This window comes from Xenopus laevis, chromosome 3S, assembly GCF_017654675.1.
Source record: "Xenopus laevis strain J_2021 chromosome 3S, Xenopus_laevis_v10.1, whole genome shotgun sequence".
NCBI lineage: Eukaryota > Metazoa > Chordata > Amphibia > Anura > Pipidae > Xenopus > Xenopus laevis.
Window position 1 is genome coordinate 33404230 of NC_054376.1, and position 576716 is coordinate 33980945.

The following is a 576716-nucleotide window of genomic DNA, read 5'->3' on the forward strand; positions in this document are numbered from 1 at the left end:
AGCCACGCAAAGTAAGAGGAAGCCTGAAGAGGATCACTCTATGGTATAACCCGGTTGGTACTGTCACAGTCTGTTCCACAACTTCACTCTATGTTCCCCGTTCCTCCTGTATACTTTACAGTTGCCTTGCCTGCCCAGAACTTTCTCCCTGGTCCTCTCACTTTAGGGATGGGCGAATTTGACCTGTCTCATTTCGCCCAAAATTTGCCGCCGGCGAAATGTCACTGACACCCATTAAAGTCTATGGGCGTTAAAAAAATATTGTTGCGCGGCAAAACATTTTTGACGCGCATATTTTCTTTTTGACGCACAAAGCCAGACAAGTCTATGGGCGTCATTTTTTGAGGCAAAACAAGGCGAAAAAATTTGCTCATCCCTACCTGGCGGCATTTGAGTAGTGGAGGGCTCCTCCTGAAGCCAAAGGCCGGGACCTTAAGGTTTGTTCTGGGTTTGGGATTCCACTATCCTTTACACTCCCCTATTTGTAATAAAGGTCAAAATCTTTGTGCAGGTGTAATCAGCTATAGCCTATCATTGCTATCAGTGATAAAAAATGTAGCAAACATTGTACCTTTTATTTCATAACCCCACTAGAGAGAAATAAAACAGCTAGCCCTCACTCTATCTATTACTCATGACTGACAAAGGTCTGGAGAGGAGAACATTCAAAAAGGGGGGGAACCTTAAACTTACTGATAAAACTAACTCAGGGCTGCGACCTTGCCACAGAACCTCCCTCTCAAAGAAGACAAGACCCATTTTTTGTTGGATAATAATGGCCACAGCTTCTTTATGAATTTTTTTATGTTCAAACATTCAACATAAATATCCATAATAATTATTAATCATTTTTAACAGATATGCAATTTTAACATCCATAAGATTACATATTATTTTGTTACCCTAACTAGTTTTTAAACTGGCCTTATTGCCTTGGGCAGATGGTCCTCGGATTACTGTCCATGTGTTCATTGTACCTCCGTACCACTGCACCCCTCATGAATTTTGATTTACCCATCAGCTGCAGTATGCCGACTCAATGGTATTTTTTCCATTTTTTGCCAACAGGGAACCCCATGCCCGAGCTTGCCAGTTATCTAGTATTCCTCTTTTTTTACGAAAATCATAATATTTCCTTCTTTAACTCTCTGTTTTCCCAGAACCACATGCCAAATGCTGCTACAAATAAACTACCCTTTCTTTTTTCCCCTTTCTTTTTTCCCCTTTCTACCCTAAGCTCTTCCCCCAGAAACCAGCTCCCTGTATACTTACAAATGACCTCTGTGTACCTCCAAAAAACATGGGACTGTAGGTTGGGCTTGCTTCTGCCTGTGTGCTGCCTCCGGTAGGAAAAGGGGGACCCGTTCCCGCACTTTTCTATTTATAACCCACCAGTCCCCCCTGCCGGTACTTCCTTAACACCACTTCCTAAACTATACTTCCTGCATTTTTCTCTCCCCCGTTTACCTTGCAGTCATGCTCTCTTCCGTCCATACGGGCTCCATCGTATCTTTTACCAAGTCCCTCAGACTTAAGGGAGGTGAACTCCTTAGTTAGTAACCTTAGTCTGTTTACATTATTGAGGTATGCTTTGCCTCAGGTTCCTGATATCATCAACCCTTTACCAGCAAGTGAAGTCCAAGAAGGCCTAACATGGGTATCCCTTTTATTATATAGACTATGGTAAATAATAAAATGACTTTCTCAGGCCAATCTACAATGTCCACCTTCTACAGGTCATGACTACATGGGTGAAGACCCCTCTTCCTGTATATAATAAAACCTCAAGCCATGCCTAAATCCCATCTCTCATAATATTTTTTCCACAATTATTTTTTTTAAAGAGGTATCTGTAGCCTTCTACAGGTCATTGAACTACTGATGACAGCAGCCAATGATAGCCAAAGAAGAGCCACAGGATATCTATCCTTGACAATCAGGCCCAAAAAATATTCCTGACAACAAGGCAAATCTATATTTCATAAAAAAAAAAAAAAAATCTAAAAATGGTTTTAATTTAGTAATCACCATTTTTTTTTTGGAAAAAAATAAGGTGGTACACCATTTTTTTTGTACTGATATTTTAAGTAATTTTAATTTCCCCCCATGCGTCCATCAGTTTTTGTATAAATGTATTGCTGTTTGCATGCAACAGTTAAACATATGAGCACCAGCACATACTATAGCTAATGATGCACCTTTAAATGCCTCAAAATGCTCTGATTAACATGTAGAAATATCTATCGCATTAGTAAATCTCATTTAGATATGCCCATACTGGGGGATGGAGCTGTTAAGGCTAAAATGAGTTACTTGACATATAGCAAATGTCATTAACATCTGTGAAAATTAGGCTTGCCGAGGCATTAACCTTTGAAGAGCGGCTTTGTGATACTGAACAGATGTAAAACAGGCTCTGAGGTGCCGTCCACCAAAGAAGTACAATAAATTCATCAGGTTGCTGCTAAGTGACTTCTGTCATAGATCTGGCATCACAGGTGTAAACAGGAAACTTTTATACCCATGGCCCCATAAATAACCAGATATGATGTGTGCTCAAACACCACCTGACACTTTGATAAAAAAAAAGCTTCATAAACAAGAATACAATATAAAGCTACATACAGAGTTCATTCAGTGCTCAGTGTATTGGAACATTACCAGCGGGGAATCATAATTTCCGTTATTGTTGTTGAAGGATCCCGCAGTGTTCACTTTATTTAAGTGGGTTTTGAAATTACTGGAAAAGGGTTAAGGAGCCATTGACTCAGTTGCTTATTATTCATCCCTACCTGTAATAAAAACTCCCTGCGGTGGTCTAGTGGGGGGGATGGCAGGGACGCCCGCCGCACCAGTCTTTTTCTCTGCAGGCGCCAATTCCTTAGGGCGCGCGTGGCACATTGGTGCGAAATTCAAAAGATATTTAAGGCGCAATTGGGCTTGTGATGATTGCCCGTTATAGGAGTTTGTTCCTGGAGCTGTTAACATTGTGCTTTTCTGTATATCTGATCTTGTTCCTGTTTTGACCCTTGCCTGGCTATTCGATGATCCTGACCACTGTAATCCGACCCTTGCCTGTTATCTGACTCCGATCCTGCTAAATCCCTTCTGATTGATCACCCGGTTTGAACCTTGCCTGTCTGACTGCCTTTGCTCTCTGCCTGCCCCGACCCGGCCTGATTTAACTACGATCCTGTCTTACACCTTTTCTTACAGTTGTTCCCCTTCGCTTGTTTAGAACCTTTCGCCTTGCACCTCTCATTTTAAGACGTGGCGGCATCTGAGTAGCTGAGGGCTCCTCCCAAGGCCAAAGACGGCTGCTACAGGCAGAAGCACAAGCCGAGACCAGGGTGCTTGGCATTGGTTCTAGATTCAGGGTGCCAACCGTTACACTACCTCATCCATTATCCTTTCACACACCACATAGAATGTTTGGCAGCCCCAATGCAGTTGAAGTGGCTAAAAAATAGCATGAAAATAGCCATACCAAATGTTTAGCTACACCTATCAATTTTTACCTCACCCACTTATAGGAGCACACACTTGCAGGTGATTATTTAATAAAGTCCAAATGTCAAAAACTAGAATAATACAAGTTTTTTTTACTATAAAATCTGAATTTTTAGTGGAAAAAAGAGTCAAATTTTTCGATGTATATTATACCCCGAGGATGCAAAAAGTGTGAATCCAAAATCCGGCATATCAGACCAAGGTGGTATATAAGTCAGTTGGAGAGGTCCCTATCCTATTTGGAAGTTTCTGGAAGTTGCTGGAATTAGCCTGAAAATTTGACTTTTTCAGGCAAAAATCTTAAAAACCCTACTTTTTAGGATATGTCAGGGCCCGAAGGCTCCGCTAGGATTTTGCGGACCAAGGAGGAAGCAACTAGTCCAACACAGTTCACAGTATCCAAAGGGTTAAGCAGAAGAGTAAGCAAAGTCCAGGCAAAAGGGTCAATACAGGCAGCAAGGTTCTTCGTCGATATAACAGGCCAAGGTCAATAACAAGAATCAGAATCAGTATCAATAAAGCACACCCAGGTAGAGTCCTGCAGCGGGTCGGGTAACTGCTGGTTACCCGCAAAAACCTGCGGTACCTTGCGGCTTGAGGGGAGAAGTTCTGGGTGCGGGTAAAGACGTGGGTCGGCGGTTCTGCGGGTTTGCGGGCCGCGGGTTGGTCCGCAGGTCGGACCACGGGTCTTCTCAGTAGCGCTATGTATTCCTTTTTTCTGGTCATGGCTACTTCCGATGACATCACTTCCGGTTTAGAATGACAGCACTTCCTGTTTACTCCTTTTTTTCTGATCATGTCTACTTCCGATGATGTCACTTCCGCTTTATAATGACAGAACTTCCTGATTCTTGATGGTCAGTGGGTCGCAGGTCCGTGTTGCGGATTGCAGGTTGCGGGTAGGGTTGGGTAGTAGAGATGTCGCGAACTGTTCGCCGGCGAACTTGTTCGCGCGAACATCGGGTGTTCGCGCTCGCCGGAAGTTCGCGAACGTCGCGCGACGTTCGCCATTTTGGGTTCGCCATTGTTGGCGCTTTTTTTTGCCCTCTCACCCCAGACCAGCAGGTACATGGCAGCCAATCAGGAAGCTCTCCCCTGGACCACTCCCCTTCCCTATAAAAACCGAAGCCCTGCAGCGTTTTTTCACTCTGCCTGTGTGTGCTGAAGAGATAGTGTAGGGAGAGAGCTGCTGCCTGTTAGTGATTTCAGGGACAGTTGAAAGTTTGCTGGCTAGTAATCGTTTTGATACTGCTCTGTTATTGGAGGGACAGAAGTCTGCAGGGGTTTGAGGGACATTTAAGCTTAGGTAGCTTTGCTGGCTAGTAATCTACCTTCTACTGCAGTGCTCTGTATGTAGCTGCAGTGGGCAGCTGTCCTGCTTCTGATCTCATCTGCTGACTGCTGCAATAGCAATAGTCCTTGTAAGGACTGCTTTTATTTATTTTTTTGTTGTTTTACTACTACTACTACTACTACTACTACTACTACTACTATAAGAGCCCAGTGCTATTAGTCTAGCAGTGTTGGGGAGTGGGACTGGTGTGCTAATCTGCTGCTCCTAGTAGTTCAGCAGCACCAACTTTAATTTTTTTTTTTTAATATTCATTCTTTTTTATTTAACTTTTTTTATTTTACTATCGCTGTAGTAGTGTATAAGTTGACCTTTTAGGCATTATTTGCCCTGTAGGCATTTTTTGCCCAGTGTGTTATTCAACCAACTGCTATCTAGCTGTGTGCCCGTGTTCACATTCTGTCTAAATATCCATAATATTACCGTCTCCAGAAAAAACACCGGAGTGACTTTTTTCAAGCAGCCATAATAAATTTTACGTAATCCGTATCCATCGCTGTAGTAGTGTATAAGTTGACCTTTTAGGCATTATTTGCCCTGTAGGCATTTTTTGCCCAGTGTGTTATTCAACCAACTGCTATCTAGCTGTGTGCCCGTGTTCACATTCTGTCTAAATATCCATAATATTACCGTCTCCAGAAAAAACACCGGAGTGACTTTTTTCAAGCAGCCATAATAAATTTTACGTAATCCGTATCCATCGCTGTAGTAGTGTATAAGTTGACCTTTTAGGCATTATTTGCCCTGTAGGCATTTTTTGCCCAGTGTGTTATTCAACCAACTGTTATCTAGCTGTGTGACCGTGTTCACATTCTGTCTAAATATCCATAATATTACCGTCTCCAGAAAAAACACCGGAGTGACTTTTTTCAAGCAGCCATAATAAATTTTACGTAATCCGTATCCATCGCTGTAGTAGTGTATAAGTTGACCTTTTAGGCATTATTTGCCCTGTAGGCATTTTTTGCCCAGTGTGTTATTCAACCAACTGTTATCTAGCTGTGTGACCGTGTTCACATTCTGTCTAAATATCCATAATATTACCGTCTCCAGAAAAAACACCGGAGTGACTTTTTTTCAAGCAGCATTCTTATATTTTACGTAATCCGTATCCACCGCTGTGTATACGTTGACCTTGTAGGCATTATTTGCCCTGTAGGCATTTTTTGCCCAGTGTGTTATTCAACCAACTGCTATCTAGCTGTGTGCCCGTGTTCACATTCTGTCTAAATATCCATAATATTACCGTCTCCAGAAAAAACACCGGAGTGACTTTTTTTCAAGCAGCATTCTTATATTTTACGTAATCCGTATCCACCGCTGTGTATACGTTGACCTTGTAGGCATTATTTGCCCTGTAGGCATTTTTTGCCCAGTGTGTTATTCAACCAACTGCTATCTAGCTGTGTGCCCGTGTTCACATTCTGTCTAAATATCCATAATATTACCGTCTCCAGAAAAAACACCGGAGTGACTTTTTTTCAAGCAGCATTCTTATATTTTACGTAATCCGTATCCACCGCTGTGTATACGTTGACCTTTTAGGCATTATTTGCCCTGTAGGCATTTTTTGCCCAGTGTGTTATTCAACCAACTGCTATCTAGCTGTGTGACCGTGTTCACATTCTGTCTAAATATCCATAATATTACCGTCTCCAGAAAAAACACCGGAGTGACTTTTTTTCAAGCAGCATTCTTATATTTTACGTAATCCGTATCCACCGCTGTGTATACGTTGACCTTTTAGGCATTATTTGCCCTGTAGGCATTTTTTGCCCAGTGTGTTATTCAACCAACTGCTATCTAGCTGTGTGCCCGTGTTCACATTCTGTCTAAATATCCATAATATTACCGTCTCCAGAAAAAACACCGGAGTGACTTTTTTCAAGCAGCATTCTTATATTTTACGTAATCCGTATCCACCGCTGTGTATACGTTGACCTTTTAGGCATTATTTGCCCTGTAGGCATTTTTTGCCCAGTGTGTTATTCAACCAACTGCTATCTAGCTGTGTGCCCGTGTTCACATTCTGTCTAAATATCCATAATATTACCGTCTCCAGAAAAAACACCGGAGTGACTTTTTTTCAAGCAGCATTCTTATATTTTACGTAATCCGTATCCACCGCTGTGTATACGTTGACCTTGTAGGCATTATTTGCACAGTGTTTTCTTCAAACCGCCATCTAGCTGTGTGAGCTTGTTCACATTTTGTCTAAATATTGATAATATTATCGTCTCTAGAAAAACCACTTGAGTTACTTTTTTTCAAGCAGCATTCATATATTTTACGTAATCCGTATCCACCGCTGTGTATACGTTGACCTTGTAGGCATTATTTGCACACTGTTTTCTTCAAACTGCCATCTAGCTGTGTGTATTATCGTTTCCAGAAAAACCAACTGAGTTTTTGTTGTTGTTGTTTTTTTAAAAATAATGCCAGGCAAAGGCAGGCCGCCACGCAGAGGCCGTGCTAGGGGCCGTGCTGCTATGCAATCCTGTGGCCCTAGCAAATTGCCCAGTTTTAAAAAGCCAATGACCCTGAACTCCCAAAATGCTGAAGAGGTAGTTGACTGGCTTACACAGCACACCCCATCCTCTACCGTTTCTAACTTTACCACAACATCCTCCTCATCCTCCACTGCTATGGCCACCCCACGTAACACTTCCTCCACCACCGGTGCCCCTTCTTCACTGGGGTCAGAGGAGTTATTTTCCCATGAGTTTCTTGAACTGAGTAATGCGCAACCATTATTGCCAGAAGAAGATGAAGGAGATGAGGACCTTACACCAGATTTAATTCTGGCAGAGAACACGATAGAGATGGACATAATGAGTGATGAGGAGGAGGTCCCCGCTGCTGCTTCCTTCTGTGATGTGTCAGAAGAAATTGATGCATCTGAGGAGAATGATGATGAGGAGATTGATGTTTTGTGGGTGCCTAGTAGAAGAGAGCAAGAGGAGGGTAGTTCAGATGGAGAGACGGAGAGTCAGAGAGGCAGTAGGAGAATAAGACCTAGAAGAAGCAGGGAGGACAGCCCGCAGGGATCAGTAGGGCAACAACATGTATCGGCACCTGTGTTCAGCCGGCCAACGCACCCGCCATTGCCGCCAATACCGCCAACTCCGCCAACTTCTACTGTTACCGCCAGATCGCACACTTCCAAAAAGTCAGCAGTGTGGGATTTTTTTAATGTGTGTGCCTCTGACAAAAGCATTGTAATTTGCAATGAGTGCAGTCAGAAACTGAGCCTTGGTAAGCCCAACAGCCACATAGGTACAACTTCTATGCGAAGGCACATGAGCGGCAAGCACAAAGCACTTTGGGAGCAACACCTCAAAGGCAACAGGCAAACTAAAAGCCACACTCCTTCTGGTCCAGCATCTTACTGCTCTACCTCTGCTCTCCTTGACCCGTCTGAACCACCCTCCACTCCGCCTTCCACCTTGACCACCTGTTCCCATTCCCAGTCATCTGCCACCAGCCAAGTTTCTGTGAAGGCCATGTTTGAGCGTAAGAAGCCAATGTCTGACTGTCACCCCCTTGCGCGGCGTCTGACAGCTGGCTTGTCTGCACTCTTAGCCCGCCAGCTTTTACCATACCAGCTGGTGGACTCTGAGGCCTTCCGCAAATTTGTAGCAATTGGGACACCGCAGTGGAAGGTACCCAGCCGCAATTTTTTTTCTAAAAAGGGAATACCACACCTGTACCAACATGTGCAGAGCCAAGTTACCGCATCTCTGTCACTTAGTGTTGGGCCAAAGGTCCATATGACTACTGACGCATGGTCCTCCAAGCATGGTCAGGGCAGGTATGTCACCTACACTGCCCACTGGGTGAACTTGGTAATGGCTGGGAAGCAGGGAATGGGTAGCTCAACAACAACAGTGGAGTTGGTGTCACCGCCACGGATTGCACGCGGTTCTGCCACCACCTCTACTCCTCCATCGCTCTCTACCTCGTCTTCTTCTTCTTCTTCTTACTCTGCTGCTGGGTCCTCCTTCTCCTCCTCCACACCTGTGCACCCCCAGCTCCCCCTAGGCTATTCGACGTGCCAGGTACGCCGTTGTCACGCTGTCTTGGGGATGACGTGCCTGGAAAGCAAAAACCATACCGGATCTGTACTCCTGTCATCTCTGCAGTCACAGGCCGATCGGTGGCTGACCCCACACCAACTGCAGATCGGAAAAGTGGTGTGTGACAATGGAAGCAATCTGTTGGCAGCGTTGAGACTAGGCAATTTAACACATGTGCCCTGCATGGCACATGTGTTAAATTTAATAGTCCAACGTTTTGTCTCCAAGTACCCAGGATTCCAGGACGTTCTCACCCAGTCCAGAAAGGTGTCGGCCCATTTCAGGCGTTCCTACACAGCCATGGCACGCCTTGCTGACATTCAGCAGCGCTACAACATGCCAGTCAGGCGTTTGATTTCTGACAGCCAGACTCGCTGGAATTCAACGCTCCTTATGTTGGAACGTCTGCTGCAACAACAAAGGGCCGTCAACGAGTACCTTTTTGAACTGGGTGGTAGGACTGGATCTGCACAGCTGGGGATTTTTTTCCCCCGTTACTGGGTGCTTATGCGCGATGCCTGCAGGCTCATGCGACCTTTTGAAGAGGTGACAAATATGGTCAGTCGCACCGAAGGCACCATCAGCGACCTAATACCCTTCGCTTTATTCCTGGAGCGTGCCGTGCGACGAGTGACAGATGAGGCTGTAGACCAGCGTGACGAGGAGCTGGAAGCGCACGATTTCTGGTCGGAATCACCAGAACGAACCCAGGCACCTGCTGCAACGCAGGGAGAGGTGCCAGAAGTGGAGTCAGAGGAGGAAGGTGGCTTTGTGGAGGAGGAGGAGGAGGACCAACAGGAGCAGGCTTCCCAGGGGGCTAGTGGTGACCTTTTGGGGACCCCTGGTCTTGTACGTGGCTGGGGGGAGGAGACCGTGGATGATGCAGTCCTTGATAATGAGGAAGCGGAGATGGATAGCTCTGCATCCAACCTTGTGAGAATGGGGTCTTTCATGCTGTCATGCCTGTTGAAGGACCCCCGTATCAAGAGGCTTAAGGAGAAGGACCTGTACTGGGTCGCAACGCTACTAGACCCTCGGTACAAGCATAAAGTGTCAGAAATGTTACCAACATACCACAAGTCCGAAAAGATGCGGCATTTACAAACCAGCCTGCAAAACATGTTGTACAATGCTTTTAAGGGTGATGTCACTTCAGGAACTCATCAACATTCCAGGGGCAGAGGTGCCAGTAATCCTGCCACGAGCACACCTGCAAGGACAAAGCCCTTTGGCCAGTCTGTAACGTCAGACATGCAAATGTTTTTCTGTCCAAGGCAGCGCCACAACCCTTCTGGATCCACCCTCAAAGAACGCCTCGACCGGCAGGTAGCGGACTACCTGGCATTAACTGCAGATATCGACACTCTGAGGAGCGATGAACCCCTGGACTACTGGGTGCGCAGGCTTGATCTGTGGCCAGAGCTGTCACAATTTGCCATGAACCTCTTGTCTTGCCCAGCCTCAAGTGTGCTCTCAGAAAGGACCTTCAGTGCAGCAGGAGGGATTGTAACTGAGAAGAGAACTCGCCTAGGTCACAAAAGTGTCGATTACCTGACCTTTATTAAAATGAATGAGGGGTGGATCTCGGAGGGTTACTGCACGCCGGAAGACTTGTTCTGACTTCTATGCAGCTGTCCTTCTCTTCAAGCCTCATGACTCCACACACAGCTGTCCTTTAGCGTCCTCCTCCCTCCGCCACCGTTACAAACTAGGGTGCAAACCCTACTGGTTTAATTTTTTCTGGCCTCTGTGCTTCAGTGGCTGCAACCAAAAAAACTGGGCAAACAATGTCTACAAGGTCAACGTATGGCGAAAAATGACTATTTTCAGCATTTATATGGCATATTTTTTCTGGCAACTGTGCTTCAGTGGCTGCGTCCAAAAAAATGCATATTTTCTGCATTTATATGGCATAATTTTTCTGGCCTCTGTGCTTCAGTGGCTGCAACCAAAAAAATGCATATTTTCTGCATTTATATGGCATAATTTTTCTGGCCTCTGTGCTTCAGTGGCTGCAACCAAAAAAATTTATATTTTCTGCATTTATATGGCATAATTTTTCTGTCAACTGTGCTTCAGTGGCTGCGACCAAAAAAATGCATATTTTCTGCATTTATATGACATAATTTTTCTGTCAACTGTGCTTCAGTGGCTGCAACCAAAAAAATTTATATTTTCTGCATTTATATGGCATATTTTTTCTGGCAACTGTGCTTCAGTGGCTGCAACCAAAAAAATTTATATTTTCTGCATTTATATGGCATAATTTTTCTGTCAACTGTGCTTCAGTGGCTGCGACCAAAAAAATGCATATTTTCTGCATTTATATGACATAATTTTTCTGGCCTCTGTGCTTCAGTGGCTGCAACCAAAAAAATTTATATTTTCTGCATTTATATGGCATAATTTTTCTGTCAACTGTGCTTCAGTGGCTGCGACCAAAAAAATGCATATTTTCTGCATTTATATGGCATATTTTTTATGGCCTCTGTGCTTCAGTGTCTGCGACAAAAAAAATGTATATTGTTAGCATTTATATGGCATATTTTTCCTGGCCTCTGTGCTGCAGTGGCTGCGACAAAAAAAAAATAATATTGTTTGCATTTATATGGCATATTTTTTCTGGCCTCTGTGCTGCAGTGGCTGCGACAAAAAAAAATTAATATTGTTTGCATTTATATGGCATATTTTTTCTGGCCTCTGTGCTGCAGTGGCTGCCACAAAAAAAAATTAATATTTTCAGCATTTATATGGCATATTGTTTCTGGACTTCTGGTTCAGTGGCTGCGACAAAAAAAACATAATTTTTCAGGAAAGTACACATGCCTAATTTTTCAGGGTTCTGCAACAGTGGCAAAATCGCATCTTTTATGGTCACCGCAGGTGATCAATAAAGTAGACCAAAACTGGGCCCACACTGCAGAATCTGTGTTTTTTGGTTCACTTCACTGTACATTGAATTACCTCTGCCTGACCGTGCACGTGCGCACAAGCACGGTGACTGCTAAACACACCACTACAGAAATATTGCCACCAACAGGACGAACATCCTGGAGGTGACAAGCAACTAGTAATTAAAAACTATTATTTGCTCACTTGACGGTATCATTCATTAAAGCTCTTTGCGTCTTTTTGCGTTGCAGTAAGCACCGCGTTTCGTCTTTGCGTGTGAACAGGCTGTAACTTTTACACGACTTGATTGGCATGTAGACGCCGGACGTTTTAAAGCATTTTATTACACAGGTTTAGAAATGTAGTGTGATTTCTGCCCTTTACAGCACAAAACGCAGCGCTGTGTCAACAATGGATTTTTTAGAAACATTTTTGCCCATGATCCCCCTCTGGCATGCCACTGTCCAGGTCGTTGCACCCTTTAAACAACTTTAAAATCATTTTTCTGGCCAGAAATGTCTTTTCTAGATGTTAAAGTTCGCCTTCCCATTGAAGTCTATGGGGTTCGCGAACCGTTCGCGAACCGCTCGCATTTTTGCGCAAGTTCGCGAATATGTTCGCGAACTTTTTTTCCGACGTTCGCTACATCCCTATTGGGTAGCGGTTCCAAGCAGGAAAGAATGCGAGTTGCGGATTGCAGGTTTCGGCACGGGTCGGGTACAGGTCCCAAAAAATTGACCCGCGCAGGACACTACACCCAGGAACAAAATAAATTGAGCCTATAATTGGGCAAGGTCTATAGTGTTCTGGTGTCTTATATAGGCTGAATTTTGTGCCAAATGACGGTGATGATATCATGCGTCACGTGCTGACGTTGCACGGCGACATTGCGTGTTTTGAAGCGTTGGCGTCATCGCTGTGCACGGTTTGACACAAAGACGGCATGACATTGCGCATGTTTTGATGCATTGGTGTCCGAACATGTCACATGGGAAGACTGGGCGCCGCCATCTTGTCCATGGCGTCGGCTGGAACCGGCAGACGGGTAAGTATTCCTTACAGGATAAACCTCGAAAAAATCATACGATTCTGGTTTTCACTCAATTTTATTTTGGTTTACCCCGACCCTGAAAAAAAATAATAAATAAGGTCAAATCGTGGATTCTAGTCTGAAAAATACAGATTTTGATAAACAACCCCCTTAGTGTAATATGCAATATATTTCTCAATTGCAAGATATGGCACATTGACCCCAGCATTAGTAGCAAGCTGGCTTCGCAAAAAAGTGATTATTTCATGGCCAAGAAGCTCCAGCAATATTTGACAGTGACCACAGTATTTCTTCACATAATGTCCACAGCAATATACGACACAGCACTCCAGAATATCGTGACATAGTGACCTCAACAATGTATGACAAAGTGGCCACAACAACTCAAACATTTGATAACACATTGGCGCCAGTGTGTCTGTGTTCTGCTGTAGAAAATATGATTCTGTACCCCAGGGAATCACTCTAGCCTGTTGGTAAAACAATAAAAAAGCACTAGAGCTTCCTCTGAAGCACTTTAAATCTTCTTGCTTTGGGTCTAGAGAGAGCTAGAAACATGGAAGTAGAGATAGCGAACTTTACCCTCTGGGTCAGAATTTCTATTTCTCAATTGCTTCAGTACAGAAAGATGTAAAGTACTCCGGACAAGGTCATAGTAGTTATCGTTGGCAGCAGACATGAATGTGTCCCTGGTGGGCAGTATGATATATTGCTTCTGCAACGGTGTGTCAACACAAATCGTAATATTGCTCCAGAATAGGTTGAGAGTCCTCTGGTTCTCCTTTGCCCCTTAATACTACTCTAAGGGGGAAATCTAATAACATTTGCAAAGAGTATAACTTGTGAGGAAGTCACTGAGGTGTTTAATCAGTCAAAAATTGCATAAACATGGTTTATGTTTTTTGAACTAGTAAAACATATTACATTCTCCCTTAAGTATAAGACACGGCAGAGCAATATTTTAAATCACATAAAATGTTCTAAATATGAGATGCAGAGGAATAAAATACAGACCAGACCAATTATGAAATTGAGAAACATTATGGTATCTTCTAAAATTACTTAAGTGATCATCTTCCATCCAATAGATTAGGAATCATCAGTTTGTGACTCTCTGTATGTATCTCCGATATGACACTATTTAAGAAGTCCAAGACAACCTAGCAGTCTGTCAAACAAACAAACATGGACTCAATCTGGTTGTGCTTGTACCAGAACTACATTGTCTATCAGACTCTTCCAGAACCTTCCGACTACTGTTTTGGCCTTGGGCTTACAGTGGAAAACCATTCTTTCTCTCAACATAAATGATAAATATTTTAGCATTTCTAAGTACATTTTTGTAGGTCCCGTGAGCTCATGGCCCCTCATTTTAGCATGCCTCCACATAAACAACCAAGGGGAAAATAACACATTCCTCTATACAAGACTCTATTATTAACATTAGCAAATATTATTAATTATTATTAAAATTAATTAATACAGGTATGGGACCTGTTCCCCCAGAAACCCGTTATCCAGAAAGCTCCGAATTATGGAAAGATTGTCTCCATTTTACACAAATAATCCGAATTTTAAAAAAATTATTTCCTTTTTCTCTGTAATAATAAAACGGTCCCTTGTACTTGATCCAAACTAAGATATAATTCGTCTTTATTGGAGTCAAAACCAGCCTGTTTGATTTATTTAATGTTTAAAAGATTTTCTAGTAGGCTTAAGGTGTGAAGATCTAAATTATGGAAAGATCCATTATCCAGAAAGCCCCAGTTCCTGAGCATTCTAATAAACAGCTCCCATACCTGTATTTATAAAGTGCCAACATATAACACAGCTCTGTACAACATAAGGTTACCATCAAGTTACTGTATGGAGAACTACTATTAGCACCTGCCAGCAGCCAATTCAGGGCTTTGTAGCCATAAACTTGGTAGATGTTATTTTAACATCTTTAACATCTCGATGGCAATCTTATGTTGTGAAAAACTGCAGAATATGTTGGCACTTTACAGCCTTAAAGGGCAAATAAAGCCTAGTATTGAATGCATATTTTGTGTGATACGATGGCTCATGTTTACAGTGATATTGCAGCTTCAGCTGCATAAATTGACGTCATTGCTGCTTACTTGCTCCCTGCCTGTAGAAGTTTTACTCATAACCCCTATACATACTGCTGTCTGCAAAGCCTGTTTGTACTGAGACGTTTAACCATAGCAGGGTTTTTCTTGCACACGCTTATGTCTTAACTTATTCTGGTGGATGGTTCGGAGCTTCATACTATGTGAGAGGAAGTAGTGGAAAGTAGTGATGGGCGAATTTATTCGGCAGGAACAAATTTGCTAGTTTCACCGCCGGCGAATAAATGCGTGGATAAATGCGTGGACACCGGCGTCATTTTGGACACCGGCGTCAATTTAGACGCAGACGTCAATAAACTGACGCTCATTGGCTTTAATGGGCAATGGTGTCAACTTTAACGTAGGCACCCATTTTGACGCTGGCAAATTGTCGTCGGCATCAAAATCTACGCTTCGGAAATTTTTTGCAAGTTTTGTGACTTTTGCGGGAAATTTTGTGAAATTCGTGGTGAAGCGAAATGGGAGAAATTCACCCATCACTAGTGGAAAGTCTTCAGAAGGGTATTATTTCAAGTATACTGTGGGGGAATTCTTAGCAATGGGGGTTATTTGTTCTTTAAATAAGTAGTAATCATCTAATCAGTGCACAATGTATATACAGAAAAATATAGCGCAGCAGTTACAATAGAAAGGCTTGACCTAGAAACGATTGACAATGAGGAAAAAAACCTCCAGCATATTGACAAAAAAATTTCTGCAAAGTATAAGCCTGCAGTGTGCTAAAAGTCTTCATGGCACTTAAGGGATTCAATCCTCGTTTCCATAACACCGATGGAGAGAATCCAACCACTGACACTCTCCAGCTAAGTGACTGCCTTTGAGTCGCTCAAATTTCTGAGAAATGAATCATATTGATCAATAACATTTCAGCCACTGCACGTGGCGGGAGGTTCAACAGCCCAGTTGCTTTTGTACCGGTGAACAATGCCGGTGACGGATATGGAATTGATTGGTTTTTAATCCAATGCTCCCTGCAAATATCTGCCCTAAAAAGGTATTGAACCAGTCAAAACAATGCCTCAAATGGCAGGTGTCAGCCCCAAAGGAACAGATTGAGCACCCCTGCTGCACAGAGAGAGGATCTGGGAAACAAAATCCAATTGCGACGCTGTGACTGTTTTATATATGGTTGTTTGGGCTAGAGAGGATATTAGCTTTGTCTGAAAACTTCTGCGTTCATTTTTCATAGTTATTAAAGTTATTGATGCAGGAAATGCACAGATCCAATCTATACTCTGGCGTTACGGCGTCCGTACTGATATGTACACAGATTCTTTGCTGTTCACAAAGACAATGGCATATGTTCTATTTACGTGGTACTTATAGACAGACTGACAGACACACGAGCACTGGTATGGGACATGTTATCCAGAATGCTTGGGACCTGGGATAAGGGATCTTTCTGTAATTTGGATCTCTATACTAAAAAATCCTTTACATATTAACCCCAATAGGATTGGTTTGCCTCCAATAAGGCTTCATTATATATTGGTTACAAAATACTGTTTTACTATAATAGAGATTAATTTTTAAAAATGATTTGATTATAATGGAGTCTATGGGAGATGGCCTTCCTGAAAATCGGTACTTTCTGCATAACGTGTTTCCAGATTCCTAATCCCATACCTGTATTTATGGATAGTGATGGGCAAATAAATTTGCCAGTTGTGAATTCGCTGCAAATTTGTGTCTATTTGCTGACAAAAATTGAGTGGCGTCAAAAAAATTTAGACGCGCGTCTGAAAAAACGCTTGCATCAAAACCATCATGGGGGATTTTTTTTTTTGCACTAAAGTTTTTGAATGTGAAGGCTTGAATTCTTGAATGTTTTCAAAAACTCGAATGTATGATATTTATTGATCACGAAAGTCAACGGGAGCTATCTACAACAAATGTAAAGCATTTTTTTTTCAATGCAAGTTCTTAGAATGTTTTGTCCCATTGAACAGGATAGAGTCCAAATATGTGGTATTCAAGGTATTTTTTTAATATTTTATTCAATTTCATTTTTTGTATGTGGATTTTTTAAATAAATATGTAAGCACTTTTTTTAAAAAGTTTTATTCAAAGTAGAAAAAAAAATCTAACATTACACAAATTCAAATTTGATAAATAGTCCTTTTTGTGTTTAAACCCACGACTGATCTATTTCAAACTCCAAAAGGTCCCTGGGTTCTAGTGCTTCTCTACAGACTATTTCAATTTTATTTATTCCCTGGCATTGAGTTACATGTACTCCTGACAGTAGATCAAAATAAACTTTATTTTATATTGATTAGCTGGTCTAGTCCACCTATAGCAACAAATTAAAGCAAATATCTGATTGGTTCCTATATATTACTAGACGTGGTAAATTTGCCTTTTTTTTATTGCTTCTATATGTTTCTGTGAGTAAGCCGTTTTGATGAGCATCTGTGCAAGAACTGATTAGCAGCCAATCAGAGAAATCGAAACTTCACAAATGATAAAAGAACTAGTTGCTTAGCTCAGCAACCTTCCATATAAAACAAGATTTACACATTCACCTCCTTTTTGTAACATGAATTTGATTTCGGGACTAAAAAGCATAAACAATGGAAACTGTAACAAGGTAATTTAACCACCAAAATAATAGTTCTGGCAGTTGTTGAGAAGGCAAAAGATCGCTGGAAGGTGTGTGCTTATACTAGCGTGAACGGTTCCAAAAGTGTAAAGAGTCATCTAAACGGTTCACAAGAAATTTAAAGTCAAAATGAAATGAAATATTCAGTGTGCCTCTGGGTGAATTTTAGCCTGTTTTTATTAACATTGTTAATAATTGAGCAGAAATTTTCTTTTTTTTTTTCAAATGGATTTATAGAAATTTTTCCACAATGTGGCTGTACCAATCAGGGCAATTTTTCCCCCTCCAAAAGCCTATGAGATATAAGGACAGAGTGGTTTATGCCTAATAGAACTGCGCACCAAAAATAAATGAAGCAGAACAGCAAAATAAGATTTTTATTGCCACATATTGCTTAAAACTTGCAGCTACTTTCAATATTGTAGGGAAATTGCTTTAGCTCTTCTCGGCCATTTTTGTTGTGCTGTTTGCTGCTAACTATAGTGATTAGAGATTTCAACAGCAGAACCAAGAGTGACTTGTAAAGGGACACCAAACATTATGTTTTTATTTCCTAAATAAAATTAAGAATTCATACCGCTCAACATTATACATTTTTTGTAAAAAAAAAAAGGTTAATTTATGCCATGGCTTACAAATAAGCCTGATCACTATAATTTCACCTCAATACCCCCCAAATTTTTTTTTAAAGATTTTAGTGACTTAGTCACACCTAAGGGAGCAATTTAAAAATGGCCATGTACATGCTGAAATATTCCAAGATCTCTCCAATTCTTATATGCATTTTCATTAATGGAGAATTTTAGCAAATCTATCATTGCCACTGTGGACAGACCACAAGCACCAGTAAAGAATGCCAGTGGGGAGTGAGCCAGGAACTGGGAATGACAGGGCCATGAGAAGCTAGGAAGGAGGGAACCGGAAGAAGGGGTTAGGGATTATGGGTATTGTAGTCCTTGGTTACTACTGGGAAGAGTGGAGAGATAAGGGAATAAAAGAGGAGGTAAAGGGAGTGTCCTCTACTCCTCTTTTACCTTGAACAGCTCCCGCTAGCCCTCCCCAGAGCAAGGCAATAGTTTTGTAGGGGGAGTAGTGTCACAGTGAGAAGGGGAGCATGTGATACTGACATGAAGTGTAGAGAGTAACAGAGGTTAGGCCTGGGGCCAAAGTGATGTAAGGGGCTTGGTAAAAAGGGGTGAGTTACGAAGGAAAGCTGCACCTAGGAAGGACAGCAGACTGACCTCTTGCCTGGGGTTGTGATTTATTAAATAAGCTTCGGCCTTTTCACCTAAGATATCACATGTGGTTGGTTTGTTATTTTAAGGAAAGGAGGAGAAGCTTGGTGTTATTGGAAGGGGCCTGTCAGATTGACACTGCCCCCATAATGTAAAAGCGGCCACGCTGCCTACCACCCCCTGACAGCACTCGCATGCATGAGCAAGCATGCATATGCACGAGCAGACACGAGCAGTCTTTCCCAATACAAGCAGCAGTATTGAGGAGAGTGGAGACAGTGGACTAGGGGTAGGCAGTGGGGAAGGTGCACACCTGGTGTCCACCACAGATCTGCACTCTAGGCATGTGCCTCTTCTGCCTATCTCTAGTTCTGGCCTTGTATAGAGGAAAATATCATGTTTTATAGGAAAGATTGGTCTGACAGACTGTCCATGTAGCTGAAGCCAGTTAGGAACAAGTTAGGAACAGAATCCCTTGCCCTTAAAGTTATAACATTATCATCTGATTTACAGCCAAGTCAAGAAACACCCACCTGTTTAGCCCCTTCTCAGTCTGGAAGCAGCCTGCCAAATCTTCCCTAAGGGCTCAGTCTTTAAGCTACCTGCCAACCAGGATATCAGTACCCCATGGTCTTCCCATCCCAGTGCTCAATATTCTTGAACCTTTTCAGGATCAGTCCCTGCAGAGTGGTCGCCCAACAGAAAGTCAACAGAATGACCAATATCCATGGTGTGAGGATCTTTTCTGATCATTCCTTGGACATTCACATCCCAAAAATGAAACCTTGTATCCAATGTGTCGCCAACTTTACATCCAGCTTCACAGAGAAAACCTGCCAAAGTTCTGGTAATGCCTACCCCTTATCAAAGGGGCTCTTATTAAAATATAATATGTAGGTTTTACATATATGTCTCAATGCTGGGGAATACAATGAAGGGTTGGGCTTAATTCATCATCCCATTTGTTAGAGGGCTAGTGAGTTCTGCACCAAAGAAGATTTCATATGGGAGTCATCATTTTCTTTCACATTCATCTTAGGTGTGATCTGTTCCTGGGAGCACCAATAAAACACAGTACATTTCAAAAGCCTAAATGCATTGCAACTTGTAAAGGAGAGTCTCGGCAGGCTGAAATATATCTCGTCGGCACTTCCTTGATTACCATATACTGATATTGCTGTGGGGTGTAATATAAAAACCAATGAAATTGAACTTAATATGAACCATGACAGTCGTCTTTAATGCGCTCACACTTTAGCCTTGAAGAGCAGCCTGGCACTTTATTACACTCACTGTGGATAAAATGAAATACAAGATTTCTAATGGCTGTGTAAGTGATGCATATAGAGTTCTGTACCAGTGAGTCCCTAGGGGAGTGGACAGAGGAGGAGGTAGGGAACTATAAGTAAACTATAGCTACTGTATATAGTATAACTTGAGGTAAAGATGCCCATCTAACCCACTTGGAGTAACTTTTATTCATAACTAAAATTGACAATATCCTGATTACACAATACAGGTATGGGACCTGTTATCCAGAATGCTTAGGACTAGGTGTTTTCCGGATAATGGATCTTTCTATAATTTGGATCATCAAAATTTAAGGGATTCTGTCATGATTTTTATGATGTAGTTTTTATTTCTAAATTTCACTGTTTACACTGCAACTAATTCACTCTACAATATAAAATTTAATTCCTGAACCAGCAAGTGGATTTTTGTAATAAAGTTGTGATATTGGAACTGCTTTCTGGCAGGCTGTTGTTTCTCCTACTCAATGTAACTGAATGTGTCACAGAGGGACCTGGATTTACTATTGAGTGTTGTTCTTATATCTACCAGGCAGCTGTTATCTTGTGTCAGGGAGCTGTTATCTGGTTACCTTCCCATTGTTCTTTTGTTTGGCTGCTGGGGGGGGAGGAAGTGGGTGATATCACTCCAACTTGCAGTACAGCAGTAAAGAGTGATTGAAGTTTATCAGAGCACAATTCACGTGACTGGGGGCAGCTGGTAAACTGACAATATGTCTAGCCCCATGTCAGATTTCAAAATAAAATATAAAAAAATCTGTTTATTTTTTTGAGAAATGGATTTCAGTTCAGAATTCTGCTGGAGCAGCATTCTTAACTGATTTTTGAAAAAAAACATTTTTCCCATGACAGTACCCCTTTAAGTCTACTAGAAGATCATGTAAGCATTAAATAAACCCAGTAGGCTGATTCTGCTTCCAATAAGGATTAATTATATCTTAGTTCAGATCAAGTACAAGTTACTGTTTTATTATTACAGAGAAAAACAATAATTTTTAAACATTTTAATTATGTGAATAAAATGTAGTCTATGGTAGAAGTCCTTACCGTAATATGAATCTTTCTGGATAATGGGTTTCCGGATAACAGATATATATATATGATGTATAACATGGAAATCTTGGGACCTGGGGAAAGGGAACCTTCCATGCATTAACATACCTTATGTCAACTGAATATTATTGAAACATTAAGGGGCCGATTCACTAAGCTCGAGTGAAGGATTCGAATGAAAAAAATTCGAATTTCGAAGTATTTTTTTGGTACTTCGACCATCGAATTGGTTAAATTCGTTCGAATACGAACGAAATCGAACGAATCGAACGAAAAATCGTTCGACTATTCGACCATTCGATAGTCAAAGTACTTTCCCTTTAAAAAAAACTTCGACCCCCTACTTCGGCAGGTAAAACCTACCGAAGTCAATGTTAGCCTATGGGGAAGGTCCCCATAGGTTTGCTAACCTTTTTTTGATCGAAGGATTTTCCTTCGATCGTTGGATTAAAATCCTTCGAATCGTTCGATTCGAAGGATTTAATCGTTCGATCGATCGAACGAACGTTTAGCGCTAAATCCTTTGACTTCGATATTCGAAGTCGAAGGATTTCAATTCGAGGGTCGAATTTCGAAGTATTTTTTACTTCGAAATTCGACCCTTAGTGAATCTGCCCCTTAACATTGGTTTTGCTGCTATTATGGATTCATGCAACCTAGTTACCATTAAGAACAAGATGCAGTTTTATTATTACAAATGTAAAAAACGAATCTGAGATTGAAGTTCCCCCAAAATCCAGCAACCTCTTTTAGGGCCCTCCTCTGCCCAAACAAAAGCTTCACAGAAATAAACAATGTTGCTGTATCCCTCAGAGAGGAGGGGGGAGATAACAGAAAATGTATATAGTGTAGTAATTTCAATGTTAAGTAAATTACACCCACAGTATCCTCCAAACCTTACTAAAACACTTTTTTACTGTGATGCAAAAAAGAACATACACTTATGTGTTAAATTAACTTATTCACCATGTGTGTTCAATTATAGCTTTTTCACCCTTATTTTCAACAGGAAGAAAAAGAGAACAGACAGGGGTGGGTGGGTCCGTAACTAAGGGATAGTGAGGTTAGCAACACAAATCCGGATTGTTGCTTTCCGGTGGTATTATATACTCACAAGAAGTGAGTTTCAACTAGGGAATTAGTGTAGCAATTTCAATATTAAGTAAATACACCCACAGTGTCCTCCAAACCTTACTAAAACACTTTTTTACTATGATGCAAAAAGGAACATACACTTGTGTGTTAACTTATTCACCATGTGTGTTCAATTATAGCTTTTTCACCTTTATTTTAAACAGGAAGAAAAAAGAACAGACAGGGGTGGGTGGGTGGGTCCGTAACTAAGGGATAGTGAGGTTAGCAACACAAATCCGGATTGTTGCTTTCCGGTGGTATTATATACTCACTAGAAGTGAGTTTCAACTAATGTGAAACACAAACAGGATGGTCTCATCCAGGCTCCTTCTTCCTGAATCTCTTGATAGGGAGATAAAACAGATATCCTGTGTAGAAGCGCTTTTAAAACATATTTCATAAAAAATAAAATCACACTCACAAACACACTCTGGTATGTCGCATTGAAATGTCCTTGTAAAGTCCTTCTAGCACTTAGGTTTCCTCGGCGTCCCTTGGAACTTTGTGCTCCTTTTTTTTAAAAAAAACACGAGCGGGGCTGCTCCAAATCGCAGGCGTAAACACGCTCGGCGCTTCTGCAAGGTAAGAGTGTAGGAGTGTAATCATGCGTTTCGCCTATCGGCTTCCTCCTGCGCGATCCCACCCACCCCTGTCTGTTCTTTTTTCTTCCTGTTTAAAATAAGGGTGAAAAAGCTATAATTGAACACACACAGTGAATAAGTTAATTTAATACACAAGTGTATGTTCTTTTTTGCATCACAGTAAAAAAGTGTTTTAGTAAGGTTTAGAGGACACTGTGGGTGTATTTTACTTAACATTGAAATTACTACACTATATAAATTTTCTGTTATCTCCCCCCTCCTCTCTGAGGGATACAGCAACATCGTTTATTTCTGAAGTTTTATTATTACATAGGAAAAATAAATCATTTTTAAAAATGAATATTACAATTATTAAATTATTATTATTATTATTATTATTATTATTATTATTATTATTATTATTATTATTATTAGAAGTGTTTGCTTATAATGGCAGATGGCCTTCCTGTAATTCAGAGCTTTCTGGATAACAAGTTTCCGGATAAGGGATCCCACTGATTAAACGTTCATTTCTGTTAGTGTAATTGCCCCTACAGAACATTAGTGTATTCCTGCCGGTGACTGATATATGTTTTGGTGCGTGTGTGTTTCTCTGTTTCTTTGGTGACGTGTTTATTCAAAGCACTTACAGAACAGATTGTATTTTCCTTTTCCAAATTAAATGTCCTCATGTCTATTTAATGTTCTATGATGATGATTTCTATTCTTAATGTAACAAGAAGAAGAAAAAAAATACAGCAAAGGCACAAAGAACAGCACATTATAACACATATAGGAAAACACACACACATATATATATATATATATATATATATATATATATATATATATATATATATATATATATATATATATATATATATATATATATATATATATATACAGTATGACACACGTACATGAGTCCTGTAATTGAGGTCTGTGTATTCATAAAAGGACAGTGATATAACCCTGTGAAATAATACAATTCTATTTGCTCACGTTCTTTTATTTAAAATACACTCATCTATTTTTCTTTCCATATGTTCCCCTTTTCTCTCATACATAGGGGCATATTTACTAAAGGGTGAAATGACTAACACTGGCGTAAATTCGCCAGCGTGACGTCATTTCGGGACTTTGCCGATTTACTAATGGGTGCTGGCATAAATTTGCGAGCAAAGGAGATAGACTGCGAAGTAGCGCTACAGTCTAACGCCAGGCAAATTTTCGCTCTGGCGAATGGACGTAACTACATAAATTCACTAAGATTCCGATTTTAATGAATGTTACCAGACTTGCCTTTGCCACCTCAGACCAGGCGAAGTGCAATAGAGTAGATAGGAGTTCCTCAAAAAAAATGTCAAAATTTTTCTAAGTCCCAAAAAACGCTGGCGACTTTTCAGTTTTTCAGGGTGATAGGCTGCAAAAGATTGTAATTTTTTTTAGGGTACCCAGCTTCCCCCCTACATTTCCTAACATATGGCACATAAACTATACACTGGGCACATGTGTAGGGCAATAACAAATAGCAAAATGGCGAAAGATTTCACAAAGTCATCGTAGTCAATGGGCGTCAATTTTTTTTACGCACGACAGTTTTTGTTTTTTACGAGTGTGACAATTTTTCTCGCTCCAAAGTCAATAGGCGTTTTTTCTTTTGGTGAGTTTTTGTCCATATACATTAAAGTCAATGGGTGTGCTTTCTTATGGGCGTTTTTTCTCAGCATTTTTTTTTTATACACACTGCATATAAGCCAGGCTTTTGTCTCCTCTAAACACGAGTGGGTATTTGATGGATCACAGTGGTGAAGTTCCAAGATGAATTCTAAAGCAGACCCTATACAGCTTTCAGCTAACTGGAAAACCTCTGCATTATTCCCTGTCACAGCTGGAACAGAAAGAAACTTTTCCTTTTTCAATGGCACAGGCTATATTATTGCAGAGCAATTCTAAAGACCCAGGCCAACATCTGTGCTGTAGAGAATATTCTGAGCACAGAAGTATACAGGTTCTTAGCCATCACATGTAGTATAACATCATGTTTTTCCAAGGGCTAAATGCTCCCAGTATTGCCAGCACAGGCAACCATGCTCAGGTTGAAAGGTTCTTGTTCTAATGAGTGAAAACAGTTTATCGTGTACAATAATGTGCAAGAAACAACCAAGTAAAATCCTAATCTCCAGGGAGAAGAAGAGGGTGTTTTCAACCTTTTGTTACTGCAACTAACAGTTTTAAATTGCCTTTTTTATGCCCACTGACATTTTTCATGTCTTATACATATTGCTAAGCAACAATGCAGTAGCTGCAGTAACTGATTTGTAACTTGGGTGACTATACTGCACACCTTAGAAAAAGCCTTTTTTTTGTGCTGTTAAAAGGAGTCACGATCTACACATGTCTATGTTTTGGGATTATAAGAGTGCTTGGGCTTCATTCCTGTCACACCTGGTGGTGTAATGCTTGACTTGGAGGCCTATGGCCATGGACCTTTACGGTTAAGTAGGCGACAGGTAATGTTGCAGGCTCTTGATGGGCATGGGTCCCAAAGGAGGGGTGACAGTTGGTTGCCTGGTTTCACTTGCTCATCTGACCCCTAACTGGTGGGTGTCTGCCATGACAGGTAGCCCAGGAAGGTGTATAGTGGTGGATTTTGGAAAGCCTTCCTGGGAAAGTTTTTCTTCCTTTGTTCTAAGTTATAAACCTTGTGATTGTTAAGTTAATACATTTATGTTGATGTATTTATATATTGATGTGTAATTAGAGCTGTGAACGTTTCTATCCCAAAACCTGGATGTCATTATTGTATCTTTGGGGGGGGGGAAAGTGTTCCAAAGAGGATACAGATATAAGCTGGATGAGAGGAGTAGGTTTTGTTGGGTATCCTTCCCTACGGGCTTGAAGCTGCACTTGTCCCTAGCACATCTATACCACACTACTGTGTTAAATGAAAGTATGCACAGAAGTTCCAGGCAATATAACAGAGGTGCAGACACATAACTTGAGTTCTTTATTTGCTTTTAAAAAAAAAATACTTTGATCATGGTTCCAGAGGCACACAAATAAACCCTTAGTCAGAGAGTAGCAATATTCTTGGTCTCACTCTCTTCTATAGGCTTATATGAAAAAAGGTTAAGGCAGTAGAAATTAGACAGGCCCCATAACATTTTTATGATCAATCTCAAGCCAGCACTTGGAAGAAAAGAGTAGAGCAGAATCCATGTCAGTGGGAGTGTGTTGTGTTCAGTGACTCCTTATATATAATAAGGTGGAATACTTAATGTCTAATTAGATAGACATTGAATTCATAGTCTGTTTAGACAGATTTGCACGCTGTACAACTAGTGTTGGCAGAGGTGGTCTTTATGATGATCACACAGGGAACACTCAGCACAGCAACTTGGAAAAGGATTTACTTGTGAATCACTCAGGGATAATACAGAGCACATTTAACAGTGTGCAAGATCAAAACCAATATGGTGGATAGAAAAGAAAAACAACAGAGTGCAGAAAAACAACAGCAAAGATCATTGCAATTATACATTAACAATATTCACAGCGCCACCTTGTGACCATTTTAATACTCCAGTGTTTAAGCATGAATGCTGTTGCATGTATTCCAACACCCCTTCTCAACAGTGAAAGGCTTAAACTGATAATCCACTCTTCTTTAACAGTTCCAAGTGTCTCTTTGCATGTAGAGGCTTGGTAAGCATATCTGCAACCATGTCCTCAGTTGGACAATATTTTAAGTCAAGCTGTCTTTGCTCTTGCAAGTCCCTTAGGAAATGATACCTTACATCAATATGTTTGGTTCTTGGGTTGACTCGTTCTGTCTGTGCAAGTGCAATGCACCCTTGGTTGTCTTCAAACATCTGAGTGGGTTCCATCTGCTTTTGATCCAAATCTGCTAACAGTTGTCTTAGCCAAATTAACTCTTGACTTGCTTGTGCTGCTGCAACATACTCTGCTTCGGTTGAAGAAAGTGTCACAGTTGACTGTTTTCTGCTGGTCCAGCTAATGGGTCCACCAGAGAGTAGAAACAAGTGTCCACTAGTAGATTTTCTATCACTTGAGTCTCCAGCCCAGTCAGCATCAACAAATCCAATCAGGTTACATTTGCCCCTTGCAGGCAACTTTAACTTGAAATGTATTGTTCCCTTTAAGTAACGTATGACCCATTTTAGAGCATTCCAGTCCATCTGACTTGGCTTAGACACCTTTCTGCATAAAAATCCCACTGCTGTAGCGATGTCGGGTCTTGCAACTGTAGCAATGTAAAGCAGTTTTCCTATAGCTTTTCTGTATTGACAGTTATTTGGTAGCAAATCAACTTCATTGTTCATTTCCTTTAAGTAATTTGTTTCCATAGGAGAGTTAACTGGTTTTGCATCATTCATCCCAAAATTTTCAATTACTTCTTGTATTTTGTGACTTTGGTTCAGAAGATAACTGCCATCTTCTTCTCTTTCAATCTGTATGCCAAGGTAATGTTTTATGTCACCTAAGTCTTTGGTCTCAAAGTCCTTATTTAGAGCTTGTAGTAGTTTGATGTGATCCCCTTCTTCCTCAAAGCATACTAACAGATCATCCACGTATATGAGTACAAAGATCCACCTACCAGTCAGTTTCTTAGTATACAAGCAGGGATCTGCTTTGCTCCTTTGAAATTTTTCTTTTGTGAGCACATCATTAATTTTCATATTCCATGCTCTAGCTGCCTGTTTGAGGCCATAGAGCCCTTTCTGGAGTTTGCATACTAGGTCTGGCTTTTGTGGATTCTCAAATCCCTGTGGCTGTTCCATGTAGATTTCTTCTGTTAGCTCGCTGTGTAAGAAGGCTGTTTTGACATCAGAGTGCTTTATCTGCATTTTCTTTGCAGCTGCTACAGTGAGCAGAGTCCTAATTGTAGTGTGCTTAACTACTGGAGCAAATGTTTCATCATAGTCTTCTCCATATTTTTGAGAATATCCTTTGGCTACTAGTCTTGCTTTGTATCTCTCAACTGTACCATCAGTGTTATACTTGATTTTAAAAGTCCACTTACAGCCAATAGCTTTTCTTCCTGTTGGTAGTTCTATAAGCTTCCAGGTGTGGTTGTTATGCAGAGATTTTATCTCCTCTTCAGCAGCCTTTATCCACTTATTGGCTTCCCCTTCTGGAAGTTGTGATATGTCTTTCCAACATGTAGGTTCACATATGCAGGCTGTATTTGCTTTGTATGAAAGTCGAACAGGTGGTTTGCCCTTGTTCTCTCTTATTGAACGCCTTGGTTCATTGTCAGTGCTTGGTTGTGTCTGCTCATCTGTGGTGTCAAATTCAGTGCCAACTTCAACTATTTGTTCTGGAGATGTACATGTTACTTGTTCAGTATCTTTCACCTTTTCTCGTCTTTGTTCTAGTGAAGTCATTACACCATTTCTTAGGTCTTCAATAAATGTTACACTGTTACTGATCACCACCTTGTCAATCTTTGGATCCAGAATTCTGTATCCTTTGGAATTTTCTGCATATCCAACAAGGATACCTTCCACTGCCCGATTTTGCAGTTTGCTGCGTTTCTCTTCTGGAATGTAAGCAAATGCTTTGCACCCAAAAACTCTGATATGTTTAACACTGGGTTTTTCACCATGCCACAGTTCATATGGTGTTTTCATGACAGATTTGGAGTACAATCTGTTTTGCAGGTAAGTAGCTGTCATTGCTGCTTCACCCCAGTATTTTTCAGATAGTCCTGAATCAGTCAGCATACATCTGATCATTTCTGTTAGGGTTCTATTTTTCCTTTCAGCTACCCCATTCTGTTCTGGTGTATATGGGACAGTCTTTTGATGCTCTATCCCAAGCTATTTTAAGAAATTCTCTACTTTGTGTCCAGTGAATTCTCCGCCATTGTCACTTCTGAACACAAGTGGTTTTCTCTGAAATTTGTTACTTGCCTTTGTCACATAATCTTGCAGTTTTTCAAACACTTCTGATTTGTTTTTCATTAGATATGTGACTGTGTATCTTGAATGGTCATCTGTTAAAGTCACTATGTATCTATTACCTCCTGGTGTGGGCACTCGCATAGGACCACATACATCACTATGTATAAGGTCAAGTGTTTTTGAAGCTCTGTTCTGGCTTACCTTTGGAGGAGTTGCTCTTGTAGCTTTAGCTTTGATGCAACAATCACATCTCACGAAAGTTGGACAGGCTGACAATACTAGATCTTTTGTCAGGTTCTGCCTAATCAGTTCTTGTATGCCATCTGGATGTCTGTGACCTAGACGTCTATGCCACATGTGAATGCAGTTGTTGTGCCCCTGTGTGCAGAGTCTTGCTTGCTCCTTTACTGTGTCCAGTCAATATAGATGCTTATCCACTATGGCTGTTGTGATGACCTTTTCTCCATTCTGGATTGTACACTTGTCACCTTGGAATTTTGTGATAAGTCCTTTGGATCCCAGTTTCCTTACAGATAAGAGCCCACCTTCTAGTTTTGGAACATATAGCACATCCTTTATTGGTATAGGCAATCTGTGTCCGTCAGCATTGTGACAAATAAGAATTCCATGCCCAATTCCTTCAGCTGTAGTGCTACTTCCATCTGCAAGGTAAATAGTTTCTTTGTTATTTGGATCAAACTCTGTAAAGAAGTTTCTGTCGCTTGTCATGTGACTTGTTGCTCCTGAATCTATATACCAGTTCTGGTTTGAAAGGGTGTTTGTTACTTTAAAAGTTCCGTGCCACTGATCTCTATCATTGTCATTCACTGTAGTTCTGACTGTTTGTTTAAAACTTCTTGGAAATGTTGCCCTTTGCTCTGCCTTCCATATTGAACAGTCTTTCTTAAAGTGTCCTGGTTTCTTGCATCTGAAGCAAACTTTGCTCTCTTTCTTATGTAGCTTTGTGTCTGTGGCTTTAAGAGCTGCCTCAGTATTACTTTCTGTATTGTCAAATGTTTGCTCCTTTCTGCGCATGTATTCATCTATGAGCCGGGTTTTGACAAATTCTAGTGTTAGTACAGCTTCAGGCCTTGTTTCCAGGGCATTAATCAGTGCACTGTATGATTCAGGTAAACTGCACAGAAGTATGGCTGATACGTGGCTGTCTTTTATATCCTCTCCAATTGCCTGGAGTTGTGCCACAACCTGCAACATTGCATTTATATGCTCCTGCATGTCTTTTCCTGAACCTAATCTCATCTGGTATAGTTTCCTTAGCAGGAATAGTTTGTTATTCAGGCTGGATCTTTCGTGCAGTTTTTGCAATGCATCCCACATGCCTTTAGCAGTATTCTGATGCCTTATATGAATAAGCTGTTCATCTTCCACTAACAGACTTATTGTTGCCCGTGCCTGTCTGTTTTTCTTATCCCATTCCTGGTGATTAACATCTGGTCTATCTGTAGTTATAGCTTCCCACAAGTCATCTCTGGATAGCAGCATTTCTACTTTAAACTTCCACAGTTGATAATTCTCATTATTCAGTTTAGCCACTGCTAGTTTAAGTTCTGAGCTGCTAGCCATGTCTGCCTCACTTCCTTGTATAAGCTGTGATTCTTACTTGTGCTTTGTAGTTCACAGAACCTCTGGAAGATTCCTTGTGTCAGTCTTTTCACTGAGTTGGATTGTGCCTGGGCCCATAACCTGTTGGCAGAGGTGGTCTTTATGATGATCACACAGGGAACACTCAGCACAGCAACTTGGAAAAGGATTTACTTGTGAATCACTCAGGGATAATACAGAGCACATTTAACAGTGTGCAAGATCAAAACCAATATGGTGGATAGAAAAGAAAAACAACAGAGTGCAGAAAAACAACAGCAAAGATCATTGCAATTATACATTAACAATATTCACAGCGCCACCTTGTGACCATTTTAATACTCCAGTGTTTAAGCATGAATGCTGTTGCATGTATTCCAACAACTAGATCCATTTTGCACATAACCCCAGTGCTCACAAATGGATAATTTAGGTTACCCCCCCCATACCCGAGCATTGGCACACGTATATATGTAGCACGCACATATGTTGTATAGGATAACAGTCATCTGAGCTGGCATATGGCAGCATATTCAGTTTATAGCAACAGATGGATTTGATCTGTGCATGGATCAGTGGAATAACTTTTTAATATTTAATTTCGATTGAATCTTTAATATCACATCTAACTAATTGTACTGCCGTATTTCTGCCAAGCTGCTTCTGTGCCGAGACGGAAAGTGAAAAGTGACAGGAGAGTGGTTAAATTGAAACAGTCATTGCAGGGAATATAATGTAATTACTTGAGAGGGGATTCTTTAATAAACTGACTTAACCCTTGCAGCCCAGTGCAGACATTCCATGCCAAGCAAAATAGATGTGTTCAGAATTACAAGCTTGGAGATGTAAAATGTAATTGACATTTGCACAAAAAGCCATATTCAATGGAAGGAAATGTTAATTGATTACTGTTAGAGTCTGATGGGTACAATCATTTGAGGTGTAGAATAGATAGAGGTTCAAAAGCTCCAGTGCAATAATTTGGACCTGGGCTGCAGTCTGTGCTATATCAACACCTATACTTCCAATCACTACCAATTTCTTCATCTAACAATACTACTCAAAGAAGCATTATTTCTTGGTCTTTTGACCTTGCGGGTTTGTTTTACCTTCTTTGCTCCTAAATGCCCCTCTTAAGTTGACGCCCCAGTAATCTTCAAGGCCTCTACACCCATGGGCGGATTTTCAATAAGGCTAGGGGAGGCTAAGCCTCCCCAAATCTGGCTGGCACCTAGAAAAAAGTTTAAAAAAACGCTTACTGAGTAGCTTGTACTAACAGCATAGCGGTGAAAATCTCTTTTCCTTTCTGCCGGGTCCGTAATTAGCTGCATTCTGATTGGATCTTTCTCCTTCCAGCCTCTCCAATCTTAGTGCAGTTCCCATTACAGTCAGCAAAATCAACCAATCACGCACTCAGAAGTAGGCGGGGCTAGGGAGATTACAGGAACCGAAGGCACCTTGGCAGAGCCAGAAGGGCTGCTGTAAGATGCCATAGTCAGTGACTATTTAGTGGGCTTGTATGGGTGACTGGGCCTATTTTAAATCCTAGTTCATGCCTGCTTACATTTGCTGTATGTACATTTTCTGGTGTGTCAGTATTCACTGCTTTTCATTGTATATAACATGCTAGTTTTGTTGTATGCACTGCACTCAGATCCTCTCTTTTTCACAATGCAGTCTCTTATTCAAATAAATGCATGGTTGCTAGGGTAAGTTGGACCCTACCAAACAGATTGCTGAAATTGCAAACAGGACGGCTGATGAAAAAAAAGCTAAATAAAATAACTAAAAAAACACAAATAATAAAAAATTAAACCAATTGCAAATTTTCTGAGATTATCACTCTCTGAGTCTACAAAAATCCTTCGTAAAATAGGACACCTAACAAAAAAAGATTACCCCTTTATTATGGATAGGGATGTCGCGGACTGTTCTGCGGCGAACTTGTTCGCGTGAACATCGGCTGTTCGCGTCCGCCGCAAGTTCGTGAACGTCGCGCGACGTTCGCCAATAGGCGTTCGCGTCAAAATCGTTCGACCAATCGGTCGCTAAAATCGAACGATTTTCGTTCGATTCGAACGAAAATCGTTCGATCGAACGATTAAAATCCTTCGATCGTTCGAATCGAACGATTTTCGGATGTTCGAAGTTCGCAAACTGTTCGCGAACTGTTCGCATTTTTTGCCGGTGTTCGCGAACGGCGTTCGCGAACACATTATCGGCGGTTCGCTACATCCCTAATTATGGATGAGAAAAATTAAGGGGAACAACTGTAAACTTAACTTGAGCATTTTGGGTTGGAAAAGCACTTCCACCTGCTCTTCTGCACGGTTCCCATTGAAATCAGTGGGAGGTGCACAAGGTAGTTGCGGGAGTATTTTTTTTTCTAGCAGCATGTATTACTGACATTAGCATTAAGTCAGCTAGAGTATGGTCAACTTTAGCCTTCCCAAACAAAAAATTCACCCTCCGCCTATCTCTACACCTCCTGTAGTTTCCAGAACTGGAATTTAGCCCTTGTAAAAGAGTTGCCCAAGGCAGGCCTGCAAGACTGGAAACTGCCCAGCTCATGGGAGCTTTGGTTTCTAGATTGCAAAGTACTGAAGGAAATGAAACTTGATTTATGGGTGCTGACTTTTAGTATTACACAAAATCAGGAGTCATGAAACCTAGAGCTTGACCTGATGCCAATAAAATTGTTATTGTTTGGGATGGTCCTAGAAGGACTAGGGCACTAGTAGCTTGTGAGCAACATGTTGCTCTCAAACCCCTTGGATGTTGCTCCCAGTGGCCTCAAAGCATGTACTTAATTTTGAATTCCTGGCTTTTGGTTGCATAAAAACCAGTTGTATTGCCAAATAGAGCTTTCAGTATGCTGACAGTCCAAATAGCCAATTAAAGCCCTTCGTTGCCATTCCCAGGAACTATTTTCATGCTTATGTTGCTCCCCAACCCTTCTTACATTTGAATGTGGCTCACGGGGGAAAAAGGTTGGGGATCCCTACCCTAATGCAAATCTAAATGCATATGTATTCCAGACCCTCCATGTATGAGTCATCAGAAAGAAGTCAGACTGTGTGATTTGTCATAAAGTAGAAGAGGACCCTGAACTGTGCTGGGTGCCAATTGAGGTTAGGGTTAGGTTGGGGTTAAAATATATCTGACCTATTCATCACTATATCAACCAATTATAAAGCTGTTTCACTCTTCCCAAAACATATATTCCATTAATTGGTGCTAAGACTCTGATACATTTGAGGACAGTTGAAATAGGAAGATAAACAAAGACTACTGAAGCATGAGAAGCAGTACAAGCTGAACATTATCTGAATAGCTTCACAATCCAAGTATACAAACCAGAAAAAAGTATGCAGATTAAACTATTTTAGGTTAGAAAAGGACATTTTCACTAATGGGCTTACCTGACACACATCAAGGGCGCCAATAAAACACTAAGGGGGTTATTTATCAAAGTCCAATTTTTTCTAAACATTTTCTGCTGCAAACTCCGATCAAATCCGCTCTGATTTTTTACGCTTATTTATTATTAAATTTTTCCGAAAATTTGCTTTGCGTGAAAAATCAGATTTTCGAGATTTTTTCGGATTTTTCAACTGAAAACGTAGATTTCCTATTGTTTTTGCCCGAAATTTTTGGGGTATTGCACAAAACCCAGCACATATCAAAAATCATTGGGACTTCTCCCATTGACTTATATGTAACCTTGACAGGTCTGAGATGGCGGATTTTCTGATTCTGACTTTTCCATCCTCGGGGTTTAATAAATTCTGAAAAATTTGTGATTTTTTTAAAAGTCAGATTTTTATATAAAAAAATCACAAATATTTCATGATTTTTGCATTCGGAGTTTAGTAAATAACCCCCTTACTGTAAAGTAGGTTAAATGTTCTTCAATCTCTCTATAGGAAATTAACACAGGGGAATAAAACAGGGGTGTAGCCTAAAGTCACCATGCCCACAGGCAAAAAATTTTTGGCTCCCCCCAGGCCCCAAATCACCCCACCTGCTCCTTGAATATATATGAAGGAAAAGAAACCTGGTGCTGCGGTGCTTGTTCTATTTGAGATCTTACCCTGCCTCCTCCTCTCCTCTGGCTCCACTACAAAACTAGTGTCTGCTGCTGGGCACAAGACTAGCTATGAATTGCTATCCAGTATATATGCTATGAACCAATGCTTTAAAGCTTTTTCAAAAATCTAGAAGCTTCAAACTAACAAATTAAAAATGTGAACATTGCTATTACTCTGCCAGGCACAAAACACAATATCGTTACCTTTTCACCACCTTCATAAAACAGTATGAACTCTGGCCACGAGGAAAACAGAGTAGGAATGCAGTGATCTGCTTATTCCACCTCCCCCTTTGCTGTAAATAAGAAAATACACAATCTTTCCTGTTGCCTTTTTTAATGGGAAAGCTTTGGGGCCTTGCAATTTTCCTCTAATGGAATTGAAGAAGAAGAATTCCCCAGCTTCACACACACACACATCTTAGAAGTTAATTAGTTTTCCCTTTTTTCTTCCATTTCAAGTGTGCTTTCCCTGGCCTTGCGCTATTGTAAGCTATATGTGTTACATTGAGGAATCTCAAACAGGCCTTGTGGTATGGCTAATGGCTATCATGCTATTGGTCTCCTGGGTTTTACTGCTACCAGTGTTACAAGATAGGATCAGGAAAGACTTGTTTTATATCCCCCAGGAGGCAAAGTCACAATGAGCTTTAATAATACCATCCAACACTCTGCAGAGTAATCCTCTCTGTGATTTCATTTATGCAATCTGTGTAGAAAGAATAGGAAGTGCAGTGCCATAGCGAGTTAAAAATGTGTCCATAAGGTCATGTTAATACAAGTTATGGGCAAACAAACACAAATACAGATTACAGAACAAATGCATCTCAGCTTCACTCTCCCTCCTGTGAAATATAACAGAACAGTATTCCAGTTCTTTCATTGTTTGGGTATATGAGGTAACATTGCCTTATTGTAAACTTTAACACTTTTCTAACTTTATAAGTTCGGACCACCATATGGGATTTACCTTGACGTGGCATGGGGCCTTGCCAATTTTATGATCATAACTTTGTAACATAAAGCCCCTGTTTTGGAAAATGCATGCACTTGCACTAATACTAAATTACTTATGAAACAGGAGACCAAAGCATGTGATCAATTTGATCAATCCCTGCTCTTTTGTACCGTATGCTTGTAAGTAATTTGCCCAGATCAGTTGGAATTCCATTTTACTTGTATATTTTACTTAGTCTTGGAGCAATTCCATAACCCACCTTTTTTTGAATTCTAGGCTTAAAGGAGAAGGAAAGGTTAAAACTAAGTAAGCCTTATCAGAAATGTCCATCTAAATATACCAGTAAACCCCCAAAGTAATGCTGCTTTGAGTCCCCTGACAAAAGAAACACAGCATTTCTTTCCTTCTATTGTGTACACATGGGCTTCTATATCAGACTTCCTGCCTTCAGCTTAAACCTCATTGCCCTGGGCGTGAGCATGCTCAGTTTGCTCCTCTTCCTCCCCCCTCCTTTCTCTACTGTAATCTGAGCCCAGAGCAGTGAATGACTCAGGCAGGAAGTGATGTCACACCACGTTAATACTGCAGCTCCTATCCTAAACAAACAGAGAGTTTCTTGAGATTTTAACTCAGGTAAGGTAAAACATTCTACAGAATAAATATAGAATTCTAGCTTGCACTATTGCAGCTAATCTATTGGCAATAAAATGTCTTCGTAGCTTTCCTTCTCCTTTAAGATACACCTTATGTGCAATACCAGCTAGTGGTGCTGATCACATCCAGCGGAAACCTCAGGGAATAAGTCAAGACTGAGTCCATTTCCAAACTGTGGTCCTTTCACTTGGAGACTAATGATTGCTTAGGAGAGCTAGCTTAAATACCTCAGTCTTAAAGGGATCGTGTCATCGGAAAACATGTTTTTTTCAAAACGCATCAGTTATTAGTGCTACTCCACCAGAATTCTGCAATGAAATCCATTTCTCAAAAGAGCAAACAGATTTTTTTATACTCAATTTTAAAATCTGAAATGGGGCAAGACAGTTTGTCAATTTCCCAGCTGCCCCTGGTCATGTGACTTGTGCCTGCACTTTAGGAGAGAAATGCTTTCTGGCAGGCTGCTGTTTTTCCTTCTCAATGTAACTGAATGTGTCTCAGTGGGACATGGGTTTTTACTATTGAGTGTTGTTCTCAGATCTACCAGGCAGCTGTTATCTTGTGTTAGGGAGCTGTTATCTGGTTACCTTCCCATTGTTCTTTTGTTTGGCTGGGGGAGGGGGGTGACATCACTCCAACTTGCAGTACAGCAGTAAAGAGTGATTGAAGTTTATCAGAGCAAGTCACATGACTTGGGGCAGCTGGGAAATTGTAACAATATGTGACAATATGTCTAGCCCCATGTCAGATTTCAAAATTGAATATAAAAAAATCTGTTTGCTCTTTTGAGAAATGCATTTCAGTGCAGAATTCTGATGGAACAGCACTATTAACTGATTCATTTTGAAAACAATGTTTTTTCCCATGACAGCCTTTAAGATGGCACTTGGTGCTGCTCTTTCTAATTCATCCTGTCTGACTCCTAGGGGCATATTTATTATGTTGTGCAAAAAACAGTGTTAACATACACCACACATTGCCACGCTTTTCTGTGTTAGAAACGGTGTAAAAAATGGTGTAAAATTTGCATGTGTTTTTTTCTTTTGTAACTTTCTCCGGAAGCAATGTAAATAACAGCGTCAAATCTGGCGTTCGCATTTCATAAAATCACACACACCTTCGCCATTTATTTTACACAGCTCTTTACACCATTTTTTTGGCGAATTTCATTTAAACGGCATAATCAATATGGTACTTAGAGTGACTTCTGCCACAAGCAATGTAAAATAGCGGCATCAAAACTGGCATTTGCATGGCATAAAATTCAACAAACCTTGATAAACTCGCCGTTTATTTCACACAGATTTTGACACTGTTTTTCTGGTGAATTTCATATAATACAGCATAACAAATATGCCCCTTAGAGTGTACTGTGTCAGTGCTAGTCCTATTACCAACTAACCTTATCATTCACAGGGTCCCTTTTTTAAACACGAAGTCCCTTTAGGACAATCTTCTTATTGGGGCCTTGATGTCCTAGGCTCCCCAGCAGACATTTACCCTATTCAGCAGGTGTATAAGAAAAAGACCCATGGGTTTCCAGTTGCTATATTAAATGAGTCAGAAATGGTCATACCTCCCTAGACCAGTATGAAAAAATTATCCCAGGTATCGAGTGGTACCAGGACTTAACAAATTGAAGGAAATAAAAGAGAAGGTGGTGTTCATAGGAGAATGTAACCAAATGCGTTGCTACAATAATTTTTAAAGTTGTTTAACTTTAAAAACATTTAAAGGGATACAGTCATGGGAGAATTTTTTTTTTTTTTTCAAAATGAATCAGTTAATAGTGCTGCTCCACCAGAATTCTGCACTGAAATCTATTTCTCAAAAGAGCAAACAGATTTTTTTTATATTCAATTTTGAAATCTGACATGGGGCTAGACATATTGACAATTTCCCAGCTGCCCCAAGTCATGTGACTTGTGCTCTGATAAACTTCAATCACTCTTTACTGCTGTACTGCAAGTTGGAGTGATATCACCCCCCCCCCCCAGCAGCCAAAAAAATGAACAATGGGAAGGTAACCAGATAGTAGCTCCCTACCACAAAATAAACAGCTGCCTGGTAGATCTAAGAACAACACTCAAAAGTAAAAACCCATGTCTCACTGAGACACATTCAGTTACATTGAGAAGGAAAAACAGCAGCCTGCCAGAAAGCATTTCTCTCCTAAAGAGCCGGCACAAGTCACATGACATGGGGCAGCTGGGAAATTGACAAACTGTCTAGCCCCATGTCAGATTTCAAAATTGAATATAAAAAAATCTGTTTGCTCTTTTGAGAAATGGATTTCAGTGCAGAATTCTGCTGGAGTAGCAATATTAACTGATGTGTTTTGAAAAAAACACGTTTTCCGATGACAGGATCCCTTTAAGAGTCTAAGGTGGAGATATATAATACTCTTGGGTGATTAGAATAGTATACCAGTGCTTTCTAATGAAAGCTGAATAATTGATCAAAACAGTTTCTACCTAAAGCTCACAGCTGATAGACATGGGGCAAACCACAGGTTCTGCATTATATGTTATGGTTTACTATGTTATGGGTCCTTATATTAGTCACCAGCCAAGCTGTGGGAAGGAAAGGGGTGGAGGAAGATTCAGACACAATGGTTTTGAAGCCTCACTGGTAACATAAAGACGTCTATTAATGAATAAAATATTAACTACATATAATGGTTTGGGAGACTGCTATTTGCTTCACACATATATATTCCCTTTGCAACATCATACACATGACAGGACTTTGTAGTACTGTAGATTTCCACATTCACATGATGGGTCTGTAATCTGAGCTCTGGCAATAGCTTACTGTTAACTGAGGAACGGGTCCTGCTGCTGCAGTGGGTTTAAGGCTTGCATGCATTATTTATAACAGGCTAGACCACAGCAATGCATTTAACCAAGTTATGTTAAACTAACAGCCTCAGCCACAATGCTTGTCATTGGGAATTACTCGGTTATAGTACAGTGACTCATAAGCAATGCACAACATGTCCCAAATCTCTGTTTTTATGAGCAAACAGTAATAGTAAACTAGACATTGTAGTAGGATAATTAAACAACATTTACATTTTCTTCCCACCCAAAGGTTAATGATAGTTGTTTTCTAGTAAATGGTAAAATATGAGTTTTATGGCCATTCAACAGCAAGGTAAAAGCATCAGTATTAGGCCTGAAGAACAGTAAATATAGGTTTGTGTGATATGTACAGTGGTAATTATACCTGAAACTGGTACTACATTTAAGTTGTTTGCTCTGGGGTATTGAAATTGACACTGTATTTATCCTATCGTTTGTTCTGGGGACATTAGACATGGAAAGCACTGTTTTCTCCTTGCTGTATGTTGTAGGATAATTTATACAATTGAAATCACTACTGTATTTATCTTTTTATGAGTTCAGGGTATCATAAATGAAACTGGCCTCAAGATACTATGAAGTAATCCTTGCAGAAAATGTGCCTTCTCGTGTCTTTTTATGCGCATATGTGATAGCCTGGCGCCTGTTATAATACATCTTGGATTGTACTAGTAAGTAGTGATGGGTGAATAAATTCGCCAGACACAAATTCACAGCTGCGTAAAAATGATTTGAATGCCCAAATAGTTACGTGAATAAAAATTGTCCATTTCGTCAAAATTGAAGCGTGTAAAAATTATTCGGCCACTATTGACTTCAGTGCATTTCGTTTAGCTAATTTTTCTGTAAATTCACTAATTTTTCGCACACATTCGTCCATCACTACTAGTAAGTAAACACTGTGTGCTCCAACATTGAGAATAATATAAAAAAACCCTAAGAAAAGATAGTCCTTTGGATTTGTTAACCCTTGCCGATCCTTTTCCAGTCTCTGGGCGGTACATAACAAATTTCACAGGTAAAAAAAAGCAATCAGCGTCTATGGCAACAGAGAAAACAGACAACAGAACAAAAATATGGTATAGTATGTTCAGATTTCTTTAGATAACACCAATTGTGTTGGAAAACAAGAAAAACTTTCTCGTGTTAGTTCCCCTTTAAAGAGAATTTTTACTTCTCCAAAGCATACATGTAAGCTTATTCCAGAAACCTCCACCAACTCTGGCCAAAGTGTCTGCTTACAAGATGGCAATTTCCTTATTGAAGGTAATACTCAGTCATGTTCTCTCCTTTTCCAAGCAGTAACTTCGTGCCCCAATATGGAAATACAAAGATCTCATAGCGTTATGCTGTTTTATTATTACGGATAAAAACTTTAAAATTTGAAATGCCTCAGAGGAAGCTGATGTCACTAGGGATGGGCAAATTTGACCTGATTCATTTCGCCAAAAATTTGATGCTGGCGAAATGACGCGGACGCCCATTAAAGTCTATGGGCGTCAAAACAATTTTGTTGTGCGGCAACATTTTTTTGATGCACAAACGCCTACTAAGTCTATGGGTATAATTTTTGCTGCGAAACACGGCAAAAGAATTCGCCCATCCCTAGACATCACTGCAAGCTGCCGGGGAGAACCACGAGGAACGCCGGCAAAACCCTTCTCTCTGGACTAAAATCGGGGAAAAACCAAAAAGACTTGCATATGGGTGACTATCCTCATGAAAACTAACGTGAGTGCAATATTTTAAAGTTTTTATCCATAATAATAAAACAGCATTACGCTATGAGATCTTCAGCCAAAAAATAAATAAAAAAAGACCATTGAGAAATGTGTAGGCAGTTTGTGTGAAAAATTTTGCTTTGCAGACACACTAACTTGCTTTGCTTTACATTAAACTAATTCATTGGATTTCACTCAACCGCCTGTATAAAATGTCACTTGTAAAATACACATGAACCAATTCTATTTGCTGGAATATTGGACATTTTAAATTACAGATAAACACTTTCCTATAATGTGAATGTGAGGCTTCTACTTATTTTTTTTCACAAGGGATTGGAAATATCTTTCCTTCACACCGGTGCGACCGAAAGCCAGAACTATTAAAGAGCTAAGAAAAGCTAAATAGAGATTTGCAGCTTTAGAAATAGAATTCTCTAATTTGCCCTGTCAGCATTTTCTGAAGACGATGAGGAATACTTGGTCTCAGCAGCTGTGAAACAACAAGGTCTAATCAGATAATGTTTGAAAGGCAGATGCTGGACAGATACACCAACCCCAGCTAGAAATTCTTCAAAGGGTTTTGTTTTCTTGAAAATCACTCTCGAAAATGCGCTGTATTTCTGTGCACTGTGGAATAATGGTTATTCTTTTACCAGCTCCAATGGGACTTGTGAATATCTGTTGACAGTTCCCTTTTTTAGAAATAGAGCCACTATGAAGAAGCAGTAATGTTATAAATGTGTGTGAGATGAAATGAGTGAGATAGACAGGCCTGGAAACTAATACCCTTCATCAGTATAAATATTATGTAACACAATTTAATTTTCTGTGCTTAATAATTGAGTAATATGCATTTTGTGTTTATAGGGTAGGATACTCATAATAAAGCAAAAATACCTGTCAACCTGATTGGTCATATAGAATATTAAAGAGCTTGTATAGTGTTTCAGTTGCAGGTACCAGTGTCTAACATTGCTACATTTAGGGGATTATTTATCAAAATCTGAATTTGTATGGTATTTTAAAATAAAAAAGTCTGACCAAACGAGAATCCATTATTTGACTCTAGTAATTATTAAAAAATCATGATTTAATCGGATTGGGGAAAAACTCAATAAAATCGAGCAAAAACTAGAATCCTCCAATTTTTTCAGAGATTTTTCCGAATTGCCTGAAAAGTCAAAAATAGTCGGATTTTCAGGCTAATTCCAGTACAGACCACAGAAACTTCCCATTGACTTTTATATAACCTCGGTAGGTCTGAGAAGCCAGATTTTCGGATTCTGACTTTTTCCATCCTCAGGGTATAATACTGTAAATCTAGAAAAATGTGAGTTTTTTTTTTCCCACTAAAAATATTTTTGTTTTTGGCATTCAGACTTTAATAAATAGCTCACTTCATCTAGATTCACGCCTGTAAAAATTTAGCATTTAGCATCCCATTGACTTTTATATAACCTCAGCAGGTCTGAGATGCCAGATTTTTGAATTATGACTTTTTCCATCCTCAGGGTATAATACTGTAAATCTAGAAAAATGTGAGGTTTTTTTTCCCACTAAAATTTTTTTTTGTTTTTGGCATTCAGACTTTAATAAATAGCTCCCTTCATCTAGATTCACGCCTCTAAAAATTTAGCATATAGCATAACATGATTAAAACTAAGCTGTTTTCTAAAATATGAAAAAAAAAACAATTGTAAGAAAAAAATGTAAATGTGTTTAGCCATAATTAATCTAGCCCCCCCCACTAGGGATGTAGCGAACCGCCGATAATGTGTTCGCGAACGCCGTTCGCGAACACCGGCAAAAATTGCGAACAGTTCGCGAACAGTTCGCGAACTTCGAACATCCGAAAATCGTTCGATTCGAACGATCGAACGATTTTAATCGTTCGATCGAACGATTTTCGTTCGAATCGAACGAAAATCGTTCGATTTTAGCGATCGAATGGTCGAACGATTTTGACGCGAACGCCTATTGGCGAACGTCGCGCGACGTTCGCGAACTTGCGGCGGACGCGAACAGCCGATGTTCGCGCGAACAAGTTCGCCGGCGAACAGTCCGCGACATCCCTACCCCCCACCAAATTTATACATTTGCCCCCAAATATCATGAAGGTATGCACAAAGCATGACATAACTGAATGGTCATGAAAGGTTCATTTGTCTGTTTGTACCAAGACTATAGTCCATTTTTCCCTGTATTTAAGTATAAACACAAGATATTAAATTCTACAAAAAAAATCTTCCCATTATTTATTTATGCAAAATCATCGTGCTGGAGGCATCCTTTTTTATATATGGAGAATGCAAAGCTCTAATGGATCTTTGTGTCTGTTTGTCTATTTTGACATGTCCAGCACTTCTAATTTATCTGTGTTAGCAAGAAAATAATAGGAAGGAAGAGGGAAAGGAAAAACCTGTTAGCTATGGGCAAAATTACAGAGAAGTTCAGAAGATGATATCTTTTGTAACAGACAGACCATTTCTGTTATAGAAAGGGAGTGGCAGGAGATCTTGAATGGGCATGTTGCTTGATAACTATTATTAGACGCTCTCAAGATTTTTGGCTTTTTAAATACCCATCTGGGAAACTACTGTGTAGTTAACTCTCTTGTTGTTGGATAGGTCTAGTATCTACAGCCTTCTACAATACTTCTTTCCACCTAAGATTTATGGATATAATTCTTACAGAGAGCAAGGATCTCGGCTTCCGTGGCTTGGCTCCAAACAGCCACTTAACACATCGTAATTGATTTCTCAAGAACAAATTGTATCTCAAGATAAAGGTAAGAAGGGCTCGTCCATCTTTCTGCCAGCCAGCTAGTTTAGGCTGAAGTTTCAGTTTCTGTATGCCTTCCCCAGGTGACCAGACCATTGTTTACTGGCCCATACAATGTGCTGTCTTCACACTTAGGCCCTGTAACATCTGTATTGCTAGAGAGACCAGCTAACACAGTTATAAAGAATTGTACTTATGGCTGTGGATACAGAACTGGGTAATAAAAGTGTTCTGTTGTTTGTTTGACTACTTTCACCTAACCATTGCAACTTATATATAAGTAAAACAGTTTGTTAAATATGTATATATATATATATATATATATATATATATATATATATATATATATATATATATATATATATATATATATATATATATATATTATTATATGCATGAATTTAGTTATCTTCCATTCATTGCTAAGCAAAACTCCAAGCTTCTCCAAAGAGTCAAAGGGGAAATGTAATAAAATTTGCAAAGAGAACACATTTGCACACAAATAAGAATAAAAAATTGTATGTGGCAAAATGTAATATTCTTCATTAGGCTTTTATTGCATTGCAAATCTTAATTGTGCATTGCGAACCTGCTTGAGGGTGGCAAAACTTTTGGAGCAAACGTAACAACTTTTTCAGTAAGAAGTTTTATTGCATACACTGCGCACTATCGCAAACTAGAAAATTGTCAATCGCTAGCCTACTGCCGCGTGTGGGACAAATTGTTCTCAAAAGCAAAATTTTTCACTTTGCAAACATTTTTTCACATTGTGAATGACTTGGGAACAATTTTTGCATTAGCGACCAATATTACATCCCCAAATTACAATTGTAAATTTGCACTTTGTACAGACCGCATACATTTGTAAACTGTTAGTTCACATAATTGATCAATAGTGATGGGCTATCCTGACCCGTTTACCCAAAAATAAGTGAAACAATGAATTCGCCAAAATACATTGAAGTCTACAGGCGCCAATTTTTTTTTTTTTTTTTTGCGTGACAAATTTTTCACCCATTGGGGTCTATGCTCATAATTTTTGTGGCAACAAACACTGCAAAAAATTTCGCTTATCACTAATGTTCAATGAAAACATGATATGACTTAAAGGGCATGTAAAGGCAAAAAAATAATATCCCATTTTTACTTTCTTTAATGAAAAAGAAACCTATCTCCAATATACTTTAATTAAAAAATGTGTACTTTTTTATAAGAAACCTGACTGTATTCAGTGAAATTCTCCCTTCATTTACTGCTGTGGATAGGAATTGTCAGATGGTCCCTAACTGCTGAGCAGGGAAACAATCATACTTATGAACAGCAGGGGGAGCCCCCACCTTACTTCCCAGCCATGCAGAACTCAGGCAGCTTTGTTTATGACGATCCCTAAGCAGCCCAGACCACACTGAGCATGTGCACAGTCTTAGTCTTGCAAAGATGTTTAACAGAGTTACAAGATGGTGACCCCCTGTAGCCAACTTTGAAAGCATAAATTATTTGTTTGATCAGGCTTGTGGTGCAGTAAGTTCATGTTTATATTTAGTATACAAAATACAGCATTTCTAGCCTTATTCTATTTTAGACTTTACATGCCCTTTAACAGGGATGCTAATTTGGCAACATCTCTTTCCTTACGGTGCTATAGCTCATGGAGAGCCATGGCCTGCTCCTCTACTTCCACTCAGTATAGTCTAAGGAGCGACTTCTCCATCCCAACTCTCCCATCTGTTGTAGATCCTATTCCAGCCAATGTTTTCAAACTGTAAGGGGCAGATTTATCAAGGTCGAAGTGAATTCGAGGGAATTTTCTAAGTAAAAAAATTTGAAGTAATTTTTGGATACTTTGACCATTGAATAGGATACTACGACTTCGAATTTACTTCGACTTCGATTCAAAGTAAAAATCATTCGACTATTCGACCATTCGATAATCGAAGTACTCTCTATTTAAAAAAACTTTTACTTCAATACTTCGCCAACTTAAACCTGCCAAAGTGCTATGTTAGCCAATGGGGACCTGCCAGAGCATATTTCTAAGTTTTTCGATTTCGGAGGAAAATCTTACGATCGTACTACAATCGGAATAAGATCATACGATGAATAAAATCCTCCAACTTCGAATTTGAATGTTGGAGGATTCTATTCGATGGTCGAATTTCAAAGTGTTTTCCACTTCAAAATTTGACCCTTGATAAATCTGGTCCTAAGTGTTCCAAGGATCATCTTCTTTGCCTTTAGGTGGACTTTGCACCTATTTTATCCTCCATGCCCTTAAGGAAACAAATTACAGCTTCAAACAGTTTCAAGTTTAAATATATAATTATATTTGAGGAACCTGTCATTGGCAAGGTCAGCTTTATTTATAGTGCAGGAAAATAAAATGTTTTAGACATTCATGAAAATATCATTGCATCTGTATCAGCTGAAAAAACTCACTCATTCCTAATAATGCCTATATATGATGGTTTTAACTGGAATTTATAGTCCAAGAACTTTTTCACATGTGTCTGTTGTAAAGGAAAGGTCTTCTTATTTTGCGCATGGACATGACTAGCGATGGGCGATTAAATTTGCCAGACACAAGTTTGCGGTGAATTTCCGTGTTTTGTCACAAGCAAATTAATTCACGAAATTGCCGTGACAATTCTATGGTGAAAAATCTGCTGCATCAAAAAAAAAAACAATCTGATGCGTGTCAAAATTATTCGGACGCCCATTGACTTTTATGCATTCAGACCAAATAGTTGCACATATTAAATTTCGCTTGCATCAAAATTGACATGCGCCAAAATTATTTTTTGTTTCGTGAATTTTTTGTCGTTTCACGTGACATTCGCAATTTTTTGCACAGATTCGCCAATCACTAGACGTATGATGTATCTGTATTCTTAGGCACTTTGATTTGCCAAGTTAAAGCACTGTACAGTATCTTGAGACTGGCAGGATAAAATGAAGGAAAATGCATTTGATTTGTTTGTATTTTATCCTGTTTAAATATTTATTTTTTTCTAGCTTTTACCACTTGAAAGCAAAAGAAAAATGTATTAAAAACAATATAAATAAAAGGATTTCAATAAAGGGGTATGGGAAGAACGTAATGTTTCAAAACTACAAGGACAAATAATATTTGTTTTTATTGTTACTTTTCAATTGCAGCATCCATAGTTATTAATTGTAAATATCCAAAAACTGGCTTCTACCCCCTTTATCTCTTGCCAGAACCATTTTTCTCATTTTCTCCATGATGTGTTGTAATTTGAGAAACATATACCCTACTGGGCTGGAGTAGAAGATGATAAAAGGGCCCCTGGCAATGTGGGGAGGCTGAGACTTCTGAGAAGGGAAAACTTGCATATATGCTGATCCAACCTAATCATGAGTAAGCTGCAACCTTTCTGTGTAGGCAGAGATGTTCTTATGCACTAGCATGGCTGAGTTTTGTCATGAAATACACTTCGGAATTGTGTAGCAACTAAGCTTTATAATACAAGTATATAGGTTTCTAACATATGCCACAAGAGAGGTTTATTGCTTATTGTAAAGCAGAACAATGCACTGCAAAGCCACTTAAATGCAAAAACATAAATGGAATTTTCATTTCACCAAGATTCAACAGTTCATTTATAGGCCATGTAGGAATAGCAAGTACCTTACATTTCACAGAGTATGCTTTTTATTTATGTTATGGACATCATCCAGGGGACTTAAGAGTGTGTCCTTTAGCAGAGCATTCCAAGAGTCTCCCTGAATAGAAAGCCTCATAAGTTTAACCTTGCTGTTGAATTGCTGATAGGTGCCTATTGTAATGCTATGTGTTCCCAGTGTCTGAATTATATCACAGTGAATGGGAACCAAGACACAGATACATATTCCTTAAACATCTCTCTGAGAAGGTAGAGAATCACATAGTTACCTGTGATATTAATGACACTTTTTAAATGGAGTGTAACCCGTGTATTGGGGATGAATGAATCCATACGTTGGCTCCTAAATGTAGAACTGAAGTCGTCTGTGCACTTTACATCAGTACAAATGTGTTTATGTTCTTAAAGCAAATAATCTATGCGGCTGGCAAGAAATTTACAGGGTGCCAGCAATGTAGATTGTTTGTTTCCCCATTCCATTCAATATATGAATGGCAAAACATGGTGGCAAAACATGGTGGCAAAACATGGTGGCAAAACATGGTTCCAAAACAGCCATGGCCAACTGTATAGAATAGGTTAAGGGCATAGAAGCAGAACCATTGTAAATATGAGATGTGACCTTTTTTCTAGATAATCGAAGCAAGAATCTGAAATGAATGTTTCTTTTCATCCTTTATTTGAGAAAAGCCATGCTGCCTATAGTAAGCAGAGCAACCAATATATTAATTATTATACATCCACCAGTGCCCCAGATACAAGGAAAAAATAGAAAGCCTTGTTTGCCCCTGGATACTGGTTAACTTAAAGCTAAAGTGCTCGGTCTACTTATCAAACCCCCATAAAATCAATTAGCTCCAGATTTTTGGCATATTTTTTTCATAATAGTTTTTAATTGTTTTTGTCAGTGAGTAAAATGCTAAATATTTTAAAAATAACATAAAGTGGGGAACGGGTGGGGAACAGGTGGGGAAGGAGGGCATGGGTGGTAATAAAGTATAGTGAAAGAAAAAATGATTTAAAAATAAAAGGGATGAGCCAGACCATGTTTATACCTTTGGGGTCTTAAACTGGGGTGGGTCCATAAAGGAGTGATATGTCTCCAATTCTTTGACAAGGATCCATCTGATCCATCTTTAAGAGAATAAAGTAAATTGATCGAAGAGGCAATAGATGGTTCCTCAAAATGGTAAAGCTCTTGGTTTTTTGTAAGCCATTCCCTGGCAGTGGGGGAGGTTGTGTTTTCCAGTGTAGTAAAATAAATAATTCTCCAGCATTTAAAAGGAAGGGCTCAACTGTGGTGAGAAACTGAGAAAAGGTTTATTTAGGTGGAACAACTATAAGCTGATTCATTTGGAATTAGGATTTATTTTGAGAGTTTGATAATCTAGTCCCAGTAAGGTTGGATTTTGAGACAATCCTAAAATATTTAAAGCAAGGAGCCATGTGCTTCTAGACAGCACTAGGACAGGTGAGTTTTTAGTTTATAGTTGAACTTTTGTATTGTAAAGTATCTAGAGCTTCAGAACATGTTATTTTTTTAGTGATGTTTAACTGTTCCACCTTCAGTTTCAGATGAAAAAGCCATGATAAAACTAAGTAGGTATCCATTTTGGTTTCAAGTTACTGTAGATTTTAGATAAAGCACATTGTGGAGGTTCATCTACAAAGATGTTCAAATGGTTATAAGGATCGTTCAAAAACTATTTTTGACATTATTTTACCCGGACTCCTGTTTTTCTTCTTAGTACTATTGAACCATTAAAGGTCTCTTGACATGATTTTTATTAGAAATATTTCTCACTTCTCATTATGCTCTGCCATTCTCTTGTAACATCTCAGGCTACAGAGTTTTGAATTGTGATTGACCCACTGGACAGGGTAAGATTCAGTTGCCCCTAAGTAACTACATATGCTTTCAGTGGTGGGAGCCAGGGATACCATCAGGGGGGACAGAGGGAAGTGTTGTCCTGGGCTCGGAGGGTTTTAGGGCTTAAGGGGTGCATGGCCATGCTGCACTTACTTGATTAACCAGGCCCCCCGGCTGTCACAGAGCTGCTGACTTTGTAAGGGAGGGCGGTAGCACAGAGATTGCATCTTCTGTTCATTCTCTTCCATTATTGGTCACAAAAGTTAAGTCCCGGTTGGATAGCTGAGGTTGGAACTTCCCCTCCAGCTCATCCAATCCCCATGCGGCTTGACCGGGACTTAAAATTCTATGAATAAGGGAAGAGATTGCTGTTGGCAGCTCACTAACAGCAGGGGGCCCTGCTATTAAAGTAAGTGCAACAAGACAAGGCCCCCCTAAAGTTAACCCAGTGGTCCCTGTTATTGTATGGGGGAACCCTGACCATCAATGTTATATAACATGTGGGGGGCCCTGATCACCAATTTTCTTTTTACCGTGTGGGGGTCCTAGCCACCAATGTTTTTTTTATGGGGGGGCCCTGTCCACCAATATTACTTTTATGGGGGTGCCCTGACCACCAATGTTCTTTTTTTTATTAACATGTGGGGGACCCTTGCCTCCAATGTTTTTTTTATTACTGTGGGGTAGGTGGATCTGTGGGTGGGTCTTGTGGTGGGGTCAGCGTGGCCCAGGGGGCCCAGGAAATTTTGTTATGTGGGGCCCTGTGATTTCTGATGGCAGCCCTGCTGGGATCTATAGAACAGCCACTGGCTATTTCTGGGTTGCATTACAGCTGCCTAAGGCAGACAAAAGATGGGTGACTAATCCCATTGCTTTCATCCATATTATCTTGAAACCTGCTACACTATGATCACTTTGAGCAATGATCATGTGATATGATTGGTCAGCTTGTTGCTCTAAACTGAAAATCCTGTCGCCCAAATTGCCTTTTCTTGGCTGGACATCCTTCACATCTCCTTTTGCAACCTGAGTTTTTCACTGTGTGGCTAGCTCGGTGCAGCTTTCTAACTTCTGTAAATTTCAAAAATTACAGTTTGCAAGATTCTAAACTGGAGTTGTAGTTTGCAGCTGTTGGCATGTCTCATCACATTTCTGAGGCCTATAGTAGTACTGAAACTTGAAGATAGGCCATTATGTTCTATCTGCACCGTGCAGCAGAAGGCTTGTCTTATGTCTTTACATCAGATACACCGCTATCCATTAAAAAGCTGCCTGCTGTTATTTTAACTAGATAACAGCAAAATAAGGGTCATAACCAAGAAGGTTCCTGTTTATTCTGTGCTCTCCACATTTGTGTTAAACTTCCTTGTAGATATGGTAGGTGATTCACCATTTTGATTTTCATTAGAATCGTACCCATCTTTGCCAGCTATTTTCACGCGGCATCTCAAATTCTGTCTAGTTAAGAACATGTGTGATTCTGCAAAATGCTTGTTTGAAGTCTCTTTGTACCCAGGGCCCCTGCAATGCAGTATTCTGTGAATGGCTCAGTAGAATCAGAAAAGATATAAATCAGTCTCAGATACTGATTCCCAAAATCAGTGTGTTGTTATTTACCCAGAGGTAGCACAGTCATGGCCAATGTCAGGAGTAAGCAGCCTTTGATGCTCTGCCTATTGGGTTTGTTTTGGAGTCTAAAAAAGAGGCCAGTGTAGATACTAATAATGAAATAACTGAATCTCCAAACAAACGTATATTGACACTGCTACAGTGTTTTTGTGTCAAGCTAATCCACTGATCTAAGACATAATTATTCATGTACTGAACCTGCACAGTTTTTCAATTCCTATAATCCATGTATTAACATATACGCATGGCTATAAATTACACCTAGCAAATATTTAATGTGTATGAATTGCATACATTCATTAATCACATCTGCTGCTTATAGTGTTGCAAATTTAGATTTAAATTGGTGCAGTGCATGCAAGGTACATACCCAATTACACTTGCCACTGGCCATATCAATAAAGAGAGATGAATAATGGCAAGGATAATTAAAGGGGTATTGGGCCCTAGGTGCTTATATAACCCAGAGGGACCCATATATAAAATGTAGGTGTATGGACTCTAACACAAAGGTGTTTTTTTTTTTTTTACATGCTGAGAGTGAAAAACGCATTTATTTATATGTGTTTCTAAACTTGACTAAAGCTGGCCATAGACGCAAAGATCCGATCGTACAAATCAACGTACGATCGGACTTTCCCATCTCCCGACCCTCCACTAACCATTCAGATCAAAGTCTTTACCATTCCGATCAAATAACAGATCACCCAATGTTCTGCCCCTGACAGCAATCGTACGATACTTATGTCTGACAACACTAGTGACAGTCTCCCACTGAAAATCGTACGATCGGCAATACAAGCAGAGATATTATCGGCAGGCGACAGAAATTTTCTAACCTGTCCGATCGGCCAAACGACCGATCTCCGGCGGACGAAAAATGTCCGGACTCTCCACACACGGTCCGAAAATCGTACGAATCCACGATTCGTACGATCGGATCTTTGCGTCTATGGCCAGCTTTAGTGTGTTTTTGTAGTCCAAATATGTCCAATGTATTGTCTTTTGAACGTGTCTCATGAACAAGAAAATGCATCAAGTTGCATCTTTAAAAAAAACCTGCAAAAAAACCCCATTAATGCCATGAAAAGCAATGTTCATAAGTACAACCAGGCAGGTAATAATGGAATATATTAGTTGATGTGTTTAGGTGCGCTCAAACCTGCCCCTCAAATGCGCGTCAAACATATAAATAAAGTCCACGTGTAAGAGCCCTAAATCAATACATGTATGGAAATGTGTTCCATTGCGTTTCGCTATTCAGGTCTCTCCAGCAGAGCACAGGTTAAGGTTACTTATTGTTTTTTCGCTCCAACAAATACAGTGCTAATGGTGCATCATGCTGATTTTAATTAGTCTTGCTCAGCACCAGAATAGGTGTTGGAAGGGAAGGAAGAAAGGGCTAATGATCTGCACGAGTTTCCCTGTGGATCCTTAACAGCTCCAGCAGTGAAAGGGTTACCATGCACTTTATACCATCAACTATAACAAAGTAACACTACCCACTGGGAAAGTTTGTAGGCAGCTCTATTGTAGTGCTGTGAACAACATCAATCCCATGGCACTGCTGACAGACTGTGAGCCCTGATGCTCTTCCAGCACTGAATAAGCTTGGAATGATGCAGCTCCCAATAAGCAAAATAATTTCAACATAATTTGCACCACCTGCCCTTAGCATGATATACCAATTAAACACATGTTCCTCCAGTTAAACTGAAAAAAACTTATATGTCTTGACAGTATACATAATTATTGTTTATACTGGAAGCACAAGGACGTAAAGTAAATATAACCTGAATAAAGTGACATAAAAAAATCAAACTCAGGCTTCTTTAATGGCGAAAGCAATTAGCTGGTTTCTTCTCCAGCTAATGTTCCCTGCAAGCTGATCAACTTCCAGAAATTGCAGAGCTCTCAACTAGTGATGGGCAAATAAATTCGGCAGGTGCAAATTTGTGGTAAATGTCACTGGCAGCGAATAAATCTGTGAAACTGCAGCAAACATTTGGCAGACGAAAATCCGCTGCGTCAAAAAAATTTCGTCGCGCGGCAGGACAGGCGCGCACATAAAAATTGTTGCCTGTCAAAATTATTCGGACGCCCATTGACTTTAGTGCATTTGGACAAAATTGGTGCGCATCTAAAAATCGTCACGGGCATCAAAATTGAAGTGCATCAAAATAATTTTGATCAATTTGTTTCGCAAATATTTAGCGATGGGACAAATTCACTACTCATGACAACATTAGGTCCCCACAATTGTTCTGGGGTTCATGGGTAAAGAACCCTGATATGTAAACTCTTTGTTCACCATGTACATATTTAAAAGTTAGTGTACAGTACCCGGTCAACCACCCATCCTTCTCTTTCATTATATAAGCAGCTCCAAGAGACCATTTAATGTTCAACCAGCCCACAAGGAGGTCTAAAGAAAGCTTTATAGATAGTTGTCGCTTTCTTTTCCAAATTAAAAGATGCACAAGACAAAACCTAAGCAGCATTCAGCAGAGTTATTGACTAACATTATGTGTCTGGTTAACCAGCTACCAGGCTGATGTAATATGATAAATAAGCCTCCCCATCAAGTTACTTAGCTTTCCTAGAGGTGAAATGTGTCTAAAGTGATTTATTTTCTCACTCTGTGAATCCCCCTCCTTACAATTTCCTATTCACTCTATCATTTTCTTGTATTTTTACATCTAATTACACCTGCAGGCTTCTGCTGACTGTGTGGGATATGAAGAAACCTACAAATTACAGATATTGTTATTATTCCATCATCTCTGTTCTTCCATTACTTGTCTACAGATGGCAGAACAACAGGTTGGCTTGTCTAATGTTGCTGTCCTAGAATACTGCACACATCTCTTCAAATCTATCTTGTAAAAGTGTAAATCTGTTTTTATGACTGAATCTGCTTGAGTCAGACTGACCAAACCTAAATTAGTAAACTTCATTCTGCCTGGATTCAAAACCAAACACATTTGATACCTGCATATTTAATTGTCCAGATGCACCTAATGAATATTACATTTCAAGGTCAACCATCTACCAAGATCTTGACTTTCATTAAAAAGACATGAAAGGGCGTTAACAAGTTTATTTGGTCTAGTTTTGATTGGTTGCTTCATTAAAGAATGGCTTGCTGATTAAACTGTTATTATTATGATCTTCTCATTTACTGTAAGTGCAACCACTTGAACAACTTCAAAACTGTGCTCCAGTAAATCAAAAGCATGAACTCCTCTGTGAAATGTCCTTTGCAAGACTATTATTTTCTTAATTGTCACCATTATTAATAAACCGATAGAATAACTTTCTCCTTCACAGCTTTTATGTGTGAAATCAATAGGAAATGCATCTCCAGTGGAGGAAGCACTTAACACGGCAATAAAACAGAGGACTAAAGGGCTTTAGACAACAGAGGGTGGCAAGTGACTTCCAAAGCAGGAGGATTTAACCCCATTAAACTGATGCACAAAATTCAATAATATGGCGATAGACTAAAGAATCACAAATAGTGATGGGAGAATTTCTCCAGTTTCGCTTCACTGAAAAAATGACGAATTTCCAGCAAAAATCTGCGAAACGCCGTTGACAATTCCGACGCCCATTAAAATTAATGGGCACTTTTAATTGTCGCTGATGTCGGAATTGTCGCTGGTGTCAGAATAGTCGTGATCGTCAAATATATTTTGCAAATGTATTCACTGGCAGCGAACCGTGGAAATTTGCCGCAAATTTGCGCCTGGCGAATAGATTCGCCCATCACTAGTCTTGTGACTTGTGACATTTGTATGCATGTTTTTGTTTTCAATACCATATGCATGTTAAGTCATGTCCTAATCTACAAGACCTACAGTAGATTTCCAATTTCTGAACCATCATCTCCTAAAAATAAGATCTCACCTACATATCATTTATTGTTGAACAATATCATTGCCATCTAGCCATAGCTTCCAAAACAGAACCATTCTGGTCATGTCCTTAAACTACCCACAACATCCCATACCCATAACAGTCCCTACCTCTTGTTTCCAATACATTTGGACTGTTTGAGGGAGGATAGATGCAGCAACAGGTTAGGAGTCCCAGATTTGATTCCCTCTTAAAGGGAATGTAAAGTCTAAAATAGAATAAGGCTAGAAATGCTGTATTTTTGCTGTATTCTGTACTAAATATAAACATGAACTAACTGCACCACAAGCCTAATCAAACAAATAATTTATGCTTTCAAAGTTGGCTACAGGGGGTCACCATCTTATAACTTTGTTAAGCATCTTTGCAAGACTAAGACTGTGCACATGCTCAGTGTGGTCTGGGCTGCTTAGGGATCGTCATAAACAAAGCTGCTTGAGTTCTGCATGGCTGGGAAATAAGGCGGGGGCTCCCCCTGCTGCTCATAAGTATGATTGTTTCCCTGCTCAGCAGTTAGGGACCATCTGACAATTCCTATCCACAGCAGTAAATGAAGGGAGAATTTCACTGCATACAGTCAGGTTTCTTATAAAAACGGTACACATTTTTTAATTAATTTATATTGGAGATAGGTTTCTTTTTCGTTAAAGAAAGTAAAAATGGGATATTGTTTTTTTGCCTTTACATGCCCTTTAATGGCTGGAACTAGATAAACTATTCAATTTCAGTTACATTTTACCAACTCGTTTTGTCAAACTATAATTATTTATGAGATGGTAGGGACATAATTACCATAATTGCCATTCCTAATGTTAGTGAATAGTTAAGACTTTCTAGTTAATACAAGCTGTTTTTAAGTGGTCAGTCTTAAGCAAGTCATACCATGGATTATCATAAGCATGTTCTGAAATTTTCAGAATCATATTTTGTAAGAATAAATAAAACTACTCAACCTAAATGTATATTAGAGATAAGGGGGATAATGAATATGGGGCCACAGTGAACAAATACTTAGAGGCCTATTTATGTGGTATTAGAGCTTTCTGAAACCAAGATTAATCTCTATTTCTCTAAAAACCATGAATGCAATGAAAGTTATTTAAAGATCTAACTACACAAGATATATCCAGCTACAAGCAATATATGCTGGAGTTGCAAAAGGAAGGTAGGAATGCTAATGCACACTTTTTGGAGCTGCCCTGACCTCTCAAGCTTTTGGTCAGCAATCATACATGCTTGCTCCCAGATCCTAGGCAGAGATGTACCAACCTCTCCGGCACGCACGTTGCTTTTCTGGTATGAGGAAACGAAGGAAGCGGTCCCGGACTTCATACTGGAAAGACATTTACTTAATGCGGCCAAAATTCTTATCCCTAGGATGTGGAAATCCTCCACTCCTCCAACTACTAAGAATTGGATAGATAAAGTTAACAAAATCGCCAAGTTTGAGGAACTTTCTACAGTCTCCGGCAATCACTACTCAAAGTTTAGGGACACTTGGCTCCGATGGTTCCTGTATAAAGATTCGTCTGAATACAAACAATTAGTAAGCCCATAACACACTCACTTAATTCCTGAAATAACAACATACATTTACAAGAGACTCCTCTCCTAGACTAGGCATTCCTAGTCCCTTCCCTTTTGACATGATTATCCATTCTTATATCTCTTGTATTGAATTGCTGTGCCTACATAGATTAGTACTTCAAACTATTTGCGGTGGATTTTTATGCTGATGTTAGTGGTCCCAGACTAATACAATGTATTAATGGCATGTACTGCTTTAACTGCACCCCCCCCACACTTTTTCTTTTCTGTACCCCTGGATTTATTTTGCAAATTTAATAAAACAATAATTTACGAAAGTTATTTAAAGATCTGGACGAATGGAAAGTCTAAAATTTCCAGTTTTTTGGACAATTACTAGCAAAAAAAAATCCAAAAATCTCTAAAAGACTGAATGGTTAAAAAGAAGGTCCAATAGGATCAGTGCAGATACCATTGACTTCCATAGGACCTAACTGGTATTACTTTTGGAATTTTGTTTCTTTTTACACTTAATCAATCTCAATCTCGATAGAACATCCCTGGGTACCACACAAAAAGGTGCAGTTTTTTTCACTGAGTGTGTGGGACCCCAAGGGCTGTTGGGCAAACCCAGCAATATTCCTAAAACTGGCATGTGCCACTCTGCCTCCCCTTCTTAAATGGGTCTCTATGACCTAAAGCTATGTATTTAGTAACAGAAAACATGCCTAGCAATGTCATTTTGATCATAGTATGCAAAATCTTGAAATACTATAACCATTTCCAAATGTTAAAAGTAGTGAAAAATTCAACAATTTCCAGTGAAATTTGCGAAATGGCGAAAAATTAGCGAAACGTGAATTTTTACGATTGATTCAATTAAGACATTAGCGTCAATGGGTGACGTCAAAGGGTGGCCAACGGTTTTGACCCGACAGACTTGTCCGATGCGTGTCCAATTTTCGCTGCAGTTTCGCCACTAAAACGCACCTGGTGAATTTATTCGCCCATCACTAATTACAAGCAAAGTGAGTGTTAGAGAATATAGATCTGCCAGTTATTAAGAGATTTGTTATGTGGGTACAATATTAATGAGAGTTACAATCGGAAATCATAGGGATTGCCCCTTTACCACTGCTACAATTCATGGTACAGTGCCATCACACATTCATGCAAGCCTCTCTGTAGTAAGATAATAGATGGAATTTTGATTTATTACTGCTGATCAGGGAATGAGAGGCACTTTGCATTGCTATTACTAGAAGAATATCTGACCCACAGCTTTGAACTCTACACTATTGATCCATGTGCTTGTTTATGAAATTCCTCCTCTATTTTGTTTCATTTTTCCTATGAACATTTGAAATGATATTGACACTTTTATTTTTCAGTTTGCCTTGAAGTATTTCTGATTATTGATTTAAAGTCCCTTAGACTCAGCCTGTTCATTCTCTTATTTTCTTCCTCGCAAAACCACCCAGCCGATTAAGAGTTTGGCCTTTTGGTTATTTTCAATAAATTGTGGCAATGCAGTGGTGGGGTCACTTGGACCACAAAGTCACATGAAAACTGTAAAGAAAATAAATTGTTCTTGATTTAATATACAGTACAGAAACTCGTTTACAGAATGATGATTGAAAGCAAGCATTCTCAGCAGTGTGAAAATGGCTTTTGTTGTGGTCAACTAGTTTAATTCTCTTCATTTCAAGAGGATTGAAGGAACATTTCTAAGACTCAGCTACTTGAACACAAGGATCAGATATTGATGTTTATTCAAAGAAATTGTTGTTTTAGTCAACAACATCCTATTTTACAGGGCTGCAAGTTTAAAAGTAATCCAGAATCTGTTGTACCCTTATCAATTTCACATTCTGGGATGTGTATTAGGGCCTGATGATCGCAAGCAGCATCTGCATACTAAGGATATTAGTCAATTAGATGATGTGCACAGTGCATTGATGCATGAGGAAGGGAAGAGTCATCCTCTTCACTTCCTGCTGTTCAGATTGTATCAAGAGAAAGGTGGCCATACCATGTACAGTATGTCCCATCGCATGGTATCTGTTGTACCCTTATGAATTTCACATTCTGGGATGTGTATTATGGCCTGATGATCCCAAGCAGTATCTGTATACTAAGGATATTAGTCAGTTAGATGATGGGACGGTTTTAAAAATACCATCTGTTGATGTCAGTGCACAGTGCATTGGTGCATGAGGAAGGGAAGAGGTGTCCTCTTCACTTCCTGCTGTTCAGATTGTATCAAGAGAAAGGTGGCCATACCATGTATGTCCCATCGCATGGTATCTGTCCATTTGGCCTAGGTATGGCCACCTTTTGAAGCTATTTTCACCATCTGAAAAGCTGATATTCTACAGATTTCAAACACATCACATTAGGTAAATAATCAGTTGCTAAAGTAACCCAAGAACCTTACCTTTGTGGAGACTCCTACATTTAATATACATTATATTGTTTGTTTACTTAAGTACTGTTTCTACATTGGTCATTAGAAACCAGCTGGCATATAGTTAGTGACAATTCTTGTATACCAATGAATCAGTTTGTGCTTAGTTGTGATTAGTTCTGATTTTCTTTGCTTTGGGGGGATAATTGCTTGTAGTGCAGCACAGGGTAAAATGCGTCTTGTGTTTGGTTTGCTTATTGCTTTGTCAGCTTCACACATGCATAAAACTGTCACAATGCAGTGCCATAACTAATAGGAATGCTGTGAAACCTTTAGCTCGCTTTAATGGCCGTATTCTGCTGAAACTTACTGACATCAGACTGATCTTTTTTTTTTAAAACAAATATGGAGCAATGTATGTTAAAGACAAAGAAACATTTCTTAGATCAACAAATCAGGATTTTTCCTAAGATCAACAAATCAGAATTTTTCCCAAGGTCCCAAGATTATTTTTTCTTCTTCTCATACCTATAATGTGTATATTCCAGAGGACAGAGCTAAGGTTATACAACGTGCAATTACTACAAATTAGTTTGAATGCTGAACTGATCTGCATATGGCCTAAGTTGTCTTTTTATGGCTTGAAAAAAGACCTATGCAGGTCTGAAACATTGTGTTTTATCTGGGTCAAGAGCCTATGTCTCAATAAAGGCGTTTTGTCTGTGATACAAAGGGTCCCATTTTATCTTGAAAATCTTGAAATTAGTACATTTATCCCCAGATCTCCACTACTTTGTTACACTATTAAACCATCAGATTGCTCCCATGCAGCCTGTATCTAAATTCTTTTTTTCTTAACAAAATTGAATGATATCCTAGGTTATATAACAGGTACAGAAAACTATTCTACAAATTAATTGGCTTTCATCAACAGAGACCCAACTTAAAAAGATGTGGTATTCTAACATCAAATGTATGGATGATATAAATAAATAAAAAAAACCTTAAGTAAAGGCAATATAATGCTCATCAATTTTAGGCTGGCATGATAGCATCTCATTTAAATGGAGGGTCTGCTGTAATTAACACAATGACGTGCCCCTGTGTTTTGCAATTAATAGCATGTCAACCAAATGAGTCGTTGAGGATTAGTTACTGAAAGAGTTGAAAGTACAAAAAAATGCCATACATTGCATTTTTTTTTTTAACAACAATGCAACCTTCTCCCTAGAACTCCAGCAAGGGGTGCTACTTGCTAATGCAAAGTAAATGAGTATCACATCTCTCTCTGCTGTATAAGATTTACCTGAAACAACATTAGCTGTAGAAACAACAGGCAACATGACAAGGCAAGTGATCTATCTTGTTAGCGTTTGCTGCACCTTTAGCTTATGCATCAAAGTACGGACAAACTGTAAATGGATGCTCAACACACTACATTAGTTCTTCATTCCTCTCCACCTCACTGCATCTCTTCTCATGTGTCTCCATGCATTCCTGGCTGAATTCTTCATTCCTCTAAAAGTCATTGCCTGGTCACACTGCCTACTTATTGCTGTATCCTGTCTTGAAACAGTCTCTCTTGCTTTTCCATACCTGTGGAATTCTTTGCCTGAATTCCTCAAAAGAAAGAGAATCTTCCTTCGATATTTAGAGCTAAAGGACAAGAAAAGCCATATTCACTGCCAATTGCCAAAATTGTAGGCACCCCCCTAGTGCATAAAATTCCCCATGGTGGTACTACTGGAAGTGCCCTGGCCTGGGAAGTTTAAATTTACAGCACCATCTTACATTGGTTTTCCAAGGTCTCTATTAGGCTTAAATTTACGCATGCACAGCAGTGCAAAATCTCAAAATCTTCAACTGCTGTGTGAATCTAAATCTGACTGATGGATGACTGGGGGAGTATAGTATGGTAACACTTTTGCACAGCCAACTTTTATGGGTCATTGAAGTTTTTTCCTAACTGGCCTTGGGTATAGTGATGAGTGGAAGTTTCGCTGTGAAAATGACGTTATTGTGTTAATTACAGCAGGCCCTCCATTTAAATGAGATGCTATCATGCCAGCCTAAAATTGATGAGTAATTATTTAGCGTTTTTTTTCTATATATCATCCATACATTTGATGTTAGACTTCCACATCTTGTTAAGTTGCGTCTCTGTTGATGAAAGCCACTTAGCATAAATCAATTCCGTAGAATAGTTTTCAGTACCTGTTATATAACCTATTATATCATTTTCATTAAGAAAAAAAGAATTTAGATACAGGCTGCATGGGAGCAATCTGATGGTTTAATAGTGTAACAAAGTGGTGGAGATCTGGGGATAAATGTACTAATTTCAAGATTGTGATTCTTCATAAAATGGGACAACTTTGGCTATATGCAGATCAGTTCACCCCAATGGGTGAAAAAAATTGTTGTGCATTAAAATTTTTTTGTCATTTTGTCACCTATAAACTTCAGTGCATTTCGGAGAATTTTTACTGTTTCTCAAATTTCCTGGGTACAAACCAAGCCATAATATGCACTGAAGGGTGTCTCCTAAGACTAATGTCCTTCAAAAGCCTACCTATTGGAGCATTAGTATAACATTTGATTTTGTCTTATGACTATATACTTATGAGGAAGCAGCATCCACAGTAAATCTGTAAATCATGGCGTTTATTTAACCTCCCATTTGTGTCTGCAAGTCACCCACCCACTTCGATTCTAAGGACATGAACATCTTTCCTCTTATCTCTTAACATGGAACACTTTTTCTTGAATGTAATTGTGGTTCTGCACTTATATATTCTATTACTGAAATGTTCCCCATCTGTTTCATTGATGTATTTTCTATTTATAGCGCTGAGTATACAAGTAGAACTATATACCAAAAAAAAATTCATTCAAAACAGATAAATACAATCACTTTATGGATGGCATTCTAATGGGTGCAATTCTGTAAATGCATAACTCGTTTCTTGCTCCAGTCTCGGTACTTCTCTGATTGCTTTCTTCACTTATATGATGGTCCATTAAAGCCGTGCCGTACCTCACAGAGTTTGATCTATGTAACATCCAATTTTTGCAGGTGGCACCAAATAATAAATGACAGGCACAGAATGGAAAATTTACTCTGAACAGTAAGATTTAAATACAATTGAAAATGAAAGGTAGTAATAGCTAATGGAATTCAGAGCAGATAAATGATTTTGTTTTACATCTGGGGAGTAAACAGTATATCTGAGAAATAAATAGCATATAAAAAAAAAGCAATGGAATGGAACATTTTAGTAACAATGAAAGGCACCTTTGAGGTAATATCATTATTGCAGTATATTGAAGCGTCTTCAAAATTAAAATAGATAAATGGAACTGTTTATTCCTAAGACTGTATGCAAGATGCACGCGCATCCCATCAACATGCAGGCAGTGAGGTTCCACCTTTGCTAGTGAAGCAGTTCTTTATACTGAGGTGCAGCAAAAGTGGAAAAAATTATCACCCAAGAAGTGTTATGTTGTCACGTTAAATAAATATCATTAGGAAATGGGCATGAAGTATGGTGTCAACAAATGAAATTAGCTGAGAAATTAATCATGGAGATAAAGAAACACTGTGATGTATCTGCTCAAAAGTTAAATTAGAGAAGGGAACTGATGCGTCTCTTATTTGTTCTAAGCAGAGCAACATCACAGCATATTTCTGTTGGGTCCATCCCACCTCCCCTTGCAAACTGTGAGTAGTAAGCTTGTTGAGGGGAACCCTGAAGCTGTGCCATCGACCAAGGTTTCCCATAGGCCTGTGTTAGTTGTTGCACCAAACCTGTGCCTAAGTAGAGCATAGTTGTCATTTTGACACTGATCTCTGGAAACACAATATTCCAAGTCAGGTCAAAGTGTGCATGCAAATGCACTTGTTTTAATGCCTCCGCTGCAAATGCATTAGACAAATTACCATCTTATGGCCACAATTACACTCCAAATTTGGAAAAATATGCTACATTGCAGGTAGAAAAAAAACATGGATGCCCGTGGTTAAAATTGCACTGAAGAACTGAAATTGTAGTTCTTTGTGACTTTATTTCCTACTGTAGACAGTTCTACATTGCAGGTAGAAAAAAAACATGGATACCCGTGGCTAAAATTGCACTGAAGAACTGAAATTGTAGTTCTTTGTGACTTTATTTCCTACTGTAGACAGTTGGACTGAAAGGCTGAAATAATGATCCAAAGTCATTATACCAGTAATACACAAACTGATAAAAACTAGCAAAAATTAATGTAGATTGCAGACGGGTTTAGAAGAGTCTTCTGAGCAATTTTCCATGAAATTGTTGTTAGGGTTTACATGTCCTTTAAGTAGAATTCATGCCTATATTCATGTCTTCCAGTGCACTTGTATGAATAAGGATATTAAGAAATGTGAATACAATTTCCCAGAAATGTGCCCAGCATTCTGAATGCAAGAGAGTAAAGAGCAACTTCTGGTTGGTTACTGTGGATGAAACGGTCAAGAGCAAAAATATAGGGCTATCCGGCATTCAGAAGGATCCACAGGGCCAACAGTATTAATTTAAAAGAGCCTTTATTAATCATAACTAAAAGTATTAATGCATCTTCATAGGCCCTACGTGTTTCGTACCTACATGGTACTTAGTCATGGGCTTTGAAACAGTCAACCATGTTTGCTGTAATTCATAGAGGCCAATCACATATTTGCTTTCATCTTCCAGCTTCTTATATATTAATCAGATTGGCTGCCATGGGTTAAAGAACCAGTGAATATTACCTCTAAGAGCAGATTTCTCTTAGAGGGTTGGGCACAAGAATGGAAAGCCTTACAGAGCCTAGAAGTCATTCCTTATCCTATTGTATATACAATATTTATCACTTGTCCTAAAATCTTGAAAGTCAACTGACATATTGTTCTGTCCTTATTCTGAGGATTAACATAATATTAAAACAATGATACTAGGCTCACCTAATGCCTCTTCTCCTCTTCCATTGAAACACTTTACATATAAATAAGGTGTTTTGAAGGTTGAACTTGATGATCTTATGCCATTTTTTAATCTTAATGTGGCTTTAAAATAGTTTAGTGATGACTATATTATTTCAACTCTACAATATGTAGCTTTTACTGGTGCTAAATAGCTTGAGGGAGGGATTTGAAAAACGAGTGGAGTAAAAAAAAAAAAAAAAGACTTTTATCAAGCAAATTTAAATTACAACACAGAAAAGCACCATGTGAGATTCAAAAAGCTTTAAAAGCAATCTGTCTATTTAATTGCATGCTTTTGCTTAATTAGCATAACTGCTAAGCCTGGAAATATAATGACTCATCAAAACAAGAAACAGCAGCATCAAGTGCCACAGCCATTCCCTTCCTTCCCGTTGAATCCCTTCCTACTTACTTTCTATGCACAGAATATAAGTGGCACCTACTCCATAGCCAGGGTACAAGAGTAGGCACTTGCAGAGCAGCCCATAGCAATTAAGGAAAATAGGGAGTTCTGTTTGATAAAAATAAAATACATACCTGAAGCCAGCCATCTGGAATATCCAACCTATAGTCTTCCAACCTGCTTCCCTCAATCTGCCATATCCAGCCTTCAAACCTTCATTAATAAAATGCATTAATAACTGAAAAATAATGTGCACAATGATGTAGAAGTAGTTCTCCCTAGTAAATGTGCTCATGAAACTATATTACAGTTGTCAAAAAGAGGCTAAATTACTTTTTCTTTACTTACAGCTCTCTATGGTGGATAAGCTATTTCATTAAGTACAATAAGCTATTATTGTACATTTGTTGCTATGGGTTTGGGTTCTTGAACTGGAACGGAGGTGATGTACTGTAACTTACTGCTGCATATGCCAACTGTCTAGGAGCACCCATATTAAACTTTAAACAAGGAGCAATTTGCCTATTAAACAAGTAATCCACAGGCAAATGCGTTCCTGCTTGTCCACCCTGATTGTAATCAAAATCAGGCTGATTTTCTGTAAGAGAGCATCATGAATGGTTCAATATGGTTCAATATGGTCCTCAACTGATGGAATTTTCAAACTTGGCCCATAGATATATGGTTGATCGCTAACTAGATTTATGCAAGGCATGCTGTAATTTTTGTCCCATCCAAGTGGCTGACTTCATCTTTAGTGGTGCAAATTGCATTGGTAACAAATGCCCACTTAAAAAACATCATAATCATTATTAATTTATATACAGATATGGGATTTATTATAAAGATCTCAGCAAAGGAAGCAAGCATTTTATATAATATATTATAGAATATTCTGATAACAGGTTTGTCTTGAGTGTGTATCTGGGTGCTTGACTGTAAATGCTGATTTGCTCTAAATGTCCCTTTATGTAAATTATCGGGCCATTTGATCCTGTAGTTCCTGCCTGGACACACGCACACAGCCATAATGTGCCCTTGAGAGTGACTGGGTGATCGTTTCCCAACCAGCTATAGATAAGGTTATATATAAATATTCATTTGCGTCATTTATAATATATAAGCTCCCTTGATTACATTCATGTATTCATCTTTAGACATGTATAAAAAAAAACCCATCCTTGTCACGTTAAATTATTTCCAGTCATATCACATAGGTTATTGTATATTAACATTTAAGATACAGGGCATTAAAAGTACTTTTTTCTATAAAGTCAGATCATGTTGGAAAACGCTGAGATCTCCTGGTTAGGCTACATCATTTAGATTAAGGTGACAGGCGTTACTGGAATCTATTTAAGAAAAATGCCCAGTGGGCAAGTCAAAGGTAAATCGATTGGTAGCATTTTCTCTTCAGTCTTATTCTGATACATTTCTGGTGGGTTTATGTGTTTGTATTGTGGTACAAAAGAACACAAGAACCTTCGCAATCACAACTCATTCAGAGAGAGGCAAATGTAGTCGTACGTACAACCTATAAATACAACACTAACTGAACCCAAAAACCAGTGCTTTTCACCCACTAGGTTTTCTAAACAGATTTACAGTAAGTTGATTTACAGTTAAGCTTGAGATAAAGATATATCTCTAGATCCAACCCTCCTTGATATCATGACACCCTAAAAATATTGCAGGAATACACCATGTTTCATACAGGAAACAACAAAAATACTAGTCCATTGATTAATTATCTCCCACCTAGACTATTTGCCTACCACACACTTGAATATCTTCTCTAAAAATTGTCTAGAATACAGCTTCAAGACTCTTCCACCATGCCTGTAATACCAGCCCTTCTGCACCTCTGTACCAATCCCTGCACTAGCTACCTGTACATTCAGGCATTAAATTAATATCCTCCCCCTTACCTACAAAGCATTAAATAGCAAGGCTCCTTAAATTGCAACTCTTATCTTCAGGTACACTTGAAATTGACAATTTCACTCTGCTTAGAACAGTAGACTTTGAAAGTAACCTCCTTACATGCACACCTACAGATCTTCAGCAGAGCAGCTCACCTACCTTGGAATTACCCTACAGCACCAAGCACTCCCCTTTCCTGCACAGTTATAAATATTCCCTGAAAACTCACCTCTTTTGTAAATCTTACCTAACAACCTCTAACATCTCCTTTACACAAAAAACATCAACTTCAACCTCACATCACATTCTGCCAACCCATTATCTAATCATTAACAATGAAAATATTTCTCCACCATATACAGTACATATTTCTATACCTTGTGTCTCACTAATCCCCACCCTTAGAAATTATAAGTCCTTGTAGGCAGGGCCCTCATTACCTAATGAATGGATTTGCTTGCTTATTATATACAGCAATATGTAGGCATGTTATAAATACATAAAATCTTTCAGCCCTATGATCTCCAGTCTTTTAGCCAAATAACATCTATACTAGCCTGTCAGCAGATGACAGAATTTTAAATCACTTTATCTATGATTCCACCAGAGATTTTCAAGACTGTCTTCTTTAAGACTGTACTTTATACAGCACTTCACAGAGCTCTGCACATGCAAGGATTAGTACACATGGGATATTTTAATAAAAGAACTGCTAGCAAGAAAATAACTTCCTCCCTGTTATGGATTATAAAGAGGCAGAATCTGGGTCTGGGGACTCTCTATTACCCCCACAAACTCAAGCTCACAATGCTATGTACATATAAATGTCTTTGTCTGCCAAATATCTCACACTGAACACTTACAAAAGAAGTCAGGTTTCTGGCAGTAGCATATTAAGATCCATGACCAGATACACAAGTCCCACTCCCTGGTGTACCTGTTTTTTTGATCTTCACCTGCAAGTGACCGAGACATGAACATACCCAGAACATGCTGTGCACCATACTTCAATCTGCTAACAGCTCAAACTATTGACCCAATCACTTTTATAATCTGCAATGCTTCATGGCAACACTCATAAAAAATGAACAGCAAATACATTCCAAATGAGTCACTGTGTATTGTTCAGAGCATTATTTATTAAACAAATGTGACATTTTTCCCCCTGTCAGAATTGTGCCCTGAAGAATCATTTTAAAAGCATCAGAAATGGAGCATATTAAGAGTAGTGCTCACTTTGGTCACATCGAACAAAGAAAGATGACCATAACTGCATGTCACAACCAGCTGATAGACATCTGTACTTTTTTCTGTTATTAAAACAAATGCAACAGGATCTACATTTGCAGCATGAAAACATAAACTAGCGAGAAAATTCTTTCTAATATTTAAGGCTTTTTTGTTGTTTGTAACTTGATAATATAGACATAAACCTGGTGAATTTATAATGATAATGTTTAATAACTGCATTTTTGAATGATAAAAACTGTAAAATTATTTAAAGGCAAAGTGGAGTCTTTCCCTTTAAATTTCCATTACTATTTAATTTGGGAAATGTATAGTAAGAGTTTGCTGCTCTTTAATCTGAAATACATCTCCACCATCTGGTTGTGACCTGCAAATACAGTAGATAATATATGTTATGTTACAGAGCTGGAAGTTTACACCATGCATGCATATTATGTTGGGTATGAATGTGGTGGTGATGGCACATATTGGAATAAAATGTGAGCTGCGTAGTTGTCCCTAGACATCCAGGAAATGATCTTATTTCCCACAATGCTATGTACAGCAACTAATATTTGTCCAAGACCAATTGCAAATTTGCATTCATCATGTAGAAATAGTGCACACTTATTCATAGTGAATGAGTCACCAGAATCGAATTTGTGAGTTGTGTGAGGATTTTTCTACCTCGGATAAACTCGAATTTCAAATGTTTGTGTGTTTATGGAAAAATCCGAATGTAAAAACTCGCATGAAAAACGACGCACGAAAAAACGATAACGATCGCCTTCATGACCTGAAAAAACTAGAATTAATTGAATTTATGTCCCAAAAACTCGAATTGATTGATCGATCAATCAGATTACAAACCCCATTTTTACATTCGAATTTTCAAAAACAATTTCTTATTAACTCACAGACATTCAAGTTTTTGAAAATATAACTCGAATGTGTGAGTTTGGGTGCAAAAAAAATTTAAACCGTGGAAAAAAAAAATCAAATTTTTGATAAATCTGCCCCCAAATGTCGTTTTGGTTTGTGTAAAAACCTGTAACAGTTGGCACCCTAAATCTAGAACCGATGCCAAGCACCTTGGTCTGGGCTCTTGCTTCTGCCTGTAGCAGCCGCCTTTGGCCTCGGGAGGAGCCCTCAGTTACTCAGATGCCGCCAGGTCTTAAAACTAGAGGTGCAAGGCGAGGGGTTCTAGACAGGCAGAGGGGCACAACTGTAAAGCAAAGTCTTTGGGCAGAAGGCATTAGGCAAAAGATTAGTCAGATCAGGCCGGGTCAGGGCAGGCAGAGAATAAACGTAGTCAGGCAGGCAAGGGGCAAACCAGGAAGTCAATCAGAGGATTAAGCAGAATCAAAGTCGGTAATCAGGCAAGGGTCAGGATTCAGAAGTCAGGATCGTCAAATAGCCAGGCAGGGGTCAACACAGGAATCAAAATAGGTTAGCGCAAAGCTCAGAAAGCACCAGGAACAAACTCCTGTAACAGGCAATGTGAAAATCCAAACTGTGCCTTTAAATACTTTTTAATTTTGCGCATGCGCAAATAAATCAGGAAGTGGTGTGCCCTAACCATTCCCCTTTTGTGGCCCAGAGGAGCAGCATGGCGGGCATTCCTGCAGACCCCTGCAGACCCCCTCTCCTGCTAGACCACCAGGTACTAAACCAAAGAATCTCTAATACAAAACTGCACCAAGTAGAAGCTGTCAAAGTCCCATTGATATCAGTGGGAGCTGCTTTGATTCTACTGGACCTTTTTTAATCAATTTAGACTTTTAGAGATTTTTGTATGATTTTTTTTTCACTAGTAATTATAGTAATTATCCAAAAACCTTGTTTTTTTTTTTTTAACTTTCAAAGAGAGGTGCTATAACCTCTCTTTGAACTATTACACTTGCCATGGTACATACAGGTATGGGATCTTTTATCCAGAAACCATTATCCAGAAAGCTCCAAATGTAAACATTATTTACTTTCTTCTCTGTAATAATACAACAGTACCTTGTACTTGATCCAAACTAAGATATAATTAAGCCTTATTGGAAGCAAAACCAGCCTATTGGGTTTATTTAACCTTCACATGATTTTCTAGTAGACTTGGGGGCCGATTCACTAACTTCGAGTGAAGGATTCGAAGTAAAAAAACTTTGAATTTCGAAGTGTTTTTTGGGCTTTTTCGACCATCGAATGGGCTACTACGACCTTCGACTACAACTACGACTTCGAACTATTCAAACTAAAAATCGTTCGACCATTCGACCATTCGATAGTCGAAGTACTGTCTCTTTAAGAAAAAACTTTGACCCCCTAGTTTTCCATCTAAAAGCTACCGAACTCAATGTTAGCCTATGGGGAAGGTCCCCATAGGCTTTCCTAAGTTTTTTTGATCGAAGGATTTTACTTCGATCGTTGGATTAAAATCCTTCAAATCGCTCGATTCAAAGGATTTTATCGTTCGATCGCACTATTTGCGCTAAAATCCTTCGACTTCGATATACGAAGTCGAAGGATTTTGATTCCCAGTCGAATATCGAGGGTTAATTAACCCTCAATATTCGACCCTTTGTGAATCGGCCCCCTAAGGTATGAAGATCCAAATTATAGAAATATCCATTAACTGGAATACCCCAGATCCAGAGCATTCTGGATAACAAGTCCCATACCTATATACCGTGCAGTGCACAAACATGGCTGACAATGTCCTTCTGAGTTTTCCAGAGACTGATTTCTGTAATTTTATTCTGGCGGCTTGTGTACAGTATTTGTAGATGAATCTGCTCTTGAAACATATAGATGCATCTTGTAATAACATTGGGTGCAGGTTCTGATTGTAGAAAGTGATTACAATCCTCCCACCATATATTCCCAGTGGTAAGTACAGTGCTTTAGACCCTCGAATGCACCTCACCTAGTGGGTTTTACTGCCCACATGTAGGCACCTTAAGAGTTAATGGATGTTGCATTTGAAATTAGCAATATGAGGCAAATGTAAAATGCTTAATGCCTTAATGATTCAGAAATAATTATTTAATGAGTCACTATGAAATGAAATGTATCAGAACTATATTGAGGCAAGATTAGACTTTCAATTGGCTCAGTCATTATGTTTCATTAAGTTTCTTGCAGTAAATGACCAGTGTAAATGTAGAACTAAAATTTCCGTTTCATCCAAGTGATTTGCTTAAATTGTTATGTCTTGAAGTCATCCCCGCCCTGCGTACTTTTGTTAACTCTTTGCCCTATATGCAGTAAAAGGCACTACGTTTGCCCAGGAGCAGTAACCCACGTCAACCAATAAGATGTTTGCTTTCAAACAGAATCAGATGAGAAATGTTATTTGTAGGGTTACTAGACCTGCTACAAACTTTGCACATTTTATTACATTATCCCTGTTTATAAGACAATACAGGATGTAAAAATAACAGCTTTTCTAGAAAAAACATTCTTTTATATATGAGCAGGAGTTGCTAATGTGGCAAACCTACAGCTTTGCTTCCCTTGGCTTTGTTGCCAGCTCCATTCCACCAGTCAATTTGTAGGTAATTAAAATCCCTCAGGATTAAGGCTTGACCCAAATGTGCTGCCTTTTTAGTGAGTTAAAATAGACGAGGCTCCTCCTCTTTATTGTATTTGGAACATTTCTACAGTACAGAGTGATTGAGATACATTTGGGGATTGATCCATAATTTACCTTAAACAAGCAAATTCTAAACTGCATATAAAAAGAAACGTTGAGGCTTACTCCTAATCTTCAGGTATTATTTATGTTTTCATCTGGAACATGGATTCCACAGGGATGCTGTGAAGGAAAGATCTTTATGAACGAAAGCATTTTTTCAACCTTGTAACCATGTAACGTTAACCTGAAAGTCATTAGATAACAATATAGTTTCAGCCTGGATGGTCAGTATCCTTCAGGGCTTTTGGCTCATGGCTTGAGGTCTATATCCAGAAATAGCTACATTTATAGATGCAAGAATTGCTGAACAACGTCCTAAGCTGTATAGAGAAAAGGGAAAGTTGTGCAAACCCACATGATTTCATACCACCAAGATTTTGCAACAAAATAAAGAAGATATTGCCTATCTCTGTCAAGGGCTTTGTCTCCCAGCTCAGCTGTGATCTTCTGGAGGCAATGGGCATATGTAGACTATGATGATAGCTAACACTGTATTGTTTCCTTTAGTGGTTATTCTACTTTCCATGTCTATGCTGTACCAATGTTCCTGCATGCTAGCTTTGGGCTACCTATTTTTAGGTGTCACATATAAGAAAGGGTCTTCATGAACGAATTGCTGTGATCTCATTCAGAGGTGGAAAGGGGAAGAGAAGGGGGAGAGACAAAGTCAGTGAGATTGAGAGACAAGCTGGACAGTGTAATAGAGGGACAACCCCATAAGATGATGATCAGAAAGTCCCTACTTATGATTCAGATACATCTAGGGGTTAAAGAGGTGACACTTGCTCTAGAGCTGGGGACAGGCCCCAGACTAGACAAGTCCATAAGCAGATACATTGCAGTGGTCAAAAAGCATTGAACTGCTTCACATTATTGTTTATATAACTACCAATGGAACACCTGCTTAAGTATCACTAGAACAGGTAAACTTGCATCATCTACGGGCCTGGTGGGGATGCTTTTGTGCCTGCTCTAGTATTTAATAAAAAGAGCTTGTCATGTTTAGACACACCCCTGGGCACAATCGCTCCCTAGATGAGCATTAATGTACATGCCTCGTGCACTTGGCCCAGACATTTGATCCTGGAGTGCAGGATCAAAAATCAGCATCAGATGATGCACCCTATCCCTATTCTTACCCTGTGTGTCATTCAGACAGAATGGGTTGATAGAGGTAGGATGATTAGGTGCCTCCCTTAGTTTTTAAAAAAGTGTGAAAAGATACAGGACACAAAGAGTGGCCCTAGAATCAGGCAAAGACATTGGTGGAGAGGTTTAAATAATAGATTTCTATGTGTATTTACTGCTATGCTTGTGGGGGCCTTTGTATACTGAGGAGACATCTCAAAAGGTCCAAGATTGAGTATTTCAACTTAAAACATGCATAAACGGGTTACATGGTCAGAGCCCAAAAGTTCTTTATGATAGACATATATCAGTGATAATGCAGTCAGTTCTATTTTATAAACATCATGAAGAGGCAAGTGACACATTTATTCCATTTCCGAATGTACATTTCCTCCGAGCTAGCACGCAGAATGATCACCAGTGACAACAATGGCTGTTTAATATAAAAGAAAAATGCTTAAACCTCTTGACCCAGTGAGAAAGTAATTAACCTCCTTCAACTTCTCAAAACTGAAGCCTTCAGTGTGAAAGAAAATAATGTTTCTTCTCTATCCAGACATTCATTGTAACCAGATGGAAGGCAGGGACCCCTCCTCGTCTGATAGAGAATACTTAGTAATGGCATGTCTCACACATTTCCTCAATGCTGGCGTGGAATGAGTCAGTAGAAAGATAGAAACACAAAGAAGAGGGAGTGGGTAGTGCGTATTGGGTGACTGGCAGCATCATCTTACGAATACAATCTGGAATATGGTTCTTTGACCCTATAACATAGAAAGGACAAAGCATTTCAGTAGGTAGAATATCAGCAAACATGCAGAGCATTGGTTTCTGAACAGTATTAACCCTGACAGCTACCCTTTTCCTGGATTTACATTACTGCACTATTCAGATGATTGACAATAAAAGCCTTATTCAAATAAATTGAGTCTGTATTGGTGGAATTTCAATTGCTGATGCTCAGAGGGGAATGGAATTTGCACACAGTATACATAGATACGGTGCCTGCAGTAAAACCATTGCTCTTAGAGCAGAGAATAATACCATCTGGGGCTTCTTTATCAAGGCAAAACCAGAGCAATTTCAAAGGATACTCATAGCCCATACCCATCATAGGATATTCTTCCATATAAAGTGATACAAATTTCACTATTTTCTGCAGATACATCCAGTTCTGGTTCTATAATGGGATCACTGATCAGTCTCTTTATAGCACAAGGACAAGAGCATACTCATAGCAGCTATACTCTACATCAGTGATCCCCAACCAGTTGCTCTCCGACCCCTTTGATGTTGCTCCCAGTGGCCTCCAAGCAGGTGCTACTTTTTGAACTCCTGACTTGGAGGCAAGCTTTAGTTGCAAAAAAAAAAAAAAAAACGTGTACTGCCACAGAGCCTCCAGATGACTGCAAGTTGACATAGGAGCTACCAATACCCAACCACAGCCCTTATTTGGAACCCCCAGGAACTTTTTGCATGCTTATGTTGCTCTCCAAGATTATTTTACGCTTGAGTGTGGCTCACGGGTAAAAAAGGTTGGGGACCCCTGCTCTACATCCTATAACAAAGAAAGTCTTCATGATCGCTCTTTTCCATCCACATTGTATTCCTTGAGAACTACTCTTGTTGTATATACACTGCTTACTGTCTTCGGAACAGACTTTTTTTTGCTTGTATGCCTTTGTATGGATATAGACTTATCAGACCTTTAATGTGTATTGCTTTAATAACCTCAGCTGTGGGTACTGGAATTAAGAATATGAGTTGACATTTACAGTATTTAGTGCCGGTAGGTGACCTTCCAGCTAGACATTCCCATTAACTTCTGTTGGTTGCAAATATGCTACTGCATAATAGTTGGAATGCCAAAAGTTGATAGCTGATACTGAACAAGAACTCCTAGTCAATTCTAAATTTTGCCTAGTATGCCCTAAAGGGGCATACTAGAGAGCAGCTGCGATTGACCCAGTCTAGAAGCATTTTATATGCAAGGAACATGCACTCTATATAAAATTATCATAAGTTTAATGTAATAAAAGTTGCAAAGTGTGCAATAAATAGTTATCAGCAAACATGTCATTGGTTGCTATGGATTGTTAGACATGGTGCAACTTTTATTACATTACTCATGACTCAAATGGCAATACATTGTTTAAGATTAGGTCAGGACCTGACCAAATATGGAGCAATTAATGGAGGCAAGGACTATGGTGCTAGAGTCTGAATTTTTTTTTTAATTACTGATTGTAATTAAAATTGCCAGAATGCGTTTACTGTTTGCAAAACAATAGTACAGCAGATGCAGTATATATAATCATTTTCATGCACAATTCAGTACTGGACGCCTTTATATGTCATCTTAGCATAATAAAGCTTTTGTAGTAAGAAACATAAGGCTACAGTTTCAGCTGTACAAATAATGCTTGCTGCCTGTGATTGTCTTCTGGTGCTGCTGCCCTTCGATTTACATGGTCATGCATTCAGAAAAGAAAGAATTCAGAACAATTAGCTCTGTTTCTATGCTGGGCCAATATCTTTCATTTGAAAAAAGGAGTTTAGCTATGGTTTCTCTGCCATACAATGCTGCCTCAACCTCCTTCTCTCTCTTTATACTATGCATATTTATAGAGCTAAGCTCTAAAGGTATGATTCACTCAGCTCAGTGGTGGGCCGCTCTCCTCCGTGGAGTTAACAGCGGTTTGTCCATCACAGCTTTTAACCATGTAATCACAATGAGTCAAGCTATCCAACTGGTCCTTGAAGATATATGCAAAACTTGGGAGGAAAACAGTAGCTACATGTACAGTAACAAAGGGAAATAAAGCAATAAATACAATACGCGTTCATTCATTTTCATATCATTCACAGCTGAACAGCCCCTGATAAACACCACTATCTTGTATTTGCTAGAAATAGGAAAATGCCATAGCTCCGCTTCTTCACTGTTGTCCATTTAGATTGTTAGACTGCTGCCACTGCAGGTTTACAAGAATGCTGCTGTTATATACAATGGAGGGGGGGTGTATACCCAGTTCAACCACATTCCCATGGTATTTCTGTCATCCATTGGGGCTCGTTTATCAACCCTGGGCAAATTTGCACATGGGCAGTTACCTATAGCAATCAGTGATTTGCTTTTTAAAACCAGCTGCAAGTAGAACAATGAATGCAGCAATCTGATTGGTTGCCATGGGTTAATGCCCATGTGCAAATTTGCGCAGTGTTGATAAATGACCCCCAATGGGTGTTATTTATAAACACTGGGAAAATCTGCACCTGGGCAGTAAGCCATGGCAACCAATCAGATGATTGCTTTCAGTGTTCAACCTGCAGCTGGCTTAAAAAAAAGCTAATCACTGATTGGTTGCTATGTGTTACTGCCCAGGTACAAATTTGCCCAGCGTTTATAAATGAGCATGGGACCCGTTATCCAGAATGATCGGGACCTGGGGTTTCCCAGATAACGGATGTGTTAAGTTTTGGTTAGCCAAGGATGAGTAGAATATAACAGTGCTTTATTAGCAGAGTCATGCAGGCATTACACAACAGTCAGCTTTCACTTTCACTTTTAAGCTACCAGGAAGTATGCTTAGTAATACTTGTATGCTTGAGTCAGCTGGATTCCTTAATATAAAAGCGATATCAGGTGCATGTACCATCAGTGGTCCATCCTCCACCATTGATCCAAAGAAGAAGTTTTCGTACAGCACCGATCAATTTAAAATGCCTTTATTGGTACATTTTATGGCAAACAGCCTGGCTGTTTGCCATAAAATGTACCAATAAAGGCATTTTAAATTGATTGGTGTTGTACGAAAACTTCTTCTTTAGTATGCTTAGTAACTCATAACTCATAACTCTCATAACTCTTTTTATGAGAATGTAAGTAGAGACCTCGATTCTGGGATGGCAGTGGATGTGATTTACTTAGACTTTGCTAAAGCATTTGATACAGTGCCACACAAAAGGTTACTGGTTAAATTAAGGAATGTTGGCCTGGAACATAGTATTTGTACCTGGATAGAGAACTGGCTAAAAGATAGACTACAAAGAGTGGTGTTAAATGGAACATTTTCTAATTGGACCAGTGTTGTTAGTGGAGTACCGCAGGGCTCTGTACTAGGTCCCTTGCTTTTCAACTTGTTTATTAATGACCTGGAGGTGGGCATTGAAAGTACTGTTTCTATTTTTGCAGATGATACTAAATTGTGCAGAACTATAGGTTCCATGCAGGATGCTGCCACTTTGCAGAGTGATTTGTCTAAACTGGAAAACTGGGCAGCAAACTGGAAAATGAGGTTCAATGCTGATAAATGCAAGGTTATGCACTTTGGCAAAAATAATATAAATGCAAGTTATACACTAAATGGCAGTGTGTTGGGAGTTTCCTTAAATGAGAAGGATCTAGGGGTCTTTGTAGATAACACGTTGTTTAATTCTGGGCAGAGTCATTCTGTGGCTACTAAAGCAAATAAAGTTCTGTCTTGCATAAAAAAGGACATTAACTCAAGGGATGAAAACATAATTATGCCTCTTTATAGGTCCCTGGTAGGGCCTCATCTGGAGTATGCAGTGCAGTTTTGGACTCCAGTCCTTAAGAGGGATATAAATGAGCTGGAGAGAGTGCAGAGACATGCAACTAAATTGGTTAGAGGGACAGAAGACTTAAATTATGAGGGTAGACTGTCAAGGTTGGGGTTGTTTTCTCTGGAAAAAAGGCGCTTGCGAGGGGACATGATTACACTTTACAAGTACATTAGAGGACATTATAGACAAATGGCAGGGGACCTTTTTACCCATAAAGTGGATCACCGTACCAGAGGCCACCCCTTTAGACTAGAAGAAAAGAACTTTCATTTGAAGTAACGTAGGGGGTTCTTCACAGTGAGAACAGTGAGGTTGTGGAATGCACTGCCGGGTGATGTTGTGATGGCTGATTCTGTTAATGCCTTTAAGAATGGCTTGGATGATTTTTTGGACAGACATAATATCAAAGGCTATTGTGATACTAAGCTCTATAGTTAGTATAGATATGGGTATATAGAATTTAATTAAAAGTAGGGATGGGTGTGTGTATGGATGCTGGGTTTTCATTTGGAGGGGTTGAACTTGATGGACTTTGTCTTTTTTCAACCCAATTTAACTATGTAACTATGTAACTATATGTAGACCGTGACACCTGCCCATGGACAGGTCCCTTGATCCTGGGGCAGTGGTCTGTGTAGGCTGTGCTTTGCATCTTTTAGTGGGTTAAATATTAGAGGGAAAATTCTGGGCATAGTGCTGTCAGGTGAAAGATAGCCCTGTACATAACTCCTACTATATGTAGTTGTTCTAAAAAAAAAGTTTTAGCAGTGGCTGGATAAATGAAAATGATAAGCCTTCACTTTGGTAATACAAACTGCTACAACTGCAGCAGAATTAAATCAGAAGAACCTGTTGGGAATTGAATTCTGCCTTCCTTTAAAAAAAATAAAATCAATAAGGTAAGGCGGGCTGTGGGTGGGCACAGGTTCTAAAGGAGCTGAACAAATATTGCACTTTGGAAGACTGAATATGATTCTTTCATTCTTATTCCAACATGTTCATTGCTCAAACAGGTCTCCTGGACAATACAGAATGCCTGAGGCCAACTTCATGAGTTTGCCCTGGATCCAATGTGCCTGATGTGGGATTATTTGATGCTGATCAAAGCTTTACAATTCACAAGGCCAGACCAGTGTCGATATTAACCAGAATTACAGAAAAATAATTCATCAGTCATAAGGCAGAGTCTGCACTCACAGCATAACCGGCATCCAGCTCCACGTCGCTATTTCAAAACCTTTTCAAGCTGACAGACTCTTGTACTAATGGCTAAGAATTTATTAATGTACACTTAAGCTTTCTGTAATTACCTGCATCTTAATTCCCCATTGTTATTCAATAGGTGTTGTGAAGCAAGAGTATAATAATGTTTAGGAGAAACACACACTGCTCAATTTATCATCTGTGATGTGGATTGCTGGGCACTTGGTAGTTCTCATTTCTATTGGGTATTCAATTTCGAATTCTGTTTAGAAAACGTTTAATATTATATAACTGTGCTGTGAAAAAAGTCTGCTAGCATGAATAACAAGGCACGTTAATGACCTGGAGAATTCTAATTAGTCACTACACAGAAATAGCTTATCTATCATCCTCTTCAACTCAAAAGGATTAACTCCATGGAGGCTAGTTTTATAGATTTTTGGACCTACGGTAACCTGTTCCCTTCAGTTTGTTTTAACAGTGGAAGGGATAGGATGAATATAAGGGAGATGGATAGAATTTTGAATTTTAGCTTCTTAAACTGTGGTTTTATTACAGTACATAGAATAAATATCTCAAATAGGTGAGCATTCAATACTCTTATTACATTAACTGCAATTTAGGGCTACTTTCACCAATGAAACCTTTCTAAATTGTTTGACATACTTTACCAAGTAATTTATTTATGAGAGCTTTTCCATATTATCCCACACATTGTTGATGTTCTCCCTTTACAAGTTGAGTTTTCTTGTAAAGCAGCTTTGGCATTATCTTTACCTACCTGATATTCTACCTTGTAAAATTTTAGAAGCATGGCCTTATTAATTGAATCTGTTTCCTTTGATCAATGATTATCAGACTGTTTGGGTTCAACCACTGAACCCTTGTGGTCACGTATTTAGCCAGGTACCCATTATATCAAACTAGCATTTTGTCAAGAATTAATGACTCTTACCAGGGTTGTTGGGCCTTGACAAGTCTGATCCAAGGTAGTAGCAAAGTTCAAATTAGGTATCTAAAGAGCTAATCAAGTCTCTTTCAGGCAAAGGGTTGGCATCAATCAGAATAGTTAGAATGTAAAAGCAAGGTATTGAATTGGGGCCGCGGAGCATAATTATTTTTAATTCTTGCGCAAAAACATGACATTATTGATGTCACATAGTGGCGCTTGACTATACAGCATGCCAAATTGATGTTGTGGCTATAGGCACATCCATCTTTGAAACAAAGTGGCACGCTCCTAAGCAGATTGCTCCTGACATTTATTTTATCTGAAAAAACATCCGTTCAGGAATATTTAGGAGAGCAAATAGCATTTTGACTTGGATTCTCGAAAAATTGTATTAGAGCAAATAAAGATGGACTCTGGTTCATCCCATATACTTTTCTGAGCCTTCTTGGAAGGGGTTGATCCCACAGTTTAGTAACCTCTGGCTTAAGTCAATAGATCATTTTCAGGTGTTATTGCTCAATAGCATTGATAATCATTGATGATGTTGACCCCAGTCCAAAAAGGATGACTAAAGGCATCTGGAGTATGTTTAATATCCATATGAAATAGAAATGAATATTCCATTCAGAATCATGTTAAAATTCAGGAAAAGAAAAATCCATTGCATTTTTGCCACCGGAGCAATCTTGAATTCCACCAGAGTAATGTCAGAGGACTTTTCCTTTCATTCAAACTAAGACAGAATAGTTTTGAGCTCGGTTATTTCATTAGCCGACAACCTACATGATTTTATGTGCTGCAAACTGAGCTGTGAATCATTAAAAAATATATGTAATTAGAAGTGCCATCAAGCATTTCAATGGTTCTCGATCTTGTGAAACCTCTGCAGAAAGTACTCCTGTCCATCTTTTACAAATAAATTTAAAATAGAAATCACCATGGGCGAAAATCAATTACTTTTACTTCCTTTTTCATCTTGAGCAGGGGGCAAAGTCTCCCGCAGAGAGTGCAAAGGCCTCCTGAGTGGTACCGGATTACCTGAATCAGAACTAATCACATGTCGATCACTTTCTCTCTTGTTTTATTCGACTTACTCGTTTTTCCTTAGAGCTGCTGAACTCAATATCCCGCATAGACAACAAAAGTGTTTGTGCCAAATTGTTAAAATCTTCAAACAACGTCTCAAACTTTAGCAGTCTACATTCTATAATTTACCATTACAAATAAAAAAATTTAGGATGAGGAATGCATCAAACTGAGGATCATGACTGGAATAAAAAAAAATCTTGGCACTGTTTTTATTCAGATTTAGTAAAAATCCTTTGTGTGTAAATTGCAAGACGTGGGCCAAAGGCACGTGACTTTAAAGGAGAATTAAAGCCTAACTAAAGAAGTAGCTAAAAATGTTGTACATTATGTTTTGGGCTTCTGTACCAGTCCAAGGCAACCACAGCCCTTTAGCATTAAAGATTTGTGTCTCCAAAGATGCCCCAGTAGCTCCCCTTCTTCTTTTCTGCTGATTCACTGCACAGTCTCTGTGCTGCTGTCACTTACTGAGCTTAGGGACCCACTCACAATATACAGTACACATAGAATAGAAATGTCACAATATAAGGCTGTTTAGTGATTAATACAGATCATTACTACATGGCAAAACAGAAACCAGTGCAACTAGTATCAGAATTTAATAATCAGCCCTGTAGCTTCAGCTTATATTACAGACAGACCTCATTTTCTATTTGATAATTTGTGACGACCCCTAAGCTTAGCTTCTCAACAGCTGCTCAGAGCCCACTGAGCATGTGAGTGTCACAGACACTTTCCAAGATGGTGACCCCCTGCGACAAATTTGAAGTCCTGGATCATTGATCCTATTGAGAAGCTGAAACTTTAGGCTTGGTGCAAGAAGTTCAGTATATAAAATATGGCAGTTTCAGCCACATTCAGTTTGAGGGTTTAGTTCTCCTTTAAAGCCAGGGACAACTAAACGAGAATTTTGAGTTGTTTTCCGCATACGATGGCTCATTATTAATTTGGCAAACAGCCAAATCTTTTGTGAAAGATTGGGTATTTGGCAAAACGAAAACCTTTATGACTTGGTGTATCCCTCATTAAGATATAGAACATCAGTAGGTTTGATCACAATATACTAGTCACATCATCCCTATCTTGACACAAGGTCTGTCAAATGTAATATGATGTGTACATTTTTTTATCTATATCCCACCTACTTTTTGACCACCCCCATTCAAGTTCAAGTTCCATTCAAGTTCACATTCACAAGTAGAGAAATGGCAAATCTGACCTGTTTCACTTTGCAGGAAATAAACAAAACAGCAAAACATTTGCCAAATACATTGAAGTCTATGGGTGACAATTTATTTTGTTGTTGACGCGTGACAAGTTTTTCACCCATTGGAGTCTATGGGCGTCTTTTTCAAAACCTGGAGAAAAATGTTGCTCATCACTATTCACAAGGTTAACAAAAACGTTTTTTTTATTCCATTTAATAAAAAGCAAGTTATACTTTGCAGTTGCTGTCACCACAAGAATAGCTCCACTCCAGCAGAATCATGGAGGAGGTGAGCCATAAAACATTCTTGAGCTAATAGCTGCAAACAGAAAAAGGAACTCTGTACGGGGATACACTTTTCCATGGGGACTAAAACAGGGCCTGTCCCATTTAAACGAGGGTGTAATAACGTCCGCTTACCCTGGTGGTCCAGTGGTGTGTCCTCTGGCATGCGGGGGCGCCCGCCATGCCTGCGGCGGGGACACCCATCGCATGCGTCCTATCCTTTCCGGTGCTGGCTCCCCTATGGCGCGAACGCCAGCGCACTTCTGGGCTTATGAGCCGGTGTGATGACGTCATTGCACATTGGCGCAAAATTCAAAAGTTTAAGAGGTAAATTTATCAAAGAGTGAAGTTCTGCCACTAGAGTGAAATTCCGCAGCTCTCCATTCATTTATATGGGATTTTGAAAGGCGTTTTTATCAATGGGTGAAAGTGAAATTTCACCCTTTGATAAATACGCCTTTAAAAACCCAATAGAAATGAATGGGAAGTGGCGAAATTTCACTCTAGTGGCGGAACTTCACTATTAACTTCACTCTTTGATAAATATACCCCCAAAAGGGGAATTCAGGCGGCGGTTCAGGCGGCGGTTATAGGCGGAAGTGAGAGTCGAGACCAGGGAGCTTAGCTTGGGTTCTGGATTTATGGGTGCCGATTCGTGACAGAGGACGAAAGTGAATACTAATATAGGAATGCTAAGAAACTATGTCATCATGGTAGATAAACAAGAATGTGGGTTAAATACTGATAACCCACACTCAAATATTTAATATACCCATCATGCATTTATTAGGATAAAAATGTTCAGTCCTTAAACAACTAAATATTTACATATAGAGCCTAATTTTTTTACATTTCTAGTTCATGTTTTTGTTACTTGCAGCTGCATAAAATTCAACAGGTGCCAGCAAATACAAATATAAAAATATAAATGTTTAAATTTTTATCCTAGCAAATCCGTTAGGAGTTCATTCCTTAACTTTCAATAACACTTTACAAGTGGCTCTATGCATATTTCTCATTATGGAGTTATCAATATTTTAACAATTTATAATATAAATTATATATAAAAAAAGGCATTGTTTGAATATTCTCATTCACAGAGCAGGATGGTGTTGGACTGCTCTAAAAGACTCAAATCTGTCAAATTTGTTAAATGTGTCAAAACATGTAAAACTTTTCTAACTGCCAGCAAAATGTTCCTGACAGTCAGGCAAGTTTTGTTAAATCAAACAACGGATCTAACTTCTGGATTCCCCAGTTTGATCCTTGAGAAATCAGCTCTACAGTCTGTTCCCAAAGAGTCATAAATACCTACTTGTAGCTGTGGTACTGGGGTAAGGGGTTCAGCTTAGAAGATCCCTAACTTTGGGGCAGATGATTGTGCCTCGGTTATAATTCACTTTCCCAGTGGTTCTTAGGACAAACAATAATTCATATTAGCAACTTGCAAATCAAACTGACTCCAACAAAGCAATGTTCCTCTCCTGCGCATAGTTTTGTCTTCCAAACTATCTTGTATATTATCATTATACTCGCAGAACCTTGTGCATTGACTTCACCAGCCAAGAGTTCCATCTCTTTCTACGATTTATCACTCCCTGTCAAATTATAAGCTTGTCTGGAAGTTCATTATAGTCCAATCCAATTGTAATATAACTTCAGTGTCTTCTGTTTTCTTATATTCAGTCTTATGGCCATTGAAAAAGGCTGGATTTGGGATAGATTTAGGAGTGTAGGAGGAAGACAGGATTCTTTTCTGGACATTGGCAATAAATACAATGGAAATATGCAGCTGTGAAATTCTTTAACTCAACTATAATTTTTATTTGACAATATAACTAAGATATCCAACATTAAATATGCTATCACCTATGACATATCTTATCATAGGTGGAGGATCATATTTTTTGTTTTGAGATGCTAAGGATGTTCTTATACAAATGACCAACCCCCTACTGCTTCCTTTACCTCTTACTGATTTCAATAGGAATCACCACCAGTAGTGTAACTAGCTTTGACTGGGCCCGAACATGTGCACAATCTCTTTTGAATGCATGATGTGTGCAAACATCTCTGCAGTCGCACCTCTGTTAGTTACACCACTGGGAACCACGCAGACTGTACTTGGGACAGTTTTTTCTAACTTAAAGGGATACTGTCATGGGAAAAATTTTTTTTTTCAAAATGAATCAGTTAATAGTGCTGCTCCAGCAGAATTCTGCACTGAAATCCATTTCTCAAAAGAGCAAACAGATTTTTTTATATTCCATTTTGAAATCTGACATGGGGCTAGACATTTTGTCAATTTCCCAGCTGCCCCAAGTCATGTGCTCTGATAAACTTCAATCACTCTTTACTGCTGTACTGCAAGTTGGAGTGATATCAAACCCCTCCCTTTTTCCCCCTAGCAGCCAAACAAAAGAACAATGGGAAGGTAACCAGATAGCAGCTCCCTAACACAAGATAACAGCTGCCTGGTAGATCTAAGAACAACACCCAATAGTAAAAACCCATGTCTCACTGAGACACATTCAGTTACATTGAGAAGGAAAAACAGCAGCCTGCCAGAAAGCATTTCTCTCCTAAAGTGCAGGCACAAGTCACATGACTTGGGGCAGCTGGGAAATTGACAATATGTCTAGCCCCATGTCAGATTTTAAAACTGAATATAAAAAAATCTGTTTGCTCTTTTGAGAAATGGATTCCAGTGCAGGATTCTGCTGGAGCAGCACTATTAACTGATTGATTTTGAAAAAAATGTTTTTTTCCCATGACAGTATCCCTTTAAAATGCTCAGGGTGGAAAAATTCTCATACTGGGCACATTAAATGAAGTAATTGACACTGCCACAATTTATAAAGTGGGAGACTGGACACCAGGCGCATTATATGAAATAATAGGCAGAGGAAAATTAGGGTTCAGATGTATCCAATTAATTTGCCAATTTCAATTATAATAACCCCTTTAAAAAGACAGGATACATGCAGTACCAATTGCATTAATACCATCATAACATTAAGAGCTAATCTGACACATAATAGCCTCAGGGAAAATGGTAAGTCAAACACAAAACCAATGTCATGTACAAAACTCGCAGCACACATACAGGTATGGGATCCATTATCTGGAAATTCAAAAGTTCTGAATTATGGAAAGGCTGTCTCCCATAGACTCCATTTTATCCATATAATCCACATTTTTTTAATAATAATATTCTTTTTCTCTGTTTTCTCTGTAATAATAAAAAAAGTACCTTGTACTTTGTCCAAACTAAGAAATACTTTGTTCTTATTGGAGGCAAAATCAGCCTATTGGGTTTATTTAATGTTTACATGATTTCCTAGTAAATTTAAGATATAATTCCCCAGGTGATAATCATTCTGGATAACAGGTTCTATCCCTGTATCAGGATAAAGCATTTGAATGAGGCACCATCTGAATTTCCACAAAATAATAACAAGTTAAAAATGAACTACAATTCTTTAAAAAAAAAATCCTGAAAGGAATGGGTTCAGTAATGTGCAGTAGTGACAAGACTAATGCTGGCTGGCAAAAAAATATATATTCAGTAAGTTTCCCTCAGCCCCCAGAAAGTATATAGTACCTCTCTAAAGTGCAATGGATTTTGCTGCAAATACTCTCTGATAGGAGTGAATATTTCAGTTCCTTCACTTCTGCTGATGCCATCAGTCTGTAGTTTACCCGGCCCCACCTATTTCTGCCCCTGGTTGGTAAATTTTTCTGTCTGTAAAGACAGCTGTGCTGATTAGATAAGATGCCAACCAATGAGAGTGCAGCTGATCTCTACAGCATGAAGTCTGGAGGAAGAACCAGAGCTGTCCTTCCCACCCACGCAGTCATCAAGAGAGCAAGATTTATAATTTCTTTTAGGTGCCATATAGGTTTGAGGAGGCTTAGCCTCCTGTAGCCTTAATGAAAATCTGCCCATGAAACATTTATAAAATAATTAACACACCGTTATCCAGAAATCTGTTATCAAGAAAGCTCCAAATTACGGAAAGGCCTTCTCCCATAGACCTCATTTTATTCCAAATTAATCCTTTTTCTTAGTAATAATAAAACAGTACCTTGTTCTTGATCCAAAAAGTATGTCAATACAGTAAAATGAATCCTTATTAAAAGAAACACCAGCCTATGGGGTTTATTTAATGTTTACATGAATTTGTAGTAGACTTAAGGCATGAAGATCCAAATTATGGAATGATCCATTATCTGTAAAACCACAGGTCCCGAGCATTCTGGATACCAGGTAACATACCTGTAATGATCACAGGAAGGTAGTGTCATTGATTAAGGTTATAAAATAGAAATGAAGCAGAACATTTGGGTATTCAATCTTTTTTGAGATGTGATAGTTTACATACGTTCATGTTGTCTTATCCTGGCTACTAGGTCTTCATTTCCATCTCCCTGTCCTGCAGGAAGGAAAATAAATATTCAGTACAGATTAGAGGCCATAGTCATGTAGCTGCCATCTCATTTATTTGCTGGCCCATATCCTTATCTTCGCATGGCTGCCTCCAACTATCCTGGCATATGTCCGTTTTTCATGTCTAAGGCCAGCTGGCCCTGTGAGTGGTTACATCCTTAATTATTCATTCGGCAACTGGAAAATATCCCTTTTTTGTCTCTCTGTAAAATACCTGTATTCTAATGTCACAAGAAATCAGTGGAGTTTTATAAATACACCATTTACTTTACATCCCTTTTAACACCTGTTTTTAGCATTTACTATTTTACACACTGCCACTACCCATTGCTGAGCTACTGCACAACCCTTTGTGTTTAATATGAATAAGAATTCTTTTAAACGTTTTTACCTCATTTACCCCATTACTTTTTAGAGCTTGGAAATGTTTCTACAAATACTTTTTGTGAATGGTGTTAATTATGGACCAATGCCAGAAAATGTTGCTGACTTTCTGTGAAATGTTCTGCATTGTAGAAAAAAAAGAATGGCAATTTGCAATGGATTTTGTATCATGCCTTTTTGGTAAATAAGGTTGAAGATTTCTAGGTGAAGTAGAAGCCAAATAGTAAACACCACTTTTCAGCATGAGCCTGTGCTACTTTTTCCCTATTTTAATTAAGAAATACCTATGTAGGGACATTCACTAAGAATCGTAGTTGCGCTGGCGTCCGATTCGCCGCGCTTCGACGCGCGTATTTTCGCCAGCGCTCCGCAAATTCAGTAAAATTCGAAGTTGCGCTCAGGGGAAGCGTAAGGTTGCGAAGTTGCACTAATTTTACTTCGCCAAGCGAAGCGAAGTTCTGCTAGTGATGGTTAATTTGCATACGGCGCCAAATTCAATTTCCAATGGAAGTATTCGTAGCAGAACTACACGAGCCTGGGAAACCTTCAAAATAGCAAATAATTTTTTTATTTTGCCCTACACATGTGCCCACTGTGTAGTTAAGTTGCCATGAGTTAGGAAATGTAGGGGGGAAGGAGGGGAGCCCCAAAAAATTTTTCGATCGTTTTCAGCCTGTAACCAATAATAAAGAAAAAATGCCAGCGTTTTTTGGGACTTAGAAAATTTTTTAACTTTTTTTGAAGCAATCCCTATCTACTCTATTGCGCTTCGCCTGGTCTGAGGTGGCAAAGTAAGTCTGGCATAAAAGGTAGCGTTCAGAACAATGCGCGCGTTAGTAAATTTGCGTAGTTACGTCCGTTGCGCAAATTCGCCAGGCGTAAGGGTGCGAAGTAACACTAGCGAAGTTACTCCAGCATCCGTTAGTGAATTTGCGAAGTAACGAAAATGCCCAACGCTAGTGAATTCACCCCAGCGTTAGGCGCTTTGGCGCTTAGTGAATTTGCCCCATGGTGTCTGTCATTTCTGGCACTAAACAGCAATATGAAGCCAGTTATACTTTAGCTTTCACTACTAGCCCCAAAGAACTAACTACCAATCCAATCAGAAGACCACAATGATGAGCTGCAGTGAACACAGGGGTGGACAGCAGTAGAAAGCCATACTATACAGGTTATTCATCTTACAAGCAGAAGAACACAATATGTATGATCTAGTGCTTTGCAACGTTTTCAAGTAGTTGGAACATTCTCTCCAACATGACAAACAGTACTATAGTAAAACCATGATATCAGACAAAAAAAGTAGATCTTGAAAAGGATGGCCCTGTTTTAAGTTATATAAAACTTGCCATAAATCAACTTCATTGATTAGAAACCTGCAACCCTGCTCTTGGTGATCTACTGTATATCTCACCACACTGAATACAACCCTCCCACCCTCCTTGTCGCCTGCCTTAATCATTATTCTTCCTCCAGCCCTTGTTTGCTCTATAATGTTGATTGCAGGAAGAGATATATGCAAATCATGTCATTTTTGACTGTAATCAAATATCATTATGTGCAGTGGCTGCAAGGATCTTGTGAATGCAATAAGTTTCCATTGCTCCAAGCCTTGCACCAGAGATAATGTATGAACGTGCAAATGCTGATGAATGATTCCATTAGGATATTATGTCACTTATGACATTTAATGAGATGGAAGTTCTTTCTCGAAGCCCAAGTACGAATCTTCGGCACGCAAGATTATAACGCTGTTCTTGTGCTTTACAACAAGGTCCCATGCAAATGTGTCATGTTTAATGCAAATTGAATGTATTTCATTGAAAGTGAATACAAATTAATTATAATCAAAGAATGAACAGACCAGTGTCTAAAGGGGGTATGGCTCTCAAAAATGTGGGCTTTAACATATAAACCCGCAGAGCAAAGGTTTGCAGATTCTACCTAGTAACTACCTAGTAACATAGTAAGTTAGATTGAAAAAGACACACGTCCATCAAGTTCACACTGGCACCTGGCGAAGAGGCACAGAGTGTAGCGAATCAATTAGTGGTGCAAAATTCGCTCTTTAGTGAATTTGCCCCAAAGATGGAACTGTCTTATTAGCAACATCTGCCACAACCTTTTGTCCATGGAAGGGAATGGACGCACATAGGGGCAAATTTACTAAAGGGCGAAGTGACTAACACTGGTGAAAATTCGCCAGCGTGACATCATTTCAGGACTTTGCCTATTTACTAATGGGCCCTGGTGTAAATTCGCTAGTGAAGGAGATAGACAGTAGCACTACTTCACACTCTAACACCAGGCAAATTTTCACTCTGGTGAATGGACGTAACTACGCGAATTCACTAAGATGTGGATTTTAATGAACGTTACCTCTTGCGCCAGACTTGCCTTCACCACCTCAGACCAGGCGAAGTGCAATAGAGTAGATAGGAGTTCATCAAAAAAAAATTGAACATTTTTCTAAGTCCCAAAAAACGCTGATGACTTCAGTTTTTCAGGGTGATGGGCTACAAAAGATCGTACATTTTTTGGGGGGTATCCGGCTTCCCCCCTACATTTCCTTACATATGGCACATAAACTATACACTGTAGGGCAATATAACAACTCTATCTTATTTTATTAAAGGGCATGTAAAGGTATAAAAATAATACTTTTTTTTTACTTTAATAAAAAAGAAACCTATCTCCAATATACTTTAATTAAAAAATGTGTACCGTTTTTATAAGAAACCTGACTGTATGAAGTGAAATTCTCCCTTCATTTACTGCTGTGGATAGGAATTGTCAGATGGTCCCTAACTGCTGAGCAGGGAAACAATCATACTTATGAACAGCAGGGGGAGCCCCCACCTTACTTCCCAGCCATGCAGAACTCAAGCAGCTTTGTTTATGATGATCCCTAAGCAGCCCAGACCACACTGAGCATGTGCACAGTCTTAGTCTTGCAAAGATGTTTAACAAAGTTACAAGATGGTGACCCCCTGTAGCCAACTTTGAAAGCATAAATTATTTGTTTGGTTAGGCTTGTGGTGCAGTAAGTTCATGTTTATATTTAGTACACAAAATACAGCATTTCTAGCTTTATTATATTTTAGACTTTACATGCCCTTTAAGGTTCCCTGGGCTTGTGTAGTGTATTGTATTTGCTGCAACATATTACGTCCATTGAAATTTAACTTCCAGCCGTATGCAAATTAGCCAACGCTAGTGCAACTTCGCTTTGCGTGCCGAATTAACGCTAGCGAAACTTCACCATCGTTCGGTGCCCTGGATGCAACTTCGCATTTTAGTGCATTAGTGTTATTCTGGCGAAGTGTTGCAATGTGAGCAAAGCCGTCGTTGGCGAATTTCCAGAGGTTAGTGAATTTACCCCATAGTGTACACCAGATGCTTTAATTAAGTCTTCTCCAGTAGCCCTGGGGGTAGCCTGATCGAAACAATCAAAACATTCTAAAGAGGGACATGATTGGTTAGGAACATATAATGTATTAAATAGTAAAAGCATGTTCCTCACTGTCAGGTACTAGAACTGCAATACTACTCAGTACTTCTGGCTAAATTCATTTCATCAGCAGCACATTTTAGTTATTTTCCCTGCTCTTTATCATGCGTAAAAGTTTCACTCTATTATGTGAAGCTATGTCATCCATAAAGCATCAGGCCTGTCAAACTTGAACTTTTCCATTAGAGTGGACACAGATCTAGCCTTGGTGTAATCTGACTTTCTCAAATCCCAGCCACAGCTAGACTCTTCTGCTGACACTGCAGGCAAACCAGCCACTCTTAAACTCAAGCTGAAGGCTCATAAATCGTAGCCGTTTGACTGTGTGAATACTTATAGCCTAGCAGGAGACTCACACTCGGATGAAGATCTGTAAATGGGTCTTATTCTAACTTCAGTAAAAGGCAGAATCATGTTTAGGGGTGAGACAGGCAAGAATGAGATATTTAGGAATACATTCCTACAAAAGGATATATGTATATATCTATTTTTTTTTTAATTTCACTATCACTACTACTATATTACTCACAGGATGTCAATTGTGTCTTGATGAGTTTTTTTCTCAGCTGCCACAATTTGCAAAGGGATTGATTTTTTTCCCTTTATTTTGAAGTGTGCAGTTTGCAGTGCAATTTTCTTCCTGTCACCCCGGTATTTGATGGGCGGTGTATTACCAGAGCTCAGAACATTAATGCATTCCTAGGTTCTGATAGGAAAACAGGCCATCGAAGTATATCCAGTTTCAGCCACGAAGCCGGTTTGAGTTATAAGTGACAGCAATGATAAAGGATGGGTATTGTAAGTAAATGATTTGGTCTCAATATGCTGAACCCTGCATTTCTGGACAGAATGTGACCACAAGGCTAAACTCCTTCCTTACTAAGCAGAAAGCAGCCTTTAGACTAATGTTTCTCATTGTGCTTTGCTTCAAGTTCCCTTTACACAAGTTCCATTTACACAGTACATTCAAATCCAGGGAACCAGTTTCTTTATTGAGTTGAACAGGCCATAAATTACCTCCTACCTTGGGTACCTCAGGGATTTACTTACCAGTAGTAGATCAAGTAGGTTAGAAGCATTATCCTTCCTTACAGTTACTGTCAACTGGTCATGTTCAGTTACTTTTGACAAGAGAGAGTCACAGTAGAAGTGACTCACAAGTGTTTCAAGACATACCCCACTGCAGTGTCGGACTGGCCCACCGGGATACCAGGAAAACTCCCGATGGGCCCAGGTGTCAGTGGGCCCTTGCGATTCTAAACTTTTAGCTTATTTCATGGCCATTCCCTATTTCTATGAGAACAATGAGGCTAAATAGATGGAATAATTGATTATAGTATAAGGAAAACAGACTAGGAGAATAGAGATTGAATGAGGAGATGAAGAATATTAGTACTGAGAGTGGCCCCTGGTCTAAGGTTTTATGGTGGGCCCCTGGTGTCCCAGTCTGACACTGCCCCACTGTGGTGCCATATGAAATGAAGAGAAAAAGGATTGAAACTCTTCATAGACGTTGGGGCCCATTTACTTACCTCGAGTGAAGGAATAGAGGAAAAATACTTCGAATTTCGAAAGTGTTTTTTTGGCTACTTCGACCTTCGACTTCGAATCAAACGATTCGAACTAAAAATTGTTCGACTATTCAACCATTCGATAGTCGAAATACTGTCTCTTTAAGAAAAAACTTCGACCCCCCAGTTCGCCACCTAAAAGCTACCGAAGTCAATGTTAGCCTATGGGGAAGGTCCCCACAGGCTTGGCTATCTTCTTTTGGTCGAACAAAAATCGCTCGATCGATGGATTAAAATCCTTTGAATCGAACGATTCGAAGGATTTAATCGTTCATTCTAAGGATTTAATCGTTCGATTGAAGGATTTAATCGTTCGATCGTTCGATCAAACGAATAGCGCTAAACCCTTCGACTTCGATATTCGAAGTCGAAGGATTTAACTTTGACGGTCGAATATCGATAGTTAATTAACCCTCGATATTCGACCTTAAGTAAATTTGCCCCCTAGTGTTAGAGGCAGCATATCCACTTCGTGTGATGCATCTAAATTTTTGTAAACTTTAGTTTTAACAGATTTTCATATTCTTCAGTTATTATAATTATGGCTGCTAGGTGAAAACGTCCAAAGCAATATCATGTTGTGTTAAAACTATTGGTACTATATTTATTGTGAACTACTAATCTGATTTTCTTTAAATGACACCTGTTGCCAAAAAATAGAGCCCACACTTATGTATGGGGTATTTTTTTTTTTTAAATTACCCTTGTCAGCACAAGGACACCCGCACCAATAGGGAGCTCCCACTTCGAGTGGCCATGTTGGGGCACACACATGCACATAATGATTGAATGCCGCAACTTGCTCATTAGGAGCATGAAGCATATATTTGCGCTCTGACTGACATGGTTGCTCTAACTGGGAGCTCCCAGTGTCCTAGAGATGGCGGGGGGCAATTAAAGAAAAATAAACTACTGTTACCGCCAAACAAAGTGCTCCTTTGGTTGGGGATGATATTTTTTGCCAACAGGTGTCCTTTAAACAGCTCTTGGGTTAGTTAGAAGATATAGCAGATGAAGTTCAGAATTGGGTAAAGTTTATTGACTTTTTTACAAGAGCACATAGAAATTGTTTTGTGGCAGTAGGCATAACATTATATACAAACTTACAACACAATCATTGTGAATGTACAGACGACAAAAGACAATTGACTGCTCAGATCTTGTAGGACCCATCTAACATAAACAGTTAAGGAAGTGTTGATATTTCCCAGCCACTCCATTTGCCATAGTTTGACTATACTAGGACAAAAACAGTTCCTGTATCTGGTACTCTTTGTTTTAATAATACCCACTATAATGCATTTTGTGGAGGCCTATTTATTAAATTATTTAGAATTTCTCTATGCATTTTGTTTACCCAGAAAAAAAATGCATTGTTTTTGTGCTGGAAAAAAAACAAACAAACACAGGTGTCTTCCCGTTGACTCAAATACCACTGATGACATTTTGACAATATTTTGCCACAAATGTTTCTGTTCTTTTGCACCAGCTAAACTGGTCAGTTTTTCTCATCACTTAGGGGCCCATTTACTTTGCTTGAGTGTAGGAATAGAATAAAAAAAACTTTGAATTTCGAATGTTTTTTTCGGCTACTTCGACCATCGAATGGGCTACTTTGACCTCAACTATGACTTCGAATCGAACGATTCAAACTAAAAATCGTTCAACTATTCGATCATTCGATAGTCAAAGTACTGTCTCTTTAAAAAAAAAAACTTTGAACCCTTGTTCGCCACCTAAAACCTACTGAAGTCAATGTTAGCCTATGGGGAAGGTCCCCATAGGCTTTGCTATCTTATTTTGGGTGAAGAAAAATTGTTTGCTCAATGGATTAAAATATCAAAGTCGAAGGATTTACCGCAATTCATTCGATCGAATGATTAAATCCTTTGAATCGTTCGATCGAATGAATTGCGGTAAATCCTTCAACTTCGATATTCAAAGGATTTAACTACGACAGTCGAATATCGAGGGTTAATCAACCCTCGATATTCGACCATAAGTAAATTTGTCCCTAATTGTGTATTTCATGTGTATTTCATGTAATGGAAGACTAGAAAAAAAGCATAAGCCAGGAAAAAGGTCTTTATCTTTATCTCTAGCTACATGGGAATCTGCCCAGAAACTAGGAAGATCAGGAAGTTAGGGAATTAAAGCCATAGAGGCATTGTTAACTCTATGGGTCCCAACAGGTTTAAGAGGAATTTGTATTTTTTTAGATCGCTCATGCCTTTTTTTTTTCATTCATACTTTTTATAGTTGTAAATTTTATTAAATTCAGTGACAATCATGGTTTTAGAGTTTGTGAGTTAAGAGTAAAAACCACTAAAGAGTAAAACCACTAAAATCCATTGCTATGTCTACTATAAAATCATGCAAACATTAAATAAATCAGGCTGCAATAAGGATTCATTATTTTTTAATTTGGATCAAGTACAAAGTAATGTTTTGTTATTACAGAGAAAAAGGACATTTTTTTGTTTTTAAAATTTTGATTATGTGGAGAAAATGGAGTCAAACGGTCATTCTGGATAATGGGTTTCAGATCATGTTTCTGGACTTATATATCAGCCAAGGGTAGATAAGATGTAAATGGTACTATTATATGCTCTAGCACAGATCTATATATATATATATATATATATATATATATATATATATATATATATATATATATATATATATATATATATATATATATATATATATATATATATATATTGAAGCTCATACATAGAGTTAGGTTTTTGTAGAATGATTACTCATCAAATTCATGTCTGATATACGAGCTATAATTCTTATTTTTTCTGAGTTCCAGGGGGATAACAAACTTGTATGCATTAATCTCCCTGAATGGCTTTGATAGCTGTGCTAGAGCATGTAATAGTACCATTTACATTTTTATCTGCCCCTGGCTGATACATAAGTCCAGAGACATGATCTGACCTTTCACAGCTATAAGTTTAGCGTGCTATGAATTGAGTATTTCTAAGTGCTTTCCAAAACTCCTCCTGTTCACACTATTAAAATGAAAGGCAGATATGCTGTACTGTAAATTGTTTAAGGTGTAGTAAAGTGAGGATTTGGCGGGGGAGGCTAAGGAATTTAAGTATAGCTACTATAATAAGTTAATTTTGAAATATGCTTAATATAGAGGACAATGTTATAGCATAAAAATCCACAACTATAAGTGGGAATTAGTAGGAGCTTTTCATGCACCGGCATGTCTACTGGGTTAGAAGTGGAGGAGGAAGGCACCAATTGATAGATCAAAAACCTGTATTTAATTTATGGTTTGGGCTTTAAACATCGATTAAGCAGTTGCAACATCCCTTTTCAGAAAGTAGCTTTTACATGACCAAAGACACTTTTCGAGTCAAAGGGTATGGCTAATAATAAAGAAATACTTGTGAGCAGATGGATTAGTGATGCTCATTGATGCTTCACTGAACTGCATGCTTCAACCTGCAGATGCACAACTGCAGAAGAAAAAGACCTGTTCCAATCTATAAACAGTATACCTTGGAATAACACGGGTCATATATTTATATATAACAATTTATTCCTGAATATGTTCACTTTTTCTGTAATCATTAAAACCTCTTTTTGCAGGGACACAGCAACCCCCAAAATTGTGTTGTACAATAAATCAGTGCACATTTAACACTCAGGAACACATTGCATCATTTATGAAAAGGTCTTAGAAAAAAAATGGGATCTGATGTTGCATATTTACAGTATAGCTTTATGTCCCTGTAGTTCTGTGTTCCAGATTCAGTGTTCATTTTCAGTCCCCTATGGATCCTTTGTTGTTATGCACTGAGAAGGCTGAATGACACAATACCAAATCGATTGAGCAATACAGGAGAGCTGATGACCTGCCGTTCCATTACCTTGCTATCCAGACCCAGATATATATGCTAGGTGTGAAAGGATAATTATTTTTCCTTAATGTTTGTGTTAGCAAGTGAAAAGAATGTGCATCAGGGGTGAGAGACATTTCTTCCTCATTTATTCTACTAGGAAGAGGCTAAAGTGTCTCTTTTGGCACAGGGGATTTGAGCTGAATCTTGTCAGTCTCTTCATATTTGTACAGGGTCAAGACATGTGGGTGTGCTTATGTTCTATGGTTTGGCATTGATATTATGAAGAGCCTTTAGTGAATGTGGATATGGTCATGCTGGTGTCCTGGCAGGGGTCAAAAGCTAAATACATAAAAATAAGTAGACTGAATGGAAAGCTAAATGTTTTAGGGGAGGCTTAGAAGAAGGAGACAATGATATCTGAATGTGGTGGTGTGGAAATATATTTTTCTTGCTGCCTCTTTAAAATATTAGCAAAGTCTATGATGGTCATCACTACGCATAAAGGAAATGCTAAGGATTCATACTAAACTACTGAACTATTAAACTTGGTAACCTGAAACAATTAAGCTTCTTTTGGGGTCCCAAGCGGATTTCTTTATTGCAGAGATATGCAGTGATAGCTTGGAATACCAACATTTCATGATTATCAGAAGTTATGACTTATATATCTACAGGCAACACATAGGCTGATCATGAATACTGTGATTTGGCATAAAGTATACAGTATGGTCGGCCAATTGATGGTTGACTGAGCGATATAGAAATAGATAGGAGTCTGCATTTCCAGGTCCATCAGCAACGATGCAATGCGCATCATTGAGGGTTATGAACTGGTTAGATTTCCCGGATCAGGTCTAATGTAATTCTATTGGGTTCTAATGAGACAAAAGAGGGACACTGGCACTAGGGTCAAACTCCTACTGATCTTTTCAGTAACAGCTAGGATATATATTTATGTTACAAAGAACTGAGTCATGTTCTCTGTGTCTATGGCGCAAGTTGTAATTCTCATCTTTCTCTGATTAATATTCTTGGAAGGGAGAAAAGCTAAAGCTAAAAAGTTATAGTCTAGTCATATTTAGTAAGGAACCGGATAGACATCACTGGTGTCTCTATAAAGATAAGAAAGCAATTTATGTTTGATAATTTCTAAGCTACAGACATGTTACAACTAATATAATATTTAGCTATATTCAACATACAAAGGTGTCCCTTAACACTGAGGCAGTTGGATTTGGTAAACAAGAGTCATAAGAAGTAAAAACCAGCTTCTAAGCTTCTGTGATATGTTTATGACATGTATAAAGCATGCATCACAGCAAGTCAGAGCAGAATGCCAAAGCAAGTCAGAAGTAAATGTATGGCTGGATGTAGAATATAAATTGTATGTACATATGTTGACTTGTTTATAAGTTGAAAGGAGTTAAAGGTCACTCCTTCCAAGGAAGATTAAATATTCCACATTTCTTTGTAAGGTTATTATAAAATGTGTAAGGGATTCATAGATGCCTGCAGCTGCATAGAGGGTGCTGGAGACAATGAAAAAAAGTATAAATATGCAAAGAAACATAGTAACATAGTAAGTATGGTTGAAAAAAGACACATGTCCATCAAATTCAACCTTTTAGTTTTTTTGTTTTTTTTCTTAATCTGCCTAAATGCTCGTTGATCCAGAGGAAGGCAAAAACAACCCATCTGAAGCTTCTCCAATTTGCCTCAGACGGGTAAAAAATTCCTTCCTGACTCCAAAATGGCAATCTGACTAATCCCTGGATCAACTTGTACTATGAGCTATTTCCCATAACCCTGTATTCCCTTACTTGCTAAAAAGCTATCCAACCCCTTCTTAAAGCTATCTAATGTATCAGCCTGTACAACTGATTCAGGGAGAGAATTCCACATCTTCACAGCTCTCACTGTAAAAAACCGCTTCCGAATATTTAGGCGGAACCTCTTTTCTTCTAATCGGAATGGGTGACCTTGTGTCAGCTGGAAAGACCTACTGGTAAATAAAGCATTAGAGAGATTATTATATGATCCTCTTATATATTTATACATAGTTATCATATCACCCCTTAAGCGCCTCTTCTCCAGCGTGAACATCCCCAATTTGGCCAGTCTTTCCTCATATCTAACATGAAAGCTATTTGTTCCTATCAAATAATCCAATGTAACCCTCCCATGGCAGAAGTAGAAATAAATGTCATGTTTTTTTGGTCACATGTGACCTTCTCTTATAAGCGAGTTTCACCCATGTATATAACAAAGAGCCTAAAAGGCCACTGTCCATTTTTTACATGAAATATTGTATATGCTTGGGGGTGATGGGCAAATTTGTCCCGTTCGCGAAAGGCGAATTTTGATGCCGGTGACAATTCAGATGCCGGCGACAATTTGACGTGCATTAAAGTCAATGGGTGTACATAAATTGTCACTTGCATCGGAATTTCACCACAAATTCGCCCATCACTAATATGCTTTCATTGAAACATAAGAAGAGAGATTCAAATCTAAGTAGGCTATTTTAGACAGACACTTTACAGATTAGAGGTTTTCTCCACAGACAAAAGAAGTTGGTTACTCAGCTAAGGCTGAGTACAAAATAAAATAGACTTTGAAACAGGAAGCAGAAAAGAAAGAAAATAAAACGATTAGTAAAGAAAAGGGAAGGAAGAAAGGAAGGGATTATGTATGTGTCCATGATTGTCCATGATTGCTAAAACAAATCTAAAGTAAGACTGTAATGAGCAACTTGTTTGAAGATATCATAGCCCATTGTTTAAGAAGAGAAGGATTTTTATGAGGGAAGAACAGCTTTTACTATTAAATAATGAAGGACATTTAAAAATAGCAAAAAAAATAAGGTGGTAAATCCTATTAGCCATTATTCCAGGGAGGTAACCAATTCTTTATGTCTCTTTACACACACAGGAAGCAATAATGGCGAGGTGCTACCAGAGTCTCTACCATCGGCCCCAGGAACCCTGCCTCACTTCCTAATGGAGCCAGAGGATTCCTATATTATCAAAAGCAATCCTATCCATCTGCGATGTAGAGCCATGCCAGCTATGCAGATCTTCTTTAAATGTAATGGAGAATGGGTACATCAAAATGAGCATGTGTCCGAAGAGAGTGTCGAGGAAGCAACAGGTAAGAAATTGCTTTTAAACATCTTGAAGCATTTGTTGAGCTCACCCATGAATGTTCATTCTGTAGCCCAGTTTTCTTCAACCTAAAGTTCTCCAGCTGTTGCAGATCTGCAGCTCATCCCATTTTAAGCTTGCTTTGATGTAGCAGAATTTTTATGTCAGCAACAGCTGGAGAGCTGCTTCAAAATAATATGGCACATTTGTTACATGTATTAGCAAAGATGATGGGGGCCCGACACTGAGGTGCCAATTTACTAAAAAGCTCTTCCTTTGATTTGTGGTTTTTTTTAGGTTTTCAGGTGTTTATGAAGCTGGCTTTTGTGTGACTGTACAAAAAAAGTCATAGTTATTATGCGACAAGTCGAAAACTTGAGGTTTTTTTCACTTTTCTGCAACTTTTTCAATTCGATGTAATGTAAGCAGGGCCTTCCGATCCCAGTTGTTTACTTTATATTTTTAAATTATTGCAATTAGTGATGGGCGAATAAATTCGACAGGCACGAATGCACAGCAAATTTCCAAGTTTCTCCGCTAGCGAATAATTATTAATATATATAATACATTTGCTGGTGAGAAATCCACCAAAAATTGGCTCGCACATAAAAATTGTTGCGCGTCAAAATTTTACAGATGCCTATTGACTTTAATGTATTTGGACAAAATTGCTGCGCATTTAAAAATTGTTGCACGCCCATAAAATACATTTCGCATTTCGCATTTTTTTTTTCATTTTGGCACAGATTCGACCATCACTAATTGCAATAACTCTGTTTTTTTATAAATAAATCCAAAGCCCTGTGTAACTTACTGTCACTATATAAAAAAGAATGATGATTATTATAAAATTTCAAATATATTAGAAACCACAGTGGAGATTAGTGATCTTTTTAATATTAGTCTGGAACGTTGAGCCTTCCTAGGTAAAGAAACTCCACCCAACTGCCAAAATTAATTGAATTACAGGAGGGATTTCACTAGTCAATATATTAGGCAGCAGACATATCCAACTCTCCTCTTTGGGGTGGTTGATCCTTTTACTTACAATATCTCTCTTAAAATGCTTCCATGAAATAGAGCTAGAAATTCTCCATTTTTTTTGCTGAGAATAAATGGATGTAAAATAATGAGTCATTGAAAAAGAAATTATGAGAAATTCCTGGAGCCATGGGGAGCATTATATTATTACTGTTAATTAGGAATAGCTTTAAATATATAGTTTAATTACAAACATGAATTTATCATCTTCATTAAGCCCTTCTTCCGTTTCCTACTTTTTTTCTTACCCTTTAGCCTGCTTCCTGCTGCTTTAGCTACCTATAACACTCCTTTCCCTCAATAGAGCAAGACCTCAATAAAGCAAGCCAAAATTACTCCACTGCTTTCCAGGATCACACCATTGCCATAACACATTATATGCAACCTCACTTCACCCTTACTAAACACCAATTAAGTGCCTGTTAGAATGATACCCCAAATACAATAAAGTCAACGGGTGTCCAAATAATTTTGACATGTGACAATTTTTATTCACTCAACAATTTTCCGTGGAAATTTACCGCAAATCCATGCCTAGCAAATACATTTGTCCATCACTACTGAGAAGGTAAACATTAAGGACTGAGATGAGGGACTGCTGATCAGATGCAGGTGCAGTCGATAAAGGAGAGTCTTAAGCCATAGTTTAAACACCCCTAAACAACAGCTGCAATCCAAACCCAAATTCCGTGGATTCACTTGTGTGGTGCTCTACCTGGGAACTTCGCTGCTCCACTATTCCATATACATCATACTAATCGAAAGGCAATCAGATGGCACTCGCAAGAAATTGTGCTTGCAATTTGTGATTTATTTAGATCTCACACAATGTTTCGGAGGATCTACCCCCTTTCTCAAGTGTGCTCTTAATATTTCTACTCTTTTAATACAATGGGAAACAAAGGATTTGTCTGTCCCTAGTTTTCTTTAAATATGTATCCTTAAAGTGCCTGTAACTTACTGTCCTACTGAAAAGCTCTGCACTGCAGCTCAGTAAGTCCATACCTGGTGTTGGATGTGACTACTGAGGATGCTTGCATGGTGAATACAGTTGCACCTTACATGACCTCAAAACACAAGAAAATACATTGGTTGTGTTGGTCTTTTGAGCAATTTATGAGTAATGGGAATGTGTCACCAGGCTTCCTTAAAATAAATTCAATTACACCAAATCTGACGACCGAGCATTGTTCAGCAGTCTGCAGGATTGACAAGAGAATATCCTTTTGACTGTGGTGATTAAAGAGGCAGGAAAGTTTCCTTTCACGTCAGAAAGTTAACACCTGTCATATTGTGCTCTGCTTAAAGATCCCTAAGATGCAATATTAGCGTGCTGCGAGGTGTGACATTCATAGGACTGTCTAGAAGGCTATGGATCACATGAAATATTCCTAAGAAAGTAAATAGGTTGCACAGAACAATAAAGGACCAACACTGTGTTGAAAAAACATGAAACAACCGCAGCGGTCTTCTCAAAAGCTGAGCTGATAAAGTTGGTGAATGCTCTACAACTATAGTCTATGACCTTCTTCTATTTATTCAGTGAGATAATGAAAATATCTCCATGCAGGATATGCCCACCTAGAGCTGTGGAGTTTTTCTCTTTAACAGAGGAGCGTGGGGTGAGTTTAAAAGGTTATTTTTTTTAAGACAATATTGAAGACAATCAGGGGCCGATTCACTAACTTCGAGTGAAGAATTTGAAGTAAAAAAACTTCGAATTTCGAAGTGTTTTTTTGGGCTACTTCGACCATCGAATGGGCTACTTCAACCTTCGACTACGACTTCGAATCGAAGGATTCGAACTAAAAATCGTTCGACTATTCGACCATTCGATAATCGAAGTACTGTCTCTTTAAAAAAAACTTCGACCCCCTAGTTCGCCATCTAAAACCTACCGAACTTAATGTTAGCCTATGGGGAAAGTCCCCATAGGCTTTCCTAAGTTTTTTTGATCGAAGGATATTCCTTCGATCGTTGGATTAATATCCTTCGAATCAAACGAATCGAAGGATTTAATCGTTCGATTGAAGGAATAATCCTTCGATCGTTCGATCGTACTATCTGCGCTAAATCCTTCGACTTCGATATTCGAAGTCGAAGGATTTTAATTCCCAGTCGAATACCGAGGGTTAATTAACCCTCGATATTCGACCCTTGGTGAATCGGCCCCTTAAAGTAGCTTTGTCTCAAAATAGGTTTAGGTTATAAGGATGCCCAGATTTGTAAAGTCCAAAATCAGGGCTAATGGTCTGCTATGGGACAGGCCATATAAGAAGTCAGTCACACTAACTTTTAACTAATATCAATGTACCAGGTTTATTGGCTTTATTCTTTGCCCTAGAAAACCATGAGCCAAAATTAATTTCATGAGAAAAGCGTATCTCCTGATTCAATTCCAGGTTACCCCACAGAGCCAGATGCAATTCAATGACAAAAATGTATCTCACTGTTTATCCCATGAAAACACTTTTAAAGTCTATGGGAAAAAAACTGAATAAGGACCCATATGTTTTAACATTATAAAACATTGATTTCAATCTGACCTATTGTTCCCTGGTAACAAATACTTTTTTTATTAGGCTATTTGTGTTTTTTTGTAGGATTGAAAAAAAAAAATTGAATTGCCAATTTTCATTTTATCTTTAGCCTAATAAAAACTCCTAAACCAGTTTGCAATTTTCTCTCCTGTACCTTTGGCATTGGCTTTGCATTTTCAAATGGACTGTAATGTTTTATGGTTGGAGAGCAATGAGGGTAAGAGAAATAAGTGAGTGAAATCTTATCACAATTTTTATATACTTTTTTATGCAAAGGTACTATGCCAAAAACAATTTAAAAAGTTGTTAAAAAGAACAATTAATTCCTTTTTCCTTACATAACCTCAAAAAATGTAACTGGACACACTGTGATTCTTAAACATCTCATAACTGAATGAACACGTTAATATTTAACAGCCTTTTGCTCACCGTGGAGGGGAACTCCATCCAAAATTATTATACTCATATGCTGTTATTATACTATTACATGGTCAGTTATGCAATGAATTTGCAACTAAGTTTGTTACATTATGCACTGTTGGCTATTTGTGATTGGCGAATCTGTCCTGTTTTGTTTCACCAAATAATTTGCAAAATGGCAAAAAAATTGCGACACGCGAAAATTTGTGAAGTGCATTGAAGTCAATGGGCGTCTATATAATTTTTACCTGCGACAATTTTTGACGCAATTGATTTTTTATATGCGCTACTATTTTTTCCAAATGCATTAAAGTCAACGAGCTTCCGAATAAATTTGACGCATGTCAGTTTTTATGCAAACAGATTTTAGCAGTTTTTATGAAATCATTCGCTAGCGGCGAAATGTGGTAATTCGTGAATCCATGCCTGGCAAATTTATTCACTCCTCACTACTGGTTATGAATTTTGAAACACTTTAACAGAAGCGAGGTATCCAGGTACAATGTCTTGCATGCTTCGTCTCAACTCTGTTAACTCAACTATCTCAATTATTTAGGGGCAGATTTACTAAGGGTCAAAGTGAATTCGAGGGAATTGTCGAAGTAAAAACATTTGAAATTTGAAGTAATTTTTTGGATACTTCAATCATTGAATAGGATAGTACGACTTCGACTTTACTTTGACTTTACTTCGACTTCGATTCAAAGTAAAAATCGTTCGAATATTCGACCATTCGATAATCAAAGTACTGTCTCTTTAAAAAAACTTCGACTTCAATACTTCGCCAAATTAAACCTGCTGAAGTGCTATGTTAGCCTATGGGGACCTTCTACAACATTTTTTTAAGTCTTTACACATCGAATAAAAATTGTTGGATCAAACTATTAAATCAATCAAATCATTCGATCAAACCATTTTTATTCGACCGCAGGATTGCCAAATTTGTTGAAAAAACTTCGAATTCAATATTCGAATTCGAAGTTTTTTAATTTGATGGTCGAATTTCGAAGTTTTTTGTAGTTCAAAATTCGACCCTTGATAAATCTGCCCCTTGATGTGTATATATATATATATATATATATATATATATATATATATATATATATATATATATATATATATATATATATATATGTGGAAAGAATGTCTAGAATAATATTTTCTTTCAGAACGCAGAAAGCATGAAGTAATTCTATTTCAACAAGTGCATGTTCCACAGTGGTCATTCTCCAATGGAACCCAATCGATTCCAATTATTGAATAGCATAAATAATGTCCAGAATCTGTATTACAACTTTGACATACGTATGCAGAGCATCACACCCCTAATATAGGGTGTGATATGGCCTGAAATGTTGCTGTGTGATCATATGCCTATGCTAAGGGAAATTCTATTTTAGATAATGTATGTTCTTATGATATCACTCTGAATATATTTAACCAAAATCTCCATGAATCTGAGCTATTTCACTTTTTTGTGATGATAATACCCTTATATGCCATCAGTTATATTTTGGTTTTAAGTTCTGTAATTTGTGTCACATGACTGAACAAAATTTTAATGTCTATTATAAAAAAATACATACCTCCTTTAATATAGGGAATATAATAAATTGTTAAATATATGGATATGGAGTCATTCAAGAATTCCTTAGCCATACACATGTACATTTGTTCCTGTATAGCCACAATATGTATATGCCACTAATTCGTTAGAGGTACATTTTTATATTCTGGGTCTTGACACAGACCAACATTTATTCCATAAAGCTGCTTCATTTTCCCAGCATCTCTAACACCTTCAGTCCCCTGTGCGCTACTGAAACAGGGAAGCAAAGTACTAAGCATCTTATGTGATGTACAACCCTTTGCTTCTCAATGACATTCCCAAAGCCGAATGACAGAACTATAATTTCTCTTCCTATGTAAAACGAACTTCAACACTGCCAAATGCCATCAAAGGACATTTGACATTTGCTAACGTTTTATCTAGTTTTTTTTTTGTAAATTATAGAAAAAAAGAAAGATATACAGTATATATATATATATATATATATATATATATATATATATATATATATATATATATATACACAAATGTTTTTGTCTACAAAATTCTAATTCATTATTCATTTCTGCAAGAATAAAAAATTAGAAAATGCTATATAACCCCAGGGCAAACTAACAAGTAAAATAGAATAGTGCACGATGTGTTGGAGGGTGGTGTCTGTGGTTACATAATGATACTTTTGGTGACATAAACCTATTGAAAAACATCTTAATACTGTATTTGATTTGACTTGTTTTTCTAGTAGACATCATGTGGATGCCTATTTATTGAAGGTAGGATTTAAGTGATTTTAGAGGTTTTTGAAACCATGATTAAACTCTTTCTCTAAAACCACAAATGCCATGAAAGTTATAAAATATGTGAACATTAAAAAGTCTGAATGGAAATTGAAAGATGCACTAAAAATATGAAAACCTCTAAGAATTTTAGTTTTTCGGGTAATTACTAGTGAAAAAAAATCTAAAAGTCTGAATGTATAAAAAATGGTCCAATAGGATCATTACAGCTCCCACTAACTTCTATGGCACACTGACTTTTACTTGATATATTTTTATATTATTATATTTTTTCATGGTTTTTACACTTAATACATTTTTTTAAGACTTTTAGAGAAAGAAAAAACATGAATTTGTTGTGAAAAAATAGAAATCTGAATTTCAGTAAATCGGCCCCTTAGTCTGTATTCAGTTTTAAACCTTTGGACTGATGTGTTGCTTCTTATGCCAAACAGACTTATGCCAAATCTTTAACAATCCCTAAATAAAGGAACCTACCTCCAGGATTTCAGCAGCCACAACTCTCATCTCAAGCTCTTCTGATGCTTTGCATGGTGTATTTACTATATTGACCTGGGCAGTAGAAATATTGCAAAAACAAAACAAAATATTACAATACTTTAAATCCAGTCTGATGAAGAGAAGGATGACCCTGCTATGGCCATGTTTTCACAGCATAGGGGCCCATAGTTATCTTGAGATAAGCTGAAAACATTCCTCGCTTGCACCGCTGGCCATACAGTGAAGAGAACGCCGATAATAATATCAATCCGGCTTTAGTCATAATCACAGTGGGTGTGCTATTTCAAAACCTACGCGTTTTCCGCCACATCAGCTTCACTATTGCTGGGTACTTACTGGGTACATGCATAGGGCTTTTGTCCTTTGGTATAGCAAAGAATGTAGCATTGTATACTTATGGAGATCTCTTATACCAAATGCTCTTTGACGCAGAAGCAAAGGCATACTGTAAATTGCCACCAGTGGACCACAATGGGGTCCTAGGGGCCACTAGTATTTAGTTTTGGGTGTTGGGAAACAATGAATTAATGTAAGTAATGAAAGCAGCTTTTATTCAGCAAAACAATGAAAAATGCAGGAACAGTCACATGTGTTCAACTGATGGCTTTTTTACATAAAGGCAATGCAGGAAAAAAAGTCTGCTTTAGAGTGCAGAGACCTGTGTCTCCCTTCCATAATACATAACTGATTAGGGTAGTCACTACTCATTCCCCTTACCCCCAGCTAGCAGTGGTATTTTCGTTTGCCTAAAGGACAGGGCTAGTTGCTCCTAACCCTAACACTACTCTCTTCACTGAACACTTGATTTTTGATACATCATTTAGTGCAGAGAGCAGAAAAACGGGGGGGGGGAGAAAATGCTTCTAAATGAGCACCAAAGGGTGTGCTCTTGCACTTGTGCCTCTTAGGGTCACAAACAGCATTGGATTGGGTTAGCCGAGGCTCACCAGAAAATCCAAGGAAAGAGTCCACATCCAGTGCACCTCTTTGCCTCTCTCTTTCATCTCTGTCCACAGATGAGTAATGCTGCTGCCACCACCATTGATTTCCATCACCATTTTCCAGCTCCTAAGGCCTTCTACTGTTGCACCCTTCCTCTTAGCCATGTGCCCAGGCCCATGGAAACCCAACAGCAATGGGGTCCAATGGGTTTTCTTGTGGTGTCCCAGCAGGCCATAAATCACCCCTTAAGTCCAGGAACAAATCCAGAGCAACAAATTGACCAGCAGTATTGGGACATTACAAACTGGCCAAGAGCAGGTCTTTTGAGTTTGAATTTAATTCAAATAAACTGATGTCTAGTGTGCGTGTACCAGTTTAGCATGTCCACAATGATGTTCCAGAGCTTCATTGGCTCAGTAACATGACTGGCGAGCTCCAGATTAACGTACTCATAAAAATATCAAATTCAAATGGAAATATTTTTGTAAACGGGGCAATGCGGTAGAGGGGCCGTGTATGAAAATCCGTTAGATGAAGTGAATGTAGGTGGGCAGCAAGAATTGGGCAGATAAACATCTACAGTATTATATTTAGCCTTAAACAGGCACAAAATTTGATGGGCACCTATTTCTTGATTCTGGATTTGTTTTCATAGTCATCACTGTGGCTCACAGTGCTAATATTTATGCATAAATATCGAAATATTGTATATCGATGCTCCCTTGTTTGTTTTTTTAAAAACCTTCTGTGCAGAGAGTAAAAAAGCACATTTCAGGGGAAAATATTGGTGTAAGTTGCCTAGAGGTTAGGGATCCAATAGTGCTACACATATTTTAGGGATTTAAAGACTAAAAGATATGTAAATGCAAAACATTATCAAATACTCCCTGGGAGAGGGGGTGTCCACAAGGGAGGTCACTCTATTGATTAACTTACTAGAGGAGATGGCACTTCATCTGCCAAGCGTTAAATACAATTAGTAATAGATAAATTGTTGACAATGTTATGCATTTTACAATTTAATGATATGAGAGGTGTAGACAATATGAGCAATAAAGCTCTGTTTGTCTGTGCATAGATTTCCAGTGAATAGGATGCCAGCATTAGCATGCAGAATCTTCGATTTACTGAGCCTTGTAAACTGCTCTGTGGATAGGAGATGCTGCACCATTTATCATCTCTGTGCCTTTAGAGGCCCAGCCAGGTGCACAGGAAGAAAACACATTTGGCAAGAGAAACCCCACCACGAGGCTGCTGATGGACATTTCAGAGAAGTGATAATGAGCAGAAGATAAGGGGATTATGGGAACATATGTTTGGAAACAGCTCCGTGACTGTTAAACACCAGGTTTAGGCCAAGCAAGGCCGGTGTCCACATACAAGATAAAGACTGGTGTTTCTAGTCACAGGTCTGACATTTTATCATCCATCTTTTCTCCTTCTGCTGCTGCAGCGGCCAGTTCAACAGCTAGGGAATTATACAGAAGGACATTCTTATAAGACCAGTCAGTGTTTGTACATTCTGTACATACTGCAGCTGAAGGGTCTTAGACCCAGGGGGATTTGCAATTCACAGTAGAAAAGGAGTACACAAGTAAACGGCTTTTTTTCTTTCTCTGGGGGTAACAGGAAAATAGCACAAGGATAGCAGAAGAAAATATAAAACATAAAACCTTTTAATGTTAAATTCTTGATCATTAAAGAATGCTTACATCAGTCTGTCTGATGTATCGTAGAAGAGGAGAGGGCGACATCTAGACGGTAAATTATACCAATCAATTATGGTATGCGGGTATGAAATCCTTTATCTGGAAACCCATTATGCAGAAAGCTCCAAATTACAGGACGGTAATCTCCCATAGACTCCATTATAATCAAATAATTCAAAATTTTAATATGTTTACTTTTTCTCTGTAGTAATAAAACAGTACTTTGTAATTGATGAAAACTAAAATATAATTAAACCATTTTGGAAGCAAAACCAGCTTATTGGGTTTATTTAATGTTTACATGATTTTCCAATAGACTTAAGGTATGAAGATCCAAATTACGGAAAGATCTGTTATCCGGAAAAACCCCAGTCCCGAGCATTTTGGATAACAGGTAAACTTATGGCGGAACTAAGAAAGGGATAATTTACTCAGACTGGTGCTCACAGTAACTTGTGCTCGATCCAAACTAAAATATATTAATCCTTTCTGGTGCAGACAAAGTATAGAGATCTAGATTACAGAAAGACCATTTATCCAAAAAAAAAAAAGGTCTCAAGCATTCTTGTGGCTTGGAATAAGACTAAGCTCTCTAAATCATCCCAGAAACTGGCAAGTAATGCTTGTAAGCTGCTGTCTATTAGACTGAACATTTAAGTTTGTTTGATTAGAGGTGGTGTTGAGCAAAACGTTTTGCCAGGTATGTTTTTCACAGCAAAATTCCTTGTTTCCTTTTTTTGCCATGAAAAAAACCCCCCACATATAGGCTCCAAATGCATTTTGTACTGAAAAAAAGTCCAAAGGTTGTTATACTGTTAGTTTAAGCACCCCTTTTTATTCTAAATATAGTTTTATAATGTATTTTTAATATATGCATTTATATATTGTTTTAAATAATATTGCTGTGAATGTGAATTATGATGCAATTACAGTATGTCATCCTAGGAAATGGTGTAGCTCCAATTAACAATATAGGGTTTTGAAACAATAATATCACACCTATAGTCCTCCATTCACTGTAGATCAAGAGCAAAAACAGTAGATGTTGACAGATTCTTTTAACAAATAGACTGATTTTATCTCGTTCAAAATGACCACACAAGATTTATAAAGAATATCAAGACAACATGGAATTATGGGATCTCTTTAAAAGCCCTTAGCAGCACTGTACTTTTATATTGCTACAGAAAGTGTATGTGCCTTTTAACAATCGGACAGGTTTTTAAAGATATTAGAAAGCAAAAAGAACTGCTGGGCAAGGATAAGAGACTAAAGCTGCCCATAAATGTAAAGATCTGCTTGTTTAGCGAAATTGCCAGACAAATAGATCTTTTGCCAGTATACCCAACATAAGGCAGAGGTTATTGGGTAGTGATGGGCGAATAAATTCGCCAGGCATGGATTTGCTGCGAAACAATAAAATTGCTGCGTGTCAAAATTATTTATTATATTGACTTCAGTGTGTTTTGCCCATCACTAGTATTGGGTTGATCACAGTACAGTACAAGAAGGCTGTTGGGGAGAGGATGGCATCAATGAGATGCTATACTCATCATCTTGATGGGATTGGTTGTTATCTGGCTGATTTTAGACCAGGTCGAGGTGGACCCTCAGAGGGCTTCATACACTAGCCAATATGCTGATGACATGGTCTGTCAGCAGCTTTTACTTGCCCATGCATGGCCACCTTATTATTGGTCTTTCCTCATGCTTAATTTTTGACATGTAGTGGCCACATGACTTATGCGCATACTTACAATAGCAGTTTTCCACTCTAAATTTGCTTGTAGAGTGAACATTGTCTCCACCATATTTAAAGATTTGAGCTTGTTCAGGCTGCAAGCTCCATGTCTAGTGAGGAAGAAGGAGTCACTACTCCATTAAATGCATACAAGTACAATACAAATAAAAGTACAATGAGTAAAAAAAAAAAAGTAAAATTATGCAATAAATACAATAAATATCAACAATACAAGTAGCTCAAAAAAGAGCTTAAGTGCTATGTGGTAAGAAACAGTGGGAAGGAGGTCCCTGCCCCGTAGAGCTTACAGTCTAAGTGGGTGAGTAGCTAACATACATGCACAAATTGGAGGTGAAAAGTGCACAAGGTAAAGGCATTGTCCAATAGGTACTAGGACTAAACCAATGTTCTAGTCTTTCAACAAGAAGGTTCTTAGTTTTTTCTTGAAGAGATTGAGAGAGCACTCCTTATGGAGGAATTCAGGGATGGAATTCCAGAGGTAAGGGGCAACAAGATAGAAAGGTTTGAGACAAGAGGTTAGCCTTGATCAACAATTTCCATGAAGCGGAGAAGACATCATCCTGACTTGCTCAGGAGGCCATCGGCACAGAAATTCTGCAGCCAGCCTTTATCATTCGTTATCTATAGTTTGTTAATGAACATAAATAGGAATAAGCACATTTTTTCACCTGATACAGTTTTTGCAAATCTGTGCTAGAATTTCATCATACATTTAGTTTTTTGGGGGAAACAATGTGTGGTGGTTGCACTGGGAAAACACAAGAAAAACACCACTGACTCGATAGATTTGAAGTGAGAAAAAAATTGATTTGGCGCAAAAAAATGGTTATGGACTACAATGCATTTGGCACAAGAGAAAAACACTAGAAATAAAGTTAATGCATTTTAATGCATTCGGAACGAAAAATAAAAATGAAAAACTCCTACCCATTGACTCCAATGCATTTGGCACATGAAAAAAGGTGCATCCAAAAATGGCCATTGGCCATGCATTTCTGGAAAAGTGAAATGGAGCAGTTTAGACCATCACTAAACAATAAATAGATTAAGGGAAGCTTGATAATTTATTTGGAAAAAATGTTTTTTAAATCAGAAACAAATACTTCAGTAAATGCATCTAGAATTGAGGTCTCTATGTTATAAACTATCCCACCCAATCCTATAAAATATAAAATTCAGTTCTACTTGGGGATATGAGCTGTCTCAGTCTTACTTTCGACTTTCTGTTTATGTTGCCTCTGTAAGTGCTGTGAACAAACCTACGGAGACATTATTGTTATCAATCCTTAGCTTCAAACCCCCCCCCCCCCCAACACAGCCATAGGATACAAATAGAATTCTGGATTCATCATGAAGGATCAGGAAAAAAATTCAAATTTCTCCTCTGAGGTAGAATATTATATTAAGGTTGCTGGATAATAAAGTCAGCTATGGGCAAGGACTAAGCTCTAGCAGTTGTTGCTATCAACACCAATAATAAGTCCTCAGATAATTTTGCTCTACTGACCCAAACTCCCTAATTAGAGTGGATCAGGGGAGCCCATTTCACAGTTTTCTATAAAAATTTGTTTGGAATATACAGTATTAATAATTCAGTTACAGCCTCAGTAAACAAACAGTTTTTCACTCTAAATGTCAGTATGTTCATTGCATTTTAATAGAATGATCTTCAGACCTTAGTTAAATGCCGAGATACGTTTCAAGAAGGATTTTAAAAAAGTGATGGTAATCAAAAATTAATTATGTTAATTAGGCTTAAAATCGTAGTGTTTGCTGTCAACAGATACTTCGCTGCCCTTTAACCCGGAAAACCACTGTGGATCTTAGATGAAATTACATTTTATTAATTTTGCAAGAGTTGCTATAGGGTTTTGGGAACTTTCTTATATCGGAAGTCTTAGACAGAGTTAACCTTATAGTACTGTAGAGCTAGAGCCATAGTCTATGTCCATGCATTCCTTCTTCAAACTGTCAATAATTGGAGGTTATTTCATTTCATTTAGTGTCTTCTTCTGGGTTAGACCTAGGCAGTAGAGATACATCACATCTGAAGGGCCTGATAACCAAAAGAAACAATAAATCAGCAACTCTTGAACTCTTTTTTTATTTTTTTTGGTTTGAAAAGTGTAAACTGGTAGTTTACTAGTGTCATTCAGTTGGGAATTAGGAAATATAATACATGGACACTGTTGGGAATTGTTGGTTTGACTCGTATTTAAGGAGCTAGATGCTGAATAACAATTTTCTAATATGGTTATTTAAACTGAATTTAAAGAAAATGCACAAATCTCAGTATATGGAGCAGCCAATAAACAAGTACCAATTCAAGCAGAGATCAGAGAAGGCCGCATTTAAAAATACAGTCCTTGAGAATAGGCTGAAGGTCAGGGCAAGCAGAAAACAAGCCAAGTATAAGGCCAAGGGTGAAAACAAGGGCAAGAATATGGGGAGCAAGGACAGGAGCATGACTTATGGGATTCAGGAAACAGGACCAGTAACTGGAACAGGAGCAAGAACACAAAACAGGAAGCTCAATATGCTGTATGATGCAACACAGGTTACTGGCAGGGACAGATATTGCCTGCAGTTGGATTAAGGGTATGTGCCATAAAATACAGACAGGAGAAACAGCGGTTAACATAACCTGCCAGGCTCAAGCTAAACTGCCTTCTGTGGCTCAGCCTGTGGCCAGACAGTTTCTCCATCAAGAAACCTCTAATGGCACACAGTATTTTCTATTGCCTTCTTGCCAGTTGATAGCGCAAACAATTTAGCCATTTGTCACCATAAATAGAATAGGCACCTATGCATGCTCTTGCACACTGAGGATCTAGACTCTAGAGGCGGTTCTGAAAAAAAGATCACCTTTTTATTTTCTGACTTTCTTTATCACTGCTTGAAAAATTCTTTAGAAAACAAAAGTAAAAACACTGATTTGGAAGAGAAAATAATGATTAACGAAACTCACCAAACCACAATGTCCCACAACACAGTCTGTTGTAACTGTAAATGAGTTGCAGTTATAGTTTTGATTCCCAGATATACATTATGTTTCATTAAAAATGATGAGCAATTTTATTTGCCAGGCATGGATTTGCGTTGAATTTCTGCGTTTCGCCATCTGCAAATTTGTGTCCCCCACACAAAGCCAGCAACCTAATTATGTATCCCTAACCTCAAATAGTTTTTCCCTTTAGAGTCATCACCCCCTGCCCAAAGATAATCAAAGTGTAAATCTGCATCTTAATCTATGCAGTCAAGCAAATCTTACTTATACAGCACCCATACTGTAATAAATTTAGTGTCATATCATCCTAGCTATAAATCTAGACAGAAAATGAAGGCCATTATTGAAGCTTCTGTCTTCTGAATTCCATTGATCTACAATACTCTAATAATATACATTAGATAATTATAATGCACTTCAAAATGCTGAGAAAAGCATTGCAAAATAGCTTGATGGATGCAGAATTGACATACCTTTTTTTAATGCATTCCTGCATTCCCGCATCCCCTATATCTAGATCACCATTGATATAAACTGGCAATGTCTCACATGTGCAATAGCTTTCTAGTAAGAGCTTGGTTTCCCTTTTTTCTAAAACTTAACAAATGAAATACAGTCATTGTATTTATTGTTACTTCATTGCCCCTTAAGTTGTGAAGGACTTTTAGTAATCTGTCACTAAGTGAGTAACGCCTAATTGACCTTTCTGGGTCAAAGAAATAATAACCCTTTAGCTGGGTACTGAAGAACTTGCTTTTATAATGATTACTAATCATCTGAATTATGTATATTTATGCAGCCTGTACTGTAATCTGTTCCCAAGAATGTCACATCGTGGAACAAACAAGTCAAAATGAATATGTGTGTGTAGTAAATAGAATGTGTTTGCAAATTTATATACATAATTTTTTTTTGAGTGACAGGATTCCTACGTTAAGCATATTTTGCTGTTATCACATTTTAATTTTTATAATTAGAGTTAGAGAGGGAAGACTGCCAAGTGCATTTAAAGAAGCAGGGAGGTTATAAAAAAGTCACAAACATATTACTGAGGGGGCATTAAACTTTTTTAAGGGTAGCTAAGCCACTGTTTATCTTACCTAGAATATTAGTTTTTGTTGCTAATTTTCTGCACGAAGTGTGTCACTTTAAAAATTGTCCATTGGTGTCCAACCACATAATATAGCTGGAGAGAAGTGGTGTTCCAGGGTGCAATATACAAGAACCCTCAGATTTGTCCAAGAGTTTATTTGTGACATCAGCCCAAGGGAACAGCTTTAGTTTTTGAGGCTTGGATAAAGCTGTACTCAATACTGTAGATGTAGAGTTACAGTAGATAAGAAGGGTAGTCACAAAAGTCTACTTCAAAGTCTGTGTCCATATACTTTTAAACACTTATAATGTATATGTGGTTAGAGAGGCCATATTAATTGCCTCAATAAAGGCAAGCTGATTGATGTGATTATAACGGTGGCTGAATTTGTCTCGGAAGCATCGTCAACTCAGAATAGGTATCTTCAGTGCTCCGTTAACTCATAATTTTAAATAGAACATATTCTTTCAAAAATATACACTACCAGAAATCCTTTATTCAGAAAGCTCAGAATTATGGAAAGGCCATTTCCCATAGACTCCATTTTACCCAGATAATTACCCAATTTGTAAAAATGATTTATTTTTCTCTGTAATAATAAAACAGTTCCTTGAACCTGATCCAAACTAAGATATAATTAATGCTTATTGGAAGCAAATCCAGCCTTTTGTTTTTTTTTTTAATGTTTACATGATGTTCTAGTAGACTTAAGTTATGAAGATCCAAATTAAGGAAAAATCAGTTATAAAGAAAACCCCAGGTCCCAAACATTCTGGACCACAGGTCTCATGCCTGTATATTTTTTGGAAATATTTTAAAAGTAAATTAGTAAAGTCCACAACTGAATAATGTTAAGAGTTAAACTGGGAATTTCCTGTACAAAATAAAGAGAGGCTAATCACAGAAAATCTAAAGAAAGACAAATAAAACTGCTTTATTAGTTTAAATACTCCCAAAGCAATATAGCTAATAAACAGCTTTTAATTTTATCACTATATTAAAATGTGCAAGATTACTTTTTGGAATGTTAATTGTGTTACGAATATTACAGTTTTTTTTTGTAAAATTAGCCTACTTGTAAAATGAGTTTCAGATTTTATAATAACATCTACAAATATTGCATCTTAAAAATTAAACCACAGGGGTACTTTTGTTCTTAGATATATTGAAATCTCTTGTTTAAATCTATCCCTCACCTATATCTGAAGTTCCTTCTTTAGTTGTCAAGGTCTTACATTTTGTTAGTGTTTTATAATTCTTGCTAAACTATAATAATTCATAAATTATTTTCTACATGGTAAATGGTGGATTAGTTGGGAAGTTTGAACTAAGGGGCAGATTTATCAAAGTTCGAGGTGAATTTCCGATTAAAAAAAAAAATCAAATTTTGAGCTATTTTTTTGTGTACTTCGACTAGGGAATAGTCCAAATTTGATTTGAATTTGAAAAAAAATTGAAAATAGAATATCAAAATTTAACATGTACTGTCTTTTTAAAAATTCGATTTCGACCATTCGCCATCTAAAACCTGCCGAATTGCTGTTTAGCCTATGGGGGAACTCCTAGAAATTATTTGGAGTCAATTGGTGGACTTTTTTTGGGGAAATACTTAGATTTGAATTTGATCGAATGTGCTATTACTTTGATTCGAACGATTCGAATGTGGCCGAATACTGACCTATTGGATAGAAAACGGACCTATTCAGCCAAAAAAACCTTTGACTTAATTTTGATTAGTCTTTTTGAATTAGAATTTTGAAGTTTTTCAAATTCGAGCAAAAAAATCGGACAATTTTTTGGGCTTTTCACGAAAAGTCTGAAATAGTCTGATTTTGGGGGCTAATTTCAGCACAGACCACAGAAACTTTCAAATAGGATTCAGGCTTTTTCCATCCATGGGGTATAACAAATCGAGAAAAAGTTGAGATTTTCCACTAAAAATTAGGATTTTATTGTAAAAAAACCTAAAATTTTTCACGTTTTTGGCATTCGGACTACAATAAATAACCCCCTAGGAATTGTTTTAACTAGCATGCCCATACCAAAATGAAGATACTGAGGTTATGCCATACAAAAAATTTCCTTTAGCTTTTTAACATGCAGCAATGAAGAACTTACATTTAAAAAACTTCCACCAATTTAGGGGTATATTCATCAAAGAGTGAAGTTAGAGATCGCAACAGTCTGCTAGCATGAAATACCACCTCTCTCCATTTATTTCTATGGGATTTTTAAAGGCTTATTTATCAAATGGTGAACTTTCACTTTCACCCTTTGATAAAGACGCCTAAATCCCATAAAAATCAATGGAGAGAGGCAGTATTTCACTCTAGTGGACTGTGGTGATCTCTAACTTAACTCTTTGATAAATATCCCCCATAGACTGCTAGGCAGCAGACATCATTGCTTGCTTTAAGTGGGGGTTAAATGGTCAATGACGTTGTTTAGCAAAAATACAGTAAATAGGGCTTGTGTATTCTGCCTTTTTATTCATTAAAAAAATGTAAACAATAAGGGGTATATTTATCAAGGGTTGAAATTCGAATTGAAAAAACTTCGAAATTCGAATTCAAAAAGACCAACCGAAATTAAGTTGATGTTTTTTTTGTCGAATAGGTCATATTTGGCCAAATTTGAATCGTATGAATCAAAGGAATAGTGCATTTGAGTCGAAGTTGAATTTTTAAAGAGACAGTACATGATAATTTTCGATATTCTAATTTTCTAATTTTTTTCGAATTGATTTTGGACTGTTCCCTAGTCAAACTACACAAAAAAATAGTTTGAAATTTGACTTTTTTTTTTATTCGAAATTTTACCTCGACCTTTGATAAATCTGCCCCTAAAACTACCCTTACTACCTCGCCCTCCTATCCCCTCTAAAATCCTCAAACATCAACAAAATATATTGAGTTCTGCATGAACAAACTCTTACCGCTTATTTAGCTGTGGCCTATATATCTTGTTTACAGATAAAGAAATTATCATTATACAGAGGGATTAACTGGTGATTTTGTAACTTTTTTTTCCTTCTATAGAAATAGAAAATTGCAATAAACATATTTCTTTATTACACGGTACATTGCATGGAGCAAACCATATTGGTAATCATGTTGAAAAAAAATGGTGCCCTATAAATAAATGTGAAGCAGATTTGATAAGCTGTTTTTAAACTAATGAGTAGCCAACTGTTGTGTTCTTCTGTAAATTGCCTTTACTTCAGAGTAACATAGCCTAAGAATACTGATAATACTTCTCTTTTTTTGGTTCAGGTTTAAAAATCCGTGAGGTCTACATCAATGTAACCAGGCAGCAGGTGGAGGATTTCCATGGGTCAGAAGATTATTGGTGTCAGTGTGTCGCCTGGAGCAACCTGGGAACATCAAAGAGCAGAAGGGCATTTGTGCGTATAGCATGTAAGTGCCTGGATTAAAGTCAGAACTATAACAATGCATAGTTACATGTTACATAACAAAAACGAGAGAGATGAATTCAATTGCTGCAGAACAGTTTATATGTTATTATCAATAGATTTGCTCCTAACAATACTTTTTGTGTGATGGGATATGACACAAGTGTTTTGTAAAATACATGAGGTTATATTACACCGTTACTTCGCTCAGTCAGAAGCTTATAAAATATCAACAGAATACTCTGCAATATGAAATCATAACCAACTTCTACTTTATTTAAATACTGTACCCATTTTTTTCCTTCGACCCTCTTGATTTTATAGACCTGAGAAAAAATTTTGAGCAAGATCCAAAAGGAAAAGAGGTTCTCATTGATACTATGATTGTCTTGCACTGCAGACCGCCAGAGGGTATACCCACAGCAGAGGTAGGTAACACTCGTTGTGAACGTTTACATATATTTACATTTATAAGGTTACACTACATGTTTAATAAAAAACAAGGACCACACTAAAATGCATTGATTGAATTCACCTTGTAGTCCATACATTATTGGGTTGTTGACAGAGTAATGAGCCTCTATAAAGACTCTATGAACAGGACAGGTGAAAGTTATCTGTTGGCAGTGTAATGACAGTACCAGAAGTTGGCAGATAAATGTTTGTGCTGAACACAAATGGAACGGTACAGAGGACAAATGAACACAGTTACTTTGCATTATTGGTCCATGTTAAGGGAGAACTAAATCCTTAAAATTAATATGGCTAAAAAATGCCATATTTTATGTACTGAACTTATTGCACCAGCCTAAAGTTTCAGCTTGTCAATAGCAGCAATGATCCAGGACTTCAAACTTGTCACAGGGGGTCACCATCTTGGAAAGTGTCTGTGACACTCACATGCTCAGTGGGCTCTGAGCAGCTGTTTAGAAGCTAAGCTTAGGGGTTGTCACTAATTATCAAGCAGAAAATGAGGTTGGTCTGTAATATAAACTGATGCTACAGGGCTGATTATTAAATTCTGATGCTATTTGCACAGGTTTCTGTGCTGCAGTGTAGTAATTATCTGTACTTATACTGACATTTATATTCTATGTGTACTGTATATTGTGAGTGGGTCCCTAAGCTCAGTAAGTGACAGCAGCACAGAGCATGTGCAGCGAATCAGCAGAAAAGAAGATGGGGAGCTACTGGGGCATCTTTAGAGACACAGATCTTTACTGCTAAAGGGTTGTGGTTGCCTTTGGCTAGTAAAGAAGCCCAAAACATAATAACATTTCTGCCCTACTTCTTTAGTTAAGCTTTTGTTCTCCTCCAAATGGATCACCAGTGTTGAAAAGGGGAATTGTGCCCATGGTTGGCAATTGTCAAGAAGTTTAACATTCTCTGTGATCCACCATGACTTTTAAAATGACTTTTGAATATTAAATATAAATACTATTGTTTAAATATTATTTTTTATTTTATATCAGTTGCTTTGGATTCTAGCATATTGTCATGTTAAACAACACATGCCAAAAGAAATTACTAGTGATGGGGGAATTTGTCCCGTTTTTCTTTGCCGAAAAATTACCAAATTTCGCCCACGTAAATTTTTCCACCTGCGTCAATTTGCTGCAATTTTGACTCTGGCATAAATTTTTGATGCTGGCGTTTAAGTAAATGGGCGTCTGAATAATGTTGATGCACGGCGGTTTTGATGCAGGCGACTTTTTCGATGCATGTCCAAAAATTTTTTACCGCCAGTGAATTTTCACCGCAGTTTCGCTAATTTATTTGTCGGTGCCAAAACACGGAAATTCGCTGTGAATTCACATCCTGGCGATTATTCGCCCATCATTAGAAATTAGTTAACTAATTAACTAACCTAATTAGCTAACCTAAGGGGGTTAATTACTAAACTCCAAATGCAAATCAATGGGAGAAGTGGCAATGATTTTTTGATGTGCGCTGGGTTTAGTGAAATACCCAGAAGTTTTCACGCAAAAATCTTTGTTTTCAGATGAAAAATCCGAAAAAATTGTGAAAATCTGATTTTCCCGCAAAGCTAATTTTTGTGAAAATGTAATAAATAAGCGTAAAAAACCTGAGCGAATTTGATCAGAGTTTGTAACAGAAACTGTTGAGATAAATTCGGACCTTGATAAAATAACCCACTAAGGGGCCCATTTACTTAGTTTGAGTGAAGGAATAGAGGAAAAATAGTTCTAATTTCGAATGGTCGAATATGGCTACTTTGACCATCGAATGGGCTACTTCGACTTCGAATTGAACAATTCGAACTAAAACTCATTCGAATATTCGACCATTCGATAGTCGAAGTACTGTCTCTTTAAAAATTTCTTCTACCCCCTAGTTCGCCACCTACCGAGGCCAATGTTAGCCTATGGGGAAGGTCCACATAGGCTTCCTAACAATTTCTTCAAAGGTTTTCAAGAACAAAACAATGTAGGTATAACTTGCAAGGTTGTGCTCAAAAGTCTTTGGTGGAGAATTGAACACATCCTGTATAAAATCGACCAACGGATGATATTTTAGCCTTTTGCCTCTTTTTATATTAATAAGGGGAAAGGCAAACATATATTGTATTTGCTTTTTTTTTTTCCACCACTTCCACCACCTTAATCTAAATGGCGTCCTGGCATGGTTGCATTCCCCACTTGCTCCTGCTAATTTGAGCTGCATATACTTTCCATCTTTTAATCTCTGCCTTCCCTATATTTATTGATCATTTATATGTTATTATATTTTATTTATCATTTCTAAATAATAATAAATAAATAATAATAAATATTTCATTTGATGTGATATAAGCAAACACACACCTGTATAAAAACTTTATTCAAGGCATTTTTCCAATGTTTTCCTATATCTATGTGACTATGAGTTCTTACAGAATTAGTAGTGAATGGAGGGCACACCAGAAAAGTTCAAAGGTTAGTTAGAGGTGCAGAAACAATTGTTACCCCTACTTAAGGTAACCAAAATCACTGACTCATCCACATGTTCGCACACTCAGAGTAAAAACAACTTGGCAAAAAAGGTGGTTTGAAAATCAATTTTTACTATTTGTTCAAAAAAGCATTTAATACAGACAATGCCTTACAATATGGCATAATTTTCACAATGTTTAAAAATAAGTATCAACCACCCATTAGTTATATACAGCAAGAAAGAGAACAGCAAGGGAGCGGATACACCTACCAGAAAAATGAGAATGGCCCCAACGTTTCGGCACCAAGGCCTTTGTCAAGGGGATTCCCTCTGAGTGTGCGAACATGTGGATGAGACTATGAGTTCTTACACCTGAGGCTGCAGGTGCATACTTATCCTCATTACCCTAGTTTCTGTAGTCAGCCACCGCCAACGAGTGCTGTGAGCAGGTCACTTGACTAATGTTATGGGAATATTCATAGAGGAATATGGTTATTTAAGGAAAGAGACTGCGGATAGAATGGCACATGCCCACTCTAGCATCTTGCTTTGTGTGCACATAAGAGTAACACTTTTGTATCAGTAATTAGAACATTGATAGCCACCACACCCCCCATGACACATAGAGGAAATGAATACTATATTGCTCTATAGTATTGATAAAAAACTAATTATTCTATAAAAATACAATACATATTCTTTATAAGAAAAGCTCCATTTCAGAGTAAAGACAAATATATATTCCATTGCAGTATGACAATTTGGAACTAAAACCAGGAGAATTGTATATAATTTATCATCAGAAATTCCCTTAAATGCTGTTTTCTTATAAATAAATGCTCATCATTCTGTGCCGATCTTCTGCTTCACTCTATTATTCCTATGGTATCTGAGCTTGAAGTCCAGCTCCAAGCTTAGGAAAATAAAGATAAGTGCAGGAATATGGATCAGCCTATTCCCGCATAAGTAGATGACACAGCAGCAGAGATATAGATGGAAAGACTTAATGGGTTCTTTGGAAAAATGCAGGGTTTGTAACGTTACCATGACAGCCATTTATTCAGTCGAACTAAAAGCCACAGTCATAGCACTAGAAGAGCAATTTGGTTTCCCTTTGAAAATTTAACTTGTTGATGTGAACTTTTAAGAACATTCATAATGCAAGAGAACACAATCTCAACACAAGACACTTGTTATTTCACGGATACCAATTTATCAGCTCCAAAACAATTCATTATTTGCAAGGTGCAGCGCTTTTCCACTTCACGGCTCAGCTGGGAAAACTTATTGCTCCTTCGCAAAGTTTTTCAGTTAAGGAGAAATGGAAATGTGATGTTTTAATCTGTGTCTAAGGTGTTTTGTTGTATCGTTTTCTTATGTGTCTCCTATTCTTTCCACACCATTGCATTCCAATATTTTCAGCTATAGATGGCTGTGTTTGTTGGTTTTTGCTATATTTTTGCTGCTGGAGATGTAAAGGCGGAATGACAGTTGGAAGGAAGATGGATGCATGTTTTAAAGATTGCCTAGCAAATTGAAGGTCACACTTTTACAAATGAAAGGCACAAAGAAAAAAGACTTGATTTCTTAAGCCCATCTGTAAACTCATGTGTAGACTGGATCATTATGCGTTTATAGGATATAATAATATAGGTATGGGACCTGTTATCCAGAATGCTCGGGACCTGGGGTTTTCCGGATAACGGATCTTTCCGTAATTTGGGTCTTCATGCCTTAAGACTACTAGAAATTCATTTAAACATTAAATAAACCCAATAGGCTGGTTTTGCTTCCAATAAGGATTAATTATATTTTAGTTGGGATCAAGTACAAGCTACTGTTTTATTATTACAGAGAAAAAGGAAATCATTTTTAAAAATTTGGATTATTTGGATAAAATGGAGTCTATGGGAGACAGCCATTCCGTAATTCGGAGCTTTCTGGATATCGGGTTTCCGGATAAGGGATCCTATACCTGTATTGGCAAATCTGTGACTGCTAAGATGTTGTTACATAGTTACATAGTTACATAATTAATCGGGTTGAAAAAATAAAGTCTATTAAGTTAAATCCCTCCAAATGAAAACCCAGCATCCATACACACACCCCTCCCTACTTTCACATAAATTCTATATACCCATATCTATACTAACTATAGAGTTTAGTATCACAATAGCCTTTGATATTATATTTGTCCAAAAAATCATCCAAGCCATTCTTAAAGGCATTAACTGAATCAGCATCACAACATCACCCGGCAGTGCATTCCACAACCTCACTGTCCTGACTGTGAAGAACCCCCTACGTTGCTTCAAATGAAAGTTCTTTTCTTCTAGTCTAAAGTGGTGGCCTCTGGTACGGTGATCCTCTTTATGGGTAAAAAGGTCCCCTGCTATTTGTCTAGAATGTCCTCTAATGTTGTTGAAATAAGACTCCCAGTATTATAACACACAGGTGTTGGAGTTCAACAGCATCTGAAAGGTTGAATCCAAAAGTGATACCTCCAATTCAGAAGCAACATTGGGTTTCCTCCATTAATTATAAATTACATTGAACAGTTCATAAATAAAAGTGCCTGCGGCACTGACTTTTCTGTGTTTTCCAGGATGCCTGAGGGCAGGGATAAGTCTTATGCAACAATGCCTCCTTTCTGTCATTTTGCATCCTTAAAGGGATACTGTCATGGGAAAAAATTTTTTTTCAAAATGAATCAATTAATAGTGCTGCTCCAGCAGAATTCTGCACTGAAATCCATTTCTCAAAAGAGCAAACAGATTTTTTTTATATTCAATTTTGAAATCTGACATGGGGCTAGACATATTGTCAATTTCCCAGCTGCCCCAAGTCATGTGACTTGTGCTCTGATAAACTTCAACCACTATTTACTGCTTTACTGCAAGTTGGAATTATATCACCTCCCTCCCTTTTCCCCCCCAGCAGCCAAACAAAAGAATATTGGGAAGGTAACCAGATAACAGCTCCCTAACACAAGATAACAGCTGCCTGGTAGATCTAAGAACAACACTCAATAGTAAAAACCCATGTCTCACAGAGAGACATTCAGTTAAATTGAGAAGGAAAAACAGCAGCCTGCTAGAAAGCATTTCTCTCCTAAAGTGCAGGCAGAAGTCACATGACCAGGGACAGCTGGGAAATTAACAAAATGTCTAGCCCCATGTCAGATTTCAAAATTGAATAAAAAAAAATCTGTTTGCTCTTTTGAGAAATGGATTTCAGTGCAGAATTCTGCTGGAGTAACACTATTAACTGATGTGTTTTGAAAAAAACATGTTTTCCCATGACAGGATCCCTTTAAGCTGAAAGCTGGAAGACCAAATAGAGGTCAGAGGAGCAGACAACTGTGTCAAGCCAGCCATGAGCAAACAATGTTTTCACAACTGTACAATTCAGGATTAAAGTCATAGCAATCACTATAAAATGCTGAATAACATATCAGATGAATAATACTGATGGTTGTTATTATTATTATTGTTATAATTAGTGACGAGCAAAATCTTTCACCAAAATGACGCCAATAGACTTTAATAAGAGGGAAAAAAATGTCGCTCGTTATATTTGGCACATGTCAAAACAATTTGGACGCCCATAGACTTTTGGCAAATTTTTTGGTGAAGTGAAACGGGTCAGATTCACCCATCACTGATTGTAATATGAGAAATCCAATATCGCTATTCATTTAAATGTGTCAGCAGGATTTTCTATGTCTTTGTGAATTCAGGATAACCTTATCGAGATACGTATGCCAACTTGAGTAATGGCCCCAGAAAAGACTGTCTGGGATAGCCTGCAATATCACTTTGTTATATCTCTAGCTAACAAACAAACAGCCAAATTCACACTCTTACCAATATGGGTTGAGACTATAATTACTTTGTTAGCTTCCATAGACATGTCTCTTATCTACATTGGGACTTCACTAGTTGAGGTTCTTGTATGTTATTCATTTTCCAGTTTTTCCAGTCCTTAATTTTAATGGTTTTGGTTTCAATAACACTGCCTTCCATCCAGTGAAGAAATTCTGATCCCGTATAGCTTGCTGTGCATATGCAGCGAAGCACAGACTTATTTGCAGACAGACACCCTTATCTGCTGAGATTACTCATCCAGTGTCTGGCGGAAAGCCTGCGATATCTGCCAACAGAACAAATTGCCAAAATAACAGCACATCAGTAAATAAGAGTACTATTAAGAGACAGACGTGACATCAAAGATAAACCTTAAAACAATCCCACAGTGAGATCCTTCAAAGAGACACATTTGACTAAATTGTTTAATGTCTTAATAGAAAGCTAATGGTCTCTGAAATGGAAACATTTCATTGGTTAAATACTGGTAATTAAGGGGCATTTAATGCCTGCTTGGAGCAGTGAGTATTTAATAGAATTGCTTGGGTAATGAGGAAATAGTGGAAGAGGCTGATATTGATAATGCACATTATTTCAAGCAGCGACTCTGCTTTTACATTGTTTATTTTTGCCTACGAGCAGAAATTCTGTAGAGGAGCCACAGACCAAAATCCTACTTAGGAGTATAATTTGAAATCCACTTATTTGTGGAAACATTTTGTAAACTGTAGTTTTATATGCTACAATAGCATTCTGTTGATGCTTACAAGCATCCTAAATATTCCACTGGGTGTGGTTTGGTAAATTGTATTATTATTATTTTCTGCATTGTACTGTGTTTTTATTATTATTCCAAGTGTACCTTTTGCCACCAAGAATGATACTGATCCTGCATGATGGGCACAGTAATGTGAACTGTGCTGCACCACTAATTGCAGAGGAAAGTCTAAACTATACTGTATTTCTTAGTAGACAGAGATTATTTTGTTGTCCTAATGAACTATAAAAATACCCTTCCTCATGGCAAGTAAAATCATGCATATATTGGTTCTGGACACTATAAACTGCTCTATAGTTCTAGTGGAATCTAGCCACAATATATGCACAATAAATGTTCTGCCCTACAGATATGTCAATGAGTTTGCAGCAGTTTAACCCTTTAAGTGCCACAGAACGTAGAATCTACGTTCTGTGGATCAAAGGACCAAAGTGCCACAGATCGTAGATTCTACGTTCTGCAGCACTTCCGGGTTTGCGAGCGGAGGAGCGGCTGTTAGAGCCGCTCGCTCCTCTCCTTCACGATCCCCTGCCCCTAGACAACGAGCAGAGCAGGGGATCGTGTGGCCCCTGGGGCGCGATCGCCCAGAGGCCCCAAAGCAGCAGCAGGGACGCGTTTCCTATGCGTCCTGCTGCTGCCTGCGCTTCACTTCCGCCCAGCTCCGCCCCCCCATGCCTGATGATCGTTGGAGCTGGAGATCTGCTGCGTGGGACCCATAATCAACGATCTGCAGCATCTACCCCAGGTAAGTGTAACATTTACACACACAAAAACACACAAACACACCAACACACACTTATTACAGTAATATACACTTACATTCACACTTACACACACTCACACATAGATTTTTGGGGATTGGGGGGGTCACACACACTCACAGCACCCATGTACACTTGCACACGCGCACACGCGCAAATAACATGCAATTTACCCGTTGTGCACACGCATATGTACATATATGGCTTTGTGGCTTTTTTTTTTTTTTTTCTTATCGCATCGTCTCTTTTTGGGCTAAAAAAAATGTTTTATTGCCGTTCCGAATAGCGTATTCGCTAACCGTACTGTGCAATAGCTTTTGTATGTTATTTTGGTGGTTATATTGCAATTTTGGGTATTTTGGTGCATTTTTAGCCATTTTATTGAATTTTTAGCCATTTTATTGCATTTTCAGCTCTGCATTTGTGTTGTTCACTTGTTTCTGTCCGTATAATCGATTTGGCCCAGCTAAAATATTCAAACGGTAATTCTGGTGGCCGATTACACTAGTGTGAAAAAAAAAGCATTGATTTTTGTGGTTTTATTAGTTTTTGGTGATTTATTTGCATTTCACACTGTTATTTTGTTTTGCCTATGTAAATTTTATCTACTATATATCCATTTGTGGGTCTCTGTGCGCCACATACTTTGGTATATCTATGCATATTGGGCATCAAAGTGTTCAGTAGACCCCTGGCGCTCATATTTAGGATGTTTTATGCTGATAAAATACGAAATGTGGGGCATATAATGGGGTAAAATTCAAGCTTTGTGACGATTTTCAGAAATTTGATAAAAACCGTTATGTTCAGCATTGCTTTGCAGTTTGGCAGTTTGCAGTAGAAACACTTATTTACCCATATTGGATTCGTCAAAATGTGTACTTTCTGAAAATATATGGTTTTCTGGGGTCTCTGTGCTGTTAGGTGGTCTAATGTCGCATAATACACACACCGGGTGGTTATATTGCAGCAGCCAGCGCGTCAGCCGTGAAAATGTCTATACATATTGTCATTTGAGGGTCTCTGTGCGCCACATAGTTTGGTATATCTATGCATATTGGGCATCAAAGTGTTCAGTAGACCCCATGCGCTCATATTTAGGATGTTTTATGCTGATAAGTTACGAAATGTGGGGCATATAATGGGGTAAAATTCAAGCTTTGTGACGATGTTCAGAAATTTGATAAAAACCGTTACGTTCAGCATTGCTTTGCAGTTTGACAGTTTGCAGTAGGAACACATATTTACCCATATTGGATTCGTCAAAATGTGTACTTTCTGAAAATATATGGTTTTCTGGGGTCTCTGTACTGTTAGGGGGGTCTAATGTCGCATATTACACACACCAGGTGCTTGTATTGCAGCAGCCAGCGCGCGTCAGCCGTGAAAATGTATACACTATTGTCATTTGGGGGTCTCTGTGCGCCACATAGTTTGGTATATCTATGCATATTGGGCATCAAAGTGTTTAGTAGACCCCTGGCGTTCATATTCAGGATGTTTTATGCTGATAAGTTACGAAATGTGGGGCATATAATGGGGTAAAATTCAAGCTTTGTGACAATTTTCAGAAATTTGATAAAAACCGTTATGTTCAGCATTGCTTTGCAGTTTGGCAGTTTGCAGTAGAAACACTTATTTACCCATATTGGATTCGTCAGAATGTGTACTTTCTGAAAATATATGGTTTTCTGGGGTCTCTGTACTGTTAGGTGGTCTAATGTCGCATAATACACACACCGGGTGGTTATATTGCTGCAGCCAGCGTGTCAGCCGTGAAAATGTCTATACATATTGTCATTTGGGGGTCTCTGTGCGCCACATAGTTTGGTATATCTATGCATTTTGGGCATTAAAGTGTTCAGTAGACCCCTGGCGTTCATATTTAGGATGTTTTATGCTGATAAGTTACGAAATGTGGGGCATATAATGGGATAAAATTCAAGCTTTGTGACGATTTTCAGAAATTTGATAAAAACTGTTACGTTCAGCATTGCTTTGCAGTTTGACAGTTTGCAGTAGGAACACATATTTACCCATATTCGATTCGTCAGAATGTATACTTTCTGAAAATATATGGTTTTCTGGGGTCTCTGTACTGTTAGGGGGGTCTAATGTCGCATATTACACACATCGGGTGCTTATATTGCAGCAGCCAGCGTGCGTCAGCCGTGAAAATGTATATACACTATTGTCATTTGGGGGTCTCTGTGCGCCACATAGTTTGGTATATCTATGCATATTGGGCATCAAAGTGTTTAGTAGACCCCTGGCGTTCATATTTAGGATGTTTTATGCTGATAAGTTACGAAATGTGGGGCATATAATGGGGTAAAATTCAAGCTTTGTGACGATTTTCAGAAATTTGATAAAAACCGTTACGTTCAGCATTGCTTTGCAGTTTGGCAGTTTGCAGTAGAAACACTTATTTACCCATATTGGATTCGTCAGAATGTGTACTTTCTGAAAATATATGGTTTTCTGGGGTCTCTGTACTGTTAGGTGGTCTAATGTCGCATAATACACACACCGGGTGGTTATATTGCAGCAGCCAGCGCGTCAGCCGTGAAAATGTCTATACATATTGTCATTTGGGGGTCTCTGTGCCCCACATAGTTTGGTATATCTATGCACATTGGGCATCAAACTGTTTAGTAGACCCCTATGTTTATATTTAGGATGCTTTATGCTGGTAATGATACATGGACAATACGATGCTGGAAAGTTGAAGCTTTGAGGCAATTTTCAGAATATTTTACCAAAACCGCCAAATTTGGCAAAGCCTTGCGACTCAGTAGTTTGGGGCAGAAAGGCATGGGTACCCATTTTAGATTCTGTATAATGTGTACTTTCCAAAAATATATGGGTTTGGGGGGTAAACATATATTTCTGTGTTTTTACCCCACAAAAATGCAGTCAATGTGTTGATTTTTCATTAGCTGAAGTTACCCACAGGACTATTTGTATGCGCTAACTTCATTTGGGGCCTCTAACTGCCATATACTTTGGTAAACCTATGCACAGTGGGCACCAAACTGTTTGGAGGACCCCTGGCAATCATATTTAGGGTGTTTATTTTTGGTGCGTAACGATACATGGGTGATATGGTGCTGAGAAGTTGAAGCTTTGAGGCAATTTTCAGATATTTCACCAAAACCGACAATTGTGGGAAAGCCTTGCGACTCAGTAGTTTGGAGCAGAAAGGCATGGGTATCCATTTTAGATTCTGTAGAATGTGTACTTTCTAAAAATATATGGGTTTGGGGGTAAACATATATTTCTGTGTTTTTACCCCACAAAAATGCAGTCAATGTGTTGATTTTTCATTAGATGAAGTTACCCACAGGACTATTTGTATGCGCTAACTTCATTTTGAGGCCTCTAACTGCCAGATACTTTGGTAAACCTATGAACAATGGCCACCAAACTGTTTGGAGGAACCCTGGCAATCATATTTAGGGTGTTTTTTCTTGGTGCGTAACGATACATGGGTGATATGGTGCTGAGAAGTTGAAGCTTTGAGGCAATTTTCAGATATTTCACCAAAACCGACAATTGTGGGAAAGCCTTGCGACTCAGTAGTTTGGAGCAGAAAGGCATGGGTACCCATTTTAGATTCTGTAGAATGTGTACTTTCCAAAAATATATGGGTTTTGGGGGGTAAACATATATTTCTGTGTTTTTACCCCACAAAAATGCAGTCAATGTGTTGATTTTTCATTAGATGAAGTTACCCACAGGACTATTTGTATGCGCTAACTTGATTTTGAGGCCTCTAAATGCCAGATACTTTGGTAAACCTATGAACAATGGCCACCAAACTGTTTGGAGGAACCCTGGCAATCATATTTAGGGTGCTTTTTCTTGGTGCGTAACGATACATGGGTGATATGGGGCTGAGAAGTTGAAGCTTTGAGGCAATTTTCAGATATTTCTCCAAAACCGACAATTGTGGGAAAGCCTTGCGACTCAGTAGTTTGGAGCAGAAAGGCATGGGTACCCATTTTAGATCCGGTATAATGTGTACTTTCCAAAAATATATGGGTTTTGGGGGGTAAACATATATTTCTGTGTTTTTACCCCACAAAAATGCAGTCAATGTGTTGATTTTTCATTAGCTGAAGTTACCCACTGGACTGTTTGTATGCACTAACTTCATTTTGGGGCCTCTAAATGCCAGATACTTTGGTAAACCTATGCACAGTGGGCACCAAACTGTTTGGAGGACCCCTGGCAATCACAATTTGGGTGCTTTTTTGTGATACATAATGATACATGGGTGATATGGTGCTGGGAAGTTGAAGCTTTGAGGAAATTTTCAGATATTTCACCAAAACCGACAATTGTGGGAAAGCCTTGCGACTCAGTAGTTTGGAGCAGAAAGGCATGGGTACCCATTTTAGATTCGGTAGAATGTGTACTTTCCAAAAATATATGGGTTTGGGGGGTAAACATATATTTCTGTGTTTTTACCCCACAAAAATGCAGTCAATGTGTTGATTTCTCATTAGATGAAGTTACCCACAGGACTATTTGTATGCGGTAACTTCATTTTGAGGCCTCTAACTGCCATATACTTTGGTAAACCTATGAACAATGGCCACCAAACTGTTTGGAGGAACCCTGGCAATCATATTTAGGGTGTTTTTTCTTGGTGCTTAACGATACATGGGTGATATGGTGCTGAGAAGTTGAAGCTTTGAGGCAATTTTCAGATATTTCACCAAAACCGACAATTGTGGGAAAGCCTTGCGACTCAGTAGTTTGGACCAGAAAGGCATGGGTACCCATTTTAGATTCGGTAGAATGTGTACTTTCCAAAAATATATGGGTTTTGGGGGGTAAACATATATTTCTGTGTTTTTACCCCACAAAAATGCAGTCAATGTGTTGATTTTTCATTAGCTGAAGTTACCTACGGGACTGTTTGTATGCGCTAACTTCATTTTGGGGCCTCTAAATGCCAGATACTTTGGTAAACTTATGAACAATGGCCACCAAAATGTTCAGAGGAACCCTGGCAATCATATTTAGGGTGCTTTTTCTTAGTACGTAATGATACATGGGTGATATGGTGCTGGGAAGTTGAAGCTTTGAGGCAATTTTCAGATATTTCACCAAAACCGACAATTTTGGGAAAGCCTTGCGACTCAGTAGTTTGGACCAGAAAGGCATGGGTACCCATTTAAGATTCGGTAGAATGTGTACTTTCCAAAAATATATGGGTTTTGGGGGGTAAACATATATTTCTGTGTTTTTACCCCACAAAAATGCAGTCAATGTGTTGATTTTTCATTAGCTGAAGTTACCTACGGGACTGTTTGTATGCGCTAACTTCATTTTGGGGCCTCTAAATGCCAGATACTTTGGTAAACTTATGAACAATGGCCACCAAAATGTTCAGAGGAACCCTGGCAATCATATTTAGGGTGCTTTTTCTTAGTACGTAATGATACATGGGTGATATGGTGCTGGGAAGTTGAAGCTTTGAGGCAATTTTCAGATATTTCACCAAAACCGACAATTTTGGGAAAGCCTTGCGACTCAGTAGTTTGGAGCAGAAAGGCATGGGTACCCATTTTAGATTCTGTAGAATGTGTTCTTTCCAAAAATTTATGGGTTTGGGGGGTAAACATATATTTCTGTGTTTTTACCCCACAAAAATGCAGTCAATGTGTTGATTTCTCATTAGATGAAGTTACCCACAGGACTATTTGTATGCGCTAACTTCATTTTGAGGCCTCTAACTGCCAGATACTTTGGTAAACCTATGAACAATGGCTACCAAACTGTTTGGAGGAACCCTGGCAATCATATTTAGGGTGTTTTTTCTTGGTGCTTAACGATACATGGGTGATATGGTGCTGAGAAGTTGAAGCTTTGAGGCAATTTTCAGATATTTCACCAAAACCGACAATTGTGGGAAAGCCTTGCGACTCAGTAGTTTGGACCAGAAAGGCATGGGTACCCATTTTAGATTCGGTAGAATGTGTACTTTCAAAAAATATATGGGTTTTGGGGGGTAAACATATATTTCTGTGTTTTTACCCCACTAAAAATGCAGTCAATGTGTTGATTTCTCAGTAGCTGAAGTAAAGTCCTGAACAATTTGGATGCGCTAACTTCATATTGGTGTCTCTAAATGCCAGATACTTTGGTAAACCTATGCATAATGGGTATCAAACTGTTCAGTGGACCCCTGGCAATCATATTTCAGGTGCTTTTTCTTGGTACGTAATATAGTTTGGGATATGCAGAGCAGCAAAATAAAACCTTTGAAATGATTTTTCAAAATTTTGAATTTTATTTTGAAAAACCGCTATGTTCAGACAAGCTTTTCTGTTTGGTAGTTGGGAGTAGAGAGACATAGTTACCCATTTTGTAATCGGCAGAATGTGTACTTTTCAAAAATGTATGGTTTTCTGGGGTAAACCTATGGTTTCAGGATTTTTTGCCTTGGAATCTAAAGCATGCCGTTTTCTGCCTTAGTGCTTTCAAAATTCAGTAATATACTGCCGGGAGTTTTTGCTGTACAGAAGTCCTAAATCTCCCTAAAACTATACATATCTGGTATTGGCACGTTCGAGAGACATAAGGCTTTCCAAATCAGTTGGATTTTCATCTGTAAAATGAAATATTTTTCTGGTATAAATTGATATACGATGAAAAATGGTAATTTTTCATTTTTTTTTGGTATTTAGCACTATAAATTTTTTTGCACAGGTGGAAATACATGAAAACTCAGGCAGATTTAGAAAGCTCAGTTTCTACCGAAAAAAACAATGTATAGTTTTCCTAGGTAAACTATAGGTTTCCCCTCAGAAAATGCCCCTAAAGTGAGAGAGCACAAAATGCTTAAAAACGGCTGGCATTTCGCGTAACCAAAATGTGAAATTCTGCTGGCACTTAAAGGGTTAAGAGGCCTTAAAATGTGGAGTCAAGCTGTTTCACCGTATGTGTCAAATACAAAGTTCTTCTTCTTATTTGCCACAAATAATGAAAATGTTTGGCTTCAGGTTTACTAAATGTTTGCTTTGATACATGTGTCCTAATTGGTCCCTGTAGGAAAATGGCTGAACAGCCCTTTCATAAAAAATTATTGCGAGGTTGCTCCTGTCACTTTGTGTTATAATTTTAACAGAAGAAAAGAGATGCGTATCACAGGGCTTTTTGCAGTAAGATCTCCATGCAAGCAACAAGCTAAAGTGATGAAACCAAACTAGTAAACATAAAAGACTTCATACTGTGAAGGGATACAATCAAGAAAAACATGGTTTTTGAGTTACTTGTAGAAAGAACAACCTTTTTTGATGCTATTCCTGTAGCACTCATAAACCTCTATTTCTTCACTTATACATCTCATGTTTTTTGTCTCAATACATTGTTGGATGCCCTCTCCATTTCCACATTTGCAGTTTTTCCTCTCTTACATTTGAGTGGCTTCAAAATAGGTGCTTATTTTTAAATTCCTGGCTTGAAGGCAAACTTCAGATGCAAAAAAAAATGCACTGCCTAACCAAGCCACTTGTAGGCTGCATGTAAACATAGGGGCTACCAACAGCCAATAGCAGACCCCAGGAACTTTTTGCATGCTAGTGTTGCTCTCCAAATTGTTTTACATTCAAATTTGGCTCATGGGTAAAAAAGGTTGGGGATCAATGTGAGTATAATGCCCATTAACTTCTCCATAATGAACCTTTCTGGAAACCTCTTCAAAATTATACACAAAGCCTATTCTGGCAATTATTAGAATAATATGATAGGCAATACTAATAACCCTAGGGTAGACTTATCAAAGGTCAAATTTAAGTAATTTTTGAAACCATGATCAAACTCTTTAAAACCACGAATGCCATGAAAGGTTTTAAAAGATCTGAATATTAAAAATACAAAGGAAAAAAAAAAAAAAACACTGGACAATGCTAAAGGATATGAAAAGTTCTAAAACCCTATAAAGCCTAATAAACCCTAATAAAGCTCAACTTCTAGTGTAATTTATAAAAACACAAATTTCTAGAACAAAATACGATTCATGAAAATAAAATAGAAACCCTATTGTTAGTAAAGAGGCCCCTTAGTGTTTCTTAAAGTTATCCACCCAAGTAGGTTGTGTAAGGGATGCTGGTCCAGCATAACTCTGCACTGAAATCAGTTTTTTAAAAGAGCAAACTGGTTTATTTATATTTGATTTTGGAATCTGACATGGGATTAGACATATTGTCCATTTTACAGGTGCCCCCAATCATGTGACTTGTGGTCTGATAAACTTAATCCACTCTTTAATGCTGCAGTGAAAGTTCGAGTGATATCACTCCTCCCCCCCCCCCACCGAAGCCCATCAGCAGAACAATGGAAAGGTAACCAGATAACAGCTCCCTGACATATGAGAATAGCACTCAATAGTAAAAATCCATTGAGTAAGAGAAACAACAGTCTGCCTGAAAACAGTTCCATTCTGGAGGCTCTTTCTGAAAGCACAGGATCAGGCAAAATGACCTGAGATTGCTGTCTCCACACCAGTTATACAACTAAAAAAATACTTGTTGGTTCAGGAATAAAAGTTTATATGGTACAGTGAATTATTTGCAGTGTAAACAGTGTAATTTAGAAATAAAAACGACACCATAAAAATCATGACAGTATCCCTATAAAAAAAAATCTGTCCTTGCAACTTCTCCTGGTAGACCATCCCTCAAACTCACCCTCTTCAATTTTTAAGAATTATTTGCTCTGCTGTTCCTCAAGTCCTGCACTCAACTTTGGCTTGTTTTCCCAAAAGTTTGTTTTGTTCTTTTATCATTTTAGTGGCCCATCTGCATTCTCTCCAGCTCATTAATCTCCTTCCTAGGAACTGGGGCCAAAACTATACTCCATACTCAAGCCTTACCAGGAAACAAGGCAGCATTCCTGTGATCCCTAAAATCAATACTGTCTTTAGACAAGAGAGTTTTGCAAAACTGTAGAAAAATACAAACAGAATAAAGACATAAAAGGAAAGGGTCAGATTAATGATGTCTGCTGGGAGATTTTTCTTCCAGGGAAACAGAGTACATGGAGAAATTCTAGAGGGATTCATGAAAAGGAAGCCACTAAAGAAACTGCTAATTTTAACTGTAAAACTGGGCAAATAAAGCTCACTCATCCCTAACAATTACATTGAGACTATAACTAGCATTCATGTTTGGAATAAATGTGTACCTTTAAAGAAGTGTGGAACAGAGAAAGCTGCACATTTCTAAAGCAAATAACAAGGTGGAAAGGTGATGCCCTAATGGTGGCACACTAATGTGCTTGCTTTTATAGACGCAAATGGGCAAAGACTGATATGGTAACTGAGCTCAAGAGCCTTTTTATAGACACAAGCCACAACTGCTTCTATAAAAGGCAGCCAATGATCAAACAGGAATTATATAAATAAGTATTTGTTTCTTCCTGACAGAGAAAAAATATCAGAACTTTGATGTGAGCTTTATGGGGATGAGCTGAAATGGCCTAAGCACGGTTCTGTGTACAACAACAGAATAGAACAAAGGGCTTAGAGGCTTATTTGAAGGTCAAATGATATTAAAAATAAAAAGAATAAATAAAAAACACAGTATTTTAACCAGTCTCACAGTTATAAAAACAACATAGATTTAATCCCCTGCCCTCTCAAGGGCCAGTTTCAGGCTGGGGACTCTTTGGGGAAAATTGTAGGTGCAAATTACACATTACATGGTGGGGGTTATTTATTGAAGTTTATTAATAGAAAAAAAACCTTGAATTTTATTGTAATTTATTAAACCCTGATGCTGTTAAAACTCAGAATAAAAAATTACTCCAACTCAAATCTGATGAGTTCATGTAGAAGTCAATGGCAGATGCCCCGTTGATATCATGATCTGCCCAGGGTTTCGGTCAATTATTATTTTATTATTAACATTATATAGTGCCAACATATTGCGTAGCGCTGTGAATTAAATGTGATTATACAACTAAATCACATGAATTATATACATAGAATATATGGAGTTACATACATCACAATCAATACCGGTACAAAAGGTGAGGAAGGCCCTATGCAGAAAGAGCTTAAAGGTAAGGGAGTAATACACAAGGTGTGGGAGTGGGCAAGATCGAATAAAGTGGGTGAGAAATGTGGTACTGTATGTGGTGTTGCATTTGGTAGTTAAGCTGAGTGAGGCTAGGCTTCTCGAAAGAAGTGCTTTCTAAGAGATCTCTTGAAAGCAGAAAGGTTGGGAGAAAGTCGGACAGACCGTGGGAGAGAGTTCCAGAGTTAGGGTGCAGCCCTTGCAAAGTCTTGAATGCGAGCATGTGAGGAGGTAATGAGAGAAGAGTTGAGTAGCAGGTAAGTAGAGGAGCGTAGTAAGCGGTTGGGTGAGTATATAGAGATGAGTTCAGAGATGTAGGGTGGGGCAGAGTTATAAAGTGCTTTGAATGTCAGCGTCATTAATTTGAATTTAATTCGGAGAGGTAGTGGACGCCAATGCAGGGATTGACAGAATGGCGTGGCAGAGGAGCAGCGGTTGCTGAGGTGTATGAGCCTCGCAGCAGTGTTGATTATGGACTGGAGAGGTGACAGTCTCTTGAGGGGAAGGCCAATTAAAAAAGAGTTACAGTAGTCTAGACGTAATATGACGAGAGAGTGAATAAGAATTTTGGCAGCATCTTAGGCTAAATGATCGTATTTTGGATATGTTCCTTAGGTGGAAGTGACATGATTTAATAAGTGACTGGATATGAGGAGTGAATGACAGGGCAGAATCTAGGATAACCCCAAGGCAACTGTCAATAATGCAAAGATTTAGTGGTTTTCGGGCGTCAAATCCAAAAAAGTAGCAGGTTTCGGATGTCAAATCCAAAAAAAATCACTGTTTTCTGCAACAAATCCGATTCAGATTTTTTCATTATTTTTTTCCTGCACAAGACATTTTTGGAAAAATGTTTTAATAAGTAGGTGGAAAAAGTCTGTGAGAATTTGGTTGGAGTCCTTTTCAGAAAATAGTGCAATTTTTTTGTTTTTTGATTAATAACCCCCTATATCTCTCATTTGCAATTTGTAGTGCAAATCAGTAAACTTTAAGGCACATTGAAACCATTAACAAATACACTTGCACCCATACTTGCAATAGCAAAAATGCACCTACCCTACATTTTTAATGCCAGGAAAAAAGCTTGCATTGACACAAAGCGTTTGCCGAAATTTTGGCACATCATGAATTTTTTTGACAAATGAAATTGGGCAGTTTTGCTCATCTGTAGTTATAGATGTTATATATTCCCACTATACTGTCTACATAAGGGATGTTCAACTTAGTTTCCTCATGATATTGAATTAAACATTCCAGCAAGCCACCAATTTATTTGGGGGGTGGGGCTCCAAAAAGTTGTTGTCAACAAATCCAGCCTTGCTGCATTGCTAGGAACCCAATCTAATTTATTCTACTATGGCAGCTCTTCGTGCCAGGGTCAGGTATGCACAGTAGGCAACTTATACCCACTGGGGCAAATTCACTAAGCGCCGAAGCGCCGAACGCTAGCGTTAATTCGCTAGCGTTTGGCATTTTCGTTACTGCGCAAATTCACTAACGAACGCTGGCGTAGTTTCGCTAGTGTTACTTCGCACTCTTACGCCAGGCGAATTTTCGCTAGCGACGTAACTACGCAAATTCACTAACTTGCGCAGTGTACTGAACGCTACCTTTTACGCTAGACTTCCTTCGCCACCTCAGACCTGGCGAAGCGCAATAAAGTAGATAGGGATTGTTTCATAAAAAGTCAAATTTTTTTCTAAGTCCCAAAAAACGCTGGCGTGTTTTCTACATGATGGGTGATAGGCTGAAAAAGATCGAAACATTTTTTGGGGCTCCCCTCCTTCCCCCCTACATTTCCTGACTCATGGCAACTTACCTAGACAGTGGGCACATGTGTAGGGCAAAATAAAAATTTTATTTGATGATTTGAAGGTTTTCTTGGCATTTGTAGTGCTGATACGTATTCCTCCATTGAAATTTGAATTTACATAGCGAATCAACGCTAGCGCAACTTCGCAACCTTATGCTACCCCTGAGCGCAACTTCGGATTTTAGTGAATTTGCGGAGCGCTGGCGAAACTACGCCTGGCGAAGTGTGGCGAAGTGCGGCGAAGCGCGGTGAAGTTGCGCCTGGCGAAACTACGATTGTTAGTGAATTTACCCCACTATCTTTCGCTGCTGTCTGTATTTGTTGTTTCCAGGTAAACAAGGAGTTAGTTGCTGCCTGACAAAAGCTTGCAGTTCTCCCCACCCTTTCAGCATCACTTTCCCAGTTCAGCAAATTAATATTTAAAAGTATTTGATTTCTGGTTTATAGAATGTCACACAATGTTTACACAACTTTGTAATGATCACTCTGAATAATACATTTCTCTATGGCAAGAAATCTGTACTGTCCTGCAGCGAGAAGTGCAGTATCAGCTGGAACGGATTTAAATTGCTATGATCCCCATTGTGCACATCCTGAGTGGAACTGCTGCATCTTATCAGAAGGAAAGACACTTTTTGGGGATATTTACAAAATATTACATAACATTTGTATGTCCATGTTCAGGAATAGTAACAATCTTGCTAAAATGTAAAAAACATGCTCTCGAGTTAGCTTCATACTGGTTAGACTCCATGTATGGATGGCATATTAATTCTCACATATGGTTTAACCTTTTGCCTGTGAAATATTGAACTTCACAGAACAAATGCTCCATGAAAACCTCTTTATTAGTTTTAAAAGAGTCTACAGTTTTGTCTTACAGGATGTAATGGTTTTGCTATTGATCGACAATAAATCTGATGATATTTTAAACAGGAGAAAATATTGAATTTGTTTAATATTTTGACCTTACAATGATTTCCTTTAAAGGAATCCTGTCATCGGAAAACATGTTTTTTTCAAAATGCATCAGTTAATAATAGTGCTACTCCAGCAGAATTCTGCACTGAAATCCATTTCTCAAAAGAGCAAACAGATTTTTTTTTATTCAATTTTGAAATCTGACATGGGGCTAGACATATTGTCAATTTCCCAGCTGCCCCTGGTCATGTGACTTGTGCCAACTCTTTAGGAGAGAAATGCTTTCTGGCAGGCTGCTGTTTTTCCTTTTCAATGTAACTGAATGGGTCTCAGCGAGACATGGGTTTTTACTATTGAGTGTTGTTCTTAGATCTACCAAGCAGCTGTTGTCTTGTGTTAGGGAGCTGCTATCTGGTTACCTTCCCATTGTTCTTTTGTTTGGCTGCTGGGGGGGGGAGGGAGGGGGTGATATCACTCCAACTTGCAGTACAGCAGTAAAAAGTGATTGAAGTTTATCAGAGCACAAGTCACATGACTTGGGGCAGCTGGGGAATTGACAATATGTCTAGCCCCATGTCAGATTTCAAAATTGAATATAAAAAAACTGTTTGCTCTTTTGAGAAATGGATTTCAGTGCAGAATTCTGCTGGAGCAGCACTTTTAACTGATTCATTTTTTAAACATTTTTTTTCCCCATAACAGTATCCCTTTAAGTGTTTTATTTTATTTTCTTAAAGGGGAACTTCTTCCAAGGACAACTGTATAATGAAAGAAAATGTGATTCTAATCATGTTTCCTGTTCCTAATTGCCCTAATTTCAAAGGTATTATTTTTAGAAATGTAATTACTAATGAAATTGGTGTCAGTCCATCCTGACTACATGCACCAATGAAACAATTCAGCAATAGTTAGCTCTTCTTCAGCCAATAATGCCTTGCATGTTCTGTGATTAACAGCCCTATGAAGGACAAGCAAAGAAGCATACAAGTATTCCAAGTATGATGGTACTCTGGCTAAACTGGCTAAACAATATCTAAATACTGCTACACTATTTCATGTAGTTAGGACAACAAGTAGATGAAATAGCAAGGAACAGACAAATGCTGCTGTCATTATCAACCTGGACTACATTGGCTGCATAAGATGTAAGAGGGGGGAATTGGAGAATATGTGCTGTCTGTAATTAAGAATATATACTGACTATTTCTAGGGTTTAAGTATCTACAGGGACTGCCTATAAAGAATGATAAAAGTTGCTGATTGTGAGCTCTGCATAGATACTGATTGTTACTAAAATGTCCAGTATATACATAATGTCTTGCATTGTTCAGTATATCTCTGAGGTTGGCATGCACAGACTCTGAACTTCAGAGAATGACCATTATCTGCCTGGGTTTCAAGATTTTTAGAATATAGATTTGAGGGGGTTATTTATCAAAGACCAAAACTTTTTTTGACTATTTTTCTAAAACCACTCTAAGACCAAATTCCTGTGCATTATTTTGCTTTTTTTAAAATCGTGAAAAAATCAGAATCATACTTTTTTTTCAGGATAAGTTGCCAAAAACTGGACTTTTTCCGATTTCACGCTGGAAAACTGCATATTTTTTCAGATTATCACCTGAAAAACCATGAAATCTTTGCATTATTGAACGAAACCCAGCGCAGATCAGGATATCTTCCGTTTGTAAATGGGACACCTGCCATTGACTTCTACATTGACTTCCCACAGTTAATCCAAAACATTTTCAATAAAGATGTATATGAGTAATCACACTAAAATGGGAAGGGATCACCACCTGTCAACAATATATTTGTTGGAAGGAGTTGATATAAAGAGTCAAATGGAATAAGGCAGGTGTTTAGTTTCATTTGGATCTGAATGTCCACTCTTTGTCTATACATACAGTATGTGAGTGGATGACATTTCTCATTTTACCCAGATTGTTCTCCAGGGCATGGACCTGATTTTTTTCAACCCTTACATCAATAATATTATGGTAGATTGGATTCACCAATCTCAAAGTATCACTTAAATCCCATGCATTGATGCTGAACTAAATAAGATATTCTTGATTTCTGTAAGGAACTGCAGCTGATATGTTCAGAAGAAAACAATGTTTTTAGACAAAGCCTTTTGGGCTCATAACTTTCTGTCCTAAGGGAAAGGAAGCAGCTAGTGGGCAGCTGTTTTAATTAGTGATGGGCCCCAAAACATTGTGAATTTCCCGCGAAATTTGCGAAACGGCAAAAAATTCGTGAAACGGTGCAGATGTCTTATTTTTTATGCCGGCGTCCGTTTTTCTACGCCAACGCCCTTTTTTGCCGCCGACGGGTGTTTATGATGCCGACGCCCATTTTTTTTTTACGCTGGCGGCAATTTTTTTTGATGCCGACGAACTTTCACCAGCTAATTTTCGCGCCCGTTTCGCAAATTCATTCGCCTGGCGAATAAATTCGCCCATCACTAGTTTTACTGCAACTGAAAAACAAAGCTGGATGTTGCCCTTAAACATCATACAGATACCAGCACAAATTCAAATAGTTGAAGATGGATTGTAGACCTCAAAGGCATAAAAACTTCAAACTTCAAACAAGTAAATATTTATGAGTGATACAAAATACCTTTTCACATTGTGTCAATGTGTCCTCTTATTATACTTTCTCATGACAGTTTCCACTTTACTTTTATGTCTTTGCTAAAGAAAAACTACCGGCACATATTTATTTTGTTTTAAAAATACTCCTAACTCTTCTTTTATTTTGTATCATCAGTTTTATAAGGCCATGACTTTGGTGATGTGAATGTAAGGAATACAATCAGAGCCAAAGCAGAGGAAGTCATATATTTTATTTTAATCAACATCGAGACTGTCCGTCATGACATTGTATTTGTAATGTGCAAGTACATTAGTCATACGGATCTAGAGATGTGACAAGAAGAGTAAATTGAGAACATTATCATTCTACATTCACTTTGTTCAGTGAAGAAGGAAAAGATGAGGTGCTATTTGTTCCACACAGACTGGTTCCTGCCCTTGTTAAACCTGTTTGTTTTCTGTCTTCAGTGATCAGCACTTTAGAAACTTCTGCTCTGTCAGCACGTCAGGAAGTGTTACTCTGTAGGGGGCCTGAAGTAACGATGCTAACCTCGTACATATCCATCTATTTGCAGTCATTCAATGAACAGCCTCTCTTTTCAAACACCCCCACCTCAGTGCAAATGAATACTGAATCAAAATAAAATCTCTGAAAAGGACAATCCATTAAGTTCTTCAGGAACAGTCATTTCTAAAACACACACACTTCATCCTGAAAGAAATACATTGCACAGAATGTCAGTGACCAATACAATGGAGCACAAAGTGGGTTTGTCTGGTTTCACACCTTGCTCCAAATTCAATACTGAATGTTTGTTCACTGCCTCCAGAAGCAAATAATTAATGTTTTTTTTGGGAAATCAACTTTTTGGTCTCCAGTGATTATTTTTTTTTTCCAGCCCCTTCCCTATTTAAAGTCCAATGGGTTTTTGTCACGGCCGGCACCCAATACCCCAAGTACCCTGGTCTCGGCTTCACCAGTAGTGTGACCACCGTTGGGCTTCGGGAGGAGCCCTCAGCTTACTTGGGTGCCACCTGGACTTAACAAGAGGTGCAAGGCGATGTTCTGGCTGGCAAAGGGGCACGGCTGTTAGCAAAGTCTTTTGGCCGAAGGTCACGGTACAAATGGAGCAAGCGAGAGAATCGTCAGACAGTCTGGGTCGAGGCAGGCACATATCAAGAATTGTCAGGCAGGCAAGGGTCAAAACCGGGTAATCAAACAGATGGGATCAGGCAGAAAGAGTAGTCGAAATGAAGGCAAAGGTCAGAGTTCGGATATCAGAATAGTCAGGAACAGGCAGGGATCAAAAACCAGGAATCACAGATAAAGTTTACAAGAACAAACAGCACAAGGCTTCAGGAACCACTAGAATAAAGATTCTATCACGGGCACCCTCTGGAAGCCCTTTCAGCCTATTTATACAGTTTAAATTTGGCGTTATCACGCGTCATCACGCCAGCGCACCTGCGCCTTTAAGAGAGACGGAGGCGCGCGCACGCCCATAGTGGGACAAGATGGCGCCGATGGCGCCGGCGCTGGAGCATGCGGCGGGCGACCCCGCCGCACAGGTATTACTATTACAGTTTCATTGATGAATATGTTTTAAAAAAACATGTCGGAATAAGATGTTTCTGTGCAGCGTGTTGTTCCACGATTCTCTATCAAAAATACATATCATGCTCTGTTACCACTGCTATCATTGAAGGGTTAGCAAGAAATAAAAATCCATTATGTTAGGGTGTTGAAAGGCAGAGCTGGGTGAAATGGGGAACATTGTTGGAGGAAATTAGTCAGTATGAAATTATGAAAGTGGAACAAATGCTTTGGTCTAAACTATAGTAGAAGAAGTGTGGGCTAATATGGAAGCCTACAGAATGGTTCATCGGCTTAGTTTTTAAAAACAGTTATCGACTAGCTGTGCAGTGAGTGCAAAGAAAATGTGAAGCTAGCCGCCCAAGTCACCCTTGCTTTTGGATTTTTAGATTGAAAGTATACTCTTAGGGGCACATTTACTAAGGGTCGAATATCGAGGGTTAATAAACCCTCGAATTCGACCCACAAAGTTAAAATCCTGTGACATTGAATTCGAAGGATTTACCGCAAATACAACGATCGATCAAAGTAATGAAATCCTTCGAATCGAACAATTCGAAGGATTTTAATTGATCGATCGAAGGATTTTTCTTCGATCAAAAAAACCTTAGAAAACTGATGGGGAAGGTCCCTATAGGCTAATATTGTATGTAGACAAAGTTTTTTTTTAAAGAGACAGTACTTAGACTGGTCGAATATTCAAATGATTTTTAGTGCGAATCGTTCTAAAAGATGTCTTTGTCGAAGGTCGTAGGATCAAATCCTTCGAATCGAACGATTCAAAGGATTTTAATTGATCGATGAAATGATTTTTCATCGATAAAAAAAACCTTAGAAAACTGATGGGAAGGTCCCCATAGGCTAACATTGTACCTCGGTAGGTATAAACTGTCGAAGTATGCAGTCAAAGTTTTTTTTAAAGAGACAGTACTTCGACTATTGAATGGTCGAATGGTCGAATGATTTTTAGTTCGAAACGTTCGAGACGTAGTCCTAGTAGCATATTTGATGGTCAAAGTACCCAAAAAAATACTTCAACATTTTTTTTACTTTGAATCCTTCACTTGAGCTTAGTAAATGTGCCCCTTAGTTAACACATGAATTAATCTTTATCTGACATTAGAAAATAAAATATCTGTTCAATGCTGCATAAAGAGCATCAGGGGTGCTTTGCCAATGAGGCAAGTTGAGGCTGTTGCCTCAGGCGGCAGCGCCCCACTAGGTACCTGGGGCAGCAAAAATGCTGCTCCTGGTACTTTAAGAGCAAATTTCAGGGGGAGGGGGGGGCAGCAGCAACTGCTGCTGCCTCAGGCGGCGGAGGGGCCAGGATCGCCCCTGAAGAGCATGGGTGTGGAGTGGCCATATCCATGCTTCTAGCTCTCCCCCCAACATCTCCAGTGCCTGAGCAACACAATTTCACTCGGGTACATGCTTGCTTGAATAACACAGTATGCTCTCTAGTGCCTAATCAGTCTTGTTTTGTGTAATCATCTGACAATGAATCTGTATATTGATCCAAAGTTATACAGCTGGTTCTTAATGTTCACTCTCCGGTTCTTTGATCTTGGGTTCTCCCAATCCCACTATTTCATACATGATTTTGTTTTCATGCCTATTCTATTTCAATCGTTGAAATATTCATTTGTTTTTTTTGCTACTGCATGTTGTAATAAGTTCAGAAAATATGGGTCTTGTCCCTTTCTCCAATACTGTCCTGTCTGGAAGTCCCAGAGATATAAAATATAGGAAGGGAAGAGTGTTATGTACTATACGTAATCCTACCTGACTGTTTCTCTGCTGTCACTTTCTCTGATAGAGTGGAGTCTCAATCATACACAATTGATGTTCAATTACCCGTGCACAAGTACTTTTCTTCAAGATGATGGTGATGATGTAGAGAAAATGGGAACAAATAATCCAGTTCTGTCACATAATCTTTAAAATCAAAAGATGCACAAAATGAATCAAACTACGGCCCTATTTCATCTCAGCTTGCAAAATGGCCTCCTCAATCAAAGAGATCATGAAAAAGACAAATTATAGTACATCCCTAGAGTGAAACTCTCAAGATCTGAGTCTGGGCAGTCTGCATATACTGTAGTTATAGCATAAAGTCAAATTGTTTCACCTCATAGAAGAGAAAGCACATAAAGTACTCTTTGTTCATTGAATACAGGGTCAATGTGATCTTTGGGATTACATTGAAATCATACCCTTATAGAAGTGCTGCAGCTTGTTGTCTTTGATGCACATGTACAAATGCAAACAGCCAGGAATACACAATGGAGGTACCTTTCAATATACTATGAGCGAGTTACTGAATTGTATCTAGCACCTTTTAGTAACTTGCTTGTATACCACATAGAGCTCAATATCTACCACCTGTTCTACTGCCCACGAAAACCTTCAGATGCTAAAAGTACTGCTTTCTGCCTACAGGCTCCCTAAAACTACTGAACAGACAATCATTTCCCTAAGTCAATGGTCCCCAACCAGTGGTTTGTGAGCAACATGTTGCTAACCATCCTCTTGAATGTTGCTCCCAGTGTCCTCAAAGCATGTGCTTATTTTTAGATTCCTGGCTTTATGGCAAAGTTTCGGTTGTGGGAAAAAAAACGTACTACTAAACAGATCCATTTATAGGCTGACAATCCATAACAGAGACAATAAATAGCCAATCCCAGCACCTTTTGAGCAGGAAATTTTAGTACGGTAGTGTTGCTCTCCAAATATTTTAACATTTGACTGTTGCTCACGTTTAATAAAAGCTGGACTGGCAACATGCTATGTTTAACATAACCAATAATATCTATTTTTTGAAAAATATAAGAAAAGAAAATAGCTGGTGGTCTAGGGGGCCGACAGGTCAAGCTCCCATGGGGGACGCCTGCCTATTCCTCCCTCATCCTAGTTTTATGCACACAAGTTTAGAGGCCTGTGTCTTTGACTACGCTTTTGTTTATCGATTTGTACCACATTGCCAGTTTGGTTTTGACTTGGCCTGTTCTACGATTACTCTGCCTGCTCCCCCATCCCTTCTTTGCACATTCAGTTCCCTTGCCTTCCTAGAACTGTCTCCTTAGTCCTCTCACATTAAGACCTAGCAGTATCTGAGTAGTGGAGAGATCCTCCCGAAGTGAAAGGCAGCTGTTGTAGTCAGAAGAGTGAGCTGTGACCAGGACCTTGTTTTAATTCTCTGTTTGGGATACTGTATGTAACAGAAAAAACATTAACTGTGTATTCTTATATAAAAGACATGCCATGAATAATTATTATTATTATTGAGCTAGCTTTTGATGTACTTCTTTTACTTTTAAACCTGACAGTGCACAATCCAAGTAACTTTGACATGCTCGTGTAAATCTTTAGACTTGGAATTATGTCTGCTAGCATTGCTCACATCACAACACTTGCTCTTTATCATCTTCCCTGGGCCATGGCTGGAGACTTGATAATAAACCATTTCTATTCTTTGCAGCCTCTCATCTCTCCAGCACTGAAGTACTGCACTCTCCTTCTATCTGCTAAATTGCCTAGAATTAGCATTTTCAAGATGGGTTCTTGGATGTCATTTTTGAGTGCAAAGCTATTGAGTTTCCTGTGCCTTCTACTGACTTTCTTTGATCTCACTTGCCAGATAACATGATCCATTTCAGACTTTTTTTCCTGTGCAGGCAAATTTACCATTACCATTTGTCTTGTCCTTCGCCTATGCACTATTTTTAAATCAAACAAAGTGCCTTCAATTTTCCCCCTTTAATCTCAGGCTAAATGGAAGCATGTCCAGTCTGCATATGTCCAAATGAAAAATAAAAATGTATATGTCCAGTATTGTTAGGCAAAAAGCTACTTCTTTCATACAGAATGTGGACACTATGACAAAAAATGGTCTTTGTTGCTGTAGAATCAAAGAATGTTGTTACCAGAAATGAGCAGTAGTCACATGGGATTTCCTGTACAAGGCATGGGATGCGTTATCCACAAACTCATTATCCAAAGAGCTCTGAAATACGGGAAGGCCATCTCCCACAGACACAATTTTATCCAAATAATCCAAATATTTTGCAGTACTTACTTTTTTCTCTGAAATACTAAAGTAGTATATTGTACTTGATCCAAACTGAGCTATAATAAATAGGGTTGGGCGAATTTGAGCCATTTTGTTTCGACAAAAATTAGATCCCGCGAAATGTCACTTTCGCCCATTAAAGTCTTTTTTTTTTCATCATCATTGGGCATCTATGGGAATCATTTCCGCAGCGAAACAAGGCAAAGGCCCATCCCTAATAATAAATTCCTGTTGGGTTTATATAATGTTTAAATTATTTTGCAGTGGATAATGTATGGTAGTTAATGTACGAGGATCCAAATTATGGGAGATCCAAATCATGAAAAATGAAGATCCAAATTATAGAAAGATCAGTTCTGTTCAATCAATTCTGGATATTAGGATCCATACCTGCACATGTTAAGGAAGGAGGGCAATTTTGGTTCATGCCGCTGAATAGAGGCCTAAGTTAGAGAAGAAACCATGGCACTAGGGACATTGTGGAGGTCAGTAGGAATAACCAACATTATACATGTCAGCAAGCTGTGGAAAAAGAACCAGAGAAATAATGATTCTAAAAAAGGCATACAGACCTATCTCTGTACTAAGTGTGAGATCTACACACTGAAAAAGGCAAATAACTGCTGTCAAATGTGCATCATCCTAAACTGTTTCACTAGAATCTCAAATTTAAAAAGAAAAAAAAGCTGGATTCAGATCTTAATGCAGCATGTGCAATAGGGTATTAGGGTGACCTTCATGCCCTCATATTCTCATTCAGTAACTGCTGTGGTGACAGTCCAGGACATATTATAATCAGTATTATCCCCAACTTCAGTAATTACCTCAATGTAATCTAGATATTTTATTTATTTTATTATTATCATCCTTTATTTATACAGTCAACATATTCTTCTGCTGTACTTTCCTTTACATGTGCACAAATTGTTATTCCGACAGCCATGCAGGAAATACTACCCTTAGATCACAATAAAGTGGTGGTCAGCAGGAATACACTGTAAGTGAAGAAGGGAAGATCTGAGTGCTCTTATGTCAATACTAAGAATGCAGCACTCATTGAAGTTAGAGAAAAGGTGAAAGAGTATTTCCCTGGCTCCATATCAAATGTTCTAAACCAGAATCATGGCCAGACTAAAACCAGAGAAAACATAGTAAACATTTGTTATGTTACACTTTAAAGCATACCAAATTTTAATGAACTGGCACCATTTATTAAAGGTACCTTCATCTAAAGCCTGTCTGGTGTAGCAGAAAGTAGCAATCCCAGCTGCAGCAGAAGGCTTTTAAGCATCTTATCCTTGTGTTGTAGGGAGTGTGCCAATTTATTTACAAATCAATTCATTAAAATAGACAGGTATTATGGGGCAATCAGGATTTGCAATACAATATTCATAACTGGAGGTAAAATTAAATCTATTATAATCTCTATAAAAACATATGAAAGCCATGTGGGTTGAATGAAGATCTAGCTGTGCCAATATGGGTGGAAGTCTCTGTTGATATCTTTATGCCATCCAGTATGTGACCGTATAAGAGAGTGCATATCACAGTTCATTGCATTGTGATTTACAGCATATAAAAGGAGGAATAATAATTAGTGATGGGCAAATTTACCATGAAATTTGTGAAAAATCCGGCAAACACATTGAATTCAATGGGCGTCAACATTGTTTTGGTGTGCGTCAATTTTGGCGCCTGAGATAATTTTTATACATTTTTATTCTCAATAACGTCAATGGGTGTCTGAATAATTTGAACGTGCGACAATTTTTATGCGCGTGACTATTCCGGCAAAGTTTTTTTGATGCAGCAGATTTTTCGCCGGTGAATTTTCATTGCAGTTTTTCAAATGTATTTGCTGGCGTGCGAAAGGCGGAAATTCGCCGCAAATTTGCACCTGCCAAATTTATTCAACCATCACTAATAATGATCAATTCATTCTTAATATATTAGGTTACCATTCATATATAGAAATTCCATTCCATCAATATTTGAATGTATCTACCCAAATGCCAATGTTTGTTTGAGCCACTTACTGTACATAACTAATCAACACAATAAATGACTAATCAGTCTTTGAGGCCACACTGCCTATATAGATGTCACTTTTCAGATATCACATCAAGAACAAGGTGATATCTCAGTCATGAGAACATTTTGCTTTGGTGACATTTCTTACAACACAATCAGCAGTAGGTTGCATTAATGCCTCTGGTACTTATACTTGTGCGTACAAATTCATTTCATTGACCATACCTTCTACTGCAGATTAGTGACCGCCCTCCTAACCTAATCAACCTAATAAGCCAAAGAATATATACAGAATGCAAAGCGTATACAGAAGGTATACCTGGAATCAGGTGGAGAACTGAAAATACATATTCTGAGTTCATTAAAATATAAAAGGAGGCCTTCGGAAAAGTGTTTTCTATTCTGAAGAATCATTTCTATTGAATATTTTATGTATTCCTACAGATGCTGGTTAACAAAAACTTTGGCATGGCAATGCAGCTTTGAGATCTTTTCCTCCCCCACCAGATAACAAATGACCACACATTTGGGAACAGAGGGCAGCAGATGTTTATTACAATTAATACTTAGTATAAATGAATTGTCAATCAACTATAACTTATTGTAACAGGGCCATTTGCAACAGGATATTAAAAACAACTCTCATATCCTCCAATAGTGCTGATCTCAAGTCTGGTTCCTACCTCCTATCAAAGTCCCAAACTAAGGCTTTTTGACTCGTCCCAGGACATCTCACTTTGCCCCTGTCCATTCAACTCTATTCAAATGATGTGCTTCTGTTCCTCCGCCTGCATAAAGCTCAATTGTCCAAGTAATTCCACATTGGCCCTAACCCAAGGACCCTCAGCCTATCACCACTCAATGTAGGGTGAGAGGGAGGCAGCCCTACTAGCATAGTCCTACTTTCCTCTGTTCCTGTATAGGTTATTGGGATCTGCTCTGTGTATTTAAACAGGTTAAGCATAACAAAAAAATTGAAAATTCCCTTGCAGAATTTCTAGAATCTTCAAGCAATGTTGGGGTGGGTGTAAGTTGTAGTTTTGCAACAAGCAGGATCTGATGGTTGGCTATCCTTGAAAAATGCAAAGAAATGAAGAGCATGAAAACTGGAGTGGAAGTATATGAACAAACCAAGGCACTGCAACACTTATGCAGTAAGGATCAGCAGAAAAGTGTGACACATTATGCACACAACCTGCATCCGCTCTGCCTATGAGAAATGGAAGCCTGTGGAATTGTAAGAAGATTCATCAGTTAGATTTTTTTTCCCTCCAGTGACAAACTCATTTAGGTTTTTCTGTCAGGCAATGAAGAATAGGGGGGATGTCTGTGCCATTCTGTGTAACTGCTGTGCGAGGGACATCCAAGATCAATAAGACTAATGGCTGCTGGCTTCTTGCTTATACCCAGCCAAGAGGGCCTCCCTTTTTTCTCTTTCCTTATGTCCTGTGTATTATTGATGGTGATTTTCATGCAGTCAAATATGTCAAAAACATTATAATTTCTCTTGTGTGTCCCTGGTTTGAAACCCAAACCGCTCTCAGGGGGCAAGAAAAAATTGGAAAGCATTATGCTTGTCTGATGAGCTGTTTACCTGAAGCTTTAGGCAATGTTATTCAGCTCTCTAGTCTTGTAAACAGTGGTTGCCTGGTTTTGTAAGCATGTCTTCTATTGGCTCAACTTGCCAACGTCTGTGACCCTCCATTTGAATTTTTAGCTCACTAATTGAGCAAGTTGGGGAAGAACTTAAAGGAACAGCATAACTTGTGTCTAAGTGAAACTTTTTTTGATTCTCCTTCAAAGCATTATGGAACATCATCAAAACTTTTGTCGGCAAATTCGCGAAACAACGAAAAAATTCACGAAACGCATTGAAGTCAATGGGCATCAAAATTATTTTGACGCGTGTCAATTTTAATGCCTGTGGCAATTGTTCTACGTGCGCCTATTTTGGCCAAATGCATTAAAGTCAATGGGTTTGAATAATTTTGACGCATGACAATGTTTATGCGCGCAACTATTCTGACGTGCGGCCAAATATTTTCGACGTGGCGGATTTTTCCGGCGGCGAAAAAATGGATATTCACGCTGAATTCACGCCTGGCGAATTTATTCGCCCATTACTAATCACCTAGAGTGCTATAAGATTAATTGATAAACATACATGTACCGCCACTTCTACTTACTGTATATTGATTACAACAGAGAAAATGATGTGTGATATTTAGCAATTACATTTATAAGCAAAGATTGTCATACACAGAGGGGATTATTTACTAAACTCTGGATGACAAAAACCTGAAAGATTTGTGGGGGGTTTTTGTATAAAATCTGAATTTTTTGTGTAAAAAAAACAATATATTTTTCGAGGATTTATTATACCCCGAGGATTGAAAAAGTCTGAATCTAAATATCCGGCATCTCATGCTGAGGTTGCAAATTTGTCAGTGGGAGAAGTTCCAAAGATTTTTTGATCTGCTCTGGGTTTCGTGCCATAATCCAAAGATTTCAGAGTTTTCGGGTGGAAAATCATAAATTTTTTTTACATATTTTTCACGATTTTATGTAAAAGTGTATTAGTGAATAAGGCGAAAAAAAGCCTTGTAGATTTAGTCAGAGTTTTTTTTTCAGAAAAAACTGAGATAAATTCGGACTTTGATAAATAATCCCCAGAGTGTCATGTTCATCACATATAGTAAATGCGTCCATTACATTATATTGCTTTAAATAACATAAAAGCTTGGTACAAGTTGTGACAACAAATTGTGCCTAGTTACAGCAGCCATTATATTTATACTGACAATTATCTTCTCAATTATTGATGTATCATGTCCTAATTTTATTTTTTTTCTAATGCAGTATCCCATATTATTCCCACTAGTATCTTAATGCTTGCCTTCATGTGCAGGGCAGGGGCGTTTTTATAAAAAATGCTTTTGCTGTTAGCAGTGATGAGCAACATTTTTCACTAGGTATGGATTTCACCATGAAAAATACTCAACAAGGGTTCTGAACTCTTTCCCACCAGGTCCTGTTCTAATAGTCAGTACCTAGGCCTTACCTATTTGAAATATTGTAGTTTTTTGAGTCAAGTCTAATAGATCTGTTTATTGCACTAATAAAGTTGTTTGTGTGTATTAATATTAAAACTAAAAACTAATGGTAGGTATAAAAGTTGATCCAGAGCACTTGGAAGATAAGTTTAGATTAAGAAGGCTCTACAGATCTAAGATCTGTTATTTGGAAAACGGTTATCCAGAAAGATCCAAATTATGGGAAAGCTGAATCCCATACATTCATTCTTATCCAAATAAGTCACATTGTTTGTAATTATTTTCTTTTTCTCTATATAATGAAATAGTACATGGTACCTGATCCAAACTGAGATATCATTAATTATTACTGAAGACAAAGCAAGCCTACTGGTTTTATTTAATGTTTAAATTATTTAGTAGACTAATGGGGAATGTAATAAAAGTCTCAAAGAGAAAAAGTATTTGCACAAAGAATAAAAATTTGCATTTCACAATGTAATAATCTTCCTTAAACTGTTGCACATTTTAATTACACAGTTTTAAGAAGGGCTTGAAGGTGTCATAATCTTTTGGAAAAACGTCTTAATGTTTTCAGTAAGAAGCTTTATTATATAGACTGTGCACTGGCGCAACTATAAATTTCTCAAACCTTCTCCTGTTGTCATAAGAAGTAGCGAAACAGTTTCTGGGCTCACAAAATATTAAATTCACGCAAAGGAAAATTTGTTCGTCACAGGCATAATTTCACATTGCAAATATTTTTCCCATTACCAACATATTACATCCCCATTAAGGTATTCGTTATCCAAAAACTCCAGGTCCCGAGTATTTTGGATAACAGATCCAATACCTGTACTGGCTTTACTGGTAAATAATCATTTGAAGGCTCAACCTGAAGGCCAATTATATTGACAGAATTCCTGTTGGCTCAGCCTAAGATTCACTTGGAAAGACATGTTAGGAGAACACTTTTTATTTGTCTCCTATTCATACCTCCCCATATTTGGAAAATGGAATTTAAGAAAAAAATTTGAAACATTTTGAGCACTACCATTTTTGAAGCCACACAGTTTATGGAAAGTCTGAACATATTCCCAGGGGTTTTAGGGCCATATTTTGTTATTTTAGTTTTTCTAATCTTGAAATTCCCCTTTAAGATTTGAGTCTCAGTTCCCTAATTAGTTACAATTGTATAAAAATGCAGGTGCTGATTATATTAAGTTTCAGAAACGTTGTATCTTTTTGTGGCGTCAGTGCCGGAGATCAAAGAGAAACTCAGAACACGTTAATAACTGCGGGCTGAACTGTCAAAATCGGGACTGGCCAAACACACATCAGAACAGTTGGGAGGTATACCTATTGGAGACCCAGACTAAAAGTTGGACTACAAATGTGGGTCTTGACTTAAAACTTGACTTAAAACCGCTGGTCCAAATATTATAAACAGTTTTGTAGCATTTTCCTGCATCATTTTTATGATCATTCCCTCTTCTCACAATATCACAGTCACCAAATGGGAGAGATACTATGGGGCAAATTCACTCAGCGCTGAAAATACGCTAGCAACGACTTCGCCGCACTTCGCCAGGCGAAGTTTCACCAGGGCACCGATAATTCACTAAAATCTGAAGTTGCGCTCAGGGAAGTGAAAGGTAGCGAAGTTGCGCTAGAGTTAATTCGTCAAGCAAAGTGAAGTTACGCTAGCGATGCCTAATTTGCATACGGCGCCAAGTTAAACTATAATGGACCTATATGTAGTGGCAAATACATTACACTATACAAGCCGGGGGAAAGCTTCATAAAATAAAATAGAGTTGTTATATTGCCCTATACATGTGCCCACTGTATAGTTTATTTGCCATATGTTAGGAAATGTAGGGGGAAGGAGGGTGCCCCCAAAAAAATTTACAATCTTTTTCAGCCTATCACCCTTAAACAAGTAAAAGACGCCAGCGTCTTTGTCAACTTTTTTTGAAGCAAGCCCTATCTACTCTATTGCACTTCGCCTGGTCTGAGGTGGCGAAGGCAAGTCTGGTGCAAGAGTTCACTAAAATGCGCAAGTTAGTGAATTAGCGTAGTTACGTCCCTTTGCCATAGCACAACTTCTCCTGGCGTAAGGGTGCGAAGTAGCGCTAGAGTAGGTCCGCTTCGCTGGCAAAATGACGTCACTCTGGCGAATTTGCGTTAGCTGATTCGGGCTTTAGTGAATTATTCCCTATGACTTTAACAGACTTCTGTACTAATAATTCTCCGTGCTGGGCAGCAGTGAGGATTTAGTACAGACACTGAACTAAATTATTATTGATTGCTATGAGCTGTGACACCACAGTAAGGTGTTAGAAAATAGAAAATGAAAGAGTGATCTGTTAGCTTTAGGTCCTTAAGAGAACGCTGGTTTATAAGGCTTGTGAAATTCTGTCGTTAGCATCAATAAATACAGTTAAATTACTGTACTGGCTCAGCGTGTTTGTTTACCAAGCAGAAGAGGTTTGTATGCAGGCAGAGCCTCACAGCCATTATTCATAGGCCTCTCTGTCATACCTCCAAGCTCGGCAACTTAAAATCTGTCTTTTCTCAGCATAATAAAAATGTCCAGCACAGTTTATAGGAGATGTAAATTTACGTATTTAATTTGCCGGCATGAACCGAAGAAAGAAACACTGGCTCTTGGGTGAAGGAGAGACCTAGGGTTTAATCTTTTCTTTGCAACAGATCAGTATACATCAGGCTGGGCTTGTTCAGTGACATGTGAACTCAGGATTTCTGGAGGACGAGCTCTTTGTAGTTTATTTATTTTGTAAAACCATGCAAACAGACAGAATATATACTTATCAATGTACACAGAAACCCCCATAGATAATAAAAGGCACTAAGTTTGCCCAGGAGCAGTAATTCATAGCAACCAATAAGATGTTTGCTTTTGAACAGGTGACCAGTAAATGCTTCCTGCTGATTGGTTGCTATGGGTTGCTGGTCCTGGGCAAACTTAGTGTCTTTTAATACAGAACCCCCTAAGAAGTTTAAAAACTGATGTTACATAATGAGACAACCATATTAGTGATTGGCGAATTTGTCCCGAAAAATGCTAAATGCATTGAAATTATTTCACCATGCGTCAATTTGACACCTGCAACAATTTTTATATTCGCCCTATTTTGTCCAAATGCATTAAAGTCAATGGGCGTCCGGATAATTTGGACGCAAGACATTTTTTATGCACGTGACTATTCTGACGCACACTCAAACTTTTTTGAGCCAGCGAATTTTCGCCGCAGTTTCGTGAATTTATTCACTGCCAGCGAAATTTTTTCACCCATCACTTAACAATATCACTTTATAGGCATATGCTTGTTTAATAAAAAAAATCACCGAATTAAACTTGCGTTACAAAATAAAAAACAAGAAACTGTAACTTTTTTCTAAAGTGATCAGTTGCACAAATGGAATCTGCATTCTGCTTCATAGTATTTTGTCTTAACAGTTGAGATCACAGGACAGTAAAAATCAGAGAAACCAATCTTTTTAGGGTGAGACGGGCTAAATAAATAGAAATGAAAATCTTAGGGGCCGATTCACTAACTTCGAGTGAAGGATTCGAAGTTAAAAAACGTTGAATTTCGAAGTTTTTTTTGGGCTACTTCGACCATCGAATGGGCTTCTTCAACCTTCGACTATGACTTCGAATCGAAGGATTCGAAGTAAAAATCGTTCGACTATTCGACCATTCGATTGTCGAAGTACTGTCTCTTTAAAAAATACTTCGACCCCCTAGTTCGCCATCTAAAAGCTACCGAAGTCAATGTTAGCCTATGGGGAAGGTCCCCATAGGCTTGGCTAACTTTTTTTGATCGAAGGATATTCCTTCGATCATTGGATTTAAATCCTTCGATCATTCGATCAAACTATCTGCGCTAAATCCTTCGACTTCGATATTCGAAGTCGAAGGATTTCAATTCCTAGTCGAATATCGAGGGTTAATTAACCCTCGATATTCGACCCTTAGTGAATCAGCCCCTTAGGGTAAGGCCACACGAGGAGATTCGGGGAGATTTTGTCGCCTGGCAACTAATCGCCTTGTCTTTTGAGCGACAATCTCCCCGAACTGCCTCAGCTTTTTTTGTTGCTGAGGCAACTTTGGGCGACTATTGAAAATGCATCGCCGCGTGTGCATTAGCGCAGGCGACTTTTCATTGTAGCCTATGTGGAAAAACCCTGAGGCAGTTCGGGATCCATTATCCATATGGGATCCATTATCCATTATCCCTTTTATTCAAATAATACATTTTTCTGTAATAATAAAACAGTAAATTGTACTTGATCCAAACGAAGATAAATTCAATTCTTATTGGAAGCAAAATCAGCCTATCGGGTTTATTTAATGTTTAAATGATTTTCCAGTAGACTTAAGGTAGATTCCAATTACGGAAAGTTATCTGAAAAACCCCAGGTCCCAATCATTTTGGATAACAGGTCTATACCTGTATAAATAAATGTATATCACCCCAGAAAATACTTAGTCAGAGCTGGGGTGCTCTTGGAACCCAAGAAGCCTCCTTTCTTCACGTAATGTCGGACTGTGAACAATATATATACAGTCTATCTATCTATCTATCTATCTATCTATCATCTATCTATCTATCTATCTATCTATATATATATATATATATATATATATATATATATATATATATATATATATATATATATATATAGTGAGAGAGAGAGAGAGAGAGAGAGAGAGAGAGAGAGAGAGAGAGAAATATAGAGAGAGGGAGGGAGAGAGAGCATAGATGGATCAGCACTCTCTTTAAGTGAATAATTCAAATTTTTCTTTTCATGATGAAACACATTATATATATATATATATATATATATATGTATATAGATAGATATAGGATGTTAGCTCAAATTTCTATTTCTTTGTTGTGTGTTTTGCTCATCCTTCTTTCAAAGAAGAAAGACTGGACAGACTACGACTGGTGAAGAAAAGATAGTGAACTGTTATTTGAACATACATCTATGTTACTGTAGTAACTGTTTACTTTCTATTTCCCTCTTTTTCATAAACTTAGAGCCTGTACAGGTTTTCTCTATATACAGTATATTCAGCAACTGTACTCTGAGAGATGTAATGGATTGGTTTATAGAAAGGGGACTACTTCTATACTTCTTTGTTCCAAATCAGAACATAAAACATATATTATAACTTATAGTACATTACCCCCTGGAATGAGAAAAGAATACTAGTGTTATTTAACCTCTGCATTTGTATCTGTGAGATGTCACATCTATAATGACCCTTTCCCAGAAACATATTGCCTTTGTTAGTGATTTATAAAATTTGCCCGACTGAAAAAGAGAAAATAGATTAAACTTCAGCATAGTCCTCGGCTGCTATTGCTCTGCACTAAGAGAAACACTTCGTATCCAAGATGTTCCACAACTAAGGTTAAGAGGCCAAACAACAAACTACGCATTTCGAAGAAAGAAACAGTCATGAAAAAGATTGCATCCGCGAGTATTATTTCCAACTAATTTTAACCATGGTAACCATTATTGTGAAGTATACATATTTGAATGTTATCCAGTAAGTCCTGCCAACTCTTTCCCGAGTTATTTTTTTTAACCTTTCAAAAACTAAACATTGATTGAAAAATGCTTTGTGGTGCTCAGAGGGAGGTGCATGGCTGGTCAGCGTTTATTGTCAGCCTTCTTTATATATGGCAATCTCAGCTGCCTTCAGAATTCTCTTTGGTAGTGGAGAGACATGGCAGCAAATCCTTTAATTGACACTTTAAAATCAGGCATAGAAAAAGCTTTTCACTTTTGAGGTTGCCATGTACAGAACAGCTAGGGTTATCAGACTCCAGCTTAGCATCTTAGAACATCAGAAAGCTGCCACCTTATGCTGGTCGATTGCATCCTGATGGGAAAATGTGTGACCTTAGGTAAGGTTTACATTACACATTTCTTTATTTCTCACAATACGTAATCATCAAGGTTTATGTCTTATTGTGAACAACAGTTCCCAGCATACCCTGGCAGCAGGTTGTTGTAGGTCAGCAATTGTTGGAGATCCCTGCCGCAAAGCATTGGTAGGTATATTAGCTGCTTTTTCTACTATAAAGATGGAAGTGCATCATTGCGTGTTGTATGAGTTTGACACACTGGTTGATTCTTGGCTTTCCATATACACAATTCAAGAATAGACTTTTGATTTGAACAAATGATGCTATTGACCATGTTGTAAATGTAAGAAGAATGAATGCAGGATGTCATCCAGGTGTCAATTAGAAACCCAGTATGGATGCAAGCATTAGTTCATGTTTAACTGTTCGCCAATTGGAGGTCATGAGAAACAGACTAAAGGTGGCCATAGACGCACAGATAATATCATACGAAACAAATTTTCGTCCGATATTCGGTGCGTGTTTGGTGGAAAAAGAGCAGACCAATATTGTTAGAAGACTTGGATATCGGTCGGCTCGTCGATCGGGCTGGACGGAATATTTTGATCGGGTGCCTTTGAAGGGACCCAAACATCGGCCATTGTTAGTGCTGAATTGTCAGATACAGGTAGAATTCTATCGTTTCTTCGCTTATATCTACCTGCATATCTGATGATACAGCTCTACATTAATGATGGGTGCTTTTATTCGCCAGGCGCAAATTCGTGGCGAATTCCCAGAATTTGCAAAACCGCCGCGAAAATTCACCAGCATCAAAAAAATTTAATGCTGGTGTCTGTTTTTTGGACGCTGGCGCATTTCTGTTTCGCTAATCTTTAGCCTTTTTGCGAATTTCGCAGGAAATTTGCAAATTTTGCGGGAAATTCACAAATTTTTGGGCAAAATGCCCCAAATTCACCCATCACTACTCTACACGTGTGTATTGAAACGAATGATCTTTCTTGGAATTGTTATGTCTATGTCCACCTTAAGCCTCCTAAGCAGGGCCGGATTTACATAGTGGGCGCCCCTAGGCCAACTGCCTTTTCGTCGCCCCTGTCCCCTCCAGGGGGACAGGAGCAATGGGGATTGGTGCATGGGAAATTTAAAAAAATGATTGTATCTCCAGCACATCCCCAGTGTTTTTGAACCAATGTGGGTGTGGTTGGGCAGCATGGCGCCCCTCTAAAATCCTGCCTCCCTAGGCCCAGGCCTAGGTGGCCTTTCCACAAATCCAGGCCTGCTCCTAAGGCAATAGCAGGAACATTTACCTTGCATCATAATCCCCAAGAAGAATTTCTAAATTAGAACCTGCTTTGTTTCCAGTGCCTCTGCATGGTTTAAGAAATAGGAATGCAGACCAAGAGCTCTCTTGATTAAATGAAAAAGTCAATTGATAAAGATAATAATGTTAACAGGAAAATACCTTCATGTAAACATGTTTAGAGATACCAGTTAGGAGGAGATATATAAGGGTAGAGAAGCTAACCAAGATCAATATGACCAGACAAATGCAGTAATTTACAAATGTTTACATTTGTACCCTGATATTTGTGACTGTATGCAGCAAATCCAATGAGCTAGGAATTATTAGCAAAATCTATAAAGCAAAATATTCCATCACATCCAGTGAAATTTGCATAAACATTTTCTTATTTGGATCTGGTATTTTGTTTAGATTAATAGGAACTATAACTCATAAAACGAGTGCACATTCCTTTATTGCATTTATTTTGGTGAACAATGTCTTCTCACGAGTCATAATAATATTTTAGAAATTCCATATAAACATAGGACATTTAAGCCTACCAGGCCAATCAAGGAATAGAATACTTTGGTACGGGTAGAGTTGTCCTTGCCTGATGGGATGCACTTGTTTGGCAAGGTCTCTAAATGAGGTGACCTTTGCAAGATAGGGTGCCAAATGGAAAGATTCATTGGTTTGGCCCCTGGGCAGATCCATTGCCATTGCTTTAATCACCGGGTTGGATGAATGAACCAGCCTAATTAATATCTGTCACATCCCTAACCAGATATTGGTTTGAGAAGCCGACATTTTCATTTTTTACACATATTATGCTATTTTGTTCCTTAATCTCTAGCGATTTCATTTTTTTTAACAGTGCTCTTTCCTATTTAAAGATAAAAGGTTCAGAAACTGAGTGAGCATAGCTGCTTCTCCTCTCTCGGGTGACTTCAGTAAACTTCCAAAAACGGTATCTGATAGAATTCATACCAGGTATTTTTTTGATAACTGCCTTTGATGTACATGATGTCTGTCATGGCAGGGAAGGTGGGAACAAAGAACAAGCCATAAAAATCGAATCCAGTGATTTAACCCAGTCAGGGATTCCCAGCGCGCTCTAAGACGTGTATTTGTGGCATAAATTACATTGAAGTATCTTTGGAGAAAAAATTAAATATTGACAGATTGGTGATAGCTGTAGAAATGTAGTATATAAAGAAAATATTACCAAGTCCTATATTTTTCATCCATTAATAATCAGCTGTTTTTAAAGAACTACTGCCCACATATTGGCTGCACTGCTACCAACCTGATTCACCAATATGGGCGCAAATGTGAATCCCATTGTCTTGAAGAGAATGTTTTAACACCAGGTAAAATCCCTTTATCTTCCATGACACTGACAATATAAATGTATGTATGGAACTGGCACTGTATGTACCATATACCTGTGACCTTCGCCTCTCCAGCAATAGATGATTTACAGCCTGGGAGCCTCAATTTGCAAGGCCTTGCTAAAGGCTATCTATAACAATGAAATACTATTAGCTCTACTTCAGATTAAAGGCCTTATTGGCTTTATCTCAGACTGAGAAACAGAGCAACTTGACTGGTCAGCTAGCCATTATTTTTCCATTTCAACTGTGGGCTTCCCTCATTGGATAATGCCTCCAAATTAAAGGTATAAATCCACAGCGAGTTCATTTTGTGCTTGTATCCAAGAACCGATTAATCCTCCTCAATGGGATCCAGGGAATGGTAGAAGCATTTTAAGAATAGACTGACACAACTTGATTGTCTCAGTAAATAATTCTGCTTGGAAACAAGAGACCTTTACTCGTGCTTTAAATCTAAACTGAGAACACATCCAGTCAGGTTTTTTTTTTGTGGTTTATGTTTATTCAGTTATTGTTGGATGTGTTTGTATTCAGCAGTTACCAGATATCTATTTGTACATAATGGAAATGCACTTTGCTTCAGATGGGATGGTGAATTATCAAAATGAGAGGTAATGCAGAATTGGATTCTCACTGTGCTTGGACTGAATACAGTATTTCTTTCATCTGCTAACTCATCTTTTTCTCTAATATAGAAGCCTCTAGTCTTATCTCTGTTACGTTCAGGGTTGTTATTATTGTTTGTGATAATATTACTGTGCATTAATAAAATCAAATGGATGGAGCTGAGCTATTATTTTGTTCTGCAGAGTTATGATGAGTTATGTTCTCAGGCAGCATGGTACAATACTTATCCTGTATCTAAATATTCATATAATTATAAAAAATATATAACAAAGGGCAGCAGAAGAAAACTGGCCACTTTTGAGAGCCACTAACAAATTATATTTCTATTCTAAAATGAAAAATAAGTCTCTAGAGTGTTCTTAGATTAGATATTGTATTGTTTCAATATAATATGTAATACATTACATTAAATTAGCTATTCTTATAAACACGACCATTACATTTTGATTGGGAAAGCAATGGTATTGCTCCTAAGACCAAAAGAGTCAGTGGACTGTCATTTCTGTAAAATCAGTAACCAATATCTGTCAGTGTGTGTTAACATAAGCACAGCAGAAAAACAGCAGACCCAGTAGCTGCTAGATGTTCCATGTGTTATATTAATAGCACAGTAGACTAGACTAATGCACAGTTTTAATATATCTACACAAAACAGATCATTAGTGATTTGCGGCAAATTTGCGCGATTCACCGCCAGTGAATAAATTTGCGAACCGCTCGTGAAAATTCACTAGCGTCAAAAAAATTTAGCCGTTTTGCAAATTTTTGTGCAAATTCGCCCATCCCTACAGATCATCTTTCTGCCATTTGATGATGGTAGGCTAAAATATTTTTCTGTTGTACTCAGTAACTTACTCCGCTAACCACATGTTATGCAGAGATTTTAACTAGTGATGGGCGAATTTCACTTGTTTCGCTTTGCCAGAAAATTCTAATTTTAGCGCCTGTGTAAATTCACGCATTTGCCCATCTCTAATTTGAACTACTTGCTACAAACGGAATCCCAAAGCATTGCATCACTTAGAGGCAGATTTATCAAGGGTAGAATTTTGAGGGTTAACAAACCCTTGAATTCGACCCTCGAAGTAAAATCCTTCGAATTTGAATATCGAATTCGAAGGATTTTAGCGCAAATACTTCGATCGAAAATTTTTATTCGATCATAAAAAACTTAGAAAAGTGCTGGGGAAGGTCCCCATAGGCTAACATTGAACCTCGGTAGGTTTAAACCTAAGTATGTAGTCAAAGTATTTTTTAAAGAGACAGTACCTCTACTATCGAATGGTCGAATAGTCAAACGATTTTTAGTTTGAATCGTTTCAATCGAAGTCGAAGGTCGTAGTAGCCTATTTGATGGTCGAAGTACCCAAAGAAATACTTCGAAATTCAACGTTTTTATCATTTGAATCCTTCACTCGAGCTTAGTAAATGTGCCCCTAAGTCTAATAAAGAGGTTACATTGTTTCTGTATCAATGACCAAATGTGGAGATGAGATGTCAAAAATGACTCTTCTTTCCATTGAGATACAGTAGTTTGGAAGACTTTAAAACAATGATCCCCAACCAGATGCTCCTGAGCTAAATGTTGCTCACCAGCCATATGGATGTTGCTCTCAGTGACCTTAAAGCAGGTGATTTTTTTTGTTGAATTTCTGGTTTGGAGGCAACCTGTAGTTGCATAAAAACCATGTGTACTGGCAAACAGAGCCTCTTGTAGGGTGCCAGTCCACATAGGTGCTACCGATAGTCAATCACAGTCCATAATTTGCACCCCAGTCACTTTTTGAATGCTGGTGTTGCTCTCCAACTTTTATTTATATTGGAATGTGGCTCATGTAAAAAAGGTTGGGGATTCCTGCTCTAAAGGAAAGATATCTCTCTCCCCCAAAATTCTTTACAGCATAGTGTAAATGTGGAGAATAAAAGTGACAGTGTTTTCTGTGCAACCAGTACAGTGATTGAGATTAATGCCTCATCACCTGTGGGAAAAATGGGCATTAAGTGAGCTCTGTGTCTAGGAAGTAGGAAGTGTCTTTAACTTAATTATACTAGATACTGTATATCATCACCTGGATCATTCTACTATACCGTAATTGTTGCAGGCAAGTGAACTATTCATCTCTTAGTTTTGGGTCTCTGAACTTGAGAGTCCCATTGTTTCCTAAGCAAGGGAAATTATAGACAATGTATATTATTTTCAGAAGCCATACACAGTGATTCTTAGGTATGTTCAAATTGCTTTAAATTCCATGGGGGAAAACCTTATTTTAATGAATTTTCTACTATTAGACATTGTCATCAGAAAATCTGGGTCACTTTGATAACAATGTTCCCTACAATATAACATTTGCCAATGTGATTTATGTTCCCGGGGACTTTCCTAAAAAGTGAGTCCATTTTCACCGTACAGTAGACTTGTGTACATTTACCCGTTTTCTATTGATTGGATTTAAAAAAGAAATAGATTAAAAGAGAGAATGGCAAGTGACTGCCAAGGCCATCGCTGCTGCTTTATTTTAATTCTTGATTTGACTTTTCTAGTGTTCTGAAAACTTCATGCCAAAGACTAACTAGCTTTTTATTAATCTGTAACAACTCTGAATATGCTGCAAAAGTCCCCAATGACAAAAAACCCTCAGTAGGTTTCCTCTTTTCCAATCAGAACCATCCTCTGTATTCAGATTAAGCCATCTGAGCGGCAATATACAGTAAGACAGCTAATGAATGTGTCTCCTGAATATCAAATATGCAATCAACTGCACCTCATTAACTTAACCATTCAAGCCATTAACAGCTAACAGAGCTTCTTGCTGACATGAGGGCTATGAAATACTTATACTACACTGTAACAAATGGAGACTGGGCACCAGAACACAAAATAATTCATGTATGTTCCTTTCCTTGTGTAAAAGTCACCAGGTCTTTTTAAAGCCATTTTAATCCTCTCTGTGTTTTAATTAACATTGTTATGACCTATCCAACTATGGAGTTTAAGAACAACTAATACTTTGTAAAGGTTTCATTATGACCTTCTCATGTTCGAGAATTTTTTAGTTTCAAGGTTATTGTTTGTTAGAATAAAAAACATATTTTCCCAACAATGGGCCAGATTCAATTCAGTGAGGAAAAGGTTTATCATATCAAAGATTTAATTTGAGATGCAATTCAATTCAGTAAAACGCATCACATGGTTTATCCCGTGAAAACTCTATTGGAGTCTATGGGGGGGATTAACCTGAATTAACCTGAATTAGGGGAAAATTAGGGGAAAAGTTTTTTTCTCCTTAAACTGAACCTCCCCCATGGCTTTTTTTACGTGATAAACCATGAGATAATGTTTTCTCGCTGAATTGAATCTGCCCTAATTAGTGATGGGCGAATTTCTCCCAATTCTCAGTGTCCAGGGTAATGGTGAGAATTTTGACGCCCATGTAAATTTTAATGCCCGCTTCAATTTTGAAACCCGCATCAATTTGCAACAATTTTGACGCTCGCGGCAATTTTGACGCCAGTGTTAAAGTCAATGGGTGTTCGAATAGTGTTGATGTGCAGCGGTTTTGACAAATCGACTTTTCCAACGTGCGTCCGAAATTTTTTGTTGCAGGTGAATTTTTGCGGCAGTTTCAAAAATTGCACGTGGAAATTCGCCACAAATTTGCGTCTGCCAAATTTATTCGCCCATCACTAGACCTAATATATGGCCAATTAGGGGCTTTATCTATTGGAAGTTATCGGTGATACTATCAGTTGCCGCTGTTATTAATTTCAATCAAATGCAGGAAAACATGGGTGACTAACCCAATCCTTAAAGGGGTGGTTCATAGTGATGGGCGAATTTGTTTCGGCAGGCGCGAATTCGCGGCGCCGGCGTCGCAGTTTCGCAAATTCGCCCATCACTAGTGGTTCACCTTCAAGTTACCTTTTAGTATGTTATAAAATGGCCAGTTCTAATCAACTTTTTAATTGGTCTTTATTATTTATATTGCATCGGTTTTTTTTTAATTATTTGCTTTCTTCTTCTTCTGACTCTTTCCAGCTTTCATCTATAAAAAATATATGCTCTGTAAGGCTACACATGTTTTGTTGTTGCTACTTTTTATTTTTTATATTTTTATTATTTTTTTTCGATTCAGGTCCTCTCCTATTCATATTAGTCTCTTATTCAAATCAGTGCATGGTTGCTAGGGTAATTTGGACACTAGCAACCAGATTACTGAAAATGCAAACTGGGGAGCTGATAAATAAAAAGTTAAATAACAAACAACATAAATAAAAAATTAAAAACAATTGCAAATTGTTTCAGAACACCACTCTCTGCAGCATACTAAAAGTTAATTTAAAGGCGAACAACCCCATTAAGCAAGTGAAGTGAGCAAGCTCATATGAATAACTGTGATGTCATACTTATTGGGGGCAATGTATAAAAGGCAACATTACATGGCTGAGCTTAGTCAGCCACTAGCGCAGGCCACTAGCCAAATGTGGGGGTAAGATATTCACCATGTCATACTTTTAAAAATGCAGTGATGAAGATCAATAATGTTCTTGTGCAGAATAAGATGGAGGCCCTGATTATAGCTCCCATCATTCCTCTATAACAATAGGACAAAGCTGAAGGTTATCGTCCTGATCCTTGTCCTATATAGAAAAAAATATATTACAATGTTAAACACAGGAAGTACTGCTAATTGAAGAATAACTAATTATGCAAATTAGACTCTTTGCGGAAGATGTATTTTTATTCCTTTTCAGCGGTTTTCCTGAGATCTGAACGTAACTATCTAAGGACTATGTTTTAATCAATGATTAATATTTCTGCAAAGGGCGACTTCGCTTGAAGACTTTGGTTGTTCTAAATTTGTCTGCAAAATCAAGGGAGGTGTTGTCATGAAATGCACAGAGGATGAATAGATGCAATCACTTATTGATACACACAATGTACTTAATTGCATGAAGAGAAGGTTGTTTGTGCAGAGCAGCTCTGAAATGTTACAGTCTATGCCACCTGCATGGATACTCTCTTTCACAATGAATGTTAATGTTACCTAGTATGCAACTCAAATGGACTGATTTATTTATAAAATAAAAAAGGAGCTTGTTACAATCCTCATTTCAAAATAACCAACTGCATGTTATAGCCAAACTTTATAAGTTATTATATTTTACGTACTGTACTTTATTATAAAGACATAAAAATGCAGGCTCTTTATACACAACAGGGTTCAATGATGATTGCACATGAAGTGAGCAAAGTGCAATCCAAGCAGCAAAATTTCCTTTCCTGAATGGGAAATGCTCCATTTTTTGGGTAAAAGAAGGGCAGTATTTCTATCAGAGCCAGAGCTGGTCATGTTGCCAGAAACCATAATTGATTGCGGAAAAGTTCTCTTGGGTTATGTTTACTGCTCCCTGCATTAATGTTTTTCACTTTAAAGGAAAACTATACCCCCCAAACAATGTAGGTCTCTATTAAAAGATACTGAGTAAAACAGCTCATGTGTAAAACCCTGCTTCATGTAAATGAACCATTATCATAATAATATACTTTTTTAGTAGTATGTGCCATTGGGTAATCATAAATAGAAAATTGCCATTTTAAAAAATAAGGGCCGCCCCCTGGGATCGTAAGATTCACTGTGCACACATACAAACCACATGTAAGGTCACATGAGCCAATTAACAGACAGAGTTCTGCCTTTTGCTTCCTCACTTCTTCCTGTTACAGTTAGTGTTGTAGTATTTCTGGTCAGGTGATCTCTGAGGCAGCACAGATAGAGTCACGAAATGGTGGTTCAAGGCAAGAGATGTAAAAGGGCAATATTTATGTAAATATATATTCCAGTTTGGTAAGATTCTTTAATATGTCATTCAATTTGATATAAACTATCTGTTGCTTAAGTATTCATTTTGGGGGTATAGTTTTCCTTTAAGTTTACAGCAGGTCTAGTCATAAATGCTGGGTGTTTAAATTAATCTTTCAGCCTATCCTTTTATTTTATTTCTGCATGTTTGCTGGTCTGTACCTATAGATGCAGAAGATATTTAACCATAGCATATTATGCTGGAGTTTCAGAATGAAAGATTAAAACAAAGGAACGAGCTGTTATAGTTTAAAGAGACTTTCCTGATAGGGATATTAATATACCATATTTCATATATATCATGTATACCATATTCCTGTGATATTATGCAAGTATAATTATGGAAATAATAGAAATCAATGAACTAATCATCTCGAGAATATAGACAAAAAATTACTTTTCTTAACATGAAAACCACTAAAACAAAACAAATCCCTAACTTATCGGTGTAAAGTAACTTTAAAAAGATAAAGTTAACCATTGTTTTTCTGCTGTTCATTACCAACCCTCATTATTATATTCTTCATCATCCTTATTCATCATCTGACAGTTTGCAGTGAAATGAACACTATACGGTATTTAAACATAGTCTCCATAGTTAAAATGGTGGTGTGTTTCACTCCAGTTCCAAAAGGCAGTCTGGATCTCTTCCTGGGAGAGGGATTAATGCATCAAACCCAAACAGATGGAGTGTGTTTTCAACACACCGGGTGCATCAAGAGCTTGCCTCCTTCACAGGGGTGAGAGGTTGAAATTTATGCGGTAGAGATGTGTCGCAGAAGGTGGAAAAACTGTCAAAGGGAAGTTGGCATTGTAATTAGACTCATTTATTTGGTAACATACACAAGCTGTCAGATGTTACTACAGTATATTTGACCTTGTATGTTTATCATAAGATCCATCGAAGGGTACAAGAAAAATCTAACTATATATGAAACAGAATAGCAATGATACTTTGATGGTATTTGGTGGGGGCAGTCTAGGGATAAAATTTAATTGTTTCTCTCCCCCCCAAAATAAAAGGTATATGAAAAAAAATAAAACTGAAGATAAACATCTTAACATTAGTAATAGCTTTCATGGAGCCACAAATAGGCCATAATAAAAGACAATAAGACACACAGAAGAACGTTTTTCATAATCAATCTTAGTGAAAGAGTCCAAAGGGTTCCAACTATGCAGACATCTTTGGCTAGCCAGAAACAGTCCTAGGCAAGCAGGATAATCAAGAAGACTATAGTTCTAAACCAGCCAGCCACACAAAGCTTTCTGGGGGCACCAGCAATGACATTTGTTAGAGGCTCACCTAACTATAACTTCCACTGTAGTGCTTTCAATGAAGTTAACTTTATCTCATAGGTCTTTGGTTTCCACACTTTTTCCATACTTAGAACAGCTGGGGATTTTCAGTATTGTATTACTGGGACTTTTTGTGCATTTAAGTCCCCTTTATTTGGGTAGTATCCAGGAAAACAAATTAACATACTCTCAGAATCATCACCAAGACCCATAGCTTGAAAATATCTACTTTCTTTGACTATGGATGAAGGACTTTGTGGTTTAGACACATGGAAAACTTTGAAATCCCTCTTTATATCTTTAGCAATTTAATGGATCTGGTGGGTGTTTTGGAAATGTTCAATTCAGTGCTCATGACCTCCTAATGTTTCTTACTGGGTAGTCAACCTGGCACAGAACAAATAAATATATCCACAATTAGCCCCAATGGGATATCACATTGCAGCTAGCCACATTAAATGGTGCTATCTCAATGTAAGTATGGTACTCTTAAAGGGATACTGTCATGGGAAAAAATTTTTTTCAAAATGAATCAGTTAATAGTGCTGCTCCAGCAGAATTCTGCACTGAATCCATTTCTCAAAAGAGCAAACAGATTTTTTTATATTCAATTTTGAAATCTGACATGGGGCTAGACATATTGTCAATTTCCCAGCTGCCCCAAGTCATGTGACTTTTGCTCTGATAAACTTCAATCACTCTCTACTGCTGTACTGCAAGTTGGAGTGATATCACCCCCCTCCCTTTGCCCCCCTAGCAGCCAAACAAAAGAACAATGGGAAGGTAACCAGATAACAGCTCCCTAACACAAGATAACAGCTGCCTGGTAGATCTAAGAACAGCACTCAATAGTAAAAACCCATGTCCCACTGAGACACATTCAGTTACATTGAGAAGGAAAAACAGCAGCCTGCCAGAAAGCATTTCTCTCCGGGGGGCAAATTCACTAAGCTGCGAAGCGCCGAACGCTAGCATTAATTCGCTAGCGTTTGGCATTTTCGCTACTGCGCAAATTCACTAACGAACGCTGGCGTAGTTTCGCTAGTGTTACTTCGCAACCTTACGCCAGGCGAATTTTCGCTAGCGAAGAAACTACGCAAATTCACTAACTTGCGCAGTGTACTGAACGCTACCTTTTACGCTAGACTTCCTTCGCCACCTCAGACCTGGCGAAGCGCAATAGAGTAGATAGGGATTGTTTAAAAAAAAGTCAATTTTTTTTTCTAAGTCCCAAAAAAACGCTGGCGTGTTTTCTACATGATGGCTGATAGCCTGAAAAAGATCGAAAATTTTTTGGGGCTCCCCTTCCTCCCCCCTAAATTTCCTGACTCATGGCAACTTACCTAGACAGTGGGCACATGTGTAGGGCAAAATAAAATTTTTATTTGCTGATTTGAAGGTTTTCTAGGCATTTGTAGTGCAGATACGTGTTCCTCCATTGAAATTTGAATTTCGCGCCGTATGCAAATTAGCCTTCGCTAGCGTAACTTCGCTTTATATAGCGAATCAACGCTAGCGCAACTTCGCAAACTTACGCTACCCCTGTGCGCAACTTCGGATTTTAGTGAATTTGCGGAGCCCTGGCGAAACTACTCCTGGCGAAGTGCGGCGAAGTTGCGCCTGGCGCAACTTCGCATCTTAGTGAATTTGCCCCCTAAAGTGCAGGCACAAGTCACATGACCAGGGGCAGCTGGGAAATTTACAAAATGTCTAGCTTCATGTCAGATTTCAAAATTGAATATAAAAAAATTGGTTTGCTCTTTTGAGAAATGGATTCCAGTGCAGAATTCTGCTGGAGCAGCTCTATTAACTGATTCATTTTCCCATGACAGTATCCCTTTAACTGTTGTTGACTGTGTATCAGTTTCTCAATCATGCTAAATTAATAATGTGAGCTTTGGTGTGTTCTGGAGACAAATTGTTACTGCTAACCCCTTTGTGCTACTGTCATTGTGAATGGTACCCAAGATATTTACAAAGTGGCAGCAGTGCATGGCCCTGACTAACTCTACAAGAGTAAAAAGTGGGACTCTAATCAGACAGTAGATGGCTGTGACCGGCTTTTTAGTTGGCGTACTGCAGTAATTCTTTTTATATGACAAAGCTTGGCAGTTATTTACTTTCCATTAAGTAAGCAGGTGGGCTGCTCTTCCTCTGCCAAAGCACTGGTTACTTTGCTCAAATTCACTGGCTCAGTCTTCATTAACTGCTTCTTATTGCACGGGCCTTTAATCATTGCTCTCTTTTTGTGATTACAAAAAAATCAATGTTGTTGACATTTCCCTTTTATGTTTTGTAGAGTTGAGGTTCCTTTCTTACCAGTCAGAAAACCTTTCTCTTCTCCTGCACTTGAAACCTGTGCTTCAGTGTGTGTTTTTGGCAGGACAGAGGTCCACATTCATCACAGCAATCTCTAGGAAACAATGTACAATACATATTTAGATGCCATATAAGGAATAGGATGTCACTGTAGACATTGTAATACCCAGTATCCCATGTATCCCACAGTATCCCAAGTTTTCCAGATAGTTTGTGTACAAATTGTACACAAACAAACAAATTGTAATCAAATATTTCCTATAGCTGCCATCCAGCCTTTAAAACAGGGAATGATTTACAGGTGTTTGTTAATGGGCTGGGGCTTAAAAGCTCCCAGCTTTCTCACTAGAGCTCCTCAGTTAAGGGTAAGTGTACTATGGTCTTACTACTCAGTCACACTGGTAGCTGGGGGGCTTGATTTTAAATGCAATACACATTTAGAATCTAATGGACAGTGCAGAACTCATGTACAATGAGGGGCCTTGACGTGGCACATGAGTTTACATATGTTGGCCAAAGTGTGGTGCTAACACCTCATTTTTTGTAATAATTATTGTCTGGTGTACAAAAATTAGCTTTTTCATGTGAATCATATTATTCTACATAAAGGCCAAACAGTTTTTTTATTGTTTTGGTTATTTCACAACCAGAGTCATTGGTGGGCGCACCACTACTCATTAAAGGTATTTGTTCCCAAACATGCTCCTTGCATAGAATTGCGCTGAGTGCCAATGCTTCTTCTGATGACTTATGCACAGGTGCATTCATTGACAATGGGAAACCCTGGAGCTCTAAACTCTGGCATTAAGGCTCCCACAGTGGGTTATGTCAATAGGAACTACAGACTTGCTCCCAGCATACACTTATGAGAATTTTAATGTTCACACTGCAAGTGACGCAACCAGGGCCAGAACTAGGGGTAGGCAGAGTAGGCACATGCCTAGGGCGCAAAGCTGGGGGGGGCGCCAGGCACGTACCTTCTCTGCCGCCTGCCTACCCCTATCCAGTCCCCTCTCTCCTCTCTAGACTATTGGCTCGTGCATCCATTCGCTCATGCACTCCACCATCCATTTGCTCATGCACGTCAGTGTCTGTCTGCGCATGCTCGCCAATGTCCATTCACACACATGCGTGCCTGTTCGAGCATGCGTGCACCAAGTTGGCCCTGGGGCCTGGTCCGGCTCTGGTCGCAACTCTGAAAATGCTATCTGCAAAAAGACACAAATGCAATAGTGTGATCACATGTCGATACATTGCTTTCAATTGTGGCAGGCGCCTGCAATAATGGGGCAAAAAACAACCCAAATTGAGTCTAAAAGAACTAATTGTGCTCATGTAATTGAACATCTGTGCCCGAGTGCATACCTACTAACTATTCATTAATGTTATGGAACTATAGAAAGAAAGGTCAATGCAGTGGCTATGGAGCCCTGTAACAAAAAATATTCTACTCTGAAAATAGGGGGTCATAGGTAGGGATGGGGTTGACCCGTTTAGTTTCGCCAAAAAATTAGCCGCCGGCGAAATGCCGCTGACACCCATTAAAGTCTATGGGCGTCAAAAAAATGTTGTCGTGCGGCGAAATTTTTTGGACGCGCGTCTTTTTATTTTGACGCACAACGCCATACAAGTCTATGGGCGTCATCCCTAGGGCTCATATACATTTCTGAACCATTCTCCTAGCCATAGCCTATCCCTTTCCTTAGCCTGTTAGCTATAAATTCAATTATTATTAGCCAATCACAAAAGCCAGTGCAAGATTTGAGCAGTGATGTCCCATGGGATTATCTTCCAACCTGCCATGACTAAAACAAAAATTTCAAATAGTGTAATTTTGGGACGCAAAAGCGGTGATTCCATTACATGCTTTGAATAAAACTAACTTTAATTTGATTTCATTTTAAACAAACAAAATCAAGTACAGAATTGCCCTGAATATTTACTCAGATACTAGATAATGATCCTGCTGTCAAAATATATTTTTTTTCGCCCCCCATTAAAAAACCTCATTAACAAATACTGTACTCTACATTGCCAGCTGTATTGCTAGACATCGGGAGATGGCTTATTGCAACGGACTTATCGCCAGAATAATGTGATTTTCACTACAGAGTTTTGTCACTCTGCATCTGCCAGCTGTCCCCCCATCTCAGACAGTAAATCACCTGAAATAGAATTTGAGGCTGATCGTGCAACACTCCACTTCTGGCTTGGCAAAAAGAATATTCATCCATATCTAACTACTTTATATTTAGAACAATAAGTCAATAAAAGCAATAAAAAATTTTGGGTTGACTTTAAATGTGTAAGCTGAGTATGAAAGTAAAACTAAGGTTACAGTTAGCTATGTCTTTATATTGTTCGTTATCTAAATAAGTACAATTAAGGGAATTTAAAACTTACTCCAAGGGTATTCAAAGAAGAAGTTAGTTGCCCTCCTTTGAAGATTTTATATAGAATAAAACTGCAATTGAAATGACTATTCAAAAAGCCGAAGGAGCTTGAATTGGATACTTATTTGTTGACTTGAGAAGTTAATACATGCATTTTGTATGGATTAAGTCACTAAGCACATATTTAGCTTATGAAATTATTAGGGATGCACCGAATCCACTATTTGGGATTTGCCCGAATCCTTGGTGAAAGATTTGGCTGAATACCGAACTGAATCTGAATCCTAATTTGCATATGCGAATTAGGGACAGGAAAGGAAAAAGTGGAAAAAATTATTCTTTTGTGATGGAAAATCACGTGATTTTCCCTACTCGCCCCTAATTCACATATGCAAATTCGGATTTGGATTCGGTTCGGTCAGGCACAAGGATTCAGCCGAATCCAAATACTGCTGAAAAAGGCTGAATCCTGGCCGAATCCCGAACCGAATCCCTAGAAATTATTTCTCAGGAGGGCTCATAAAATATTTTTTCACCTTAGGCTTAAAGTAATGTTTTAAGTATAATATGTTCTAGTAATGCAGCAATGTATTAGGTGCCTTCTATAAGGTGTGCAAGGAATGGGAAATCAGCAGAGGATTTTAGGTGAAGGGATGTGCTTTGGGGGATTTATTATTTCTAGTTATGAGAATGTTGACACTATCTGGAGTTGCTGGTTCTTCTTGATTAATATCAATAGATAAAGGGCCTGATTGAAGATGAAGTCTGACTTATGCTTCTTCATAATGAATCTGGTAGCAGATCATTGCCAGTTAGTATAAATATACCATGTCTGTTTTAAATGACAGAAGGACCTGGGGAAGAGGGTTCCTGTTTGGGGCACGCTTTATATCGGAAATATCTGTATCTCCCTGAAATCACTGCCCTTTGACCTAATAAAACAAATAACATTATTTAAGACCCACAAAGAAAGAGTTCCCTTGGGCAAACTATTTCCAATGTCTAGTAAAATAAATGTTACTTGACAATGCCTAGGGTTAATGAGATTCATCACAGATTAGTTCTACAAATCATGTTCATTAAACTTCAACACTTTCCCACACATTTTCCTCTTGCAGTGTTGACAATTGTTCTTATTTATTTATGGTGGATCTAAATATTCAGGAGTGCAACAGCAGAGTGGCAAGGTCTCAGCAGTATTATCGCACTACTAGTATAAGCCAATACTCTATGTACAGAGTGAACTGCTTATAATATAAAAATATATTTGGATAAGTACCTTGGAAGTTTGCTCTACTCTAGAAATCCTACAGCCTGTTTCACACTACTGACATACAGAGAGAATAGAGGATTGCCTCAGAATCAAAGGAGCAAAAAAGTATGGATTCCTTTTCAGTCATCTTCTTCTCCCTTGGGGTTTGCCATTGAATAAGTTAACACTAACACAGAATATTAAAGATGTACTTGTATAGTGATGTCCGTTGTTGTGAAATGTGTGAAACTAACCCTGACTGAATGTGAAAAGAAGTTTATATATGTAATTAGCTTTCTCCAGTGTTCTGCTGTCTAGCATGTAAAAAATAGTTTTAACATTAAATAAACCCAATAGATTTGTTTTACTTCATGCAGCTTAGTTACCATCAAGTACAAGCTACTGTTTTATTATTACAGAAAAATAAATGAAATGATAAAAAAATATGATTAGTTGCTTAAAATAGACTCTATGGGGGAAATTCACTAATGGGCTAAATTCGCCAGCGACGGCTTTGCCACACTTCGCCAGGCGCAACTTCACACAGACAACGCTAATTCACTAAGTTGTGAAGTTTCGTCTCCGGCGCTGAGCGGTTGCGAAGTTGCGCTAGCATTACTATCGCAGGCATCGCGAAGTTGTGCTAGCGTTAGATAATTTGCATACGGTGAGAAGTTAAATTTCAATGGACGTATATGTTGCAGCAAATACATTACACTACACAAGCCCAGGGAACCTTAATAAAAAAAATAGAGGTGTTATATTGCCCTACACATGAGCCCACAGTATAGTTTAGGTGCCATATGTAAGGAAATGTAGGGGGGAAGGAGAGTACCCAAAAAAAATGTACAATCTTTTTCAGTCTATCACCCTGTAAAAAGGAAAAGACATCAGCATTTGTTGGGCCTTAAAAAAAATGTCAACTTTTTTGGACCAAGTCCTATCTACTCTATTACACTTCTCCTTGTCTGAGGTGGTGAAGGCAAGTCTGGCAATAGAGGTAACGTTCAGTAAAAACAAAATCTTAATAAATTTGCGTAGTAATGCTTTTTCACCAGAGCGAAAATACGCCTGGCTGCGAAGTTGCTGTAAAGTACAGTATATCTCCTTCGCTAGCGTAATTACCCTAGCTACCATTAGTAAATCGGCAGTAATGATGTCAAAATGACGTCACGCTGGTGAATTTCACCAGCGTTAGCCACTTCGCCCTTTAGTAAATTTGCCGATTTGGGAGATGACCTTGCAGTAATGCTAAGCCTGACTTTCTAAATAAGAGATTTAACCTGTACCCTGCTCCAAATGGGGGCAAGCAATCAATGTAAAAAAAGAAAGCACAAGGGACCAGTGCAGCTCATCTAAGCTGGACTTCCTTGATGAGTTCCTGAAATTTCAAATGACCAGACAAACCTATTATAACTGACAAAAACAAGAGGTCCTCTACACTCACCCATTATCAATATATAATACACAAAAGCCATAAATGATATCCTTATAAATGGCGACCAGTGATTTCATCAGTTATAAACGGTGAGTAGTGATGTCATTTTTGTCACATGACTCACTAAAACTTGTGTATTATAATAAATAAAGTATCCCTTGTTGGAAAATATGATGATATTAGAAGTGACCTCAGAGTGGAACTAAGTGCTGGTAAAAAATATTCTTATCATAATCTGACCTTGATTAGAAACTTGTTTTAATGTGTATGATGCACATACGGTATCTTCTTTTTTTAAAAGTTTACAAAATATGGCTTATCATTGCCAGGATTCACGCTAACATTAGCAACGTGTTTTTGAATTGTCTGCTTGTTAAAGGATGAATTCAAGGAGGACAAAACAGCAGGCCATTTGTTTCCAGATCTAAGTATTAGTGATTAAGATGTGTCCAGTGTAGATGAAGAAGAATTATTTACTGAACTTCTTTATTCCGTAATGGACCCATTAGGAAGTTTAATGCTGTAGCTCAGCATGTTTCTGAACCTCATTCACCTCCAAAATGACAAAAAAACATATTTAACCTGGGTGCACAATAATTCCAGTACTTTCCAAGATACTATTACATGTAGCACAGGTTCTTCCCAATACAATGACAACATTCCAGTGATCTGTCATTGATTTACACTGTAAACATCAGTATAAGTCATCTCTTTTGGCCTATAGAGAAAGAGGTTGAGAAAAAGTACAGGCTGAGATAATGAGGATCTACTCGGATTTAATACCCTACCTGCCTTCATAACAGTGTGAGGTTTATTGTCACTACACAACCTTCATGACAGTCACAGCTGAAGTATGGACATTAAGTCAGCATACCTTGGATCAATACAGAAATAAGCTTTGTAGGGTAAAATTATATAGAGGAATATTTGTCTTATCCAGTGTCGGACTGGCCCACTGGGATACCAGGAAAACTCCCGGTGGGCCAAAGTGTCAGTGGGCCCTCATGCTGGCCTATTTCATGGCCATTCCCTATTATATGAGAACAAATAGGCTAAATAGATGGAATAATAGTTTATAGTATGTAAAGAAAACAAACTAGGAGAATAGAGGTTGATTGAGGAGATGAAGAATATTAGTACTGAGAGTGGGCCCCTGGTCTAAGGTTATATGATGGGCCCCTGTTCTAAGGTTTTTGGGTGGGCCTTATCTCGGTATTCCACATCCAAAAAGGAAAATTTGGAGACCTCTGTACTATGGATGCACCGAATCCAGGATTCATTTTGGGATTCGGCCTTTTTCAGCAGGATTCGGCCGAATCCTTCTGCCTGGCCGAACAGAATCCGAATACTAATTTGCATATGCAAATTAGGGGCAGGGAGGAAAATCACATGACTTTTTGTCACAAAACAAGAAAAAAAATTCCCCTTCCCATCCCTAATTTGCATATGCAAAGGATTCGGGGGTTTGGCAAAATCCAAAATAGGGGATTTGGTGCATCCCTACGTCTGTACTCTCTGTATTAGCGATTTGCTGTGCATAGACTGAATATACTAAGGTAACAAGTAATTTTATTAATTTAACATGCACGGATGGCTCCATGGTCAAGGCTGTATTTTTATTAAGAAAATTAGCTTCAATCAGTTTAATCCTTTCATGCAGTTTTGTGGTTTAGCTTTTAATGTGAGAAGATTCTGAATAAGCTGAGTGAATTTAATAATTATATTGTTTGTAGCACTGCTCAGTTTCAAATGAATTATCTCCTGCAAAAATAAATAAATAAATCCTAATTAAATATGATGTCGGTGAAACATTTGTAAAGCTCAGTTGTTGGTGTTGATTACTTTGGAAATTCATGGTGGCTAAAAAGCCTTGGAAGAAATAGAAAATAATAATAATACCAACAGATTGAAATACTTGCCACATCGTGCCTGTTAGGGTTTGCACTTTAAAGGAGATGGAAGGTTTATTTTAAACAGTCTCTCCGCAGCAGTAAAAGTCTAACTGGAAGCAGTCAGTTGCTGATCACATAGCATGCATTTAGCAGAGTGCTCTTTCCAAGCCATTTACTTGTTTTAATGGTTATATACTGACATATTAAATTGCTCATGTGACACCAAGTAAAATCTTATAGCTTAATTCTAAAAAATAGTTTTAGCTTTTTTTAAAGAAAAAAAAATGCAATAGCAACTTACTTGCTGCTTGCTCTCGAAACAAGGGCCATGGTTGGGCTGCAGCAGGGGATGATTGGGGCGAAACAGGCATGGTCAGTGTGTGTCATTGGTGTGAACAATAATCTCCTAGATTTGACTCCTGGGAGACTGACATTGCTAATTATAGGTAGTACATGAAGTTTTTTTATTCTCTCTTTGCTTATGTGGGTTTGTTTCTGGAGCCTCAGGTTTAGTTATGCCCATGCATCACTTAGGGGCATATTTATTAAGGGTTGAATTTCGAATTAAAAAAACTTCGAAATTCGAATTCAAAAAGACCAACCGGAATTAACTCAAAGTTTTTTTTTGGTCGAATAGGTCTGTTCTCCATCGAATAAGTCTGTATTCTGCCAAATTCAAATCGTACGAATTGAAGGAATAGCGCATTCGAACAAATTCAATTCAAAGTTTTTCCCAAAAAAACCTTTGATTTTTCAAAGTCCTCCAAGTAGGTTCTAGGAGGTCCCCCATAGGCTAAAACAGCAATTTTGCAGGTTTTAGATGGCGAATGGTTGAAGCCTGATTTTTAAAGAGACCGTATATGATAAATTTCGATATTCACATTTTTTTCAAATTTGAATCGAATTTGGACTATTCCCTAGTACAAAAAAAAAAATAGCTCAAAATTAGAATTTTTTTCATTCGAAAATTCACCTCGACCTTTGATAAATCTGCCCCTCAGTGTATAGAGCTCATGTGCTGATGGTGGGGCTGGGTGCAAAGTACAAAAAAAAGATGCAAGTCACCATGAGCGTTGCACTTGGCATCCTGCCTCTTCAATGGCCTCCATGGCCTCAGGTACTTATATTTACAAATGGACTGCAAGGACCTAGGCATCCTCAATGAATACAGCGATGCCTGCATTCAGAAGTAAGAAGCATGTGAGGCAGCTTTTTCTTGGCCCATGAGGTTCAAATGCCCATAATAGGCTCAAGTTTATAATATTTAAAGTTAAGGGTGTATAGGCGAATCTGAGCCATTTGCTTCACCGAAAATTCTCAAAATATTGAAAAATTTGGCAAATGCATTGAAGTCTATGGGCGACAATTTTTTTTCAACCATTGCTATTTATGGGTGTCTTTTTTGTGGCAAAACCTGGCGAAAAATAAGAAAGATGTGAACCACACCTCCGATAAAGATATTTCTCCTTTATTTTTAGCTATTAGAAAAGATAATATAAAACATTTAGACGCATTGTTGCTTCTTTTGAGCTTTGCCTAAATTCTTACTTTGGGATTGTTTTACCCTCTGGATATTGCACTTTGGATTTTGGTCTGTTCTCCAGTGTCTAGATTCATCCTTAGCCATGACTTCTGACCTGGCAATCCCAAAGGCCAAATGGCCCTGACGCTCATACAGAACACAAAGGCGAACTGCACTGAACTGGACATTTGGTTCAGGGGCCGAGTGACTGAATTACTGAAAATTGTCCATTTTATTTCCAGATGAACCCACAGACCCAAAAACAGTGATAGGGCCAAATATCTATACAGTTGACTTTTTAAATGATAAACTTTGATGAAAAAGTGAATATGTAGGGTTACAAAAAAGAAAACCAGAACACAAAACAACTTGTTTCCTACTATGTAAAATATATGAAAAACAAGTGTATATGACTATGTATATGACTAGCTTTATAAGAGGAAAAATCCAATTACAGGAGTAACATTTATATACCCAAGTAATATGTTGTTTCTCTGACTGCAGCATTAGAGGCTTGTGAATTTATATCCAAATCCCTCAAACAGTTTCTGTTTGTTTTATCTTTGTTTATAAAATAGTTTCTTCTTTTTTTATTCCATTGCACATCTTACATTTGCTATTAAATAACTTGCATGTCTTGCTAGTCATCTCTTTCTCTCTCTATTTGCTTGTGCACAGATTTATAGAGCAATATTAAAACCATAACCATCTAATATACCAGCAATATTCAAGCTAGCGATGGGTCTCATTCTTGGTTAATTCTCCCTGTGGATCAATGTAATTGTGAGTTTTAAAATGAAACTAAAACAGTTTTAAAACATTTTTATAGGGATGGGGCTCCAACTAATGGGAGTAAGAGATGTTAACAGGGTAAGTAAGGAGTGGGCAGTAAATGGGCCAGGTAGCATGGAGGTAGTGATAAGAAGTATATATGGGATTCGGCCAGGATTCGGCCTTTTTCAAAATACAGCATTTCTAGCCTTATTCTATTTTAGACTTTACATGCCCTTTTGTTTGCTGTGATAGATGATAGCCAAAATAGACATGCACTAATGGAACAGATAGGTGTGTTTGTAAGCTAGTAATATATATTTCTATAATACACAAAAGCCATGAATATCCTGTAAATTATATCCTTATAAATGGTGAGTTCTGATGTCATCAGTTATAAACGGTGAGTTCTGATGTCATTTCTGTCACATGACTCACCGAAACTTGTGTATTATAATAAATAAAGTACTCCCAGTTGCAAAATATAAGGATATTAGAAGTTACCTTGGAGTTTCCTGACCTGTATAAAAACACTCAGCCTTCGGCCTCGTGTTTTTATATGGTCATGAAACTCCTCGATAACTTATAATATCCTTATATTTTACAAAAGGGGGTACTTTATTCACTATATATTCCTTATAAACCATCAGTTATAAACGGAGCTTAGTGATGTCATTTTTGTCACATGACTCACTAAACCTTGTTGTCTATTATATTAAATAAAGTACCTCTTGTTGGAAAAGATGAGCAAATTAGAAATTACTTATACTATCCTTATATTTTACAATAAGAGGCACTTTATTCACTATATAAACTATTTATGGCACTTTATGGTTCAACTGCAGCAAAGTTACTAAGTAGTAGATATCACCAGTCCACCAGAGATAATGTAAAAACTCACAGACTTGTTTTTAAGAAATGATGAGCAAAATTGTTTGCCGTGTTTTACCTAAAAAATTACGCCCATAGACGAAAAATTGTCGCACAACAAAAAATAATTTGACGCCCATAGACTTTAATGCATTTTGGCGGATTATTGAAAATGCTGTTGTAGGATAGTGGATAGGGAGTCCATATGTGTAATAGTATACTGATACAAATGCATGTGATTTTTGCCTTCCAAGCGACTCCAATTTGGCAAAGTTTTGACAACAGTTTGTGCATTTGGCAGATTTGTTCAAATGACTTGAAATTAAAGAAAAAAAGGTGCCCCGAAAAAAAAAACGTTGCAGCGACAAATAAGTAAACTTAGGGGCACATTTACTAAGGGTCGAAGTGAATTTGAAGTGAATTTTCGAAACGAAAAACTTAGAATTTCGAAGTAATTTTTGGGTACTTCGACCATCGAATAGGCCACAATTTCGAATTGAAAAAACATAGAATATTTGAAAATCGAAGTACTAACTTCGAATTCGATACTTCACCATCTTAAACCAGCTGAATTGCTATGTTAGCCTATGGGGACCTCCTAGAACCTATAGCCAATTTTTTTTCCCCAAAACACCCCCCAAATCTTCCATCTTCTTTGCAGTGAGTTTTTGGTAATTTGTAATGCAATCCCATTAAACAAGGAAACAGTCCCTCATGGTTCCTTTATAAAAAATGTTTATACAAAAAAAAAAACATAATAAACAGATCTAAAATTGTATCTGTTGATTTTGCTTGCCATTGATCAGTTTAGAAATAATCATTAGTGATGAGAAACTCTGTCTCGTTTGCTAAAAAATATAAGAAACAGTGAAGTCAAAAGGCATTTTTTCACTGCATGCAAAATGCATTGTAATCAATTGGAATTTCGTTTTTTCACACAAAGTAGTTTAATCAATAGATGTTTTTCTCCCAAAAATTCATTGAAGTCAAAGGTTGTTTGTTTTTTTTTGCAGCAAAAATTTGTGCAGCAAAATTTATCAGTGGTTTTATATTTCAGACATTTGTCTATTATATGGTCCATAATTGGTGATGGGTAAATCTGGCCTGCTTAGATTCACCAAAAATTCACGAAATGATGAAAATTTGCCAAAATGCATTAAAGTCTGTCGGTGCCAACCTTCTTTTTTTTTTTGATGCTTTATAAGATTTTTCACACATTTTTGCGGTGAAACTCTACAAACCATTTCGCTCATCACTATCCATAATTTATTTCTTGGATCTGGGTGGTGAAATAAGAGAACAAGCCAGGCAGAAATTGGAGCATGTGACAGGAAATTTGCCAGTAATGATCATGATCACAAGTACAAATGCAAGTGTTTCAAGGTGAAGAATTCTTTCCATAGCAAACCTAAACTGCTCTTTGAAGACATGGCCATATTCTGGCACCATTCCCAGGAAGACAAGTATAATGAGTTCAACTAGAGAATAAAAGTCTTCATCCATCTGTGTCCAAAAAAAGCAATCAATCACATTTTCTCTCCATTTTTCTCTCTTGTCTTTTTTTTTAGTGAAGGGACGGGTTCAGTTTCTTTGCAATGCAATTTAATTTTTGGTGCAAGGTGGAGCATGCTGATGTTACTGTAGTCCCAACTTTAGCCACATGCACCATTTTCAACTTAAATATTTCCCAGCAATTTGTATGATACACGGACGGTTGATTTCACTGTGAGGGAGTGATCAGACCAAACAAATTCTGACCACCAAAAAAGAAAGCTTTGATGGGCAACTGGATCATCAACCAATGTCTAAAAGGCATGAAACCATTCTTCCACGTGGTGAGCCAATTGTTACAAGTAGTCCAATAGACCACTGACTTGTATGATCCAGTTGAGCAGATCCAGTGGTACTTATGCACCCAATCTTACCCCGACATAGGAGTAATTAAATAAAAATTGCACAGTTTGCCTCAAGTCTAGAAAACCATGATAACCAATGAACATTTAGCATTTGCTAATCTACTGTTACATATATTAGAATACATCTAATTATACATTTAATATATTGAATTATTAAGTATGTGTTACCAGATTTGTTGAAAACTTTGCAAGATGCATTTACTAGTGGTTCTCAAGCGTTATGGGGTGTTCTTGTTTTCCCTTTATGGTCTGTGTACATCCCAGCTCTGCTAACATTGTAGGTTGAGGGTTGCATGCAACACTTAGCATCAGAATTTCAGAAATTCTGGTGCAGGGTACAGACTATAGCTCTATGAAACTCAAGGGCTCCAAAGTGTTTTGCTTCATCAGACACCTGGATAACATGCAACTAGAGGGCACTTCAGGTTATGCCTGTTGGTTTCTCTGTATACTTCACCGCCAATAGGCAGTGCAAATAGCAAAAAGGAGCAACTATATTAATATAATACAGTATACTCAACTATTTGTGAATTCCTCAACCAAACGTTTTTTCACTGCCTGTAACCGATGTTCCCATGCTGTTTCTGACAGATTTCTCCTACACTACTGACAGAAAACAAGGTTGCTTTGTTCTCACTAGGAAAAAAACTATGAGGTTCTACCTTAAAAACTATAAAAAATATAAAAATATATGTGGTACTGAATTATGACGCATGAACTACGTGATGGCGGATGTTGTTAATGCCTATAGGAGGGGCTTGGATGATTTCTTGGACAAGCATAATATCACAGGCTATATTTATACTAAAATCAATAAGTACAATTAACATGGATATTGGTATATATAGTTTATGTATGGATGCTGAGTTTCATTTGGAGGGATTTAACGTGAGGGTCTTTTTCAAACCAACTTTAAGGGATTCTGTCATCAGAAAACATGTTTTTTTCAAAACGCATCAATAGTGCTACTCCAGCAGACTTCTGCACTGAAATCCATTTCTCAACAGAGCAAACAGATTTTTTTTATATTCAATTTTGAAATCTGACATGGGACTAGACATTTTGTCAATTTCCCAGCTGCCCCTGGTCATGTGACTTGTACCTGCACTTTAGGAGAGAAATGCTTTCTGGCAGGCTGCTGTTTTTCCTTCTCAATGTAACTGAATGTGTCTCAGTGGGACATGGGTTTTTACTATTGAGTGTTGTTCTTAGATCTACCAGGCAGCTGTTATCTTGTGTTAGGGAGCTGTTATCTGGTTACCTTCCCATTTTTCTTTTGTTTGGCTGCTGGGGGGGGGGGGAAAGGGAGGGAGGCGATATCCCTCCAACTTGCAGTACAGCAGTAAAGATTGAAGTTTATCAGAGCACAAGTCACATGACTTGGGGCAGCTGGGAAATTGACAATATGTCTAGCCCCATGTCAGATTTCAAAATTGAATATAAAAAAATCTGTTTGCTCTTTTGAGAAATGGATTTCAGTGCAGAATTCTGCTGGAGCAGCACTTTTAACTGATTCATTTTGAAAAAAAATTTTTTCCCATGACAGTATCCCTTTAACTATGTAACTATGTACTGTAACTACAGTCTGAGTGCTCTTGGCAATGATAGTCCACTTTTAAATAATTGTAATTGTAATATAATTGATATATACCAAATGGTAAAATGGAATAGGTTTTTGCAATGCCATAACTGGATTATTATCTCACTGATGACTTGGATAATCCCATATTGTTAACAATGTGAACAATGCCCAATGCTGCATCAGGCGCCCGATCAAAATCTTAAATAAATGATTGAATTGTTCTTTTTAAATTGTTCCCAGTTAATTAAATCCCGCAACCTGTCTTCAGCCTGCAAACTGATTAGGATGATATACTGTACAATACATAAGGAAGCCCATGAGCTAGGACACTATATTCCATTATACAGTGTACATTGGGCCATGGACATAGGCCTCCAATGGTATCCCTGAATTCAGTCTATTGCCATAGTTTCAAAGGAGGATGGATAATGCTGGAACTACAGGAGCTCGTCCGGTGCTGCAGGAACATGACAGACTCTTGGTAATTGCCAAGTCCAGTGAATTATTGTGGGGCACAAAGGGAGACATCGAATCGAGTCTGAGACTGGAAAAACACAAATTATGTGGGACAAATTGATATTATCTCCCATCACATTCCATTACCACAACAGACATTAATCTTGTGCTCAGGCAATTGCACAAATCAAAAACCTTATTAATAAAGTATTGGACAATATGTTCAGGGTCGGATTTCACCCCAAGGGCGCCAGGAGGCCAGTGTCCGCTGGCGCCACCCCTCCCTGCTACCGAATCGCATGCATGTGCATCCTTTCCATACTGGATCATTAAGTGCCTATCAGTTAGTGCTCCGGCATCAAGCTCAGTACCAGTGCGACTGGGCCCCTTAATTTATGCAGCCCTAGGACCGGGCCTTTGTGGCCTCGCCACAAATCCAGGCCTGAATATGTTAATGACTGGCTGCCTTATAAAGCCAAATCAAATCACAGACAAAGATCAGCATGCATTCAACCACATGCCTATGCCATATAGAGGGAACAGCTCCTCTCTTCATTCATGTCTGGTATCAGTTATCAGAGAAGTCAGGTGTTTCCTCTGTGGTGTGTGTGGGGGGGGAGCAGAAAGTGAGGATGACAAATGGACAGTGCAACTCGGGATATGCACAACGAGGCTCTTCAGTTATCTGTCTGATATATGGAAGATGAATCCGGGCAACCTGTGATCCAGAAGACTGATGGACCACTTTGGGTTCAAGTTCATTCAAATGTCTTGCTACTGTTAACTGTCTCGACACTTACCTGCCATGGGACAGTTATAAATTATGGGCTTTACTGTGTCTTTGCTGTATGATTGTTTGTTTTGAAACAGAAAAACTATTGTATCCAATGTTTTGAAAAAAGACTGCTCAACTTCGTATCTGTTTATTGTATGCATGTTTGTTACACATGCGTTTACCCATGACACCTTGAGTATCCTGAACATTTTCAAAGCTAAGGAGGGTGTGCCAGACACTGCCCATCCCTAGTCACTGGTAGTAGCCTTACAACTGACTTTAAGGGGTAGTTTAAAGATCACTGCCTCAGACTTCCATTGCCTTATTATTAAAATAAATGTCCTGGAGAACTTACCCTTTCCCTGTAAGAGTTGAGAAACAACAGTAATTATTTCAATCAATGTCCTTTATGTCAATCAATGTCCTGTACAACAAACTGCTCATATTATATAAATGCTTGTTATGGAGGCACCCATAAGTAATAGTAACTATTTTTATATCATTAAATAAATATAACCATTGATACAGTTACTTTCCTCAATGCCTTGACCGAAGTGCAGGCACCTGTAGAATAAGGGGCCGATTCACTAACTTCGAGTGAAGGATTCGAAGGTAAAAAACTTCGAATTTCGAAGTTTTTTTTTAGCTATTTCGACCATCGAATGGGCTACTTCGACCTTCGACTACGACTACGACTTCGAATCGAAGGATTCGTAGTAAAAATTGTTCGACTATTCGACCATTCTATAGTCGAAGTACTGTCTCTTTAAAAAAAACTTCGACCCCCTTGTTCGCCATCTAAAAGCTACCGAAGTCAATGTTAGCCTATGGGGAAGGTCCCCATAGGCTTGCCTAACTTTTTTTGATCGAAAGATATTCCTTCGATCATTGGATTTAAATCCTTCGAATCGTTCGATTCGAAGGATTTTATCGTTCGATCGAAGGAATTATCCTTCGATCGTTCGATCGAACTATCTGCGCTAAATCCTTCGACTTCGATATTCGAAGTTGAAGGATTTTAATTCCTAGTCGAATATCGAGGGTTAATTAACCCTTGATATTCGACCCTTAGTGAATCGGCCCTTAAGTGTTGGTTTTAATGTTGGTAAGAAATGATACAGTATTTGCCGTTATCTACTAGTATCAGAGAAATCCCTTGGGCAACCCACAGGCAATCAATGGGATTCTTATTTTAATGATAAAAGAGTTAAGTAGAAGAGTCCTAATAGGTAATTATATATAAAATAGTTAGGGGGCGATTCATCAAGAGTCGAATATCGAGGGTTAATTAACCCTCGATATTCGACTAGGAACTAAAATCGTTCGAACGATTTAGCGCAAATCCTACGATCGTACGATCGAAGGATTATTCTTCGATCGAACGATTAAATCGTTCGATCGAACGATTAAATCCTTCGAATCGAACGATTCGAAGGATTTTAATCCAACGATCGAAGGAATATCCTTCGATCAAAAAAACTCAGGCAAGCCTATGGGGACCTTCCCCATAGGCTAACATTGACTTCGGTAGCTTTTAGCTGCCGAAGTAGGGGGTCGAAGTTTTTCTTAAAGAGACAGTACTTCGATTATCGAATGGTCGAATAGTCGAACGATTTTTAGTTCGAATCGTTCGATTCGTAGTCGTAGTCGTAGTCGAAGGTCGAAGTAGCCCATTCGATGGTCGAAGTAGCCCAAAAAACACTTCGAAATTCGAAGTTTTTTTAATTCGAATCCTTCACTCGAGCTTTGTAAATGTGCCCCTTAATGTAATATATAATAATTAGTGATGGTTGAATTTATTCGCAAGGCATGGATACCGAATTTCGCCACCCGCAAATGTTTTCATGAAACTGCGCCCTAAATTCACAGTGGAAAAATTGCTGCAATAAAAAAAAAAAAAAAATTGTCAAACGCTTTGAAATTGCTGTATCTTAAAATTATTCAGACGCCCATTGACTTGCCATAGAGTTGCGTGTATAAAAATTGTTGATCGTGTCACATTTATTGCGCATCAAAATTATTTTGATACCCACTGACTACAATGCGTTTTGCTAATTTTTCGCCATCTCGAGAATTTGTCACCGTTTTGCAAAATTTCCGGCGAAGCGAAACAGGAAATTTAAAAAGCCAGTATCTTCTGCCCATAGCCAGTGCTTCTAAATCAATGCAAATGTGGTTGGGCAGCATGCCACCCCCTAAAACCCTTCTTTTGTGGCCTTTCCACAAATCCGGGCCTGGCAAGTTCCATTGGTCCAAAAATGTCCAATGTAGCGATTGAACTTTCCATGCAGCGAAGAGATTGAACGTTAATAAAGACCTTACACTAACATTGGTAGCCATATTCCTAGTAGTGTCACCTAGGTGCATTTAGAAAGCACCATCAATGTTCATCACAAGTTTAGATGCTACCAAGCCCTAACCTGACTCTAACCCTAACTGTAACTCAAATTTAGTAGGGATATTACTTCCATGGCTTAATGCATCCTATTGATTCCTCTCTTGCTCTAAACTTATAATATATTTACGTAGAGATCTCATGGGATCACATGAAAGTATGGAGGCTCCAGAATCTCACACACAAATACATTTCCCCTCACCCTGCTGCAAATATTAGTTTTAGAGTGGTGACCCCCCCCCCCCATGGTGGCTCCAGTCACAGAACATATGTGCCACCTCCTGCTCCTCCTGTATTCAGCACTGCTCAACACAGCACCCATATGAGCAAGATGTAAATAAAAAGGACTTTGTACCCATTTATTGCACTTTGCATCCCTAACATGCTGCTCACCAACCCATTGAATGTTGCTCCTAGTGGCCTCAAAACAGGTGCTTATTTTTGAATTCCTGGCTTGGAGGTAATTTTTGGTTGTATAAAAACCAGGTGTACTATCAAACAGTAAGTCAGTAAACATAGGGCCAATCACAACACTCATCTGGCAACACCCAGACATTTTTTTCAATAGACCATTGTTTATCTCTACTTGCTACTGTTGCAACAGATAAAACTACCCACATATCGTGTATGATACAGAGAGTATGTTTAACAGCAGTCAAAATTTGCCTAAATTATATGTGATATTCAAAAAAGATAAATAATCCTTAGCATTAACACAAAATCTTAAAATCCTCAGTGGTGTGATTCTCTCTCACAAACCATTTTATGCATTTACTCAATTTAGGATGTGAATCCTAAAGCTCCCTATTGGGCAATGGAACAGATGTATATCCCATAGATTTAAAACTGTGAAATGAGTATTGAACTTAAAGGGAAACTATTTGAAATTTGTTGAAACACGCAGCATCTATAATAATAAGGCTGTGACCATATAAATTCAAAAGATCCCAAGCTAAGTGATTTTATACGAGTTGACAGAATTATATGGAGTGTCGCCATATAATACTGTACTCTTTAAAGTCCTAAAGACAAAATGGGTCTACTCATTACATCAAAAATGTATTTTTTAAATGTTTGGTCACTTCTTCTTTAAATGCAGAAAATATACATTATGGAGGAAATTGTCCTAAATACAGGTGGATGTATTTACAATGACCAGGAATACCAGTGCTCTAAAGTTAGAGGCCCATTTACTAACAATCAAATCACAAAAAATGGGTGGTTTTTCTAGTTTTCTAAAAGCTCTAAAAATTCGAGATGATAAAAAACCACATGACAAACTTTGCCAAGTAAAAGTTGTCGAGGTGAAATAGAAATAAAATGGTGCCCTAATGATGCCCATCATACCCTAATCCACTCCCCATGCCCCAAATATGATCAACACACCTTGCCCCCCATCTCCACTATTTAGTAACCTACAAATCTTACCTTCCCATTTAGGGACCCATATATGCCATGGAGTAACTGAATGCAGTACCCCCTGTAACCCCCAACCCCCCACGGTGGCTCCAGTCACAGAACATATGTGCCACCTCCTGCTCCTCCTGTATTTAGCACTGCTAAACACAGCACTCATATGAACTAGATGTAAAACAAAGTACCCATTTATTGCACCTTGTCCTTACTTTAAAAATTGAGCCAAAGCATGCCACATTCCTAGCCTTAAAGCAGTGCTGAAAGATGCTGTTTAAATTGCCATGGTTTATATTTTTTATTAATTCCAATCATAAATATGTAAACTCATTTCCTTGTTAGTCAGAAGTTTGTGCATATTATATACACAGCAATATCATTGCTCAGAAATAAAGAGTAGTACTGCTGACAAAGAGTATTTGGGTCTGATTGATGCTGTTTTGATGCTGCTTCTTCCAAAATGTCAGCCCAAGTTAAAAAGCAAGCTGGAACTTAGCGATAAAGCAGATGTTTGCAAAAGTGTTTATTATTTATAGAACCTGGCCCAGATTTGAGTCATGTTGACCTACCGAAAAGGTTTTAACTATGAGAAAGCATCAGAGAATCCAACAGACACCAGCAAGCAGACTAACGGTGCACCTCCTGCTGTAACTTCTGAGGCACATTGTTACCTGGCTCAGTAAGGGACATGCTTCTCAAATAATGAACACATTTATTATCACTGTGCTCCTCTCAAAACAATATGTGCCGAGGAACAGATTGCTTTCCTGGAGCTTCAAGCTTTGTGTGGGACATGAATAGGTTTGCTACTGACAAACCATTAAAGAGGTTTCCAAAACAGAGCACTGGGGATTTCTGATTCATAGGAAAAGTGTTGTAAAACAGTGCTTTGGTTATTTTCAAAAATGTATATTAAATCTATAATGCATAAACAGTAATTAGAAATGTAACTGAATGGGGTGCAGGTGACAAACCTTGGCCCTCCTGGGCCCTATGAACACAAACAGATGTTCTACTATAGAAGAAGTGATTGTATTTTGAAAGTACATGGCCGTTGATCATGAGAATGGGTACTGACAGTAAGTTGGAAATACAAGGGGCCTTGATCAAATGTGTCATTTGTAGCCATATGCATCTAGCTATGCCTATGACAAATCAAAAATATGGTGAAGAATTCAGAAGAAATCCTACAATAGCAGAGGAGTAGGCATCTTCAGATGTCAGATAGACAAATTGTGATTTGTGAAATTATGATTCATTGGGCGTAAGTCTGCTGCAATAACCTCCACCTTGAAGTTAAAGGCATCAATAGGGTTCTCATGTGTCAATAGGTGCACTTAGGCATGATTTTAAGGAGTCTTTGGGGGAAATTCACTAAGGGGCGAAAATTCGCCAGCAATGGCTTCGCCACCTTCACAACACTTCGTCAGGTGCAACTTCGTACAGACAACGCTAATTCACTAAGTTGCGAATTTTGTCGCCGGCGCCGAACAGTTGCGAAGTTGCGATATCGTTACTACGGCAGGCATAGTGTATTTGCGCTAGTGTAAGATAATTTGCAGACAGCGGGAAGTTAAATTTCAATGGACGTATATGTTGCAGTAAATACACTACACAAGCCCGGGAAACTTTAATAAAATAAAATAGAGTTGTTATATTGCCCTATACATGTGCCCACAGTATAGTTTATGTGCCATATGTTAGGAAATGTAGGGGGGAAGGAGGGTACCCAAAAAAAAATGTACAATCTTTTTCAGCCTATCACCTGTAAAAAGGAAAAGACGCTAGCGTTTTTTGCGACTTAGAAAAAAAATTAACTTTTTTTGGATCAAGTCCTATCTACTCTATTGCACTTTGCCTGGTTTGAGGTGGTGAAGGCAAGTCTGGCGCAAGAGGTAACGTTCAGTAAAAACAAAAACGTAGTGAATTTGCATAGTAATGCTCTTTCGCCAGCGTTAGAGTGCATAGTAATGCTCTTTCGCCAGCGTTAGAGTGCATTAGAGTGCGAACTTACTCAAGAGTCTATCTCTGGCGTTAGAGTGCGAAGTTACTCTAGAGTCTATCTCCTTTGCTAGCGTAATTACGCCAGCGCCCGATAGTAAATAGGCGAAGTGCCAAAATGCAGATTTTCACCAGGGTTAGCCACTTCGCCCTTTAGTAAATTTCCCCCTATGTGTGTAATGGGCATTCATTTTTTTTCTATTAGCTGCAGTTGTAAATGAGCCTTGCAAATGTTTTCCTTTTAAGCCCACCCACCTGGTTTGTCTTTAGATATTTAGTATATTTAGATATTTAGTATGAATATAGCCCAATGATTTATAAATAATGGAAAGAATGTCAGTGATTCCTTTACAGCTCAACAGCCTCCACTTCTAGATACACGTGTGAGTACATCTGTCACTGCAATACATATACAATGACATATTATAGACTTTGCAAAGACATGCTTTAGGTATTTAAAAGTTTCAGCAGTTCTAAATCATATGTACCCTTTTGAAATGAACATTACAAAAAGCAGATCGTCCATGTGTCAATGTCTGGAAAAATCTACCTACTGCTTTCTCTCAATTCACTGTGGGATCTCAAGAACTGACTACAGGAAGAAACCTTAATTTGCTGTGCATACAAATTATAAAAGCAAATTCAGCTACCTCTGATGTTGCCTAAACACCCTTCCCTAGACATCCAGTAAATTGGAAAAAAAAGATTAATTAGAAGAACTTAATGATGTTTCCATTAATGTCATCCCATCTGTGTGATCAGCCCCAAAAAAGGCTCATTTGGAGATTACTGCTCCCTGTGTGATACTGGGAGCTGTATCTTTAGAATCTCCCCAAAACACCTACACATATGTTTGCTATCATTATGCTGAGCGCCAGAAGAATACCAATCATTCTCCTGTAATTAGGACAAAGACAATGAGGAGAGGAATGGATTTCTGGTGGAGTAGTAACATTCTTTTTTCAGACTCAAGGACATCAAGTCTGTAAGGCACAGGGCCAGATGGAGAAATAAATGAATGTCAGCACAGATGTATAAAACAACTACTAATCAGACCCACATTGACCAGAGCGTGAGACAAAAGAGAAAAATAATACCACAGAGAGAAGAAAATGTTCTTGTGATCGAGGAATAGATGGATCTAATGTATCAGCTCATTTACAAGAAGTGACATTGTTAGCCCAGGAATGACACTCGTTTCAATCTCCCTGATAAATACAAGTACAGATGTTGCTGCAGCAACAGAATAAAATACAGACGTGTGCCCCCTCTGCAAACTTTGGAATACATGGAATACTGCATACGACTATAGAACAGTTTTACTATTCAGAAACTCATTATCCAGAAAGCTTCAAATTACATCTCCCATAGACTCCTTTTAAAGAAATTAATTCTCTTTTTTTTTTAATTATTTCCTTTTTCTCTGTAATAATAATAGCAGTGCTTTGTAGTTGATGGTAACTAAGCTGCATGAAGCCATTTTGGGGGCAAAACCATTTTATTGGGGTTATTTAGGGCCAGATTTACTAAGGGTCATAGTGAATTCGAGGGAATTTTCTAAGTAAAAAAATTCAAAGTAATTTTTTGGATACTTCGACCATCGAATAGGATACTATGACTTCGAATTTACTATTTTTTGAATTTTTGAATTTTACTATGACAGTTCATTGTGTTTTGTCTCAGCAAAGCATGACAGGACCACTGTTTTGTATATGTTTTTCATTGCTTAAAGATAGAAACCCTCTGAGAAATTACCAGAAACTAGATTCCAATAGTGATTAAGTTACATAAGATAGTGATAGTGAGCTGGACACCCTATAACCCACATATAACAGAGCAGTGTAGACAAGGCCAATATCCTAATGACCTTCACAAGAGTAGCAGCTCAAGTGTTAAGTAAAGGGTTTCCATGGTTCTCAGAGGCTGTTATTGTATTGGACAGCTATTAAGGCTTATTAAATGTTGCCTGTTAAATACAAGGCATTTTAAATAAGAACCACCAATAATATGCACACTAGAAGAGTTAAAAGTAACATACTCTTCCATATCTACCATGGAGACTAAACAGAAACCCAGTGAAACCATGACCTGCCATAGGGTGGCCATAAAGGGACATGCTTGAAGCCCTCATCTATTAACATAGGTGCAAACGTGCTCCAGTGCAGTAATGGATAGCAAACAATCCAGAAAAAAAGAGTAATAAAAAGAAACATATATTTGGTTGCCATGGGATTACAGCACTGGGGCAGATCCTATGACCAGGGATTCTTCAGCTTGTTGATAGGACTGTCAATAGCCAATCACATTTTTAGAAGAATTACTGGCAAATAGCAAGAATAACGATATTTTTCTAGAGTTATTTCACTAGCATAATATTACTGGCAAGATCCCAGCATGGTATTTCTAATTGATGAAGAATTTTTAGTTATGAAGGATAGTCAATAATTGAAACATACACTTTTAAGCGAAGACATCCAACTTGTTCATTAGACAGGGTAGGGGGGAGAGAGGTTTTTGTGCTTGCTAAGTTTAGAAAACCAAATTGGCACAACGTATAACTGTATTGAGAATTACTGCTGGTATGTCACATTTGTTATAATGAGAAATTTATTACATCTAATGAACTGAAAATATGCTTACTGGAGCAGTGTGGCAGCACATTGATTAAAGATCCTCTGTTCCTCAGTGGACTAATTTAGACAATGGTGTAGATAAGGTAACGTGAATCCCTCCGCCTTCCACTCCATTCTGACACTGACGTGCTTTGTTCAATGAAGATAAATGTCTTTCCATTGTATTGATGAAATTGGGATCTGAACGTTGGAATGTAAACCAGTCATATCCTTATTTGTTGGCTAGTGTGTAGAAACTTTGGTTGACATTCATCCTGCAAAGTATCAGATGATGCCAAGGTGCCCCCCTCTAAAATGAAGCAATAGACACAGCGTTTGGGAGCTTTACAAAGGTTGAACAGAAAGGTAACATAAATGAAATAAATGTCAGCTGCTGGCAGTGGAATGGTTTCTTCTCATCCATTCTATTGATTTGTGATGTTCTTCTCTTAATGACATTAGCAGCTTTAACCTCATGGAGGAAACCATAACATAAATGCAGGGCAGGCTACGGATATTTAAGTGTCATCTGCCAATGCAAATAGCTTTTAACGCATGTTTTACTCTGGCTGATCAACACAATTTACAGTTGCTCTGCATCCCAGGGGGGCATGTATTAACCCAAAAAATTGTCTGATCACAGGATACAGCATGATGCTTTACTCAAAAAGGTTAAACGATTGAAACATCAGAAGTCTGTACATCATTGGGGGGTTCTGTTGCTTTCTATGGAATGGCTCTACCTTCAATAAAGGGAAAAAGTGCTACAGACATGGGATCTGTTAACTGGAATACTTGGGACCTGGGGTTTTCTATAATGTGGAGCAGCATGCCTTTAGGCTACTAATTCAAATGTTTAAAAAAGCAACATGATTGCTTTTTATCATTGTTCATTTATGTAAGCTTAGGTAACATCAGGGGCCATTTACAAATGAAATTTTGGGTGCAGAACAGCCTTTTTTTTACTCATAATACAGACCCCCCCCCCCATAATTCCAAGTGATACCTTCAATCTAAAAGCATGGTCCATAAGTGCAGATGCCCCTATGTTCCTACTTTCTAAGAGGAACCTACAGCACAGTTAAGAGGCAGAGCATCTAAATAAATGATGCTGTGATAACAACCAATCAGCAATTAGTTATGATCAGTATACTACCAGTGAGAAAATGAAGCAACATTTGATTGGCTGATATGGGCAACTGCTCTGGCACAGTTAAGAACCTATCTTTGAAATTAGCATCTAAATGCATAAGAACCTGTACTCTTTGGTCTGCATTCCCCAAATCTCATTTTACGCAGAAGAAGCTGCATTTTGTAAAGTTTTGTGGCACTAGTTCAATCAGTTGAAATGTGCTTCAGACGAATTAGACATCTATAAATGTCGGCAAAATTGTGATATGTTAATTGGGCCTAATTGCCGTGTAATATGAATCCAGGCAGAATGAAAGTGATTCTGGAGATAAATGACAGCACAGTTTGACTGATAAAAAAAAGCCAATTCTTAATATCTTACGTTGCACCTGATGCAGAGTCTGCAGCAATTCTGCAACCCAGGAGTGCCCCATGAATGTCCATCTTACCCAGAGCGTGCATTTTGATAATGTATGTGCTAAATCTGTATCTGTAGTGTTATGTTTTGAGTAGCCGAGGATGAGTAGAGTATAACAGTGCTTTATTAGCAGAGTCATGCAGCCATTATATAACAGTAACTTTTACTTTCATTTTAAAGCTAAGAGGAAGTATGCACAGTATAAGTACATCTACAGGACATTTGCATGAACACCACATATTCCCCCTATAGTAGGAAAGCATTTGGAGAACTATAATAAACAGTAACATTAAACAGTATGCATTTTAAAGCAATAATATACATTATTCACATCACATAGTCCTTGTTCCATGCAGGTAGTTTTCTGATTCTCTCAGTACGCCTTATAGGTTCATTTTTTTCAGGCCTATTGCAGTTGGTAAAAGGAGTAGGAAAATGTCCTTCATCAAATGGAGCTTCTCCAAAGTCATATCTAACAGGAAAAAGACGACTTGCATTCCATATGCGTCCATCAGACAGTTCATATGTGTATGGTCCTCGCTGGCATCTCACTTCAAGTGGTGTAGTGTTCTGTCCATATAAGCTTTTGCTACTGCTGTTTCTATTTGGCTAGCAACTGTAATAGCCTTTGCAAGGGTTATATCCTGGTCTAGGAGCCGTCTCTCTCTCTCTAATGCGAGTTGAGTTTGTTTTTTCCATTATTTGGTCTCTTAGCATTTCATCTGTTAGATTCCCAAACTCACAGGAAACAACCAGCTCTCTCAAAGCTGCTACAAATTGTTCTGTGGATTCACCATTACGTTGTCCAAGTTGGCGGAATTTATATCTTTCACCAACCACATTTACTCTTGGCACAAAAAAGTTCTTTATAGCAGTAAGAGCAGTTTCATAAGTCTCATCAGGTAATGGTAATGTATAGAATATACGCTGTCCCTCTGCTCCCAGGCAGTGAATAAGTAAAGCACGCTTTCTAACCGCAGAAATCTCCCCTTGGTCAAAAGCAATAATGTAATTTTCAAACATACGGATCCAAGCAGTAAAAGGTATGGTAGGCTCACCAGGGTTTGGAAGAAAAGGTGCAGGCTGCTGCAGAGGTAGAAGAGCCATCTCGTCATCAATTTGTTGTTTTGGGTAGCCAAGGATGAGTACTAGAGTATAGCAGTGCTTTATTAGCAGAGACTCTTGCAGCCATTATACAACAGTAACTTTTACTTTCACTTTTAAGCTACCAGGAAGTATGCACAGTATAAGCATGAGCACAGTGACATCTACAGGCCATTTGCATGAACACCACATGTAGATACCATAATTTGTTTCATTTTGTTCTCTGGGAATGCAGAACTGCTAGAAGGAAGCATAGTATTTGAAGAAACAATGTTTGTCTCCATGCCTTGGCATTTCTGCAATGAGCCATAAGAGAAGATCAGCTGGGCAAGAGTTATCATCTGGAAAAGCTGAGCCCTTTTTAATGGCAAGTCTTCCTGTCGCCTGCCTACACATTTGTGGGGCCAATTATTTTATTTTAATGTGATGATTGACATCTTGAGTTACCATATGTCAAGAATGTCGCAACAACAAATTTATATATTTATATATTTAAATTATGTAGAGCTGAATTTCCTGTCAGTGTTGAACTGTTGGTGGAAGCACCATCGATAGCCATGGGGGTTGGACGTTCCTGCTACAGGTTTCATCCATTATTTGGAAACCTATTATCCAGAAAGCTCCAAATTAAGGGAAGGCCATATCCCATAGACTTCATTTTATCCAAATAATTCACATTTTTTTCAAATTATTTCCTTTTGCTCTGTAATAATAAAATAGTATCTTGTACCTGTTTCAAAACTAAGATATTATTAATCCTTATTGGGATCAAAACCAGCCTATTATCTGGAAACCCCAGATCCAAAGCATTCTGAATAACATTTGAATTCAATGGGCTTTTTTGCTGCATATCTTTTGCTGCCCAAAACTGGCACTAGAGACAATGGACTTTTTTGTAGTGACTTTTTCACGCAAAATACTGTACACTGAAGTCAGTGGGCATTTTTTCACTACAGCTTTTTGGCACCCAAAATGCAGTAAAGTCAATGGGCACTGCATTTTTCATGGTAAAATTTTGTTTCGGTTGTATAAAAAAATTGACAGATGTCGAAACACAGAATTTCACTCCTAACTAATCAAATTATTTATATATATATATATATATATATATATATATATATAGGAGATATATTGTGCGCACACCATTTGCCATTGCTGAAACATTTGTCAAATAAACCTGCAAATCCTCTATCTCTGCAGCTCCAGCTTCTTTATATGTCACCCCTGGGCTGAATGATATCTAAGCCTGTGATGACCCTCTCCACTCTCTTCACAGCTTTTTTACTTGCTCCCTGGAACTTCTAAATTAGTGAATGGAACAGGACATTCATGTAGTAAGCAAACCTGCTGAATATAGAATTCATGAATAATTGGATCTTGGACTATAGGATGCCAAACTATAAATGTCTTTCTAAATACCAGCTGATGATGATTCAGGGGGGTATTAGAGCTCAGCATTGCTATTAAGCAATTGGCCACATTCTGGCGTATTGACACATGTTATATTTGTTTTGAAAAAATGTCAGTTAAGACACATGCCTAGATGATCAAGAAAGTGTTAATAAATAGAAATGAAAATTGAGCTGCTGGGGCTCTGGATTCCTCAGACTACTCATTTTTGATAAATGGGCCCATGTGTTTAAGTCATTTAATGAGCAACAATTTGTAATCCTACTGCAAAGTCAGATCATTATGCAAGTAAGATTACTTTCCTTTCCTTTTCTTGGAGTTATGAGACCACATATAAGTGGTTCCACTAGCTGAGCCAGTTTGCAGATCACAAGCCTAAACTTCGCCCATAAGAGCATAGCCTCCTCCTTATTTGCTTTTCACTAGTTTTCATAATTGCCTCCTGTAATTGCAGCAAACATATAATACTTATTCACCACCCACTATCCGTTGGTAAGAAAACTCAGTTAATCCATAGCTGTCCTTGCATTTCCTTGGCACATTATGTGATTAGCCTTTGCTGTTCCACTGATGGCAACATTCACATTCCGAGGAGGCCTGGTACTCGGAGAGAAATTGTTTTAAGCTTGTGGTTTATAGCAGACAGGGGGCCTGCAGTTCATGATACAAGCATTAAAACATCCTTAGCCACGCTAATCCTCAAAAGCTGAAATTTTAACTCCCTTGGTGCACAAGATCTTTTGGCACCAAAATGATTCCTAATACAGTACATTAATTATGCATCTTGTACATGAAATCCAGAAAGGTGATTAAAGTCTGGTTTAGGATGAGTAATGTAGAAATGTCCAAGCTGCACATGACAAGGAGACTCTTCAATTTGCCTTTTGCTCCCAGCCATCCTTTTGAGCCATACTGTATATATAAATATGGAACACCAGGAAACAGAAATGTGGTAAAATGGCCACAGCATTTATTCACATTTTATCAAATAAATTGGACCTTGTACGCCTCTCCCTAAGGCAATATTCAGAGCCAGAATTTCATAACAGATTGCTAATATGCTCTGCAGTTCCTCACTTGAGATCAGCACTATGTTATTATATCCACCACTGAGTATTAGGCTGCCTCTACCTACAGAGAGAATGGCCCCAACTCTGCTACCAGCAGGAACTCCATCTCCCACCATGAGAGAAGTTCAGCAGCCCTGCTACTGGTCCTGAATCTGCATTGTGCCGATGATAGGAAATCCAAGCAGGCTGTCACCTAGCACAAGCAGTAGTAGTGTCTGTATCAATCAACCCACTGTGCAGTCACAGGAGAGAACCTCCTTTCTCCCTCTTCTAAATTTACCTGTGCAGTACTCTAACAAGCTCCTACTGCTGCTGTGACAAATTAAACTTAAAATACATTATCATATATCCACTGTTTTGATCCAGAGGAAGAAAAAAAACCCAGCCTGAAGTCAATGCCAATTATGTCTCAAGAGGGGAAAAAAATCCTTCTGGACCCTAATTGCAATGGGAAGCATTCCCTGGACCAAGTATTTGCCATTCATTTACCATGCAGACTCATTTGCTTATTAATAGATAATATGAGAACATAAAGAAGAGAAACTCCTGACATTTCACAAAATATACAAAAAAAGGGGGTCATGTTTCTACCTGCTCGGACGTTAAGGAAGTGAACTGCTTCTTCCCCTGACATCACATTCCTCTCTTTATCCGCCACTGGGTCCAGCCATTTCCTGCCTTAACTCATTCCTTCTCACCCAATCACAGCTACATGTGATTTTGCCCATCTGTAACCTAGGCCAGTATAATCTGGCTGCTGCTCATTCAGCCCTTGTCATGCAGCCCCTGCACTTATAGTTTCAGGGTTTTCCTTTCTGGTTGCATACCTTGCGGCTTTCAGTTGGTGGGGTTAATCAAGTGGTCACAGGGGGACCTGATTTATTATTAATTGACTTCTGTGGTTAAAAAAAACAAGAGGAAAAAAGTATTCTAATACTATTTATAAAAACACAATAACAAACTCACCTCTTTTTAACTGAATTACCTGGTCATGACTGTTAATTATAAATCTGCATAGTTTCTGGCAACTTCTTCCAATTCTTTATAAGGGTTTCTTCAACTTGTATAATCAGGAGACCCATGTATAGACATAGAATAGTGGTAATTTTTTAGCATGGGATTAGTCTACGTTTAATACTGTTATTAATGCTGTTATTATGGAGTTTGTGTCAATGCTATCTGAAGAAGGATGTTTTAAGAGGAAGAATAAAAGCCTTGTTCTTACCAACCAAAAACACTGAATCCTATAAAATCAAAACATAATATTTGGCTGATATATAATAGTTTACTCACAGTTAGTGATGGGCAAATTTATTCGCCAGGCATGGAATTTCAGAATTTCAGTAAATTTGGCGCAAAAATTGATCTTGGAAAAATTTGCTGCGACAAAAAAATGGTTGCCTGTCAAATTGTTGCACGTCAAAATTATTCGGATGCCCATTTAATTTAATGCATTTCGCAAATTTTCGGCAAAATGGGAAAGATTTGCCCATCACTACTCACAGTGAGTCCAACATGTAATGCCCAAATAATCCCCTTTAGGGTGTCTTGTTTTTAAAGGGATTATGTCATGATTTTTATGGTGTACTTTTTATTTCTACACTGTTTATACTTCAAAGGATTAAGTGTATTTTTTTAGTTGTAATATCGTTGTGTAAGCAGCCATCTCAGGACATTTTGCCTGGTCATGTGCTTTCAGAATGAGCCAGTGGTGCACTATTGAACTGCTTTCAGGCAGGTTATTGTTTCTCCTACTCAATGTAACTGAAGATGTCGCATTGGGACATGGATTTTTACTATTGAGTGCTGTTCTTATATCTACCAGGGAGCTGTTATCTGGTTACATTCCCACTGTTCTACTGATGGACTACTGGGGGGAGGAGGTGATATAACTCCAACTTGCAATGCTGCAGTAAAGAGTGACTGAAGTTTATCAGAGCACAAGTCACTTGACTTGGGGCAGCTGGGAAATTGACAATATGTCTAGCCCCATGTCAGATTTCAAAATTGAATATAAAAAAGTCTGTTTGCTCTTTTAAGAAATGAATTTCAGTGCAGAATTCTGCTGGTGCAGCACAATTAAATAATGCATTTTGAAAACATGTTTTCCCATGACCGTATCCCTTTAATATACACTGTGCTATGCTTTGGCTTTCATGGTCACCAGCACACATTAAAACATCAGCTGGTCCAATTATCTCTAATAGGAGCCAACTGCCCAGGCAATGTTTGCTTGATTTTATCACATGATGTACTTCCCAGCAACCTTCAGCTAGTTATGAAAATAAATTGGAACATTATCACTGTTGTATTGTTAGCAAAGAATATCAAATGACCCTCTAGTTTATTTGTGGCCATCTTTTTTTCTTATTTATTTATCTTTAATCAGTGCAAATGTTACCCTGTAAAGCTGCGTAAATGTCCACCCCCTATAGTTCTTATATCCTTAGAAAAACAATAGAAGGTAATTGTATGCTCCCCACAGGCTTCAAAATTGTGAGTATTGAATAAGCAAAAGCATAATTAGTAAAAAAAAAAATATATATATATATATATATATATATCGTATATACTCGTGTATAAGCCGACCCGCGTATAAGCCGAGGTACCTAATTTTACTTACGAAAACTGGGAAAACTTATTGACTCGAGTATAAGCCTAGACACAAGTAAGACCGTTAGATAATCAGGTATAGACAGTAATTTTTGGCAAAATTAAACTACACTTCATTCCTTTTATTAACAGAAAGTTTCCATTTATAACCCTTTATGCTGCAATCACTACAGCTAAATCACTGAAAATTTGTCCCCCCCAGTGGATTTATATTACAGACATTTTTTCTACCCACACCATCATACACAGACACACACATATTCTATATACACACACACTCCCCACACAATAATGACAAGGCACAGAGGAGGCAGAAAGCATGCACTGGTCTGTGTCAAACTCTGATAACATATGTTAATGCAGGGCCAGGGTGTCCAACCTGTAGACTTCCAGCTGCACTTTAGGAAATGCACAATACAGGGAAGCAGGTACAACAATAACTGGAGGGGCGCACACGCCCGGGTCGGGTGACAGGGGAAGCCTGGAGGGTTGCTGGGGCCTGGAAGTGAGGGAGGATCCACAGCCTGTAGTGGATGTTTCTACCGCCACATTCCTTTAAGCCGCTCCCCGACTGTGCGCTTGTTTGGAAAGAAAAAGTCCCAGTCGTAGGACTTTGCTGCGCGCCCTCTCTTACCTGGTTTGATCCCAGTGGCACTCCGTTCTGAAGGCCCAGGCTGCGGGGGACACAGGAGCCAGCATGTCGGTAAAAGTGGGGGTCTCTGACATGATTTTTAGCGGCAGTGCGGTTATGAAGGAGGTTAAGGTGCGCACACCGGTCCATGCGCGTGGGACTTGTATGTGCTTGCACAAGCTCAGCGGCGCGCACAGAAATCCAGCTCAAGATCCGGTTAAATCCAAACGGCTGCATCCGGTCACTGAGGTGAGAGGTAGTGGCTCGTTTCTTAGAAGCAGGACGCGGTTTTATCTGCTCGGTTTCCTGGGGGTTATCTGCTCTGGGTTAAAGTGTATTGACTGCAGTGCCGGTAGCTGGCAGTCCAGCATTGTAGACCGTCTGTGTATGTACAGTATGTGTGTTTTATATCGCTGACTCGAGTATAAGCCGAGGTAGACTTTTTCAGCACATTTTGAGTGCTGAAAAACTCGGCTTATACTCGAGTATATACGGTATATATATATATATATATATATATATATATATATATATATATATATATATATATATATCAGGAGATTACAGCAACAGGTTGTTTGCCTGTAATCTCCTGACAAAGATCCCTGTGAGGGATCGAAAAGTTGAGTGGAGTAAACACATTCTGTTTGCATCTAAAATTATCCCGTAAACGTCGCTTATCGTACAAATATTGGTTTTACCTAGCTGGCACCTGGGTCCTTACTAAGTAAACGGAGTGCACCTTTGGAACTGATATATATATCAGTATAAGGAACTAATAAACCTGACTTAATTCAAATCCTTTTGGCGTTATTAACTTCCTTGGAGTGCCGTCACTTGGTGTAATACAAATTATATATATATATATATATATATATATATATATATATATATATATATATATATATATATATATATATATATATATATATATATATATATATATATATATATATATATATATATATATATATAGTGCAAGCAGGATGGAACGCACTCCCATAGTGAAGAAAAAAGCCTGGGTGCTAGTCAGTAGATCAGAGATACAAAATGCAGTATGTGACAGCACTCCAAGGAAAATACACGATACTTCGATAATCAAGAAAATATAGTGGAGGTTTTATTGAAATCCAATGTTTCGGCTCCACACAGGAGCCTTCGTCAGGGAACAAACACCAGTGCATAAAAAGTTTAAATAAAGCCAAAATGGAGCCAAGAAAGCAGGCGTGGGTAGCCTGTCAATCACCATAAAGGGGTTAAAAAAAATATACCAATGGGTATATATTTTTATAAAAAAATATACCAATGGGTATATATACTATGATTAGCAAGGGGGCTTAATTAGCTAAGGCGGGTCAATAGTGGGGACAAGAAATTTCTTGTCCCCACTATTGACCCGCCTTAGCTAATTAAGCCCCCTTGCTAATCATAGTATATATACCCATTGGATTAATGATTGCCTTATCCCACTTAATCAGCACATTGCAAGTTCTTTATTAGTCTTATCACATACTACTTTGTCCCCATACCATCTGAGGGTTAGATACCTTACCAGTACATTTATCAACCCCTGTCATACTCCCCGCAGCTGTACCCCTTATGTATGCCAAATGGTTGAGTAGGCTAACCCTACCCTTTGACCAGGTGGTGCAGGTAACAGTGACCAATCCCTGCAGATACAACAGCATCCGACAGAACCCAATGCTTGATGTGGACCGAGCTTAAGAGAATTATAGTTTCGATACAGACACTTGAATATGTGAGCGCTATGCCTATATGCCAGCACAATCAGAGCGCCGTAAAAAGGACTTGGGGTTTAGGTCCGGTAGATCGTAAGCCTTTGTATGCCTCGGTTACCCGGCTCCGCCCCGTTTGCGTCCTTCAGCGGTTACCGCTATACTATGCTGGGCAAGCGAACAGTCCGTGTGACGGACCGGTCGCGTTGCTATGTGTAGAAGCAGACCACAACGGCCGTAAGCTCTGGTTGCCTAGCAACGACGCGAAGCATAGCGTCTATGCGAAGCGTCTATTCTCGGCAGCACGACGGAACACAGCCGTTCCGGTCCACCTCTCTAGCATGCAGGACGGGTTCTCTCGGCGTGTGTAATGGTACTCGGCTAACTGTTGGGGTATAGTAGGACGCACCCTTGGTCTCCTGCATAGAATGGCTGCACATATAAGGTACAGTTGTAACTGACAGTAGGTTGCTTGTTTTTAACCCCTTTATGGTGACTGACAGGCTACCCACGCCTGCTTTCTTGGCGCCATTTTGGCTTTATTTAAACTTTGGTTTATGCACTGGTGTTTGTTCCCTGACGAAGGCTCCTGTGTGGAGCCGAAACGTTGGATTTCAATAAAACCTCCACTATATTTTCTTGATTATCGAAGTATCGTGTATTTTCCTTGGAGTGCTGTCACCTACTGCATTTTGTATGTATATATATATATATATATATATATATATATATATATATATATATATATATATATATATATATATATATATATATATATATATATATATAGTGAAAACTGCAAATATCATATTGCTACATTCAGTTATTATCATTCAATTATTACACAGAAGCCTTCAAAGCAATGACTGTGCTTTGAACTGCAAGAAATTTTCAGTCAAATATTCTGTCTCTCCAAAGGACGTAAAAAAAGAATATTCTTGTTTATGTCTGTTAAGTGCATGGTTTCTTAAACTGTTTGGGAAAACTATCGGTCATTGTGCTATAAAATGAGGGGTCACCATTATCTCCCCTTGAATACAGTGAAATTGTAGTTAAACGTGCATATCTGGTTCTAAACCACTTTTTGGGTAATAAAGGCATATACTCTAATAAACCCCTTACCTGTTTTGGTTCCATAAGTAAAAGGTTTGAAACAATTAAGATTAACCCCAAATTCTTCATGAAGATTATCTATTCAGTACTAGGGATAGAAATTTGACCCGTTTCATTTCGCCAAAAATTTGCCGCCGGCGGAATGTCACCGACGCCCATTAAAGTCTATGGGCATCCACAATGCCATACAAGTCTATGGGCAGTTGTTGAGTCATAACAAGGTGAAAAAATTTGCTCATCCCTATTCAGTACACATATAGGGGCAGATTTACTAAAGGGCGAAGTGATTAACACTGGCGACGATTCACCAGCGTTACTGCTTTCAGGTACTTTGCCGATTTACGAAAGGGAGACAGACGCTAGCGGTCATTCACACTCTATCGTGATAATTTCTTTCACGCATGGATTTTTAGTCAGTAAATTGTTGCCACAGTTTAAAATTTCAAATTAATTCGCTTGTGGCAAAACACGGAAATTTGCCGCAAATTTGTATCTGCCAAATTAATTCGCCCATCACTACAAAAGTTGTGGTTTAGAATTAACAAAACAGAAACCCTATGACAGGTTCATCAGAAGCCAAGATTTCCCAATGGAGAATGCAACATACTACTGATAATTAACAAGTATTTGATCAAGAGATCATAATTGATTTACTATATTTCATCTGAGCTGTCTGAGCTCATGGCAACATTTATAGGAAGAAAATAATAAAAGGAAAATAATAAATGGAAAAAAGTAATTTATTTATAGAAGGGGAGCTCAAGTTTGATGATTTTGGTGGCATTTACATAGTTATATAGTTAAATTGGGTTGAAAAAAGACAAGGTCCATCAAGTTCAACCCCTCCAAATAAAAACCCAATATCCATACACACACCTCTCCATACTCCATTTTGTATGTTTTTTATAGTAAGGCTTGCAGGCTGTTTATTGTATATTGTATTATACAATATTACAGCAGACGAAGTAAGACAGACAATAACTAAATTAGAGAAACACAGATACACAGAACTGTAATTTGTAGAGGGTGATGCAAAAGTGTCAGGCTCATAAAGATTAGGGAAGGAATTGGAAACAGCCTAACCCAATTGGAAATGGGAGAGAATAAAAATCAAATTATTGCATAAAAGCACTTATGAAGTTAATTTAATGCTAATAAAAGCAAACTAACTTGGAACAGCAGATGGAAATAAAGAGCCAGGGGAGGATGCTAGAGGAGGTGGGATATTGTGTTGAGCAGTTTTGCTCAATAAGGTGGCAAAGCAATTATTTACCAGCTGATGTGGTACCCTCTTTAGGAGATGTAGTACAGCAAATTCCTTCCGTAGTACTTAGGAATCATCCAACGGTGCCCTGTGGAACGTTCAGCATTCAGACTTCTCACTTGTTTGTTGATTAGCATCATGTGAACTTCATGGACGCTTCTGAGAACACATAGTTACATAGTTAAATTGGGTTGAAAAAAGACAAAGTCCATCAAGTTCAACCCCTCCAAATGAAAACCCAGCATCCATACACACACCCCTCCCTACTTTTAATTAAATTCTATATACCCATACCTATACTAACTATAGAGCTTAGTATCACAATAGCCTTTGATATTATGTCTGTCCAAAAAATCATCCAAGCCATTCTTAAAGGCATTAACTGAATCAGCATCACAACATCACCCGGCAGTGCATTCCACAACCTCACTGTCCTGACTGTGAAGAACCCCCTACGTTGCTTCAAATGAAAGTTCTTTTCTTCTAGTCTAAAGGGGTGGCCTCTGGTACGGTGATCCACTTTATGGGTAAAAAGGTCCCCTGCTATTTGTCTATAATGTCCTCTAATGTACTTGTAAAGTGTAATCATGTCCCCTCACAAGCACATTTTTTCCAGAGAAAACAACCCCAACCTTGACAGTCTACCCTCATAATTTAAGTCTTCCATCCCTCCAACCAATTAGTTGCACTTAGTCTCTGCACTCTCTCCAGCTCATTTATATCCCTCTTAAGGACTGGAGTCCAAAACTGCACTGTATACTCCAGATAAGGCCTTACCAGGGACCTATAAAGAGGCATAATTATGTTTTCATTTCTTGAGTTAATGCCCTTTTTTATGCAAGACAGAACTTTATTTGCTTTAGTAGCCATCAATGCAACTGATCATTTCGTACTAAATTGTACAGAATAATATAGGCATCTTTGCTGCAGAGCCGAATCCCAATGGAAACACCGGCTAATTAGTACAAGTATAGCTGTCTCTTTCTCTCTTCTGTGCCCTTCTCAAGTCAAAACAGTATTGGTTACTCTGAAGTATAAAATGTTTTCCTCTGTTGTCTTACACATCCTTAATCATTTCATAATAATTTCTCTATCACCTTCCCCAAATGTTCGCCAGCTCCCCCTTCTTTCCCCAATCATGAAGTGATTCAAGGCAAACTAGTCTACATTGATTAGACCTCCAGTGTCTTTCTCTGAATTATGATTCTTTTATTGCCTGTTAATGATTATACCTGTAGCCATTGAGTAGAAACCTCTTCCTCACCAGACTGAGCCCACAGGCATTGCAATAGTAATATGCTGCAAGTCACTTGGGCAGAAAAGCAATTTGTTACCAACACAGCGAATGAGAAATGCTGCCGATACAGCTACTTGGAGTAGCAATGACCTTGCGCAGGGACCTTTTACAGAATTTAATGAGTTAAAGCTAGACCCTCTCTGACCCCTTTCTTTAAATGCGCTGCATTCATTTACATGTCTTTATTCTTTATCTCCATGTGGAAGAGTCTGCGGCTGCAACCCAGAATTATGCCTTCAGAATATTAAGCTTATATTAAGTTGTCACAAATCAAACATTCTAGGAAAGCTTCAAAGCCTTTTAACAGAGAGGAGAAAATGCAATCAAAACCCATGAATTAAATTAAGGCTGAACAAAATTCATCTGTTTTTTTTTTTTTAATGTACATGTCACAAACATATTTATTAGTGCAGTAAACCAAGCTAAATAAATCCAAAAAGGTCTTGTTGGTTACAGGGTGATCCAAAGAGGTTTGGTTTATATAGCAAAGTCCAAGTTCAGTGATTTAAGGACCCAAACGGTTTATCTTTAGTCACCAAATAAACTTGTACCCCCAGCATACAACAGATGTTTTCTGTTTATTTGTACAGATATTCAATGCAAACTTTGGAATGCTTGGGACATGGAGATTTCCATAATCTGTAATTCCATATCTAAGTTTTACTAACACCCATATACTCCATTATTGTGATGAACAACTGCAGAAGTGTTGTCTTATAGAATTGCTCATTAAAAGTAGTCGTGTGGGAAAAAGCATTACCATTTGTATAGCACTATCGATAACTGGTTTCCAGATCTTTTATGGAATAAGTGTATGAACAAGGTTTTTCAGTAGAGAAGACAATAAATCAATAAGAAAAGAATGTAGTTATAATATAGAAGCATTCTGGTAAAGAGGAAAAGTGGTTAACATTACAATGATTGCACTGCATTGAGTTTGTATGTTCTTCCCACGTCTGTGTAGACATTAGACTGGAGCAGGGCATAATATCAATAATGTACAATAAAGCACTTTTTTTGAAAAAATTTTGAAACACATTGATGTAAATTGGCGTCAAAAACGAGCAGCAATTTTTTTACGTGCACAACAATTGTTGCTCACTTGAAATGCATTAAAGTCAATGGGCATTTTTTCTTGTGCCAACTTTTTTGCTCTGCGACTTTTTTATCCAAATCCATTAAAGGAGAACTAAACCCTAAAACCGAATATGGCTAGCAATGCCATATTTTATATACTGAACTATACTGAATCGCACCAGCCTAAAGTTTCAGCTTCTCAATAGCAACAATGATCCAGGACTTCAAACTTGTCACAGGGGGTCACCATCTTGGAAAGTGTCTGTGACACTCACATACTCAGTGGGCTCTGAGCAGCTGTTGAGAAGCTAAGCTTAGGGCTCGTCACTAATTATCTAGCAGAAAATGAGGTTGGTCTGTAATATAAGCTGATGCTACAGGGCTGATTATTAAATTCTGATGCTAATTGCACTGGTTTCTGTGCTGCAGTGAAGTAATTATTATTGATGGGTGAATTTATTCGGCAGGTGCAAATTCGCAGCAAATTTGCACGATTCACCGCCAGCAAATAAATTCACGAAACGCCCGCGAAAATTCGCCGGCGTAAACAAAAATGCAAAATTTTTCAAAAAGAGACGCCGGTGCCATTTCGCGAATTTTTTGTCGTTTCGCAAATTTTGCAAATTTTCCGGCGAAGCGAAATGGCGCAAATTCGCCTATCACTAGTAATTATCTGTATTAATTACTAATCAGCCTTATATTGTGACATTTCTATTCTATGTGTAATGTATATTGTGAGTTGGTCCCTAAGATAGTAAGTGACAGCAGCACAGAGCATGTGCAGTTAATCAGCAGAAAAAAAGATGGAGAGCTACTGGGGCATCTTTGGAGACACAGATCTTTACTACTAAAGGGCTGTGGTTGCCTTGGGCTGGTACAGAAGCCCAAAACATAATGTACAACATCTCTAGCTACTTCTTTAGTTAGGCTTTAGTTCTCCTTTAAAGTCAATTGGCATTTTTCTTATGGAGACTTTCTTTGGCTCACGGCGGATTTTTGATGCAGTTTCATGAAAATAATTACAGATGGTTAAAAAAAAAATAGCTCATCACTAATACGGTATAAAGAAAGGATAATTAAAGTTAGTGGTCATTTTCCAGGCAAGCAAGGCACCAAAGGCCAATGGTTGTGTGCTTTTCCCTTCATTAAAATGCTTTTTCTGATCATCACTGCTCAGTGGTGATATTTAAAATGCACCAATGGCTTTGGGCTTCTTTACATGCCACCCTTGTCATTAAAAGGGTCAAATAACCACTTAGATACCTTTTCTAATGTTATACTTGTGCACATAAAGGGCTTTCAAATGAGTCGCGATTGTCGCACTTAAAACTTCAACTTGGGTTAACTTGATGAAGAACCATTCAATTAGATGGATATTAATCAGCTTAATATCGGTTGTAGAGCTCTAAAGGGCTCATTTGCAGCTGCAATTGTGGTTGTGCAAAAATGAACAAAGTTGTTGCTCGTTTTGACCCCTATCATTAAAGGCACTTGTACCTAAACATATGCCCCCCCCCCCCATGAGTCTATTCAAATAAGCAGACCCTGAGACTGCTGGGGTGCTCAGAAGTTCAGCTGGTCCAGTGGAACCTTAAAAGAATTGCAATGTAAAACTATGTGGCCAAAAAGATTTTGCTGTGGGGTCCAGTAACTTCTATTAAGAAATAGGGTACATTTAACAAAACCTTTTACAAGACCTTCATCAGATCTCAAAGATGTAAAATTCCCCTGATCACAGATCTCCTAGTCGTTGGTCACAAATAATGTGAACTTTCACTGTGTAGCTGTATCATACTCCAGGCAATTGTAGTGCAGCATATAAAGTCCAAGGATGGAAATGAGACATGATGTAAAGCAGTTCCAATTTGACACTGCTGCACCATTAATCAAGTTCAATAAAAACTACTGGTTTATATAGGAAGTCAATAACATGGAGGGATGTATCCGCTAAATTGCATTATATTTATAGTTCTGCTTCTGTAATTGGAAAGTACATTACATATGAATAAGCGTTAAGGTCACTTTTGATGTTATTGTATGTTCTTTACAGAGTAATAGCCTGATGTTAATTTTCAAGTGCCATCACAGCAATAATGGAAGATATATCACTGCAGGTCCTTAATATCGAAGAGATGAGGAATTTTTGCTCTAGCTCTTAATACTATAATAACCCAGCCAGAAGGAACTTCACACTCTTATGTGTATGCACAAACACACAAACACACATATAAAGCAAACCCCCAAAGTGTAATATTAAATGTAAAATCTAGATTATGCCTTGTCTCTGCATGTGAATTGCTGTATTCTCCATGACTTTAATAATAATCAAACTATAATTATTGTCTTTACTATGAATCTTAGAACCTCTGTCATCTTGTTAATTTTTTAGGTAGAATGGCTTAAGAATGAAGAGCCTATTGACTCCCTAATGGATGAAAACATTGACACAAGAGCCAGTCACAACTTGATCATAAGACAAGCTCGCCTCTCAGATTCTGGCAACTACACCTGCCTAGCATCCAATATTGTCGCTAAGAGAAGAAGCGCATCAGCTACAGTTGCTGTTTTTGGTGAGTTGGTATATCTATCATATAAGAAACCAAGTCAAGTACATATATAATCAGTTAAACTCAAGAATGTATTTAGGATAATGGCATATTTTGACTACTATGGCCTTTTGGTGGAGAACAGCGAAGGTCCAAACCCTCCTGTCCACCTGTGCATTTTTCTTTCAGTGGTATTCGTGTGGTGACAGGCAGACAGGCTAACACTTAAGGGATACTGTCATGGGAATTTTTTTTCAAAACGCATAAGTTAATAGTGCTGCTCCAGCAAAATACTGCACTGAAATCCTTCAATCGAAAGAGCAAACAGATTTTTTTTATACTTAGTTTTGAAATCTGACGTGGGGCTAGACATATTGTCAGTTTCCCAGCTGCTCCAAGTCATGTGACTTGTGCACTGATAAACTTCAGTCACTCTGTACTGCTGTACTGCAAGTTGGAGCGATAACATCCCCCTCCCCCCCAGCAGCAAAACAACAGAACAATGGGAAGTAATTATACAGCAAGTCCATAACACAAGATAACAGCTCCCTGGTAGAAAAACAGCACTTCATAGAAAAATCCCGGTCCCACTGCGTCACATCCATTACATTGATTAGGAGAAACAACAGCCTACCAGAAAGCAGTTCCATCCTAAAGTGCTGACCAGGCAAAATGACCTGATATGGTGTCTACACACCAATATTACAACTTGAAAAAAATACACTTGCTGGTTCAGGAATAACATTTTATATTATAGAGTGAATTATTTGCAGTGTAAACAGTGTCATTTAGTAATAAAAAATAGATCATAAAAATCATGACAGAATCCCTTTAATCAAAATGCTCCATGTGTCATAAGCCTGAGGGGGCATTTGTTGAAGGAACAGTTCAGTTTGAAAATAAAAACTGGGTAAATAGATAGGCTGCGCAAAATAAAAAATGTTTCTAATATAGTTAGTTAGGCAAAAATGTAATGTATAAAGGCTGGAGTGACTGGATGTCTCACATAATAGCCAGAACACTACTTCCTGCTTTTCAGCTCTCTAACTCTAAGTTAGTCAGTGACTTGAAGGGGGTCATGTGGGGCATAACTGTTCAGTAAGTTTGCAATTGATCCTCAGCATTCAGCTCAGATTCAAGAGCAACAGTGTTGACCCATGTGCCCACCTCAAGTCACTGATTGGTTACTGACTGGTAACCAGGGTAACCAGTCAGTGCTGAAAAGCAGGAATTAGTGTTCTGGCAATTATGTTAGACATCCAGTCACTCCAGCCTTAATACATTACATTTTTGCCTAACTACAGTAACTATATTAGAAAATTGTTTTATTTTGCACAGGCTATCTATTTACCCAGTTTTTATTTTTACACTGAACAATTCCTTTAAGGTGTAATAAACAGAACTGAAAGACACCAAACACATTCATGCCATAGTACACAGTGTCAAATAATACTTCTGTGTAATGATTTATGAAGATTACTAGGTGAAAAGAACAGTCTATTTGTATATTGTACAAATGTGTAGCTGAGTTTAAATCCTGGCATAAAATGAGGAGTGCCACCATTGAGCTCCATCTATTTTTTACACAGCAATTTCCTTTGTGCCAGAAACTCTTTACCACCTAGATCTGAGATAGTATAACATTATGGGGTAGTTTCCAGCATTACTCTGTCCAAAATCAAATTATGCACCTTTATAAATTTTAACATAAACCCCAATATACACCCCCACTAGGGGTTTAGTCTGTCCCTGTCAAGGACAACTCTTTGGATCTAGAGTGAAAAATGTAGGACTGGCCAGACATGGGATGACTTTGACGTAGTTGGCCAGCTTAAATATATTGCAATATATGGACAAATTATCCCTGTCATTTTTAGTAGCTGTATGCACTAAATGTCTCAATGTCTTAAATATTTTGATAATGGGTTGAGTGCAGAGGACTCTTGTATTTGTCTATATGTATTTTGTGGTCACAGTCTCATTGCACCTAATGGTTTTAAAAATTAGTGGTGAGCACAACTTTCCCTTGTTTGAAAAATGTCAAGCCAGTTGCGTTAGAGAACCCTACTGCCTTTAGCGTCTACAATCTTGTTCCATTAAACCTGGAACCTTAGCCACACGGTACAGTCTGAGCAGTCATAATATGGTTAAATAACCCCATCAGTTTTAAATCTGTAGACTCTCCAGATGCGTAGGAACCTTGAAAATTCCCTTGTGAGTTACAGTTCAAAGGAAATGAGAATAAATTCAGAGACCAGACTGTGCAGCAATAATAACAGCAAGACGTGATAATGCCGAAAAACAATCAAGGCTGGGATGGTTTTCAACAAGCCACAGTTATGTGTGGGGAGAGAATTATAGCCAAGGCAAAAGGAGTTCAGAAACAATTATTCTATTAATTAATCCAATTACCACACTGTTGTGCATGACGCTTATTTGTAATAGAAACCGGCATGTGGTGAGGAATGAGAAGAACACACATACCACAATTCCATCAAATCAATATTACGTACAGTGTTGCAGAATGTAAAGCCTCGGGGACTACAGAGTACAGTATATGCAGTGCCTTCTCTATTGGGATAGCTTGTAAGAAAGCAGATGGGTTGGTACATCCAGCACCCACAAAATGCCCACCTGTGTTAGGATACTCTTCAGATGTTCTCTTGTTTTGCAAGAGATGTTGGTTTCTTGACAACTTTTAATTATGCAAAAACAATCATTATTTTTGTGTTTATTTACTTTAAATTAAGCCAGCCTCTTGTGTACCATTTAGGTCCTCATCCACTCCAATTTAGTGATAGTGGCAGCACTTGACCAGGGACACTGTCTGATTCCATCCATATAAAATAAATTAACAGAGTTATTTTCTTAACACAACTGGTTTTTATCCCGGCCATGACACATGATGACATCACAATGTGGATATCCTATTTCCTATTCTGTTTGTATCTGTTCACGGCATTGGAAGATTCATTTTCCATTCATAGATCTGTTTTGTTTTGTGTCCTCATTTGTTACATGCTGTTTGTTTGTTAAATTAAAGGAGAAGGAAACTACCGAATCAGTTTATTGCCAATAGATTAGCCACAATAGTGCAAGCTATAAGAATATATTTATTCTGTAGAATGTTTTACAATACCTGAGTAACCAGCTCTTGAAGCTCTATCTGTTTGTTTAGGATAGCAGCTGCCATATTTGTGGCGTGACATTACTTCCTGCTAGAGTCTCTTCCTGCTCACTTACAGTTCTGGGCTCAGATTGTAGCAGGGAGGGGGTAAAAGGGAGGGGGAGAGGAGCAATCTGAGCATGTTCAAGCCCTAGCCCTGGAGGCTTAAGCTGAAAACAGGAAGTCTGATACAGAAGCCCATGTGTACACAATAGAAGGAAAGAAATGTGTTTCTTTTGACAGAGGACATTTCTGATAAAGCTTACTTACTTTTAGCCTTTGCTTCTCCTTTAAAGGAAAATGGGTCCATTCTAGTGGGACATGTTGTGCCAACTACTGTATTTATTGTAATATTTAAGTTTTGCAGGAATAACTACAATATGGGCAGCTATCAGAAATTCCTGGGTTTAATAATATTTAGTTAGCAGGGCCCTAGTATGAGCTCACTATATGGTGGGACCTGTCAATTTAGACGAATGGGACCTCAATTTAAAAAAAAAATGTCTTCTAATTACGCATATGATCAGGCTTTGAACCATTCTGGTTATTTCTCATTTAGCCTAAATCCAACCTATTCCATATGCAATCTCTGTGCCTGAATCAGGTTATTGCATCTACTTGGGCAGACCCTGATTATAATAAGGAAGTGTTTTTATCTTTAATCCATACTTTTCAAGTTCACATGACATTATATAAGCAGTATGATGGTCCTTTATAGACTGTTGTTTGCTCAAAGAAATCTTCATTTTTAACCCATAGTCATAGAGACAAATTATGTATGATAGTGACTACTAGTGATGGGTGAATACATTTGCCAGACACAAATTAGTGGAGAATTTCTGCGTTTTGCTGCAAGCGAATTAATTTGTGGCGACAATTCGGCGCTGAAAAATCTGCTGTATCCAAAAAAATTGACGTGTCAAAATTGGCGCACGCATAAAAATTGTCGCTCGTCAAAATTATTTGGGGCCCATTGACTTTAATATATTTGGAACAAATAGTCACGCGTATAAAAATTGACACTCACATAAAAACTTTTGCAAGGTAATACCGTATAAAAATTGACGCTAGCTTCAAAATTGATGCTCATCAAAATTATTTTGATGCCCATTGACTTAAATGCATTTCGCACATTTTTCACCGCTTCGCGAATTTCGCAGTAAATTATCACATATTTCTGCGAAACTGCACAGATTCACCGATCACCAGTGGCTACATTAAGGGGCAGATTTATCAAGGGTCAAAGTGAATTCGAGGGAATTTTTGAAGTAAAAAAATTTGAAATTCAAAGTCATTTTTTGGATACTTTGATCATTGAATAGGATACTACGACTTTGAATTTACTTCGACTTCGATTCGAAGTAAAATCGTTAGAATACTCGGCCATTCGATAATCTAAGTACTGTCTCTTTAAAAAAACTTTGACTTCAATACTTCGCCAAATTAAACCAGCCGAAGTGCTATGTTAGCCTATGGGAACCTTTTAATGCATTTTTCTACGTTTTTTTTTGTAGTCAAAGTAAAAAAAAAGAAAATCGTTAGAATCGTTCGATCGAACGATTTTACTTCGACCACAGAATACCCATATTCGATGAAAAAACGTTGAATTCGATATTCTAATTCAAAGTATTTCAATTCGATGGTCGAATTTCAAAGTATTTTTAACTTCGAAATTCGACCCTTGATAAATCTGCCCCTAAAACAAATTATGTGTTTCTTTATATCAACGGGAAACTTTGAAATTCTATAGGATCACTAAATGATCAGAGCATTAGTACAACAACAAAAATAAAGCGTGCGTGTGTATTTGTGCTTGTGTGAGTTGTTGTGAATGTATTTATGTGGATTCATTCATGGATGCATGTGCCTGTACACTTGTACATGTGAGCACAGTCAACCTAGAACTTTAATATAAAAAACTCTCCCTGTTTTACAACTCTAGAACAAAAAGCTTACAATCAAGGTGCTGTTCAACCCTATTCTCTTTGAATGGTTTTGTCTTTGAATTCTTGGTTCTGATGCCTGACATGTTCAGTGAACTGGAAAGCTGTTTCCAAGTGACTCAGTGGTGGAAAGAATTGAGGTGGTAACCTAGGAATTCCCGTCAGGTCTTTGCTGTCAGTCAGCACTCGGCCTGTTATAAGTCCACAGCCATCAAGGACTCGATGAAAAGTTCAGCAGCTAAAATTATTGATTGCAGATGAAATCTGGAGTGCTTATAACAAAAATGTCAAGATATTGGTAAAAGAAAGAGCTGTCACTGAGGTAAAGTTAAGAGAGTAGAAGTTTGAAGGACAGCAGTAGCAAATGTTATGGATATAACAGCCCAGACAAAGTTCTATTTTTTGGGAACATTCCTTTATGGGCTAAACATATCGGCTTGAATCAAAGTATACAAAGAGCTTTGATTCGTATAGTAGAACCTATGTAGAATCATGTCAAAATTCATGTAATCTCAATTACTAATAGGAGTCCAAATCTCAATTAATGCTTTAATTTATGGATTCCCCTGAACGACAATGCTTTGAACCCCTTTCTCCCCCAATCTATCATAAATCCCGTTAAATATTCTTTACTCATCCATCCTTAATTTTCTTAATAAGTTAGGGGCAAGCTTGTTTTCAGCCTGAAAGGATCTCTCTCTTTGGAGATGTTGCTTAGCCTTTATATAAAGATGAATGTGTGCCACGGATAAAATGTGTGCGTTATTCATTCAGGGACTTTTTACTGTTGTGACTTTTGCTGGAGTCATCATGGTTGAACTTGGAAAACCCTAAAAACATTTTTTTCAGGACAACATAATAATATTTTAAATATGCCTGACTCACCCTTAAGTTGATTAAAAAAGATTCCAACATTAAATAAACCCAATTGGATTGTATGAATGTATCCAGCTTAATTAGAATCAAGTACAAAGTACTGTGATATTATTACAGGGTAAAGACAATATTTTGAAAAAATGTAATTATTTTCTTAAAATACACTCTAAAAGAGATGGTCTTCCATAATTTAAAGCTTTCTGGATATCAGATTTCTGGATACAACATTTCATATCCTGCGCAAAGAAATATATCCAAAATATATTATTTTATAGTCATGAAAATAGAAATGATTTAAAAAAAAAAAAACATATTCCATATCAATACCTTCCATACAACTTATTTATTTTATTTTGTCATATCTAATAATATGCCTCTATCACTGCTTTTCTTTTCTGAAGTGCATGGAGGTTGGTCTTTTTGGGCAGAATGGTCACCCTGCAATGTTCGTTGTGGAAAAGGATTTCAGAAGCGTTCCAGGACTTGCACCAACCCTGCACCCCTGAACGGTGGCACTTTCTGTGATGGTCCATCGGTGCAGAAGATAACTTGTAATGCTTTGTGTCCTGGTGAGTGAAAGCCAACATGATTACATTCAGAAATTGCCCTTAATTGCTTTATTTAGCTGACTTCTACTTATTGATTATTGTGTTACCCTTTATCTAGTAAATCCAGCTCATGGTAAATTAGTCAAAGGGATTCTGAAGACCTGTGCATGTTTCTGTCATGTTAATCTTATTTACTGTACATATACTGTAGGAAGTGTATTTGCACCAGACTTAAATAGCCAGATGCACAATTATGTTGGACTTTACATGCAGACATAATTGAATAAGTAGCATAGAAAGATCTCCCTGGTGAGTAAAATTCATTACATGTTCAATAAATGGACTGCTTTCCAGTTTATTTCAAGCATAATGTAATTGTCCTTCGCCTGATCTGTTTTTATAGATCCAATTCATGATTAATGAAATAGCCACTAAACATCGGTACACACGAATGAAACTTATAACATATTTTCACTTTAGTTTATCCTCCATAAATTTAAAAGTTGTTTTTATGCAAAGATAACCAACATGATGGATAGAGATAAATAGAAAGAGAGAGAGAGATATACCTGTATGTTCCTCTGACTTTCTTAGTGGAACCTGCTGAGTTTGAACTGTGACCTGTGGAGGGGCATACAGTAGGTCTTATAATCTCCCATGTTATTAAAAAAAAAGTAAATTTTGTGTATTTATGTTCTGCATGATTTTCAGTGGACGGTAATTGGGATGTGTGGAGTGAATGGTCAGTCTGCAGCCCAGAATGTGAGCAACAGCGTGATAGGAAGTGCACTGCTCCTGCTCCAACTAACGATGGGAAACCATGTGAAGGGCTCAGCCTGGAGTCAGAAAACTGCACCGAGGGATTGTGCATCCAAGGTATAATTTAAAATGTATCATATATTGAATACAGTGCCATTTCTTATAATGAATGTCCTTTATATCTTTGGCAGCCACCTGCCATCTGGTCTCAGCTATTACTTTTGAGCTAAACTTGTTGCTGTATATGATATTGTTAAAGTCAAACACCACAGGAATGTGTTCCCTTCATGTATAGTTTAGATGCTTTATTAAGCACAACATATTTCAGACATGAAGATCCTTCATCAAGTCAACCTTGGTTGACCAATGAATATTCTTTTCTTGTTGTGCCAAGTAAATCATCTAGAACTGAAGGTAAAACCACTCTGAAAAGTTGATATGGCTGTTGTTGGCCAGATATAGAGTGGATAACATGTAAACATTGTGAGAGTGTTATGTTGAGTATTTAGTGCCATATATTTAATGAAACAAATGATGCCTAAAATTATATCTGCCACTAAGGGAAAATAAATCATGTCATGGGTAAAAATTGTACAGTTTTTCTCTCTTTGTACCATATGTGCCTATGGATATACAGTATTTCATGCATATTAGCAGTAGCTACCTTGGAAAGAAGGCAAGGGAAAGCTAGAAGGGAAGGCAAATTAATACATACTGCAAAATGAATAGTTCATTCTATTGGAGTTCATTCTATGAGCAATTTTAATAAAGCAGTTTCAATTATTTTATTCAAAAGGGGCCTTGTGAGGGGCGCAACGGAGAGTAGAAAAAATTCATAGGTTCTCAGTATCCATGATTTTGCCTTGGGCTGCTCAATTTATTTTTCACCCAACTATTCAGATGGCCAGCTATTTTAACTGTTCATGGTAATTTTTATATATTAGAGACAAAGGCTCAGATGAGCAAACAACTCATATCTTACTGTATAAGCACATAGAGAGCATAAAAGACACAATTCAAATTTCACAGGTCTAGTATCAAAAATAGTTGGGCATTAGGGTTTTCAAGATAAGGGGTTTAATGGTACGCCATGCCTAAAGGCTACATAAACATTTTGATATTTAAAAACCCAAATTGGTTTGCCATCAACATGGATTTATCATTTCGTAGATAACATTAAGTACAAGATACTGTCTTGCAGTGAAAAAGCAAAAAGGTTGAACAATGACATATTGTGTTAAAAACAAGAATGCCAGGGCAAGGGCCACCCCTCATTTGAAACATGGATAGGGACTGTAGCAGATCTATAGGGAGCTTCAATGAAGGGGTCATTTTTATGATAATATTGAGTGTGAAACCAGCACCATGTATTATTCATTACTGCCTTCAAAACTGGGTTGTTTAAAGTTATGTTATATGTATGACAGCGCTGCAAAATATGTTGGCACTATATAAATGCATGTTATTAATAATAATGTCTCATTTATACAGGAGACTACAAAAATGGCATTGCTATAATTTGGACTTTTTTGGAAAACAATTTTGCTTTGGGTCCTGAAAAAAAATAGCTGTACCAAAGCTGACCAAACACAATCTAGATTATTACAAAAGTTCTATATAAAATTTGGACTGCAAATACCCTGTCTCCAGGCGCCAGCACGGTTAATGGTTCCCTCCATGCTACAGCCAATTCATCTTCATTCATGGAACATTACAGCAAAAAGTAATTAGTCTCTGAAAGCTGCAAAAAAAGCAACTCTGTAAAAGCTATTCATACAGCCAGACATTAGAGTTCATAATACACAGTACAGCATTAAAACCTATTTATAATACAAATGTTATCAAAAGTACAAGAGGCCTAATCTCAATTGCAACACAGCTTACCGCCAGTGTGTGAATGATCCTCACTGCTTTTCCTACAGAGTACATTCAAGGGCCTATAGTTAAAACTGAATAGCTGCATTCTATGAGATCTTCTAAGTGACTGATTGCAAATGGGGAGGCGAAAAGATCTCAGCCCTTCATTCATTATACCAGAAGCTAGGTCGCACAAGCACAAAGCAGCATCTGCTATCACTTGGGCATTCAGGTTTTTTTTTTTTTTTTACTGTATTACCTATTCTTTAATCCCTTACTGGAAGGGCATCTGAAATATGTCACTTGGCCCCTTCCAAACCAAACCTTTTAATATTCAGATCTATGGTACACAGCCACAAAGGTAGAAACACGCTTAAAGCAAAAGAATTTGAAAGAAAGTAGAAACCAACAGCCAGCAGCAACATTTCAGGATTTAAATTGAAATTATATTTGCTCAATTTCCTGCCAAATTTAGCCGAGTTAATTTTTAGGTGAAAAAATTGTATTTTTTAGTTTTCTATTTTGACAGATTCAAAGGCATTTTGTAGAGGAAACCAACAGCCTAGGTATATGGTCACAATGTTATTTTTTATTGTTTGGGGATATACTGTATGTTGAGTTTTTAAGATGTCAAATAAGAAAAGAACAGATTGTCCTTAGAGAAAAGAGGCTTATCATTTACACTGAGAATTCCCAGGCAAAGAGATTAAATAATGGCACCGATGTATTGAAATTTGTGTGTGAGTTTGTATTGAAAGGAAGCCTGTGTTACGGTGTATTAAAGGCATCCCTATAGTTTGTTTTTGTATTACTCTAACCCTGTAGCGTAGATTATAGGTTCTGTATATAATGTGTTGTATATTTTAATATTTTAAACATTTCTAGAGAATAGAACATATGGAAGATTTCCATAGATAACTTCAGCCCATGTAAGTGGTGCCCAGTTGACTGTAAATTGATACTGTTCTAGATACACCTGCAGGTTTTAGCACATCAGTAGGATCTAAGTACATTTAAGCATGTGAGACAGGGAATCAATTGTGTTGTTTTTGTTACTCATCTCCTCAAAAATTATGGATATGTCAAGTCTGGGCGATAGATAGGGAACTTCATGGGTTTTATATTGGTCCCCAATAGGACAGGTACCTAAAAGTCATATCGATGTCTTTAATAGTAATATTGGTGCAAAATCTTGAAGTGGCCACTTTTTCAAACACATTTCCAATGAGCCATAATAAAGACAGAAGAGATTAGCTAATGCCTTAGACATGATCCCACCCTTAAACAAATATGGCATGGCCCTCAAATTAGTTTTAAAAAATTGTTCACACATAAAATCTTTAATAGTTGGGATTTTTGAAGGCAATCCCGCTTTAAAAAAAAGAAAAGTTCCCACAGTTTTTTTATAACTTAAATGCATTTCTGGCATACAGGATATGATGTCACTGACATAAGATTGAGGAAGATGTAGCTTCGTTTTATCAGTTTTCCTGGTCTGAGGCGGCGAACTAAACTCTGGCGAAAGAGGTAACATTCAGTAACATTTGCTTCTTAGTGAATTTGGGGAGTAACGACCGTTTGCCAGAGTGGAAAGTCACTTGACGATAGGGTGCGAATGAATGCTAATTTATCTTTCAAAAGGAGACCAACATCAGTTGCATAGAACCTTTCAAATATAAAAAGGTTTGATGTAACACATTTATCACTAGATTTTCTATTTGTCAGTTAATTTATTACAAAAAAAAAAGAAAAAAAGAACTTGATCTGCTTTGGTAAAGTGTGATTTTTAACTAAGGAACAAGGCACACAAATGCACTGTGTTGGCTGACAATCACAGGTCACTTCCCAACAACTGCAATCTGAACTACCTTGAGTAGTCCATGCCCCACAATCATTGCTGAAAACACTTGTGTAGACATATATTTTGTGGTAATAATCACAGGTTATGAAGGGAAAAGCCATGCCACTCACTGACTTAAGGCAGCAGAATCCACCAGCCCCATGCTGCTTCATTGTCTAGACATTCCATCCTAACCCAAGCTAACCTCTACATTCATTTTCTAGTGGAGAGAAGTGCATTGTCAAACCCAACAAGAGCTGAATGTCAAAAATGTATATGTAGAATAATGTTATATATATTCTACAGGCAGATATTTTATATGCCAAAAAGTATGTGGACACCTTCCTGTCGCTTCTGATTCCAAACCAACGGTATTAATATGTAGTTGTTCCTCTCTTTGCTTTAGGACAGCCTTTCCTTTCTTCTCTTATAGAAAGGCTTTCTACTAGATATTGAAACATAGTTGGATTGGATTTGCTTCCATTCTTACATAATATGTTTGGACACTGATATTGGACTGACTTGCATTGGCATTTAAAAACATCCCATAGCAGTTAAGTTGGGTTAAGGTCAGAACTGTGCAGGTCCATTAGGTTCTTCCATTCCCCTCTCTGCAAACCTATTCTGTATTGACATTAATTTAGGGTTAGAATACTTTTAAAGTGGTCTTTCCTACAAACTCAATAAGAAAACACAAATTGTCAAAAATGTCATTGTATGATATAGTGGCACCTGTGTTAGCGACAATGGGTGGAACTTCAATAGATAAATCTAATCATTAGAAAGCATGGTCTGACAATGCTATTTCCACCATTTTGTTTTGCCTCAAGAAGGAAGGTTCTCACCTTCGTGAATCCCAATCGTGAATCTGAAGTCGCCCCAGCATTTCCAGCAGACCTCATATGCCATTAGACGGAAGGTAGAAAAATAAAATATGAAATTGGCTTCTCCACACTATCCAGTCTGTGTAAAAGAATGAAACTGCTAAAATGTGTGGCCCATTTCTCAAGCACATACTGTGCAAAAAGTTTAAATACTGTTGTCGCTATATTAATGATTAAAACTTGGCACAGGGCTCCAGGGATTTCAGTTGTTCTGTCCCAACACAGATATTGCCAGACAGCTCCATCTGATGATTGGCATGTGGCTTCTTAATTACTGTGTTGTGAATGTCTATGTTCTTTTGTACCGAGCTGTACACCATGGGCAGACATGAATTCAGGCTCTTTACTCCTCTGTGGTATGAACACCTGTGAGGAAACGGCTTCCCATTTCTAACTGTTGAATATTTATGAGTCTGCCAAGCCCCTGAGCCAGCAAAGGTTCTCACCGAGCACACTAGATTAAAGACTTTAGTTTGCTACCAAGGAAAAAAAAAATAGTGATAACTATGGATTTTTTGTCTGTTTGACCACCCTTAAAGATGGAATTAAAGAACAGATTCAGCTAACACTTATGTTGGTCAACAAAATAAGCAGTAATTTTTTTCATATTTAAAAGCTTGGTATCAAAATAAAAGACAATTCTTTACAAACCTAAAACTGAGGCAAAACAAAATGTGTTTTAGACCAGGAAGTATTCATCTACTACCATACAGCTGTGTAGAATAGCCCCGAGTTGTTACACACCCAAAGCCTAAAAACATTGAAGGTTTGAATTATGACATAGGAATATAACCATAAAGAGATGTTATTTGAGTTTAACTGAAGGCGTTGTTCATGGACTTGTCTCAAGTGACCAAAGGAACAGATCTGGATAGAAAACAGGTTAAAGGAGAAGGAAAGCTACCAAGGCAGTTTATTGCCACAATAGTGCAAGCTATAACACTATATTTATTCTGCAGAATGCTTTACCATACCTGAGTAAACAGCTCTAGAAACTCTCTCTGTTTATTTAGGATAGCAGCTGCCATATTAGTTTAGTGTGACATCACTTTCTGTCTGAGTCTCTCCCTGCTCACTCATAGCTCTGGGCTCAGATTACAGCAGGGAGGGGTGGAAGGAGGAGGAAAGGAGAGTGAGGAGCAAACTGAGCATGCTCAAGCCCTAGCCCTGGAGGTTTAAGCTGAAAGCAGGTGTCACAGCCGGCACCCGATACCAGAACAAATGCCAAGCACCCTGGTTTTGGCTCGGCTTCACCAGTAGTGTGACCACCGTTGGGCTTCGGGAGGAGCCCTCAGCTTACTTGGGTGCCACCTGGACTTAACGAGGGGTGCTGTCAAGGATTAGGTAGGGGGCGCTGTAGAGTCTGAAGGGAAAGGGCGAGTCCTTGAGGCAGGGGCTGTATGTGCCAAGGGGAAACTTGAAGGGAAGCAGGAACAGCTTGGATGGGACAGGACGGTGCGGGCGTAGATCAAACTGGGGGATAGAGTGCAGAGGGAGACAGGAGCGGATAGCAAGACAGGACTGGAGCAAGATAGCAAGAGAGGACTGGAGCAAGAGAGGGCTGGAGCAAGATAGCAAGAGAGGGAGACTGGAGCAAGATAGCAAGAGAGGGAGACTGGAGCAGGCTAGCAAGAGAGGGAGACTGGAGCAGGCTAGCAAGAGAGGGAGACTGGAGCAGGCTAGCAAGAGAGGGAGACTGGAGCAGGCTAGCAAGAGAGGGAGACTGGAGCAGGCTAGCAAGAGAGGGAGACTGGAGCAGGCTAGCAAGAGAGGGAGACTGGAGCAGGCTAGCAAGAGAGGGAGACTGGAGCAGGCTAGCAAGAGAGGGAGACTGGAGCAGGCTAGCAAGAGAGGGAGACTGGAGCAGGCTAGCAAGAGAGGGAGACTGGAGCAGGCTAGCAAGAGAGGGAGACTGGAGCAGGCTAGCAAGAGAGGGAGACTGGAGCAGGCTAGCAAGAGAGGGAGACTGGAGCAGGCTAGCAAGAGAGGGAGACTGGAGCAGGCTAGCAAGAGAGGGAGACTGGAGCAGGCTAGCAAGAGAGGGAGACTGGAGCAGGCTAGCAAGAGAGGGAGACTGGAGCAGGCTAGCAAGAAGGGACTGGAAGCAGGATAGCTGGAAGCTGGATAGCAAGAGAGGAGTACAAGGTAGGGTTGGAACAAGGTCGAGGCTAGAAAGGTACAAGATAGGAAAGGTAAGCAGGACAAGACAAGGCAGACTAACAAGGGAGAAGGGGCAAGAGCTAGAAACCTAGTTAGGGGCGATGCCGCAGTACTAGAAAACCATGCAATGCTCTGGCAAGGAGTGGTCTGAGTGCTGCCCTTAAATAGGAAGGAGTCAGCCCTGATTGGCTGATAAAGATAGGCAGCAGCTGAGCTGGGGCTGGAGAGGCCAATCAGGCGGCAGCTGGGCTGGGACTGCAGAGGCCAGGTTACACATAGTGAGCAACCCTACAGGCTGCTCACCTGGCCAAATGGTTAGGGCATCGAGCCAGAAACCCAAAGGTCCCCGGCTCGACTCCCAGCAATACCTGACAGTATCCCCCCCCTCACAAGGCGACTCCCAGGCGCCACAGTGACCAACATTTTCGTGCACCTGGGGAACTGGCAATGCTATGGGCAGAACTAACCACATGGGTGCCCAACTAGAAGGTAATGCTATTGTATTAGCCACCCTGGAACTTGGCAGAGCCACCCTTGCGGGTGCCCTGATGCTCGGCAGAGCCACCCTGGCGGGTGCCCTGGGACTTGGAAGAGCCACCCTGGCGGGTGCTCTGGGACTCTGAGGAGCCACCCTGGTGGGTGCTCTGGGACCTGGAAGAGCCACCCTCACGGGTGCTCTGATACTTGGTAGAGCCACCCTGGTGGGTGCTCTGGGACTCGGAAGAGACACCCTGGCGGGTGCCCAGGTGTTTGGCAGAGCCACCCATGCGGGTGCCCTGGGACTTGGCAACAGTATAGGCAACTCCACCCTCGCGGGTGCCCTCCACATGAGTGCCTGGGTTTTGAACATTATTTTATGAGTTGGTACAGTCACTGTGTTAAGACACGGCAGAAGTCCCACCTCTGAGGGCACAGGATCAGGCAGAAGCCCCACTTCTGGGAGCACAGGATCAGGCAGAAGCCCCACTTCTGGGAGCACAGGATCAGGCAGAAGCCCCACTTCTGGGAGCACAGGATCAGGCAGAAGCCCCACTTCTGGGAGCACAGGATCAGGCAGAAGCCCCACTTCTGGGAGCACAGGATCAGGCAGAAGCCCCACTTCTGGGGGCACAAGATCAGGCAGAAGCCCCACTTCTGGGGGCACAAGATCAGGCAGAAGCCCCACTTCTGGGGGCACAAGATCAGGCAGAAGCCCCACTTCTGGGGGCACAGGATCAGGCAGAAGCCCCACTTCTGGGGGCACAGGATCAGGCATGGGTACAGGAGGCAGCTGCTGTTGAGCCGGCACAAGTGCAGGAGGCAGCCAGTGGGGAGCCAGTCGCCGGGGAAGCCTAGCTGAAGCCATGGGCAGCGGAGGCTGCTGGGGAACCGGCTCTGGAGCTGAAGGCAATGGCGGTTGCAGGGAAGGCCCCACTGGAACTGTAGGCAGCCGATGCTGCTGGGTAGACCCCTTTGGAGCTGTGGCCAGCCGATGCTGCTGGGTAGACCCCTTTGGAGCTGTGGCCAGCCGATGCTGCTGGGTAGGCCCCTCTGGAGCTGTGGCCAGCCGATGCTGCTGGGTAGGCCCCTCTGGAGCTGTGGCCAGCCGATGCTGCTGGGTAGGCCCCTCTGGAGCTGTGGCCAGCCGATGCTGCTGGGTAGGCCCCTCTGGAGCTGTGGCCAGCCGATGCTGCTGGGTAGGCCCCTCTGGAGCTGTGGCCAGCCGATGCTGCTGGGTAGGCCCCTCTGGAGCTGTGGGCAGCCGATGCTGCTGGGTAGGCCCCTCTGGAGCTGTGGGCAGCCGATGCTGCTGGGTAGGCCCCTCTGGAGCTGTGGGCAGCCGATGCTGCTGGGTAGGCCCCTCTGGAGCTGTGGGCAGCCGAGGCTGCAGGGGAAGCAGTTGCTGAGGGGTGGCAGGCCCGGGAACCGAAGCAGACTGCAGAGGGATAGCCGGCCCTGGAACTGGAGCAGACTGCGGAGGGATAGCCGGCCCTGGAACTGGAGCAGACTGCGGAGGGATAGCCGGCCCTAGAACTGGAGCAGACTGCGGAGGGATAGCCGGCCCTGGAACTGGAGCAGACTGCGGAGGGATAGCCGGCCCTGGAACTGGAGCAGACTGCGGAGGGATAGCCGGCCCTGGAACTGGAGCAGACTGCGGAGGGATAGCCGGCCTTGGAACTGGAGCAGACTGCGGAGGGATAGCCGGCCCTGGAACTGAGGCAAATTTATCTAGGAATGCCAACAGAAACTGAGCAGTATCGTAGCTTATAGGGGATTTACTGCACAGTAAGTTCTCGGCCCAGTAACGAGCTTCGCCTTCTAGCAGGAAGAAAATGATTTCCGAAACTTGCTCGACTGGAGGAGCACTTAGAAAGTGTTTTTTCTCTGAAAGGAGCAGGACTTCCTCTAGAAAGATAGGAATTTTACTTGGGGAGCCATCACAGTATCTGCGGGTCAAAATAGAATATTCAGTCTTTTTGGGAATCCGGTCAGAAGGCACAGGAACAGCCCTTGCAGACTCTTTTGGCCAGAGCATTCTGTCAAGGATTAGGTAGGGGGCGCTGTAGAGTCTGAAGGGAAAGGGCGAGTCCTTGAGGCAGGGGCTGTATGTGCCAAGGGGAAACTTGAAGGGAAGCAGGAACAGCTTGGATGGGACAGGACGGTGCGGGCGTAGATCAAACTGGGGGATAGAGTGCAGAGGGAGACAGGAGCGGATAGCAAGACAGGACTGGAGCAAGATAGCAAGAGAGGACTGGAGCAAGAGAGGGCTGGAGCAAGATAGCAAGAGAGGGAGACTGGAGCAAGATAGCAAGAGAGGGAGACTGGAGCAGGATAGCAAGAGAGGGAGACTGGAGCAGGATAGCAAGAGAGGGAGACTGGAGCAGGATAGCAAGAGAGGGAGACTGGAGCAGGATAGCAAGAGAGGGAGACTGGAGCAGGATAGCAAGAGAGGGAGACTGGAGCAGGATAGCAAGAGAGGGAGACTGGAGCAGGATAGCAAGAGAGGGAGACTGGAGCAGGATAGCAAGAGAGGGAGACTGGAGCAGGCTAGCAAGAGAGGGAGACTGGAGCAGGCTAGCAAGAGAGGGAGACTGGAGCAGGCTAGCAAGAGAGGGAGACTGGAGCAGGCTAGCAAGAGAGGGAGACTGGAGCAGGCTAGCAAGAGAGGGAGACTGGAGCAGGCTAGCAAGAGAGGGAGACTGGAGCAGGCTAGCAAGAGAGGGAGACTGGAGCAGGCTAGCAAGAGAGGGAGACTGGAGCAGGCTAGCAAGAGAGGGAGACTGGAGCAGGCTAGCAAGAGAGGGAGACTGGAGCAGGCTAGCAAGAGAGGGAGACTGGAGCAGGATAGCAAGAGAGGGAGACTGGAGCAGGCTAGCAAGAAGGGACTGGAAGCAGGATAGCTGGAAGCTGGATAGCAAGAGAGGAGTACAAGGTAGGGTTGGAACAAGGTCGAGGCTAGAAAGGTACAAGATAGGAAAGGTAAGCAGGACAAGACAAGGCAGACTAACAAGGGAGAAGGGGCAAGAGCTAGAAACCTAGTTAGGGGCGATGCCGCAGTACTAGAAAACCATGCAATGCTCTGGCAAGGAGTGGTCTGAGTGCTGCCCTTAAATAGGAAGGAGTCAGCCCTGATTGGCTGATAAAGATAGGCAGCAGCTGAGCTGGGGCTGGAGAGGCCAATCAGGCGGCAGCTGGGCTGGGACTGCAGAGGCCAGGTTACACATAGTGAGCAACCCTACAGGCTGCTCACCTGGCCAAATGGTTAGGGCATCGAGCCAGAAACCCAAAGGTCCCCGGCTCGACTCCCAGCAATACCTGACAGGTGCAAGGCGAGATGTTCTGGCTGGCAAAGGGGCACGGCTGTTTAGCAGAGTCTTTAGGCCGAAGGTCACGGTACAAAGGTCAGCGGATGGTCAGATAGGCTGAGTCGAGGCAGGCAGATAACAGAATCATCAGGCAGGCAAGGGTCAAAACCTGGTATCAATCAGGCAGAAGGGATCAGGCAAAGAGTGGTCAAAGTTCAGGCTGGGTCAATATTCAGAATTCAGAGTAGTCAGTATACAGGCAGGGTCAAACACGGAATAGCAAACAAGATCAAGGTTCAGGAACAGAAAGCACAAGGCTGCGAAGCACCAGGATAACAATCCTATCACGAGCACTGAATTACACACCAAAGCCCCTTTAAATAGTATTTGAATTTCGCGCCACTGCGCGCTGACGTCAGCGCGCATGCGCACCCTAGACCGGCGCAACCTAGAGGAACTGAAGGACGCGGCAGGCGTCCCTGCCGAGGGGGCGGCAGGCGTCCCTGCCGTCCCCCCACTAAACCACCAGGGTAAGATCTCCTTACAGCAGGAAGTCTGATACAGAAGCCCATGTGTACACAATAGATGGAATGAAATACTGTGGGGGGGTTTTTGACAGTGCAGGATTACATTGAGGGTTTACTTGTGTATTTCTAGATAATCCTTTCTGATAAAGCTTACTTAATTTTAGCCTTTCCTTCTCATTTAATGTCAAATAACTGACTAAAAAGGCCACTATACCTTATGTTTTGTTCTCTCTATTAAGCATATACAGTATACGAGCTGACTTTTATATATTTTTATTTGTTTTCTAAGCTTCTACTAGTGCAATTGCACACAAGACAATTCAGCATATTTTGTCGTCCATGTGATTTCCTAAAGGTCAGGTGGCAACAGAACATGTCGAATCACCCCCAATCATGTCTATGGCGAGTGATTATGACTCAAGAACACTGGTTACAACAATGTCCTTTAGGTGTTTTGGGATGAACTTGCCTAAAGCTGGCCCCATACATGGATAGATTAGTTCTTTTAGTGAGATATTTTCCCCAATTTGGTCATGTATGTTCTCGTCCAAATTGGGCTGATTGTATATTTTGGCCCCTGGTCCAATGTTTGAATTACGTGGAAGGTCTATGAACATTCATGAGAAGAGGCATGCATCAACACACCAAGGAACTCCTACCCAAACATCAGCTTTACATTGCTGAGGGTGCGCAACAAACTCAACTGCCAACTTGTTCTAGAGTGGTCAAGGCAAAATCTTTAAGAGGCCACAAGTTCCTTATTACTTATTATAGGCCTCCTTTGTTATTATCCCAATACAAGAAGGCAAAATGTCACGGGGATATGCTCAGCTCAACTTAAATTCGTAATTTGCAAAACTGTTTTGTGAAAATTTTCTTTTCCTCCACCAAAGTCTTGTTGTAATTCAAACGCAGAGTGTGAGCATAAATATTGACAATTTGCAATTTTTGCCATATTGAAAAAGCTCTTATGGACTTTTACAGTGAAAAGTTTAATTTTGTTTGAACACTTTTATAAATAGTATTTTAATTGCTGGAACACTTCCCTGAGGTTTCTCATCGACTATAGAAATTGATGCCATACATCAATGCCAACATACCTATCATAATATAGTAAATACTAGTCTACAGAAACATTTATGGTTGCCATTAATCATCAAAGTCTCTTGGATGCTGGCTGTTATGGAATTAAGTGTGCAAGGTTTTTACATAATACTGTAAGGAACATGTCAGTATAAATTAGAGGATTAAAACATTGTTAACATACACATTAATGTAAAGAGTTCATTTTCTTTAGCCATCAATTTACTTACATGTGGTCCTCACATTTAAGAAATGTGTGTCAAAAGAAAGTAAAAGAAACAAAGCAAGGGACACATGGATTAGAGTCTATACTTACCAAAGTAAATTTGTTTCCTTGTAATAATTGTGTTACTTGGGACAGACTGAAATTGCTGGTTCATTAATAAGCATTGTTGGCAAGTAGGCATGGGCGAATTTTTTCGCCTTGTTTCGCAGAAAAAAAAATGACGCCCATAGACTTGTATGGCGTTGTGCGTCAAAATAAAAATACGCGTGTCAAAAAAATTTCGCTGTGCGACAAAATGTTTTTTTGACACCCATAGACTTTAATGGGCGTCAGCGACATTTCGCCGGCGCCAAATTTTTGGCGAAACAAAACGGGACAAATTCGCCCATCCCTATTGGCAAGGTTCTTACAATATATGTATCAAATATCAGGTGCCGGTGCTTACAGGATATGCAGGAATACTATATGAAAGTTATGGAGCATGAGATTTTGATTTTGTATAATCAGCCTACATAAGAACATAAATGCGCTACCTAGAGTGCTAATATTAAGTACTACTTTCTCTTCTCCCCTTTTTCTTGTTTTCTCTCTTTTTTTAGAGAAAAAACCTCTTCATGAAATTAGACCACAAAGTAAGTTGTTTTTCTCTTGTCATGATATCCTTATTTTTTTGGTAAATCTGTCTGAAGCAATAGTGAAAATACATTTTATTAAATATTTAAACTGTTGACAGATCAACGTTTTTAGTTTGACAAGTGATTTGCCAACCAATTCTTTTATGGGCTCCACCATTGCTCAAATCCTATATGATTATTCTATGACCCCACAATAGGCCTACTTATATAATAACACGATTACTAGGTTAGTTCTACTCTTGCCTAAAAGAGAATGTTGGTTCTTCTTGCCTAATGAGGTTGTGGGTAGATGGTGCCTGTAGACTCCATGCAATTATTTCAGTTATTGCAAACGCAAGGCACAAGCTGTAGGGGTCATTTGCAGCACTTCTCAAAACCTAGAGATCTATGCCCATATTTGAAATATGTTATTTAAAGGAAAATGAGCTTAAAAAAAGTAGGGCAGAACTATTATACATTATGTTTTGGGCTTCTATACCACAGTCCTTTAGGAGGGAAGACCTGTGTCTCCAAAGATGCCACAGTTGCTCCCCATCTTCTTTTCTGCTGATTCACTGCACATGCTCTGTGCTGCTCTCAGATGCACAAGATACTGAATATATATTAGAGAAATGTCAATATATGTTGATTAAAAAAATAATTCAGATTAACATTAGATTAATATGACAGGCAAACCTCACTTACTAAGGGTAGGAGTGGGAGCACCTTCCATCAAAAAGAGAAGCAAAAAGTGGTGTGCAGGGTGAAGTATGATTGATGTTCCCTGTCTAATGGATAAAACTTAACTTTTATTGATATTATTATTATAAAACTAGGTATGTCCAGGATAGATAAACTAAAAACTTGTGTAGGCAGCAGCATCAAAGAAAATGTACTAATATGAATAAAAGTAAAGCTTTATCAGACAGAGAACGAGGGGCAATCATGGTGGGAAGGTGCAGCTTTAATCGCTCATTCTTTTTCTTTTCCGTCTTTCACCTAAAACTCACTTACTGCTTGATGATTAGAGATGACCCCTAAGCTTAGCTTCTCAACAGCTGCACAAAGCCCTCTGAGCATGTGCGTGTCGCAGACACTCCTAACAAAATCCAAGATGTGAAACTCCTGTGCAACTTTGAAGGCCTCAGTTATTACTACTATAGAGTTGCTTAACCTTTAGGTTGGATCACTGGGGGTCATTTAAAAAGTTTGCACATCGCATATTTATTCGCAAATGGTTGTATTGCCCATGCTTATTTTTAAACGCTTAAATATTGCTGTGCCCGTCTTTCCATTCTTGTGAATTTGCATTGCGCATAAATTTTCGCAAATGGCTCACAGCTAGACAGTTTTTTGTGTCATTGTGCCCATTGTGCGAGGCTGTTGCGAGCAAAAATTGTGTTGACATTAACTTAAATTCGCAATTTGCAAAACTGTTTTGTGAATATTTTTTTTCCTCTACCAAAGTCTTCTGCAGAGTGTGAGCATAAATATTCACAATTTGCAATTTTTGCCATATTGAAAAAGCTCTTATGGACTTTTGCAGTGTGAAAAAAAAAGTTTAATTATTTTTGCACACTCTTATCCAGCTTTATAAATATCAGCATGTGCAGGACAAATATATTCACTGTGCAAATCATTCTGCTCTGTGCAATTTAAATGAGCTCCAATGAGTTTAATAAATAAAATATGGCATTTCTAGCCATTTTCAGTTTTATGGTTAGTTCTTCTTTAAGCCCTAAACATCTTCACCTTTATGATACAGATGGTTTCTATGAAAACAGAAGGCTACATTACTTCTTACCATGGGAATATCCTTCTGTAGCTTTTTCCATCCCTCAACACACCTTCACTATCCAAAATCATATAATTGTTGGTCCAACAGTGCTTTAATAGAGTAGACAGGATAAAGTATTTGTCCTTATTTGAGCACACCAATAAAGAAAAAGGTGCTCAGATAAACTATGAGAATTCGCTGACTTTATGTTCTCAAACCCTGTCTTCTTGATAACCTTCTCAATCACTGGGAGTTTTCAGAATGCATTCAGATCAGGTATCCTGATGGTCATGGGTCGCTCTCTTCCTGCTGGTCTCTTTCTCCTCCCAACTCATTTACATTAAATGCATCCAATTATTCAATTCATGGTCTTTATAAGCCCATTGGAAGCAACTCCTGGTTGCTTGATCATTGAAGCCTCAGAGACAGATCTAGCATTAGTTAGTCTGTTCCTGTGTTTCCTGTTCCTGATTCCTGCCAATGTTCCTGATTCCTGCCATTGTTCCTGACTCCCCACCTGGTTCCCTGTTCCTGCTCTATGCCTTTGTTCCTCCACTCCCATTCTCATGTCTTGTTGGATCACCTGGTATTGGCCTTGGCCTGCCTATTGGACTCTCGTTGTCATCCCCCTGCCTAGACCCTCTTGAGAGGTATTGGACTTTACTTGTCAGCCGCCTGTCTTCAACCATTGGCCTGGTAAAGGGCTTGTGTATTTCCTTGAGTCTGCATTAATTTCTGCTGTATTCTTTCTTTAAATAAATCACCACATGCTTACAACATGTTAGCTGCTTTTCAAGTTCCGGTTTTATATAACCCATGTTACACAGTACATAGTCTCCTACCAACCTGCCAGCCACTCACCTGTGGCTCAACCTCAGTAGTGTAGAAACAGTCCGTTTCAGTCACACCTCTGTAGGGGTTCTAAATGCCATTAATTGTTTTGGGGTCCCTGGAGATTGGGCAGACCCACAAATTAGTAACCTCTGAACTCAATAAAAAGATATTTAATAGCAAGTGAAAAGTATACTCATAAATAAGTAACCACTTGCATTGATAGCCATATATTAGTAGAAAGCAATTAATAGCATTTAAACCCTGTTTATCACCATGTTGATACTATTTTTAAAATCCCAGAGTACCATACATGCCTGCTACTCTCTAGTACAGCCCATAATGCAAATATCCAATATTTAGATGTTAAAAGTATTAGTATATTATATTTAAATGTAAATGAATTCCACTAATCATTTTTTGTATTTCTAGACATTTAAAACTGAAGGCTACAAAATGCAATTTTACAATTTGCAGCACTGCAAAGTTTTGTTGTGAAAAACAACAAATCAGACACAAATCAGAAGAGAGAGAGATTTGCAACCATAATCCTTGTTTTTGTTTCTTTTTAAATTGTTTTCTATACTGCGCTGCTTGGGCATGGGAAACAAGTGGTGTGTGCCAGCTTGGCTAGCAATAATATGGGGTTTTTTGTTTGCTTATATATTTTTTTTAATTTGGTGTCAGTCTAAGTGATTTTAAGAGCTGTGTGTCATGGAAGAGTAATTTTTCCATTACATTCATTCAGCCAGAACCCTCAATTCTCCACGGTATCAGCGATAGGAGGTAGATGTCTCTGCTTATATTTTGATGTCACAATGTCTAATATTGCAAGGCTTCTTGAAACGACCTGAGATCCCTGATGGATACATATAAAAAGGATGTGAGTTAAAGGTCTGACAGAAGGAATCCACAGAATCGTTATGTTCTACACATGCCCATTATCTGATGCCATAAAGTTATTTTATGGCCCTCTCAAACAAATTGAATGACACCTCATTAATGCCCCTGTGTGTGTTAAACACACCATCAATACGCAGATAGGATTCAGAGCTTGCCATATCCTGCTATGTGAATACATCTGCCTCCTGAAGACATCAAGGCATCAATGAAATCAATCAAGGTGTCGGAGTTACAGTATGTTGTTGACAGGCAGTTCTCTGTGCAAGAGAGTAACCAGGGACTTTGTGTGGAAGCTCTACAGCAATACAATTATAGGGGTCCCTAATAAAACACAGTGCGGATCAGCAACATATCTAAACAACTATAAAGATAATTGAGGACCAACCTGTTCTAATTAATATCAAGACGATAGACAGCTGGAAGAGCCCTATATCTAACCTGTCCCAATATAATGGGGAAAGGTTTGCTTTTAATTCTTAATTAAGCTTCTCGCTATTTGTGCAGCCTTTTTTAAGATAACCTGCCAAGTTGAGATTAGATATGGTTAATACATTGTTAGTTTGAACTAATTTAAGTTGATATCTTCTTATTAGTTGGCTGAAATGATGGCAAGAGACAGAAACTATATCCTTTACTATCTCATATTTCATAACCAGCAATTGTTGTTCTGAGGGATCAAAGAACAGATGTCCATTGGCTGCAATAAGCATAATTAAAGGGGTGGTTCATCTAAGTTAACACTTCGAGTGAAGGAATAGAAGAAAAAAAACTTTGAATTTCGAAGTGTTTTTTTGGCTACTTAGACCATTGAATGGTCTACTTCGACCTTCGACTACGACTTCAACTTCGAATCGAAGGATTCAAACTAAAAATCGTTCGACTATTCGACCATTCGATAGTCAAAGTACTGTCTCTTTAAGAAAAAACTTCGACCCCCTAGTTCGCCACCTAAAAGCTACCGAACCCAATGTTAGCCAATGGGGAAGGATAATCCTTCGATCGTTGGCTTAAAATCCTTCGAATCGATCGAACGATTATGCCTTCGATCGTTCGATCGCAGTATTTGCGCAAAATCCTTCGACTTCGATATTCGAAGTCGAAGGATTTTCATTCCCCAGTCGAATATCGAGGGTTAATTAACCCTCGATATTCGACCCTTGATGAATTTGCCCCTTTTTATGTTATAGAATGACGAATTCTAAGCAAATTTTCTGAACGGAACTTCATTTTTTTTTTTTTTTGCCTACTTTTTCTAACTTTTTCATACTTTCAAATGGGGGGTCACTGACCCCATCTAACAACCACATGCTCTGTAAGGCTACAACTTTACTGTTACTTTTAATTTGTATTACCCATCTTTCTAATAAGGCCCTATTCTCTTATTTATATCCAGGTTTCTTCTTCAAACAAATGCATAGTTGCTATGGTAAGATGGACCCTAGCAATCCTTGCTAAATTTGCAAATGGAGAGCTGCTGAATAAAAAGCCAAATAACTCAAAAACCACAAACAATAAAAAAGTAAAACCAACTGCAAATTGTCTCAGAATATCACTCTCTACATCATATTCAATGTGTATTTAAAGGTGAACAATACCTTAACTATAGAGAGTTCTACAATTACAATAAAAGCTTGTTACCTTTAAAAAACCAAATTCTGAGGGCAAATGAGATATATCTGTATGTCATGCTTAGGCTGTGACAATAAGTAAAACAGGGCTGGATTAAGGGGCTCATAGTCCTGGACTGCATGAATAGAATTAAGCAGCAGATATTTTCAAGGGAGCATACTTCATGGACAATGATGTAAATCAGGGGCTTGGAACTGCAACTTGGTCCACTCCATTGTTAATCAGGCACTGGGTATAACCTCCATTATTTTGCTGCTGCTCGTTTAATTAGTGCCATTAATGCTGCCAGTTCCATTGTGTATATATATATCACTATATCAATATTGGAGCAATAGATGTGTCACTGTAGTCTTCAGTTAATAAGTCTTTAGTACCATCATCTTCTGACATGTTTGTGTTCAATACATAATAGCATAATGATTTGTAACATATACAGATCTTGTGGAAAGCGATGCTGTTAATAAACATCTATAGTGTCCTGTGAAATGACGATAAAAAATATGGAGGGGGCTGCTTTAATCCAATGTGCCATACAATAACCACACCTGTGGGACCTGTTATCCAGAATGTTTGGGACCTGGGCTTTTCCAGAGGAAATAGCCTTCTGTAATTTGGATCTCTATACCTTAAGGGGGTTATTTATTAAAGTCCAACTGCCAAAGACGTGAAAATTTTAATTTTTTTCACTATAAAATCCAAATTTTAAGTGGATTTATTATACACCAAGGATGCAAAATAAGTCTGAATCTGAAATTACTCCATCTTTAACCTGTTGAGGTCCTATAGAAGTCAATGGCAGAGGTCCTATATGCAATTTGAAGATATGGTCTTCACTGGGTTTCGTACGATAATCCAAACATTTCTGGCTTTTCTGCCGATTCCTCTCGTTTCACAAAAAAATTGGATTTTGTCAAACTGAAAAATTTAGATTTTTCATGGGACAATCCGAAAAGTTGCAGTTTTCGTGTGGAAAAGTCACGGTTTTTCCCAATCTGATTTTTTTTTGTGTTGTTTAATGGTAAATAAGGGTAAATCGTGGATTCTAGTTTGTTTAAAACATCAGATTTTGAGAAATAACCCCCTATGTCTACTAAAATATTATTTTAACATTATTAAGGGCCATATTTATCAAGGGTCGAATTTCAAATTGAAAAAAACTTCGAAATTCGAATTCAAAAACACCAACCGAAATTAAGTCAAAGTTTTTTTTTGGTCGAAAAGGTCAGTTTTTTATCAAATAGGTCCGTATTTAGCCGAATTAGAATCGTAGAAATCAAAGGAATAATGCATTTGATCAAATTCGATTTGGTTTTCCCCAATTTTCGATTTTTCACCAATTGACTCCAAATAGGTTCTAGGCAGTCCCCCATAGGCTAAAACAGCAGTTCGGCAGGTTTTAGATGGCGAATGGTCGAAGAGAAAGTACATGATAAATTTCGATATTCCAATTTTTTAATTTTTTTAAATTTGGACTGTTCCCTAGTCGAAGTACACAAAAAATAGCTCAAAATTCGATTTTTTTTTTTTCATTCGACAATTCACCTCGACCTTTGATAAATCTGCCCCTAATTAAAAATAGTTTTGCCTACTATAAGGATTAATTATATCCTAGGTTGGATCAAGTACAAGATACTGTTTTATTATTACAGAGAAAAAATGTCATCATTTATAATGATTTGAATTATTTTATTAAAGTGGAATATATTGGAGAAGGCCTTCTTGTAATTCAGAGCTTTCTGAATGACTGGTTTCCAGATAACAGAACTCATACCTGCATTAGAATTAAGCACCATAGAGTTTTCTGGATGCAGCAATCACATGTTTATTAAACTAGGGTCACTTCTCTAATTACAAATGTGTTTGTGCCCATTATGAAGTCCACAGAATACAATGCCATAGAGGATGTATTTAAAAAAAAAAACCAAAATTATTAAAGCACAGTGCCAAAATTGTTGTGTATTGTCACCATAAGAAAAATGCCCTTTGACTTTGGTTTATCTGGTCAAAAAGTCACAGAGACAAAAAAGTCTCCAGAAGAAAAAATGTCCATTGACTTTAATGCATTTGGAGTGAGAAAAATAGTCACAAGCGTTAAAAAAATGTTGTCTGAGCTTTTCTCATTTTTTTCCCACTTATATTTGTCTAAAAAAAACTTGGATTTAGAGGTTTTTGGATTTTCTTAGCGCATCTTTCAGAGTTTTTGTCGTTTGTTCGAACTTTTTATATTTGGATCTTTTAATAACTTTTATGGCATTCGTGGTTTTAGAGAAATAGTTTCATTGTGGTTTGAGAAACCACTAAAAATTGACCTTTAATAGGCCTCTAAAAACGATCATAAAGTTATGATGATTTTCAATACTTTCTTGCCTGCCTTCAGCTGCTTCCAATTTATTTTAATGGAGAGTGACTATAGCAGGCATCAGGACTGGAAAGCAGTGAGTATTCTGGATTGATCCATACCTGACAGCAGAAATTACTGCCATAGGCACAACATTTGCCATTCTTATGAAAGGGAAGTACCTGAAGTCAACATGAGCCTTAAGTGGCCTTACATTGATGAACTGTTGAGGTCACCCGTCCCATCAGCTAGTGGACCAATCAAATGGACACAATACAAGCAGCTATACACGTGTATTCCATTGTTCCTTACATTCAGGCCACCAGATCAAATAATTAGAACTGCAAGAAGAGAAGAGAAGCTTTTACTTGCCAAGATGGTGCACAGGCAGATTAAGTTTTCAAATATAGCAGGTCATTTGAGATCCAACAGGATCATAGGATGACTTGTAAAAACTGCCCTGGTAAGATAAAAGGCACTTGGAATTAAGATAAATTGCGTGTGTGTATAACTCAGACTTTCAGCTTTTGCTCAAGAACAGAAATATAACCTGCATTGGAAAAACACACTGTTCCTAGTAAGAGAATGGATGAATCGGTGAGATGCATGTATTGTTCATTTACTTATGGATATTAACATAACAAGTTGTCTAAATTGTAGATAACAAGTTGTCTAATTCTAGGCAGTGTCATTCTGTGGCTACTAAAGCAAATAAAGTTCTGTCTTGTATAAAAAAGGGCATTAACTCAAGGGATGAAAACATAATTATGCCTCTTTATAGGTCCCTGGTAAGGCCTCATCTGGAGTATGCAGTTCAGTTTTGGACTCCAGTCCTTAAGAGGGATATAAATGAGCTGGAGAGAGTGCAGAGACTAAGTGCAACTAAATTGGTTAGAGGGATGGAAGACTTAAATTATGAGGGTAGACTGTCAAGGTTGGGGTTGTTTTCTCTGAAAAAAGGCCCTTGCGAGGGGACATGATTACACTTTACAAGTACATTAGAGGACATTATAGACAAATAGCAGGGGACCTTTTTACCCATAAAGTGGATCACCGTACCAGAGGCCACCCCTTTAGACTAGAAGAAAAGAACTTTCATTTGAAGCAACGTAGGGGGTTCTTCACAGTCAGGACAGTGAGGTTGTGGAATGCACTGCCGGGTGATGTTGTGATGGCTGATTCTATTAATGACTTTAAGAATGGCTTGGATGATTTCTTGGACAAACATAAAATCAAAGGCTATTGTGATACTAAGCTCTATAGTTAGTATAGGTATGGGTATATAGAATTTAATTAAAAGTAGGGAGGGGTGTGTGTATGGATGCTGGGTTTTCATTTGGAGGGGTTGAACTTGATGGACTTTGTCTTTTTTCAATCCAATTTAACTATGTAACTATGTAACATGTTTCACCAATGGAATATATACTGGACATTGTAAAAATAATTGGCAAGCTCATTGGTGATGAGTTAATTAGAAACATCGTTCCTCAAAGGAGAATTGTAAAGTTAGTTCTAATACTATACATATTGTGCTTTATCAAATGCGGGCGCTGCAATTTGAATTGCACACTACAAAGAAATCTGGTAACACATAATTATTCCTCTAAAACAAAAAACAATGGATTATTCCTGCAATGATTAATCTAGAAGCAATGGTAGAACAAAGGATGCATCTCGTAACAATTAGTTAAGCAACAAAGGAATAATCTTTTAACAAAGAAGAGCAGTGAATTTAATAAGAGCAAATTCTTAGTGAAACAAAGAAAATCCAATCTGTTTGGGAACCGTATTTGTCGGAAAAAAAGAATTGAACAAAACGTCAACAGACTCAAGTTTTGACAATGCAAATGTAGGTTTTTTTCCCCCTTGTCTGGCCATAGACGCAAAGATCCGATCGCACGAATCCTCGATTCGTATAAATCCTCGATTCGTAGGATTTTCAGATTGTGTGTTGAGTGTCCCGACATCTGTCGTGCCATGCCGATCGGTCGTTTAGTCGATCGGACGGGTTAGAAAATTTCTGTCGGCTGCCGAAAATATCTCTGCATGTATTGACGATCTTCAGTGGGAGACTGTCACCAGCTTTTTCGGAAATAACTTTCGGACTATTGCTGTAGGGCAGGGGTCCCCAACCTTTCTCATCTGTGAGTAACATTCAGATGTAAAAAGAGTTGGGGAGCAACACAAGCATGTTGGTGTGAAAAATAAGGGCTGTATATATATATATATATATATATATATATATATATATATATATATATATATATATATATATATCCAAATGTTGCGACACGCACTCCGGATATATTCAATAGACTTTATTATATCATCTTAAAAAGGCATCAACGTTTCGGTCCACGGTCTAGGACCATTGTCAAGATGCATATACTCGTAGGTACGAGTATATGCATCTTGACAATGGTCCTAGACCGTGGACCGAAACGTTGATGCCTTTTTAAGATGATATAATAAAGTCTATTGAATATATCCGGAGTGCGTGTCGCAACATTTGGATTTACATTGTTTCAACATTGACACTGCACCTGGTAATCGTTACGGCCAGATGAGCGAGTGCGGACGCCAAGGACAGAGTATATATATATATATATATAGAGAACAGATCATATATATATTATATATATAGAGAACAGATCATATATATATAGAGAACAGATCAGCTGATGTTCTTCCCCTACAGCAGTGATCTCCAACCAGTAGCTCGTGAGCAACATGTTGCTCCCCAACCCCTTGGATGTTGCTCCCAGTGGCCTCAAAGCAGGTGCTTATTTATATATATATATATATATATATATATATATATATATATATATATATATATATCTTTACCTCTTTATTTCATGATCTTGCACCCAGGCACAATAATGAAATTTTTTTCAAGAGTGCCGGTATCACAGTGAACTACACACATAACCCCAGCACTCCAATATATAGCCCCCTAGGGAAAAACTTAATTTTGCACAACTTAAAGGTAAGATTTAGTAAAAAGAGGCACTTTTAGTTACAAAGTTTGTACAAAGTATGCATAAGCTGACGTGCCCCATCAAGGCAGTTTCCATGTGTCAGTAGTGATGGGCGAATTTGGGGCGTTTCGCTTCGCCGAAAAATTTGCGAGTTTTTTTTTGATGCCGGCGTCCATTTTTGGCAAAATTGCGCCAGCGTCCAAAAAAAGGATGCCGGCGTCCATTTTTTTTGGACACTGGCAAATTTTTGCGGCGGTTTCACAAATTTATTCGCTGGCGGGGAATCGTGGGGATTTGCAGTGAATTCGGACTTGGCAAATAAATTCGCCCATCACTATGCGTCGGTCCTAACTAAGTGAAAAAAGAGAGTATTACCTTTGGGGGATATGTGTGTAGTATGTGATATATGAATTTGGATACAAATTGCCATTCTTTTACCAGTAATTCAGCACTTTCCCCATAATTCCAACATAATTTCAGCAATGCTTAGCACTGTATCCAGCACCTGATGCATTGAAATGGATGCAGATGTGCTTGTGTTTTCAAGCAAAAGTTGCAACTAGCAGCTGAGTGCGTGTTTTGTCACTTCTGAACCAGTATCCAAATTGGCATTTCCATCAGATTCACTAGGTGCAAGTGTGGTGCACCTATTGATACAACATGTTGTGGGAACCCTAGACCTACTACCAGTTTTAAGGTAACAGTAGCTCCAGAATTCCCCAGCAATGGACATATTGGCAACCGTGTAGAAGGGCAGAAGCATATTTAATACAAGCACCTTAACGGATTGCGTCAATACGCACTTGCATTGCACTTGTGAGTTGGTTCTTACACAACTTAACTGTACAGTGTATGGGATGTAATGCTTGCTCAGTCTGATATTTTCCAGGATAACAAAAAGTTTCTGTTGACTTTCAAAGAAAGTTAACATAATAGGTAAATAAAATCTGCTTATAGAATACCCAGAAAAAAATGCCCTTGGACCTGATCCTGCTTTCTGTAAAGGGTATATTTACTACTATAGAAATATCTTCTGGAATAATGGCAAGCACTCCTTTCCAAATCCATTTCTTTCTCATTTTCTTTTTTTTTTTTATATCACTGAAAGCATGTAAATGGAATGCAGCCATGCTCTGTACTCTTTCCAATTTATTGTGATTAGCTCCAATATCCTAAAGTAGTGCATAGCAAGGAGATGCCTCTCTTATCAGATACGAGTGGTTGCTATAAATGAGTTAATTTTAATCAATTATGTCTTCTAATGTACTAAACAGAATGTTTCGTTTTCTGCTGCTGCGCATCTTAAATTATCTTCAGGTGCGTGCGGAAAGTATAATCACATTTAATAGAAACTTTCACTTTCAGTTAATACACATTAACGTAATGTTTTGTAACATTTTCACGAGCCAATTCTAACAACACAGATGCGCCGCCATTCAAGCAACCATGAAGGAATGTAGAACATTCAGGTTAGAGACTGTAAGGGGCAGATTTCCTAAGGGTCAAAGTGAATTCGAGGGAATTTTCGAAGTAAAAAAATTCGAAATTCAAAGTAATTTTTTGGATACTTTGACCATCGAATAGGATACTATGACTTTGTATTTACTTCGACTTCGATTCGAAGTAAAAATCGTTCGAATATTCGACCATTCGATAATCGAAGTACTGTCTCTTTAAAAAAATGTTCGATTCGAAGGATTTAATCGTTGAAACGATTTTTATTCGACCGCAGGATTGCCAAATTTGTTGAAAAATCGTTGAATTCAATATTCGAAGTTTTTTAATTTGATGGTCGAATTTCGAAGTTTTTTGTACTTTGAAAATCGTCCCTTAGAAAATCTGCTCCTAAATCTTAGGTTGAACAGTTTTTAAGGTTAAAGGGTAGAATGTGGTAACTAGATGGGTTTATTTTTTTTTTGGTAAATATAAACATACTGTTTATGTATGAGCCATTCTTAGTAGGGAGCCTTCAACTGACCTTGGATGTTGAAGAAGGTAAATAATTATTGCTGATCTGATACAGGTATGGGATCTGTTATCTGGAAACGCATTATCTAAAAAGCTCTGAATTATGAGAAGGCCATCTTCCATAGACTCCATTTTATTTTATTTTAATAAAATAATTCACATTTCCTTTTTCTAATAATACACCTTACCTTGTACTTGATCCCAACTTAGGCATAATCGGAGGAATGCAATAAGAGTCACAAAGAGAAAAACAATTCACACTAATAAGAATAAAAATCCACATCTCGCAATGTAATATTGTTCCTTAAACTGTTATTGCATTGCGATTTTTAACTGCGCATTGGAAAATTTAATTGCAGACTCTTAAGAAGTGCTTGAAGGTGTTGTAATCTTTTGGAGCAAACATAACGACTTTTTCAGTAAGAAGCTTTATTACATTTACTGCGCATTGGCGCAAACTCTAAAATTCGCAAACGGTCTTCCACTGTCGGAAGTGGTCGCTAAATAGTTTCCGGGTTCGCAAAAGCTATATTAAATTTGCACAAAAACAACATTTGTTCGCATAACTTTTCCCATTGCAAATAGTTTTTCTGTTACCGACTTTTATTAAATTCCGTAGAATGAATCCTTATAGGAGGCAAAGCAATCCCATTGTGGTTATTTACTTTTTAAATGTTTTATAGCAGACTTAAGGTCTAGTGTTCCAAATTATGGAAAAAAAACCTTATCTGGAAAACCCCAGTTCCCGACCATTCTGGATAACAGGTCCCATGCCTATGAGGCCATATCAGGTACCACTCCTCTCAGGCAATGATTGGATCTCACTGGGGTACCTTATACAATATACTTATTGGCAAGAACTGCTTCAGTAGACCTAACCCAACTTGCTAGATGGAGTTTTCCAAATTCCCATTCATTGCCCCATAAAATGAACTCTTGGCACACCAAACCCTGACATTCATTTCTTCTCAAACTTGTTTTATTGCATGCTTGAGCATACATGGCTTGTTTATATGGAATGAAAGTGGCACACTTAACATCAGTCCTTTGTTTAGGGTTTCAAAGACCAATGCTTCCTCCATGAGTACAGTGATGCCTGCATTTGCCAACACTGTATTCATAAATGGCAGCACATAGGGGTACCCTCTCTTGCCTCCTACCCACCTCTAACTTGAGAATCATTCAGATGTTCAAGGTAGGAGGCGAATGTAGGGTGCAAAGGAGCTCTGTATTTATCTCTTTCCCTATGGCATACTCTAATGGCAAGGCTGCCTTGCCCCCTCCAGCACTGCACCATGTGTCAGATTTTTAATCCTCCACAAGGTAGATATGTCTTGGACCTAAGTGCTTGTTAAATGAGCTTGAAGGGACATGATATTGCACCTGTCCTAGGCATCAATAAATGACCCACTGGTACTTTTCTCCCATTTTTTGCACTTTGCTCATTTTGTAAATGGGGTCTATAGTATTTCTTATAATTAAATGACTTCTTACAAGATGCATTCATTCTAGTGACTTAAAGAGAATTCCGTTTACAGCATATTGATTTCCATGCATTTGCTGGCTGCTTTAATCCCGCACTGGTCTGTGGATTTCAATGATCGGTTTCATTTAAAGTAATCTGACTTTTTTCCCCCTTCCTTCTTTTGTGTCTGTGTTTGTGTAGGTGCTGAGAATGCTAGTGACATTGCCCTGTACTCTGGTCTGGGAGCAGCCATCATCGCTGTTGCTGTGCTGGTGGTAGGAATTACTTTGTACAGAAGGAGCCAGAGCGAGTATGGCGTGGATGTTATTGATTCGTCTGCCTTGACAGGAGGCTTTCAGACCTTCAATTTCAAAACTGTCCGACAAGGTTAGTGTTTTGCGACCTTGAGTTGGTTGCCGTCCCTTTTCCCTCCTGAACATTTACAGTGTGTGTATCAACCGTTCTATATTGGGATAAACTCTGAAATATGTCAAAAAGAAAGAATATCTCTGCTTGCCGAAAGTAATATATAACCCTAGGGAGGCACTAAGGGATCAAAGGATAAGATCCATGTCAAGGTGCTACTGATATTCCCACAAAAGGGCTTTCCTAGACAGCCAGGTTATCACAGTCCCTTCTTTTTATTAACAAAATCCAGAAAAAGAAGCCTCATCCTCATATGTGATTGTCTCTTATATTCAAATGAGTTCTAACAACTCTAATATCCAATCCTGCTGCCAGGGGATGGCAATCCAATAATTAAACTTGCATGCTTTTCCGTAACCACATACCTGGCGTCAGATTATACAATCTTGTGCTCTAGTACGAGAGGCAATTTTTGTACAACAAAATGAAATTACATTTAGCATTGATTTTGTCTGTGAATTATTTGCTCCACCGTTCCCTGTTCCGCACGAAGAATTTTGCTAAAATGATCTGGACTACTATATTGACGTAATATACAGTATGTGTAATTCAATGGCAAAAGTAGTCTACACCCATAACTATAAATGTTCTACAATGGCTTGAAAGAAAAATGTGGGCTTTGTGATGGAAATGTACTTTACACTGGTGCCAGTTTATATTCCTCATTGATGAAATTAATCTACTTTGCAGCTCCATCACTAAAATTGCTTTTTCACAGTATGCAGACAGTAGCCTGCTTTTGTAATATGCCTATAATCATTGCAGCCATAGCTGTGCTTAAAGAACTCCATTATTGTACTACATTGGGCTCATGAAGGCTGAAAATGCATGCACTACATGGGAAGTTTGTACAGTTATTTAGACTATTGGCTGAGTTATGGGTTCTGGAAAAAATGACTTTTTCCTTGAACGGGGAAAGGCCTGATGCTTTATAGAAAATACACATGAAACAAGAGGCAATCAATTGGATAAATCTTGTAACACTTGGGGCTACCGGGGGAGCAATTGGGCCAGGGCCCGCACCCCTCTCAGGGTCCCCGCTGATTCCAGGCAAAAAAAAACGTGTATGGAGGGGGGGTGGGGGCACGGCTGCACGTCCTGCATCAGGGCCCGTCCCCGTCTAGTTACGTCACTGTACAAATATGACATTTTCAGACTACCAAGGACATTAATAATTCATTGGATATTGGCTGCAGGCTATTGTCAAGATGGGCCCTCTAAGGTCTTCCAAAGAATCTAACATTGTGGGCATAATCTTGAATATAAATATATACAGGACAAGATATTTTTGGCTGAGGGTTTAGCCTGAAGCCCATTTAAGGTGATATTTGGAGATTATGGCACACAAGGGGACCTCATTACAGGTCTGCTCTGAGAAGGCATTTTCAGTGGTTTGGGAATTTAAACATCCATGCAGAATTAAGTATCCACGGTGATTAAATGGTCTGTGTACATATCTAAAAACAATGGATGAATGTGCAATATAGTGATTCCATACACCTACAGCTTTATTGTAGGCTTTGTTTCTTTTTAGTTTTCATATAAGAATTTCTATAGTACTTATTAAAAAGGGACAGTATACACCCAAAAATGTATCTGCTAAAAATTAGCACAATTAATAAATGTTTTCTGCCTTTTCTTTAAAAATATCATATTTTCTTAAGTTTTGCTATGATAATAGTTTTATTTCCTACTCCCCTCCCAATATGAACTGGGCAATTTGTTTAAAGTTCCTTATCTGCCTTTGAAAACAAAAACCCCTCCCTTCCTTAAGCTGCAGCCTTTGTGCTGTTCAGCTTCTCAGTGTGTAGGTAATTTGTTTTTTTCAGCTTCTTCTCTGCTCGGCAGGACCAGGAAGTGACAGGAAATTTTGAAGTGAAACTGGTTTCAGAAATAGCTTTTATCTGTCTGCCAATCTTTTTTCACAATGGTCGTATTTGCTTATTTGCTTATCATAAGCAACATGAAGGCCTCACTCATTTGAAACATCATATAGTGCTACTTGCATATTCAGCACTTTAATCTCTTAGGGGCAAGTTCACTAACCTTCGAAAATTCGCCAGCGACATCTTCGCTCACAGCGAAACACTTCGCCAGGCGTAGATTCGTCAGGACAAACTCCTATCCTAGGAAGAACTCCTATCTACTCTATTGCACTTCGCCTGGTCTAAGGTGGCGAAGGCTCTGGCGCAAGAGGTAACATTCAGTAAAATCCACATCTTAGTGAATTTGCGTAGTTACGTCCATTCGCCAGAGCGCAAATTCGCCAGTACAGGTTAGACAAAATGTGTTGATGATGTGGTCTTTATGGGTTATTGATGTTGCCATGAACTGTAGGTACATTGGAAGTAACTATATATAAAATTAGTGTCTGTGGCAGGCAACTCACCTTTAATGAAAATCAATTGACAAATGAGAAAATGGGTTTTATGCTCAGTTCATCTAATATACACACAATACATACAATACAAAAGCTTTTCTATCCCGTCCTTTACCTGACTGTTTATGCTTTTAAGTGCTCCTCTAGAGATGGCTTTCATGTGGCATGGATTTGGCGTTTGATCATTTGAAATAATAAATAATAGACTAATGTAGCCTTTACTCTGTTATTAGAGTCTTTTATCATGTATCCTTAATTGATAATTGTAGTTACTTATCTGCCTGAAAAAAGCAAAACATAAAAAACATATTCTTTTGTTTCATTTAGAGGTGGTTTATTTACTACAGCAGATATGTTCAAAGAGTGACACCCCATCTGTTGTGGAGCTGCTACACAGTTTACAGAGTCCCTGGTGATGTGAGGCTTAGTTCTGTAACAGCTGGAGAGCGACAGGTTGCAGATCCATGATATGATACGGTTTCCATAGATAAATAAAGGAGCTGAACTAGTGTGGTACAACTTCTATAGCTGGATAAAGGGAGAAAACATCTTTCTTTCTTTCTTTCTTTCTTTCTTCAGACTTTTGTACAAAGTCCAATGTTTGCCACATGCCCCCATTTTTACTTTTATAGTATAAAAATGGGGACATGTCTTGCCAAATGGGAAGCCTTGGCCATTGCTATGCTCAGAAAGGCTATCTTTAATGTTTCTGAGGATCAGTCACCCTTTGTCTAAGCAAATAGCACACTATTGAGTCTAAGTCATTGAGGACTTTTTCTGCCCTGGCATTAAATAACTCTATGGGCAAGTGACAAAATGCCCAGATGAATTCATTATCTTTCAGTGGAAACCACATGTATCTGGTTGTGCACTTGCTGGTCAGGGAATTCCAAGCGACAACTGCACCCACAGATTCAAGTGATTGCCACCACCTTTAGACGATTATTAATTGGTTGCAATTCTAGGTATTTTGAAGCCAGTCTGAGGAGCTATTAAATTCTTGAGAACCCAAAATACCTCAAATTTCATTGTGTGCCATTGCACTAAAAGGGTCTTCACCATACTAAGTAGGTCCTTCCACCTGACATGACAGCATCCATTGCGTTTCGAGGTTCCATCTTAATATTTGTAAAATATGATTTGCAGTGAGGGCTGTGAAGTTGTGGAATTCTTTCCCTGAATCAGTTGGAGTTGATGGAGTTGGATGGCTTTTTAGCAAGTAAGAAAATACAGGAATAATTGAAATTAGCTCTCAGTATAAAGTTGGTTTGATTGTGTTGGAGGCAGAAAGGAATATTTACCCCTCTGTGGCAAGGGATATATATATATATATATATATATATATATATATATATATATATATATATATATATATATATATATATATATATATATATATATATATATATATATATAGAAAGATAATCGGCACTCACCATTCACTTGGTCACTTGCTGGGTGCTAACCAATCAATACTTATTTATTTATTCACAGTCCATGAAAGCACTCACAGCAGATGCCATCCAGCGTGTATCAAAAGATTATTTATTGGTGCATGGTGTATCGACGCGTTTCGGCTCACCTGGAGCCATCGTCAGGATAATGACAGGAAGTGTAGCACATCATTATATCATCCCCTGAACCAATCAGGGTCAATCCCTCATTAGAAAATCACATGTGTGAATCATTCATTCATAAGAAGTACATATATTAAAAGTGATAGTGCTCATCTCAAGTGTGAACTGTGAACATAATTACTAGGTCTCCATCCAAACTCTGTGTGTTCAGACATCAAGTAAAAATTTTTGTGAACATATAAAAACTTAGTAAAAACCTTTCAAAACATTTCTCAAAAAGACCTTTTCTGACTAACTTTTCTAAAAAAAATTTCCTTTTTTAAAATTACCTCAAAAAATTTTTTCAAAAAATCCCTATAGTGAATTTTTCATATTAACACTAGGGATGTAGCGAACTGTTCGCCGGCGAACTAGTTCGCGCGAACTTCGACTGTTCGCGTCCGCCGCAAGTTCGCGAACGTCGCGCGACGTTCGCCAATAGGCGTTCGCGTCAAAATCGGTCGCCCATTCGACCATTCGATCGCTAAAATCGAACGATTTTCGTTCGATTCGAACGAAAATCGTTCGATCGAACGATTAAAATCCTTCGATCGTTCGAATCGAACGATTTTCGGATGATCGAAGTTCGCGAACAGTTCGCGAACAGTTCGCAAATTATGCCGGTGTTCGCGAACGGCGTTCGCGAACACATCGGCGGCGGTTCGCTACATCCCTAATTAACACACATTACTATCCACAATGTCTCATAGAAATAGATCAAAAAGCTATCTATTAAGCGGTTAACTATCCGTTAAGCAATTAACATTGCCAGCCAAACTTTAAACAGTATACATCTGAACACATTGTAGATAAAGGGAAATGGGAGAAGAAAAGGGGGGAAAAATAGGAAAAAATGGGAAAAATTGGGAAAAAATGGGAAAAAATTGCAAGCCCAAACACTGGCAGGATCAGGGCCATCTCCATATACACTAATATGTAATCATAGCTTCTACTGTCACCTCTTCATAGTTATATTAATCCTTCAGGGCATACTGAGTATTACATCTTAACCATCCAACAAACCAATCATTTACTATAAATTACAGATCAAATAAAGCATGCCAACGAGTACATTTCATTTAGACCTCTCGGGGCCACTGTATCAAGAATTCGCATCCACTTAGCTTCCTTTTGTAATAAAAGTTTGGGCCTATCCCCACCTCTACGTAGTGGCGGAATGTGGTCAATGAGTATTGCACGTAAAGATGGCAGAGGATGTTTGCATGTCATAAAGTGTCTAGCCAAGGGGGTATCAGCCTTACCAGTCGCCAAGGCCGCACGTATGACAGAGCGATGATTATTCATGCGAATGCGGAATGTGGTTGTACATTTTCCAACATAATAGAGGCCACATGGGCATATTATACAGTATATGACAAAATCCGAGGTACAGGTCAACCTAAATGGAATTCTGTAGCGTTTACCGCTGTTTGGATGTGCAAAACTTTCACCAGTTATTAAACAACCACATGTCATTCAGCCCACACATCTGTGACAACCAGTTCTATTTGGTCTGAGCCATGTATTCGCCTTCTCAGTATATAGGTCAGTCACCATTAACAGGTCTCTTAAGGACCTACCTCTGCGATATGCACATATCGGTGCTGGCATGTTAGTAAAAGGCAAATTCGCATCCATCTGAAGAATTGGCCAGTGTCTCTTAACCACAGTATTAATACTCCGACTCACAGGTGTATAATCGGTAATAAAGACCATCCTTTCCACCTTCCGTGTCGCCTTTTTATTGGTATTTCCATCCTGTACAGGCATCTTAGACGCCCTCTCAAGTTCGGCATTAAGAAAATCAAGTTGATAGCCCCTCTCAAGAAATCGATCCCTCATTTCTAATGCTTGCTGTTTAGCTGTCACCAAGTCAGTATTAATCCTAAACACTCAGAAACTGAGTATAGGGTACAGATTTGAGAATACAAGGAGAATGGAAGCTATGTGCATGTAAAACCGTATTCCGGTCAGTATTTTTCCGAAATAAGGAGGTGCCCACTCCACTAGTGGTACGGAAAATTCGTACATCTAAAAATTCCACACTGTCCCTATCATATGTAAGAGTAAATTTAACAGGCGTAGATAATTCATTCAACTAGGCAGCAAAGGTCTGGATTCCAATGTGGCCCTCTCGCCAAATTATAAGGATATCATCGATATATCTACAATATAGTAGGAGCTGTTCAGTGTATTTGGGGTAAATATATGTACTCTCAAAATGATCCATAAACAAATTAGCATAGGAGGGGGCCACATTAGATCCCATCGCCGTGCCGGTCTTCTGTAAGTAATACGTCTGTTCAAAACGAAAATAGTTACATGTCAGCAACATTCGTAATAACGTACACAAAAAATCAATGGGCGGATTGCCCTTGTGGTTTTTGCAAAGTGCCTCCCTGCAAGCAGCTATCCCATCATCAGTGGGGATGATCGTATAAAGGCTGCATACATCTAGTGTAGCAAATATGGCATTATCAGGCAAGGGCCCCATCTGTCGTAGTGTCCCCAGTAGTGAGGAGGTATCCGCAATATAGGAGGGCATCTTAGTACATGCAGGTTGTAAATAACTATCCAAAAACTTTGCCACATTAGAAAATAGGGAATCCCTTGCTGAGATAATAGGCCGACCTGGAGGCTCAGTCTGGTGCTTGTGCACCTTTGGTAGTGTGTATATTAAAGGTCGTTTCGGATATTCAGTGGTGAGAAATCGGAAACACTTTTCACTGATCCACCCCATAGTGTTAGCCATCGTCAATAGCGTATCGAGTTGTACCTTGAAACGCTCGGTTGGATCAGCGGGAAGTCTTTCATACACCTCATCATTAGATAGCTGTTGTAAAAGTTCCTGTCTGTAATATGATCGATCCAGTAGGACTATTGATCCACCCTTATCTGCTGGTCGTATAATTAAATCTTTATCATTCTGTAATGTCTAAATCCCATCTCTCTCCATTTGTGTCAGATTAGAATAATATTTATCAGGGTGATCTATTAACTTAGAACATTCATTTTGTACCATACCACAGTATGTTTTAATCGAAACAGCAGTATTTGGTGGATCAAATGTGCTTACAGGGCGGAATCTCTCTGTCAATGTAGTTTCATTATTTTTAAAGTGATCCTTCAATTTTAATTTGCATTGAAATCTAAAAAGATCCACTTCAAGATTAAACGCATCATTATTATTGACAGGAATAAAAGAAAGCCCCCGTGATAATAGGGACGCCTCGCCCTGTGTAAGCACATGCCTACTTAAATTAAATATTACGGTGTCGGTTTCCTTGGTGGCCTGCCTTTGCGGACCCCCACCGCCCCTCCTGATATGTTTCCTTTGTCTTTTGCGCCCCCTAAAAAAGGAACCTGTGATGTTCCCCCCGAAGAGGCTAGGGCCTGGGTGGCACATGGTGTGACTGCCTGTGAAGTGTCACAATCTGAGGATGGAGAATCCCCAGAGCTGTCAACAGTGGACAGATTCCTAGGTCTCCTATATTTACGCCTCTCCCTTCCTATTATGGCAGGCCTTCCAATCAACCAACCATAGACCCTTCGATCCTTATAATCTTGGTCAACTTTAATAACCTTGGCTTGTTTGAAAGCAATCAGCTCTTGTCTATATTGTTGTACACAATTATCTATTTTCTGTAGCCAATTAGTCGACTGGTCAGATTTTAAAATTGGCAATGATTGATTCTCTAACTCGTTAATCTCTGCACGCACTTTTTTCAACTCCTTCCCTGACTCCTCAATCACAAGCAACATAAGATCCAGGGAGCACTTATTAAGTATGCCACACCAGCGGCTGCAAAATTCAGCATTTGAACGCCCCACTGTCGGGGTATTGCGAACTCTAAAGCCCCTTGGAATCTTACGCTGCCTGTAATAGTCAGATAAATACGAGCCATGTAATAAAAAATCAATTTCCCTTTTTCTGAGAGTGCTTAATTGATTAAATATGTCTCTTGGTAACTTACCAGCATGTAATACAGCAGTGGAGTCAGTAAAGAGGATGCGAGTCGCATTCGCGTAAAAGCGAACTCCCGCGTGGCATCCACCTGGAAGCTTGTCACACTATCCTCCATTGGTCTTAGCAGTAGCCACTGTCCCACAGCTGATTTATTGTCACAATTGATTAGGTCCTGTGCCAGAATTTTCCCCGTATCAGAGCATCTCACCCAGGTACGTATCAGGCCAACAAGTGAAAAGTATGAATGCGCCTACTCACTCCTGTGGTCAGGCGCACACACGCGCCAATCTTATGCAGAGTGTCAGTTACCGATCCGGCGAGTTTAACCACATGGACCAGTAGAGACGCGTACCCCTATTCCACCGATATCGCTGGCGTGTATACTCGCCAGTAGCAGTAATTCCTCCACTGAATTGAAACGGCCAGGTATATCGATCCTCCGGATAAGCGCTGGTCACGTGATTAAACACACCTCCATACACACAGCGCAACCCTTAGCCGGTCTTTTTGAGAAATGTTTTGAAAGGTTTTTACTAAGTTTTTATATGTTCACAAAAAATTTTACTTGATGTCTGAACACACAGAGTTTGGATGGAGACCTAGTAATTATGTTCACAGTTCACACTTGAGATGAGCACTATCACTTTTAATATATGTACTTCTTATGAATGAATGATTCACACATGTGATTTTCTAATGAGGGATTGACCCTGATTGGTTCAGGGGATGATATAATGATGTGCTACACTTCCTGTCATTATCCTGACAACGGCTCCAGGTGAGCCGAAACGCGTCGATACACCATGCACCAATAAATAATCTTTTGATACACGCTGGATGGCGTCTGCTGTGAGTGCTTTCATGGACTGTGAATAAATATATATATATATATATATATATATATATATATATATATATATATATATATATATATATATATACACATATACATACAGCCTTCCTTAGGAGCAGTTAGCCAACTTACACTTAACCATAAAAATTATCTTTTTCTTCAACCTATGTTACTATGTATGCACAATATTCCTGGAGCAAAACAAACAAACCAATGAAATTTACAGTACATGGTTATATGTTAACCAAACCTCAAGTTTAACAGCCCTGTTAAACTTGTATAAACAAACTATGTGGAAAAGGTATCCCTTTAAAAAAAAAGAAGGTCCCTAAACATTCAGGGTAATCATATAGAAAATGCATTTTTTTAATAAACGTTTCGAGCATGTTACTTGCATGACTACAAGCTGCAGATGGAGCAATTTAAACTAAAGTATCTGTTGAGTGTTGTCTGATGAGCCACTTGGAGGAACCATAAAAAACATTAAGGAAATAAGATTAAGGATCAGTTTCTTGAATTCAGAACAACTTACTTCTCTTGAGTGTCACATTATACTTCAGAGGGGACAAGAGGAAGCTCTTTAAAGAATATGGGTCAGGATATGAAGTAAGGGTGGATGTAAAGAACAGAGATAAGGAAAATTGCACTTTATTTCACTAACAGAAGTAGAGAATGTAGCAACTGATAGATATGTAAAGGAATAAAATACATTATTTTTGGTTTAAGTTAAACTAGTATTTTAATTAGTGTCTTGAAGAATTGTGGTTGTATCTTAATGAGACAGCAATGTTTGTTTGAAAATGAAAAGTGAATATTGATCTAGAAAACTTTGGTTGTAAAAGACGACTAAGTTTTTGATAGTTTAGCTGAAGTTTCAGATCAAACACTACATTTCCCTGTGGATTGGCAAACATTTCATCAAAACTAACCATGATCTGTTTTCTCGTCTTTTTGTTCTTCCACAGTTAGGGAGAAGGTGAGAGAAGATGTAGCTGAACTGGATTTTGCTTGTAACCTTGAATACACCTTAATAATGCTATAGAGAGGAATCAAGCTTTAAGCAAACTTCTGAGCAGCGCCACAACGTTCTATTTCCCTCTCCCAATACCAGATGTTTTCTAGTTAGCAATGCAAGAGAATTATGCATAGGATGCAAAATACCACTTAGGGAAAGAGAACAGTGATCCCTCATTAAGAAAATAAGCTTGTTACATGACTTTCTATAGCAATGTGGAAGAATAAATAAAATATTATGCTTCAGAAAGCCTTGAGGCAAAGGATAAAAATGAAAACATAGACCCCTCCTCAAACAAAAGTACATCAACTGTTGCATTCCCAGGAGAAAGCAGGAGTCCTGGGACAATTTAACTCCAATGGTGCTTTTTCGGTTTTCATATATATTTTTAGTGATGAGCGAAATTTGCTGCAAGTAAAAAAAATTGTAGCCCATACACTTCAAAGTATTTTGTTAATTTTTTGTCGTTTCACGAATTTTCAGCAAAGCGAAATGGGTCCGATTCGCCAATCACTATTAATTATTTTTCTGATTGTGTTCACCTCCACTGCAGAATATTCTGGTGCATTATAAATGAGTGATAATAATTAATGAGGCTTATAACATAGCAGCTGACAATCATATTTACATAAGGAGCAATGCTTTACTGGTTTTAGTTAAGTAATTTTTATTAGTGCCTTCATGTCTGCCTCCTTCTTGCAGGTAACTCTCTTCTTCTGAATTCGTCTCTCCAGCCTGATCTAACAGTGAGCAGAACCTATAGTGGCCCAATCTGCTTTCAAGATCCAATGGACAAAGAGCTGATAACAGAGTCTTCAATATTTAACCCTCTTACAGACATCAAGGTGAAAGTTCAGAGTTCCTTCATGGTGTCTCTGGGAGTAACTGAAAGGCCTGATTTCCATGGAAAGACAATTTCTGGGTCATTTCCTCATGGTAATAACAGGTGTTTTGGGACATTGCATAGCAGGAACAAACTGCCCTACATCCAGAATCTCTCATCTATTTCATCCAAGCCAGAAATGAGAGCCAGTGGACATTTTGGCCATCAAGGAGGACGCTTAGTAGTGCCAAATACAGGTAAATCTTTTAAAATCTTTTACAAGATATACTGTAAATTGGTTTAATTTCCTAAAATCAGAACCTGTAAAACCTGAGTAGAGCATTGTTACATCTAGCCCACTGCCACTTGGAAAACCTTTTATAACTTTCTGGCGTTATTTGAAAGCATGAGGCACCAGCAACCCATTAAGAGCCAGGTTAACCATTACAACCACCAGCTAAAATAGTCCACAAAATAACACTTTGTTTGGGGAGAGGTTCTTTTTCATTTGTTTGCAAAGCAGGAGGGATTCTGGGAGAATTGCTCAGGATTGCTCCTAAAATTCCCATTTACATGAAATAGCCTCAAGATTAACGTCACCCACTGGGTTTTAAAGTACAGCCATGGCAGTATGCTGATCTCATTCCCAACCAGACCAGTGTTACCCTTTATCTAGGCTCATCAGTGTAGGGTTTATCTGATCAGCACAAAAAAGCCTTGGTTGCAGAGCTGCCACTCACAATGGTGTACAAAGCAAAGCAAAGAATGAGGGCCCAGAATCACTGCTAAAATTTCCATTTACTTAGAAGACAATTAAGGCCAAACCACACCCAATAGGTTTTAAAGCACAGCCATGTAAATGGAAAAGGAGTGATTCAGACAGATGTACCTGTAGGCACTTCATGTACTAATCTTACTTTTGATATTAAATGAATCAACAGAAGTGCCCTGCATATAACTATTGAAGGATTTTAAACTACAGGCCAGCAAAATATGGTCTTTGTTTTTCAGTGTTTTATTAATTGTTCTTAAAAAACTGCCTTCTTAATAACTTTAATAAAGTGGGAAGTAGGACATTTGCCTGGCAGTATAATGCTTATTTTTATGGCCAGGATATGCTTACTCTGCAAAAGTCTTCAACATAGATGGTAGCCCCTACACTGTCAAGGTGAAGAACTGATAGGAACAATGACAACATTTCACTGACACGTCTATGCTGCCAGAAGACTGGGGAGAGCAAGCCTTCCTCTGTATTATTCACCAGCCTATCACTGGCCTTTCAAACTTGTCTCTTGAAATCATGCATCCTGCTCCCATGCATAAACTTGCTGTCAAGAGTGGCTCAGTGCCAGCTCATCTGCTAATTAGTCAGCTCCATTTGCTCCCTTGGGAGATGCAGATCCCGCACAGCAAATCCTCCATGGCAACCATAACTTGGTTGTGTTCTACTTCAGTATAGGGATGTAGCGAACTGTTCGCCGGCGAACTAGTTCGCGCGAACTTCGACTGTTCGCGTCCGCCGCAAGTTCGCGAACGTCGCGCGACGTTCGCCAATAGGCGTTCGCGTCAAAATCGGTCGCCCATTCGACCATTCGATCGCTAAAATCGAACGATTTTCGTTCGATTCGAACGAAAATCGTTCGATCGAACGATTAAAATCCTTCGATCGTTCGAATCGAACGATTTTCGGATGATCGAAGTTCGCGAACAGTTCGCGAACAGTTCGCAAATTATGCCGGTGTTCGCGAACGGCGTTCGCGAACACATCGGCGGCGGTTCGCTACATCCCTACTTCAGTATTGTTTGCTCAATTCCCGGACACTTTGCTAAAATCACTCAACATTGGGGTCACAGAGATATCGGCCAATTATTTGAGCAGAAATGTTATTCTAATTGCATACAAATATTTTGGTGCACATGTCGGTACACAAATCATAGAGGTGGAGATGCAACCTACGCTGAAGTACAATGTTTCTGTTATAAATAATCTAAATGTCCTTACCTCATAATCCCCCATGGCTCTAAGGTAGAATTAATTTACAACTTTAACTCAAATCTATATTTCTCAACTGAACCTCGTGCTGCGCTATACTTATATACCCAAACTGATACTTAGTATATTTTTCATTCTAAGTGTGGCTTGCTGGGCTTAGTCCATCATATATTATGCTATTCAATACTATATTTTATACATTATTCACTTCTGTTAATAACAATATTTATAATGATTCATAACAGAAAAATAATTGTCTTTTAGAATCCTGCAATTTTGGATGGTGTGAGTATTGGTTAAATATTATTTCCTGGAAGCAACGTTGTTCGTCTCCCATTGTATACTGAGATTTATAGGGTTTTAACAGTATAGTGCTGTTTATGCCTTTTAAATCTAAAGGGACTATACAATCCAAATAAATAAATAAATATAATAATCTACGTATTTTTGAACTGAAAAATATATTTAGTACACAGATTTTGTAAACCACTTTGTAAACCACATGTCAATTTTACTTTCCACCTATTGACATGCTTTTTCTAAAATTATGTTTCCAGTTATTTGTGGTTCTATTTTCTTTCTTATTCCAAAGTGCAGGAGTCCTAACATGTTTTATGGGTGACATGCTACCTTTATAAAAGACTGTACTATAAGAGTGGTAACTGACTATGCCTAAAACTACTTCAGAGTTTTGAAATACACAATCTAGGGGAAAATGGGGACAACCAAGCTAGAAACGGGACATTTTATAAAAACAGTTTAAAAATGTGTTTTCGTGTTCATGAAACTTAAATGACAAGTGAAAAAGTTAATTCACGGTAGTTACTAGACAAGGAGTCTTACATTAAATTACCCCATTGACTCACAAGGTCAGCTGCTAACTGTTCTGAGTGTATACAATGATATACATTGTTTACTTTTCATATTTCTGACACATCATAAGCCAGATGGTCAATAGAAGGCCATTTAAATGCGTTAAGCCCAATGCTTTTGAACTGGACAGACACCCACTGGCTATTTTAGCACTTGTTTTACTAGTATAAAGCTTACCAATCACTTGTTAATTTGGGACTTTATCTGAATTAATGTTCTGTACAACAACAGTTTTATTAGATGACCTGGAAATCCCCCTAGAGACAAGCACTGCTGAAGAACCAGTCCTATTTAGTATGTTTAGCCATTTAAACGACTCTTATTCCTTCAGGGAGCAAGATATGTCACCGAGACAAAGGCTAGTGAATCCAATGCCTCAAGGTATTATTGTTCCCTTTAATTATTTAAGATTGCTAATGGCTAAGGATTTAACCTTCAGTATCCATATGATCATGTTCCTATTGTAAGCGATTCTCTGCTTAATAGCTGGGGGGAATTTACAGTGCTACAGTATTTTACCAGTAATGACTCTTTATTGCTGCAGTAAATATTTTGCTTATGCGTTTCTGTAGACGAGAAGTCCCAAGGGAGTCATGGCGATATTTTGGGGAGGCACATGCCTTCTTGCCTGGCAATCCTTCTATATTTATTGCGTTAATGTGAAATAAGATTTCCTCCAACCCTTTTATTTGAATGAAGTAAAAAGTTAAACAAATGGTGCAGCTCATAACTGTTTGTGCCAATGCTGTAACCCATAGTAACCAATCAGTTTCATTATTTTACCTTCACTAGCCCCCTGTGAAATTAAAGTGAATAAAGAAATGCACTATATGGACATAAATAGCAACACCACTTTTAATTAACGAATTACACTGATAATGAAAAAATAATTTTAATAAAGGGACACAGGGAACCACTCTTTAAAAGCACTCACCAGGTTTGGAGAGGTGACCCAAGAACACTGGCCATAGAAATTCAACTCAGGGAGCAGATAAACCAACAAAAAGAGAACAGGGGTCACCCAGGCCCCATGGGCCACAAAAATCAAAGTAAAAAAATGTTTAGTAAAAATTACAGATCAGTAACTCCAGTAGACCTATGCATTTCATGGCCCCAGGACACATAATCATGGGGCCCAGGGGCATGAAACATTATGGGCCACTGGAGATACGTATCTTGTGGAATCCCTAAGTGCCTGGGGACCCCTGTTCTTTTGTGATTTTCTTATTACATTACCTTGTATCTAAATACCCAGTGATATTATCCTAAGTTTCAGGGTTTTTTTTAAGAATAGATCAGCTGGTCAGGGGTGAGGACATTTTAACTATCAATGCATATACTAAGTTCTCTATGATATACCAGAAATGTAAAACACATTACTTTCTTCAAGATTTTTTGTAGCTAACCAGTGCTAATTACCACCCACAGGAGGATATAACATTGGATCAAAGATTTCTTTGGCAATTTAATACTGTGATAGCTGACAAATTGTCACAATGACCTAAATCTAGTACGCTGCTCACTATTAAAACTCTCTCATTAGAAAATCCAAACATTGGTTTGCTTCAATTAAAACTTGTATGATTGCAGTGCAATAATTCTCTGTCGAAGAGCTAAATAATGATGGGAAGTGTATTTTGAAATTACTGCATTTACCTTTACTTTGTTGATTAATGAAGTGCTCGGGGGGGTTCAATAATCGGCCCTGTTTTGCTGAAATGTGCATCAATTATGATGTTCTTATTGCACAAGTACATTTACCAATCCCTTATTTAAATGACCAGAAAATTACACAAGCAGAGATTGTTTCCAGTGTGTGGACAAGGATTACATATTGATACAATTGATGCTATGGCTGTTATTTCCCTATCAGCTGTTTCAATATGTATGTATGTATATTTTTATTTGTATAGCGCTCCTTGAGGGCAAAGCACTGTACAGCAAAACAATAAATTTGTAGTAACAAATAAGGGGTCACTGCATTAATAAGTAACAATAAGGGGCAGATGTATCAAGGGTCGAATATCGAGGGTTAATTTACCCTTCATATTCGACTGCCGAATTAAAATCCTTCGACTTCGAATATCGAAGTCGAAGGATTTTGCGCAATTCGTTCGATCGAACGATCGAAGGAGTAATCGTTCGATCAAACGATTAAATCCTTTGAATCGAGCGATTCGAAGGATTTTAATCCATCGATCGAAGAATGATCCTTTGATCAGAAAATTGTTAGCAAGCCTATGGGGACCTTCCCCATAGGCTAACATTGGCCTCGGTAGGTTTTAGGTGGCGAACTAGAGGGGTCGAAGAAATTTTTAAAGAGACAGTACTTTGATTATCGAATAGTCGAATATTCGAATGATTTTTAGTTCGAATCGTTCAATTCGAAGCCGAAGGTCGTAGTTGAAGGTCGAAGTAGCCAATTCGATGGTCGAAGTAGCCAAAAAAAACATTCGAAATTCAAACTATTTTTGCTCTATTTCTTCACTCGAACTTAGTGAATGGGCCCCTAAGTGTATTATTAGAAATACAATTCACATAAATATAAAATATAATTACAATACAGATTAAGTGCTCAATGTCAAGGAGACAAAAGCATAGAGGACCCTACCCCATAGGGCTTACAGTCTAAATGGGAGGGGTATTAAAGTGCTGTAGGATTGTAGGTGACACTGTCATACAAGTGCCAGTTCCCAGCTCAAGTGTTATCAAGGTGCTCCCAGAGGTAGTTTTTGAGTTTAGTTCTAAAGACATTGAAGGAGCAGCAAGACTGAAAGTTTTGATGTGGAAAACAGCAGTAGTAGTGGGGATGCAACCAAGCGGTTGCTCTGAGAGGAGCGGAGATTTTGGCCAGGAACTTAGAGAAACAAGAGATGAGATGTAGTTAGGTGCAGAGGAAGGAAGGGCTTTGAAGATTATGAGGAGGAGTTTATAAGTTATTCTTTGTTTTATGGGAAGCCATGATAAGGACTTCAGCAGGGGAGGGGCCTGTACCCTTTGGATGAGAGGAGGAGAATTCTGGCAGCAGTGTTTAATACAGACTGTAGAAGGGAGAGATGGGAATTAGGGAGCTCATTAGTAGAAGGTTACAGTGATCTAGTCGGGATAGGATGAGAGCATCCATGAGTGTCTTGGCTGTAACAGGTGAAAGAAAGGGATGGAAATATTGCATAAGAAAAAGTGACTCTATTGAAGCTGAACTAAGTGGAGAGTAGTGCCATAGATGAACTCCGGTTCGCACAGCTGGGGCACAAAAGATTAGCTTCACTGAGAATTATTTAGGATAAATAAAGTGTCAAAGGTGGATGCCACCCAGTGTGGTATAGAAGTAAAACATGGATGGTGGAGAAATGTATGGCACAAGGATTATAAATCAGGGGAGACAAAAGAATTCAATTTGAGAAGAATAGGAGAAAAATAAAAGATTTGCACTTAATGGTGCATTAAGTGGAGAGGAGGGAAGGGACTATGGAGAGAGAGGGAAAAATGGAGAGCAAAGGGTAAGTTAGCAGGTGATGTGAGAAGGAAGCCAGAACGATACTAAAAAGTTAAAGAGGAAAAGATGCAGAACAATAAATAGGTACATAGAAAGTGAGGGTCAACAAAGGTAAATGATAAAAAGAAAAGGACGTTGGAAAAAAATATGTAATGTCTTGCAATATATTCTATTTATATTCAAGGTTAAACATGTAGAAGGGAAGCTGCTCTAGGTTTGCCTGTGTAACCAGAACAACAACACAGAGTGGATCATACCAACACAGAGTGGATCATACCAACACAGATTACAATACTATGGCCAATATTCCTCATTCATGTCCTATTTCAAATGTATGGCTTCTTACATCAACTATGTACATACTGTATTGAGAGCATCTCAGCAGTCTAAGTATCTGTAATGGGGTATATTTAGTTTTGAACATTAACCACAGGGCTGGGTAAATAGTGCCCTTTGAAAAAAAAAGTGCAATGGACGCCCATTATCAATATATAGAAAACAAACACAGGTTTATTGGATGTATAATGTTGGCTATATGGTAAACGGCGATGTGGAAAACCAATGCTTTATGTAAAAGAAAATTTGAAAATTCCAATGCTTTATTGTAAATGAAAATGTGAAAAATCAATAAAGAGAAAGTTAAAAAAAAAATATATATATATATAGAAAACAATGTAAAAAGGACTGTGGTCAAACTCAATACCAACAGCATTAAGTAGAACTTGGGCATTCACTACAATCAAATCTTTTCCAGTGTCATTATTTTTAGTTGGCTGCTATCATCCACCTGCACAAAAAGTTTTAAATGCGCTCAAAAAACAGAGATGTTAAATCTTTTGTGGAGAGGGTTTCAAATAAGTGACAGAATGAAAATTATAAGAAAGAAGTGTAAAGTCAAATTTTCAAGAATAGGTATAAGTGTTTTTGATTTTGCTGTTAAGGGCTAGTACCCCACCTCCTTCGTGTATCTGAATGCTAAAGCTTAATAAAACAAAAGAGATTATTTAGTGAGGTCGTGGCAGCAAAAGAGTTTCTAAAATCTACCACTGCATGGCAATTATAAGCACATTAACTGCGCATTAAGAACCATTACCGCTTGGAAGCAGAGCACCTTTATAGTTCACGTATCTGGTGTTGAAATCCTCCAGTGCTTGTTTATTTTTTTTTCTCTTGGTTCAAACAAGAAATATGAGACTGGGGAGGATACGGAAGGGATGGGCATTTTAGGGAATGCATATTGCAAGAACAAATAAAGGCAGAGACAGTTAAAGTTTAGAATTTTAAAGCATAAAACTGACTGCAGGTTGTGTATCCTCCTAGTACTCTAATGGCTCTTACAGATGAGTGGTTTTAGCTGCGCTCCCCTGCGTTGTGCTTTCTTCCATTCAGCAGCAGGGGTGCGCAGGTGTAGCCACACTGAATTCTTGTCAATGGGGCTGTACTCACACAGACGCATGTATGCGACGAAGGCAGGTAAAATGCAACATGCTGCGTCCGAACCTATGTTTGGCGCTTACATGCGTTTGTGTGAGTACAGCCCCATTGACAATAATTCAGTCCGTCTACTCCTGCGCTCCCCTGCGGCTGAACCGAAGAAAGCGAAACGCGCTCCCCTGCGGCTGAACCGAAGAAAGCGAAACGCAGGCGAGCACAGGTAAAACCGCTAGTCTGTAAGAGCCCTTAGGCAATTCAAGGGTTACAGCCAGGACCCCTTACTTTCAGTACAGTAATAACAAAGGAATGAATGGACAATAACATGGTTTACTTACCTGAACCAGATACTGGGTTCATTGTAAAGCAAAATGGCAGAGTTATTTCCAATAACTTAACTGTTGTTTAGTAATCTTTTCATATATTTCTGCTTACTGGTAGGTACGGGGTAATAATGGGATCTATAGCTTTCAGGAATTCTAATGCTGTGGCTTATTCATGTACCAATGGTACAGGTGCAATGTAGTTGTATGGTCTACTCATTAGGTTGGTTATTCTTGACTTAAAGTGGATCACCTGCCCCTTACCTTGCCTGAAAAGACTAATTAGAGAATGATGTTTATCTTTAAGCCTATTTAAGGCTACCCACTGTCTCTAACCCCATTCATTCTCAACCTCCTGTCAATAATTCCTCATATAAGTATCCATTTTCTTTTGGTGGGGAAGCCTTCAATGTCTGAAAGATGTTGGATCATAAATAGAAAATTGCAGTTTTAAGAAATAAGGGCCACTCCCTGGAATCCTATGATTCATGGTGCACACAAACAAATTATACATGTTAGGTCATAATGAAAGGACAAAGTTCTGTCTTTGGCTTCCACACTTCTTCCAGTTACAGTTAGAGCTGCAGTATTTCTGGTCAGGTGATAACTGAGGCAGCACACAGATATCTGTCACTTAAGTATTCCTATTGGGGCTATAGTTTTCCTTTAATCTAAAAATTCCTTTGTTTTTTTTAGGTAATACATATTCATAACATAATAATATTCTTCTTCAGGAAGACAAATAATTGCAGCCATTGTTCAGATCAGAATCTTTTTAGAGAGGTAACTTGCAAATAGTCAGGAATGTCATCCACATCGGGATATGCATTTTATATAGTATTTTGCCAGCAGAAAATCACAGAAGCATTATTATGTGTTCTGTTCCCTAGCCAACAAGAGCTGCATGGGGAGATAAAATGGTCAGGTCTGATTTTGTGCAGGTGTCAAAAAGAAAAGAAGGAATCTTGAACAAACTGAAGAGATAACAACACAATCGGAAAAACATCAAGCTGCAGTGAATGTGCGTTCATCGGGGGAGGACCGCAGCAGCTAAAAGTAGCAGAACAGAAAGAACAGACACTTATACCACACAATGGTTAGACAATTTTGTTCCCCTGTGGGTACCAGTGTAATTTTCAGAATGTTGAGTGAGTGGAGAAGAGCACTGGTCAGAAATACAAGTGCAACATTTATTGCAAATAACAGCTCTCCTTTTCTTAGCACAGTGCTAGACAGGGTTGGACTGGACCGGTGGGACACCGGGAAAAAACACGGTGGGCCCCGACCCTCATGGCCCCCCGCCGCGCTGCAATAACAGTTTACGAAACAATATTACTTTGTGAGATGTGGATTATTATTCTTAATGGTGCAAATTGTTTTTATTACATTCCCCCATTGTTTTAAATACTTTTTTCTAAGTTGTTCAGTTTTCTCAGGGTTTGGTGAAACACAAGGGTGTATCCTAATAATTGACAGCTGTGCACAGGCACTTTCATAGCTTGGAATATAAACTTTGTTTAAACAACAACCTTTTATGTTGCAATCTGCACAGACTGGTATGTACATCATATATAAATCATATATTAAATATGTTTGTTGTGTACCTACAGTATATCCAATTGTATTAATATATTTCTTAGATTTGCTGCTTATATATAGGGATGAGTGAATCTGAAAAAGTCAATAGGTGTCAACATTTTATTTTACACACACAACAATTTTTCTCACTCCAAATGCATTAAAGTTACTGAGCATTTTTCTTGTGGAGACTTTTTTGTCTGTGTGATTTTTTTTTTCTTGGAGACTTTTTTTGTCTCAGTGATTTTTTTGTCCAAGTCAATGGGTGTTTTTTTGTCTCACCAACAATTGTCTTGGCGACTATTTTGTCGCGGCGAATCCATGCCTGTTGAAAAAATTCACTCATCACTACTTATATGCCAAAAAAGGAGAGATATAAATGGTATTTGTTAAACAAGATTAAAACTATTCTAATGTCCTGGCAGAAGAGTAACTGCTAACCAATACTATACAGTATGGGGCCCATTCAGGCCCGGATTTGCGGCAAGGCCGCATAGGCCCGGGCCTAGGGTGGCAAAAAAATAGGGGCGGCATGCCGCCCAGCGCATTATGGGGACGTGTGCGTCCCCATTCAACTACAGCAGCTGCGCCAGCGTTTTTTTCGCCGGCGCGCTGGGAAGGGGAGGTGAGGTGGGCGCTAGGACCGCGCAGCCGCCTGGTCGGACCGCGCGGCCTAGGGGCGGCCGTCAATTACTTAGTTTGAGTGAAGGAATAGAGGAAAAATAGTTCGAATTTCGAATGGTCGAATATGGCTACTTCGACCATCGAATGGGCTACTTCGACCTTTGACTACTTTGACCTTCGACTTCGAATCAAACGATTCAAACTAAAAATCGTTCGACTATCCAATAGTCGAAGTACTATCTCTTTAAAAAGTTCTTCGACCCCCTAGTTCGCCACCTAAAGCCTACCGAGGCCAATGTTAGCCTATGGGGAAGGTCCCCATATGCTTCCTAACAATTTCCTGATCGAAGGAATATCCTTCGATCGATGGATTAAAATCTTTCGAATTGTTAAATTCGAAGGATTTAATTGTTCGATCGAAAGATTATTCCTTCGATCGTCAGATCGTAGGAATATCGCAAAATCCTTCGACTTCGATATTCGAAGTCGAAGGATTTTACTTCGACGGTCGAATATCGAGGGTTAATTAACCCTCGGTATTCAACCATAGGTAAATGTGCCCTATGTGTCAGTTCTCTCTTATTGGACAATGTTTTCTACAGATCCTAACATGTTTTCTGTGAAGTATGTAACAATTTAATTTCCAGTAGATCTTCTGGGTTACTCTTCTCTGACAATAGCTCTGACATAATCTACATTTTTTTTGCCAATGGGATTCCAGTTTTTTCAGCTCCTTTCAGATTGTGCCATGTTCTTTTCAGTGCGGCCCGAATAATATCATTTTTCTCTTGCCATGAAAGAAAAAACAAATAGTAAGATACTGACCATAGTGATCTCTTTATCTTTCTTCGGCATGCAATGTTGTTTCCCTAGTTATCTGCAAAATGTACGCTTGGCGGCCCAAGGCACCGTTGAATTAGGCTACTGGCGGCTAAAAAGAAATAAATAAAATGTTTCATCTGCTACAAAATGTGAGATTATGTCATTCAGTTATATGGGTGATTTATAACATTGATTGCAGGCACTACATAATAGTTTCTATTTTTCCTAAGAACATACTGTAATAGTCCATTCGCTAAATGACTTCAGGCTTCTTATAGGAAATTATTTGACACTCTTTTTTTTGTTCAGATTTCCTTGGATTTTGACAAGATTTAACTTGCTGTTAAGGTGCTGGTGACACTAGTTTTCAGGTTTGACCAATAGGGCAAGTATAAAATTACCTTGTCTGAGCATAATATCTGAACATAAATGACAGATCCACCAAATGACCACCCTGTGCTTTAGCAGAAGTATAGATATATCTTTTTCTTGGCCTTTTAAAATCCCATGAGTTACTGCTTTATTGCATTCAACTCTACTGGATTGATTCCCTTAGCACTGGCCTGTGACTGCCTCTCTTAATAATTATACATTTGTTTTGTATTCATAGCTGGCTTAAAGTTTTGAAAGTAAAGGATTATGTACCACTGAGTAAAATTTGATGTAGTCTGTGCATGGCAATGGACCTTCAAGTAAGGCTTGTAATGAAAGTTTAGCAGTATAGAATAGGTCTGTTGCATATAAAACTGTTTTAAGCAAAACATTAGTAAGACATAATTTATGAGCAGGACAAGGTGTAAAAGTGAAAAAAAATCTGCTCCAAAAGTGCTCTCAAAAAGCAAGCTCACAGACCTGCATTTGGCATTACTGGTGCATCTGGGGCAAGTTGGGAGAGGTACATAAACATACTGTACTGGCACACTCCCAGCCAGGGCACCCTCTGAGCCTTTAGGTTTTTCTAATTGACCTGGAACTTATTCATAAGTTAACAAGTTATTCATACACACTTCTCTGGAAATTCTCTCATGATTCCCCCCACACACACACTCACACAGTGTGTCTCTCTGAAGCTTCCAGAACCCCTTTCATACAGAAGTGCACAGACGGAGTGTCATTAGCCATTGATAGGTGCCTCTTCTCCCCAATGACTCTTCCTTTCTTCGGTGTCTATATACAGTGCCCAAGCTTCCACTGGACTGCCGCTCACAATGGTCCCACTAAGTTGCCACTAACCTAGTCCCTACACACTATCTTCCTTATCTGGAGCACAATCACCCCGGGGCAGTACCCCAAGTCTAAACTCCCCATCAGGAAGCAGACTGTTCTGCTAGCTAGCTTTATCTGACTCCTAGAGCGAGCTCCTTGCAATCATTACCTGTGTATTCCTAGCAAGGATCTGGTACCCACCTAGTCTTGCTCAATAATGTCTGACTCTTGTGGATGGTTTTTGGACAAAGAGGGAGTACCTCAGCAAGGCTTCTGTGGGGAATTCTCATACAGGCCAACCTTTTGGGTTGGTGCCTTCTACTGTCTAGTATGAATATTGCCATAACTATTTACATTAATTAAAAAAAAAATGTTACCTTCTTACACCTAACTAGCATGTCATTCAGATGCAGAAGTTAGATAGTGCTAGCAGGTGCAGCCAAAGCAGTGCTGAACTTACTGCTAGAAGTATGAATTTTCAGTTTCAGTGCTAGGTGCAGAGTGCAATCAATCCATAGGTGCAAGTGCTTTTAAAATAAGCACATTTGCTCCCTTTAGTGCCCTTGTACTTGTCTGATGCCTGTAGTCTTACCATCTTTTTGCCGCCCTTTCTTGTCCAAGTTTTTTATGCTGGCGTGCAGAATTTGCTGAAGTTTAGTGGAATCCTTTGTTCCCTCTATATGTTTCTTGTTTCCTGTGCCACTAAACTTTTGTGATTGAAACCAAAAAGTACAACTTGTACTTCATTGGTCAGCAGTACTTGTTTCCAAAAGGCTTGCCTAGATGCTGTTTTGCATACCTCAGATGTTATTTTTTGTAATGAGGTTGCAGGTGAGGCTTCTTCCTGATAACTCTTCCATGCAGATCAATGCTGTGTGGTGGAGTGAAGAAACCCTCCTCTTGCATCAGCTTTATCTATATCCTCTGCAAGCTTATGATGGTTTGCCTTTGCCTCCCAGATCTTGCCTTGACTCCACAATTCCCCTTAACTGTCACTTGATGACATTATGAAAAGTGGAAATTATGAGCTGGAATTGTTTTGCAGTCTTTTCATGGCTTTTCCCTGCTTTATAGACATCAATTAACTCCATTTTTAGATCACTCAGCAGAGGATCCCATGTTGTTGCATGACAGCCTAAAGTTTGGCAAATGCCAACCTGTAATTAAGGTGTAATGAGGTAATTAGGGTCAACAGTGTTTATCACCAGACAAATGGTTTCCAATTTCTGGCAAATGCTACAGTTACTGTTTTTTGCTCTTATGTTTTAAATATATAGGAAATATATATTTTAAATGCTGTGAAATAAAATGTATGTGTGCACATACAAATAAATGTATGATGACTGGTACGTCTTCTATGGGTGTAAAACCTATGTTACAATGAGCATATCTCCTCCCAACCTTCATATGGCATGCACAATTGCCCATGCCTGATTATATGGGTCCTTCCCCCAAATATAAGTTTTAGTCTCTAAACTCATTTGGCAATGTGAACAGATTTAATGTGTTACTTCGTATATCTTTATATAAACCTTTTTTTTATCTTCAACACATGGGGACCCATTCACTAAGTTTGAGTGAAGGAATAGAGGAAAAATAGTTCGAATTTCGAATGGTTTTTTTGGCTACTTCGACCATCGAATTGGCTACTTTGACCTTCGACTTCGACTTCGATTTGAACTAAAAATCGTTCGACTATTCGACTATTTGATAATCTAAGTACTGTCTCTTTAAAAATTTCTTCTCCCCCCTAGTTTGCCACCTAAAACCTACCAAGGCCAATGTTAGCCTATGGGGAAGGTCCCCATAGGCTTGCTAACAATTTTCTGATCGAAGGATAATCCTTCGATCGATGGATTAAAATCCTTCGACAATTATTTCTTCGATTTCTTCGAACGAATTGCGCAAAATCCTTTGACTTCGATATTCGAAAGTGGAAGGATTTTAATTCGACAGTCGAATATCGAGGGTTAATTAACCCTCGATATTCGACCCTTGATACATCTGCCCCATGGTGTTGGATATATTCCATCAGATGAGCCTATTAATCCCTACACATTAAGCACAATAGATGCTTATACTGAGCCAAAATACAGTAATATGCACCCAGTAGGGTTCTTTTCTAAAAGACCATCCCAAAGCCGTACATTTCAAATCTCTAGCCATTCTTTTTGGCAACACCTATCAACACCTATTTTTTTCACTTTATAGTGTTTAGGAAAATAGAATTTGTGATAATATTTCCCTCATTATATCTTTATGGATCCTAATTAGTACAGGCGGCAAACACCTGACCAGTTGCTGTAGCTTATTAGACCTGCACATACATTGCCCTTTTTAATTCATTACCCAAAAGGCATATCATTTGAATGAACCTTTCTGCGTAAAGAAACTAGTGTGCATTTGTGTTTATGATAATGATTTGTGGTGTTGTTCCTTTCAGTACATTGTGTGGAACCATCAGTATGAGGAGCAGAGATTGCTTGAGTTTGTTTTGACTTGTCAACCTATTTCTAATCAATCTGATTTTTGTTTTACTGTTATAAACATGAGCCACATCCAGAACAAAATTGAATTTCCGACAGCTTGGATATTACTGCCATTTATTTACATGGTGCCCTCTGACTTTTGTTTATTACTTCGGAGATGATTATCAATTTCATTTGAAGAGCTGAAATGAAATGTTCTGCTATGTATCTCTTGCAATAAGAATACACGCCACAATGTTTTAGGGTAATGCACAAAAAAGTCAGACCTTGTCCTGTCTAGTGTCCTCAACATAGAAAGGAGGACATCTTTCTGTGGTCGATGCCTTTACCTGACGAGACCTTCCACTTCTTGACTTGTTTTTTTTTGTTGTTTTGCAGGGGTGAGCCTGTTGATCCCGCACAAAGCTATAGCAGAAGACAACTCATGGGAAATCTTTCTCACAGTCAATCAAGGGGAACCAAGGTAAAGTTTAATATCTATGCATTCAGTAGTTTGTGGAACAAATCCAGGGCAGCAACTTGTCTGCAAAGTTCTTTATTGGGAAGCTGAGTTAAGGTAACTCAGCTTCCCAATAAAGAACTTTGCAGAGAAGTTGCTGCCCTGGATTTGTTCCACAAACTACTGAATGCATTGAACTATTGGGTATTATACACAGAATACCTGTGGAAGAAGCCAACAACGAATTTTGGTGAGCTTGCTCTGAATATTATATTTGAAAGTTTAATATCTAAGTGTTCTTTGGTTCAGGCCAATGCAATGGAGTGATAGATCCTCATATGTAGTGATAGGCGAATTTGCGCCGTTTCGGTTCGCCGAAAAATTTGCAAATTTCGCACGAAATTCGAGAAATGGCGAAAAATTCTCGAAACGGCGCCGGCGTCTCATTTTTTGACGCCGGTGCCCGTTTTTGACGCCGGCGCCCGTTTTTCGACGCCGGCGTCCGTTTTTCGAGAAAAATTTTTTTTGACGCCGGCGAATTTTTACCGCGAATTTTCGCGGGCGTTTCGCAAATTTATTCGCTCGGCGCGAAACGCGCAAATTCACCGCAAATTCGCGCCTGGCGAATAAATTCGCCCATCACTACTCATATGGCTTGTGGGGAGCTGTATAAACTGGAAGTAAATTGTTCTTCATACAACATAGGTTCAAGAGGAAGGACATCATTACAAAGTGACAGCACCAAAAATATGTACCCATCTATTGTTCAGTATCAATATCTTTCTATCATGTAGATGAGCATTGACTCATAATGAGCATTTGTTTTCATAGCTTTCATGATCACTGATAACTGTAACGTTCACTGCGGGAAACCGCTGCAACAGGAGTTGAATTCACACTCGGTAGTGCGTGTGGTGGAAGCCCAGGGAAAAAGCCACAAATACTTGAATCAAGCATGTTGAAATATACAGGGTTTAATGAAACTGAAGAAAAACAGGAACAGGTCAAAAATAAAGTCTTTACCAGGCAGGCAATGAAAAGCTGGAACAAAAACACAGGAACAAGATTCAGGACTTGGAACTAGGAACTTGGAATATCCAGGAACAGATTCAGATTCAGATACAAACAGATTCAAGGTTCAAACAGATTTGCATGTCAGGAACAAACAGAATACAATCAATGACTCAGCCCTGAGCAAGGCTCAGGGCGTGGTTTATAAAGGGCCACTGATTATAGAACACAAAACACATGAGGGTAACAAGAAGGGAGGAGACCAGGGAGGAGACAAACTGGAAACGTAACAAGATACAGATACTATAACAGGATCAGGAACAGCTCCAAGAGCCTCCAGTGGCTCACTTGGTAAATGCACCGACTGTGCACTTAAAGTCCAGCAACCCCAGTCCCAAGTGTTCAAATCCCAGATGGTCCTTACAATAACTAAGATTATTTTTTGGTCAATAAACCCATAGCACACACACAGAATGAGCCTTGTGTAAACTTTTTCATCAACCCAGATCTCAGTGCTAGCCTATTAAAAAATCTCTTACAGGGTTTTTTCGAGTTCAGCACTTTAAAAAAGTTCCCAAATCCAATTTTTTTAATAAGGTATTTCAAGACTAATATTGGTACTGTTTTTGTGTTCGTTTTTAAATCCCTTACTTGAGAAAGAAATAGAATTTAGGGTATTTCTGCAAGGTAATTTCATTATGTAATTACTATAAGACACTTTGCTGAATAAGAGGATTGTCACGCATAATATGTATTGCATTGTAGACCATAGCAGATGGTCAATGTACGTGCCAACCGTAGCTTAACATCTTTAGTGCCGGAGAGATCTCCACAGCATAGTGTCCTTAGTTTGTGCAGAAAAGTGTTACATCCCAGGGAAAAATGTCCATCAGGAATCAGAATATGATTCTGTTAAGTGACAAGGCTGCTGAATCTTGACCTTTGATTTCTCAGAGTCACCTACACGCTGTCTGGATACAGTCACATTCACCTTGGATAATTTCAGTCCTACATAATTTTAATATATCACGAGTGAGTTTCTTCATAACTTTCCATGTGATATTCCCTTGAGACTTCATGCATTGCTGTCAAGCCCATTTTCCCATTAACAAGGACAAGGATTTTTTTTTTACTCATAAAACATAAAAGTGCCCTGAAGAGAAACTTAAAGGGGTTGTTCACTTTCAAACACTTTTTTCAGTTCATTTGTATTCAGATAGTTCACCAGAAATAAAGACTTTTGCCAATTACTTTCTATTTGCAACTGTTTTTCTAATATTGAAGTGATTTTTTTTGTTTTTTTTTTTTACTTTCTAAAGCAGCTCTGGGGGGTGTCACTAATTCTGTATATGTTATATATTGATACATTTGTTATCTTTGCCCCTGCTGAGCAGAATTCTTGAGTTTCATTAAAGGCAGCCGCTGATAGGGTTGATATACTAAGCCACAACTTTTTTTGGTTGAGCTTTTTGTCACCAAAACCCCTAAAAAGTCATGGGGAAAAAAATCAACTTGTACAGGATTTAGTAAGTGACAAAACGGCTACAATTCAGAGCCTGAAAATACTCCAGCAAAAACCTGTTGAAATCATGTAGAAGTCAGTGGCAGATGTCCCTTTTACAAAGGTCTTTCTTTGATTTGAGGTTTTTTGGTTTGTTTTTGAGGCAGGCATTTCTGCGACAATATGAAAATTTTTTAGTTATTATGTGAAAAGTTGAAAAAACGTTTGCTTGTCGTGCTTTAAATCGTTATTTATGTGTTTTTTGCTGCACCATACTTACCTCAAGTCGCCTACACACTACACAAGTTAAACCCGGATATAAGAGAGGACTGTCCCAGGTGTCAAGGGAGCCCAGCAACCTTCATCCATATGACATGGACATGTCCCTTTATGCACAGATTCTGATCCATAGTCACACAACAGATGCGAGGCAGACTAAATATATCAATCCCATTAGACCCAAAAATACTTCTGCTCAACGAGGTTGAAGAGCTGTTTCCCAAAAAAACAATTGTATGGAAATGGAACACCCCAGAGGGCCCAACACAGGCATTGTGGGAAGACCTCATCCAGAGAGCAATACCACTATATAAACTAACAAATATGAGACTAGGCCATCCTAAAAAGTTTGAAAAGATATGGGTGCCATGGATGGGCCTAGGGGATCACAACTGAGGTTTTTTTTTCAAATATTTCACTTTAGTATTTCATACCCCGTACTAAGAATAAAGGTACCATATACGCTTACAGCTCGTAAAGTTTTTAATAACTAATATATATATATATATATATATATATATATATATATATATATATATACAAGTCTCATGGGTGTCCGCACTCTTTCCTCTTGGTTTGCTGAGGTGCACGTTCAAATGTTGTATTATATATATGATAAAGGATCAGCACACTCATTTGTAGATCAATCAAATGTGTTTTTATTCAACACAGCATTGTTGAATAAAAACACATTTGATTGATCTACAAATGAGTGTGCTGATCCTTTATCATATATATATATATATATATATATATATATTATATTTAACATACAACATCTCATGATTAAAGCAAGTTGTTACTCAAGCTTTTTTAAATGTGCGCCTTTTTTTTTTCCAGATCTCATTTTTTTTCCATGATCTTTGATACTGTGAAATTTAGTTTTTTTTAATTCGAATTTTAACAAACACGAAAATCATGACAAAATGAAATTACGGAAAAAATCATGATTGTGTTTTATGCATGAAAAATTGTCATTATGAGCATTTTTTACTTTTGAATTCTAATAAATATGCTTAGCAATTTTAGCAGAAAAACATATTTTGCAAATGCATAGTTCTGCTGACGCAAGAGGTTTTCCCTTCTACTCCCAGTTTTCATCCCAGTTAATACAATTATTGTCCTCATTATATTCATTCCATAAAAAGAATTGCATTGATTTGACTATGGTGCCTCACATGATCCCTCGTACTGCTGAAAGGCACACAAAAGGGTTGGAAAGTTCGAATCAGTTGGATAAACATATGATCTGAACAGATGAAGTATTTGTTTGCTTTCCAGAATGTAGAACTATTCCTGGCAATACCTCTTGCATTGGGCAGTAACTAGGATAGACAGGTGATGCTTTTACCTTTAATGATTTTATGGGGAGGGGGGGGTTAAACGAGTGCCGCACACTGTTAATGTGTTACACTCAGGAACAGAGTATGAGTGATCCGACTATTATTTTAACTGCTAATATAGGCACCATCTCTCCCTACTATACCTGTTATCCCACAGTCACATTCCCTTCCCAGAGACTATTATCCCACTGCTACAATAGGCACCATCTCTCCCTACTATACCTGCTATCCCACAGTCACAGTCCCTTCCCAGAGATTATTATCCTACTGTTACTATAGACACCATCTCTCCCTACTATACCTGCTATCCCACAGTCACACTCCCTTCCCAGAGACTATTATCCCACTGTTACTATAGGCACCATCTCTCCCTACTATACCTGTTATCCCACAGCCATAGTCCCTTCCCAGAGACTATTATCCCACTGTTACTATAGGCACCAACTCTCCCTACTATACCTGCTATCCCACAGTCACACTCCCTTCCCAGAGATTATTATCCTACTGTAACTATAGACACCATCTCTCCCTACTATACCTGTTATCCCACAGCCATAGTCCCTTCCCAGAGACTATTATCCCCACTGTTACTATAGGCACTATCTCTCCCTACTATACCTGCCATCCCACAGTCACACTCCCTTCCCAGAGACTATTATCCCACTGTTACTATAGGCACCATATCTACCTACTATACCTGCTATCCCACAGTCACAGTCCCTTCCCAGAGACTATTATCCCCACTGTTACTATAGGCACTATCTCTCCCTACTATACCTGCCATCCCACAGTCACAGTCTCTTCCCAGAGACTATTATCTCCACTGCTACTATAGACGCCATCTCTCCCTACTATACCTGCTATCTCACAGCCACAGTCCCTTCCCCGGGACTATTATCCCACTGCTACTATAGGTACCATCTCTCCCTACTATACCTGCTATCCCACAGCCACAGTCCCTTCCCAGAGACTATTATCCCACTGCTACTTTAGGCACCATCTCTCCCTACTATATCTGCTATCCCACAGCCACAGTCCCTCCCAGAGACTAGTATCCAACTGTTACTATAGGCACCATCTCTCCCTACTATACCTGCTATCCCACAGTCACAATCCCTTCCCAGAGACTATTATCACCACTGGTACTATAGGCACCATCTCTCCCTACTATACCTGCTATCCCACAGTCACAGTTCCTTCCCAGAGACTATTATCCCACTGCTACTATAGACACCATCTCTCCCTACTATATCTGCTATCCCACAGCCACAGTTCCTTCCCAGAGACTATTATCCTACTGTTACTATAGGCACCATCTCTCCCTACTATACCTGCTATCTCACAGCCACAATTCCTTCACAGAAGATATTATTCCAATTGCTACGTGTGTGCACAGTTTTCAAAAACTGTGTGCTCAGGTTTTTATCTGCATGTTCCAGAGGGGGAGTTTATCAAATATGTTTAAAAAAAATGCTGCTTTGAACTTTAACTTAACTTTAATTTCCAGTTAACCATTTTTTGTTTGTTTGTGAGTTTTCAAGTATAAAGGAAATCGGCAAGCACTCTGGAAGCCTCTTGTAGTTGGTAAAATTCAACTTTTATTTCAAACACATTAAAACCGTAGTATCCTGACACGTTAAATGCATAATGATGCCTATGATTACGTATTATACAGATACGAAACGCGTCAGGATACTATGGTTTTAATGTGTTTGAAATAAAAGTTGAATTTTACCAACTACAAGAGGCTTCCGGAGTGCTTGCTGATTTCCTTTCTACTTGAAAGCACACACACCCTTTGCTACGGGTTCGGGGCGATGCACCCGGACCACTTGAGACGTCGGGTGAGTGTTATTCCCATTTTCCAGTAGTGGTTTCATATTGTACTCCACGTTCAAGTGTTGGACCTGGGGTTTTTACACCCAGGTCACTTTGGTTACAGGGTGAGAAAGGTTTTTTATTACTCATCCGACAAATATATATTTACCAAATATTCTATTTTAGGACTGTGCAGCTTTAAATTCCTTTGTCTGTTTGTGAGTTTATTGAATATTCCCCATACAGCTCTACTCTTTCTTCTACAGCAAAAAATGTTATTTCAGATTGCTCTTATTTTTTATCCTTAAAGGAGAAGGAAAACTCCAAGACAGTTTATTGCCAACAGATTTGCCAAAATAGTGCAAGCCTTTCCTTCTCCTTTAATACCCCAACACAACCCCTAATATCATTTCAGTTCAAGATCATGTACTGTATGAAGATGATAGATTAATACTCAAGAAACCAACCAAAACTCACTTCATACTTTCATAAGGTGACCTCTCTTGGCACTAAGCAATGCTCTGTATCTGAATAAAATGACCTTTCATCTCTAAACATTCTGAAATTGCCCAATATTGTGCACTAGACCAAGGAAAAATATTTCCATAAACTCTATTCTTCTAAAGTTCAAAGCCTCAGCAGGGAGAGACAAGGAAACCTGTCTAGCTTCATGTAAAACAGCTAATAGAACAAACATATCACTGCTTTAAGGCCGTGAGTTATATCTTTTGTTCCTCTGACAATGTAGCTGCAAGTGTTTATTGTGGGGACTCTAAAATACAAAAGTATGTGGAATTAATGCTTTTTAGATTATGAAAGCAATTCATGCACCCCCCCCCCCAAGTATTTTCAAATTGCAGGAAAAGAGAGTGATCTCTGTGCAACTCACATAAGATGAGAATTGATAGAAAAGCAGAAAAGCTTAGTTAGCCCATTCTAGCATCTTTCCCAGCAAGAAGCAGCCTCAGCGTCTGTTCAGATGAAAGCTATTCAATCCCTTATCAGTCCTGCAAATTCTGGCCCTGCAAGTCCAATCGTTTCTCTATTAAATTAAGACAGGCCTTCATACTGTTTCCATCTGGACCATTGCAGACAAGGCCACGATAAGGACACAATGTCTTCCCTACCTAATTTTTTTTTAAATAAGCTTCCTAAAATAAGAGCACACATTTTCCCTAATCTATGGCTTCTATATAGATTAACTGAATTATACCCCAGTTGCTGTTAGCCTGGAGTGAGAAAATATTATTTTTAATATCAAGCATCTCACCGACATATCTGTAGCAAAACAGACAGAGACCCAGAAAGCTGGGTACAGATACTGATGACCTATGGAGAATATAACAAAATGATCAAGAAATCTTGTCGCTTTCCTGGCAACAAGTGAAATGTGAATGGGTATTTGAATAAAAACGAGTATTTTATTGAATGGAATTTCCTTATTTTGTCGGACTTGATTAGCAAAGAGAAGGAAGGTCAATTTAATTATCAGAAATCTAGAGGGTACTAAAATAGACTGGAATTTTTGGTTAGTTAATAAAAATCTGCTACATGTTGCAATAATTTCTGTGAAACCTTATCAAATTGAAATGATGTGAATTTGCATATTAAACATATATAATTATATTAAAAATTATATCTCCTAGATCAAGGGTTCCCAACCTTTTTTACCCGTTAGCCAAATTCAACTGTAGAAAGAGTTGAGCAAAACAAGCATAAAAAAAGTTCCTTGGGTGCCAAAAAAAGGCTATGGTTGGCTATTTGGTAGCCCCTATGTGGATTGGCAAGCTAGTTTTTATGCAATTAAAACTTGCATCTAAGCCTGGGATTTGAAAATAAGTACCTGCTTTGAGGCTATTGGTTGGGGATTACTGTCCTATATACATTAATGGCTGCCCAACTTGAGGTCCATGGGCTGGATGCAGCCTTCAAGAGATTTTTAAGGCATCTGCATAAACCTCTTTACATGATATTTTGGTGCCAAAATATGTACAATAGCAGTCCGGCAGCTTAAAAATGTTGCCCACTATGTCCTAGATAATGAATTCTCTGCTTTGAAGCAAAAACTGGACCTTGAACTTGATCAAAACTAAGATGAATTAATTAAACAATTAATCCTTATTGGAGGTAAAACTAAAAATGATTTTTAAGCAGACAAAGTATGGTGATCCAAAATATGAAAACCCCCTAGGTCATGAGTATTCTTCATAACAGGTCCCACAACTGGATTTTTTTGTAGGATGTGATTGAATTCTCCATGGGTTATTTGATCAGACTGTTGTTGTGAATTGTTTATTTAATTTTTTTGTTCTTGCCTTATGTTAATTTCAAAGCTATTATTATGCCAATATTGACCTAGCTATCAATCCACAAGTTTCGATAAATAGCCTTCTGCCTGTTACACATACAGTATATGCAATAACCATATAAGTACACGTTTAGGGCCTGTCATGTTTTTACTAATCTTTGAAGAACCACAGTTCAGAGTATTTATAGAGAATTGAGGTTTGTAAGATTTGCTTCCTCTAATTCTTCACCAGCATTTTGAATTCAGTATACAGAAGCAGCTTAAACACTGCATGATACCTGAAGAGTTAACAAAATGTTGTCCTATTAAGAGTGAAGTGTGAATTGGTGCTATCTGGGCACCAAGTGGTGTCAGATCTGCAGAGCAGATGGGAATCTCTCTGTAAGTAGGTTCCATAAAAGTATCACAAACTGCAATTAATCCATTTTTCTATGTAATCAATACGACTTGTTCATTCTATACTTCCTCTCAATTTATCAGCAAACTTATCTATTCCCACTTATCAGGCTTGCTATCTGTTACATTCTCCTTTTTCTAATTCTGTTTATCACCCATGCATTGTGATGTCATCTCCTATCTTCTTGTGAATCTCGTTTCCGACTCCCTCTCTCCTCTAAGCATTTGACCTTCTTTATGTTCTCTTTAGCTTGGTTAATGGCCCTTTGGGATCGCCGCAGACTTTCATGTTTCTTGAATGGGACCTAATGGGTTTTTAGCACCTGTCTTTGAATTAAAAGCTTTTTCCATCTGTAAAGATGAAGACGCAAAAAATGGGAGAAAACACAAGAGACACCCCAGTCCCTGCATAGAACTTAAGAGTCCTCATATAGATATTGTCAACACGTTTAAGAGACTAACCCCTACAACCTTGCAACCTTTATATTTAACCAATCACATATTTGTTTCTTCTGCACCATTGATACATGGGCACAGGGCACTGTTAAAGGACTAGAAGAACCATAGAAGGTTACAGTATTTTAACTATTTATTAGTATTAACATGCAAAAGTGATTGTATTCCAATGCTTTATATGCCTGAACCTAAACAAAGTCCCACCCAGTCTATGTTGGTCAGTTGGTCTTTAGTTAAAACAAACAGTAGTTATTAGCTGGATAAGCTTCCTTTGAAGCTTTATAACATCCAGATCAGCAGAAGGTAAGTTGCTTTTGGCTGCCTGGTTTTAACGGTATAGTAAAGTACAGCTGGGTATTACTCTAAAGGGGTTTAGCAAACGATTACTATACATGGGTTGTATGTTGGTAAAGCTATATTTCCACCTTGACCAACAATTGGATCATCTTGGTCCCTAATCAAGTTACTACTGCCATTACAGCTGGCTAGTTAAGATTAGTTCCTCAATATACAGTAGCATATGTGGTAACCTAAATGACTTTAAGAGGTATGTCCCAATTCTATCTGCTATGTACATGAGCAAGTGGATCAGGTAATTCTTGTTTCAGTTTATTATGGTCTATTAGTTAGACGTAATGATTGTATAAAACACGTCTTTACGTAAAAGACATTTAAAGATTGTATAAGACACCCCTCAGGAATCACTTTCTTCTTGCCTTTAGTGTCAATGAGTGTATTTGGATGGATTTTGAAAGACCTACAATCATTTACTTATTTACTTTGGCCCCCTGGATACAAGTGAAATGTAAAAAACATGCCCCTTAAAGAAGCACATGCATCGATGGTCTGGCTGCACACAGCATATTGTGCCTGATTTAAAATCTGGTGCCACAGTAGGTGAAGAGCATAGCACTGGTGGGCACAAAGCAGCCCTTGACAGCTTAATTTGTACTTCTGAATAATGGGAAGGGGAAAGAGGGAAACGTACCTTTCATCTTTCTGCCTGCCCTTTGTGAATACAGAATGCAGCATTGTATTCATGGGGAGAGCAGGGATCTCTGCACTCTGTTCTTGAGTGTAGAGACCTGTAGCAATTCTTCAATCAACAGGGCCTTTTTTACACTTTGCACCTTCCTTGCATGTAGTAAATGACCCTTAGTGTATTTGATGAGCTAAGCTGTGGTATACAGTAATACTTCTTCACATACCAACTAGTACTCCGGCTATAATGTCTCTTGTGTCAAATCCATAGACTCTTCTGAAAAGGGTCAGTGACCAGAAAATCCTGCTGGTAAATAAGAGAAATAAAAACAGCATATTGTTGTGGCTCAGGGTGTCCTGTCTTTGCTAAGCCTGGGGATTTCTCCTTGAGAACATTTTGCTTATCCAGCTGTCAGAGAGACTAATCCAGAGATCAGAACATGCTGCTCATCCAACCAATCAGGCAGCAGTTTATAAAAACAATCTCTAGTGGACATCAGAAAAAACAGTGGCCAATAATTCAGCTCAGTTTGAAAGTTTAGTCTATAAAAAGAAACAAATAAGCTGGTTTCTGGTGAAGGGCAGGAGAGCTAAGTGCTAGAGCAAGAGCTTCCACATACAGATGCAGCCACTTTGGTTTGTCTGTTTGACACAGAATAACTAAACACAGATATCCCATTTATCTCATTTAACACAGAAAACTGTGACACAACATCCCATCTAATTAAAGCATTCACCATTGTGAACAATGGTGCTTTGGTATGCTAATGAAAAGGTTAAATGCATTAAATGAGTTAAGATAACTTTAGATAACACAGTTTCTTCAATTAACTCTGAGTCATGACGCATTTAACTCACAAATCCAAGTGGCTTCATCTGTATCATAGTAATGTTATAATTTTGTATCCCAGTTTCGGTATCATTTAAGAAAGACAAGTATAGACATTGACAAAAATCCAATGAAAATGTCATCATCTTGGGCTACATCTCTCAAGTATCTCTCATTTATATATGACCAGTGCTGTTGAGATAATAATTGTCCATTAATACAGTTGTTTAAGTAACAGGGAACAAACTAAAAGGTAAGCTTGAAAAAAATAGTGCCTTTCTAATGCCATTGATTTTGTCATGTTCTGAACAATTCAAGACTATAAAGGATTTTATTTTGCCGTAGAGGAAAAAACATATTGTTTAGATTGTGTTGTTTTTATCAATTCCTCTGGCTTTCAGTCTGACTTTACTATGTTGGTGTTACAGCTTGCCGTTGGAAGGAGCAGAGGTTCTTCTGGGACCTGAGGTGACTTGTGGACCACTTGATATCACCTTGTCCACTCCCTTGGCCTTGACAATTCCACACTGTGCTGAGGTCAGCTGCGAACACTGGAATATCCGTTTGAAAAGAAGATCCCAACAGGGAAAATGGGAGGCAAGACAAATCTACTTTTAACTGTCAATGCTAATTCAAAATAAGACTTTTTAAATTACTTTTTGTTTCACCTCTCCATGCCTTAGCATTAAAACTCTTTGCTGGTTTCAAAGTTACTCAATGAAATCATTTTTCAAAGCAAAAAGTTAATTTTTAGACCTGACATTTTAATATGAATCCTTGAATCAGGAACCATTTCAAACAAAAACATTTGAGATAGTATTTATGCATCTTTCTGCATAGGCCCAACTGTATGAGCTCATGGTGTATTTTCTCTTTAACACTGTTGTGAGTCAGGGAAGTCAGAATTCCAGCACTATACATACTAGACTCGCTAATCATTGCAAACAGGTATTTATTAGAATGTCAATGTTAAGGATAAATAGGAGAGGGTCTACCATAAAATGAATCAAATAATTATAATGATCATCCTCTAGCCTTACAAGAAATCAGATTTCTGGTTGCTAAGATCAGCCATTATTGCTGCACTTTAGAAAAATTCTACATTTCTGCATTCCATTCAAATGAATGGAAAAATGGTGTTGCTGGGCAAGGTAGAGCTGGATTACTTGTAGTCAAAGGGTATATATAATAATCAAAGTCACATTTAACACTGCACAAACTAAACTGTAATGCAACAGATACTTGCAAGGAATTCTGCTCTAATAAATGGAGAAAATCAGTGTTTCATATTTCCTTTATTCTTCTTTAGGAAATCATGTCCACAGATGATGAAACAACGTCCTTTTATTGCCTTTTGGACCCATGTTCCTGCCATATTCTATTGGACAGCTTTGGGACGTATGCTTTGGTTGGGGAACCACTGACAGATTGTGCAGTGAAAGAACTCAAGGTGGCTGTTTTTGGCTGCATGTCCTGCAACTCTTTGGATTACAACCTTAGGGTTTACTGCATAGACAACACTCCTTGTGCATTCCAGGTAAGCATCTTAGAGAATATGTATCAGCAAACAACTATTCTACTCCTGACTTCAAGAACTTCTACCTGACTACCAACATGATTACATTGATAATGAAACAGTAGGTTGGAGGTAACCACAGCAAAATAGATTACTGTCATAGGGCGCCAGGGTGTGGAAGAGTGGCATCCACTTGGACAAGTTGTGATCTGTACGTGGCTCTGATTAGCTTACTTTTATTTATTCAGCTCAATCTATGAAAAAAACAGAAGAGATGTACTATATAGTAGAAAAAAGTATCCTGCATGGAGATGTGCCAACCATGCCAAGCTCCCAAAAAAAGAAAAACTTTCTTTATGCTCTTTTATGTCAGGAAGCCAATGCTGCCATTAGTTTGGAAGTACCAGTATCACTATAAATCTACATTTTATTTGACAAAGCCATACAGTAGAACTTTAGTCTCCACCACAAATACAACACCATGATTAGTCCCATGAGATTATTTACATGATGCCATTGATCTAAGAAGCACAGGAATTAAAAGCTAGATCAATCTTTGTTCTATCTTGTCTATAACAAATGACCTTTGTTCTATTTTTTTTTCAGTTTTATATATAACCCACCTTAATGTTCCCTAGATCATGTTATGTGTAGGCAGTTTCTGCCGTATCCCACTCTTCATGAAGTTTTGGTATCACATTTCTCCTCAACCTGCCAATTAGCGAGTTTCACAACACAATGTCTGGTTGTAACTTTTTTCCTCCAAATCATATTTTCTACTTCTGAATGCCTCTGTGTGTTTAAATATTTATCCTTTCCATGTATGCCTTATGCTATAGAACTCCAAATCTAGTTTCACAGGTTTGTGCAGCATAGGGCATTTTGATCAAAGATTCCAAGCACCTAGTTGGGCACAAACCACCTGTCAATGAAACTAGTGACCACATACAGTATTTCAGAGGTTACAATATAGTTTAAATATAGTTAATAAATAGTAAAGTATATAAAAAGACAAACAAAAGAAAAAAAAGCAAGTCATTGAATGGCTGTTGGTGAACTCTAAGCCCATACTGTATATCTTGGTGATACAGTAGAGACTTTTTAATCTGCAAATGGAAGGCCAGTGTCAGTTACACCATTACACCATACCACTAGTGGGGTTTTATTGCGGGCTACACATGAGCACATATTTAATATATGTCTCTCAACTAGCTGTAATAGATTTTGCAGATTACCTACTGGTGCACCAAAGCTGCTCGACCAAAACCCACCTGACAGTATGTATTGGGGATCAGATATTGGTTGGGCAAGTAACCTAAATGGTTTCCATATATGGACCAGTAAGCTGTTGGCTCAGTTAGAAAGGGACTGATTTAGCAATTTGTACTTACCCGTGTATGGCTTCCCTAACACAGAAAAGTAAACAGGGGTCAAATGCCATTCATGGCTCTATATTAATTGCCAAGAAAATATTGATTTGCAGGCACTGGTTGAACAGATACAAACTTATTAAAATAAATAATCTAAAAAAAAATATTTTCACTTCATGATGTCAAAGGCCCTTTTAAAATATTCAGGTTTATTTCAGAACATAAAGCAAACCAATTTACAAGTGGTAATGGTGTCAAGAAAATGTGTTTCCCGTTTTTTTGTTGTTTTTCAGAAACACCCCAAAAGAACAATATAACTGACAGAACAATTAATCATGTTGCTGAAAAGCTTTCACAAGTTCTCTTTTTCTCTTTCTCTCTCTCTCTGGGCTTCATTTATTAATGCCATGGACACAAGCTTAGAGCACTAAGGAGAACAAAATTGTACCCGTTAGTGCCATTCAGAAAGCCCTTGCATACGCATCTCTGGCTGCCCTATACACCAGCGTGAAATGCAGGGCGCAGTCCCTTCAGACACAAAGCAGCATTGTCTTCACCCTCCAAAGAATATAATGCTGCTGAACACGGACAGTGTCTTGTTCATCAGGGAAGCATAGGTACTTGTGCTGTGCTTTGGATATATATTACTGTATTCTTGCTATATTATTATTAATATATATATATATATATATATATATATATATATATATATATATATATATATATATATATATATATATATATATATATATATATATATATATATATAATGATACATACACAAAAAGTCAAAAAGTGGAAATATAAGCATTTCAGCATGACAGATCATGACCAAACTATACATGGCGCCTTTATTATCTGCATACTAAAATATATTTGTGAAAGCTAACACAGGTGCTGATTTCCATTAGTGGAATTACTTATGACAACCAACCAAACATTCAGTTTCATTGTTTTAATTGCACCAGACTGATCAGCTCTGATTGTTTATGGGTTGGTATTTGTTACTGACCTGGCGTGATCTGCACCTCTAGCAAATCAATCCTATTGTTTGGAATTTCTTAACAGGCCACAGGAGCCAGTGATTTCCAAATCTGCATCTTTATTTCCCATTGTACATTCTGGATTTGGCTGCCAGCTATTTGCTCTCAGCAGATCTTGTACACTGAAAACGGCTTGTCCTTTTAACTAAAGTGACCTGCAACTGTGGGGTATTTCTATTCTGCAACTCAAAGGGTGGCCCATAGGCAGAAAATTAAAAGTTGGATGTATTTTTTTGCTCGGCCTAATTTGCTGCCAGCTGTAATGAAATGCTTGTTCCTGGGGTATGAAGGGAAGGGCACAATTGCTGAAAGGACAGCTGAGCCACTTTGTATGTTTTGCTTTCGACTTTGCAGGGAAAAAAAACAGATTTTCTTGGTACAACTGGTGCAGGCCTTGCTGGTGTTGTGCTGTTAGAGTAGGAGTGTAGGAACAAGCAGGTGTGTGTTATGATAACAGCAAAATAGGGCTAACACAAGAATGTAAGTGCAATTGGGTAACCTCTCATTAACTCTTTATGACGTTATTAGATAGAAAAAAGAAAAAACAAACCTGGATGTGAGCATAGGTTACCTTGCATTTGGCTTGGAACAACAAAACTAGTTAAAAATTGGATGGAGAACGCCCAAAAAGCCAATGCCAATACTGTCTAGGTACTCTGCTCATATGCAACATTCAGTGTATTTCTGTGATCATTTATGGCATGCTAAGGGCTTTTTCTGGACTGGATTTGTAAGGCTTGAGGAGATCAACAGAATTATAAGGCAATTCCATAGTGATCTTTTGTTTTCTTTTAGCTAATGCCTGATATTGCATTTAAGGAGGGCTGTATTGCACATTCCATCTCCACTAAAGGTAGATCACAAACTTGGGCTTAACACCAAGAAATGGAAACATAACTTGGTTGCTTTCCAGGACTAGGTGGTGTAACATTTCATGGAAATTTGCTTCCACACAATAGGCACAACAGAATATATGAACAAAGTATAGAAATGTCGATTACCCCAAATGTTAAATGTAAAAAGTACTTTTGATGAAGCATGCGTTCTCAGAAAAGCACTGGACTGGGATCATTATTCTTCATCAACATCTTAATAGGTCCGTTTCCCTTTTATTAACGTTGGAGATAAAATCAATAATTAATTTTTTTAATTATAAATAATGCTTCAAGGCCCGAGCAATTTAATCATGTTATATAACAGTTATAAAGTTACAGAGTGTTACTTTCTACTGCATTTAATAAAAAAATCTTTACATTTAGTTACAGTACATTGATTAAAGAAAGAGAAAATGTACGTCTTTGTGTCTGTAATAAGTTTGAATGTACACATTTACTGCCATATTCTGGTCAAAATAGAATGGGCTATGGGCTTTTAAACTGATAAAATGTATGGAAGCACCAGTTTATGGTTCTAAATACAGATATGTTTAAAGGTTATAAAACTAATGAGCTTAGCATAAACTCTTTCAAAGTATATAATTGATATGAAAGCTAGACTCCTGCATGGACCTGCTGACCTGTTGATCCACAGTCTGATCCACACCAGCCACCCAACAGACCCACTACTTAACCTGGGTCACAAATAAATAATTTACTTCTGACCCAGGACTACAATACCAGAAATTACGCCATCATGAATTGACACAACTCCGGAGCCTGCTCATACGTGTAAGGGGGGGAAATTGCCATATCCCAAGGGAGGCAGGGAGGGATAAGTCCTGTACTCTACTGGCTACTCAGGCAGGTTACCACAGACTTCCAGCACAGTCAAGGAATTGTGGACTTTATGCCGAAACCTAATTTCTTTGTGGGTATTCCTCTGGTACCCAACCTACTGCCGGACTCTAATGGAAGCTAAAGGCTCTGCTTTTCTTGAAACTCATAAATCTACACTTGGTGGCCAAAAATAATATGGATAATACGGTGTCTAATTGCCCTATTTTAGATTGGATAAGAGAAGAATTATGCCATTAATACATAACATTTTTGGGTATCCAAAAGACAATACATCATTTAGATTCCACTTTCTCATCATTTCCACCCCACCTTTTTTTTTTAATAAAAGACGTTTGTGGGTGAAGAAATAACTTGCCCTAACTGACAATGATCTGTCACAAGCATAGAAATCTGCCTTTTGATATATTTGTTTGTGCTTTAAAGACTGCAATTGGCTAAGGGCAAGTTTGAATTGTGCGTGCAATGTTATTAAGATCCTGCTGTCATTTCATTATAGTGGAAAGGTTGTATGAGTAAAATATGAAGGGCATTGACACCAATAGAGATATTGCTTTGTCCTTATATCAATTGCTTTAATAATTTTAATAATGCTTCCCAAAGAAGGATGTGGCATATTTATAATGATCAAGTGCCATATAAATCCCTCCGGGTATGTCTTTTAATTGATTTCCTCTTTCTCTGTTATAGGAAGTTCTTTTAAATGAGAGACATCAAGGTGGACAATTGCTGGAAGAACCAAAGTTGCTTCATTTCAAGGGGAACACCTTCAGCATTCAAATTTCTGTTCTTGATATCCCTCCTTTCCTCTGGAGGATAAAGCCTTTTACTGCATGTCAGGTACTTACTGTACACTTAGTACGTACTGTAAATGTTTTCCTTTCCTCTTTGTGATCTTTCCTTTACCCTAGACACCTACATGTGTTGAGCTGTGACATGAACATTATTTTATTTCAGCTTAATGCACATTGATTAATAGCTAATGCATTTAGCACTGTTGGGAAGATATCAGTTGAATACCAGTAATGACTCCAAAGTACTCTAGGGTACTTCCATATGTCTGATGCCTTGAGGGTGTCATTGCCTTTCTCAAATACCGGCCTCTGGATAATGCAGTAAATATGTGAGACTAAGGTCACAACAAAAGAAGTTTTAAAAAGGATAAAGTGTATGGATAAAGCTGCTGAGAGTGACACAGGTTATTAGATGCCATTCATTCTTGCAGAATGAGGACCAGTTCAGCTGAATTGTCCTTACTTTATTCAACAGCTTGCATAAGTGTTCATTGGAGGCAAACTATATCATGTATCTGCATTTCTCTGTCCAGATTGTCTTCTTCTGATATTTGTTTTACATTTCAGCACATATACAAAGCTACATAATTATACTGCCTAGGTATAAAGGATGATGTTGTCCTTCGCAGACTTCACGTGTTAAGAGTAGTAACTGAACACATTGTTATTGTACTGGTGTTTCCAGTTTTGGTTGCAAATCCAACCTTCCTTGGTAGACAGTGATGAGATTTGTACATTATTTTGTCAGCAAAGATGCAGTACTCTTACACACAGTATATATCTTTGAAAAATAGTGCTTATCCCAAGGTAAATAAGTAAGAACTTTGGGCCCTATACAGGTAGTGAAAGGATATGATAAATCAATATGGTGGGGGCTTAAAACACCATTCAGACAAACAAGAGAGCATCGCTTTATTCAAATTGTGAGCATGGTGTCAACTGACCCCTGAACAATTGGCAAAGACTTTTTTTAGATCTTATTTAACGCAAAATAGTGATGAGAGAAAATTTCTGTCATCTACAGATTTGCTGCAAACTTCTGGGTTTTGAAATTTTTGCAAAACTGCGTCAAAACTTCGCTGAGGCTCATTTTAGATTGAGCAAAAAAAATAAATAAAAAAGACGCACGACAAATGCATAAATCCTTTTATCCTTCCCCTCTCCTTTCACATCAACCAAATTGATTTGAGCCGTACCACTGTCTATATAAGGACATACACATAAATACACCCAGATATTATATGTTGCTGGTCATATTTATTGTTAGTTGTGCCTGAGTTTTTAAAGGGGTTGTTCACCTTCCAACTAATTGGAAAAGAATCTTTATTTCTGGTGAATTATCTGAACCAACTGAACTGAAAAAAGTTTTGAAGGTGAACAACCCCTTTAAGCTAGTAGTAACGTAAAATGTAGTCTTTGTCATGGACAAGATATTTGCGTCAAAAAACTATTTCCGAGAAGCAAAACGGAAAAAGTTTGCTCATGATAATAATGTAGTTGAGCATGCATTGGCACATGCATTCATACATGCTCCCTAAAACTTGAGGCAGAGACAGTGCTCTTGTCCAGCCTGTAATGAATTAAACACAAGTGTCTGCACTGATGTTAGGAAACACTTATATTACCATTAGCTTGGAAGTAGTAGTAATTTCAGGTTTTCCTTAGTGAGTTGCATCAATAGGAGTGTCACGTTCTGTATCCCAAACCCAGAACAGAAGACAAGGTTCCTGTCACACTTCTGCCTATAACAGCCTCCTTTCATATCTGGAGGAGCCCTTGCTACTCAGATGCTGCCGAGAGAGAACTAAGAGAAGGTTCTGGGCAAGCAAGGGATCGTGTGACTGGAGTAACTGGAAAAGAGCAGAGTGTAGACGAGGAAACAAGTCGGGGTCAATAATTAACAGCGCGGTATAAAGTCAGGATCCAGAAGCATAGTCAGAAAATGGCCAAAAGTTGGTTCAGGCAGCAAATACAGCAGTGGTCAAGGACAGACAAGGTTCAATGAACAGTAAATCAAACAAGGAGCACACCCAAGAACTATCTAGAATAGACCTACATTCAGGGGCGCTTCGCCAATGATGCGACTTGAGACTGTTGCCTCAGGTGGCAGCGCCCTACTAGGTACCAGAATGCCGTTCCTGGTACTTTAAGAGCCGAATTTCCATTTTCAAACTGGAAATTCGGCTCTTCTAGTGCAGAGAGCGCAGTTAGGCTCTCTGCGCTAGTGCACTGGCCCTCTCTGCTGCCCTGGTGGACCCCCCCGACCCCCTCAGGCGCTAAAGGGTAAGCACACTGGGGAGGGGGGCGTGGCAGCAACTGCTGCTGCCTCGGGCAGCGAAGGGGCCAGGATCGCCCATGCCTACATTGGGCAATGCAAAACTGGATGAGGCTCCTTTAAATATTTGAATTTTGCACCAGTGCAATGATGTCACGTGGTGCGACCGGAATAAAAAGATACATACAAGCCAGAGTGGGAGTCAAAGACAAGTGACGTGCAGAGAGGGATTTCTGTCGCCTCCCAGGTAATATCAAAAGGAGCTACTGACTTGAACCAAACAAATTGGGAACTAATGCTATTGTTAACCCTTTAAGTGCCACAGAACGTAGAATCTACGTTCTGTGGAAAAGTAACTTGAAATGCCACAGAACGTAGATTCTACGTTCTGCAGCACTTCCGGGTTCTGGAGCGGAGGAGCGGCTGTTAGAGCCGCTCGCTCCATTCCGCATCGATCCCCTGCCCCTAGGCAACGAGCAGAGCAGGGGATCGAGTGGCCCCCTGGGGCGCGATCGCCCAGGGGCCCAAAAACAGCAGCAGGCACGTGTAACTTACGTGTCCTGCTGCTGCAGCCTACACCGCGCTGGATATCTCCGCCCCCACAGCACAGGCACACAGAGGACGTTGCAGATCTCTTCCTGAGGCCCTTCCAGATCGCCTGCAACAGTCTCCAGCGATTTTTTCAGGTTAGTGCAACAATTACACACACAAACACACCAACACACACTTATTACAGTAATACACACTTAGATTCACACTTACACACACTTACACATACATTTTTGGGGATTGGGGGGGTCACTTACACTCACTGCACTTACACACATGTGCACATGCACACACGCGCACATAACATGTAATTTACCATTTGTACACACGCACACGCACATACATGGCATTGTGGCTTTTTTTTTTTCTTATCGCATCGTTTCTTTTTTTGGCTGAAAAAAATGTTTTATTGCCATTACGAATAGCGTATTCGCTAACCGTACTGTGCAATATCTTTTTTATGTTATTTCGGTGATTATATTGCAATTTTGGGTATTTTGGTGCATTTTTAGCCATTTTATTGAATTTTTAGACATTTTATTGCATTTTCAGCTCTGCGTATGTTGTGTTCACTTGTTTCTAGCCGTATAACCTGTTTGGCCCAGCTAAAATATTCAAACTGTGATTCTGACGGCCGATAACACGAGTCTGGAAAAAAAAATTGATTTTTGTGGTTTTATTGGATTTTTTTGCATTTCACTCTTTACTGCCTTATTTTGTTTTGCCTTGTAAATTTTATTTACTATATATCCATTTGGGGGTCTCTGTGCGCCACATAGTTTGGTATATCTATGCATATTGGGCATCAAAGTGTTCAGTAGACCCCTGGAGTTCAAATTTAGGATGTTTTATGCTGATACGTTACGAAATGTGGGGCATATAATGGGGTAAAATTCAAGCTTTGTGACGATTTTCAGAAATTTCATAAAAACCGTTATGTTCAGCATTGCTTTGCAGTTTGGCAGTTTACAGTAGAAACATTTATTTACCCATATTGTATTCGTCAGAATGTGTACTTTCTGAAAATATATGGTTTTCTGGGGTCTCTGTACTGTTAGGGGGGTCTAATGTCGCATAATACACACACCAGGTGCTCAAATTGAAGCAGCCAGCGCGTCAGCCGTGAAAATGTATATACACTATTGTCATTTGGGGGTCTCTGTGTGCCACATAGTTTGGTATATCTATGCATATTGGGCATCAAAGTGTTCAGTAGACCCCTGGCGTTCATATTTAGGATGTTTTATGCTGATAAGTTACGAAATGTGTGGCATATAATGGGGTAGAATTCAAGCTTTGTGACGATTTTCAGAAATTTGATAAAAACCATTATGTTCAGCATTGCTTTGCAGTTTGGCAGTTTGCAGTAGAAACACTTATTTACCCATATTGGATTCGTCAGAATGTGTACTTTCTGAAAATATATGGTTTTCTGGGGTCTCTGTACTGTTAGGGGGGTCTAATGTTGCATAATACACACACCAGGTGCTTATATTGCAGCAGCCAGCGCGTCAGCCGTGAAAATGTATATACACTATTGTCATTTGGGGGTCTCTGTACGCCACATAGTTTGCTATATCTATGCATACTGGGCATCAAAGTGTTCAGTAGACCCCTGGCGTTCATATTTAGGATGTTTTATGCTGATACGTTACGAAATGTGTGGCATATAATGGGGTAGAATTCAAGCTTTGTGACGATTTTCCGAAATTTGATAAAAACCGTTATGTTCAGCATTGCTTTGCAGTTTGGCAGTTTGCAGTAGAAACACTTATTTACCCATATTGGATTCGTCAGAATGTGTACTTTCTGAAAATATATGGTTTTCTGGGGTCTCTGTACTGTTAGGGGGGTCTAATGTTGCATAATACACACTCCAGGTGCTCATATTGCAGCAGCCAGAGCGTCAGCCGTGAAAATGTATATACACTATTGTCATTTGGGGGTCTCTGTGCGCCACATAGTTTGGTATATCTATGCATATTGGGCATCAAAGTGTTCAGTAGACCCCTGGCGTTCATATTTAGGATGTTTTATGCTGATAAGTTACGAAATGTGGGGCATATAATGGGGTAAAATTCAAGCTTTGTGACGATTTTCAGAAATTTGATAAAAACCGTTACGTTCAGCATTGCTTTGCAGTTTGGCAGTTTGCAGTAGAAACACTTATTTACCCATATTGGATTCGTCAGAATGTGTACTTTCTGAAAATATATGGTTTTCTGGGGTCTCTGTACTGTTAGGGGGGTCTAATGTTGCATAATACACACACCAGGTGCTTATATTGCAGCAGCCAGCGCGTCAGCCGTGAAAATGTATATACACTATTGTCATTTGGGGGTCTCTGTACGCCACATAGTTTGGTATATCTATGCATACTGGGCATCAAAGTGTTCAGTAGACCCCTGGCGTTCATATTTAGGATGTTTTATGCTGATACGTTACGAAATGTGTGGCATATAATGGGGTAGAATTCAAGCTTTGTGACGATTTTCCGAAATTTGATAAAAACCGTTATGTTCAGCATTGCTTTGCAGTTTGGCAGTTTGCAGTAGAAACACTTATTTACCCATATCGGATTCGTCAGAATGTGTACTTTCTGAAAATATATGGTTTTCTGGGGTCTCTGTACTGTTAGGGGGGTCTAATGTTGCATAATACACACACCAGGTGCTTATATTGCAGCAGCCAGCGCGTCAGCCGTGAAAATGTATATACACTATTGTCATTTGGGGGTCTCTGTACGCCACATAGTTTGGTATATCTATGCATACTGGGCATCAAAGTGTTCAGTAGACCCCTGGCGTTCATATTTAGGATGTTTTATGCTGATACGTTACGAAATGTGTGGCATGTAATGGGGTAGAATTCAAGCTTTGTGACGATTTTCAGAAATTTGATAAAAACCGTTATGTTCAGCATTGCTTTGCAGTTTGGCAGTTTGCAGTAGAAACACTTATTTACCCATATTGGATTCGTCAGAATGTGTACTTTCTGAAAATATATGGTTTTCTGGGGTCTCTGTACTGTTAGGGGGGTCTAATGTCGCATAATACACACTCCAGGTGCTCATATTGCAGCAGCCAGAGCATCAGCCGTGAAAATGTATATACACTATTGTCATTTGGGGGTCTCTGTGCGCCACATAGTTTGGTATATCTATGCATATTGGGCATCAAAGTGTTCAGTAGACCCCTGGCGTTCATATTTAGGATGTTTTATGCTGATAAGTTACGAAATGTGGGGCATATAATGGGGTAAAATTCAAGCTTTGTGACGATTTTCAGAAATTTGATAAAAACCGTTACGTTCAGCATTGCTTTGCAGTTTGGCAGTTTGCAGTAGAAACACTTATTTACCCATATTGGATTCGTCAGAATGTGTACTTTCTGAAAATATATGGTTTTCTGGGGTCTCTGTACTGTTAGGGGGGTCTAATGTTGCATAATACACACACCAGGTGCTTATATTGCAGCAGCCAGCGCGTCAGCCGTGAAAATGTATATACACTATTGTCATTTGGGGGTCTCTGTGCGCCACATAGTTTGGTATATCTATGCATATTGGGCATCAAAGTGTTCAGTAGACCCCTGGCGTTCATATTTAGGATGTTTTATGCTGATAAGTTACGAAATGTGGGGCATATAATGGGGTAAAATTCAAGCTTTGTGACGATTTTCAGAAATTTGATAAAAACCGTTACGTTCAGCATTGCTTTGCAGTTTGGCAGTTTGCAGTAGAAACACTTATTTACCCATATTGGATTCGTCAGAATGTGTACTTTCTGAAAATATATGGTTTTCTGGGGTCTCTGTACTGTTAGGGGGGTCTAATGTTGCATAATACACACACCAGGTGCTTATATTGCAGCAGCCAGCGCGTCAGCCGTGAAAATGTATATACACTATTGTCATTTGGGGGTCTCTGTACGCCACATAGTTTGGTATATCTATGCATACTGGGCATCAAAGTGTTCAGTAGACCCCTGGCGTTCATATTTAGGATGTTTTATGCTGATACGTTACGAAATGTGTGGCATATAATGGGGTAGAATTCAAGCTTTGTGACGATTTTCCGAAATTTGATAAAAACCGTTATGTTCAGCATTGCTTTGCAGTTTGGCAGTTTGCAGTAGAAACACTTATTTACCCATATCGGATTCGTCAGAATGTGTACTTTCTGAAAATATATGGTTTTCTGGGGTCTCTGTACTGTTAGGGGGGTCTAATGTTGCATAATACACACACCAGGTGCTTATATTGCAGCAGCCAGCGCGTCAGCCGTGAAAATGTATATACACTATTGTCATTTGGGGGTCTCTGTACGCCACATAGTTTGGTATATCTATGCATACTGGGCATCAAAGTGTTCAGTAGACCCCTGGCGTTCATATTTAGGATGTTTTATGCTGATACGTTACGAAATGTGTGGCATGTAATGGGGTAGAATTCAAGCTTTGTGACGATTTTCAGAAATTTGATAAAAACCGTTATGTTCAGCATTGCTTTGCAGTTTGGCAGTTTGCAGTAGAAACACTTATTTACCCATATTGGATTCGTCAGAATGTGTACTTTCTGAAAATATATGGTTTTCTGGGGTCTCTGTACTGTTAGGGGGGTCTAATGTCGCATAATACACACTCCAGGTGCTCATATTGCAGCAGCCAGAGCATCAGCCGTGAAAATGTATATACACTATTGTCATTTGGGGGTCTCTGTGCGCCACATAGTTTGGTATATCTATGCATATTGGGCATCAAAGTGTTCAGTAGACCCCTGGCGTTCATATTTAGGATGTTTTATGCTGATAAGTTACGAAATGTGGGGCATATAATGGGGTAAAATTCAAGCTTTGTGACGATTTTCAGAAATTTGATAAAAACCGTTACGTTCAGCATTGCTTTGCAGTTTGGCAGTTTGCAGTAGAAACACTTATTTACCCATATTGGATTCGTCAGAATGTGTACTTTCTGAAAATATATGGTTTTCTGGGGTCTCTGTACTGTTGGGGGGGTCTAATGTTGCATAATACACACACCAGGTGCTTATATTGCAGCAGCCAGCGCGTCAGCCGTGAAAATGTATATACACTATTGTCATTTGGGGGTCTCTGTACGCCACATAGTTTGGTATATCTATGCATACTGGGCATCAAAGTGTTCAGTAGACCCCTGGCGTTCATATTTAGGATGTTTTATGCTGATATGTTACGAAATGTGTGGCATATAATGGGGTAGAATTCAAGCTTTGTGACGATTTTCAGAAATTTGATAAAAACCGTTATGTTCAGCATTGCTTTGCAGTTTGGCAGTTTGCAGTAGAAACACTTATTTACCCATATTGGATTCGTCAGAATGTGTACTTTCTGAAAATATATGGTTTTCTGGGGTCTCTGTACTGTTAGGGGGGTCTAATGTCGCATAATACACACTCCAGGTGCTCATATTGCAGCAGCCAGAGCGTCAGCCGTGAAAATGTATATACACTATTGTCATTTGGGGGTCTCTGTGCGCCACATAGTTTGGTATATCTATGCATATTGGGCATCAAAGTGTTCAGTAGACCCCTGGCGTTCATATTTAGGATGTTTTATGCTGATAAGTTACGAAATGTGGGGCATATAATGGGGTAAAATTCAAGCTTTGTGACGATTTTCAGAAATTTGATAAAAACCGTTATGTTCAGCATTGCTTTGCAGTTTGGCAGTTTGCAGTAGAAACACTTATTTACCCATATTGGATTCGTCAGAATGTGTACTTTCTGAAAATATATGGTTTTCTGGGGTCTCTGTACTGTTAGGGGGGTCTAATGTTGCATAATACACACACCAGGTGCTTATATTGCAGCAGCCAGCGCGTCAGCCGTGAAAATGTATATACACTATTGTCATTTGGGGGTCTCTGTACGCCACATAGTTTGGTATATCTATGCATACTGGGCATCAAAGTGTTCAGTAGACCCCTGGCGTTCATATTTAGGATGTTTTATGCTGATACGTTACGAAATGTGTGGCATATAATGGGGTAGAATTCAAGCTTTGTGACGATTTTCAGAAATTTGATAAAAACCGTTATGTTCAGCATTGCTTTGCAGTTTGGCAGTTTGCAGTAGAAACACTTATTTACCCATATCGGATTCGTCAGAATGTGTACTTTCTGAAAATATATGGTTTTCTGGGGTCTCTGTACTGTTAGGGGGGTCTAATGTTGCATAATACACACACCAGGTGCTTATATTGCAGCAGCCAGCGCGTCAGCCGTGAAAATGTATATACACTATTGTCATTTGGGGGTCTCTGTACGCCACATAGTTTGGTATATCTATGCATACTGGGCATCAAAGTGTTCAGTAGACCCCTGGCGTTCATATTTAGGATGTTTTATGCTGATACGTTACGAAATGTGTGGCATGTAATGGGGTAGAATTCAAGCTTTGTGACGATTTTCAGAAATTTGATAAAAACCGTTATGTTCAGCATTGCTTTGCAGTTTGGCAGTTTGCAGTAGAAACACTTATTTACCCATATTGGATTTGTCAGAATGTGTACTTTCTGAAAATATATGGTTTTCTGGGGTCTCTGTACTGTTAGGGGGGTCTAATGTCGCATAATACACACTCCAGGTGCTCATATTGCAGCAGCCAGAGCGTCAGCCGTGAAAATGTATATACACTATTGTCATTTGGGGGTCTCTGTGCGCCACATAGTTTGGTATATCTATGCATATTGGGCATCAAAGTGTTCAGTAGACCCCTGGCGTTCATATTTAGGATGTTTTATGCTGATACGTTACGAAATGTGTGGCATATAATGGGGTAAAATTCAAGCTTTGTGACGATTTTCCGAAATTTGATAAAAACCGTTATGTTCAGCATTGCTTTGCAGTTTGGCAGTTTGCAGTAGAAACACTTATTTACCCATATTGGATTCGTCAGAATGTGTACTTTCTGAAAATATATGGTTTTCTGGGGTCTCTGTACTGTTAGGTGGGCTAATGTCGCATAATACACACACCGGGTGGTTATATTGCAGCAGCCAGCGCGTCAGCCGTGAAAATGTCTATACATATTGTCATTTGGGGGTCTCTGTGCACCACATAGTTTGGTATATCTATGCACATTGGGTATCAAACTGTTTAGTAGACCCATATGTTTATATTTAGGATGCTTTATGCTGGTAATGATACATGGACAATACGATGCTGGAAAGTTGAAGCTTTGAGGCAATTTCCAGATATTTCACCAAAACCGACAACTTTGGGAAAGCCTTGCGACTCAGTAGTTTGGAGCAATAAGGCATGGGTACCCATTTTAGATTCTGTAGAATGTGTACTTTCAAAAAATGTATGGGTTTGGGGGGTAAACATATATTTCTGTGTTTTTACCCCACAAAAATGCAGTCAATGTGTTGATTTTTCATTAGCTGAAGTTACCCACGGGACTGTTTGTATGCGCTAACTTCATTTTGGGGCCTCTAAATGCCAGATACTTTGGTAAACCTATGAACAATGGCCACCAAACTGTTCGGAGGAACCCTGGCAATCATATTTAGGGTGCTTTTTCTTGGTGCATAACGATACATGGGTGATATGGTGCTGAGAAGTTGAAGCTTTGAGGAAATTTTCAGATATCTCACCAAAACCGACAATTGTGGGAAAGCCTTGCGACTCAGTAGTTTGGAGCAGAAAGGCATGGGTACCCATTTTAGATTCTGTAGAATGTGTACTTTCCAAAAATATATGGGTTTTGGGGGGTAAACATATATTTCTGTTTTTTACCCCACAAAAATGCAGTCAATTTGTTGATCTTTCATTAGCTGAAGTTACCCACGGGACTGTTTGTATGCGCTAACTTCATTTTGGGGCCTCTAAATGCCAGATACTTTGGTAAACTTATGAACAATGGCCACCAAAATGTTCAGAGGAACCCTGGCAATCATATTTAGGGTGCTTTTTCTTAGTACGTAATGACACATGGGTGATATGGTGCTGGGAAGTTGAAGCTTTGAGGCAATTTTCAGATATTTCACCAAAACCGACAATTGTGGGAAAGCCTTGCGACTCAGTAGTTTGGAGCAGAAAGGCATGGGTACCCATTTTAGATTCGGTAGAATGTGTACTTTCCAAAAATATATGGGTTTTGGGGGGTAAACATATATTTCTGTGTTTTTACCCCACAAAAATGCAGTCAATCTGTTGATCTTTCATTAGCTGAAGTTACCCACGGGACTGCTTGTATGCGCTAACTTCATTTTGGGGCCTCTAAATGCCAGATACTTTGGTAAACTTATGAACAATGACCACCAAAATGTTCAGAGGAACCCTGGCAATCATATTTAGGGTGCTTTTTCTTAGTACGTAATGATACATGGGCGATATGGTGCTGGGAAGTTGAAGCTTTGAGGAAATTTTCAGATATTTCACCAAAACCGACAATTGTGGGAAAGCCTTGCGACTCAGTAGTTTGGAGCAGAAAGGCATGGGTACCCATTTTAGATTCAGTAGAATGTGTACTTTCCAAAAATATATGGGTTTGGGGGGTAAACATATATTTCTGTGTTTTTACCCCACAAAAAATGCAGTCAATGTGTTGATTTCTCAGTAGCTGAAGTAAAGTCCTGAACAATTTGGATGTGCTAACTTCATATTGGTGTCTCTAAATGCCAGATACTTTGGTAAACCTATGCATAATGGGTATCAAATTGTTCAGTGGACCCCTGGCAATCATATTTCAGGTGCTTTTTCTTGGTACCTAATATAGTTTGGGATATGCGGAGCAGCAAAATAAAACCTTTGAAATGATTTTTCAGAATTTTGAATTTTTTGTTGAAAAACCGCTATGTTCAGACAAGCTTTTATGTTTGGTAGTTGGGAGTAGAGAGAGACATAGTTACCCATTTTGTAATCGGCAGAATGTGTACTTTTCAAAAATGTATGGTTTTCTGGGGTAAACCTACGGTTTCAGGATTTTTTTGCCTTGGAATCTAAAGCATGCCGTTTTCTGCCTTAGTGCTTTCAAAATTCGGTAATATACTGCCGGGAGTTTTTGCTGTACAGAAATCCTAAATCTCCCTAAAACTATACATATCTGGTATTGGCACGTTCGAGAGACATAAGGCTTTCCAAATCAGTTGGATTTTCATCCGTAAAATGAAATATTTTTCTGGTATAAATTGATATACGATGAAAAATGGTAATTTTTCTTTTTTTTTTGGTATTTAGCACTATAAATTTTTTTGCACAGGTGTAAATACATGAAAACTCAGGCAGATTTAGAAAGCTCAGTTTCTACCGAAAAAAACAATGTATAGTTTTCCTAGGTAAACTATAGGTTTCCCCTCAGAAAATGCCCCTAAAGTGAGAGAGCACAAAATGTTTCAAAAACGGCTGGCATTTCGCGTAACCAAAATGTGAAATTCTGCTGGCACTTAAAGGGTTAAAGATGTTCTTTGGAAATGAGGAGTCTATGGAAATTGGATCATTCATAACTTGAAAGCAATTTGCCAAATGTATGTTATTTTGCATACATATTGGTGCATCATGCCCAAATTGTGGTTGCCACCCACACTTACACTGGGATTATGATGAAAATACAGCATTGTGGGCAATTGCGAGCGTTCATCTGTGTCTACAATGGTGAGATCCAGGTCTATAATGGTGAGATCCAGTCTATAATGTAGGGATCCAGGATCATTTGAGAAATAACAGGCAATTCTAATAAATGCAGGTTACTGGGCAGGACTCATAAGCTTTTAAATTAAAAGAAATGAATGCACCTTCTGGAAGTATGTTCTATGAGTTTTCCCAATTTTCACACTAAACATTAACCTTACGCTTTGGGTAAAATGAGAGAGTTGCCATAATGTAAAAAACAAGCTTTGTAGCCAACAAAATAAGGTTTCAAAAGACCTTGAAGTACCGTGTAGTCAAACTTCTAAATTGGGCCCAGAATGTGCCATGATTTAACAATGTAAAATATGTAAGACATTTATTTATGGGCTGAAATATCTACAAAACAACTGAATGGCTAAATGCATTTAAAGGGTAATTCTGTGTGGAATTTGTTGTTTTGTATTCCTTTCTGTTGAAAGCAAGCTCATTTGTAGTGGTACTTTAAGACTGTATTAAGACTGCTACTTTCCTACATGAAACATCACAGAAGGAAGTGCCTATTATTCCCAATAAATAACATAAATCATAAATGCTTTTATTGTGGTCTCTGAAACAAAGCTCACCATAGTCTGTAGAATATCACAGCATGTTCAAAAAATTTCAAAACATGAAACATTACAACGAGGAAAAAAAAACCATCCAAATATTTGAAGCAATTCCACTTTTGTCCTGAGTCTACAAATAAATCTTTTATATTTTGAAAAGCATTGTGTGTTCTATTGCCATGCAAAATATGATGGGCATTAAAAGGATCCCAGCCACCTGGGAAACAGTGCTAAAAAATAATATTAAAAAATCAAGAATTCACATGAGCGGTCACAATGAAGTTTACCTTCCATTAATGTTGATACTTAAAATATCAAAATTAAAACGTTATACTATTGGGCTGCTTGGGACCTTGCCATCTGTACCATGTTTCTAGGAAGGAAATCTAAATCCTAAAAAAAGTATGGCTAGAAATAATGTATTTTCTTTAATTAACTTGCTGCATGAATCCAGAGGTCTATACATAATGATCCATGCTTTCAAAGGTGTCCACAGCAGCTCACCATCTTTTAATCTTGTTAGGACATCTTTATGTACATCTATCAAAGAAGCCACTGTTATAGGGTTGATCATTACTTAGTTCCAATGCAGAATTCTCTGTCTTCTGCTGCCATGTAATATAAATGAGCCTGGCATTGGGAATTGCATATACTATATATATATACAGTATGTATATACTAATGCTAAGTATGCAGTGCACAGGTTGAACATCTCACCACCTAAAAGATGTATGGTTTCGACACCAGTAACATCCTTGTCTGCTATTGCGTAACCGTGTGGATTGGGGGTTCTGATAACAAATTAATCGATCAGACTTAACCAAAAATCACAGATGTTAACCCCTGGCTTAGAAACCATCACAGGAGGACAAGGAGAAGTAGCTTAAGATCCCTGTTGACTTCTGTATTATTCCACTTGTTCTTAATTATACTCCGAATCTTGCTAAAAGGGTTTTTATGAACTTTTGACACTTTTGGAAAATCCATTATTAGAAAATCTTTCAACTTCTCAATAATAATCCCACTGCCATATGCTGAACAAATACAGGTATGGGACTTTTATCCAGAATGCTCGGCACCTAGGGTTTTCCTAATAATGGATCTTTCTGCAATTTGGATCGTCATACCTTACGGTCTACAAGAAAATTATGTAAACATTAAATAGTAATAATTGATTGCTGAATTCGTAACAGACGGAATATATAACGTTTTTAACTTTAACCTTATTTCCATGGCCTCATCTTTAAATATCTTCTTCAAACTTAAGATCCTACAAAAATTGATATTAAAAATGTAATATACAGTATATAATATTTTATAACAAAAAGTGACAGTATTCCCTTTAAAATGTATTATTTATTGTACAAAAATATCAGACATTTTGGTCTTTGCTAGGGCCTCTCTCAAGGAGAAAAAAGACATATCCATCAAGTTCAACCTTTTATGTCTAACTGCTAGTTGATCCAGAAGAAGACGAATACTAATCTGAAGAGTCTCCAATTTGCCTTAAATTACGAAATTATCGTGCGGTTAGTGGGATTCGAACGATCGTACATCTTACGATTTTTCAGCCGAAATCTGTCAGGAAATTGATCGGCCAGGTCAAAAAATCTTTGTGGGTCCCAGTGCAATCTATCTATGTTTGCAGGGACAAGCAGGCAGCTCCCCTTTGTTCTCTTGGCAAATTGGTCTTTTTAGTTGATGGACAATTCGTACGATCGTACGATCTTTCCGAGAAAATCGTGGTCTCACGATGAGGATCAGATCTTTTAAAAATCTCAACATCTATGGCCAGCTTAAGAAGGAGAAAAATTCCTTCCTGACTCCAAGATGGCAACCGGACTAGTCCCTGGATCAACTTGTACTATGTGCTATCTTCCATAACCGTGCATTCCCTCACTTGCTAAAAAGCCATCCAACCCCTTTTTAACGCTATCTATATAATTGTATAATATATATATATATATATATATATATAAATTGAAGCAGGGTCGGACTGGGGGGTCCGGGGCCCACCAGGACTGGTGTCCAGGGCCCCCCTCTGGCCCCCGCTACCTACTTGTTAGGCGAATCCCTGCTCGGCGCCCAGGCGGCGCATCGCACATGCGCAAACGGCGCGCATGCGCAAACCGAAACGGCGCTCGGCGCGCATGCGCAAACGGCGCTGCTATGCGCTGAAATTTTTATTTTATTTTTAAAAAACTGTTTGGGAGAGAGGGACTGGCCCGACGGGGCCCACTAGGGTTGGGGCCCACCGGGTATTTTCCCGGTATCCCGTCGGGCCAGTCCGACACTGAATTGAAGCTTGATTGTCCTATTGTGCTTGAAAAAAAAGTATCACTGACAGGAAGACAGCTCACAGTCATTAGGGAGTTGACCAATGTAATTAACATTTCAAGCACTAACTTATAAAACATACATCATTTGATATAGACTCTTACGTAAGGATAATGGTTGGTGTCCTACTGCCATAAGAGATTATTTTACCCTTCTAGCTTGAAGAAAGCATATCAATATTGTCTCTTTTACTTGCTATGTAATGAAAGAATCTTTCCAAAATAATCTTGGATCTGAATAACCCACTATGGGGTCCTTAGTTGTCTCAAAGTAATACACCGTGTTTGTTTTTCCTAAATGATGTATGCAGTATACAATAGAATAGATTTAGCACATTTTACTTAGTCTGCAATATCTCTGGCCTTTCTTGCCAAAAATATAGCCTTCTTTTCTGATTCAAAATATAACTGCAGGGAGCCCATAAAAGTGAGAGAAAGAGCAGTATTCCAACAATGTAAATTCTTCAGCATTAATCTTTATGGTGTATCCAATCCATGCACTGCTAAAAGTTCCATGAGTGCCGTAGACCCGAGTAACTATTAAAATTTACAGCAGAGAGATAAAATGCAGATGAAAAAAACATTACTTTGTAACAGCACAAGTATATAAAATGAAAAGAAGTGATATGCTAGAATACCATAAAATGCATCGGGTAGCACTGACTTTGTTGAGTATCCAAAGATTTAAGGCATAAGAAGTAGGACCCCATTGGATTTTAACCCATTAACATTGCTTTTTAGTCTTGCCTGTGTCCTGAGCTTCAAAGGAATGTGTTACATAGGGATGTAGCGAACCGCCGATAATGTGTTCGCGAACGCCGTTCGCGAACACCGGCAAAAAATGCGAACAGTTCGCGAACAGTTCGCGAACTTCGAACATCCGAAAATCGTTCGATTCGAACGATCGAAGGATTTTAATCGTTCGATCGAACGATTTTCGTTCGAATCGAACGAAAATCGTTCGATTTTAGCGACCGAATGGTCGAACGATTTTGACGCGAACGCCTATTGGCGAACGTCGCGCGACGTTCGCGAACTTGCGGCGGACGCGAACAGCCGATGTTCGCGCGAACAAGTTCGCCGCAGAACAGTCCGCGACATCCCTAGTGTTACACCAGATTTTGTTTCAGGAAATATGAATTTGGCATTTGACACTTTATTTGATATTAGACCACAAATGAGAGGCATTTCCAACTGCTGACTTAATGAATTCACCCATCTACATTTATGGCTGCCTAAGTAAGAAGAACTGAGCAACACATATATATTGGAAGAACTATATAAATATATTAGCAGTGCTTATGCACAGTAATTGTTTTAGTCTTAAAGGCCTGTTTCTAAACTGTGATATTGATGGAGGATCTAAATGAAGCTCTGGTTCCCAAAAGTTACAAATGCTAAGCAGGAAAATACTCCTGGATAGGCAATCCTCCCATTAAACTGTAAGGGGATTGTGTAATAAAAGTTACTAAGTTTGCCCAGGAGCAGTAACCCGTAGCAACCACTCAGCAGGTAGCATTTACTGGTCATCTGTTTAAAAGCAAACATCTCATTGGTTGCTATAGGTTACTGCTCCTTGGCAAACGTAGTGACTTTTATTACATATAGGTGGTAGGTAATTCTTTTCTTATGGTGACTTATTTGCACATCACTACACAACAGACCTTTAGCAGTGAAGGTCCTTGTTTCGAAATGTGCCCATTAGATCTCCCTATCTTCTTTTATTTGCATGCTCTTTCCAGCTGTCATTTGCCTGCAATATGTGACTGATTAGTAATTATTTCAGATTCAAAGTGTATGGCAATATAGAAATCAATGCATTATATATAGGGATGGGCAAATTTTTTTGCCTCGTTTTGACGAAAAAATGACGCCTATAGACTTGTATGGCGGCGTGCGGCAAAAAAAAAAAAGACATGTGTCAAAAAATTTTCGCCGCGCAACAAATTTTTTTGGATGCCCATAGACTTTAATGGGCGTCTTCGACATTTTTGACGGTGAATTTTTGGCGAACTAAAATTGGTCAAATCTGCCTATCCCTAATTATATACAATGAAGCCAGAATGTTTTGAAGATTTCTCAATGTCTAAACATAACTTTTCAAAAACACCAGGGCACACTAAGCCTAGGCAAAGCAGCTGGCATCAGATGATTTCCTTAAAGTATACAAGATGGAGAATTACCTTAACAAAACTTGGATTATTACTGTTTTTAGGGCAGCTACACTATGTATGGTTGAGTATACAAAATACAGCATTTTTACGTCTTAGTTGCTCTTTAAAAATATACTGTAGCGTTTCCTCCTACTTGGGGTTTCAGTTTAATGATAGAAGGAATAAAAACACATATTTTTAAAAGGATAACCCCAGCTTTATCCTTGCCAGTACCTAATCATCATAGTTATAGCTATCCTTGCCTTAGCAACAACCTATAATTTAATTCCAGTGCAAAGAGTGGCAAGGTTTGCTGGATTCCAAAAGGTCAAATACAAAATAAAAAGAAATGCACCACAAAGCAAGTAAGCAATGTTTCTTTGTGGTACTAAAGAAAAAAAATGTAGAATTTGTTGTACCTTTCATGTTCATAAATTCTGGACACTAAAAATGGCTTTATAAATGTTACACAAAAGACCTATATTTTTTTTGAACGACCTACTGTAAGAAACTCTATTAATACTACATTATCCTATGAAGCTCAGATGGCATCTAAAATCTCATTACTTTCTAAGACTGCCTATCTGAAAACGAAATCAAATTTAAATGGAAAAGTTGTCCCTAGGTTTCTCATAGCCGGTACAGAGATATGCCATAAAATGATTCCAGCATAGGCATTCCCTTAAATTGAGCTTATGTATGCGACTTTGAACCAGTGTATGTGTTTACAGATGGGTTCATCTATACAGACTTGTATGACTGGTTTCACTTGCTTGAGAAAATAGATTTAGAAAATGAAACCCCACCAAATAGCTATTCCTATATCACTACCAAGTTAATTACGTTGTTGCAAAATTAATTAAAAACCAAGTAGTTCATAACTGGAATTATTAATAAAGAAATAAAGTGCTCTGCATTTATTGAATAAAGTCCTAGGGGCAAATTCACTAAGATTCGTAGTTGCGCCAGCGTCTGCTTCACCGCACTTCACTGCACTTCACCAGGCGTTTTTTCGCCTGCGCTACGCAAATTCACTAAAATCCGAAGTTGCGCTCAGGGGAAGCGTAAGGTTGCGAAGTTGCGCTAGCGTTAATTCGATAAGCAAAGAAAAGTTACGCTAGTGATGCTTAATTTGCATACGGCGCCAAATAGAAGTTATAATGGAGGTACACATCACTACACAAGCCTGGGAAACCTTCAAAATAGCAAATAAAATTTTTATTTTGCCCTACACATGTGCCAACTGTATAGTTAAGGTGCCATGAGTAAGGAAATGTAGGGGGGAAGGAGGGTAGCCCCAAAAGTTTTTTCGATCTTTTTCAGCTGATCACCCATAAAAAAAGAAAAAATGCCAGCGTTTTTTTTGTAACTTAGAAAAATTTTAAACTTTTTTCTGAAGCAATCCCTATCTACTCTATTGCACTTCACCTGGTCTGAGGTGGCGTAGGAAGTCTGGCGTAAAAGGTAGCGTTCAAAATAATTTGCGTGTTAGTGAATTTGCGTAGTTATGTCCGTTTCGCAAATTCGCCAGGCATAAGGGTGCGAAGTAACACTAGCGAATTCATACCAGCGTCCGTTAGTGAATCGGCGAATTAACGAAAATGCGCTACGCTGTCGAATTCATGCTATCGTTTGGCGCTTCGTTGTTTAGTGAATTTGCCCCCTAGTGAAATATGTGTTGGGAGGTAAATCAGCCTCAGTAGTTTATAGTAATAAATATAATTAATTAATTTCTATATAGCTTGAAATTTATATCACTCCACCGATTCATCCATCAATTAACTCAATACATACATAAATTCATTGATTAATTATTTAACCAAGTTAGGATGATCAATCGGTGTTTAAAAATTGTTTTTCAAATTAATATTTTCAATAAAGTGCAGTGCAATAAATATTGTGAAAAAGGACTTGGTAATTGATTTAACTAATTAAAAAAGGAGGACTATAAAAAAATGACCAGAATTGGGTGTGGGTTAAAAGGTCATGTGATCACAATCCATAAAATAGAATAATTCATAGAAAAAATAGATGGTGGAGTTGTCTCGTAATCTAACTGCCTGTTTTGTTTGTAAAACCTGGGACACCACACAAAGATAAGGCAGGACAGGGTAAACGGGGCTCTGGCAACACATATTGCACTAGCACTTTATTCAATAAATGCACAGCACTTTATTTCTTTATAAATAATTCCAGTTATGAACTACTTGGTTTTTAATTCATTGGGCAACAATTTAATTAACTTGGTAGTGATATAGGAATAGCTATTTGGTGGGGTTTCTTTTTCTAAATCTATTTTCTCAATCATTTATAATATCTGACCTCGTCAGACTTTTACCTATAGCGAAGGTTAAAAAGGTTTTTATATATATATATATATTTTTTATATATATATATATATATATATATATAGTGAATAAAGTACCCCCTCTTGTATATATTATAAGTTACCGAGGAGTTTCATGACCATATAAAAACACGAGGCCGAAGGCCGAGTGTTTTTATACAGGTCATGGAACTCCGAGGTAACTTCTAATATCCTCATATTTTGCAACTGGGGGTACTTTATTTATTATAATACACAAATTTAAGTGATTCATGTGACAGAAATGACATCAGTACTCACCGTTTATAACTGATGACATCAGAACTCACCGTTTATAAGGATATAATTTACAGGATATTCATGGCTTTTGTGTATTATATATATATATATAAATAGGGGTATCCAATTTTTTGCTTGTTTCTGGTTTCACTTGCTATCATGCCCAGTGTTTTAAAGTACAAACAGCTTACCCCAGACCTACCACTTTCTTACTGTCATATGCACTTTAAATTTCCAGATGCGTCATTACAGAAGTAATAAAACCTTACTGTATATCAGCCCATTACATATTTTTTAAAAAAATCTATATATTAGGGTTGTACCTGCCATGTTTAACCTAGACAGCACAGTTTTCCAGAAGGCTGTGTGGGTCAAAACTGCCTGTCCATTTTTCCAAATTAGATTGACACAATTATTGGCCAATTGCAGATTACCACATCATAACCCTGATGTCATCAATCCCGCCCCTGCCCTCAACAACTGTGCCCTAACATCATAGTCCACCTATGCTGTATACAGTATATACTCCAATATACAATCTATAAAATGGCACTATCTACTAGATGCTTAGAGACCTAATCTTACTATAATAAGGATGGTATACAATGCAAGCATGCTGTCAATTTGTATAAAAAGGAAAATGGTCACATGTTGGTCATGGAAACATACAATCACATATTTTTAGAGGATGCCAGGGATGTGCCCTTTAATCTTCATTCCAATGGTAAAACAATACCCTCCTGATATGTTATGACCTACTAAATAAATATCAAGTAAAGTCATTTTAACAGTGGTGGCACACACACAAACACAGGCAAAAGTCTAAATTGTGGTGATATATTGTCCTTGTTTCAAGCCCTCATATATTCCTAAATATAAGAATACGCACATTTTATAAAAACAACAGTATTCTCCTTGTGCCCTGAGGAGTTTCTTCCAATCTGTGTATAAGGTTTTGTTGGGAATGTATGTATAAGATATTTACACTGCTTCTGTAAGGTTTTCAAACCTCACCCTTTTTGCTTCTATCTTGAGAATGAACATTTTACCTTTAGCCAAAATCTATATGGTCACTGCAATAGGTTGCCCTTTTAGTGGTTATTGCTTCACTTTGCTAAAAAACAATTCACCAGTTCGCGAAACAGCAAAAATGAAGTCAATGGACATTTTCTCATGCAAAATGCATTGAAGCTAATGGCCATTTTTTATTTTGCAACATTTTCATTTTGCTTCGAATCCATACCTGGCAAAAAATGTTATTCATCACTAGAACCTATATATAGAGACTTCTGCACAAAAGTAAACTCTTCCTTTGTCCATCACTATTGTCCTAGTCAAATTTTAGTAATGGCACCTGTTAGGGCTAAGGATCTGCTTCATTCCCTTTTGATTTGATTTGCTATTCAAATGGGCTCATTTAATTGAGATGCAGATCATTGAATGCTTAAAAAAAAGTTTAGATATAAATTTGCAGGATTTTTATCCATTTATTTATTTTAAATGTAAACATGCATGGTGGAAGGACAGGTTGGGTTTGAAGTTTGAGGTTGGGTTTGAGGTTTCAGCTAGAGCTCACATCTGAGATGGGGGGCCCTAAAGTGGAAGCACTGGTGGGTCACACACACTCCAGTTGAACACTGTTTTTATGCAACCAGAGGTCCGGCATGATTATTTTTCACACATTACCAAATGATTTACTATCATATTGGTGCACATTGATTTTGCTGCAAATGGAATCCCTTCCAGCCCATAACATTTACTAGACAAAAGATCAGTTGAATTTGTTGATGCAGCCCACTAAGGAGACACTGGAATAACCATTAGTTAAAGGTTGTTGTTATTTCCAAGAATCCTTTGCTTCCATTAGACCCTGTAATTTGTGTGACATTCATTCGAACAGACTGAACGTGTGAATTTACCATTCACACTATACTGTAAGTGTACTCTGAAGCATACAGGTCATTACACACACCAAAAATTCCAGCAAATTTTTATCAGTGTTACAAACATCATTTCACATAAAGAAATACATGTAATTTAGTTGTATGTTATATTAGCTGTTCATAGCTGTAAGTTCTGTTGCCCAAAAATAACCAATATCTTGCCAAGGTAATAAAATAAACATAATTTATGGCTTCTTTGAAACATTCCCACCTGAGAAAAATATTGCAAAGGAACCTGGGGGACTCATTTATACTCTGATCTAAATTGCTGGTTTGTGCAGTGACAACACTAAGGTGAATATTTGAGGGACAGTCATCTTGTGATCTGGCTGCTTGAGAGTATTAATGCATATTTTTCCGTAAAAATCAGCTAAGCTGAGTCTCTAGGGTGCAAGATATTCAGGCTGGTGCATAAAAACACTCCTATAAAGTTGGATTATAAATGACCAGCAATTCCTTTATATGTTTTCAACTTTCATTGGACAAATCAATAGCCTGATGACACCTATGAAAAAAAAAAAAGAAAATGAGCAAACAGCGTTTCTACAACCCTTAAGGTTTGATTTCTAAAGTTTATGTGAGACCTATATTGTTAGCCCAATATAAAAAGCCTTAGCTATGTTAGTGCTTTCGTTTATTTCTTCATCCCGCAGGTCAGAAAAAACCTCAGTCACGCCAAGAAGTCATCAATCACATAATATCAGAAGCTCAGCGACGCTGCTTATTTGTAGGACGACATTTTCCTTCCAAGGCATTTTTAAACAAATGTCTATCTATCTATCTATCTATCTATCTATCTATCATCTATCTATCTATCTATCTATCTATCTATCTATCATCTATCTATCTATCTATCTATCTATCTATCTATCATCTATCTATCATCTATCTATCTATCTATCTATCTATCTATCTATCTATCTATCTATCTATCTATCTATCTATCTATCTATCTATCTATCTATCTATCTATCTATCTATCTATCTATCTATCTATCTATCTATCTATCATCATCATCATCATCATCATCATCATCTATCTACCATCTATCTATATTATTAATTATATTGAATATGCAAGTGTCAATGTATCTTTAACTTTGCCACTGCCTGTACTACTTTGCATTTGTCTTACGCACAATATATTTATATTTGTATTTCTTAAGAGTCAAGATTATATAGTATTGTGTGCCCGATGATGACAAATGGAAAACTCTGGGAGAGGACCTCCCTATCTATATACTGTTTTTTCTCACGTTATTTCAGTCATATGACAAAGGACACTGTTAAAGGATTCCACAAATAAAAAAGGTTTTGGATACAAAGTAGGAGCTGGGATAGAGCGGAAAATGCATAACACCAACCTGTCCAAATGGTTGTTTCCTTCGTAGAGTAAATATTTTGCAAACACCGCCATGTATTTAATTGATTTAAGTTTTATTGATCAAATATATGGCTTAACCCGGACCACTTTGGAGCCTGCCCAAGCTACATTCATAGATCTTAGTATAAGCAGGCTCAAAGGCTCATCACATTGGTACAAATTTCTGGAAGACAGTCATATCACCTGTTGAAAATACAAATTATGCTCAAATTATCTATGGCAATAGCAACGGTTCAAAAGCAATATTTTATTTTTATTTTGAGCACAGAAACATTTCTGAAGAAGGGGATAATGGCTTCCCAAATGTTGTAATTGTTGGTTACTTCATAAAATAAAGGAAAATCCTCTGCCTTAGTTTACACTTTTTTTTTTTTTTACTATAAACAGATGAATTGTAGCAGCCCGACTGTGGAGCTATAAACGAACATAAACGAACATAAGAAGCACTGAAATAAATAATTTATTAATTTAAGGCATTTGAAACATATACCTTAAAAAACATTTGATGATCTTTCAATAAGAATATTGTTTAAAAGATGGCACCCTATTCTGCTGATCCAATCCTTATGCTGAAGCTGGAGGGGGATTTAAAATGGCAAATTATTTCATCATTCTTCCATCTTCTAGGAATTAATTGGATTAGAAACTGTTACAAAAACCAGTTTGTTTATAAAGTGGTTTAAATGCTTTTGTACACGGAAGTAGCAAAACCTATATAAGCCAAAATATACCTAGTCTCAGGTTACCAATAAACTATATTTTAACATTAATAAATGATTGTTATTTTTTATCATCCATATATATATATATGGATATATATATGGATATATATATATATATATATATATATATATATATATATATATATATATATATATATATATATATATATATATATATAAAATGCATTGAAGTCAACAGATGTCAACTTTTTTTAAGCCCTGACAATTTTTTCTCACTCCAAATGCATTAACGTGTATTTTTTCTTATAGCGACTTTTTTGTAATGGCAAATTTTTTGTCCAAATACATTAAAGTCAATGGGCATTTTTTTGCCAATTTGTCTCTGTGACAATTTTGTCCTGGTGACTTTTTTGTCATGGCGAAAAATGTGTGCGGAACTTTGCCTCAAATTCATTCTAATTACTATATATGTATATATTGCTGTTTTACATCTTTTACCCTGAGCCCCTATTTTGTGATGGTCTGTGTGCTACCTCAGAGATCACCTGACCAGAAATACTGCAGCTCTAACAGGAAGAAGTGTGGGAGTAAAAGACAGAGCTTTGTCTATTAATTGGCTCATGTGATCCAGGAAATATGTGTGCCCTTGACGTATATGTGTGCACTCTGCATTGTAGGATCCCGGGGGGGGGGGGGCTTAGTACTTAAAATTGCCATATTCTATTTTTTCTAATAAAAAAAAGTCTATTTTATGAACATTATTTATTTGGATGAAGCAGGGTTTTATGTATGATCAATTTTATGTGATACATTTCTGTAGAAATCCAAAATCGCTATAGCACAATGATTCATTTTTGTGAATGCAAAGTTGATTTTATTGGCTCAAAAGGGCAGCACTGGGCCCTTTAGCAAAGGGGGGTCTTATAGACACCTGAGACCTAACAAGGTATACGGACAACAGGCAGAGCACTCTAAAAGTGTGTGGATACATTTCTATAGATACCTATATTGTTCGAGGATATAGTTTTCCTTTCATGTAATCATAAAAACACCTGAGAACAAACTCTAGAGTCCGACATTTTTTTCTTGTGTGAAGGTGTCTTACACGTTTATAAAGTCTGTCTGCTGCAGATCTAAGAAATGTGAAATATATGTGTTCTCTGTTCTCTGTTGAATAATTCTCAGTGATCTTACAGAAACTACAGACTGTGAGCAAAGCTCTCTTTGCATGAAAAGTTTAATGCCATATTAACATCAATGTATGCAAGGTCTTGCAATTGTTCAAATGTATAGAAGAAAATAATATTGGAAAGATAGTTGAACTACTTTGTGTTTCTGGTAAAATGCGCAGCTGCTATTGCCTGGACTTATTTATATGACAAATGTCACAATGGGGGCTAATTGAGAATGTTACAATCAGCCTGTTCCAGTCCACTGCCCCTCCCTATTCTATCAAATGGCAAAGTAATAGCAGTCCCTGGAAATTTGTATGAAGGATTATACCAATTGTAAATGTATCAAGGGCTTTCAGTGAGCAAATCTGTTTCATTTGAGAACACATGTCCAAGATCAGACATCATGATTAGGAGTAATCACATACCTTTACATTAATGTTGGGAAGAAGATGTGAATCATTGGGTTCATCATTTTACATAGTCGGCTTAAAAGTAGGCTATTTTTCTAAACATAATAGCCTGCCTGTCTGGTAAACCATATATTTTTCATCTGATGTATAAAAAAGATGCCTTACTTGCATGCAGTCTTATACTTCAGTGAGCTGTTAAAGGCATTCCTTTTGCCATTTAAAATGTTATCCTTGAACCAATAAATGTATTTTTTTTAGTTGTAATATTTGTGTGACAGTCCTCTTAGGTGATTTTTTTCCTGGTCATGTGCTTTCAGAAAGAGCCATCACTTCACAATGGAACTTCTTTCAGATAAGCTATTTTTCTACTACTCAGTGTAACTGAAGAAGTTGGGTTAGCTGGACTTGGATTTTACTATTGAGTGCTATTCTCATATCTACCACTAGGCGCTTGGGAGCATATTAAGCAATGCAGGTGTCAGGGTGGAATTTTGCCTTCCCATTGTTCTGAAGATGGGCTGCTGAGTGGAATGGAGGGGTGATCTGACTACAACTTGCAGCGCAGCAGTAAAGAGTGAGTGAAGTTTATCAGAGCACAAGTCACATGGCTGAGGGCACCTAGGAAACAAACAAAGTACTATATCTAGATCCATGTCAGATTTCAAAATAAAATATTAGAGGATTCTGCTGGAGGAACATTATTAAATAATGTATTTGATAAAAAACAAGTTTTCACATGATAAAATCACTTTAATAATACAAAAAGGGGTTGTAGCATTATTATAGAACACATCTAGTGATGATTGAATGTAAATTTGAGGGTGCTGCTCTAAAAACTTTTGCAATTTACATTCATTTTTTTAATCCCAAGATAGTAAGGATACATGTACTTATAATTATGGTTTTTAGGGTCAGAAACAAGGTAGGAGTATGGATTTTCCGATTTGAAGATGAACAGTGGAGGATAAAATAGAAATATAATAAAAAATTAGAGACAGACACCAACAGATTATTCTCTAAACACATAATGATAAGCTCTATATTCGGAATGATAAGATCTAGCCCACTAGGGCATATACTGTTAGCTATGATAGCCCCTCCATTATGAGCCAGGTTAGGGTTCTGTCTGGTAGATAGAGACCTGTTATATCCTATTGTGCAGCTGTAAGTAGCTGTATGTCCTACTACTGGATGATTATTTAGGTGCTTAATGGCTGAATATTCCTTAGAGAACATTTTCACACCAAAAAAAAAAATATTGGAATAATTATACATTTACCAGTCAACTGGTATACATAAGGTAGTAATCTCAAATAAAGAGGAGAAATTGTAGCAACAATGAACTAAGAATTAGTTACAAGAGAAAGGCTAGTTCTGTAATCAGCATTGTTTTATGCTATGAAAAGCTATTCGCTTGTGAGAAAAATAGTCTCTGTAATAGAAGAGGACGGGATATGGCACAGTCAGGAGTGCTTAAGGTATTTGGAAAATTGTTTTATTTTAATTCACATTATAATTATGTTTCCAGCTGCTATAGGAAATGGAAATTATTGGGTAAAGAAAAGCCTTTCACCCCCCATTCTTTTCCGAAATTGTCTTTCTTGCTTTGTCAGTTATTTTAACATTACCATAAAATAGAATGTATGGGTATGCTCTGGCGTTTTCCTTTTATGAAAAAATATGCATGCAGTTAAAGAAATACGAGGAAAGTCTCTCTTTCTTTGTGGTTAAGCCAAACATACAATGGGCTAATCTGTTGAAAAAGTGAAGCATATTTATTTTATAAATGTTCTCACTTAAGTGGGTGCTTGTTTGGCTTTTCCACCCTCCCCATCATGTACAATATCTTAGTTTATTCTTCTCTGCCTTTGGAAACACTTGGTCCTCTGGCTGGCAAGATCAAGGAGGAGTATCTGTTCTTATGATCCTATGTGAATGGAGAAACACTTGGTCCTCTGGACTAGGTTGGCAAGCGGAAGCTTGATGAAAGCTGGGATGCTGTGCTCCCATGAGGGAGGCACCTGATTTGCTTTTGAGTCAGGGGCAATGCACATGTACCTATGCCTAATCATGCTTCACTTCCTTTACCCCAGCCATTAGGCGGGCGGGATTTTTTTTTTTCCGGCTGCCAGCTGGAGTCTTACTAAAGGCAATGAATGGCCTTGCACCGCACACTCCATCACCTTTTTTGTGTTTGATTTGAGCACTATGGATGGGGTCATATTCCTTTCGCTGGACTCCTGGCCATGACACGCCCTGGGGGAAGCTTTGGCAGAACCCAAGGTAGACGGGACTCCCCTAGCTTCAGCGAAAAGGTGTCCAAATGACCCCAAACCCTTTTGGGGAGACGGGAATGGTGGGCCCTCCCTAGCTTCGCGAAGGGGGGCCCATCCGTTCAAGCTGTTCGCGGGCGGTAGCCTTGGGCAACGGAGCCCATGCCTTCGGGTAGGACTCGGAAGGATGATTCAATATCATCTTAGTTTATTGCATCATACAAGTATGGGACCTGTTATCCAGAATGCTTGAGGCCTGGGTTTTCCAGATAAGGGGTCTTTCCTAATTTGAATCTGCTAAAAATCATTTAAACATTAAATAAACGCAGTAGGTCTGTTTTGCTTTCAATAAGGCTTAAATATATCTGTTTCAATCTTGCAATAAAAAGGCAATACTTTTTTTAAAAAATATGAAATATTCGATTAAAATAGTTTATGGGAGATGGCCCTGCTGTCATTCTGAGCTTTCTGTATAATGGGTTTCTGGATAACTGATCCAAAACCTGTAACTGGCTGAGGCAATCAGATAAGACAGAGACTCCCTGTGCTTATAGAACTGATATGAAACTTGGTAGCATTCTACCCCACAATAACATTGTGCAACTGCACTAAGTTCTAGGTGCTACTAAGAAATTCAATTTTCCCCACCCTCTCTGCTTAATTTTGTTTTAAATTGCTATTATGCTCTAATGAGCAAGCAACACCACGATACATCTTTCAAGATAATATCCATAAATGTTTACTTGGTCTTCCAAGTATCTTCTTCCTAATCTCTGATTGTGTTGGGCAAAGGTGTTAATGAGCTGGGGCCCTCTGCTCTACAAAACCAACAGATAATTGAGAAATGGCTTAGCAGATAAAGCAAAAATAATATCAATTTCTATTGCCATTATTTTTAGCATTTTTAAACTTTGTTCTAAAGTTATAGAAAGCTCATCTTAAAATGAAAAAAAAAAACGATGTGTCATATGGGAGTGCATTCTGTACTCCTGATATAGATTACTCCTATGACTGACAGTTTTTGATGAGTTAAAATGGGCATTCCTAGAATCCATGGCAACAGGAAACATGTGCATATGTATACTTATAGGTTATACATATATACATATTCACATTTGCTACATATCAATAAAAGTATATTTGAGTATTTTATATCAGGAAAGAAAATGGAGGATCAACAGGTCATCCCATTTTGTGCATTAATGTTTTCCAGGAGGTCCCCTTCTCCCGTGTTTGGTGCAGTAACCAGCAACCACTGCACTGTGCCTTTTCTCTGGAGCGCTACACGCCTGCTACAACTCAGCTATCTTGCAAGATCTGCGTACGGCAGGTAAAAGGACATGAGTTGATTCTTCAGGTCCAAACATCTATTCTAGAGGTAAGACCATCATTATATTTGACATTCCAATAAGGGAACAACTTTGAGGCCAAATACTCAATGTCAATATAATTTCCATTATCCAGGGTAAGGTAGAGGCTCTGATAATAAAATGATTGTTTTTCACTGAAAATATTGTTTTTTTTTTAAAATCCCCATGTTTTTTTCCAAAATGAAAACTGCCCAAAAGGAAGAAGTTGTAACTATAGACTATGGTCATTGACACGGTCCAGAATAAATGCTGGTGAATTTCAAATAAATTACTGGGGACCTTTACACCAGTGAAAGAAAGGTGACTGAAAATGTTATTGTAAATGGAATTATGATGATCCTTTCAGCAGAGCCTTCAAGAGCATTTTTAAAAATTCATAGACAGATAAACTGTGATTTATGATAATACTGTATTTGATAAAAATGAATGGCATATAGTATAATAATAATATTTAAACTTTTTTAGAGTTCCTTTTAATGGCCCAGAATGTACCCCCTACACCCTTAAGTTCACATGAAAACATTGTCATAATAGTAGTCTTACAATTTAGTTCTGGAACCAAAAACTCACCAAAACTCGCCCAGGCTGGATTGCAATACTGTATTGCTTTTTGCCCCACTATAAGTGAAGTCAGGTTTGAACATTCTGATTTAGACTGAATTTATAAGAATTCATATTTGGAAACCTTCAGTGTTATCTATACTTTGAATATGAGTAAACAGATTTTATGCACTGCTTATTTGGAGCTTAAAAGTAAAGAACAAAATATAAATTTACAATTTGAAATACACTATTTGTTTGAAGAAGTCAATAGTTTTGCCATTAAGTTTGGCTATATTATCAGAATGGAGTATGAGAGGTGTAAAAGGTCTATCCAAAAGGAAACTAGAACAGCAGTTTTTCCCAAACTCTGGGGAATACAGAACAATGTCTGGGGGCAGCCAGCTTTAGGGCCAGTGAAATACAGTTAGGGTGAGATTTAGGCAAAATGAATAATTATTGCTCTAAATAGTCTTGAAGCTATAGTTACATATTTAGCCATGTTTTACAGATGAAACCATCAGTATATCACAGTTTACCATACTGAGTCCTGCCTTCAATGGCCTAGCAATGGCCTTAGTCCATAAGAAGCAATGTACTGAAAATTGCACTCTACTAGTATGGGCAAATCTGACCCGTTTCACTTTAACAAAACGGTGAGAATTTACCCAAATGCCCAATTTTTGATGCACAACTACTTTTTTCACTGATTAGACTCTATGGATTTCAGGATGAAATATAGAGGCATGACTAAGAAATGGTGCAACAAAATGTGAAATCCTGATTGCTTCATCTGTATTTCTGTGCCATTTTCAACTAAGGTGCTTCCCGATCAAATGCTATACCTCAAAGGGAACAAAAACACTGAATACAACAGAAAACATCCTCTCAGGGTAGTTTCTAGGATGCAGCTTTATTTTTGAAGCATCACTAATTCACGATACAATTTTAAAGTGAGGAAAATGGAAAACAATTCCATTTTGAAGGGGTTCTTTGATGATGTGACAGAATTTGCAGAAAACAAAATATAAATCAAGAAAGTGAAAGCAATGTCTGAAATGGGTGTACATCTCATTTGAATCTTGATACATGGTTAACAGTAATGCAGGTGACAAAATCTGAGATGCTTGCATAAAGCAGTATGGTACAGCACAAATACAAAATAATTCCTCCCAACAAACAAATGCACAAATCTAATTTTTATAAATATATATAAAATAATGAAACATACTTTTACTGTTGTGATGTACAGTATTTTAGCCTTCTGTATGTAGTCCGTGGCATGATCGACATAATATTTTCTTTTCATACAGCTCTGTCCAACCAATATGATATTCATCTATCAGACCTAAAAGTTTTTTGTGCAATCCATTTCACATCCTTATAATGATAGGAGTGTAGGTAGAATAGGCCAGTGGGCTTATACAAGACCGCTCCAGCGAGCTTTGGGAAATTGGAGTTGTCAAAAACAATCACAACCTATATTGTACATGTTGATGACACTTCTATTTGGTTGTGTCCAGTTTTTTGCTTGAATTAAATTTTTATTTAAAAAATAAATAACTATTGGTGCTTGATGGGATAGATGATATTTAAGTCTATTCAGCTTTGAGCAACATTTAATCAGATATTACTAATGATGGACGAATAAATTCGCCAATAAATTTGCAAAATTGTGGCAAAAATTCACTGGCAAAAAATCAGCAGCGGGAAAAAAATTGATGTGCGTGAAAATTATTTGGACGCCCATTGACTTTACTTCATTTGGACAAAATAGTCACACATATAATAATTGTTGTTCCTGTCAAAATTATTTTGACACCCATTGACTTCAATGCTCTTTGCTAATTTTTCGCTATTTCACACATTTTTTCGGAGTTTCACAATTTTTTTGGTGAATTAAAACAGTACAGATTCGCCCATCACTAAATATGACAGATGAAGAGGAGGAGTATGAGCCTACCAGCACTGAAATTATTCTACTAATAGAACAATGGTGGGGAGAATGCATAAATACACTTTAACAATACTTGAAATGTATCATAAAAATTCACAACCACCATTCATTCATTCATTCATGGCTGCAATTTCATTCCACTCACCTACAGTTATCCACAGCAAACCATAGGGGTCTACCTTTTACTTACAGCATATCTTACTTACTCATCATATCAGGAATTTTGTTCAATTGCACCACTTTTGTGTTATTGGATGGACATTACCTGAGATGCTAGGCAGTATTCTGCTTTATTGTTCAGCTGCATTCTCAAAAGTGATGTCACAACTCAGGGGTTATGTGTTGTACTCACTTTCAATGCACATCAAACATCCTTCAAGTCCCAAGGCAGGACTTTATCTTACTTGTTATTATTTTTAAATCATGAGTCACGGTAAATTATACAAACATATATGCCATTTAAATTCATAAATGTTTTATGGCAGTCAAAGAAGACTGCACAATGTGACAAAATATTTTTCCGATGACAGTATCCCTTCAAAGTTTACCAAATTCAACAATTACCTTTAAATGATATCTATTGTTTGCAATTAAAGATAACTGACAGAAAAAAACTCAATATATTGTTGTTTCTTTCTATACCTATGCAACTAAACTACAGTACATGGGAGTTGTACATGGACCCCACCCAAACCTTCTCCTCCTCCTAAAGGCACACAAATAACCACCCCTGTTAGTACTGCTTCCTTGCCTGTAAAAACCTCCTTTGAATGTGACAAGCGAAAAACCAAAATAAAGCCATAAAAACCATTACTACTAATCTAGTTTATCTATAATACAGTATTGTAAGGTGGCATCACCGCTTCTGTATTATTCACTGCAAGGAATTTTTGCAATTCTTGCCCAGCACATTGGCTTAATATAGTTTATAAAGCAGCATCAGGCTGATTCTGATTATGAACTATGAACTCAAATACTCCCGGATAAGCATGAATCCAAAAGCTAGAGCAGAACTCTTGCTAAGGTCAAAAGCAGATAAGCAAAAATATGAAGAACATGGACCCTTTAGATAAATCACAACTTACTTATACAAAAATTATTTATTGCTATGACAACAGCTTTTTTTGTAATGGAGGAACATAGAGTTGCAGTAGGATATCCAGTAGAGAGGATATGGACCTTAGGTCAAGGAGAATGAAGTGCATCATGTCACAGAATGGTGGTGGCACAAAACGCTTGCTGCCAAATTATACAGATACAGTATACTAATTTAGTCACTTGAGTTGAATGAGTAGCTCATCAAGGAATTGTAATGTAGTATTTGGCAATTTTGGGCCATTTAAAGACCCCACACTCTGCGAAGGAAGGCATATGAGCAACTGTCTACAAAAATATCTGTCTGAAGACCTCCTTACAGGCTGCTGGTCAAGCAAAATAGAACCAGGTGAATAATTGTTTGCTTAAATGCTGGCAACGGGGAGGTTTATTTTTGAGTAAGGATGAGCAATAAATCTCCCGAAAAGTCTCTCCATAGAAAATCATTGAGATCGTTGGCAGTATGACAACATAATACAGTTTCAGAAGGCGGGTGGCAGCCAGACATCACCTGGAATGAAGTTGCACAGCGGTTTCACTTTAGGAGAGGCTTAACAGAGACATGAAGGTTGAGTTGGCTAGGGTATATGCTCCTGAAAATTGAAATGGCTTTATACAGCTATGTATCACAATAGAGAGACGCCGTACTGAGAGGCAGCGGAAGAAAACCGGGTGACAATCCTTAGCACCAACTTCTCATGTTGGCAGCAATGCAAGTCCCTACATATCTGTAGCAGAAAATTGTGGGATAGGAAGGAGCATTACAATCAGCAGTCTTAGCCGCAAAATTCCTTTATTGTCACAACATGTTTCGGATCATCATGGATCCTTTTTCAAGTGAAAAATACAAGTACAAAAAAGACCAATTTAAACACTACACCCACTTTTTTGTACTTGTATTTTTCACTTGAAAAAGGATCCATGATGATCCGAAACATGTTGTGACAATAAAGGAATTTTGCGGCTAAGACTGCTGATTGTAATGCTCCTTCCTATCCCACAATTTTCTGCATGAATACAAGTTTGGCCTGGCTGGTGTGGCCTAAGTAGGAAAGTGAGCTACACAGGTGGAGATCGTTTGAACAAATCTTCATTCTTATATCTGTAGCAGAAGGGGAAGCCATGCAAATAGGTTTTGTTAGGGGCCCAATTCCACTGGAGAAGAAGAATCGCCGGAGGATGCAACATCTGTGCTTGTACTGCGGTGGTAATAGCCACTTTTCTGCAGAATGCCCCAAGAAGTCCAGTATTTCTTCCAGTATTTCTTATTATTATTTCTTATTACTAGAAGTCTGAGTTAAAGGGAAAGAAAGCAGTTTTACCTGTGCTTAATGTGTCTCCTAGTGCCAGTGGGAATTCTAAATATCTCACTTAATCTGTTACTTTGCAGATGGCATATCAATGGATTAAGACTGAAGCTCTTATAGACTCAGGTGCAGGAAGCAAATTAATTTCAACTGAATTAGTGGACTGAATTGGGTTCCCAGCTACTCTTAAATCCTCTCCACTGAAAATTTAAATGGTTGATGTTATGTTCAGGTCCAATTACCCATGAACTCCATGTATCTTTATTTTCTAATAAAGAATTTAATGGCAAAGTTACTTTTAATATTTTGCCTTCAATTTCCTGACATTATTTTAGGTTTTCCCTGGCTACTTAAGGTTAATCCAGTAACAGATTGGGTGACGGGTAAAGTCGCATTCCATTCAGTTAATGAGGAGTGTACTAGGCTACCTGAATTTTCTGATAACCAAAAGACTGTTCAGATTAATTTAGCCTTATCTGTTCAGTATAAACATTTTGCAGATGTCTTTGACAAAAAAGCTCCCCCTGCATCATGTATATGACTGCCCCATTGATTTACTTTCAGGTTCAAAGATTCCGCGTGTTCAATTTATCAGAACCTGTACTAAAGGAACTGAAAAATTATTTAGATGAGAACCTGGCAAAAGGATATGCCCTTCCTCCTCACCAGCAGGTGCTCCCATCTTTTTTGTCAAGAAAAAAGATGGCACCTTACGTCCATGCATAGACTATAGAGAGTTAAACAAGACAACAATAAAAAAACAGGTATCATTTGCCACTAGTCTCCCAATTACTTGACCAATTGAAATCTGCCAAAATAATTTCTAAAATTGATTTAAGGGGTGCTTATAACTTAATATGCATCACAGAAGGAGATAAGTGGATGACAGGATCCATACTCGTTATGGGCAGTATGAATGTCTCGTAATGCCAATTGGCTTATGCAATAACCCAGCCATGTTTCAATTTTTTGTTAATGACATTTTTCATCATCTTTTAGATCTGTTTTTAATCATTTATCTGGATGGAATATTAATATTTTCAGAAACTCTAGAACAGCATCGCCAACATGTTTCAGAAGTCCTGTCTAGGCTACGCCAGCATAGGTTGTATATAGGTTGTATGCTCCACTCCACTTCATTTCTAGGATTCGAAATTTCACCTGATGGTCTACAGATGGACAATGACAAAATCCAAGCAGTTATTAAATGGCCCATTCCATCCAATGTTAAAGAAACTCAACGTTTCATAGGGTTTACAAATTTTTATAGACCGTTTAGAGGATTTTCATCTGTTATTGCTCCTATCACACAACTTACTCATCAAGGTGTTTCATTTTTGAAGTCCAAGAAAGCTCGGGTAGCATTTGATAAACTAAAATTATTGTTTACATCAGCTCCTTTTTTGAAACATCCCGATCTTGACAAACCTTCTATTGTTGAGGTAGATGCCTCCGACATTGCAGTGGGTGCAATATTATCACAACACAATGGGCCAAAATCACTTCTGTATCCTTGTGCGTCTCGTCAAGAAAGTTAACAAAAGTTGAAAAAAATTATGATATAGGAAATAAGGAACTTTTGACCATAAAGGTTGCATTCAAGGAGTGGAGGCACTTATCCTGTCACTGTATTCACAGATCACAGATTCCTTAAGTCTGCCAAATGACTAAAGGTGGCCATAGATGAACAAATAATATCGTACAAAACTAATTTTCGTTCGATATTCAGTGTGTTTGGTGGGAAAAGAGCCAACCGATATCGGCTCGTCAATCAGGCTGGACGGAAAGGCACCCAAACATTGGCCATTTTAAGTGCTGAATTGTCAGATACAGGTAGAATTTTATTTTTTCTACCTGTATATCTGACGATTCAGCTCTACACAGGTGTATTGAAACGAACGATCTTTCTTGGAAAGATCATTTCCAAGAAAGATCGTAATTGTTACGTCTATGGCCATCTTAAATGCTCAACAGGCTAGGTGGTTTTTCTCACGATTTGATTTTGTAATTTCTTACCGCCCAGCAAGTCGTAATTGTAAAGCAAATGCATCTAGACCTCCTTCATCAAGCCTCCCACTTCCTCTTCACTGTACCACTTGCTGATTTTTGGAAAAACATACAAGACTCTTATGTTTCTGACGAATTCAAAAATTCTATATATCCATGCTTTTTAGTTTAAAAATGATTTTATTACATCATATTAAAATCACAACAAAAACCCACATGGAGCCTAATGCATTTCATGCTTACCTAGCACTTAGTCATAGGCTATCCCAAATGGAACACATATCTCCATACATATATATACATTTATAGATGTACCCACACATTTTTAAAACCAATCACAATTGAGCTGGACTCTTGTTGCAGAAGAAGCTCATTAGAGCATTCTAAACAGACCCGCTCAAATTAAAACTATTAACTGTTTCCAAACCATGTTTCGGGGTAAAACGCCCAAGAGTAAATATGTTAAGTACATAAAAGTATACATTTCGTTACACAAAACAAGTCACATCAAATATAAAATTCATACCTAATGGTAGCCGCGTCTGTAAGTAAAAAATCCAATAAACTTCACGTTTATGTAATCTAGTCATGATATCTCCGCCTCTTATACCTGTCTTAACCTGTTCTATTGCTAGTACTGAAAAATATTTAATATTCCCATTATTACATTCCAGTGCCTGGAGACATTGGTTTTATTGCAGTACCTAATATTACTTATCTGAGTAATATGTTCCCTGATTCGTTCTTTAAGGGACCGTGTAGTACACCCCACATATTGTTTATTGCATTTGCCAGAGGTGATCAGATAGATCACTCCTGTACTATTGCAATTCATAAATTGTTTGATACTATAAATTTTATCTGTGACCATAGATCTGGATTTTTGAGAGACCTGAAGGAACTTACTTGTAATGCATCTGTTACTGCTACACTTATAAAGCTCTTATATTTCTGATCCTAAAGTTTCATCTCTTCTCTCTTCCTGGAAAATACAGTACATTCACTTAATAACTTCTTTTTTCATAACTCACAAGTATACATTCCTGTACCATGCAGAAGTTCTGCACTCTCATTGACACACAGTTCTAAACTTGCAGGATATTTGGGCATCTTTAGGACCTTAGATCTTACCTCAAGAAATTTTTGGTGGCCCAGCATTCGCCAAGATGTAACGTGATTTTGTGTGACCCTGTCATGTCTGTGCCCCTTCCAAGGTACCATGAAAAGCTCCAATGAGTTTGTTACAGCCTATCCCTACTAGACCATGGAGCTCTATTTCTCTCAATTTTATTGTTGATCTCCCTCTACCCCGATTTAATACCATATTAGTTGTGGTGGATAGCCTTACCAAAATGTCCCATTTTATCCTATCTTCTGGTCTTCCTATAGCAAATATTACTGCAGATCTTATTTCATGTCTTAAAACTTCATGGTTCACCTGATAGCATTGTGTCTGATAGAGGCAAACAATTTACATCAACATTTTGAAGTGAGTTCTGCAAGACACTTGGGATTCAGACTTCTTTTTCATCTGCATTCCACCCTCATACAAACGCCAGACAGAGCGGACTAACCAAACTCTAGAACAGTATCTACATTGTTTTGTAACACTCTTACAAGATGACTGGGTCAAATTTCTTCCTAAAGCAGAATTTTCATATAATAACGTTGTCCATGCTTCCACTCAGATAACACAATTCTTTGCAAATTGGTGGTCTCAACCTTCCTTATTACCTGTGACACTCAGGTCTTCTCCAGTCCCAGCAGTCCAGGAATGATTGACCATGCTTCATTATATTCAGGCCACTCTTATTTTCACTCTTAGGGAAGCTAAAGGCCATTTGCTGCGCAAGAAAAGGAACTGATATTTGAAAAAGGGATTTGCTATCCTCCAAGAATCTCAAATTACCTATTCCCTCTGTTAAACTTGGTCCCAAATCTTTGGGACCATTTGCAGTCCAGGAAAGACTTTATCCTGTAACATACTGTCTTGACTTACCTTGCTCAATAAAGACCCATCCAGTCTTCCATGTCAGTTTATTGAAACCTTATGTGAACTGGAGATTCTCTCATCTACATTCAGACCCCCTGCTCCACTTTTGGTTTATGAAAGAATTTTTGATTCATGCTTCTTTAGAAGGAAATTGCAATATCTTATTCAGTGGGAAGGTTATGGTCCAGAGGAAAGATCATGGGAATCAGTTGAAAATATTAATGCTGAAAGGTTGATCAAGGAGTTTCATCCGCGGTATCCTGATAAGCCTGGACCTCAGACATCCAGTGGTCGCTTTTGGAGGGGGGGATAGTGTCATGGTGACTGTTGAATTAGGTCTGCAGGAGTTAACTGTCTGTGTGCGTGCTGAATTGGCACTGCAGGAGTTAACTGTCTGTGCATGTTTGATGAGCTTGCCACTCAGCCTATGAGAACCCTTTAGGATTTCTAAACCTCAGCAAGGTCTAATCAGCATGCAGCGTAGGTTTTTTAAGCCCAAACTGACCTTCCTTCCTTGCCAGATTAATTTGGTTCTTTGAGTGACTAGTGCTGTGACTGTAGTGAGAAATCTACCTTCGTATTGTGAATATCACTTTGTATAACTCGGCTATTTACTTTGTAATCTTTCTGCATAGCCTTGACCCAGCCTGTCTGTCCTTCCCTAGCTAAGTTCTGACTAATTGTGTAACTCTCATGCTAAACTGTTATGCAACTGTGTGTGCAGCTGAACATAAGAGCCTCTTAGAGCAGCAGCTCTCTCTCTGTAACTCTCCTGTTCCCAGGCTAACAGCTCCATTGCACAGTTCCGTTTTTCGGCTGAGCGCCGTATAATCAGAGAGGGAGAGAGATTATTTAGAAATGTGTTCAGCCATAGGAATCCTTAAGCACATTAACCCCTTCTTAACAACTCATTGACTCAGAGATTCCAATGGGTGTGGTGCAAAGAAACATGGCAAAAAAAACCACCCATTGACTACAAACTGTTTGACAAAATTTCTGCAATTTTGATTTTCTTTTCAATGGTTTCACAAATATTGCACCAAAACAGGTCAGTTTCGCTCATCACTAACTACAGGTATGGGAGCTGTTATCCGGAAACCCATTATCCAGAAATAATGCAACATTTTTAAAAATGATTTCCTTTTTCTCTGTAATAATAAAACAGTACCTTGTATTTTATCCAAACTAAGACATAATTAATCCTTATTGGAAGCAGAACCATCCTATTGGGGTTATCTAATGTTTACTTGATCTTCTAGTAGACTTAAGGTATGAAGATCCAAATTACGTAAAGATCCACTATCTGAAAAACCACAGATCTCGAGCATTCTGGATAACAGGTCCCATACCTAAACTATAAAAGTGTACTAATAATAAATAGAGAATTTCAGTTTAATGTTACAGGTATATCTAGAAATCTTAAATCTATCAGAATTAATTATTAAGAAGTGCAGGGATTTGGTTCAAGAAATTGTTAAACCAAACCACTTCCTGCCTGTTTCTCCATAATCTCTTAATGTGCAATCAGTCATTCCTTATTGTAATATACTGTATCTATGTGTCAGCATACAAGTATATATAGCTATAAACATCTTGCTTTTGGCATTATAAAGAAATGACCATCCATAATTATGGCAGCTTGAAAATTCGGATTCATCAAAGTGGCATTTAAAGCGTAAACTAGTTAGAATGAGAGAGATGGAAACAGAACAAGAAATTGATGTGAGCTGTCTTCAGTCAGATACCAGAAATATTAACTGTCATTTTCTTTTACATTAGACCAAAGTTGCATAAGTTAGATCCCAAGACTCCCGGCTCTGAAAAATATATTGAAAGCAAATGTTACCAAGAGACCATTTTATATCCCAATATGAATGGGCTCGGCAGAGAATTAATAATATAGATAAATGCAATATACAGCACAGGCCATTGTCATGTTGTGATGAATTGTGATGACTGGGAATACATTGCAGAATCTTGTGCTGCACTGACGTCACAAGCTACCATTTGTCAGTTTTTACTCATCCAATAAATCTGGTCGTGCATTCTTTTAAGTACTTTCATGTTATGTTTTTATGATGCTTTTATGTTGCTGAATATAGTATTCATACCTTACCCGTCCTTAAATGGTTACAGCAAGGGAGAAATAGCAAGCCTTGCCCAAAATATTCAGTCATGGCCAGTACAACAGTGGAGCTATTCCCTTTCTTGGAATCTGTTCTGTTAGGATATATCCCTAAGAAGGTATGAAAAATGACTTGACAGAGACCTTATTTATAATGGTAATGTCTAATACAAATACTGTAGAATGTATTTGTATGTAGATCTAAATCTACACCAAAACCAAACACATAATGAATTTTAACACAAAATATAGGCCTAATATAAAAACCGAATATACACTGTGACAAGCTGGCTGTTTGTATACTTAGTTTTTGGGGGATTTAGCAATGGTAGGCAAGTTAAGCAGAGGATCAGGAGCAAAAAGACAGAGCCACCATGTCTTCAGGCAAACACAGGTTTATTTTCCAAACTTTTTCCAACATAAAGTCACTGTCATACAGTTCATCACCTTTTCACCATCAATCATTCACTTTATTCCCTCTGTGGAGTTCTAACTATACAGATTGGCTCCTGTACCTTGGAACATTCAGGCTTCTCTCTAAGGGGAAAATTCACTAACCTGCGGAGTTGCGCTAGTGCAGCCTTCAACGCACTTCGCCCGAAAATCCGAAGTTGCGCTCAGGAGGCGAAAGGTAGTGAATTTGCGCTAGCGTTAATTCGTCAGGCTAAGCAGCGCATACAGAACACTACACAAGACCAGGGAAACGTAATAAAATTTTATATAGGTGTTCTAATGCCCTACACATGTGCCCACAGTATATGTAATGTGCCATATGTTAACAAATTTTGGGGGCATCCTAAAAAAAATGTCACTCTCTTTCAGCCTATCACCCAAAAAACTATTTTGGGACTTAGAAAAATTTTCAACATTTTTTTTTACTAACTCCTATCTACTCTATTGAACTTCGCCTTCTCTAACCTGGCAAAGTAAACTCTGAGGAAGGAGGTAACGTTCAGAAAAATGTTATGTTTACATAGTAACATAGTAAGTTAGGTTGAAAAAAGACACATGTCCATCAAGTTCAACCTTTTTTTTTAACCTGCCTAACAGCCAGATGTTGATCCAGAGGAAGGCAAAAAAGCCTCTCCAATTTGCCTCAGAGGGGGAAAAAATTCTTTCCTAACTCCAAAATGTCAATTGGACTAGTCCCTGGATCAACTTGTACTATAAGCTATCTCCCATAACCCTGTATTCCCTCACTTGCTAAAAAGCCACAACCCCTTCTTAAAGCTATCTAATGTATCAGCCTGTACCACTGATTCAGGGAGAGAATTCCACATCTTCACAACTCTCACTGTAAAAAACCCCTTCTGAATATTTAGGCAGAACCTCTTTTCTTCTAATCGGAATGGGTGACCTTGTGTCAGCTGGAAAGACCTACTGGTAAATAAAGTATTAGAGAGATTATTATATGACCCCCTTATATATTTATACATAGTTATCATATCACCCCTTAAGCGCCTCTTCTCCAGCGTGAACATCGTCAATTTGGCCAGATTTTCCATACCTTTTACCAGCTTATTTGCCCTTCTCTGTACCCTCTCTATTGTCCTGTTTGAGTGATGGAGACCAAAACTGTATGACATATTCTAAATGGGACCTTACCAGTACTCTGTAAAGTGGAAGAATGATCACTTCTTGCTGTGAATCAATGCCCCTTTTAATACAGCTCAAGACCTTATTTGCCCTTGATGCTGCTTACTGGCATTGCTTGCTACAGCCAAGTTTATCATCTACAAGGACTCCAAGGTCCTTTTCCATAATGGATTTGCCTAGTGCAGTCCCATTAAGGGTATAAGTGGCTTGGATATTTTTACATCCCAGGTGCATGACTTTACATTTATCAACACTGAATCTCATTTGCCACTTAGCTGCCCAGATTGCCAGTTTGTCAAGATCCTGTTGCAAGGATGCCAAATCCTGGAAAGAATTAATTGGGCTAGAAAATTTTGTGTCATCTGCAAATACTGAAACATTACTTACAATACCCTCCCCTAAGTCATTAATGAACAAGTTATATAAAAGTGGGCCCAATACTGAGCCCTGAGGTACCCCACTAAGAACCTTACTCCAAGTAGAGAATGTCCCATTAACAACTACTCTCTTTACCAGATTCTGTAGCCAGTTTCCTATCCATTTATTTATCCATGTGCAAACAACAGACCTTAGTTTAGAGAGTAGTCATTTGTGGGGCAAGGTATCAAACTCTTTGGCAAAATCCAAATATATCACAGCTATTGCCCCCCCACTGTCCATCCAGCATCTTACTTACCTCATCATAAAAAGCAATCAAATTTGTCCGACATGACCTATCCTTCATAAAGCCATGCTGATTGCTGCTCACTGCTGATCACTAGGACAACATTTTGAATGTGATCACTTAACAAGCCTTCAAATCATTTGCCCACCATAGATGTCAAATTTACTGGCCTATAACTGCCAGGCTGAGATCGTAATCCCTTTTTAAATATTGGAATGACATCAGCTTTTCTCCAATCCCTACTATACCAGATGAAAGTGAATATGAGAAAATCAGAAATAGGGACTGGTCTAAAACTAAAATAAGCTCTCTTAGAACTCGGGGGTGTATGCCATCAGGCTTTGGAGCCTTGTTTACATTAATTTTTATTAAAAAATTTTTATTAAAGCTTTATGAATCATATCCTGAGTCATCCACTGATTAGATTGAACTGAACCATCAGTGCAGCTATGAAGTGAGCCTGGGAACTCAGACTATTGTATACACTGAAGAAAATAAATGATTTAGCATATTTGCCTTTTCTGTATCTGTTACAACCATACTGGTACCATTATTTATTGGAACAACACTCCCAACCTGCATCTTTTTACTATTAATATATTTAAAAAAACTTTTTGGGGTTAGTCTTAGTCTCTGCCACAATGCACTCTTCATTTCCTTTCTTTGCCTTCCGAATTGCTGATTTACAACATTTATTATAGTGTTTATAATCATTAAATGCAGCTTCTGTCTCAACAGACTTGTAGTTTTTAAATGCCTTTCTCTTCTTTCCTATTGACTTCTTTACTTCTATATTAAGCCACAAAGGGTGATTCTTAGAGCTTCTACATTTACTCCTTAAGGGAATAAATTGAGCACAGTAATGATTTAATGATGGTTTTTGTTGCCTCTCCAGACATTAAATGATATAACATTATGGTCACTATTACCCAGGGGTTCAATGATTTGCACATTTGCTATAATCTCTGGGTCATTTGAGATCACTAGATCCAGAAATGCTGGTTGGCTCCTCAACAACCTGTGTCATAAAATTATCATACAACAAGTTTATAAACGTGTTCCCATTAACTGATCTGGCAGCACTGTTGCTCAGTCAATATCTGGGTAATTAAAATCCCCCATTATCATTACTTTACCCACACTAGTAGCCTTTTCTATTAGCATCAGGAGCTTAGCCTCCTCCTCCTTCCTACTTACATTATTTATTGTACAGCACTTTTTAAATACATGTTAATAATAAGAATGAAGATAATTATAAAGTCACATAAGGACATTTATTAGAAAAACACATTAGGAATTATATTTGTGTTCTGTGTGTATTTGGATGACACTTCCATCTAAATTGTATCCTTGAGATAAGAATCTGCTTCCTCCATCGAGTCAGCGTCATTAATACTTGCTGATGAATGCTGCACACCTTTCTATTTCTTAGACTGGCATACAAGTAGGACAGAACAATGTGAATTCTCCTGCCAAAAAGAACAGCTTGCTTGCTTTACAACTCTCTTGGGTAATCCAGAGAGTCTTATCTTAGATGCGCAGATTACAAACCCTACCATTTTCCTGTAGACTTAATTTAAATCCCCAGAACTCAACCTATCTTCTGTGCTGTTAATTCACGGATCAAGAGAATTAGGTTTAGAAGGCTAAACAGACAAGTGATAGTAGCAGCTGAACATGAAATACATTTTTATACAGGTTATTATTATCCCTGCATGAGCACAGTATTTAGATTAGAGCCAGGCTGGGTGACTCTGCAATATCTATTTTCCTTGAAATGTGCTTTATAAAGATGGTTAGGACAGAGCAAAATACAATTCTTCATAGTTTTCTTTCCTTGTCTGCCCATTAACAGTGCCATAGCAAAGGCCAACACTGGTATATGTGATACTTTTGCCTACCCTAAATTGAAGAATCAGGGCATTTACATGACCTGTCTAAGAATCAGTCAAATTGTATATTCACATTACTGGCAAATGCTGTTGAACTGTGCAAGTGAATACTCACAAGAGGTCATTATTATCTTTATTCTTTCTCAGGAGCAAGTCATCATTTTCTTGTAACATGTTCATTTTCTGCAGTAGAGATGTGGTGAAGAAGTCATGTAGCATAAAAAATGCAGCATATAGAAGATAAAAATACTTTGTAGACATCTAGATACTTATGGCACACCTAGTTCCCATGGTTACTTTCCAATGACTTCAATGGAAAAGACAAGAAAAGCCCTAAAAACATCATTTTTTTTTTAAGGCAACTTTTCGACTGGTTTTTGTTAATTATTTGTAGTTTTTTTAATTATTCGCCTTTTTCTTCTGACTCTTTCCAGCTTTCAAATGGGGGTCACTGACCCCATCTAGAAACAAATGCTCTGTAAGGCTACACATTTATTTTATTGCTACTTTTTATTACTCATCTTTTTTTTTCCTTTCCTATTCATATTCCAGTCTGCGTGGTTGCTAGGGTCATTTTGAGTTACTGAAATTGCAAACTAGAGAGCTGCTGGATGAAGTGCTAAATTACTACCACAAATAATAACACATGAAAACCAATTACAAATTGTCTCACTATACCACTCTCTGCATCATACTAAAAGTTAACTCAAAGGTGAACATCCCCTTTAATGCACTGCTGTTCAGAGAATTCTTCATCTGACTAAACTATGAAAGTGGAATATCTTAAATGCTGAAAAAAATAAAGCCATTTAAAATGGGAAATATATAAATATGAATCTGAATTAAATATGGAAAAAATAACATCAATATTAAAACAAATTGCTTTGAACAATAAAACAATTATGTGCTCAAACTAGCCATTCACAGTGAATTAGGATTCTACTGGTTTATCCAGACTCTTCTGCAGTTGATTGTCCTATTGCTTTTTGTTCTATTATACATTGTTGCCCTCTAATGGAAGCAACTAGCATAGCATTGACAGAGCACCACTACAGTGCCTAACTCCTTGACTCCATGGAAGTCCTTGGGGTATGATATCTTTAATTCTTCTGTTATTGTTTTGTTATTGCCTACTACTACATAATCCTATGAATGTTGCTGGTGTATAAGAGTTAGCCAGTCATGAGATTATGGGTCGTAGCAGTAAATGAGGGTGGCAGCTACTTCATGAGCTCATTGCGTAGACTAAAAACTGGAAAAAACAATTCAGGATTAGACAAACAGGATCTTGACAAACTGGCAATCTGGGCATCTGAGATTCAATGTTGATAAATGTAAAGTCATGCACCTGGGATGTAAAAATATCCAATCCACTTATACCCTTAATGGGACTGCACTAGGTAAATCCATTATGGAAAAATGACCTTGGAGTCTTTGTAGATAATAAACTTGAACGTTGCAAGCAATGCCAGTCAGCAGCATCAAGGGCAAATAAGGTATTGAAAGGGGCATAGAGTCACGGGAGGAGGGGGTCATTCTTCCACTGTATAGAGCACTTGTAAGGCCCCATCTAGAATATGCCGTACAGTTTTGTTCTCCATCACTCAAACAGGACATTATTGTATTAGAGAGGGTACAGAGAAGGGCAACTAAGCTGGTAAAAGGTATTGAAAATCTTAGCTATGAGGAAAGACTGGCCAAATTGGGGATGTTCATAACTATGTATAAATATATAAGGGGATCATATAAATGCTTTTTTTTACCAGCAGGTCTTTCCAGCTGACACGTGGGCAGCTATTCTGATTAAAAGAAAGGAGGTTTCGTCTAAATATTTGGAAGGGGTTTTTCACAGTGAGAGCTGTGAAGATGTGGAATTCTCTCCCTGAATCAGTTGTACAGGCTGATACATTAGATAGCTTTAAGAAGGGGTTGGATGGCTTTTTAGCAAGTGAGGGAATACAGGGTTATGGAACATAGAACATAGTACAAGTTGATCCAGGGACTAGTCTGACTAACTTACTATGTAACTATGTTGCTTTAAATCTTCACAGGTATTATTTTGCAAGGCCTTCACACCATTCCAAGGACATCCCATATTTTTCAGTGATTAGTGCCATATTCAAACTCTTTTGTAATTTGTAGAAGCTTTTATACTGAATGTCAATAATACTGTGTGTTAAGGTTTATTGCATGCAAGTTATCTTTCAGTTCTTTATTTGTGCAAAAAGGTTTTATTCATTCTTCAGTAGGCTGTACTCATTAGTGCCTCTTGTGCATTTTCATGCAGAATGAACGAGAAACCATAGCTTTCTTTGCTCCGGAGGACAACAATTTCCCGGCACATGCTGGTCCAAAAGCCTTCAAAATCCCGCACTCCATCAGGCAGAGGATATGTGCAACGTTTGACACACCCAACTCCAAAGGAAAAGACTGGCAACTGTTAGCACAGAAATTATCTATAAACAGGTAACAGCAGTAGGGGTTGTGTGGGAATCTAATATATATATATCAAAGGCCATAAAACTCAATTCGATTCAATATGAAGTTTAGTAATTTTATCAGTTATCGATATAATTGAGTGCAGATGATTTCTTGTTTCTGTTTGTATGCATTTTGTAGTCACATCCTTATTTTTTTGTGCTGAGCACAACTTTCCCTTTTGGTATGGCAACTCACTCAATGGGTTCCACAAGCAAACACCAAAGCTCTCACAGTATTATGCTTTTATGATGTTTGGACTGTATTTTACATGGGATATGCTTACACATACTCAGAGTGACCTGTTCACATGGGAGCTGATTACTTTATGGTTTGGTACTGAAAATCACTATGGACACAAATGGACATTATGGACCATTTTGAGATATCGTTGTGGCAGAGTGGGCGGGGTAATGATGATGCCATTCCCTGTTATGTAATATTTTAACATGTATGCACTACTGGCACACACACTTGATAGAGGGTTCTTGCTAACCCGAAACATGTTGTGTTATTAAAACACAGCTCCCATCATTCCAGCTTCTATCAGGCATTCATTTTGGAGTATAATATCACTACAAATAGATAGGTGAGAGACTCCCCACGGAAGCGAGGAGGCCCAGGTGCTCTGCCCATGCCTATGATTAAGTGTTGTGAGAACACGAAATGCGTAAGGCTGTAATCCACACTTGTACTTCAATAAAGACCTTTTTTTACTACAGCTGCCTGGAGGATTGCTCTTTGAGTGCCTACCCTACAAACAATACGATTCATTTTGGAGTGTTATCCTTGGAAAAGCAAGTTGCAGGAGAACTTGTAGGGTAACTCCCTTGCTAGTTCAGACAGCACTGGTAGCTAAAAACTTATTCCCTATAGGCTGGTGTGTCTTCAGAAGCCAAGTGGTAGAGTGAATAATTACTGGCCATTGCTGATTTAAGGGAAGTGAGAACTTTGCTCTTCCAACTCCATCTGGTGCTGATGGTGGGTGGTCTAGCGACCTTGAACCAAAGGCCCCAGTAAAGAGAAACAAACAGTCTGTGCTCCACTGAGGAGCTATAGTGTGGAGTATAATGAGTGGCAGTACCCAAGGTGTAGGGGCCACTTAAAAGAACAGTAACACCAAAAAAATTTAAAGTGTCCTAAAGTAATAAAATTATGTTGCACTGGTAAAACTGTTGTGTTTGCTTCAGGAACGCTGCAATAGTTTATATAAACAAGCTGTTGTGTAGCCATGGGAGCAGTCATTCAAAGCTGAAAAGGAGAAGAGGCACAGGTTACACAGCAGATACCAGATAAGCTCTGTAGCATACAATGGGATTCTTCAGAAGTTATCTATTATCTTCTATGTGTCGTGCTTGAATGGCTGCCCTATGGCTACACAGCATCTTGTTTATATAAACCATAGTTGTTTTTCTGAATCAAGCACCCCAGTTTTGCCAGGACAGGGCACCAGTATATTATATTGTCATTCCTTTAAAACACTTTAATTTTTGGTGTTGCTGTTCCTTTAAAGGAGAAGGAAAGCTACGGAGGCATTTTATTGCCAATAGATTAGCTGCAATAGTGCAAGCTAGAATGCTATATTTATTCTGTAGAATGTTTTACCATATCTGAGTAAAAAGCTCTAGAAACTCTCTGTTTGTTTAGGATAGGAGCTGCAGTATTAACATGGTGTGACATCACTTCCTGCCTGAGTCTCTCCCTGCTCTGGGCTCAGATTACAGTAGAGAAGGGAGGGGGGTGGGGAAGAGGAGCAAACTGAGCATGCTCTTGCCCAGGGCAATGAGGTTTAAGCTGAAGGCAGGAAGTCTGATAGAGAAGCCCATGTGTACACAATAGAAGGAAAGAAATGCAGTGTTTCTTTTGACAGGGGACTCAGAGCAGCACTACTTTGGGGGTTTACTGGTATATTTAGATGGACCTTTCTGATAAGGCTAACTTAGTTTTAACCTTTCCTTCTCCTTTAAGTGTAGGGACTTAAGTGGGTTGGGACTCAGGTATAAGTATCTGCTTTAATGGTGTCACACACATACTCCATGTTCTTAGCTATTAAATTGTGGACTTATGCATACAGCAAACCTGGACCCTGTTGAAAAAAGGAGCACTGGTAAGAAGCACCAGGAAGGTTGGAACTGTAAAGGTTGAGATTATTCTTTATTCTTGTGTATGCTGTTTTTGTAAGATAGTGATACAAATGACTGGCAGTATCACACATGAAACTGTTATTTGCTATGCAAAACAATCATGCAAAGTCTAAAATAGAATAAGGCTAGAAATGCTGTATTTTGTATACTAAATATAAACATGAACTTACTGCACCACAAGCCTAATCAAACAAATAATTTATGCTTTCAAAGTTGGCTACAGGGGGTCACCATCTTGTAACTTTGTTAAACATCTTTGCAAGACTAAGACTGTGCACATGCTCAGTGTGGTCTGGACTGCTTAGGGATTGTCATAAACTTCTGCTGTTCATAAGTGTCAGGGAGCCGGGATGCTCCCACCAGGGAGGTTGGCAGGATCAAGGAGGAAGCCCACAAGGGAGTCAAGCTTGCAGTGTCCAACAAGGGGTAAACCAGAAGAATCACCAAAGTCCAGGCAAGGGTTCAAGGGCAGGCAGAATATCAGCAAAGTCCAAAGGCCCAGGCAAGAGGTCAGCAACAAACAGGAACAAGATAAGTCTTCAAAATAGCAGACAGGAAACCCAGGAAACACACAGGAATGAATCCTATACTTGGGCGCCATTCTGGCGTCTTGGTATGGCTTTTATATTTGAATTTGGCGCCATAGTGATGTCATCGGTGTCCTTGCGCCAACGTCGACCCGTTGACGTCATCGCGCCGGCGCCGCTATCCACGTGGCGGCCATGGGCGCCGCCATTTTGGGAGCGACGCCGGCAGGGGAGGACGCGCCGCCCGGAGCTCCTGGACCTGCTCCGGGCGGCGATCGTGACAATAAGTATGATTGTTTCCCTGCTCAGCAGTTAAGGACCGTCTGACAATTCCTATCCACAGCAGTAAATGAAGGAAGAATTTCACTGCATACAGTCAGGTTTCTTAAAAAAACGGTACACATTTCTTAATTAAAGTATATTGGAGATAGGTTTCTTTTTCATTAAAGAAAGTAAAAATGGGATATTATTTTTTTTCTTTACATGCCCTTTAATCTATCTTCTGATGAAGTGATGCAAATTCATTAGGAGGGAGGAGCATAGGCAGCATGAAGCACTGAGGTACCTCTGTCCTTTTGGGCGGAAGTTTGCTCTGTCTTCCAGCAAATTTTGAATACTAACCTTTATTTTGCATGTTTTTTTAAGTAGTGTTATGATCATATCCCTGGTTGGAAGACATTTTTTCCAGAAACTATTGTTCCTGCTAAATAAGCCATAACTTGTTAAATCTGGTACAACACAAAACACAGCACTGTTATTATGCAAGAATAACTTAGTTTCCGTTTTACCTTCCCTAATGTCAGTGTTCTGCATCCTTCAGTCGTATAACAGAATAAAACTGGGAGCCATTGAGCACAGGTTTTAAACTAAGCATCCATCTTGTTTTGAGCACTGAATGGACAGACCTACAAATAAGGAATATAATTAGGTTGCTTGTATAGACATGCATAACTAGAGGGACTTAGCGCCCCAAGGAGCTTACAATCTAATTGTTAATGGTAATCATTTTTCAAGGTATGAATATTAATCTGCAAGCGTTCTAATAAAGATATTCGTTACCCATCTAGCTCAAAGATTTGAATTAATTCACACCCGAGGGCCAATCCTGATGAAGGCTGTATAAATGGCAAAAGCTTTCTTACTAATCTTCCCGATGGGGGATTCTAATGAACACATCCTGTTGCTGAAAAATAAAATACATTTATTCTGCCTCTAAGCTTTGGAATATATGCATAATAAAAGAGTTCGTTCATACAAGTGAATATATAGATCACAGCTGATGATGGATAAATATATATCTAATCTTGATTCAAGGCTAATTATCTTAAGGAATCTTCACTCTATGAAAGACATTGACCTCTGTGACTAGGCACTGTGAGTAATTGTTCTTTGGATAAACAACCAAAGCCTTCTAATATGCATTGTATGTCTTCCTTCTGCCAACATTAATAACCAGCCTGTAATTTATGTGGCTTATTCAAGGGAAAGGCTTGCCACTTTATACATTGTTGAAATGTATTTCCTTATCTATCTAAAGCCATTATGAAGCTACAGTCTTCCACCTGTTCCTTAGTTGCAACCCCAAACATCTTATAGAAACTGTAATTTGAAAAACTGCTGAGTGATCTTTATTAAGTCAAGAAAGTGTTGCCCATAGGCTGTGAAAGAATAGGGAAGGGGGACATTCCATTTGATTGTGTAATTATTGCATTGGCCCACACAATGAATATTGTTGTGACTTTTCATTAGATGTTGATTATCCACTGATATGTGATGATGTTTTACCTAAAACTATCAACTAATTTTTTGCCTTTTTCTAATTATAACTATATAATAATTTATAAAATGGTATGGTCTCCCCATAAAACTTTTACATTTTTTTTAAGGATTTTCATTTACTTTAACTATTAGAATCATAATCAGTGTAAAGCCGCATGGGCATCTTCCTCCATCAATAGATATCGAAGCCATTCTGAGAATATGCATTGTTTTTTGGTTAGTGCTGGTGATCCTCGCTTGGAATAACCTACTAGCTTTTATTGTTGTCTGATCCTGCTTTGTTTTTGTTTTTTGTGATGGTGGGTTTGCCCCTCAGGCTTAATAACATTCTATCTTGCCTAAAGCTATTATGTACTGAGAGCAGGTCTTTCACAGCTTGCTTTCTCTTTCATGGTAGGGTTAGCCTTAGAAAAAAAACATTTATTCTGTTTTGTCTTCAAGTTCAAAATGTTCTCCGCTTTTAAATAAATATTTTGCAAATGGCATTTGAAATCCTAACAAATGTAAATGTTGAAGGCTGACAATGAGAACAGGGCTTTAAGGCGAGTGAAAGCTATTAGTCAGCTATTGTAGCACAAAGCAATCTACCCTTACCTTTGCCCGACTCTCTTCATATTTTGCCGGTTTCTAAAAACTCAATTTCAGCTTGTGCTTCGATCTGGCCTTTCATCTTCCTGTTTACAGCCAGACTTAGCAGTACAGCTTGTTTCCATTTGAACAGAGCCCGCTTTGAAAAATAACATTGCCAAGCTGTTTGTGATGGGAATGGCTTGCAGCTCAAGTGGCCCTTCTGCCAGCTTGACATTTTTGCTCTGCGATTTGATTATTTTTAGTATTCTTTTCATCACTGGTTGAGCCTTTCTTAAAGGGAAAACCAAGACACAGCTGCCTCCTTAAAAGTAAAAGAGGAGAAAGAGCGTTTTGCAAAATGTGCCTGTCTGTCTTTGGAGTACAGAAGCAGGCAGAGAGCGCATTAGACTGTAGCCATACATTCAATCAGCAGCCGCTGCTTCGAGGGCCAGCAGTGCTTTTTGAACAGTGTTCTACAGATTTTCTTATCTGCAGGTGGTTTATAAAGTCTTTGAGAAGCAGCTGTGCACCTGTTGCAGTAATGGCAATTTGGGAAACTTCTTTGTATGTCTGTACAGATGTTTCTATTCATGCCTGGCTGCCATAGCCTTGGCAGGTAGGTGCCAGCACCCAGAGAGATTTTCTCATTTTCCATTGCCTGGCACAATCAGTGCTACAATACAAATTAAAAGAGCAAAACTATAAAACAGCATCAACTCATGCTTGATAGAACATTTCCAAGACTTGGATTACTTTCCTGGCTTCCATGCTGGGTAAAGTGCACATAACCTGATTCCCAGTGTTCTGTAAAGAATTCTATTTCTGATGTCCATTAGTTTTTACAAATGTCAATTTGTGTCCATATGGTTTACATGAGGGATCCTTATAAAAAATAACACAGACATGTCTCGTTGCCCGATGAACTGACATACAGTTCCATGCAGTAACAGATATGAAATCTCCATGGATGTCACACTATGCCAGTGCATGTAATTTAACAGTTGCTGGGCAATGACAGTTTGGACATTCCAGAGCAATGAGTTAGATGATGGTAGCGTTATGCTGATCCACTAGATCAGGGGTCCCCAACCTTTTTTTTACCCACGAGCCACACTGAAATGTAAAAAGAGTTGCAGAGCAACACAAGCATGCAAAAAGTCCCTGGAGTGCCAAATAAGGACATTGATTAGCTATTTGATAGCCTCTGTATGGACTGGTAGTACACATGGTTTTTATTCACTCAAAACTTGCCTCCGAACCAGGACTTCAAAAATAAGCCTGCTTATGCCTATTGATGTTGTGGAAACTACCTCCATCCTGGATCTGTCGGTAGCTCCAGGTTTCCCCAGCATTAGTACTGTGGGTGCACCATTCATGAAACGAGGCACATACCTTAATGTATAGCATCAATATGTGCTCTCCATTGTGTCCATTTTTAAAGCAATCACACTTGCATTTCACTTACATTCATAAAAGACCCCATTAATGTCACACAAGCAAGTGAGAAATCATTGAAATTACTGTACCTTATATTGAGGCTGACACAAAGAATATACTGTATGTGACCCACCCACACATAATATCCCTTCCAAGGTTGAAAGGAGGATCATACTGAGAACACAGCCTTTGTATCCATCTCTTTTGCTAAAAACAGTTCTGCAGTATCACTAATGAGTTAAACAATGCACTGCAGGGGCCATATGGAAGGAGAAAAACTAATTTCCTTGTTTCCATTTTTATTCCATAAAAGCACTTGAACAAAGAGCGCTAAGTGTGTTGTATCAATAGAACATATGGTATTGTGTTACTGTCTCCCATTGGCAGTCGCAGTGCCGAGTACAGTCCAGACTCACGGCAGCCTAATCACTTGCACTGCCATACCCTTTACTGGAGAAAGTAAGCATGTCATTGAATTTAAAGATAAGGAAAAGAGATTCTTAATTTATATTATTGCATTTATTTATTATTTATTTTTTTATCTCCTTGTGTATAGAAATCATAAGGCAGGATGAGATAAAAGGTAACAACGTGATATGATTTTAGCTCAGACCCCTCACCCAGAATAAGTCAGTGATCTTTTGTCCTCCATTATCCATAGGGATGCACCGAACCCACTATTTTGGATTCGGCTGAACCCCCGAATCCTTTGGGAAAGATTTGGCCGAATACGAACCGAATCCGAACCCTAATTTGCATATGCAAAATAGGGGTGGGAAGGGGAAAACATTTTTACTTCCTTGTTTTGTGACAAAAAGTCACACGATTTCCCTCCCCACCCCTAATTTTCATATGCAAATTAGGATTCGGTTCATCTGGGCAGAAGGATTTGGCCGAATCCGAATCCTGCTGAAAAAGGCCGAATCCTGGCCCGAATCCTGAACCGAATCCTGGATTCGGTGCATCCCTAATTATCCCAACGCAGCAGCCATTTGATTTGTATATGTAAAACAAGGAAAATAAAATCATTAAATATAGATGTAAAATTGAGCACATTTGACACTATTTAGAAAGGTTCTTCCATCCACAAATTCTTGTCTTCACCCATAGATGCAGATTACCTTTGATTTGGAACATCGTCGGACTGGGAAGGCTGTGGTACCCACATCCCCTCAGTGTCCCCAATCCAGTCATGTCCAGGTGTTCTACCAAACCCCTTCTTCCTCTTGAGCATCCCTTTAATTTTCTCTGCAATTGGGTGGGGTTGGGGAGGAGTGGCAGCAGTTTTCGGAAGGGAGCAGGTCTGGGATGGCTTATTCATATCAAGTTTAGAATTGATCTACATTTCTTATTTTATATAATTTTTGAATTCTATGCCCTAGTCTTCTGAATCTTTGCAGATTTCAAATCTCTAGATCATACTGAAAATTAATTTTAAGGTGAACAAACCCTTTAACTATACTAGCATGAGCTGATCTTCAAATATGACTTTCAGGTATATCTAGGCCATTTTCCCCAATTCTTAGGCAGCATTTTTCATATAGAGTATAAATGTTCATTTTTTTTTAACTTTTTAGACTTGCCAATTCTGGCATTATTTTTTTTACATAATTTCTATTACTTTTTTTAATTTTATCATTTACCTCCTTGTTTTGATGTGTTGAGCTTATTTATCTGAAAGTAGTTAAGTGCATTTGGGTTTGCTTTTTGCTTTGAAGGCTTTTTTACCGTTCCGTTGCTGCGTTTGCAATCAGCACCATGTAATTACAAAAGTAATCAATTGATTAAACAATAATTAAAAAAAATTTCTATAGAACATCAACATTATAGAAATAAGTAGAGTTTATGGAACACTGAATATTATGATTTTACATGCATTTAAATGTTTTTGATCTTCATTTCCAGAAAACCCATCTACCTTGTAGGTTGTATATTTTCACTTCTTCCAAAACTGATTTAACATCATTATCAGGATTAAAAAGGTCAAATGCATTGTAGTTATATTCATAAAACCATCTTACCAGCTTGTAATGTATAAAGACTGGAGTGACTGGATGTCAGTCACTACTTCCTGCTTTGCAGTTCTCTTGGTTTCCATTGATTGGTTACCAGGCAGTAACCAATCAGTGACTTGAGGGGGGCCACATTGGTCATAACTGTTTGCGTTTGAATCTGACCTGCATGCTATGGATCAATAGCAAATTCACTGAACAATTATGTCCCATGTGGGCTCCATTTAAGTTACTGACTAACTTGAAAAGCTGAAAAGCAGGAAGTTGGGTTCTGTTATGTTAGACCTCTGCTCACTCCAGCCTTTATAAAGTCTTCCCAACATGTAGTTTTGCTTAATAGGCTGACAACCTTGGGTTGTTGAACTCTTGAAGAAATCCTTCATACAAATATTAGAAATAATTTTTGGTTGCAATAATGTAAAGCCATAGGCATTATGTTTGGGTTACTCCACATATAAACACCAGGTAATTCAAACCATTCCAGTAGATGTTGGAGACGAGATACAAAGTGAAAGTGAAGGACCTATTTGACGTTTTTGGATTAAAAGTAAAAAAAAATCTTAATTATTGCTTAATTTATTTCCCTATAGGAATTTGAGCTACTTTGCTACTAAAAACAGTCCATCTGCTGTCATTCTGGACCTGTGGGAAGCTCGATACCCCTATGATGGAAACCTGGATTCACTGGCCTGTGCACTGGAGGAAATTGGAAGGACACAAAACAAACTATCACTAGTCACAGAGACTCATGCAGAGGATCCAGATTTCAGTTACAGTCGACAAAACGGCCTTTGAGAACTCACATGCACCATGGCTTGTTGAAGCTGGTGTTTAAATATGGATTTTAACCCTTCTCAGAGGGTACTGAGGGACAGGAGTTTATGAGGCAATGCCATTTACACGTTCCCCACGTCAGAGAACAGAGAAGGCCTTATCAGTTTTAAAGCCAAATGATCTCAAGATGCTTTGCTTTTTGAATGAACTATATGACATTCATTAAAGGAACCTTACTCGTGCAAAAAGGTTTTCAAAAAAAGCCATTAGAAATAGGGGGAGTTTAGAAGTAGATATTTCAGAAGAATCGAATGAGGTCTTGTCGTTATAGAAGACATATAAATTGAACATGGTCTTTTATTAATCAGCTGAAGGTCAGGGATGAAAACAACATAATTACTGTAAAAAAAACTCATGGTACACTGTATAGATCCTTCTATAGCCCCCTTCTATGTACAGCTTCCCCAAGCTGCTTTGCCTTAGAGAATGTAGAATGCAGTAGCTTACACCTGAGAGAATACCAGGCATTTCTATCTTGTGTGGTCTCTACAACATGTTGATTGACTCAAGCTGTCATAAAAAGTTAGTGAACTCAGTGTGCTAGAATGAGTGAGCGGTATAACTTTTTCCACTAGGGTATCTACTAGCCTATCTTTCTTGTAGACCTTATAATGATCATTTAATTCAACATATCTATGAGTAAGTCAGAAAAGTCTGTTGAATGAGTAAAACTCTTGAACATTGGTTCTCCACCTGTGAACCCAGAAAACATTTTTGTTGTTGGAACAGACCAGGAGTCTGTGTAAAAGAAATCCTTACCAGTTTCAATACAATATTTTTTAGAAATGTATATTTTCTATGGTCCATTACCACAATGGATTCTTGAAGTTTGCTTCAAAAAATTTAATTGATCTATTTTTACTGCCTATTTGAGGGTTATCTGATCTTCTCCTCCAACATCTTTGCAGAAGTATAGCACCAATAGTTTTCATGCATAGGTGACATTTTGTTGGCAGACGATGGTGACTAAAAAAGCAGATAACTACCATCATGGTAAATGCTGAGTATGCAACATTATGGGATTTCTGCCCCCCTTTCTTTAAAAAATAAACAGAGGCAATTTTTGGTCATAATTACACACTGCTGCTGATGCATGTTGCAATTATTGTAACCAGAGATGCAAAAATACCACTTGTAGTATAAGCTTTTCTATTGTTTGAAATGGTCATACATTTACTAAAGAGATCAGGTACAACGATTCATGTATAAATGTATTGTAATTTATTTTCACTTTGGTTTGTGGCACCACTGTGTGAGTGCAAATAATTGCTACTTGGAAGGGTACAAGGGAAAGTGAATACAATTTAAAACTTTCAGCAAGTTTCTGAATGACAGTTCATGACCTATTCTCATTCAGCTAAGCTTTAGAGAATCAGCTTGACGGAAGGAATACCTTATCCAACTCAAACTGCAAGGATGAGTATGAAATGCATTGTGGTGGTTTTATATCTTGCAACTACTTTGGGGAAGAAATCATTTAAAAAATGGAATTGAGAGTGCTAAGCTTTCTATGGCACTGTAGAAGACACAAATAAAGTTTCTTCATAAAAGCTATATCAACATTTATGAGCAGATTAACTAAGGTTCAACTTTACATTTTTGAGTTGGGACTTTTGGTAAAAACTCACAATTTCGAGTTCTGAATTCGTCAACTGGAATTAAAATTTGAGATTTATTATAGTCAGACCCTTCAAAAATGCAAATTTGAATACTCGTCACCTAAAACCTGTCGAGTTCACACAAGAGTCAATGGCAGAGGTTCCTTGAACTTTTTGAAGATGTTAATAGTAGTGATGAGTGAAATTGTTCCAATTCGATTCTAATTTTCAGGTCTATACGATCAAATTTTAGACTTTAGAATTTTTTTCAGAAATAATATACCATTCGAACTATGAATAAAATCAAATTTATTCTTCAATTCGATCTTCGATAAATAACCTCCTTAGTGAAGTTGTGAAGTATAAATGCAAGTGGCAATTGAAGAAATAAGGTGATTATGAGGTCTGGACTGAGATAAAGAACATTCTCTGGCTTTTTTAAATACACAGATGCCTAAACAGCCCCCCCACTGTCTATGGCATCTTACAGCTCCTCTGGCATTTGTTAAAATCTTCAGAGTCCTGGTGATCACTAGTGATGGGCAAATTTGTGCCGTTTCACTTCGCCGAAAAATTCGCTAATTTCCCTCGAAATTCGCGAAACGGCTGAAAATTCATGAAACGGCGCCAGCGTCTTGTTTTTGATGCCGGCGTCCATTTTTGATACTGACAAAAAAAAATTCGCAAATTTATTCGCTCACGGCGAATCGCGCAAATTTGCCGCAAATTCGAGCCTGGCGAATAAATTAGCCCATCACTAGTGATCACCTAAAGAAAAGAACTGAGTTGACAAGTGTCATTGGCTAATGGAGAGGCCAATACCAATTTTGCTGCTAAAAAGTTCTATTTAAGATGTTTACAGGTGGATCATTAACCTACCAATGATTATTTGTTGCTCATGTAACATTACAAGGAAAACTTTTCAGGAAAGTATTAAATGATCCTATTTTAATACTCCATCTGCTAAATACATTTCATATACAGTACATAATAGGTGCATATACTGTATTTAATAGTGGTAGAAGGACTATTGCAGATAATCAGCGATCTAATGAAACACAGCATAGATACATAAATGAGATGGATAACGCGGTGTAATTATCTTTGATGAAAAAAAGTACAAAAGGTGCCAATTGCAGGCACTGACACCAATTGACATTTTAGTATAACCAGTTTGTTAGATAGTTTTTAAATCTGTCCAGTCCACCCAAATCCAAACAACAACAGTTGGCTCTGTAAATGGAAATACCATAAATAATTATGGCATTTATGAAAATGTCAGTAACATAATAATACGCAGTATTATACTTTTATACCACAGCCACATACGGTAAAATTTCCAGTTGCAAAGAATTCTAGCCTGATACTTTAAATGGCTTTATCTGTGTATCTCTTTGGGACACTATCATTATTTCAGTTTTGCCATCATCAGAGATTTATGAAAGCTTAGTTAACATTAATCAATATCACATACAAGGTATTGTCTTTTTATTACTGTCAAATAAGTTATTCAAACATGAAGCATGTTTTTAGTTTAAATAAGACACTAAGGGAAAGGACGGTGCCTTGTTTAATGGCTTTTTGGATAATGGTTTCTTGATACTGAATTTTTCTTATGTATAATTATTGTTATCATGCCGATGCATTCAGAATTTTTGAATTTAAACCTACTTGAGCACAAGTCATGGATTTTTTTTAGCCTACATACAGTCAAGTAGTTGGACCCTAAACCTTTGACTCTTGCTTTCAAAATCATATGATCTACAATGTGTTCTGTAACAGGCAGAAAGCAAATTGGCTACATAAATATCCCTATAGGACTTTAGGACATGATGAAATAGTAATATCACAAAATCTACACATGCTCACAGACCCACTCAAATTCATATAGACTATACAGGCATACCTACTGTAACATGCCCATTCATATACTTCTCTTTTCTTCATGGGTCCAATAAGGGGCAACTTTGTACAAACAGAAAACCAATGACTTGAACATGGACTTTGATGCAATATGTGCCATTATTTTCATTTCCATTTCTATCAGTCTCAGGCTAATATTAGCAGACAATTCAAAATGGGCTAAGCCAATCATATACCAGGGGATAAGTATCTCTTAGATCTACAGATGTATTAGATCTCCTGATGTGGTCTTCGTTAGGGGTCAGGCAGACCCTGGAGTGGCCAACTCAGCAGCATTTATCTGCACATATATGGCTTTACTTTGGTGGTGTCTATTAATGCTCTCACCATAAACCAATTCATAGTATTTTTTTGAGGAAAGCTGTTAAGGACTACACAGATCAAAACTGAAATGCCTATGTAAACTTATCTGTAGAGTATGTCTGTAGAATATGTATTACCCTAGGCTTGATGCCATTAGCAAGAAGGGTGTTTAAGGCACAGTAAGCATACATTTCTTGGAGACACAAGTTATACAGTATCTGACTGGCCTACTGGGCTACCAGGATTTATCCTGATGGGCCCTTGCCTTAGTAGACCCTTTGCCCTTTCTGGAGCATAGAGCATTAAATCTTTTTACAGATTTTGTTGTGTTATTTATACATGGCACTGAGAAAGATAGTATAAAGTTAGTTTAGGTGATGGTAATGACCGAACCCAACTTTAGTGCAACAGATATACTAGGAAGGCTATTAATTTTACAGGTCTAGCTGTGGGTGTTTCTGAGTAAGAATTTGCACAGTGTAAAAGGGAGAGCAACAATGAATGCCTTCCTCCACAGTCTGCTCTGTAGCACAGCTCACATTGTCTGTCTGTTTGTCTGTGCTATCCTCTGCAGTCTGTCTGTATTTACTGCATTGCAGAGAATCCAACCTGGTTAGAGTGAAAAAGAGCCATTCAGGATGCAAGGCTGCATTGCTCTATGTACTGCAAGAAACAACATACATAAACAGAATTATTCCTAAATGTGTCTGGAGCTGTGATGTCCCTCTATATCAGGGGTCTCCAAACTTTTTTTTACCTGTGAGCCACATTCAAATGCAAAATGTAAAGTTGGAGGGAAAATAAGCATGAAAAAAGTTCCGGGGGGTGCCGAAAATGGGCTGTGGTTTGCTATTGATAGCCTCAATGGGACTGGCCGGCCCTGTTTGGCAGTGCACATGGTTTTTATGCAATTAAAACTTGCCTTAAAGCCAGGAATTCATAAATAAGCACCTGCTTTGAGGCTGCTGGGAGCAACAGCCAATGGGTGTATGAGTAACATGTTGCTAGTAAGGATCAGCTGGAGGATCACTGCTCTATATAAAAATATCTTCCTTAGACTTTAGTGAACTGGCATTTAATAGGCAAATCGTAGTGCCTTCTTGGTAATACTAATATATTTGAACAATGAATCATAAGGATACCAGTGGTTTTTCTAATCAAGCAGAAAAGGTTTTAGGGCTCTTGCTGGTAGACCCTTGGAGCCCCAGTCTGACACTATATACTGCTCAATAAGATTAAATCTACGAAAAATACCATATTTTTTACCTCTATAATATCCTTTAGAAAATGCACACACCAAGAAACTATTTTACTCAAACCCCATGTCTCAAACAGAACACTCTGAACTGAACGCATTGTAGATGTTGCAATTATTTTGCAATCACAATGACAACATAAAAATAATGACATTTAAGCATAAGCTTGTATATTAACCGTGCTAATCACCATACTAGAACATCTACTGTTGATACGTGTGCTTTATCGGCTGATAGACCCATCTGCGACATATAAAAGTATAAAGTATATCAAATCTGCCAGGCTCTTTTTCTCTAAGGACACCAGGCAGAGAAGAGTAAAACTGTGCAAGAACTAAAAACAGCTTGAATGTCAGCTAGGAGCAAACAGGCTGCAAAACCTGCCTCTATTTTTTTTCAAAGCCTGTAATTTTGATGAAAGAAAACCTACGAGTTGTGTGTGGGATTCAAAGAATTGTGTAAAATGTAATACTCTTGATTAAAAGTTAATGGCTATATGGTTTGTATGATAATCTATTTATTAAACACCCACCCAAGCATAGCCACCCCCTGTGCTTTTCCATTGTTTATATAATTGTCTGGCAGCCCTCACAGGGGTGTAAATTCAAAAGGATTTCCCAATTTATAAGGTTTCAATACGTATAAAACTATATTAAGTCACTGTATTTTTTTCATCCCTAGATATCAGGTTTTATTGCTTTTAATAAGATGAATGGAGGAATTCCTTGTTTCCCAAGGCACAGTGTTTGATAATAACCTACATTTATTGCCAATGGTAAACAGAACTGATTTCAACATTAAATTTCAACATTAAAAAAAAAAAATTTAAGAACAGAGTTTAAAATGTGCAGCTGTCTTAAGTGCATTATTGCCTGCGGCAGGGTCTTGCAAGGGAAAGACCTTTGAATACCTAGGACGCTCAGAGGTTTAGGAAAACAACCACTGGAATCGTTGGCTGAGGATTTTGCCTGAGGGAGGTCAGTAGAGCAGGGCCAAAAAGATTTCCTCGGTTACTGTAGGGCTGTATCATGAGCAATCCCCAAACAAGTTCTCATTATACTGTATATGTTTTAGTACAGAGCACTAAGGGGCAAAGTATCTCCCCATCCTATATTTTAGTATTTGTATTGCGGTAATGTTTGCAGTGACGTATTCAATTCTCACACACATTTTAACTCACTGAAAAGGTAGAATTTAAGAGATGTGCCCGTGATAGAAAAAGAAAGTCCTTGGTAAGGAAATGTATCGTCTGTGATTTGCAGTGAATCTTCCTACCTTCGCTTGAGTCTTACTGATAGAATACACTCTTTGCCTATTAAAAATGTTATTTTATGGTCCAGTGGTTGTGGAAATCTCCCTGACTTTGGCTCCGGCAGTCGGCTCTCTGTGTATAACTGATAAAGATTTGGTAACCACGGTCCAGTTAACAATGTATTTGATAATAGATTCTCCAGAGTTTTGGACTTGTTTATTAAACTGAACAAGGTTAATGGCTACGATCCAATGGGCTTATATGCCCTGCATTGGAGAATAACAGATTTAAATCTTTTGCTACAAGAGAGGTCTGTAGTGCATTGCAAAAGCCATGCAATATAGTTCCATCTGAGAGCACAACGGGTCATCAGCCTCAAGACTAATCAGCGGCAGCTCTAATTGGCTGTATAAAGTACTCTCTGTGCCTTGTCCTTTCAATAAAAAATCCTGAATGTTAAATATTAAACACATGGATGGAATCCTTAACAACAAAAAGTGTGCACTCGCAACTTTTTCAGCACATGTACATAAACGTATAAATACATATAAATATATGGATACATATAAATATATTTGGTAATGCCAAACAGCTGTGTTATATTGTATTGACCATGGAAAAAAAAAAAGTTTGGATGTTTTTCTTTCTTTCTCTTTTTTTTCTGTAGAGTTTGCAAAACTTGGATGGCTGCTGCCTTTTCAGAATTAATGTACAGAAGTAAAGATCTTGCATACCAATTATTTACTATTAAAGATGTTCTTTTATTGACAGCTCGGGTCATGGTCTCTGTTGTGTTTTCCATTTGGGGGAGGAAAAGGGGGTTGAATGTGCTGATTTTAGATGATATTATTTGTACATGTAAAGAGGAATAAAATATCTACCTACTCTGACAAGTTCTGATATAGAGAATCCATCAGGGTTAGGGTGAGGAAAGCTAAAAGGAGCCAAAGATTCCTTCCTAAATGCAAGACATACAGCAAGAGTTTCTTTAAAACAGAAGTTATTCACATGCTACATACATAGCTCTTTCTTAAAACCAAAAATGGAAGGATTTAACCCATACTTATTATGGATAGAGAAATTCAAATTACTCCTTAATGTCCCAGAGGCCAACTGTGCACCTAGAACCACTGTAATAGCAAAGGAGACACCTTTATGTTTTGTTTCCAAAGACCAACATGTTTCAACACGTTTCAAATGTATGACCCAGTTTTGAGTCATACATAGTATGGGGCATACCATTACTCTGGGTGGTTTCTTAAGATGATTTTGGCCCATAATGTTCACACTTCACTTGTCATAATTACCTGTCACATGAAAGTAACTTATTTATCAGGGACCCAAATAGATAAGAAGTATAATAACTGTGTAAATATGCAAACCCCCATTTTATAACTATAATGCACAATTTTTCTCCTACTTTCAGCATAATTGTGGCCGTGCAGACAGTTGAAATTGTGTTTGATGCATCAAAACAGACGCAATTGCACTTGTGTTTTAATACAAAATAACATTTTCTAGGGGTTCTCTAACTTCTGGATTGAGCATTCTTAACCAACATTTGAATCTGATACACTGGGAGAAAGTCTGCCACACCTATTGATACAACCCATAAGAAATGCTGGAACTACCACCAGGTCCTAAGTGGCAGTAGCTCCAGGGTTCCACAGTATAAATCAAGAACCATTCATCAGATCAGGCAGCAAAGATGTTTTGGTAATCATGTGAAGTGCAAGATCATGTTTGGATGCAAATACTTTAATTGCATCAATGTGTGTTCTCCATAGTGTGCATTTTGGAGCACCCACATTGTGGTTGCAGTCATAAATAACCACAATGGATGAATGCATCTACATTTCAGAATTAATTCTAGGGGACCTCTTTAGGTAAAGATTATAGTAGGAACTATGGGTCAATATAATGCAGATTTTTCCACATCATTTAGAGTTGATTTCATCTTTAATTCAGAATGCTTAATTAATATTAATATTTAATACGTCTGCTGTGCTAGACTGCATTAAAATAAGGTTTGGTCACTTTCTCATTGAAATTAACACACTTAAATAATGTGGTAAATTGAAACCCAGTGGTGAGTTTGCCTCATGTGTCTAGGAGTGGGATGCTTTCCCTTGTTGCATGATTAAGTATTGAGGGTTTTTTCCACTCTGAAGATCCCCAACGGAGTACAAAGAGAGCAAGAATAATTATCATTTTAATTGTGTTGTTGAAAATTGTCTAGTTTCGGTTGGAGCTGGAGGGGAAGAATAACTACCTCAATGATTACAAAGCAAATGAGAACAGCGTTTAAACCCTTGAGTGTCTGAAGAGATCTTTTATGAAATTGGAACACACTGGTGCAGCATCTTTCCACTCCTGCTAGAGGGTCTTACAAATAAATTATTCTGGCAATTGTTTCAATTCAGATAATAAACATTTTCCCTGTTTAAAACTGAAAACCTATATTCTCTGAAATGCAAAGTGCATCAAGGACATTCAACCACCAATGTGTCATACTTTTTGAGTGTGACATTTTGTCTTTAAATCAAGTCACAAAAGAACCAGTGAAGTATAGGGCCTAGATGCACATAACCTTCACTTTTAGCAAAATGAGTGGAAGCACTGAAAGCACTGAAAAGGAGCTCATACAATTAGTCATCTGCATTTCATACCTAAAATGTTACTTAGTAACAGGCCTATCAATAAGTGCAAGGCTTATTGATTTGAGAAAAAGTACTTTTTAACCCACACTAATTATATGAGACCAATGTCAGTGCCTAAGCATACAGTATATGTAGTTTAAATTGGAAGAAGGATCACTTGGCTTTCCCTGAGGAAGCCTAAAGGTACAGTGTTCCAAAGGCCTGAAGGTGTTACAGAGAAAGATAGAGAAAGGAACTCATGCTTGAAGGTTAAGAGGTAGAACAACTTTTAAGAAGGATCACCTAAGCTATGGAGGCTTTCCCTGAATTGTCTAAGCATATATGTAGGTTTAAATAGGAAGAAGGGCCACTTGGCATTCTCTGGAGCAAGATAAAGAAGTAAATCAAGATTGAAGGTTAAGTGTCAAGGAGGTAAGGAGAATGGTCACTTGGCTTTCCCTGGAGAAGCCTAAATGTACAGAGTGCTAAAGACCTGGAGGTGTTACAGAAAAATATAGATAAAGGAACTCATGCTTGAAGGTTAAATGCTAAAGAGGTCAAACAACTTTTAAGAAAGACCACCTAAGATATAGAGGCTTTCTCTGAAGTGTCTAAGCATATATGTAGGTTTAAATAGTCAAAAGTGCCACTTGGCTTTCCCAGGAGCAAGAAAGAGAAGGAAATCAAGATTGAAGGTTAAGTGCCAAGGAGGTAGGACAACTTAGATAAGTCCTCACTAAAGCACCAACTGTCAAACTTTGAATATACCAGAGCATAAGGTTTTGAAGACTGCAGGACTGGTGCATATGCATCTTGCTGATCCTAGCTCCAATAGACTTGGCTTGACATAGCCTAGCAAGAATCACAGATTGGGCAGATATAGCTATTAGAAGCACATTTTACCAGTAAACTGCAGCAAAATGGTCTGTTAATATTTAAATATATTGTGAGGTGTATTTCACAATTTTAGCTTCTACAAGGGAATGTCAAGACAATGTTTTCATTCCCTCGGGTTAAGCAGTGAAATATGTAAAGTACTAGTCTGAATTTAGCACTTCTGGTGAGTGTGCAGCAAGAAACTGCAAATTAGATCTGGAATCGTAGTATATTCCATTTCTCAGATTTCTGAAAAAAAAAAGAGTAATTGTTAATTTTATTATTTTTTGATTGGTAAGATAACAAAGATAGAATTGGCTCTATAACAATCAAACAATAGCCTCCAATTTTTGCAACCCCATTAACATGCCTGCAACTGGGTAAAACCTAACTATTTATTGGTTCCACTAATCCACTGCATGCATAGCACGATGGTTATGAGCATTTTAGATTAGTGGGGGGCTTTTTTCACCCATACCAATCAAAGAGCTTTTTGCCCTTGGTTTGTGGCTTGCATCAAGGTACATATGAATTGGATGAGCTGTTGCTGAAACTATTCCCAGAAGCCTATTCAAGCCTATCACAGCCTAATGATGCAGACTAGCAAGCCTCATATCCTATACCTGTAATTAAACAGATACAAGTGTTGGCAAAGAGATGTGCTTTTATATTGTTCCAAAACTCCTCAGTAACTCCCTTATTGAAATTCAATTTTAGTGGTTTTAGATGCTTTTGAAACAACAAATAAAATAAGTACCAAGAAGGTTAGTCATTTATCAAAAAATCCTAACTAAATAAGTATCATGACCGGCTCCCTAAATCCAGAACAGGTGCTAGGCTCTGCTTCTGCCTGTAGCAGCCGCCTTTGACTTAGGGAGGAGCCCTCCGCTAATTGGATGCTGCCAGGTCTTAATAAGAGAGGAGCCAGGCAAGAGTTCTGAACAAGCAAAGGGCACAAAGACAAAAGTCTTTGGCCGGACGTCACAGTACTGGGAATAGACAAAGCGTAGTCAGTCAGGCTGGGATCAGTTCAGGCAGAGTTCAGACAAAGTCAGACAGGCTGGGATCAGTGCAGGCAGTGTTCAAGGATGGTCAGGCAGGCGAGGGTCAAAACCAGAAGAATCAGAATAGTCAGGCACACAAGGGTCAAATACGTTTAGAATCAGAATAGTCAGGCAGGCAAGGATCAGGATAATCAGAGTTCAGGATAGTCAGACAGGCAGGATCAAACTGGAATCAAACAGATATATAAAGTAAACCCAGATGCTAAAACAAGTCTAGACCTAACAACGGGCAATGAGCTAGAACTCAAAGCTCCTTTAGGTACCTTTTAAATTTCGCGCCACGACGTGATGACGCCAGCGGCTTTTACGCACATACAGTAAATCCAGGAAGTGCACGTCTTGCACGCCCTAGCACAGACTGGCGCCTGTAGAGGAACCACCATGCAGCAGGCGTCCCTGCCAGCCCCCTAGACCACCAGGGTGAGAACTCCTTACAATCAGTTGCAGAAGTCAAAAAAACGGCAACTATTTCAACTTGTCACTCGATAACTACAATTTTTGTTGCACAAAAGCCAGTGTCAAAAACACCCAAAAACCTCAAAAAACACGATTTAAAGGAGGATCTTTAATTTGTAAAAGGGACATCTGCGATCAACTTCTACATGATTTTGACAGGTTTCAGATTTTTTCCCCACAATATTTTCAGGTTTTTCGGCTACAAAAAGCCTGAACCAAAACTAGTATCTTGTAAGCTACAGTAGGGGGTACATTATCAACTAAAAGACCTAGCATTGCAGTCTCTCCCAGAATAGTGATGTAAGTAGTCAACCTGAATACATATGTTTTGTGCCTACGTTTGCTCTGACTTATACAATCTCTCAACTTTATTAAAGAAAGTTTAAAATCAGAGATATAGAAGGTTATTTTACAACGGTAATACCAATAAGCCTGCAGTTTTTACTGCATGAACAGAACAAGGGCACACTATAAAAGCAGCATTTTATATACATATTTGACATTATATTTCCTGTATTCCTTTTACTTTATTTTTTTCTTCCTCATTGCCTACTGTCCAGAATTATGTTTTCTTTTTTCTATTAAGGCGCTACAGCTACAGATTGTGATTATAAGATCTGTACTAAAAAAATGTACTTGGAAGGAACGTTAATAAATAATAGATAAAGCCGATTTCTTCAACTTCTTTTTCCAGAAGGTTCTCTCGGCGAGCCTCTTTGGCATTCTAGCAATGTGCACAGGGTAAAAGAATTAAAGTTACTGAATACTGAAAAAGGAAATAAACATATAGACAAAATGAAGTTTACTATTGGATATTTTCCTATTACAAGCAGATTGCTATAGTATACATTAGAAAACTTTATTGGCTGGTAAAGTTTTTCACTAAAACTGCTGTTTCATTGACTTTTCCTTAAAGCTATAGGAAAGCTGTGATCATTTTATGTACAAACTCTTTGTTTTTTAATATTTTCAACAATACAGAAGTAGGAGTTGCCATATTATTTGTGTCAGCTGGGGCTAGATCTGGAAAATTCATGATCAGCAGTGTCTCATTTGGTTCAAAACAGATTATGCCGTTCATGTTATTGTCTATAGAGAATTGTCTATAAGCAATATAAAGAATCAGAGAAGAGATGGAATGTCCATTGCATGCATGGAGATTGTCTACATCTTTTACTCATGAAATATACATGAAAAATAAATTCTGCTTTTAAATTGTATATATTTTCCCTTAAAGGGCAGCAAGAAGGCTTGGTTTTCATCTTTTCTATCAGAGCCTTGTCCTTGTTATTCATTAAAATCCATTGCGAATACACAAAGTCACCAGTTACAATTTGTGCATGTACTGTAGATGTTCCTTATCTGTCAATGGACACGCATGACATAGCTCCTAAATAATATCAATTCCTGAAAATTACAATGGAAAAATGTTGTCTTTAATGAGCAATTTGGGGATTTATTTTATTTGTTTTGATGGGTACGATGGCACCAAAAAACCTGGAAAATGGATGCATCAGCAACCCTCATTATATGCATATATGAAGAGGCATGATGGAAAGCTGCCATTCTGTATTTGGTAGACTGATATGGATTCATCTGAGATATTAAGGTCTCCAAAATTAAAGTGATTACACACCGCTAAGGGGAAGTGGCCCAGATGCACCGCCCTGAGCCCTCAGCACGGGGAGCGGACAAACCGAAAAACCATATTGGAGCAGGCACTCAATGAAGGCAAACTTCCACCAGGCAAATAGTTCAAAGTGAAGAGAGTTTGTGTCCACAGCCTTAAGCGTTTCGTGTCATAAACACTTAATCATCGGAATAGACTGATATGGATTGTCTGTTCTGCACACACGATACAGACCTGAAGAGAAAGCTTATACAAACCTTGATTGTAAAGTATGTATCTAGTATAAGTAATTCTAAAACAACTGGACAGAGTAATTATTGTAAACGTTTCACTACTCATCCCAGCAGATTCTTCAGTTCAATAAAAACAATATAGTAAGTAATCTTATAGTTTTAGCATACACATTGTGCAACTATAAATGGATGCGTTACACAAAAGGGACTCCAAATCCCAAAGGGCAATAAAAACAATATAGTGAGTGTGCGCTTACTAAATGGACAATACAAAAAAGTTCTACTGAACTCTTTAGAGAGGTGACACATGAAATTGATTACATGGTGACCAGACACTTATTGCTTTTGAAGGTACACTTCTTGCCAATGGTACAAAGTAGACATAAAACATAAAACATCACACAAAGATGGCAGACATCTTATATAGAAAGTCACACTTGTCTACTAGGTTCCTGATAATAATAGGGAAAGGTTTATCCTTTGGTCATACTAGTACCTGTATGTTGCCTGTTGACTCCATGGCCAGAACCCCATAATTAATTTTTTTTCAGCAAGTGCAGAAATGCAGCAGGGTAACATTAACCAATAGTTTAAGGATAGTAGCAGTCACATGATTTGAAAATGTAGCAAAGGCTGCAAAACTAGTGGTGAATACAATATGGGCTGTGTGAGTAATATTCACAATTTTAAAGGTTACTGTAGAGGCAAATCATACAATTTTTTTATTACACCATTACACATTCATTTACATTCTGATTACTATGTCCATCCTTCACCAATTTTTTCTTTACTCATTGAAGACTGAACTGGGCTTATTTATAAAACTCATGAGTTTATGAAATAACAGGCACTAAGTCTGCCCAGTGCAATAACCTATAATAATAACAGCTGGTAGCAGTCAATCTGTTAAAGAGCAAGCATCTGCTATGGCAGTGATCCCCAAGCAGTGGCTCATGAGCAACATGTTGCTTACCAGCCCCTTAGATGTTGCTCCCAGTGGCCTCAAAGCAAGTGCTTATTTGAATTCCTGATTTGGAGGCAACTTTCTGCTAAACAGATCCTCTTGTAGCCTGCTAGTCCACATAGGTGTTACCAAATAACCAACCACAACCCTTATTTAACACATCTGGGAACTTTTTCATGCTTGTGTTGCTCCCAGCTCATTTTAAATTTGAATGTCTTTCACAGGTAAAAAAGGTTGGGGACCCCTGTGCTGTTGGTTACTGCTAGGAATGAGGGAATTTTTGTCTTGTTATACAGAGTCATACGACATTTGTACTTTTTTTGTAATTTGCGCTAGACTTTCATCATGCATGTTTTTACAGATTTGCCAAAAATTGCCACCATTCACACAACCACAGATTTTATTGCAAATCTGTAACAGGTGAAAAAATGTGGGGATTGGTGGCCATGGGTTACTACAATATTGAAGCTTAGGGGCAGATTTATCAAGGGTCAAAGTGAAAATTCTAATTTAAAAATAGATTTAAATTAGTATACTTCGGGTATCGAATAGTCCAAAATTTGATTTGAATTTGAAAAAGAATTTGACTTCAAATATCGAATGTATCATGTACTGTCTCCTTAAAACTTTGATTTCCGCTATTTGCCGTCTAAAACCTGCCAAATTGCTGTTTTAGCCTATGGGGACCTCCTAGAACCTATTTGGAGTCATTTGGTGGGCTTTTTTTTTTTTTTGGCAAATACTTCAATTCGAATTCGATCGAATGCGCTAAAACTTCAATTTGAACAATTCCAATACAGCCTATTCACCTAAAGTTAAATATTTAGATTTTTAAAATAAATTTCAATTTCAAAAACTCCCATTACTTTAAAATTCAACCCTTGCTAAATCTGCCCCTTAGTCTACAGTTTTTTAGTTCGGGAGCACCTATATGCATGTTCTCATAGTATTTCCATTAAGTTACTGTCTACAATTTGTAGTGCTTTAATGTAACATTTCTCAACTTATTCATGTAAAATCCTAAGTCACATATTTGTTGCCCTCTTTTTTTTGTGTTTATTGATTTATTTAGCTATTAATCATTACAAATGACTGTATTTAGAGTAGTTTGGCTTTGCATGGCTGTTGTGTGCATAATAGGGTTAGCAATCTTTTCCCTTTGTTGTTTTATTATAGAAGAACAAAATATGTATTGGTTTTTACTACCTCTAGCCTCAATGAAGGTTCCTGGCACAGTTTGCAGTTGCTTTTGCCTAAGGTGCCATTGTTGACATTTTCACCTCTAGTAGACGTTCTACAGTATTGTTATCCATTTATTAGAAACAAAGAGGGTGATGAATTGGCCATAACTATCCTAGCTCTGAAACAACAATCTCCCAACTGCTTTCGTAGCTTCAGAGGCAATAAAATTTAATGTGAACAAAGTTCAAATGATCATGGAGATAATGATTCAGCCATGCTATTTTTAAGACCTGATTGAGGTAACCTGGAATCATATATAATATATAAATAGCACATATCATTTATATGATTAGCTGCCAGGTGCACTTTTTATAACAAGGGGGTAAGAGCCTAATAAATGTCAGAAGTGGATCATTATCTTCCTAATGAGAGAGGGTACATAGACATCTCTACAGTCATGTGTCATTGAAATCTTGGACCAAAGTCACAGTGGCATCAAACATAAATACTATGCCGAAGCCTGAGGTTCATGTAAATCTTTATAAAAATAAAATGGAACAATGATCTTAAAGCTTAGCGGGAGCCTTAAGAATAACAAAGGAATACAACTAATAAGCTGCCTTTAAAAAGAGATGCTCTGTGTTGATTAGCAAAGCCTGAGTCAGCTCGACTGTGAACAGAAAGAACAGTGCCAGCCTTCAAAACAGGCAATTTCTAATTGCTTTCCCCAGACGGCAGGTTAAAGATATGCAGTCCCATGATAGCTTATTGCTTTCAACTAGGTTACTTTTACTCTCACTGTGATTCAATTTGCTTTTCTTAGAAGTGAAAGCGATTTTATATTTTCTCAAAGGAGCCAAGGGACAGCTGTAGAAATGGGCTGATGATAATATGATTTCCGTCATTAGTTTGATGCTGCATTATAGATACAGATGCATTACAGTGAGTATGTTCCTTGCTACAGAATATATGAGGATGAGGCATGTATGATACAGAAGCAATTTACAGAAATCTCAACTGAGTGGGTTCTTGTAACCCTTCCTTTCTGACTTCAGGTCCATGCATGGTGGCCAAGAACCTGTTCTGTTCAGCACTATATCTTAGGGGTTATTTATAAAGACCCAGTACAGAAGTACAAACAAAGGAGTAGCACTATCTATCTACAGGGTTTATTTTGCAACAAAACAAAGGAGTAATAATATGAAAGAAAAACAAACCTACAGCATTTGAGGGATACTGGAAATAAACTGCATTCTGGGTCCCCTAGACATAACTATAAAAAATATCATCTAACAAAATGCATCTAACAATTAGTATTATAGAAAGCTGTCCTTTTTACTTTTAGCATGGGAGCTCTTCTATAAAGAAAGGGGAGACTGAAGAACATTGGCTTTCCTTTTCTTCACTCAAACCAGACTTGTAAAGACCCAGATGTGATCCTGAAAGGCAGCAACAGAAAGATACAGAATTCACTTCAGGCTATACATTAAAAGACTACAAATCAGTTTTGCCTTAAAGGCGAATAAATCTAAAATAATATGGATAAAAATGTTGTGAATGTATTGTACTGAGCAAGAGATTCAGCAGCCCAAGCAATGACCCAGGCCATCAAAGTTGTCCTTAGGAACCCTCATCTTGGATCTTTTTGGGTTGTATTTTGCACTGCACTTGCCCAATGTGCTCTGGGCTGCTATTGACAAACCAATTTAAGGGTCATCAAAAACAATAAATACATGAAAACCATACCAGACATGGACATTAGACCATATTCTTGGCAGCTATGGGCCTGATTGTTATCAATCAGACGTAGAGTACACCAGACTCTGTGTTGCTATGTAATGTGAATCTAAACTGAATTCTAATCAGCCTTGAAATGTTTGCTTTATATTTTGTATATGCTGGATTTTATGCGTAGGACCCTAAGGTCGGATAACTGATAGTAACACAGTGAAAGATTAGATCATGATACACTGACAGGAGCCAATGTTCTGAGTGACTATTTGGTTTAATAAAGAAAAAAACGTACACAGTCCTCTGCAGGTAATTGAAAATGGGCAGACAGCAAAAATAAAATCCTTGAAACAGGCCAAGGGTAAAGGGCAGGCAGAAACCATATAGAGTCAGTAAACAGGCTGTGGTCAAAACCAGGAGATGAGATACCAGAGGGAACAATGACAGGAACAGTGTTACTGGAACAAAATCAGGGTCGGGGACAATGAACAGGAGCACTGTCAAAAAATCAGGAGAGCTCTTCAGTCTGCAGAAAGGCCAATGATCCAGCCAGGGAGCGTGACTCAAGAAAGATGGACATGGGGGCCGCAAAATGGAAGGCACTTCTGCCTCCTATGGCTCAAGCTGGAGGAGCAGTGGCAGGAATACAAACCAGGGAGTTCCTGACACACAGAGTATATGTTGTGAATTAGCAGGAAGGACGATGAGGAGCTACTCAAAACATGTTTAGAGGCACTGATCTTTGTGGTTGCTTTAGACTGGCACAGAAGTCATAACATAGCCATCTTAGTCAAATTCTATTTTGAGCTTTAGTTCTCCTTTAAGATCCCAGGGAGCATTGATACAGCTTGCACACACACACACAGCAAGTCAGTGCTGACAGCTTCCAGAAAAGTTAAAAAAGAAGTCGGGCAGGTGGCCTGGGCATGTGCCTCGCATATATGTGGTTAAAATATGTTAATCACTAAGAGGTACCACTAACAAGCCACATAGGGGGAAGCGTCCTTGTTACCTCCTCACTTGCATTTCTATTTCTAGACTTCTTAGCTAATCAGGCCTGAGAAGTGGAGCTTGTGATGGGGTATATAAATAGTTCCCGGCTAAACCTGAGCTTTTTTTAAGCTGAGAGCTGAATAAAGTCGAAAGAGAGCAGAATTGCTAATGGACTCATGTTTAAAATATGAGGCACCCTCGGGGCATTGTCACAGCACCTTAGCATCAGTTATAGTAGGCTTTAGGTTATACTTTTCACCATGGAATAAACAAGCTGTTATTAACTATTCCTAGTTTTAAGTTTTGACAAAGTCATGGAAAGTAAAGATCCTGTCTCTGTGAGTGAACTATACATAGAGCAGTGAGAGGATGTGCCCTTGTATACCAAACCCTCAACAAGGCTAATAACTAAAACACAGTCTTTCAAGCTAAGCTAGATGATCAGCAAAAATCCTCTGCCTGTACGCTAGACCTTATTATATTTAGGTTTTAAGTATACAGCAGCAATGTGTGGGTCAGAAGTAGAAGCCAGCACAGTAAGGTTGCCGTCCTAACACGCATCCAGCTGCAACCCGCAAACAGTGTTCGGAAATCAGTCCAAATCCGTCTGACCCACAGGTAAACCAGCAGACCCCAAGGGGTAAGGGCCATTCCACACATCACTAGTATACAGTGATTGCATTCTCTTCTAATATCACATATTTGCCATTTTAAGAAACTTTTGTAAGGGCTCCTTTATGAGCAACAGTGTTTTATAGCACCCATATAATAAGTAGCTTATAGTATTCTTCTACAAGAACTCTTCCCGCAAAAAAAAGTTGATATATGGAACGTAGACACTATATATGTCTCTATCAGTGCCATATTGTTTTGTAAAGTTGCCATAATGGTATATGTATCTAGAAGTTTTCCTCAAACTCCCTTAAATTCAAATGTGCAAAGATCATGCAAATGTGTCATTTCTGTTTACTTGCCCTTTGAGTATAGCCAGTTGGATCTTGACAAACCTGAAAAAAGGTACGTGTAATATCCTGCCTGAAGTCGAACCAGTGACCTGCGGTTTCCATGCTGTCTGCATTAACTCTGCCCTATGTGAGCAGTCAGCTAAGGCTCTCGTTCACTCCTATTGTTTTCCTTGTAATTGCAAGTACAGTAGGCTTGGCTTGTTTCACCTTTTACCAGTCTGGCCACAGGTGATCACTGTAAGTTATTAGGCTGCCTATAAAACCCCCACACTGCACTGAATCATTAGGTCTCAGTAGGTCTAGCTTCTTGTTCTCTGTTTATTGTTTTCTGTTCCTGACCTTTGCCTCATTTTGACCTTGCTGTATCACTGTCTGAACCGACCCTTGCCTGTTTGACTACTCTTCTGGATCCTGACTTTGTACCGTGTTACTGATTGGTTTTGATCCCGGTCTGTTTATCTTGACTATGCTCCTGGTTCCTGATTCTGTACTGCCTTGTTTGGTTAGTACTTTCCCTGCCTGTTCCACATCTGCACTCTCTGTTCCTCATCCTTCCTGTATATATTATTAGTGATGGGCGAATTTGCTTCGCCGAAAAATTTGCGAATTTCGCGAGGAATTCGCGAAACGGCGAAAAATTCACGAAACGGTGCCGGCGTCTCGTTTTTGACGCCGGCGCCCGTTTTTTCGACGCCGGCGCCCGTTTTTTCGACGCCGGCGCCCGTTTTTGCCGCAAGTTTTCGCGGGCGTTTCGCGAATTTATTCCCTGGCGGCGAAACGCGCAAATTCGCCGCAAATTCGCGCCTGGCGAATAAATTCGCCCATCACTATATATTATAGTTCCCGTGCCTGCCTAGAACTTTCCCCTTGGTCCTCTCACTTTAAGACCTGACAGCATCCAAGTAGCAGAGGGCTCCTTCCAAAACAAAAAATGGTTGTTGGAGGCAGAAGCGTGAGCCGAGACCGGAAACTTGGGATTTGTTGACAGTACCGACATGCACATGACTGGGATTTGTGTTGAGTATGCTAAACTATTTTTGGCGAGGGAAGGATGGAATAAGCTATTGGTGTATGTGCAATGCAGTTCAGTCTCAAACAGCCACACTGACATTTGTCCAGCACCCATTTCAGAAGATTCATATAGTCCTTCAGGACCAAATCGTCTGCATATGTGGCAGTCCCATGATACATCTTCCATCTTGGGGGCAAATTTACTTACCTCCGAATTTGCGCCAGCGTTGCCTTCGCCCACTTCGCTGCACTTCGCAGGCGTAGATTTGCCAGGGCTGCGCAAATTCACGAAGATCCAAAGTTGCGCACAAGTTACCGATCATTTGCGAAGTTGCGCTAGCAAAATTACGATCAGCGGTTCGAAGTTACTCTAGCAATCGTAAATTTCCATACGCCGTGCAGTTAAAGTACAATGGTCGTATATTCAGCAGAAAACACATTACACTATACAAGGCCAGGGAACCTTAATAAATGTATTCTAATGCCCTACACATGTGCCCACAGTATAGTTTAGGTGTCATATGTTATCAAATGTAGGGGGGATGGAGGGTACCCTAAAAAAAAAATTTACTCTTTTTCCGCCTATCACCGTATAAAAAGTAAAAGACTCCGGCATTTTTTTGGGACTTAGAAAAAAATGCACCTTTCTACCCTATTGCCCTTCGCCTGGTCTGAGGTGGCGAAGTAAAGTCTGACGCAACAGGTAACGTTCATGAAAATCCGCAAGTTAGTGAATTAGCGTAGTTACGTCCCTTCGCCAACTTCGTCTGGTGTAAGGGTGCGAAGTAGCGCTAGAGTAGGTTCACTTCGCTAGCGAATTTACGGCAGCGCCCATTAGTAAATCGAAATTGACGTCACACTGGCGAATTTGCGATACCGTTAGGCGCTTCGCACTTTAGTGAATTTGCCCTTTGGATTCAGACTGCAAAGAGGGAGAAATATTTAATCAGCTTCTATCCCTGACATAATATTTATATACTAATAGGGGAATGTAATAAAAGTCGCAAAGAGCAAAACAATTCGCACCAATAGGACTAAAAATCCACATCACGCAATGTAATATTGTTCCTTAAACTGTTATTGCATTGCGAATTTTAATTGCGCATTGCGAATTTTAATTGCGCACTCATAAGAAGTGCTTGAAGGTGTCGTAATCTTTTGGAGCAAACATAACGACTTTTTAAATAAGAAGTTTTATTACATTGACTGCGCATTGGCGCAAACTATAAAATTCGCAAACGGTCTTTCACTGTCGGAAGTGGTCGCTAAACAGTTTCCGGGCTCGCTAAAGCTATATTAAATTCGCACAAAGCAAAATTTGTTTGCGCAAAGGCATAACTTTTCGCATTGCGAATAGTTTTTCCGTTAGCGATTTTTATTACATTCCCCCGATAGAGTACCCAGGGTACTGTGAGCATGAAAATACTAATATTATCACATGTTGCAATGTCACATCTCCCCAGAGAGAGGCAAGTTAACTTTGCAGCAAAGCATGACTGGCCTATTTGTCTTTTCCCCTGATCTTGCTAATGCCACTAGTCAACTCATCTCAACTCTGTCATATTGTTCCTGAGGATAGATGGGCTTAATGAATCAAGGAAATGAAACGGTAATGAATGCTTCAAGCTAAACTGTCCCTGCTCCCTATGAACCAGCAGTGTCGCACTGAGCTGTGATTACAGCTATTCTAAACCCTCAGTTTGGAACCTCTGCTTAGTTTTTGTTCATATTTTATATTAAATATTTGCTCATTCAACCTCTTTGATAGACTATGGTGATCCAGCTGCTGGTAAACTACAGCTCCTAGAATTCTAGGGCAACCAAAAAGTTTAGAGCTTTTTAACAAGCTATGCAATACACTAACTGTAACAACATTAATTGTGATGAGCCAAACTGCTCTGTTTCGTTTTCCCTTGAAAAAAAAAAAACACATGGCAAAATTCTAGCTCAGATTTGTGAACATTTTCACCATTTGGGGAAACTTTTTCATGTGAGTCTGTACCAGACAAATACTTGTCCAGGAAACAGAAACCCATATCTTTAAAGAGATATTGCTGATATTGCTGTTACCATGTCCCACCTGTGCTCTCTTGTTGTCCCAGCCTTTCTGATTCTTGATCCTGTTATTGCTTCTCCCCTAAAGATACTGAGTTGCCTTCTATGGGGTAGATTTACTAAAGAGTGAAGTGACTTTTCACCAGCGTTGCCACCCACAGAGACATTACAGGTACCAATTCACTAGCGAACAGGACGGTCGCTAGTGGTCATTCGCACACTATATCCCCAGGCGACTTTTCGCTCTGTCGAATGGACGTTACTCTGCAAATTCACTAAAATTTGGATTTTACTAAACGTTACCTCTGTCACCTCAGACCAGACTAAGTGCTATAATGCAGCCAGATCTTCCTCAATCTTCTGTCACTTACGTCACATCCTGTGAGCGCAAATGCATCAAAGTTAAAAAAACGCTGGCGTCTTTTCCTTTTTTAAGCGTGATTGCCTGTTAAAGTCCTAACAAACTTTTTTCAGACATTTCCTAACATATAGAACATTCATTTTACTGGGCTCATGTGTAGGGCATTATAATAACTCTATTGTCTTTATTAAGGTTCCCTGGACATGTGTTTTAAAAAGAGGAATTTGTAAGTATTTGCACCAATATTAAACATAAAGACGTCCATACCACTTTAAATTTCCCGCCATATGCAAATTTACTAGTGATGGGCGAATTTGCCCCATTTCACTTCACCATGAAATTCCAGCAGAATTTGCAAAACTGGCAAAAAAATTGCGAAATTGTGATTTTGGCTGCGGCAACAATTCGCCGGCGTAAAAATGGGCGCCAGCATCTAAGTTGACGGAGGCATCCATTAAAGTCAATGGGCGTCCATATATTGTTGAAAAAACGTTGACGCCGGCATCAAAACTGTCACGGCAAATTCGCAAATTTATTCTCCGGCAGCGAAACGGGCAAATTTGACGCAAATTCGCGCCTGGCGAATAACTTCGCCCTTCACTAAAAATGACCTGAGCACAAGATCACTAGCAAATTCGCTAGGCAGAAATGAATGCTAGCTCATCTTCGCTTTGAAGTGCTCGCAATGCCGAAGTAACGATAGTGAAAAGTTGCCATCGTTCGGCGCCCAGGATGAAGCTCAGCATATTAGTGAATTGGCGTAGTCTGAGCACATTTGCGCCTGGCGAAGTGTTGCGATGGGTGCGAAATGGATGCTGGTGAAAATTCGCCGGTTAGTAAATCTGCCCCTATGAGTCCATCATGAAAAAAAATCAATGTGCATTACATTAACTTTAAAATGTTAAAAAGAAATCTGCTAAAATCCCGCATCAGTTATGAAACAAAACAGCAAAAAAATACTACACAAACTGTATCAAAATGAGAACAAGATTATGAAAATGTAAATACGTGTAATGTTTGTTTCCCTTTAGGCTTTCCAGATTGAATTTGTGATTCAGTATTGTTTCTGTTTGTTTACTGATAGCGGTTTTGCATTCTCTGTTGATTTTTATTGCAGGCTGAAGGTCCTGCTGTTAACCGACAGGCCTGGTAAATAAAAATATTGATGGAGATACGTGTACCTGTTCTACAGAACCATCTGGTTTTATTTCCAGGTACTACATAGCACTAGGATTAAGGAGCACGATTTGAGATTAAAAATTAATACGGCATTTGTATCTATAGAATGACTGTGGAGACTGATTCCCTCCCCTTACCTGACACAGAGGGCTGACAAAAGACACAGAGACATCACCTTGTGTGGTTAAGAGGTCGGCCAAAGCTTTATTATAACACATTGACCATCCTTGGCATCAATATTTTCTGAACCAACAATATATTGACATGACAAGTATTAACAACGCGTTATAGCTGTATTTTAATCCGAATGCTGGCCACTGCTAACACAGTGGGCTTGTGAAATAAACCAGAATACGACCCAACATTATGAAGCCAGAGGGAGAGCTGCACGGTAAGCGTCCTGCGCCAGAAGAGGAGGGGCGGAGATGCCTTTGTGCCAGGAACTTCCGGTGAGTGAGCTTTCACTGCGTGGAGGGAATTGTGCCAGCACGTTCGTTCCACAGTCCCTCCGTGCTCTGATTATTTATTTCAGCGCTTCTATAAGGTTTGGAAGAAAAAAAAGTGTTCAATGGATAAAAGCCAACAAATAAAACCCAGTTAAGCTAGTTTGGTAGGGATTTTAAGCTACCACCTCTCTCCTATAACAATCTCCCCTAACTGATATATAAAGAAGCCACTTATAAAGGGGTCATTTACTGTAGGAACACAGCTGCAGCTTCAAAATGTGCTTCAAACATGCTCCACTTGCTACATGCTACATTTCCATAGAGCTGCCCTAAGTGTCATTGGGGCAAATTTACTAAAGGGCGAAAATTAACCAGCGTGACGTCATTTCATGACTTCGCCGATTTACTAACGGGTGCTGCCGTAAATTCGCTAACGAAGTGGACCTACTCTAGCACTACTTTGCACCCTTTCGCCAGGCGAAGTTGCGCTATGGCGAAGGGACGAAACTACGCTAATTCACTAACTTGCGCATTTTACTGAACGTTTCCTCTTCCAGATCTTCCAGATTTGCCTTTGCCACCTCAGACCTGGCAAAGTGCAATAGAGTAGATAGGTCTTGCTTCAAAAAAAGTCCCAAAAAAAACAGGGGTCTTTTACTTTTTTAAGGGTGATAGGCTAAAAAGGTTGTAAATTGTTGTGGGGGTACCCTCCTTCCCCCCTACATTTCCTAACATATTATGGCACCTAAACTATACAGAGGGCAAAATAACAACTTTATTTTATTACACAAAGCTTCTCTGGGCATGTGTAGTGTAATGTATTTGCTGCTACATATTCGTCCATTGTACTCTAACTTGGCACTGTATGCAAATTAGGCATCGCTAGCGAAACTTCGTTTGACGAAGTAACGCTGCGCAACTTCGCTACCTTTCACCTCCCTGAGCGCAACTTCGGATTTTAGTGAATTAGTGGCGCGCTGGCGAAACTTCTCCTGGCGAAGTGCGGCAAATCCAACGCTGGCGCAACTTCGAAGGTAAGAAAATTTGCCCCATAGTGTCTGTCCTGCTTCTACAGAATCATGTGCAAGTGAGCCTATTAATGCTCGGGTACCCTGGAGCTGCCACCACCCTGAATGTGGAAGTCATTCCAGGGTTCCACTAGTGGGTTGCCGTAAAGGGCATGTAAAGTCTAAAATAGAATAAGGCTAGAAATGCTGTATTTTGTGTATTAAATATAAACATGAACTTACTGCACCACAAGCCTAATCAAACAAATGATTTATGTTTTCAAAGTTGGCCACCGGGGGTCACCATCTTGTAACTTTGTTAAACATCTTTGCAAGACTAAGACTGTGCACATGCTCAGTGTGGTCTGGGCTGCTTAGGGATCGTCATAAACAAAGCTGCTTGAGTTCTGCATGGCTGGGAAGTAAGGCGGGGGCTCCCCCTGCTGTTCATAAGTATGATTGTTTCCCTGCTCAGCAGTTAGGGACCATCTGACAATTCCTATCCACAGCAGTAAATGAAGGGAGAATTTCACTGCATGCAGTCAGGTTTCTTATAAAAACGGTACACATTTTTTAATTAAAGTATATTGGAGATAGGTTTCTTTTTCATTAAAGAAAGTAAAAATGGGATTTTATTTTTTTGCCTATACATGCCCTTTAATAAGTGCAGCAGACTTTCTCCAAAAGAATCAAATACATTGTCTACAATTGTGGCAGAGCATGGCCACAACTATTCTGGAAAAAACTATATTACATGTAGAAAAAACTGTAAAAATTGTACAGGTACTTAGTATATTCCACTGGGTATGTAAATGTCCCTCATGCAAGCAAATGTAGCAGGCCCAGAACGATCCAGCTAAAGTTTCTTTAGGGCAGGTCTGTCCATCTGGAGGCCCACAGGATGGATGTGACCCTTCAAAGGATTTTTTATGGCCCCCCTACTCTGCTCTACTCTTCCACAGACTTCAATGTATAACATCATCATTTAATACAATCTGGCCTTCGAACATGCCCGGACTAGGGTTAGGCTACAAATGTGGTACGTGCCCGGCGCCCCACATCATTGAGCCCTAGGCATGGGCCTCTTCTGCCTACCCCTAGTTCCGGCCCTGTTGGACAGCCTTTGACCAATAATTGAGCTTTATATTACTATATACTGGATGAATATTATACTGTACATTGCATTATCCTAAGATGTATGTTTTAATAAAGTCTAATGTTAGTTACTTTAGCTGTGTCTACCTCTATCACTAGTGATGGGCGAGTCTGTGCAGTTTCGGTTCGCCAAAAAATTTGCATATTTCGGTGAAATTTGCCAAAACACATTGAAGTCAATGGGCATCAAAATAATTTTGATGTGCGTCAATTTTGACGGTAGCGACAATTTTTACACGCACCACTATTTGTTCCAAATGCATTAAAGTCAGTGGGCGCCGAATAATTTTGACGCACACCAATTTGACGAGGCGGATTTTGCCGCTGCAGTTTCTCAAATTAATTTGCTGGCGGCAAAACGTGGAAATTCACAACGAATTTATTCGCCCATCACTATCTATCACCCCTTATGTTTTTTGCAATGTGAATAGTAGAAATTTGGATATTGGCTGCACCCTTCCCCCTACCATTATGGATCAAAGAGAATAAGGCAGAGTAATGATGACGTGGAGAGTTTATTTACTGTATAGGAATAACCACTTTAACATTTCTACAGCACATCCATATGTCCCTGTTACAATCATAAGCAGTTTTGCATCGATCAGGAGCCTGTTTTTTGGGTCATCGTGATCCAGTAGAGAACATGTGAAGGATCAGGAGAATTCATTTTATTCTCCTACACTACTTTATTTATGTGAGTTGATTGGATGTGCTGTCTACTGTATTTATTAGTATTATGTGCTATTTGTACTGATTTTTATAAAAAATATTGCAATTGGTTGTTCTGTTTTGTGACATATGTACCAAGCAAGACAATAACTTTTTGAACTATTACTTGTTCTTTGTGTATGATATATGCTTTACAGAAACCCATTATCCAAATCTGAATTGAGGAAAGGATGACTTCCCTAGTCTCCATTTTATCCAAATAATCCAAATTTTTTAAAAAAATGTTTCCTTTTTCTCTGTAAGAATAATTGGAAGCAAACCCAGTCTATTGGGTTAATTTATTGTTTACATACTTTTGTAGTAGATTTAAGGTATGAAGATCCAAATTACGGACCATTATCCGGAAAACCCCCATTCTGTATAACGGGTCCCATACCTATATTAATAAATGATGATGATATACTGTTAGTAATGGGTGAATTTCTCCTGTTTCACCGAAAACTTTGAATTTCCAGCGAAATTCGTGAAACGGTAAAAAATTTGCGGAAAAAATTGTGAAACTCGAAAACTGACGCCCATGTCCAAAAAGTTGCTTGCATTAATTTTGACGCTGATGTTAAAGTCAATGGGCTTCAGAATAGTGTTGATGCGCAGCGATTCTGATGCAACGAAATCTTTTTTTGATGCCACCAAATTTTCACGGGAGATTTGCGAATTTATTCGCCAGCAACGAAATGCGGAAATTCGTTGCGAATTTGTGACAGGTGAATTTATTCGCCCATTACTATATACTGTTTATAGTCACATGCATGTAATAAAGACATATAAATCAGTTAAGGAACCACAATTAGTAATGGGCAAATTTATTCGGCAGGCGCGAATTTGTGGCGAACTCCAGCGATTCGCCGCCGGCGAATAAATTCGCGATACCCCCGCGTTTCGCAAATTTTTCACCATTTCGCAAATTTCGCAGGAAATTCGTGAATTTTTTGGCAAAACACCCCAAATTCGCCCATCACTAACCACAATCACTTATACTTTTTTTTTAGCAAATAATATTGTTTCTTTAAAATTGATATATGGCAACTTTGGATACCCGACTCAATGAAGGAGCAGAACACATAGCTAAAATATGAGGAAATATGCAGCATTTATTCCTGCCAATGTCCTGTAATGATTCCATCTACTGCAGGAGAAGACTCATCAGTCATTCAGAGCAGCATTTGTATATAGCACTATGAAAGCAAAGGACTTAGCATGTCTGTGTGCATTCCAGAAAATCTCAGTACGCAGCATTTCCGAGGGGGTTAAGGACATTTAGTTTCCCCGGCAAACTGTTTATTCGCTTTCTGGCCTTCAACTTTAGAAATCAAATTTCTATTACAAGAGTGGCCTGTTGTTTGCTAATTGGATGAATGCTGTGTATTCTAGGAGTATTTGGGGAGAATTTGAGCCTTAATCAAACACGTAATGCACTGATTCTGCAGTTTTCCAGCTTCCCCTGTGGAGAGTGTAATGAATAATCCATAAGAGGAAGAGACATAGCTGAAACATGGACAGTGCGTTAAACACGCTGAACATGGTAGAGAGAGAGAGATTGACATGGGATTTCTGTCTGGTCGTTCCTGTAGATATTAGAAGAATGCTATTTAAACATAAAGAGGGGCTAAGAAACCTTTAGGAAAGGATAACATATCAACATATTTTAATTAAATTGACAACTTCATTTGTGTAACCTCCTGGTGTGTTTGCATGCCAATCACTGAAATAGAAATGGAAATAAATTCCATTTATGATTCTCTTTTATATATATATAAAGGACAAGAATACCTGGCTCAGAAACCTGTGCAGTCAATTCATATAAATATCACAAGCACATGAATATTTACCGTATATGCAACAGGAAGATGCAGCTTTTTTATCTCCTAACCTGCCATACAGTTATCAAAAATATATGACAAGCCTTGTGCATCTTATATTAATATTCTGATTGCTTCTCCCTTCCACTAGATGAGAGATTCTCACCTTGTGTCTGGTAACATTTTACCTGTGACTGTTGAAATAGTTGACTTTGGGAGAGTCAGACAATGGAAATTGGTTCCTAGGACTCTAGACAACAGTAATAGGAAGAGTGTGTAATCACTCAGTTACACAACACAATGGAGAAAAGCCGGCGTCAAAAACGGATGCCGTCGTCAAAAACGAGACGCCAGCGTTTCGCTGGACAAATTTTTTGGCGAATTGAAACCACGCAAATTCGCATTACTATTATTAAATCTTTAATAATAGTATATTCACATGTGGTTACTCAGCAAACTCGTGTCTGCTATCTCAGTGGGTAATTCTGACAGCTATACCCAACCATAAATAAGGATGACCTTTTAAAGTCAACCTTGCCTTCTGACTGTAACAGTTGGCACCCTAAATCTAGAACTGATGCCAAGCACCCTGATCTTGGCTCGTTCTTCTGCCTGTAGCAGCCGCCTTTGGCCTCGGGAGGAGCCCTCAGCTACTCAGATGCCGCCAGGTCTTAAAACGAGAGGTGCAAGGCAAGGGGTTCTAGACAGGCAGAGGGGCACAACTGTAATGCAAAGTCTTTGGGCAGAAGGTTATGGTACAAGGCGTTAGGCAATATAGTAGTCAGATCAGGCCAAGTCGGGCCAGGCAGAGAATAAATGTAGTCAGGCAGGCAAGGGTCAAACCAGGAAGTCAATCAGAGGGCTTAAGCAGAATCAAAGTCAGTAACCAGGCAAGGATCAGGATTCAGAAGTCAGGATCGTCAAATAGCCAGGCAGGGGTCAACACAGGAATCAAAATAGCAGGTTAGCACAAAGCTCAGAAAGCACCAGGAACAAACTCCTATGATGGTGAAAATCCAAACTGTGCCTTTAAATACTTTTAAATTTCGCACCACTGCGTGCTGACGTTACATGCCAGAGCACATGCACAAATAAACCAGGAAGCGGCACGCCGCGCGCGCCCTAACCATTCCCCTTTTGCGGCCCAGAGGAGCAGCGTGGCGGGCGTCCCTGCAGACCCCCTCCCGCTAGCTAGACCACCAGGTACAGTTGTTACAATGACAATTTATTCATATGAGTAAACACACACACAACTGAAGTAGAAGGTACAGGGGGCAGCTGGTTTACAATTACAGTGACAAACAACACCTTACAGTCACCTTACTTGGCTTGAACAGATTTGCCAAGGATTATCCCTTTCAGAAGTCTTGAAAAGTGCCTAAGGGCCTGAAGCTTGCATGTAATCACCCAATAAAAGAATGGCTGTTTAATTTCTCAGCAGGCTGTGCTATACATTCCCCCCATCATTATGAGAGGCCAGCATTTTTATTCCTGCATCTCTCCTCCTTCCAACCAAAGTAATAATTTCACTAATTTAAATAACTCTCCAACTGACAGTTTAGGGACACAAGCAGAACGTTTTATTCTCCACAAGAGCTAGAAGGGACAGGTTGTTATTATAGTTATGACAAACACATCCAATTTAACAGAGTTCTGCTGGATTCATCAACAATATTACTGCAAAACATAACAGCATATCTCACTATTACCTAACAGAGTGGACAGCTGGGACTGATTCTGCTGTGCATTGTATATCACCAGCTTTGTTACCAAGTTCATAGACATTATCTAAGAATCACAATATATAAGATGAATAAAGCTCTCAAGGTATTGTACCTGACCAACTTAAAAGGTACTGCCAGAGCTCAGAGTTGTTTTGTGAAAAGTCACATAGGCTCCTTTTAATAGGGCTTTATCCAGTACATGAAGGTTTGGGGGGCACTGAATTTTGGTTGCATGAGGGAGTATAACCAAAGACACATTCCAGTGACCTCTGCATGCATTGTTCATCAGTAACTAGTGATGGGCGAATTTGCGCCGTTTCGCTTCGCCAAAAAATTCGCGAATTTTGCGCGAAATTCGCGAAACTGCGAAAAATTCGCGAAACGACGCCGGCGTCTCGTTTTTGACGCCGGCGCCCGTTTTTCCGACGCCGGCGCCCGTTTTTGACGCCGGCGTCCGTTTTCCGAAAAAAAAATTTTGACGCCGGCGAATTTTTTTCCGCTAATTTTCGCGGGAGTTTCGCGAATTTATTCGCTGGCGGCGAATTGCGCAAATTCGCCGCGAATTCGCGCCTGGCGAATAAATTCGCCCATCACTATCAGTAACCCTTGCATATTACTGGAAAAAAAAATAGATTCAAATCTCTATTATAGCACGGCATACTGAATAACAGAACAAGGAAGCCTTTGAGGTAGCACAACTTCCACCCTAGTGATCCAAATGTTGTCCTGCTTTGCAATGTTAGATTATAATAAGGACAAACCAGGACCTACAGCTGTGTATCAGTCTCCAGTCAGCCACAAATAAGAGTGGGTATCAACCAATAGAATTATGTAGGTTTGTGTTTATTAGTAGGAATCTTTTTGCCTTGTTTGCCACGGAAATGACACTCATAGATTTGTATTGCGTCACACGGCAAAAAAAATACGACGCACGTCAAAAAAAATGTACAGCGAATTTGTGGTGAACCGAGCCTATTTATTAAACCTCATTTCATATTAATGTCATGTCAGCGACAGCAGTGGCAAGGAATCTCCGACTTTTGTCTAGGCTTACAGTTGACAATTTATTAATGTTCATTGAAATCCAGGCACAGAATACTGTCTAGGTAAGCTTCATCTACCATTGCTGCATTTGTAGTGTGGTCTTTATGAGACAGACCTATGGTGTAGAAGGGAGTTGGGTTCAGATCATATGTTAAACTTGAGATCGTATTATTTTAGGTGCCTGTAACTTCTACTGTGATTATATGTTAGTAACCAGGCAAGGTCATAACAAAGGCTATAAGGTCATAAATGCTACAATTCTTTGGTTAGCCAAAAAAAAGATAGTGGAACACTCTTGATATTGAAGCAATGCTACAGGTGGTGAACAGGTCATAAGCCATCAAAGCTATGACTAATATTCCACTGCAAAAGGGATGTATAATAAGTGACACAGGGGGCAACATATGTACACACATTCTGAGATTGGAATACAGTAATGATAAAGTGATTGGAAAGAGAACTGCAGTAACTGCGCTATAAGGGAGGGCAAACCTAAAGCTCAGGACCATCTTTTGCACCAGGGCTCATGGGTATGCGCATAAATTCCTGTAAGCCCTAAAAGTTTAACAGATTCAACAGACTAGGATTTTATGTTATCATCATTCCTGCCATAAATATTGCACATCATTGCTTTTCATTGTATTTTCTGGAAGGTATTCTGTGGTCTAAAGAACTGAGTGCCCAGGTGCACAGGAACAGATATGGGTATATTGTAAAAAAAAAAAAGTAAACCATCATCTTACAGTTTACAGCTTAAAGTTTAATGAACAGAGTTTTTGTCTCACCTTTTAATATAAATCATCTTAAACCAGGAAACCATTTGGCTTTTTCACAAATATTATATTTGTTTTCTTTCTCTTATTTTCTCCGGCTAAACATTTTAGTTCACAGTACAATATGTTCACCCTATACAAATAAATGATTGTAATATTGCTAATCAAGAATGGTAAAGTGGATTTATCCCTAGACTGTGGTCATATAATGGAATGGATATAAAATCCACCAGGAACATGTAGAATATAGGATATTTCTAGTCATTTAAGGAAGTTCAGCTAGCTCATTAAAGTGAAGCAGGAGAGATGTTTTATTACCAAATGACAGATATAAAGATTTACTTTCACATTTATTAGAAATTTCACAGGCACTTTCCACCTTGGTATGTATTAATGGCCCTTACTTTTGGTGGTTTAATATTGGCAAGAATATAACAACAGCTCTTATGTTTAGCTCCTTAGCATAAATCACTCAGTTGTCTTGCAGCAATGCGGAGAAGTAGAGCAAACGGGTCGAGCAAGTGAAATTTAAAGCTGAATTATTCAGCCTAATTGGGGTGTTCAAAGTCTAACTGAGAATCAGGACAGGAAATGGTGCCAATGCATTGAAGGAACATAGCCAGGGAAGATCTAAGATCTGAGTAAAAGGAATACCACTAGAAACTAGGTTGATGCATGGAAAGACCAACACAACTTTTTTGTGAATATCCACTAACCAAAATAACAGTGCTACCTATTTATCTATAGCTTTCATAAGCAGCAGGTGAAGCCATATGCAGTAACATAGGTTGTTAATGATGACTTTGAACTATGTTGTTGGCAAAGATGTTTGAGAAAACCTAGAGAAACCAAACAATAGGACACATGAATGAACCTAAAATTTCTTAAAGTGCAAATTACAATATTAAATATAGATTCAATCACTGGAATTAAACACACCATTGAGAAGGCTGGAAACTGGAACAAAATAATGTTATCCATATGGTTACAAGGACCTCACAATTCTCAACAGTAATAATTACTATTAACACTAATAATAATATAATATTGCAAATAAAAATAAATCATTTTCTCTTGCATATATTAATGACAAGTATGATGTGACAAGAGGTACAAAATTACAATTATATGCCACAAATAATGTCCAGCAGAGACCTCTGCACTAGGAAGGTTATACTTTATATAATGTAAGGCATTTAATTTTCCCACAATAAAATGGGGATAGGGACAAGTGGGCCTCTGTTGTGTGATGTATGTGATCTTCAGGGAAAGTGAAGCTACTCCATGGTTGGTCGTTGTTGGGTATAAATTTAGATTACCAATTAAAAGGTTCCTCATCTGAATACTGATCTCTTGCTTACCTGTAGGCCAAAACAGTCACAACAGAGGTGTAAAAGATGAGGGTTGTATACTCTTAGGGGCCGATTCACTAACTTCGAGTGAAGGTTTCGAAGTAAAAAAACTTCAAATTTCGAAGTGTTTTTTGGGCTACTTCGACCATCAAATGGGCTACTTCGACCTTCTACTACGACTTCAAAACAAAGGATTTGAACTAAAAATCATTCGACTATTCGACCATTCGATAGTCAAAGTACTGTCTCTTTAAAAAAAACTTTGACCCCCTAGTTCGCCATCTAAAAGCTACCGAACTCAATGTTAGCCTATGGGAAGGTCCACATAGGCTTTCCTTCGATCGTTGGATTAAAATCCTTCGAATCAAACGATTCGAAGGATTTAATCGTTCGATCGAAGGAATAATCCTTTGTTCGTTAGATCTTACTATCTGCGCTAAATCCTTCGACTTCGATATTCAAAGTCGAAGGATTTTAATTCCCAGTCGAATATCGAGGGTCAATTAACCCTCGATATTCGACCCTTAGTGAATCGGCCCCTAAATCTACCTTGCAAGGACCAAACATGGAGTAGATTGAGTTTACCTGTCTGTAGTACTGTTTACCTCAAAAAATTACAGAAGCTATAAATTTTTCATGATTAAAACAGTGGGCTAAAAAGTATGAAAGAAAGAAAGAAAGAAAGAAAGAAAGAAAGAAAGAAAGAAAGAAAGAAAGAAAGAAAGAAAGAAAGAAAGAAAGAAAGCTACAGACAAATATTGAGGATTAAGCAGTAGACATGGACAAATTAGAGCATTAGGCAGTAAGTGCCAATATGTTGGCAAGGACAGTCTATGCTGACATTATCATTAACATTAGAGCAATATTATCATTTTGGTATTTTCCTTTTTACCAGGGAGATTATCAGTTATTAGACTATATGCACCCCAATGTCAATATCCCCTTGTCAGGAATATTTAGATGAAGAGAAAAAAGAACAGTTTTGTCATTCTTGAAGGGTTAAGCGTTTTTAGCTACTAAACCATTCTACTGAATCACATCTTGTTTCAGTACTCAAAGCATTTCTGTATCTAAGCTGCTCTTCTCTTCCCATCTGAGCAGCAGGCGCCAAACATATGGATTGCCCTGCAGGCTCCAGCCAGTACCAGCAGCCTTAGCAGAGTCCTGTACACAACAGGAGGCCGAGTAAGGAAAAACAGAAAATCAAATACGGCACAGAGATCAGCAATGAACGGCATCAGCTCTCTAGAGGCACATTCATTTCCAATTCAGTGATAGACATTGGCTGCATATTATACACTGGTGATTTGTGTTGGACATTGCACACGCCTTCTAAAAAATGTGCACAAAAGAAAATTGTATCCTATGCACAATATATGAACCCTTGAAAGGAATAGTACGCCCAGTTGTAGCTTAGATGTCTGACATACACCATTGAAAAGGATTTGCAATTTAAATGTATCATTGTTGCATATATATAACATGTCAACATTCCACTCTATAGAAGGAGACATGAAATATGCATTGTGTAGGGTTGTGCTGAAATATGTACAGCCTAGTTTTCTTTAAATATTCATAAGTCTCAAGTTGTATAGAGGAATGTTGACACGTACAGCTTGTTAACATAATACCTAGTATAATTTCTCTATCATATTAGTCTCACATTCCCCAGAACAACTTTCTTTACAGAACATGAACTGCATCACAGCCTTCTTTTCTCTCTGTTCTGTGGAATACCCTCTTGCTTCTTGGCAAGTATAGCCATGTAATTTTATGGCCTTCAACGTAGGGAGTTCTTCACAGTGAGGACAGTGAGGTTATGGAATGCACTGCCGGGTGATGTTGTGATGGCTGATTCATTTAATGCCTTTAAGAATGGCTTGGATGATTTCTTGGACAGACATAATATCAACAGCTACTGTGATACTAAACTCTATAGTTAGTGTAGGTATGGGTATATATAATTTATGTGAAAGTATGGAGGGGTGTGTGTATTGATGGTAGGTTTTCATTTGGAGGGGTTGAACTTGATGGACTTTGTCTTTTTTCAACCCAATTTAACTCGTAGTGGAACATTTCAACACCACACTCAAGTGTGGAATCAAAGTAGGAAGCAGGCAGTTTGTAGTACTCCCCTGTGTTGGAGTGAGTGGAGCTTAGGTGGGGATCATATTTCAGGGGGGACTATTGGTGGTTGGCTGCTTCACCCCTGGCAGGTAAATCCTTATTGGTGGTTCATCGGTGGTGAAGCAACTGAGCTTCACCTTACTCTCATTCTTCGTCTAGCCAGTTAAGGAAGGGCACTGTATGTTTGTCCCACCCGCACAAATTTTAAAAAATATGTGTTGGTTGTTGCATATTGCATAGAGGAAATTTACATGAATAAGGCATTTGTTTAATTTCTGTCAGGGTTTATGGCAGATTTTGTGTTGATACATATGGTAAGGCAGCCTGCTGAGTTTAGCAAAGACTGGCCAGTCTACCAGGAATAATTTAAACTTTCATTTAACAGTGTATATTTGGGAATTGTTTAGGAAAAGTATAAGGCTTTATGCGGATCAATTTGTAGAAGTGGGCTCACAAGCAGCTTCCACCAGCGACAGACTAACCTGAAGGTGAAACAGGAAGAATGCGCTGTGAAAAGAGGCCGGAGAGTCCGGACGAAGTAACAAGGGTATGAAGGACGAGGTCAAACAGGTCCGGGTCAGAGGCGGGCAGCTCAGATTCGTAAACGGAGTCAGGCCGAGGTCAGATGCAGGCAGATTAGGTTCGTAGTCAATATCTGGCCGAGGTCGGGTGCAGGCAGAGTTCAAGCGAGTCAGGAATAGCCGGGTCAACAACAGGAGATCAAATATATAATGCTTGGGTTCTTGCGAGAAAGCAGGAAGCAGCTCCGACCTCCGTCCCTGGTGCAGCTGAAAGAAAAAGAAGGTAGGCACAGGGGGGCTGGAGAGGGGGGTTGCAGCTCAGGGATGGGGGCCAGAGAACACTATGTGCCCCCAGTCCAACGCTATCTTCACCGACTGGAAGCAAGGCAAACCAGGAAGCAATAATACAGAAATAATGGTTAGGCATGGAACAGTATACAGAAAGCCAGCTTGGGCAATGAGTCCATGATTGGAAACTTTTTTCAAAAAAGGAAATTAAAGAGCATCAGAATACATGATGATGACATGACACAGATTTGTCATTAGGCACGTGTGCACCACTATGCGCCACTGCACATGCAATGTCAATGGCCTCCAGTGCACCTAACTCTGTCCTTGTTAATAAACTTCTCAGTTTCATATTAATGTGTTTTATGGTGCTGTTATAGTGATCTGAATATAAACATGCAAGATTTGAAGATGTTATCAATCCAAGGTGTAAAGTTTTGTTTGCTAGTAGCCAAGAGGTAGTTAATATCCCTACCCATTGTCAGTCTGACCTGAGAGTAGCACACGGAGCGAAGGACGATCAATTCTCAAATCAGTCGAGAGCTCTTCAGACAGCAACCTATAAATGAAACCATGGTTTTTGTCGCTTGTGCAGAAAACCCTGCAAGCCCAGATCTCTTTAACAATGGACAAATATCTCTTTAGCAGAAACTTGCTGACTTTTAACAGTCTGGACAGAGAGGAAAACATACACAGATATCTCCAGTAAATCCATTTTCTGTCGTCTGTTTAAGGCCCCTTGGATAAAACAGTCATTTGAACATCAAGAATGATTCTGGGCACTGTGCAGCTATCTAACCTTAAATCCTGACAGATCAGAGGGTGGATTGGTTTCTAAGTCACATCGCTCACGTTGCACGCTGCTGGTGGAAAACAGAAAGTTGTTTGTACTGCTGACTTCAGTTAATCTTTTTTTTTTGATCTTGGGAAAACATTGCTTCACAAGTCATTAAAACTCAACTGTCATATCAACTAGCCTTTAGGCTTACAACACTCCACTGTCCTCTTTGGTTAGGTGAGTCTTGGCAACATTTAACTGATACTGATTTTATCAAATGATACAGCATGTTTTGGAATAAATCATACAATCATGTTTTTCCTCTCAGACCTTTCATGTGGTGTTTGACACTGTAGACCTCTCTGACTCTTCACCTCTTGACATATTGCATGCATGTTTTCCTTAATTCAATGGCAAATACTCCTTCAGGGTGTTCAATGTCCCCCTCCTCAATCCATGCAGAGCACTAGGACCAGATCTTCTAAATCTTCTCATAATTACTCAAATCATTATGCCTGTATAATTTTAAAACATTAATTCATGGCAACATTTCAAATCCACTATGTTCGCTACATGAGAGCTACCAAAGAGCAGTATGGGGAAAGTTGATAAGGACAGATCCCCACATTGGCCTGAATCCATTGCCACTACTAACTTGTGCATCTGAATTACAGAAATGTTAAAGAATGGGTAAGGCACGGGAGGGGGAATGCAGACATACCCCCCCAACTCATGAATACAGTGCTATCAAACTCAGGCATTATTCATTGGGTGGCCACAAGTGTCTGCTGTCCACTCTCCCTCCTTACACATCCCAGATTGTAATACACATACAGTACGTTGTTGTGTGCTCTTGTACAAAAGAAATGATAGATTATTGGAAAAGTAAGAGATTTAGGGGAAGTTATAATGGCAGTTTGGGTGTTGGAGATTTAGTGGACAAAATCGTGTGTAAAAATGTTGGAAATTGCAACTAGAAATGGGAAAAGGCAATGTGTTACAGACTATGAAAACTATGCATAAAATGTATAAAACTGTAAAATCCAGGCATTTAACTGTATTTAAAAATGTATATCTCCCAAACGTTTCTGTAATTTTTGACCCAAAGTGTTTTATTTTAAACAGCATGGCCCAATTTTAGGACTGTTTAAACCCCCATTAAAATGTATAGACAAGTATAGGATCCATTATCTAGAAATCTGTTATCCAGAAAGCTCAGTAATGTGGGAAGACCACCTTCCATAGAGTTCATTTAAATCAAATAATTCAAAATTTTAAAAACTATTTTCTTTTTCTCCATAATATTAAAACATTAGCTTGTACTCTGTTATTGGTGGCAAAACAATCCTATTGGATTTATTTAAGGTTTAAATGCTATTTTAAGGTAGGGAGACCCAAATTACAGAAAGGCCCATACCTGTATTTAGAAAAATAAAAATGCAATATTCCTGTCAGGAACTCTTATCCTGGTGGTCTAGTGGTGCGGCGGGGACGCCTGCCGCGCCATCGGCGGGGACGCCCTCATTGCCAATCCTTTTGCCGGCTTCCTCCTTAGTGTGCACGCCGAGCGCATTCTCGCTATTTAAAGGCGCAGGCGCACTGATGTATGACGTCAGCGTGCAATGGCGCCAAATTCAAATATATTTAAAGGGACATTGCTTGCTGTCTGGTTGCCCGTGATAGGTTTTTTCCTGGTGCCTTGTACCTTGTGCTGTAAAGCTTCTAGTCTGTCTTGATTCCTGTGTTTGACCCTGCCTGGCTATTTTGACTACTCTGATCTCTGAAACCTGACCCTTGCCTGAAACCGACCTTGATTCTGCTTAACCCTCCTGATTGATCACCCGGTTTGACCCTTTGCCTGCCTGACGACTCTTGCTTTCTGCCTGCCTCGACCCGGCCTGTCTGACCACGATTTTGCCTACTCCTGTCTGTACTATGACCTTTGGCCTTAAAGACTTATACAGTCGTGCCCCATTGCTGGCCAGAACTCCTGCCCTGTATTTAAGCAGAATCAAGGTCAGTTTCAGGCAAGGGTCAGGTTTCAGAGATCAGAGTAGTCAGATTAGCCAGGCACGGTCAAACACAGGAATCCAGACAGACTAGAAGCTTTACAGCACAAGGTACAAGGCACCAGGAATAAACCTATGACGGGCAACCACACAGCAAACAATGTCCCTTTAAATATATTTGAATTTGGCGCCATACGCCAGCACGCATGCGCCTTTAAATAGCAAGAATGCGCGCAATGCGCACACTAAGGGGGAAGCCGGGCAGGGGAGCGGCGGGCGTCCCCGCCACACCACTAGACCACCGGGGTAAGAGTTCCTGACAATTCCTAGTCCAAAACAGATTTCCATTAAGTACACAATTCTTCTTTTGAATTTAATATCGCTATTCAAACCCAAAAACATTTAACGACCCCATTGTAAAAAGATTACAAAATGTTAAGTTTGGATAGTGCATGTAGTAAAACTTTGTACTGAAAAAGTCCTTATTTTTAGTAATGAGTGAAATTTTTCACCAGGTTTCCCAGCTAAAAAGATGCCCATAGACTCCGTTGGGTGAAAAAAACGAATCACTACTTATTTTCTTTCAAATGTACACCACCTTCAAGCAAGTCTTAATAATGTGCTATGCACAATTAGCATTTGAACTGCATGATGAACGATATATTTTGACATTTTAATTTGTGTTCTTATTCATGCAATTTGTTTTTTTTTCTCTTTTCAACTTTTATTATCATTTGATATACTTATAATAAGATAAAGGGGTATAAGGAAATATCTTACAAATAATCACTAAGTTGTGAAGCAGAATTACAGGCATCCAAACATGTCCTTTTAAAAAAGAAGACAAATAAAATATCTCTCTTAGACTAAAATGCCTAAAGCCTTTTATCAGTGCTCATGTGTATGCAAATTCACTAATTACTAAAACTCACAGAAGATAAGTTAATAGAGGCCAACCTGCATCCTCATGCCACCATTTGGCAGTGTATTCCCTAGAGGCAGCAGGGCCCTTTATGGAATAGGTTAATCAAATGGCTTATTTTTAATCACACTGAATACCACATAGTAGCGATTATGCACAAACATGACCGAAGGCAGAATCTACATCCAGCAAGGCTCGGTCTGGAAAAAAACACATACGGCCAACTTTATGCTCATGCTCAAAGGCAAAATCCTGACATGGAACCGGATAAAAGTTTGTTTTGTTTAGATTGGCAACAGCTTCTGTTCTCTACTTTTAGGGGCAGTTATGGATCAGTTCTGATCAGTTCATTACAATTTTGATTCATAATAGGATCAGAAAGGATTGTGATTGCAATTAAAGGTCATCAAGGGAAGTTGAGTTTGTGCTACCAAGAAGGTAGATTCACTAGATGTTGATCAAAACCACTGGAAAAAAATAAACATAAAATATCATTGGCCATATCCTTCTGTGGGATTGAACATGTCAAACAGTAGTGGTTTTTTTTTTATAACAAAGAATAGGTGATGTATAGTGATGGGTGAATTTGTCCTGTGTCGCTTCGCCACGGTTTTCGAGCATTTCCCACGAAATTCGCAAATTCACTGCGAATTCGCACCTGCCGAATAAATTCGCCCCTCACTAGTGATGTGTTGATCTTTTGGCATGTTTTCCAGAAGCAATTTGATTTTATTATCTTACTCTTTACCAATGCATAAATAAGATTTTTGTATAATGACATATTTGCATCATGGAGCTCCTTTGCTTCTGTAATGGTGTCTCTAATCTTCTTTTGTACATTAGACACACTCATTCTTTACTCACCTGTCTGCTTTCAGGTAGCCTTGAAGGCCTTTGTGGGGAGAAGATTTGCAATAAGTTTGTAAACCTTTTCTGTGCACTTAATATATACAGGTTCAAAAGCAAATAGCGCTCGCTGCACTAGTGATTCGGCCCCTCCTCCACCCACTCCGACGCTGGAAGTTAGAAGAGCGGAGCAGGAGGAGGGGCGGCATTGGGGCTGCTGCCTTTAGGCGGCAGCAGCCCCTGAAACATGCCTGGTCACAAGTATAACAAAGAACAAATGTAGGTGATGTAAAGTGATGGGCGAATTTGTCCCGTGTCGCTTCGCAACGGATTTCGAGCATTTCCCACAAAATTCACGAAATTCACGAGAATGAATTTGCCCATCACTAGTGATGTGTTGATCTTTTGGCATGTTGTCCAGAAGCTATTTGATTTGATTATCTTACTCTTTACCAATGCATAAATAAGATTTTTGTATAATGACATATCTGTTTCATGGAGCTCCTTTGCTTCTGTAATGGTGTCTCTAACCTTCTTTTGTACATTAGGCACACTCATTCTTTACTCACCTGTCTGCTTCCAGGAAGCCTTGAAGGCCTCTGTGTGGAGAAGATTTGCAATAAGTTTGTAAACCTTTTCCGTGCACTTAATATATACAGGTTCTAATACATCTTGCTTCTCAAGAAGCAAGATGAACTTTGATAGACTTTGTTCTTCTTCCAGCCCAAATTAACTTTGAAATCTGGAGTTACAGTCCACTGTTCAGATAAGGTTCTTTTAAACTATTAAAGGCCTTTTTATTAAAGGTCAAATTTTTTTGAAACCACAATTAAACTCAAACAAATTTGCACACAAATAAGAATAAAAATGTGTATGTTGCAATGTAATATTTTTCAGCATTGTGTTTTGCAAATCTTAATTGAACATTGCAAACTTTTAGCACCTGCTTGTAAACATTTGGAGCAAACGTAACAACGTTCACATTATGAAGTGTAAAATCCACAATGCTATCCTACTTTCATGTGAGGGGCAAAGTGTTCGCAAAGGCAACATTTTTTTACATTTATTTGCATGGAAAACTATTTGTCCGTTAGCGAATAATATCATATTTCTTCAATATTTCTGTAGAACCTTGAATGCCATGAAAGTTATTAAATGATTCAAATACAAATAGTATGAACGTAAAGAATCACCGAAAAAACCCAAAAAACACAGATTTTTTTGTGAACTAATTCAAAATTTGTATGACAATGAAACTGTCACGATTGGCACCCTAACGCCAGAACCAGGGCCGGGCCAAGGGGTAGGCAGAGTAGGCACGTGCCTAGGGCGCAAAGCCGGGGGGGGCACCAGGCACATACCTCCTCTGTTGCCTACCCCCAGTCCGTTCCCATCTCTGCCTGACTCTCTCTGGCCTTTTCTTCTTTCTGCGCTCCTGCGCATGTGAGAATTGGCGCTTGCGTGCGGTCCCCTGTCTGCCAGATCGTCTCTGCCCTCTTCTTCTTTCTGCGCATGCACAAACACAAGTTCACATGCATGCGCAGTAGCACAGAAAAGGGCAGAAACGGTCGGGCAGAGAGGGGACCGCACGCGAGCACCAATTCGCGCATGCGACTTGCACTGAACCGGCGCTGTGTCGGCCTGGCTTGCCTTGGGCGCCCATGCGGCGTGGCCATGGCCAGAACCAATGCTAGGCTCCCTGGTCTCGGCTCTTGCTTTTGCCTTTAACAGCCGCCTTTCACCTCGGGAGTAGTGATGGATGAATTTATTAATAAATTCACCAGCGAAACTTCGCCGGCGTCAAAAAAAAATGGACGGCGGCGTCCATTTTTTTGGATGCCGGCATCAAAAATGAGACGCCAGAGCCGTTTCGCAAATTTTTTGCCGTTTCGTGAATTTCGCTGGAAATTCACAAATTTTTCCGCGAATAGAAAAACACCCCAAATTCGCCCATCACTACTCGGGAGGAGCCCTCGGCTAATTGGATGCCGCCAGGTCTTATTAAGAGAGGAGCAAAGCTAAAGGTTCTGGATGAGCAAAGGGGCACAATCATTTCACCAAGGATACTGGATGGAAGAAACACAGCTTGGAAGCAGACCAGACAAATGCAGCGTGGATGAGCAGGCTGAGCCAGCACAAGCAGAGTTAAGAATAGTTAAACAGGCTGCAATCAGAATTGGAGAGCATAGAATAGTGCACGCCGCGCGCCCCAATGGGAAGCAGGCACAGGAGGAGAGAGGCAGCACGCGGCGGGCGACCCCGTCGCCCACTAGACCACCAGGGTAACGCATCATTACAGAAACGTTTTATCTTTGAAGTAAAAGGCTGATCTTTGCAAAAAAAAAAAAAAAGGAAGGGAACGTCCATTGACTTCTACATGACCTTGAGAGCTTTTACTTTTTTACACTTGATAAATTACGGGAAAAATTGTGGATTAAGTAACTATACAAAAATGTTTTTCATTTGTAGTAAAAAGTACAATTCTGAGAAATAAACATTCTGCTAACTTTAATAAAACACCCCCTTAGTGTATTTTGGTCTTATAACCCCAACTCTTAAATGTCTGAAAAGCAATAAATGGCTGGTGTGATTAATTTATTTACTATAGACTTAATTTAATAAGCTGGCCTTTTAGAAATACTTTGGGTACATTATCCATTGCCCACCAACTGATAATTGATTATTGGCCATTCAATTTTTTGTTGCTGATTACTTGATCAAACAAAAAACTGGTGAAATCACTGATCTAATGTTGCACATGTACAGGGTCACCAGTATACAAATATAAAAATATAGGATCCACACTTCTGTCCAATGAGCTTTCCAGTCGGCCAACAGGTAAAAAAAAAAAAATAAGCAAAAAATCTCCAACCACATTTTATATTGTCTATATTTTTCTCACATCCAGTTAATCTTCATACTGGTAGTTGGCTGTTGTTGGGAAACGATAAGTTGTAGTTCAACACCATCTGGCGGACTACAGGTTGTCCATAATAACTTCTTTGCAATGACTTGTTCGCTGGCAAAACAAAGGAGACTGCATAGCAATGAATGTAAAATTGCTTCCTCCAGTGTTTTTATGTTATGGGAAGTTAATGAACTGTGCAGTGTTAACAACTTTACTGGATGTACTTAACCCAAAGCCTGGCAGAGTGACCCAATAACCAACGTTTTGCAGGGTTCATTTTCAGTCAGTAACAGAACAAGAGCTAATTAAGCAACTTCCCTCTACCTGTGGCACAACGCACATTCTGAAACTCTTATCCACATCTGTTATTATTGACAACTCTGTCTGAATGCCTTGTTACATGGAATCAATTGACTTACAAGAGCCACAAGCAATATTGAATATGATAATGACTCTTATTGTAAGTCCGGTATGATCAGAAAGGCAGTACGTTTCCTCTTGTTCATAATAAGGATGCTTTCAGAAAAGTAGGCGTTGGACTTGGATATTTTGAGTGCTATCAGGTTTGACCACTGAAAGAGAGAAAACAATGCAGCTTGGCAAACGTCCCTTTCCTCTAAACAAATAAGAACCTAACGAGAGATTGAAATGTTTCTGATCGGACCTCTAGTAGAATCTCAAAGAAAACATGGTTTAATTCTCCAGTGTGTTGTAAACCGTCAGACATGTTTCCAGTCTGTGAATGTAAAGAACTGTATTATGGACATTTCTCTCAATTCCAATGAGTACTCTATGTATATATGCATATACGGGATTTTAACCCCCTATCCCCTGGATGCTCAAATATTAAACTTTTTAATGGTACCTCTCAAGCAGCTGTTATAGGCATGTTGTTCTCTTTCTATACCATAGCTGATCGCCATTGTTTTTCAGCAAAGTGGGGTTTCCATCACAACTTAAAGGGATACTGTCATCGGAAAACATGTTTTTTTCAAAACGCGTCAGTTAATAGTGCTACTCCAGCAGAATTCTGCACTGAAATCGATTTCTCAAACGAGCAAACTGATTTTTTTATATTCAATTTTGAAATCTGACATGGGGCTAGACATTTTGTCAATTTCCCAGCTGCCCCCAGTCATGTGACTTGTGCCTGCACTTTAGGAGAGAGATGCTTTCTGGCAGGCTGCTGTTTTTCCTTCTCAATGTAACTGAATGTGTCTCAGTGGGACATGGGTTTTTACTATTGAGTGTTGTTCTTAGATCTACCAGGTAGCTGTTATCTTGTGTTAGGGAGCTGCTATCTGGTTTCCTTCCCATTGTTCTTTTGTTTGGCTGCTGGGGGGAAAAAGGGAGGGGGTTGATATCACTCTAACTTGCAGTACAGCAGTAAAGAGTGATTGAAGTTTATCAGAGCACAAGTCACATGACTTGGGGCAGCTGGGAAATTGACAATATGTCTAGCCCCATGTCAGATTTCAAAATTGAATATAAAAAAAAAATCTGTTTGCTCTTTTGAGAAATGGATTTCAGTGCAGAATTCAGCTGGAGCAGCATTATTAACTGATTCAATTTGGAAATTTTTTTTTTCCCATAAACAGTATCCCTTTAAGAGAACCTCACATAGCCATATAACCGCAGCTAATTTGTGTACAGCTGATCCACAAATCAAATATGACTTAGTTAGTAGATGCAGTATGCAAAGTACATTTGGAATATGCATTGTTTTTTTGCCAGAATTCCAGTGTAATTGAAGCCACACACAAAGTAGCATTTTGTTGTATTTTGTCAAACTAGATGCAAATTGAGATGAAAATGAATGTTGACGTTTGTTATGTACAGTGTTAAAACACAGTTATCATGTGATAATTTTGGTGCAGCAACAGAATTACCATCACATTCAAGGTAGCAGTTTTTTCATGGTTCAGAGTCACTAGGGACACTTGCACATAGTTGATCAGAACAGACTAGCGATAAATCAATGGCGCTTTAAACAAATGTCCCCTAAGAACATAGGGGCAAATTCCCAAAAGAGCAAATATTTGCCTGTGAAGGTCCTGCCGTACTTCGTGTCACTTTGTCAGGAGTAAATTCACTACCACTATACTAATTCACTAAAATGCAAAGTTGGATCTCTGTGGCCGAACGCTGCGGACATTTCGCTAGTGTTAATTCGTCAGCATGAGCATTTCATAGAAAACTTTTGTAGCAAAACTTCGTTAGCACTCTTACGCTTAGGTCAATTTGAATAGGACGGGTTCATATATGTTGTATAGATGTCTTTATTAGAGATGTTGGTGCAAATGCTTGAAGTGGCCACTTATTATTACTAATGTCCAAGGAAGCAAAATAAATTTGAGATAACCAGATCCTCTAATGTCCTAGACATTTGCCCACCCTAAAACAAATGTGGCATGCCTCTCAAATGGATGAAAAAATTTTTAACACCAACATGTTTAATAGTTAGAACTTCTAAAGACAATCCCACTTTAATATATGAAAAAACAACCAGCGGTTTTTACAACTTTTATGACTTTCCGGCATACAGGATATGATGTCACTGACATAAGATTGAGGAGGATGGAGGAGGTGGTGAAGAAAACTCTGGTTCACTAAATTTGCACTTTAGTGAATATGTACAGTAACGATTGTTCGCTTGAGCAAAAATTTGCCTGGCATAGGGTGCGAGACTGCGTGATTTTCACTAGCAAATTGTTGTCTACGCCTGTTAGAAAATTGCTGATGTTCCTGCGGATAATATTTTGTTAGCGACGGCCATTTTGCCCTTTAGTAAATCTGCCCCAAGAGTGTGCTTGGCTGGAAGTACCATTAATGAATCCCATAAATATGTAAAGCACTTGTATCTGTGTCATAAAGCAGGTTTCATCACAAATTAAGGTGACCGGCAATAACACACTATAGACTCTAATCCAGGGGTCCCCAAGCTTTTCTTACCTGTGAACCACATTCAAAAATAAAAAGAGTTGGGGAGAAACACAGGCATGCAAAAAGTTTCTGGGGTTGCCATATAAGGGCTGTGATTGGCTATTTGGTGGCCCCTATGTGAACAGGCAGACTACAGGAGGCTCTGTTTGGCAGTACACCTGTTTTTATGCAACCAAGCCTGGAATTCAAAAATAAGCACCTGCTTTGAGGCTACTGGGAGCAACATCTAAGGGGTTGGGGAGCAACATGTTGCTCATGAGCTACTGGTTGGGGATCACTGCTCTAAACTATAGTAAAAACAAAAGTCATGCAGTTTGGGAAAAAAAACACCCATTGACGCACTGATTGAAGGTATTTTGTGAGTCTTTGCCATTTCCTGGACAAAGAAACAGGACAAATTTGCCCCACTACAGGTATGGTATAGTTGCTTATTAGGTTTCAACTGGCCCACATAGCAAATAAGAGTATGACTAGACAGACAAGTAATGGTATTGACACGGCTGGCTAAATAAATCACATAGGGGTTATTTATTATTACTCTAAATGCACTTGCTAGCACACTAAGAGGCACATGTAATGCCATTTGGGGTGTATTTATAAAATTGAGATAAACATAGTGGCTCTTTCTCCTTTTTTTGTATCTTGCACCCTGTTCTGTACTTAAAATTATCCTCTTTATAATAAAATATACTTGAAGCAACAATCATTTATTTAATACAGCTGTAAGAACTCAAAGGTACAGCTCGCATTATAATGCACAAATACATTCAAGGGAATCTGTTGTCAGAATAAAAAAAAGATGTTTAAATATTTGTTATAACTGAACACAATTTGTAGTGCTATGTAATGAACCATAGTATTGGAAACCATTTGCTGTACATCTATATAAATTACAGTAATGTTATGTTTCTCTTTCTGTTTCCTCTCTGGGATCATAGCAGAAATAAAAATGGAGTTATAAAAATGGAATTGTTTTATTGTTAGTGATGGGCGAATCTGACCTGTTTGTCTATGGACAACAAATTTTTTTTTTTTTTTTTTAATAGTAACTTTTTATTGAGTTTTCAATAACAACAAGAAGGAAGGAAGTAAAGAAGGAAGGAAGAAGAAGGTAGACATGATAGGATACAAAGACAATTCGCAATAGACTTATTTAGTCATTGTTGCAGGAGAATCCAACCAAGGAGACCATATTTTATCGAATTTCTGTGGACAACCCCTGGCAATATATGTTAACATAAAGTTCCGGCTGGGAATTAATAAGATTAATCCATTGTTTAATCGTAGGAGGAGTTGGTCCCATCCAGTGTAGGGCTACCGTTTTGCTGGCATAGAACAAAAGCGCTCTCATCAATAATCTTGAGTGGATTCTGGGAACCAGAGCATCCGTTATGCCGAGTAGGCAGGTAGCTGGGTTTAGAACTTGTGGTAAAGTAAATTCTTCGGCTAAAAACTGCATTATCTTTTTCCAAAATTGCTGTAACACCGGACAAAACCATATAAGGTGTATGAAATCAGCATCCGGGGAGTTGCAGTGGGGGCATCTGGAATGCTCCAAGCGGCCCATAAGTTGTAGTTTTTTTGGTGTCAAGTATGTTTGATGTATAATTTTAAATTGAATGAGCCTGTCTCTTGTACTGATAAGAGGAAGATAGAGGCTTTCTTCTAAATCTTCCCAATCATCAGAATCTAAGTGAACACCACTACTTTCCCACTTAAGTTTGACCCTGGGTCTGGGGTCATATTTGAGAGAAGCAATGTGCGTGTACGTTTTGGATACCAGTTTCTGTTTCTCTGGTGGGCTTATTATAGTTTCTACAGTTATTTGTTGTATTTTGGGTGGGTTAATGTGAAATTGTGTGTGGTATAAATGTTGCAGTTGCAGGTATCTATACACCGACAGATCTGACAATTCCGGAGTTTGTTGGGGACAACAAATTTTTTAACGGGCAACAATTTTTTTCACCCTTTGGAGTCCATGGGCTTCTTTTTTTTTTTTTTATATATTCTTTATTTAAGAAACAAGCATTATCATATACAGAAAAAGGAAAGAACAAAAATATTCACATAGCAAGTGTGAATCCAATAATCCAATAATTTCTCATACAAAGTGTGTCAAAGAAATAGCGCACAATAAAATGAAGCAAAAGCATCAGATCAATTATATAAACACATTATCTCAGTTACTAATCTAGGCGTCCACTAGATAGAATCAGTCCTGGTCTGTGAAACTGGAAGTATGACTTGCCTATGTAGTACTAATAATCACCTGGTAATTTATACAATAGTACAGAGATAGGAATAGCAATAAACAACCTCAATAGGATTCAGTTATACTCCAAGCCAGTGAAAAAAAAATAATAATAAAAAAACAAAAAAAAAAACAAAAAAAAAGGAAGAAGACAAAGACAAAAGAAAAGAAGAGAAAAGTGAGGAAACAGTAGAAGAGGTGCTCAGCCAAATCCTAATCAAAACACACGTCTGTCATAATACCGAATATGTATCTATGCAAGTACCAGCGAGGTTATAGTGGTAGTAGTAGCCCCAATCCGGGCGGGATTACATCGGAGGCATGGTCGCCATAAATGTTACCCAAGTGGACCATGTCCGCACATAACTATCCTGTCGACCTTGTGCAAAGCATAAGAGTTCCTCCATGCGCATAATTGAGCCCATTTCTGTATACCATTCTGCAATCGAAGGTGTGATTACCGATCGCCAATGACGGGGTATCACCGTTCTGGCCGCACTCAAACAATATCCTGTTAGAGATTTCTTATGTGGAGTCACAGGACCAGACAGCATTGACAGAAGTCCAATAGCAGGGTCAAATGGGAGATCAACACCCTCCACCTTTTTAATAACCTGAAACACCATTTTCCAGAAAGGAACAAGTAAGTGGCATTGCCACCAGATGTGCAAAGGGGTGCCAACCGCCTCAGCACATCTCCAACAAAGCTCTGACACCGACGGAAAAATTTTATGTAAAACATTTGGGCATTTATACCATCTAGAGAGGATTTTGTAATTAGTTTCTTGCGTTCTGCAAGCAACTGAGAATTTATGTGTTAAAAGGAAACTTGTGTTCCATTGATCTCGAGTAAACTCTACCTGTAATTCACGTTCCCATTTTTTAGTAAATTTAGGTAGGTCTAGTCTGCCAATAGACTCTATAAGCTTATAAAGCGTGGAGATAAGGTGTTTCAGTGGAACTTTTGCTAAACACAGTTCCTCAAATGGTGTAAAAGGTGTAGATCTCACTTTCTTATTTTGGGGGGAACACAGCCAGTGTTGAAGTTGGTTATATTTAAACTTAGCCAAAAAGGAGTCCGAGCTCCCTGAGTAAAACTTAGAAAGCGGCAGTAAAGTATTTTTCTCCATTACATGGAAACATGCAAAATGCTCAGTGCGCCCCTATCCAGAAAGCCTGCAGAGGCCATTCCCGGGGGAAAACCAGGGTTCCCCACAATTGGGGTAAGGGGACCTTCCCGGGAGATCAAATTTGGGTTCAAGCGCAGATAATGGTCAGCACAGGATAGTATATCTCTACAAATTTTTGGCAAAGCGGAGGAAGGAGGTCTAAGAATCGGGTATAACCACCAAAGTGCTTGCAGAGGTCTATCCACCAAAGATTGTTCAATTAGGATCCATTTCTTATTCTTAGAATTATGAAACCATTCTAAAATTCTGCTTAATAAAGAGGCTTGCAAATAATCTTTCAAGTTAGGCAATCCTAAACCCCCCTGTGCTTTGGGCTTGGACAAAATAAGTTTGCTAATTCTAGGCTGTGAGCCGTTCCAAATAAAAGTACAGAAAGCAGATTGTAAAACATCAAAGAAACGTCGTGGGGGGGCTATCGGAATTGTTTGGAACTGATATAAAATTCGTGGGAGAACGTTCATTTTTATCAAGCTAATGCGGCCAAACCAAGATAGCGTGAGAGGTTGCCACCGCTTAAGATCCGATTGTATTTGCCCCAACAGAACCATATGATTCAACATAGAGAGTTTAGAAAGATCTGACGGAATCTGAATCCCCAAATATTTGATGGATTCATTTTTCCATTTAAAAGGGTAGTTAGCCTGCAAGGATAACTGTGTTTGATGCGGGAGCGATACATTCAAGGCCTCAGACTTATCCAAATTTATCTTATAATTGCTAAAAAGACCAAATTCTCTAAATTCCTGCATTAAGGATGGAAGGGAAATATGTGGTCGGGTAACAAATGCTAAAAGGTCATCAGCATACAATGCCAGTTTATGATTAACCCCTTTGATGAGTACCCCTGAAATATTTGGATTTTCTCTAATCGCTATAGCTAAATGTTCCATAACCAAGGCATACAACAGGGGGGAAAGGGGGCACCCTTGTCGAGTCCCATTGTTTATCATTATAGGGTCCGAAAGTTGTCCATTGATTTTTAATCTCGCTTGTGGGTTAGTGTATAAAGCCATAATACGTTGTAAAGCATTTGGCCCAAGCCAATTTGAATCAGAGATTCCCGTAAGAAGGCTCAGCTGACCCTGTCAAACGCTTTTTCAGCATCCGTTGACAGGGCCAGCATAGGGATCTTATGACATGTGGCATGATCTATTAACGTAATAGCCTTCAGGGTATTATCCTTAGCCTCCCTAAAAGGGACAAAACCCACTTGATCCAGATCTATTAAATAAGGTAGATGTATTTTGAGTCTGTCGGCAAGAATTTTAGCGTATATTTTAAGATCCACATTCAAAAGGGAAATCGGCCTGTAGCTAGTGCACGTTAATGGATCTTTACCTGGTTTTTGAATCAGGGAAATGTGAGCCTCAAGCATAGGGGAGGGTTTGCAGGGATTCGAGTCTAAGTTATTAAAAGCATGCAACATTACATTCTCAACATCCGGTTGCAGAGATTTATAAAAGATGGCCGTATAGCCATCAGGCCCAGGAGCCTTACCCACCGGTATACCTTTTATAGAACTCCGTAGTTCGTCTATAGAAATAGGGAGTTCGAGGAGATAAATCTCCGCTTGAGGAAGTTTCGGTAAAGCAGTCTTTGCGATATAGCTTTGTAACCGGGGTAATAACTTATCCTTAGCTTTGTCAGTGGGGCTATCAATATTGTAGAGTGTTGAGTAGTAATGTTGCATAACTTTCAGGATATCATGGTTTTTGTATACTATGGTGTCCTTATTTGTTTTAATAGCGGGAATAAAGGAAGAACCTTGGGTTAATCTAACAGCTCTAGCAAGTCGTTTCCCAGGCTTATTACTATGCTCATAATATCGACTTTTGCATTTTAACAACGCTGCTACCGATCTCCTATTAAGTTCCCCTTTTAATAATTCCCTCGTCACTGTAAGCTCAGACCAAGTATCCCCATCTCTGGTGTTTTTATGCCTCTGTTCAAGCGTAGCTATTTTCTGGAGTAAACCAGAGATACGCATAGAGTGAGCTTTCTTTAACCTAGCCCCATGCTTAATAAAAATACCCCGAAGGACAGCCTTTAACGCCTCCCATTTTATTACTGGATGTGAATCATCTGAATCATGCACTTCCTGGAAGCCTTTTATTTCCCGTTTAACTTCAGACAAACAATCAGAATCTTTTAAAAGGGAGTCATTAAGTTTCCAGTTCCAATTTTTACGTTCAAGGCCAGGTAGGGTGATTTCTAAAAAGATTGGGGCATGATCGGATAACAGCTGAAGCCCAATTTTACAGTCCCCTACCCATTGCAAGGCATAATGAGAAAGAAAAAGGTAGTCAATACGGCTATAAGATTGGTGGACCTGAGAGAAATAAGTATAATCCCTATCCAATGGATGAAAAATCCTCCAAACATCCATTAACTGATGATTATGAAAGAAATTCTTAATACGTTTTAAAACCTTATAAGACAAATGAGAATGTCCCGAGGAAGAGTCGAGTTTGGGGTCTAAGGCCAAGTTCAGATCGCCACCAAAGACAGTTATACCTTCGGAAAAGCTTTCAAGCCGGGTCAGGACCAGATCCAAAAATTTATATTGATCTTGATTAGGAGCGTAACAATTAACTAAGGTGATTTTATGTCCCGAAAGTTGAATTTTAAGAAAAATATACCTTCCTAACGGGTCAATTAAGGAATCTATCAAGGAGTATGTCAAATTTTTATGGAATGTTATGGCAACTCCTTTACTTTTGGAGTCAGGATTATCACTACAATACCAGTCATGGTAGTACCTATTTTTAAAGGATGGTCTGTGACCCAGCTTGAAATGCGTCTCCTGAAAAAAGACAATCATGGCATTTTGTTTATGTAGACCTGTGAGAATTTGGGACCTCTTCATTGGCAGATTGAAACCACGGACATTGTAGGAGCATATTCTAGTGACCGCCATCATAGTAACTCCTGGACAGAATGCACAAAAAAGGAATGGCTGAGCAGCAGGAGAGAAAAAAGAGAAGTTAACATTAAGAGAAATGTCATTACAACTAAGTATGAAAAACTCGAAATAACTCGAAACATAATGTCAGGTTTAACATTGTCGAACTCAATATCATGAGACGGGCATTCCTGCCGAATCATCTGATACCTATGGGGGGGCATAGGTTGGGTCTTAACCTTGCAATTGAACCTACTAAACAAGATCTCTCAAAACTCACGTACTACTAACGAGCCAAAGCATAATTGACTAACTAAAATAAAAGACAGCAACAGAAAATTTACACAACATAGCACCCAGGTGTTACCACCAACTGCGAGCCAAATCTGTATCACTCCATCAAGACACCAGAGAGATGTCAGGTATTTAGGGACCGTTTCTTGGTGGGGGTATTTTGTCCACTTCTCGGGGTCTGATTCCTGGGACGCAGCTGGTTGCTATTTGTGCCACTTCTTTGTGGGTTCCCTTGAGGTGCCTGCCAATCCCAGGTCTCCCAATTCGGAACATCAATAGGCGGTAAGTCGAGAGCATGCAGGAAGGCTGGGATATCTCTGTAGAGTCTGATCGACACTGGTTTCCCATTTTTAATGACTGATAAGGCAAATGGGTAACCCCACTTGTATCGAATAGAGTGCTCTTTAAGTAAGTCCAAAATGGGCTTCAAAGCTCGTCGCTGACGTAGAGTGTTCCTGGAAATATCCTGGAAAAGCCTGAGTTTAGAACCAGCAAAGTCAATATCCCCAATGTCTCTCGCCTTCAACATAATAGTTTCTTTGATCTTGAAATAAATGTACCCTGCAGATCACATCTCGTGGAATGTCCGAAGATGGGTCCCTGGGCCGCAGCTCTCTGTGTATCCGATCAATTATCAGAGGCTTCTCTGGGGGTTCCCCCAAGAGAGTATTAAATAGCTTTTTTACTGTGGTTATAAGATCTTGTGGAGCAACAGACTCAGATAAACCTTTAATTCGAATATTGTTTCTTCTGGAGCGGTTCTCCTGATCATCCAAAAGACTTTGCAAATGCAAAAAGCGTGAGTCATGTTGAGCTAAAGTCTTTTCAATATGCGCAATATTCGTCGCATGCACAGTAACAGATTTCTCCAATTGAGTGTATTTCTCACCCATTTGTTGTAGTTCTGTATGCACCACATTAATTTCCGATTTTAAAGCAGTCTCAGTATTAGAAATAAGCATTTCAATATCCCGTCTGGAAGGGAGAGACAGAATGTGCGCACGTAGCTCAACATCCCCCGAGGCGTTGAGGCCTAAACAGTCCGACTGCGCAGGTGGGTCAGGAGCCCCATCTTGAGCAAATATAATGGGAGAAGTAGATCGCCGTATGAGATGGGGATCAAGGACATCAGTCACAGCAAAAAGCTCCTTACCGGATCGGGTGGGGCGGGGATCCGCTGGATGTGGTGGCGCAGGCGATAATTGCCAGTCAGCGCTGCATTCCCAATTGGGCGAGGCCGCATGCGGCGTCATAGCGATTGGAGTCGGGGAAGGAGGACCGGATAGTTTCCCGGAGATAGTTGGGGAGGCATATGGCTCGGCTTCTCCCTCAGTCCCCTGTGAAAGGCTGTGTGGGGAGCGGTCCGACGGAGAGGGTTTCCAAGATGGCGGATGTTCGCGCCCATCTTCTTGCACATCCGAGCAGGAGGCCGAGCGTCGCTGAAAAAACTTCGCTAAATGCGATTTTTGTGGCAGCTCCTGCTCCTCTGTACCTTTCCGACCTCTCTTAGACTTCCCCATGGGTGAATGGAGCGAGTAGAAAGCTGCTGTAACGGCTGTAAAGTGGCTCTGTGTACGGAGCTCAGTAAAGCACTTCCTCACTCGGTCATGTCCAGACCACGCCCCATGGGCTTCTTTTTTAAGGCACAACATGACAAAAAATTTGCACATCACTATTTATTATTTAAAATTCCTCAGTTTTAATATAAAGTTATGGAACCTATAATCCAAAAAAACCTGGGGTTTTCTGGATAAGGGATCTTTCCATAATTAACCCAATAGGATTGTCTTGCCTCCAGTAAGGATCGATTATATTTTATTTGGGAAATTCAAGGTCCTTTTTTATTTTTACAGAGAAAGAGGAAATACTTTTTAAATGTTGAGTATCTTGGATCCTATAAGAGATGGCCTTCTCGTAATTCTAAACTTTCTGGATAAAAGGTTTCCGGATGACAAATCTCATACCTGTTTTGCTAAAGGATAGAACAAGTTGTATCTGCAATCAAACCCTTATTGCACCCCTGTTTTATTTATATTTAATGGTGAACAAAATTTCTCCTTTTACTTTGTTTCGGAAATCATCAGTAATGCATTAGATGGCATCTGAAGTGAAATCTTGTAAGCAGTGTTGCACCAACAAACCTATAGGTTAAGCTAGTCCACAAGGAGACAGTTATAAATGAGAATGTGGTTCTCCAGAAATGCTATAATGAAGCTGAAGCTATCATGTATATGTATAGTCTTGAATCAAAGTCCTCATGGGAAACAGCGTGCCCACCCCACCCCAAGCTGATAACCCAATGCCTTTCAATTTCAATCTCAAATGAGAAAACTGCAGCTCCATCCTTGCATTCTGTTTCCCAACTGACAGCTACTGAAATCATTTTTTAGTCAAGAAAGATTTGTCTAGCTGATTAAATGGCTGCTTTTGGAATCAAAGGCTTCTCTACTCGTCGTGCAAACACCTCACCTTCAAACAGTGCGTGACAGATGCCTAGGGTTTAGAATACATTCGGCAAAAGCAACAAACACAATTGAACCTGCCTTACATTACCATCAATAGATATGTTTGAGTGTATCGAAACATTAGGGGGCACATTTACTTAGTTTGAGTGAAGGAATAGAGGAAAAAATAGTTAGAATTTCAATTGGTTTTTTTGGCTACTTCAACCATCAAATGGGCTACTTCGACCTTCGACTACGACCTTCGACTTCAAATCGAACGATTCAAACTAAAAATCGTCCGACTATTCGACTATTCGATAGTCGAAGTACTGTCTCTTTAAAAAATTCTTCGACCCCCTAGTTCGCCACCTAAAACCTACCGAGGCCAACGTTAGCCTATCGGGAAGGTCCCCATAGGCTTCCTAACAAATTTCTGATCGAAGGAATATCCTTCGATTGATGGATTTAATAGTTCGATCGTACGATTATTCCTTCGATCGTTCGATCGTAGGAATATCGGTAAATCCTTCGACTTCGATATTCGAAAGATTTCATTTAGACGGTCGAATATCGAGGGTTAATTAACCCTCGATATTCGACCCTAGGTAAATGTGCCCCTAGGTGTGTTGCATGAAGGAGCTCTACGTATGAGCTTATATGTATGTCTCTGAACAGATTTGCATTCTGTGTTTAAAAAAATATATATTTTCACTCCAGAAGATTCATTATTATTGTTAATAAATGGTAACAGTTTAAGGGTAACAGTCATAAAACCCTTTTGCCCTTGTACAATTGTGTTGCAGGTGCAACGGACACCAGACACGACCACAAAGATCACCTCGATGACATATAAATCACTGACAGTCACAAGCTGCAGTTGACAAGGACATTAAGGGGCCGATTCATCAAGAGTCGAATATCGAGGGTTAATTAACCCTCGATATTCTACTAGGAACTAAAATCGTTCGACTTCGAATATCGAAGTTTAACGATTTAGCGCAAATCCTTCGATCGTTCGATCGAACGATTAAATCCTTTGAATCGAACGATTCGAAGGATTTTAATCCAACGATCGAAGGAATATCCTTCGATCAAAAAAACTCAGGCAAGCCTATGGGGACCTTCCCCATAGGCTAACATTGAGTTCGGTAGCTTTTAGCTGCCGAACTAGGGGGTCGAAGTTTTTCTTAAAGAGACAGTACTTCGACTATCGAATGGTCGAATAGTCGAACGATTTTTAGTTCGAATCGTTCGATTCGTAGTCGAAGTCGTAGTCGAAGGTCGAAGTAGCCCATTCGATGGTCGAAGTAGCCCAAAAAACACTTTGAAATTCGAAGTTTTTTAATTCGAATCCTTCACTCGAGCTTTGTAAATGTGCCCCTAAGGGATCAGGGAAAGGGACATTCAAAGTAAAACTATGTTTTTCTACAAGTTCTGAAGATTTAATGAAAGTAACTCTTCTATGGGGCTGGGATTTCCTTATAAGTAGAGCACTGTTACATTGCAACCATGTCTCTCTCGCTTAAATGCTGTGAAAGTAAAAAGAAAAGGTGTCAGTGGTTCTTAACCATGAACCATGAGAACAAAAGAGTACTCCCTTGGTAAACTAAGGGGGCGTGATTTTTTTGCGGTGTCCGTTTTGACGATGAAAAGCCAAAAAGTTGCGTAAAAAGGACGCAATTCTTTCACGATTATTATGCCCCAAAGCTGTTCTAAGTCCAAATTCGAAAATCTAAAACTTCCTGAATTCATGTAAACATGACAGACATCTATAGCCAATTAATTGGTAAATTGTCATCAGATGATATGAAAGAGGTCCTGGGCTCAAGGCAGGTGAGGAATTTAAAGTCACTTACTCTTAGGGGGTTATTTATTGAAGTCCAATTTGAGTTTTAAAAGGTAAAAACCACAATTTTTTCATAAAAATAAAACCTCTAATTTTTTTAGATTTATTTAGCCCAGACGCTGTTAAAAGTGGACAAGAGTTTGGTCAAAGTGGTTTAAAGAAAGAGTTTGGTCGAAGTGGTTTTAAGAAAAGTGAGACATTTTCTGATTTTAGTAAATAACCCCCTTATTGTTTTCTTTATTTAATCATCCTATTCTTAAAGGACGTATTAATCTTAAAATAAAAAAAAAATCCCGTCAAAATCTGCTATACTTTATTTACAATGGTTTCATGAAATAACCCTAGAAAATGATTGACTGAGTTTCAGAAACACGTGATATATTCTGGAATATTTCCTGTCTGTTACGGGCTGTCATATATTGACTAATATTCTATTGTGTCCTTGGCCATCATCCAAGAATTCCATGAGAATGGAATGGAATTGGATGTGGAGCCCACTACCGTCTGTAACATATATTGCTTATATTAGGTAGACACAGTAGCTATATTGTGTTGCTTTATTTTACTATACGTCTATGTTTTTTCTGAGTTCCTATTAATATCCCATGACACTTCTGGACCCTTGTTAGGATGTCACACTTTGCTCATGGTTGAACTTCAAGAGAGCGTTATCATTCATAAATATTTTAATGGCCACAAACTCCTCATGAATGATTGATTCCGAGCAGTTCAATGACCTTTTCTGCAGAAGCCCTTTATTAAAATTAAAATGAAGCCATAGAAAACCTGGACATTAATTGTTAATATCAGAGGAGCTGTGGCTGCAAAATTGGATAGCGAGAGTGGACAGGCCGAAGTGAATTAAGTCTGATGCTCTTTAGAAATGACTTTGGGAGCTACATCTAAGTTATTATTAGGTGATAAAACAAAGTGGCACTTTCATCAAATAAGTACCATCTTGGTCCACCTAACCCAACAGATTTGATTTTTTTTACTCTGAGGGCTATAAATGTTATTAATGGTTGAATCAATTCTCATTATTATGATATATTTTATAAATAACACACTATTCTCAATCTCTTAACAAATATGAGGTAATTCCACATTCACCCTTGTACTCACTATTATTTTAACCTTATGCGTCAATGTTTATACTTATTAGAGGGAATAGCTTGTATGTAATAGCTTCACTCACACTCACTAATACAGGTATTGGACTTGGTATACAAATTCCCATAACCTGGGACTTTCTGGATAAGGGGTCTTCCTGTAATTTGGATCTCTATATGTTATGTTTACAAAAAATAAATTAAACCCAAGAGGATTGTTTTGCCTCCAATAAGCATTCATTACAGTCATATGAAAACGTTTGTGAACCCCTCTCAGCCTGCTACTTTCAGCAAAAAGATAACAGTGGCATGTCTTTCATTTCCCAGGAAAATCTGAGTACTGGGGTGTTTTCTGAACAAAGATTTTTTAGTGAAGCAGTATTCAGTTGTATGGAATTAAATAGAGATGCACCGAATCCACTATTTTGGATTCGGCCGAACCCCGGAATCCTTTGTGAAAGATTCGGCCGAATACCGAAGCGAATCTGAACCATAATTTGCATATGCAAATTAGGGGTGGGAAGGGGAAAAACATTTTACTTCCTTGTTTTGTGTCCAAAAGTCACGCAATTTCCCTCCCCGCCCCTAATTTGCATATGCAAATGACTGACATTCAAACTGGGCTTTTAGTTGTATTTAGGAGAGCATTCTCCACAGTACTTACCCTAACTAGCCTTCAGGCTAAGCATCCCCCACCACAGATCAAGGAACCAGCCCTTCAGGTTTTTGAATTATTGGTCTTTTGTGATTTTAAGTTATTTGTAAAATATTTTATTGCTAATATACCCTAAACATACTTCTAGTAATACAAAGAGATCATGCAGGGGCTGCTAATACATTGTTTAGTTTAAAGTAATTTTGTAGCATTTATTTCTAAAGGCAGCATGTCATGCCTTGGTTTTGCTGGGGTTTTTTAAATGGACAACCCCAAAGAGCTCTGATTAAAACCTGAGGCCAGGGTTCTATGGTGGAATCTATCATTAGACACCTACAGGTAAGTGTCCAAGCATTACACTATGAACCTTTATCTATGTAGCATCTTTTTTCTTCTAATTTTCCAGAAAATCCCCTCTGGATAGACCCTTTGTTATTAAAGACGATAACAACTAACTATTTGCAGTTCAAAGCAAAATTTGTAAAACTCCAATCAATTTTTACAAATTAAAGCAAAGACTTGTCTCCTTTATTGATTTGTTTTGAGCTTACAATGGAGTATTTTGCATGTGCTGAGTGGGAAAACCCATACAATCCCTCTGAATTAAAGTGATTGGTTTGGCAGTTTTACATTTGGTATTCAAGGCAAGCATGATTACGGTTTTGTTTGCTTTTATAACATTGATCTGCAGTTTGAGTCACAGCCAATTTTCTTATAAGTACTTATAGCTATTCACCTTTTTATGCATTGGAATCGATTCCTCTGTGCTGGAAAAGGATGGATTTGAATCTATAAGAAGGTGTAATTCTCATGGAAATACATGCAATAAACTAAGAGAAAATGATTTGTTAAGAGTGATGGTCAGCTCAATACTTAGTGAGATGTTCTCCCCATCACCAAAAAAAAAACCAAAATATACTGGACACAAGCAAAATTAATTTGATATTTAACTATCTGGACTGAGATAACTAATCTCATCCCATCCCTTTTAAAGAAAATAATTAATATGCTAAGTGCATAGTACCCGCATGTAGGCCACTGATATCAAACCATAACAGAATCCATGATGGGGAGCTCCTGTGACAAATGCAAAAGCCTGGATCATTACTGTTATTGAGATGCTGAGCCCTTAGGGGCAAATTCACTAACCTCCGAAAATTTGCCAGTGACGACTTCGCTCACTGTGCAACACTTCGCCAAGCGTAGATTCGCCAGAACAACAATAATTCACTAAAATCCGAAGTTGAGTCCAGGGTGCTGAACAATGGCAAGTTGCACTAGCATTACTGCACCAAGCAAATCGAAGTTGCGCTAGCGTTGCCTAATTTGCATATGGCGGAAAGTTCAATGGACGTACAGTATATGTTGCAGCAAATACATTACACTACAGAAGCCCGGAAAACCTTAATAAAATAAAATTGTTATATTGCCCTACACATGAGCCCAGTGTATAGTTTATGTGCCACATGTTAGGAAAATGTAGGGGGGAATCCGGTTACCCCCAAAAAATGTTACACTCTTTTTCAGCCTATCACCCTGAAAAAAGAAAAGACGCCAAGCGTTTTTGGGACTTAGAAAATTTACTATTTCCTTAGGAAAAAAATATTTTTTAGGAAGTCCTATCTACGCTATTGCACTTTGCCTGGTCTGAGGTGGTGAAGGCAAGTCTGGGGCAAGAGGTAACGTTCAGTAAAATCAGCATCTTAGTGAATTTGCGTAGTTACGTCCATTCACCAGAGCGCAAATTCGTCAGTCGTTAGAGAGCTAGAGTCTATCTCCTTCTTTAACAGTTACGCCAGCGACCATTAGTAAATCGGCCGAAGTACTGAAATTACGTTATGCTGGCGAATTTTCGCCTGCGTTAGTTACTTCGCCCTTTAGTAAATTTGCCCCTGTGTATGTAAAATATGGCGTTTCTAGTCGCTTGAGTCAATATGCTGGCAGTAACACCCACGGTACTAATCCTTCTGTTTCTCTCAGCGAGCTTCTGTCTGCTCTACTAAGTGCGCTCAGTCTGATTCTAACTCCTAGTGAAATATTACAAGATGTAATATCTCTCTAAATAATCACATCTACTCTTCTTACTGAGGTCTCCTACTTCAGGCTCTTTAGCACCATCCGTCTACTGTATCAGGTTTGGTCAAAAGAGAAAAAGAACCTCACGCTGCCTCCTCTTTAAAAGACTGACCCATGACACTCCTGGCCAATAAAAAACTCCTAGGGCCTCAAAAGAGAATAAACTCCCTTATCTAAATAGAACCAGATCAATTCTGGGGTAAACAATTAAAGGAGAACTAAACCCTAAAAATGAATATGGCTAGAAATGACATATTTTACATACTTAGCATACAAAACCAGCCTAAGGGTTCAGAATCTCTATAATAGTAATGATCTAGGACTTTCCAGTTGTCACAGGAGCTCGCCATCTTGGATTCTGTTAGAAGTGTCTGTATAACTCATATGCATAGTGGACTCTGAGGTCTATGACTCTGATGGCTCTACAAGGTTGATTATTAAATTCTGATGCTAATTGAACTGGTTTCAGATTTGCCATGTACTGATAATATGTATTAAGTACTAATCAGCCTTATATTGTGACATTTATATTCTATGTGTACTGTATATTGTGAGTAGGTCCCTAAGCTCAGTAAGTGACAGCAGCACAGAGCATGTGCAGCGAATCAGCAAAAAAGAAGATGGGGAGCTACTGGGGCATCTTTGGAGACACAGGTCTTCACTGCTAAAGGGCTGTGGTTGCCTTGGGCTGGTACAGAAGCCCAAAACATAATGTACAACATTTCTTCCCTAATTTGTAGATTTAGTTCTTTAAGGGGACTTTGCTAAGTAAAGTTAAGAAAACCCTTTAACCCCCAATATGTATAATAGCCCTAGTTAAACCACAAACCAGTTTTATGCAAATATCTCTAAAGACAACTACACAATTTATACAGAGTAATGAACTTTTTACTTATTACACCGCACAGGCCAAACAAGTAGTATTTGTGTGGATTACACCAAAACATGTCAGCAATAAGGAACATATCACCTAGCAGAGAATGGCCTCAGTCTATGTCCATTTCTCAAAACCCTGTGGGACCTGGCTCTTTTTGGCCCCGTTTGCCCAGACCCGCTCCCTGCATTTCTTCTGCTTACCTCCCTCCCTGACCCTGGTCACTCTGATGCGCTGAAAAAAGTATGCATGTGTGCTTGGGGGGTGGCAGTGTCAGAAAGGACTTTACGGCTGGGGTGCCCAAGGGTTGGTGTGAGGGGCCCCTGATGCTGCAGGGCCTGTGTGCCCTGGGCCCCCTGCATATGCAACCTACATTCTGACCTCATGATATTTCTTAAAGGAAAACTATACCCCCCGAACAATGTAGGTCTCTATAAAAATATATTGCATAAAACAGTTTATAAGTAAAACCCTGCTTCATGTAAATAAACCATTTTCATAATAATATACTTTTTTAGTAGTATGTGCCATTGGGTAATCATAAATAGAAAATTACCTTCTGTGGTCAGTTTGGAAGCTGTCATACCCTGACCACACTAAACACTGCATCATCTACAGCCAGGCTTTACGATATAATCGTATATGTTCGGACACTGCTGAAAGGAATCACCACCTCAAAACACTCAAAGCAGACTTCGTCAACAGGGGCTACAACCCTTTGATTGTACATTCATACAGCCACCAGTATTCCCAGAAGACAACTTCTACAGTATAAACAAAAGCCTGAAATAAATCGGGGGTCACATACAATCCACAACTAAGGACCCACAGAAAAATAGCCAGAGATCCACAGGGTACACTTCATAAGGATGAGAGGCTCAGTAGCATATTCTCAGACCCACCACTCCTAGCATTCAGACAACCTTCCAATCTAAAGACACCAATAACAAGAAGTGCCTTATTGCCCCCCATGAGAAATGTATACTAATAAAATACCAATTCAGGACACATTAGAGGAATACAGCATCCATGGCCACTACACCTGTCCTTCTTCCAATGTAGTGTACTTAATACAATGCACTAAATGCATAACAGGGGACTGTATATACAGTAGACTGAGCAAAGTCGAATAAAGAGAAATACACAACACCGCTTCATAAAAAAAACTGGACACACCAATAGGAAATCATTTTAATGACCCTCATCACTCCATAAAGGATTTAAGAATTTTGGTTTTTAAGGGCAATTTTAAAACAGATAATGAAATAAAAGTGTGGGAATACAAACTAATGGGAACTTATTATTTGAAGAAGGGACTTGGGGGTCCGTTTACTAAAGCGCGGTAAAAATATGCTCACAAAATATAGACAAATTTGTCGGCAAATATGTTTTCACCAGTTTACTAACCTGCTGTAAATATAAATTTGCAAATTTTCTTGCGCAAGAATATGTTTTCGCCAGTTATCGCATTTGCTGAAAGCAACGCTACGTACACATCAATGTACAAAAGACAAAATGAACGCCAGAATATTCTCAAAATGTTAACGCTATCTATATAGTAGCGGTAATTTATTTTCACCAGAATTCTGAAGGGGACAGGTAATATCCCATAACACCTTGTTTTACCCATCATTCTGTTTCTGTTGCCATTCCTGACAAGAGAAGAAAGAAGTGACAGGATAATCAAAGATGTTTTGGATTATTCTTTTGTCTACTGCTACAGCAGCTTTTTCAGCTGAAAGACGATTTATTATGGCTAGGAGGGACCAAAGGCTTCTTCAGCCTAGATTAAACTACACTTGTTTATGAATTTTATTTATATGATTCTATTGGCAGGGGGTAAGTCGTGTGACTGGATGTATTGAAATGTGGATTTATATGATGCATACATGTTTGATTGGGTGAAATCTGTTTACTGTGTTGTTGACAATATCTATAAAGTTTAGCAGTTTTAAAGGTACATATCTGCCCATGAATCATGCCATAATAAATACCATAAAACAAGACTATTTTGTAGCATAAATATTTGCAAACTTAATTTGTCGCCAGAAAATTTGCAACTCGCTAAAATTACCGCTAACGTAAACTGGTTCGCCAACGTAGTTACCGCGAGTGATTGCAATGACTTCTGAGCGAATCGCTGTTTAAACGTAGTCACTGCAAATATGCTGACGGGAAAATATTCACAGTGATAACATGTGGAAACATATCGTCAAATTTGCTGTGCTTTCGTAAACGGACCTCTAAAACTGGGCCTTAGTTTTATGGCTAATTATGTTGACTAAGAAAGGCCTGCACCAGGTCAGGAATACGCGGATCTGCACTAAAAGATCATACGGAATTTCTTCTTCTTGGAATTCAGCCCTAATTTATATTCAGTCTTAAACTGGGGCTTTAACTATCCTTTAATAGTTACATATTTATAATTTATTGAGTTCCTATGTATGGAAAAGTTGTACCAGTGGACATTTTGTACATACGGATCAAATTCTTGAAAATCGTGCCTTTTTCTGTTCCAGCAGCTACAGGGTTTATAAAACATGACCCTAAGTCTGACACTTTCAAATAGCAATGAGCATCTGACAGGATTATTAACTGCTGCTGTTTTGTCAGTAAAAGTTTCTAATAGATGATTTGCTCTGAGGTGGAGCTGATTGCTTGAACTGGAAAATTGAGCAACAGCCAATTGAATTAAATTGAATTTAGTGGTTTAGTGTGCAGCGAGGTGAGCACCATGCAGAATGCCAGAGAAGCCTGCAGGTCTTTTCAGTGTAGGCTCCCCACTCAGAAGGAGAAATAAAAGAAGGGAATGGGCTGGGGACGCATCAAGCTTCTCATATGGTTATTGCTCATCTTTTTGTAAAACTACAGTTATGCAGCAGGAGCAATTGGGTTTAAGTATAAAAGTATAAAATAAGAAAGTCACATTGAAAGCAATTTCATGTACACAGCACACATTCTTCAATCTAAATTGCTAGTGTAGAGTGTGCCATTGCTTTCAATGTGACTTCTTATTTTGTGTGATCTCCTACATTTGTTTTGGTGGTACAGCAACTGTCCAAAAGGGACATTTAAGGTTATAAGGGATGTTTTTCTGCAGACTTTTTTTTAGGAACTAATAAAAAAATGTGTATTATGACGTATGTTATAACTAGTCCGAATTAATGGAATTGTTCAGTCTAAAAATAAAAACTGGGTAAATAGATAGGCTGTGCAAAATAAAAAATGTTTTCAATATAGTAAGTAAGCCAAAAATGTAATGTATAAAGGCTGGAGTGACTGGATGTCTAACATAAACAGAACATTTCTTCCTGCTTTGCCGCTCTCTTGGTTTCCACTGATTGGTTACCAGGCACAGGGGTGCTTCGCCAATGAGGCGAGTTGAGGCTGTCGTCTCAGGAGGCAGCGCCCCACTAGGTACCAGGGGCAGCAAAAATGCTGCTCCTGGTACTTTAAGAGCGAATTTCCGGGGGAGGGGGGCAGCAGAAACTGCTGCTGCCTCAGGCGGCGGAGGGGCCAGGATCGCCCCTGACCAGGCAGTAACAGTATCAGTGACTTGAGGGGGGGCCACATGGGTCATAGCTGTTGCTCTTGAATCTGAGTTGAATGCTGAGGATCAATTGCAAACTCACTGAACAATTATGTCCCATGTGGGCCCCCTTCAAGTCGCTGACTAGCTCAAAGTAAGAGAGCTGAAAAGCAGGAAGTTGGGTTCTGTTCTGTTATGTTAGACATCTGCATACTCTAGCCTTTATAAATTGCTTTTTTGGCTAACTAATTATATTACAAGCATTTTTTATTTTGCACAGTCTATGAATTTATGCAGTTTTTAAAAACTGTTCCTTTAAGACTTTCTAGTTTTTTTAAAGAAATGATCCAAATGTATGTTATAACTACTCTTTGCTAGTCAGAATGAAGACTTTCCAGTCTATGCTCTTCTCCTAAATGATATTCAAATGTTACTTTCTTTTTTTTTTAGTTTCGTTTTGTTCAGTAATACAAACTATGTTTTTGTGTGTGCATAAGTCTTAGTTCCCTATTAAGTGAGCAATTTTCTAAGATTAGCAAATTTCCTCTTCCCCATAAAGGCACGTGTATGGGTTCAAGTGTGGTATGTAGTGGTATGTAGTGTAGTGTAGTGTAGTGCTATTTTGGACCATGTTGTTTACCTACAATGCAGCTCTGTCCCTCATAATTCCAGCTTAATTGCTACGGTGAGGGGGAGATGTGCCTGTTCACTTGCTTCTGTTGCATCAAAATGTGCCACCTCTGAGATGATGGAAGCTCCAGGGTTCCCCAGAAGGCACACTTATTGCAATTCCCAACAGGAGACTAGAAGGATGCACCAGCTCCAAGTGCAACTATGTGAAAGTGGACTTTAACTCACCTATTTTTTTCATGAATAGCACTGCTAATTGATAAAGGACAGTTCTCTATGACTTCTAAATGACCCTGGTAGCTTTTAGATGGCAACGTTTGATATTAGTGGGGTTTTTTTTTTAAAGGTTTTACACAATGAAAAAATTACAAATTTTTCAGGGTTTTGAGTAATTGGTATAATACACAACTGTTAGCTCTAAAAAATATGATTCATGGAAACAAACTAAATACAAACATTAATACATTTATAGTATTAGATAAGTGTAGTATTTGATATTGTTACCAGTCCACCAGAGATAATTTAAAAAAATCATATTTTTAAGAAATTGGCAACATGGAAAGCTTTTTTACTATTGAAAAAAGTTGTGGCTAGGAGGTTCTCTAAATATGTAGGGCATGTCATCGAAAAATGCATGTGATTTTGCCTTACCATTGACTCCAATGCAATTCGACTAATTTTGATGCCAGTTTGCAAATGTTGACACAAAGCAAAACATCACAGATTTGGACTTTGTTGAACAAATCTGTGATGTTTTGCTTTGTGTCAAAATTTGCAAACGGGCATCAAAATTAGTCGAATTGCATTGGAGTCAATGGTAAGGCAAAATCACATGCATTTTTCGATGACATGCCCTACATATTTAGAGAACCTCCTAGCCACAACTTTTTTCAATAGTAAAAAAGCTTTCCATGTTGCCAATTTCTTAAAAATATGATTTTTTTAAATTATCTCTGGTGGACTGGTAACAATATCAAATACTAAACTTATCTAATACTATAAATGTATTAATGTTTGTATTTAGTTTGTTTCCATGAATCATATTTTTTAGAGCTTGGAGAAGTGAAAATGGGAGAAATTCCCTCAACACTAATCATAGCCAGAGATACAATTGGCCTGCAGAGGGGCAGTGTGAACCTATATACACATTTGTGTATAAACACATTGATATATTTGTGTGTTGCTTTTACATTTACTAACTTACCTGCAATTAACTGACTTGGTTTAAATGAGGTAATGCATTTTTTCAATTGAATTGTTTAGATTCTATATTTAATTTACTGCAATGTTGTTAATTTTAAAGGGCACCTTTCACCCTAAAATAGTTAACCACCGCCAAAGGTGTTGGCTAATAGAGCCCCCACTCTGGTTGGGGGAAGCAGTAGGTTTTTTTTTCTAAGTTGTCCCGCCCTGTGGACACCCTGTGCAAGTGCCATGTTGGGAAGTGCACATACGCATGGTGAACGTCTAACGTAGCCCCTCATAATCTGACGTTACATGTGCATGTGTGTGACCCAACATGGCAACTCGTGTTGCGAGTTCCCTTCCAGTATGGGTGTCCTAGCACTGGTGGGGCCAATTTAAAAAAAAAACTACTGTTTCTCTAAATCGGAGTGTAAGCTCTAACAGCTCACACCCTTAGAGGGGGACTATTTTAGGGTAACTTTTAAGGTGAGTTTTAGCTTCTTTAAAGTAAATTAACAAAACCACCATTGCTGCCAATATAGGACTGCCACCAGTGCTAAAGGGGTTCACTGGCCCAAAAATCACCCATTTGAGCATTTTCGCAAAAAGGTGATCGACGGTTGGCATTAAACAATAAATGGTGGCTTTGATGGTTTCAGGCATTTCTCTGCAGACCAAAGTATGCCAGCTGAAATGAGAGAGAAATATATTCTCAACAATAAAATACATCAAAGCAATATCAGGTCATATTTTAATGAATGTGTATGAATGAAGTGCAAAGTATTCCTGAGTTCAAGGATGTTTCAGAACTTGATTCTTCAGCTTTGAGAATCCCTAGGAACCAGCTGTGACATGATAAATTGATGTTACTTTGTATAATAAACACTAGTAGTCAGCCACAAATAATTTCACAATACAGATAGTAATCATTGTATTTTGTATGGAAGGTCGGTTTCTTAACATATGTGAGGCTTTATACCTATGCATTTATTTATGCACATATCACTATAATACAAAACACGTTGGGCATTGTCGTGTCTACTAATAAACTAGATCATTTATTTTAAACAGACCATTATAGATTATCGGACATTGGGCTCCATTCAATTCAATGCACTTAATGGGAGATGATGAAAATATGAATCCACAATGTGACCTTATTTATTAATAAAAAAGCACAATTTAATTGTATATCGAAATATTCCTTTTTTTTTTTTGCTTTCTCTAGGCTTGCAGTTCCCGAAATGATTTGGAGGGCTTAGCTGAATGGGAATCACGGTTTGCCCACCCCCCAGATGACAAATGGGATTGGGACAGGCTGTCTGACAAACCCCTCGGTTGTTCCCACCCCCCATCCACTGGGGGAGGGGTGTTGGGTGAGATTTCCTGCCAGTTCAAAATGGCATAAGGGAAACCAGAAGTTATCACAAAATACTATTCACAATAAGCAGTTTCAGGTTGAAATTCGAAAAGTAAACATTCACATTACTTTTAATTGGCCGCATAGCGGAACCACAAAAAGTTGCACTTACCACACTAAGGGGGTTATTTATCAAAGTTTATCTCAATATTTTCTGCTACAAACTCCGATCAAATCTGCTCTGGTTTTTATGCTTATTTATTATTAGGGATGTAGCGAACGTCGGAAAAAAAGTTCGCGAACATATTCGCGAACTTGCGCAAAAATGCGAGCGGTTCGCGAACGGTTCGCGAACCCCATAGACTTCAATGGGAAGGCGAACTTTAACATCTAGAAAAGACATTTCTGGCCAGAAAAATGATTTTAAAGTTGTTTAAAGGGTGCAACGACCTGGACAGTGGCATGCCAGAGGGGGATCAAGGGCAAAAATGTATCTGAAAAATCTGCCTGTGTGTGCTTGGAAGAGATAGTGTAGGGGGAGAGCTGTTAGTGATTTCAGGGACAGATGATAGTAAGCTTGCTGGCTAGTAATCTGCTTGATACTGCTCTGTATTGGAGGGACAGAAGTCTGCAGGGATTTGAGGGACATTTTAGCTTAGGTAGCTTTGCTGGCTAGTAATCTACTGTTCTCTTTAAACAACTGCCATACGTTGACCTTGTAGGCATTGTTTGCCCAGTTTTTTTGGACGCAGCCACTGAAGCACAGTTGCCAGAAAAAATATGCCATATAAATGCTGAAAATAGTAATTTTTCGCCATACGTTGACCTTGTAGACATTGTTTGCCCAGTTTTTTTGGACGCAGCCACTGAAGCACAGTTGCCAGAAAAATTATGCCATATAAATGCTGAAAATATAAATTTTTTTGGTTGCAGCCACTGAAGCACAGAGGCCAGAAAAATTATGCCATATAAATGCAGAAAATATGCATTTTTTTGGTCGCAGCCACTGAAGCACAGTTGCCAGAATAATTATGCCATATAAATGCTGAAAATATAAATTTTTTTGGTTGCAGCCACTGAAGCACAGAGGCCAGAAAAATAATGCCATATAAATGCAGAAAATATGCATTTTTTTGGTCGCAGCCACTGAAGCACAGTTGCCAGAAAAAATATGCCATATAAATGCTGAAAATAGTCATTTTTTGCCATATACGTTGAGTCAACGTATGGCAAAAAATTACTATTTTCAGCATTTATATGGCATATTTTTTCTGGCCTCTGTGCTTCAGTGGCTGCGGCCAAAAAAACTGGGCAAACAATGCCTACAAGGTCAACGTCGTTGACCTTGTAGGCATTGTTTGCCCAGTTTTTTTGGCCGCAGCCACTGAAGCACAGAGGCCAGAAAAAATATGCCATATAAATGCTGAAAATAGTAATTTTTTTGGTCGCAGCCACTGAAGCACAGTTGCCAGAAAAATTATGCCATATAAATGCTGAAAATATAAATTTTTTTGGTTGCAGCCACTGAAGCACAGAGGCCAGAAAAATTATGCCATATAAATGCTGAAAATATAAATTTTTTTGGTTGCAGCCACTGAAGCACAGAGGCCAGAAAAATTATGCCATATAAATGCAGAAAATATGCATTTTTTTGGTCGCAGCCACTGAAGCACAGTTGCCAGAAAAATTATGCCATATAAATGCAGAAAATATGCATTTTTTTGGACGCAGCCACTGAAGCACAGTTGCCAGAAAAAATATGCCATATAAATGCTGAAAATAGTCATTTTTTGCCATACGTTGACCTTGTAGACATTGTTTGCCCAGTTTTTTTGGTTGCAGCCACTGAAGCACAGAGGCCAGAAAAAATTAAACCAGTAGGGTTTGCACCCTAGTTTGTAACGGTGGCGGAGGGAGGAGGAGGACGCTAAAGGACAGCTGTGTGTGGAGTCATGAGGCTTGAAGAGAAGGACAGCTGCATAGAAGTCAGAACAAGTCTTCCGGCGTGCAGTAACCCTCCGAGATCCACCCCTCATTCATTTTAATAAAGGTCAGGTAATCGACACTTTTGTGACCTAGGCGAGTTCTCTTCTCAGTTACAATCCCTCCTGCTGCACTGAAGGTCCTTTCTGAGAGCACACTTGAGGCTGGGCAAGACAAGAGGTTCATGGCAAATTGTGACAGCTCTGGCCACAGATCAAGCCTGCGCACCCAGTAGTCCAGGGGTTCATCGCTCCTCAGAGTGTCGATATCTGCAGTTAATGCCAGGTAGTCCGCTACCTGCCGGTCGAGGCGTTCTTTGAGGGTGGATCCAGAAGGGTTGTGGCGCTGCCTTGGACAGAAAAACATTTGCATGTCTGACGTTACAGACTGGCCAAAGGGCTTTGTCCTTGCAGGTGTGCTCGTGGCAGGATTACTGGCACCTCTGCCCCTGGAATGTTGATGAGTTCCTGAAGTGACATCACCCTTAAAAGCATTGTACAACATGTTTTGCAGGCTGGTTTGTAAATGCCGCATCTTTTCGGACTTGTGGTATGTTGGTAACATTTCTGACACTTTATGCTTGTACCGAGGGTCTAGTAGCGTTGCGACCCAGTACAGGTCCTTCTCCTTAAGCCTCTTGATACGGGGGTCCTTCAACAGGCATGACAGCATGAAAGACCCCATTCTCACAAGGTTGGATGCAGAGCTATCCATCTCCGCTTCCTCATTATCAAGGACTGCATCATCCACGGTCTCCTCCCCCCAGCCACGTACAAGACCAGGGGTCCCCAAAAGGTCACCACTAGCCCCCTGGGAAGCCTGCTCCTGTTGGTCCTCCTCCTCCTCCTCCACAAAGCCACCTTCCTCCTCTGACTCCACTTCTGGCACCTCTCCCTGCGTTGCAGCAGGTGCCTGGGTTCGTTCTGGTGATTCCGACCAGAAATCGTGCGCTTCCAGCTCCTCGTCACGCTGGTCTACAGCCTCATCTGTCACTCGTCGCACGGCACGCTCCAGGAAGAAAGCGAAGGGTATTAGGTCGCTGATGGTGCCTTCGGTGCGACTGACCATATTTGTCACCTCTTCAAAAGGTCGCATGAGCCTGCAGGCATCGCGCATAAGCACCCAGTAACGGGGGAAAAAAATCCCCAGCTGTGCAGATCCAGTCCTACCACCCAGTTCAAAAAGGTACTCGTTGACGGCCCTTTGTTGTTGCAGCAGACGTTCCAACATAAGGAGCGTTGAATTCCAGCGAGTCTGGCTGTCAGAAATCAAACGCCTGACTGGCATGTTGTAGCGCTGCTGAATGTCAGCAAGGCGTGCCATGGCTGTGTAGGAACGTCTGAAATGGGCCGACACCTTTCTGGACTGGGTGAGAACGTCCTGGAATCCTGGGTACTTGGAGACAAAACGTTGGACTATTAAATTTAACACATGTGCCATGCAGGGCACATGTGTTAAATTGCCTAGTCTCAACGCTGCCAACAGATTGCTTCCATTGTCACACACCACTTTTCCGATCTGCAGTTGGTGTGGGGTCAGCCACCGATCGGCCTGTGACTGCAGAGATGACAGGAGTACAGATCCGGTATGGTTTTTGCTTTCCAGGCACGTCATCCCCAAGACAGCGTGACAACGGCGTACCTGGCACGTCGAATAGCCTAGGGGGAGCTGGGGGTGCACAGGTGTGGAGGAGGAGAAGGAGGACCCAGCAGCAGAGTAAGAAGAAGAAGAAGACGAGGTAGAGAGCGATGGAGGAGTAGAGGTGGTGGCAGAACCGCGTGCAATCCGTGGCGGTGACACCAACTCCACTGTTGTTGTTGAGCTACCCATTCCCTGCTTCCCAGCCATTACCAAGTTCACCCAGTGGGCAGTGTAGGTGACATACCTGCCCTGACCATGCTTGGAGGACCATGCGTCAGTAGTCATATGGACCTTTGGCCCAACACTAAGTGACAGAGATGCGGTAACTTGGCTCTGCACATGTTGGTACAGGTGTGGTATTCCCTTTTTAGAAAAAAAATTGCGGCTGGGTACCTTCCACTGCGGTGTCCCAATTGCTACAAATTTGCGGAAGGCCTCAGAGTCCACCAGCTGGTATGGTAAAAGCTGGCGGGCTAAGAGTGCAGACAAGCCAGCTGTCAGACGCCGGGCAAGGGGGTGACAGTCAGACATTGGCTTCTTACGCTCAAACATGGCCTTCACAGAAACTTGGCTGGTGGCAGATGACTGGGAATGGGAACAGGTGGTCAAGGTGGAAGGCGGAGTGGAGGGTGGTTCAGACGGGTCAAGGAGAGCAGAGGTAGAGCAGTAAGATGCTGGACCAGAAGGAGTGTGGCTTTTAGTTTGCCTGTTGCCTTTGAGGTGTTGCTCCCAAAGTGCTTTGTGCTTGCCGCTCATGTGCCTTCGCATAGAAGTTGTACCTATGTGGCTGTTGGGCTTACCAAGGCTCAGTTTCTGACTGCACTCATTGCAAATTACAATGCTTTTGTCAGAGGCACACACATTAAAAAAATCCCACACTGCTGACTTTTTGGAAGTGTGCGATCTGGCGGTAACAGTAGAAGTTGGCGGAGTTGGCGGTATTGGCGGCAATGGCGGGTGCGTTGGCCGGCTGAACACAGGTGCCGATACATGTTGTTGCCCTGCTGATCCCTGCGGGCTGTCCTCCCTGCTTCTTCTAAGTCTTATTCTCCTACTGCCTCTCTGACTCTCCGTCTCTCCATCTGAACTACCCTCCTCTTGCTCTCTTCTACTAGGCACCCACAAAACATCAATCTCCTCATCATCATTCTCCTCAGATGCATCAATTTCTTCTGACACATCACAGAAGGAAGCAGCAGCGGGGACCTCCTCCTCATCACTCATTATGTCCATCTCTATCGTGTTCTCTGCCAGAATTAAATCTGGTGTAAGGTCCTCATCTCCTTCATCTTCTTCTGGCAATAATGGTTGCGCATTACTCAGTTCAAGAAACTCATTGGAAAATAACTCCTCTGACCCCAGTGAAGAAGGGGCACCGGTGGTGGAGGAAGTGTTACGTGGGGTGGCCATAGCAGTGGAGGATGAGGAGGATGTTGTGGTAAAGTTAGAAACGGTAGAGGATGGGGTGTGCTGTGTAAGCCAGTCAACTACCTCTTCAGCATTTTGGGAGTTCAGGGTCATTGGCTTTTTAAAACTGGGAAATTTGCTAGGGCCACAGGATTGCATAGCAGCACGGCCCCTAGCACGGCCTCTGCGTGGCGGCCTGCCTTTGCCTGGCATTATTTTTAAAAAAACAACAACAACAACAAAAACTCAGTTGGTTTTTCTGGAAACGATAATACACACAGCTAGATGGCGGGTTGAAGAAAACACTGTGCAAATAATGCCTACAAAGTCAACGTATACACTACTACAGCGGTGGATACGGATTACGTAAAATATATGAATGCTGCTTGAAAAAAAGTAACTCAAGTGGTTTTTCTAGAGACGATAATATTATCAATATTTAGACAAAATGTGAACAAGGTCACACAGCTCGATGGCGGGTTGAAGAAAACAGTGTGCAAATAATGCCTACAAGGTCAACGTATACACTACTACAGCGGTGGATACGGATTACGTAAAATATATGAATGCTGCTTGAAAAAAAGTAACTCAAGTGGTTTTTCTAGAGACGATAATATTATCAATATTTAGACAAAATGTGAACAAGCTCACACAGCTCGATGGCGGGTTGAAGAAAACAGTGTGTAAATAATGCCTACAAGGTCAACGTATACACTACTACAGCGGTGGATACGGATTACGTAAAATATATGAATGCTGCTTGAAAAAAAGTAACTCAAGTGGTTTTTCTAGAGACGATAATATTATCAATATTTAGACAAAATGTGAACAAGCTCACACAGCTCGATGGCGGGTTGAAGAAAACACTGTGCAAATAATGCCTACAAGGTCAACGTATACACTACTACAGCGGTGGATACGGATTACGTAAAATATATGAATGCTGCTTGAAAAAAAGTAACTCAAGTGGTTTTTCTAGAGACGATAATATTATCAATATTTAGACAAAATGTGAACAAGCTCACACAGCTCGATGGCGGGTTGAAGAAAACAGTGTGCAAATAATGCCTACAAGGTCAACGTATACACTACTACAGCGGTGGATACGGATTACGTAAAATATATGAATGCTGCTTGAAAAAAAGTAACTCAAGTGGTTTTTCTAGAGACGATAATATTATCAATATTTAGACAAAATGTGAACAAGCTCACACAGCTCGATGGCGGGTTGAAGAAAACAGTGTGCAAATAATGCCTACAAGGTCAACGTATACACTACTACAGCGGTGGATACGGATTACGTAAAATATATGAATGCTGCTTGAAAAAAAGTAACTCAAGTGGTTTTTCTAGAGACGATAATATTATCAATATTTAGACAAAATGTGAACAAGCTCACACAGCTCGATGGCGGGTTGAAGAAAACAGTGTGCAAATAATGCCTACAAGGTCAACGTATACACTACTACAGCGGTGGATACGGATTACGTAAAATATATGAATGCTGCTTGAAAAAAAGTAACTCAAGTGGTTTTTCTAGAGACGATAATATTATCAATATTTAGACAAAATGTGAACAAGCTCACACAGCTCGATGGCGGGTTGAAGAAAACACTGTGCAAATAATGCCTACAAGGCCAACGTATACACTACTACAGCGGTGGATACGGATTACGTAAAATATATGAATGCTGCTTGAAAAAAGTGACTCCGGTGTTTTTTCTGGAGACGGTAATATTATGGATATTTAGACAGAATGGGAACAAGGTCACACAGCTCGATGGCGGGTTGAAGAAAACAGTGTGCAAATAATGCCTACAAGGCCAACGTATACACTACTACAGCGGTGGATACGGATTACGTAAAATATATGAATGCTGCTTGAAAAAAGTGACTCCGGTGTTTTTTCTGGAGACGGTAATATTATGGATATTTAGACAGAATGGGAACAAGGTCACACAGCTCGATGGCGGGTTGAAGAAAACAGTGTGCAAATAATGCCTACAAGGCCAACGTATACACTACTACAGCGGTGGATACGGATTACGTAAAATATATGAATGCTGCTTGAAAAAAGTGACTCCGGTGTTTTTTCTGGAGACGGTAATATTATGGATATTTAGACAGAATGGGAACAAGGTCACACAGCTCGATGGCGGGTTGAAGAAAACAGTGTGCAAATAATGCCTACAAGGCCAACGTATACACTACTACAGCGGTGGATACGGATTACGTAAAATATATTATGGCTGCTTGAAAAAAGTGACTCCGGTGTTTTTTCTGGAGACGGTAATATTATGGATATTTAGACAGAATGTGAACAAGGTCACACAGCTCGATGGCGGGTTGAAGAAAACAGTGTGCAAATAATGCCTACAGGGCAAATAATGCCTAAAAGGTCAACTTATACACTACTACAGCGGTAGTAAAATAAAAAAAGTAAAATAAAAAAAAATGAATATTAAAAAAAAAAATTAAAGTTGGTGCTGCTGAACTACTAGGAGCAGCAGATTAGCACACCAGTCCCACTCCCCAACACTGCTAGACTAATAGCACTGGGCTCTTATAGTAGTAGTAGTAGTAGTAGTAGTAAAACAACAAAAAAATAAATAAAAGCAGTCCTTACAAGGACTACTGTTATTGCAGCAGTCAGCAGATGAGATCAGAAGCAGGACAGCTGCCCACTGCAGCTACATACAGAGCACTGCAGTAGAAGGTAGATTACTAGCCAGCAAAGCTACCTAAGCTTAAATGTCCCTCAAACCCCTGCAGACTTCTGTCCCTCCAATAACAGAGCAGTATCAAAACGATTACTAGCCAGCAAACTTTCAACTGTCCCTGAAATCACTAACAGGCAGCAGCTCTCTCCCTACACTATCTCTTCAGCACACACAGGCAGAGTGAAAAAACGCTGCAGGGCTTCGGTTTTTATAGGGAAGGGGAGTGGTCCAGGGGAGAGCTTCCTGATTGGCTGCCATGTACCTGCTGGTCTGGGGTGAGAGGGCAAAAAAAAGCGCCAACAATGGCGAACCCAAAATGGCGAACGTCGCGCGACGTTCGCGAACTTCCGGCGAGCGCGAACACCCGATGTTCGCGCGAACAAGTTCGCCGGCGAACAGTTCGCGACATCTCTATTTATTATTCCATTTTCCAGAAAATTTGCTTTGTGGGAAAAAAAAATCAGACTTATATGCAACCTCGACAGGCCTGAGATGCTGGATTTTCTGATTCTGACTTTTCCCTCCTCTGGGTTTAATAAATTCTGAAAAATGTGTGATTTTTTTAAAAGTCAGATCTTATAAAAAAAAAACCCACAAATTTTTCGTGATTTTTGCATTTGAGTTAAGTAAATAGCCCCTTAAATGTACCATAGCACATTGAATGGTATCTAGCCCATTATCTGCAAACTAATGTATTTATCAGTGGGTTTAGGAACATCTTGCATCACCAAAGGAACTACTGTACCTACTGTACCTCACATCTATTCCTTGGTGAAGTTCAGGCTGATCTCTAACTATCTTCTAGGTCAAACTTTGTGGCAGGAGAGGAGCTAATGAAGCTGACCATATGCTGGCCAATGGAAAGGCCCAAACCCAAAAGACATATGCATCACTCTAAGAGCATTTATCAGATCTTTCATTTATTTTATCATCACCTGAGGTGGCATTCTTAGAGTCCACTCCCTCCCAATCCCTAATTTAGTGTATCATACACTGTGTATGTATGGTTTTCTGTCACATGAGGCTTTAGAAACTACATATTCACATGAGTACGCTATGATAGGAGCTACAAACTGAATGCCAGTTCTGTAGAGAGGAAAACCCTATGAAGGATGCATGCTAGTGGTCAGTCTTTCACTACTTTGGCTAAAGTACAATGTACTGTAGATTACAGCATTGCTTTTCTCTCTGTATTGTGGTAAAGTCACCACTAGGGTACCTGCCCCAGGTTCCTAACAGAGTGGTTCCCGGACTGTTAATCCAGCCCGGGTTTTTTGTGTTATCCTGAGGCATCTCAGGTGAATAATTAAAAAGGCAGCTCAAGCCAGAGTGGGAGAGCTGCAGTCTGAGAAAGAAAGACACAGGGAAGCTGTCTGTGTGAGCACTACCTTTTCATTTGGTTTGAGCAGACAGGCAGTAGGCCTACTCCTGGTTAGTTAGGAGAACTGACCGGTATTAGTTAGAAGCCCATTAAGTGGCAAGAATTTTATTTTGAATTGTTTGTTTTGTTTATTCTGCTGCAAGTGATAATAAACTGCCAAAAAGAGACTATATTCTCACGAGTTGTGCTCGTGCCATGGGCTGTGCTATCTCCAGGAAACTGATCCCAGCTACCTTAACCCTTACAGTATCTATAGTGTATAGAATCTATAGAGTGATATTTAAAACATAAGGTACATGAATATATAACATTTATGGAGAAATTTCTCCTAGCAAGCATGCATATGAGTAAGATGCTTTGCCTATTTTCATGTAGACTTTCATTGTTGTCAAAGGAGATTAAAAAACACTGAAGGATCTGAATTACTTCACATAAATTATTTAGGTTGCTCACTAACCTAACTGCAGGGCAGGTTCATCTAGTGGAAAGTTTATGGAGGAGCTGTCAGTGTCACAGCATCTTTTTTGACACTAATGAGAGGCTACAAGTAAATGCAATAGTTTAATATTATTTGTAATTCTGAAAAGGTTTTAAGACTGTACTTCAGTACATCTTATGACGGTTTCCAACTCATAGCCAGCATATTCACTGTCCCTCCATTGATAAGGAAGACATATTTAAATAGTTTAAAGTCAAACAGTTTGTCTTTATTTTAAGAATTGGTAACAGAACTTTTACCAATGTCAACAACAGTAATGTCACTGTAAATTATTTCTGTTTAAACCCAAAATAAAGAAAGTTAGGATCAGAAATGCCACATGCTTTATTAGCCTATAACTTAAACTAAAATGTTTTTAGTAATCCTGCAGTCAAAAAATCTAGTTTATATGCCATTTCTTATTTACTGCTTATATATTTTAAAAAAAAAAAAAGCTTTCACTGCTTTTTCCCAACTGAATGTTCAGTGCTTGTTCTGCTGGCGCTTCACAATTAAAACCTTTTAAAATGAGTGTTTTGCAGACCAAGATAGAATACATCCTCTTCTTTACTTTCCTTTTTCAGCATGGCTCAGTTGATAAAAAGTGGTTCAATTATATAAAGCTTTGATAATGAAAGAAAAAGGTCAACAGCTATTCCTCCCCTTTTAGCAGTTCCTTGTGTCTTGTTCTACTTTCTTCTTTAGGATCTGCTTCAACCCAAAAACTTTTTTTTGTTGTAGCTGCAGAATGCATATTAACTAAATAATGAATTGGAATCTCAGATCCCTTCTCACACCATCGATACAATATATTGCACTGTACTGTTCCATAGTTTTCCCTTTAATTTGCCTTATAAGTCAAATCTTTATCATTGACTAGAAGAATGGGCTTCTTTTACATTTTACCTTAGATAGTGATTTTTTTTTCCTTCTAGGCTTGTGAAATGCTAAATGTCATTTGGGTGGCTTTTAGCAAGACCAATACAGAATTGTGGTAAAATATTTTACCCCACTAATAGATATATTATTTATTAATATCCTATCTCATGGAACATCATGAGATGTTACTGTCTCTCCTGCCAAGTTTGCACAAATGATCATCTTTTCCTTTAAAGTCATTGATGTCTCTTCTAGTGATGGGCAAATTTGTGCCGTTTCGGTTCGCAGGAAAATTTGCGAATTTCTTGCGAAATTCGCAAAACAGCACCGGCGTCTCATTTTTGACGCTGGCGAAAATTTTTTTTGACGCCGGCGAATTAATTCGCCCATCACTAGTCTCTTCCTCTATGCCCTTGTAATTTAAATTCTAAGTACTGTAATTGGTCCTTTCTGAGATTTTGATGTATGTCAATTGGTAAAGACAGATAAGAAATGGTACTAGGGGGCACATTTATCAAGGATCAAATTTCAAGGGTTAAAAAACCCTCGACTTCGACCCTTGAAGTAAAATCCTTCGAATTCGAATATCGAATTTGAAGGATTTTAGCCCAAAAGGTTCGATCGAACGATCAAATAAAAATAGTTTGATCGAACGACACAATCCTTCGAATCAAACGATTCGAACGATTTTAAGCGATCATTTGAATGATTTTTATTCAATCATAAAAAGCGCCCAAAACCAATCTACAGTTTCCCCATAGGCTAACATTCAATTCGGTAGCTTTTATTTGGCGAAGTATTGAATCGAAGGATTTTTTAAAGAGACAGTACTTCGATTATCGAATGGTCGAACGATTTTTACTTTGAAACATTCGAATCATTCGATTTGATTGAATTTGATCGAATTTGACCAATTGACAATGGTTGAAGTACCCAAAAAATAACTTCGAAATTCGAATATTTTTGGATTTGAACTATTCACTCGAGCTTAGTAAATCTGCCATTAAATGTCAATAGGTATCCAAACTATTTTCAGAATAGAGACTTGACTGGAACAAGAAAGGACAGAGTGGGCATAGAGACAAAACAGACTGGAATGGAGAGGGCAGAAACAAAACAGCCTGGAGCAGGCACAGAGACAGTACAGACTATATAGAGTCAGATCAAGCACAGAGACAGAACAGACTGGAACAGGACAGACCAGGAATGAAGACCTGTCTAAAACAAGACAGGCATTAGTGGCCATAGATACAGAACAGACTGGAATGGCCCAGAATAGTTTATAGCAGGTGTAGAGACAGTACAGACTGGATAGAGATGGAGAAGGCATAGAGATAAAGTCTGAAGAGCAGGCCGACTGGCAATCTGTGGGCTCTGGCAAATGCCAAAGGGGCTGCTATAAGGTGCCATAGAAGGTCAGTATTTAGTTGGCTGGTGGGAGCTGTTTTGACCTCTTTGTGGGCTGATTGGGCCTCTGTGTGTTTTAATTCTCAGTCCGGACCTGCTGAATAGATACAGGCTGGAATAGCTGACAGGGCCAGGCAGGATGAAGCAAACGCAAGGAACATGCCCCAGTGCCCAATCAAGCCACAACAATGCTAATGCTCAAGCCAAGAAATGTTGGAGAGAAGGGTTTAAATAGGGCACATCCAGCTCTAACTAACTAAATAACCAATGAAGCTTCTGAGATATAGTGGGAAAGGTGGGTAAACAGACCAGATTAACCAAAAACCTCCGGCCAGAAGGTTCTCATTTAAATCCTAGCAGAACCTCACAATTCGGAAACCTAATAAATCAGAATTGCGTAGAATAGGTCCAGGTAGAACTAAAAGTTGTTCAATTTGAATTTTGTGGTGCAATAGTTATCATTATATCTTATAAAACAAACTTTTAGATATGGTTATAACATTCTGTCATTTTTCTTGGGTGTCCATGTAGATGTTTGTACTTGAATGAATGTTCTGTTATTATAAATCAAATCTATTCATAGCCCTGAGGTTCAAACAAAGTTAATCATTATCGCTAGCAGCTTGGTGTACTAATATTCTCTCTTCGCCACTTCTATTCTTATTTACAGTGGAAAGAAAGATATGAGCAAATGATGCTGAACTAAGAGCATCCAAATTATAAAATGATCATAAATACACAAAGGAAAAGAGTGAGTTTCTAAAGTTAAAGTTATTCGAGGTAGAACTCATTAAATAATAATCTGTTTTTACCAAAGTTATGACCAGCGATGAGATCAATTCATGGCAAAATATTGGAGACATAAAATTAAATCAAACATGAATAATGGTTTAAATAACTATTATGAGAAGAAAAGTGTAGGAATAGAAGAGAAAATAGAAATAAAAGAATAGATAAAGCCTAAAAAGTAGTGCTAATATCACAGCACATTAAGTGCTGCAGATTTGGATCATGGTATTAATATTTTTGCAATTTAAGGATCCGATGGTACAATATATGCAGTGCAAGAATAACATTTTTGGGTTTTTGCTAATCTTCATCTTCATTTCAAATTTAAGGGGTATTTTTAACTGGGATAGGTGAAGAAGAGAGAATACGCAGAAAAGTTCTTCCTGTGCAGGACTGAAAAACCATTGGGTCTTCCACTATAAACTCTTTACATTGACGATAGAATACATTAACCATAGAATAACACATGCAGAATCCAGTTTAGGGTACAAGGGTACAGTTTGCACATTTGATCCATGCCCTGCACTTTGCAAAATAGCCGCAAATCTCTTTGCCTCAAAGATAAGAAAAAAGAACTACATCTGCCCTATGAATACAGTGCTGCCTTCATCAGAGTTGTATTCATGAGAGGTAACCAGGGGGAGGCAAGAAGATGTCCAAGACCCTGATCCTGGATACAAGTGCTCTAGCTCTTGCATCCGGGATAATTTCTACAAATACGTTTTTGCTAAACTCCACATGGCATTAATTCGAGAGAGTGGTTTTGTTACAGGCACACACACACCAGAATTTGGAGACATCAAAATTCTGCAAGGCTGGATTTGTATAATGTTGTGAAGTAGGAAATAAAACTCCAGATGAACTTTGGGGAGTGTGAGAAAAAGAAAATCATTAAATATCCTACTGATTGCTGCAGCCCAATTTAATCAATAGAAGCCCTCTGGTCTGTGGAGGGGGTTAAGCCTCTCCGCATAAATCACACTTTTTTGACACTAGAAAATCCCAGCAATTTAGAATCCTGAGATATTCTCCATGAGAGGCAGGGGGCTAAGAAACAACTTCAGTCTGGAGAAAGAAGGTACAAGGGAAATATTATGCTTTAGGTACACAATAAAACAATAACAGTCATACTTTCTGCTTACCCATGCACAATGTTTTAATTACAATGGTTTGGCACAAAGTTGCTGCTCACCTTGCATACAAAATTGATATAGAAGTTGTTTTGCTGGGAAAAATATAGCAAATTATATTAACATACCCTGTAAAATTGCAAAAAAAACCCAGTGATATGAAATGATAGTAGTGTCAAGCAGAGGCACAGCAGTGTAGGAACTATAACAATAAATAAGCAGATAAATAAATGGAGAAGACTAATTATTACAAATTTGCATAGAAAATAATCAATGTAGTTTTAGTACTTTCATTTATCTGTATCTGGCCCAAATGTGAGAATTGGGCAATGTTCTTTGGGGGATCAGGAATAGAAATGGTTGAAACAGGGTCTTATTGTGCCATGCAGAGCTTATTGTGATCTCTTACTTTAAAGGGGTGGTTCACCTTTGAGTTAACTTTTAATATGTTATTAGTCATGGGCGAATTTATTCGCCAGGCGCGAATTCGCGGCGAATTTGCGCGTTTTGCCGCCAGCGAATAAATTCGCGAAACGCCCGCGAAAATTATTCGCGGCAAGAATTTGCCGCCGTTTCACGAATTTTTCGCCGTTTCGCGAAATTCGTGAATTTTTCCGCGAAGCGAAACGGAGCAAATTCGCCCATCACTATATGTTATAGAATGGCTAATTATAAGTCAATTGTTCTTCATTGTTTATTTTTTATATTTTTTTTTAATGACGTGCCTACTTCTTTTGACTCTTCCCAGCTTTCAAAAGGGGTCACTGACCCCATCTAAAAAACGAATGCTCTGTAAAGCTACAAATGTATTGTTTTTGCTACTTTTTTTGCTCATATTTCTATTCAGGTCTGTTTATATACCAGTCTCTTATTCAAATCAATGCATGGTTGCTAGGGTAATTTGAACCCTTGCAACCAGATTGCTGAAATTGCAAACTGGAGAGCTGCTGAATAAAAAGATAAATAACTCAAAACCTACACATAATAAAAAATAAAAAAATATTTGCAAATTGTCTCAGAATAGCACTCTCTACTAGTGATGCTCTCTACTAGTGATGGGCGAATAAATTCACCTGGCATAAATTCACAGTGAATTTCCGCACTTCGCGAATCGCCTGCAAAAATTCACCAGTGAAAATTCACCAGCGTCAATTTCCAATATTCACAATTTTACGTAAATATTTGAATTGCGCGATTTTTTTTGTGAATTTTTTTTTTAGAGAAAACGTTCAAATTGCTAGTTTTTTTAGTGAAAACTTTCAATTGCTTGGTTTTTTAGTGAAAACGTTCGAATTGCTTGATTATTTTGTGAAAACTTTCGAATTGCACGATTTTTTCATGAAAACATTTGAATTTCACGATTTTCCGTGAACCCGTTAGATTTTCAGGATTTTTCGTGAACTTTTGATTTCAAGATTTTTCGTGAATTTTTCGTTGTTTTGCAGATTTTACGGGAAATTCACAAATTTTTCGGTGAATCGAAATGGGAGATATTCACCCATCACTACTCTCTACATCATACTAATAAATCATTTAATGATGAGCAACTCCTTTAAGAACATTTTGTCCTGTGGGCTGCTGACTTTCTGGCGCTTGCCCAAACGAGGTTCTCATGTTTCCTGTACAGGCTGCTAAGTGGAAAAAGAATTTGACTTACACATATAACTGTCACAGCAACTAAAAAAGTTCAACAAATACAATAGTAAAACAAAAAAATCTATATAAGTAGATCTGAAATGAGAGTTCTGTGTAATTTGCCATATAGTAACTCATTATAGCACACCCATTTTGACTTATCTCTTAAAATTAGTGTTGTTCCTTTATTCATCTCTTTTTCACTTAAAGGGATACTGTCATGGGAAAAAAATTTAATCAGTTAATAGTGCTGCTCCGGCAGAATTCGGCACTGAAATCCATTTCTCAAAAGAGCAAACAGATTTTTTTATATTCAATTTTGAAATCTGACAAATTTCACCAGCGTTCGGTACCCTGTACGCAACTTCGGATCTTCGTGAATTAGCGATGTCCAGGCGAATTTACGCCTGACAAAGTGTTGCGATGTGCGTGAAGCCAACAATGGCGAATTTTCGCCGGTTAGTGAATTTGCTCCAATGTAGATTCAGGTTAAATTACATTTCCAAAGCAGTAGGGTTAGATAACAGATAGATGTTTCTTAATATTACTCCTTATTTCCAAAAGTGTGCATTTAAATTCTTATTTTACCTTGAAAATTCTTTATTATAAACAATAATATTTATCTTGGGGTGGATTTATCCTCAGCAAAATTCACTTTTGTTCCTTGGTGTTCCTAAGTGCCCCAATTTTTTCTCGCCACATTTACTTTCCTTGGGTAGTATGGATGTTTTATTTCAGCACTGCTGCTGAGCTGCACTGAGCGCTAACACCTACCCAATAGTAAATGAATTTCAACTGCTCAAAGACATCAAACACATTCTGATCTTACCAGTTCTGATAAGTCCACCGGTTAAACATTTTCCAGAAAAAAACTAACAGTAAAAAACCTATATGATTTATTACTTTTAACTAATAAAGTTTTACAAGAAACCAATGATAAACTCATATTGAGTCAATTACACTGTACTGTGCCAAAAGTGACAATAGTGTTTGCATTGAATTAATATACCATATATACCCGAGTATAAGCCGAGTTTTTCAGCATCCAAAATGTGCTGAAAAAGTCTACCTCGGCTTATACTCGGGTCAGCGGTACCCGACCTGAGTAGCTGAGATTGCAGTCACTTTTAATCATTCCTATACCAACAGTACGCTTGGGGAGAGACTGCAATATCCCACAATGCCCTCTGTTGGTTATATGAAAGAATAACAGTGCGCCCTCTGTTGCTATATGAAAGAATAACAGTGACTGCAATATCACACAGCGCCATCTGTTGGTTATATGAAAGAATAACAGTGACTGCAATATCACACAGCGCCATCTGTTGGTTGTATGAAAGAATAACAGTGCGCCCTGTGTTGGTTATATTAAAGAATAACAGTGACTGCAATATCACACAGCACCCTTTGTTGGTTATATGAAAGAATAACAGTGCACCCTCTGTTGGTTATATGAAAGAATAACAGTGACTGCAATATCACACAGCACCCTCTGTTGGTTATATGAAAGAATAACAGTGACTGCAATATCACACAGCGCCATCTGTTGGTTATATGGAAGAATAACAGTGACTGCAATATCACACAGTGCCCTCTGTTGGTTATATTAAAGATTAACAGTGACTGCAATATCACACAGCACCCTCTGTTGGTTATATGAAAGAATAACAGTGACTGCAATATCGCACAGCGCCCTCTGTTGGTTATACGAAAGATTAACAGTGATGGCAATGTCAAACAGCACCCTCTGCACATGGTAGTGGGACAGTGGGACAATGGGACAATGCACACAGTAATCCGTTTGGCAATTCTCTATCACCATCAACTTTGCAAAGAAGTCCGGTTGATCGCTGGGGGGGTCGCTTTGGTAGAATGTGCGCTACTGGGAGACAGGGCTGTAGTTGTGTCTAGGCTTATACTAGAGTCAATAAGTTTTCCCAGTTTTCGTAGGTAAAATTAGGTACCTCGGCTTATACTCGGGTCGGCTTATACTCGAGTATATACGGTAGTAGCATTTTTAATTTTGTGATGTGAATATCTCTCATAAGCAAATTCAAAGCATGAAATTACATAATTGGAAGGACTATTGTTTTTTTAAAAACTATAATAATTCTGGCTCACAAGCAATTGGATTTGCTTTCCAATTATACAGGTTATTTTTAAAATATAAAAATCATCCACCAGTTCTATAGTCTTATAATTAATAATACATTTCTACTTTGATGCTGGACAATGGAACTAAAACCTTATATGATCAATGACCTTGTTGTACTCCGTAACAACTATAATTAATCAGGTGCAAAACTGGCCAGTGAGTCATTGAAGCTAGAAGCCCTTTTGGAAGAATGCAATGACTCACAAGACAATGGATATTTCGGCAGAATATATACTGTGTGTGTGTATATATATATATATATATATATATATATATATATATATATATATATATATATATATATATATATATATATATGATACAAATTAGTGTATCCATTTTGTTAAATGAATTTGTGAGTTTGAATACCTGTTCCAGAAACATCTTGCACTAATTAAAAATGTCCCACAATTTTTAAGGGCTCTTACTGACGAGCGTTTTTACCTGCGCTCCCCTGCGTTCCGTTTTTCTGCATTCAGCCGCAGGGGAGCGCAGGAATAGACGCATTACATTTTTTCCAATGGGGCTGTACTCACACAGGTGCGTGTAGGCTCCGAGGTTGAGACGCAACATGCTGCATTTTTAGCTGCGTTCGGCGCCTACAGGCGCCTGTGTGAGTACAGCCCCATTGGAAAAAATTTAATGCGTCTATTCCTGCGCTCCCCTGCGGCTGAACGCAGAAAAACGGAACGCAGGGGAGCGCAGGTAAAAACGCTTGTCAGTAAGAGCCCTTAGAGTGTTGGCAACAGAAACATCAAAGGCATTTAATAAAATTAAATATCAACCACAACAAAATGCTGTAGAAAATGAAATATACATTTTAAGCATGAAACTGTGACCAATGTATTGGATGAAGATTTAAAACATAAACTTTTTTACTTTACTCTGTACATTTTTAGGTAATTAGTATTCATATTATTTATGAAGAATTTCCAAGTTATTGGAGATCTATGGGGATAATTTGCTTACATATTTTCTCAACTGTACCAGTGTAGTTATTTGTGGTAGCCAATTAGATCTTTGCTTTTATTTTTTTTAACTTGGAAAAGACTGATGATAATTGCTGCATTGATAAAATTTTGTATCGATGTTATTTAAGGAGGCCCCATAACAGAATTGGTGGGATTTGAGTACAACAAATATTAAAAGACTACTGCAAACAGAGGGCAGATAATAAAATTCATATATCTTTAATAGATCTTTATCTATTTATATTTATATTCTATTTATATTCATCTATCTTTTATAGATCTATCTTTAATAGATTTATGGGGAGGTCAGTCTTGAGTTCAGTCTTGCTGAAAGAAGAAAAATTATGGGGAGGAATTGTGAGAAATAATAGCCAATAATAAGCAAATTAAAGGTACTAGTAATTTTTAAACAGCTAATATAACACATTTAATGCAACAAACAACACCTGCACTTTCATTTTTGATAACTCTTGTCATGTACCCTCTAAGTTATGTTTCAGTCTGAGCAGCTTTTGACACATTACAGTGCAGATTGGGGTTAACTGGTGCATGTATTAAATGCAAGTGCACACCCACATTAGCGAACAGACATTGCCAATTCAAACCCACACTCAGATTGATGCACTGCATGCACATTTTACCAGACTAATGGACAGAGGCAGGCGGCTAGCAAAGTAAGTCTGGCTGAAGACAGAGGATATTCCAGAAAACAGACCGAGGTCAATACGAGGAGGTCAGTCAAAAACAGGCAAGGATCAGGAACAAGGGCAAAGGAACAAGGCAAGGACTAGGAGCTCAGGACCCAGGAACATGAATCAAAGCAGGAACAAATAGCACCCAGGTGGGGGACAAGCAGGAAACAACAAAGTAGCAAATAAATTTGGAATTCAGCATTGCACAATATGTTGGTGCTTCAAAAATACATGTTAATAATACCTATGGAGGCTAAAGAGGTAGGTGGAGTTGAGAGTGCAGCAGGGAGAGGAAACATAACCATGAAGATGACTGACCCATATTATACCAACTCAGTAAGCCTTTAGTGACACAGTGGATTAGTACAGGTACGGATCAAGTCCAGAGTTCTATTCTATACCGTACTTGATGCCAATTGCCATATAATATCTCTGCTGCTGGCCCACCGCCATGTCATTGACCTGTCCCCTTGGTGGGGTCTTAAGTTTGATAGTAGCCAAGACACTCGCTGCAAAAGTTTGAATGTCCTCCCCTGTCTGCATCAGTTTCCTCTGGTTTCCCCTAACTATGTAAACAAACATACTAATAGGGCTGATGTGTTTAAATGCCACTCATCCTACAGGATGGCACTACCCATTAGATGATGTTATTGGAACATTAGCATTTACATATTGTGTAGCCTTATATTAAAAAGATGCCATGGATTAAATTGAAGTGCTATTATTTTGATGACATTTTTTCAAGAAAAGGTTGAAGATGAAAAGTTCATGGATAGGTGTACATTTTCTACAGGAAGAGCAAAACTACTAACAGTCTAATAAAAACAAATGACTTACAGCAGGCAAGAGGCAGAAATATTTGTTTATTTGTGGAAAAGTAACACAAGAGACAACCATAGGATACAAACCAAGAACAATATACTTTACTGCTGCTATGCCAAGGCAGTAAGGTCTGATACATAAACCTGGGGTGAGCAAGGGCTTGAGATTAGATAAAGTCCAACAATAAACTGCTGCACCTCTGTAGCTCACAATCCTGTACATGCAAGAGCTCATTTGTAGAACAGGACAAGATAAAAGAAAGGCTTATCTGTGAGTGAGGGAAGGAGAATTGAAAATGTGGAAGAAAATGATTGAATAAGGCCAGCAGAATAAGAGTATCAAAAAAGAGCCTATAATACTGTAGATAATGTTCCAAATTGTTAGCTGTGAAGGATGTGTATGATAACAAATGGGAGTTGGTAATTGTAAAATACAAATGGAAGAATAAGGGTGGGATGAAATAATGGATAGAATGACATGTATCAAAATTGTCTTCCAGATAGCCTTTTCTTTCCTTTATGCTGAATTTATACTTGTTCAGTCAATGCCTAAATTCTGCAGAATATCCTAATGCAGATTCAGATTGTATGATACTTATTTCATATAAATTCAACATTGTTTAGTGTAGTAGTGCAACATTATGGGGATTATTTGGATTTATATTTTTTTCATGGATCATTTTTTTCTCTAAAAATCAGTTTTTTTTTTTATTTCTCTAAAACTCAATATTAATTAAGTGGACAAACCACTTAACCACTTTTTTTCAACATTGCTTAGTGTAGCAGTGCAATATTATGGGGATTATTTGGATTTATATTTTTTTCATGGATCATTTTTTTCTCTAAAAATCATTTTTTTTTTTATTTCTCTAAAACTCATTATTAATTAAGTGGAAAAACCACGAAAAACTCTAATGCAAAACTTTGCCAAGTAAAAGTCCAATCAACATCAATGGGATCTGTGTTGATCCTATTGGACTTTTTTTTTTTTTCCTGAGGGGGTTTTCGCTGGGGGGTTTTTGCTAGAAATTGTCTGAATTTTTAGAGGTTTTAGAGGTTTTCCTATCTTTTAGCGCATCTTTCAGCATATTTTTTTGTTTGGACTTTTTATATTTGAATCTTTTAATAACTTTCATGGCATTTATGGTTCTAGAGAAAATTAGTTTAACTGTAGTTCAAAAATTTGACCTTTAATAAATGTTCCTCTAGGGCTTAAATTGTATTGCCTATTTGATTTCTAGAATATCATCTGATTATTAACCTGGAATACATACAGGTGGTAAGACCATATAATAAGTTGCATTATCTGTAAAACCATTATCCAGCTGCAGCTCCAAATTACAGGAAGGCCATTTTCAATAATTACATTTTTCAAAATTAATTTCCTTTTTCTCTGTAATAATTAAACTGTATCTTGTACTTCATCCAAATCAAGATGTAATTAATCCTTATTGGAGGGAAAGAAGTCTATTGGGTTTTTTAAATGTTTAAATTATGAAGATCCATATTATGGAAATATCCGCTATCTGGAAAACCACAAGCATTCTGGATTACAGGCCCCTTAACTATACTTAAATTTTTCTGTTGTTTCTACTGTTCTTCTTGATGCCTTTGCAAGCTTCTAAATTGCTAGAATACCATTCCAATCTTATGCACATTCATGCACACTTAATCGAAAGGGGAGTTATCTTACAGAAGCCTCAAATATTCCAGATATCCTGGCTATGTTCTGGAATATATATATTCTGTAAAATGCATGAGAAATGAAGACATGAAGACATGAAACGATTCTATATTTTGGTCATTAATGGAGAAGATGGATGGATGGCTAGTTCAATACACGCCTACTGTCCTTGACCACACTGACAACCAATGATACATTGCTTCATCTCTAGAAGCCTTATAGGAAGATTAGGTATAGCTAATACAAAAAGGTGATCTTCCACCTGCATCTCATATCCTTCAACTGGGAGCAAGTCATTCTTGAAATCCCCTGCAACGAAGGCAGATGGATTTTGTCTCAGCTTTAAACCCAAATAAAACAATCTCTAAGTGTCTTGCACAGTATATATCACTACCCTTGTCTTTGCATAATCAAGCCGACCCTGTTGCTGCCACTAAGATGCTGTTTGTTGCTGTTTTGCCAACACAGTGACGGACTTGCTGTCCTTTTGCCCAGCTAATGTATAGGAAATGCTCTTTATTAGAAAGAGTGGATATTTTTGCAGTCATGCTAAACACAAAATGAATCTGTTTTAACTGCTTTGAAGACATTACTAAAGATGAAATAAGTTGTAGAACAAAGCAAGGAGAAACAGCTTAAAACAAGCCCCCTGGACAGATAATGCTATCACAGCAGGATTATCCTTCCTTGCATGTAGTGTGAAGACAGCCATAATGTGATTTTCTAAAGCCACTTAGTAGATTTTAATACATAATCTGTATTTTTGTGAAATAACATGGTAGGGAGAAAACAGTCAATGAACCATAAAAGGCAAACACAGCAGAAGTCATATGTCCTTCCATAACTGTGTCATGCATTCATCCCTCAAAGAGACACAATATATAGTGCGGAGGCTTATTTTTTGTTACCTACTATCTTAGTGCCCAAAAACACTAAAGGATATCTGTTACTATGATAAAAAAAATTTAAAAAAACACCCGATTGTACATGATTTTTACACTTAAAATGGACTTCATTATTTTATAGCTATATTTTTTCAGATTTTTTATTACCTAACATTTTCCTTCTACTGACAAGGCACTCATGCAGTGAGTTCCATTTTATTAGAAGGAGCTATTGGTTGTACCAGGTAAATTTAATGGTGAGTGAGAGAGCATCAGTTATATTTAAAGGGAATTAAAAGGAATAATGTATCCTTACTGCCATTGCCACATAAAGGTTATGGCATCCATAGCAATAATGGAGGTTGGGAATCACGAGCAGAAACAGAATAACTGCTGATTGGATTAGAGATGACATCCATATTTGACCTCTAATATCCTCTAAATATTTTTTTTTAAAGGGGGTACATTATACCTTATAATAATATATCTATATAGTAATAATGACAACAATTCACAAGACAACATTTCTGCTGCTAAGCATCATTTATAAATGATGACATCACTAGGCATTTAAAGATATACAGTAAGGACCAAACATTGACACAATCAATGTGCAAACTGACCTTATTCATTAGAAGTACTTGTGCCCCCATAGCTGTGCTTGGCACCAGTGCATCAGTTCTGCTTCCGTTCCAAATTGTGCACCTATTGACTGCCAGCAATTCCAGGATTCCTTCTGTGAACTGCATCAATAGGCCCAATAAAGTCATAAAATCATGCACCGGCGTAATTTTGACGTCAATCAGTGGAAATAACAAAGTCCTGGCTCGGTCCAATGAGTTCTTGCAATAGCTTGAGTTTTGATGTAATTGCTTTAGACACACCTCTTTCTTGTGGATGTGATTATGCTGTAATTGTGAGGAGAAAATGCTGAATTGTAGGTAAAAAACCTGTCGCATTGGATCTGGAATTTCACTTTGCGCACTGCACTTGCATTTGTAAATGAGCCCTATATTTTACAGGATCATGATGGCTTTTTTGCATTATGAAATTATATTGTATCTACAGTGTCGATTATATCACAAGTGCAAATTTATTTTTTTTACATATATGTGCAAAAGAAGAACTCAAAGAAAAAGAAGAACAGGAGCAATACAATGTGAAATGCAAGGAATCCATGATAGGAAGAAATATTAGTATTATTAATCTTTCCACCAACATTTTGACTGAAGATTACAGGTCAATATTTCGAAAAAAGATTTTCTTTTGTACTGGGCTGCATATTGGAGAAGTTCACAGTTACTTAAGAAAGAAAAAAGACTTGGTTGGGCTAATGTTTATGAACCCCATACACTTAGGGGCACATTTACTTGCTCGAGTGAAGGATTAGAATAAAAATTACTTCGAATTTCGAAGTATTTTTTTGGCTACTTCGACCATCAAATTGGCTACTTCGACCTTCGACTACGACTTTGATTACTAATCGAACGATTCAAACTAAAAATCATTCGATAGTCGAAGTACTGTATCTTTAAAAAAAATTTGACCACCTACTTCGCCACCTAAAACCTACCAAGCACCAATGTTAGCCTGTGGGGAAGGTACCCATAGGCTTTCCTACCAATTTGGGATGGAAGGAAAATTGTTCGATAGATGGATTAAAATCCTTCGAATCGTTCGATTCAAAGGGTTTAATTGTTCGGTCGAATGATTTTTCCTTTGATTGCAGGAATCGCGGTAAATCCTTCGACTTCGATATTCAAAGTCAAAGGATTTAAATTGACGGTCGAATATATAGGGTTAATTAACCCTCGATATTCGACCCATATTAAATGTGCCCCAAAGTGCCTCGTCCGTGCATGGTGCAATACTCACTTTGCTCCAATATGAGAATTTTGTACAAGTCAAGGAGAGCAGGAAGAGAAGAGAGTTGAAGAGATCATGAAAGCCTGTATTTAACACCAGCATAAATATACGGTATGTGTGTTGTGTCCCCAGCACTCCTCTCCTGATCTTCCTACAAATCCTTAAAGTCATGTTAAAGTACTGGATAATTGAAATTACCATTTAACTTTCAAATTATGGACTTTTATTTTAAATTTTATTTTGGATTGTGCTCAGATTTATCTGAATCATTCTGAAAAGATTAAAGGGCACCTATCACATCCAAAATCAAACAAATATTTACAATCTGACAAGTACAACCTAAAACACATTTAATCAAACTACATACTTCAAATGGGTTATTTTCCTAAGGGAGTCCACACTGTGGCTATAACATGCAAATGAGCTCACAAGCATGCTCAGATTGAAGAACTGCCCTGAGTATTCTACCCAGAATTCCTAGCTTTAGTAAACTCCTCCACTAGAAGTATCACACAATTTCCCTGTCTTGTCCCCTACTGGTGATGTCATTATGCAAATAAAAGGCACACACTAACTTCCATACAGGAGGCAGCACTACTGAACAGCAGCTAACACAGAAGTTTACCTGATTTGAAAATAGCTTAGAAGAGTTGCTAGGCAACCAAGGAATTTCAACTGAGCATGTGCGGGATTTCAGAGCTGCAGTTGGTTGGGAAGATATACGTCAGAGGAGACCGTGAAATCCAAGATGCCTGCCTAAACTAAAACTGCAATCGAGATAGGGGAGATTTTGCAGAAGGTATAGTGAGCTGATGATTAACATTATAGAAACAATTCTAACTAAAAATCGGATTTCTTGAACTTTCGCATAGTGTATTTACTTCGTAAATGATTTTAGTTATGATTGGTGTCCTCCGAATTCAAAAAAGGATGGATTTGCCCCATGCCTAGTTTGTAGAGCAAGCACATGACAAGCCCCTTTCAAATTGGCATCCATCCACATACAGCTCCTTTACACATTCTCTCCACTGCCTCCTAGCTCCAGACTCCCCATAGTCAAGCTCAAAATGCTTGGGCTCTGTACCCCAAGCCCTCCAAGGGCCAATCCACCCCTGAGCTCTGCATCCCTCCTGGGGTTAAAATGGACAGTGAGATTGAGCAAATGTCAGCTAACTTTTTTAATACTTCTTGCACAACTGTGGCACCTTTCCGCTAAAGGTGGCCATAGACGCAAAGATCTGCTGGTTTGGCGACATGGCTATATCGGGGGTAATCTGAACGTTTGGCCGTATGGCCGAACGATCCGATTACTATGCGCAGTGGGCTCCGGCGGGATTGGTCGGGTCAAAATCAAACCTGTCTGATCAACCAAACGACCGATCTCCGCCGGACGAAAGATGTCGGCACTCTCCACATACGATCCTAAAATCGCACGAATCCTCGATTCATATGATAGGATCTGTGCGTCTATGGCCAGCTTAAGACTGGAATCTGCCAGAGCTAACATCAATAGGGAGAAAGGACTCACTCCCCCTCCCAGATAAAATTTAGGTCCAACAGTTAACAGGCCATAGCAGGGGGTTTCCAACCATGTGGATTTTCAGGGAAACTTAAACATATATGTCCCTACAAATGTGTTAAACTGTATACATTAAGGGGCTAGTTTAAGCATGCTTGAACTTCTGGGTACTAAAACCAAGAGTTCCTAAACTGTTTAAATTAGCTCAGCTTTCTTCCCAGCAGGTTTTTTTCCCTGAGTGGATTTAAAAAAAAAAAAAAGTTAAAAAGCTTGGAACCTAACACCTGTAAAGATTTAAATGTTTTGGTTGGGGAAGTAAAACAAGCTGTTTTAGATATTTAGGAACACTCGAGTGGTTTTAGTAAATCAGCTCCTTAGAACTACCTAGTGTAGGAAAGGGTTCTTGTTAATGCCTCTAAAAGTGAGATTTTTTTTAAATGTATTTTGCTTAAAAACTTCATATGATATAAGAAATAGCCAATATTACAGACTAATACAGTGTTGTATAAAATCAAAGTCCATCCTTACCTGCTCACATGAACATAGTCTTCACCATCCATTAGATGGTTACGAACAACTAAAATATGTATGAAAATATTGTATAACATCTTGCATGGATTTGTTATCCTTGAGGTTTTTTTAGGTAGTGATAGTATACCCCGCTATTATTAATATCTTCACAGCTGCTCTGAGTTTACCATCACCCTTCCTATTTAATCACCTGCCCATTGTAGGTCAAGTCTTCTTGAACCTGGATTCCTGACTCCTGCTTACAGGTTCCTGATTCTTCCCTGGTCCAACGTCTTGTATTTGACATCCGTGTTTTGAAACTGGTCTGTTCCTTTTTTACAAGTCTGCCATAGTAGGAGTCTTTGGCAAAGTATCTGACCTGGTCCATCTGATTCTGCCTAACTTTGTAACTCTCTGGCTTCTTCTAAGAGTTTTACATCTGGCACCCTCGTTTGCCCCAGTAGGAGTCTCCGGACTGTAATGCAGTAAGACCTGGTGGAACCTATGAAATTGAGGACCTAGCTCTGTTATAGGCAGAAAAGAATCCATTATCTATTATTCTGGGCAGTGAATGAGCTCTGATCTGGTGATTATATAGGAAGGTTAACTCAGAGCAGGTATGGCCAGATTAATAACAACTGAGCAAACTATTCCTACCTTAAAACCCAAGGATAAAAAAGCATTGGACCAGGAGCCTTGCTCATATAAAACAGTGGTATTGTAAAATGCATTATAATATCGATGAGCAATTTTTTTTGCCAGGCATGGATCACAGCAAAATTCTGTATCTGCCAAGACAAAACTGTTGCTGAGACAAAAAAGTCACCATAAGAAAAAAAAACACCTATTGACTTTGATTGCATTTAGACAAAATAAAAGCCGGCAAGAAAAAAAGTTGGGACAAGAAAAACGCCCATTGACTTTAATGCTTTTGAAGTGAGAGAAAATTGTTGCAAGTAAAAATTTGACACACGCAAAAACATTTTGAAGTCCATTGACTTTTTTTGGATTTGTCACCAAAAGCTGCAACTTTTTTGGATTTGATGCCCGAAAACCTTTTTTGGACTTGACAGCGAAGCCAAGAAATCTATTGAAATCTATTGAATGAAACCCAGAGCAGATCAGGATATCAATGGGACATCTGCCATTAACTTCTACATGAATTTGGAAAACCTTGGAGTTTAATAAAACTCAAAAAATGTTCTTCTACAAATAAACTGTTGTTTTCCCCTTTAAATCCAACAAGAAAAAAACAGACTTTAATAAATAACCCATTTAGTGTCTTAGCACCGACACGCACCATACAACATGCGCAATTGGAGAGTCAGGAATCCACTTCAACTGCACATGCATCTGCAGGGTCCATGTTACAGAAGTGACCCAAAGAGATCCAAATGGATGGATTTACAATAAATATGGTAAAAATGTGCACAGGGGTTTTGTCAAAGTGGTTTTAAGAAATTAGTGAGACATTTTCAGATTTTAGTAAACAACCCCCTTGATGTCCCAATGATCCATCTGATCTGATACTCAGCAGAGGTTACATAGCCAAGAGTATCCCAGCATCCTTTTCAATGTTTCAGACAGCCCTGCAACCCATTCCTAGGATTTCAGATTATTGGACCCAAAGGATAGATTAGGATGGAATTTTCAGGATTGATGGGTAGCTGGCAGGCCTGCACCTCAGAAGTTCATTCTAGGGAGTGATGAGCAAAAGTCCTATTTATTAAATGTCACATTTTAGTGGTTTTAGAAAATATGATTAAACTCTATTTATCTAAAACTACAAATGCCATGGAATTTATTAAAATTTCTGATTATAAAAAGTTCAAAAAAAGTGCTGATCGATGCTCTAAAAATATCATGTTTTTTTCCAGTAGGAAAAGTGTAGCTCCCATTGACTTCTATGGGACCTGTACAGCAATAAACAGGAATTTTTACATAAAAAATATGATTCAATTAAAAAAAATATGAATTTTACTAAATTGACCCTGTGAAGGCTTATGTATTAAAGGTTGGATTTTAGTGGTTTTAGAGGTTTTTGAAACCACAAAAAAAACTCACAAACTCTAAAGCTACAATTGTCTTTGAGTTTATTAAAAGTTCTGATTAAAAAAGCACTAAACAATCCAGCAAAACATACGAATTCCTTGAAAAATTCAAGTTTTAAGGATAATTTCTAGTGGAGAAAAAAAAATCAGAAAACCTCTAAAAGTCTGAATTAATTTAAAGCGGTCCAATAGGATCAGCGCACCTCCCATTGCCTTCTATAGTACCTCAACAACTTTGATTTTTACATTAATAAATCAATTTTTTTTTAAATTTTTTTAGAAATATAGGAAACAACATATACAATCGCAATGGACCCTATAGTGTTTGTACAGTTTATACTGGAAAACAGTGGACAGACTAACAGATATAATGAAAAAGACTGCATTGTCAAAGAAATTAAATCATAAATATGTATAGGATGGATGTCCTAATACTGTGAGTTACTTCTTACCTTCCTGTAATTATTTCTACCAGAGGCCTAATTTTATAGGTTAGTGGTTTAGTGGTTTAGTGGTTTTAGAGGTTTTTGAAACTATGATTAAACTCTATTTCTCTAAAACTACGTTTTAAGTTATTAAAAGATCCGAATATAAAAAGTATGAATGGGAAAAAATGGTGCGCTAAAAAATACAAGAACCTCTAAAACCTCTGCAAATTCTAGTTTTTCAGCCAATTACTAAGAAAGAAAAAATCTGAAAAACGAATTGATCCGAATTGATTCAAAATAGTCAAACAGTAAGATCAGCGCAGCTCCTATTGCTTCAATGGGACCTCTATAGCTTTTACTTGGCACAGTTTTGTATTAGAGGTTTTCATAGTTTTTACACTTAATAAATCTCATATTTTCCGAGTTATAGAGAAATAAAAAAACGCAACTTTCAACAGAAAAATTATGTTTCCTGAAAAACAAATATGAACGTTAGTAACTATATAATCAAGGACATGGTGACCTCCTATGTCCCCCAATCTCTAGTACACCATTGTGCTTTCAAACCTTTAAATCTATGCCTGCTGCTTTATATGGGCCTTATTTATAGGTTCTGTTTCATGCCTGTCACCCCTTTATTTCCCATATAAAAGCAACTCACTATCTGTTTTCTGCTTTTCTAAATCTTCCCGAGAACAGTCAAACCAAACAGGCAATTAGAGACTTCTGCTCAAGCCATGATTCATGATACTCATATATTTTCTAAAGAAAAAAATGGCCTGGTTCCTTGAGGTGGCAAGTTCAGCCATTCCCCTAAGACACAGAACAGTTGGTTGATTGAGTAAACCCTTTGCTATTGCCTACAGCATTCACGACAATCTTGTCAATTTAATTTGAGTGACAAATTTCATCTGCTTATTTCTGATGTTGTCTGGGAGGTGAATGCGGAAAACATTTAACTTTATTCTCATATCCTCCGTATCAAACAGAAAACCAGCAGAGAGGCTTCATTTTCAGATCCCTTTTACCATTTGTCATTTTTAATAGATCTGCAATGTCCTGAAATCATCCAATGGTTTCAAGCTGTCATTGTTTATGGATGGAGATGTGATGGAGTAATAAAAAAGGGCACATTACTTCTAATGAAGAATGACACACTGATCTATCAGCCGATAAACATACAAACCCTTACAAAGAATATCTTAGATGCATGATATGTAGCACAGCTAATACATAGTCAAATACCCACTGACCCTTTCATCTCTGAAGGCAACTTAATAAGGAGTATCATGTAGAAGTATGGACAATGTTTTCTTAAAGTCAGTGCTCATATACAGTATGGTTTTACTGATCTAGTTATAATGGTTTATTGGATTAGGATTTATCTTGCACCACATACTGTATCCCTAATAACTTGAACATATTAATCAAGGCAGAATCTGAGCAGTTCTTAGATACATTGGTTGCTCCACATTTATCATGGAAGTCAATTAAAAGTGATTGACATAAACAAAAACATCCAAGACATAAGCAATATTGGGTAAGTGTTTCATATTTATCAGTAGTACCTGCTGCATTTATCTGTAAGGAAAGCTTTTCTGATAATAAACACAAAGTCATCATTTCCCTAGACCACGATGACTATAGCGAAGAACTGCCAAGCTTCATCTTTAATTAGGCCAAGATTAATAATTCAAATCAGCACTAAGTACCAATACTCATCTGAATATTAATTCTCAATGCAGGGATTTAATCATTCAGACAATATTTGTATGTGCTGGAGTCATACCTGCACAGAAAAAAAAACAGATACAGGTATATACAGGGATTTTCCAAAATCATGTAAATACTAAATAAACCCAATGTTGCATTAGAAAATATATAATTAAATAGATACAAGTACAAGGCACTGTTTTGTTATTACAGAGAAAAAATGTAAAATAATTTTGATTATTAAGATAAAATGGATTCTATAGGAGAAGTACATCAGAGTTTTCTTAATAACGGGTTCCTGGATAACGGATCCTATACCCGTACTTGTAAAATCAGACCCTTAAACATTAAGGGTACTTGGGAAACCATCAACTGTTTCTTTGTCAAGTGTAGTGATGGACGAATTTGTCCCATTTCGCAAAAGAAATTTGAATTTCCAGCAAAATTTGCGAAACACGACTTTTGACGCCAATGACAATTCCCACACCAGCGATAATTCCAACTTGCGCCTATTTTGTACAATTTCATTAGTCAATGGGCGTGCATTAAATTGTAATTTGCGAACTTTTGTGGCAGTTTTGGGAATTTATTTGCCGGTGGCGAAACGTGGATATTGCCCATTATTTTGTGGCTTCGAAATACATTTGCCCATCACTAATCAAGTATAATATGGCTCTCACGTCATCTTCGTCACTCACACCATATAGTATCATGTGGAGTTGCTCTATCAAATGCAAAGTCATTGTCTGGTGATTTATTGGTTTGTTAGAGATGTCAGATTGTATTTCCTGGAACTCTATGGGGGTTCTTTATCAAAATCCAATTTTTTCTGATGTCTAAAATTAAAAACATTTGGAGCAAACTAGAATCCATGATTTGACCTTATTTATTTTTAAAAAACAAATTTGCTTTGGAGGAAAAAAAAAATACAAAAAATCATATCGTACAAGGCATTTTTTCCTGAATCGTACAATTTTTTTCCTGATTTTTGCTCGAAATAAGTTGGAAATAGGTGGATTTTCAGGCTAATTCCAGCACAGACCACAGATACTTCAAAATAGGATAGGGACCTCTCCCATTGACTTATATACAACCTCAGCAGGTCTGAGATATCGGATTTTCAGATTCAGACTTTTTGCAGCCTCTGGGTTTAATAAATCCTGAAAAATTCAAGTTTTTTTTCACTCAAAATATATTTGGATTTTATTGGAGTTCAGAGTTTTTGGCATTCGGACTTTGCTAATTTGATTTGGGGGGCATTGGGCTGCCCCCCAAAGCACAGGTTAGAGGTAAGAGAAGGCAAGTATGAGGTCAGAGAAGGCAGTCACTATGTAACAAGTACCAAGTTTGCAAAAAAAAGTCTGGGAATTGCCCAAATGTGCTTTGTAGTTATTGGATAATAAACTACACAACCCCATTTTTTGGTATATGGATTCCATATTCCAGAAATTCCACAAATGTGTAATTTTTCTTTATTATCAAAATTGCTAAAATGCTAATTATCCAGAATATTTGTATTAATAGGAAGAACATCTCCCATAGACTCCATTTTAATCAAATAATTTAATTTTTTTTAAAAAATCCTTTTTCTCTGTAACAATAAGCCAATGCCTTGTATTTGATCCCAACTAAGATAGAATCATCAATTTTGGAGGCAAAACAATCAGGTTTAATTCATGTTTAAATAATTATTTATTTGATTTAAGGTAAGATCCCTTATACAAAAAATCCCAGGTCCCGATAATTCTGGATAAAAGGTCAAGCACAACACAGTACTTTGTTGCCTTAATTGCTCCACTGTGTTGTACTGAAACAATAAACACTTGATTTTCAGTGGTATTCATATTTTATTTTTAAAGGAACGACTGTTAAAAGATTAGAAAACTATTCTTAAAGCCAATATACTGTGGACTTAATATACTAAAGACGAGCTTGCATGAAGTTCACTTGCCTGGTGATTACAAACTGATAGAAAAGCTCTCACTGTTGGTAAAGGCAACTGACTTCTATTCATCTGACACAGGCTCATTGTTTCATTCATCTGTCTATGAATAGGAGTGCAGCATATGATGAAATAATGATTGTTATTTGTGTATCATTTTATGAATATCATTGATGTTATAGGTAATACATTCAGCAGGCACTGTATAAAAACATTTAGTTGTGCTGTCCTCCATTCTTCCATCAGATCAGCCTTAAAGCTTCCTTGTTCTCTCTATATTCGTAGCTGCTTAATGAAACCTTCTGATGCTCCAAAACTGTTTCATAGTTATATTTTGATCCTGTCTGATATAGCTTGAGAATCTACAACAGCTGATGCTAGCAAGGACATTAGGGGTCCATAGTGAACTTTAATTCAGAAGTTCAAAATTCTCTACTGTTTTAATATTATACATGTTTCGGACCTCTAGGGTCCTTCTTCTGGTGCACCAGAAGAAGGACCCTAGAGGTTCGAAACATGTAGTGCTAAATGCATCTTGAATAAACGTCTTCACTGCTTCACCAAATTAGCTCTCCAGTGAAATCCTAATTTTCTACATAATAGGGATTTACGTCTAGTGATGATTTTTAGCCAGACAAGGTCTAGCCTAGCCAGTTACAGAAATATAATCATTCCATTCATAGATATGATCCGATCTACTAAGTATATGTCACAATAATCCGATAAGGGATCATGAGAAGGTTTTATTGGAAAAGAAAGCATTGGTACAGTATTTTAGCAGTATTTTTATTTTTATAATAAAAAATGACACATTTGTGAATCACTCTCATAAATATGGAGGAAATACCTGCAATTTATTGCTGGATTATTATATAAGACCCTTTTTCTACAACTGCAAAGGTCAAAACATCAACAGTACACTTTCCACAAAACTTTGCGGTTGAATGTAAGTACTCCTATCAGCCAATTTCTGATAGGGATAATTATACATAATTAGTGATGGGCGAATAAATTTGGCAGGCATGGATTTGCAGTGAATTTACACGTTTCGCCACCCGAAAATGTTTTCATGAAACTGCATCAAAAATTTGCCGGCGAATAATATGCAGCAAAAAAAAAAATTTGTCGCACGTCAAAACTGTCACGTGCAAAATTGTGGTGCGTCAAAATTATACGGATGCCCATTGACTTTAATGCATTTGGACAAAATAGTCGAACGTATAAAAGTTGTCGCTGGCATCAAAAATTGTCACGCATCAAAACTATTTTGATGCCCATTGGCTTCAATGCATTTCACAAATTTTCGTTGGTTCGCCCATAACTATATATAACAGCATATATCATATTTGGTATAACTTATTTTGAGCCTTGGAATGAAAGAACTATCCTGCAGAGAAAACATTAAGTAAATGTTAAACTGGTGGGAACAACAGCCAAACAAAAGGTTAAATCAAGACGTGACTACAAACCAGTAGTTTTTCCCAGCTCTCTTAAAGCCTTTTAACCTTTTTAAAGCTTCAACATTTTACTTTGGAAACATTTTATCGCCCAGTAAGTAATACATGCCACTCAATTATCCTAGGAATTTTGCAAAAATTGAATAATGAATTGGGACAATGACCTTTTCAGAATGTTTCTGCTCCCTTCACTTTCTGCCACTCTATTTTATCAACCTTCCTTCTATTAGTGGCTAAGAATTTAGAGCTGCACTATGATAGATACACTGGGTGAACAAGCATATGCACAGGCTATAATTCAGTAATCTGTGAACCATATTTCCTTCAAGAGACTATAAACATCCAACAACCCCAACCTTAGCTACTGTATGCTGGCTGATGCTAATGCTGGTCACCTACAGGTAAACAAGCAAACAGGCAGTGTGGACTGATATATCCTTATGTCTACCATTGTTAGCTTCCATTCTAATTGGAATCTCCTAGAAATAAAAAGGAACAAATTGGCAAATCCTTTTGATTGCTGATACATCAGCCTCTGTACTGTATAAGCCATTTACTATAGGTCACAAAATAGTAGAAACACTTGGAAAACATGTGTATGCACATAGTTGGAGGATGAATTTTATCTTTGGGGAGGCTAATCAAGAACATTCACTAATTTAATTCTTTCACAGTATCCAAAGACCAATTTAAGTTCTAATACTCCAAAAACATAGCTGGATAGATGAAGAGTCAATTTGTTATATAATATCTAACAACACATAACCAGAAAGACACAGTGCCAATTTAGAACACTTGATAGGATAGATGTGTAGAATGCTCAAAACCTGGGGTTTTCCAGATAATTGATCTTTCCATAATTTGGACCATAAGTCTACTAAAAAATCATGTAAGCATTAATTAAACACAATAGTGATTGTTTTGCTCCAATAAGGATTAATTATAATTTAGTTGGGATAGAGTACAAGGTACCATTTTTATTATTACAGAGAAAAAGGAAATCATTTAAAAATTTTTTTAATTATTTGGATAAAATGAAATCAATGGGAGAAGGCCTTTCCCATAATTTGGAGCTTTCTGGATAATGGGTTTTCAGATTATTTATCCCATAACTGTATCTATAACCCATTGGTGTTCAATGCCAATACCACGATTTTTAAAGGAGAAGGAAAGGCTAAAATGAAGTAAGCTTTATCAGAAAGGTATTTATAAATACACCAGTAAACCCTCAAAGTAATGCTGCTCTGAGTCCTGTGTCAAAAGAAACACTGCATTTCTTTCCTTTTATTGTGTACACATGGGCTTCTGTATCAGACTTCCTGTTTTCAGCATAAACCTCCAGGGCAGGGCTTGAGCATGCTCAGTTTGCTACTCTCTCCCTCCTCCCATCCCTGCTGTAATCTGAGCTCAGAACTGTAAGTGAGCAGAGAGAGGCAGGAAGTAATGTCACACCAAGCTTATTTGGCAGCTTCTATCCTAAACAAACAGAGAGAGTGTCTAAAGCTGTTTACTCAGGTATGGTAAAGCATTCTGCAGAATAAATATAGTGTTCTAGTTTGCACTATTGTGGCTAATCTATAGGCAATAAACCGTCTTGGAGCTTTCCTTCTCCTTTAATGATCACACCTAGGCAGTGCTCCACTAAGTTAAGGTGGTTACTGTGAAACCGCTTCTGCCTTTTCCTAAACAAGTGAACATGGCTCTCAAAAAAGTGGTCACGTGGGCCAAACCCTTTTTGTTGGTTTCAGGGTCAGCCTGAGCTGTATATAGCCAAAATCAATGGGGACATACTGTAGATGCTCAATTCTGCTGGCCACATTCAAATCCTGTTGTTGATTTTTTTTAAAGGTGCAAAATGTCTTATGGAAAAGGGTTTAAAGCACTGAAAAGAATTTTAAAAAAAAAAGACTGAAAGCAGTCCAAGACTTCTGAGACTTTGGGGTTTTGTCCAAGGATGTTATGACCTTCACCAGATAATAGTCAATCTGTACCATGTTCCCCCGGCAGCTGCTTGAAAAGTAAGAAGCTTGTTAAATGAGCTCTTTATTGATACGAAATGCTCATTCCATTTCTGGTCTGGCAGAGAAGTTCAGGCTAGTAGTGAAAGAGCAGAAATGACAGGCAGATACCGAATCATATACATTCTATTTCAAATGGGAGAGATATTACTGCTCCCAATCTCCACTCATTAAATTCTACCAAAATCAGACAACAAAGCCCATCAAGTTGATATATAGACTATGAACTGCAGGTTGAAATGACTCTGTGCAACTCATCACTTCTCTCTATCTAGCTGGAACAGAGCACAACTAATGATGCAACTCTTTTCCAGCACCTTGTATCAAACTCAATGGCTAGTAAAACTAGTACTTATGTGCATGGCTTCATGTGGAATTGCTGAGTTTTAAAATTACAGTCATAGGCTAAAAGAGATAATAATTGAACTGAAAAGTATGGATTCTGGCAGATTATGGAGAGGTAATAGAGACTATTCTTTTTACAGACTCAGATTTTCTATTAGTACCTATAGTTATAATTTGCACCCCTTAAACAGTACAGTGGTACTTGCAAGCACTGGGGTGCCCCAAATGTCAATCTAGTTCTGCCACTCACATGAGTCAGTAGGTTATTAGTTTGGCACACTTGGCACATCAATAGAAGTCACTGGTTGCTTTGGACTGCTCTGAAATTAATACTGAAGAGCGAAGAAGCTTTTTGGGGAGGAAATTCACGAACTCAGGTGCACCAGTACAATATCAGTACAATAACCCATAAGCTATTTTGCCTTTATAAATGTTTCCTATAAACAAATTGCTGATCGTATGATCCAAAACTATACCTATGCTTGGGAATTTCCTCTTAGGCTCATATGCAGTAATAGAAGATTAGAGCCATATATTCTCTGCTTTAGCACAAGTAATATCCTGTATTAGCAACATTACACCCCTTCCAGATTGACTGCACAAACAACTTAGTCTTGCTCATCCATTGTTGATAAAAATGGCTTCACTCGCATTGATCATCCTTTAGATTTTTCAACCTGACCCCCAATCCACTGGAATCATATAAGTCTCAAAAGCTTTTGACACCCTCTGGTTTATTTGCATTTTCAGTGTGTTCTGTAAAATTCCACTCATCTCTTACCCTCTGAAATACAAATCTTAGTTCTCCTTTGACTGCAAAAAATAGAAGGTCGTTTAGGTTAATGTAACAACATATCTATCTGAAAGATGTGGTTCGCACCAGTATTGCTGTGGGTGAGGATTTTTCACATCTTTAAATAAATAACCGCATTTTTTCCCCCCTTAGCCAAGTAATTATTTTTACAGTTAAACAGCGACAAGGCAGATGTGGAAGCAAAAGAACAGAAAACCGAGCATCAAAAGAGTACATGATGCAATTATATAAACTGGTCAGAAACGCTATCCAACATGCTTCAGCAATTATTCTTATACACTGCACAGTTTATTGATTTTTGTTTCCTGATTTTTCTCTACCTCCAAGAGCCTTCTGCAGGAAAATTGCTTAGGTTTTTTGTTTGTTAACCACTGTATGGCTCGGCTCCCAGGCAGCTGTAAGAAACCAAAGGGAACAGAGCGAAAATAGAAATATTTTTAATTTGTGGCCTACTTGTTCCTCCCTTATGATTCTCTATTTTGCCACCCAAAGTTTTAAGAGTTATAGCTGCAGACCACAATCTGCAGCAAATATTTCCGTGGCTCATTAAAATATATTGGCCCATATTGGCAGGACTGGATTTCCTGCACGGGCGCCCCTAGGCCGTGTGGTCCTAGCCCCTGGCTGCCCGCACTCCACACGAGGACGCACACATGCACTGGAGCACCCTAATGCTCCACAGAAAGCACTGGGTGGCATGCCGCCCCTAATATTTTCTCCCTAGGCCCAGGTCTTTGTGGCCTCACCACAAATCCAGGCCTGCATATTGGGAATTAGTGGAGAGTTGATTTGATCATCCACCAAGACCTGTTTTGAGGGCAGAAACAGCCCTCCCCACTGGTACTGAAATTCCAGCCTGCTTCTTTAATACATTTTATTTTTGATCCTTTAATTTATTAGGGTTCATTTACGAACACAACCACAACTGTGGGTGCTCTAAAATGGACTCTGTGAAGAGCACATATTTACACAATGACTTTCATCCAAACATGCTCCTGCACTTGCAAGCAGTTGCCCATGCATCCATCTTGCCTTTTCTAATAAATGCAACTGTGCTAATTGACTCAGGGTGCTACCACCTCCCTTAGACCTGAACCCTGCCACCACCCTCAAATAGGCAGTAGCTCCAGAGTTCCCAGAGTGGGTTGCATTGATATGCGCACCAGACTTGCTCTTAGTGAAAGAGATGAAAATACCATTTGGAAACCAGCTCCCCATATGATGCAACCCCACTCTGAAAATGCTAGACCCAACTTGAAAATTTGCATTGGAATGCAAGCGTTTGTGCCCCTACACCACATTAGCCTGCATTATGGAGATCTCTTGATATGGTTGACCCATTCTATCAAGGTGGTTGTTATTAATGAGCAGAACAGTGATTCCATAGACAAGGTTGAGGGTTGCCTGTAATATAAGCTGATGTTACAGGGCTCATTACTAAATTCGGATGCTAATTGCACTGGTTTCTGTGCCATGTAGTAATTATCTGTATTAATTACTAATCAGTCTTATATTGTGACATTTATATTCTATGTGTACTGTATATTTTGAGTCAGTCCCTAAGCTCAGTAAATGACAGCAGCACAGAGCATGTGCAGTAAATCATGAAGAAAGAAGATGAAGAGCTACGGGGCATCTTGTGAGTTACAGATCTTTATTGCTAAAGGGTTGTGGTTGCCTCGGGCTGGTACATAAACCCAAAACATATTGAACATTATTTCTGGCCTACTTCTTTAGTTAAGCTTTATTTCACTTTTAAGAGTTGCTCGGATGACTTTTTTGGGCAAGCACAATATCTGTGGATGCAGTGACCACAAGCTCTGCATTTAGTTTTACATATAAAAGGAAAGAAGAACAGTTTTGTGTGTAGGAAAGATAAAAGCGGAGAATGATAGATGGATTGTACAGTATGGAAGATATAACAATGCAGAACTATAATGTCTCTGACATTTTCAAACTCATTATTCAGAGTGAAGCATTCAAAGTATTATAGAGCATGCATTTTATTCATTCTTAATCCCATGTGCATTTCTGTCTGTGCCTTTTAATTTCACCACTATCCGCTGTAACCATCCATATATATATAGAATCATCATACAGTACATCTTTATTTCACTCCCTGATATGATCACTCATAGCCATCAATTATGTCTCCTGTTTTGCACAGGACACAGCTCAGCCACTGAATATGATGCTTTCAAGAGGATTGGGACTTCTGCTTTGAGCCAATTGCAGTATAAAGAACAGCAACTAAAAATCAGCAAGAAGTGTTAGCAAGGCAAAGCAAACATTTCCATGGCAGTTTGCAAATTAATGCACTCTGGATGCATTTAGTAATTAAAAAAACTAAGCAGCACTAGTAAGACATGAATAAAATGTTAAAATTAAAAAAGAGAACATGCTAATATGATTATGATGATAGTAAAGGACTTTTTAACTTTGGTAAAATGAATAAGGCTTATACTGAACAATCTTTTGCCTGTTGTGTTGATCACATTTTTTGTTTCTTGAAGTAAAAAGGACAAGACTGAGAACTTGAGGGAATAAGGGCAAACTGAAGCTACTCCTTTTTTTTTACTAGATTACAAGGTCACAGACAATTGCCCTACATTAAGGACTCCTGCTAGTGCTAACAAAACAGTCACAACTAAGGGGGAAGGGAATCTAATGGAGCAAATATGGAGTAGCTTGAGTTTCCCTGTTTGCCCTGTTTAGCTCAAGAAATAAAATCATAGCTTTCAAAATCCGAAAAGTTCTCACTATTTTCTAAAAACTAGTCCAACCAAAGCTGCCGTGACTTTTTCCATTTAACTATCAATACATTTTCACAAATTTTTCTTGTGCAGAAAAAGCCACAACAAAATTGTTAAACAATTTGTATCCTAAGATTTTTTTTGGACTCAGAACGTCTGATTTTTTTTTTTTCATCCAATTGCCGAAAGCATGGATTTTTTCTGAAACCCAGCGCAACTCAGAAAATCTTCCAATTGTTAAAGAGAAATCTGCCATTGACTTTTACATGTTCTTGGCAGGTCTGATTTGGAGTACTTTTTCATCTGACTTTTAACACCAACGGATAAATCCCGAAAAAAAATTGTATTTTCCTCTTGAAAAATTCTACCAGAAAAATTCGGAGCTTAAATTCAATGATTAGAACAATAGGCAAAAATTATGTTCTGCTCAAGCCCATATTAAACATGGGGGTATACTGCCTATTTAATTGAAGACATCCATATCAACAAGAGGGTAAATAACTATGTCAAAGGTCAGGTAATGAAGGACAAGGAAAGAGGTCACAGCAAAGCTCAAAGCCCAAAGCCTGGCGAATTTGACCCGTTTAGTTTCGGCAAAAATTTGCCACCGGCAAAATGTCGCTGACGCCCATTAAAGTCTATGGGCGTCAAAAAAATTTTGTTGCGCGTTTTTTTTTTGACGCACAACGCCATACAAGTCTATGGGCATCATTTTGAGGCGAAACAAGGCGAAAAAATTCGCCCATCCCTAGAAATGAATAGAAGGTCTAAGGGTGAGTGCAGGGGAAGGGGTACATTTTCTTGTGATTCATATAACATTATCTCTGGTTTTTGTTTATGTGTTTGATCTATTTATGATAAGTAGCACATATTTCATAGGTTTGGGTAAGAGCACATCATGAAGCTCAAATCAACAACTATAATCGGTGCGTGGAGAAGCAGAATGACTTTGCCTGCCAGTTAACAGAAAAACCTGTCCCTATCACATTCTGCATGGAACAAACAATATATGCTGACACTTTCTGGCATGTAAACGCTTGTCCAAATATTTACCCCAGGGTGAACACATGGCAGCATCCCCAAATCTAAAGAACAGAAGGCTGTCACAATACAACTCGTGATAATTATGGGAAGCGGCAGCATTGTACAGATCTTTATACAGTATGCCAGCTCGGCTTCAAGGGCATAACTGTAGAGAGAGCAGACCCAGCAGCTGCTAGAGGGGCTGGAGTATAGAATGCCCAAGGGAGGTTCTGATGATGTGCAAACATTGTACATACATGTGACATGCTATAGATCATTTTGAGGGATATTGACTTCTCGGCATTTCAGTTATGTGTTTTCATTTTTAACACTTTTTGTGATGAAACATACTGATTATCAATGCTTTTGCAGCACAACTTCTAATACATTCAGTAGAGCAGAGGGTTAATAGCTAACCTCAAACTATCAAAATTCAATGTATCAAGGCAATAAAAGAGATGTGTATTCTAAGGCGCCTGGTCCCCTGGGGTAACATTTTCATTGTTTCTTTTCTGTTCTTATTGTTTTGAGACTGTTTACAATGTTCATGATTAGGCGCCTTTATGCAAATTCAACCATCCTCCCCCACCCCCCTGATCTAAACAAGCACAGCCATTTGCTCAGGGTTTTATCGTGTTGTACTTATGTGGGAAATAGCATAGCACAAAGTGCTGCTTATATTGCTTTGTAGACAGAGCGGTATAATTGAGCTTTGTTGATCAAATCACAAAAAAGTTAAAGGAACATGGGGAATAAACAAATAAATACTGGCGGCGATTGACCACACTTGACTTAATATCCTGTCTGAAGACATGAATTAAATGGCACAGTGGCATTGCAGATATTATTGGATTTAGCTCATGTAATAAACAATGCCAGGTGATTTCAGCTTCACTGTTAAAGTGTTTTCTTATTCTCTTTTTCAAAATCTTCAAAGAGAGATTCATTGACAACATTTATAAGCCACATATAATACTCTTGGTGAGATATGTGGGTCAACTTCCATTGATTTTAACTGAAGCTGAATATACAGTAGAGAAATAAACACTTGGGTAAGAATGGATTTTGGCTGGAGTTAAAGGAAAGCAATAGGGTTAATTCTCATGGAAAATCACCTTTAACACAGGGAGCTTTTTAATACATTGGCACAGGAAGTTTCAGTGGTGTACCTTTGTAACAGTTGGCACCCTGAATCTAGAACCAATGCCAAGCACCCTGGTCTCAGCTCATGCGTCTGCCTGTAGCAGCCGCCTTTGGCCTCAGGAGGAGCCCTCAGCTACTCAGATGCCGCCAGGTCTTAAAACGAGAGGTGCAAGGCAAAAGGGAAGGGGCACAATTGTAAGCAAAGTCTTTGGGCTGAAGGTCGTGGTACAAGGCGTAAGGCAAAATCGTAGTCAGATCAGGCTGGGTCAAGGCAGGCAGCGAATAAGCGTAGTCAGGCAGGCAAGGGTCAAACTGGGAGATCAATCAGAAGGGATTTAGCAGAAGAGGTAGTCGGTATTCAGGCAAGGGTCAGGATCCAGAGGTCAGAATAGTCAAAAGCCAGGCAGGAGTCACAACAGGAATCAAAACAGGTTCAAACAGATTAGCTTAAAGCTCAGAAGCACCAGGAACAAATTCCTATAACGGGCAATGCAAAAATGAATGAAGTCCCTTTAAATACCTTTTGAATTTCGCGCCTTTGCGTGATGACATAATCACGCTAGCGCGTCCGCGTACAGGGGAAGAGACGCGGGTGCGCGCCCTAAGGAACCACCATGGTTCAGGAAGATGAGCGTCCCCGCCGCACCACTAGACCACTAGGGTAAGCGGATTTTATTACAACCTTAAAGGGATCAGGACCTGAAAACATCATCAGAGGGAGCCTGAAGTCTACATGCAGACCCTTCATCCCACCTACCTCTGCTGGGTCGCTGCCTGCAGTAAAGTGAGCAGCAGCAATGTTTGTAGTGGCTGAGAGAGGAGAACTACTATACAGTAAACTTCACAATCCGGACCCCCTTTTAACCCATCCCCCCTGGAACAGGGTGTGGTACAACACTGGCAAGTATACAAGTACAGGTATGAGACCTGTTATTCAGAATGCCTGGGACATGAGGTTTTCCAGATAATGGATCTTTCCATTGTTTGGATCTTCATACCTTACGTCTACTAGAAAATCATGTAAACAATAAACAAACCCAATAGACTGGCTTTGATTCCAATAAGGATTACTTTTATCTCAGTTTGCATCAAGTGCAAGGTACTGTTGTATTATTACAGAGAAGAAAGGAAACCATTTTATTAAATTTTGATTATTTTGATAAAATGGAGTCTATGTCCTTTCCATAATTCGGAGCTTTCTGAATAACGGGTTTCTGGTAGTGATGGACAAATCTGACCAGTCTATGGGAATCAATTTTTTTTGTTGCAGAACATTTTTTTTACACCCATTGAAGTCTATGGTCATCATTGAGGCGAAACATGGCAAACAATTTCGGTCATAGTTTCTCGATAACGAATCCTATACCTGAAGCTGAAACTAGGTGTAAGGGGGCACTGGACACATACTTCTTCTGCTTGTTTCCCCCTAGTTTAAGCCAATCTGTACTTTCGTTGCAGAGTATCTTTGCAATAATGCACTGCTGTCTCTTGATGCAGAAGGACTTGATGTAGAAGTCATGAATGGGGAGGCTGAGCCAAAGACACAAGCCGGGTGGGGAAATTTGGTGGGGCCTTGACTTGGGCTCACTCAACCTCTGGCCCATCAGTGCATGTGTACTCAATAATTGTATAAAATGTACATGAAGTTGGGAATATCCCAGCACTGCAGCACTGTGTCCCCAGCATGTATGCCCACTACAGTTAGAGGGAGGATGAAACCTTTTGTACTGTCAATAATACAATAGCGAAGAAGTATTTACCATAATATTAAAACTGAAAAACATTGAAAATCAATCGATGCAGTTACTTTTCAAATCAACAAAAAGTGTAATCTATTTTTGCAGTAAACTCATGATTAAGGGGGAAAAAAGTGCCCATTAAAAACAACTTTTACCCAAAGGTCCACATTTAATGTTAAAGTGGAGCATAGATTTTTACTGGCATTAGCAAGAGAGTAGCAAAGAATTTTAATTAGAAGCCAAGGATACTCTGAATATCAATTAAAGTTCAAGGAATAATCATGACTAGAAAAACTTGCATTTGAGATCAGCAAGAGTTTGCTGAGTTTGGTTAAACATTTTTTGCAAAAAATAGATTTGAGCAAATTTTTTGTACACAGAGCACAGCAGCCCCCCCCCCCCCCCGTTCTCTTATTTTGGGTACTGGTACAAACCTAAGCTTTTAGTTAAACACCATAATCATGTCAGAGCTACATAAATAAGAGGTATATTTTCAATGTACCTGTGAAAAATTCAGTAAAAATTTAAGTTACCAAACAAAAAACCATAAGTGCACCTGTTATTATTGATGTATTCAGAAAAACTCAACCTATACCTGACCGTGACTGTGGGGAGTCAATTGTGTGAAACATGCAACCTTCTTCTTGCGACCAATAAAATAAAAAACATCAGACTGAGTGAAGAATGAGTGGGGTTCGGCCGCAACTTTATTAAAACAGATAACCGGTCCTCGCCACATTATGACAAAACGTAAATTACCCCAGATGGCAGCCACCGCAGCAAAGAGAAAAACCTTTATTAACCAGACCCAAATGGCAAGGACCAAAATCAATTACCCACCACCAGCTGAGAATTAACACATCAAAACAGTGGTACAAGTAACGCCATATTGACATATGTAAGCATATGTTGTCAAGCTGCATAAGGAAGGTAAGTGACATAGTAACATAGTAAGCTAGGTTAGAAAAAGACACACGTGCATCAAGTTCAACCTTTTGGCTCTATTTTAACCTGCCTAACTGTTAGTTGATCCAGAGGAAGGCAAAAAAAACCCCATGAAGCCTCTCCAATTTGCCTCAGAAGGGGAAAAAATCTTCCTGACTCCAAGATGGCAATCGGACCAGTCCCTGGATCAACTTGTACTATGAGATATCTCCCATAACCCTGTATTCCCTCACTTGCTAAAAAGCCATCCAACCCCTTCTTAAAGCTATCTAATGTATCAGCCTGTACAACTGATTCAGGGAGAGAATTCCACATCTTCACTGTAAAAAAAACCCTTCCGAATATTTAGGTGGAATCTCTTTTTTTCTAATCGGAATGGGTGACTTTGCGTCAGCTGGAAAGACCTACTGGTAAATAAAGCATTAGAGAGATTATTATTTGATCCCCTTATATATTTATACATAGTTATCATATCCCACCTTAAGCGCCTCTTCTCCAGCATAAACATCCTCACTTTGGCCAGTTTTTCCTCATATCTATGATTTTCCATACATTTTACCAGCTTAATTGCTCTTCTCTGTACCCTCTCTAATACAATAATGTCCTGTTTGAGTGATGGAGACCAAAACTGTACGGCATATTCTAGATTGGGCCTTACCAGTGCTCTATACAGTGGAAGGATGAGCCCTCCTCCCGTGAATCAATGCCCCTTTTAATACTGTACATCTCAAGACCTTATTTGCCCTTGTTTAATCATATAGATTCACAAGTGGTCTCCCATTTTATATCAGCCCTCCTATTAGTGTCCATCACAATCCCTCACCTCCACATAGTTATACCCAGAGTTCCCTCTGCACCCCACCTCCCCACAGTCCCCAGCACCCTTAATCACTTTGGTGCCATACAAACCTGCAAAAACCTTAATCCGCACCTGATGCTGTAGAGTTAAACATGAGAACATAATGCTGTTTTGCATTCCCTACAATTCTACTGAGTGTCCCGATCACGATAAGTTTCTGAATCCATGCAATCTCCTAGAAAAGCTGCATCCTATCTGTGAATGCTAAGTGATGATTGTGTTCCCTCAATTATGCTTGTACAACGTGCCATTTACAGTTTTAATGCTATACAGACAGAGGCGTCTGCATCAGCCTACACTTGTCATTCCTTTAGACGTTTCAATGCTTCATAAAAATGCTGCAATGTCCCAGTCTTTAAAAAAAAGATCTATCACCCTATCAGCCTCTCTTTATAGTCTGCGTGGTGAGGGCTGCTGTATAAGGATGGTTTTTACAGCTTAAGGTGACAGAGACAGATGCATTACTGGCTATTAATGAACATCAAGGAAGCTGCAAGATCTCCTTCAAATATAATACGCTATTCTTGCTGTCGTGCTCTTACATAAGTTAACTCACTGGAAGCTAAATGTGAAGATTAAAAAAAAGGGTGAGAAGGCTCAAAGGCAGTAATTCTTTGTATCTGGCAGTGCTGCAAGAAATCCTCCAAGTAAGATATGTGTTAAGTTGTAGATGGTGCCTTTTTACTGAACTGAAATATTTAGATTTTATTCTTCAAGGGTTACTTTTAGATACTTCAAAACTATATTTGCTGATATTTTATAATGCCAGAAAGCCGATTATTGCTGCCTCATTGTAATCATTGTAGTCATGGGTTATTCTGGATCCTAACTATCTGAGAAGACCTTGGCAATATAAAAGTGTTAGGAACAATTTTGATCCGGAATTTGAGGTATAACTGAAGTGAAATGTTATAGAATCACCAGTTCTAAGCAACTTTTACATTGGTCTTTATTATTTGCTTTGTATAGTTTTTGAATTATTTGCTTTTCTCTTCTGATCCTTTCCTGCTTTCTAATGGGGTTCACTGCCCCCATCTTTAAAAAAAGGCTCATTAAGACATCAAAGTTATGGTTATTGGTACTTTTTTATTACTCATCTTTCTCTTTGGGCCTCTCCTATTTATTCCTAAGTTAATTTGGACCCTAGCAAACTGGAGAGCTGCTGAATAAAAAGTCAATTAATTCAAAAACCCCAAATAATAAAAAATGAAAACCAATTGCAGATTATCTCAGAATATCACTCTCTACATCATATTAAAAGTTAACTCAAAGACAAACAATCCCTTTGACTATCTGCTTGCTGGAGCTATTGTTTGCAATGTAATTATCCTACCGCACACCTGTAGTTCACCAATCCTGTGATGTTTGGTGGCTGAATAAAAGGGGATAATCCCCGACTGCACTAATCGGTGTGTGCGGATCCGTTTCTTTTACACATTGGGAGCTATTGTTTGCTCATTGGAACTATGGTTAGCTTCACTAATTATCAACTCACAATCATGCAACACCAATCTAGTCCTTACTGGTTAATTCCTTTATCCATCGAAAGTACTGCCCAACTTTTCTGGCATATCTATACTCCATAGCCTGAATACTAATTCCGTTCTTCTTAGGAGGACTCTAGAATGAAACATTACCCTCAAGGGAGTCTCAACCTGAACATGCATTTCCAGTGAACATTGCACTCCGTCAGACCAGTTGCTGTTGGAAGCAAGGGATGGAGACATCATTAGCATTGGAAAACTTATTACAACTCTAGCGAAAAAAAAAGGTACCCTGGATGACAAACTGGTGCCATCTTAGTTTGTAGAAGACCAATGGCTCTTGTATGTGTAATATTTTGTCTTTTTACCGATGATCGTGTTAAAAAAGATACTTTCAAGAATTACCCACATATTAAGGCAAATGTAAAAATTCCACTTATCTAAAGGGGTCACAATGTTGACAAACGTCATGTCATGTAAATAAAGATTCATTCTTATAATTAGCTCACTAAAGGGAGACATTTTGAACCCTTATCCAATTTTCATAGTTCATGATGTTTTTTTATGCCTTGCTAAAAGAACTACTGGTAAGAACTCCAAAGTATGACCTCTACGGCAAGTACCTTGACCCAAAAATTTGTATTGTAAATGCTTGGGGGTCCTAGAGGTTGACTATAATATCTCATTATGGATTCCCATATCAATACGCACTGATACAGTTAACTCATCCTTAGACACTCTACAACAGCGTTTGCTTGTAATAATGGAACAACTTATAAAATGCTGCTAAAAGCAACAACATCCCTTGGAAATAGAGCAGCCTTTTATTATATTTATAATGATCATTTAACAATGCTCTCAACAGGATTAAAAAAAAATCAGCACTAATTTGATGATTAGTTGAGAAGGCAGAATGCAATTTCTGGAAATTCTCTTCAGAGGCAGAGAACTCTATTACTGCTGCTGTATGTCTATTAGAAATCAGTATCATTTCAACCTGAGAGCTGAGGATGTACTGACCCACAGAGTATGTAATCTTTGTTCTTAACTGTCCCATGACTGCAATATATATAGAACAGTACAGTCACATCTAGTTTATTACCTGCCTAGGATTCAATCGTTTGGCAGACTCGATGTATAACAGATTCTTGTGGTCAGTAAAGACCAATATAGTATGTTGAGCCCCCTCCAACAAGTGTCGCCATTCCTCAAAGGTCCATTTTATAGCCAACAATTCTCTATTTCCAATGTCATATTTGGCTTTGGCAGATGAAAATTTCCTAGAGAAGAATGCATATGGATGCACCTTGTTGGTTATCGGATGCCTTTGAGAAAGGACCACCCCTGCCCCAACCTCTGAGGTATCAACCTCTACAATAAAAGAAAGAGTGGTATCAGGGTGATGGAGAATGGGGGCAGACACAAATTCTTTTTTAAGAAATTAAAAAGCTTGAATAGCCTCTGGAGGCCACATACTTGGATCTGCACCCTTTTTGGTTAGATCTGTGATTGAAGACACCACCAAAGAAAAGTTTTTAATGAATTGACGATAATAATTAGCAAAGCCTAAGAATCTTTGAGTTGCATGTAAAGAAAGAGGCTGAGCCCAATTCAGTATGGCCTTAACCTTCCCAGGATCCATTTCAAGACCCTTACCGGAGATTTTGAACCCCAAAAATTGGACAGAGGAAACCTCAAAGGTGCATTTCTCAAGCTTCGCAAATAAATTATTCTTTCTTAACCTGAGCAACACCTCCTGGACATGTTTTTGATGGTCACTCAAGTTAGAGGAACAATTTGAATATTGTCAAGATATACCACTACGAATAACCACAGCAGGTCCTGGAAGATGTCATTGACAAATTCCTGGAACACTGCGGGGCATTGCAAAGACCAAATGGCATCACTAAATATTCGTAGTAGCCATCCCTGGTGTTAAAGGCCGTTTTCCACTCATCCCCTTCCCTGATACGGATGAGGTTATATGCACCTCTAAGGTCAAGTTTGGAATAAATAGTAGCATTCTTGACCTGATCAAATAGTTCAGAAATCAGTGAAAGGGGATAACGGTTATTGATGGTAATTTTATTAAAATCTCTATAGTCGATACATGGGCGAAGACCTCCATCCTTCTTGCCCACGGAAAAGAACCCAGCACAAGCAGGGGAACTAGAAGGCCTAATGAAACCTCTTTCAAGGTTTTCTTTAATGTACTCCTTCATTGCTTGGGCTTCAGGCAAAGAAAGAGGATCAGTTCTCCCTCTAGGGGGAGTAGATCCAGGGATGAGGTCAATTGGGCAGTTATAACGGCTATGTGGGGGCAAAGTTTCTGCAGCTCTTTTAGAAAATACATCAGAAAAATCAGAATAAACTGCGGGTAATCCCTCTAGAGACGTGACTGCCACCAATTGAGGAACACTTATGCAAGAGCCCTTACACTATTGACCCCATTGAAGAATCTCCCCAGTTACCCAATCAATATGTGGGTTATGAACCTGTAACCAAGGTAAACCTAAAATAAGAGGAGAAGAAGAACCCTTGATAACAAAGAAAGATAACTCCTCAGAGTGCAGGTTGTTAGTGCACATGAACAAGGCAACGTAAATTTATCATATTATTGAACAAAGTGCAAACAAATCAAAACTATTGAGAAGGTAATACATAATGTATGTTCCAATTGTTAAAGGGACCCATCTGATATTGACTTCTACATGATTTAGACAGGTTTTATCTGGAGTATTTTTGGGTTCAGATTTTTAGCAGCTTACAAGCATATTCAATTCAGATTTTGTTCCCCTTTAAAACTCGACTAGAAAAATGTGAGGCTCGATAAATAGACCCCTAAGATTTGTGTCATATTGAATCTTCCTAATTAATTTAACCAGATTTTTTCCTCTTTATAGAATTTAAACATAGGTGATTGGAAGGGTTGACTATTTGACAAAAACGTGACTAACTATTCCATGATTGTAATATATACTGTATATGTAGACTAGTACTGCAGTTTGCAGGTTGTTACTTCGGCCATTATATGATGTTGGAGCACTCTGAGGCAAACTAAAAAAAGAGTATAACAGAAGTGTATCTAAGCTGATCAGATTTACTACTGACATGCAGGAGAGAGATTGGATTGATCAATCCTCAAACCCCCTCTGCTGTGGTTATATAGGTGAGGACTCTCCAAGATCCAACACCTATTTTTTTAAAGGGATAAGAAAACATTTTGTGCTAAATATACTGGAAGTTTAAATTTAGCCTAGGGTCTTCCTGTTGTTTTGGTTTTAAGGTTCCTGTTAATATAGTTTTTTTTTCTTTAAGGTACAATAGGAGTGACCCCAAAGTTTTCCCAACTTTTGGGTCTCTTTCTTCTTCATGGCAATGGGAAAGGTTTTGGGTTGTTATTTGTCCTTAACAGGTCCGGACTGAGAATTAAAATAGGCCCTGGCATTTTAGGTACACAGAAGCACAATCAGCCCACACAGAGGCCCACACAGCCCCCACCAGCCCACTAAATACTGACTTTCTATGGCACCTTATAGCAACCCTTCTGGCATTTGCCAGAACCCACAGATTGCCAGTCCGGCCTGGTCCTAAAATGATCTAAAATAGTATTTCACCAAAATGTGCAAGCTCCAAAATAGTAAAATGTAGTTAAAAGTTAAAACTGTTAAAATTTGGGTGTCAGACATCATTAAGTGCTTCGCCAGACAGTCACTCCTCTACAACTGGGAATGCCTGCTCCCTGAGGTTGGAAGTCCTTTGTCTGTGTACAATAAAAACAATAATTCCCTGCAAATGTTCTTCTTTGGTGCTCATTAGTGATCAACATCATTCAAATCAGAATGGCTTCAGTTTGAAAATAGGATTCACTTTACTGCCCATGTACTGCGAAGCATTATGTTACTGTACCATTTTAAGTTTAGGAGTCACATCAGCAGTTAGTCTTTAATATATCATCACATATTTCCCTTCTACTTCTTAGTGTTCTTCCTGCTTCTCTAATCACCCTACTGATCTTCGCTGTAAGTTATGCTTCATTCAACAGAGTGTTTATTGCAGATGTACTGAGCATAAAGGCATATGTCTATGGATGTACCATCGAATCATTTTTCTCATTCATTTTAAGAGTGCATTTATCATACTGGGTATGCACAGTATGTGAATCCTTAAATACAGGCACCTAAAATGAAAAGAAACTACACATAGAGTAGTACGTTCGGCTCTTTCTAGAAATAACTTTGATGTTAGAACTACTCACAATCGTGATCCTCAAACAAGAGCGTGTAGAGTGTTCTTTTTTTAGCAGGGTATATACGATGTTGAAGCGTGCGATGTTTCTGAAGGAAAGAGACGCTACAGATGGTGAAGAATCGTTAGAGATCCGACTTAGACCCTGCGGGTCCTAAGGACTTACCGGACTGCCGTCAGAAGAGAGCGTTGGAAGACTCGCAAAGAGATCGCTCGATGCCGACGTGTTTCCCAGGCGCTGTTTGGACACCGTTCCCTGAGTTCAGGCAGCCTCGCTCACCCGCTGCGCGTCCGCAAACACTGCTGTTTCTCGTTCCACAGTCAGTCAGCTCGCCTCCGGTGCCGTGCAAAGGTTAAATAAGTGATTCGGAAGGGGATTAATTCTATAACAAACTTTTATTTCATTTAATACCTTTGTAGTCTTCCAACGCTCTCTTCTGACGGCAGTCCGGTAAGTCCTTAGGACCCGCAGGGTCTAAGTCGGATCTCTAACGATTCTTCACCATCTGTAGCGTCTCTTTCCTTCAGAAACATCGCACGCTTCAACATCGTATATACCCTGCTAAAAAAAGAACACTCTACATGCTCTTGTTTGAGGATCACGATTGTGAGTAGTTCTAACATCAAAGTTATTTCTAGAAAGAGCCGAACGTACTACTCTATGTGTAGTTTCTTTTCATTTTAGGTGCCTGTATTTAAGGATTTATAAGGTTAATAGCGCACCTCTCTTGCTGACTTCTATTACTCACAGTGGAAGTGTGGATCCACTATTTTTTGGTGCTGCTTTCCCCGACCCGACTATTTGTGCAACAGCGCAGCCTTCACTCAATTTTCTATGCACAGTATGTGTTTATGTCTTTTTGAATTTTAGATAAAGCATAGGCTCAATTGTTCCATTATTTTTTTTAAAATGTCTATTTAAAAAAAAGATTTAAATGCTTGAATGTTGAAAATACACCTTGTTAGTAATTTGCTTACTAGAACCTTATTATTTTACAAGACTCCAAGACAAGGAAGGTTCTTCAGAATAACTGATTTATTAATTAGACAGGAAGCTTGTCACAATGTCACACTTAAATAAAAAAAAAATTGAATTTCAAGCTACTTTTGTGTACTTCGACTATCGAATAGGCCAAAATTAGATTCAAATTTGAAATTTATCATGTACTATCTCTTTAAAAACTCGACTTCAACCATGCGTCATCTAAACCCTGACGAATTGCTGTTTTGGCCTATAGGGACCTCCTAGAACATATTTGGAGTCATTTGATGGACAAATACTTTGATTCGAATTTAATTAATGTGCTAAAACTTCGATTTCAACGATTCAAATACAGCCTATTCACCCGAAGTTAAAAGCTTTGATTATTTGAATAAATTTCAATTGGTCTTTTTTTATTTGAATTTTGAAGTTATGGGAGTAAAAAAAACTTCCAATACTTCGAAATTCGACCCTGGATAAATCTGCCCCTTAGTATGGCACGGAGAGCTTCAAATGGCATGCCTTTGACTAAGTTTATATACATTTCACAGAGCATTCACTATAAGGAAAATGTACACGGAATTGCCATACATAGTCAAGACACTGGTTACATCTGAGCAGGTGCAAGCATTATTGGAAAACATTTTGCACAAGTAACGGTTTCCTGTGCCCAGCGGTTTGCAAGCCTTGTGGTTATTGCTATTAAAATATAGTCAGGATGTGTACTTGCTGTTCTATAGCTACAATTCTATCTTGTGTTCCTAACTGACGTTGACCCTTTAGCTTCTGGCAGCAGAGCCTTGACATTATGTTAACACAGTTTGATTTGACTTTATAGGGGCCACAATACAAACTCCTGCACTCAGTCTTGCCGTATTAGGGAACTTGGGGAAGTGCCATGATCATATTATATTATTTTATAAGTCCCTTTATACAGACTTTTACCCGTCATTGGTGGTCCATTCTCCTATAATTACTTCATCAGCCTCCCATTGACTTCTATAGGAAACCAGTTTGTCAATGAATTTTTTTTTATTTGTGTTCTTGATATTTTTTAAATAGATAAAACTTGTAAAATTTAAGTTATATTTTGCCTCACTTTTCTTGAACTGTGGAAAAGCATAGCTGGAATTTTTTAGGATTCAGAAATTGAATATATTTGGTTGGATTTACTTTATCTTCCATAAAATCGACCAGGGTAAACCATATAGGAATTGAAAAACCAGAGTGTCACATTTGGAGAGCTCTGAACATTTAGAGATGCTCATTTAAGAAATAGAAACAAAGGAATGCAGACAAATCTATGACATGATGACTCCAGCTGCTTCTGCTATGTTTTGATCTTGCACCTGACAGATCAGACCAAAAGAGAACTTTATAGGAAAGGTGACAGAAGAAAAATTGGCTCAAGAACCCAGAGAAGCTAACTATTGACAATCAAGGCTGTCTATCAGATTCCGTGTTTACACTGTGAAACTGTATTATATATTTTCAAGGTGTTAAGAGTCAGTTAGAAATCATTTCGCACAACAAAAACACATTTTTTTTCCTTATTATATGTTTTCAGTAATTGTAAGTACCCAAAGTATTCTTGGAAAACAAATAGAATTGAGTCCAGCAAAAATGGCACTTTTCCACTTTTTTCAAATAATGCCTCAGTTCTGCCTCAAATTTTATGAAAACAACAACTTTATGGAAGTTACTTAAGTAAATTTTCTATTTTTGCAGTGAAATAATTATTTCATTCCACAAAGAGATATGAAAATTGTAAACTATTTCATGAATTCTCAACAATTTTTTTATTTCATGCAGATGATTCTCCATTAATTTGTAAGTAAACTAAACTGTGATGATTTTCAGGTGCCTACAATTTAAGAGGCAAAAGTTCACCCAACTAGAATAGAGAGAATTGTAGGAGGTGAGGAAAAATGTAAGAAGTCATGGACAGTCTCAAGGCTTAAAGTCCATTTCCTAAGACCTCAATGTTTTTGTGTCCAGCATATGCAATTTTATCAAGAAGTCTGTGGCCTACTTCACTGTAACAAATCTACCTGGACATACTGTAAATGCAAGAGAAAAAAAATCAAAGACTGGATGGAAGGTTTGTTGGAACTGTGTTGAAAGATCAAGTTACAACAGTTTCAACTCAAACCATCAGTTGCCAATTCAACAAAAGAGGACAAAAGAAAATGTAAGGAGACCCCACTAATGTCAGCGAAACATAAGAAAACCCAACTGGAGTTCATCAAAAAGACTTTTGAACAAGCCAAAATGCTTTTCAATAGTGATGGGCAAATTTATTCACCAGGCAACAATTTAGACGTTGGTGACGATTAATGGACACCAGCCCTGGTGAATTGTCACCGGTGTCAAAAACAGCATTTCGCAAATTTTTCGCCCATTTTTACAAATTTTCTAAAAATTTGCTAATTTCCTGGTGAAGCAAAACGGGACAAATTTGCCCATCACTATCTCCTATGGAGTGATGAAATTAAATTTTAGCTTTTTTCCATCTAAAATTAATCATTTCTCTATTGTAATAGATGGAATCTATAGCTTTTTGTTGACTGTGTATAATTGTTATAGTTCTTCTTTGGTGAACTGTCTTTTCAACCTTCCATAAATATGCTGCCTATTGGACATAAGACAACTAAGCCATAACAAGCCCTTAACATAACACTTGTCTTTAGGCACAGGGTAAGTCTTGGGATCCATTAGCACCGAAAATACTGTATAACACAAAGGTGCACAGAATGCTCACGGAACATCTGCAAAACACAGAAACCATATGCATTTGGTGTGAGAGATGAAACTATTGACTTGCACAAGAAAAGCTGCCATTTACCTCCATAGCATTAAGCTCAAGAAAAAAATGCAGTAAAAAACAACCCACTGACCCATTTTTTTATCTGTTGAAACAGCATTACTTGCATCCCTGCCAAAAGTAAATGAGCCAAGGAAAAGCAGCATGGTAAATTCTGATGATTTAAGCACTTGAGTATATATATATTTATTTATATATTGTTACTTATGCACAAAGCAGTGTATAGAAGAACAATTTAAGTAAAACAAATTAATAGAACCAACGAGGTCATTACAATAATAAATAAAAAGTACAATACTTAATACAAATAATATTAAATACAAATTATGTTATTGCTCCAAGAGGTTGTATTTGAGTTTAGTTCTGAAAAGACAGGGAGGAATTCAGAAATGGCATTCCAAATGTAAGGAGCAGCAAGACAGAAATTTTGAAGTTTAAGGTGGGAAACAGCAGAAGCAGCGGAGGAATGCAACCAAGTGGCCTTTATAGGACCTACTTGTACTTATATAGTATATTGTCCCATTACTTGGTTATATATATATAGTCTGTTACTGCCACAAAAGATATCATTTAAAGCAGAACTATACCCCCGAACAATGTAGGTTTCTATAAATATACAGTATATTGTATAAAACAGCTCATATGTAAAACACTGCTTCACGTAAATAAACCATTTTCATAATAATATAATTTTTTAGTAGTATGTGCCACTGGGTAATCCTAAATAGGAAATTGCCATTTTAAAAACTACAGTAAGTGCCACCCCTGGGATCCTAGGATTCACGCTGCACACAAACAAACGAAACAAACCATACATATTGGGTCACATGAACCAATTAACAGACATTTCTGTCTTTTGCTTCCACATTTCTTCCTGTTACATTTAGAGCTGCAATATTTCTGGTCAGGTGATCTCTGAGGCAGCTCAGAGAATATCATAAAATGGGGATCAAGGGAAAAGATGTAAAAGGGCAAAGTTTACTTAAATATATATTCCAGTTTGATTCTTTAATATGCCTCTTTATATGACATACATATTGATGGACAAATTTGTCCTGTTTTGCTTCTGCGAAAAATTTGTGAATTTCCCGGAAAACCCACAAAATGGACGAAAAATTAGCAAAACTCTAATTTTGACGCCCGCATCAATTCTGCCGCTCCTGTAAATTTTGACACTAGCATTTAAGTCAATGGGCGCCCGAATAATGTTGATGTGTGGCGGTTGTCACGCGAGCAGCTTTTCCGATGCGTCCAAAATGTTTTGATGCCGGCGAATTTTCACTGCAGCTTCGCGATTTATTGCCCGACAGCGAAACGTGTAAATTTGCCGCAAATTTGCACCTGCCAAATTTATTCGCCCATCACTAGATATAAACTATCTGTTGATTAAGTATTCATTTTGGGAGAATAGTTTTCCTTTAATAGGGTTGGTCACTGGAAAAATGTAGTAACGGGTTGATTATTTAATACTACATAATTAATACATCAGTATAATAAATTAATTAAGCAAATTGATGACTGTATATTAATTGAATTTTTATTTAAAAACAGAAACAGCGTATTGTAAAGAATTGAGGTTTATTTTCTGTCAACCTATGTGCCCTGTCCACATTTGTTAGTGCCATACATAGTTTATTTTAATTCCAGCAAGGGAATAGGAACAGAATGTTATAATAAAGAAAAGTGTTGCTAATTAGCAGTGCCAATATGGTTGCAGACCCTTAGTAAATAATGCAACGTGTCTATTTAAGTGTTAGACAAAAAGGGTTATGTGCTGAACATATGGAGCCAATTCTTGAGCAATTTAAGGGTGATGCACACATCATAAAGAGGTGAATTCAGAGTTCTACACACTTAATTTCTTTTGCCATTATATGGTGGTTAAAATTAGCCTGTTATTTGGTGTCAGGCACATTGCGATGCATTTTAGCAATAATCAAATCGCCCTCAAATAATTACATGCTGAGAGCTGTTTTCGGATGCTTTCATTGGGGTTGATTGAGGCATCAGATGTCTGAACAGCATTAAGTGCCAGAGAGGACGGCAGATGGAAGAGTGTCAAGCATTGCTGAAGGAATATCTGGCATGAACTGCAAGACATTTTTCCATCTGACTCTGATCTCCATGAAGTCTCATCCTGTCCTGCTACTGTACTGTACGTGGCATGCCCAGGTACAAGATAACATTTTATTGAAACAAACCTGTTTATCTGACTTATTTCATGTTTTTTTTTACTGTTCATATACTAGGTAGAAAGAGCTTCTCATTTAGTGTTTCAGATAAACCATAGCTGCTGGCTTCCAAATTTAGTCTAGAGGAACTGCCACTTCAGGCCAAGAGAGGACATTAAAGAGCAATGTAATTATGTTTGTCTAGTGTAAGTGCACAAAACAATTCAGAAATAGATGTGCAGCCACCAAACCTATTATACAGAATATAATTGTAACTATTTAACCATTTGCCTTCTACTTTCCTTATAGTGTATAGATCTACCAGTAACTCTTCCAGACAACTGGGAAATGCTACTGCTTCCCTGCTAGTTGAAACCATTGAGGAAACAGATTTGAACCTGCTTTACTTTTTTTGTAGAGAGGACCTGTAGGTCATAGATTGTTGTAGAGAGGACAGAATGCATCACTAGCAATTTCTTCTTCAAAACCAAGTCGCACTGTACTTTAACTTCGCACATAAATACACAATTAGGCTGGTCATAGATGGGAAGGTAAGATCACTGAAGTGATGGGCGAATCTGGGCAAAAATTTGCGCATTGAAGTCAACGGTTGACAATTTTTTTTGACAAGTCACAATTTTTTCCACCCACAGGACTCTGGACGTCTTTTAAGCAGTGAAACTTACCGAAGAATTTTGATCACTAAAGACTAGTGAGTATTAGAATTTCTGATTAAACTGACATGATAAAGGACAGACTTTACAATTGGAACCTACTCAAAATTGTGGCGATATAGGTCAGACTTGCAGGAGGATGATCAAGTGTTTGTTAGTAGCCACCAGATATTTGGCTCATAACTTTTACTGAACAAGGGGCTGTTTGGACTCTGCCAGTATTCTAGTTCTATGGCTCCTATGATTCAACATGCATTCTGTCAATGTATCTTGCACTGCTTTTAAAATATGAGTATGGCATGACTGATTAGCAGGCTTGCACTTGGCCACTTTGTCATAACTTTTCATTTAAGCACAAGTACTAAACCTCACTTTTATCACAGAGTTTGCAGCTCTCCAATAATATTTGAGAAATATATTTGAAAAATGTACAAATATTGCAGATCAATGAATTAAATCCCAGACTCTTAATTTAATCAGTTACCTTTCAGTTTCATACACAAGTTCTTGTTGGGATCATTCCCTTTATAGTAATGCATGTGAATCCCATTTTACCTTATGTTTTCTTGTAGATAAACAAATAATATTGTGACAGTGTGTTTATAATACCCATCTGTATTGCATGAAAATGTACAGAAAAGCAGGCCTTTAAGCTATATGATATGGGCTGAAGGACAATGCCTACTCCAGATACGGTTAATATTTCCTCCCAATCCAGTAATTAGATGACAGCTGAGAGCAGAGCTGCTACTGCAGGTAAAAGGGGTGCACTCCCATACCTATTGGCTGTTCCCTGGATGTTTGGACGAGACACAGTCCTGGTTGTTCCTGGTGTGGGAACAAAAGCTTGAGAGAGGACCAAGGGGCCTGTGGAGCCTGAATCACATACAGTGTCTGATAAAGAGAGGCAGAGTTCCTGAGCTTGAGAGAAAGCAAGTGCCAAGGGACTGGTGACTGAGCCTGAAATGGCCTTTTTCTTTTGATTTTTTTATTATGTGTGCCCCTGAGGAAGACCGATATGGTCGAAACGCGTTGGGCTCATTAGCTATTTTGGAAATTCTTTGTAACACCCCTTTTTTCTGATGTAATAAAGAGTGCAATCCTTTTCTTTGATTTTTGTTTGTTTGTTCTGGAGACCCTTATAGGGAGCCTCCCTTTGATTAGCACCTCATAATTAGTCTTAAGGGCGCCTGAAATGGGGCTGAAAGTTTTGATGAAAATGCAACAGTGAAGTTGACTTTATAACTGTGAGTAACAGGGTGCTGGCCTTGAAGTGGACCAGAGTCTGGGAGATGCCCTGGGGTAGTCAGAAAGACTACATTTTCATATAGAGAGACTGCTATATTTTGATGCCATATTGCCATATGAAGACAACCACTCTGTTAATGTGTTTTTTGTTTAACAATTAAAGGCAAAGTCTTTATTTTTCAGCATCTTTGTGTGTCCCTGTCTCTTCTCTGCATAGGATACCTGTTTGCCTACCATTACAAAAGCTTATCTCCCCACAATATTTAGAATTAAAGTCACATTCATATTTAAAAGATTCCACAACTGCAACAGTAAGAGAGGCAAAATAAAACCTAGTTACCAAAAAAAAAGGATTCATAATAATTGAAACAGAATTCCTTCTCTATTTTTTGAGACAAGATGTCTTGTTGGTTATCTATCATAATACACTGTGTGTGACTTGTAGGCATGCTTATTACAATTTATAGTGTTATGTCACCTTGGGGAGAACTTGTTTAAGATTAAATAATGGGGTAAAACAAAAAGAGAAGTACAATATGATACATTAGTTTAGAATATGAAGCTTCAGGGAAATCTAAAGAAAAAACCCTTATCTTATTTGAAGTTAGATGTGACATTATGCCATTTTAAATAAAACCATCTAGTCCTTTGGAAACATATTTTTATATGCATTACAGAATATTTTAGCTGGAAGATGCCCTCTTGCATTTCCTCATGTGTCCAATATTATCGGTATTTCATCTCAAGAAAACCTAATTCAGTGTTGCACTATTCAGTTTAATTGGTAGAGTGGGCAAGCAAATACATTTAAATTCTCTTAAAATGAGGTTTTGATGAAACATATGCATACAGTGTGAAATTACTAAGTGAGTACTGAGTGTGCATCACCGAGTTTGCCTATAGAACCAGGGCCTGAGGTTAGAAAGTAGGCCTCTGGCTATGAAAAAGGAACTAGACTTTGATGTTCATAAACTATAATAGAGACATCTTTTCTTATCCTCTTTCCAAATACTTTAAGCAAAGCTCAACTATACCTTGTTTAACCTTACCTAGCTATGCTTCAGATCTTGTAATTTCTGCCAAAACTACAGAATTCCTTTTCCTGGGTATTATAGTAATCGCAGCTCTACAACTGAAGGAGAGCAGTTGGTGGAACACTCCTTTACATCAGTGATACACAGCTTGTGCTCCTCATACCCTTCAATGTTGCTCCAAGTGGCTTAAAAGCTGGTGGTCAATTTTTAATTCCTGCTTTAAGACAAGTTTTGGAGGTATAAAAACACAAGTGTATTGCCAAACAGAACCTCCTGCAGGCTGACAGCCCAAATCTGTCTGATAGATTTTTTAGAAACCCTGGAAACTTTCTTCATGCTTGTTTGGCTCCCCAACAGTTTAATGTTTAAACACGCTTGATGAGTAAAAATACAGTAGTTGGGGAACCCTTCTGTGCCTCATGAGCTGGACCTTATGCCCTCTCTGCTCTTATCACTTGCGGCATGAAGTAGTCCTACATTAAAGGAACAGTATATTCCCTTGTTCAACATAAGTGCAATAAATAGGACTTGTGCTGAACAGACTTTTGTGTTTTAATCACAAAACATTTATGTTTTTGTTGTTTCTTGGCCTAAACAAGGACACTAAATTAACTCCATATTTATCCTTGCAATATAATTAGATTACCAGAGCTCAGATAATTCCCCTAAATATAGGACTCCTATTTACGAAACACAACATATCACAACAAAGGGGGAAGGATACAGGTTGTTGGATATAAGGATACAGGTTGTATACAGGTTTATTGCTTAAAGGTGGCCATAGACACACAGATAATATCGTACAAAACAAATGTTTGTACAATATTCGGCGCGTGTATGGTGGGAAATGAGCCAACCGATATTGGCAGAAGACTTGGATATTGGACGAAAAATTTTGATCAGGTGCCTTTGAAGGCACCCGAACATCGACCATTGTAAGTTCTATTAGTTTGTACTATAACGTACAGCACACACTCTGTTATTATTATACTATATATTAATAGAACAGTGCCCTTATTTTGAGTGTACAGCAAAGCACTTGAATATTTATACCCAGTACACAATATGCTTGGATAATTACATATCAACTACACTTGAGAACAGAGTGCATTTAGAAATCTCAGAGCCAGGTTCCTATGTCAGCTCATGTGACCTTGAAAAGCCACTTTAAAAACATTATAAATGATCAATAATGGTAATTAACCATCTGCTCAAATGTCTTTCTCTCTTCTATAAAACCCCTTTACTTTCAAAACAGGCATTTCGAAATGTGGTTTGATATCCCATGCCATCAAACACTTTTAGCTTTCATTTACTAATTAAAATTGTATTTGGTAGTCAGAGCCCACAGTGGTTTAAACAACAATGTAACAAAGGACTGGCTTTGATGTTTGTGCAAAGGGATGGCCTGCATCTGGCCTGAGGAAGAGGAATAAGCTTGGGGCATAGACATATTTGCATGCTGCCAAAGCTCCATATATTATGCTTTCTCTTGCTCTATTACTGATGCTTTGATTTACTGTGCCACACTTATATTCATTGGCATTCTGCATCAGTGCCAAGCTGGTAGCAATGTTTTGTTTTGCAGACACACATTCAAAAGCACAACTTTGATAACAATGCAGTGCTAACAAACACAACTACCCAGTGTGGAATTTACCAAAGTTTGGTAGGATCATGACTAGTTTTTGTCTCAGGGTTAGGATCATAACTAGTTTTTGTCTCAGTGTACATTATGTAAGCAAACATTACCAGGGTTTGCAGACCAGAACTATGGCCATTTAACTGGGTCTGGAAGTGCTACATAACAGGTTGTTGGCATGGTTTCTTCTTCAGTTATATTGATGTATTCTGCTTCATAATCTAAATGTGAAATGAAAATATTTTTTATTTCAATGTTTGTTGACAAATCTTCCACATTACAAAGTTGTTCATTTATATGTGTAGCCTACATTGTCCCCAGCAAAGTACATTACATATTCCCCACACTGACAACAGTGGCCATAGTTAAGCTCATTTATAATCCACAATGAAACCCATAAACTAGACTGCATAGTATTTACAGTAGCCCTATACCCTACAATTTTCCAATAAACAGTATACACAACGCAATTCCCCAAGAGCCCGCCATTAACCACATAATACTTCACACCTACTCAACCAAAATATCCTAACATCTAGTTATAAACAAAAACTGGATTGTTGTACTTTGTATTTCATTTTCAATGAAATACATTGTAGTCAGGGGTCAGGAAAAACTCAACCCACACCCAACCCACATCAACTCACAACACCTTAACCCACACCCAACCCTAACCCGTAAAATGTTGCCATTAAAAGATGTGCATGCATGTCTTCCTGCTCTGCATATAACTTCTGCATACACATCTGTTTCTAAGAGAGGAACAATGTACACTTCCAGTCTGATCCACACCCAATCCACTATTGTTGCCTAATTTCAACCCACACCACCACACGCCCAACCATGGGTCCCACGGTTTTTAGGCCAACTCACACACCATTCTCCAAAACCACTAGGTTAATTGCATGTGATAATATTGACAGTATCAAGAATTTGGAAGTGCTCATTAATAATTGTTGAAAGTCCTTGTTGTTTTATCACACTGTTTTAGATTTACCTATACTAGATACTGTGAAGTGTGTCCAGGTGTCCCTTTTATCAACCATCTGATGGCCCTTCTTCCCAGCATGTTCTGCTTGAGAGGCATGCTTAAACATACAGGTCTAGATTATCATTCTCTGCTCGCCCTCTCAGTACCTGTTGTTCTCACAGAGGCATGCCTAGACATTCTGTAGCCTGTTGGGGGTAGATATCAATTATCAGATACAAATTATTGCCTAAACACATCTTGTAACTCTTTGAAGGCAAGCCTTGTATTAGGTTTAGAAAACTGTTCCCACTATTCCATACAATTTTATCACAATATACTGAATTTTACATAGCACCCCACAGCTCACTATAACGTGCATTTTTCTGTCCATAAAATGATCTCATCGCCAACTGTCCCATCATGCAAAAATAAGCATCACAAACTCAAGACAGAAACCATATGGACCTCCAGGATGCCACATAACAAGCATTACATTATACACACAAAATGTCAATAACTTATGTGCAACACTTATTCTTATTAAGCTTCCTCATACTGTAGCTTGCACTTATTTAATTAAAGTGCAATAAATATTGCCCTCATAGATGACGTTGATCTTCAAGTAGTGAATGGCATATTCTTATCCAGTGGCCCAAAAGTAAAATGTAAAATGCATTACATACTCGACACAGTAGCTCCATACCCCACTGTGCCCTTAACAGAGCATTAACAAAATATACAATGTATTTAATTGGTGAACAGTGATTACATTCTATACCATACAATCACAGTGGTCCCTCTTTGAATGCATTGCAACTTCAAAGCCATTATATGGAGGTGATGTACAGTATGAATGTATGCTAGTGATGCTGCTCGAGCAACTGTAAAGGATCTTGCCATTAAAGAATAATAAAAAACATTAATTTGTCCATTCTATGTAATTATCATTGTCTGGGTCTATCTAAAAAGACAAATTAAGGAATTTCTAAAAATAAGTTAGAAATTAGATGTTAGAAATGGCAGCAGTACCGAAAATAATTTCAAGAAGCAGAGTGAGCAAGGGCTAGACATGAGTATTTTGTGTATAGGGGCTTGCTTTTACAGTCCTTAGTCCTATTACACTAATATGCAGTTTGTCCTCCCATTACTGTTATACCAGCTTTTGCCCTTCTGGAAAGGTCTACACTACATTTGGAACATTGTTGGTTTGATTTCCTTTAGCTACTTGAGCAATAGTAAGGTTTAGGGATGTAGCGAACTGCCGTTTATGTGTTCGCGAACGCCGTTCGCGAACACCGGCAAAAAATGCGAACAGTTCGCGAACTGTTCGCGAACTTCGAACATCCGAAAATCGTTCGATTCGAACGATCGAAGGATTTTAATCGTTCGATCGAACGATTTTCGTTCGAATGGAACGATTGAAGCCATTCGATCGAATGATTTCATTCAATCCAATGGCTTCGATCGTTCGATTCGAACGAAAATCCTTCGATTTTAGCGATCGAAGGAATCGAATGGTCGAATGGTCGAACGATTTTGACGCGAACGCCTATTGGCGAACGTCGCGCGACGTTCGCGAACTTGCGGCGGACGCGAACAGCCGATGTTCGCGCGAACAAGTTCGCCGCAGAACAGTTCGCTACATCCCTAGTAAGGTTTGTAAATATTGTAGGGGAGCCGGCCTGGTTTGCATTCTTTGTTCCAATTCATCCCATAGATATTCAGTTGGGTTAAGGTCAGGGCTTTGTGCAGGTCAGCCAAGTTCTTCCAATCCTATCTCAACAAACCTATTTTGTAAGAACCTTGCTTTGTGCAGCTGTGTTTTGTGCACTGCCGAAACATGAAAGGACCTTCTCTATTATGTTGCCACAAAGTAGGAGTTGTCATGATTGTCTTGTACACTGTAGACTGAATGTTTGCTTTCGCTGGAATCAGGGGTCATATACAAAACCATGGAAAGTAGCCGCCTACCCTATTCCTCCTCCACCAAACTTCATCATAGGTATCAAACATTCATGCAGGTAGCATTGACCCAGTATCTGCCAATCCCAGACTGCCAGATAGTGAAACCCAATTTATCTCTCCAACCCCTGAATGTCATGGTGATGTTAGGCTTGTGTGGCTGCTTTTCCATACCCCCCACACACACACACACACTCAACCAGGCATTAGATCTTGTTCTGGGGTTGCTTTCAGAGGCAGTTTGGAACTGAAGACATGTCAATGGGAGCCCCCTTCAGCTATATGGAAAATGAAATGTCTCAGGAGGGTCATCTAAACCACTGGATATAGTCTCTACCAGACCTACAACTTTTCCATCCAGACTCCTCCAATCTAATACACACACCTTAAACATATGGAATAGTCAAACACCCGTATTGCTATAGTTTGGTACATCAACCGCTTCAAACGCAATGTATTATCCTACCAAAGCTGTAACAATTATGTTCATATTTTGAAGACTAACGTACAATGGTTGACTTTTTATTTTGCTTCAATAAGAAAAGTTATAAAAAAAACTGAGGACATGTAATTTTTAAGGGAATGTCCAAGTACTTTTGGTTAAAGATACTTCTAGATACTTTTAGTCAGATAGTGTATTAGAAAATGAAACAACTTTTCTGTTTTCTGGGAGGACATACTTTTGTTTATATAGTGGCATACATTGAAATTTTAAAAGCAAATATGCAGAAAAGCCAAAGCATCATTCACCCCTGGGCTGTCCATTTACCTCTATCTGTGAATTTATCTTGCATTGATAATTAACCAGGCAACTGAGGGGTCCCTATCTTACAAATAAAAGAGAGACATATTTCAAGGTTCCCGTGTCTTGTTTCCATTGATTGAATCAGCAGGTTCTTACTTTTGAACTAGATACTGTTGCTCTGAGACAAGACTTGAAAAGAGAACTTCAAATAATTACCCTTAACCCTTCTAATACAGTGGAAGGCACGGCTCAGCTTTCCATGATGTGTTGCAGTTCCCCACCTGCCAGGAGAAGGCCACAGAAGTGCTCATTCAAGGGCTTTGGGGTAACTCATGGGAAAGCATTCTCCATGTCAATATGTAAAAGCCAAAATCTAAAAGTGGAGTTAAGCAGGTTCTGTATTTTGTAGCATCTCACAGTGCAACCAAAGTTCACCCGCTGACTGCTAACACTCTCGCTATGACCCTATGGGAATAATGAGACTTTGAAGTTGTTCTTTCTGCTTTTTGCTAAGCACAATAAGCATTATTTATAGTTATCTGGTGCTTGCCATTTTTCTGACGTGTTTGAGGATTAAGCCTGAGAATTACACAAATGAGGCTTGTATGAAGCAAAGGTACAACAGTATAATGACATATACAGTATATTTGTTATCTCACAATAAAGTAAATGTAATTTCACAGTGGGAGAGACAAGATGTGTCTCCATTGTTAAAGAAGCTCATCAAGTCACTGGCTAACTGAGAATATGTAGTGAAACACTATTGAGACTATTCCACTGCTGCTCCTAGCAGAACATGTATTGCACATGACTTTCTCTCAGATGGGTCCTCGCTGTAGCATTGGAGCAAAGATTTTTCAACATGATATTGCTTTTGAACAGAATACTGCAGGGCTGTCCAACTGGTGGCCCGAAGGCTGCATCCAGCCCGTGGCCCCCCTTGTGTGGCCCCCACATGAAAGTATGCCTAATGTGATTCCTTACCTTGTGTGAGATTTAAAATGTATCAGTACTGAGATTAATTGACTCCTGCATTGTTTACACCTCAAATTCAGACTGTAAAATCCTGCTTTGTTCACATCTGTAATCCACCCTGCATTGTTCACACTTGTAACACCTCTATTGTTCACACCCCTAAAACTCTGTACTGTTCACACCTCAGACCCAGACTGAAACAACCCACATTGTTCATCTGTTCACAGCTCATACAAAAGGAGGGGCACCAGAATTGTGTCACTGTATGTAGCACAGAATGAACTGTCCATGTCCTGATAGGTTTCCCTGTCTCCTGCTCTATTCCGCCTTCCCTATGTGTGCCATACTCTGCCTGCCCTATGCTCCCTGTATGTGCCATACTCTGCCTGCCCTATGCTCCCTGTGTATGCCATGTTCTGCCAGGCCTATCCTCCCTGTGTATGCCATGTTCTGCCTGCCATATGCTCCCTGTGTGTGTGCCATACTCTGCCTGCCATACTCTGTATCTTGTGGGACATGAGTCTGGCAGAGTTTGTTATGGGGGTTTGTTAGCATTTGGAAATTGTTGTTAGGGGGTGTTTATTCATGTGCTGAATGGGTGCTGTTTCATCCATATGGGAGGAGGCAACATATGGTGGACATGGTGTTAAAAGTTGTGAGATAACATTGGTGTGGTTTAAAAAGGTGTGGTTTAAAGGGGGAGTGGTCAACAGTCATCGGCTATCCACCATGTAGGCCAGAAAAATTCCGACCCTCGGTACTACAGAAGTTGGACAGCACTGGCTTACTGCATTACAATAACTTTGAGAACAAGCAGTTTTAAACCCAGTTAACTGAATTATTCAACAGTTTATTTTACTAGGTTACACAGATCTTACTTTTATAAATTATACTAAGATAGTATAGACATACTATCCTATAGAGATATATACTGTATAGAGTTATTAAGATAGTAGGTAAGTAGAGATACTAAATAGTATATACATGCAAGGGTATTAACTATGGAGTGAGATGTTGGTAGTTATTACCAACAAGATATCATCAGTCTAAATTCAGGCTTGACAGATGTACAGCAAAAAAGGGAAGATAATTAAAAAAGCTATAAAACCACAGCACATTGTCTTAGAATATCTCTACCATACTAAAACCTACTAAAGGTGAGCTACTTCAGTTAAACAGAAGAGATAAAACAGTTCAGGACAGGATATAAAAATAGGAAATATTCCATGTTAAACACATAATTCTAACATCTATTAACTGTGGCAGCAAAAATAACTTTACAAAGTCATATTAATCCCTCACTCCATATAGAGAACCCAAAATGGATTCCAATTTTGCTGCCTCAAAATTATTCTTTAATTAATGCTTGATATATTTAGTGCTTTTCTCAGAGGGGACTCAAAGCACTTTGCAACCAAAGACAGTTCACACAGAGCTATTAGCCCTTACTTCAGTTAACAAAGGAAATCGGCATTATTCAGATTGTTCTCGCATTTAATATACTTCGGAGAGATGATGGCAAATTCAACTTTATTACAAAAAAGTCTACAATTACTTTGTGATATGATTGTTATGGTCTATTATGAGGTAGATAAGATGTTTTTTTGTGAGAAGACTTCTTGGTTACATTGTAGAATCAAATTTTGTTGAAAAGAAAGCTCTATAGAAGAATACATCTTAACACTAACTGAAAGGAAGCTTTTGTCATGATTAATTCATGTGAACTTCAGTATAGACTGCACACAAGTCTTACATTACCATGCACAGTGCCAAACATGGATTGGATTAAAGATTACCTTCACTGGTCTTGGTCATTGGTCTTGGAGCGGTAGACATGTGCTCTCTAGAACCTCTAGCAAACTTGTTGAAGAACCCTGATTTGGGGTATAACAGGAGAGCACTACTTTTTTAATTGTGTAATGCCAACTGTAATGATTGTTGAAGGGGACATAAAAATCCTGCCTGACTACCTGAGATGAATTGGAACCGAGACTGTGAGTCATGCTTGATCCAGCAACATCAGTGCTCAACCTCTCATGTATCAATGCTAGCCAATTCCACCAAAAATGTTCTTATACTTAATTAAAACCTTTCCCAGAAGTAAAGAGTCTGTTATAGCAGCAAAGCGAGGACCAACTTTGTATGTATGTATACATGTATATTACAGCAGCATTTGAAGGGGATGAGCTTGCATAGCACACAAGCAGCTGGAAGTGGAGGCGAACAGCAAGCAGGGTAATGGATCTCTTTAGGCAACATCCCACCCTCCCTAAGTGCAGTGATAGGAAATTATAATTTTATTTAACTGTCACGGCTGGCAGGAGAATGCTAGCCCTTTGGGCTGAGCTTATGCTCACATTTATTATGGCTATGTAGCCGACTGGGATGTGTTATATTGTCTGTAGGCACAGGTCCCTCTAGGTGGTGAAATGGTTGCCTATTTCAACTTGCCCATAGGAACCCTCAATGATGGATGGCCAGCATAATAGGTAGCCCAAAAAAAGACAGGCGTTGTGGTGATTGTTTCCTAAACTTATTTGTTTAAAAAAAATGTCTTTTGTTATTCATGTTGATACTGCGAAATTGATAGAAATTGCTAATTAATGATGCAGTGTTCATCAATCCCAAAACCTGTCTCTTTAATTTTGTTATGTAGTGGCTTAAAATAAAATAAGGGGTAAGTTTAGTAAGTACAATATGTTGACAGTAGAGTTGATTAGTTATGCCTACTTGAAGCTGCCCTAGTTATAGTCTCTCTAAGCATACAATAGTTTAAAAGACTATGGCTGTATGTTGGTGGTGCTCTATCCAGAAACCTTGCTGCTTGACTTGGTTCCCTTGTTCCATATAGTAAAGAAGTAGGATGGCACACACTATTGCAATCGTGCTAAAACATAAGTGTTTTATTTGGATCTCAAACACAACATTTCGGAGGTACAACCTCCTTTATCAAGTGTTCGAGAACACCAAAAACATTGCAGTCCCGGACTACTTTAATATATAAAAACACTTTTTCATCTTAATAGCTTAGTGTCAGCACATCAGGGCTTATGAGAGACCCAGAATTTTGCAGGACCTTAACTACCATATTATACTTTGTGTCCATCAACTATTTTCATATTCCATGGCAGAAACAGAATACAGAGCTTTCATTACTGATGAAGGAATGTGGGAAAATCAGCAGGTACATGGAATATAGATGCTACAGCGACAGGTGTTGTATCTTGGTTCTCTGAGAGCAGATGAATGATGGCTTAGAAGGAGCTGCCTGAGAATGATTCACTATCTTATGCAGTGCAACTCTGCCAGTGAACTGTTTGTCTGCAGTACATTTTTTTTGCTCAGGGTAATCACTGATTCTGTCTTTCTCCTTCCCCTTGATAAGAACTGAGGAGCAAAACTCTTGGGCTGATGGTTTCATTCGGTATAAGTGTCCAGAATAGAGGAGGAAAAATAGATAATCTTTATGAGTCTGGACAGCTGTGTATGTTTCCATTTGCTGCCTGATATAGCAAGAACATATCTCATCTCCAGGAGGTAGAAACAGCGATACACACTGAATGTTTCTCCCAAAACATATAATAACTCAACAGCCTTTGCTGGATGAAGTGGATGTAAATTTTGAAGTTTATGTGCATTAGCAGTCTGCTCAGGTAGGAAAACACAATATAAATGAACCATGAAACCAACTCAGGCCTAAACTTTGGAAGCAGCATCAATATTTCTTTAATATGAAAGCAGTTTTGTAACTCTTTGTGTCCTCTTTTTCCTTGTCTCACTCAGTTTTATTATGTAGAAAAATATTATAATTGAAAGGAAATAGACCTGTCCATATTGCATACATAGAGTGTCCAAAACATCCCGAGAAAGAGACATGACCTGAGGTGCCTTTTCTTCCACGGAATGCATACTAATAAAAGCCTGAAATCTAATGAGCCATGAGGGGAACCCAATTAGGAATAGTGATGGGCGAATTTATTTGCATGGGGCAAATTCGCGGCAAATTTCCACAATTCACTGCCGGCGAATAATTTCTCGAAACCACTGCGAATTTGCACCACCGTCAAAAAAACAGAGGCCGGCATCAAAACGAGTTTCGCAAATCTTTCGCCATTTCGCAAATTTCGCGAATTTTTCGGCCCATCACTAGTTAGGAAATAGAGTATTGATATTAAGAAAAAAAATCTGGGAGATTTTGAGTATAATGCCCTGCTGCGAGTATAAATTTGTTCTAAGGGGAATTTGTCTGCTGGTTAGTGTTCATTGAAGAACGTATAATATTAGACCAAAAACAAACACAGTCGGCTGGGCCAGGCACGAAGCCTTGAAAGCCCTGTTGACTGAAAGCTAACCAGTTCAGACGTAGTTAGGAGTAGTTAAAAGCTAAAACGTAACTTTTAATCCATATAATTAAAACCCATACACACACCACCAACAAACTGAATAACAAAAAGACTCCATAGTGGAAGTGATGAAGTCCGGGAAAAGTGTCCCTAAAACCTTTTAAAAACCCAGCTACAGGTGGAACGGTGAACAGCACAACTTATACCAAATCAAATGACAGTGTGCTTGCTGCAAAAAGTTTAAACAATGGATGCCAGTCGCAATCCCAGAACCCTCCCTTCCAAAAGTTCCCCAGATAGAGTCTTCTACCTAGCTACGTAGGGAACAAGTGGGAGCTAGTCGCCCACCGTCCACCTATGCCACAAGCCCGACGCGTTTCGCCGTTTGAGCGGCTTCTTCAGGGGCATAAGTGTGTGTGTGTCCAAATGTGGTTTAAATAGCCGCCTCTAGCCGTTCGTGTAGCTCGGCGCCTCTAACTGGCGTCACTTCCGGTTGCGCATGGAGTGAATACCCTCAAGTGCTTCAATGTATCTATTGCGCATGTGCCGCCCATACTTGTGCATTGTGGTCAATGGGTTGTGCGCATACGTCACTTCCGGTTGCGCATGTTACTGAAGTCCTCAGACGCCTCATTGAATCAATGCACTGCCCACACTTGCGCGTTATGATCTGTATGTCATGCGCACACTTTTCCTCATAACATTACGTATTGCGCATGCGCACCCCATATATCACTCGTTGCTACGGTGAATGGGGCCAGTAACGTATCCGAAAAAGGAATAGTCAATGACTGATCAGAAACGGAGACCCCTCTACTTGAATTATTAGCGCTAGGGGGCACAAGCGAGCTAGGGACCCCTTAGTATTGCCTAAAAGGAAAAAATTATATAAATAGCTACTTGAAATTATTCTTTGTTTTATTTTCCAGCCATGTCGGCTTAGCATCATTGCTGAGATGACTGTGTACCAATTGATCACGTCGATTTTTGCTACGTCTGAAAGTGATTGGTTATTCAGTTTGTTGGTGGTGTGTGTATGGGTTTTAATTATATGGATTAAAAGTTACGTTTTAGCTTTTAACTACTCCTAACTACGTCTGAACTGGTTAGCTTTAAGTCAACAGGGCTTTCAAGGCTTCGTGCCTGGCTCAGCCGACTGTGTTTGTTTTTGGTCTGAGATTTTGAGTATGTTTTATTTTATTCACACATTTCTTAAAATGTGGTCAGTTAAAAGTCACATTTCTAGCAGATGGAACTGTCCAAGAACCTGTGGACCCTGGCCTGCTGCAAAATACAAATATGATCAAAATATTCCATTAACTATTAAGAGATAAAGAGACAGGAATGGAATGAGTCATCAGTAGACCTGTATATTTTTATTTTATTTACACATTATTTGTCATGTGAAGAAACATTTTATGTTGTTCTAGCAAAGGTGGAAGTCCCCTACTGCTTTGCAACTTCTCCACTAAGGATCCTCCTGCTCTTGAATAATGTCCATAGCACTCTTGGACATTGCTGTCCAGTCCTGATCCCACCAGTCATCTATAACATGAGTTCAACCCATCCTCTTCACAACTCTGGGGCCCCTTTCTCTCAGTTCCTAATTAAATTTGTCTTCCAAGTTCCCATCCTTTCAATGGGTCCATAGTTTTGGTTCCCTTGATTTCACTTCCTATGTCAGGTTGATTCCACTCTCAATAGGAACCACTACCACCAAAGGTCATTGCTGAAAGGAGATAAGTGCAGGATAAGACATACTATATGCCTAGAGTTAATCACAGGGTAATTTAATAGGTGCAAGCTTTGCACTAGTAAAAAACAGGCATCTTTACTAGGGATGTAGCGAACTGCCGATTTGGTGTTCGCGAACGCCGTTCGCGAACACCGGCAAAAAATGCGAACGTTCGCGAACAGTTTGCGAACTTCGAACACCCGCTAAAATCGTTCGATTCGAACGATCGAAGGATTTTAATCGTTCGATCGAAGGATTTTCATTCGAATCGAACGATCGAAGCCATTCGATCGAATGCTTTTCATTCGATCGAATGCTTACAATCGTTCGAACGAATGGAAATCGTTCGATTTTTAGCGGTCGAAGGAATTCGAATGGTCGAATGGTCGAACGATCGAACGCGAACTCAAAATGCGAACGTTCCCAAACGTTCGCGAACATTCGGTGGACGCGAACGGTCGAAGTTCGCGCGAACTAGTTCGCGGGCGAACAGTTCGCTACATCCCTAATCTTTACCTGTGTATTGCCTGAATCTTGACGATGGTGTTAATAGAAAGGGAGCAAACATTGCACTTGATATTATATGAACCCCTTAGTCTTGTTAATGTATTTTGTTCTTTATGATATCATAGCAACAAAGAACACCTTTTAGCACTGTAGTTAATGCTCACTTCAGCGATGGATAATGGATACTTCAAGAGACATTATTATTCATTATGCTGTTTAAAAAAAGTCTTGATAATACGCCACATTGCATAAAACAGTGTAAAAAAAGGTGTAAAAACAGCATTACATTTTTACTCGTTTTTTTCTTATTTGACTTCCGCTGGAAGCAATGTCAAATAATGGTGTCAAATCTGGTGTTCACATGGCGTACAATTATACACACTGCCATTTATTTTTACACATCTTTTTACACGTTTTTTTCTGCGAATTTTGTTTTACACAGCATAATAATAAATATGCCTCACAGAGTACGGAACTATTAAAATACAGGTATGGGACCTGTTATCCAGAGTGTTGGGGACCTGGGGCTTTACGGATAATGGATATTTCTGTAATTTGGCTCTTCCTTCCTACCTTAAATCTACTACAAAATTATGTAAACATTTAATAAATCCAATGGGCTGGTTTTGCCTCCAATAAGGATTAATTATATCTAAGTACAAGTAACTGTTTTATTATTTCAGAGGAAAAGGAAAAACCATAGCAACCAGTTAGATGTTTAGATATTATTGCTACCTACTAATTGGTTCCTGGTGCAAACTTTGTGATGTTTTTGTTATGGGATCCGTTATCTGTAAACCCATTATCCAGAATGCTCCGAATTATGGAAAGCCTATCTCCCATCGGGGTAAATTTACTAAGCGGGGAAAATTCGCCATTGACGGCTTTGCAGCCATCGAAACACTTTGCCAGGCGAAAATTTGCTCAGACATAGCTAATTTACTAAAATGTGAAGTTGTGTCCAGGGCTCCGAACGCTGTGAATTTTCGCTAGCGTTACATTGCCAATCAAAGCGAAGATGCGCTAGTGTTCAATTATGCCTAGCGCAACTTTGTTGGAGGTCTTCACTCAGGCTAATTTGTATAAGGCGGGAAATTATAAAGTTGAATGGACGTATATGTTGCAGCAAATACATTACATTACACAAGTCCAAGGAACCTTAAAGGGATACTGTCATGGGGAAAAAAAAAAATCATAATGAATCAGTTAATAGTGCTGCTCCAGCAGAATTCTGCACTGAAATCCATTTCTCAAAAGAGCAAAAAGATTTTTTTTATATTCAATTTTGAAATCTGACATGGGGCTAGACATATTGTCAATTTCCCAGCTGCCCCAAATCATGTGACTTGTGCTCTGATAAACTTCAATCACTCTTTACTGCTGTACTTCAAGTTGTAGTGATATCACCCCCCTCCCTTCCCCCCCCCCCCAGCAGCCAAACAAAAGAACAATGGGAAAGTAACCAGATAACAGCTCCCTAACACAAGATAACAGCTGCCTGGTAGATCTAAGAACAACACTCAATAATAAAAACCCATTTCCCACTGAGACACATTCAGTTACATTGAGAAGGAAAAACAGCCTGCCAGAAAGCATTTCTCTCCTAGGGGCAAATTCACTAAGATCGGAAGTTGCGCCGGCGATAGCTTCGCCACACTCTGCCACACTTCGCCTGGCGTAGTTTCGCCAGCGCTACGCAAATTCACTAAAATGTGAAGTTGCGCTCAGGGAAGCGAACGGTAGCGAAGTTGCGCTAGCGTTAATTTGCCAAGCAAACTGAAGTTACGATATCGATGCCTAATTAGCATATGGCGCCAAGTTAAAGTACAATGGACGTATATGTAGCACCAAATACATTACACTACACAAGCTGGGAAAGCTTCATAAAATAAAATAGAGTTGTTATTTTGCCCTATACATGTGCCCACTGTATATTTTAGGTGCCATATGTTAGGAAATGTAGGGGGGAAAGAGGGTACCCCCAAAAAAATTAACAATCTTTTTCAGCCTATCACCCTTAAAAAAGTAAAAGACGCCAGCGTTTTTTGTGACTTAGAAAATTTCAGCTTGTTTTGAAGAAAGCCCTATCTACTCTATTGCACTTCGCCTGGTCTGAGGTGATGAAGGCAAGTCTGGCGCAAGAGGTAACGTTCAGTAAAATTCGCAAGTTACTGAATTAGCATAGTTACATCCCATTCGCCATAGCGCAACTTCGCTTGGCGTAAGGGTGCGAAGTAGTGCTAGAGTAGGTCCACTTCGCTATCGAATTTACGACAGCGCCTGTTAGTGAATTAGCGAAGTTACGAAATGATGTCACTCTGGCGAATTTGCGCCAGCATTAGTCACTTCGCCCTTTAGTGAATCTGCCCCCTACAGTGCAGGCACAAGTCACATGACATGGGGCAGCTGGGAAATTGACAAAATGTCTAGCCCTGTGTCAGATTTCAAAATTGAATATAAAAAAATCTGTTTGCTCTTTTGAGAAATGGATTACAGTGCAGAATTCTGCTGGAGCAGCACTATTAACTGATTCATTTTGAAAAAAATTTTTTTCCCATGACAGTATCCCTTTAAGGGATAGAAAACTGAGAGGATTACACTGTCCAGTTTATGGCCCATGTTGGCTGTGCATAACACATTGGTAGATGAGCCACAGCTTCTCTTCACATCCTGCAGTTGAGATCATGCAGGCAATCACCTCAAGCAACTGAACAATGCATACCAAACAAGATTTTAAAAATAGAAAGAGGGACAAAAAGATCTGCCACATGTAGCAGGATAGTTCCAATTTTCAGAGCATAGTCCACTGTCCTACATTGAATTATAAATGTCCCACTCTTGATTCCCTGCTGCTCAGAAAACAAATCCAAGGTGACTGTGCATTCCACCTTGGAAACCATTGCCATCTTGGGATTGTTTTACGGGCTTTTAAAGGAGAGCTAAAGCTTAACTAAAGAAGTTAGTTTTGGCATATGTACCAGCCCAAGGCAACCACAACCCTTTAGCAGGGAAGATCTGTGTCAAAGATCCCTTTGAAAGTAGTAGCTGCTCCCATGTGGTAGGTACACAAGCAAGACCTGTCCTCACCCTGGGGAAACACTCAGTGGCCAAAGTATCCACAGGCAGGAAACTGGCGCTCCCTGATGCTCAAATACTTTATCTAAGCAGAGAAAATGCAGCCGTTTCCTTCTCCCTGGAAAATCCTTTCAAGCAGCGCTATCAAACTCCACAGATCTGGCTCTCTCTGGCTGCTGCAGCAGGGATCCATTTATAAGCTCTGTCAGAAACCCTGTACATTGGGTGCCCAGCCAATCGCATGGCTCTCCAGCCTGTAACTGGGCTGGATAATGTCACAGACAGAAAAACAGGGGAAGGATTTGTCTCCTACAATAATTTGGAGTATTTTGATAAAATGGAGTCTATGGGAGACAGCCTTTCCATAATTTAGAACTTTCTGGAAAACGGGTTTCTGTATAATAGATCTCATACCTATATATAAAGTATGGCATTTAGCCATATTTATTTTTAGGGTTTAGTTCTCCTTCAAGCCAGGCAGGCAGAGCAAGGCTGAGAGAGTGAGAGAAACAAGCAGTGTGGAAGCACTAGAAAAGAAGAACACATTGATACTTATATTCTGCTTGTGTAAGTGTAGATGAGTAATACTTTCAGTCTATTCATTTCTGCACTGATCTTACTAACAAGTCTGGAATTAAATTAAATCATTTTCAGTGATCTTACTGGCTTGTGTGGGGCTCATTGGCCATTTTAGTGATCTTATTGGCATTTCTGGGGTTAATATGCTGATTATCCATTTTCTGTAGTAATGATACTGGTGCATCTGGAGTTAATTTGCTCGTTATCCATTTTATTAAGTGATTATACTAGCATGTCTGGGGTTAACATGTCTGTAGCAATTATACTGGCATATCTAGGATGTGATTTGTTCAAATGGGCATTAAAGGGCATTGTCACAAAGTAAACAAAATTTTCCCTAGCGGCAGATCTTTTAGTTTCTCTTTCTAATTTTCAAATGTTGTGGATTACACATATTTTTCATTATTAAAGCTCCCTCACATTTTCTCTTAAGTAAATCTAGAATTTTTCCTCTTTTTGGCAAGGGGAATAACATGAAACAGTTGTAAATGAGCCTAATTCAATAACTCTCTCCATTTACAGTATCTTGTCTGTGATTCATTATTTATCACAAGTTGGTTTCAAATGTGATTGATTTCCCATGGTTGCTTGTCTCTTTTGCCTGTCAAGGCTTGTGCTTGGTAAAAAAAAAAGATTATGGGCAGAGAATCAAGGAACAGCTTTCAGTGAATAGCATTCATTACACCTCTGTATTGGACATCTGACGTATAACTGAGATTACAGATTGCCATTCAATTTTCATGTGGGTTTTCTTTTTTTTTTTTATGGAGGGATTTTGTAAACAAGAATAGTCTTGATTGCCCACAGCAATATATAAGCCTTTTAGGGAAAACGAAAATCACTTCCGTTCAATCACTGTTCAAAAAGGTCACCAGGAAAACAAAAAAACTGTAAAAATAATCATTTCTGTACAGTGGAATAATTGTTGATAAGGGAAACCACAAATCCACAGGAGGCTTAAACAAATAATGAAAATAAAATGTATAAACAAGAACAGTAGGCTCCATCAGGCTCTCTCTGGAATGTTGATGGGACAACTGGGGCACATGTATAATATATGAATAAGTTACGGCACTTTATACACTAACAGCAAGTGCTGCGCAAGGTCCAAAATCAAGTCCAGCAAATCAGCATACATAAAGCATGTAAGGCTTTATTTTTTTACATGATAGTGTCAATTCACCCATTTCATTACTGCGACTGCACAGCAAGGTACACCATGACAATCTTGGAGTTCTGTAATAAAAGGCAATAAGTTTGCCCAGGAGCAGTAACACATGGCAACCAATTAGCAAGTAGAATTTACCAGTCACCTGTTTAAAATCAAACATTGTATTGGTTGCTATGGGTTAGCGCTGCTGTGCAAACTTAGTGCCTTTTATTATATATGGGGCTATTTCTGCTATCAACCAGGAGACAAATATAGGGCTTTCTCTACATCAGGGATCCTGCCACGGGAAAACGTTTTTTTCAAACTGCATCAGTTAATAGTGCTGCTCCGATAGCATTCTACACTGAAATACATTTTTCAAAACAGCAAACAGATTTTTTTATATTTAATTTTTAATCTGACACAGGGTTAGACATATTGTCAGTTTTCCAGGTGCCCCATGTCATATGACTTGGGCTCTTATAGACTTATAGACCTCAGTCACTCTTTATTGATGCACTGCAAGTTGGAGTGATATCCACCCCCTCCCTTTCTCCCCCCAGCAGCCTAACAATAGAACAGGGATCCCCAATTTTCTTTACTCTTGTGCCACCTTCAAGTGTAAAAAGAGTTAGGGAGCAACACAAGCGTGAAAAAAAGTCCCTGGGGATGCCAAATAAGTGCTGTGATTGGCTATTTGGTAGCCTCTGTGTGGACTGGGAGCCTACAGGAGGCTTTGTTTGGCAGTACATTTGTTTTTTATGCCACCAAATCCAAGCTAGGAATTAAAAAAAAGTTTGAAGCACTGAGCAGGAGGGGGGCTGCATCAGGGCTGCTGTCTCAGTTGGCAGGAGCCCCTGAAACACACCTGTCCATCATGAAGTGCTGGCTCTTTCTGAAAGCACATGACCAGGCAAAATGACCTGAGATGGCTGCCTACACACCAATATTACAAGTAAAAAAATATACTTCTTGGTTCAGGAATAACTTTTTATATGGTATATTTGCAGTGTAAACAGGGTAATTTAGAAATAAAAACAACACCATAAAAATAATCCCTGTAACCTTTTTTTTCCTGAGACCCTGAATAAATCTGGAATTGTGCCTTGGGATCACAGATTAACGTTAGAATTAAATACCTATCTCCTTACTATCTTATTACTATAGGTTATTATAGAAGGAAATTTCACCATATCAAAAGGGATCGTGGGACCCACAATAATCGGCACACAGGGACACAATATTGGATCCCAAGCGCTCACTAACTTTCTTTGCATCTGCAAAATCACATGTAATTGAAGGACTTGGAAGTTCAACCATACACAATCATTTGATGTCATAATGCCACTTGCATGATACCTACAAATAGATGCCAGTGATGGGCGGATTTGTTCAAGTTTTGGTTCGCCACGAATTTCGCTAATTTCCAGCGAAATTCGAAGTTGACGCCGGCACCCATTAAAGTCTAATAGATGCTAATGATGGGCGAATTTATCCAGTTTCGCTTCGCCACGAATTTTGCAAATTTCCAGCAAAATTCATGAAACTGGTGAAAAATCCGCGAAACGTCAATTGTGATGCCGGCAACAATTCGCCGGCATAAAAATAAATAAATCAGAGCCGGCGTTGCTGCAAATTCCCGAATTTATTCACCGGCGGCGAAACGGGCAAATTTGCCACAAATTCGCCATCACTAATATATGCAGGTTTTTTCTTGTTCCATTGTGAGGAAGAAAACAATGAATTGAGATTACTTTTTGTACTTGCTAGTTGTTATATTTTGTTCCTTAAGCCAGTGGATGCCACCAGATGCAGAACCACACGTTTATTGGAGCAATTACTGTTTTAGACAATATACACAATGGCAAAAATTTCCATTGCATTTTATTAGGGGATCTGTAGTTCATCCAAGCAATTTTAAAATGTAAATGAGCAAGGTTGAATGTCCTCGCAGGTACAGGTTGCTCCAATTCTTTTTTATTTACTTTAACTGAATTTAATAAGAATGAGACAAGCCAATAGCCTGGTCAAGTCGCAAACCAACAGCGAGTTCAGTAATATGGTCAACAGTCAGGGTAGACAACAAACAGATACAGGCCCGGATTTGTGGTGAGGCTACAAAGGCTTGGACCTAGGGTGGCAAAATATTGGGGGATCCACAGTACTCCAGCGCATTCACTTGCAGGAGGGGGGGGACTACAGCCTGGCCCTCAACACATATGCAAAGCCCAATAAACAGGCTGGTGATACACAAAAAAAGAATATTGAATGTAAACAAAAATCAACTGCAGGCAAAAGAAATAAAATAAATTCCAGTACAATTGCAGGTACTGAGGAACACAAGATCTCAATAAAATAGTTAACCAAGCTCAGCATAGAAAGCAGTTAGAGGCAAAAGGCTTATAAAACTTCCTGATTGGTGGATTGTCTACCAGTGGCCTTCACAGCTGTAGGTGGACACAGTGTATGAAATGGAAGCAGTAAATAGTCCTTGGAGGTTATGTGTAGTGATGGGTAAATCTGACCCGTTTCGCTTTACTGAAATTCTCCAAAGTCTATGGGTGACAAATGTTTTTGACACGACAATTTATTTGACATGCAACAATTTATTTCACCCATAGGAGTCTATGGGTGCCTTTTTTGTTCAGAAACCTGCTGAAATTTTCACTCATCATCACTAGGCACCAGAATTGTGCCTAGGATCTTGTCTTTTAATGGGTTTTTCTGGTTGAAAACTGACACCATTTGTGACAGTTTTAATTAATGCTAATGACAACATCCAGGTTGAGGTGCTTCTCTGTCAGTTGTAAAATGCCAGCAGAAACAACATACGCCTAAATGTGTTCAAAATCCCTTTCACAGTAATCAAGAGATTTGTTTGTTTTTTATTTAGACATTTTTTATTTATGACCTTGTGGCAGAAGTACTTGCATCCACTAATACTAAAGGTGTGACACTGGTATAGAATTAGTAAGATTCTACTGTTTTTTTGCCATTTCTTGCGCCCTGTACTACACCTTAGGGAAACCTTAACTGCAACATTCCACATGCAGAAGAGGTGGTGCCAGTCTGGCCTTGCCCCAAATATAGCAAGTTAGGTGCTCCCACACTAGAATAAGAGGTTGACTGAGTGCAGCTTGCTCCTGCTTACTATAATATTGAAGTGTTGAAATGTTGTAGTTGTAGTGGTGAGCAAAATTTTTCACCAAGTGTTGCCACATCAAAGACGCCCAAAGACTTCAATGTCTGAAAAAAAATCGTTGCTCTCCAAAAAAAAGTTACAGCCCGTAGACCTCAATGCATTTGGCGAAATTCTTCGAGTTAGGCAAATTTTAGCCAAAATGAAACCTCCCCATGACACTCAGTAAATGCCCTTGCATGTTGGTTGTTTATTTATTTGTTAGTCTGCCTTCTATAACAGCAATATTTCATATTAACATGTGTATCAAAAGAAAAATCTATGAAATTCTCTACTAGTTACTCTGTTCTGATATCACAGATGTGTTGTTTTTGGTGGTAAAGGGTTTTAAATCCTTTATTCATGAAAACTGAAGAGTAATGGTGAGCACAATTTTTAAGCAGGTATGGATTTGTGGATTCCTTATTGCTCCATTGACTACTATTTTCATGAAACTTTCACAAATTTTCTTAGTTAAAAACCTTGACAACAAAATGTCCATGGACCCCAATGTAATTTGTGTGGAAAAGCTGCTGCAAATAAACACCCAAATTCCGCATGGAAAAAGTCGCTGTGAAACACATACTGCAGTATATTTTGCATGGAAAAGGTTGCAGCGGAAAAAAATGTCCATTGACTTTGGCGTTTCATAATTTTTTCAGCAAAGTGTAACTGAACAGATTCACTCATCACTACTAAAGAAGAATACTGATTTATTTACCAAAAATAGAGCAAGTGCTATCATTCTCCAGGCTTGGTATAAAATGTCTTTTTTTCCCTTGGAAAAATGGGCTGAATTTACACCATAATGAAAATACATATATTTATTTTAATGATGCAATTAAATCCCCATCTGGAATGCATTCCATTTATAGGAAAAGCAAACAAAGCCTGTCTAAAAAGCAACAAGCCAAGCAACAGCTACGAAACAAATATCAGGGGACCAGATGTGGTCCTTTAAAAAATGTATGTAGCCTCCAGCATGCTCAAGATCTCCACAAACCTCTGTGTATATTATTGTTTTATATAGTCATTAAAATGCACAAAATAGAGCATCATGGCCCATGGCATGGAAAATATCGGAGAGCACTTGTCTCAACAAAAACATATTTGTACTTTTGTGTTCAGGGCAACTTTAGATAATGCATGTACATGTACTTCCCCCAAAAACCTCAACCAAACAACAACAGCTATTTTCAAATTAAAATCTTAAAACAAAAAATCAAGTGCAGACTATGTGAACGTCTTAATGCTTCTAGGACACTATCATCACACTAAAGAGAGAAACGAGAAGAAGAAAGTCATTAAAAAGGGGGAGGGAAACACTAGTATGATATTCTGCCTGTTTCTCAGCAACAGATGTAGTTGGCCTAAGAGCAATTAATTTAACAGAACAAGAAACAGAGTTTATATGTCAGATGTGCCCACCTGGGGGGTGGATTGTTTGTCTGGGAGACATCGGCGAGTTCTTACAGCTAATTTATTTACCCAGTTTGCATGTTATAGCGTTGCATTTTCATTTATCTTTAATTCCCCTCAGAAGGATGTGTCCACCGTTGCTCCCATCTATTGTCTCTCTGTTATATGCTCAGTAAATCTAAATGGAACAATGTTTGTAGAGATTCTCACAGGCTCGTCTAGTTAAGAAAAGCAGTGGACCTTGGCCACATCAGCTCAATGCAATAACTGCACAAGGTTCTGTCTATCCAGAGAAAATTATACATTCATTTCTTTAATATTTAAAGGGAGGTTACTTGTCATTTCAAGTTTATATTTAATTAATTTTTTGGTTAACAGAATGTCTACAATCAGATACCCCAGACTTATTAAAGGTGAAAGAAAGGCGCGCTTTACTTGGGGGTGCCAAAAGTTAGGCACCCCCACGTGATTGTATATACTTACCTTACCCCCCCCCCCGGGCCGGTGGTCCTATCAGGAGAAAACTGCACCGGCCCGGGGTTCTACCAGCTTGCCCCATGGAGCGATCGGCTTCTGGTTTCTTCCTTCTTCACGCAGGTGCACATTCACAGTAGTGCAAAAAGCTGAACTATAACAAAGAAGTCGGCTATTTAGTTCTACTGTGCATGTATCTGCCCCAGGAAATTTGAAGAAAGAAGAAGACGGAAGCCGAATGCTCCTGATAGGAGCACCGGCCTTGGGTGTCAGGTAATTATATATAATCAATTGTGGTTCCCAAACTTTTGGCACCCGCAATTACAAAGTAAAATAGTGAAATGTCACTGACGCCCATTAAAATCTATGGGCGTCAAAAACATTTTGATGTGCTGCATTTTTTTTTTGACGCACAATGCCATACAAGTCTATGGGCATCATTTCCGTGGCAAAACAAGGCGAAAAAATTCGCCCATCCCTAAAACCAATATTAATATTCAAAGGTGATTTCATCTTAATATTGTCAGGATCCAATTTATAGCTATTTATTTAAAATGAATATATTTTAACAAAAAGTACAGTATCAAAAATAGAAATGTGAAGACTATTATGTGCTTGCAAAGGTTAATGTTAATTATCTTTCCAGATCATACAGTCTTAATTGTTTGAATGAGCAAGAAACCCTCTGTATAACGCGCCTCTTCTTATCTGAAGGCCTAACAGGCTTCAGGATAATTTATAGAAACAGGAATAAACAGGAATTTTCAAACTGCAAGTGTTCTTTTTATTAGCAGTGTAAACACTACATGTTTCGGGTACAACCCTTTCTCAAGTTTATAAAAGTGCAAGGTATTATGGGATTAAATACCCTCCTCCAACCCAGGAACCTCCCGATTCACCTCACTAAAGTGAAGTAACTTACTGTAATTGCAAAGTTCAAAAAAGTACCAAAATAAAAGACATGGGTCTGTACTCTTTTTACTTTTTTCTTGATCAAATCCAGTGTAACCAAGTGGTCATCCATTTGTGTATTGGTTTCCAAGAAAAGGTCTTTTAAAGTCTTTTTAAAGTCCATAGCAGGGAAAATCAAAAGTACTGCAATATAAGCCTTCTTAAGGGTTACAAGAAGCATGTAGATACCCGTTGCATATATATATATATACATAGCACCAGCTCAATTAAACATAGCTCCTGTATCAATGTATCATTTATTTCAATTTACTTCAATTTACTTACACGGCAGGAGTTCCATGAATCTCAAGGGCTAAGCTGGTTCTTAATACCTGAGTGAAAGCAGAAAAATATGATATGATATCCAACCTTGGTAAATATTTACAAGGAAACATTATTACAGGAAACAATTAAAGCTATTGTGATCAATCATACCTTTTGTTTTGATACACTCTAGTTTTCCTATCCACCGTGCTTCGCTTTGAAGCAAAAGTTTATCCCAATCACCTCCCCTTAGAGGTCTTTTTACCACTTCAAGTACTTTTGATTTCAGCTGGCTCAAATGTGTTTAGCTACAAAATAAATGCCTTGATACTAAAGTGTTGATGTAAGTATCTGGTTCATAATTTCAGATAGTATTTTTATGTTCCTTAATCCGTGTGTTCACAGTTCTAATAGTTTTACCCACATAAAACATACCACACGGGCATTTTAGCACATAGATGACATGAGTGCTAGTACAGGAAGCGAATGTTCTCAATGTGATCTCGGTACCTTTTGTGGGATGGTGGATATTTGGGCCTTTTATCATTGATGTACAACAATTACAGTTGTAGCAGGGAAAAGTTCCTGTCTTATTGTGTGTAACTTGGACCTTCTGTGGGACTCAGTAAATCTTTCAATGTAGAGCCTCTTTTGTAAGAGAATTGTGGGGGTTATTTAAATAAGTGCCCACATTCTTTATCCATCTGTAATAATGGGTAAAATTGTTTTATGAGAGTCTCTATTTTTTGGCTTTGACTGCCATATTGACTAAAAAATGTTAGTCTTTGAGGGTCTTGATATCTCGGCCTCTGGGTCAGTAAATTTTCCAGTGGGATATCCCTTATATCATACAATACCCTGTTAAGATTTTTGTTAGAATAACCCCTTGTATTGAAGTGTTGTTTAAGGTCACTTGCAGCTTGTTCAAATAATAAATCATTTGAGGCATTGACAATAAAAATTATTTTCTGGCTCTTAAATACTGACCTTTGGGTATAGTTTTAATAATTCTTGGATTGTGAAAACTATCAGTATCAGTATGTAGCAGATCATCCACAAAGTGGTAATACTTCGTAATCTATTGTAAATATGGCTGCTTTAGAAAAAGGCTGGTCTCGATATGGTACATGAAGATATTAGCAAAAGATGGAGCTACTGCAGACTCCATTGAGGTACCTTGAGACTGACAATAAAAGCCATTATCATCCTTGAAGTAGTTTTTCTTTAGTATGATCTCCAGACAATCAATCAGAAAATATACCAAACTGTTAGGTAGAGAAGTGTTCAGCAATGCTTTCGCAAAACACATTTTATACCCTCAACCTGTGGTACGGACGTGAATAGACTTTGCACATCAATGCTACATAGTGAAACATTGTCATTAAGTTTACCAATCTCAGTAAGGCGCTTTAGGAAATCTGTAGTATCCTTCAAACACGTTGGTAAATCAAGTACAAGCTTTTGCAGATACTGATCAATACATTTTGCAAGTGGTTCTAGAATGGAACCAACAGCTTTTGGTTTGTTTTGTTTTGTGTATCTTAGGTAGAATATATAATATAGGTGTCCTAGGATGCTCATTGATCAAAAAATCTTGGACATTTTTATCAATTGTTCCATTATGTAATGCATCCATTACCATAGTAACAATTAGGGGCACATTTACTAAAGGGCAAAGTGACTAATGTGGGTGAAAATTTGCCAGTGTGATATCATTTTGGTACTTCGCCGATTTACTAATGGTCGCTGGCGTAACTTCGCTAGCAAAGGAGATAGACTCTAGCAGGACTTCGCTCCCTAACACCTTGCGAATTTGCGCTCTGGCGAATGGACGTAACTACGCAAATTCACTAAGATGCGGATTTTACTGAACGTTACCTTTTGCTCCAGACTTGCCTTCACCACCACAGACCAGGCGAAGTGCAATAGAGTAGATAGGACTTCCTAAAAAAATAGTTGAAAATATTTCTAAGTCCCAAAAACGCTGGCGTTTTTTCCTTTTTCAGGGTGATAGGCTGAAAAAGAGCGTAACATTTTTGTTTGGGTAACTGGCTTCCCCCCTACATTTCCTAACATATAGCACATAAACTATACGCTGGGCTCATGTGTAGGGCAATATAATAACTTTATTTTATTTATTAAGGTTTCCCGGGCTTGTGTAGTGTAATGTATTTGCTGCAACATTTACGTCCATTGAACTTTAACTTCCCACCGTATGCAAATTAGCCAACGCTAGCCCAGCTTCGCTTGGCGCAGTAACTCTAGCGCAACTTCACCATCGTCCGGCGCCCTGGACGCAGCTTTGGATTTTAGTGAATTAGTGTTATCCTAGCAAATCTACGCCTGGCGAAGTTTTTCGCTGTGAGCGAAGCCATCGCTGGCAAATTTTCGGAGGTTAGTGAATTTTCCCCTTAGTCTCTTAATGTCCCAGACCGGGTCATGCTCTATCGGAGTGTAGTGGCATGGGATGTTAATTTGCCGTTTTAATTTCAGCATCATATTTTATCCGAACAGGCTTCAACTGGGTTTTTTTTATACAGATGTTTTCTTACTGAATTTCCATTTTTTGCCCTACTTTTTGCAGGAAATAAAAAAGACCAAACATTTTTGGTAAATAAATCAACATACCAAAAGTACATTTAGCACATTTAGACAGGGTTACAAAACTCAGCCTAGGAGCTATTATAGTTATAATTTATCCCGGGTAGCCTTTTCCCCAATGGCCTACTATCAGAGAGCACTAATATTCTAACCACGTGACTAAAGGACCAGCCAAGCACCTTTCACTATGGTCTTTATCTCACACACAGTTTATACTATGTTATAACTCACAATGAAAAATCATAATCTCTCTACATTGAAATTTAAAATTTTTCCCCAGGCAAAAAACTCAGCTCCTTTGATTTCGTTAATATTTTCATTCCACTCAAAGAGACTGTCTGTAGCTTTGAGGGTTTGGTCCATCATCTCACAGAAGTCATTCTTCTCTTGCAGTGCCCGACACTGCTCTTCATAGCACAACATGGTGTCTGTAAATTTCACTTGTAGTAACATCAAACACAAAGCCTCATACTGTGTGGGGGCACCCATCCTTTTATCGTGTCACACAGCTTGAGTTATATATCAGTAAACATATCCTCTTGGGGGTTAGTCATGTGATTCCTAGTCTAACATTCTTGCCTGCACTGATGAAATTAGCAGCTATAAAACAAAACTGCCTGTAAACTTTAGCAGCAGGAGTGGGACAGTGACAACAATTTTAATATGGTGCATTCCGTCGCATTCAACTACATCAGTTATAGAAGAATTCACCACTTCAAAAAATTATTTCAGATAATTTTTCTACGTTTTTTTTTTATTCTTTGATAATCTCAATATCAGAGACAAGACAAAATTTGTTTAGAAAAACATTGTTATTAGCAATTGGAAACCATCAGGATTCACCAAAAGTAACTTTTTTTTACAGTAGTGTCAATGTCTGACATTCTTCCAGCAAATTTGAGAATGTTTTGGATCCTCTATATTTCTGTAATATCGAAAACCAGGGTAGTAAAAAGCATCATTTAGTAAATGTGTTTTCTTTTATATTATATTTTTTTTTTGTTTACCCTGGTTATGTTCAGCTGTGCCTTGTCTCCTACAAAAATAATGAATTGTCATTTAAAAAAAAAAAGATTTTTTTTCAGGAAGTTTGCTGATGGGCTAGTGTGGTGCCCTACCAACTAGTTATCACACAAGTCATTTCTATTTGGTAGGGACCAGTTTTAAAGTCCTGGAATAATTCAACACACAAAGATTTCCTATGACAAATATAAATGGTCTTGGCAGATGTTAATTTTCAGACAATCCAATGTTTGGCTTTACTGTTCACATTGCACTAGTCTGTGTAATATGTATGTTATGTATCTTAATTAAACATAATAGGAGCATGTCTCATTTATGTCCTCAAGTGCAATTGTAGTCCCTGCAATTTCCCACATAAGTGGTAAAACCATTAAAGGTACTTGCACCAAAATGCATTGCATGTACATCTGTAGAGTTGTGTTTGGTGCCACTCAGTCCATCCTGCCTTCCATTCTGAATTCAGAGCTGCTGCATCTATTAATGAATGGGAACCTTAGAGCTTCCACCACCTCCAGACTAGGCAGTAGTTCCTGGGCTCCCTTCATGTGCAGTGTCAATAGGTGCAACACACTTGTGCCTAAAGAATACGGTGCAGAAGTCATACGCATGCCAAAGCCCAGAAATGGCACAAGTGTTTTAGACGCAAAGAAACTGAGTCATGAACATTATTCCTTGTGACTACAATAACACTGGAATTATGATAAATACTGAATATGGTAATTGTGCTCAAAATTGTGCTAATATCCTAATGTGTTCCTGGAATGCTCCATGTGCAGACACAGTAAAGGCTCCATGTAGTGATGGATGAATTTATTCACCAGGCGCAAATTCAAGGTGAATTTCCACAAATAAATCCACAAATTTGCAGCGAAAATTCGCAGGCAGAAATTCGGCATCAATTTTTTTTCTTAGACGCAGATGACAGCTTCAGTTTTGACGCCTGCGACAATTAAAAGGATGCCCATTTACTTTAATGCGTGTCAATTTCCGCCGGCGTCAAAAGCCGTGTTTTGCAAATTTTTCGCCCGTTTCACAAACTTATCAGGGAAACTTGCAAATTACTTGGTGAAACGGGACAAATTCGCCCATCACTTGGTCCATGTTCTGTACCTTACAGCAATATATTAAATGCAACCCTCCCAGATTTAAATCCTAGCAACCAACCTTTGACATCTATTATGCATACTGGACTACTCCACTCAAGGATTTAAATTGATATTTTCATGAATCATTTCGGGCAGCCATCATGGGGCACAGGGGTATAACATCATATCAGGGGCCCTTTGAAACAATATTTATGCTAGGGGCTCCAGATGTTGCAGCTGTACTGTGCGTCAAAAAAAAAAAGTTGTTTTCTGTTGGTGGTTCTGAGCTATTTTGCAGGAAGGAAGACCAAACTTTAATGTGGTTTTACAACCATATGCCTGTTAATAGTGGTCTTGCACCTTTAAAAATTGGTGATGGTCTTCACTATCATTCCCCTATAATAATTACCTTTGCTTTGGTCAGGAGACACTTTTCCCAACAAACGCAACCATGAGATGAGGTGCCAGACTATGACTACAGGAAAACAGTTAAGCCTACTATATGTAGTTTACCTTGATGTGATGTTGTGTCTAGACAATTTTAGATTATAAAATTGTAACTAAAAAACCTGTTTTTTAAATATATATACTCGAACAAAATAAATTACAAATCAAACATTGGGTCGTGATACTGTATATGTGTCATGTTTTGGGTAGCCGAGGATGAGTAGAGTATAACAGTGCTTTATTAGCAGATTCATGCAGGCCTTACACAACAGTAAGCTTTCACTTTCAAGCTGTACAGAAAGTCCTGTGTATGCACAGTACAAGTCCTGTGCACAGTGACACCTGCAGGCCATTTGTATAAACACCACATATTCCCCCTATAGTAGGAAAGCATTTGGGCAAATGTAATAAACAACAACAATGCCTCTAAAAGCAATAATATACATTGTTCACATCACATAGTTCTGGGTCCATGCAGGTAGTTTTCTGATTCTCTCAGTACGCCTTATAGGTTCACTTTCTTCAGACCTAATGCAGTTGACATCAGGGGGCACATTTACTTAGCTCGAGTGAAGTATTCGAAGTAAAAAAACTTCAAATTTCGAAGGTTTTTTTGGGGTACTTCGACCATTGAATAGGCTACTTCGACCTTTGAAACGAACGATTTGAATTAAAAATCATTCAACTATTCGACGATTCGATAGTCAAAGTACTGTCTCTTTAAAAAAAAAAACTTAGACTACCTACTTCGGCACTTTAAACCTACCGAGCATCAATGTTAGCCTATGCTAAGCCTATGCTACCTTCCCCATTTTCTAAGCTTTTTTTGATTGAAGGAAAATCCTTCGATCGATAGATTAAAATCCTTTGAATCGTTCGATTCGAAGGATTTAATCGTTTTTTCCTTTGATCGTTCGATCAAAGTATTTGCGGTAAATCCTTCGACTTTGATATTCAAAGTCAAAGGATTTTACTTCGATGGTCGAATATCGAGGGTTAATTAACCCTCAATATTTGACCCTTAGTAAATGTGCCCCCAGGAGTAGGAAAATGTCCTTCATCAAATGGAGCTTCTCCAAAGTCATATCTAACAGGAGCAAGACGACTTGCATTCCATATGAGTCCATCAGACAGTTCATATGTGTATGGTCCTCGCTGGCGTCTCACTTCAAGTGGTGTAGTAAATTTAGATTGTCCTTGTTTCAGTATTCCTGGTTTCTTAATTCTGGCTAAAGATCCAGGCTGAAAGTTTACTTCTCTTGCACCACGTTTTCTGTCAGTATAAGCCTTTCATTTGGCTTGCTGATGTTTCACACATCAGCAGTAGATGATTTTGTAGGCACAGTCTTCTGTGGAAGTTTGATGTCTGCAACATGTAACTTAGTGCGCATCTGTCTGCCATGTAATAATTCAGCTGGAGATGATTGATGGAGTTGTTGCATGGCACATTACTCTGTAATTATGTAGGAACTCTGTTGTAAATACTTTCCAAGATTTCCCAGTAAGATTTGCTGTCTGTAGTGCTTCTTTCAGACTTCTGTTGAATTGCTCAATTTCTCCATTTGCTTGTGGGTAATACACTGAAGATTTCCTATGCACAATATTCCTCTCTCTCTCAGAAAGGATTCAAACTTATATGAGACAAACTGTGGTCCTTTGTCTGATATTAACTCCTTTGGATTACCTTCTCTGCTGAAGACTGTAGGTTATAGCAAATCAACAGTCTATGGGAGCATCTGTAAATATCAATAGCAAGTTTTTCCCATGCTGAATCAGGGAATGGTACTGGCTGAAGTGGTGGTGTATGTGGGATAGCTGTTTTGTCATGATTCTGACAAGTAACACAAGGATGAATGGCAGTTACCACATCAGCATCCATTGCTGGCCACCAGTATAGTTCTCGTAGTCTTTGTTTTGTACATACAATTCCTTGATGACTCTCATGTGCAAGTTGTATGAGCTTTTCTCGCAAGGTCTCTGGTACCAGTAAAGGATGAGCTCCACAGGCAACATAGCCATCTACTAAGGACTCTACTAGGTTCTTGTCTAATCCTGTAGTAAGGTTGAAGATCAGGACTGAGTTTCTTCTCAGCCTTTGGACATTGGCTTTGTAAGATGTCCAGTAATTTTACTTGAATTGGACATGTGAGACAAGCTTGCTTACAATCAGCAGCTGTAAATGTAGATGATAGTAAATCAGTCAATGCTACAACTTCTATGTCCTCATCCAGTGTATCAGAAGCTGCAGGTAAAGGTTAACGTGACAAACAATCAGCAGTAACATTTTTCAAACCTGGTTTGTATTGCATTTTGTAGTTGAAATTCAGTAGCCTTGGTGACAATCTAGCTATACGCATTCCAGCTCTTCCTAGTCCCTTTGTTGTAAGCAGTGTAGTTAAAGGGCTATGATCAGTGTATAAGGTAAATTCTCTACCCCATAGGTAGGTTCTCCATTTTTCTGTTGCCCAAACACATGCTAGAGCTTCTTTTTCAACAGTGGAATACTTACGCTCCATCTCTGTAATGCAAATACAACAGTTTTCTCTGTATGATCAGCTTGGATCTGTGTGAGAAGTGGCTCCACAACTGAAGCATAGTTGGGAATAAACTTAGAATACCATGAAGTAAGACCTAAGAAAGCTCGTAAGGTCTGGAAGTCAGATGGAGGAGGTGCTTGTGTAACAGCGTTGACATGGTTAGGGTCAGGCAGTAATCCATTTTGTGGGATTATATGACCCAAAAATGACAGCTGAGTTTGTCTGAAGTGGCATTTGGAAAGGTTCAGTTTCAGTCAATGCATTTCAGAAAATTTTCTAGGTACTTGTCATGAAGATCCATAGTTGGAGCGTAGACAATTATATCATCCAAGTAGCATTCTACACCAGGTATGCCATGGAGTATAGAAGACATCAGTCTTTGAAAACAACTCGGTGCTGAAGCCAGTCCATAAGGTACACACTTGAACTGAAACAAACCATCATGGGTGATGAATGCAGTGTGGTCTCTACTTTCCTCATGCAGTAATACTTGATGATAAGCACACACACAATCAAATACCTCCAGTTTTCTTCATTGTTACAATAACTGGTGAAACTCATTCAGAGGATTCTGATTTTTCAATCACATCTTGCTCTACCAGTTTATTTAGTTCCTGTGAGACAGTCTCCCTTATAGAGTAGGGCAATCGCCTCAATTTCTGGCGTACTGGTTTTACATCTGGTCTCAACTTAACTTTGTGTACAACGTTCTTTGCACAACCCAGTGAAGTGTTGCTTTGAAGTGTTTATTGCGTTGTTTAACAATTTTGTGTAAATAAATTTAAAAGTTTGTGGTGTGTACAGTGCACAGTGTAGTAAGACGTAAATACAGGAATGGGATCCGTTATCCGGAAACCCATTATCCAGAAAGCTCCGAATTACGAAAAGGCTGTCTTCCATAGACTCCATTATAATCAAAGAATCCAAATTTTAAAAAATTATTTCGTTTCACTCTGTAATAATAAAACAGTACATTGTACTTGATCAAAACTAAGATTTAATCAATTCTTATTGGAACTAAAACCAGCCTATTTGGTTTATTTAATGTTTCTAGTAGAGTTAATGGATGAAGATCCAAATTACAGAAAGATCCAAAATCCGGAAAACCCCAGGTCCCATACTTTTACAAGATGGGTTATGATTGAAACAAGCATTTCCGTTTTCCGTCTCATCCTCAGTGAAGGAGCTACATATCTGGATTAACTGTATCTGCTAGCAAGGGATTTAGAATAACTAATTATTGGGTTGGTGTGACTCTGTACCAACACAGAGCTAGATTTATAGCAGTATTTCAAAATGTGACTATATTTGTGGCCCATTGGTTAATTGTTATATTAGGTTTAGGGCCCCCTAAATTCAAAACGATCATTGCTAAGTTGCTGGTGGAAAGGTTTGGAGGGGAATTGGATGCGGAAAAGAAGCTCTGCTGTAGTTATTTCCCCTTCTTTGCTTTTTAATGTGTTACACTATTATTTGCATTATATTTATGCTATTAACACCTTTCCTTTAATAGTTAACCCATTATGGGTAATTTACAAATGCAGTCGCAAGTGTAAGGAATCCACAACCTGGGCTGTCGAATAAAAGTAATTTTTGCAATTGTTGACTATGAAACTTTTCATGGTATATCTAGTACCAGTTATTCTAGAGCAACTAAAATTGCTGAGTAATTGAAAGCTTTTCACTATTCATCCAAACAGCTTCTTCTATTCAACTGACTGGTTTGGGAAGTCCTCGGCATATACAACTCTTCCACTAATTCAATGGCACATTGTATAATTGTTATGCATGCATTAGCAGTATGCAGGGTCGGACTGGAGCATTAGGGCCCATTGTTGCAGCAACCCAAAAGGCCCTCCTGGCAGTTATGGTTCCCCCTCCTGACTTTCTCAAACACGCTCCCCCTCCCCAACCGTGTGCATGCACGAGCGGCGGTGTGCTGTGGAATGCAGACTTGCCATGTACATTCGCAAACACAGCAGTGCAGCCCATCAGTGGAGCAGGTATGGGGGCCCATTATCCCGACGGCCCATTCCGACCCTAGCAGTATGTGTTCATTGCAGCAAACAGGCACCCCTGTAAATTTAAGAGACGCATTTCATTACTCTGGGAGTAAGAAGTGGCCAAATCACCCAAACAATAATACTGAGGTACAAAACAGTGCCACAAGGAGGCTTATTCAGTAAAGGTCAGATTTTAGTGGTTGTAGAGGTTTTTGAAACCACAACTAAACTCACACACTCCACGTTTGTCACTGAATTTAATAAAAGTTCAGATAATTAAAAGAGCAAAGCACCGAATGACCCAAAAAAATATGAATACCTCTAAAACTTCTAAAAATTCGAGTTTTTCAAACAATTCCTACCGAAAAAAAAATCTAACATTCTGATTGGATTAAAAATGGATAAGAGCTCCTCCCACTGACTTCTATAGCACCTCGGCAGTAGTGATGGGCGAATTTCTCCCATTTCACTTTGCCGAAAAATTCACCAATTTCCCGCAAAATTCACCAATTTCCCACAAAATTCACGAAAAAATTTGCTAAAAATCTTGAAATCTGAGCGTTCACGAAAAAATCGTGAAATTCGAGTGTTTTCATGAAAAAAACGTGAAAAACATGCAATTCAAACGTTTTCACTAAAAAATCAAGAAATTCTAAAGTTTTCACTAAAAATTCAAGCAATTCGAATGTTTTCACGATAAAATTTAGCAATTGGAACGTTTTCACTAAAATAGAGCAATCCGAACGTTTTCACAAAAAAATCGAGCAATTCGAATGTTTCACTAAAAAAAATTGAGCAATTCGAACGTTTTCACCAAAAAACCCGGCAAATTGTCGCGGGAGATTTGCAAATTTATTCGTTGGCGGCGAAACGCGGGATTTCACCACAAATTCGTGCCAGGTGAATTTATTCGCCTATCACTACTAGGCAGATTTTACTTGGAGTTTTGCCTTAGAGGTTTTCGTTGTTTTTACACTTAAATTGAGAATTTTTAGAGGTTTTTTTTTTTTAAATATAGGAAAACATTCTATTGTTAGTAAATGGTGCCTTTAGTTGTAGTGCAATCCTTCTAAATCTGCCTTTACACTTGAAACACAAGTATACAATTATTGAAATGAAGCACATTTTTGTATGGTGATTCAGCAATAGAATCCATTGGACTCTTGAGGTTTCCTGAGGACTTCTTTTAAAGTTGCTTATTTAAAGAAATAGAAGTCAGCCAGAAGACATGGCCTTGGACTTTCACAGTAAAGTGAAAATACAAGAGGATCTTGAACACAAATTTGCTAAATATCAGAGAAGATCCAAGTTTAACTAGAATCAAGTGGACTATGGACAATGATAAAAACCATGTTTCTCAGATTCATCATCCAATCAAAAGAGGATGGTCAGAGCATGAGTGTGTGGACACAGCAGAGACACAGAACACTGATTGTTTCTTTAAATACTTAATTCAGCTGCTTGTTTTTTCATGCACAGATCTAATAATTACAGCTAGAAAAAGAAAGGCAAAGACATTGCAAGTTCAGCAAGATTGCTTCTATGCAATCAACAACAATTAGGGAAGGTAAAGAACAAGTAGTTTTATATTTTTTCAATACTATTGGATGAGACTGAACTCAATTAATTATCTACAGGCTTGAGCTTTACTCCTTAAGCTTGTTATAATGATTTTGACACAGACAGTAAACCATATCTGTTTTGAGCAATTTGTTGGATAGGCTAGCTAATCAAATAGATTTTACCGTATAACCTGCTGACAAGGACAGATCAAAAGTTGTGATGTACACAGAGTATTACAGCCAGGAAATATTAAGACACTAGACTGATGATAATGTCTATGAAGTTCTTCCCTGGAAACCTTTGTATGTTATTCAGAAATATACTTCTACTTTTGAAGATTATATATTTAATAATACTATTGTTGATGCTGCAATGGTGATGTATCTTCAAAAAAATTTCAATTTAGGCTATTTTACCTAAAATTCACCTGTCCATCAGGGTACACTATTGTTGCTTGTTTACTTCCCTTGAGAATTGTGAGCTACAGGGCCCTTACCCCATTAGTTGCTCAGGGCAAACCCTTGTCACTCATGTCAATCACTTCTTAGTTAGTAGCGAGATCTTGAAGATTTAGAAAGTGGATTGTGTGTTGTCAAGTTTAGACATATATAGCCTCTATACCACCATATCAGAAAATAGGGTATGGAACATAAAACTATTTTTGGTGTTCTATCAAATAACAGAAAATCATCATCAAAGCTGTTCCATAGGCTCCGGTCATGTCCCTGCTATATGCCAGTGCCTATATGGATTGATTTAAGAATGCATGTGGTCTTGAGAAGACAGTCTGGTGGAGATACATGAATGGCATGTTTGTTCTCTGGTAGGGTGATATGAGGTCCATGGAGAAATCTCTGGTCTGTTCTAATTGCTGTCTATTGAATATCAGATTTACATTGAAGGTGAATGGTCAATAAGCTTTTTGGATGTTGCAGTAATCAGAACTAGTAAGCTATTGACTACAGATGTATTTGTTAAGGACACCAACAAATATACCATTGACTTTTTCAAATCATCATTGTAGCTCATCCCTAAAGCTCATCCCTAAAGGCCAGCCCCTTACGTATTCCCTTTGGGTCCATCAACAAGGAATGGATATGCCTTCAACATTGTACAGTATGAATTTGCTGTGCATATTCTAATGGTGCTATCAATGTCAATTGCACACACACACATTTCCAGCAAGGCCACACTCAAGTGGGTTTACTCTGGCTACTCTATGTTCCAAAAACATGCAGGTAGCTTTACTGGCTCCTAATAAAATTGTCTATAGTGTGTGTGATAGGGACCTTAGAATGTAAGCTCCAATGGGGCAGAGACTGAGGAACTGTACAATATAATCTCAATAAAGTGCTATGGAATATGTTGGCACTAATTAAAGAATAACAGTGAAGTTACAGACTCAGTTATCTCTATGTGTCTTTCATCAAATAAAAAGAGCAGTTCAATTTTTAAGTCTACCAACACTTCCTCACATAGATGGAAGTACTATTATTGTGAGAATAAATCTAAATAGTGTTTATATACAATAAATATTTTTCCATAATTTCATTATGGAAGACAAATGGGTGAATCATTAGATATTAATGCCAGCACCCTGGTGGCAATTGGAAATTGGTGAGCTCTTAACAATATCTGAAAGGTTACAGATGGTCCTTACCTACTGTTGAGTAGAGTTCTGCATTGGGTTGGTTACCCATGGAATACTTGACATCTAGCAGGGTTGTGGGCAGAAATTCAGATCTTCACCTTAACATGGGTTGTTTTCGGATGATACCCCCTGTTCCAGATCAGGTCTTGTTAAGGTGACCATTCTATTTAAATTACAATTTTCAACTTTCCTGGCTGCTTCATTCCATTCCTGCCCTGGCTGGCTTCCTACTGTATGTGACATGCAGCTGCAACATCATGCTCAAGTGAGCGCCGAGAAGAGTGGGTCATTGCATCACGTCACTGAATTTTTGTTGTCACTCTCTCTCTCTCTCTGCCAGCCATGGATAGCTCCAATTTCTCCCCTCCAGACAACGTGGATATCAACACATTCTTGCAGCTAGAATCCATCAGTTTCCTTGCTCCCACCCAGTACCTGACCTTTGCCCAGTAGTGATGGACGAATAAATTCGACAGACACAAATTTGTGGCAAATTTTGGTGTTTTGCTGCAAGCAAATTAAGTCACAAAATTGTGGAGACAATTCGCCAGCAAAAAATCTGTTGCTTCCAAAAAAATGACGTTCATAAAAATTGGCGTGCATAAAAATTGGTGAGCGTCAAAATTATTTGCCCACCCATTGTCTTTAATGCATTTGGACCAAAGAGTTGCTTGTATAAAAATTATTTTGACGCCTATTGACTTCAATGCATTTTGAATTTTTTTTTTCGGCAAAGCTAAATGACACAGATTCGCCCATCAATATTGCCCAGCTTTGGCTTCAGTAGCTGCTACTGCCTACCTGCTGGCCTGCTTGGACCACATGTGCCTCGCTGGCCCAATCACCTCACAGTCTCACACACTGCGGGCATTAAACCTTGTCCAGTTCAGGAAGCAAGCAAGCTGGTCGGATGTGGGACAATGCAGGTCAAAACGTGGGGTTAGGGTTGTGGGGTACAGGCCACGACTCTACTGTGGAGAACACCCCCAATAAAAAACATATTGCCACCCAGCTTGTGCTCAAAACCAAAAGAATAGTTACATTTTACCCCTTTTTGCATATTTTTACCTGTTTGCACATGACATTTTCATTGCAAGTCAGAGCTGTATAATTACAGGACAATAGTCATTTCTAGTACATGTGCTGTGCTTTGTCTGCAACATTCATTTTCTAAAGTGAACAAAAATGAGGAACTGCACTTCCTAAAATAGAATGGCAGTTGGAAAATGTCAAACCATAAGTGCTGGAGAATTTGAAGAAAAGCCTTTTTGTGTGGCTAAAATCTGGTAGATAAAGCTTAAAATCTCCAGTTAGAATAACAGCAATTCCCACTTTGTCCTTTTTAGCATTGGTTGCCAGGTTACCGTTCCACGCCACTGTTTTTGCCCATCTATGCTCTGGGCCTGACAGTTTTCTTTTTGTGATTCCTTGTGAGAATAAGCCAACACACTGAATATCATTAGAAATACTTCATTGTGTAAAGGAAGCTGTTCTCTTCCCTCTTCTTCCCTTTATATATTAATTTTGTTACTGGGTCTCCTTTTATTTGTTTCTGTTTTTTAATGCCATTTGGCAGATCATTCTCATAAAATTTTTTATCTTCTATTGCTCATCTATTCCTAATAAATTCCACTCAATCTTAAACTGACTATTGGCAATTTTCCGTGGCTCGTAAAAAATGTTATAGACAGGAATTATGATTCTATAGCATATCAGCTATTGAACTGCATAACTGCTTGAGGGCCACAGTTTAGTCAAGGTTGATGTTAATAATAGGGTTTTATATTTCTACAGCTGAGATGATCTCTGACATTCTAAAGCAGTGATACCAAACTAGTGGCAGGTGAGCAACATGTTGCTCCCAATGGCTTCAAAGCAGGTGCTAATTTTGAATTCCTGGCTTGAGGCAAACTTTAGGTGCATAAAAACATGTGTGCCTCTTGTTTCTTGTCTATTTTGGAGCTATAAATAGTCAACCAGAGTCCATATTTTGCACCCCAGGAACTTTTTACATGCTTATGCTGCTCTTCAACTTTTATTTACATTTGAATGTGGTTCATGGGTTGGGGACCCCTGTTCTTGCATTTCTCCACTGTGGAAGTACAAGAAAATGGCAACTAAGAAGTCCATTAAAAAAAACAGGATTTAGAAGAAAGCCTCAGATAGAGGCCACATAAGACGAAGATGTAGGCAGTTAGTAATTATTCTTTTTCTTCTTTATACTGTATAAACATATACACATCATTGTGTGGATGGGATTGGGGATAAAAGACCTTTGCTGTGGGACACACATACCTTTTCTACCAATAATGGAGTAGTACATTTAGCCCTACAAGGGAAGATAGTTTGACAAACTCCCAAGCAAGTGGCCCTTTGCCCCATTTTTGGTCTTATTTTGACACCCAAGAATTAACCAAATCTGGAATGCTGTGCAAACAGCACATGGTTCAAAGACTGGTGGGCTCATATACATCCACTTTTGCAGTTGTGTTGTGCAAATTGCCCCAAAGTCAGTTGCGAGGCGTTAAACCTTATTCATTAAAGGTACTTGTGTTAATATACTTTTGCACACCTAATTGTACTCAGTGCCATTTAATCCTTCCTGCCTTCTTCTGAATTGAGCACAGTTGCATCTATTGATGCAGAGGAACCAAGAATTGCCTGATCAACGTGGCGGTAGCTTCATTCTTTCCTCCGTGCTGGCACATCTGGCACAGGACAAGTGCATCTAAAGAACTGGGCAAATGTCCACAACACATTAACCAGACAGAAAATTTCAGGACAATTGCATCAGATTTATATCAAAGTATATTTCTTTATTTAAATAGATTATTTTGTAAAACATTTGGGGGTGTATTAAAGTTTTTTCAAAAAAAACTTTTGCAGTAACCGTCATGCAAGAGAAGACACCGCCTTTCATTTATAAAGCTACAACAGTATCACTGCTAATGTCCATCAGTCCTAGCCTCTCTTATCCCTAAATCTATTTCTTTTATCCGTGCATTCTCTTTTTCAAATCTCTATTAGCTCTTCCCTTTTAAGGACAGTTCAGTAAGAAAACAAATTGGTTTTGGTTCCTACATACTTACATTACCTAATATCTTGGATCTCCATGACACTTTCTCTGCTTCAAAAACAGGACAGAAATCCATTGTTCTATCTACTGTAAATGAACGAAAAAGGCGATGTTTTCTATTAGTGCCCTTTTACCTCTTTGTTATGAGCATGAATAATCTCTTGGGTCTTTCCTTATGTTTAGTGAACCGGACAAAAGCCTTCACTAGGCAACATTAGCAAGAACTGTTTTGTTTTCTGGTGTTTGTGTTATAAGTTCTCATGGGTATAAGAGCTTGTTGGGAGGGGGCAGACTTACATTGAAAATGAAAGAAGACCCAGGTGCACAAGACAAAATAATTCAGCATTTATCCGGCTCTACAAGACTGAACAATACCAAGTTCTTTTCTACAGAGGTCGGATCCCTGAGACCCATCTGGTTTTATGTCTTTTTGTCATTGTTTTTTTTTTTGCAAGATGAATGTTTATTCTTACTACATGATTCAATGCAATAGCAAAGTGTTCATTTCATAGATCTCTTCCAAATATATCCTTTTGTATAAAAACTGGCATGGGTTTGGAGCTCCTGCAAATCTTTATACAAGAAAAATACAGATTAAAACCAAATTGACTTTAAGCATCAAAAAAGCAAGTCCCTGTAGTGTATTCTTTAGTGGTAAATGTAATGCGAATTTAATGGAAATGTAAGATTTATGTGTATGCTGCCTTGGCACTGTGGAAATATTGGGACTTTATAAATAAAAGATAATACCTCCTTGTCCCCTCTCTTTTTCAGTTTGTTTATGTACGATTGTCATTTGAACTGTATTGAAAAAGTTAAATCTTTTTGTACTAATATATTATAATACATTGACTTTAATCGTGCAACCAATGGGGTTGAAATGGGGGTGAAATTGTTTTATTTCAAATTCTACACTTTTGTAGAAACTGTAGGTATTTTGTAGCTTATTCACCAGGACGCACCAGCCAGTACAGTTGATTCCCTTTCAGAAACCTATAATTAAGCCCCCCTCCCCCACTTCCTATTTGGCCTAATATCATCAGCAGGCGATACAGACAATATCAGTCTGTCAGGACTGACTGATATTGTCTGTCAGGACTGATACTGACTGCTGTCTGACATTCCGAACTCCATTATCCTGACCCGTACCTGCCTGACCATTCTGATTGATCTCCTGGTTCCTGACCCTTGCCTGTCTGACGCTCATTGAACTCTGCCTGCACGACCCTGTTTGACTATGCTTTGTCTATTCCTAAAACTGTGCTTTCCATCCTAATTCTTGCTAACGATCGTGCCCCATTGCTCGTCCAGAAACTCTCTTAGTAAGACCTGGTGGCATCTGATTAGCCGAAGGCTCCTCCTGAGGTGAAAGGCGGCTGTTAAAGGCAGAAGCAGGAGCCGTGACCAGCGAGCCTAGTTTTGGTTCTGGATTCTGGGTGCCGTTCGTGACACAGTCAGACTAGGTGGGTACCTAGTCCCTAAGTTAGTATTTGAGAGTAGCACCCCTAAGAGATTGTCCACTAGTTAGGGAATTAAAGTGTTCTGGAGTAGGTTAGAGGGAACTTAGGGGCTGTAGTTATACAGCTGAGGGCAGGTTGGGCACTGTTTGCTGGGCACTGTAGAGAAGCAGAGGAACATTTCATTGGGAGAGAAGGGCAGATTAAATTTAAACAGATTAAATTTGGGTTGTTTTGTATATCCATGTTACACTTTCATTTTCGCATCTACCTAGATTGCATTCAGCCTTTGTGGGTAGAGGGCTGCTTGGAAATTAAAGTACTTACTTGAATGATTTATCTATGATTTATTTCTTAAAGCAAGAAGATGACCTTTATTTATATAATCAGAAATTAGCAGAATCATTCCTTCATTAAATATACCCTAACCTTAGAACTGGTTGTTATCTGTACGTTAGGTAATTAAAAGATGACATGTTAAATGACCAATTGGTGGAAAAAACAAACTCAACATTAGGGAAATCTTTTCTGGATAAGAAGGACCTACGCGGCCCACACTACAAGGAGCCCACCCGAGGACAACACATGGGAAAGCATGAGTGGTGAGAAGCCAGCGACCATTGCCGCAAAGATGCCTGTGTCAAGACGCTGAATGAAACCAAGCTGAGGAACATGGCCGGTAAATATTCTTACAGAAAGACTACTCCTATAACATGATTTAAACCTCACAACCATGCAAAGGCTATCACAATTGCAAGCCAAATTGAAGCAGCAGAGGCAAAAACTCTCAAGCAGAGACTGCTGTTGGGAATATACAGACTGGTTATCCAGTACCTTATCTTAATAGGGCAAAGTACAATGTTAAGAAAATTGACTCACTTATACTGCAAAACACAACACACTACACTAGTGATGAGCAAAAAATGTTTCCGCATCTTGCAGAGAAAAAATGGACATACTGTAGACTCTAATGGATAGCAAATGTAAAAAAATAGGATATTTTGCTAAGATCTACAATAGATCTACAATAGTCCTGCTGCTAGAGGAGTACATGAAGTCACTGCTCCATGCAGTATTGACAATATTAAGTGTGGATGAAGCTGGTACATTTATTCCATACAAGCTTATATGCGCTCTTACTGTCAGTACTGTAACTCCATTAACCTGATGCTTGACACAGGCTCAGCTGTTTCTATGCTACCAGAGGATATATATTGAAAATACATTGCAAGAAAAACATTCCACATGTTGCACCTGCACTAAAGCTGAACAGCTACATAAAGGATCCAATTGTATGTGCTTGATTTGTAGTGACAATGAAGAAAATCAGAGGTATTTGATTGTGTGTTTCCCTACGTTAAAGGGGACCTGTCACTCAAAAAATTATTCAAAATCCTATTTTATCACATTAGTCAAGCAAAATAAACTTTAATTACACTATATAAATTATTTGAATCTTGTTTCCTTCAGTCTGGGAATTCATAATTATAGCAAGCAGGCAGCAGCCATTTTGTGGACACTGTTATTAAGGTAAGCCTTGCATCATCTCAGAATCTTGTTTGTGCACCAGAATGGGGGACCTGATGTCCATCCACATGCCCTGGCTACACAATTAAATGGTAAAGAGAACTGGGAAATGTATGGAGAGCAGTGATATATAAGAAGTGCTGAATGGAAAGTGAAAGTAATTGTCTGCCCCGCCTCTATGCCCAGGGCATAGAGGAGGGGCCGACAAGATTTGATTGACAACTGAGATTTTTAAATGAGGTTCCAACAGCTATGAATGCTTTAATAAAAATAGAAATTGGATTTCATGTTTAATTTGAAAACTTTTATTATACAGATTTTTGTCCACTATAAACAAATAAAGCATTTGTCATTGATTTGTCCCCCCATTGCCACACATAGAGGAAGCATTTTCTGAGCTCCAAGGAGAAAAATCCTTTTCTACTTTAGGTCTTCAGAGTGTCTATCGTCATGTATTCCTGCATGTGGAAAACAAAGGCTAACTGCGTTTATTGTCCATGATGGTTTGCTTAGATCGAATTGTACCTTGAAAGACTCATGCCTACTCTACTCTGTGACATACCTGTTATACAGTGCTACTTGGAAGATATCATTGTCTGGATCTTCAAGTTAAGTGCAATGCACTGATTTAGCAGGACTAAAGTTGTCAATGTCAAACTCAAGTGTAATTTCTGGGTCATATAAATTCACAAGATGGACTACTGTCTAACCCAGATCATGTTAAAGTACTTGCTCCTCTGATTTCCTGATTTTTACTGCGGGAACTTTAGAGATGACCCCCATTGACTTAAATGCAATTGGACATAAGAGTCGCATGTAAAAAAATTGTCAAAATTGTTGCACGTCAAAATAATTTTTATGCCCATTGGCTTCAATGCGTTTAGTTAATTTTTCTGGAGTTTCGCAAATTTTTCGGCAAAGTGAAACAGGACAGATTCACCATCAGTAATGTTGGCCAAGATTCGTAATAGAGCAAACTCCTGTCTGGAATTGAATTAATGGATACAATCTGAAACTGAATATGATAATAGAAAAGAACCATTTGGTCCATTTAGACTGCCCATCAAGTGCAAAATAGTTTATTTCATTGCCCCATATGTATGCCTTGCGTGTTTGGAAGCCTTTATTGGATTCGACCTTATCCCATCTACTGGTATTATGTGTACTTATCCCACTTTCTGTAAATAAATGCACACTTGCTTGATCATTGAGTTTTCCTGCCCCCAGTTTCAAACTCCTCAAGTTGATGTGTCCCCTGGTTGTAGCCACCCTTCACATGTGAAAAATGTTTCTTTTATGGACACTGTTAATTCCCTTGGCATATTGTAATGTTTCCTTTATATCAACTCTCTCTTTTCTTTCATATAAGTTGAATTCTATAATGATAATGCATGTATAGTGAAAATGTTTGCATGGAAAAAAATATGAAATTGCTTATGATGAGCCATTGCCCGAGTTTCATCATCTACAAAATATAAAGAGAAATAGCATTTAGCACATAGAGGTAGAGTTAGCAAGGGAAGGACACTAATTCCCAAGTTTGGTAAGATGGCTTTACTGTAGTTATGGCAAGTAGAAGTCATTACAGAAACACATGAAAGGAGTTGCTCATAACTCATAGGCAGTAAACAGAAGAAAGCCCCTACTTTGTCCAATTCCTTGAAGAGCATTGTGGATCTGCATCATAATCTAAACAAAGCGAAAAAAAAAAAAATACAGGTTATTTTAATGGCTACCCATAGCAACCAGTAACATACCTGCCTCTCTCTACACCTCTTGTTGCATCACCCTCAAAGTGTCCAAGGCTGTTGTTATTTTCCTTACAATACATTGTACAGGTATGGGACCTGTTATCCAGAATGCTCGGGACCTGGGGTTTTCCGGATAACGGATCCATCTTTGGGTCTTTGTGCCTTACGTCTACTAGAAATTCATTTAAACATTAAATAAACCCTATAGGCTATTTTTGCTTTCAATAAGGATTAATTATATCTTAGTTGGGATCAAGTACAATCTACTGTTTTATTATTACAGAGAAAAAGGAAATCATTTTTAAAAATTTGGATTATTTGGATAAAATGACGCCTATGGGAGATGGGCATTACGTAATTCAGAGCTTTCTGGATATCGGGTATCCAGATAAGGGATCCTATACCTTTACAAGAGTTTGTTCTTTCATCTACCTATCACAAAAGATGAAAGGGGGGGATTTATTGCAAATACACAGTATTCTCTCTGCTTTTATATAAAATGTCAGTTTACACAGTAACAGAGTCATTTTAACTGAATGAATTGCTCATTGAGTCCTGCTTCCCTCAGGCTTCTGCATTGTCCTATTACTGTTAAAATCAACCACAATAAGAATTGAGACCAAAGTCTTAGACTATCAGTAAACACTATGGCTCAGAATTCATCTATATTAACATCTTGCTGTGTTATGGATCTAATGATAATGGCAAAATAGGCAGATAGAAATATTGATATGACCTTCACATTCTATTTTTGTAATAGAGAAATTTAAAAAAGGCAACTTCTAAAATAAAGCATCATAAAGGGGCTTTTGTATTAAGGCGCAACACATGAGCAACTGGTGTGCTGTTGTGCCCCCCCTCCCTTCCCTCTTGTGCCAGTATGTTGGGAATTAAGTATATCACTGTCCCTGGCATACGTAATGGATAAATATAAGGTTTATAACACTTTGATTAATGGAGTAGATACGGCCTTAGAATTGGCATTAGTGATGGGCGAATAAATTCAGCTGGCACAAATTTGCGGCAAATTTCCGTGTTTCATTGGCGGTGAATAAATTCCCATTGACTTCAATGCCGTCAAAATTGATGCAGGAGTCAATTTTCGAGTTTCACAGATTTTTCACCATTTCACGAATTTCACAGGAAATTTATTTTTTTCGAGAAGCAAAATGGGAAAAATTAGCTGGCATCACAGGAAGGGGAGGAGGTGGTGGAGCCATAGATAGTGTAATGGGTAACTTCAGGTAAAGTCCCACCTGCCATCCCTGAATTTGCAAGGAAAGTCAAGTATGAGTTTTGTTTAACTGTCAGGGGAATTCTTGTCAACTTGATTATTAATGACCTGGAGGTGGGCATTGAAAGTACCGTTTCTATATTTGCAGAAGATAATAAATTGTGCAGAACTATAGGTTCCATGCAGGATGCTGCCACTTTGCACAGTGATTTGCCTAAATTGGAAAACTGGGCAGCAAACTGGAAAATGAGGTTCAATGTTGATAAATGCAGGTTATGTACTTTGGCAAAAATAATATAAATGCAAGTTATACACTAAATGGCAGTGTGTTGGGAGTTTCCTTAAATGAGAAGGATCTAGAGGTTTTTTGTTGATAACAAGTTGTGTAATTCTGGGCAGTGTCATTCTGTGGCTACTAAAGCAAATAAAGTTCTGTCTTGTATAAAAACGGACAATTATGCCTCTTTATAGGTCCCTAGTAAGGCCTCACCTGGAGTATGCAGTGCAGTTTTGGACTCCAGTCCTTAAGAGGGATATAAATGAGCTGGAGAGAGTGCAGAGACTTGTGCAACTAAACTGGTTAGAGGGATGGAAGACTTAAATTATGAGGGTAGACTGTCAAGGTTGGGGTTGTTTTCTCTGGAAAAAATGCACTTGCGAGGGGACATGATTACACTTTACAAGTACATTAGAAGACATTATAGACAAATGGCAGGGGACCTTTTTACCCATAAAGAGGATCACCGTACTAGAGGCCACCCCTTTAGACTAGAAGAAAAGAACTTTCATTTGAAGCAACGTAGGGGGTTCTTCACAGTCAGGACAGTGAGGTTGTGGAATGCACTGCCGGGTGATGTTGTGATGGCTGATTCAGTTAATGCCTTTAAGAATGGCTTGGATGATTTGTTGGTATGTGTGTGTGTGGATGCTGGGTTTTCATTTGGAGGGGTTGAACTTGATGGACTTTTGTCTTTTTTCAACCTGATTTAACTATGTACTATTTGGAGGATTATGCCTCAAATGCTATTATGCTAAGTAGCTAAAAGAGATTTGTTATATGTTCTGTGGGCATGGGTGAATCAGTGAATCGTTTGTCAGTCTTAACTTGTCCATTGGATTCTTTGGGGTTGGATGGCTGGAATGATTTGGCCCAAAAAAAAGAAATGTATTGACAAGCATTCCTTTGGAAGTGTTTTTGGTATTGTTGGATTGTTGTGACCTAAACTTTATTTTGTTTATAAAATTGTTAACTCAAGCTTTTGTCCTCTGTAACCCAGAACCAGTAATGCTGCACAGCAATGTTATAAATACAAAAAATACAACATGCTTTATCAATATGTATATACATGAAAAAACCCTTGGTTGCACTAATAAGGCACTGCTCATTTATCTTTGTGTGCAATGGTGAATTCTCACCCATCGTATTTCTATTGAAGTTGACTTGTTAGTTGCTTACAATGCAGTTGGGACTGAAGACAATGCCTTGCCTGTGCTCTTAGGTTACAGCTTGCAGAATGTTTTTGTTATTGTTTATTGCTGCAAAAGGAGAGTTATTTTAGTATGAGAAGCAAGTGTGCTTGAACAGGGCCAAAGATCATTCATTTAATCATATTACATGTTTCCACTGTTCAGGGGATTGCTGCATAGTTATTACAACACTCTTCTTGCAAAAGCACATTTGGTGCATACCTGCAATGAGACAATCTATTTGAAGATCTCAGTGAACACGCTTACTCATTACCTAGCTGTGGTTGCTTGCTGGGTCTTCTTGATTCTAGTTTCTCTAGTTTTTATTATTTTGTTTATATAGTGCCAACATGTGCAGAGATTTAGATTATACAATTTGAACATCAATCCCTGCTCTAGTGGAACTAGTTCTAGTGGAATATAAGTTCCTAATCACTTTCACACACAGTATGTTCAATTTCTTCAGGAGTCAGCTAACCTGTGTGTATGTCAGGAAACTGAGGAACCCAGCAGAAACCAACAAACACACACACACCTGGGGTGTACATACAAACACCTTCCAGTCCAAGAACCCCAGCTGATTTCTCTTAAAGGAATTGTAACATCAATAATGAATTATTAATAATTAATTGGTCTTTGTATATTATATATATCACTAAAAGAGGATGAAACACTGAGTACCATTCTTGATGAAAGAGTTTCAATTTGCTACAAACGAAGTCTGAATTTAAAGGACATATTGTCTAATAGTCATTTTAAAAATCCCCAGAAACTGGCTAGTAATAGGGCATGTTTTCCAGGTGGTGAATGCAACATGTGTGGAAAAATGTCTTTTATGACAGATTTGGTAAACATTATAACGTCAATTCACATATTAATTGCAAATCCAGGGGAGTGATTCATTGCTTGGAATGCCCGTGTGGCAAGAAATATGTGGGTATGACAACCCAAATGCTGAAGATAAGAGTTCAGCAGCATTTCAGTTCTATACGCAATACTGGCAAGACTGATAAAACAGATGCAACTCTATCTACAGTTGCTTGGCATTTTAAAAAACACCATAATATGAACCCAGCAGACTTAAAGGGATACTGTCACTGAAATCCATTTCTCAAAAGAGCAAACAGATTTTTTTATATTCAATTTTGAAATCTGACATGGGGCTGGACATATTGTCAATTTCCCAGCTGCCCCAAGTCATGTGACTTGTGCTCTGATAAACTTCAATCACTCTTTACTGCTCTACTGCAAGTTAGAGTGATATCACCCCCCTCCCTTCCCCCCCAGCAGCCAAACAAAAGAACAATGGGAAGGTAACAAGATAGCAGCTCCCTAACACAAGATAACAGCTGCCTGGTAGATCTAAGAACAACACTCAATGGTAAAAACCCATGTCTCACTGAGACACATTCAGTTACATTGAGAAGGAAAAACAGCAGCCTGCCAGAAAGCATTTCTCTCCTAAAGTGCAGGCACAAGTCACATGACCAGGGGCAGCTGGGATATTGACAAAATGTCTAGCCCCATGTCAGATTTCAAAATGAAATATAAAAAAATCTGTTTGCTCTTTTGAGAAATGGATTTCAGTTCAGAATTCTGCAGGAGTAGCACTAGTAACTGATGTGTTTTGAAAAAAACATGTTTTCCAATGACAGTATCCCTTTAAAGTTCTGGGCCATAGAAAAAACCAATCTAGGCATCAGAAAGAGTGATCTGGAACAAGCACTTCTAAGAAGGGAAAGTTACTGGATTTTTAAATTAAATACAATCTCTCCTAATGGTATAAATGAAAATATACTTTTCCAGGAATTTATCTAAGTCTATATACACCCATATTAACGGTTTGATTAAAACCAGTGAACTGAAATGTTACTTCTGGACATTATATTGGTTGCCATGGTAAATCTCGTTCGTAACCCTTTTCCCCATAGATCCGTGGTAAAAACCCTGACATCATCCCCTTATGGGAGGAGATTACCTAATCATTGAGCCTGGTTGTATTTCTGAGACAAACTGGAGTGATTGACATGTTAGGAAAGCTGTGAGTATCATGCTGACAGGTGTGCAGCAATGAGGCTCCACAGTGTGAGAATCTCGCGAGATCTCTATGACGTCAGACGCTGAAGCTTTAAAAAGCCATGTGACGGATAAAAAGCCCATTTGCCTTGATAAAGCGTATGCGAAACGTGCATCGTCGAGCCTTCAAACCCTTTTTTTTTTAAAAAAAAAGCTTATCATTGAAATCGAATCTTTTTTAAACTTAAATTGAATCTCTGATCCAGAGAAATGTAATGGAATTTTAGCGCTATTAGCGCAGCATTCATTCCTTTTATTCTCCTTTATCTCTAAGGCACTGAGGATTGTTGGTTTTATAGCAAAGTTAGCTCTCCTTACAAGACGAGACCACAGTCCTCTGTTTCGCCCACGTGTGGTGTCCCAGGGCTTAGAACAACGCAGCCAGAATCTTCAGGACAACTCCACCTCTATACTATTTTCTAATTTCTAACTTTCATTCATGAATTGCTGACGCTTTATTTTTAATTGTTTGATACCATGAACTCACTTTAAAAAAACTACAGCACTAGCACCTTATTTAATCCATATAAGAACCATGAACTCTTAGATTATTCATCAATTGTGTGTAGATACATTTTATTGAAAGTCACAGCACCTGATTTATAGCACTTAAGCACTTTAATCATTTTAATTACTTGTATATAACACAATCGATTGAAATACCATTAATTGTATGTTGGTGCTAAATTGATTGAGAACTAAGCATATGTTTATAATAGCACTAAGCACTTATATAATTAGATCTCAATTAATTTTAATAAGGTAGTGTGGGGTTTTACTGCTTTTTCTTGTTTTTAGTATACTAAGGGCTCTTACACATGAGCGTTTTTACCTGCGCTCCCCTGCGTTCGGTTTTTCGGCGTTCAGCCGCAGGGGAGCGCAGGAATAGACACATTTAATTATTTCAAATGGGGCTGTACTCACACAGGCGCATGTAGGCGCGGAACGCAGGAAAAATGCAGCATGTTGCGTCTCAACCTGCGTTCGGCGCCTACATGAGGCAGAAAAACGCTCATGTGTAAGAGCCCTAAGGGCTCTTACTGACGAGCGTTTTTACCTGCGCTCCCCTGCGTTCCATTTTTCTGCGTTCAGCTGCAGGGGAGCGCAGGAATAGATGCATTACATTTTTTCCAATGGGGCTGTACTCACACAGGCGCATGTAGGCGCCGAACGCAGGAAAAATGCAGCATGTTGCGTCTCAACCTGCGTTCGGCGCCTACACGCGCCTGTGTGAGTAGAGCCCCATTGTAAAAAATGTAATGTGTCTATTCCTGTGCTCCCCTGCGGCTGAACGCAGAAAAACGGAACGCAGGGGAGCGCAGGTAAAAACGCTCGTCAGTAAGAGCCCTTAGCCAGATTAAGAATTTGATTTATTTAATTTACAAAATGAACAACAAAGGGTGGCTTCCGGTTCAACAAGCTTCCAATGGTGAAAGAGGGAGAAACCTGCATAGCGCCTGCTTTCCTTGTTGTGTCACCACCATTCATCTTAGGACTTCAGAGGCGTTTACACATTCAATATGTTAGCTGCATCCCAAACAAAAATAGAATGAAGAAAAACTAGAAACATCCATCTTGCTATCCAAATCAGCAGAGAGAGAAGGGAGGGGAGCAACTTAGTAAGCGCAGCTCTGCAAGAAGAAGGACTGGATGGCTGCTGTAACAAACACACAGCACAGACTGCATATTATCATAATTACACACAAATCCATGCAATAAAAACACACAGGCAGTTAAAAACTAATTAATTAGCTCATTTTATTATCCATTGAAGTAGCACAGTCAGTCGTACAATGGAGAGCTTGCTCAGGGATTGTTTAGTGTTAGCAGAGTAATTTTCTGGCAAATTAACCCATTTGATGCTCATGTTTTATTGTCTATGTGCAGTGTTCCAGTTAATCAGATCCTTTGCAGGGGTTGTCAGGCAGTGCTGGATGGAGGCCTGCTTCTGGTGACCATAAATAATCTTATTACAAATGAATCACTTCTTTAACCTCATGTTCCTGCTGCTGATGCTGCTGCTTTTTTCATAGTAAAAAATAATCCTACATAAACAAGCCAATAAGCTACTTTATATTATAACAACAAACTTGTATTTTAAACTTATAATTTAAAAATATTAATAAAGGAGCCAGTTGCATTCTCTGGTGCAGAAGTAAAAATAAATGAATGTTGGTTGTGACAGTAATGGTGAGATTCTGTATCATAGCCATCGTACACAGTAGTAGGATAATGTATTTGAAAGCAAAGTCATTTATTTCCCATTCTTTATATGTACCATCATTTGGAGAGGATGCGTTTGTCTTGTGACTGCCCATATCTGATATTAGGGCAATGGATGTATGATTTTTAAAGTTCAAGCCCCCTATAGAGTTTCAGTCTTAGTCTTAGTTCCAGATAAAGGAAAACATTAGTAGTATATCAGTCATTCAGCCCTCATTACAATAATATCTAGGCTGGGACATCAAACAAATGTTAACCCAACATTTTTGTGACATTCAGTCTGGCTGTTAGGTGAGCAAATAAACTTCTCACCAAATAAAATCTGTTGTTTTAAAGGTATTTTACTATATGGTATTGTGCTGAATGCTGCTGAATGATTAATGCACAGGACTATGATCTGAAATCCTTGTTACAATGGCCTTTAATGCATTTGTCTCTGAAATATGCTTCTATTACCTCTGGTTGAAAGGAGATCAGCATATCTTGATTTATTTGACAGTAAAAAAACTATATCTATATGTATCTATCTATCTATCTATATTGGAAAAATTACCTCTGCACTCACTTCAAAAGGAGACACTTTGGGGCAAATTCACAAAAGGACAAAGTGACTAATGCTGGCGAATATTCGCCAGCGTGACTTAATTTCGGGATTTCACAGATTTACTAATGGGTGCTGGCGTAAATTTGCTAGTGAAGGAGATAGACTGTATCGCTACTTCACACCGAATTTTCGCTCTGGAGAAGGAACGTAACTACACAAATTCACTAGGATGCGGATTTTAATGAACGTTACCTATTGCGCCAGACTTGCCTTCGCCACCTCAGACCAGACGAAGTCCATTGAAATTTAACTTCCCGCCGTATGCAAATTAGCCAACGCTAGCACAACTTCACTTTGCTTGCCGAATTAACACTAGCGAAACTTCGGCATCATTCGGCGCCCTGGATGCAACTTCGCATTTTAGTGAATTAGCGTTGACCTGGCAAATTTTCATCTGGCGAAGTGTGGCGAATTTCCGGAGGTTACTGAATTTGGCCATTTGCACTTTGCCAGCATATAGTAAAATACAGACAAAAAAAGATCTGTGCTGCACTCTGGTGTCTTGCTTCCAAATTATCTATATTTGATATCAATGTTTCAGCCCTCACTGGGGCTTTTGCCGCAAAGAATTTTGTTGTATATAAATATATGTAGCACAAATCAGGCAGCACTTGCATTTTGCAAAAAAATCACATTAAAAACAGGCTACGTTTCGGGCATGCAACGTGCCCTTTGTCAAAATCGTATATTGTATATATCGCCAAAAATGTGAGTGCTGCCTCATTCGTGCTATTCTATATATAACGAGGAGGAGAGATTTAGCAATTCCCTCATAAGGCTGTTCATGTGCACCACAAACGCTCATATAACTGAAGGAAAGTGCTGTTACCTTCTGTTGTGTGTGTGTGTGTATATATATATATATATATATATATATATATATATATATATATATATATATATATATATATATATATATATATATATATATATATATATATATATATATATATATATATATATATATATATACACACTCATCTTAACAATTGACCCAGGTGCTACTCACAAATGATGTGTAAATGTAGATCCAAGTAGAGTGAAAGCAAACCGGGAACTTTTTTTTTAAAACGACATAATGTTTATTTAGAAAAGGTTTAAAACAGGCCTGTTTATGTAATTTAAAAAAAAAGTTCCCGGTGTGCACTCTACTTATTATTATATATAATATATATATACTTATTTATAAAAGCAGTATATGAATGTATAAAGACATTGCTTCAACAAGTATTTAAAAATAACTTTCCATCTTTTTTTTTGACAAATGTCACAGTTAATTGGACATTATTTTTAGTCTCTGCACAGGTTTTCCATAGTCTGCAACCGTCAAGTTTACAGTATCACATTTGAACTAATGATGTGCAAAAAATTCCCAAAATGCATTGATGTCAATGGGCATCAAAATAATTTTGACACGTGTCAATTTTGACGTGAACGACAATTTTTATATGCAAGACTATTTTATCCAAATGCATTAAAGTCAATGGACGTCCGAATAATTTTGACGGCGTGGAAATTTGATTTCTTTTCTCCAAATCTCATGATGAAGAATATATCATGATAAAGAGTTCAGGTACAAGTATGGGATCCGTTATCCGGAAACCCGTTATCCAGAAAGTTCCGAATTACGGAAAGGCTGTCTCCCATAGACTCCATTATAATCAAATAATCCAGAATTTTAAAAATGATTTCCGTTTTTCTCTGTAGTAAGAAAACAGTAGCTTGTACTTGATCCCAACTAAGATATAATTAATCCTCATTGGAAGTAAAACCAGGCTATTGGGTTTATTTAATGTTTACATGATTTTCTAGTAGTCTTAAATTGTGAAGATCCAAATTACGGAAAGCCCCGTTATCCGGAAAGCCCCAGGAACCGATGATTCCGGATAATAGGTCCAATACCTGTATATATTATTACGGCAGGGTAAGACAATTTTCTCAACTCACTTGGTTGAAGAACTATTCTTGCAGCGCAAAGAGTAGAACCTTTAGACAAAATGCATGTTCCACATGGTCAAGGTTTAAAGTGTAAACAACACGGCACCATGAACTCATACTTTGCACCTATCTCCATTTTGTATACATGAAGCCATTATTGCTTACCTCACCTAGGAGCAGAACATAATCTATAAAAATAAACAAAAATTATTTATTATATAAAAAAATGTAAATGGGTAATTCTAAATTGTAGAAATGGATATAATCTGTTAAAACATCATTGTATCCGTTTAAGATTCTGTCTTAATTCCTTCATAATGAGCAGTTCTTTGGCATTTAAACAGAATCAAAGATGGATGAGTCCTTAAGACGTGTTGAAGGCCTGTAACCTAATATTATGATGTAAGTTCATGTAAGTGACCAGCATCTAAATGCCAGTTGTTTTATCATAAGACATATCCAATAAATAGACAGTTTTGATTAACAAATACATCTCTAGCTCCTCTCTTTATACAACTGGTAGCTATCCACAAGCTGTCACACACTGGCATGGCAGTTGGATAGAGATTGTGTAAAATGTGCCATTGGCACTCTCAGAAAATCACACATTTCATTGAAGGCAAGCTTCAGCCTTGGGTTATGTATTTGAGACGTGGACCATTAGTCAATTTCCCTGGAAATTAAATGATTATACATGTAAATTTCACTCTAGGAGTGACAATGTGTTTCTAAACACTTAGGCATTTGGGCACGCTCCAGTTGTAATAAGCCAGCCTGCATTCGGCTTTAATTTCTCTAAACCACTCAGGGCTAAAGCTGTTTGGAAGCATGTTGGTAGCTCTGGCTAGAAATTATGTGGGAAAAAAATACTGGGAAAAAAAAAAGTGAAATTACTTCTGGAGCCACCCAACACTTGATAGAAATGAATGGCCTTTCGAAAGCTTGAAGATGAATGATGCAACTGATGGATTCCCTTTGCAGATGTGTCATCTTCTGGGACTATGAATGAAGGGAAGCTGCAATGAATTATCCTTATACCGAGATAAATCTTTTGGATCCTGTACATATTAAATGGCTGCAGAAGGTCTGCAGTATTTGTATAAGCCAGTGTGTGTCCATGCTGCGCCTCTATTATGCTTTCTAGATCAGGCCATGGATATTTTGATGGGCATTATATATTGTTTCTGCCAAATGCCTTTCTATTACTCACTGTGCTATGATACTTCTGAAAGATCCATTTCTCTTTACATCATTCCCAGTAAGATGTATGCACGGCTGTCATTCTGATCCTATCCTGCTTTACACACAGTCATTTTGCTTTTCTGTCATGTAAATCGTGTCAGCCTTACTTCGTTATATAAAGGAAAGAATTGATGTCTGCTTTGCGAAAGAGCAATTGGAGAGCTTGGTGGTGCAGAGTACCTTTGAATAATTCAAGGTTCTACTTCTTTGAGAAAATCAATGAAATATTTTCCAAGAAAAAAAAAACCTTTGATTTTTTTCGGGATTTATTAAAGTCCAATGGTGTCAAAAGTCAGATGAAAACATATAAAATATCAATGGCAGATGTCCCGTTTACAATTGGAAAATTGTTTGAGTTGCGCTGGGTTTCTGAAAAAATAGTATTGTTCGTGTGACTTTACAAAAATAAAAGAGCAAAATCCGAAAAAATTATAGGATTTAGGTTTTTTTTTACGATTTTATAGTGACTTTTTCCGCACAAGAAAAATGTGTGACAATGTATTAATAAATAGGGCGAAGCCTGTGCGGATTTGGTCAGAGTAGTTTTCAGAAAATCGAGAGAATTTTTTAGATTTTGATAAATAACCCTCATTATCATAGGCTGAACATGAAATGCATGAGGCTGCTTTGATTGTATAAAATAAACCTTAGCTTGCATTTACATGACTTTTGGGAAGTTTGGTCTTTTGATAGGCTGCTCAGCTACAGCCAATTTGTTTGTTTTTTTCAGCAAGTCAAATTTTTTTTTTTTGTTGCTAAAACTCATGAATTTGAATTATGCTTAGAAAAACTCATATGTACAATATTTATTCAGAACAAAGCACAAACAAATAATGCAAAGCGCAAATTTGTATCACTTTGACATCTACAAGCTGCAGAATTTATGTAAAAGCCAATTGGAGCTGTCTATGGCAATTTTAATGCAATTTTTTCCATGACAATTTTTACAATTTTTCAACACATTAAAAAAGTTATCGACCAGTCCATTAAGTTCAATGATCCCCAGTGCTCATACATACACACACCATCCCCTCCATACACTCATACACATGAACAAAATATATTCATATGTGTACTAATTTTAAATTTTAGCATCACAGTAGCCTTGGATATTATGCTTGTCCAAGAACTCATCCAAAAGGATTACCATTATCAAATCATAGTAATCATTGTGAAATTATTGGATAATAACTCCTGATTTCCTTCAATAGTCTTCTAAGACAGACTGGAAAGCTTTGGAGGGAAACTGAAAAATAAAAAAAGATAATTGCTAAATCACAACAAGAGTTTAAAGGGAAGTACAACAATAGAAATATTACGGGAAACTTTAAACGAAACGGTTTTGTGGGTTGTAATATACTTAAATATATTCTGTTTAGTGATGGGCGAATTTGGGGCGTTTCGCTTCGCCAAAACATTTGCAAATTTCCCACGAAATTAGCGAAACGGTGAAAAATTAGCGAAACGGTGCTGGCGTCTCCTTTTTGATGCCGGGGTCCGTTTTTTTGATGCCGGCGTCCATTTTTTTTTATGCTGGTGCAAATTCCCGCGGCGGTTTGGGAATTTATTCGCCGGTGGCGAATCGTGGAAATTCGCCGTGAATTCGACCTGTTGAATAAATTCACCCATCACTAATTCTGTTTTATTAATTCTATCAATCTGAATAACTGAATCTACATGTGTACAGCTAGACACATTTACATTATTTACAGATCCTAACTATTCTACTTTGGTAGGGAAGACTAAGATAACTGACAGGATGGTATTCTACACATTTTAAATGCTCATTTAAAAATACAGGTGCTAAACAGCCGAGGTGCATTTGCATAAATCAAGCAAGCAGCAGTTAGTTTTGATGAGTCAAATACTAATTTGAATATAGAAGAAAAGATTACTGCCAGACACTAGAGGAAATAAATCAGGCTTAATGCAAATTAGACATACAGGTATGGCTCCTGTTATACAGAATGCTTGGGACATGGGGTCTTTATTGAATTAACTAGTGATGGGCAAATCATTTCTGAACCATTGGCATTGGAAAAGATTTTGCTCATCCCTAGAATTAACCCAATAGAATTGTTTCAAATTTAAAGGATCAAGTACAAGCTACTGTTTTATTATTACAGAGGAAAAGGAAATTAAATTTGTATTGATTTGATTAAAATGGAGTCTATGGCATATGAGCTTCTAATAATTCAGAGCTTTCTGGATAGCAGGTTGCAGAAAATATTCCTATATTTTCAACGATTTGAAAATTAGATTTATGCAGTTCATACACTAAGGGGATTATTTATTAAAGTCTGAATGCCAAAAAACTATAAAAACTATAAAATCTGAAATCTTTGTGGAAAAAAACCTTTTTTTCTTGATTTATTATACCGCCGAAGATGCAAAAATTCAGAATCCAAAAATCAGACATCTCAGACCTGCTGAGGTTGTATATAAGTCAATTGGAGAGGTCCCTATCCTATTTGGAAGTTTCTGTGGTCTGCGCTGGAATTAGCATTTCCGGCAAAAGTCTGAAAAATTGCATGATTCATTTTTTTGCTCGATTTTATTGTGTTTTTCCACAATCCGATTAAATCAAGCTTTAATCAGATTTTGATAAGTAACCCCCTTAACTTTCTAAACTAGAAACTAAAGAAAGATAAATCATCGACACAACTGTCTTTTCTTACCTAAAAGTTCCTTCCTCTCCAGTTTTCTTGCCCCTCTATGAGATGCAACTTTGCTTTTGCATGAAATGACTTTGAAAAATACATTATTGAAACAAACTTGTATCTCCCAATAGAGAACATTTGGTATCATGTCAGTTAGACAAGTTGAATGATGCAGACTCTATAGATTCTTGCTCCAAAGTGCTTGCAAGGGCTTAATTAAGGGTAATGAAACTCATGCTGGTATCATTCATTCACTTTGCAAAGGGCACTTGATGACATGACATGTTTGACTGAGGCAATTTTATGATGAAGAAGGCAATTTAGGTGGCACTTTTGCTACATTTTACTGCATTAGTGGAGCTTTATATTATATGCACCTTAAATCCTATATCCCTAAAATCCTATTTTCCCATAACAGTATATAGGTTTGTGATATTTCTAATGAAATAGCCAGAACAGCTTTCTCTAGTCCTTGCAATTTCAACTTGCAATTCACTTTTTACTATAATATAATATTTGAGGAGAATTCAGAATAAAAAGATAGATAGTAAGGGAGTTATTTATTAAAATACGATTTTTTTTATTGTTCTATTAAAACAACTTCAACCATACTCCCATTGACAATGAATTCGAAAAAATCTTATGCGGGAAAAGACATGATAAAATCTTGAAAAAAATCCAAATGGTATGATTATTGCCCGAAAACCACAAATAATTCGGATTTTGGTACGAAACCCAGCACAGATCATGATATCTTACAATTGTAAAAGATACATCTGCCATTAACTTCTACATGACCTCAGCAAGTTTGAGATGGAGTACTTTCTTATTTGGACTTTTAGCACTCTCAAGGTACAGTATAATAAATATAGAAAAATCCAAGTTTTTTTTCCCACAAATTTTTTTTTCCTCCAGAATAATACAGACTTTAGCAAATAACCACTTGAGAGTTCTATAATAATTAGTCAGCCTTTTCTAAAACTAAACATTTAAAATAATCAAGAAAGGTCAAATTGTTTGCTATAAATTGTTGGTCTGGATCCCACTTTTGCACAGATTACATTGCAGACACCTTAATCTTTATCTCCAATGATATTCTGGTGTTGAGTTATTATGAGCAAAGATGGAGAGTTTGAGTACATAGAAATCACGTTGACAGATTTCATAATTTTCATAATTCAGGAATTTAAAATAATTAATAATTAAAATGGTTTTCTAGTGGATTCAATTCCCTGACTCTTCCACTGTTGATTGGTAGTGATGAGCAAATTTCTTCACCAGGCATGGATTTGTGGTGAAATTCTGCAATTCGCCATCTGCGTTTTTTTCGCAAAACGATGGCAAAAATGAGTCGCGGAAAAATTCGCACTGATAAAAAAGTTGACACTATAAAACTGTTGCAGAGACAAAAAAGTCAGCAAAAGAAAAACACCCATTGACTTTAATGCATTTGGACAAAAAAATCGCAGAGACAAATTTGTCACTGAAACAAAAAAGTCGCCATAAGAAAAAATGCCATTGAAGTGAGAAAAAATAACTGCGGGCTTAAAACATTTTTGACTCCCATTGACTTCAACGAGTTTTGCTACTTTTTCCGCAAAACGAAATGGGACAGGTTTGCTCATCACTATTGATTGGGAAACTATTAGGGATGCACCAAAATCCCCTATTTTGGATTTGGCCGAACCCCCCGAATCCTTCACGAAAGATTTGGCCGAATAACGAACAAAATCCGGTGGGTGGGAAGGTGAAAAAAAAAATTTCGGTCCTTGTTTGTGACAAAAAGTCACACGATTTCCCTCCCAGCCCCCAATTTACAAATGCAAATTAGGATTCAGATTTGGGTTGGCTGGGCAGAAGGATTCGGCCGAATCCTGCTGAAAAAGGTTAATGTTGGCATACATGACAGGTAATCAGTATCTAACCACATGTAACCCAATTCAAAAAACAAACCAGCCAAAATATCCCATATACCCTGGAACTACAAATGAATGCTGACATTTTTTAATTTGATACTCAATTGTAAATGAGAACTTTTTCAGGATAGTAATGCAAACCACATAGGGGCCCATTTACTTAGCTCGAGTGAAGGAATAGAAGAAAAAAAACTTCAAATTTCGAATGTTTTTTTTGGCTACTTCGACCATCGAATGGGCTACTTTGACCTTCTACTACGACTTCAACTTTGAATCCAAAGATTCGAACTAAAAATCGTTCGACTATTCGACCATTCGATAGTCGAAGTACTGTCTCTTTAAGAAAAAACTTCAACCCCCTAGTTCGCCATTTAAAAGCTACCGAAGGCAATATTAGCCTATGCGGAAGGTCCCCATAGGCTTTATACGTTTTTTTGGGTTGAAGAAAAATCGTTCAATCAATGGATTAAAATCCTTCCGATCGAACGATTTGTTCGAACGAACGAATAGCGCTAAATCCTTCGACTTCGATATTCGAAGTCGAAGGATTTAACTTCGACAGTCAAATATCGAGGGTTAATTAACCCTCGATATTCAACCTTAAGTAAATTTGCCCCTTCATGTAGAACAGAACAATTCAAACAACAAGAATGCATATGTCTATTAATGATTTAACCATAAAGCCAATATTTAAAATAACCTGCATATTATTACCAGCTATCCAAGGATGAGCATCTAAAAACAGTACATACATTCTAAACATTTCATAACAGTAACAGTAACTCAATCATATGGCATTTTCTATGAGATTATAGGTATCATTAAGTTTTATGGATTTTACCATTCTTTTTACCTGTTGACAGTACACAGAAAACACAATTTTCCCCCGAGTCAGAAATCTGGCTTGTTCTTAGAAAGTGATATTTTAGACCAGCAAATGAATGGTTAAACCAACTCTGCAGCCAACTACCAAGCAGCAGTGATGACATGGGACAGTCTGCTAAGAAAATAGAATTCAAAGAGTTGTTCTTCAAGCCCATCAAAGAGAATGGAAACTGAACATGAAAACATGAAGCCAGTTACAACCACTTAACCTCTTTCCTTCCCTTTTCAGCATTGCATTTTTCTACTTTCTCTTTTTTGTGCAAAGAAGAACAAACTTATTAACAACGTCTCTGTCTGGCAATTGAAATGTAAATTAATCACTTATAATAAAATCACGGGGACATTTATTAAACGTACAATTGCCGTCATTATGAGCCTTTCAGTGCCAATATTGAGCCGTGGACTGACTGACAGATGGCAAGGAACACATGCTTGTTGGTGCTGAGAGGGTCTCGTAATATTCTCATTATTTCAAGTCAATGGTATTTGCTTCTGAAATATGGGATAAGGAACTGGGTAAGGACAGATTTTATTGATGCTGCTATTTCTGAATACTTAGTAAGCACTGAATAAAAGGGAACAGCATCATTTGAGAGCAAGCGTTTATAGACTGCTCTCTACTTATGCCTACCATTATTAAGAAAAATTACAGGATGGTGGGTAATAAAAAGTTTAGGAAATCATTATGTCATCCTCCATCCTGCAATGTATAGCTTAATGTACAGTTTCATAAATAGTGATGGGCGAATTTGCGCCGTTTCGGCGAAAAATTTTAGTGCGAAATTCGCGAAACGGCGAAAAATTCGCGAAACGGCGCCGGCATCTCGTTTTTGACGCCGGCGCCCATTTTTCCGACGCCGGCGTCCGTTTTTTCGGAAAAATGTTTTTTGGCGCCGGCGAATTTTTCCGCGAATTTTCGCGGGCGTTTCGCAAATTTATTCGCCAGGCACGAATCGCGAAAATTCGCCGCAAATTTGCACCTGGCGAATAAATTTGCCCATCACTATTCATAAATATCTCTCAGCACTCTTTGAAATATAAACATTATTCAAGAATTGTTTTCGTATATTAACTTAAGAACCCTGTGTCCTACTCCACTCATATTCTTAGTAAGTTAAAGGCGATTTCTGGTCCTTCGTTTTTTGCCATAGGAGTATTCCTATGAAGATTATTCCCAACAGAGTATATCTAATCCATACAATTGGCTACATTTTTCCTGGGACTCAAGTTATTTCCCCTGTGTGGCTTTTTTTCTTATGGCGACAATTTTGTCTCGGACACTTTTTTGTCCACATGCATTAAAGTCAATGGACGTTTTTTCTTATGTGCACAATCTTTCTTGTCTCTGTGACAATTTTTCACTGTGGATTTTTGGTGCAGTTTCGCAAAAACAATTAGAAGATGGCTAAATGTTGAATTTCAATACGCCTGGCAAAAAAAAAATGTGCATTGTGCCTGACAAAAAAAGAATCCACAAGAAAAAACTCCCATTGACTTTAAAGTGGGCCTGTCAACCAGACACACACATCTGTATAATAAAAGACCTTTTCAAATTAAACATGAAATCCAATTTCTATTTTTTATCAAAGCATTTATAGCTGTTGTGAGCTCATTTAAAAGTCACAGCTGTCAATCAAATGTTGTCTGCCCTGGGCATAGAGGCGTGGCAGACAATTACTTTCACTTTCCATTCAGCACTTCCTAGATGTCACTGCTCTCCCCACATTCCCCCCTGTTCTCTTCACCATTTAATTGTGTAGCCAGGGCATGGGGATGGACATCAGGTCCCCCATTCTGGTGCACAAACAAGATTCTGAGCTGATACAAGGCTTGTCTTAATAACAGTGTCCACAAAATGGCTGCTACCTGCTTGCTATAATTATGAATTCTCAGACTGAAGGAAGAAAGATTCAAATAATTTATATAGTGTAATTAAAGTTCATTTTGCTTGACTAATGTGATAGAATAGGATTTTGAATACTTTTTTTGGGTGACGGGTCTCCTTTAATGCATTTAAAGTCAGAAAAAAAAGACGCCTATTAACTTCAATGGGTTTTGCAAATTTTTCCGTTTCTCAAATTTTTTAGCAGTTTCGTAGATTTTTTTGGAGGAAGCAAAACAGGACAGATTTACTCATCACTAATGAGTCCACATATATTTAATTTGTAGTGACTTGGATGAGAACGTGGCAATCTGAACAGTATCTGTGTTGGGAGAAACCATTACACAAAATTATAAAGGAAAATATAATCCATATAATTGTCAACATGACAAAAAAAGTCACCATAAGAAAAAAACGCACATTGACTTCAATGCATTTGAAGTGAGGAAAAATTGTCACACAACATTTTTTTGACACCTAATGACTTCAGTGCTTTTCACAGTTTCACTGTTTCGAGGATTTTTTTTTGCTGTTTCACAGATTTTTTTGCATTTTGCTAATTTTGGTGAATCAAAATTGAATCAAATTGACTCTACTGACATAAAAATTGAATATTTACATTTTACTGAAGCATTTTAGTTCCCTTCTTCATGTGGTTCCATGTAATGTGATAAAGCAGCTATTTTGAAATAAAATATAAATGTGAAGCTAATTATCTTGGTTTCTTGCTAAATGTCATATAAAGGAGACATAGCAAAATACCAGTTCAGAATTCAGCTGAACCCTGTTAATAACTATTTCCTTGGTGTTGAGATATGTGTCCCCATTAGTAGACTGTAAGTGAGGGGCTATCTATTAGTGCTTCTCTGTGCCTTGCTTAAAATGCTGACTTTATGATATGCATGGGTTTCGTAGGTGATTTCCAAGCTAAAACTCAGCCAATGTAAAATGCAGCCAAAGCTAGATTCTCAGCCCAAATCAGTAATGACAACTGTCGGTTTTATTAAGTTTATTATTTTTTGTATATGATAGCACCCAGACATGTTCCTGATAAGGTACAGTAACGATACAACATAGATACAAGGCTTCCAATAAGTGCATGCAATCATCCCTAATCTACCCCTGTGCTAAAAGCATGTCTAATATGAATCACCTGCTTAGACTTCTGCATCTATAGCTTACTTTTGAAGTACCATTTGAGTTGCCAATGCAAAGTGATTTAATAATGACCCTACAGACCAATGGTTCTCTGTAGTCATGGGCGAATTTATTCAACAGGCGCAATTTTGCGGTGAATTCCTGTGTGTCGCTGCCAACTAATAAATTTGCTGGCGGCGCAGTTTTTTTTGACGCTGGTGACGGTTTTGACGCTGGTCAACATCAACAATTAACGGACACCTATTGACTTTAATGGCCACTGGAGTCAACTTTGTGAATTTCACAGGAAATTTGCAAATTTTGTGGCTAAGCGAAATGGGACAAATTCGCCCATCACTAGTTCTCTGTTCTAAGGCACAAACTGTGCTTTGGAAGGAGCAAATAAATGTAACCCGCAAATCACAGAGTCACCCCAGCCACTGATCTAGCCCTCCCCCACCCCCTGGGGCTAACTATACATATTTGGGGAGTCAATTTTCTAGTCATTTAGTCATTCTAATGCATTTGCAGTAAGAACCATATTCTTAAAGTAACAGGCAATGAATAACCATTGTCACTGAAATCTAAGACATAGTTGGAAAGACCAGTTTTTTACTTCACTAATGGCTGTTGCTCAATATACAGTTGAACTAGATGTAAATGCTATTTACTGGCATTTTGTCTCTCTCGGCTTATGAATCATACATCAATGAACATTCATTTCTGGCATAACGCAACTAGTTGCTGTTTAACTACTAGGGCTAAGGCTTTCTTTCTATAATTGCATTAGGAACTTTAATCAGTTTCCTTTGTTGGGTTATAAAGAAAGGAGTTGCCTTATAATGTACTTAATATCCTTCTGGTAAGTTACCCTTCAACAGGGTCAGACTGCTTCCTGGCTAGCTGTTTTGGTATGGCTTCTATGCGCATGCATTCATGGCGGTTTTCGTGCATGTGCGAATGTCGATTTTCCGTGCATATGCGCAGAGGTTTAGAGGTCGATAGGGGGCCCCGGGGACTCCCAGGAGGCCCTTCGTTGTGCAGCCCCAGTGGGCCCACATGGCTCCAGTCCAACCCTGCTCTTCCATTTAGAATGTAAGCTCTATCCTTTTGTCTCCTTGACACTAAGCACTTAATCTGTATTGGAACTGTAATTTATGTTTATTTTAATTGTATGTTCTTCTACGTCCCTCCATGTCAGTACACATGGGGCATTGCCCCTCCCAGACCTGGAGGTAGGACCTATAACATAGCCAATCAAAATGAATCATGACCTATAAGACCACATGACTTCCTCCTCACCACAGTTATTTTTTGTCCTACTGGACAGGGAGGTAGGATCTCCCTCCTCACTTTTTATTTTTTGTTGAATTTTGAGAGAAATCAAACACAGTTTTTGTTTTTCTTTTGTATTTTCTTTTTGTTTATTTATTTATTTTTTACCTCTGTGTAGACACAGAGGGATGATTCCCAGGTAATGGAGAAGATTTCACCTGATGCCTCATGACGCATAATCTGTAAATTATCGCTTATTGGGAAGAAGTGCAGGTGTGGGCATATCCATGGTCCTAGCCCTGTGCTAAAACAGCCCCCCTGCTATATGCCCAGCGAGGCACAAGATTCAATCTAGTGCTTTTTTTGGAACAGACACAGGTGTGGGCTTCCACATTGTTACCTGTGAGATTTTTGGACTCCCCTTTTCTTTTGAGTTATGTGAGACTTTACAGAACTCTACAGAACTTCTGCAAAAGGGCCGTGGGTATGCATATGGGCTAGTTATAACTGCCTGAAGCTGGTGAGTATGATTCTTCATTATCTACTGTGTGTAGTGCACTGGGAAGTCTCCATGCTAATTAGCTAATTATGTCCCTCAGCTGAGAGCTATTGGGGCTTTGGCTGGAGTTTCCATCCAGCTAATTAGCCACTCTGATAAGGTGCAGGTGTGCCTTTGCCCCGTTGCTATTGCTGTTTAATATTTTAAGCCTTGTATGGGTGAACCTGCATCCTCTATGCAGACACAGAAGTTATATTGGCTCATGTTACTAAGCACCTCCAGGAAGGGCTAGAGGTTGCACTGATCAAGCAATATTGCACCTCCTTCCTTCTTATGAGTCTGCTCTTAACAAGCAGTGTTCCACCTGGATATTCCTGCTGACAAGCCTGAGCTATCTGGTAAGGTGCCTGTGTTCCCCTGACTTCTTGTATTATCTGAAGTCTTATGTTGTGAGCTGGCGTCCTCTGTGCAAAATACAGTATTGGCTCTTGCTACACTTTAAGTACTGGCTGGTGAATCCCTCTGCCTAAGCAGTGTGGTACCTGAATCCAGAGATTTTGATTTCTCAGTATCCATTGTGTATTTGAAACATTAATTTCACTGGGAAGTCTGCATGTTAATTTGCTTAATATGTCCCTCAGCTGAAAGCTATCAGGGCTTTGGCTGGAGTTTCCATCAAGCTAACTAGTCACTATCTGGTAAGGTGCAGGTGTTCCTTTGGCCCCTTTACTATTGCTGTTTAATATTTTAAGTTTTGTATGGGTGAACCTGCATCCTCTTGGCTGACACAGTGGTTATATTGGCTCATGTGCTCAAGCAGTATGGCACCTCCTTCCTTTCTTATGAGTCTGCTCTTAACAAGCAGTGTTCCACTGGACTGGATATTCCTGCTGACAAGTCTGAGCTATCTGGTAAGCTGCCTGTGTTCCTTCTTATATTATATGAAGTGGTATGTTGTGAGCTGGAGTCCTCTGTGCAAAATGCAGTTACACAAGGTACACAAGGTCTGCATGTTAATAAGCTAATTATGTCCCTCCGCTGAAACCTATCCGAGTTCTAGCTGAAGTTTCCAACCTGCGGACTTTTCATTGCTATCAGGTAATGTGCAGATACTCCTCAGTTTGCTACTGTTGTTTCTATTGTCCTCTGTGCAGACACAGAGGTTATATTTACCTTTTATTACACAGGGTGCTTGCAGGGTTGGCTGGAGGCTTGCACTGCTGAAGCAGTATGGTAGCCCCTTCCTTCCTTACATTGAGTCTGCTCAGTGCTGTAACCTGATGTCATTGGGCCCCACAGCAAATTCATTTTAGGGCCCCTAACATATCCAGAGGTTGTGCTTTTTACCAATACGTATTGAAATTGCTCTTTATTTGGGCCTCATGGGTCCCTATACCTTTTGGGCCCACCTGCAGCCGCAGGGTCTGCTTCCTCTTTAGTTACGCCCCTGAGTCTGCTCCTTAGAAGCAGTCTGCCACCAAGGATCTGTCTGGATTATTCCTACTGTCTAGCGCATATTATCTGTTTGGGTGCCTGTATTCTTCTGACTTCTTGTATAGTTGTCATCTGAGGTCTTAGGTTTGTGAGCCCGAGTTCTCTGCGCAGAAACAGTAGGTAAGTGTGCTCTTATTACACCTGGTATTTCCAGGACCGGCTAGGGGTTTGTTCTGCTGTAGCAGCATTGTGCCCCATTTTTTCCTGTGATGTTTCCACACTTAACAGGCAGTGTTCCGAGTTATATGGTGTCTTTTTGTGTGATGTAAGCCTTCTCTTAGATATTCTATTCCCATCTGGTGGCTTTTGTTGGGAGCTCAGTTGTAGTTATACTACATCTACTGAGTTTTTGTGACTGTAGGTTTCCCTTCTTTAATTGTTGGTAGATTAAAGGGCACTTACTGTTATGTCTATTGGCACCTTAACATGCTTGAAGCCAGCTTGTAGTCTATGGCCCTTTGTGTGGCCTCGGGCATCTCGCCAGGGAGCTGGGTTTGTGTGGCCTCTGGCTTTCATTATGGCCCTTGGCTTGGGTTAGAGCCCTTGTTTTGGTCCATGGCTTTTTACCATGGTCCTTGGCTCCTGGGTCTGCTGGCCTTTTACAAGGGCCCTTGTTCTGCTGGCCTGTTGCATGAGACTTTGGCTCATCTGGTCTTTTACCCTTGGCACATTTGTTTGGTTGTCCTTTTACCTGGGTTATTATGGCTGCGGGCCTGTTTTCATGGCCCTTAACTGAGGTGCTTGCTTGCCTTTTACCAGGGTTCTTGGGCTGTTGGCCTTTTCTGTGGCCCCTGGCTAAGGTGGCCACTAGTTTTTATTATAGTCCTTGTGGGCTTGTGGCTGCCAGTCTTGGCTGTGACCTATGGTGCATAGGTCACCAGGCTGTGGCGGCTGATAGGCATGGTTACTATTCTTGCTGTGGCCCTTGGTGGGCATGTCTGTTTGCCTTGCGGCAATCCTTGGCAGGACAACAGCCATCGGTTTTGTCTTGTCTGCAATCCTTGCAGGTATGGTTCTGGTTACACCAGCAGTAGGCATGACTGACTATTTGGTTGGATCTAGCATGGGTTGTACCATCAGCTGGTGTTTGCTCTGAGTTTCACAGCCCATAGCTAATTTTGTTGCTGATTGGTATTCAGCAGCTGTGATTGGTCATATGTTGTTGGCTTACAGCTAACCTTTTCTTCTGCCTTACATGCATTGTTTTTGGTCTTGTATGCCACTGCTTATTATCAATAAGGCTGGCTTGTGGACCAGGGTTTTGCAAGTTCAACAACTGATGTGCTCCGTTGTTGCATGTATGGAAGTTGACTTTTGTGTCAGGTGCTAGTGCAGTTGGTTACCTTGTCCCTAAGGGTGGCATTCACAATAGCTGTCTTATTTACTATTGCTTGTGTATTCGAATTCCACTCTGGTTTTTTGCAAACACTTCAGCTGACAGGCATCTTGGCCTGCTAGTGTGACAATGGCCTTGCACATCTATGTTGGAATACATAATAGCTGGCTGGTCCACCACTGGTTGCATGTATGGTGGCTGGCTCTCTGCCAGTGGATTGTGCATCATTGCTGGTTGGTACCAGTTTTTGTAGGCTATAAGCTTCTGGCATGCCTGATTTTGGATTGTGATCCCAGCTGTTGGCTGGTTCAGTAGCTTCTATGTATGGTCACAGGTTTGGTTCAGTTTTTGCATAAACTGTATCATTGTACAGCTTGAGCTGTAGTGGCCTCGGCTTTTGTGGGTGTTTTCTAGAACTGTAATTGGCTTGGGTCCCATTGCTTGCTTATGTAGCAGTTGGCTGGGGCAACAGCATAGCTTACTGGTAGATGGCTTTAAGTCACATTGGTTGGTTCAGCAGCTTATCCTTGTGCTGTTGTATACCCAGTTTAGATTTGGTGGTTGGTGGAGCTACTGGGCTGTACCAGCATGGCTCTACAATGGTTACAATGATATGCTGATTTATGATAACCCAGATTTGGTGTTCATTTAGTTGTCTTCATTAGGTATTATTAGCATGGAGTTAGTGGATCTTGGACTGATCTCTGGTGTAGAGGTGAACTCCGGTCAGCACTGGTTTGAGCTGCTTCCATTAAGATGCAGGACCGGGCTAATGTGGGCCAAGTCTTTTTAGGGCCACTTGCTATTGCTGAGAATCGTGTATTTCTCCAGCACTGGTGATAGATGCATTCAAGTTGTGTTTAGTTTCTGATCTGATTGATTTCCTGGTGGTTTCTAGGGTGTTTTAGTTCTGAGATGGCTATTGCCATCATTCTGGTTTTGTCCTAGGGCACTTTTTTTTTTTTTTTTCTTCAACTGTATTTTTTATTGAAAATTACATGAAAAAGTAAGTGGTACATTTTCAAATCAACACAATATCAAAGACATGACACAGGTTTTGAGGTGTACAAGAGAAAAGCAAGCCATATAACATCATTGGTCAAGATATACATCAACCATAATTCTCCATATCAGAACCCCAACGACTGACAACCTAAAGGGTCCAAGACATTCTTCGGGGGGGGAGGGGGCTAAACGGAAACCCGCTTTTTAGACATTGGTGAGGAACAATCCTCGCCCCCCCCACCTCCACAACTTATCCATGTTAACCTTGAGATGCTAGTAGTTCTCGGTAATAACCGTTCCACATGAACCAGTCTTCTTCAGACTCCAGCACTTTATCATGAGCCAAGGCTGTTAAATATTCCATTCTCCTAACATGTTCTATCCTATTAACTAACTCCCACAGGGATGGGGGGGATGGATCCTTCCATTTTGCAGCAATCATAACCATTTATGTGATAATACGCAGCTCTCCTAGATCTCTGTGGAAGTGGGCGCGGATGGAACCAATTGACCAACAGAATCCCCCCCAACCAACTATTCCCATAGCTGTTGTTGATTAGGTACCACTCACAAAACCGAAAATGTACAGATAACCAAAACATAAAAAAATCAACCGTAAACAAAAACATAACAAAGCAAACAGTATCATTTAGGAAACGAAAATGAAATGTGAAGGAAGCGTGGATATATGGTGTACTCATCTGTCCTCCTGGAGCAGTGAAAAGCCGAAAAAATGGCTAAGAATGATGTAGGGCCTGCTCGCAGATCGGGAAGGCAGGCAGGTATTACAACGAGACACAATCCACTCAACTATTATCCTTCTATCAGCGTTAGTAGTAAAACTACAAAGTTGGAGTATTCACTGGGATATGCAGCAGGTAGTCCCCAGTCTCCGTCCTCGGGGTATGGTATGGGTTCAGACGTCGCAAGACGCCAGAAAAAAAAGAATGTAGTAGATATAAAAAGTACTCCGGCTGAGCTCGATCCGGGCCGAAGAAAACAAAACAGTGGATCCGTCCAAGTCCGAACGACAATGAGGTCATCCCAAGGTAAAGCAGGTCTTCTTTGTCACCTGGGCAAGAAAAGCTAAGCTGCTCCAATATCATCAATCATTTTGTTGGCGTGACGCAGGTACTTTATCCCAAAGCGGCTGTATTCTGCCAGGTGGGAGACGTTCCGCTAGACGATTCTGCGTGGCCTTGTCCGGTAATTCCAAAGTGTGCAGGAACTGCTTAGTCTGGCTGACTTCCTGTAGAGTAAATTGCCTGCCATTTTTGGTGGCAATTAATATAAACGGATATCCCCACCGGTATGGGATGTTATTTTCTCGGAGCTGTTGAGTAAGAGGCTTCAAAGCTCTCCGTTTAGCTAAAGTAATAGCTGAGATATCATTAAAGATTTGCAGAGTTGCTCCCAAGTATGCGATAGACTGGCGGTTTCTGGTAGCCATGATGACCCTGTCCTTGCTCTCATAGTAATGCATACATAGGATCACATCTTTTGGGAGTTTTGCGTCTGGTGGTCTGGCCCCCAGAGCTCTGTGTGCTCTATCCATGCGCCACAGTTCAGCCGGGTTGTCCGGGGCCAGGTGCACAAACAAATTATGTAAATAGTCCTTGAGATCTGCTTGTTTAACAGTCTCTGGTATACCCCTGATACGCAGGTTGCATCTGCGATTACGGTTCTCTAGATCTTCACAAAGCAATTTCAATTGTTGGTGATCAGCTTGTAAGGCATTATGTTCTTCCGCCAAAGAATTATAGGAGGATATTATTTCATCCATGGTGTTTTCCACCTTGTTTGTCCTGTCCCCTAATTCAGCTACATCAGCTTGATTGTGGAGAGAGCCTGAGCCACTGTTTCAGCAATGGTATCAGTTAGGGAATCTTTAAGACTGTTCAAATGCTGCAGCAAGATATTCTCCGTTACCGGAGTAAATTCAGACTGGGTGCATTGCATATCTTGTGTCCCATCACGTTGTGGGCTAGGGCTCTGGGAGCCTGTTAATGCCGACATAGCTGGGGAAGCAGGAGCCGAGACTTGTTGACTCGAGTCTCCATGTTCGGCGCCATCTTGGGCTGCACGCTTGTGAGATTGGCCTGGATATTTACTGAGGTAAGGAGACATCGTACCTGCAGTATCCTTGGGTTTTTTCTTCCCCATCGTGATCCGGATCCTCTGTGCCTGGTCCGGTGCTAAAATACGCTAATGAAACGCTAATTTACCGGCTTTCTCTAAGCCCGTTCACGGAGCTCAGCGAAGTCGCGTCTTACTCACTCTGCGCCGCGCATGCGCCCCCGGGCACTTTTTTGTTTTAACAGTTGCAGGATTTTTGTTCTTCCCCAGGTGGGGTTTTGTCAGATAAACATATTGCAGGTATCCCTCTTGTCACTGAGGGAACCTTTTTAAACAGAATATGTTTATTCTTAATCTGCAATGCTTGATCCTCAAGTACCGGTCTCTGTAATTTTGTGGTTGATTTTGTAGCTCTTGTTAATCGTTTGCCATGTCCTAGGACATCTTGTTCTTGTGCCTTTTATCAACCCTTTTCAGGAGATCTACATTTTATCAGCTCCCCTGTTGGATGGATGTGATGCTGGCCTTTTCTCAGGGCCTCCTTAGCATCAGTTTGGTTTTTGCATTATGTTGGTTATTCCCACCCCTTGTTTTCGGTGCATGGCTTGGTAGATCCCATGTGTACTGACATGGAGGGACGTAGAAGAAATAGAGAATTTTACTTACCTACTTGACGTAAATTCCTTTTCTTCTAGTCCCGACATGTCAGTACAGGGTTTCCCATCCCAATTATTTATTTTGGTTACTGTACTGCTATGGCAAAAGTATAATTGTGGTGAGGAGGAAGTCATGTGGTCTTATAGGTCATGATTCATTTTGATTGGCTATGTTATAGGTCCTACCTCCAGGTCTGGGAGGGGCAATGCCCCATGTGTACTGACATGTCGGGACTAGAAGAAAAGGAATTTACGTCAAGTAGGTAAGTAAAATTCTCTATTTTGTGTTTATTCCAAAGGCCCCCTGTTTCTTCTACTAAATTATTGTTCTGCTGTCCAGTGCTTTGCCCTCAAGGATCACTATACAAATATACATATACATACATGCATACATACATCAAAAATGATGAAATTAGTTACCTTCCTATCCAAATCAAGGAACTCAAGGGGTTAGGCTACTCAGGCAATATGAGCAACAGTCTGGTTACAATCTAATCTCTGATGTCCTGGAGACATCACACTATGGATCTCCATAGCTTTCTTGTCTTTGTCATGATATTGCCATTTAGACAGGAATAAAATATATTTTGGTGGATGCACCAGATTTTTACCAGATCACAAAGTTTGTCAAGGTCAGTGCTAAAGACAAGGAATCTCTCATATAAAGAACCCTATATATAACTGTCCAGCAACTAGCTAGACCTTAAGGGCAGATGCTTTTGCTTTTTCATTTCAGAATTGGCAGCGGCTCCTACTAAGAACTGAGCTGCCACCTCTTGATGCTCCCAAGCAATTAGTCCCCAACACTTACGGGAAACTGCATAGCGCAAACCTTAATGATTCCAGATTTCTTGATTCAGCTCTTTTCTTTGTTTCATTACTCTGGCTGGTTCATCCTTTCTTTCTTCTTTTTTTATAACAAAACTGGGCCACGTCTAAACTCCAAGTATAAGATTAATTCCTGCTCACTCGGCACCTCTTCCTTCATTCTGTCTATTGCAATGACACCCTCCCTCCCTATCCTCCATAACACACAGTTTGTCCTTTACAGGAAGTTCTACTTTAGTTTAATATGATATAAAATGTTTGCAGCTACATGGAACACTATAGGGATCAGCAGAAAGAGCATTCAAATCCTCTTTCCTTACATACAGTGGGGTATGAGGTGCATGCATTTCTAACAATTTTCGAGGAATAATAAGTAAACATGTCCTTTTCTTAATTATCAAAAACTGTTTTCCTTGTGAGAAAGTAGTTTCAGGATCTGTTACTATCCCAGCCTTACATTACCATCATTCTGTGACTGTCAAACTTTCATTTGTAGAAGCACATTAACTGCCACCTTGTGGTAATGTCATTGTTCCCTGAAAGATGTACTGTCTGATTTCTGTCTTTTCCTCTACCCTAGAAAAATAAGCTTTATGACATTTTCAAATAACGGTCACCCCAACATTTTGTGCATTACGGCATGTTTCATCACTGTAATAGAGCAGTGATATCGACTGGCTGGTTAATGCAAGGTACATTTTTACACTAAAATTGACTTTCACCTATTCAAGGGAAGATTTATCTAACTTTAATGCTGAAATTATTTTGCTCAATATTGCAACCTGGTTTTAGCATTTTGGAATCTTGAATAACATACTGTACAGTACTTTACACTGCAGATTCAATGTTGATAAATGTAAAGTCATGGACCTGGAATGTAAAAATATGCATCCCTTAATGAGGCTTCACTAGGCAAATCCATAATGTAAAATATTGTAGATAATAAACTTGACTGTAGCAAGCAAAGTCAGTCAGCAGCTTCAAGGGCAAGCAAGGTCTTGAGCTGTATTAAAAGGGGCATAGATTCACAGGAAAAGGGGATTATTCTTCTATTGTACAGAGCACTGGTAAAGCTTCATTTAGAATATACTGTACAGTTTTGGGGGCAAATTCACTAAAGTGCGAAGCGGCTAATGCTATCGCAAATTCGCCAGCGTGAAGTCATTTTGTTACTTTGCCGATTTATTAACAGGGGCTGGCATAAATTCGCTAGCGAAGTGGATCTACTCTAGCGCTACTTCGCACCCTTACGCCAGGCGAAGTTGAGCTATGGCGAAGGGACGTAACTACGCTAATTCACTAACTTGTGCATTTTACTGAACGTTACCTCTTGCGCCAAACTTGCCTTCGCCACCTCGAACCAGGCGAAGTGCATTAGAAAAAATTTCAACTTTTTTTGAAGCAATCCACATCTACTCTAAGTCCCAAAAAACGCTGGCATCTTTTACTTTTTTAAGGGTGATAGGCTCAAAAAGATCGAAACATTTTTTGGGGGTACCCTCCTTCCCCCCTACATTTCCTAACATATGGCAACTCAACGATACAGTGGGCACATGTGGGAACCGAGGAAAAACATACATTAGCTGAAAGTTCCAGCTCTGTAGGAGAGCATCTGTTGCTTTCACCTTGGGACAAAATCTCCTGGAAAAGAAAATCGGACACTGTGTGTTGTTGAATGTTGCCATCAAATTCACTTCTGGGAGACCCCATCTCTTCACCAGCATCTGAAATACCTCCTGATGTAATCTACACTCTTGGACTGATAGGATATTCCGGCTCAGGAAATCTGCTTTTTGATTCTCCACTCCTGGAAGATAAGCTGCCGTCAGAAGGGTTAGATTCTTCTCTGCCCAAGTCACAATTGGTTCCACTTCCCACAGCAGAGATCGTCTCTTTGTTCCCCCCTGCCGTCTGACATAGGATACCGCTGTGGTGTTGTCTATCAGCATCTTGACAGCTGAACCCTTTAGTCCCTGAGCAAAGGAAAACAGAGCATTCCTTGCAGCCCTGATTTCCAGTATGTTGGAAGGTACTCCCTTCCCCTGGATCCATTCCTCTTCCAGATGTGCTCCCCAACCCAATGTGGATGCATCTGAGACTAGAATCCTCCATTGAGGTTGGGTTAAGGGGAGGCCTGTACAAAGATTCTCTATTGACAGCCACCATCTGAGAGATTGTTTGACTTCCTGAGACAACCGAATCTGCTGACTCCAATCTCCCCTTACTTTGTCCCAATGATCCAGGAAGAACCACTGTGCTGGTCTCATGTGCCACCTGGCCCAATTCGTGACAGGGATGGTTGCTGTCATAGAGCCTATCAGAGACATTAACCCCTTGGCTGAGGCATGGTTCCTCTCTATAATGCCTGCTGTTAGACAAGATAAGTCTTGCGCTCTCTGAAGTGGAAGCGACTCTCTTCCCCCTCTGGTGTCGAACATTGCTCCTAGATACTGCAATGTCTGTGAGGGAACAAGTTGACTCTTTTCCCAATTTATTAACCAGTCATGGATCTGTAGACACTCTAAGGCTCGTTCCAGATGAAGAATGAGTCTCCTTGCTTCTTGCTGACACCAGAATGTCGTCTAAATAGTGCCAGATGGAAATCCCTTCCAGTCTTAAGGCCGCTATCAGGGTTACCAAAACTTTGGAAAAGACCCTTGGAGCAGTTGAAAAGCCGAAGGGTAGACACCGGAACTGAAAGTGCCTTCCCGCCAGTGCAAAGTGCAGAAATCGTTGATGAGCTTGGATGACTGGAATATGAAGATAGGCATCCTGAAGATCTATAGATAGGAGCCAATCCCCCGGTAAAACTGCTTGAATGATGAAGATGGACTCCATTTTGAATTTCTGATACTTTAGATGTTTGTTGACTTCCTGAAGGTTCAGAATCGGACGACAATCCCCCGAACTCTTCCTTGCCAGAAACAGATTGAATAAATGCCTTTCATAAGTTCCTCTTGTGGAACTGGTATTACCGCTCTGGCTTCTAGCAACCACTGGATGTACTGATCCAAGGCATCTCGTTTGCCCTTTGAGGCCGGGTAAGGTGATACTACAAATCTGTCTCTCCTTGGAACCGAGGTAAACTCCAGCTGATAACCTCTTCTCAGAATGTCTAGTACCCATTGGTCTGAGATGGTGTTTTGCCAGACATGATCGAACTCCCCCAGCCTTGCCCCCACCCTTCCTTCATCCAACGGATAGTCAGGAAGATTTCTTAGGCTGATGAGTTGGCCTGTACTTATAGCCCCTAGGAAAGGCGTACTGACCCCCTTTCCACGCAAAGGGCTTGAATGTCTCCCTATTCCCTTTAAAGGAATGGTGGGAGGTACCTGCCACAGCCGTTCCTCAAGGGCCACCAAATCTGAAAGGTTGAAAACCTGATTTCTTTTTCTCCTGTGGCAAAAACTGGCCTTTTCCTCCTGAGGCCTTAGTTATAACTTCATCCAGTTTAACTCCAAAAAGTCGGGAACCTTCAAACGGAAGCATATACAAACTCATCTTGGATGAGGTATCATGACCTGAGCCATAATGCTTGTCTTGCCACTACTGAAATAGCCATAGAGCGGGCAGACAGTCTTGTCAAATCTACTGCAGCTTCCGAAATGAAACCTGCAGCTATTTTCAACTCTGCTAGACTAGCTGAAATGTCTTTCACATCTGCCCCTTCATTCACAGCTTTATCGATGGATTCAATCCAACAAGACATGGCTTTGTCTACCGACACTAAGGCAACTGCTGGTTTACAAGCTGCTCCCGCAACTATAAAGGCCTTTCTGAGGTCTGATTCCACTCTCCTATCCATCGGATCTTTTAAGGCGGAACAATCATCATTGGCAAGGTTGTCTTTTTGGCCAAGTGAATGACTGCAGGGTCTACAGAAGGAGGAATGGACCAATCCTTCACCTCTGCCTCCTTAAACGGATACAGTTTAGCAAATCTGGTACCTGATGAAACAAAAGATACCTTTCTTGCAGCCTTCTGCCATTCTGCCTTAATTAATTCTGTCACTTCCCCAAACAAAGGAAATGTCTGACGATTTTTGGATGGAGTAGGCAGGACCTTGGGGGTCCTGGCTGACTCTGCTTCTTCTTCTACTCCTAAAGTAAGCTTCAAAGCTTTGATAATGGGAGAGACTAATGTGAAATCAAAAGATGCATGTGCCACCTCTGATTCATCCTCTGAATCTGTAAAGGTAACTTAATTGGCAGGTGCCAATCCCTCTTCTTCTGAGGAGTCCTCGTTATCTCTCCAAGCTTCTTGACCGGACCCCTGGTGCCAATCCCTCTTCTTCTGAGGAGTCCTCGTTATCTCTCCAAGCTTCTTGACCGGACCCGTGGACTTCCCCTAAGGTCTCTAGCTTCCCTTCTGTGGGATCAGAGGCTGACCTGCAGAAATCCTTCCAGCAAGTGTCACAAAAATTTTTTCCCACTAGAGGTGGCTTGAAGCATCCCACACATTCAGACATGGTTGTCCCCTTGGTCTTGCGCTTTCTATGGGAGTCCTCAGGCAAGCTAAGACCGAGAAAGAAAAGAGAGAGAGAGAAATGATAAGACGAAGCCTAACAACTTATACAAACCCAACTTTAAGGAGGGACTTACCTAGCTTGAAAGGCAGAGGCACTTGAGGCTGAATGATCCATCACACCAGTTCCAACTAAACCACAACTAAAAAACAGTACCCTCAAGGTTAATATCCACTAGTAACCACTAAACCACAATAAGAATCTTGCCTCCACAAGATGAGCTTACCTAAAAACCACCGTGAGTATATATGGCAGCAGAAAAGGGGAAGATCAGCCTTAAGAAGCTGCTATCCAAAATACCCCTTATAAGGACTCAGGGAGAAGTCCCTCCCTCAAGATGGCTGGCGCTGCCTTGAGAATCCCCACCTCGCCGCCATCTTAGAGGAGGCGGCCACGGATGTTTGCTAATCCCCGAAGGGTAGGAGCTGAGGCGCTATTCCCCCTGTGCCTTGACAGGCACCATCCTTCTAGCCACCACTTGCGCAATCCCCCGGTCCCTAGAAGCACCGTTCTCCCCCCCCCTTCCGCCTCCTCCATAGAACCAGGGCTGCTCACAGCCCTAACGTCACTCTAGTGCGTGCCCTGAAGCCGCACATCCGCATACTGCACCTTCCGTCTTGCGCAGGAGGAGACGACCGGGGGAAAATGGAAGACGGGAGGGGGTAAGAAATAGAGCCCCACATAGAGCCCCTTGGAGGCAAATGGGTGAACATCGTCTCAGGAAGCATCCCACACACCGGGATCATGCCGCTACCTCCTAGTAGTGGCCCCTGAATACCGAACCTCCTGCCATTTCATTATAGGGAAGGGCCTTACAGGGAATATCCATAAAAGAAACCAGACAAGCCCCAAAATGAAGGCAAAACACTGGTACCTTAATTACCACACAAGGATCATCTGTGACAGGAGCAACTTTACCAGCCACCCACCTGGCACGCCTCAGGGGATATTAGAAGGTGACTTATATAGTTCCACTATCTGTCAGCTCTTCTTCCACTTTGCCTCTCCAGGCCTTCGCAAGGGATGGAGGAAGGGGCCCCTCTCTCTAGCCTTCAGTTCCCCTGATAGGTTTCATACCGCATAAGGAACTCAAGCCGTCCTCCTGCTAAGGACAGAAACAGAAAAGAAAAAGACAAGGAGGTGAGTCCCTGGGGTACCTTTTATAATTCTAGATAGGGAGGGACTATCTGGGCTAGGGGCAGGAATGGGAGGGGCCTCCCGGGTGTATTGCTGATATGGAGTGACCAGGAAAACAAGATAATTTGCAATTGACACAAGAGAAAATTGAAGATGGAAGGCCAGGGAGACTGTTCAGTATATAGTTGCAGTAATCATGATTAGTGTCCTTAGCAACTCGATATATGACTCTTAAAGGGTGGAACAAAATAAAGCAAACATTAAACAAATGAATACATTAATTAAATTATGTTGACAAAGACTGTTAAGGGCATTCTACTAACTGATTAACTAACTGAAGGTTAATTTCTTTGCATGTTTATTAGCCAATGGACTTAAGTGGAAAATGTTGATGTAAATTCTGAAATATGTGCACCAGAGCTTTATACACTTAAAAACCTTTACAGAAATGTGATATTTCACATTTTTTGTCTACAATCAACTTCATATATGTATATATATATATTTATATATGTATAAATATAAGCCTTAGAATACTTAGAATATCTAAGATATTTTATCCTCTCTGTAATGTGCTGAACAAACTAAACACAGTGGTACCAGCAAGGTCAATGCATTCCCAATTTCCTACTTTAAAAACCTTAATGTTGTCCATACTTTCTACCCTGTGATGGAATAATGCTCTGCCTTGAAAAAAAAGTACAATTTAATTTGACAGATGAGACTCAGAAAGATAAAACAACCTGCTAATGGGCTGCTGACAGTGTCATCCTCAAAGCTCAACCACTTCAGAGATGACTGCTCCAAAGGCTCATCACAAACCTGGATGCCTCTGCCAAATAAGAACAGGTCCCAGCCATCCCAGCCCAGTAGAGCGTTTAAACTTTCTAATGAGAATGATAAATGCTTCTGCCTACACTGCGTGATTTCTCTGGCTAAATAGAGACCTTAGCTCTACCTGTTCAGTGTAACAGCGGCAACATATATTAAAAAAGAACCATTGTCTGCAGAACACAGTATAGTCAGAGATGCTGTACGTATGACTAAATCCTACTGAATAATATCTATCAAAATATCCAATGTTCTATGTTAGATTCTTAGCCAACAGTGAAATCACAGGCCTTGGCAGCTGCGGGAAGCAGCAGGTTTCTCACACCTATCATGCAATTTGCACCTTTCTTTTATCAACAAAATGCTTGGCGTGCCAGAGATGGGGCCTCAGTAGGCGAGATGTGGATAGGAACAAATGATGTAATTGTATAATGTGTCGAGAGCAGCTTTGTTACAGTATGTTCTTCTTTATTGTTTTCCTTCCCCCACAACAGACAGGTGCTGCCTAAAACGTCTCATCAACAGCATTCTGATACCTCCTTTGTACAGTAATTGCACATTAAATCAAGAGGGTGGTACATGTCAAGCAGGAATGTAACAGAACTGTCTGTAAAAACCTTCTTTATATAATGGTAGGAACTGTGCAGAGGGATTCCTGTAAGACTGCATCCATGAAATATGTTCTTTTTAGGTGCTGGATAAACAGTTGCAAACTTTAAATCTTACTAGTCCTTTGCAGAATATCTGGGTGAACCAGAAACCTTTGATGCTTCAGTGACTTCCAAAAATTGAGAGTATTCACATGAAGGCTCTTTTACAAAAATGCTACAGTAGATACAACAGTTAATGCAAAATATTTTATTTATTCAGCTATTTTCTTTATTTACCTAATTGCAATTTAACAATATGTTTCTATTTATTTATTTTTTTTGCTTTGGCCCAGCAGCTTTGATCTTTTTTGTCAGCTGACCACAGGAGTGTTAACTGACTATGGAGGCGATGCCTCCAAAAGAAACTGTTCTCTCCATGACTGCTTTAGATTCTGAATAAGTGTTGACCGCAAAGGAGAAGCAACAGCTGCACTCAAAATATCAGGTCTTGTCTATCTGACATGGTTCTGACTGGCTGGAGAAAGAATAGTCAAAGAACCACCACAAGAACTGATTTGGACCATCACAATGAATTACAATTCGCTGCTTTAGATAAACTGGATTTCAGTAGATTCACTCATCTCTACAGGTGATAAAGATAAACTTGTCAATTTGGTTAAATTAATTGATACATTTCTTAGAAGAAAATGCATTCATAGACATAATTATTAATTAAAGGGATACTGTCATGGAAAAAAAAAAATGAACCAGTTAATAGTGCTGCTCCAGCAGAATTCTGCACTGAAATCCATTTCTCAAAAGAGCAAGCAGATTTTTTTATATTCAATTTTGAAATCTGACATAGGGCTAGACATTTTGTCAATTTCCCAACTGCCCCTGGTCATGTGACTTGTGCCTGGACTTTAGGAGAGAAATGCTTTCTGGCAGGCTGCTGTTTTTCCATCTCAATGTAACTGAATGTGTCTTAGTGGGACATGGGTTTTTACTTGCGTTGTTCTTAGATCTACCAGGCAGCTGTTATCTTGTGTACTGCAGTACAGCAGTAAAGAGTGATTGAAGTTTATCAGAGCACAAGTCACATGACTTGGGGCAGCTGGGAAACTGACAATATGTCTAGCCCCATGTCAGATTTCAAAATTGAATATAAAAAAATCTGTTTGCTCTTTTGAGAAATGGATTTCAGTGCAGAATTCTGCTGGAGCAGCACTATTAACTGATTCATTTTGAAAAAAAAAAATTTTTTCCCATGACAGTATCCCTTTAAAGGAATTACCTAACTGTCCTTGCGTTTATCAAGTACATTCAATTTCAGCCTTGTTATTTTTTGGGAACAACACTATGAAGGGTTTTAAACAGGTTAAAATAGATGAGCTAAGGTATATTAAGGTCTCATTGGCTAAATGCTATTTGTTTACTTATGAGAATTTAGTTGGTTTAAAACAAGGGACCTGAGGCATTCTGGCCACTGCTTCTCCAGGTTGAGCTACACTGTGACCAAAGCTTGCCAGATAATGCTTACATCTTCTCCTGCCTGTATTTCCTGGCCCGCACCCATGATCCAACTGCAGGCATTAGCTCAAATGGGGGATATTTAAGCCAGGGCTAGATCATTGACCCATATGCCTATTACAAGCCTTGAATTTCTGTCCTGAATCCTGTGTTCCTGAATTCCATAAGTCTTGTCCCTGCCCTATCCTTGTGTCTCTGGTTCTGACTCCCTGGTTTTGACCTTGAACTCATTTTCATCTGTTCCCTATATTGAGGCTTGTGTTTTTTCTGTTTTTATAAAGTCCAGTTGCTAAAATTCAATTATTTATAGTGGTTATTCCACAATTGGCTCCATACAAACAGACATTTTCTAACACAATGATCCAGTCCTGGTTGGAGGGAGAGGCAGACTTAAATAGCACCTTAATTAGACTATTTCTAGACCCTTGATCATGGGCCAGCAACTACAGGCAAGGAAAGATGTTAACATTTTATGGCAGCCTTCAAATACTGTAACTCGACCTGGAGAAGCAGTGATCAGAATAGCCCATGATTAAGTGCCCTGGTGGGTACCAAACGTGTAGGGTGGATGGAGATGCAAGTATACATTTTTAACTTAAAACTTTTCTGGTCCTGTGGATCCATTTGAGTGACAGACAGTCCTGTTCTTTCTTTGATTGTTTTAGTGATCAGAATAGCTCAGGTTCCTGGTTCTAAACTAGGGAGTGCCTGATATTGTTGTGTATGTTACTCTATTTATAGGAAAATTAATCGACTAGCTACAAAGTAGTATACCTATCCCATGACTGCAGTACTCTCTGCTTAAAGTAGGAGCAAGGTTTCCAGAATACTCTTTCAAGTTGTATAATGTTAATCTTGCAAGCAAAGTCCTCTTCTACTTTTAAATGTTATTGGATTTACATATATATATATATATATATATATATATATATATATATATATATATATATATATATATATATATATATATATATATATATATATATATATTACCATTGTACAACACAGATTTCATAAGTGTTAATAGAGGATTATACTGTTAGTCTGTTTATAATAATGTAACTCCATTTATACTATTAATTATGTATTATGCCTGATTATGCAAATAAGTGTTTTGTTTTTTTTTGCATTTATGTTAGTGAACAAGCCTAGAGGACTATTTATGTATGATGTTTTATGCATCGCATTGGTCCTTTATTTATTTGTAAGTCAGCCCTTTTTAGTAAGGGAAGAGTGTAGAGAGGCTGAAGATGTCTTCACCAGGTTCTGTTCTACTTACTTTTTACTACTTAAATGTAAAAAATGTAGAATGTAAACTCTGCTAATGGATTCATAGCCAGGTTAATTAAGCTAGCCTTTACATAAATAACAGTTCTAGGGGTCTTCCACAGCCTCTGTACTACATTGACTTCAATGCAAATTTTTCGCCGTTTTGCGGATTTCGTGGGAACAGATTCGCCCATCACTTATTTGCAGGGCATAGGGAGGGTTTCCAGTTAGTCCCCTATGTCTAGGTTGACCCAGGAGCCAGGGATTCACTAGGATTCACTAGTCCGCACATTCCTTGTCGTGTAGGGCCAAGGCTGAGACCCACCTGTTTTTTTCTCTGTATACCTCTGGCCCAGTCTGACCCTGAGGCAGACAGACCTCATTTTTGTTTCTTCATTTTACTTACAAATAAAGCTGATACTCTATTTGTTGAGCTTTTACCACAGTTTCAGATACATAACTCTGATACATACCTTTGACTTTAAAGTCAAAAAACAGGGTAAAGTTAAGCCAATTCCATGACAGTTCTAAAAGTATCAGTCATCTAAAAGAACTGCTTTGCTACCCCATGATACATTTATTGGTTTCACACTCAAGATTAACAGCGGGTGATAAGGCATGCATCATAATGGATGAGCAGCAGGAAGCACAATGCACTTTCATCAGAAAGATAGTTTTATTTTAAGATAAAAATGACAGATCTTAGACATAGTTTAAAAAAATACTCAAAATGGGAAAACTAAGTACATAATGTATATATATGTTTTTATTTGAAATTTTGTGACCTTAAAGCAGTGAAAAGAATTTAACCCTATGCTAGCATTAAGTGTTTGTAAAAGTTAGTCTCTTAAATAAACCACCACTCTTTAAGACAAAGAAATTTTGTTCAGAGAAAATTTATTACACACACACACACGCATAAACCAGCAATAGAAAAAGAATCGCTGATACTGGATACAATTTTAAGACATATATTTATACCATTTCCACAATGATCCAAATTAACATGTTTTAAAACCCTTGGATAGATGGTAACGTGGTATATCCTGATTGGTACATTTGTATATAGCCTAAACTACTGAATATGTATACCTTAGAAATATGCCAAGGGTCAGAGGTTAAACATAAACATATGTGAACACCTGCACATATTCCCTTTTAAGGACATGGAGAGTTTCTCCTAGCTTTCCTCCAAATGCTTATTAACATGTTTTATCATTCAGATATTCTTACTGTGGAGCATGATGGAGGCTGTAGTTGGCAGTACATCTGGTTTTTATGCTACCAAAACTTTCTCTAAGCCTGAAATTCAAAAATAAGCATCTGCTTTGGGAAGCCTGAGAGCAACAGCCAATGGTTTGGTGAGCTACATGTTGCTTGCGAACCATTGGTTGGGGATCACTGACTTAGACCCTCTTTCATTAGTATGGGCCTTTGCAAAGTGGAAGTGAACATGTGAGGGTGTTGTTGCACTACACCTCAACACTGCCAAAAATATAAACAAATATATGTCAGGGTTTTTTGCAAACAAAGTAACAGCAGGCTTTATTTAACAAATGTGCCACAGTGTTGATAATACTCACAGCACATGAGGTAGTTGAAATCATGTCAGGTACAATCACAGGTATAGCAGATTCAGCATAGATGGCAACACTAAATGGATAGTTGTGGGAGTTAAAAGTATTCACCTTCCAGGTTGTCAATACCTCATGTGATCCAGATCCCCTACAGTAGATGAGGAACAGGGAGAAAGTTTAGCCTGTTTCCCTTGTCAGTACAGTGGCCCCTTCACTACAGGCAAGCAGAGCCTAGGGGGAGAGCTACTCCCTTCTATACTATTTGGTGGAGCTGAAAGCTGCTCTTGCTAAATAAAGCTCACTCTCTCTAGAGAGTGCTATAACAGTTGCTATCCAACACACTAGCTAACTTTGTTTATGTGAGTGCCTGCTACCCAATTTCTCAAAAGGGGTTGTCCATTTAGGGCCTAGCACTTCTGGGGCCTTTTTGATCCCAGGTTCAATGGACATCTACCCAGATCAACTGCTGCAGGCCAAAGAGGAAGGACCCTCCCTTGCCAAGTACTAAGTTACAATGAGGCAGGAAATGGTCATCGACCTACAGTAAGTGCCAATATTCTAGATATAAAAATATGTAGTACTAGTTACTTGAGCTTTTGTACACTGTTAGTTACTGGGTCTATAAACAAATTGGTTAGCAAAAGGAAGCCACAAGCTGGAAGGTCCACAACTCCGTTCCCTGCTAAACCTCACTTGTTTTTCATTTTAGAGCATATGAAGTGGCTACAGTCTAGCATACTATGTTGAAGGGTAGACTGCAAAAGTGACAAATAACCTAAATATGCTTAATCTTGTAGAAGGACTCTGTGGCAAGCTGATGGATGGAAGTTAAAGGAGAATAACAGCTTAAGGAGCTCCCTCTGAGGCTTTGGGTTCAGGAATCAACACAATCAAACTTCTGCAAACCACTTACTTGTGCATGCAGATACTCTTTAATCCATAGCTTTCTTCAAGCCCAATATAGTCCATGAAAAAAGCAAAGCAGGCAGAAGAAATTTGCTGTGAGCTGTTGGCCTACATTAATGATTGTGAAGCAGAAAACAAAGGGGGATCACCCCATTTCATGGAAAGTTCCATATGCCTTATACCCTTATTTTGTTGACTATTTTGGTTTCAGGAATAGTTCTTTCCCTAAACCTGGTCCTTTCATAATTTTCAAATTGTAAGGGGAATAACGATGAACCTCTATAACAAACTTCTTCCCATCTCGCTGTTTTCCATGGCTTAGCCTTGTCTCCATTACATTTCAACATTCAGAGATAATTCTAAGTTGAAATATATTTCCCTTTCCGTCCTATTTCAGAACATCAGAAGACAGACTTTACAATGCCAATCAAGACAAGTGGCATCACACTAACATGAAGAGGGAAGCGAGAAGGCATCTGATGAAGAATCCAGCAACTCTTTTTTGCCTTCTGTTCATTTAAATGCTAGAATGATTGTGGCAGCGGAATAGCTGGCGTGTTCGCTAACATGGATTCACGTTTGATATTTTACAGAGAGAGAAACAGACAGGAGCCTGATCATTTCTCATTTTGTTTACAGAGGCAATAGCTGTCATGAGAAGCATCACACCATTCCTTCTATGCTCCTTGTCAGTTATTTGCAGGGGAAATTAAAGAAGCAGAAATCATTTCACATAATGCAGCAAGTGACTATTTAGGAGAACGGAACAATTCAGCCTTAGCTTTGTTTGATGCCCCTGACAGACTGATTCTAAAGCAAAAAATACTTTCTATTGTGTCTGTTGTTAAATTCTGTAGACAACACACAGTTCACAGTATGGTTTTTTTAACGTCTGCATCTGCTGCCCTTCAAAAAATCTATTCTCCATTGTTTTTTCTTTTCTCTAAGGCAGTGGCATCTCCTTGTCTTTAGTCACTGGACAGTGTTTTATGCTGATCATTAAAACATTTTGTGCTGTATTAAAGATACAGCAATTTGAAAGGTACCTTGTACACAACATGCTCGTAGCCTAACATTTACACATCACCTTTCCACAGTGACAGAACAAAGACCCAGGTTATTGCATTTTTAATGGGCGCAATCATCAGACTTTTTCTTTTACTGATACATGAAAATAGGATTAAATGGGAAAAGTTATCAAAGTATTCAAAAGGCATCAACTTTTGTGCTTGAAGAGAAGCGCGTATGCTTCATTACCGGTGCGCTGTTGCCAGGTGTGCTTTAAAGCCAAAGTTCTATTTATCTTTATAACAGAGAAATCTATCATAAACGTCAGTTCTTGTCAGAAATCTTTATTATTGAGCTGTTTGCATATGGCAGCTGTCAAAGAAAGAAAAATGCAGAGAACAGGATATGTATGTAGTTTCCTAATTGGCTCAGGTTAGTGTGACCAGTTCCTGTTTTTAGTTTATATAAGGGGAGGAAGCTCAAGGCTTGGCATTTTTGCTCATTACCTAGCATCAGGAATGGACGTGATAGGGGGTCTAGAGAAGAAGGCACCAGTAACAAGATTTAGGATCTGAGGGGAACAAGGACCCTATGATAGAAGAAAAGATAGTGGTAGAACGTTCTTCCATTGTACATCTCCAGGAGACTGTAGAGTTTAATAACAACAGAAGTTCACTCCACCAATGACACCTGCTTAAGCAAAAGGGATTATCTTTCATTTGTGAAAAGTTGTTCCTGAGTGGTGAGACTATTCTTCACAATTGGGGGTGCGATCCTATAAAAATCTATTGAAGATTTGTGAAATACTACTAAAGAATCACTTACCTCACTTTGATGGTGTACTCAGAGAAGTACAGGTATGGGATGTATTATCCAGAATGCTAAGGGCCTGATGAGGGATCTTTCTGTAATTTGGACATCCCTACATTCAGTCTACTCTATTATTTTAAACATCAGGGGCCCATTTACTTTGTTCGAGAGAAGGAATAGAATAAAAAAAACTTCGAATTTCGAATGTTTTTTTTGGCTACTTCAACCATCGAATTGGCTACTTCGACCTTCGACTACGACTTCGACATTGAATCGAACGATTCAAACTAAAAATCGTTCGACTATTCGACCATTCGATAGTCAATGTACTGTCTCTTTAAAAAAAAACTTTGACCCCCTAGTTCGCCAACTAAAACCTACCGAAGTCAATGTTAACCTATGGGGAAGGTCCCCATAGGTACACAGAAACCACGCGCACACTCAGGCCCTTCGTAGATTAACGCTGGTGCCCAAGACCTAAGGGAGACGGCACTCCCAATGGACCAATGTAAGGAAGAAAAGGCCTGGCACACGGAGCAAATTAAACCGGGATCCTACCCCTGGTATGTTTATTGCGTCAAACAATGTTTCGGAGGGCGTTCCCCAACATACCAGGGGTAGGACCCCGGTTTAATTTGCTCCGTGTGCCAGGCCTTTTCTTCCTTACGAAGGTCCCCATAGGCCTTCTAAGTATTTTTTGGTCGAAGAAAAATAGTTAGATCGATGGATTAAAATCCTTTGAATAGAACGATTCGAAGGATTTAATCATTCGATCGAACGATTTTTCATTTGATCATTTGATCGAACTATTTGCGGTAAATACTTCAACTTCGATATTCGAAGTCGAAGGATTTCCATTCAGCAGTCGAATATCGAGGGTTAATGAAGCCGATTAAAACAATTACTTCTATCTTCAATCAAGCACAAGGTACTGTTTTATTGTTACAGCAAAAAAGGAAGTACAGTTTAGAAATCTGAATATTTTTTTATTAATATGAATTCTATGGAAGACTGACCTCCCCTAATTCTGAGCTTTCTGGATAACGGGTTTCCGGATAACGAATCCCATACCTGTATCCCACTTTGTTTATTGTTCTTCAGTGAAACCATTATAGTTAGTTAATTCTAAGATCATTTAGGATATGGATTGTAATTTGTACTCAAATCTCTCCTCTTGCCAGGCCCAAGGGTAATAATAAAGGAGACAAACAAGGGCTTCACTCTATACATAGAATTGTCCATGGTAGGAGGCTGCCCACAGCCAGTAGTCACACTGTTGGATGTGAGTTAGCTATAAGTCCAGTTTAACATTTAAAGAAAGAAGTTTGTCAGTTATTAATAGTTAGGTGTACTTGTAACAAAAGCAGTGTGACATTTAGCAAAGAAAGAATAACATTGACAACTGCGTTTATAAATTAAATATGTTTTAATTTCACACTGCGAGAAATAAAAAGTGGCATTTCTGCACAACTTCATCGTAAAACTTAAGTGAAGATCAATATTAATAGTCAATAGGATACAGGAGGTATTATTTTGTATGTGTTTGTCACTAAATGTTTAGCAATATCTTGAAACCGATGAAATGCAATCAAGCTGTTTGAAACCACATTGGATTGTAAAAACATGAGTTTTAAAGAAGCTAAATGGTATAATAAACTGTCAGGTTTTTTTTCTTTTCTTTTTTTTTAGGTTCATCACATTATAAACACTGGGAGAGTGCCATGGAAACAAAGAATTCTATCTTTCAAAAAACAATGAAGGGACCAATGTAAAATTGATAATGTGCTTTGGTTTATAGTATATGCAGAGATTTAACAATAAACAATCTGGGGGTGATTAGGGATATAGGCAATATTCCCTCTAATTCCTACTTGACTATGTGCACAAACAAAATATTTTGTGCGCACATTTTAAACTTGTGTGGGCAGTTTTTAAAAATTGTGTGCTCAGGTCAGAATTGATACAACATTTTGGGTTTTCACCCAAAATTCTTTGTGCACTGCCCTCAAAAATTGTGTGCATACACATGAGAGCACACCTTAGAGGGCACATTGGATATAGGTGTTTAAAGGTGACAGCACCTATGGACCTCAGGTTATGTCTGGTGATACATATTATGCTCTTGATATTTATTTTTTAATGGTCCCTTCAGAGGACTACAGAAGACCGACTTAGAACATTAACTAAAAAAGTAATCTACTGTGAATAAGTCATTAGATTAGAAGGAATCCTTTAAATCACCAGGGGGTGCACAATTGTTGGGGCATCTTGTCAGTGAACCTCTTCTCTACAAAACAACCCTGGGGCAAATTCACTATGTGCCGAAGCGCCTAACGCTAGCGTCAATTCACTAGCGTTGGTCATTTTCATTACTTCGCAAATTCACTAACGAACGCTGGGGTAAATTCGCTAGTGTTACTTCGCACCCTTACGCCTGGCGAATTTGTACAACAAAAGTAACTACGCAAATTCACTAACGCGTGCAGTGTACTGAACGCTACCTTTTACGCTAGACTTTCTTCCCCACCTCAGACCAGGCGAAGCGCAATAGAGTAGATAGGGATTGGTTCAAAAAAAGTTCAAATTTTTTCTAAGTCCCATAAAACGCTGGCGTTTTTTCTATATCATGGGTGATAGGCTGAAAAAGATCGAAAAAATTTTTGGGGCTCCCCTCCTTCCCCCCTACATTTCCTAACTCATGGCAACTTAACTATACAGTGGGCACATGTGTAGGGCAAAAAAAAATGTATTTGATGTTTTGAAGGTTTCCCAGGCATTTGTAGTGATTGTACGTATTCCTCCATTGAAATTTGAATTTGGCGCCGCAAATTAACCATCTCTAGCGTAACTTCGCTTAGCGAATCAACGCTAGCGCAACCTTACGCTACCCCTGAGCGCAACTTCGGATTTTAGTGAATTTGCGGAGCGCTGGCGAAACTACGCCTGGTGAAGTGTGGCGAAGTTCGGCGAAGTTACGCCTGGCGCAACTACGAATCTTAGTGAATTTGCCCCCCTGAGTCATGGTACTTAGCTGAAGAGGTTTGGATGGGTGACAGTGTGATATTTTTCAGTGGGCGGAAGTGCAAATGTAAACATCCTATTAAATGATAGCACTACCTCCAATTCGGTGGGTATGGCAGATTTGGGCAGAATTAAAAAAAATATATAAAGTATGCCACTGTTTCTTAATTAGCAACTAACATTTCCATTTAGGTATCTGCATCTAGGATTTTGGATGGGTGTTAGAGCTTGGTCCTGCCATTGAGCTCGAACACCCCATACAACTATTTCATTGCTTAAATACAATCAGTAAATCTCCTGAGAGTCAGAAAAGTGTTTTCTAACTGTAGAAACATTTGATCTTCTGGGAATCCTAGAAAATCTACTGAATAGTTAAAGGGATCCTGTCATCGGAAAACATGTTTTTTTCAAAACGCATCAGTTAGACATTTTGTCAATTTCCCAGCTGCCCCCAGTCATGTGACTTGTGCCGGCACTTTAGGAGAGAAAAGGGAGGGGGTGATATCACTCCAACTTGCAGTACAGCAGTAAAGAGTGATTGAAGTTTATCAGAGCACATGACTTGGGGCAGCTGGGAAATTGACAATATGTCTAGCCCCATGTCAGATTTCAAAATTGAATATAAAAAAATCTGTTTGCTCTTTTGAGAAATGGATTTCAGTGCAGAATTCTGCTAAAAAAATTTTTTTCCCATGACAGTATCCCTTTAATAAAACTGAAAAGATACATTTTCCCAAATATTGACTGTCACTTAATCTACACTCCATCAACAATCTGCTCAAAAACTGCCATTCCTCCTTAAATATATATCGTTTTTCACAGCTTCTTTATAAACAATAAATAAAACATTATTAATTGTCCTGCCGTAAGTCATATGGGAGGTGTTGCATGGATGAATGTCCACTGAAACTGACACTAAGTGGTAATTAAAACCAAGTGGCAAACGATGTTTGTGTTTTCCTTCTTTAACAAGCTGCACATTAAAGATATCTTCTTGGTCATCATTTATGATCAATTACGTTCCACATTCCCAGGAGAGAGCACTTAGAACAACAAGAATAACCCTGTCTCAATAGTTTAGAAGCTCATAAGTAAGCCGTCTGCATATATTAGGGAATGCAAATGGAATGAGACAGAGACTTAGCACTATGTTATATGATGGGGCAAATCCAGAGACACATTTAATGGCAGCAAATGCACTGAAGGAAACCTAAGATCCATCTAAATATATACAGTTTATTTGATGGCATTAGCAGTTAAACAAGTAGCACTTGAGAAGAATTGCCAAGAACTGTGTAACATAAAGTAAGAGAGGCTTATGAATAATTCCCTCTGCAAACTACTGCAATGCTGCCATTAAAGGGAACATTCTCAGAATAAACTTTTAGTATGTGTAGCATGGTTGGGAAAATCATAGATGGAAAGTATATCCCTCCCAGAATTCTCTATGAAGCAGTGCAAAGGGATGTGAAAATGAGGCTCTGAGTAGCAGGGAGGTGATTAGCCTCACCTGGAGTAAAAAGGTGGGGACTCAATTAAGGCTGATCTCTGCCCTGGAGAGAGAGAGAGAGAGAGAGAGAAAGGAGGGCTGTGTTAAAAGTTTGCTTAGTAACTGCATGTTACCTGTGTTCAAAGCATAAGGACTTTTATTGCTGGGCACAAGTTTCCAGAAAGAGACAAGTTATCTGGTAGCAAGGACTGGCTACCAGCTACTGCCTTAAGTGTTTGGGGAGCGGCTGCTTCCAGGAGAAAAGCACAAGGAATCTCCAAAGGACTGTGAGTTAACAGCTAATTTTGTTTGCTGGTCTTATATTGCCCCAGTGGGAGACTGTGGGACCTTTGGGAAAAGGACATTTTCATTTATCAGTACAGCTGGACTATTTTTGTTTACTGCCTTCCCAAAGGGTATGAAGTGTTATGTTGGTGTTTAAGCTGCTGTGTTAAATAAATGCACACGTGAGATCAGCTGGAAACCTGTGTACTGTCTACTATCTGTGTGAAAGGAGTTGCTTCTGCTACTACCAAAAGAGTGATCCCCCAAATAATCTACTCCATTATAGCTCAATAGCTTTTTCAGCAATGAATGGCAAACAGAAAGCAAACACATTCTGAAGCTAATCTTTAAAGAGGTTGATCACCTTTAAATTAACGTATAGTATGATGCAGATCGTGATATTCTGAGACAGTTTGCAATAGGTTTTCATTTTCTATTATTTGTGGTTTTTGACTTATTTAGTCTTTTATTCAGCAGCTCTCCGGTTTACAGTTTCAGCAATTTGAGTGAGACATGTTCGGTATCCCAAGTCCCCAAAAAGAGGCATGGCTCACACTTCTGTCTATAACAGCCGCCTTTCATGCCAGGATGAGAACTTTGTTACTCTGATGTTGCCAAGCCTAAAAATTAGAGAACTAAGGCGAGGGTTGTAGGTAGGCAGGCAAGGGAACCAGAATGTAACGGTTGGCACCCTAATTCAGAACCGATGCTAAGCACTGTGTTCTTGGCTATTGCTTCTGCTTTTAACAGCAACCTTTCACTTCGGGAGGAGGCCTCGGCTAGTCGGATGCCATCAGGTCTTATTAAGAGAGGTGCAAAGCGAGGGTTCTGAACAAGCACAGGGGCTCAACGGTAAATGCAAAGTCTTTGGGCAGAAGGTTGTGGTACAAGGCATTAGGCAAAGAGTAGTCAGATCAGACCGGGTCGGGGCAGGCAGAGTACGAACAAAGTCAGGCAGGCAAGGGTCAAACCAGGAGATCAATCAGAGGGATATAGAATAAGCGAAGTCAGATATCAGGCAAGGGTCAGGATCCAGAAGTCAGAATAGTCAAAAAGCCAGGCAGGGGTCACAACAGGAATCAAGAATCAGATAACAGATAGCTTAACAGCTCAGAAGCACCAGGAACACAATCCTATAATGGGCAATGAAGAAAAGTACAATGGCCCTTTAAATACTTTTGAATTTTCACGCTATTGCGCTGACGTCAATACGCCAGCACGCCTATAAAAACAGCAGAGGCGCGCCGCGTGCGCCCTTAGTTAACCAGCGCATCAGGAAGAGAAGACCGGCGTGGCGGGCGTCCCGCCGAGAGCGCAGCGGGCGTCCCCGCTGGCCCACTAGCCCACCAGGGTGAGTAGCCCTCACACAGAACTTGTGACTGGAGTAATGGAGAAAGGGCAGAGTGTAAAACAGGCCGTAGTCAATAGCCAATCTGACAGAGCAGTACAGAATCAGGTTCCAGAAGAGTAGTAAGTCAACAGGCAATGGTCAGTTGAGGCAGAAAAACAGCAATGGTCAAGGACAGACAAGGGTCAAGAACAATAAATCAGATGAAGACCGCATCAGAATAGATCTACATTAGGGAAAAAAAGTTAACTTAATGGTGAACCACTCCTCTAATTGTAATTTTTTGGTTTATCATATACTGTTTATTTCTGTTCCCGCTGTCTCCTGTTCCTATGTCACCCTGCAGAAAAGGTTGAATTCCAAAACAACAAAGATAAAGAAAAATACATCTTTTCTGCCCATAGACAAGTGGGCATCGGTGCTACAGACAACTTTGCACACCACAGATTAAATTCTACCCATCACCATATCCCAAGCTCCTATTTCTCGTATGCCAGTGAGAATTTTGCAATGTGCTCAAAGCAATGCATCATCAGTTTAAATGCACTGATTTTTAACTGGTAATGTCCGTGGGCATTAACATGCTTGTTAAAGGTGTGGCCTTTGTCAACCTGGAAATGCAAAGCAGTTTTTCCTAGCCTTGCCTAATTTCTTTACCAAACTAGTTAAACCAGGAATACATATACTGAAACTAGCTGGTTACTGGAAATTAACACTTGTGATTGGTTAAGCCTGCATGCATACTTAATATGAAATCACTGCTATTCAAGAGCAAGAGGGCACAGAGAACAATTACTTTAAGACACAATAATATTAATGGCAATACAGATATGGGACTTGTTATCCTGAATGGTTGGGACCTGGGGTTTTCTGGATAATGGGTCTTTCTGTAATTTGGATCTCTATACCTTAAGTCTGCTAAAAGTAAAATTAATTTAAACAATTAAACCCACTAGGATTGTTTTGCCTCCAATAAGGATTAATTATATATTAGTCAGTATCCAGTACAAGGTACGGTTTAATTTTTTTATTATTAATAGTAGTAGTAGTATTACTACAGATAAAAAGAACATCATTTTTAAAAATTGATATTTTATTAAAATGGAGTTTATGAGGGATGACCTTCCCATAATTCAGAACTTTCTGGATAATGGGTGTCTGAGTAATGGATTCCATGCTCTGGAAGCACTATAGGTCAGTCACCACTTGAAATTAGCACTGACACCACTGGGTAACCCACAGCAATTCACATTTAAATCCAAGAGAAGAGACCAAGGTTTTGATCATAGCCACAAGTACGGTAATGGCAATCACTGGTAATTATGAAGAGCATGTTTTTGGACTACATAAAAGAGTGAATCAAGAATATAGACTGTGTCAAGGAAACTACAATTTGCTACTGATACCTGTAGTATTAAAGGATAATATTATATTTTCATGCAGAACTATACTTAGAACCAGGGGATACTCTACCTACAGATGGAGCACTGGCTAGCCCAAATGATTTATTAGGATATCTCAGGATTTCCTAAGATGAATTTCTAGGGGTTAAAAAGTTTATATATTATCTGGTGCAGCTTAATCAAATTAATTAACCCCTATGAATCTAGCTTAGAAAATTAAAATATATGGGATATTCCTAGAAATCATTTGGGATAGCCAGCACTTCATATTTATGTGGAACTTCTGGGTAGGTTCCACTGATGTCATACCTCCATGGTTATAATCAGAGAATAATGAAGATATAGGGCTGTCTAGCTTCTGCAAATAGGAATCACTTACTATATATTCATATATAAGCTCAAATGGACAGCCTTCTATTGGTAGCCTCACAAATCCAAAATGTCATCCACCTCCTCTTATGGCTTCTTGTAAAAGAATTAAACACATTAGGAGAGCTATGGAGGTGATAAATAATCAGCCAGAGAGACACTGGCAGTTAGTCAGGACAAAGAGGTAAAGGGGTTGTTCACCTTTAAATTAACTTCTAGTATGATGGAGAGAGTGATATTCTGAGACAATTTGTAATTGGGGTTCATTTTTTATTATTGTTTTTTTGAGTTATTTAGCTTTTTATTCAGTAGCTCTCCAGTTTACAATTTCGGCTGTTTTCTAAAGTCCAAATTACCATTGCAAACATGCACTGACTTGAATAGGAGAGGACCTAAATAGAAAGATGAGTAATAAACAGTCGTAATAACAATATCTTTGTAGCCTTATAGAGCATTTGTTTTTAGATGGAGTCAGTTGCCCCAATCTGAATGCTAGAGAGTGTCAGAAACAAAAGGCAAATCATTCAAAAACTAAGAGCGATTTATAAAGTTGCTTAGAATTAGCCATTCTATAATAAAGTTAACTTAAAGGTGAACAACCCTTTTAAAATTGAGCAGTACGAACTTCATAATATCTGGAGCAGGAGCAGACAAAAAAATGCATGCAGCTTCTTATATTTACAATAGGCAAATCTAAAGAAAGTTATGTCTCTTTAATGGCAATTGTATGAATTAATAAGTGATTAAAGTAAGTGCATTAAACAAACATTATCTGTCCTTTGGTGGATTATCCACAGTACTTAGAACACAGTTTCTTGTCCTTCAGCGCTGTCATTCCAAATCTCAGAGGAGAAGATAAAGAATAAATTCTGAGCGATGATCGTAGAACCCCCCTTTGCAATGTGACCCGATGATAGAAAAGTGCAATAAAGTTGAAGCTACTTTTTAAAAGTTTTTCCTTTACCCCCTCTGTTTTGCTGATGTTCATATTACAAAGCTGTATATGGAAAATCTTGATCTGATGCCTAACACATGAAGAACTTTGCAGAACAATTAATATTAATCAAACAGCAGCCAGGAAGAGAACGGAATTACTCAGTAGATCCCCCAACAACACACCAGTATCACCATCTATGAGTCATATTACAGGGAAATCCTTTTGTCTTTTGACGCGTATTAGTCAATGGGCGTCTGTTAATCGTTGCCGGCGTCTAAATTGTCGCGTAACTCGGAATTTGCCACACATTTTTGCCTGCTGAATAAATTTGCCTATCACTAGTATCAACCCTTCATTACCTGGATGGACCACCGTCCGTCAGGTGGGGGAACACCTGGAAGTAGACACAGCAGGCAGGGATGTGCAGTCAAACAGTTCCTTCTTTATTCATCAAGGTATGCATCAGTAAAGAAGTTCAGAATTAGAGCCCTATTCCCTGGTCCTTCAGCTTTCTCCTTTTATTGGTCTGCACACTGTCAGGGGGGCTCACTCACTCTCTCAGGCACCCCTCCTTGGGTCCTGACCGGCACTATAAGCCAAACCGAGCCTCTTAGGCCCTGACTGGCAGGTTCTCATTGGACACACTGTGCCCACTCACTCCTTGTAGGGGCCACAGCTGCCAATGCTAATCCCTGGCTAATTTACGCCCACTAAAGTGTACTAGTTAACACAGCTTCCTCACTATCTAAGTCACTATCTCTTTTAGGGAATGACTAAACTATCAGAGAGCCTGCGGCTCTCTTTGTTTCCCATGATGCATTCGACTATTTGTGCCTGCAAATTTCCCTTTTATCACTTCCCTTTCTCCACCCACTAGGGACTTTCCCTAGCAACAGCTATCTTCTAGTGGTTGACCTGGAAATACCTGTATTATCTATTTATCACACATTTAAACTTAAACAATTAACCATTTTACCCTACTACAAGTGACCCACGAGGAATTTTTGTGCCCAGGCCCACTCTGAAGACAAATTTATTTCCTGTCTTCACTCAACTTTTTTATACTTCTAGTCTCTTTGCTTCACATGCCATCTTATTTCCCCCCTTCCATTATATGAAATGGCTGTGGTATAGGCCTACAAGGCCAAAGGGTTGGGTGAGCAGCCACCATGATCATTTTCTCTAGAATATTGATGGACCCGTCTGAAACTGCTACTGTATATGGTCGGCACATGATGAGGACATACAGTAGATTCAAAATCTCTGCTCTCACCAACTTGCACTGGATTTTAATTAGTACAAGGCAGAAAGCTCTGCTTAAATCAGCCAGTAGTCAACAACTATGTCCAAGAAGCATCCCCTGATCACTATTAACCAAAGTGGCTGGGTAGTTAATTGAATAGATGTTAAGAAAACCTTGCAATGAAAGGGACAAACCTGTATAATCCATTGAACACAAGTGTGCAAGTTACCAAGTGTCCTGCTTGGCAATGGACTTCAACATACTGTTGAAGGCATTGTAGAGGCTTAGATTTACTCTGAGTATTTGTACCTGGAGGACTGAAATGTATTGCAGCTGTTGAAAGGAACCTTCTGTGCTGCTACTAGTCATGCTGTATGGATGGAAAGCATGATAAGATGTATGGGTACTATGGTGTTATGTTAAAGAGATACTGTCATGGGAAAAAAAAATTTCAAAATGAATCAGTTAATAGTGCTGCTCCAGAATTCTGCACTGAAATCCATTTCTCAAAAGAGCAAACAGAATTCAATTTTGAAATCTGACATGGGGCTAGACATTTTGTCAATTTCCCAGCTGCCCCTGGTCATGTGACTTGTGCCTGCACTTTAGGAGAGAAATGCTTTTTGGCAGGCTGCTGTTTTTCCTTCTCAATGTAACTGAATGTGTCTCAGTGAGACATGTGTTTTTACTATTGAGTGTTGTTCTTAGATCTACCAGGCAGCTGTTATCTTGTGTTAGGGAGCTGCTATCTGGTTACATTCCCATTGTTCTGTTGTTTGGCTGCTGGGGGGGGGGGGGGAAAGGGAGGGGGGTGATAACACTCCAACTTAGTGATTGAAGTTAATCAGAGCACAAGTCATATGAATTGGGGCAGCTGGGAAATTGACAATATGTCTAGCCCCATGTCAGATTTCAAAATTGAATAAAAAAAAATGTTTGCTCTTTTTTAAGAAATGGATTTCAGTGCAGAATTCTGCTGGAGCAGCACTATTAACTGATTCATTTTGAAAAAAATGTTTTTTCCCATGACAGTATCCCTTTAAGCTATGGAGGCCTACTGTACAGGGTGCTGATGTTACATACATGCATACATTCCTATGAGGATACCTATAACCAGTTAGGTTGTGCGATTTGGTATACCTTCTTGGATGTCTGCCTGTGACTGGACTCAGTTTTTTATTGATGTCTTGCTACCATATTCCAGCCAATGTATCTTCTTCTCCAGGGCGGTTAGAGATAGTGTTTCAGGTTGCCATTTAGATGAGCCCAACATTTCTGGCCATCAAAACTACTGCTTTTTTGAAAGGCATTTAAACAGTATTCTAATCCCTAGAATGGTCTTAAGAAACCTGATCTGGAGTCTGGACATTACATGAATATTTAATGAGGCAAGAACTGCAACTGTTGTCCCAGGAAATTATCTTTCAGTAGGCTGCACATTTTATTTTGTAGGAGGATCAATCCCTATCCCTGTAGGGGTTCACATGTATTTGTTATATTGTGGAAAATAATATGGGCAGAATGTACCACTTTGCTCATGGCATTCCCCTTTATAAAACAGACATACGTGTGGGCTACACCTTCAATGTTATATAATGGAAAGTACAATATTATAATATTTATATAAATACATTTATATAAAAGGTATAAATGTTTTATATTTAGTGCCAAAGTGTTACAGTTAGCAACCTTAACTGCTTTATTATGCACCCTAATTCATCGAAAGCAGCTACACCACTGAATCATGTAAAGCTGGATCATTTAAAGTCCACGGTGGCTCCAGGATTCTCGTATTAAGCATGTTTCCATTAACAGCAATCCTCTCGCCATTTAGAAATGTGTGACTGCAGCCCAGTGGGAAGTTAGAAAACCATTCCCCACAGGATCTACAGTATTTTACGTGTTTGATGAGCCTGGAAAACAGTGCATTTAAATTAAAAAGAACAATCCGCATCTTTCTCCTGGTACAGCAGAAACGGTTTGAGTCCCTTGTGTCTCTACTGCACCTCCCTGCTTTTTTCTTAGTGGAAGACACACATTCAAGTTCACTGTGTGTGTAACAGTAAGATGGATGGGCCCAGCTGGAACTCCAAATGAACAGCTCAAGAGCTGACTGAGCATGTAAGCCATCCAGCGGTGTCCTCTAGAATAGAACTTCAGGTTCACCGGCCAAGCCATGCCTTAATGCTTCCTTAGTTGCCATCGTTCTGTTTTTAAACTGCCTGGAGCTGTTCATTATTTATTCATCCCTTATACCTAGATAAGGATAAACGGCAAAGAATTTGTACGTGATCTATGATTCCTACAGGCTATTAAGTAAGCTACATCACACGCCGGTGTTTGCAGCAGTGGGTTCTGCAATGCTCGGTACAATACTTTCAGTTTGTACTGTGCATGTTAAAAGCCAGAGGCTATACAAGGGAAAGATCCTAAATGGAATGATTGTTCTGATTTTCACCAGGAACATAAATATATCATAATATGCAACAGAAATGTGTTTTGAATATGTTTTGCAACTCAAGCGCAGTTGACTAAACTGTCTAATCACGAACCCCCATGATGATTCATTGACAATGCATTATATACTGTCATAGCAGTGCCTTATGTAACCCCAAGGCTGAGAAAGAGTCAGTAGCTGCAAGTTTTGAATACCAGCTATCCATATTGGTTCTGTAACCCTTTCTTGACAGTCTCTTATAGAACAGGAACATACTCACACCTGGTGCATTATGTGCAGCAGACCTGGCCTCATCGCTTGTGGAAGATACTGGGAGACTGGAGTTTACAGAGCAGTGTCTCTACTAGCTTGGGGGGGTCCTCAAGGAAAATTAAATCAACAGAGATTTGCAGCAATAATGAACTTTAAATAGAAAAGAAAGAAATGGCATCTCATATAAATAATAATTATGGGCACACGTGGGGACCTCTCTAAACTAGTCTGACCAGACTAACTACCATAGTCCTTTCAATATCACAGTCCTACAACTTTATTATATAAATGCCCCATGCCATATGTTCATTCCCATGAACTTTTATTACCCCAGGTAGAACAACCTTCTCCTAGGAACCTCTGCTCAGATAAAAGCAGTTGCTCTCCTGTCTACTGTCCACACACAGGGCTCACTCTTGTATCCTTGCCAATATAAATATGTGTGTGGGGTGGGATGAAAAATTTACCTGGCAACAGGACAGATTTTGTTCTCCAAATTCCTATTCCCTGAACATGTGCTGGAGTGGTAATAAACTCAATTAACCTCAATTAGTTCCAAGTCAGGAGGCAAAAGACTTAATTAGATATCGTTAAGGTGCTCAAAGGACAGCATGCAGGAAGCATAGTTGGTGGCAAACTGTGTTTAAAGTACAGTAAGCGTGAACAAAGAGCGCAGTAATATTGTATTGATCATAGAATTTACTGGATTATGGATAAATAAATTAGTTTTAGAAGGTTTCTTTTAGGCATAGATCAATCTAAAATCTTTTTTTTTGTATTTGCTCCAAATTTCAAGTGTGACTAATGAGCATTTAATGTATCTAAAAATAAGCTCCTTCCGATTGTGCTACAAATCTTCTTCATAACAGTCCACTTTTATTTTTAAAGAAACTGATCACCTGCTGAAATTCTAGTGCAATCCCAAACAGCTTCTTACTTAGAGAGTATGTAGACTGGTTAAGGGCCCCAAAATCAATGGTTGATGTGGAAGGCAATGGTTGGATAATAACAATTATTTTCTGTCCAAACAGAACCCTTTTTTCCAGCAAAACAGACCACATGGTGACTTTCTAGTGTGCCTGAACAATTTCACAGCTGTTGAGAATCCAAATTCCACAGCAGAACTGTACCGGTGAAAAGGTTTTCTCATCCCTAACAGTAAGTTAGAATTAAGGTACAGCCTGAAAGACTAAGGACTTGATATTTCTGCATTGGCTTGAGATGGCAAATTATAAAGCTTGTATCAGATGGCCTTTAGAAAGAAACAAACACTAAGGGGCACATTTACCTAGGGTCGAATATCGAGTCGAAGGATTTCGCGATATTCCTACGATCAAACGATCGAAGGAATAATCGCTCGATCGAACGATTAAATTAAAAAAAATTAAAGGATATTCATTCGATCAGGAAATTGTTAGGAAGCCTATGGAGACCTTCCCCATAGGCTAACATTGGCCTCGGTAGGTTTTAGGTGGCGAACTAGGGAGTCGAAGAATTTTTTAAAGAGATAGTACTTCGACTATGGAATGGTCGAATAGTCGAACGATTTTTAGTTCGAATCGTTCGATTCGAAGTCGTAGGTTGAAGTAGCCCATTCGATGGTCGAAGTAGCCATATTCGACCATTCAAAATTCAAACTTTTTTTCCTCTATTCCTTCACTCGATCTAAGTAAATGGGCCCCGAACAGTCATTAATAATAACAATGACCCTCTTGGAGAGGCCAAACTTTTCCAGGGAGTGGGGCT

At 38.7% G+C, this 576716-nt stretch overlaps 1 protein-coding gene across 1 annotated transcript; it reads left to right on the forward strand.

Moving 5' to 3' along the window:
* Nucleotides 1-45191: 45191 nt before the first annotated feature.
* Nucleotides 45192-346579, forward strand: unc5d.S (unc-5 netrin receptor D S homeolog). Its single transcript, XM_041587754.1, has 17 exons — nucleotides 45192-45295; nucleotides 97820-98133; nucleotides 116781-116924; nucleotides 117245-117348; nucleotides 210652-210832; nucleotides 217195-217362; nucleotides 218053-218217; nucleotides 231062-231094; nucleotides 245170-245355; nucleotides 255928-256305; nucleotides 271262-271346; nucleotides 282673-282841; nucleotides 283554-283781; nucleotides 288597-288746; nucleotides 317912-318076; nucleotides 335532-335710; nucleotides 344782-346579. The coding sequence occupies exons 1-17, from the start codon at nucleotides 45192-45194 to the stop codon at nucleotides 344984-344986; spliced, it is 2958 nt and encodes a 985-aa protein (XP_041443688.1). The 3' UTR covers nucleotides 344987-346579.
* The last annotated feature ends 230137 nt before the right edge of the window (nucleotides 346580-576716 follow it).

What these genes read in the sequence shown, in the direction of transcription:
- unc5d.S (XM_041587754.1), top strand. Translation starts at nt 45,192, where the DNA reads ATGGCCTGCTCCTCTACTTCCACTCAGTATAGTCTAAGGAGCGACTTC. An exon ending in AGCTACAGTTGCTGTTTTTG is followed by an intron (nt 210,833 to 217,194) that starts GTGAGTTGGTAT and finishes TCTTTTCTGAAG; the next exon opens with TGCATGGAGGTTGGTCTTTT. An exon ending in TCCAAACATCTATTCTAGAG is followed by an intron (nt 318,077 to 335,531) that starts GTAAGACCATCA and finishes ATTTTCATGCAG; the next exon opens with AATGAACGAGAAACCATAGC.